The sequence below is a fragment of the Schistocerca americana genome, chromosome 6 (genome assembly GCF_021461395.2).
Source record: "Schistocerca americana isolate TAMUIC-IGC-003095 chromosome 6, iqSchAmer2.1, whole genome shotgun sequence".
NCBI lineage: Eukaryota > Metazoa > Arthropoda > Insecta > Orthoptera > Acrididae > Schistocerca > Schistocerca americana.
In genome coordinates, this window is record NC_060124.1 from 473,933,971 (window position 1) to 474,510,686 (window position 576,716).

Sequence of the window (576,716 nt, forward strand, 5' to 3'; positions counted from 1 at the left end):
ACATCTTGTCGAAATTAGGATGATTTGGGATAACGGGGATGGAATCATCTTCCAAAACCTTCACGTACTCTTCGATAGTCACCGTGACATCAAGGAATATCTCACGGATTATTCCGCGACTGGACATCGCGCACCATACAGTCACCCGTTGAGGGTGAATAGACTTCTCCATCGAGAAATGAGGATTTTGCATATTGACAAAGCCTTTTGCTTATTGACAAACCGAACCAAATGAAAGTGGGCTTCGTCGCTAAACCAAACCAGACTGTGTATACTAATTCCCATATGCCCCGCGGCCAAACGTGCAGTTTGAACGTCCTGACGCAAACCGCTCAGAAGGTATGAAGATTTTGTTCCATATATTTCGATAATTGAAGGGTTTGGTGCAAGAAGGAGGCAGCTCCACTTTTTCCAGTTTGTGGCAAATTAAAAAAATTTTTTAAAAATTCAGTTTTCACCAAAACGAAAAAGTTGTCAGACTTGTTTTAGGCTATGGGGTATCTAATACTACTGACGAGAATACACACAAATGCATGCACTCAGGTACGTGCAATAGAATTTTGAATTTTGGAGCTGCCTCCGTTTTGCTCCAAAGTGACTGAAAAACTCTTCGTAGGACCCTTTTCTTCGTAATTAACCATATTTCAGTTTAAAAAACATTTATTAATAAAGAAAGTACAACATTATAGGCATAATACATTAATTCTACAGTTCTCCTTCAGTCTTATAGCTCCCCCTCAGTCACCTCAGGATCGTTTGAAGCATCTGGCGTCAACTGGTCGTAAAACCACATTTTTTTTGCCCAACATACTTTCTGCCCAGCTCTTTGACATCTTTAAACTTTTGGCCTTGAAGAGGGAGGAGACAATCATAAGCTTGATGAAGATGGTCAATTGTTATGAGACTCGCAGATCCTTGGTTGCAAATTTGGGCATTATAGAAGACAGTCATCCCTACGGTCGCACTGCGTTGAATAATCCCTTTACCGACGTATAGCTGTTCACAGAGGAATATTTTGTACTTGGTGATTAATTATTTTCCTCTTTCCTTGTTCGATAATGATACGTAAGGGTTCTTTACAAAAAAATTGTTCAACGTGTCAACAAAGTGGAAAATGAATCTCTGGTCCACTTCAGTGACATGAAACGCGTGATGTTTACACCGGTCTGCTGAACAATACGTAACACAACCTCCTTTCTGCTATTGTTTGAGGGAAGAACGAGGTATCTCCCAGAGCTGCCGCTGTTTCATTGCAAACTCGGAGTACAGGCAGCTCCAACTGTTGAATTTCTCTGAAACTAGTGGGTGGAGCTGCCTCTTTCTTGTACGAAACGAAGGGGCTTTTTTTGTATGTGATAGAATGTTCAACTCAATATAGCCTGAAAGTTATAAGCTCCCGACTCCTTGGAGATTATATGGGTTAATTAATGATTATTATGTTACATTCCTCTTGTTTTAGTTGACCGTGTATATTGAGACTTCGTTCATTGTAAAATGCAATGGTGTGGTACTAACTGATGGAGACGCATTAAGAACTGATAAAATTTAATTTATTTCCTTTATCACGCTGCACAAACATAAACATTCTATTATTGAAACTGTGTGCCACCACTATCAAACATAGAGATAAATCCGTCGCTACTCAACCGCCTTTGGCTCACGCAGCCTACACCTTCCACAGCCTCTCAACAACTGCCTCTGCTTGCGACTCTCTGCGCCACTGGGCATTGTCGCCCTCCATAGAACAACCACTTACAGACACTACACACCAGTACCCTCACGAAGTGGAGCTGCCTCCTTCTTGCGCCAAACCCCTCAATTGTCATGCTGTAACTGTATAATCTTGTCACAGTGCATCGTTTTTAATAATTGTGCACCCTCGCTTTATTACACATTGTAGTAGTAAAATTGTAATGCGGGATTCCGTTCTTTATTGAGTTTTGCTTCTAAATGCACGCTTTGTGCTGATAATAAAAATTTTGCTAATTTTGGAATGTTGTTGAACGCGCCTCTTCAGCCCTGCGCAGCCACTGCCACTGCCGTCGCATACAATGTACGTCAATTCTGTAGTGGGAAATGTTTTCGTTAGGTGACACGGTTTTCGACATATTGAAGAAAAACATTAAAAAGTTCCTTTAAACGCCGCTCCCTCCAACCCACCCATCCTCCTCCAGGCTCTCAATCCTCCAGTCATGACTATTTGTATGTTCTTGACGCTTCCAACTATCACGGTACAAAAAATGTGCGACTGCATAAATTTTCCCCCAGTCGACATTTATTGGCGTCGGTCGACTCGGCTACGCCTGGCCCGTCCTTGCCGTCGGCAGTGCTCTCTCGTGTCGTCAGCCATCAGACGCCAAGTCAGCTCCACAGGCGCCAGCTTAGAAGTCCGGGCTGTTCTGCTGTTGCATAGCAGACAGACAGGCTTCTGGGAGCCGAGACAACACCGAAAGGCTCGTCCGCCGACCACTCAGCGCCGCTGTCTGTGCGTTGTCAGCCACCAGTCATCCGAGGCAGGCACTAGTTCCAGTTTCCAGCTGTTCCACTGCCGCACACAGGATCTCCATCGTGGCCGCACGAGGGATGGGAAAAACCGACCGTTCAAAACCGAAACCAGTATTTTAGCTCTCGATAACCCGTATTTTTCGGTATTTGGTTCATTTAGGTTATAACAGTATTTTTTTTTTTTTTTTTTTTGCTAATAACCGACTGAGAAAACAGTAACATCAATTACCCATAGCACCAGTGCTAAAATTTTTCGGATTTAAATAAACCTTTATTTTCAGAAAAGATAATTTTTATTTGTAAAATTTGCATATTTCGAAATATTGCTTTATAATAGAAAATGACAGAAGTGATCAGAGTAAAATTTGAAATTTTCCCGGCGAATCAACTGTTCAAAAAGGTTTCGGGCTTTCAACCGGTCTTCGTAAACTTCATTGGACGATATTTCGGATGGACAACTGCCAGCCATCTTCAGGTGAGCCTCGTTCGGCTCACCTAAAGATGGCTAGCAGTTGTCCAGCCGAAATATCATTAAATGAAGTTTACGAAGATCCGCTTCAAGCCCGAAAACTTTTTGAACAGGTTTGATCAGTGTTATTTTAATAATGCCTACAGAAACAAGCAACAAACAGATGGCATAAGAATTCGTACAGCAGTGATGTGACAATAATATCGCTGTTCCTGTGTGTCGTGGCTTAAGGTAAGCGTGCTCATACACTGTGCAAGACTTTCCTCCGCCTGCTCTTTACGGTAGTTTCTCGCTGTCCTCACCGTACACCGGTTGTATTGCAGGATGCAACCCAACCCTACGCTGGAAGTGACGTAGGAGAGAAGTGCAGTGCTTCATTTGGTTTACAAGACTGAATATCTGTCTGCCATTTCTGTGAAAGAATAAAAGAGGAAGGTAATTATGGTAACAGTAATAAATTAAAAACTGAACAGCTATTAATTCATGATACACAATAATAACAGCAAGTAGCTGATTTGCGTACTGTAAAGCAAGATGCAAATCTAATTGTCATGGGGGACTGGAATACAGTTGTGAGGGAAGAAGTAGAAGAAAAGGTTACAGGAGAATATGGGCTTGGGACAAGAAATGAGAGAGTACAAAGACTGACTGAGCTTTGTAAAAAATTTCGGCTAGTAATAGCGAATACTGTGTTCAAGAATCAAAAGAGGAGGCCGGGTGATATCCGAAGATTTCAGTTGGATTACATCACCGACAGAGATTCCGAACTCAGAAACAGGATTATAAGGCGTACCCTGGAGCAGATATACATTCAGGTAACAATGTAGTAGTGATGAAGAGTAGGCTCAAGTTTAAGACATTAGTCAGGAAGAATCAATAATCAAAGAAGTGGGATATGAAAATATTAAGAAATGACGAGATTCGCTTGAAATTCTCTAAGGCTATAAGCAATAAGGAATAGCTCAGCAGGCAGTACAGTTGAAGAGGAATTGACATCTTTAAAAAGGGAAATCACAGAAGCTGGAAAGCGAAACATAGGTACAAAGAAGGTATCTCCGAAGAAACGATCGGTAACTGAACAAATGCTTCAGTTGATCGATGCAAGAAGGAATTACAAAAATGTTCAGGGAAATTCAGGAGTACAGAAATATGTGAAGGGACAGGTACAGCACAAAATCGTACAGGCGTACTACCTCGTCTATTGACTGATAGCGACCGCCGACATTTGAAGAGCGTCGTAATGTGTAATAGGCAGACATCTATCCAGACCATCTCACAGGAATTCCAAACTGCATCAGGATCCACTGCAAGTACTATGACGGTTAGACAGGAGGTGAGAAAACTTGGATTTTATGGTCTACCGACTGCTCATAAGCCACACATCACGCCGGTAAATACCAAACGACGCCTCGCTTGGTGTAAGGAGCGTAAACATTGGACGATAGAACAGTGGAAAAAAGTTTTTTCGACTGACGAATCACTGTTCACAATGTGGCGATCCGATGGCAGGGTGAGGGTGTGGCGAATGCCTGGTGAACGTTATCTGGCAGCGTGTGTAGTGCCAACAGTTATATTCTGAGGCGGTGGTATTATGGTGTGGTCGTATTTTTCATGGAAGGGGCTTCCACCCCTTGTTCCTTTGCATGGTGCTAACACAGCAAAGGCTTACATTGATGTTTTAAGCGCCTTCTTGCTTCCCACTGTTGAAGAGCAATTCGGCGATGCTGATTGCATCTTTCAACATGATTGAGCACCTGTTCATAATCCACGGCCTATGGCGGAGTCATTACACGATAGTAACATCCCTGAAACTGATTGGCCTGCACAGAGTGCTGACCTGATTCCTATAGAACACTTTTGGGATGTTTTGGAACGCCGACTTCGTGCCACGCCTCACCGACCGATATCGATACGTCTCCACGGTGTAGCACTCCGTGAAGAATGGGCTGCCGTTCTCCAAGAAACCTTCCAGAGCCTGACTGAACGGGTTGCGAGAGTGGAAGCTGTGATCAGGGCTAAGGGTGGGCCAACAACAAAGTGAATTCCAGCATTACCAGTGGAAGGCGCTACGAACTTGTAAGTCATTTTCATCCAGGTGTCCGGAAACTTTTGATAACATAGTGTATCTTAAAACTGGAAGCCTGAAAGCTTTTCAATCTTAGTGAAACGTATACGTTTATTACGTGAACTAAATGAATGTAAGATCGATTATTTTAGTAACGTGTTATTTTGAGTGGTTTTAGCAATCGGGTTAAACTGGTGCGGAAAAAACTATCACGAGAGTAGCGAAAACTGTGCATTGTTTCCGAGTGCTAGTACTCAATACGACAAAACCACTAGTTATACGAATGCGCGGTGTCTGTTCTTTGGGACGTGTCCGGAAGAGCAGACATCATGCATTCATATAATTGATTCACCTCGATGCTCCATGAATACAGAATTTTCAGTGCGGAGGCACAAATACGTTTGACCTCCTGTGGGAATCTCAAAGTAGCGAGCACGGAGGAGATGGACGGGGGCTTCCGTTAGGTGGTGCTCGGTAGGAGTGTGGGTTGGTCGGCAGGAGTGCCAAGGTAGTCTGCGCAGTTGCTATAAACACTGTGTGCGGATGGCGCAATGTTTAACGCAACTTCCTAGTAAGCAGGTGGTCCCCAGTCCCGTACATATTTTCACTCGTGGCCACTGATTCCACAAAAGGTACCGATGCAGCTGACATAAATATTTCCTTCCCTTTCCTTTCCTTTCCTTTCCTTTCTCCCAGCTCAGCTTTCAGTTTTAATGACAACACCGATCTTATCTTGCGACAGCTGGCATTGAAAATCGTTTATAATTATTGTACGGTGCAATTTGAATGATTTGAATGTTTATATCTCACACATGTAGCAGGTTCATACAAATATATCGCCAAAGCAAAAACCAGCCTGAATGTTGTTCTTGTGGTCATCAGTCCTGAAACTACTTTGATGCAGCTCTCCATGCTACTCAATCCTGTGCAAGCTTCTTCATCTCCCAGTACTTACTGCAACCTACATCCTTCTGAATCTGCTTAGTGTATTCTAAAATGATTCAAATGGCTCTGAGCACTATGGGACTTAACATCTGAAGTCATCAGTCCCCTAGAACTTAGAACTACTTAAACCTAACTAACGAGGTCATCAGTCCCCTAGAACTTAGAACTACTTAAACCTAACTAATCTAAGGACATCACACACATCCATGCCCGAGGAAGGATTCGAACCTGCGACAGTAGCGGTCGCGCGGTTCCAGACTGAAGCGCCTAGAACAGCTCGGCCACTATGGCCGGCTTAGTGTATTCATCTCTTGGTCTCCCTCTACAATTTTTACCCTCTACGCTGCACTCCAATACGAAATTGGTGATCCCTTGATGCCTCAGAACATGGCCTACCAACCGATCCCTTCTTCTAGTCAAGTTGTGCCACAAGCTCCTCTTCTCCCCAATTCTATACAATACCTCCTCATTCGTTATGTGATCTACCCATCTAATCTTCACCATTCTTCTGTAGCACCACATTTCGAAAGCTTCTGTTCTCTTCTTGTCCAAATTATTTATTGTCCATGTTTCACTTCCATACATGGTTACACTCCATACAAATACTTTCAGAAACGACTTCCTGACACTTAAATCTATGCTCGATGTTGACAAATTTCTGTTCCTCAGAAACGCTTTCCCTGCCATTGACAGTCTACATTTTATATCCTCTCTACTTCGACCATCATCAGTTATTTTGCTCCCTAAATAGCAAAACTCATTTAATACTTTAAGCCTCTCATTTCCTAATCGAATACCTTCAGCATCACCCGATGTAATGCGACTATATTCCGTTATCCTCGTTTTGCTTTTTTCGATGTTCATCTTATATCCTCCTTTCAAGACACTGTCTATTCCGTTCAACTGCTCTTCCAGGTCCTTTGATGTCTCTGACAGAATTGAAATGTCGTCGGCGAACCTCAAAGTTTTTATTTCTTCACCAGCCTGAATAACGATATGAAATTTTAGCCTCCGAGACAAAATCACGGAACTTCCACATCTGTTTTGAATTAAACACGATGGAACTGCTACTAATATTTCTGAAGTACTTCATTAATAAGGAATGGTAAACAATTCGCAGTCACAACTAAATTCACACTATGGATTCGTGTATTAGGTCACAGTTACATTACATTAGAATGCGTGCACATTCCTTCCACTCACTACAAGAGTCTGAAACTTTATCATGAAATAGTTCTCAATATTTATTCTAATTAATAGCATCAATCAGCGCTAATACCGAAATGAAGCCTAAGCAAAAACTAGCTCAGTACGTGGCTATCGCAGAAGAAGCTTTCAAAGAAGTGGTTCCTTCGAAGAAGTGCGGATGTTTCTTTCGAGGGAAACTCCCCAACGCGACAGCGTGGACGTGAACCGTATGTGCAGTTGACGGACTTTGAGCGAGGGCGTATAGTGGGCATGCGGGAGGCCGGGTGGACGTACCGCCGAATTGCTCAACACGTGGGGCGTGAGGTCTCCACAGTACATCGATGTTGTCGCCAGTGGTCGGCGGAAGGTGCACGTGCCCATCGACCTGGGACCGGACCGCAGCGACGCACGGATGCACGCCAAGACCGTCGGATCCTACGCAGTGCCGTAGGGGACCGCACCGCCACTTCCCAGCAAATTAGGGACACTGTTGCTCCTGGGGTATCGGCGAGGACCATTCGCAACCGTCTCCATGAAGCTGGGCTACGGTCCCGCACGCCGTTAGGCCGTCTTCCGCTCACGCCTCAACATCGTGCAGCCCGCCTCCAGTGGTGTCGCGACAGGCGTGAATGGAGGGGCGAATGGAGACGTGTCGTCTTCAGCGATGAGAGTCGCTTCTGCCTTGGTGCCAATGATGGTCGTATGCGTGTTTGGCGCCGTGCAGGTGAGCGCCACAATCAGGACTGCATACGACCGAGGCACACAGGGCCAACACCCGGCATCATGGTGTTGGGAGCGATCTCCTACACTGGCCGTACACCACTGGTGATCGTCGAGGGGACACTGAATAGTGCACGGTACATCCAAACCGTCATCGAACCCATCGTTCTACCATTCCTAGACCGGCAAGGGAACTTGCTGTTCCAACATGACAATGCACGTCCGCATGTATCCCGTGCCACCCAACGTGCTCTAGAAGGTGCAAGTCAACAACCCTGGCCAGCAAGATCTCCGGATCTGTCCCCCATTGAGCATGTTTGGGACTGGATGAAGCGTCGTCTCACGCGGTCTGCACGTCCAGCACGAACGCTGGTCCAACTGAGGCGCCAGGTGGAAATGGCATGGCAAGCCGTTCCACAGGACTACATCCAGCATCTCTACGATCGTCTCCATGGGAGAATAGCAGCCTGCATTGGTGCGAAAAGTGGATATACTCTGTACTAGTGCCGATATTGTGCATGCTCTGTTGCCTGTGTCTATGTGCCTGTGGTTCTGTCAGTGTGATCATGTATCTGACCCCAGGAATGTGTCAATAAAGTTTCCCCTTCCTGGGACAATGAATTCACGGTGTTCTTATTTCAATTTCCAGGAGTGTAGTTTCTTACGAATGGAAAAAATACATCTCTCTTATTTGCAAGAGTGGTCAGCCAAAGCTGCACATGTTGTGACTATATCTCTGATGTTCGTAAGTCTTAAAATGTGGGTGCCAGTGTTATATCAACGCATCCTTTTGGACAATGAAGATCTTCTGGAAATCCCGAGAATTCTGCAGAGATCTTGTGCAACTCACCTAACCCCACGAGACTAAAAGGTCATTATACTCGTAACGACCCTACAGAACACTTGCCTGTAATTATAGTGTACTTCTATCGTCTTTTATTAGGAGCTCCTGGCTGCGCCTGCGAAATTACTCAACTTTTAGTGGCTTCGTAGCATGTAACTCCGGACTCGCAAAGAATAATAAAATTTACACTTTGTTTGCATTTAAACTGAATTTCTTATATAATCCCATATAAAATGTTTGGCTGTCGTACTTAATCCGGAGCATTTAGTGAGAAACTACGTGGTCGTTCTGTCCAGAAACAGAGGTTAACGCTCCACTTTACTCCTTGACTTTAATTATCGTTTTGGTAACTAACGTTTCCCATTAAAACACAGTGTCACTATTGACCAATACGAATTCACCTTGAGAATTTTCCTTCTGCCTTGTGATACCGTCCGCCAATTCTGATGGGGAAGAACTCTGAAAATAATTCTGTTCATTAAACTTAAAACAGTTAACGACTTTATCATTGAATGAATGTACTTCGAGCTTTTAGTTCGAGAATGGAACTCACATGACCTTTGACTATTTTTAGCTCTCTCTATATCCACACTGAACTGGTCATTACTATTTGAAATACTGACAACAGATAACGGAAATATTAGTGTAACGCTGTTCCGTTACAGCATTAGAAGGAGGTGCCCTAGCTGACGCCTTATTTCGGGAATAGTAGAAGGCCTTTTACAGAGTTCGAAAACTAAACATTGACATATAGAGCATATCCCTCCTAGAAATCGTCACCCGCATTTTCTCTGATGTTTCGGCAGATATTTGCATTTTCGTTTTTGCAATGTGTAATTGGAGTCAAACCAAACTAATATTGCTCATCACGTATGTCACGCAACGTACAGTGTCGACGGAAAGCATCGGTGTGTGTCTCACGACAAACAAAATGATTTTTAAAACGGAATTTCACCTGCTAATTCGCTATAAGGGTCCTAAAGTGGTGTAGTAGACATTCATTTCATCGATATGTGTTAACGTCTAGTAAAATCATCAGATGATGAATTCCAATTACAAAATGAACTAGAGAGGATTTCCGTATGGTGCGAAAAGTGGCAATTGGCGCTAAACAAGGAAAAGTGCAAGGTCATCCACATGGGTACTAAAAATAATCCGATAAATTCTGGGTATACGATAAATCGCACAAATCTAAGGGCTGTCAATTCGACTAAATACCTAGGAATTACAATTAAGAACAACTTAAATTGGAAAGACCACATAGATAATATTGTGGGGAAGGCGAAACAAAGACTGCGCTTTGTTGGCAGAACCCTTAATAAGAATATGCGACAAACCCATTAAGGAGACAGCCTACATTACACTTGTCCGTCCTCTGCTGGAATATTGCTGGGCAGTGTGGGATCCCTACCAGGTAGGATTGATGGAGGACATCGAAAAAGTCCAAAGAGGGGCAGCTCGTTTCCTGTTATTGCGCAACGGGGGTGAGAGTGTCACTGATACACGCGAGTTGGGGTGGGAGTCACTGAAACAAAGGCTGTTTTCTTTGCGGCAAGACCTATTTACGAAATTTCAATCACCAAATTTCTCTTCCAATTGTGAAAATATTTTGTTGATACCCATCTACTTAGGGAGAAATAATCATCATAATAAAAGAAGAAAAATCAGAGCTCGAACGGAAAGATTTAGATGTTCCATTTTCCCAGGCGCCATTCGAGAGTGGAATGGTGAAGAAGTAGTATGAAAATGGTTCGATGAACCGTCTGCCAGGCACTTAAGTGTAAATTGCAGAGTAACGATGTAGATGTAGATGTAACGGAGACAGTAAAACAGTAAGAGAAACGGTACTCCAACAGCGACTGAGCACCGCTGGACCATGGCGGCAGCAGTCAGAGCGGCCTTACGAGTCATTGTTGGATTACTAGCAATAGATTATGCTTTATTGTGCCTGTTGAAACATACCGATTAAACATAAAACACACTAGATTAATTTGCAGCCGCTCTATCGAACAGATACGTAAATTTCCCCTTTAAAAATAGTTTTATCGTAACGGGAAAGGAACCGACGCTTTCCATCGACACTGAGCCTTGCATCAAAGACGTGATGAGCAGCCACACACTGCAAAAAACCAAAATGCAAATATCTGCGCAATCACCAGAGAAAATGCGTCTGACCACGCTTAGGAGGGACTCTGTCTACGCAAATCACGATGTGAAATATTTGCGAGACAACCATTGCTCGTCTCATACAAATGCCTGGGTCTAGCAATTTTAACGGATATTAAACTGGATGATCAAATAGCCTCGGTGGTAGGTAAAGCAGGTGCCATCGACACATTGGCAGGCTACAGGGAAAATGCAATCAGTCTTCAAAGGACACTGCTTACGAAAACTAATACGTGCAATCGTAGAATACTACAAAAATGTGTGAGTTTCGTACCAACCGGACGAACAGAGGTCCGAGACGGAATCAAGGAAGGTTAGCAGGTTTTACTGAACTCCCCGCAGAGCATCTCAGAATTTTTGAAAATCCTAAGTTGGGATAGACTTGAAGAGATTTCCGGCGTTGGCCTACTTGAAGCTTCAACAGCCAGTAGTAAGTGAAGGTTCTAGAAGTGATCTCCATACATACCGCTCCCGTAGGGATCGCAAAGGAAGGTTTGGGCCAATTACAGTCCCCATCTGAGCAGTTGTTCTTCCTGCGGTAAACACGCAATCTCTAATATATGATACAATTGTAAGTTCCTTCTGCCATACTGTTTCGAGGTGTGTGGAGTATGGACGTAGATCCAGAAGCCACTTCACGAAATACGAAGGCAGGCGCCCTACCACTGGGAAATCAAAGCACATCTCCTGTACCCACCCACATTCATAATGCCTCTCGATTCTTTTACATGTAGAAGGGAGTATCGAATGACAACAGAGTTGGAAAGCTTGCTTGGATTTGCAATTGCAGGAAATTCAGGTTCGCATGCTAGTGATGAAAAGAACTGGCAATTCCTGTCATACATCATTCAGAATTTATTCATCATTCATCGGCCACCATATTCATGAGTAGTCAAAAGATGGTTATGTGCTCAGGGAATGAGTGTAGTGGACGAGAGGTAAGGTGGAAGAGAGGCAAGAGAGGCAAAGTGGAAGAGAGGCAAGAGAGGCAAGGTGGAAGAGAGGGAAGGTGGAAGAGAGGCAAGGTGGAAGAGAGGCAAGGTGCAGCTGGAGGCAGTTTGCCGTTTCCTTCTTCCAAGCTGTTAAGAAGTGTCAAGTGTGTCTTTGTGTCGTGTGTATGACTGTGATGTGCTGGGTATGTGTTTTCTATGGATGAAGCGAAGGGAGAGGATGAAACCAGGTGCCGGCACACAGCCTACTCTTCTCGAACAGCACCAAGGAGGCCGTCGGGTATACCATCCCCACCCGAGGGACGGATCACCATCAAGAGTGTCACACGTCGTCGTTTCGTGAGAAACTGCCGACAGGCTTGGAATTTAATCCGAGACATTGGTTCTAAGACTGGTCATCGGGAACTGTACGGTACCACCTCTACTCCCCTTGCCGGCAAAATACTGACAGCGAAAATTTCATCTACCTCCAGGATTCGAACCGAATTACCCCCGAGTCGTTCGCAACGGCACGCACTGGCGTTAGCGACACCGGCTACGGATGCGGGTCTTATGGCTGATAGTAAATAAAATTTGATCTCTACATCTACGTGATTACTCTGCTATTCAGAATAAAGTGCCTAGTAGAGGGTTCAATGAACCACCTTCAAGCTGTCTCTCTACCTTTCCACTCTCGAACGATGCGCGGGAAAAAAGAGCACATCAATTTTTCTGTGTGAGCCCTGGTTTCTCTTATTTTATCGTGATGATCATTTCTCCCTATGTAGGTGGGTGCCAACAGAAAGTTTTTGCAATCGGAGGAGAAAACTGTGATTGACATTTCATGAGAAGATCCCGTCGCAACGAAAAACACCTTTGTTTTAATGATTGCCACTCCAATTCACGTATCATGTCTGTGGTACTGTCTCCCTTATTTCGTGATAATACAAAACAAGCTGCCCTTCTTTGTACTTTTTCGATGTCATCCGTCAGTACCACCTGATGCAGATCCCACACCGCACAGCAATACTCCACAATAGGGCGGACAAGCATGGTGTAAGCAGTCTCTTTAGTAGACCGGTTACACCTTCTATGTGATCTGCCAATAAATCGCAGTCTTTGGTTCTCTCTACCCACAACATTATCTATATGATCGTTCCAATTTAGGTTATTTGTAATTTTAATCCCTAAGTATTTAGCTGAATTTACAGTTTTTAGATTTGTGTGACTTATCGCGTAATCGATATTTAGCGGCTTTCTTTTAGTACTCATGTGAATAATTTCACACTTTTCTTGATTCAGGGTCAATTGCCACTTTTCACACCATACAGGTATCATATCTAAATCATTTTGCAAATTTTTTTGGTCATCTGATGACTTTACAAGACGGTGAATGACAGCATCATCTGCAAAAAAAGACGGCTACTCAGATTTTCTTCTATGTCGTTAATATATATCAGGAACAATAGAGGACCTGTAACACTTTCTTGAGGAACGGCGGATATTACTTCTGTTTTACTCGATGACTTTCCGTCTATTACTACGAACTGTGACCTTTCTGACGGGAAATCACGAATCCAGTCTCACAAGTGAGGCGATATTCCGTAAGCACGCAGTTTGGTTCTAAACCACTTGTGAGGAACGGTGTCGAAAGACTTCTGGAAATCTAAAAATATGTAATCAGTTAGACATTCCCTGTCGATAGCACTCATTACTTCATGAGTATAAAGAGCTAGTTGTGTTCCGCAAGAAAGATATTTTCCGAATCGGTGCTACGTGTCAATAAATCGTTTTCTTCGAGGTAATTAATAGTGTCCGAACACAGTACACGTTCCAAAACCCTAGTGGAAATCAACGTTAGTGATATGGACCTGTAATTCAGCGGATTACTCCTACTTCCCTTTTGGGATATTGGTGTGACATGAGCAATTTTCCAGTCCTTATGTATGACCAGAGAAGGGAAAGCAGAAAGGTGGATGGAGTATATAGAGGGTCTATACACGGGCGATGTACTTGAGGACAATATTATGGAAATGGAAGAGGATGTAGATGAAGATGAAATGGGAGATATGATACTGCGTGAAGACAGAGCACTGAAAGACCTGAGAAACAAGGCCCCCGGAGTAGACAACATTCCATTGGAACTACTGACGGCCTTGGGAGAGCCAGTCCTGACAAAACTCTACCATCTGGTGAGCAAGATGTATGAGACAGGCGAAATACCCTCAGACTTCAAGAAGAATATAATAATTCCAATCCCAAAGGAAGCAGGTGTTGACAGATGTGAAAATTACCGAACTATCAGTTTAATAAGTCACAGCTGCAGAATACTAACATGAATTCTTTACAGACGAATGGAAAAACTAGTAGAAGCCAACCTCGGGGAAGATCAGTTTGGATTCCGTAGAAACACTGGAACACGTGAGGCAATACTGACCTTACGACTTATGTTAGAAGAAAGATTAAGGAAAGGCAAACCTACGCTTCTAGCATTTGTAGACTTACAGAAAACTTTTGACAATGTTGACTGGAATACTCTCTTTCAAATTCTAAAGGTGGCAGGGGTAAAATACAGGTAGCGAAAGGCTATTTACAATTTGTACAGAAACCAGATGGCAGTTATAAGAGTCGAGGGACATGAAAGGGAAGCAGTGGTTGGGAAGGGAGTAAGACAGGGTTGTAGCCTCTCCCCTATGTTGTTCAATCTGTATATTGAGCAAGCAGTAAAGGAAACAAAAGAAAAATTCTGAGTAGGTATTAAAATTCATGGAGAAGAAATAAAAACTTTGTGATTCGCCGATGACATTGTAATTCTGTCAGAGACTGCAAAGGACTTGGAAGAGCAGTTGAATGGAATGGACAGTGTCTTGAAAGGAGGATATAAGATGAACATCACAAAAGCAAAACAAGGATAATGGAATGTAGTCTAATTAAGTCGGGTGATGCTGAGGGAATTAGATTAGGAAATGAGACACTTAAAGTAGTAAAGGATTTTTGCTATTTGGGGAGCAAAATAACTGATGATGGTCGAAGTAGAGAGGATATAAAATGTAGACTGGCAATGGCAAGGAAAGCGTTTCTGAAGAAGAGAAATTTGTTAACATCGAGTATAGATTTAAGTGTCAGGAAGTCATTTCTGAAAGTATTTGTATGGAGTGTAGCCATGTATGGAAGTGAAACATGGACAATAAATAGTTTGGACAAGAAGAGAATAAAAGCTTTCGAAATGTGGTGCTACGGAAGAATACTGAAGATTAGATGGGTAGATCACATAACTAATGAGGAAGTATTGAATAGGATTGGGGAGAAGAGAAGTTTGTGGCACAACTTGACCAGAAGAAGGGATCGGTTGGTAGGACATGTTCTGAGGCATCAGGGGATCACCAATTTAGTATTGGAGGGCAGCGTGGAGGGTAAAAATCGTAGAGGGAGACCAAGAGATGAATACACTAAGCAGATTCAGAAGGATGTAGGCTGCAGTAGGTACTGGGAGATGAAAAAGCTTGCACCGGATAGAGTAGCATGGAGAGCTGCATCAAACCAGTCTCAGGACTGAAGACCACAACAACAACAACAACATGTATGACCAGAATCTCTTTGGGTTTTCTGCCAGATTCTGAGACAGAGTTTCGCTGTGGAAATTATTGAAAGCATCTCGCATTGAAGTATGCACTATATTTCGAACTTCCGCAAAACTTTGCTAATCTTGGGGATTTTGCTTTCTTTTAAATTTGGAATGCTTTTTTCGTTGCTTCTGCAACAGTGCCCTTCCCCTTTTTGTGTACCATGGGGGATCAGTGCCATCCCTTATTAATTTATGTGGTATGTATCTGTCAGTTGCTGTCGATACTATCTATTTGAAATTATTCCACAACTTTTCAATGTCTACATGACTGGATCGGAAGAAGAGAAGACTGTTTCTTAAAAAGGCGTTAGGGGCATTTTTGTCAGCTTTTTTAAATAGATGTACTTTTCGTTTCTTTTTGATGGTTGTAGGCGTTATGGTATTGAGTGTAGCGACAACTGCCCTGGGGTCACATATCCCCGTATTCGTCACGATACTCACTATTTGTGCAGGATTATTTGTTGCTAAGAGGTGAAGTATACTTCCACAACCATTTACGCTTCGAGTGGGCTCATGAACTAATTGTTCAAAATAATTTTCTGAGAAAGCATTGAGTACAACTTCGGATGACGTTTTATGCCTGCCGCCGGCTTTAAACGTATAATTTTTCCAGCATATCGAGGGTAGATTGAAGTCACCGCCAACTATAACTGTATGAGAGGGGCACCTGTTTGAAACGAGACTCAAGGTTTCTTTGAACTGTTCAGCAGCCATATCTTCTGAGTCGATAGGGTGGGTGGTAGGGGGGGGGGGGGAGGGGTAGGAGGTCGGTAAAACGATCCAGTTAATTTAGTCCGATTGTCCGGTATAACCACTACCTATATTACTTCGCATGAACTTTCTACTTCAGTTTCACTACAAGGCAAACTAATTCTGACAGCAATAAATACTCCACCATCAACTGTATTTAATCTATCGTCGACAATGTTAGATCGTTTGAAAAAATTTGGGCTGAACTTATTTCCGGCTTTAGCCACCTTTCCATACCTATAACTATTTGAGATTCAGTGCCTTCTATTAGGGCTTGGAGCTCTAGTTCTTTCCAAATACAGTTACGACAATTTACAACTACAATACCGATCGTTTCTACAACTACCTTACTTTGTTTTGCCTGGCCCCTTTTAGACGGACGCCTTTTTTGCGGTTCCTTGAGACCCATTAACCTAAAAACCCGCCCAGTCCCTTCCACACAGCCTCCGCTACCCGTGTAGCCGCCTCGGTGTGTAGTCAACTCCTGACCTATTAAGCGGAACCCAAAAACCCACCACCCGGTTGCGCAAGTCAAGGAATCTGCAGCGTACACGGTCGCAGAACCGCCTTAGCCTCTGATTCAGACCCTCCACTCGGCTCTGTGCCGAACACCACAGTCGGTTCTATCGACGATGCTGCAAATTGTGAGCTCTGCCTTAATCTCGGAAGCAAGAATGGCAGTCTTTACCATTTCCGCTAGTCGCCCGAAACCAGAGAGAATCTCTTCTGATCTAAAGCGACACACGTCATTGGTACCGACACGAGTCACCACCTGCAGTTGGTTACACCCTGTACTCTTCAAGGCAACCGGAAGCACCCTTTCAACATCTGGAATGACACCTGCCCCCCTCCCCCGTTAGTATGCACACGGAGTGCACACTGGCTTCCTTCCCCTCGTTGGCAGCCATGTTCCTAAGGGGCCCCACTACGCGCCGAATGTTGGAGCTCCCAACTACCAGCAACCCCTCCTTCCGTGAATGACCAGACCTTGCAGGCCGAGAAGCTTCCTCTCTAACAGGTTGGACGACTGCATACGGCTTTGAGACATCGTCAGCCACAGGTAACCCCCGAAACCTGTTCGTCAAACGAACTGGTGAGGCCCTACGATTGGCCACTTGGAAAGTTTTTCGCTGCCTGCCAAACCTTGGAATGATCTCCCACTCGACCACAGGTGAGGGATCAATCTCAGTGCATGCAGTACCCGGGGCGGCCACAGCAGTGGACCAATCGGGGGACACTTGGAACGTGCTCGACGTCCCTCCTATCACCGTGTGTGATACCCCACAGTGATGTCCCTTAGCAGCAGCCTCAAGTTGTGTGACTGAAGCCAACGCAGCTGGAGCTGTGAGTGAAGTGTCACCAACTCAGTTCGCATCTGTACACAACCAATGCAGTTCCTATCCATTACTGCAGTCGCTCCTGTTTGAAGCTCGTAAAAATATGTAACAAACCAATGGTGTACTCGCCTTATTAGCAGCAGGAATTCGAAGTGTTCTCTCACTGACGGTCTGACTGACACTGAGCTACACTAACCAAAACAAACAAAAGCCTATACGATTCGAGGGTCGATAACAATGGCGGTTCTGCATGCTACGATGTTATTAAAATAAAAATAAAAGGTTGAGCCTAGTAAGCACTCGAACACGCAAGAAATCACAAAAATGATGTAGTAATGACACAGGTATCTGTAAATAAGTCGCTCATGTTGGAAGCTCGTAAAAATATATAACAAACAAAAGGTGTACTCGCCTTATTAGCAGCAGGAACACGGGGTGTTCTGTCTCTGACGATCTATCCGACTCTGTGATAGACGATCGTCTGTGGGATTCATCCAGTATCTAGTAACTGTTTATGATGTGTGTGAATGAGCTTGGTGATAACATCAAAAAATCTACAAGGCTGTTCGACATATAAGCTGTTGCATACGGGAAAATACAATGCCAGAGAAATGCTGCAAAGTACAGTGGGCTTCTCTCAACAGGCGGAACTGCCTGTTATTGTTTGTTTATATGACGCCTTTCCCAGCTCTTTGACGGCTGTGTTGCGGCGGTCCATGACTTCCCCTTCTTAGGCAACCTCTTCATCTTGCAGTAACACTCACACGCAACTTCGTCAATTGTGTATAGGGTGTACCCCAATCTTTCTCTTCCCGCGCAATTTTTCGCTCTCCAAATTTCACTACCATGGAGGTTATTCCCTGGTGTCTGACAAATATCCTATCAATTGCAACACCAGATATAGCATATTCCCGTAATAAATAATAAAAGGTTTTGATTATTAGCACTAGACATTAAAAAGCAAAGGACTGATACCTCTATAACTGGGGCATCTAACAGTAGTTTATTATTTATTAGTTGTACTGTATGCCATAAATTCTTTTCATCGCTGATTGTACGGATAAGATCCTCAATCCTTGCCTTATCAGTCCATCAGTCCACCTGATTTTCTACATCACCATCAATATAACATCACATGTCAAAGACTAAGATTCTCTTATCTCCCGCTTCCTCCCTAGTACATGTATCACGTCCACAGAATGCTTTGCTCCAGAGGTAGATTGTCAGAAACTTCTTCGTCAAATTAAGTCCTATGTTTGATACTAAAACAGTTTCTTTGGTTAGAAACGTCCTCTTTTCCTGTGCTAGAATACTTTTTATATTCTAGTTTCTTCATCTGTCATAAGTTAGTTTGTTTCCAACGTATCGGATGCCTTTCCTTCGCAACATTTCGAATACCCGTTTTTGTATTAAGTTTATCAATTACCCCATTTCTGCTCGTTCTCATTAATTTCCTCTTGACATCGATATAATCAACAACCATTTAAGAAAAAGAAAATTTATTTGCTTAACTTGTTTCAGGCACTTAGTGTGTTACTTCAGAAATATGTACAGAAAAATATACCACAAATAAGTAGAAGTGAGATAAGAATATTAAAATTAAGAACGAAAAGTTAAACAATTTAAAAAAATTTAAAGATAAAAAATGCTGCATACTTATAACCATCGCATTATTTACACGCGTCAACAAAAAGATACGTGCAGCATATTTCTGGTCCTAAAAAAATACGGGAGCAATAAGTAATACATTAAAGAATATATTACATATAAAGAGCTTGTAAATGCTGACCTGTGGTTCATAGTGCCTGTACAAAAATTGTACAAAGAAGCCGAAAGACAACTTTACTCTTATTCGGTTCATTCACAATCTATATTACGCGTTCAGTACTCAGTATGTACTGCAGTTCTTCCTCCCTTTCACAGGGGATAGCTGTGTCATCAGCAAATCTTGTCATTGATGTTCTTTCACCGTGGATTTTAATCCAGCTCTCGAACTTTCCCTTTATTTCCATCATTTCTTCTGAGATGTACAGATTGAACTGCAACTGTTACACCCTTTCTAATCCGACCACTTCGTTCTTGGTCTTCCACTCTTATTCCTCCTCATTTCCATACATCTTATATATTACCAACTTTCCGTACAGATTACTCACATTTTTCGCAGAAAACAACATTATACACTTTTTCTAGTCGATAAACGCCATGGAGGTTTCTTGCTTCTGTCTCTTTGATGCCTTTACTTTCCTTATAGCCAAATTGATAGTCTTCTAACATAGCAAAAGTTTTATTTTCCATTAGTCTGTATATTATTCTTGTTGGCAACGTATTTGCTGTTTAGCTGATTGTGTGACATTTCTATCACATATCCTCCTTTGCCGTCTTTGGTTGGGGGGAAGATATTCTTCTGAAAGTCTGATCGTATGTCTCCAGTCTCACACGTAACACATATCAACGTGAATAGTAGTTTAGCCACCATTCCACCTATTGGTTTTAGTAATTCCGAAAGAATATTGAGTAATTTTAGACAATTCTCAGTTATTGTTCCTTCTCAGTTGTACGTTTTCAATTAGATTACATGTTTCGATCACTCTGGATCATCTTCAGATCTAAGTAGTTGCGCCAGTAACCCGTCCTGTTTACTCGAAACCACAAGTGAGCTTACGTTACTCAGATATGTGGTTCTGAGAAGACAAGACGGGTTGCTGACACAACTACATGGATCATAAAGTTATCCACAGTGATCGAAATATATCTAATTAAAAATATTCAACAGAGTCGAAGCTATAAATGGGAATTATCTTAAATATCAGTACAGTTACTGAACCTCTCAGGACTATTATGTGGGCTATTGTGAGAATGTTTGTGCCTTCTGTCTTATTCAGACGCTAGTCTTCTATATGTCTGTCAAACATTGACTGTAGTGCTGGATCCCCTACGACTTCCAAATCGACATCAGTTTCTTAATCTATCACTTCAGCAGACAGTTCCTCAATCTCGTTGAGACCTTCTCTGTATCCTTTCCACCAATACGCTCTCTCCTACACGTTTAACAACGACTTTTCTTTTGCACTCTGAATGTTGGCTTCTTTGCTTTCACTTACAACGGAGGTTGTTCTGACTTATCTAAATGCTTAAACTATCTTTCATACTTTTACTGCAGTCAGTTTAGTTCTTCTTAGCTTAACTGCACTTTGTGTTCATTTCATCAGTAAATGACTATAGACTGCTGAATTCCTTTCTCTTCCTGAGCATTTTTGTACTTTCTTTTTTCGTCGATCAATTGTATTTCCTCTATTGACAATGTTTCTTCGCTGTTACCTTCCTCGTACTTATATCTGTCTGTACAACTCATGTGACTCCCCTTCTTAGAGATGGCCATTCATCTTCGAATGAAGTGCCTAATGGCTCAAATGGCTCTGAGCACTATGGGACTTAACATCTGAGGTCATCAGTCCCCTAGAACTTAGAACTACTTAAACCTAACTAACCTAAGGACATCACAGACATCCATGCCCGAGGCAGGATTCGAACCTGCGGTCGTAGCGGTCGCGCGGTTCCAGACTGAAGCGCCTAGAACCGCTCGGCCACCACAGCCGGCGAAGTGCCTAATCTTCTATTCATTATCGCAGTATCAGGAGCCTTAGAGAACTTCAAAATCTCATCACCATTCCTCAAAAATTCAGGATCCCACATCGTTTCACATAGGTTCTCCTTGGCTGGTCATCAGTAATAGATAGTGGTCTGAGTCTATTGAGTAATCACTTACAATCCAATATCTGATTTCGGAATCTCTGTCGTACCATGACGGAATCCAGATGGTATCTTCGCATATCTCCAGGCCTTTTCCTAATGTAGCGCCTCCACCTGTGGTTTTTGGACAGTGTATTCTCCATTACGAGGTGAAATTTATGTCGGATTTTAGTTTTTGTCCCATTTCATTCCTACTACCGAAACCACATTCGATCCAGATTCACCATGATTGTTAGGTTACTCCCTTTACATACCGAATTACACATTCAGTATCATCACATACTCTCTCCTTCTCTTGATATTTACCTTGTGATGGTGGCATGTATACCTGAAACGTGAACTATTGTTGTTGGCGCTGATATGCTGTCCATTCTGATGAGAATAATACTGTCACCGAAGTATCTGTCTCCCGTATCTTTCTGTTCACAATGAGTCCTGCTCGCATTATACCATCTCCTACTGCTGATGATGTCACTGTACCGCTATTACTACTGCTTGCTTAGAATTCGCGTTTGGGGTGGCTTAAGAACGAACACACAAAACTAGTTTTAGGAAAAGTACGCGGAGTGAGATTCATTGGAAAACTGCTAAGGAAATGTGTACTGAAAAGCCAAAGAGAGTTTACAATGCCAACATTCGACTGTGTCTTCATCTGTATCTGACAGAAGGCCCTTCTCCAGTTAGGGGTTACTTCCACTTTGCTTCAGGCTGATGTGCGGCAGCTGGGTTGTGTAGGGTTTACTCAGGAGCATTTCCTACTTCTCTCTGGGGGGTGGGGTTGTGTGTAACATCTTTATTTGCTTGTGTCTTTTGGGAGTGGGCGGGCACGAATTATCTCCTGTCTTTGGTGCAGATTTCGTCTTATTTCGGATTATTTACATTACCATTCCAGCATGGCAACGGGTCGCGCATAGCGTTCCCTTGGCTGATGCGGCGCTCCAATGTTTCGTATCAGGGGATTGGCGGAAGTTCCAGCCCTGGTGTAGAATCTTCGTGCTATATGTTGATGTCGTTGTGGCACTTCCAGTTCATCTGCGGCTTCATGGATGTACCGGTGCGGGAACTGCGGGGGAACGAGGAAAACACGACGAAATACCTAATGTTGTAGCGACTGAAGGCGCTGAAGATGTGTGTTTGCCGTGTTGCCCCATACCTCGCAGGCGTAGTCAAAAATGGGGCGGACGTACATTCTGAATATCAGTAGACCGTTTGCTATCGAGAGGTCCGAACCTTCGTTTATGAAGGGGTAAAGTGCCCCTATCCTTTGAGACACTTTTGCGCGGATGTCGTCGACCTGGAGCTTCCATGTAAGCTGCTTGTCCATAGTCACTCCGATATATAACGGAGCCCTTCCACTGCAGTTCGGTTCCATAGAGCCGAAGGTTCCGAAGATGTCGAAGCCGGCGAGGACCAGGTCGCCTCTTGGTGAAGATGATAGTTTGCGTTTTCTGCGGATTAAACCGGATACGCCACTTCGCCGCCCATTCTTCTAGGGCATAGCAGGCACTCTGCAGGCGTGGGACAAGTACTTCGAGCCATTTTTCCCTGGTGTAAAGCATTGTGTCATCAGCGTAAATGGCTTTTTCTACACGTGGTGGTGAAGGGAGGTCCGAGGTGAAGACGGAGTAAAGGACCGGCCCAAGCACCGAACCCTGTGGAACTCCTGCACGGATAGGTCGTACCGTGGAAATAACTCCAGTTAGGGGTAATACAAGAGATATAGCTGAAACAAAGAAGAGCAGTGCTTTTTGTAATATGTTCGTGCTAAAGTATCCTGTAGATTGTCATCCTTGCACACTGGCAGAAGTCGTACGCTCTACTAAGATCCAAGTAAGGCCGTACTTCGTCCAGCATTTATTCCTTGAAGTAAAACAGAGCGTAAAACCTGAAAAATTAGAGTGCTTGCGGTGGCCTAATCGAGTCTTTTTACGCCCGATTCAATAGTGAATGAAACAGAAAAACTTAGAAGCGATAGTTATACACCAAGTACACCACAAAATGACTCCTGCAGTAGTGTAGTTGTGATGGAATGAACACGGAACTGAAAGCGCAATTAGACATGACCATCTGATCACCCTAAACGAACTCGTTAAAGCGTGGAGCCTATGAAATGAAGGCCAAGTTAGATATTTTGAGTGTACGGTGATAGATAATTGCATAGCATCGAAGTAAGTCTACAGCCTTTCCCCCCACTCGCCTTTCCATCCTTCTCATTTTTCTTCCTTTCCTACGCATACAAATACATATACAAGTGCTACTTATAGGCGCTCATTCATACAAGCTGACAAAGAGGAAAACCAGATAAATGAAATCACGCTAGACTGTATCGTGCACGCGCCTCACGTCTTATGTCTCCAGAAACGACGCTGTCGTGTCACTCAAGTTTCTTGCGGTCTTCATGTGTTAACGTCACATAGTAAATGTTCCCGGCAACGATAAATGTCGCCTCAAGGAGACGTGACTTGCCACCACCGCCAGTAAATTTTAAGTCAGTAAAATACTGGTGCATTTCCTCGCCAGCCAGTATTAGGAAATACACTAACGATGATTTGAACTTTTAGAGAATAGGGAGGGCTCTTCTAAGTGCAATGGAAACAGGTACCAGACGATGCGGTGCGACAGATATAATTTAAGCGATACAGATCTCCATCTAGCTATGCATATTTAGGTTCTCGTGTTTTCCCTCAGTCACTTAAGGCAAATGCTGCATTTGTTCTTTCAAAAATGACACATTTGATTGTATTCCCCAAAATTATCCTAACTATTTTTCTGTCTCTAATGACTTAGTCTCCGACGAGACGGTATTCCCAAACCTCCTTTTACTCATATATGTCAGTGTAAAAGTTGAGAAATTTCTCTAAATTCGGGTTTTCTAAAATACACTCAGGAACACAGAAAATAGTGCACCTAGAGGGAAGAAAGGTACAAACTCGAAACTTTGCAGTTAAGTACAGTGAGATCCGTGAGATCCTACACTACTGGCCATTAAAATTGCTACACCACGAAGATGACGTGCTACAGACGCGAAATTTAACCTACAGGAAGAAGATGCTGTGATATGCAAATGATTAGCTTTTCAGAGCATTCACACAAGGCTGGCGCCGGTGGCTACACCTACAACAAGTTTACATTAGGAAAGTTTCCAAGCGATTTCTCATACACAACAGAAGTTGACCGGCGTTGTCTGGTGAAACGTTGTCGTGATACCTCGTGTAAGGAGGAAAAATGCGCACCACGTTTCCGACTTTGATAAAGGTCGGATTGTAGCCTATCGCAATTGCGGTTTATCTTATCGCGACATTGCTGCTCGCGTTGGTCGAGATCCAACGACTGTTATCAGAATATGGAATCGGTGGGTTCAGGAGAGTAATACGGAACGCCGTGCAGGATCCCAACTGCCTCGTATCACTAGCAGTCGAGATGACAGCCATCTTATCCGCATGGCTGTAACGGATCGTGTAGCCACGTCTCGATCCCTGAGTCAACAGATGGGGACGTTTGCAAGACAACAACCATCTGCACGAACAGTTCGACGACGTTTCAGCAGCATAAACTATCAACTCGGAGACCATGGCTGTGGTTACCCTCGACGCTGCATCACAGACAGGAGCGCCTGCGATGGTGTACTCAACGACGAACCTGGGTGCACGAATGGCAAAACATCATTTTTTTGGATGAATCCAGGTTCTGTTTACAGCATCATGATGATGGCATCCGTGTTTGGCGACATCGCGGTGAACGCACATTCGAAGCGTATATTCGTCAACGCCATACTGGCATATCACCCGGCGTGATGGTATGGGGTGCCATTGGTTACACAATTCGGTCACCTCTTGTACGCATTGACGGGACTTTGAACAGTGGACGTTACATTTCAGATGTGTTACGACCCGTGGCTCTACCCTTCATTCGATTCCTGCGAAACCCTACATTTCAGCAGGATAGTGCATGGCCGCATGTTGCAGGTCCTGTACAGGCCTTTCTGGATACAGAAAATGTTCAAGTGCTGCCCTGACCAGCACATTCTCCAGATCTCTCACCAACTGAAAACGTCTGTTCAATGGTGTCCCAGCAACTGGCTCTTCACAATACGTCAGTCACTATTCTTGATGAACTGTGGTATCGTGTTGAAGCTGCATCGGCAGCTGTACCTGTACACGCCATCCAAGCTCTATTTGACTCAATGCCCAGGCGTACCAAGGCCGTTATTACGGCCAGAGGTGGTTGTTCTGGGTACTGATTTCTCAGGATCCATGCACCCAAATTTCGGAAAATGTAATCACATATCAGTTCGAGTATAATATATTTGTCCAATGAATACCCGTTTATCATCTGCATTTCTTCTTGGTGTAGCAATTTTAATGGCCAGTTGTGTATATGCAAATGATGCAGATTTGGTACGAATGCGAATGTCCACAGACAGTGGAGTAGCTCTGCAATGGTTCAGGGCCCCTATTTAAACTGCGCATAGTGCACGGTCACACATGTGAAGATCACATTCCGTCTCGAGGGGGACGGTAGATGTGTTACACGACATTTCTCACATTTAAACCAGTTTGAGAGAAGCCTAATCATCCTCATGAAAGCCGCAGGCTGCTCGACACTCTATGTGGCTCGCCACGTTCGAAGTGTTCAGTTCAAGTGGATCAGATGGCTCTGAGCACTATGGGACTTAACTTCTAAAGTCACCAGTCCCCTAGAACTTAGAACTACTTAAACCTAACTAACCTAAGGACATCAGACACATCTATGCCCGAGGCAGGAATTGAACCTGCGACCGTAGCGGTCGCTCGGTTCCAGACTGTAGCTCCTAGAACCGCTCGACCATTCCAGCCGGCGAAGTGTTCAGTTAGACGCTGTTGGGAGTAGTGGACATGCGATCAAGGATCGTACAATGGCTCGCTCCACGATACAAGCAGACATACGGTTGCCAGTTATTCCACAAACCATTTCCATACGCTTTGCGGACGTGAATTTATTACCCAGGTGATTTGGTTGAAAAATGCCGTTAATACAGAGACATGGTCAACTCCGTCGACAGCGCTGCGAAGCCAGAAATACGTGAGCTGCCGCAGACGGGCAAAACATGGTGTTCAGTGATGAATCCCGAATGGTTTTGGGAACAAATGATAACAGCATATGGGCGCGGAGGCTGACTGGTGAACAGTACAGTTTCACCCATGTTGTTGGGCGCCACACCCCTTGCACAGCCAGCATAATTGTCGGGGGGGGGGGGGGGGGGGCATAGCCTACGACAGCCGGTCCCCTCTAATTATGATACGTGAAACCATAACGGGCCACTGTTACGTTGATGACATTCCTGGACGCCATGTGGGACCTATCCTACATGGTCTACTAGAGGCGCTTTTGCAGCAATATAATGTTCGGCTGCAAACCGCTCGAGCTGCTCAAGTCTCCCTCATCTCGTTCTGAGACTTCATTGGTCATCCAACTCCCCGGATTTGTCCAAGCTTGTGTGGGACCAGCTGAAACGCCTGATGACACCGTGTCACTCTGTACATGATCTGGAGGTGACTGTTCAAGATTTATGGGCCAGTCTTCAAAATGGTTCAAATGGCTCTGAGCACTATGGGACTTAACATCTGTGGTCATCAGTCCCCTAGAACTTAGAACTACTTAAACCTAACTAACCTAAGGACATCACACACATCCATGCCCGAGGCAGGATTCGAACCTGCGACCGTAGCAGTCGCGCGGTTCCGGACTGAGCGCCTAGAACCGCTAGACCACCGCGGCCGGCTATGGGCCAGTCTGTCTCAGGACAACTTCAGACGTCTAATCAACTCGATTTCGGACCGAGCTGCCGCATGTATTGCAGTAAGAGGTGGTCCTACGCTTTATTGATGTTGCACTGTATTTTTTTACTTGTAGCCACTGTATTTGTTTACATGTCTTGATTTTGGGGTTGAGTGAATTTCTTGTCTGTGTCATTATGTTTAATGAATTTCAATTCGATCCAGTGCTTCCCACTTGGTGCTCTATTTTCAATGTTTCTGATTGTATGAGCAGCAATGGCTCGACCCAGATCCTCAAGAGAGGAATGATTACACCCTATGTTTGTTTGTTCTTCAGTCGTCTCTGCTCTGCATACAAACTTTCGTTACTGTGTCAGGTAATCCGCAACGTCACCAACCGGCAATCAGTCTCGTAGCGCTCCATGGTCATAAATTTCTAGCACTGGTCACAGGATAGCCTCTCAGACCTCGATGTAATAAAACAATACATTTTATTTCTCTCTTACGTATATCTCCTCTGGCTGACACTCTAGAGAAATTTATAAAAGAAAAAGTTTCTTCAAACGCCAACTAGGCCATTTGTTCATTGTGCCTACTCCGCCATTTTAGATATTTAATGTTGATCAATAAATATGCGCATGAAAAATTTTATAAATTATTTTCACCATAATACTTATTAAAATTTACAATTGGTCTAGTAGTATTTATTTTCTTTTTCCTTTTGTTTTTTGAAACTTCACAATTTTGTCTGGTTTCATGAGACCCACAATGAATTCCCCCCCCCCCTGTGACAATCTCTATATCTCAGAGTAGCACTTGTATCCCACGTCCTAAATTATTCGTTGGATGTATTCCACTGTCTGTCTTCCGCTTTAGATTTTACTGTCTACAGCTCGATCTAGTAACACGGCTGTTATTGTTTTATATCTTAACACATATTGTCTCACACTGTCCCTTCTTCTCATCATCTTTGCCGTATGATATCTTCTTCCTCGTTTCTGTGGAGAACCTCCTCATTCCTTAACAGTTCGCTGAGGTCCGACCGTAAATTCTGAGGATTTTGTTCTTGAAATTATGGCCTAAATCTGATGGCAGTATATTTCTGTTGGCCAGAAATGCCTTCTTAGACTGTGCTAGTCTGCTTTTTATAATCCCCTTGCCTCATTGTTAGCCACCCCCGAAAAACCTCATTGGTCTATATGTAACGCTGTAGTTGATGGAGACCTAGTACCAGATGGTCACGTGACCTTCCACTAATGATGTAAGTGATGTCAGTGAACCGGTGTGTACATGTCAAACAGTTGCATCTAGACAACTATGGGTGATGGTTCGACATGAAGACATGGTAGAATGGAAAAAAAGGAGCTATTTTGTTTAGTGTTCCATGAACTCACTGTGGATGTCGTACCCCGATCACTGAATATGTAATGCGGCTACATAGAATGTCGCTTCACCCGGAGGCACATAGCACGATGTAATGTTAGTGGTCCTAAAGAGATCTTACACAATAGGAACTGAAGACGAGTATCACATCTTGTCAATAGAGATAGGTTACAAACTGGACAGATGTTGCTTGTGTCAGCGAATGCACGTCCATCTTGATCAATTTCAGAGCAAACATAATGAAGGAGATTGAATGCAGTGTACATTTGGATTCGTGTACCCGGTGAAAATTGTTGACAGCAGCAATATGTTCAAAATGTGTGTGAAATCTGATGGGACTTAACTGCTAAGGTCATCAGTCCCTAAGCTTACACACTACTTAACCTAAATTATCCCAAGGACAAACACGCACACCAATGCTCGAGGGAGGAGTCGAACCTCCGTCAGGACCAGCCGCACAGTCCATGACTGCAGCGCCTCAGACCGCTCGGCTAATCCCGCGCGGCCAGCAGCTATAAAGCAGCAGGTATTCACTGGATAAAATAACGCAGTAACTAGATATGAATTGACCGTAGGTATGTCGCGTGGTCTATCGAGTGACGATTTTGACTATTTTCAAATGATCCCTGGCGTCGACTATATTAACGCTCAATGAGGCTTTTAACATGCAGCGTGTATGGGATGTAGTTTATGCCAAAATGATTGTGTGATGTTGTGTTTCGCTTTCGTACTTGACTTGGGCCAAGTAACTCAGGTGACCAGAACATGTCTATTGCAACAGTATCACCCAAATGTTGCCTCTCTTCTACATCATGATGAGTGTGCCATGGACACCACCGTCCACCAGAATCACAGTTGTTCTTGTGACCGTACAGCTGAGCACTCGATGTATACCTGAAGATATCAGAATGATCAGCACTCGTTGAACTAGCTGTCAGTCAGATAACTCCACATGGGCGCACATGTGTTTGATGAAAAAGGCGTTCTGCAGCACATAACTAACTGGACAGAGGTGGCCCTAGCAAACACGAGACATCTGTGTTGTACCCCACAAAAAATTACAAACAGGGTGTTAAACTCCTTATAAAATTAAACGGTGTTCCACACATTCATCCCTGCTGTTACAAAATTGCCTGATGGCATACATCAACAACAGTTGATCACAATATCATTTCGATCAGAAACAATGCAGAGAATACGAAAACTATCAGTTGTTAACATGGGTCAATACTGATCTCATTCATTGCTATGTCAGCAAAAATTAGACAACTTAAATGGGTGGTACAAGATTGTAATATACAAGTGATTTGCGAAGAAGTAAATCCACAGTGATCGCGTAGTGATTACTTGTGCACCATCAGACTGAAAGAATTACTCTGCAGCTAATATTTCCGATTGATATGCAAAGATCTGACAAGCGACTCCTTTTCACATTCGTCAGACATCAGCAAAAACACCCTGTGAGTGCGTTAGCGTCTATAGAACAAATTGTCGGGGTTGAGGAGTGCTTAGCTGTACAAAATTTGTTTAATTTCAGAATTATTGTCAAAGAAGTACACGAATTTACATAGATTGTGACATGAGAATGTTAGGATAGTTGTCAAGATAACGCATTACGTCCTATTTAGCCGAAATTACACTGAACACAACAATATCAAATTTGAGTAGAAAGTTCTCTACACGTTTGGTTTCGCCAATTTTACGACAAATCATCTGAAAATGGTTCTGAGTTCGGTACTGTTTACGATGACAATCAAGTCTATGGAGGATGGTTAGTTTCTGTGACAAGATGAACAAAAGATTAACCGGCCGTAGTGACCGAGCGATTCTAGGCGCTTCAGTCCAGAACAACACTGCTGCTGCGGTCGGAGGTTCCAATCATGCCTCGGGCACGGATGTGTGTGGTGTCCTTAGCTTAGTTAGGTTTAAGTAGTTCTAAGTCTATGGGACTGATGATCTCAGATGTTAAGTCCCATAGTGCTTAGAGCAAGCTTTTTCAAACCAATGGGAGCGTTCCTTTCATCTTGTAGAAACTACCTCTGCCAATCACAAAGGGCCTACGTTCAAACTGCATCAAAATTTCGCCCCTTCCTACTCCTTCTGAGTTTATTCCAGCCAGTCGGACATTTTGTGCCCGTTGCTGACGCCTAATAAGTTACACATGTACGTCACGAGTGCGCCACAGGCATTTCAGGTGATCTGCTGGGTCACTGGTCTGTTTGTATTGAAACGTCCCCTTTGAAAAATTTATACACGACTGTGCTTAAACTGACACACAATATTTTTAGCGCAACGCAATCTGACTTTCAAAAATCCGTACAAAAGAATGGCCCTGACTAACATTAACCTATACGTTTCACAAATCACTTACCTCACAAAAATATTCGTTACTCGAACTACTGCAGTACAGCGAGCGCCACTACTGCCAGCTAAATAAAAGATTCAAACTAGGGAAGGCACTAACTACTGATAGGCATAATTAGCAAATGAAAGATTTTAATAGAGAACAAACAATGTATTTACCTTAATAGTCATAATATATATAGCAGTTCATGACAAATTACAAAACTCCGCCATCTCTTTCCCCACATCCACCACTGCTGGCGGCTCACCTCCAATTGCGCAACGCCACGCGCTGTTCACATCCAGCTGCCGCTGCCAAACACTACAGTGGCAGACAACAATGCAAACTAGCCACAGACTGCACACAGCACAGCCAGTGATTTTCATACAGAGGTGGCGGTACCAATAAAAAAAACCTAAACTGCCTACTTACATAGCCCCCATGCTCCCCACGAAAAATTTTACAAATTGTTTTGGGCAGTGGCCAATAATGATTAAATAAAATTTTTCATAATTACAATAACAAACATATCAATTGCACACACTTATTGATACAATGTTGGTCAAAAGCTAAACTTTCTCACAGTCCATAAAGACAGTCCTAATCGTTCATCACAGTAAAATAGCAGTGTTTTTCTCAAAGTCTGACCAGTAAAAGAAAATGCACACGTAAGTAGTGGATTTCCATGCAGTCTTGAAGAAGTAGCGTTGTCCTTCCAACGGAAAGACAGTGCTGACTCTCGACATGCAGACAGGTCATGGGCCGCAACGGAGTAAACCCACAGTGGAGTCAGTCGAAGTTTTGAAGAGTATTGGTGGGTAGGTCATCACAGAGCAGACCCACTGTAGTCCTGGTAGAGATTACGGTATTGGTGGGCCATCAGAGGTGCAGACCCACTGTAGTCCTTGTAGAGACGGCCAGCAGCCATCTGTTGCGACTGTGCAGGTGCACAGTCACCATCGAAGAGTCTTGCAGAGAATATAGCAAGTCCATAAACCACCACTTGTACACTCACGAACTTTTTGGAATTGTCCTTAGAACCAGCAATGCTGTTATCCAGTCCCTTGCTGAATTATTAACACACGTGCAAACACTATCAGTCCCTACTTCTCACATATTGTCCATATACTATGACCAACAGAAACGTGTGCAGTGAAATGGAACTTACAAGTTACTTAATTTGATGACCTGGTGTCAATTACAATTTTATAACGTATGAAAACAATAACAAAGGTACAAAATACATCATTAAAGAAAATAATAGTGCAGATAACATTTGTAGTAAAACAGGCTTTACAAAAGAATAGAAATAAACATGCATATCAGTGTTACAAGAATTATGACATAAGTACATACATAAAGATCAGAACAACTTTTGAAACAACAACTTCACATATGAGCAACAAAACAGAACAGATAAATAATATCTAAACATCTTTACAAAGTAAATAACATAGTATTAGAAAAATTCTACAACGTAACTCATATCAGATAAACACATAAAGACAGGAAAAACACAAATATACAAGAGTACACAAACACATAGCAGAATAACACAAGAGGAAAGGACAGGGTTTGTTTTACTGCAGTATTTTGCGAACAAAACTTTCTTTACTTCTCGGAGATCTCCCTTCATTCGTCATTATTCCCGAAAAGTCCTATCTATACCTGCTTTCTGTATTCTATTCATATTTCTTTCAAAATAATTATTTCTCAGTGTGCAATACTCATTTTGGCCCAAATCTTTTTCATATAACTTCTCAATGCATTTTTTCCCTATTGTCCATAGTCAGTTTCTTATATAGTCCACCCCCTCTTAAGCTAACTTAAATCTACTGAGCTCAGATGCTAAACTAAGGGACGAGGCAATGCAGCAGCACAAAACAATTAACGCAAAGAGCAATAAAAAAAATTCAGATTTGCAAAGCAAGCAGCATTATAGAAATTAGCAAAGCAATTGCAATATTACAACTAATATAAGGCACTGTGCAGCAAACAAGAAAAATAAATGTGTAGTAAACTGGCTTAACAGCGTAATACAAAGTCAAATTCAGTAACATTATGCCTGGCAAACAGCAGCAGCAACTGCTATAACTAATACCTAAGCATGGCAAAGATCAAGCAGAAAAAATATTACACTAAAGACAACAATGCTGGTAAGGGAAATGTTTATTCACATCTTAATATCTATATCATTAAAGTGGTGCACCACAACTATTTCTACAAAAGAAATTACCAAGTACTTGAAAAGAAAATTATGAATGCAGTTCTTGTGAAGGTAAATGTCTTTTTTGTGCTCCCTCATTTTTTTTGAAAAAAATTATTATTTACTCGATCTGTAGACAGAAAATATTTATATTAGTACATCTATAAAATTCTATTTTAACCAATGCTGCAGTGCAGCTAGAAACTAGATATTAAAAAAATAGGCAAAGCAAGGTGTCAAACGTCATTCACTAGCCATATGGCATTTCGTAAGGCAGTAAAAATTCTCTCAATTCTCGAGAAAGACGCTTGTCATAATCAGGTGCGCAGATGTAAGTATCTTTCCAAGTAATGAGCGTGTCGTATTTGTGGTGCTTTCTACAAAGGAATGTCAATAGCGAGGATAATGGCCTCCCTTTTTTTTGTCTTTTCTACCTGTGCCTCTGAAATGGCACACACACTAATGGCTTTTTCTCCAGGCGTCTGACACAGCTGGGTGCCCACGACGCATTACGTGCAGGTGGTCACTTACCTTTCTTGCTGAAATATGTACGACGGCAGTTTCCGCCACAGTGACAGTCTCATATAAAAATATTTCACAGGTCAATAATTTGGGTTACAAATCTGTAGAAACAAAATCCTATAAATATAACAGCGTCCAAAAAATTTTCGCTAGCATTGTGATACATTCATGCATATACACACATTTCATAACTCTTAAAGTACGATTCTTGGTTTCCAACAACCTTTTTCACAAACCAGAGTCCCTAACCACGACTCATTATTCCTTACCTTATTCGTCGACACTTCTTCAATATTTCATCATAAAAGATACATAGCATAATCAAATAACTCATATAGCATCAGCTTATTGATCATATACATACCTCAGCAGCATAATACACATCGTCATCATAATAATATCATAACACCTCAGTCAAATCTCGAAATCGTCGTAGCTTTCTGAATATTTTAAACCTACAAAAATTCTCTGCTCGTTTCAAAAGTGTCATCTACCTCAAATGTACTTTAAAAATCATAATCCCATACCAAATACATCATTCAAAGCTCTCATAGTATCACAATGGTTCCGAAAAAATATGAACAGTTTACAAAGTACAGACAAAATACAGTTTCATAAGTGTGAAGTTATCCAACTGTGTAATTGCGTAAACATCTGTCTTTGATGTAATAAAAAAATGTTTGTTTCTCTGTTAAATAATCAGATAGCTGTGTAATTTATGTGTTAGAGAAATATGGTACCGATGTGTAAAGTTGTATAAGCAAATACCATATTAGCTAGGGCTCCTTGTGCTTGCCAAACACATGGTACACAAAGTAGGCGTGTACCCCCCTGAGGATTAATGTAATTATACCCTCAGGTGTTACAGATTATTGCAATGGAATAAAATGTATCACGGAAAACTTTCTTTGTAATTCAAAAACATTTGAAAATAAATGTTTTAAGTATAAAATTAATCACTCAAATACATGTACTGTAGCGCTAAACTGTGCGTCTTGTTGTAAGATAATCTCTGTGGAAGTGTCGTAGTTGTCGTCCTCCGCAAGCTAAGTTCTGCAGAAGTCAATGTACTTACCTCATGATAAACAAAAGTGAAATGCTTTGCGTATAGATATCTTAGTTACTACGCTTATTGCCATGATGAAGAAAGTACTGTGCTGTAACGTATTGTTGTGCTACGGAAAAGGCAGTCTCATTGTAGCTACACCACAAAAGTTACTACTAAAACAAGTTTTACTTTCCAGAATAATGCAGAAAAACTGTGCAGATATAAAACAGAAACACTGCAAAAGCAACATTGTAAATTGTCACTCATTAGTAGCGTCGTGATAAAATTGTGTAGCTGTGACTTAAACTAACCACTGTGTCATCTGGTATCTCACTGAAAGTACTTTAAATCCAGAATGTATTTTCAAGTAAACCAAAATGTTGCATTAAAATCTCATTAGCAGTACTGGTAAATGATCTAAGTATGTAAGCCTTATAGTCGTTACATAATCATGCAACTAACAAGCAATAATGCATACACACAATAACACTGTGTCATCTGTTCACAATAACAATGCATTCGTAATTTCTGTTTAATTACATTCTCTTGGTTCTTGACTGGATATTTAACTTCAAACATTGTTGCATGTTAACAGGTTCTAAGTCTGACAAAGCATACTAGTAATGTAAAGTGAAAAGTTATATGGCAAAGACAACGTTAAAAAGCAGGTTATCTTCCAATAAACGGTTTTACATGTGAAATGTGGTGTAAACCTTTACTCTTACTACTATGCAGAGCTCCAGCTTCAACGGAATCATCGTGTGGTATATGTCGGTGAAGAATACTGGAATTTCTCTCAAGGTTAGCATCTATGTTATTTTTGTCTGAGCCAGCCGGCGCACGCGGCTGCTTGCGGTGCGAGTCATTGTCAGTCTCTTTGTTGGCGCGCGCTGTTATTGGGATTAGGAGACCGAACTTCTACAAATTCACCTTGATGAGAAGGCCCTGCCCTGTTTGAAGCTCGCCAGTTCTGATGGAATTCAGCTCTGTCGTTACGATCACATCGTCTGTCGTCATGTCGGTAGATTCCATAGTTTCTTTCTTGCCGGTCACGTGGTGGGGAATTTCTTCCTGAATCGTAACTGCGCGCTGAACTGTTGCGTCTGAAGTTATTCTGTCTCCCTTGATAATAATTGTTTGTGTTCCCATATTGTCTGTTTCTATAGTAATCTCTGTCATATTCATTACTACGGAAATGCGATCTTTCTCTGTAACTATTATTACTCTGCCAGTGGTTGTCATATGGGTGGTGTCTGTTTTGGTCACGATTTGCGTTGTAAGAATAGCCTTGTCGTGTCAAGTTATTGTTTCTGTCGTCACGGAATTGTGACGTATGTGACCTGTAGTGATTATTTTCCTGTTTTCTCATCTGGCGACTGTCTGTGTCAATTTCTAATTCTTGTAAGAGTCCTCGAAAAGCTTCAATGTCGTCTTTGCAACGTCCTGCCAAAATGATATGTCGTAAATGTTCAGGCAATTTGATTAAGCAAATGCGGATGAGTTCTGAGGGGCTGTATGGGTTTGAAAGATACTGATTCTTATGCAACATGTCTTCAAAATATTTGAAAAGACTGGAAAATTCTGATTGTTCAAAGTGTTTCATCATCATGATGCTATGTTTTACTCGGTCTTGTGTAGCTTGAGACCAATATGCTGAGAGGAAGGCATGGTAAAATTCTCCTTCACTGAGACAATCGTGAATGACCGATCGCATTCTTACAGCTGGTTCATTCTCTAAATAGCCACACATAAATTCTAATCTGTGTTCTAACGACCAGTTGGGAGGAAAACAATGAGAGAATTGATGGAGCCATGCTTGTGGATGAATGTCGTTCCCAGAATTCTTAAATGTTTTGAATTTACGTGTAGTAATGAACAGATTATAGTCAAAGTCATCATGTCGGCGAGTCACATATCGGTCATTGTTACGTCGTTTTGGCGGTTCCATTTCAAAATTCGGTGCACCTTGCCAATTTCTTTCATAATTTCCGAAATGCCCTGTGTTATTATTTTGTGGCTGTTCCGTATTTCTATGTCCCTCTTCCCGTGTTGGAGCGCGAGTGTCCTCTGAAATATGAAGTTTTTGTATTACTTGTGCCAACTGATCTTGTACTTCCTGGATTTCTCTTTTGTACTGCGTATTAATTTGATTCTGATTTTGTTTGAATTTCTTAATTTGTTCATACTCTTCTGTGTCAGTGATGGCTACAGGACTTGTGTCATTCAGATCATCATCTACCTTTGCAGATAAGTTAGTGAACTGATCCGAAAGTTCGGCTACTTTCTCCGATAGTGTACTTATTTCCTCAGTGTGTTTTTCTGAACCAAGTTTCAGACTGTCCATTTGTGTTGAAATCGTATCTACTGTGTCCTTTAAGTTTTCTTGAGTTCTTGCAAGTTGCGTAACCGAATCGGTAGATGCAACTGAATCAATTTTAGCTTGCAAGGTGTCGTGATTTTCATGAACAATAGTTTGCAGTTATTTTATGGCTGCTTCGTGATTCTGTAATGCATTTTCATGACGCGAAAAAATAGGTTGGAAATGCTCACAAATTTGTGTTTTTACGTCATTACAGACTTTTTGACATTTCGATTCAATGTTATGTAACTCAGTAGTTAAATCTTCACGTGTTTGTTCAAGCGTATGTTCCACTGAGTCTAACTTTTGAAGCTTTTCTTCCATTGCGTCTAACTGTTGCTGTGTTTGTCTCTGGTGTTGTTCCATTGTGTCTAACTTTTGAAGATTTTGTTCCATTGTGTCTAACTTTTGAAGATTTTGTTCCATTGTGTCTAACTTTTGAAGCCTTTGTCCCATTTGTCTCTGATTTTGTTCCATTTGTTGCATTAATTGCAATAATAATGTATTAATGTCTGGAATCTGTTCCTCTATGCTTTTCGGCAGTGCATTTGCACCGGCAACAATCACATTTTGACAAGCAGAAAATGTGTCTTGACTTATTTGAGAAAACGGTGAGGACCCAAAACCTAAGTCTACAGTATTTGCAATATTGTGTTCTGTCATTTCGGATTCCTGAGGCGAGCTGTTGCCGACCGATCGATCGATAATGCTTCCCTGTTCACTAATTGTTTCACTGCCTACACCATTATTTGCCGCCCGCTCCATTTCCCTATGCACAGTTACCAAATTACTACTTTGAATGTCTGTTAATTCATTACACAGTGGTGCTGGTAAGCTACGCTCGTCGTCACTATTATTTCTCAGTTTACTTTGGAGCCTAGTGTTACGTTTTTCACACGCCATTATTGTCACAATATTTCACACGATAACACAGGAAAGCACAGTTTGAAGAGCAAAAATAAGAGAACACATTAACATAGCACTGAAAATAATATGTAGTTAATTGCACGCACAGCTGCGAATACTTGGTGCAAATCTACATGCATGCCACAACTGTTTTACTGTACAACAATGAAAGACTGCAACTACAAAGGAGATTCTCTCTACAATTACGCACTAGCAATAAACAATAGCTACACTAATTACACAAACTACAAGAAAAAATCAGAAGATTCCAATGAGGTATCCTCGGCTAAGGGTCGACATATGAAACGTCCCCTTTGAAAAATTGTACAAGGACTGTGCTTAACCTGACACACAATATTTTTAGCGCAACGCAATCTGACTTTCAGAAAACCCTACAAAAGAATGGCCCTGACTAACATTAACCTATGCGTTTCACAAATCGCTTACCTCACAAAAATCTTGGCTACTCGAACTACTGCAATACAACGAGCGCCACTACTGCCAGCTAAATAAAAGATTCAAACTAGGGAAGGCACTAACTACTGATAGGCATAGTTAGCAAATGAAAGATTTTAATAGAGAACAAACAATGTATTTATCTTAATAGTCATAATATATATAGCAGTTCATGACAAATTACAAAACTCCGTCATCTCTCTCCCCACATCCACCACTGCTGGCGGCTCACCTCCAACTGCGCAACGCTACGTGCTGTTCACATCCAGCTGCCACTGCCCAACACTACAATGGCAGACAACAATGCAAACTAGCCACAGACTGCACACAGCACAGCCAGTGATTTTCATACAGAGGTGGCGTTACCAATAAAAAAAACCTAAACAGCCAACTTACAGTATCCATCTGGAAATTCCCCAACGCAGTTTTCTAAAGAATTTCTCCATAGCAAGCATCACTGGCCTGCTAACTGCTCTCCTCAATGTATCACACGGGACATCCGTTGTCTCTTTCGCCATGGGTCACCAACCCCTTTTTATAAAAGCATTCCGTTGTATTCGGGTGTGACAGCTGAACTTATGTCTGCCCCCAAACTAAAACGTGTACTGAACCAGCTTTCTTCACCTTATGCTCACTGACATGCAGGATTTGCGTTCAGTGTGTTAATAACATCGAATCGAGTGCATCCCTTTGTATTACATTTTGCACATTTTAATAGGCAAATATGATCATTATCTCTGAAGTATGTCAAGTGACATACTCATCTACTTTTATGACATATGAAATCTCTCATGTAAGGTGCGAAATTGACATTCATTCAGTCTGTCACCTTACATATCTTCCTCTTTCCTTGTTCACTTCAGCGTTGGGTTAATCAATGGTTGAGAAATTCATTGAAGTCAGTGCAAAATTGTTTTCAACTGCTGACTGTAGCAATTGTTATACATTTATATTGAACAACTCTCTATTTTAATGTAGCATAATCAAACAGTGTTTTTTTCAGTCTCTATCTCGTTATTTTTCCACTGCAATTGATTTTCTGGGTACTTCTGATTTCAGCAATAAAGTAATGTTTTTCCAAAATTTAAAATATTTTTAGTAATTTTCTAATTAGATACAATTATTTAAATAATATGAAGCCTTTTCAATCTATTTTATAGTTGTCTATTTTTTAATTTTAAATAATAAACAAATCAGAGATTCCTATAAACTTTTACCATTTCAATTTTTAAATTTGAGACTGATTTTTCTTGACATCAAGACTTATCTTAAATGATGATGGAGATGTACTGAAGTTGTGGAAACTTTCATTTAAAACCATCCTCCCCTTTTTCAGTACTTGTGTCTGATTCTCAACCTTAGTGTAGCATGTTAATTATAATTCAAGGAAGTTTCATTTCTTAAAATAATTTCTTAATTTATGTTATACTTAACAGCACCCTCCTCAAACCTTTACAAGCACAATCCCATTCACAAACATATTTATATCCTCCAAAAATCTTAAACTTATACATTATAATTTTACAGAAGAATTAACTTATTCCTGGACATTTACAAACATGTTTAATTCCCAATCCTTCTAATTACCTTGTACATATTAAGTTAACATCATGAAATTGCAAATCCCTTTCTTTTACATAACCTACATTTTAAAAACACATTACGTACTACAATTTTAGTCTCCAAAGAAAAATCAACATTTGGTTTTCTTAACTTAGACATGTCGAAAAACATGAAATACAAGAAAATATTATTGATCTATGAAGATTAATAGAAACTTGAAAGTATTGTTAAGAAAAATCTGTTTCTTGCACAAAACTCTTCAAAAAGTAAATATTTTTAAACAACAACAAACTTCATATGTTCATAAAATTATCTTTTTTCGGTTTAATCTGATACTAGTCTGTCACAGAGAGTCCATTCTCATATAACTTCAACACGGTTCATTGAAGTCATCATTCTCCTATTCAGGCGACTCGATGTGTCTCTTCTGAGCATGGAATGGCAGTCAGCAGAGAGAAAGGTTGGAGAAGGTTCGCGTGTAATGTGCATGTTTGGTTGCCTTTGTTCCATTCCACATGTACCCATGGTGAAATTGTAGTAGAGATTTATTACTAGCAGCATAAACTTTTATTCTTTGTCAGTCCTTGAATCTTTATGCCAATCCATCGTGGGTCAATTCATCCCCTGTTTTTTATATGAATAGTCATCTCCCATCTCTTGGCGTGACATTTGAAAGTATTGGAATTTGCCATAAGGAATATCGGATTTTTCTATTGCTAGAACAGTTGAAATTGGATTTTCTTTTGTTGATAGGTAGATGCAATAATGGTCTTGTATGGGAAGGGATTTAGAAAGGTTTCTTGATTTCTTCTGGTCCAGGCTCTTCTTTCTTCCTAATAGTCTGCATTGAATCTTCTTTTCTTGTTGCATCTTGCTATCTTCTCACTTGTGCTTTCGTTCTTCTCTGGACTGGGAATTGGGATTTAAGACATGCTTAACCTCATGGTATTTACTTTCAAATCGTTGTGTATCCTTTTTTGTATCGGGTTGTTCATCAGGATAGATTGGACAGCCTTCCATCGTTCTCCTGCTTGCTTCCAGAGTGTACAGGGAATGTTTTGCACTTGCTGTATTCCGTAAGGCATGGCGATAGTTTCAGCCATTCTGTATCTTGAGTTACAGAAATGCGCCATCTTCTTCTTCCAGTGAATTCAAACATTCATTCGTCCTTGATGTAACACGTCTGTCTCCATTCCGGTTTGGTGGACAGCCATCATATCTCCTTATGCTGCTCTAAACATTTTGTGACAGAAGTGCTAAGGCTCTAGCACTTTATCAAAACTGTTGTTCTGAAGATCGCATGTCCCTTTCACATGAATAAAGATTGCATCATGGCACATGTTGACTGCATCCATGATTCGTCGTGGATCCCTATACTTTTTCCTCAGAGGTGTTACTCTCTTGGACTGTTGCTTCCACCAAGGGACTTCCTTTCATCATCTCGAAAGCTGACATACCAGGCACACACACTCAATATTCCTACCTTTCATGCCTAACCGCTCTACACAGTTCTGCTGTCGATCTGACCGCAGTAATAATGCATCATGCTTGATGATGCCACGTATAATACAAAATTGTGCACATTTTTGTCCATCTTACATCCATAAATTCCTCTAATTTACATGGTATTACCTCCTATCTTATTACAACCGTTTTTTCCCTTAAGATACTTAAGATATATTACAAGATTTAAAAACACTAAACTATTAAGAGACTTTTTTTTACAAAATTCCGTATTTAAACTATAGGGTTCTCCTTATTATACTCTTCATAACTGTACATCTATTTTACTAGATCAACATCTATCCCTATTCTATATGTACAATTTGTTTTCTATTAATGTAAAGGTTATGGTTTCCTCATCTTCATCACTATGAATAGTAAGAGGAAAATTGACAGTGTTGAAGGTCTATTTTTTTCTAACTGAAGGTACATCAGATTATAAAAACTCCACACTTTACTCTGACGCCAGTGTCTTTTTCCTCTGCAATCTCTTCTTTTCGCCATAACCTGTAACAGAACTTGAAATCAATATTTCTTTATTTCTTGTTTCCTTTTTTAAAACTTTCTCCACTGTCCAAGCTATCCCTGTCTCCTTCTTCTAAACGGTAGACTTTTATATTACTTTATACTCCTATCATACTCTTCCTTACTGAAATCATCCCTGTGTTTAACTCTCATCCTACTGTCTACATCCTTTCAAGAAATAACATGTTTCTCGCTTTCCTTAATAATTCAATTCTCTCACATAATTCTCATCTACTAACAATCTTTTATATCTATTTCCCTCATAGATCCATTTATTATCATAAATACTTTTCATTATGAATATTTCCTTCTTAATAATTCTTTACTTCCTTCCTAATTCTTGGCTTCCTTTCATCCATAAAAAAATCAACTTCTTTCTACCTCACACTACATTTTAAGAGAGAATCTACTATTATTTCATCAAACTATTCACATGCTAATCTCTATCTCCCTCCTTGCTTTCTACTCTTTCCCCTTAACACATTTCGTCTGCAGAAGAGTTACTTTAGTTCTTACTTTGTTTTTCACCTTTCAAAGTATGCTTTTGATCTACTGAGAAAGTAAACTAGTTTACTTTACTGTGATAAGTACAAATTAATTTTTTTTATTTCTATGCATTTTCTTAGCTTTCCTCCTCTTTGACTTCTAGGTTTTGTTCTTTTTCGAATCTGGGTATTTGATATAATTAATTTTTATTGTGGAGTTAATATTTGCTGTTTTACCCTTACTCACATGGTGCAAGCCCAATGATTTTCCTGTTTCTAGGTTATCATGAACCACTTCACTTACTTCCATAACGCCTTTATGTACTGAAAAGAACTTACTGCTTTGATGTTTTTTCTTGATAGAGAGATGGTGGGTTTTCACAAGTAATTTTTGTCCTAGCGAAAATACTCGTGAGATAAGGGTCTTGTCTCTTGGTTCTTTCTATTTAACGCCGCGGCCTTTAAATTGCTCAGTGCCAATTTTACTAGATGTTGCTGGTGTACTCTGAGTACTGGTGGGAATTTAATTGTTTTCCAGAGAACTCCCTATCCTATATATATCTGACTTGGGTATCAATACCGGTGTTGCCAATGGCGCATTATCCTCTTGGCATACCATTTCTCTCTTGGTTTCGTATAAATGAACTACATTCTCCACAATTTACCACCGTAGTTTCTGGAACCAAAGCCATTATTGTAATTCTGCGGCTCACCAAAACCATAGTTATTGTTTGAACTCTGTGAGTTGCCAATGCCATAGGTATTATCCCATGGGCGATTACTATTCTTCTCAAAACGATTACCTTTCCCAAGATTATTATTGCTGTTGTAAACACTATTAAAGGCCAACCGGTTGCTATTATTCCCCCTTCCATTGGTTTCTCTCATTGCACGTTGTTTATTCGCGTCATCTTCACTAAAGATGAATTCAATTTATCTTAACATCCCTTTAAATGCCTGTGCATTATCTCATGCTCTGCCAGCCAACGATTGCTGATAATACAAGAGTAACTTCATTGTGCACAAACGTATTAGTTCCCCATCACTGTATGGATTGTCTAAACACTGATTCTTTTTCGTCATTTCTTCAAAAAATCTAAATGGCTTCTTTTCTCCAGAATTTTCTAATGACTCTTTCTGTAACAGTTCATACTTTATCCTATTTTGGGTTTACGCGGACCAGTATCGCTCCAGAATGCAGACTTAAATTGTTCATACGACTGATAGATTGAAGCGACTCTTTGCATGGTTTCCGCTATGGTGCCTTCCATATGACCACAAATGAAATCAAGTTTGTGGCTAAGTGGCCAATGCTCTGGCAAACAGATTTGGAATTGATGTATAAACGTGCGGGTGTGTAAGCCGTTCCCATTTTCTTTGTAATGTTGGAAATTTCTGAGCGTCAAAAAATTATCATTTTAAAATTTTTTCAATGGCAGCATACGGCGTTTGTGTCTTCGCAGCATTTTCCGTTCCCATCAATCGCGTCATGTTTTCCTTTATTCCTACAACCCCATTTGGATCCAGAGACGACATATTTGTGTCCCATCTAGCATCGCATCTACACAGAGGTGTGCAGTTATCTAAACCGTAGCGTTCCTCGTGTATCGGACTGGAAGATACATTTAAATTTCCCGTTACTGGATCAGTGTTTTGTCTTCGTACTTGTTTCCTATTGACCTGTGGTATATGGTCTGTTGTGCTGTGACTCGTAAATCGAGAATCTGGTACGAGTGGCGCAGTAAAATGCTCTGTTATCGCGTCATTCGCGTACATTCGGAGGGTCGGCTGCCGCTCAGTTGGTATGCGCACAGTTACCGCTTCTCGCACCATTGTCTGCTGTGAACGCACATTACCTGCTTCGCTCCCCTGTCCCCTGTCCCCTGTCTCAACCGTTCTCCTACCATTTGCTTCTGTTTCGAATCGGAAAATACCGACGCAACATCTTGTGGACATACAAGTGGAAACTTATGACTTTTTTGTGTTTGTGCAACTGACACGGAAGATTGCATAACGCACTTGGTTACCTCTTGATTTTTTTCCACCGCTATGTCAGATGATACTACCGATTCCGTTGCCTTACTACTGCTTTCTGTACAGTCCTCGACACACTGCTTCAGTTCTGTACGAAGCGGTTCATACTGCAGCTTATTTTGCGAGACGATGTTTACCATACGTGTGTCGAATCTTTTTAAGTCGGCTCGCGTGACACGTTTTCTGACATTGAGTTCTTCCACGATTTGTTGCGCCTTACCAGACGCCTTACGTGCTAAATTATCAACTCTTTGGTTGATATTAAACACTGCATCCTGCACCTCGTCAATGTCAGTACGCATCATTTTCTGATCGACCATCAGCGATTGAATTATTTTGCGAGAGTCTCTTGCCTCTTTCCGTACAAACTGTTCATTAACTTCCGTTCTCAACTTTTGCTGATCTTTAAGGACTCTTTCGAACCCAGCATTGATTTCAAATATGAGACCATTTAAAGCAGCATTTTTGGCCGATAACCCTGCATTTGTTTCTGTTTGTGAGTCTGCTAACCCTGCTCTCATCGTTTCACTTGTTTCCTTGACAACAATAGTGAGTTGCTTCGACATTGCGAACACACTATCAGAGTCTCCGCCATCGTCATGTGTCACCATTCGGTGAAAATTTTGCCGTTCGCGTCTTTCACGTGACGTCTCACCGACTTCTGTGCTTAGTGCTGATGCACTTACACACATTCTTTCCGTAGGAAACTGTCCCGTTTGGTTCAGAATAACAACATTTGGTTCAACGTACCGAAGTTGCATGTCCTCTGATTCTCTTTCTGCACCACTAGATCCGTCATCTGTTCGGTTTTGTGCGGTCGCAACCTGAGATACCGATCGCGAAACTGCCACCATCTCCTCTACATTGCCACTTCGTGCGGTTTCTTGACCTGCATTCGCTACATTTTGTTGAACGTCAATTTCTATCCCATCAAGCTCTTCACATTGTCCTATATGCTATGATCTTCCGCCACCTCAGACCGTCTAACTGTCCTCTGTTTTTCACGATTTGCTTGAGCCTCAGCTCTAGTCAACATAAAGTTATATGACCTGACACGTCTCCAAAATATCATAGAAAGTCTGTTATGCCTTTAACACATCATCAGCAACGCCGTTCACAGTTTGTGGGTACTCACACCAACTCAGCAACGCCGTGAATAACTTCGCGAGTACCAGAAAGGTCATGCCCAAGCTACTTTTACACAAAACACAAAGACTTTTATTTACTCGTTAATACAATATTTCTGCTCTGTGGATCACACATGTACAGTATTCTGATCACTATTCAGACACATACATTGAGTAACCTTGCCACATTTTTCTCAATTTTTTTTCTTAATATCAGATTATAATTACTCTTCTTAATTTGACTAATTGCCATCCTGGCAGGGTCGCTATTGTCTGACACACCACTCCTTTCCACATTCATCACACATAACCAAAAACACCCTGTGAGTGCATTAGCGTCTATAGAATAAATGGCAGGGGTTTAGGAATGGACCCATATTCTATGACAGAGCACATCGGTGTTTAGCTGTACACAATTTGTTTAATTTCAAAATTATTGTCAAAGAAATACACGAATTTACATAGATTGTGACATGACAATATTAGGACAGTTCTCAAGTTAACGCATTACGTCCTGTTTAACCGAAATTACACTGAACACAACAATATCGGATTTAAATAGAAGGTTCTCTACAAGTTAGCCAATTTTACGACAAATCATCCGATTCCGTTCCTAAGTTCGGTACTACTTAGTATGACAATCAAGTCTACGGAGGGTGGTTAGTTTTTGTGACAAGATGAACAGAGGATTACTAAAGGTAGCTTGAGTTCACAGTGGACGCAAGCTGGTGAACCAACAAGTTTACGCGTCCGCTAGCGGCATTTACCTTAGCTGCGAAGAGCTGTCGACAGCAGGGCTGCTCTCGCCCTCTGAAAATCCTATAAAAAAGCTAATCAAAATCTTTACTGATCTTATCAGCAGAAACTGTCCTATGTTTCTCGTTAGGTGAGAAAACATGCACTCATCCCTAGTCTGGAACTATGGCGATATACACATGCATAGATTGTGCAGCGTATATACTACAATGCCCTCTCAGTTCTTGCAAGAACAATTGACTTTGTGGCTGTTTCGTTTCTCCGCGGTTTGAGCTCAACGACTCTTCAGCTAATTTCCGGCTGAATTGAACGCAGTGTTCACACAAAATTCCTCTTTTGGCGTCGCACAGAGAGTGATGCCCCCTGTTCTGCACTTGACGCTGATTCAGAGGAGAGCCCTCGAGGTTTTCAGGCTTGTGTCTTTCGTAGCAAACTGTCCCCGACCTATGGCCTTTCGTGCTTCACGTCACAGCTTTTTCAAACCAATGGGAGCGTTCCTTTCATCTTGCGGAAACTCTCTCTGCCAATTGCAAAGGGCCTACCTTCAAACTCTATCGAAATTTCACCCCTTTCCACTCCTTCTGAGTTTATTCTAGCCAGTCGGATATTTTGTGCCCGCCCTTCATGTCTAAAGGTTACAAGCGTACATCACATGCACACCACGGGCATTTCACGTGATCAGCTGATCTGTCTGCATCCATCTGGAAATTCCCCAGCGCAGTTTTTTAAATAATTTCTCCATAGCTAGCAGCCTCGATGTATCGCCTGGTGCTTTCGTTGTCCCTTTCGCCACAGGTCACCAACCCCTTTTTTTAAAAGCATTCCATTGACTCGGGCTGTAACGGCGCAACTCACGTCTGCCACCGAACTAAAATGTTTCCTGCAGCAGCTTTTCTCACCCTTTGCTCATATAAAATCTCTCATGTAAGGTGCGAAATTGACATTCATTCAATTTGCCACCTTACAAAGAGCCTCCAAACACTAGCAACAGTTTTGGATTCTGAAATGTAGCTAGTCCTTAACAAGGTGCCAATAAACGTACTTGAATTCTCAGATGCGTGAAGAGAAGTGGCCACCATGACCTTATGATGACTGTGACATATCAGCTCACAGCTATAAGTCAAGCATTCTCTTCCGTCTCTCGAATCTAATTCTGCTCTACATCGTCTCTGAGCAGAAATCTTCCCTCCTGTGCCGTGAACAGACGTGTTCTCTTCTGTCCCCCAGGGTAGACATTCTATCAGTTACATTTAAATATATACATTGCAAATAAAAATTATTTGTTTATTAACCATGAACTGAACTTAGTTCAGCTTTTGAGGGGAAATGTCCACCCAACGTGATCACACCTAAAATACCTGTCCTTGATGATGCCTAACTGGTGACCACCAAAACGAAATCTGTGAACGTAGGAGTGCAGGGAGCAGGGAGGTTGCTTGGAAGAGTAACGACCTGATTCCATGAGGCTATGAGTTCATGGACAGTCAACCAATGAGCAGCCAGCTGATTCAGCTATATAGTCCAACAAGGGTGTGGGGATTTCAGATGGATATCCAGCAAAGCAGAGCCGTCGAGAGTGGCTCACAACGATGCAAAACTAAAACGAAAGCGGAAGTCTTAAATTTCATGTTCAAGAAGTAATGTGCACAGGAGGATCGTACAGACATACCGTCCGTTAACCAGCAGACAGACTCCTGCAGGGACGACATAGTATAAAGCAACTGAAACATTTGAAAGTAAATAAATCACCAGGTCTGCATGGAATTCCAGATCTGTTTTGCAAAGAGTACTCTACGGCTTTGGCCCATTACCTAGCTTTCATTTATCATCAATCTCTCGCCCCGCACAAAGTCACAAGTGACTGAAAAAAGCGACAGGAAAAGTTCCTCCAGTATATATGAAGGGCAAAAGAATGGGCTCACAAAATTACAGACCAGTACCTCCTAACTTCGGTTTGCAACAGAATCCTTCAACATATTCTTAGTTCGCATATAATAAACTATCTTGAGACTGAGAAGTTTATTTTCACGAATCAGCATTGCTCGTGCGAAACTCAGCTTGCCCTTTTCTGACATTATTTACTGCAATCTATGGGATGAAGTGCAATTTCTAGATTTCGAAAAAGCATTTGACACGGTGCCCCATTGCACGCTGTTAACGAAGGTACGAGCATATGGAATAAATTCACAGATATGTGAGTGACTCTAAGACTTCTCAAGTAGTAGAAACCAGCGTGTTGTCCTCGACGGCGGATGTTCATCTAAGACAAAGGTACGGTCAGGAGTGCCCCAGGGAAGTGCGAAAGGACCGCTGTTCTGCTCTATATACATAAATTATTTGGCAGATGGGGTGGTCAGCACTTTGCAGTTGTTTGCTGATGATTTTGTGGTGTACGGTAAGGTGTAGAAGTTGAATGACTGTAGGAAAATATATGACGACGTCGACAAAATTTCTGGTTGGAGTGATGAATGGTAGCTAGCTCTAAATGTGGAGAAATGTGAGTTAATGCGGATGAGTAGGAAGAGCAAACCTGCAAACCTGTAATGTTCGGATACAGGATTGCTAATGTACTGCTTGACACAGTCAAATCGTTTAAATATCTGGACCTAACGTTGCAAAGCGATATGAGATGGAACGAGCGTGTGAGAACTGTGGTAGGGAAGGCGAATCGTCGACTTCGATTTATTGGGAGAATTTCAGGAAAGAATGGTTCACATGTAAAGGAGACGGCATACTGGACGCTGGCGCGACCTGCTCTCGAGTACTGCTCAAGTGTTTGAGATCCGTACCAGGTCGGATTCGAGGAAGAAATCAAAGGAATTCAGAGGCAGGCTGCCAGATTTGTTACCGGTAGCTTCGAACATCACATAAATGTTACGGAGATGCTTCGGGAACTCAAATGGGAATCCCTGGAGGCAAGGCGAAACACTGTTGAGAAAATTTAGAGAACCGACATTTGAAGCTGACTGATAAACGATTCTACTGCCGCAGTCATACATTGCATGTAAGGACCACGAAGATAAGAGTCGAGAAATTAGGGATCATACGAAGACATATAGACCATCATTTTTCCCTACTTCTTTATACGAGAGGGACAGGAGAGGAAATGACTAGTAGGGGTACAGGGTACCCTCCGCCACGCACCGTACGGTGGCTTGCGGAGTATCTGTGTAGATGTAGATGGCTAGACAGCACTGTCTGACGGGCGGCAGCTGATGCAGATGTCGGAACCGTAGCGTGAATCCGAGGGCGGCGGATGGTCTATCTGGAGTGTGGAGCGAATTGGTTCTTGAGGGGTCCGTGGAAGACCACAGGTGTGGTGTCACGTGTACATGTCACCACATGAACGAAAATATTTTTATTGCACTCCTGTTTACCACGACCTCCACACCACAAAGTGGTAGGTGCTGCGTTACGTACAGGAGGCTTCGCGGTAAAGTGCTCAGTCATTCTTCTGTTAATAAACAATATTCAAAGTGAGGCAGGGGCAATACTTGAACTGTGAAGAACATCAGTGAGTATGGTGGTGGAATATCGAGAGGCGCCTTCCAAGCAAAATTTTGCAACATGAACGAAACGTTACGCACCCATGCCTGTAACTTTTAAGCAATTTGATGTTTCGTTGTTATTGTTCGGCCAGAGCGACGTTGCAGCCAGTGCGGTCACTGCCACATACGTATTTTTGAAACTGGTGACTCGACTCTTTCTACTCTTCAATTTGTTTAGGTTAGCCTATGAGGAGGCCTATTAGGACTTTTCAGGCGAGAGGTGGCCTGTGCTCTACCAAGGGAAAAGAATTTTTGTTCACAAAGCAGGGCAGGTACTTCTGAGGGCTCACTAAAATTTTTATGTCACTGTCGGATACTTTTTCCAGGAGACGAGCTCTCGGCTCATAACAAAGTTCTTTTGAAATTTGTTTGGTCCTGATGCCTCCTATGCCAATGTCCTTGTCGCTGTAGTAACACCGGAACGCATGAGATTACCGAAGTTATGCGCTGTCGGGTTGGGCTAGCACCTGGATGGGTGACCATCCGGTCTGCCGAACGCTGTTGGCAAGCGGGGTGCACTCAGTCCTTATGAGGCAAACTGAGGAGGTACTTGATTGAGAAGTAGCGGCTCCGGTATCGTAAACTGACATACGGCCGGGAGAGCGGTGTGCTGACCACATGCCCCTCCATATCCGCATCCAGTGACGCCTGTGTTCTGAGGAAGACACGGCGACTGGTCGGTACGGTTGGGCCTTCATGGTCTGTTCGGGTGGTTTAGTTCAGATAAGATGCCTCGTACAGTAAAATTGCGTCACTTGCCTGAGTGCAGGTGTTCATCACATCACGTTAACTGCTTCTGTAAAAGCGGGCCAGGACCCACGACATGAAATGTGCAAAACACTATGCGAATAGGGGCAGGACGGCATCTGGCCGTCACTTGCCCTGAATGTAGCGTGGTCGGTGCCGAAACTATTGCATCTTGCACTGTCCTCTGAAAAGGCAGACGACAGCCCATAGAAGGTGGGGATTTGCTCCTAACGCTGAGTACCTGGTTTTGCCTGTACTATATGGATCAACTGAGCTACAGAAAAAATTACATCCAAATCTCCACCGGGATAACAAGGAATTAATATAGAGGTAGAGGGCTTACTTCTGGCAATGTGACACTGTTCATTACAATTGTTAACTATTTCATTCGGCGATGGGACTACAGTTCCCACAGTAATGATTGTAAATCAAATTATGATTGGTAAATGAGATGCACCAGACCGACAATAGACTGCCACATAGTGTTTTGTTCAACAGTCTGTACATATACATTCCTAGTTTGGTTAACAATTTGTATTCTACAGACTGGCCTCATATAACATCAATTTTAATGTAATATAAACTGTATGGGACCAGTTGGCGCAGCGGCTGAAATATAACAGTAAATATCCCCACAATTTGGTAGCTCTATGAGATCTAATGAGGAGGTATTGAATAGAATTGAGGAGAAGAGAAGTTTGTGGCACAACTTGACTAGAAGAAGGGACCGGTTGGCAGGACATGTTTTGAGGCATCAAGGGATCACAAATTTAGCATTGGAGGGCAGCGTGGAGGGTAAAAATCGTAGAGGGAGACCAAGAGATGAATACACTAAGCATATTCAGAAGGATGTAGGTTGCAGTAGGTACTGGGAGATGAAGAAGCTTGCACACGATAGAGTAGCATGGAGAGCTGCATCAAACCAGTCTCAGGACTGAAGACCACAACAACAACAACACGAGATCTAATCATCAATGTTTCGCTTCAGATGAATATGGCATACCCGAACAAAATTTGGAACTATTTTCCTCACAGAACTGGTTCTGTTGTAAATTCTAGAGACAGTGTTATACAGCACTAGCTTGATGTCTCCTGAGGATGGCTAATTTGATGGTTGGTGTGCGGATTTAAGTGTTCTACTAGCGATATACCGTGGCTTTGTACGGGTAGCAATATCTGACTATGTCTGGACAACTTGTCTGGAATGGCGGTAAAAAAACCACACTTATTCTAAGAATCTACGTATGTAGGTTCCACATCTCCTCCTAAACCACTAGAGCGGTTCCAGTCAAACTTGGTACATACATCACTATATGGAAAGAATCGCCATGGTGGTGAGAAACTCCTGTGTGTTTCCCACGATGCACGAATACCCTTCATTCAGTATTTGATAGTGAGAACACTTAAGTGACTTGCAGCAAACTTAAAGCATAATTTCCTTTAGGAAACTTTTTCTCACTGACACCACCCACAAAATAATGGAAGGAAAAAAGTTTATCGCTTACTACATTTTCGCCGTTCATGCAGCAAACCTGCCGCATGAGGCACTCTTTAACTACTAGCCGTATTCGCCACACGTTTTTCATACAGTATTAACATACTCCGCGGAATGTACCTGCGAAACTGTATCGTTGGACGACACACATTTCAGAAGATATGACATCATGAATATTGATCTGATTGAAATCGAAGCTGTCTACCGCTCTCACCAATGTTACGTTATCGATTATTACACTCCTGGAAATGGAAAAAAGAACACATTGACACCGGTGTGTCAGACCCACCATACTTGCTCCAGACACTGCGAGAGGGCTGTACAAGCAATGATCACACGCACGGCACAGCGGACACACCAGGAACAGCGGTGTTGGCCGTCGAATGGCGCTAACTGCGCAGCATTTGTGCACCGCCGCCGTCAGTGTCAGCCAGTTTGCCGTGGCATACGGAGCTCCATCGCAGTCTTTAACACTGGTAGCGTTCCGCGACAGCGTGGAAGTGAACCGTATGTGCAGTTGACGGACTTTGAGCGAGGGCGTATAGTGGGCATGCGGGAGGCCGGGTGGACGTACCGCCGAATTGCTCAACACGTGGGGCGTGAGGTCTCCAGAGTACATCGATGTTGTCGCCAGTGGTCGGCGGAAGGTGCACGTGCCCGTCGACCTGGGACCGGACCGCAGCGACTCACGGGTGCACGCCAAGACCGTAGGATCCTACGCAGTGCCGTAGGGGACCGCACCGCCACTTCCCAGCAAATTAGGGACACTGTTGCTCCTGGGGTATCGGCGAGGACCAATCGCAACCGTCTCCATGAAGCTGGGCTACGGTCCCGAACACCGTTAGGCCGTCTTCCGCTCACGCCCCAACATCGTGCAGCCCGCCTCCAGTGGTGTCGCGACAGGCGTGAATGGAGGGACGAATGGAGACGTGTCGTCTTCAGCGATGAGAGTCGCTTCTGCCTTGGTGCCAATGATGGTCGTATGCGTGTTTGGCGCCGTGCAGGTGAGCGCCACAATCAGGACTGCATACGACCGAGGCACACAGGGCCAACACCCGGCATCATGGTGTGGGGAGCGATCTCCTACACTGGCCGTACACCACTGGTGATCGTCGAGGGGACACTGAATAGTGCACGGTACATCCAAACCGTCATTGAACCCATCGTCCTACCATTCCTAGACCGGCAAGGGAACTTGCTGTTCCAACAGGACAATGCACGTCCGCATGTATCCCGTGCCACCCAACGTGCTCTAGAAGGTGTAAGTCAACTACCCTGGCCAGCAAGATCTCCGGATCTGTCCCCCATTGAGCATGTTTGGGACTGGATGAAGCGTCGTCTCACGCGGTCTGCACGTCCAGCACGAACGCTGGTCCAACTGAGACGCCAGGTGGAAATGGCATGGCAAGCCGTTCCACAGGACTACATCCAGCACCTCTACGATCGTCTCCATGGGAGAATAGCAGCCTGCATTGCTGCGAAAGGTGGATATACACTGTACTAGTGCCGACGTTGTGCATGCTCTGTTGCCTGTGTCTATGTGCCTGTGGTTCTGTCAGTGTGATCATGTGATGTATCTGACCCCAGGAATGTGTCAATAAAGTTTCCCCTTCCTGGGACAATGAATTCACGGTGTTCTTATTTCAATTTCCAGGAGTGTATTTGATTTACGAGATCCCACTTATAAACTGCGTAAAGTGTGTAATGAATTGTAGTGTGGTACACTGTGGTTTAACATCGAATTTTTCAATTGGATCCAGTTGTTGTTATGATGCAAATTTTAAAATCGTGGTTGTCCGTCATGAAGAAGCAACCAACTATCGTGCTGCTTCGAGAAAATATGGGGTCCTAGAAGCCAATGTTCGTATGTGGCGAAAGGACAAAGGACTTCTCAAAAATGCGAAGTCCACTAGGAGAGCTTTCAGTAGAACACGGAGTGGACGTTTCAAAAATACTGAAATGAAATTATTCGTGGGCGTGAAACAAAAATATGGTGTGCGGTTTCCCGCGATGTCACAGGAAAACTGTGTCCAATTTAAAGCCAGCTATGGATGGTGTAAGAGCATGAAGAGACACAATGGACATGTGCTCTGACGTTGAACATCTCTTGGTCAGCATCTTCCAGCACCGTATATGGAGAAGTTAGCCGAGTATCAGCGATATGTGATACGACTGAGAGACTGAGAAAGGAACATGCTCACGCGTAGGGTAATGGATCGAGGTGTGACGAGACTCCTGGATGACATCATCCAACAGAACAGTTAAAGAGAAAGGCGCCAAAAGCGTAGTGGTATCCACTACGGGGAAGGAGAAATCGTGAATCACTACGATGTTGTGTGTGCTTCTCGATGGAATAAGATGCGACCCTACGTCATTCTTGATCGTAAAATACGGCAAAGAAAAAGCTGTTGTCTGGTGTCAAATTTTGTTGCAAGGGATAAGTGTGGATGACCAACGAGTTGATTACAGATTGGCCGTGTACAGTCTGGAACAAGCGACCAGGCGTTGTTCTGCAGACTCGAAAGATTCTGATCCTTGATGTTTTCAAGGGGCACCTGACACCAGCACTGAAATTAAACACAGATCTAGTCATTCCAGAAGGCGTGACGTTGCAATTACAGGTGCTAGATTTCGTGGTAAATGAGCCATCTGAAAACCATCTGAAGCACCTACGCGGCAATTGGTTCCTTCAAGGTAGCTAAGCTCTGAGGCCTACCGGGAAGATGATGAGACATTTAGTATGCCTAACTGTGGAATGGATCCAAACTAATTGGACACTCATATAGAATGCATCAGTTGTTAACAGCTTTAAGAAGTGTTGTGTAACTAATGCATTAGATGGGATTGAGGATGATCTACTATGGGAAGAAATGCAAGATATCCATGACAGTGCCAATGAAATTGCTAATTTTCTGGATCACCACAGTGTGGAGGACTAAGTGACATCTGTATCTTCTATGGCAGAAATTCATCTTATTTTATTTCTGTGTACCGGTACTTTTATTGTCTCCTTCAGTTACTGTAATAAGGTAACCATTTGTAAGTTTTCAAAATAAACCTATTACGTTTTCCCAGAAGTTGAAAATAGCGCTACAGTTGTAAAGTTATTTTATTATCACACGACCGGTTTCAGGCTCTTATACAGCCATTTTCAGGTGTCATAACTTGGTGCTGTGATCCCCGAGCGCCGCAGTGGACGTGAGTTAGGCGCAGTGTGCTACCTAAGAGCGCTCGCAAGTAACACACTGCGCCTAGAATACGTCTGCTGCCGCGCTCGGAGGTCACAGCACCAAGTTATGACACCTGAAGATGGAAGTATAAGAGCCCGAAACCGATCGAGTGATAAGAAAAGAGCTTTACAACTGTAACGGTATTTTCAACCTCCAGTTGCTGACAGAATTGCTAACAGAATTGTTTCTATTATGTTTTTCTGTAACCCGTTGTTCAACAACGACGGGTTGCCTGACATTCTGTCTTGGATTCGGAGATACATGGCTGTGGTGGTAAGCAGCAGCAACCTCCTATTGAAGTGGGGGTGGGGACAATGTAGAGAGAGAAGGGGAGGAGGAGATGAACAGAAAAAGAGGGGTGAAGGAAATGGACACAGGCATGGGGAGAGGGAGATGGGCAGGGAGAGAGGAGGGAGAAAAGGACAGAGAAAGGTAAGGGACGAAGGAGGACAGACAGGAGAAAGAGGAGATAGACGGACGAGGGAAGGAAATGGGCAGAGGAAGGGAAGAGGAGGAGAGAGAAAGGGAGGGAGGAGGAGGAACGATGGACAGAAAGGAAAGAGATGGACTAATAGAAGATTAGAATAAATATATACCTGTGTGCATTGTGTATTTAGACCAGGGACCTAGAACTTTGTCCCGCCGTGGCCCTCAGGGGTTCACAACCCCACAGCAGGCCGCAGCAGTCCACCCACCCCACCGCCGCCCCTCACCAAACCCAGGGTTATTGTGCAGTTTGGCCCCCAGTGGACATCGCCCCCCTCCCGCTCCTCCTCCCCCTCCCCGCGAACGTCTCATACCAAACAAGTGTAACCCCAAATGTTGGCATGGTAGAGTAATGATGGTGTATGCATATTTGGAGGCATTGTTTGCACAGTAATCGCCGACATAGTGTAACTGAGGAGGAATAAGGGGAACCAGCTCGCATTCGCCGAGGTGGATGGAAAACCGCCTTAGAAACCATCCACAGGCTGGCCGGCACACCGGACCTCGACACTAATCCACCGGGAGGATTCGTGTCTGGGACCAGCACACCTTCCCTCTCGGGAAACAGAGCTTTAGACCGCGCGGCAAGCTGGACGGGTCTATACCTGTGTGTTCTGTTAGCCATATTCATATAACGTCCTCGTGATTCAGTCAATATTTCAGTCCAAACCAAAGATTAGCCTTCACATACGGAGAGACAGACAGACACAGGCAGTCAATTTGCACGAAATATTTATTAATTATACACAGAAACCTTCATTGAGGGTCAGCCATCGGTTCCTGAGATTTATAGGAGTACACAAGACGCAGTAGGGACCTTTATCGTAATATGTATAGAAGATGTGTATGTGGTCAAGCTTCACTGAATTGCAGCAGCTATTTGCTTTATGCTTTTCCCGCCAGATGCCGCTTCCGCCGTTCATGACCAGCTCGTACCTCTCACCGTTGCCCCAGGGTGTCATGCCGATCGCCTGTTAAATATGGGACAGACAGCAGTATATCTATTACCACTTATATTTTCTATAATTATAAACTGTATACTCCAAGCATCATCGTGGATCTGTCTTTCAGTGAAAACTCCTACTGTAGTTTCTCAGATTAGCCTTCATGTTCTAACAACACTACCACAACAAAGGTCAAAAATTAATTATGATTGTAGTGTTGCTCATGCTGCTAAATATTGCATTTTCGGGCAAAAAAACAAAGTAATATTATGTGGCAGGTGTCATTAGAGCACAGTTAATGAAGTCATTTCATGAAGTAATGGAACACTAGGCACTCATCTTTTCATGTTTCCCACGCTGGTCTCGTTGTGAACTCTTGGCTCAATCGTCGAAAATCTAGGTGGTGTTGATTCCAAGCTCGGATGCAAAAAGGCCTTGGCGTTATTCTGCGATATTCAAAAGTTTTATAGATGTGTTTCATAAACCATTCTTGAAGATTAAACTTTTGCAAGTTAGCACAATGGTGACGTAAAAAAGTAATCAGCACTCCGAATTTTAAGTTACACTTCTTTTTTATTACTTTTGTTGCAATATCACGTAACTCACAAAACATCACTTCACAATATAAAACATATTTCTAAAAAATCTTCCTCACTGTTAAAGTTCACATTTTATAAATGACTACAATTTGCGCATTTTCAACATGACGACCAAGACTTGACTCTTTAATAACCGCTTACGCGCCCAAAAATCAGAGTTACAAGTACGTCAAAGATCATAGTGGCAAAAGAAAGAATACTCATAAGAATAAGATCATTGAAATATATACATATCGATGTATCGAAGTACCTCTACATTAATGAAATCAAATCTGAATGTTGTCTCAGAAATATGTTAACTACTTTAGAGAAACACAGTAGAATATTGCTGGTATCGGGAAGTCGAGGTGAGGTTCCGTAATGGTTACGTAATTCAAGTACCATTACAACGTCCAGAAAGAAATTGCAACGGGGCACTTCTTGAATATATGTATAAACGTTGAGATCCAACCACCTCTCCAAATCCACCTCCATCGATTTACCTTCTGACTCCCCATGATCAACCATTCCTCCTAAAATCCAGGCAATGGTTATAGAACGAACTATCAGCAACTCCCGCCTGCATAACTTCTACCTCACCATTTGCGATCACTCTATCCGATTAACGAAGACAAGGAGAGAGATGGCGCAGTGATTCACACAGCGGACTCGCATTCTGGAGGACGACGGCTCAAAACCACGACCGGCCATCCGGATTACGTTTTTCGGTAATCCTCCTAAATCACTCCAGGCACGTGCTGGGATCGTTCCTGTGAAAAGGTGAATGCCGATTGCGTTCATTCTTTCGCAATCCGAGCTTGTGCTTCGTCTCTGATGACAGTGCTGTTGACAGAGCGTTAAACTCCAGTCTTCCTTCCTTCCTTCCAATTAATTGACACAATGAACAGCTTGGACTATCTATTGGCTGCCAACTAACTTAGAAACCCCATCTACTAACTACTCAAATGAAAGACTACAATAGACGAAAACTACGAAAATGAATAACTAGCCAGACTTGGGTTTTTCACCCATCCCCTATCTCCAGAATCTTGATCTGACCCAGGCTGTCCTACAAAAATGTTGCTTGGATATCCTTTCTACCTGTGCTATTAGTGCCTACAAATGTTTGAACGTCATGTACTTTACCTTACTTTGCGAATCCGCTTACATCCTCCCCCCGGCCCTCCCCATTATTGATCCTCTACCATCTTACTGAATTTCCATTCTATTCAGCCACATCGAACACGTCGACATGTTCTAAATCATCCTCAACCTAGATTCGAACAACCGCATCGTTTCCCTTATGATCACCAATCCCGGAATGCTGCGGCGAATTTAGAAATACATCCTAGTGACTCTGTATCTAAACACACTCCATATGGCACTGCAACAACGTAATTCGCCCCGATATGTATCCGTCCTACAACTGCAATTCGCCGCCTGCCCCACTCCACATGAAGCCTCACCCCACCCTCTCCCATCACCTTTACTGCCCACCCTTTCCCCTCGATACCATGGCCCAGACCACCCAACAAACTTCTCCTCCCTTTGTCTCCCACTATCCACGCTAACACTTAGCGCCATTTCCATAGATGCCACCCAACAGCCTATGTCTTTACACTCCACCCCCCTCGCTCGCTAAAGAACACCCACTGCTTTCCTCTGCCGACAAACATTTTTCACCAGTGCAAGTCATTCAGCTTTTTAATGAATGTCATTGCTGTCCTCTTCAAAGTGTTTTGTCAACTTTATTTCATCTTCTTATACATATAAATTTTTTTTATTTTGAATCCTTAAATCTTCTTTCCCTGTCTTTATTCACACTGTAAATTCTGCTGCTTGAAGAGCGGATATTGTACCGCTGATCATACCGCTGGTAACTTACAACCCTCCCATAAGGGGCGATGGGAAATAAATAATTATAAAGAGTAGCTCCTGGATTACAAAAATTTAAATGGCTCTGAGCACTATGGGACTTAACAAAATGGTTCAAATGGCTCTGAGCACTATGGGACTTAACTTCTGAGGTCATCAGTCCCCTAGAACTTAGATCTACTTAAACCGAACTAACCTAAGGACATCACACACATCCATGCCCGAGGCAGGATTCGAACCTGCGACCGTAGCGGTCGCGCGGTTCCAAACTGTAGCGCCTAGAACCGCTCGGCCACACCGACCGGCTAACACTTTCAGCGACCGCCGATATTTCGGCAGGAGAACACCACGCCATTTTCAAGGCAAACTGCAACCGACAGGCGACGCTCATGCAAACTTAAAACCTCGGTCCTCGGACTGATGCAGGAAAGATAACACATACACTGAACACTAGTGCCACCAAAGATGACAAAAGTCAGAGATATCGATAGTGATACCTCGAACTCGCAGGTGAGGTAGCATTGACCCTGTCCCTCTGTTTTCTGTTCGGCAATAGCAGATCTACATGGCTGCTGTAATCGTGTGTGCCGTTTATGCTCAGTACATCGGTCCTCCACGGTCCTGATAGTTTGACCAATATATGCCATGCAGCAGCTACAAGGAATGTGATATACACCCGTCTTACACAGACCAAGATCATCCTTAACAGAACTCAAAAGCACTCTAATTTTAGTTGGAGGTCGGAACATTGCTTGGATATTGGGCACCCCAAGTTTTATAATAACACCTAGATATTGACATGCACGTCCAGTTACTGGGACAGTGTTATTAAGGAGGCAGTTGAGATTAAATTAGTGAGCGACGTCGTTGACAGGGATGACGGTTTTTGTTTAATCTCTTTTTGGAATTTGGCTCTCTCCCTTGTCAAAAAACAGAGGGACAGGGTCGATGCTACCTCACCTGCGAGTTCTTAGTCTCACTATCGATATCTCTGACTTTGGTCATCTTTGGTGGCACTATAGTTCAGTGTGTGTGTTATCCTTCCTGAATCAGTCCATGAACCGAGGTTTTAAATTTGCATGTACGTCGCCCGTCCGTTGCAGTTTGCCTTGAAAATTGCGGGGTGTTCTCCTGCCGAAATATCGGCGGTCGCTGAAAGTGTTACCTGGCTGAATTCCCGGAAGTTATTTGAAACCTCATACGTGGACAACAAATGTCAAACATATGACGTACCTCTCACCGCACGGTCGCAGTTGATCATCCCAAAGCAAGTCAAGTATTCACGTCGGTGTACGTGCACGAGTTCAGCGTGTGGGCTGCACTTGCGTGTGGCAGGCACTGTATTCTTGCATCGCGTTAGACAATTATATGTTTCCAGTGAAGTAAGATTTATTACTTTATTTACCAGCCTCGCAGTAACCGCTCATTAGTTGCAAAATATAGTACAACAAAAGCCTATCGTATTGCGTCACAAGTAAATAAGTACAATCTTCCGAACTGTATCGCTAACGGTACATGTCCTACGTGTCTCTACTACATAAAACCTGTAAACAAGAAAACAAAACGACAAAGGAAAAGAAACACAAAATCAGAAAACCTTTTGCTTGGCTACAGCGAGGAAAATAATTTTATAACTTCTACATTTACAACAGATCACATTTACAAAAAGTGTTCGAAAACAGAGTAGCCTAGCGGAGCGATGTTTAGCACAGCCGACCTACCGCCAAATGTTAGGACCGACTAGCTCAGTCGCTGCATGTGCAGCGAGGAATGTCATCTAGTGTCCTGCTAGCAACATATCGAACACAGGTAGCTTTACAAAACTACGGTAGTTCGATAAAAGTCGTGTCACAGCTTAAAAGACTTGTGAAATTCGAATCGGTGTGTATAGCTGTTTGCACTTGGTTGCATACCCTTTCGCCTTAATTACAGCCGCACAGAGTGATGGCATGTAGTGAACGATGGCAACCAAGCGATGCAGGGGGTTTTCCTGTCATTCTTTAACCAAAGATTGCAATAATTGGTTGCGGCCGGGTAGTTTTCGTCTCCTTAGTCTTCGATAGAGTTCATCCGACAAGTGTTCATTCCGATTGAGATCTGAGCTTCGGCTAGTGAAACTCCCTGCTAAATCCACAGGACAGGACAGGTAATTGGAATTGTGGAAAGGGGCCAAAATGAGCGGCTGTTAGTTACACTCGAACATTACAGTACAAATTCTTGAACTTAGTTATCTGCTGAATACGCCGAACTATCTTATGCCTTAAGGGCACAACCACTTTAATTAACAAAAAAAACGGTTAAAAGCCATTAACTCAAAATTCAGACGCCAAAAAGAATATTTCGAAGGCAGAAGGCCTCACGTTAAGTAAGTTCCATAATTTGGCTGAAGGTCTTAAAATCTAACACTTGAAAAGCAAGGAACTTTAATTTTAAAGCGGCTGAAGGCCCATTACTTAAAACACCACTAAAAACTATTCACCTTTAATTCAAAGCCATCGGCTGTGAGCCATACAAATACAAACAGAAAATAAGAAAAGGCAGTACAGTTAACGGCGCTCAGAAGTTTCCGGGGGGGGGGGGGGGGGGGGGGGGTCGGGCAGCACTAGAAATACTAATGTTCACTTAGGTGAGACAGGCAGTCGGCCCAACCAGTCTCTATCCGACGGCAACGCAACCAACAGACAGTCAACAGACCCACCGACAAGGTAACGTGCGCTCCACTCGACCGGCACACAACGGGGAGTTCAATGCAAGCGTAAAAGGCATGGACGCCCAATCCCAAGCATACATTAGGCTGTCGAACTACACACTGTGCTGGACAGCGACAACATGGTGAGTAAAGGACACTGCCTAAATTTACGTCAATGGCCAGGGCAGGTAACCGGAACGTTAACGGCCCAAGGCAGAAAATTCCGCTGTTGCACTTCAATTTCAAATAACCAAATACAATTAGACTCCACAGGACGGTGGTTAAACCTTCACCAACTCGAACACACACGCTGCTGCTCACAGGAATATCCCAACAGTCAACAACGAGAACCAAACGGCACAATGTGAACAGTCTTGACTTGCTGGTAAGGTAAATCCAAACTCAACTTTTGTGACCAGGGTCGGTGAGCCACGGACCTCGTAGCAATGGGAACAGCCACACAGAATCCGACACTGCATAGAGACCGCCAGCGGGCCTGGCCAAACTATGCCCCTTGGAGATTTCCTCACTGTTCCACGCCACACATCAGCACGGAGGTGGTACTAAAATAACTGAGCAGTCGACATCACACGCTGCACACAGTTTCCATGAAGGACTAGACAATACTAACAGCAGCGACAGTGCAATAACAAGGACGAATCACGAGTCGGCACACGCAGGCAACCCATAAGCGATCACCGGCGAACATACACGTCGTCCGACAAGACGACCGATGACGACCAACCAAGGTGGTCCGCACTCAAGTGATATGTATCGGCAACTGTTGGGCGAGTCATGGCTGTCCGGAACTCACTGCAGCCGTGCCCTGACTGAAATTCTGCCGAGTCCTAAGTCAAACACTGCCAGGTCCAAACTGCACTGGTAGCGCCTCCCAACTCACTGGCAGATCCGAACTAAATCCCAGCACACGACAACCGGGAAGTAATACCCGTCAGCAAAGATAATACGCCAGGGCTTATACCGATAAGCACTGTTGCTGCCGCTCACGGGGAGGCAAAGCAGCAACTCAGTGGCAACAGAAATTGAAACTAACATAACGAGATGGCAGCACGGTAGAAAAACAGGATGTAAAATAAGAGATGGCGCGAACACGAGCCACGCACGGCTCAGCTAGGCCACTTAAGCATCCTTACTTGTCCTTACCTTCATCCTTCTCAATAAGTCTGAGACATGAGCAGAGGTGTGTTTAGGAACATTGTCGTGATGAAATTCCCAGTTTCGTCCCGTTTTGTCTTTGGATGGGGCAACATATGCGTTTTCAAGGTTTCACAATATTTGAAACGATTCAGAATGCTTTCAGTAGGCATCTCCTGAACAGGAGAAGCATCTCCACACCACGACATTCCCACCACAATGACTAACAGTGGGTACTTGGTACCGGACATCATTTCTTGCACTGACCGGACTTCGAACATATCGAACACACGCGACCACTGTTCAGGTGCCCAGTCCTCATGAGCTCTGGCAAACTCAGGTCGTGCTTCCCCACTCTTCGCCGATATTAGAAGCTTTTTGCTTGGGCGTCGGCCATGAAGATTAGAGTCTCCGAACTACTGTTCGATATTCCCACGTTGCGGAACGTACGTCGCTCTCTGTTTATTTCAACACTGGTGCTTTTTGGATCGCCCTTTTACATCCTGCTTTGAGGTTACTCATTCGGACAGTGACTTTGCTGGGCATACCCGCTCTTTGTTTATTACCTGTGGCCCCTGTTAATCGTTTCTTCTTATACCAAACACATTTTTTCCGGACCAACAAAAATCCCGAGTAACGGGTGCCTGACACCTGATTCGCTCTAGGTCATCCATTACCGCATTTTTGAGGTCTCCTGAATACTCTTTACCTTCGGCACGTTGCGAACTGCTCATAAACATAAGCTAATATAAAGCTAAGGTATCCAACGTAATACATACGTAGGCATTTGTTTACCGACAATAAACCACGTGTCAAAATACTTTTGGACCCAGTACGACAACACTGTCTATTTTGTACTTACCGCCATTGCGCTGAATCATGATGCATGTGTTTATGTGGACTCGTGCCACTGCACGGTGAACCAAAACAAGCTGACTAGACGGGAAAGCGCAGGCCGCAGATCCTAGCAGCGAAAATGTGTGAAAAAATGAGAATACTGTAGAAACATTGCTTAGCCCCAGCGTGAAGTGATGTTTCCAGAATGAAGTTTTCACTCTGCAGCGGAGTGTGTGCTGATATGAAACTTCCTGGCGGTTCGACTCCCGGTGTGGCACACAGTTTTAATCTGCGAGGAAGTTTCATATCAGCGAACACCCCGCTGCAGAGGGAAAATTTCATTCTGGAAACATCCCTCCAGTCTGGGGCTAAGGCATGTTTCCGCAGTATTCTTTTTTTCACGAGTGCTAGTCCTGCAAGGTTCGCAGGAGAGCTTCTCTGAATTTTGGAAGGTAGGAGACAAGGTACTGCCAGAATTAAAATTGTTCGATGAGATTTCGGGATTGCAGCCGGATCATGTCGACTTCTTGCCACGATATTTCGGCTGGCAATCGTCCAGCCATATTCAGGTGAGTGTCCGTCACTGGAGACTGCAAGTTCCCGCAGTCAACTTTATAGCAAAAAACTGGCGCGAAAACGCATGCGCATTGGCCTCCGTCACAGGAGCGTCCTCTGTCGAAATCCGCGCCCTCTGGAGCTACTGTTCTATCTGTGGCACAAAGGCGCATGCGTAAAGGTGAAAACTACATGTCCGCCCTCTGTCAAAATGCGCGCCCGCGTCTATGAATAAACTGTCTTCTTTCAGAGGAAATGTGAGAGATCACCGGGTCCCAAGCCTTGTCCAGTTGAAAGCCGCCATCGCCATTTATAAGATTTTGCGCTAGGTGTACCTCCACAGATTCGTTAATTACTGAATCCCAGAAAGTTTTCGTTGGGGCCAAGATTTTCGTGGCAGAAAAACCCATAGCGTGTCTAGTGGTAATACAGTGCTCAGCTAGGGCCGACATACTGTACTGTGCGTGTCGTCTGACCGACGTAAACTTTGCCACACTGGCAAAGAATTTTATAGATCCAGGCCTTCCGCGGACCCAAATCGTCCTTTACTAAACCGAGAAGAGCTCTAATCTTCGCCGGTGGCCGGCAGATTAATTGAACTTGGTGTTTCCTTAGAATCCTGCCTATTTTAGATGAAAGGTTGTCGTCGTATGGAAGGAATGCCCTGGAATTGAATAGCTCCTAATCTTCTTGATTATGTGGGTGGTCACGTTTCTTCCTTCTTAGCGCTGTTCTAATCTGATGTGGAGAGTAACCATTACCTCTGAATACCGACTCAAATGTTCCATCTCCTTTGTAAGGCTGTCTCCATCAGAAACAACATGAGCCCGGTGCACCAACGTTCTCAGGACGCCGGTAGTTTGTGCAGGATGATGACAACTCGACTCTCGCAGGTAAAGGTCCGTATGTGTTGGCTTACGGTAGACAAAATGCCCTAATGACCCATCCACTCTCTTAGTAACGAAGACGTCCAAAAACGGCCAGCAGCCATTCTTCTCTATTTCTAACGTAAACTGGATGTTCTTGTGGATTGCATTCAGATGTTGCAAGAACTGTGACAGTTCTTCTTCACCATGGGGCCACACTACAAAAGTGTCATCTACATATCGCCAGAAAACTTTCGGTTTAAGTTCTGCCGAGTCTAGTGTCCATTCCTCAAAGTCTTCCATAAAAACGTTTGCTACCAAAGGCGACGAGGACTGCCCATACCAACACCGTCAGTCTGCTCAAAAAAATCGTTGTTAAATGAAAAGTGTGGCAAGACGTCAACATGATCCGGCTGCAATCCCGAAATCTCATCGAACATTCAATAAGCCGCGAAAACTTCAAGAATCATAGAATTAAAGTTGTCAGGACGGGTCGTGAGTCTTGCTTTGGTTGCTCAGTCGGTAGAGAACATGCCCTTAAAAGGAAAAGGTTACGAGTTCGAGTCTCGGTCCGGCCCACTGTATGAACCTACCAGGAAACAAAATACTGTTTTCGTGAGTGTACAATCCAGTTCGAGCTGCCAGTGGTGGCGGACATACATGGGTGAGGTGTGCTGTCTTGCCTAAATGTGTGTGTGTGTGTGTGTGTGTGTGTGTGTGTGTGTGTGTGTGTGTGTGTGTTTGTGTGTGTGTGTGTGTGTGTGTGTGTGCGTGTGTGTGTGTGTGTGTGTGCGTGTGTGCGGGTGTTTTCTTTTCTGAAGAAGGCTTAAGCCGAACGCTAAATACACTACTGACCATTAAAAGTGCTACACCACGAAGATGACGCGCTACACACGCGAAATTTAACCGCCAGGAAGAAGATGCTGTGATATGCAAATGATTAGCTTTTCAGAGCATTCAGACAAGGCTAGCTCCGGTGGCGACACCTACAACGTGCTGACATGAGGAAAGTTTCCAAACTATTTCTCATAGACAAACAGCAGCTGGCCGGCGTTGCCTGGTCCAATGTTGTTGAGATGCCTCGTGTAAGGAGGAGAAATGCGTACCATCACGTTTCTCACTTTGATAAAGGTCGGATTGTAGACTATCGCGATTGCGGTTTATCGTATAACGAAATTGCTGCTCGCGTTGGTCGGATGAATTCAGGTACTGTTTACAGCATCATAATGGTCGCATCCGTGTTTGGCGACATCGCGGTCAAGGCACATTGGAAGCGTGTATTCGTCATCGCCAAACTGGCAGATCACCCGGCGTGATGGTATGGGGTGCCATTGGTTACACGTCTCCGTCACCTCTTGTTCGTATTGACGGCACTTTAAACAGTGGACGTTACATTTCAGATGTGTTACGACCCATGGCTCTACCCTTCATTCGATCCCTGCGAAACCCTACATTTCAGCAGGACAATGCACGACCGCATGTTGCAGATCCTGTACGGGCCTTTCTGGATACAGAAAACGTTCGACTGCTGCCCTGGCCAGCACATTCTCCAGGTCTCTCACCAACTGAAAACGTCTGGTCAATGGTGGCCGTGCAACTGGCTCGTCACAATACGCCAGTCATTACTCTTGATGAACTGTGGTATCGTGTTGAAGCTGCATGGGCAGCTGTACCTGCACACGTCATCCAAGCGCTGTTCGACTCAATGTCCAAGCGTATCAATGCTGTTATTACTGCCAGAGGTGTTTTTTTCTGGGTACTGATTTCTCAGGATCTATGCACCAAAATCGCGTGAAAATGTAATCACATGTCAGTTCTAGTATAATATATTTGTTCAATGAATACGCGTTTACCATCTGCATTTCTTCTTGGTGTAGCAATTTTAATGGCCAGTAGTGTATCTTCGTTGTGTGTGTTTGCAACTCCACAAGTAAACTTTAAGGTGAGTAGAAATCTGTCCTGCTCCGTGTATTGGTGATATTCCAACCTGGACTTTTGTCACGGTGTCGTATGATGTGAGCACTCAATGCAGGTGGGCTAGCATACGTATGAGACAATAACAGGGCGAGCACACGCTCTGCGCATCTCGGCGCGCTGGCGTCCCGCGGCGCCTGTGGCGTCTGCTTGCCCCCTCCCCCCACCCCCCACCCTAGCGCTCTCCGCGACATCTCGCTGGCCCGCGGCCCGCGGTGGGCGGCAGTTGCTCGTCGCGCGGCGCAGCACTCGGTCGGCACAGCACGAGACAAGCGGCAGGCGTGACGCCAAGCTGCTCTCCCGCCGGCGCACATCGCGTCGCGATACGATATTGAGCAGCAAGTGTTGCTGACCACGCTCTAATCCTGGCAGGTAGAGAGGCGGTCACCGAGGGAAACCGCGGGTTCCACTGTTGTCGCGGCCACAGGTGCCTGCGTAACATTGTTGGGCCGCACTTCTCGTACGCGCCACGCCGGTGCTGTAGTGACCGGGCACGATAAGTGACGAGCGGTACGTACTACATAACGAAATTCCATTTTATCGTTTCTGTTTCTATTTTTTTTAATTTTATTCGTTTATACACCTTACTGTAGTACTCACATTAACGTGATACAAAAATACAATCTCTTGCAAAAATCTAAAATCTTCGCATGACTACAATTTGCTTTAACGTTATTCAACCTCAGTAATAACAATGTATTTTTCATATCCTGCGTTGCCAAAGGAGGGGGGGGGGGGGGGAATACTTTATGCTCCTCCAAGAAAAAAAATAAAACATATTAAATTCGTTAATTGTTGTTGATTTATATTAACAAAATACTTCTTTAGAAAGATCATCATTAACAGAACTCAAAAGCACTCTAATTTTAGATGGAGGTCGGAAGATTGCTTGGATACTTGTCATCCCATGTTATATATTGCCATGCACGTCCAGATATTGGGACAGTGTTATTCAGGAGACAGTTGAGATTAAATTAGCGAGTAAAGTATTAATGTGTTAGTAGGATCAAGAACTTGAGAATATGTCTTAGCATCTTAGCACACACTTGGCGACATCAGCACATTTTCAGTAATTTGTGCTGTCGGGTGGGGGGGGGGGGGGGGGATTGGGGGGACTGTAGTAGTTTATGTTCACCCCCAAAAAATTTTAAAAATGTAAAATTTCGTTAGTTTTTGTTGACTTTTACTCACAAAATACATTCTAAAGAGATATTAATGTGTCAGTAGCGTCCTGACGCTGAAAATGTTTAATTTGACGTTCAGTGAAGAAAGTGGCATCTATTACTGAAAAACTTAAATTTTTGTCTTACGCTTAAATGAAAAATTTAAATCTTATAGGATAAGGCTGAAGAATTCATTAGGAACAATGAATATTTCTTCAAAATGTTGAAATACAAAGTAACTGACTAGATTATAATATTTTCAAAGGATGAGCACAAGGTGCAACTCACACCCCCTGGTAAAGCGAAGGTTAAACTTTTTCTACAATTTTACAATTTCAATTATTTGAAAATGCCTTGCCGTTTATGTAGTCCTATAAATACGAAAATTTTATCAAAAACGAAATCAACAAAAGGTTTTGATACGACTCCTAATGTGTATGATGTGTTTTCGTCAACTGATATTGCTTCCAGTATATACAAAATTTTAAACGCGTCCGTTTGCCGTGCGCCGAAAACTGAATGTGCACTCCGAGTGACAGTCGAATCTGCTGATACCCACTTGCTGTATGGAAATGGCTCGAAGTCAGGAGTTGTGATGCTACTAAAGGTGCAACAATTAAGCTAAACAACGGAATAACAAAACCAATACAATCCGTTTTACATATATATATCAGCTCTTTCCGTCGTCAGTTTATGATGCGATTTTGGTGAAGCTACGTGCTGAACGGTGCACTGGACAGTCAGTTTATAGACTTGCGGACTAACCAGTATACCTTCACTCCGATTCTGTAAATATAAAACGTTGCATCTCTTGAAACATTTATCGTACAATGATATCATTTTGCTGATACATTCCTTAGTATACGCGTAACTGCCTGCGAAAAAGAGTTACGAATAGAGTCGGTAGTAAAAAGTAGTAATTCAATACGTCATGCTCCATACTGCAGCTTTACTGCATGAAGATGGACAATGCAGTAAATGAAAAAAAAAAGAATTTCTTATCATTATTTCGTGGAGCGTGTCGGGGAGGAAAAGTTTCGTAAAAGCTTGAAATTATATCTAAAGGTTGCTGGAAGTTGCTAAGTTCTTTCATTCTTAAATACTGTATGAATATAGTCTGGGTGATTTGCGCACCGTGAGTTACAATACATCAAGATATGTACACAATTTCCTGACTTATAATGTTAAAATTTTAACATAAGGTTCTAGCTCTTAATGAAAGAATTTTAAATTTTTAATTTTGGTCAATATCTGTATTAAAAAATGAATTTTGGTGCTTCCGAAGACATTTAGAAAGGCAGTCTTACTGTGGGAACGTGCAGTGGACTAGCCCTTTAGTAACACAGATAGAACAACTGTGTAAGATATTGCATGTAAAAGTGTCAGCTGCTCCAGCTGATAGTAATTATGCAGACGCCAGTGAACCTTCGTTTAACTTGATTTGATTTAGACCTGATTTTAACATTATCGCTTGATCAAAACTGGTGGTCGATAAATAGGTACACGGTACAGCAGCTATTGAGGGTTTTGTGATTCCGCCATTTCAATTACATTGAAGATGAGAAGCATTATTACATGAAATAAACTATCAATCCATCTCCGACTCATTGTTCTGAGCGTTTGTTAAGCAGTGTTTTGCACTGCTGAAAATTCAGGTTTCAGCCTACCAAGCATCGAAATGTCTGTTATTGCCTTCCAAACGTTATTGTCATGTATTTAATTATATTATAATCTGTGTTTCGATCGCGACTAATGTCTTCAGCACCGTACTAGCGTTATAAATCAAAGACTATCGATTGTATTGACAGATTTAAGTAGAAAAATGTTTCAGTAAGCTCTGGGTAGCAGAGACGCTCAACTGATTTGGAGTAAAAGTAAAGATGCACCGTTGTTACATTTGCTTTAAGCATGATTAAAACTGCAGATTAATTAAAAATTAATTTCTTTTTATTTTACCTACGGTGAAACTTCCCGTTGGCCAACAATTTGTACTGAAATTTTAATCAACACGATATAAGTGCAAGGCATTCAGTTATTATACAATTCGTATGGGCATTCTAACATAAAAATATGTTATAACTTTCAGGCATTCTGTTGCCTTATAGCTGAATGAAATGCATAGCTAAAAATTATTTTCACATTTCTGAAATTTCTTTTCATGGGAGCGAGAGTATCATTCACTTGCAGTACTGGAAATCTTGAGAGAACGAGACGCAATCGCTATCTGGTGTCACTGGCTATAGTATAGTGTTCTACATCGAAACATTCAGACGCTTATATCTGAGGAGATATCTGTATTGAATACCCCTCCTTTTGAGGATTTTCAGATTTTTTTTTTATTTGGAAAATTTAAGAAAGGCTACAGAGTGATTTATTTCCTTGAAACATCACGTCTACATTTCATACTGTCCCTAACTCAAGCACACCGGTCTGAACTTGTAAGTTTTCCGTTATATGCAAATTAAAAACGAAACAGTGGCGAGCTGTGGGTGGCAGCTTATCTCACCATTTCCGCAACTCCAGCCCTTGAACGGATTCCCGGAAAATGAAGCAAATTACAGCGGTTAATTTAAAGGCCACTTCTAATGATTATGTTTTTCTCTCGTGTAGACAAAGTTCGCATAACAATAATTTTCTAATTTTCTTTACGTAAACCCGAACAATCAACAACTACCAATCGGAGGGTGCCAGCTTATTCCATCACTTCCTAAGCATTCTCTAGTAAGGGAACAAGTTATCTGAAAGACACGAGTTACATTAGCGAACTGCCTTTCTTTCCCTTTAACCAATGTAGCGTTCCGGCAGTAATGTTAAGCAAGAGACAGGAAAAGGAAGGAATGGCTGATAAATGACTAAATGACGAGCTAAAGAAACTGGTACAGCTGCCTAATATAGTGTACGAGCACGCAGAGGTGCTGCAACACGACGTGGCATGGACTCGACTAATGTCTGAAGTAGTTCTGCAGCGGACTGACACCATGAATCCTGCAAGCCTGTCCATAAATCCTTAAGAGTAGGAGGCAGTGGAGATCCTTCCTGAACAGCACGTTGCAAGGCATCGCAGATATGCTCAGTAATGTTCATATCTGGGTGAATTTGGTGGCCAGTGGAAGTGTTTAAACTCAGAGGAGTGTTCCTGGAGCCACTCTGCAGCAATTCCGGACGTGTGGGGTGTCGCATTGTCCTGCTGGAATTCACCAAGTCCGTCGGAACGCACAATGGACATGAATCGATGCAGGTGATCAGACAGGATGCTTACGTACTGTGTCACGTGTCAAAGTCGTATCTAGATGTACCAGGGGTCCTATATTACTCCAACTGCACACGCCCCACATCATTACAGAGCCTCCACCAGCTTGAACAGTCCCCAACCGACACCCAGGATCCATAGATTCATGAGGCTGTCTCCATACCCGTACAGGTCCATCTGCTCTATACAATTCGAAACGAGACTCGATCGACCAGGCAACATATTTCCAGTCATCAACAGTCCAATGTTGGTGTTGACGGGCCCAGGCGAGACGTAAAGCTTTTGTGTTGTGCAGTCATCAAGGATACTCGAGTGAGCCTTCGCCTCCGAAAATCCATATCGATGATGTTTCGTTGAATGGTTTGCACGGTGACCCTTGTCCGCCATCTTCAGCAATTTGCCGAAGGGTTGCACTTCTGACACGTTGAACGATTCTCTTCAGTCTTCCATGGTATCCTTTTTGCAGGATGTTTTTTCCGGCCGCAGCGATGTCGGAGATTTGATGTTTTAGCGGATGCCTGAAATTTATGGCATACTCGTGAAATGGTCGTACAGGAATATTCCTTCGTCGCTACCTTGGAGATGCTGTGTCCCATCGCTCGAGCGCCTACTATAACAACACGTTCAACCTCATTTAACTCTCAATAACCTGCCATTGTGGTAGCGGTAACCGACGTAACAACTGCGCTATACACTTGTCATATATAAGCGTTGCCGACCGTAGCGCAGTATTCTGCCACTGTATCCGAATATATATGCCTACACCAGTTTCTTTGGCGCTTCAGGGTAGAATAGAACGTTGGGACAACTTGAGATACGGAAGAAAGAGGGGGGGGGGGGGGAGGGGGGGGCAGGGAGGAGAGTGGGGCTCACATCCCAAGTTGTAGTTACCCTAACAGGCAGACACATGAGGGCAGCTGATGTTATTGCATTTACAGTAGCTTATTTACTCACCGTCACTCGTCATAACAAAATTACTGATTTGCTGCAGGTAACAGCTAGCGTTGAATAATTCGTTGTTGTTCCACAGGGGAAATTCGTAACAGGATTTTTCCTCACAATCACATGGATTTCGATATTGCAGATACTGTGACAAGTAGTCGAGGAGCAGAACCGCAACTGGAATCGCTCAACACGAGCGAGGCATCACAATTTGATGAAGTACCTATGCAATTCTAATAGATTATAACAGGGGTCTCCAAACTTTTTAGTCCGCGGGCCACGTTGACTACTCCACAAAGTCATAAGGGCCAAGATCTACCTAGTGGGATTAAAGCACCCTAGCACTCCATGATCACCGTAATGTAAGGCTAAAGGAAAGATGAAGTTGCAAAAATCTAAGGTTGTGGGAATAGCTAGCACTGAAACGAACTACGATTATTATTTAATTACATAATTTTGATTGGTGGATGCACCTGACCGAAATTCAGGCGTATTTTATTCTGCCGAATTTCACCGACAAGGCCTCGAAACTCAATTGTTGGCTGTATAGGTACCACCTCAAATATTTGGCGGGCCGGATACCAGGGATGTCCGGCCAGCTAACCCGGGCCGGTTTGCCGGCCCTCGCGGGCCGGTTTCGGCCCGCGGGCCGTAGTTTGGAGATTATATGATAAAAACAGCTCCCTTTCTAGCAGTTTATGGTAGGTTACTCGATGTATACCAAGCGATAAGGAAAGAAAGCAGTTGTCATGTCCGTTTTCACGTAAGGAGAAGGAAAATTGGAATGGGGCGTGATATTAGTACATCTACATCTATATCCATACTCCGCTAGCCACCTGACGGTGTGTGGCGGAGGGTACCTTCAGTACCTCTATCGGGGTCTCCCTGTTATTCCAGTCTCGTATTGTTCGTGGAAAGAAAGATTGTCGATATACCTCTGTGTGGGCTCTAACCTCTCCGATTTTATCCTCATGCTCTCTTCGCGATATATACGTAGGAAGGAGCAATATACTCCTTGACTCCTCGGTGAAGGTATGTTCTCGAAACTTCAACAAATGCCCGTACCGAGCTACTGAGCGACTCTCTTGCAGAGTCTTCCACTGGAGTTTATCTATCATCTCCGTAACGCTTTCGCGATTACTAAATGATCCTGTAACGATGCGCTCTGCTCTCCGTTGCATCTTCTCTATCTATTCTATCAACCCTATCTGGTACGGATCCCACACCGGTGAGCAGTATTCAAGTAGTGGGCGAACAAGTGTACGGTAACCTACTTCCTTTGTTTTCGGATTGCATTTCCTTAGGATTCTTCCAATGAATCACAGTCTAGTATCTGATTTACCGACTATTAATTTTATATGGTCATTCTATTTTAAATCACTGCTAATGCTCACTCCCAGATAATTTATGGAATTAACTGCTTCCAATAGATAAATGATAAAGGATCTTTCTTTCTATGCATTCGCAGCACATTACACATGTCTACATTGAGATTCAATTGCCATTCCCTGCACCATGCGTCAATTCGTTGCAGATCCTCCTGCATTTCAGTACAATTTTCCATTGTTACAACCTCTCGATATACTACATCTTCGTCAGAAAAAAGCCGCAGTGAATTTCCGATGTTATCCACAAGGTCATTTATATATATTGTGAATAGCAACGGTCCTACGACACTCCCCTGCGGCACACCTGAAATCACTCTTACTTCGGAAGACTTCTCTTCATTGAGTATGACATGCTGCGTTCTGTTATCTAGGAACTCTTCAATCCAATCACACAATTGGTCTGATAGTCCATATGCTCTTACTTTGTTCATTAAACGACTGTAGGGAACTGTATCAAATGCCTTGCGGAAGTCAAGAAACACGGCATCTACCTGGGAACTCTTGTCTATGGCCCTCTAAGTCTCGTGGACGAATAGCACGAGCTGGTTTTCACACGATCGTCTTTTTCGAAACCCATGCTGATTCCTACTGAGTAGATTTTTAGTCTCCAGAAAAGTCATTATACTCTAAGGTGATACGTGTTCCAAAATTGTACTACTGATCGACGTTGGAGATATAGGCCTATAGTTCTGCACATCTGTTCGACGTCCCTACTTGAAAACGGGGATGACCTGTGCCCTTTTCCAATCTTTTGGAACGCTACGCTCTTCTAGAGACCTACGGAGCACCGCTGCAAGAAGGGGGGCAGGTTTCTTCTCGTACTCTGTGTAAAATAGAACTGGTATCCCATCAGCTCCAGCGGCCTTTCCTCTTTTGAGCGATTTTCCATCCCTCCGTCTTCTATTTCGATATCTACCATTTCGTCATCTGTGCGACAATCTACGGAAGGGACTATAGTGCAGTCTTCCTCTCTGAAACAGCTTTGGAAAAAGACATTTAGTATTTCGGCCTTTGGTCTGTCATCCTCTGTGTCAGTCACAGAGTGTCTGGACATTTTGTTCTGATCCACCTACAGCTTTGACATAAGACCAAAATTTCTTAGGATTTTCTGCCAAGTCAGTACATAGAACTTTACTTTCGAATTCATTGAACGCCTCTTGCATAGCCCTCGTCACACTACATATCGCTTCGTGTAATTTTTGTTTGTCTGCAAGGCTTTGGCTATGTTTATGTTTGCTGTGAAGTTCTCTTTGCTTCTCTAGCAGTTTTCTAACTCGGTTGTTCTACCACGCTGGCTCTTTTCCATCTCTTACGATCTTGCTTGGCACATACTCATCTAGTGCATATTGTACGATGGTTCTGGACTTTGTCCACCGATCTTCAACACTAACTGTAAATGAGATAAAACTAGAAGTACTCTCCGCCACACACCATAATGTGGACTGCAGAGTACTGATGTGGATGAGCTATGGATTTTCAGAATACTAATTTCGGATATAGACTGTAAATTTAAAAATGGAATACAGAACACTGCCATAAACGTTTTTATCTCTAAATTTGCTCTTAATTGTCGTATTAAATATTTACGACGCTTGCAGTTAAAATAAATGAACCTGTGAGTGAATAATCTTTAAAGATATGTTGCTGATTTTTGTTGCTGTGTAATTTTACAGTATTTCTGAGACACACAGCATTTCTGTAATTTAACAATTCATCACTTTCAAGAAACTTGTAAATGCACTGGTGTGCAAAACCTAAGAATGGAAGTATCTTCTGCATGATATATCACTGCCAAGTAACACAGCTGGATGAAACTTGGACCATACGTAGAAAGAAAGACAACACTGTTATACAGATGGCGACAAAGAAATACGCCATGAGATGATCAGAAATAAATTATTGTAAGAAAATAATTACTCTGCTGTCACAGCGATGTGTGTCCGCCCCCCGGTAGCTGAGTGGTTCAGCCGGCACGGTAGTTCAACGTGTTCGGTCAGAGGGTTAGCTGCCCTCTGTAATAAAAAAAAACTGAGTTACTCAATCAACAGCCTACTTAAACGGATGTCTTACGACTTCCACCCCGAGCAGATGCAACGAACGAAAGCGACCAAAATGAGATTTTTAAAAAAGTGGTCAGCGCGGCAGTGTGTCAGTCCTAAGGGCCCGGGTTCGATTCACGCCTGGGCCAGAGATTTTCTCTGTCCCACGACTGGGTGTTGTATTGTCCTAATCATCATTATTTCATCCCCATCGGCCCGCAAGTCGCCGAAGTGGCGTCAGATCGAAAGAGTTGCACCTGATGGATGGTCTACCCGACGGGAGGCCCTAGTCACACGACATTTACCTTTTATTTACAGCGATTTGTGATAGTCAACTGGATATTCAAAAAAAAAAAATGGTTCAAATGGCTCTGAGCACTATGGGACTTAACTTCTGAGGTCATCAGTCCCCTAGAACGTAGAACTACTTAAACCTAACTAACCTAAGGACATCAAACACATCCATGCCCGAGGCAGGATTCGAAGCTGCGACCGTAGCGGTCACACGGTTCCAGACTGAAGCGCCTAGAACGGCTCGGCCGCATCGGCCGGCTGATATTCCAAAAGACGGGACATGGTTCATAATTGGATGTGTGATCACCACGGCCGGAAATGCATGCACTGCATCGTGCTATCATGCTGGTAACAAGGTCTGAAGAAGTTCTTGTGGTAGGGCGTTGCATTCCTCCACCAGCGCGTCTGGCAACTGGTGGGTGGTCTTTGGTGCACGTGGACGTTCTGCAATACGGCCCCCCAACGCGTCACACACATGCTCGATGGGATTTAAGTCGAGGGAACGGGCAGCCAGTCCATTCGCCGGATATCATCCCTTTGTTCCAAGAATTCCCCTACCTACGCTCATCGATGTGGCATACTCTGTCATCAATAAAAAGGACTTGTCATCGATAAAAATGAAGTTAGGGTCGAATACACACCAGAAATGACGCTCATTGTGAAGGAGTACATTGTCACACCACCGTTGACCAACAAGAGTACTGTCTTCAAAGATTTGGTGGGTCAGTACGTCCATTCATTATGTCTCTCCGCACAATAAAAGGTATACCACAAACACGACCCTGTTCGACAACGTTCTGAGTGCACTATGTGCTTCCACAAATGGTTCAAATGGCTCTAAGCACTACGGGGTTTAACTTCTGAGGTCATCAGTCCCCTAGAACTTAGAACCACTTAAAGCTAACTAACCTACGGACATCACACACATCCATGCCCGAGGCAGGATTCGAACCTGCGCCTAGAACTTCTCGGACACAGCGGCCGGCCTGTGCTTCCACCGCTCGCCAAATGACCAAATGAGAGTACGTCCAGAAAGACTACTCCATTAAATCTGTTCTCATGCGAGACGAGCACGTGACCCCACTCTGCGTTGGTCTAGGCACCAACGCAAATTATGTCGCCGAGGTGCGGTTGTCAACAGAACATCGCGCTAAAGGAGAAGGGCCATGTATCACTGTGGAGTCTAAGACCGCCTGCCTTGTAGTTCTGTTAAACGCGTTTGCTATTGCACCCGCTACTTGAGAGGGTTCCTTCTTCCATCTTTCAAAGTGTAGCAGTCGTCCGCTGTCGCAGCTGACCATGGTTGACCATCTCCCCTCCTTCGGGCAGCAGTGGCTGTTGTTGGGAATGCTCCCCACTGACGTGAAACAATGCTGTGAGGAATACGAAATTACTGTGCTGGACTCGTCACACCTACGCGTTTTTGTAGTTTCCTGGTGATTCTTTCCTGTATGAAGTCATCCAAATGTTATATATGAGCCATGCTGAACACCACAGTTCTCTGCAACTGTTCACTGTGACACATACTGTCTTTTACCATTCCTTCAACTAAATCGTGTTGTGGGCCAAGCGCCTTTTGGTGCTGTAGTCACTCTGGCCTCACGGTATAAGACGTGTACGATTGCGATACCTCCAGCAACAAGGTCCAGCAATTTCATTCATTTCCGCTGAATAGTTAATATGTTATTTTTTTCAGGTCGTGATTCTGTTTTTTGATAAATAGTCTTACACAGGGAGTTTTAAAAAAGACTTAACAACTTTGAAAATTCATATAAATTTATTGAAAGGCGATATAGAGCTGGGTTTAGTGCTATTTTGTAGGAAAACAGTTTTTTCCATATTAGTGAAGATGATGTAGGTAGCTTCCGTTGGTTGTTCTGCACACATCCTAACGGAATTCAATTTCTTCCAAACTCGCTGTAGTATTGCAGGTGTACCTTGGTCAGTGGGGGCGTAAATTCTTGCTTTAAGTTCAGGTAGAGAAGCCAGCACAGGGGGTTAAGGGGGACGTTGATGAAAAACACACACTATTCCAAAAATGCACCAAATCCACAGTTTTGGAGATGTGGCAATGAAATTTTGTACCATGCTTTACATGAAAGTAACACATTTACATATAAAATCCTTTGATTATATATATTCAACTTTTTTTGAATGAAATTTAAAGTTTAATTTTAAAAAAATAATGTATGTTACTTTTTCTCAGAAAGTATTCAAGAGATTTCTACAAAATTTCTCTGTTTCATCCCTTTTTATGTTGTAAGCTTCTCTCATGAGGTTTTTGGAATAGGTCAAATAGAAGAATTTTCATAATTTTTTAGTTATGATTCCACCAAGTACAATTTTAAATTCATGCAAAATTCCAAGCCGTTTTCCCCATATCTCAGCTTGCAATCATAATTTCAAAATTTGCTCTTGAGGCAACGTTTATTATTCTTACAGAAATATGTGTACAAAATTACATAATTCTAGCATTCATAGAATCTGAGGAAAAGGTACATAAACTTTAAAAAACAAACTTTTCAGGAAACGTAATTTGAAGTTCAACCTCACTTGTTTCCTTATGTCACTTCTTCAGAAGGTTCCACACTTGTACTCTGGGTCGTCTTTCCCTTCAACACTTCTCTTCTGGTTTCTTGTTGTCTGTCTTCTTTCCTTTACCAGGCCTTCAACTGACAACTGCAGAGGCGCGCTGTAAATATATTTTTCTCAGGATGCCGGCCGGTGTGGCCGAGCGGTTCTAGGCGCTACAGTCTGGAACTTCGCGACCGCTACGGTCGCAGGTTCGAATCCTGCCTTGGGCATGGATGTGTGTGATGTCCTTGGGTTAGTTAGGTTTAAGTAGTACTAAGTTCTATGGGACTGGTGACCTCAGAAGTTAAGTCCCATAGTGCTCAGAGCCATTTGTGCCATTTTTCCTTTCTCAGGATGTCTTGAGTAAAATTTCCTATCTTGAAGCCCATTCTTTCTAATACCTTCATCCTCCCGACGTTCCCATCATTAAATACAAGAACTGCATCATAAGTTGCAATTCGGACAACTGTAGCAGATGGAAATGTGTTTTTAGTGCATCGTTCCCATATGAGTGAATTTAGAGACTCATTTGGATTTTGGGTTTTGCCACGAACACACTTTTTGAGAAGTGCAGGATCGGCCAAAGATGACCTATAAAACCAAAGAGTATTTATCACGGCCTTCTAAATGCACCCCACGCACGTTTGGTTGAAAGTAATACACAGAATCGTTGTTCACTGAGCTGGTAATGAAGTGCTGCTTCAAAACATGGGCGTGGCAGGGAGACCGCGTCACACTTTTAAATAATTTTCAGGCACTTCGGATGCGATTTCAACATTGAAACTTTGGGAACTTATTGTCCATGAGTTGTACTGACAAATAAAAAATAAATCGAAACTTGACACTTTTGGTCAATTTTATCAACGTTCCCCCATATACACGATGTCGTTGATGAATCCTCATCAAAAAATTCGAGCGGTGTCAGTTATGGGGAGCCATGCAATTGGCGAACCACAGACCAATCCATTGACCTCAAAAGCGGTAACTGAGAAAATCCCGAACGCCAGCCTGGTAGTAAACATTTCGTTCTTGGTCATCCTCATCGATCTGTGGAATTAAAAATTATTGTAACATATGGAGGTACACTAGGCCACTGATGGATCTCTCACAGAAAAAAAGGGGCCGTACTCTTTGTTCTTGCTCCATGCACAAAAGACGTTCAGTTTAGGGCTATCACGAACATGTTGTAATGTTTGATGAGGGTTTTCACTGCCTTAAATTCTACAGTTATTGTGCGTTAACCTTGCCACTTCAATAAAAAGCTCGGGGCCAATGAAGGTAGCCATCTTTAACGCAACTGTCGCTAGCGCTCCTAACGTTGCGATTCGGCACTAGCGAAATACGCGAGACAGAACTTCATTTATTTTCTGCAAATCGACACTACTGTCCCTCTGTAGGTACTATGAATTAAATTATATAAATTTTCGAAGTTGAATGTGCAGAGTGAAACACCTAAAACTCGCACCGCGAATATTACAGAATTGGAAACTGCTGTTGTGTTTTCACAGAATGGATTGGTAGTCAGGTTCTCGTATTGTCAGTCAATAAGCAGATTGCATAATGCTTAGAAAGTATATTCTTTGTGCAAACATAAATTTTGTAATAGGAACGATGCCTGACATTAACAAACTAAAACTAGGGTAAATTAGAATGACAGTGGTGTTTGTTGTAGGATTCTAGTGCGAGTCGGTTGCTGGATATCGTATTTTGAAAAGTTTCGGCACGGTCACTTGTTTGTGCCATTCAACATGTGTAGTTGCTAGGTACGATGTTGTAATGTTTGCTCACAGTATGCTTATGTGTTCCTTGAGTGCATTGCAGCTTGCTAGTTAGTTAGTGTAACAGTCCAAGTAGCAGGTCGTGAGTGGTCGATGAGATTAACCAGAGCAGGAAAAGCCGACATGCTCATTGTGTATGGAGAGTACAGGAAGAATGCAGTTCATTCTTGTACGTTGGATGTGAATAGATATCCTAATAAACATCAACCGTCTCTGCAGTTATTTATCAACCAGTTGTGTGGAAGTGGTAATCAAACACCTAGACAATGTAACAGAAGGAAATTAATGTTTGCACTGTTTTTGCAGTTGATCCGCACTTCAGCTCCCGCACAACTGCACTAGGAAGTGGCATGAGTCAGGCAAGTGTTCTACATATTCCCCATCGACATAGGTTCCATCCCTCGCACATATTGCTCCACCAAGAGCTGCTTGGAAATCATTACGAGAATCGTGTTAACTTCTGTACATGGGCGTTAAGACAGGACGCTCCAGATGTATCATGTATCTTGTTTAGTGATGAAGCCACATTTACCTATGATGGCCAGGAAAACCGCCAAAACATGCACTATTGGTCTGTTGACAATCCCCATTGGCTTCGCCAAGGGCAACGTCAGCGTGCTTGGAGTGTAAGCGTGTAGTGTGGGGCGTGAGCCATCAGCTCTTAGGCCCGTTTTTCATAGACGGAACACTGAACCCGCACATGTGTCGCAGCCTCCTAACAGACCACCTTCCTCGGAAGCTAGAAGGCGTTCCTCTGCAGACTAGGAGGAACCTGTGGTACCAACGTGATGGCTCTCCAAGCCATAGTGCAAGACGTGCTATAGTATGTTTTCATGAATTGTTACCAAACCGTTGAACTGTATGCAGACATCGTAAATACAGGACAGAATGAAGCAGTGCACCATTATAAGCTTGATAATTATGTTCGCTGAAACAGATGGGTGGGTTTGGGTTGGGAAGAAACTTGGAATGGAATTAGCTTGTACGCTGAACTGACAAACAGGCTACATTTAAAAGTGTGTGTTACAAGATATTTATTGATTTCAAGAACATAACGCCAAATGTACAAGGTAGGTGCACAACTTCGCTTCCGCCGTTTTTCCCCAACATTTGAGATTATAACTAAACAAATTGGTTATATATCTATCATTCAAATTATTTTCCATCGCTGGCCACTACTCTCTCCCATCTTTCGGGCAGTGTACGAATACCGCGCCGAAAAAATTGTTCGTGTTTTGAAACGATCCACGAATGGATCCAATTTGTGACTTCTTCATGAGATCGGCGGTATTGGTCAGCCAGGCCATGCACCATTGATCTAAACAGCTGATAGAGGGATCAATGTCTGGAGAATATGGCGGGTGGGGTAGGACTTCCCCTTTTAACGTTTCCAAGTACGTGTTTACGTCTTTTGCAACGTGCGGTCGCGCGTTGTCGTGCTGCAAAATCACTGTATCGTGCCTCTCGCTGTATTGCGGCCGTTTGTCTTTTAATGCTCTGCTCAGACGCTTTAATTGCGTTCGATAACGAGAACCTGTGATTGTTTCACTTGGTTATAACACCTCATAATACAAGACGCCGAGCTGATCCCACCAAATGCAGAGCATGATCTTGGAGTCGTGAATATTTGGTTTGGCCGTCGACGTGGAAGCATGGCCGGGATATCTCCATGATTTTTTGCGTTTAGGGGTATCGTAATGAACCTATTTTTCGACCCCGGTCACAATGCGATGCAGAAAGCCCTTCCGTTTTTGCCTCTGAAGCAACTGTTCACAAACACATATACGCCGTTCAACGTCTCTTGGTTTCAGCTCACACGGAACCCAAGTTCTTTCTTTCTGAATTACACCCATAGCCTTGAGACGTTTTGAAATGGATTGCTGTGTCACTCCCACTAATCGTGCCAATTTCTATTGCGTTTGACGCGTGTTTTCACTCAGCAGTGTCTCTAATTCTGCATCCTCGAAAACTTTCTCTCTTCCACCGCTATACCGGTCTATGACGTTAAAATCACTGTTCTTGAGGCGTTGAAACCACTCACGACACGTTCTTTCACCAATAGAGTCCTTACAATACGTGCTTGAGAGCATTCGATGAGACTCAGCCGCTGTTTTCTTCATATTGAAATAAAACAGTAACACCACCCGCAAATGACGAGAATTAGGCTTGTAAACTGACAGTTTCAATCAAGAACAACTTTATGATGGAGACACAAATCGACTAATGTTTCAATGAGGCCATGTTGACCGAGGTCCAAGCTAACTGCCTGACGTCTGCGATCTGTTTCCGTTGTCGCCACCTATCGGCAAACGGCGCAAGCAATGTTGTACGCCTTATAGAACAATATTTACTCTTAGGAAAAGCTATTTACATTTTATCTTCTGAACTGTATCATATTTGTGAAAAATGTTTTATTGTTTAATGTGTCCTACATAATACGAATTAACGTAATGAATACCAAGCTTATACAATCCTCAAAGTGGTTAATCCGTACTACTCTACAAACCTGTAGAATTTAAGCCGCTGAGTGTCATGCGTATCTCACGGGGTTGCATTTGATTATGATGTACACACAGCAAGACAATTGTGATTGGTTCCGTGCTAGGCAGGTGGCAGACAGTCGTGAAATTGTTTTCCCCCATTCCTGGCACAGTTTGTAATTTGCTACTCGGTCGCGAGAAAAATTTTTAATTCGGTAAACGAATGATTTATGAGCGACATGTACTCTTTCAGCTTTTTCCATCGTCTCCATTTTCTTCCCTCGATATCACGCGGTTTTCTGAGCCGTAAGTGGCTCTTGCCTCAATACCTCCAAGACTTGACTTTTGAGGTGGCGCATATGCGTGGGTAGTTAGTTTTCGCAATAACGTCTTTATAAATAACTGTTTAACCGCTGGCAACACCACGGAGCGCAGTTAGTTGATAATAAAAATCTAGATTGAATACTTTTAAATATATGACGTGTGCGGTCTCATATATAAGACTCACCGGCCATTTGAACATCTTCTTCTGTGCGGATGCACGAACAGAATCTTACGGGAATTGGCAAAAAGTCGCCAGTAATGAGTATAATGGGCTGGGGCACTACGAATATAGTGTGGGACAAAAAGCTGGGAATGTGGGTCTCACGGGAGGCGTGCCGGAGGTAAGTCCCTGCAGTCACACTATCCTGTGTGTCCTTGGTGGCTTAGATGGACAGAGCGTCTGCCATGTAAGCAGGAGATCCAGGGTTCGAGTCCCTGTGTGCGTTCTAAGAAGCGAGGAAAATACACTCTGCAGTGTACTTGAAACTGGAACAGTCAGTGATGCCTCAACCAAAAATGATGATGACGATGATGATGCATTGTAAAGATATCATTTTAAACCTGATACGAGTCGTAGCGTTAACTAAATGGTATTCCTCCAAGTACACCTAATTTATTTTCTATTTCTCAGCTGAGTGTAGGTCGGTGGTTAGGTGTTAGATTGCAAATCCAAAAGTTATCGATCTAATCCTTGATCGATCTTAGAATCTCTTTCGCCTTTCGTTCCTTCCACTGTCAGCAATGTTTTTCTACGATGAGAAACTGGATGCAGCATCGAGTCTCGGAGTGTGCAGCAGCCTGGATACGCCATTTCAGAGAGAGGTGAGAGCACTCCAGCTCCAACAGGACCATGCAGAGTACACCCTTTCTGTTTTGGAGAGCTTCACGCTTATATCAGTTACAGAATGAAAGAAAGCAAGAGTCGCACGCAACAGTTGCCTGGCAGACGCAGAGAGTTAGGTTCAACCACCTGAGCGGAAAGGGTGTTCTTCCTCATTGCGTTGTAAAGGCTGTATGTGTAGTGTGGATTATGTTCGTATTGTGCACTGGTGACAGGAGAAAGAGGCTACCCTCCAAGTTAGCCGGGAGCGCTAATGCACTGCTTCCTGGACTCGGGCATGCGCAGCGGCCCTGGATCGAATCCGCCCGGCCGATTAACGGGGTCGGTCTGTGTGACGGTCGGCCTGGATGCGGTTTTTAGGCGGTTTTCCACATCCCGCTAGGTAAATGCCGGGCTGGTCCCCAGGTTCCGCCTCAGTTACACGACTCGCAAACTTCTGAACACGTTCGCACTATTCCATGAATTACACTAGACGCAGAAGCAGGGGTACACTAATTGCATCCCGGGGGGTACAGGGTGGCGGCAGGAAGGGCATCCGGCCACCCCTTTACAATAACCTAACAATGCCGACCCTGCATACGCGCGGGACATGGCACCAGTGAAAGAAAGAAACGAAGAAAGACAGGAGAAAGAGGCTGAAATCCAGTGGCGGCGCATAGGTTACCCTTTCCGACTACCTCCAAGGGAACCACCGAGTTTAACGTCTCCATCCGAAGGACAAATCACCATCGAGAGCTGCTGCACCACTCTGTAGTCCACCTCTCCTTACCGTACACAACGAAGTCGTACACAACAGATTTCAACTTCATACCTCCACCAATTTCCTGAGAAGGGGACTTCACAGTCAGTTAGATGCACACCAAAGTAATCCTATAAGGGTTCTGTTTTTATTGATTCATATACAGAACTCTAAAAATGAAAGGTGCGTGCTCTGTAACTTGAACATGAAACTACAGAATCGTCCGTAACGTTCCCGAGTGGCACATTCAGCCAACTCGCTGTCAAAACAGCGCAGCAGAGGGATGTCGGATATGAGTTGCATTTCTGGAGTCCTACGTCCGGAGCAAACAGCATAAGCCACAATCACTGCCCAAGCACTCAGCACAGACTTCTCGGCAAGCATGACAAGACCAGCCGGCATGCGCCGCCTACATCTACAGTTACATGAATACTCTGCAAACCACATTTAAGTGCCTGGCAGAGGGTTCATCGAACAACCTTCACAAGTCCCTATTATTCCAATCCCGTATAGTGCGCGGAAAGAATGAACACCTATATCTCTCCGTACGAGCTCTGATTTCCCTTATTTTATCTTTGTGATCGTTCCTCCCTATGTAGGTCAGTATCAACAAAATATTTTTGCATTCGGAGGGGAAAGTTGGTGATTGGAATTTCGTGAGAAGATTCCGTCGCAACGGAAAACGCCTTTCTTTTAATGATGTCCAGCCAAAATCCTGTATCATTTCAGTGAGACTCTCTCCCATAGTTCGCGGTAATACAAAACGTGCTGCTCTTCTTTGAACTTCCTGGATGTACTCCGTCAGTCCTATCGGCTAAGGACCCCAGCAGTATTCTAAAAGAGGTCGGACAAGTGTAGTGTAGGCAGCCTCCTTAGTAGATCTGTTACATTTTCTGAGTGTCCTGCCAATAAAACGCAGTCCTTGCTTAGCCTTCCCCACAACATTTTCTGTGTGTTCCTTCCCATTTAAGTTGTTCGTAATTGTAATAGCTAGGTATTTAGTTGAAGTTACAGCTTTTAGATTAGACTGATCTGTCGTGTAACCGAAGTTTAACGAGTTCCTTTTAGCACTCATGTGGATGACCTGACAATTCCCGTTATTTAGGGTCAACTGCCACTTTTCGCACCATTCAGATACATTCTGAATCGTTTTGCAGTTTGTTTTGGTCTTCTGATGAATTCATTAGTCGATTAACGAGAGCGTCATCTGCAAACAACCGAAGACAGCTGCTCAGATTGTCTCCAAAATCGTTAATATAGATAAGGAACAGCAAAGGGCCTATAACACTACCTTGGGGAACGCCAGAAATAACTTCTGTTTTAGTCGATGACTTTCCGTCAGTTACTACGAACTGTGACCTCTCTGACAGGAAATCACGAATCCAGTCACATACCTGAGACGATTCAGTTGGCCTCTCCCCAGTGTTATTCAATCTGTATATTGAGCAAGCAGTAAAGGAAACAAAAGAAAAATTCGGAGAAGGTATTAAAATCCATGGAGAAGAAATAAAAACTTTGAGGTTCGCCGATGACATTGTAATTCTGTCAGAGACAGCAAAGGACTTGGAAGAGCAGTTGAACGGAATGGATGGCGTCTTGAAGGGAGGATATAAGATGATCTTCAACAAAAGCAAAACGAGGATAATGGAATGTAGTCGAATTAAGTCGGGTGATGTTGAGGCTATTAGATTAGGAAATGAGACACTTAAAGTAGTAAAGGAGTTTTGCTATTTAGGGAGTAAAATAACTGTTGATGGTCGAAGTAGAGAGGATATAAAATGTAGACTGGCAATGGCAAGCAATGCGTTTCTGAAGAAGAGAAATTTGTTAACAGCGAGTATAGATTTAAGCGTCAGGAAGTCATTTCTGAAAATATTTGTATGGAGTGTAGTCATGTATGGAAGTGAAACATGGACGGTAAATAGTTTGGACAAGAAGAGAAAAGAAGCTTTCGAAATGTGGTGCTACAGAAGAATGCTGAAGATTAGATGGGTAGATCACATAACTAATGAGGAAGTATTGAATAGGATTGGGGAGAAGAGAAGTTTATGGCACAACTTGACCAGAAGAAGGGATCGGTTGGTAGGACATGTTCTGAGTCATCAATGGATCACCAATTTAGTATTGGAGGGCAGCGTGGAGGGTAAAAATCGTAGGGGGAGACCAAGAGATGAATACACTAAGCAGATTCAGAAGGATGTAGGTTGCAGTACGTACTGGGAGATGAAGAAGCTTGCACAGGGTAGAGTAGCATGGAGAGCTGCATCAAATCAGTCTCAGGACTGAAGACCACAACAACAACAACTGAGACGATATTCCATAAGCACGCAATTTCACTACCAGCCGCTTGTGTGGTACAGTGTCAAAAGCCTTCCGGAAATCCAGAAATACGAAATCGATCTGAAATCCCTTGTCAACAGCACTCAACACTTCATGTGAATAAAGAGATATTTGTGTTTCACAGGAACGGTGTTTTCTAAACCCATCTTGACTTTGTGTCAATAGACCGTTTTCTTCGAGGTAATTCACAATGTTCGAACATAATATCTGTTCTAAAATCCTGCTGCATATCGACGTTACGATATGGGTCTGTAATTTAGGGGATTACTCCCACTACCTTTCTTGAATTTTGGTGTGACCTGTGCAACTTTCCAGTTTTTGGGTACGGATCTTTCGTCGAGCGAACGGTTGTATATGATTGTTGAGTATGGAGCTAATGCATCAGCATACTCCGAAACGAACCTAATTGGTATACACTTTGGACCAGAAGACTTGCTTTTATTAAATTGCTTCACGACTGCGAGGATGTTTACTTCTGCGTTACTCATGTTGGCACCTGTTCTCGAATCGAATTCTGAAATATTTACTCCGTCTTCTTTTGTGAAGGCATTTCGGAAGGCTGTGTTTAGTAACTCTGCTTTGGCAGCACTGTCTTCGATACTATCTCCATTGCTATCGTGTAGAGAAGGCATTGATTATTTCTTGCCGCTAACATACTTCTCATACGGCCAGAATCTCTTTGGATTTTCTGCCAGGTTTCAAGACAAAGTTTCGTTGTGGAAACTGTTATAGGCATCTCGCATTGAAGTCCGCGCTAAATTTCGAGCTCCTGTAAAAGGTTGCCAATATTGGGGATTTTGCGTCTGTTTACATTTGGCATGTTTGTTTCGTTGTTTCTGCAACAGTGTTCTATCCCGTTTTGTGTACCGTAGTTTGTTAATTTATTTGGTATAAATCTCTCAATTGCTGCCGATCCTATTTCTTTGAATTTAAGCCACATCTGGTCTACACTTATATTATTAATTTGGAATGAGTGGAGATTGTCTCTCAGGAAGGCGTCAAGTGTATTTTTATCTCCTTTTTTGAATAGGTGTATTTTTCGCTTATTTTTCGAGGATTTGAGGATTACAGTATTCAGTCTCACTACGACAACCCTGTGTTCACTAATCCCTGAATCAGTTTTGATGCTCGTTATTTACTCTGGATTATTTGTTGCTAAAAGGTCAAGTGTGTTTTCACAAAAGTTTTCTATTCGCGTTGGCTCATGAACTAACTTCTCGAAATAATTTTCAGAGAATGCGTTTAGCACAATTTCGGATGATATTTTATGCTTACCTCCGGAATTAAATATGTATTTTCGCCAACATATCGAGGGTGAATTAAAGTCACCACCAACTATTATCATATAAGTCGTGTACGTGTTTGAAATCAGACTCAAGTTTTCTTTGAACCTTTCAGCAACTGTATAATCTGAATTGGGAGGTCGGTAAAAGGATCCAAATTATTGTTTTATTCCGGTTGACAACAATGTCCTCTGCCCATACTAACTCACAGGATGTATCTACTTCAATTTCGCGACAAGATAAACCACTTGTGACAGCAACAAACACGCCACCGCCAACCGTGTTTAGCCCATCCTTTCGGAACATCGTTAGGTTCTTCGCAAAAATTTCGACTGAGCTTATATCCGGCTTTAGCCAGCTTTCAGTGCCTGTAACGGTTTGAGCATCAGTGCTTTCTATTACCGCTTGGAGCTCTGGTACTTTCCCAACACAGCTACAACAGTTGACGACTGTTATACCAATGCTTCTTGTATGTACGTTTCTCCTGTTTTCAGCCTGCACACTTTGTGACTGAAGCCCTTCTTGTGTTTTCCCGAGACCCTCTAACCTAACAAACCTCCCAGTCCAAGCCACACAGCCCCTGTTACCCGTGTAGCCGCCTCCTGCGTATAGTGAACACCTGACCTATTCAGCGGAACCCGAAACCCAACCACCCTTTAGCGCAAGTCGAGTAATGTGCAGCCTACACGGTCGCAGAACCGTCTGAGCCTCTGATTCAGACCATCCACTCGGCTCTGTACCAGAGGTCCGCAATCGGTCCTGTCGACTATGCTGCAAATGGTCAGCTTTGCTTTCATCTTCCAAGCAACACTGTTCCACTTCTGTTAGCCGCTCAAAACCAGAGAGAATCTCTTCTGATCCAAAGTTACACACATCATTGGTACCGACGTGAGCCACCACCTGCAGTTGGCGGCACCCCCTTTCCATATCTGGAATGACTCCACCCGGTATGCACACGGAGTGCGCATTGATTGGATTTCTTACCCTCCTTGTCGGCCAAGTCCCTAAGGGGCCCCATTACGCGCCTATGTTGGAGCTCCCAACTACCAATAATCCCACCCTCTGCGATTGCCCGGATCTTGCAGGCTGAGTGGTTTCCTCTGAAACAGGACAGGCGACAGCATTTGGCTCAGCGACAGTGTCAGCCACAGATAGCAGCTGGAACCTGTTTGTCAGACAAACCGGGGAGGCCTTGCGTGTGGCCACCCGGGAAGTCTTTGGCTGCCTGCTTCGCCCTGGGGCGACCTCCCACTCGACCACAGGTGAGGGGTCAGTCTCAGTGCCAGCAGTAACTGGGTTGGCCACCAGTGAGGACCGATCGGAGGACTCTGACGTGCTGGACATCCGTTGGGTCCCCAGGGCCAGCCCACAACAGTGGTGCCCATCCACTGCAGCCTCAAGCTGTGTAACCGAAGCCATCACAGCCTCAAGCTGAGAGCGAAGTGTCACCAACTCGGCTCGTATCCGCACACAAAAATCGCAGTCCCTGTCCTTTACTAAAGGCCGTGGAAAACTAAACTATGCAATTAAGCGGACTATCGGCACGTGCTGCGCAACTGTACTGTAGACCCTGACGAAAACGCACGAACTGTGTCTAGTAATACGCAGATATTCAAAAACCTATCTACCGATGCACTCAGGTGAAACTAAATAATTTGCCCATGATTAGAATCTGTTAATATGTCACAAAATCGGTTTACTTTCCGACGCAAACGAAAACGTGACAACTGTGGCTATTAGATATTAAATTTACCCGCAGAAACGCAAGAAACTGAACTATTAAAGCACACAGATGATATAATAAAACTCTTGCTGGTTAAGAACTCGTAAATGACAAAAGCCGTTTACTTCCCTGTTGCTGCGTCTGCCTCGATCGGCTACTGCTGCCTGCGTCCCTCCTGCGGCCCTTGCTCGAAGTCCCGCCTGTTCAGCTCCTTCTGACCAGACAGCACACTGTCGCTTCCTCGGCGACACCGGTGGCGCTAGCAGCCACATCCTCGAGCCCTCTATCTACGGTGAGATCGTTGCAACTATGGCGCAACCTGCTGAGCGAGCAGCTAATTCACGATTCACTTGCCACTGGAAGAGCTGTACAAGGGAAAAAAAGTAATATTGGTCGACAGAGCCTACAATATGTAAAACAGGTTACAGAAGGAAGGAAGATTAAGATTTAATGTCCCGTCAACATCGAGGCCATTGGAAATGGAGAACAGGCTCAGGATGTTTCAAGGATGGGGAAGGAAATCGGCCGTGCTGTTTCAAATGATACATGCCTGCATTTGCCTGAGCGATTTAGGGATAGCACGAAAAGCCAAAATCTTGATAGGTGGACAAGAATTTGAAGCGTGGTTGCGAATACGGGTCCTGTGTGCTAAGCACTACACCACTTCGCACGGTAACGGCTTATAGAGATGTTGGGTGCTTACGTAGTGACGGAAAGATCAGTCCAACATAGGGAAAGATTGAGGAAAAGTAAGGAAGATATTAGGTCCTCTGTTTTTTCAAAGGAATCATTCACCTTATCACTGTGTCGCGTGTCTTCATAAGGGTAGCAGCAAGTGATGACCAATCGTTACCGAACGGAGTTGTCAGTTAATGATGACAGATACCATACTGGACGACAGAATTACTGTGACTCAAGTGCCTCTGCAACTGCGACTGGTAGAACCTGATTCTGAAAACACACTTTAGAGCCAAAGAAACTCGTACACCTGCCCCGGCGCTACACGCCGTGGCATGGACTCTATTAATATTTGAAATAGTGCTGAAGGGAAGTGATTCCATGAATCCTGTAGGGCTCTCCATAAATCCGTACGAGTACGAGGGAGTAGAGATCTCTTCTGATCAGCATGTTGCAAGGCATCCCAGATGTGCTCGATAATGTTCATGTCTGGGGAGTATGGTGGCCAGCGGAGGTGTTTAAACTCAGAAGAGTGTTTCTGGAGCCACTCAGCAGCAATTCTGTTGCATTGTCCTATTCGAATTGCCCAAGTCCGTCGGAATGCACAAAGGACATGAGTCGATCCAGGTGATCAGACAGGATGCTTACGTAAGTGTCACCTGTCAGAGTCGTATCTAAACCCATCAGGAATCCCATATATTCCAATTGCACATGCCCTACACCATTACAGAGCTTCCAGCGTCTTGAACAGTCTTCTGCTGACTTGCAGCGTCCATGGATTCATGAGAGTGTCTCCATACCGGTACACATCCAACCGCTGGATACAATTTGAAACGAGGCTCGTCCGACCAGGCAACATGTTTCCAGTCATCAACAGTCCAATGTCGGTTTTGACGGGCCCAGGCAAGGCGTTAAGCTTTGTGACGTGCAGTTATCAAGAGTGCAGTCATCTGTCACGCTGAACCATTCTCTTCAGTCGTCGTCGGCCCGTTCTTGCAGAACCTTTCTCCAGCCGCAGCGATGTCGGAGATTTGATGTTTTACCGGATTCGTGATATTCACGGTACTCTCGTGAAATGGTCGTACGGGAAAATCGCCACTTCATCACTGAAACAGAGATACTGTGCCTCATCGCTCGTGCGCCGATTATAACACCGCGTTCAAACCTCTACATCTACATCTACATCCATACTCCGCAAGACACCTGACGGTGTGTGGCGGAGGGTACTTTGGAATACAAGGGAGAAACGTCAAAGGTACTCAGTCTCATATTGTTCTTGGCAAAAAAGGTTGTCGGTATGCCTCTGTGTGAACTCTAATCACTCTGATTTTATCCTCATGGTCTCTTCGCGAGATATACGTAGGAGGGAGCAATATACTGCTTAACTCCTCGGTGTAGGTATGTTCTGGAAACTTCAACAAAACCCCGTACCGAGCTACTCTCCTGCAGAGTCTTCCACTGGAGTTTACCTATCATCTCCGTAACGCTTTCGCGATTACTAAATGATCCTGTAACGAATCGCGCTGCTCTCTGTTGGATCTTCTCTATCTCTTCTATCAACCCTATCTGGCACGGATCCCACTCCGGTGAGCAATATTGAAGCAGTGGGCGAACAAGTGTACTGTAACTTATTTACTTTATTTTCGGATTTCATTTCCTTAGGATTCTCAGTCTGGCATCTGCTTTACCGACGACCAATTGTATATGATCATTCTATTTTAAATCACTCCTAATGTCTACTCCCAGATATTTTATCCAGTTGCTGACCTGCCATATTGTAGCTAAATGATACGGGATATTTCTTTCTGTGTATTCGCAGCACATTACACTTGTCTATATTGAGATTCAGTTGCCATTCCCTGGACTATCCGTCAATTCGCTGCAGTTCCTCCTGCATTTTAGTACAATTTTCCATTGTTACAACCTCTCGATATACCACAGCATCATCCGCAAAAAGCCTCAGTGAACTTCCGATGTTATCGACAAGGTCATTTATGTATATAGTAAATAGTAACGGTCCTTGCGGCACACCTGAAATCACTCTTACTTGGGAAGACTTCTCTTTATTGAGAATGACATGCTGCGTTCTGTTATCTAGGAACTCTTCAATCCAATAACACAGTTGGTCTGATAGTCCATATGTTCTTACTTTGTTCATTAAACGACTGTGGGGAACTGTATCGAACGCCTTGCGGAAGTCAAGAATCACGGCCTCTACCTGGGAAATGGACGAATAGCGCGAGCTGGGTTTCACACGATCGTCTTTTTCGAAACCCATGCTGATTCCTACAGAGTGGATTTCTAGTCTCCAGAAAAGTCATTATACTCGAACATAATACGAGTTCCAAAATTCTACAACTGATCGACGTTAGAGATATAAGTCTATAGTTCTGCACATCTGTTCGACGTCCCTTCTTGAAAACGGGGATGACCTGTGCCCTTTTCCAATCCTTTGGAACGCTACGCCTTTCTAGAGACCTACGGTACACCGCTGCAAGAAGGGGGGCAAGTTCCTTCGCGTACTCCGTGTAAAATCGAACTGGTATCAGGTCCAGCGGCCTTTCCTCTTTTGAGCGATTTTAACTTTTTCTATATCCCTCTGTCGTCTATTTCGATATCTACCATTTTGTCATCTGTGCGACAATCTAGAGAAGGAACTAGAGTGCAGTCTTCCTCTGTGAAACAGCTTTGGAAAAAGACGTTTGGTATTTCGGCCTTTAGTCTGTCATCCTCTGTTTCAGTACCATTTTGGTCACAGAGTGCCTGGACATTTTGTTTTGATTCACCTACTGCTTTGACATAATACCAAAATTTCTTAGGATTTTCTGCCAAGTCAGTACATAGAACTTTACTTTCGAATTCATTGAACGCCTCTCGCATAGCCCTCCTCATACTACATTTCGCTTCGCGTAATTTTTGTTTGTCTGCAACGTTCAAATGGCTCTGAGCACTATGGGACTTAATTTCTAAGGTCATCAGTCCCCTAGAACTTAGAACTACTTAAACCTAACTAACCTAAGAACATCACACACATCCACGCCCGAGGCAGGATTCGAACCTACGACCGTAGCGGTCGCGCGGTTCCAGACTGTAGCGCCTAGAACCGCTCGGCCACTCTGGCCGCCTGTCTGCAAGGCTTTGGCTATGTTTATGTTTGCTGTTAAGTTTCCTTTGCTTCCGCAGCAGTTTCCTAACTCGGTTATTGTACCACGGTGTTTCTTTTCCATCTCTTACGATCTTGCTTGGCACATACTCATCTAATGCATATTGTATGACGGTTTTGAACTTTGTCCACTGATCCTCAACACTATCTGTATTTGAGACAAAACTTTTGTGTTGTGCCGTCAAGTACTCTGAAATCTGCTTTTTGTCACTTTTGCTAAACAGAAAAGTCTTCCTACCTTTTTTAATATTTCTATTTACGGCTGAAAGCATCGATGCAGTAACCGCTTTATGATCGCTGATTCCCTGTTCTGCATTAACTGTTTCAAACAGTTCGGGTCTGTTTGTCACCAGATCGCCTAATATGTTATTGCCACGAGTCGGTTCTCTGTTTAACTGCTCAAGGTAGTTTTCAGATAATGCACTTAAAAAAATTTCACTGGATTCTTTGTCCCTGCCACCCGTTATAAACGTTTGAGTCTCCCAGTCTATATCCGGCAAATTAAAATCCCCACCCGGAACTATAACATGGTGGGGAAATCTACTCGAAATGTATTCCAAATTTTCCTTCAGGTGCTCTGCCACTACAGTTGCTGAGCCAGGGGGCCTGTAGAGACATCCAATTACCATGTTTGAGCCTTCTTTAACCGTGACCTTCACCCAAATTAATTCACATTTCGGATATCCGTTAATTTCCTTCGATACTATTGCACTTTTTATCGATATAAACACGCCTCCCCCCTCATTGTCCAGCCTGTCCCTGCTTTATACATACCAATCTGAGTTTAGAATTTCATTACTGTTTACATCTGGTTCCAGCCAACATTCTGCCCCTAATACTATTTGGGAATTGTGACCGTTTATTAATGAGAGCAGTTCTGGGACCTTCCTACAGACGCTCCTGCAGTTTACTATTACCACATTAATATTGTTATTCCCTGTTGCGTTTTGCCTACTACTACCTTGTCGCGTCTCAGGAGGCGTCTTTTCGGGCCTAGGGAGGGAATTCTCTAACCTAAAAAACCGACATGTGCAGTCCACACGCACACCGCTATCCTTGTAGCTGCTTCCTGCGTGTAATGCCCGCCTGACCTATTCAGGGGGACCCTACATTTCTCCATCCGATAGCGGAGGTCGAGAAATTTGCACCCTAGATCTCCGCAGAATGGAGTGAGCCTCTGATTTAAGCCTTCCACTCGGCTCCAAACCAGAGGACCGCAATCGGTTCTGGGAACGATACTACAAATATTTAGCTCAGATTCCACCCCGCGAGCGAGGCTTTCCGCCTTCACCAACTCCGCCAACCGCCTGTATGAAGTGAGGATGACCTCTGAACCCAGACGGCAGGAGTCATTGGTGCCGACATGAGCAAACAATTTGCAGTCGGGTGCACCCAGTGCTCTCTATCGCCGCCGGCAAGGCCTCCTCCACATCTCGGATGACAGAGTGAACACTGGCCTTCTTCCCCGACCTTTCCACTTAAAACTTGATCACCTACCATTGTAGCCGCAGTAACCGTAGCAGCAGTAACCGATCTAACAACTGCGCCAGACACTTGTTGACTTATACTGGCGTTGCCGACCGCAGTGCCGTATTCAACCTGTTTACATCACTCTGTATTTGAATACACTTGCCTATACCAGTTTCTTTGACGCTTCAGTGTAGTACACAGGGTATTTGCATTGTTATAGTTACAAATGAAAGAGGAGAGTAGAAGACAACGAAACAAGCAAATAATCCTGATGAACTTAGGTCCTTCAATCAACGGTTTTCCCGATACCATGTACTACACGTGAACATCTTACCACAAAGCTACATGTATGCGAGTTACGGATGAACATCTGACGACAAACACATTACAAGTGTTCCTGATGGCCACTGTTCACGTGAGGGCCAGGTTAGGCATGTCTCCTCATCGATGAACCTACTTGTATAAGTCAAACCCCATGCATAAACCCAATATCTGCAAACACCTGGTCACTAACGTAACGAACTACTATGGTGGCAGCTGCGATAAGGCAGTGAAACATGGAAAACCGAGGAGCTGAGGTAATAATGCAGTATTTAGAATGGTTATTGATCTTGCTTCTACCAAAAGTTTGTCTTTACGACTGGCAAAATGTCGAACATGATACGTCATCTCTTTCAATGTTGAGCTGAATGTAGTTGATCAGTAAGAATGGCGCTGTTTTTCAAATTGCTAGTTCTTTTTAGAAATAGTGTAGTAAAAGCGTGAATGAGCTGCAGCACATCCATTGGTTCGTCTATTCACGCAGCTGCACCCTTGTTCTTTCCGATTTGGTATTTATCCCACCTTTGGAGGAACGGTTAATGGTAGGCAATGCAACGGACCATTTACGTAGGTTTTCATTCCCCACTAAAATATTAATGGCCAACGTAAAACTAGGTAATATTAATTTCAAACGGTTCCTAAGTGGTGGAAGAAGGACGATACGTGAAGAAAAATCCTATTCTTTATCATTTTAGGAAATTTTTGTTTCATGCAATCGTCAAAGAATATCCGAGCTTTCACCCGAATCCGAGTTTCAGGGACCTCAGTATTCGGGGAAATGTTGGAACCCATAACCCACCATTAAATTCCAGAAATTATAAAAAACGAAATTACTCTGTCAGTGATTGCTTTGTGTCCATTCTAGACTGACCGACACGTATATACACCTTGGTATTACAGTTACCCGCCTTTGTTTTCCAAAACTATTGGAAGTCAGTATCAAGAGGTACAGTGCAGAATGTATTCAGATTTTTAGTTCGGTGATCAATCGTGTAGTTATTTTTAACCAAATTCCGGAGTGTGCAGTTTATTTTTAATCAGTGTTTGTATCTGAGGCAATTATTTGCTTCTTGTTTTGTTATTTAGTACTCTACGGTAGTTGTAGGCACCTGGGCCGTCAGAATATCATTGAAAGCGGTAACATGTGTATTCTAGTGCCTCATTTGTGATTCTTCGACATTTTCATTTGCATGTACATACGTTGTCGCTGAGACGTACCTGTTCCACTCGAAAACAGAGCGAAGGAAAAACGACCTTGTATATGACTCCGCAGGAGCCCTAATTTCTGTCTCTTTGTGGTCCTTAGGCTATTAGAAATCCTTGGGTAACAGAAGAAATATTGAATATAATTGATGAAAGGAGACAATATGAAAATGCAGTATATGAAGCAGGCAAAAAGGAATACAAAAGTCTCAAAAATGAGATCGACAGGAAGTCCAAAATGGCTAAGCAGGGATGGCTAGAGGACAAATGTAAGGATGTAGAGGCGTATATCACTAGGGGTAAGACAGATACTGCCTACACGAAAATTAAAGAGACCTTTGCAGAAAAGAGAACCACTTGTATGAATATCAAGAGCTCAGATGGAAACCCAGTTCTAAGCAAAGAAGGGAAAGCAGAAAGGTGGAAGGAGTATATAGAGGATCTATGCAAGGGCGATGTACTTGAGGGAGATATTATGGAAATGGAAGAGGATGTAGATGAAGATGAAATGGGAGATATGATACTGCGTGAAAAGTTTGACAGAGCACTGAAAGACCTAAGTCGAAACAAGGCCCCGGGAGTAGACAACATTCCATTAGAACTACTGACAGCCTTGGGAGAGCCAGCCCTGACAAAACTCTACCATCTGGTGAGCAAAATGTATGAGACAGGCGAAATAACCTCAGACATCAAGAAGAATGTAATAATTCCAATCCCAAAGAAAGCAGGTGTTGACAGATGTGAAAATTACCGAACTATCAGTTTAATAAGTCACAGCTGCAAAATACTAACGCGAATTCTTTACAGACAAATGGAAACACTGGTAGAAGCCGACCTCGGGGAAGATCAGTTTGGATTCCGTAGAAATATTGGAACACGTAAGGCAATACTGACCTTACGACTTATCTTAGAAGCTAGATTAAGAAAAGGCGAACCTACGTTTCTAGCATTTGTAGACTTAGAGAAAGGTTTTGACAATGTTGACTGGAATACTCTCTTTCAAATTCTGAACGTGGCAGGGGAAAATTACAGGGACTGAAAGTGTATTTACAATTTGTACGGGAGCAGTGGTTGGGAAGGGAGTGAGACAGGGTTGTAGCCTATCCCCGATGTTATTCAATCTGTACATTGAGCAAGCAGTAAAGAAAACAAAATAAAAATTCGGAGTAGGTATTAAAATCCATGGAGAAGAAATACAAACTTTGAGGTACGCCAGAGAACATTATAATTCTGCCAGAGACAGCAAAGGACTTGCAAGAGCAGTTGAACGGAATGGACAGTGTCTTGAAAGGAGGATATAAGATGAACAACAAAAAAAGCGAAACGAAGATAATGGAATGTAGTCGAGTTAACTCGGGTGGTGCTGAAGGATTTAGATTAGGAAATGAGACGCTTAAAGTAGTAAATGAGTTTTGCTATTTGGGGAGCAAACTAACTGATGATGGTCAAAGTAGAGAGGATATAAAATGTATACTGGCAATGGCAAGGAAAGCGTTTCAGAAGAAGAGTAATTTGTTAACATCGAGTATAGCTTTAAGTGTCAGGAAGTCGTTTCTGAAAGTATTTGTATGGAGTGTAGCCATGTATGGAACGTACACATGGACGACAAAGACAAGAAGAGGATAGAAGCTTTCGAAATGTGGTGCTACAGAAGAATACTGAAGATTAGATGGGTAGATCACATAACTAATGAGGAGGTATTGAACAGAATTGGGGAGATGAGGAGTTTGTAGCACAACTTGACGAGAAGAAGTAATCGGTTGGTAGGACATGTTCTAAGGCATCAAGGGATCACCAATTTGGTACTGGAGGGCAGCGTGGAGGGTAAAAATTGTAGAGAGAGACCAGGAGATGAATACACTAAGCAGATTCGGAAGGATGTATTTTGCAGTACGTAATGGGAGTTGAAGCAGCTTGCACGGGATAGAGTAGCATGGAGAGCTGCATCAAACCAGTCTCAGGACTGAAGACCACAACAACAACAGTCGAAATGTACATTGGTGACAATATAATCGTTCTGCAGTCAACTTCAAATATCGGTTCTCTAAATTTTCTCGGTAGTGTTCGGCGAGAAGAACGTCGTATTCCTTCCAGTGATTTCCAATTGAGCTGACGAAGGGTCTCTGTAATACTCCCGCTTTGACCTGACTTACCGGTAACAATTCTAGCAGTCCGCCTTTGAATTGCTTCTATGACTTTCTTTAATCAGACCGGGAGGGAGTCCCAAACACTAGATAATGGGTTGCAATAGGCTTCTAAGCGCGGTGACCTTTACAAGTGAACCACACTTTCCTAAACTGATCCAATAAATAGAAGCCTTTTTTACTATCGTTGTTATATGCTCATTCCACTTCATATCGCTTTGCAAAGTTACTTCCAGATATTTAATCTACGTGAATGTATCAAGCAGCACACAACTAACGCCGTATTCGAAGTGGTAGGCTTGCTGCACTTAACTTAGGATCCACTTAGCAACTAATAAATACACGAAACCCTCCGTTTTACTGACATTAAATATAACAAGATAATCATACATGTGACGAGAACAAATGAGTAACGCCATCAATCTTTACAGATGAGAATACGACTATATCCACGACGGTTCGCGCCCTGGCAAGGGAGATACTTAACTTCAACATAATAAGGTGATTACAGTAAGCCCCAATTCCACTCGACAAACGTAGTAACGATGTAAGCGAGACAAATGTACTGCAGGAGGATAGCCGGATGTGCCGTAGTAAAAAGGGCCACTATCAACCCCGTCCGGACGCGACCCCCGTGAACACGTCAGTTTGAGCTACCTGCAACATACACAGCGTCATTAGTAGCTTCTTAAAATCAATTAACATGAAAAGGCAGAACGCGTAACACACTAATAAAATATAAACGACTACTTCACAGAATTAGCTCCTGTTTAGACAAAGCTAACAGCAGAATATTAATAACACGTAAAATACTTCTAACCTATAACAAACTAAGGTGCCACGTAATAGAATATCGTCTTGAGCTCATAGAATACTCAGTTTGACTTGCCTGTTTATAGGTCTTACAACTCAACAGTGTCAACTTAAGCAAACCCGCGAATACAAAACTCGAAATATGACAGGAATAATGATTGAAGCCAGTGACAATGCTAGGCTGCCAGACAGAGGAGGCAATAGTAATTTACACCGGCACACAACCGACCTTACATCTCCAATTTAGTACAATCAGAATAAACAATCCTGTGTATAATAATTACTTACAGTACCATGACAACCTACAAATAACACTTATTACGAAGGTAGGTGCTGGTATCGAAAGGCACCTTTAATAATACAGAGTTCGAATGTATTCACTTATTGGAAGGGTTTCAACTTTACATCCCTATCCACATAGCTCTCTGTTTACACACTTCTATAACTTCTGCAACTAAAGAAGGGCATATAAATGCACATATAACTGACACAGATTTGAGCAGAATAAAACAGTACCTTAGTATGGCGCAAATGGCTTCATTTCCTTTACACGTGGGATATCTTCACCATTCAGTAATTCCGAAATATATTCAACAACGCGTGAGAGCAAGACATCGCCGTGGTGTCAGCCATTTACTTTACGTAATTTCCTTCACACAAACAAGGCAGACGATGCGTTTTCACATGCATCAGCGGCGAGCATCACACATTTCCTCCGTCACGCCAGAGACACATCTCAATTTCAGTGGCCAGCAACAAGAACCTATACATGCCCTCGCAGCAGAAAAGCCCCAAAACACAACAGTGCACCACCGCGATACCAAACCCGAGGTCCCATCAAGTCACTACCGGGATCTCTCGCTGACCCTGCCCATAGCGTACAGGCGTCGTACCACAGGCCTCACGGTAAACGACAACAAGCCACCTCCGACCCTTCGAATATCCACTCCACTGTCTCTTTTCTCTCCGTTAACCACCCGACCACTGGCCTGAATCGCGGAATTAAAAGAAGATGACCCTATAATCGATGGCAGCGATGCCATTTGTGGTGTCACCGCCAGACACCACACTTGCTAGGTGGTAGCCCTTAAATCGGCCGCAGTCCGTTAGCATACGTCGGACCCACGTGTCGCCACTATCAGTGATTGCAGACCGAGCGCCGCCACACGGCAGGTCTAGAGACACTTCCTAGCACTCGCCCCAGTTGTACAGCCGACTTTGCTAGCGATGGTTCACTGACAAAATACGTCCTCATTTGCCGAGACGATAGTTTAGCATAGCCTTCAGCTAAGTCATTTGCTACGACCTAGCAAGGCGCCATTATCAGTTGCTATTAATATTGTGAATCATGTAACGGCAAGACCGACGTTCACCATTAATGGATTAAAGTTAAGTATTCCACCAGCTTCGTCCGTTTTTCTAAAGTCTGATTTCCCTGTCCTGTTCCAGACCTCACGCCAGCCACCGTGAGCTAAATCGCGTGCCTTTCGGCTTCCTCTAATATTACTGGGTTGGCTCTCCTGCCAATCCACAACACCATTGTCTACTCATCTCCTTCAGCTTACGTTTTTGCATATTTAAAGCAAAATGTCAGTCATCACACCAACTACAAATTTTGTCCAAGTCGTTTTATATCATCTCACAGTCACTTAACGACAACACCTTACTATACACCACAGTGTCATCAGCAAATAACTGCAGACTGCTGCTCAACCTGTCTCTAGTACCTTCCGCCGCGGAAGTCGAACACGCGGGAGAACAAATGGACGTGGTCAGCCCATAGAGGGCTCCGCGTCCGCGGCGGCTATTCCGTGCAGACAGCGGCCAATAGCCGCTCCCTCCGGTTTCGTATGTAGGGACACGCTCTGCCCTAGTCCAGTTTTACAGTGAGTGTTCCGTGTTGTGTTTTTTTGGGAAGTGTTGCGGACGGCCATCATACTGTCGCTGGGTGTGCTTTTTATCTCTTGCGAACAGAAACCAGACTGTCGCCGTGTTTTTTAATTGTGTGTGTACTATGTTACTTGTCTGATTGCTGTGTCTTTTATTAACATTGCCAACCCCTTTTGCTTTCTGTTTTAACTTTCCGCATTTTTCCGCCATTTTACACTTTATGCCACCGTTTTATCGCCTGTTTTTCTTGTTTCTTTTCTTCTTCCATTTTTTAAAATAAAAGTCTGTAGGCTGTAGAGCAGCGTACAAAGCTGCTGCCAGCCCAACCCCTTCGGGGGGAATTGAAAATCAATAAAGGAAAAAGAAAAAACCCTAGTCCAGCCAGTCTGGTACTCGCTCTGGATTTCGTTTCTATCTCGGCAGTACTGCGTTCTGGTCGTGGCTCGTTGTTGACATTTGCCTGGCTCTGGTTCCGAGTGGCTTTACGTTTGGTGTTTGGTGTTGTGGTTTCTACAAGCCTCCGTTGTTTATCTCTTCCTCGTTGTGTCGCTCATAGTCGGTCGTGGTCGGTTGTTGTCAGTTCTTGTTGGTCTGTCGTCCGACTCGTCCTGTGTTTACCTGGTGGTGCGTGCTCCACCGCCGGCGGCTTCCCCGCCTGGCGGCTCCGATCCGCAGCCCAAGGCGTTCCCGCTGTTGGTTGTGGTTACAACACTGTCCATCAGATCATTTACGTATGTAGAGGACAACAGCGGTCCTGTCATGCTTCCTTGAGGCACTCTTGACGATACCCTTGTTTCTTATGAACACTCGCCGTCGAGGACGATGTGCTTGTTTCTAATCTTCAAGAAGTCTCGTATATCTGGGAACCAATTCTGTATGCCCGCACCTTCAGTAACATTATGCAGTGGGGCACCGTGTCAAACGCTTTCACGAATCTTGCTTTTCCCCTTCATCTACGGTTCTCAAAACATCGTGCGAGAAAAGGGTGAGCTGAGTTGCGTACGAGCGATGGTTTCTAAATCCGTGCTGCTTTTTGCAAAGAACTTTTTTCGTCTCAAGGAAATTTACTATATTCGAACTGAGGATATGTTCAAGAATTCTGGGGCAACGCAATCTTAGGGATATTGGTCTGTAATTTTTCGTGTCCGTTCTTTTACCCTGACACCTGCGCTTTTTTCCAGCCTCTTCGGGCTTCGCGCTGGACGACAAATTCTCCATAAATGCAACCTAATTAAGGAGCCAGTGCCGCAGCGTCCTCTCAGTATACCCGAATTGGGATTTCATCCGAACATAGCAGATTATTTGTCTTTTTTTTTATATTGCGCCTGGAAGGCGGGGGTGTGCTCCTGTAAACTGAAGGGTAGGCCGAATGTAGAAAGTGAGTAAGAGCAGGAAAAGGTGAATGCTTCGGTACTGCGTATAGGCTGTAGCTCTTTTACTGTTGTATGAACATGTACAACTGATAAAACATAACTTTGGCTGAGATGAGCACGTAGGGGCGAAGCTGCACATCAATCAATTTACACTGGCAAAAACTGTAGTGGTTCGCCCACTATGAAATAGAAACAATGTTGCTTGGTCGTCTACTCGGAATTAAATGGGCTGAATCCGGAGCGGCGCTCGTAGTGCTGCACAGCGCCGGCTAGAGGGCGCTGTCGGTGTCGTAGTGCCAACCTAGTAGAGCGCACCCGCGTTGAGGCATCGTAGCTATCGATACCACATTTTCAACTCTTGCAGTTGCTTTTCTACGCCAGGGACACTTGTTACTAACTCATTCACACAGGGCCGGCCGGAGTGGCCGAGCGGTTCTATGCACTACAGTCTGGAACCGCGCGACCGCTACGGTCGCAGGTTCGAATCCTGCCTCGGGCATGGATGTGTGTGATGTCCTTAGATTAGTTAGGTTTAAGTAGTTCTGAGTTCTAGGGGACTGATGACCTCAGATGTTAAGTCTCATGGTGCTCAGAGCCATTTGAGCCATTCACACAGGAGTCTGTGCGACAGTCAAACGACGGTATGTTTGCACGATCCTCCTGTGTGAATGATTTCTTAAACGTGAAATCTAAATTTCAGCTTCTCTTCTGCCAAACGAAACTCGTAACTGAAACCTTTTCGTCGAACCCAGCTCAGGTCTGAACGTAGTCTAGTCCTTCTGGAAGGGCCATTGCCTACTTTTGTTGCCACACTTTTGCCTTGGGTTCACCTCGTCACCACTTGTTCTGCAGTGATTTCATTACTGGCAACCGTCTGTGCCGTCTTCCCTTTGATGCTCCCATATACCCCATTCCAATTTCGAAAGATATAATACGTTCATAATAAGAATAAACATGATGCAAACATTGCACTATGTATTCTTCTGCGTTTGCTGGAACCTCATTGGATTTCCGTATAACGTGGGACTGCAGCCAAGCTGTCACGAGTACTGGCAAGTACGATAATAAGGGTACGTTTTCTGCTGTGCTTTAAGCGTACATCGACTTAGTGATAATACGTAACAAGTGCTTTACTGGCGCATTTTAACTTGGACAGAACTGGCCGGTCAGCTGGTACAGCTAGCCTGCAGTGACGTGGCCGGTTGCAGTTCACACGTAAAAAGAGGTGAGTAGAGTAGCAATACAGAAATGAAATACACTCCTGGAAATTGAAATAAGAACACCGTGAATTCATTGTCCCAGGAAGGGCAAACTTTATTGACACATTCCTGGGGTCAGATACATCACATGATGACACTGACAGACCCACAGGCACATAGACTCAGGCAACAGAGCATGCACAATGTCGGCACTAGTACAGTGTATATCCACCTTTCGCAGCAATGCAGGCTGCTATTCTCCCATGGAGACGATCGTAGAGATGCTGGATGTAGTCCTGTGGAACGGCTTGCCATGCCTGGCGCCTCAGTTGGACCAGCGTTCGTGCTGGACGTGCAGACCGCGTGAGACGACGCTTCATCCAGTCCCAAACATGCTCAATGGGGGACAGATCCGGAGATCTTGCTGGCCAGGGTAGTTGACTTACACCTTCTAGAGCACGTTGGGTGGCACGGGATACATGCGGACGTGCATTGTCCTGTTGGAACAGCAAGTTCCCTTGCCGGTCTAGGAATGGTAGAACGATGGGTTCGATGACGGTTTGGATGTACCGTGCACTATTCAGTGTCCCCTCGACGATCACCAGTGGTGTACGGCCAGTGTAGGAGATCGCTCCCCACACCATGATGCCGAGTGTTGGCCCTGTGTGCCTCGGTCGTATGCAGTCCTGATTGTGGCGCTCACCTGCACGGCGCCAAACACGCATAAGACCATCTTTGGCACCAAGGCAGAAGCGACTCTCATCGCTGAAGACGACACGTCTCCATTCGTCCCTCCATTCACGCCTGTCGCGACACCACTGGAGGCGGGCTGCACGATGTTGGGGCGTGAGCGGAAGACGGCCTAACGGTGTGCGGGACCGTAGCCCAGCTTCATGGAGACGGTTGCGAATGGTCCTCGCCGATACCCCAGGAGCAACAGTGTCCCTAATTTGGTGGGAAGTGGCGGTGTGGTCCCCTACGGCACTGCGTAGGATCCTACGGTCTTGGCGTGCATCCGTGCGTCGCTGCGGTCCGGTCCCAGGTCGACGGGCACGTGCACCTTCCGCCGACCACTGGCGACAACATCGATGTACTGTGGAGACCTCACGCCCCACGTGTTGAGCAATTCGGCGGTACGTCCACCCGGCCTCCCGCATGCCCACTATAAGCCCTCGCTCAAAGTCCGTCAACTGCACATACGGTTCACGCCCACGCTGTCGCGGCATGCTACCAGTGTTAAAGACTGCGATGGAGCTCCGTATGCCGCGGCAAACTGGCTGACACTGACGGCGGCGGTGCACAAATGCTGCGCAGCTAGCGCCATTCGACGGCCAACACCGCGGTTCCTGGTGTGTCCGCTGTGCCGTGCGTGTGATCATTGCTTGTACAGCTCTCTCGCAGTGTCCGGAGCAAGTATGGTGGGTCTGACACACCGGTGTCAATGTGTTCTTTTTTCCATTTCCAGGAGTGTATTACACTGAGAATCTCCCACAATACGCTCCTTAGACGAAAACCGCAACACGTACTATTGCAATTAATAACAAGAATGTTGAAAATTCCTTACTTAACCACAGGGTAATTTTTCCGTTTAAGCTGTGAGTAACGTAAGAGAGTATTGAAGGATTTCACCTTATAGTTAAGTATTGAAGCCACTGACGGTATTACTTACAGTCACGCGTCTGGTAATCTCTTAGCTACTTCCTTATCCGAATTCGAGAAATACGTTTCAGTTCTGGTACATTGATAACGAGCCTATGAACAACAGAGTCCACGAGTTAACGAGGCGCAGCATTTTCTCTTCTTCTTTTATGACGAGCCGCAGTATATCCCACCAATATTCGGCAGTGACGTGTGAAAAAGCTGCGTGCGTTAGTTCCAGTACGTCTGGCAGCTTTACAGTCTTGTCACTTCTCGGGCCAAATCCCGCAGCTTGGCTCCAGATCAGTTCTGTTGGGTTCACATTGTAATGGTACAGTGGCAAATGTAAAAATGCAGCTTTTTTATGATGTGCTTGATGCTGTGAAAATGATTGTCATGTTTCTACGATATTTATCTACCTCTGTAGTATAAAATGATGGACATAGTCCTAATAAAGAGGATTTGGTTCTTTCATGTTTGCCTTAAAAAATTAAATTGTCATGTTTTCCTAATTTAAACAACTTTCGTGAACAGTCTTTCATAAAAATCGATAATTAAGCATTTGTATTTGAAATGGAAGCAGGGATTTCGCGTCCAATACGTAATTAGAAACAAGAGGACGTGCATTATTTATAAAAAATGATGATGAGTTTTCTAATTACGAGATGTAGGTATTTCAAATTGAACAAGAAAAAAATTGATACTGGGGAGGTTTGAATCGACGAATGAATGTGTACAACGCTGGGAAAACTTCAAAGCCGATTATCTCGGTAAATTTATGAAAAACATTAAGAACAGTTTATTTCTCGGCACTTTTAATCGTGTTCCATGTGTGTAGTTCACCACCGAACAGAAAGCAGCCTCAGCCATTTTCATACTGCACATTAACAGTGCGACAATGAGCACAACACTGCAGAGGCTGTGACTATAAATGATTTCTAAAATAAAACTACGTATGAAACTTCCTGGCAGATTAAAACTGTGTGCCCGACCGAGACTCGAACTCGGGACCTTTGCCTTTCGCGGGCAAGCGCTCTACCATCTGAGCTACCGAAGCACGACTCACGCCCGGTACCCACAGCTTTACTTCTGCCAGTATCTCGTCTCCTACCTTCCAAACTTTACAGAAGCTCTCCTGCGACGCTTCATCTCATTCTGAAAAACTACGTAGCTAAAGCGTGATTAAGAAAAATGTTGATTGCTATTAATACATTTGAATATCTTAAAGTTTGATTTAACGTAACTTACTAATAAGATATCCAATTCATAAGTCGGACCTACTTCCAAGAGAGTAACAACAGTGTACGTCTGCTGCGGCTTCTGACAATCATCTCGTTTGTGTTTATTTTCATCAGGTATATTTTCATGATGAACGGATTATACACTCCTGGAAATTGAAATAAGAACACCGTGAATTCATTGTCCCAGGAAGGGGAAACTTTATTGACACATTCCTGGGGTCAGATACATCACATGATCACAATGACAGAACCACAGGCACATAGACTCAGGCAACAGAGCATGCACAATGTCGGCACTAGTACAGTGTATATCCACCTTTCGCAGCAATGCAGGCTGCTATTCTCCCATGGAGACGATCGTAGACATGTTGGATGTAGTCCTGTGGAACGGCTTGCCATGCCATTTCCACCTGGCGCCTCAGTTGGACCAGCGTTCGTGCTGGACGTGCAGACCACGTGAGACGACGCTTCATCCAGTCCCAAACATGCTCAATGGGGGACAGATCCGGAGATCTTGCTGGCCAGGGTAGTTGACTTACACCTTCTAGAGCACGTTGGGTGGCACGGGATACATGCGGACGTGCACTGTCCTGTTGGAACAGCAAGTTCCCTTGCCGGTCTAGGAATGGTAGAACGATGGGTTCGATGACGGTTTGGATGTACCGTGCACTATTCAGTGTCCCCTCGACGATCACCAGTGGTGTACGGCCAGTGTAGGAGATCGCTTCCCACACCATGATGCCGGGTGTTGGCCCTGTGTGCCTCGGTCGTATGCAGTCCTGATTGTGGCGCTCACCTGCACGGCGCCAAACACGCATAGGACCATCATTGGCACCAAGGCAGAAGCGACTCTCATCGCTGAAGACGACACGTCTCCATTCGTCCCTCCATTCACGCCTGTCGCGACACCACTGGAGGCGGGCTTCACGATGTTGGGGCGTGAGCGGAAGACGGCCTACCGGTGTGCGGGACCGTAGCCCAGCTTCATGGAGACGGTTGCGAATGGTCCTCGCCGATACCCCAGGATCAACAGTGTCTCTAATTTGCTGGGAAGTGGCGGTGCGGTCCCCTACGGCACTGCGTAGGATCCTACGGTCTTGGCGTGCATCCGTGCGTCGCTGCGGTCCGGTCCCAGGTCGACGGGCACGTGCACCTTCCGCCGACCACTGGCGACAACATCGATGTACTGTGGAGACCTCACGCCCCACGTGTTGAGCAATTCGGCGGTACGTCCACCCGGCCTCCCGCATGCCCACTATAAGCCCTCGCTCAAAGTCCGTCAACTGCACATACGGTTCACGCCCACGCTGTCGCGGCATGCTACCAGTGTTAAAGACTGCGATGGAGCTCCGTATGCCGCGGCAAACTGGCTGACACTGACGGCGGCGGTGCACAAATGCTGCGCAGCTAGCGCCATTCGACGGCCAACACCGCGGTTCCTGGTGTGTCCGCTGTGCCGTGCGTGTGATCATTGCTTGTACAGCCCTCTCGCAGTGTCCGGAGCAAGTATGGTGGGTCTGACACACCGGTGTCAATGTGTTCTTTTTTCCATTTCCAGGAGTGTAGTAATAATTTCTTGTGGCTAAACAGCCTAGTACTAGTCTTTCAGTTGGACGCCATAACCTACTCTTGAAACCTAACGAGGTAAGGAAAACCAGTTTAACGAGGACTGAACCATGAATTGCTATAATAATAATTATAAAAGGTGGCAATTTTATTTACGCACTGTCTTTTAAATAGATATGATGGTTCTGATACTCAAGTACTAATGCAAAGGAACGTAATGGTGCTAGAATGCTTTAAATTCTTGCTATGATTTAATTTTTAAAATTTAATAATTCTCTTCCTGTTCATATTTAATTAATTAATTTACGTCGTTCAGATTTCGTAACGCTGACGGCGTTAAAATTTAAAGTTGTGCAGTCCCTGTTTCGTTTACTTTCAATTGTTGCGAGCCAGCGATGGTGCAATGCTGTTCCCTTTCAAGTCTACACGTTTATTAAAATCAGGTCCAGGAAACACTTTTGTGATCACGGTTGCGATTTAGACGGTATTCGCGTAATTGTACTGATTAAGAGTTATCGTTTCCGAAAGATGCAGGTTCGATGAAAGCTGTGTGCACTTTTGCACGTGTAATGAAAATATTCCTAACACGTCGCGTAACAAAAAGTAACATGCGAATCACAACCATGGTCAAACGAAGAAAATATACGATGACGTAAATGTTCTTCGCGGTTATTCAGGACAGGTTCAGATTAAACACCGCAATTTTCAGTCTTTAGAAATCACAAGACGATACACTTTAGAGATATTTGTTTTGAATAACTTGTTTTTACCTTTCCTTATACAATATGGTGATTGTCCGCAAGGATTATCTCTCTCTCTCTCTCCTTTTTATAGCCTTTATACATTCACATTACATACATCGATTAAGAAACTTTTTTTTTCTCTACCGACCAGTACGAGAACAAATGTCTTACATAGAATCAGTTCTCACTTAACAATCATATATAGATTCGTATTACAAACAATGCTACTTTATTCCGTACACTAGAAAGTCTTTGATTCACTGAGCACAAAAATTAAAATAATAAAATTATAATTACATTTTTAATATCGTCAATTGTTCGTTATATCATGAAAATAAGGTTTGACATCGTCGTAATATTATTTTTCATCGTTGTAGCACTACAACCATAGAATCTTCCTGACGGATCTTCGCATAATTAAAAGACGAAAGCTACATTAACGGGAAATGAAATATTCCACGGTCCGTTCTGGATTCGATCCTGTGACCTTCCAGCTTCCAAGCACACGCCATATCATTAGACACCCGAAAGACTGAGCTAGGATAGACGTACACCACTTCTGGAGATGCTCTGTAGTGATTAGGTGAAACGTTCCACCAGCTTTAGACACCGCCTGTAGCTATAAAGTACATAAACCATTCATCTATAGGAACGGAGTTTTTATATACTTAAAGCGAACTGGTGTAAGGTTGAAATTTTAATCAATACGTTTCGTAGGCATGGAAATACTGCAGTATCTGGTAGCGTCCAGTCAAGGTGTTCATGCTGTAACAATTTCCATTTTCGTCAGTGTAGATACTTTCTTTCAAACCCTCCTGTCACTTTCGAGGTCATTTCGTAACGACGAAAGCTTCATTGATGTATAAATCGGGGTGACCGGGTTCAGATGACCAAGGTGAGAATCTCGTATCCTACACCGTCACCCACAGTTTCAGTGTTACGAGGACAATCTGTACATCATTAGTTAAACTGCAAATAGTAACAGTCAGTTACATCAATCTACGTATCTTAATGCTTATCATGTCAGCTGACTCATGAGGAATGCAATTCTAACCTAGCATTACCACGGATTTTTTTTCCTTTTTCATAGGGAGCTACCTAGGACACACCGAACCCCTCAACTAAATGGCAATTTGTAGGAGAAGAAGGTAACGTTAACGGCGGTGAGAGTGGTATCCTACTCACGTGATATTTTAGTATCACTGGTAGTGCTGGCGCTAAAGCCTTGGTCGCTCAGATTAACTTCCACAGTATAGATCAAAAAAATGGCTCTGAGCACTATGGGACTTAACTTCTGAGGTCATCAGTCACCTAGAACTTAGAACTATTTAAACCTAACTAACCTAAGGACATCACACACGTCCATGCCCGAGGCAGGATTCGAACCTGCGACCGTAGTGGTCACGCGGTTCCAGACTGTAGCGCCTAGAACCGCTCGGCCACTCATGCCGGCGAAGCAGCAAACGCAACCGCCAAATGAAAATAAAAGTCCCGAAACGATAAAGTAATAACCACGCGGAATCGAAAAACCACGAAGTACACGCCAAGGATCAGGGAAGTAAATGAAATTACCCAGCAAAAGTAGCAAACGGTGCAGATAGGCCGGCGTTCACAGATTGTGTCTCACTATTAAACAATACTGTAGCCGTTGAAATGTGTTTTGAGGTGTTGAGGATGCTGAGTCAAGTCGAAGGCAAGCGCCGAGTGGCGGTGCTAACATTGTGGGTAAGATGAACTGAACGACTTCCGTAAGCCGATGAAATTGGAGTAATGAAATACACAAGAGAAACTGATATAAAATGGAGAAGTCAAGTAGTGAGCTTAAATAAACATTTCCTTTTACATAAGCCAAAAATTCAAAGTAATGTAAATTATAAATGTGAATGGCAGTGAGAATGAGGATTGGTAAGATGTAAATAACAATAAAATAATAATTATAATTATTTTAGAATTACTAGGAATTAGAATTATTTCTGCAGAAGAACGATATACAAATTATAGCAGTCCAGGAAGCACGATTCTTAGATGAGAATGTAGTTGATACACAACGTTCTAGAATCTATAAAGGGATACCAGCAGTGAGAATAATAGAAAACATGCTGATGCTTGGAACAGCATTTTTTGTAAACAAAAAAATCCTAGAAAGCGAAACAGAATTTAGACAGAATTCAGAAAGAATATCAATGTTAACAATAAAGTACAAGAATAAAAGTTACACCCTCTATAAACTGTCATGCACCTGAAAATGCAGACAACAGAAGAAATGTGGAGAAAATAAATCAATTCTGGGATCTTCTAGAATCTGAAATTTCTATCATACCCAAAAAAGAACGTTAAAATACTTCTTGGCGACTTAATACGTAAATTGGGAGGTAAAATAAATTTAGGACTATTGTAGGTGAATATCCAGCACACTCAAGAACAAACAGAATTGGTGATAGACTGATCAATATGTGTAAAGTGTTCCAGTTGAAACTCATATCCACAAATATGCGTAAACTACCAAGAAAAGCCAAAACTTGGATACCTCGAAATCCATACCTAGGAGAATTTCAACTGGATCACATAGCCATATCTAAAAGGTATATCACGGAAATTATGAATGTTAAAATAGTCAGAAATGGGGAATTCGACTCAGATCATTATCTCTCTAAGATTAAAATAAAATTTTTCCCATCTAAAACTAAAAAGGCGACCAAGAAAGTGATCAGATACAACACTACAGCTGATATTACGAAAGAAAATAAAGAAAATTTAGAGAAGAAATTGAGAAAAGTGAAGAAGGTGTTGGCGTGAACTCCATACGCAAATAATTCAAGCAGCAGAGAAAAATTTGGGATTGGCCAAGAATAAGAAGAAGACATGGTGGAAAAAGGAGTGTGAACAAGAACTAATAGAAAGACCTCAAAATGGAGAAAATGGAGAAGTTCGGAAAAAGAGGAAGACTGAACAATTCAGACAACAAAGAGAAGAAACATCAAAAATAATCCAGAAAATCAAAAGAAACTTTGAAATAGAAGAAAATTTCACCAAAAATAATACTAGAAATATTTAAACACATGCTTCAAGGATATCAGGCACCAAGTATTTGTTTCAAAGATGAAAATGGCAAGTTGGGATTAAATAACAATTAAAATTGTGAAATTTTAGCAAAATTTTTTAAAAAGCGGTTTAACTGTTCAGTTCCAACAGATAAATTAGAATTTCCAGTGACATCTCAAAATCTAGAGGAAGATTTCCCACCACCAGAGTTAGAAATACATGAAGCCATCACAACAAACAGAAACAATGAAGCAAGTGATGAAGACTCCACTACAGCAGAATTATTGAAGTGGTCAGAGCCAAAAGGCGTAAAAGATCTACAGCGGCTTTTTGAGAACATTTGTAAAACTGAAAAGATTCCAGTTGAATGGAAAATAGCATTAATCCACCTGCTACATAAAAAGGGAGACAAACAACATATAAATAATTACAGAGAAGTGTCGCTTCTGCCAGTGACATACAAAATATTATCAAAAACACTCCTGAACGGAGTGGTAGATACTTTAGAAAAAAACTAATAGAATGTCAGGGTGGTTTTCGAAAGGGAAGATCCTGCGCAGAACAAATTTTTAACTTAAAGTCAATAATTCGCCATAGAATGTTAACAAGCAAACCAATAATAGTGTCATTTATTGATTTCAAGAAAGCATTTGATTGTATAAACAGAGAAACAATAGATAAGGTCATTAGAGAATTTGGTGTTAAATCAATATTAGCAACTATAATTCGTGAAACAGTAACAGGTACAATATCTAAAGTCAAATTTATGGGAGAAGTATCTCAGCCAACTGGTGTTAGACAATGTGATGGTTTATCACCTTTACTGTTTAATTATGTCATAGAAAAAATTGTAAGGATCTGGAGTTCGGAGCTAAAAATCACAAAATTGAACCAATAACTCTGGGAAGGAAAACAAATAGAATTAAGGTAAACTGATGGGCTTTTGCGGATGATCTAGCCTTACTTTCAGAAAACCTGACACAAGCAGACATTCAGATAAACCTTCTGGAAAAATAGTAAACAGAACTAGTCTCAAAATTTCAGCTGAAAAAACAAAATTCATGACAAATATAAAAAATGCACCAAAATTCGAACAAACACAAATAGGTAAAATAGAACGAGTAGATAAATTTAAATATCTTGGAGAGAGTATACAATAGAACGGACTAGAAAAATCTGCAGTAGATGTAAGAATTAAGAAAATTGAAAGAGCATATGGTTTGACCAAGAATATTTACAACTAGAAATGTATATTTACAAAAACAAATGTAAAACACTACAACACAGTGGTACACTCAGAATGTTTGTATGGATCTGAATGTCTAACGATGAACTGTAAGATAGACAAACTAGTTACTGGAAAGAAGGATTATAAGAAAAATAATGGGTGCAATAAAAACTGCAAATGGTTGGAAAATAAGAAGTAATGTGGAGATCTACAAAAATATAGAGAAAATATCTGAAGTAATGGCCAAACGAAGATTAACCTTTTTCCGACACCTCTAGTGAATGGATGGAAGTGGACTAACAAAACAAATACTCCTATATTTCTGGAAGAAGAAATCGACAATAGCATGAATTACAGGAGTAAGGAAAGATCTAGAAAGAAACAACATCAAAGAATAAGAAACAGCAGAAAATAAAATACTAAATTTGGAAGGCTTTCAATGTAGAAGAAATAAAAAATCGGGGACAACATGGACAGAAGAAAGGAAGAGACTTCATGGGGAGAAAATGAGGGAATACTGGAAAAATAGGAAGCAACTGCAAAGGAAGAAGAGAAACTGAAGTTGTTAACGTGGTCCTAGTTGGTCAATACGATTTAAAAAAAACTGTCATTAGCAAAGTAATAGTCGAATGTCCAAATCATCAAAAATTGAATAAAAAGGAATGGAAAACACAAAGAAAACTTATGAAAGAAGGATGGGTACGGAAAATAGGGGAGGGAGAAAGAGGGATGTGCAAAATTGAAGGATGAAGAAGGAAGAGGAAAGAGCGGGTGGTATGTGACATAGAAGGAGGGGGCACGGGTAAACAATATGAAACGGCTTGGATTGAGAAAAAAAGCAGTTTACAAGTATAAAAGAACACGAAAACGCAAGTGTGGGGACCAATTGCGTGAGAGGCACAAAAAACGAGCAAGGATAAATCTAGAAATAAATCAAGCAAAATTTGGCAAAGTTGACGTCATGATATTGCAGTATATCTGATTTTTACTGACCAATTTGTCATTAAGGCTTAACTGACCCTATGATCTAAGAGGTTAGTTATTTCGAATATCTCGCTTTTGGAGCTCTACACACAATTTGAAGTGCGTCAGTCGTTGGTAGGCAACCACCAACTTGAAACAGAGACCGTCTTTAATTTGGAATAAGGAACCACTATTGCTGCACCAGGGCAGACGAAAATAAAGTAATTTTTTTCCTACAAGCTTTCATTTTCGGTAGTAGACGTACAAAGGTCAACTTATTCCGATAAATGGGTATTGTTCAAGCGAGAGCTATAATGAAGAAAAATTATGTCCCTTTGTTAGGCTATCATCTCGAAGGTCACGGTACTCAGCCAGTGCATGCTATTCACAAACTTGGGAGAAAACATAAATTGAGACAAAGAGAACGAGCAGAGAGAGAATTGTTTTCATAGTTTTCAGATTTTCAAATTTCGTTTCCAGCTGTAAGCGACACGTTATTATAACACTGGTTGCGTTTTAGCCACAGCAGTCCGTGAGGAGAGGAATTAGAACTACGTTTTCCGGTAAAGAAATAATTACGTCAGCAGGGTGGCGTTGTGGCGCGAATGCGGCAAACTGCACAATTCATTTTCCGCTTGTAGCGCCATTAGTTGCTCGTTGTTCAATATGCAGCGAGCCACATTGATACGCAAATCGAACAGGGATAATGGCAATGGAAATTCGAGTCGTTAATGGAAATTTGCTGTTTTACCTGTCGAGCTGTAATAATTGACTGGCGAAATAGTGCGAGACACCCACTAAATTTTGATGAAGTGAAAATATAATATCTGCAGTTGCACACATTTAATAGCACAAATATCGCAAACATGCCAAAAAATTGGCGTCCTTGCATTCGGCAGTGCTTGCCTCCAGTTACGTCAATGACCGAGGGCATGGCATGTGGTAACGACACGTGATTTCCAACCACCATCTTCCATAACTTAGCATTGGCGTCTGTAGTATACACATATCTCGCTTTACAGCATGAGCTGCATGATAAAATATTTAATTTGTGAGACTAGCATTTAGCCATATAGTCCATCATCAGGGCAAATAAATGCATGTATACATGTTCATGTCTGTAACATTTTATATGCGTTACAGTAAAAATATAAGGTTACTTACATGTTGTGCACATTGTATCAAATGACATATTGTTTGTCGTGTTAAGATTTATGTGGATGTAGAAACCATAGTGCATGCGTATGTCTCTGTGATAAGAATAGGGTCCATTTTCTATCTTATCACTATGTACATGTTACACCTACTAGACGCTAAACGGCCACAGTTCTTGGTCGTACTGGACAGAACTGTCATTGCATGAAAACATGAAACGGATCGTGGCAGTAGTAGACATGCAATAACAGAGAGACAGAAGTAGTTAGATAGAAGTGTGGCTGTGTAGCGGTTTACAGCTATTAGATGTATACACGCCATCCTATGTAGCACGGAGGTAAGACGGATAATGGATCCCATTGTGATTACATAAACGTGGTGATCACTCTATTTTAAAAATTTCCGAGGTCTCGTTCTGTCTTCTAGATCCACATAAATTTTAACATCATTTTTCCAAAAGGCTCCTGAGGAAGGCCATTTGCAGTACTGACCGAAAAGTCGGAGAATTTTACAGAATGACAAAGTGGTCACATACTCATAAGAATATTATTGACTGTGAAACAGCCGCACAAACCTACGCTCAGGTTGATATGTATACACTGTTTTCTTTTTAATTCACCTAATCATATATATATATATATATATATATATATATATATATATATATTAGGGTATATGCCCTAATACAAGTCTGTCAGTAAAATATTTTTACGTGTAGCTAGATGAACATGTACAGCAAGATGTCTTTCGACAATAACGTAGAACCTGCGGAGCACCAAATATGCAGGTTATTTTTATCAAACACTATTGCTTTATCGGGCATCAGCCCAAAGACTGGTCTGATAAATTTCTCCACTCCTATCGTAGACTGGCTAACGTCTTCATTTCAGGAGAACTGGCGCATGCACACGTCACCGATGATGGGTCTTATTACTCAATTGGCACCAGTACTCATTATTTGCCAGTATTTTCTTCCACCGTCTTTCAACCACACTTTTCAACAGCGGCCACTTCAAATCTCGTCATAAATATTTGTGTTTCACACATCTCAGAACACTGCTGGCACGCAGACGTCGCCATACGCTCACTGAAAGCCAAAATGAATTACATGCAACTGATTTTTTCCTCTTTGACAAGGAACTCAAGGGTAGCATGCCGTTGATGCGAAATATCGACGTCACTAACGTTGTGTGTATAGCCTGCGGTCACGCCATTGTAGACTCATGCTTATAAATTAAGAATAATTGCAGAATGTGGTGCCACACAAAGTGGCACTACACAAAACTGGCACCAATAGCATAGACACATAGGGAACACACACCACACAGATCCGTAAGTCCACGGCATTGGTGATAAGTTGAGAAAAGCGTCCCGGGACACATGTGCTACAAAACGCCAATGTTTCCTGCGCATGTACCCCTCTATCAATATGGGATATGATCACCATGCACACGTACACAGGCCGCACAACGGGTTGTCATACTCTGGATCAGGTGGTCGAGCAGTTGCTGAGGTATAGCCTCCCATTCTTGCACCAGTGCCTGTCGGAGCTCCAGCAGGGTCGAAGGGGTTTGAAGATGTGCAGTGATACGTCGACCGAGAGCATCCCAGACGTGCTCGATGGGGTTTGTAGGTCTGGAGAACAGGCAGGCCACTCCATTCGCCTGAAATCTTCTGTTTCAAGGTACTTCTCCACTATGGCAGCTCGGTGGGGCCGTGCGTTATCGTCCATCAGGAGGAAGGTGGGATCCACTGCACCCCTGAAAAGGCGGACATACTGGTGCAAAATGACGTCCCGATACACATGACCTGTTACAGTTCCTCTGTCAAAGACATTCAGGGGTGTACGTGCACTAATCATGATCCCACTTCATACCATCAAACCACGGCCTCCATACAGGTCCCATTAAAGAACATTAAGGGGTTGGTATCTGGTTCCTGGTTCAGCCCAGATGAAAATCCGGCGAGAATCACTGTTCGGACTATACCTGGACTCGTCCGTGAACATAACCTGGGACCTCCGTTCCAATACCATGTACTGTGTTCTTGACAGCAGGCTTGACAGGCTCTCGTGTGACCAGGGGTCAGTGGACTGCACCTTGCAGGTCTCCGGGCGAATAAACCATGTCCGTTCAGTCGTCTGTAGACTGTGCATCTGGAGACAACTGTTCCAGTGGCTGCAGTAAGGTCCCGAGCAAGGCTACCTGCAGTACTCCGTGCCTGTCTGCGGCCACTGATGGTGAGATATCGGTCTTCTTGTGGTGTTGTACGCTTTAGACGTCCCATACTGTAGTGCCTGGACACGTTTTCCGTCTGCTGGAATCGTTGCCATTATCTTTAGATCACACTTTGTGGCACACGGAGGGCCCGTGATACGACCTACTTTGTTTGAGCAGCCTCCAGTCGTCCTAGTATTCTACCCCTCCTAACGTCATCAATATGTGTTCTTTGAGCCATTTTCAACACACAGTCACCATTAGCACGTCTGAAAACGTCTGCACACTTACTCGCTGCACCGTACTCTGACATGCACCAACACACCTCTGCGTATGTCGACTGCTGCTAGCACCACCGTGCGACGACCGCAGGTCAGATGCACCGCATGGTCATACCCCGAGGTGATTTAAACCCGCAAACCGCCCATCAGAGCGGTGTTTCACTATGTATCAGCTTTATCCTTAATTTATGAGCATGAGTGTAGTTACCGTCGTCACAGTGTGTCGACAGCTATTTAAGCTGTTTATTTCAGCACAATGGAGTCGTTTTATTATACTGGTGGAATTTCGGTTAAAAAAAGGTTTATCGTTAATCTCAGTGAGTCAAATCTCTATGACCAGTGCCCACCACGTCTCAGAGAGCGTGGAGATGAATCAATACGGTTTCCAGTGTGTGTGTCACATCTGACGACCGTGTAGAATACTGGGGAAGGCGAAAGTGCTTAGGAGAACAGTGTGCATTGCTGAACTTGGTTCTCAGCAGCAGATTTGTTTCCATGTTCACCAGATGACTTCGTTAATTACAAGTGAAGTGGGCACGAAATATCGAGATTGGACCGTGGATCTCGACAGTGTCTGCTCGGATGTCGTTTCTTGTTACATCAGGTCGATGGCATTGTCTCGATACGCTGTAATCCAACCAAACGGCTGTAAGAAACATGCTTGTTGGTTGGTTTGGGGAAGGAGACCAGACAGCGTGGTCATCGGTCTCATCGGATTAGGGAAGGATTGGGAAGGAAGTCGGCCGTGCCCTTTCAGAGGAACCATCCCGGCATTTGCCTGGAGTGATTTAGGGAAATCACGGAAAACCTAAATCAGGATGGCCGGACGCGGGATTGAACCGTCGTCCTCCCGAATGCGAGTCCAGTGTCTAACCACTGCGCCACCCCGCTCGGTAAAGAAACATGCACCATGTGCGATGGGGAATTCTTATGCTGGGCTTCCGCTGGGCATTTGATGGTAACCGAAGGCACGATGATAGCTATGAAAGGTGTGAACATTAGGTTGGACCCCTTGCATCCCATCATGATTGACATCTCTTCGACGACAATGGTATTTTCCAGCAAGATAGCAGTCCGTGGCGTAAAGCCAGAACCGTGCTACAGTGGTTTGAGGAACCTCTTAGTGAACTCACGTTGGTGTCTTGAAATCGACTCCGAACCATACGGAGCATATTTGGGATGCTATCGATCGCCGTATCTATAACCACAAACCGGAGCCCATCATTTAGGGGAGCTGTGCTATCTCTGTGTAGTCATTTCAGGCCAATACCTCCGGAAATCCATCCAGGACCTGTCGAATCCATGGCACGTACTGTATTCCAAAAGTCGACCGACACGCTATTAAGCAGGGTGTGGGAGGGGAGGGTTGTACTCTTTTGGATCATCAATACACATTTTCCCTTCATAAGCGATCAGTATAACAGTTATTCTAATGCTTGAAGAAGCTTGGGATCTAATAAGCAAATGTAAGTTTTGTACATGGAAATTCAGGAAATTAAGAGAACAATTTGATTTCAATTACAAGCGAATAGATTCCGGTACTACATCCAGTCATTGGAACACAAGCTCGAACTGGGAAAAGAAACTGACCCCACCATTTCAGAGAAACCGTCCGGCATTAGCCTTAAGCGGTTTAGGGAATGTACAAACAAACGTAAATCTGGATAGCCAAATGTAGGTCTGAGCCACCGTCTCCCAAATAGGATGCCTGAGCTGTACCACTGTCAACTGGCTTGCTGTTTAATGTGGGTAGCAACTGTCACATTTTATGATTATGATAAGAATCGTACTAATACCAGATAAATACGAAACTACACAGTACACTACCCTGTAAAGAGCCTTGGACTTGTAAAATACAGTCATTTGTTGAGTTAATTGACAAATTATAACACCAACTGGCGTGTTTCTAAAGAAGCAGAAGCTCAGTATATGTATTGGCACAACTAATTCTAACAGTTCGATATTCCACAGATCCTGGAGAATCTGCACGTTCCTTCTTCAAAATGACAGAAAGTAGCCAACATGTAACCACAATCAAGAATAGGTTTCAGACGACATGTTTATGTCCATAAAAACTGATTTTTTCTTCAGTTAAAGAGTATCACATCACTTTTTGGATAAATCAGAAAATTCCCCTCAACAACGACGACGACGAATGGTTTTTACAAAAAGTAACATGCCGCTTTGAAACGGAAGAAAGAAATGATTCATTGGGAAATGAATCTCACTAAATTCTGTTAGTGATAGAAAAAATAGGGAATTAATGTTTTCATTAGTGTGTAGAATGTCACTTTAGTTACAGAAAGTCTTTGTTCCATAACGGCAACACGTATAATATTAAAAATATAGTACAGAAATACATTTATTTCCTTCAACATGTTTGAGCTACTATGGGCCCAAGCACGACGAAAGCTATTGTTCATGAATTCGGTGTAAATTCTTGAACGTTGATTGCGTCTGAACATATTCCTACTACCAGGCAGTAAGCTGCTCCTATCGGAACACAAAAAATGTCAATATGTTGCTGTTTTACTTAAAAGACAGACTCAAAAGTGGGGTACCAGCTGCCTTATCTTACCTTCCTTTACATCTTTAAAATTTCTTCCAAAAAAGTTCGGCATGTGAATATATTCACGCTAGTTTTAACATGCAACTCACCTGAAACTCCCACCAAGGTCCCCTAATCATAACTCGCTCACATCCACTAGTCCATCGCTGTAAGTCAGTCATACCCGTCCACCCCCTGTTGCCCTTTCTCACCCACTCATTCAGCCCAACTCGTTACCTCTTTGTGTCTCTGTCAATGTCTCCACTGTCACAGCCTACTGCTACAGTCTCCAATCACTGTCACTATCTTCCACTTGCTCCCTCTTACTGCTAATACCTCAGTCCTTCCTCCACATTGTTGCTGTCTCTTCTCAGTGTCACTATTGAGACACCCACTTATCCTGCAGGACAGGACAGGTAGTTTAAATTGTGGAAAGGGGCCAAAGTAAGGAGCTGTGAGTTACATTCGAACATACAACTTTATTATTTGATCAAACATTACAAGAGCCCAGAATTTTTTTTTAAACACACAGTTTTAATCTTTGGGACTAAATTACCAGCTGAAAGCCACTTTAATTTAGAAACGGCTGAAAGCCAATAACTTAAAATGCAATCAAAATCAGAAATTTAAAAGGCAAGCCTTATCTTACAACAATTCTTTGTTTAGGCTGAAGGCACAAAGAATCTGAGGTTTTCAGGGCAAACAATTTGAATTCAAAATCGACTGAAAGCCCAACACTTAAGGCTAATAAGCAACATTAATTTTTTTAAATAAAACAAAGGCCTTAGGTAAAACAGTTCTTAATTAGGCAAAACTGAACCAAAACAGAAATTTAAAAGGCAAGACCTTATGTTAAAACAGCTCTTTAGTTAGGCTGAAGGCCCAAAGAATCAGAAACTTCAAGAGCAAACAAGCTAAATTCAAATCGGCTGAAGGCTTAACACTTAAATATCCATAACATAATTTTTTAAATACCAAAGACCTTACGTTAAACAGTTCTTTAATTTAGGCTGAAGACCTTAAGAGCAAGACAACTCAAACTCAAAATCGGCTGAAGGACCAACACTTAACATTCAACGACTTTAAAACCTTTAAAATGCCAAAGGTCTTACGTGAAACATATCTTTAAATGAGGTTGAAGGCCTAAAGAATCTTACGCCTTGAGGGCAAAACAACCTAATTTTTTTTAAAAAAATCGGCTAGAAAGCATACAAGTACAAACAACAAGAAGAAATGAAACAAAGGCAGTACACCCATGGGCGCTCAGAAGTTCCGAGGGTGTTCCTAGAATTCAAACACTAACGCTCGCTTAGGTGAGACAGGCAGTCGGCCCAACCCCTGTCGATCTGACGACAACCCAACCGACAGACAGTCAACGGACCCACCGACAAGATAACTTCCGCTTCACCCAACAAGCACACAACAGGGAGTTCAATGCAACACGTTGAAGGTACCTGCCCCCACAACGAATATCAAACGACACAATATGAACAGTTGGGGCTGGCTGGTAGATTAAGTAAAGACTCAACTTTCCTGTCCGGGATCGGTGAGCCACGGACCTCGTAGCAATGGGAACAGCACCTCACACTCCGACCGCGCGTACACACCGCCAGCGACCTCGGCCAGACACGCGCCACGGAGACTTCCTCGCTGCCCCACACCAACCGACCAACTGCCCAGGCCCGTAAATGGTGAAAGGACCAAATATACGTCGGCCGATGAGACGACCAACCGAACGACCAACCAACGGTCGTCCCGCTCCAATCTCCATCCACCGTACAGTTCACGTGTGTCGCCAGCAGTCGGCGAGCACTGGCTGTCGGCGCCTCACCGGCGCTCCGTCCCCGACTTCACCGCTGCTGCGTCCCGACTGCACCGCTGGACCGTCCCGAACTGACCGCCAGCCACACGACGACCCGGGAATACTATCGGTCGCTCCAGAGATGGTACGACAGTGCGCTTATCGATACGTGCTGCTGCTGCCGCTCACGGGCAAGTAAGGCAGGAAGTTAGTGACGCCAGTAAATGGAATAAGAAAACGAGGTGCCAGTACCGTAATAGATGATGACAAACAATAAATGGGATCAACGCGAGCCGTGCACGCCTCAACTATCTTGCTTTAAAGCAAGCGTGAGCAACCTTCAGTGACCTCAGGGCCTGGTTTACATACTTACTTAAGCTCTAGGGCCGCCTCGTCATGTGACACCACATAGCGCTCTTGACGCATAAAGTCTCCAGCGGGAAAACGCTCCTATCGGTTCACAAAAAATGTGAATATGTTCATGTTTATTTAAAAGAATGGCTGAAAAGCGGGATACACGTTTCCTCAATCTACCTTCCCCAGCGCCTTAAAAAATTATATCAATAACTGTAGCATACAACATATTCATGTTCTTTTTAACATGGAACTCGCCTCTTACTAGCGCAAGCTCTCCCACGTGTAACACGCCCACACCCAATAGTCCATCGCTGTAAGACGCTCATACTCGTCCACTCCCCACTTACCCATTCTAATTTACTCATTCAGCCCAACTCATTGTCATTATCTCGTGTCTGTCACTGTCTCCTGTCTGCTGTCTCAAAGCCATGGTGCCGTTCGTTCTCTCCTACAACTACACTCTTATCTCACTGTCACTGCCTCCCTCTTGCTCTCTCTTACTTCTAATATCTCATTCCTTCGTTGCTACTGCTGCTGTCTCTTCTCACAGTCATTACCTCTCTCTTCCTCTATGCTGTTGTCATACACTCTGATTATCACCACTTTCTCTTTATTCTTCCCACTCCCCCCCCCCCCCCCCCCCTCCGCGACCCTTCCCCCTCTGGCACTGTCTACTTTCCTCTTTTTCTACCACACTTCTGTCACCGCCAACTATGTTTCACTGCCTCTCTCTCTCTTTTCCTCACACTGCCATTTCCTCCTTTGTTCTCCCCAACACACAACAATTGTCTACTATCTTCAAGTGTTTATTGCTTTTCCGTCTCTTTTCCTCTGCCACTTTCTTCTCACTCAGCATGAAATGCGCGAACAAAATAGCATATCAAAATTTTTGAGAAAATTTTTAAAGGTTCTGAGGAAGGTAGAATGAGACAAATGGTATCCCACTTTTCAGCTAGTCTTTTAAATAAACAGTAACATATTGGCATTTTTGTGCTCAGATAGGAGCATTTTTCCTCAGGTTACCTTCTTGTTCTCCCTGCTGCACCAGGGCATTTAAGTTATATAGAAGGAAATGTATTGATCAATAAAATTTGGATAGTTTATTTACGTGAAACTGAAATGACGCAAAACTGGGTTTACACCCAGTACCAGATTTTACGTGCAAAAAACTGCATGTGCTTCAGTACTAGAACGTAGGACTCCCGAACGGTAACGGAGACACTCTAAAGCTTACAGGTATTTCTTCATGCCACGTCACTTTATATACCATGTTTTCGCCTCACAACGGATTTTACGTGCCTACTTTACGTGTACAAGTAGCATAACTTTCAAATCTCCTTAACCTCCGAGACAGATAAAGACATGAAGAAAATTTTCGAGCTTGTTCAAGATTGGCATCTTAGGAATACATCGTAAACATTACAGTCATATGCTGTGCATAGCCGTCTCAGAATCCGATTCAGGGTTTTAGTACCAAAAAAACTAGTTTTTGGAGTGTTTCTCGATAACAGATAAAGACTTTTGAAAAGGGGGAGATGGCTCTTCCAGATAAATGCCTAGAGAATTTACCGTTAAAATTTGAGCAATTTTCTGCGGTTATTTATTTATTAAATTTCGCCACATACCGGATTTGGCACGTAGAAGTAGGTAATTTTCCAGCTTCTGTATACTGGAAAGTTATAAGGATATCAACAAATTTTTGAAGGTTATTTGAGATCTGGATCTTACGAAAATATCGTAAAAATTCCAACCATTTGCTAGATACAACCGTCTTGGAAACCTTGACTGGGTTTTGGTTCGTAGGTGACGTCGCAAATAGAATTAAAGAACCCTGCTAAGTGGTTTTTCCGAGGAACTGCCAGTGAAGTAATGGTGCCTCTGTAAGTCCCATCAATTCCACCACAGGTCACATGAAATGCAAAAATAATCTATCAATTAGCTCATTTGCCTAAGGAGGGGGGGGGGGGGGGAGGGCATAATATTTGTAATTTGTGCGGTAGGGTAGTGACACTAAAATGATCCTGCTGTTGGGCTATCCAAAACACTTGACCCTACCTTTTTATCACCAATAGAAGCCGAGGTATGAGCATCCGAAAATCCCGTTTTCATGCGCGGAACTTTGGAACGCGTTAGGTACACATTCTACCGTCTCACGTAATGCCTTAAATGAAAACTGTCGTACGGTCAAGGACGTAGTGTTGAACAGTCATAACGAACAGTGTAACAGAGAATATCAATATACAAAGACGCCACAAAGAAAAGAGCGAAGATATCAATTGTCTGGTATTAGTTTTGTCATTCTTCTGTTGCGTATTGTGCGAAGCCTTTGGTCATTATTATCTGCTCAGGTCTGCAAAAGTGTGTTATCTGTGAGTTAGCATCAAAACACTAAGTTCAGTTAAAAGTAAATGTTTTTCATTTACTTGAAATAATATTCCGTGCCATAGAATAATGACCGATATTTACTATCGAAAATAACGCCTTTAGCGTATGTGCATTATTTGATAGGTGGGCACCAATACAGCATACAACAGGATTTTGCTTAAATATGGCCACGTAAAGCCGTTACATTCAGATGATGACAAAGCTTTAAATATTTCTCAAATAATTTTTTACTTTGTCCATACCGGGATATATAATCCTAGTGCATTAACACGTAGACATTTCAAAGGTCATTTCTATTTTATTGAAGGAAATGTATTAAATGAACAATGAGATACTAGTGTTTCACGTCTACGAGTAATGTGACATGATGATATACCCAATGGGATGTTACGTGAAAGGAGAAAGCTAAACTTTAAACAATATTAGTTTTTTCTTCGATTTAAAAAAAAAAAAGAAATGAGATAACATACAAAGCAGTATTAGTGTGCGACTACAGGATTAAATATCTTTTGCATTTTTATGCATCATAGGAACGCACTACTTCAAAAATAGACCCACTTATTCACTCGTTAAAGCATGCTGTTAGGTGCATATCGATACTACCTGAGTACCTGGCGTTGCTCAGTTTTCTATTTATTCCAGTTCTTTTAGCCCATTTCCTCCTACTCCCTCTGTCTCCTCCATTCTCCTCTCTTTCCACCTCCTCCACCCGCCATTTTCTGCTCGTTTCCTCTTCATCTCCTTCCCCCGTTCTCTCTGCCCATCTGGTCCTCACCATTCTCTTCCCCTCTCTATTTTCTCCTGTCCACTCTATCCCCTCCTCAACCCCTCTATCTCATCCTCATCCTCTATCTGTCCACCTACTTTTCCCTCTCTCTGTATGCCTCCTTCTCCCACTCTCTCTGCACATATCCCCCTCTCCCTCTCTCAGTCCAGCTCCTCGTCCCCTCTGTCCATTTACTCTTCCCTTTCTCTCTCCATTTTCTCCTCATGGTCTATCTTGACCCCCCCCCCCCCCCTGTCTCTCCTTCTTTCTGTGTCAATTTCCTCCCTCTCCCCTCTCTCTGTCCTGCTCATCCCTTTCTATGTTCATTTCCCATTTCCATTCTCTCTGTACATTATTTATATTATCCTTCCCCATCGCTATCTGCCCATATGTTCCTGCCGCCATTCTCTCTCACGTTACCACCCCTACAACAATAGGAGGTTGTTGGTTCTTACCTCCACAAATATTTCTTTGAAGACAGTAAGTAATATGTGTGCCAAGTTTGGCTGAAAGCGATCCAGGGGTTTAGGAGGAGCTTTTTACCCGCGGATTTGCCAGAGTATGAATATTTAGCATATTTCATACAGATTTGTATACGTGTATCACCCGTACTTATATCGAATTTCATCGTGCGGTTTCATTTCAAAAAATGGTTCAAATGGCTCTGAGCACTATGAGACTTAACATCTGAGGTCATCAGTCCCCTAGAACTTAGAACTACTTAAACCTAACTAACCTAAGGACATCACACACATCCATGGCCGAGGCAGGATTCGAACCTGCGACCGTAGCAGTTGCGCGGTTCCGGACTGCGCGCCTAGAACCGCTAAACCACCGCGGCCGGCGGGGTTTCATTTCCACGAAGCGCTCCTGAACTGTGTGCCGTACAATGATATAATTTTGTAGGTACATTCCGCGGTTTACAGATATGAACATTGTCTGTGAAATATGTTGCGAATAGAGGTAGAAACCAACAAGTAATAAATTTAACGCCATACATAATTAGGCAGTTTTTCACATAACTAGTGTTAGTGACTTCATATCTCATGAAAATATCTGCCGTACGTTGAAATAATTTTGTAGGTACACTCAGTGATATATGTTAATACTGTCTGCAAAGCGTATCACTAAAATAGTGATTAGTAAAGAATTAATAAATTAAAACCTCATTGATGCGGCAACATTGCTGCATCAACAGCGAAAACAGTAAGAGATAAGCTTTTTTTCTTTCATCATCTTGTGGAGACGGTCAGTGAGAAAAAGTTTCATAATGGTTTGAAATAACGTGTAAGGTTTGTTGCAGGTCACTAAGTGCTCTCATTCTGAAATACTCGATGAATGAAATATGGGTATTAGCGCGTCGTGGGCTAGACTTCATTTTTACACCATCCTCACCCCTTTGATTGGACAAGGATTCTTTATAGGCAGTAGCTGGAATGTGCACCAAATTTGGTTGAAACCGGTTCAGGGTTTAATAGGATACGTACATATTATTTTAATGTACATGGAAGTGGGCAGATTACCCCCACGTCTTAGACTACCAAACACGAACGTCTCCTATAACAACGCAGGCCGGGGTGGCCGAGCGGTTCTAGGCGCTTCAGTCTGGAACCGCGCGACCGCTACGGTCGCGGGTTCGAATCCTGTCTCGGGCATGGATGTGTGTGATGTCCTTAGGTTAGTTAGGTTTAAGTAGTTCTAAGTTCTAGGGGACTGATGACCTCAGATGTAAGTCCCATAGTGCTCAGAGCCATTTGAACTATTTTTGAAGATCGGCTGCAGGCCCTCGCCTGGTCTCCTTCTAAACAACTCACAACCATCACTGGCGCCGAGGCAGAAGCAACTTTCATCAGAAACCACAACAGACCTCCACCATGACCTCGAATGTCTTCTCGTTTGACACTACTGAAGTCGCAAATGGCCGTGGTTTGGGGTCAGTGGGATGCACGCTACAGAGCGCCTGGCACAGGGCTGTCCTTGAAGTAACCGCTTTGTAGCAGTTCGTTGTGTCACTGTGGTGCCAATTGCCGCTCAAGTTGCTACTGGAGATGCATTACGATTCACCAGATCAATACATCGAACACGATCGTCTTTTCTTTCAGTAGTGCGATGTGGCTTTCCGCAGCCCGGTTTTCTTGCAACTGTACATTTCGTGACCACCGCTGCCAGCTGGTATGTACAATGCCTATATTCCTGCGAAGTTTTTCTGTGGTATTACATGTAAACTGAAGATGGAAGGGGGACTACTTGTTGTCAGATGCATTGGGACATATGCGGAATCGGCGGCGACGAGTAAAAAGATGTACAGGACCGGGTTAGAGCCCGGGGTCTACCGTTTAGCACCAGTTGGGTTAACCACTGGGCCAGCACGGACACAGTTTTCACGGTCACCGTGCAGGCTATCTCAGCATGCCTCTCCGCCGACTCACACTCCCATCTGGCGGCACCTACACGCAGTCCCTGTCGGTGTCCTCCATTCTCTTCACTCTGGAATTCGCACAGGAGGTCGGATGTATTTGTGCATCCGCAGTGCAGAAAGTGGATTTGTTAACCATCTAGTTGAATCAGCTATGTGTGAAAGAACAGACACCACCCTTTCATGTAACTGACACACCTAGATAGTCAACGAATCCACCTTGTTCCATTGTGGATGCACAAATACGCCCGACTTCCTGCGGGAATCTCGAGTAGTGAGCATGGAGCAGATGGGCAGGGAGTGCGGATAAGTGGCGCTAGGTGGTTAAAGATGGTTCAAATGGGACTTAACATCTGTGGTCATGAGTCCCCTAGAACTTAGAACTACTTAAACCTAACTAACCTAAGGACGTCACACACATCCATGCCCGAGGCAGGATTCGAACCTGCGACCGTAGCGGTCGCGCTAGGTCGGGATGTGTGTCGGCCGAAAGGTGTGCCGAAACAGTCCGCGCAGTTGCGATAAACATTGTGTTCATCGTGGTGCAACTGTTAACGCAATTGCCTAGTAAGCAGGACGTCCTTGCTTCAAATCCCGGTCTTGCTCAAATTTTGACTCGTCGCTGTTGATTCCGCGTTATGTCCCCATTCAGTCCTTTCCATCTCCAATTTTCATATAATGTATCACAGCTGCGGATTACGCATAGTGTCCTTTTGGACATGTCCGAAAGAACAGACACCACACATCTGTATAACCTTTCTGCGCTACCGCTGAAGGAATATCTAGCTTTTCGTAGCCCTGTTACACGACCTCGTTCAAATCCAGTGAGGTGTTGATAATTACTTCTTTGTCACCTTGTTAATTAACAACAGCTCACAACGCCCAATCTCGAAGGTAACTACCGCTCACGATCGTATTGAAAGCGAACAGGATTTGCATCCTCATAACGCCGCAACCAGCGCCATTCTTATGTGACTGGCACGAAATTTGAATCGAAATTATCCTCCAGACCCAGAGACAGCTCTGACAATCTTTCTACTGGGAATACTAATGCCGCGACTGCTTGTCGGAAATTTAGATAAATTTAATGCATGGCATAGCGCCTTTGACTAGAAATGAAAGTCCTGACTCCCAGGTTTGGTCCGAGGCGCCACTTAAGTTTTGAATAAAAAATCGTGAGCAAAGGCGGCGGAACTCTTCCGATACAAGCAGGCAACCCTTGTTCTGCCAACGGTCTTTTCAAGAAGGGTGGAGGTGCGGAAAGAGATTCAGGGCTCCACTGGGCTTTGAGGTGATAACATGTCCATAAAAGGCCAAATAACCGATAGTAATCATCCATCTACATGGGTACTCTGCAAATCACATTTAAGTGCCTGACAGACGATTCATCGAACCATCTTCACAATAATTCTCTATTATTTCAGTCTCGTACACCGTACGGAAAAAACCAACACTTACATCTTTCCGTGCGAACTCAGATTTCCCTTATTTTGTTATGGTGATGGTTTCTCACTATGGAGATCGGTGTCAACAAAATATTTTCCCTTTCAGAGGAGAAAGATGGCAATTGAAATTTTGTGAGAGGATTCCTCCGCAACGAAAAACGCCTTTGTTTTAATGATGTCCATCCCGAATCCTCTATCATTTCAGTGATACTCTCTCCCCTTTTTCGCGACAATACAAAACGTGCTGCCCTTCTTTTAACTTTCTCGATATACTCCGTCAATCGTATCTGGTAAGGATCCCACACCGCGCAGCAGTATTCTAAAAGAGGACTTACAAGAGTAGCGTAGGCAGTCTTTTTAGGAGATCTGTTACATTTTCTAAGTGTCCTGCCAAAAAAACGCAATCTTTGGTTACCCTTCCCCACAACATTTTCTGTGTGTTCCTTCCAATTTAAGTTGTTCGTAATTGTAATGCCTAGATATTTAGTTGAATTTACGGCCTTTAAATTCGACTGATTTAACGTGTAACTGAAGTTTGATGGATTCCTTTTAGCACTCATGTGGATGACCTCACACTTTTCGTTATTTAAGTTCAATTGCAAATTCTTCACTATACAGATATTTTTTCTGAAGAGTTTTACAATTTATTTTGATCTTATGATGACTTAACTAGACGATAAACGACAGTGTCACCTGCAAACAACATAAGACAGCTGCTCAGATTGTCTCCCAAATCGTTTATATAGAAAAAGAACAGCAAAGGTCCTATACCACTACCATGAGGAACTCCAGAAATCACTTTTGTTTTACTCTATGACTTTCCATCAATTACGACGAACTGTGGCCTCTTTGACAGGAAATCTTGAATCCAGTCACATAACTGAGATGATATTTCATAAGCACGCAATTTCACTATAAGCCACTTGTGTGGTACAGTGTCAAAAGCCTGCCGGAAATCCAGAAATAAGGAGTCGATCTGAAATCCCTTGTCAATAGCACTCAACACTTCATGTGAATAAAGAGATAGTTGTGTTTCGCAGGAACGATGTTTTCTAAACACATGTTGACTGTGTGTCAACAGACCGTTTCTTTGAGGTAGTTCATAATGTTCGAACACTATTTATGTTCGAAAATCCTGGTGCACGTCGACGTCAATGATATGGGCCATTAATGTAATGGATTACTCCTACTACCTTTCTGGAATATTCGTGTGACCTGTGCAACTTTACAGTGTTTGGGTACGGATCTTTGTCTAGCGAACTGCTGCATATGATTGTTAAGTATGGACCTATTGTATCAACATAATCTGAAAGGAACCTAACTGGTATACAGTCTGGGCCGGAAGACTTGTTTTTGTGAAGTGCTTCACTACTCCGAGGATATCTACTTCTACGTTGCTCATGTTGGCAGCTGTTCTTGATTCGAATTCTGGAATATTTACTGCGTCATCTCTGGTGAAGGAATTTTGGAAGGCTGTATTTAGTAATTCTGCTTTGGCAGCACTGTCGTCGATAGTATTTCCATTGCTGTCGCGCAGAGAAGGCACTGATCGTGCCTTGCCGTTAGCATACTTCACATACGACCAGAATCTCTTTGGATTGTCTACCGGGTTTCTACACAAAGTTTCGTTGTGGAAACTAATAAGGCATTCCGCACTGAAGTCCGCGCTAAATTTCGAGCTTCTGTGAAAGATTGCTAATCTCGGAGATTTTCCTTCCATTTAAATTTGGCATGTTTTTTCGTTGTTTCTGCAACAGTTTTCCGACCCGTTTTGTGTACCAAGGAGTATCAGCTCCGTCGTTTATTAATTTCTTTGGTATAAATCTCTCAATCACTGCTGATATTATTTCTTTGATTTCAAGCCACATCTGGACTACACTTACATTGCTAAATTGGAAGGAGTGGAGACTGTGTCTCAGGAAGGCGTCAAGTGAATTTTTATCAGATTTTTTGAATATGTATTTTTTCGTTTCTTTGAGAATTTGGGGGATACAATATCAAGTCCCGCTACGACAACCCTGTGTTCAGCAATTCCTTGATGCTTGTTATTAGCTCAGGATTATTTGTTACTAAGAGGTCAAGTGTGTTTTCACAACCCTTTACTATTCGTGGCCTCATGAATCAAATGCTCGTAATAATTTTGAGAGAATGCGTTTAACACAATTTCGGATGATGTTTTAAGCTTACCTCCGGATTTAAACATGTATTTTAGCCAACACATCGAGGGTAAATTAATGTCACCAGCAACTATAATTGTATGAATCGGGTACGTGTTTGAAATAAAACTCAAGTTTTCTTTGAACCTTTCAGTACTTGTATCATCTGAATTCGGAAGCGGTAAAAAGATCCAGTTATTATTTTATTCCGGTTGCCAAGAATAACCTCTGCCCATACTAACTCACAGGAGCTATCTACTTCAATTTCGCAACAAGCCAAACTACATATAACAGCAACAAACATACCACCTCCAATTGTGTTCAACCTATCCTTTCGTAAAACCTTTAGATTCTTCGCAAAAATTTAAACTGAACGTATCTCCGGCTTTAGCCAGCTTTGAGTGCCTATAACGATTTGAGCATCAGTGCTTTCTATTAGCGCTTGGAGCTCTGGTACTTTCCCAACATAGCTACGACAATTTACAGCTATTACACCGATGGTTCCTGTATCTTCGTCCTTCCTGTGTTCAGCCAGCTTTCTTTGAGAGTGAAGCCGTTTTTGTGTTTTCCCGAGACCATCTGACCTAAAAAAAATCACCCAGTCCACGCCACACATCCCCTGCTATCCGTGTAGCCGCCTCTTGCATGTAGTGGACTCCTGACCTAGTCAGCGGACCCCGAAGCACAACCACCCCATGGCGTAAGTCGCGGACTCTGCAGCCTACACTGTCACAGAACCATCTGAGCCTCTGTTTCAGTCCCTCCACTCGGCTTTGTACCACATGAGGATGCTGAAGGCCAAAAAACTGCCGCATTTAAGATATACAACGTGAATCCTCAGGAGTTGTGGCAAGTAATTAAAAAGTTTTCGTGATAACCTCTCAATTGTTAAAAGATTCCGGACCATTCCCCATATTTAGTGGGAGGAGTTGAACATGAAATGAATATTTGAATAACCAAAGAAAGGGCAACATTCTACGAGTCGGTGCGTAGGATATCAGAAGTTTGTACGTGGTATGGAGGCCACAAATCCTGAAGAAGGGAGTTGAAATACTTAGTCTAGATACAGTGGGGCCCAGTAAACTGAAATGGAAAGAAGGTAGCGATTTTTAGTCAACAGATATCTGGTAATATCAGCAGCAACAGAAAATGGTATAAGGGGAGAAGAATTCTTTCTGAACGTAGAACAAAAGTTGTACCATAGGATGTAGTTGATGAGCCGAAATGACCACATAATCGTTGATAGTAATAATCCCTGCTGAGTGACCATGGGGCCCATGGAATACTACGGTATGGTTGCTCAAATCATTACCGAAACCCGCCATGTTCCATTCCTGGGACGCAAACTTGGCCAGAAGCTAGAAACAGGGGCCATCCAACAAAATGGCTTTGTTCCATTGCTTAGAAGTCAAGGTTTTATGGTTTCGGCGCCACGTATTCCTGTTAAGGGAGTTTTCATCGCTGACGTATGGTTTTGGAATTGCAGCTCGCCTTGTAATTCCCTGCCTGTGGAGCTCCGTTTCTGTTATTTTGGTGCTGACAGGGTTCACGAATGCGGCATTCAGTTCTGCAGTGACTTTTGCAGCTGCCCTTCTCTTATTTTTTAACACAGCCTTATTCAATACCGTCTGTCACAAACACTCAACACACACGTTGGTCCGCGTCGTGACTTAGACGTTGATGTTTATCCATTTCCCGTTTATGCGGTATAAATCTTCAACAGAGTGCCTCTTGAAACACCAAGGACTTTGGCTCTCTTGGTTACGGAAGCACTTACCATACGAGCATCATAAATTTGCCCTGTCAGGGAGGTCACACTTCGTAGTGATTGACGGAAAGTCATCGAGTAAAACAGAAGCGATTTTTGGCGTTCCTCAAGGTAGCATTGTAGGCCCTTTGCTGTTCCTTATCTATATAAACCATTTGGGGGACAATCTGAGCAGCCGTCTTAGGCTGTTTGCAGATGACGCTGTCGTTTATAGACTAATAAAGTCATCAGAATATCAAAACAAACTTCAAAACGATTTAGAAAAGATATCTGAATGGTGCGAAAACTGGCAGTTGACCCTGAATAACGAAAAGTGTGAGGACATCCACATGAGTGCTAAAAAGAGGTCGTTAAATTAAGGTTACACGATAAATCAATCCAATCTAAAAGCCGTGAATTCAACTAAATACCCAGGTATTGCAATTAGGAAAAACTTAAATCGGAAGGAACACACAGAAAGCCGGCCGGAGTGTCCGAGCGGTTCTAGGCGTTACTGTCTGGAACCGCGTGACCGCTACCGTCGCAGGTTCGAATCCTGCCTCGGGCATGAATGTGTGTGATGTCCTTAGGTTAGTTAGGTTTAAGTAGTTCTAAGTTCTAGGGGACTGATGTCCTCAGATGTTAAGTCCCATAGTGCTCAGAGATATTTGAACACGCAGAAAATGTTGAGGGGAAGGCAAACCAAAGACTGCGTTTTATTGGCAAGACACTTAGAAAATGTAACAGATCTACTAAGGAGACTGCCAACACTACGTTTGTCCGTCCTCTTGTAGAATATTGCTGCGTGGTGTGGGATCCTTACCAGATAGGACTGACGGAGAACATCGAAAAAGTTCAAAGATGGGCAGCACGTTTTGTATTATCGCGAAATATGGGAGAGAGTGTCACAGAAATGATACAGTATTTGGGCTGGACATCATTAAAAGAAAGGCATTTTTCGTTGCGACGGGATCATGTGACGAAATTTCAATCACCAAACTTCTCCTCCGAATGCGACAATATTTTGTTGACACCGACCAACATAGGAAGAAACGATCACCACGCTAAAATAATGGAAATCAGAGCTCGTACGGAAAGATATAGGTGTTCCTTCTTTCTGCGCGCTATAAGAGATTGGAATAATAGAGAATTGTGAAGGTTCTTCGATGAACCCTCTGCCAGGCACTTAAATGTGATTTTCGATGTATCCATGTAGATGTAGAAGTTCAAATTCACTTGGCTCCGCCATAACGCACTCGGAACTACACAGAAGTCGTTCTGACCACGGCTGACACTTGCAACATATTGAAGACATTGCAGAGAAGCCTCTTTAATTCCATCTTTATACAGTTTGTTGAGGGACCTCTGGTGTTCAATATAAAAGTTGAATTTAAGCACCTTCATCCGTCGAATTTTCCAATTTTTATTTGATTTACGGCAGCCAGTCTCAGTGCTACATTGCGCCATCTCAATGCCTCTGACCAGCCTGTAGAAAGAATCGCACTTCTGGTCCAATCAAAATAGGGGCCAGCATTCAGTGATTAGTATCTGTAGGGTCTTCTTCAAGAGCGATCCCTTCGAGTCGACAAGTGAAGATCTAAGAAATCACTGTGTTAAGAAGAAATCGGGTAGTAGTGACGACGAAGGCTGTGTATGAATTACCATTGGGCTGTGCCAGTCTGGCTTCAGAATGCACTAGAGAATTTCGTGAAGGTGAGGCATTGGAGTTGCGTGTGTATTTTCACTGTGTAAGCTTGTGTTTCGGTTGTGTGTGTGTGTGTGTGTGTGTGTGTGTTAATGGTCCCTAAAGTGGCCTGTAAGAGTTTTGTGGATATGTCCTGAATATGTGTGTAGATGGTGGTTTGGCCTAAAAAGTCTTTTATGTGTGTATTGGGAATTTATCTTCCAGCCCCTGAGATGACAGGGAAAACTTTGTTTTGGAGACGTTGCAGTCTGGTTAGTGCTGTTTCTGAGGCCATAGACAACACCTCCGAGCCACACCAGGCGGTCGGAAATATGATCTGGCGCCAGACGAGGAGTTTGCACTGAATGGTTAATCCGTCACCTTTCGGAAGGGTACTAGTCACTGAATGCTGGGTCCTATTTTGACTGGACTGTAGGTATGATTCTTCCTAGACGTCGGTAAGGGGCATGAAGACGAGCTAGTGTTATCGAATCCCCTTTTCAGGATCACGTGAGGAGGAGCTATACTTCGAAAAGACTCAGACACACAGAAAAACTCCAGCTGTATTACATCATAGTGAGACAATTCCGAAATCTGATATTGGATTGTAAGGCGTACCCACATATAGAATCGTATAAAAATCTTACTCTTCTTTGCTGCTTACTGCCTTAGTCCCACATCGGGCCCACGGTTGGCAGGATTAAATACGGATTTGGCATGGTTAATTTTAGGGGGTAGCCAGATGCCCTTCCTGCCGCCACCCGATACTTCCTGGGAATGAATGAGTGTACCCCCGTCTGCCACGTCTAGTGTAGATCATGAAATAGTGCGAATGTGTTTCATATGTCTACCAGTCGTGTAACAGAAGTGGGACCTGGGGACCAGCCCAGTATTCATCTAGCAGGATGTGGAAAACCACCTAAAAACCACATCCAGGGTGGCCTGCACACCAGCCCTCCTCGTTCGTTATAGAATTGTATCATAATGTAATAACGATAAAGAGAAAACTAAAGTTTAACAAATGGCTCTGAGCAATATGGGACTTAACATCTGAGGTCATCAGTGCCCTAGAACTACTTAAACCTAACTAACCTAAGGACATCACACACAGCCATGCCCGAGGCAGGATTCGAACCTGCGACCGTAGCGGTGGCGCGGTTCCAGACTGAAGCGCCACACCGGTCGGCTAAAGTTTACCAGAATTGGCCGGAAGAATCATTGCGGGAACAAGTGGAATGCTCATGTACTGAGGCATGATGAGATACGTTTGACGTTCTCTGAGTAGGAAGATACCACAGTAGGCAGTTCAGTTAAAGAAGAATGGGCGTACCCAAAAACGACTGTCATAAAAGTTGGACAGACAAAACTGGATACCATAAAGGCAACTAAGAAGGGACCTCCGTTAATAGAAGATGTACTTCAACTTATCGACGACAGAATGAAGTAAAAAGATCTATCCGGTAAGACACGAATCCAGCAATCAAAGCCGGCCGGTGTGGCCGAGCAGTTCTAGGCGTTTCAGTCTGGAACCGCGCGACCGCTACGGTCGCAGGTTCGAATCCTGCCTCGGGCATGGATGTGTGTGATGTTCTTAGGTTAGTTAGGTTTAAGTAGTTCTATGTTCTAGGGGACTGATGACCTCACATGTTAAGTCCCATAGGGCTCGGAGCCATTTGAACCATTTCTCCAGCATAAATTCACTTTTTCTGAGTCGTCTGTCTTGTGGCTGGTTTGATAGGCCTTTCAATTATTCCTCTGTGCCAACATTTTCATCTCAAAGTAGAGAAACTCCAGTGCACATTCTCAGTCATTTGCTGTATGTATTCAGATCTCTGTCTTCCTATACAGTTTATATCCTCTGCAACTCTGTGTAGTACCTAGGAAGTTATTACCTGATGTCTTACTAGATGTCGTTTGATCCTGTCCCTTCTTCTTGTCAGTGTTTTCCATATATTCCCTTGCTCGCCTATTCTGCGGAATAGGGGCTACCACCTCTTTGCTTACCTAATATTTAACATTCTTCTGTAGCACCAGATTAAACTGCTTCGATTCCCCTCTGCTCTAGCCCTCCAGAGCTAAAGTGCTTCGGTCCCCCTCCACTCGTTTTCCTACATTCCATGTTTCAGTACCATGCAATGCTGTACTGGAAACATAGATTGTCAGAAATTTCTTCCTCAAATTATTGGCTATGTTTGATACTTGTAAAATTCTCTTGGGCAATACTAATCTGTTTGTTATGTCCTTCTTGCTCCATCCATCACGGACAGTTTTGCTGCCTACGTAGCAGAATTCGTTAACGTTATCTAGCTCGTGATCTGCAGTTCTGATGTTAAGTTACTCGCAGTTCTCATTTCTGCTTCTTCTCATTATTTTAATATTTCTTCGATTTACTTTCAATTCATATTCCTTACTCATTATACTGTTCATTTCATTCAACAAATCCTGTAATTCTTCTTCAATTCCTCTGAGGATAGCAAAGCCATCAGTGAATCGTATAACTGATATCCTTTCACCTTGAATTTTAATACCATTCTTGAAAGACTACACCCCTGTCTTGCTCGCTTTTTAATCCGAGCACTTCCTTCTTGATCTTACAATCTTACTGCTCCGCTTTTTTCTTGTGTACGTAATGTACAATAGCCATTTTTCCCTAGAGCTTACTCCTATTAGAATTTCGAGTATCTTGTAGTTTGTTCACTGTCGAACGCTTTTTCAGTTCAACAAATCTTGTGAATGTGTCTTGACAGCGTTAGAACTGCCTCTCTTGTGCCTTTACCTTTCCTAACGCCATAATGATCGTCATCTAAGATATCCTAAATGCTCTTTTCTATTATTCTGTAAACAGCACTAAGAATTAAATAAATAGGAAGTATAGGGAAGCCAAGGGGTATTGAATGCAGAAAAAAAATGTGAAGAGGCCGAAAGAGAAACGATCATCGGAACTACTGACTCGGCGTATAGAGAAATAAAGACTGTGGTGGACTTAAAGGCAACGGCATAAACATTAAGAGTACAATGCAAATTTCTTTTTTAGATGCAGTTGAGAGAGAGAGAGAGAGAGAGAGAGAGAAAGCGCAAAGTAAGTGAGAAGAATATGCAGCCAATATGAGGGGGGGATCTGTCTGTAGGGAAGACATACGGCACCCAATATTAAAGTTTAACTGAGCTTTGGAAGACCTGTGAGACTGAAGTGATAAAAAACATCCATTCGGAATTTCTAGACTGATCAGGAGAACTGTCAGCCAAACGGCTATTCACGTTGGGTTGGTGTGTAGAATCGATTAGACTGAACACATACCATCAGGCTTGCGGAAATATATCATCCACACAGTTCCGAAGATAGCAGGGGTAAATGTGAGAAATATCGCACAATCAGCTTAACAGATCATGCCTCCAATTTGCTGACAAGAACAGTACGCAAAAGAATGGAAAAAAATAGATGATCTGTTAGACGACAATCAGTTCGGCTGTCGGAAACGTAAAGGCACCAGAGAGGTGGTTCTGATGCGTTTTGTAATGAAAGCTATAATTAAGAAAAACCAGAGCACGTTCATAGGACCTCTCAACCTAGGAAAATTCTTCGGCAGTGTAAAATTTTGCAAGATGTTCGAAATTACGTGAATGAAAGGAGTACGCTTTACGGAAAACGGATAATATGCAGTACGTACAATGACGAGGGGGGGAGGGGGACAATAAGAATGCAATACCAAGAACGAACCGCTCGGATGAAAAAGGGTGTAAGACAACGATGTAGTCTTTCGCCCCTACTGTTCAATTTACACTCCTGGAAATGGAAAAAAGAACCACGATACTTGCTCCGGACACTGCGAGTGGGCTGTACAAGCAATGATCACACGCACGGCACAGCGGACACACCAGGAACCGCGGTGTTGGCCGTCGAATGGCGCTAGCTGCGCAGCATTTGTGCACCGCCGCCGTCAGTGTCAGCCAGTTTGCCGTGGCATACGGAGCTCCATCGCAGTCTTTAACACTGGTAGCATGCCGCGACAGCGTGGACGTGAACCGTATGTGCAGTTGACGGACTTTGAGCGAGGGCGTATAGTGGGCATGCGGGAGGCTGGGTGGACGTACCGCCGAATTGCTCAACACGTGGGGCGTGAGGTATCCACAGTACATCGATGTTGTGGCCAGTGGTCGGCGGAAGGTGCACGTGCCCGTCGACCTGGGACCGGACCGCAGCGACGCACGGATGCACGCCAAGACCGTAGGATCCTACGCAGTGCCGTAGGGGACCGCACCGCCACTTCCCAGCTAATTAGGGACACTGTTGCTCCTGGGGTATCGGCGAGGACCATTCGCAACCGTCTCCATGAAGCTGGGCTACGGTCCCGCACACCGTTAGGGCGTCTTCCGCTCACGCCCCAACATCGTGCAGCCCGTCTCCAGTGGTGTCGCGACAGGCGTGAATGGAGGGACGAATGGAGACGTGTCGTCTTCAGCGATGAGAGTCGCTTCTGCCTTGGTGCCAATGATGGTCGTATGCGTGTTTGGCGCCGTGCAGGTGAGCGCCACAATCAGGACTGCATACGACCGAGGCACACAGGTCCAACACCCGGCATCATGGTGTGGGGAGCGATCTCCTACACTGGCCGTACACCACTGGTGATCGTCGAGGGGACACTGAATAGTGCACGGTACATCCAAACCGTCATCGAAACCATCGTTCTACCATTCCTAGACCGGCAAGGGAACTTGCTGTTCCAACAGGACAATGCACGTCCGCATGTATCCCGTGCCACCCAACGTGCTCTAGAAGGTGTAAGTCAACTACCCTGGCCAGCAAAATCTCCGGATCTGTCCCCCATTGAGCATGTTTGGGACTGGATGAAGCGTCGTCTCACGCGGTCTGCACGTCCAGCACGAACGCTGGTCCAACTGAGGCGCCAGGTGGAAATGGCATGGCAAGCCGTTCCACAGGACTACATCCAGCATCTCTACGATCGTCTCCATGGGAGAATAGCAGCCTGCATTGCTGCGAAAGGTGGATATACACTGTACTAGTGCCGACATTGTGCATGCTCTGTTGCCTGTGTCTATGTGCCTGTGGTTCTGTCAGTGTGATCATGTGATGTATCTGACCCCAGAAATGTGTCAATAAAGTTTCCCCTTCCTGGGACAATGAATTCACGGTGTTCTTATTTCAATTTCCAGGAGTGTATATATCTATTGAAGAAGCAATGACTAAAATTCAAAATAATATGTGCAAGCCTGGGAATAAAATTCAGGATGAAAGGTCAGAGATGATAATATTCGTTGATGGCATTGCTACTGTCACTGAAATCGAAGAAGAGTTACGTGTCGAATGGAATAAACAGTAAAATGAATGTAGAATATGGCCTGAGATTAAACTGAAGAAGGACGAAAATAATGGGAAGTTGCAGAAATGAGTTTGATGAGAAACTTAACATTAAAGTGGGTGACGACAAAGTAGACAGAGTTAAGGAATCTGCTACTTATAAATCAAAACACATGACGGACGAAGCATGGAGGACATAGGAAGTAGACAGTACAGCAAAAGTGAACGTTTGTGGCCAAAAAAGTAGTCTACTAGTATCAAACGCAGGTCATAATTTGAGGATAAATTTCTGAGCACGTACGTTTAGAACACAGCACTGTCTGGTAGTGAGTCGTGGACTGTGGAAAAATGGGAAAAGAACCTCTTGGTTTTATATGTTTCATTTGGATGCCACGTCACTTTGTAAAACAAGATTGTTAACATTTACTGTAATGTAAAATTCATATTTTTATACTTTCTACAAATGTTATCAGTAAATAACAGTGGGTTTGGCAGCAGCATAGAAAACCAATAGGCAGGCATATGCGATGCGCGTATGTGTGAGGGTGACACCTACCAAGATGTACTGTTGACTACTGAAAGTTACGAGAGTAATCCCAAAAGTAAGGTCTCCTATTTTTGTATGAGTACATAGACTTGTTTATTTCTACAATGATTCACATCAGTTTACAGCTTGAACATTTAGCTATTTTTTGACATAGTCACCATTTCTGTCGATGCAAATTTGTACACGTTGTGGCAGCTTTTGTATGCCCATATCATACATGCTCTCCGCCAGCTCCGCGGCTTTGGCGAAGAAGGATGCCACCACTGGGGTGATTGTTGCTTGGTCTCAGGTGTAATAAAGTGACATGCCCAGGTTTCGTCACCCGAGACAATTGAGTCCAGAAAGTTGTCCTGTTCAGCTGCAAGGCGGCAAAGAAATGCGCGGAAAGCAACAACACGTTGCCGCATGTGGTCCTCAGTCAGCATGTGTGGCACTCATCTTGCGCACACCTTCCGGTACATCAATGTTTCTGTTAAGCGGTGCCTCGGGAAACTTCAGGAACCAACGTGCAGAGATCATTCAGGGTGATCCGCCGATCTTCACGCATGATTTGCTCAACCTTCAACACTGTCTCCTCAGAAATTGACGGTCTCCCGCTTCTTTGTTTGTCTTGAATTTCGGTACGACCAGCTGCAAATTCTCTACACCGCGGGTTCCCGGGTTCGATTCCCGGCGGGGTCAGGGATTTTCTCTGCCTCGTGATGGCTGGGTGTTGTGTGATGTCCTTAGGTTAGTTAGGTTTAAGTAGTTCTAAGTTCTAGGGGACTGATGACCATAGATGTTAAGTCCCATAGTGCTCAGAGCCATTTGAACCATTCTCTACACCACTCACGAACATTTTTGACATCCAAGCACGACTCACCATACACTTCCGTCAATTGGCGATGGATTTCAATCGCCGCAGTGCCCTTTACTTTAAAAAACCGAATAACTGCGCGCAGTTCGCGCTTGGCGGTAACATCCAACGGGAGCTCCATTCTCAACGGCTGCCAAGCCAAGACTGAACGCCTCAGCGCGGCTTGCGCATGTTTACACACAGCGTGTGAAGCACTGTTCATAACAGTGTGACCAACTTCCACACAAACAGAGTTCTGTACTTACCAAAAAAAAAGAGACCTTACTTTTGGGATTACCCTCGTATATTTGCAGTTTGGCTGTGTCGTTCAGGTGTAACAGTTGACACGTAGACTAACTTACCAACGAGAGTACTTCTTGCCCACAGTATGACTTTCTTTGCCTACCGTTCCTTTTGGCACCATATTGTATGAGTAGTTACCGTAAATAACATGTTATACCTATAAGCATATAAGTACCTGTATGTAAACATAGTTGTACGACACGTAATTTGTAATTTTTAGTTATGTGGGTTGAGAATGCGCGTGTCAAACCAGAACCGGTAACCACTGCAGCAAAAATTGTATATTCATGCAACTTAGACGGACAAAATAAAATAAAAAAATTATCAAATTTCCTCAAAGAAGAGAGCGTTTAGAATGTGGTGCTGCAGAAGAATGTTCTAATTTAGGTGTACGGTTAAGGCAATGAATGAAGACGTTCACCGCAGAACCAGCGAAGAAAGAAACATACAGAAAACGGTGACAAGAAGAAGGAACGCAAAAATAATAGGTCATTTGCGAAGATATCAGAGAATAGCTTACATGGTGCTAGGTGAAGCTGTAGAGGGTAAAAACTATAGCGGAAGACAAGGACTGGAATAGTTGCAGCAAATAATTGAGCCTTATTTTTAAAAGAATACGAGAATTGATATCTATGTAAAACAATACAAATTACAGAATCATAAGACAAAAAAGGTGCTTCATTTATTATTTATAATGATAAAACAGGCTTCTCTCATTCATATATAGAAATATCAATGCTTTGAACATAAGTTAAACGAAAGTAGTGTTCCGACCTTTGTCCGACGTATCCGACAATCACCATGTACTCAGTACAGGTTCGAGATAGAGTAGAAATTAATCGTATCGTGAACTTTGGGGAACATAGCAAAATGTGGAGTAAATAATAAAGATCTAAACTAATGGTATCCAGGGGGACATGTCGAGGATTAATTTAACTGACTGTAACGTACTCCTTTATTCTTTGCCGACTGCTATTTTTAGACAACATAGTTGTATGGAGATAATCCGCGATTAATTTACTTATAATCAATTATTCCAAATGACAGTCACAATCGCATTATTTATTTTGCCACAAACGGGTTTCAACCCGCGATGGGGTCATCTTCAGGGCAATTTACACCATTTGGTCGCTTGTTGGAGTCGTCACCCTGCCTGTGTACGGTTGGTAACTACTAAAATCTTGCAAAGAAAATCAGTCTCATTACTTTATTGTCGCACCTCGTATAACGCTAAAGGTAAGGTACTGGAGACTGAAATATCTAGGAATAAACTATATGAAGCAGAAAAATCGGCCAAAGTAGGGACAGGAGAGAACTTAAATTTTTGGAAGTAATGTTGGAAAATATGGTGCACCTACCGAGGAGACAAATATTAACTGAGCAAATCCCGACTTCCTATAAAATTAGTAACTGGGTTGGGAACATGTTTTCACTGCCCTAACACTTCCTTAGTGATAAATGGGTAGACTAAAAGTGGAATATCATAAAAGTGAGTACCTTAAATTAATTCTTTTGCTGGGCTTGAATGAGGACCCAAACATTGGGGTAGTATTCGAAAATAGGATGCGCGAGAGACTAATATGTGGTCCCGTTTACAAATGCCGCTATACATTCAAATAATTTCCTTACCGTCTTGAAATGTGATATTCACCATTACACAACTGTTTATATACACTCCTGGAAATGGAAAAAAGAACACATTGACACCGGTGTGTCAGACCCACCATACTTGCTCCTGACACTGCGAGAGAGCTGTACAAGCAATGATCACACGCACGGCACAGCGGACACACCAGGAACCGCGGTGTTGGCCGTCGAATGGCGCTAGCTGCGTAGCATTTGTGCACCGCCGCCGTCAGTGTCAGCCAGTTTGCCGTGGCATACGGAGCTCCATCGCAGTCTTTAACACTGGTAGCATGCCGCGACAGCGTGGACGTGAACCGTATGTGCAGTTGACGGACTTTGAGCGAGGGCGTATAGTGGGCATGCGGGAGGCCGGGTGGACGTACCGCCGAATTGCTCAACACGTGGGGCGTGAGGTCTCCACAGTACATCGATGTTGTCGCCAGTGGTCGGCGGAAGGTGCACGTGCCCGTCGACCTGGGACCAGACCGCAGCGACGCACGGATGCACGCCAAGACCGTAGGTTCCTACGCAGTGCCGTAGGGGACCGCACCGCCACTTCCCAGCAAATTAGGGACACTGTTGCTCCTGGGGTATCGGCGAGGACCATTCGCAACCGTCTCCATGAAGCTGGGCTACGGTCCCGCACACCGTTAGGCCGTCTTCCGCTCACGCCCCAACATCGTGCAGCCCGCCTCCAGTGGTGTCGCGACAGGCGTGAATGGAGGGACGAATGGAGACGTGTCGTCTTCAGCGATGAGAGTCGCTTCTGCCTTGGTGCCAATGATGGTCGTATGCGTGTTTGGCGCCGTGCAGGTGAGCGCCACAATCAGGACTGCATACGACCGAGGCACACAGGGCCAACACCCGGCATCATGGTGTGGGGAGCGATCTCCTACACTGGCCGTACACCACTGGTGATCTTCGAGGGGATACTGAATAGTGCACGGTACATCCAAACCGTCATCGAACCCATCGTTCTACCATTCCTAGACCGGCAAGGGAACTTGCTGTTGCAACAGGACAATGCACGTCCGCATGTATCCCGTGCCACCCAACGTGCTCTAGAAGGTGTAAGTCAACTACCCTGGCCAGCAAGATCTCCGGATCTGTCCCCCATTGAGCATGTTTGGGACTGGATGAAGCGTTGTCTCACGCGGTCTGCACGTCCAGCACGAACGCTGGTCCAACTGAGGAACCATGTGGAAATGGCATGGCAAGCCGTTGCACAGGACTACATCCAGCATCTCTACGATCGTCTCCATGGGAGAATAGCAGCCTGCATTGCTGCGAAAGGGAGATATACACTGTACTAGTGCCGACATTGTGCATGCTCTGTTGCCTGTGTCTATGTGCCTGTGGTTCTGTCAGTGTGATCATGTGATGTATCTGACCCCAGGAATGTGTCAATAAAGTTTCCCCTTCCTGGGACAATGAATTCACGGTGTTCTTATTTCAATTTCCAGGAGTGTATGTTAGCTTCACTTCTGGTCGCTCTGTGACGCTATGGTTGGTTAAGTGAGAGATATACCAAGTTGAAGAAGTGTACCAGGAAAATTTTTCTGATTTAATTATACGGCTGAACATGCCTTATCGCGGCCCTAACTGTTAAAGGTTCAGTGAGACACGGAAAATTACTGAATAGCAACTGCCACATTTATCAGCAACACAAGCACTGCGATTTATTTACGATTGCGGAATATTGGGTCACTTGTCTGCTGCGCGCTATCGCATGACCGAAATTCATTTCAGAAAAATCAACAGTACTTTGTTTGCCTCGGTTACAGCTTCCAGGTTTTATTTATCGCTCTGCCGCAGTTGAATTATGGGTCATGCGACTCGATTTGTTTGTGAATCGCGTAACGGATAAAATGTGAAGAGAAATGCACTCTGTGACATCAGGAAGCAGATGCGCCGAGGCTACAGGAGAGTCTTTGACTCTAGCTGCGCTACTTCCCCGACGGAAGTAGTGCTTTGCTTCTTTCATTGATGTTACTAGGAACTCTTGGTATAAATACCAATTTCAGCACAACAGATATCCCTAGTTCAAAGAATATACCACCAATTGTAGGCAGCAGGTAAAGCAGCGTGATTGTTGAGTGAGACATTCCAAAAGTCAAAAGGACATAGGAAGGGCTGCAATATGACACCGACCTTGTTTAAAATACCGGGTGATCAAAAAGTCAGTATAAATTTGAAAACTTAATAAACCACGGAATAATGTAGATACAGGGGTAAAAATTCACAAACATGCTTGGAATGACATGGGGTTTTATTAGACCAAAGAAAACACCCCATATTGCTAGACGCGTGAAAGATCTCTTGCGCGCGTCGTTTGGTGATGATCTGGTGGTCAGCCGCCACTTTCGTCATGCTTGGCCTCCCAGGTCCCCAGACCTCAGTCCGTGCGATTATGGCTTTGGGGTTACCTGAAGTGGCGAGTGTATCGTGATCGACCGACATCTCTAGGGATGCTGAAAGGCAACATCCGACGCCAATGCCTCACCGCAACTCCGGACATGCTTCACAGTGGTGTTCACAACATTATTCCTCGACTACAGATATTGTTGAGGAATGATGGTGGACATATTGAGCATTTCTTTGCTTTGTCTTACTTTGTTATGCTAATTATTACTATTTTGATCAGATGAAGCGCCATTTTTGAACGTTTGTATTTTTTTGGTTCTAATAAAACCCCATGTCATTCCAAGCATGTGTGTCAATTTGTACCTCTCTATCCACATTATTCCGTGATTTATTCAGTTTTCAAACTTATACTGACTTTTTGATCACCCGGTATATATGCAGTAGGTCTATGTATTGGAACGGCTAATCAGTCACGTAGAGGTATGAGATTTCCTTTCTAGCATGGTACTATCTACTCATTTGCCGATGATTATGCACTGATAGCACAAAGGGGAGAGGACGTCAGACTTATGATAAAGAAGTTATTGGTTGCATCTGAACAAGGCGGGCTCAGAATAAACATGAGCAACACACAATAACTAGTAATAGGAAGAAATGGAAGGAATGAAGTACTGCCGAAGGGAACTATTAAAACTGTAAAGCAATCTAAATACTTAGGACCGATTATCCATTCCCAGAGAAGCTGTCGAGCAGATATGAACGCAGGATCCAGCAGCAAGAGGAGCAATTAAAGTAATGTAGACAATATCAAATGAAACAAAGAAGAGGATTCTGCGAAAAGTAGTGGGAAGTATACTAACATTCAGTGCTGAAGGATGGACCCTTGGGGAACGGCAGAGAAGCAGAGTACAGACAATAGAGATGGATGGAGTAAGGAGCGCAGAGAGGAGACGAAATGAGGAAATTAAGTGGAGTATGGATATGGAAAACCAAATAAAATAATTGAGAGCTCTTCAGTGGTCAGTCGCAGGGCCATATACGTCGAACGAAGCAAAGACGATCGCCAAAAGTAATCCTGGCATGGTCGCCGGAAGCGCGGACGGCCGTGATTGACATGAAGCGAGGGAGTAATTGGAGTGACGAGGAAGAGAGATGTGAAAAGGGAAGACAGCCATGATCGTGAAAGCTGGCAAATGGAAACTCAGGGCAACTAATAAAGAGTGGAGAAGCCCTTAAAAGTAGAAGTAAGTTTTTCGTCTTTGTAGAGCTATGTACGATGAACGGGAACCGTACCTAAAACTGGTTCAAATGTCTCTGAGCACTATGGGACTTAACATCTATGGTCATCAGTCCCCTAGAACTTAGAACTACTTAAACCTAACTAACCTAAGGACATCACACAACACCCAGTCATCACGAGGCAGAGAAAATCCCTGACCCCGCCGGGAATCGAACCCGGGAACCCGAGCGTGGGAAGCGAGATACCTAAAACTCTGGAGGATTTAGAGAAGCCGGCCGGTGTGGCCGAGCAGTTCTAGGCGCTTCAGTCTGGAACCGCGCGATCGCTACGGTCGCAGGTTCGAATCCTGCCTCGGGCATGGATGTGGGTGATGTCCTTAGGTTAGTTAGGTTTAAGTAGTCCTACGTTCTAGGGGACTGATGACTTCAGATGTTAAGTCCCGTAGCGCTCAGAGCCATTTGGTTAAGAGAATTATGAGGAAATTTTAAGGTGTCAGGCAAATCCAACACCTTCCATGAAAACCCTGACATGATAGCAAATCCGACAGTATGTCACATAGTTCCGAATAAATCCTGACATTAAATTAACCAAAGTAATACGATCAACGAGTGAGCAAATGGAATACCACAGACTAACACAAGAACGCCTAAATGCATGTCATACCTTCCCACCGTGAAACAGACGCAGTTCCGAGGGGAGAAACGAGAACAGAAGCCGAGAGCAGAATCGTGTAGGCTAGGAGGCCCTACGATAAGGGACAGACACCCACGTCGCCAGATGACCGCCAAAACCACCCTCCAGCCCATGTTAAAAGATCCAGAAGAACAGTATAAATCTTACGATAACACTAAAAGTGCCACACCAGCTGCAAGTTTTAGCGTGAGACTTTTTCGCATCTCTGTTACGTTGCAAACGTTAAAAACATTGCCCCACCACGAAAAGTATAACGTTTCTCATTGGATAGACAGAATTTTGTAAGCAGAGCTTAAGGTTAACATTGTTGAAAACACAGCCAGATAGCTTTTTTTTAAAACAACTTCGGTAAATTGTAGTAAGGAGAAGTTAAGAGAGAGTTGCTTCCTATACGGCGAGGTGTGGAGCTGCTCTGCCCGCCGCTGCCTAAACACCGACAAGGTAATGAACGCACGCGATGCCGCATTTTTGAGCGCATAAGGCTTCACTCAGAACCGCAGAAGTCTCATCTGTTACATCCCCTTTTTGCGTAATACTAGTGTCGATCGTCAATTGAAGCTCATGGTATTCACATTTGCTACTTTGTTAAAATCTGAAACGCGATGATTTTTCTGTTATATAATCATTGAGAAGCCACATCAGCAGATGTTAAGTCCCGTAGTGCTCAGAGCCATTTGGTTAAGAGAATTACGAGGAAATTATTCGTTGAAAACACCCAAATTATGAGAAAAGGAAAAAAGTTAAGATGTACTGCGTTTTCGATGTTCATGCAGTAAAATTGCAGCATCAGACATTACGTTTTAATTTATTATTTTTTTTTACCACTGACTGCATTCGTGACGCATTTTGCAAACGGTATGAACATATACCACTGAAAGAACCTAAAACCTTGTATTACAACACATAGTTCACGAGATATGATACTTGTAAACACTGAGATGCATGGAAAACTGTCGTATCACGCAAGACGCTTAAATTTATTACTTCATTGCTACTAAACCTGTTTGCTGCTGAATACCGCTGAATCTATCTACAAAATTATTCCATTGTACGGCATGTAGATCAGGAGATATGACGTCATAAACTCTGAGATTCGTGAAAAAAATGTCCCGTCAGGCATGACGCTTTAAATTCTTACGTCTGCACTACTAATTCTACTAACATGTTTCAGTGGCAATATACAAATATACCGCTTACTGAATGAACAAAATTGTACTATTGTACGATCATGTAGCTCAGGAGATATGACTTCAGAAACATTGACATGTGTGAGAAAGAAACTGCGAAAATTCCGCTATAGGTACAGGTGACATATATTTACGAAGATGTGTGAAATACGTGCGTATACCGGAAAAGCCGCAGGTAAAAACTCCTCCTAAAATATGGAGTGAGAATGTGGGGAGGAAGAAATGAACAGAGCAGGAGAAGGAGGAAGTGGACACAGATATGGGTGAGGAGGAGATGGACAGAGAGCGGTGGAGGGGGGCAGAGGAAGCGGAGGAGTTAGAGAAGGGAGAACAGAAGATGGACAAAGAGAAGGATGAGATGGGCAAAGAGAGGGTGGTGGGGAAATTGACAGTGAGAAGTGGAGTAAGGACATGGACAAAGGGAAGGGGGAAGAGGAGAGATGGACTCCTGGCAGTGGTGGACAGAGAGAGTGGGAGGAGCAGATGGACGGAGAGAAGTGAGATGACCAGGAGACAAGGGAAGGGGCGGGTGCACGTGGACAGGAAGAAGAGTACGTGGAGACTGACAGAGAGCGAGGAGGAGAAGATGGACTAACAGAAAATTAGAATACGTTCTGTACCTGGGCAACGCCAGGTAATGAGCTAATTCCGTAATAATAATTACACCTTTGGCCCTTCATACAAGAGAACGATTGCTGTTTGAAATAAATGTATTATGTTTATCTCAGCAAATATTCACAGTAAAACCACCACAATCCTGACAGACTATACTGATTTTCATACGACAAACACCTGAAATTTTAAAGTCTCAACTGGAACACTTGGTACGGCATAAAGACTGTATCTAATCTCACAGACAAGGAGTACAGTTTCAAATTTAGAGCATGTTGGGAACGTACTGCATTTTATTGCACAAGTAACGCGCAAGTGCTGCTCTGACCAGAAGAGATTTCTACAGAAGAGGAATTCGTGGTGGGCTGCGCTTCAAATCTGTGAGAATTCTGTTGACTTCTCCCTCCACCCCCCCCCCCCCCCCCAAAAAAAAGGAACCACGTGAATAGCGTAGCAGCAAACCAGGCGAATGCAACTGCACTAACGAACCCGCTTAAGGATGTTCCTCAAACTACTGTAGCACGATTCTAGTACTGTGATACGAATGTTTATCCTCCTTTAGGAGTTGCCATCGCCACCAATAAAGACATCAAGCCTGAAGGGAAGCAGGTTGTCCGTAATTCGTAGCTGTCATGGTGTCTTCGCGCACTACGGCAAGTCCGACGGAGGCCCAGGTGAATGTCCTCCATAGCCTATAGCTTTCCCCACGGCGCTGCCTCTGTGGCGGTGTGACGCATGTTTCGTGCAAACGTTCTCCTGGATATCGGCGTATCCGAACATGACCATCGAACTGGTGTAGCAGGAAGTAGTTTGCTGCATATCTCCATGTTCAACGATGCGTGTTGAACTGTCGCCTCCGAAACAGTTTCACTTACACGTACTCTGTAGTCTCTCGTGAGATCTGCCACAGATCGACGCCTATCCTGCTTTACGGAAAGGGCAAGCCTCTGACCCCCATGTTCTGTGATGTGGCGTGGATGTCCGACACCTAGTCATGTATTCATGATGGGTAATGGAGTGCCGAAACGAGATATCGGAACATTTTGGACATATTCTTCTACTTGAGTTCAGTAGAGGAGTGACAGCAGCAAAAGCAGCCACAAACATTTGCGCCATGTATGGGGATAATGCCACTGGACAACGCACGGCAAGAAAGTTGTTTTCTCGCTTTAAGGAGGATCGTTTAGACATTAGTGACTCTCCTGGTTCAGAAAGACCTTAAGGGTTTGATGAAGATGATTTAAACGCCTTAATCCACAATGATCGAAGTCAATGTACTAGATAAGGGAAAGGTTAAAAAAATCGCGTGTAAGGGTACCGCATGCTCTAAGCCAAGATCGCAAAAATCAGCAGGTGGCCAGATCTCTGATTGCTCGTCCCAGTTGGCTCCGAAGAAGGCAGATCGTCCCTATCCCATAGTGCTGCTGGTGAAGCGAAATGGTGTCTTTATGTTAACACGAGGAACAGAAAGAAATGGTTAAGCCCGAAAATAGCAGCAACTCCCCGTACTAAGATCCGCCCGCATCCTCAAAAGATAATGTCATGCATCTGGTGCAACAGCGACGGTATGGTGTAATACGAATTACTTCCCCAAGTTGTAAACAGCACTGCCGACACTTATTGTCAACAACTGCGACGTCTTGCAGACGCAGTCTAAGAACAACGACCAGGAATACTGTTTGAATTGATGCTACTACACGATAACGCCCGCCCGCATTCTGCTAGACTGACAAAAAAGCACTATACAGCTGTTGGGTTCGGAAGTCATTTCGAACACATCTTATTCACCTGACTTTGCACTCTCAGATCTTTCACCTTTCCCGCTCTCCATCGACCAACTTTCAAGATACTTCCTTTCCGGACGAAAACGCTCTCCAGACATGGCTCAACGAGTTCTTCACCTCAAAAACACGTGATTTCTGTAATCGAAAAGTACCCGAGCGTTGGGTGACTGTTGTAAACAGTAAAGGAGAATATATTACTGATGACTAAAATCTCTCTTGTGTGTATCTGTTGTGTTAAACTTATGGAAAAGCGTTACGAACTTATACACCACCAAACTAAACTCCGTCCGAACAGGCCTTGGAAGGTCTAACGGTACCGACCGGCCGCCGTGCCATCCTCAGACCACAGGCATCACTGGATGCGGATATGGAGGGGCATGTGGTCAGAACACAGCACTCCCGGCCGTATGTCAGTTTACGTGACCGAACTTATACAGCAACCTACTAATATATACAGAGCACAGTGAAGAAACTTTTAGTCCTCGATGGATAATTTCCTTTAATCTTTCAGAAGTTTACCATGCACAAAGAACTTATTGGACGGACGCTGCCTGGGACTGTTTGTGAGATCGGACTGTCCACTATTCGAGCCGACATTTGTGAGAGCGGAGTCATCACCCGCTACGCTATCATAAAGGCGCTCATAAGAGTGACGGCTATCATTTCTACAGGTACTCGAAACCTCAACTACACACGGTTATAAAGAGATATCACATACAAATAATACCCAAACCGAAGACACCACTGATACAAATTTGTGATAGTGATAAAAGGTTCCACCTTTCTGCATAATCAGAAAACCCTTGCCACCACTTTGAAAGTCGAATTTCGACTCAAGTGCTGTGAGAACGGCACTCCATTGATCTCAACTCCAGGCAGCAAACTCTCCCTTTTGTGACATTAAGCATCACACGTTTATTTGCCAGTCTTTCTTCGCCTAGTATTAGGTGATACCACCATTAAAGTGGTTATCTCATGTCAGATGGTAATTACGCTTTCGAGGTGCGGTTCTTGCGAGTTCAAACCGTCTGTCATTGGTACTCGTCGTATATCGTGAGGGCCCTTGGCTTAACCTTCTGGAAGCACAAACTGTAATTATATCTCGTCATAATAACATTCAATGAACAGCTTTCAACCAACACGTCGATACGTGGTCTCTTCTGCCTATATACACTCCTGGAAATGGAAAAAAGAACACATTGACACCGGTGTGTCAGACCCACCATACTTACTCCGGACACTGCGAGAGGGCTGTACAAGCAATGATCACACGCACGGCACAGCGGACACACCAGGAACTGCGGTGTTGGCCGTCGAATGGCGCTAGCTGCGCAGCATTTGTGCACCGCCGCCGTCAGTGTCAGCCAGTTTGCCGTGGCATACGGAGCTCCATCGCAGTCTTTAACACTGGTAGCATGCCGCGACAGCGTGGACGTGAACCGTATGTGCAGTTGACGGACTTGGAGCGAGGGCGTATAGTGGGCATGCGGGAGGCCGGGTGGACGTACCGCCGAATTGCTCAACACGTGGGGCGTGAGGTCTCCACAGTACATCGATGTTGTCGCCAGTGGTCGGCGGAAGGTGCACGTGCCCGTCGACCTGGAACCGGACCGCAGCGACGCACGGATGTACGCCAAGACCGTAGGATCCTACGCAGTGCCGTAGGGGACCGCACCGCCACTTCCCAGCAAATTAGGGACACTGTTGCTCCTGGGGTATCGGCGAGGACCATTCGCAACCGTCTCCATGAAGCTGGGCTACGGTCCCGCACACCGTTAGGCCGTCTTCCGCTCACGCCCCAACATCGTGCAGCCCGCGTCCAGTGGTGTCGCGACAGGCGTGAATGGAGGGACGAATGGAGACGTGTCGTCTTCAGCGATGAGAGTCGCTTCTGCCTTGGTGCCAATGATGGTCGTATGCGTGTTTGGCGCCGTGCAGGTGAGCGCCACAATCAGGTCTGCATACGACCGAGGCACACAGGGCCAACACCCGGCATCATGGTGTGGGGAGCGATCTCCTACACTGGCCGTACACCACTGGTGATCGTCGAGGGGACACTGAATAGTGCACGGTACATCCAAACCGTCATCGAACCCATCGTTCTACCATTCCTAGACTGGCAAGGGAACTTGCCGTTCCAACAGGACAATGCACGTCTGCATGTATCCTGTGCCACCCAACGTGCTCTAGAAGGTGTAAGTCAACTACCCTGGCCAGCAAGATCTCCGGATCTGTCCCCCATTGAGCATGTTTGGGACTGGATGAAGCGTCGTCTCACGCGGTCTGCACGTCCAGCACGAACGCTGGTCCAACTGAGGCGCCAGGTGGAAATGGCATGGCAAGCCGTTCCACAGGACTACATCCAGCATCTCTACGATCGTCTCCATGGGAGAATAGCAGCCGGCATTGCTGCGAAAGGTGGATATACACTGTACTAGTGCCGACATTGTGCATGCTCTGTTGCCTATGTCTATGTGCCTGTGGTTCTGTCAGTGTGATCATGTGATGTATCTGACCCCAGGAATGTGTCAATAAAGTTTCCCCTTCCTGGGACAATGAATTCACGGTGTTCTTATTTCAATTTCCAGGAGTGTATTATCAATGGAAATTCCACTACGTCTTTTGAAGTTGTTACTGTTGCTACACTGAAGCGCCAAAGAAACTGGTATAGGTATGCGAATTCAAATACAGAGCGGTCGACAAGGCCCATATAATGCAAGAAGCGTCGGGCGCAGTTGTTAGATCGGTAACTGCTGCTACACTGAAGAGCCAAAAAAACTGGCGAACCTGCGTAATATCGTGTAGGACCCCTTCGAGCACGCAGAAGTGCCGCAACAAGACGTGGCATGGACTCAACTAATGTCTGAAGTAGTGCTGAAGGGACTTGAAACCATGAATCCTGCACAGCAGTCCATAAATCCGTAAGGGTACGAGGGGGTGGAGATCTCTTATGAACATCACGTTACAAGGCATCCCAGATACGCTCAATAGTGTTCATGTCTGGGTAGTTTGGTTGGCCAGCGAAAGTGTTTAAACTCAGAAGAGTGTTCCTGGGGCAATTGTGGGCGTATGGGTCGTCGCACTGTCCTGCCGGAATTGCCCAAATCCACAGGATGCTTACGTACGTGTCACTTGTCAGAGTTGTATGTAGATGTAAGAAAGGTCCCATATAACTCCACTTACACACGCCCCACACCATTATAGAGCCTCCACCAGCTTGAACATTCCCCTGCTGACATGCAGGGTCTATGGATTCATGAGTTTGTCTCCACACCCGTACACGTCCATCCGCTCGATACTGTTTGAAACGAGACTCGTACGACCAGGCAAAATGTTTCCAGTCATCAACAGGCCAATGTCGGTGTTGACGAGCCCAGGCGAGGCGCAATGCTTTGAGTCGGTCAGTCGGCAAGGGCACAAGAGTGGACCTTCGGCTCCGAAAGCCCACATCGATGATGTTTCGTTGAATGGTTCGCACGCTGACAGTTGCTGATGGCCCAGCGCTGAAATCTGCAGCAATCTGCGGAAGGTTTGCACTTTTGTCTCGTTGAACGATTCTCTTCAGTCGTCGTTGGTCCCGTTCTTGCAAGATCTTCTTCTTGCCGGAGGTTTGATGTGTTATCAGATTCCTCATATTCACGGTACACTTATGAAATGGTCGTACGGGAAAATCCCCACTTCATCGCTACGTCGGAGATGCTGTATCTCATCGCTCTCGCGCCGACATACACTGCGCTCAGACTCACTTAAATCGTGATAACCTGCCACTGTATATATTTCACAACCAACAACAACTGTTCTAGAACTTACTGTATTATTCTCTCTCTTAAATTATGATGCCGCTACAGATTTGTACAGAGAGGTTTTGCGAGCTGCCGCACGCGCTCTTGCGTTACTGCTCTCTGCACATTTGTTCGGCGGCAACACGCATCGTAACTACAACAGTCGACAGCTTTCAGTCAGTATTATTCTCTTTACGCTTACATACGCGTGCGTACTCTGGGCCGCGCAAACGAAATGAAAGCACGTCAAAGGTTAACAATGCACCCACGCGTCAATACAAGCTTCTTTGGCGGCAGCAGTATAACTCTGTCATTGTGTTGTCAGCGGCAGCATAACTTCCGTGTACTCTGACAATATTTATCACTTGCACTGGAGGATTTTCAGAATTACACACGTAGACACAAATATATCGAGGATTCCGCGAAATTGCATTGTCGCGAAAATGTTAATGTTTTTATTTAACGAACAACGAAAACAAATAGCTGAACAGATAGCTTTAATAAATCAAAGAAGAAAAACACGATTGGTGGAACTACGAATGTGGTAAAACAGTAGCAGATAGAAACCAAGCCTTGTTAAGGTATCGGAGGCATAAAACAGAATAATCGTACTTCGAAATCCCGGAACGAAGGAAGATAACACAAAATAATAGTAGGTATTAGACGCCAGTATTAGGAAGATTTATTTCTAATGTTTGAAACAAATAGCAAGAAAAGAAACTCTAGGGATTGCTATAAAATATTTAACAAACTACTAAATATTGTCAATTAATGTTAAAGGACAAAGATAATAAGACGGTCCATAGCAATAAAAAAAACAGAAATTTTAGCAGCAACTTACTAACAAATTACTAAATTCCGAAGATCACACAGGACTTGTTAAGATAGGCACAGAAATCCCCATTACAACACCAGCAGAAAATATAAACCCGTCGCAATCCATGAAGTCTACTACGCTTTCAAAGAGCTCAGAAACAAAGGTTGGAGGAGATGAAAAATTTGCGGAACTTTGGATATGTGCAGCGGAACCAGTGAAGATACCATTACACCAACGCATAGTACATGTGGAACAAAGAAGAACTGCCAGAACTTGGGACTAGAGCTATTGTTGTTGTTGTGGTCTTCAGTCCTGAGACTGGTTTGATGCAGCTCTCCATGCTACTCTATCCTGTACAAGCTTCTTCATCTCCCAGTACCTACTGCAGCCTACATCCTTCTGAATCTGCTTAGTGTATATCAATTACATAAAAAAGGAGACAAATCAAATCCAGACAATTATACTGGAATTTCCCTTTTGCACGCCACATATAAAGTCATGTCAAAATTCCATACAGTTGTTGTAAAGATCAACTTCAACTGGAACTGTGAGAATACCAAGGAGAATTTAGACCCTGGAGAAGCTCCCCGGACCAGATAATCAGTTTGAAACTCGTAATGGATTACTACAAAATAAGGCAGAAACAAGTCATAAACCTTTGTAGCCACGCGGTCTGGGGCGCTTTGTCACGGTTCGTGCGGCTCACCCCGTCGGAGGTTCGAGTCCTCTCTCTGGCATGGGTGTGTGTGTTGTCATTAGCGTAAGTTAGTTTAAGTTAGATTAAGTAGTGTGTAAGCTTAGGGACCGATAACCTCAGCAGTTTGGTCCGTAAGACTTTACCCAGAAAAAAAAAAGAAAAAAAAAAACCTTTGTAGACTTCAAAAAAGCTAATGATTGTATCCACAGATCTTCAATGACGAAGATGCTAAGGAATTATGGTTTCAAACTCAAATTAATATGTATGTTATAAACTTGACTCTAATAAATACAGATACTAAAGTGAAGTTCAGCAGAGAAATATCTGGTCATTTAAGACAGGGACATGCTTTATCGCCATTACTTTTCAACTGTCCTCTGGAACAGGTAATGAGGGAATAGTACAAGAAAAATCCTAAAAATATAAGAACTGGAACCAAGAAAGATCAAATAAATTTAAATTTCTTGGGATTCACAGACGGCTTAGCGTAACTAGGTAATAACGTTCAAGAAGCCAGAAATAAAATAAGAAGGCTATAGAATACAGCACAGAAAATGGGACTCCAGGTACCATTCGAAAAGAGCAAGGTCAGAAACCAGAAATCAAATAAGAAGGCTATAGAATACAGCACAGAAAATGGGACTCCAGGTACCATTCGAAAAGAGTGAGATCAGAAACCAGAAATCAAATAAGATGGCTGTGGTGTCACCGCCAGACACCACGCTTGCTAGGTGGTAGCCTTTAAATCGGCCGCGGTCCGTTAGTATACGTCGGACCCGCGTGTCGCCACTGTCAGTGATTGCAGACCGAGCGCCACCACACGGCAGGTCTAGAGAGACGTCCTGGCACTCGCCCCAGTTGTACAGCCGACATTGCTAGGAATGGTACACTGACAAATACGCTCTCATTTGCCGAGACGATAGTTAGCATAGCCTTCAGCTACGTCATTTGCTACGACCTAGCAAGGCGCCATTACCAGTTTATATTATAATAATGTCTAAACAAGAGCGATGTTCTCCAATTGTGGATTAAAGTTAAGTATTCCAAGAACTACGTTCTTTTCTTTATAGGATAATTACTTTACTTTGTTCCAGACCTCACGCCAATCTACGTGAGCTTAACAGCGTGCATTTCGGCCTCCTCTAGCAACACGGGGTTGGCTCTTCTGCCAACACTTCAAAGGCTGTAGAATACAGCACAGAAAATGGGACTCCAGGTACCATTCTAAAAGAGCGAAATCATGACAGAAGAGCCACTAGTTATCAACCACATAACAATAAACAACAGGAAAATGAAACAGTTTACATACCTAGAAGAAATTATAATATGCAACTTGGACGAGAAACCTACATGGCAAGAAAGTTCTAACAAAATGATAGATATGCGTACAATAAAAAGTATGTATCAATGAAAACAAAATGAAAGCATTACAAGACGGTGGTTCAACTACAAGTGACTTTTTTTAATAGAGGTGGAGTCCCTCCAGGCCCACACTGCCATGATGGTCAACACAAAAGGTCTACTGCCATCTCTGCATAAGGGCTAGTTTTCACTAAAGTGAGGTCTCGTAGGATGTGGGTACTGCATTGTTTGCGCAAGTCTGGTTAAGGGTAACTATTAATACGAGCTCATCTGGAGATAGATTGGGTCGAAAGTTGAACGAAGGGTAGCGGTTTGAAGGGCAGAGGAAAAAGCACGCCAAGGCAAGGGCCAAGGGTGAAAAACCTCTGCCATAGTTATGTCGGGCTGTAAGAGCAGTAGCGGTTTTCTTGCTGCCTGCGACAGGTCGTGCAAGGGTAGGCTTTGTTAGTAGTGGGTATCATGCAGGTCGATACCTTTGTCGTTGTGCGATGGTGTTACACGGCGGCTGCCGCTGGGTGCTGGTTCTTGATTTCACGGCATCGTCAGCCTACCTGTAGCAGCTAGGTTCATCATCGTTTTGTGTCCGATAGCTCATATATCAGATTCACAGGGTAGGGTAATTTTAGGGGTTTGTTTGTGAGTCAGTGTGCGAACTTGTCGGGTTCCTTGCTGTAGCTGTTGGTCGGCTATAATAGCAGCTGGCTTGTCCAGTCAACGTTGCTGTTGTGCAGGGGCTTGCCGATGTTGTCTCTTGTGGACGTAAGTTAGCTTGCCATAGGTGGTTATGCCCTAGCTAATAGAGTCTTTCGCCGCTTTTGCTTCCGGCTATGGTTGTGATCACATTTTCCCAGAGTAAGGATGAAGGGATTGTTCGAGTGTCTCGAGATACTGTATAATGGTGTGACGTTCTTTTTGAATACTGCTTTGAGGTTTTCAAGGCGGTATTCGTCGTGAAGATTCACGGCAAGTGTGTAGCGTGGATCGTGGCTAATGATGTGTAGCACTTTGTTCTGTATGATTTGCAGGCGGCGCAGGTTTGTAGGAGCTGTGTATCCCCGGACGGGAGCTGCTTACGTCATCAGAGGTCTCATCAGTGTCATGTATATGGGCCTCGACACCCTCCTATTCAGTATGTTTTCCCTGTTCAGCATTGGTAGAGGTGTTTGAGCCTCGCGTGCGCTCTGTTGGCGACATATCCGAAATGGTCCCCCATGTAAGATTCCGGTCCAGCCAGACACCGAGATATCTTTCTCTCGGAAACGTATTGGGCGTGCATGTAGTGTTACCTGTCAACAGTGTTAATGTTTGCACAGTACTTTCGGTGTGTGTGTAAACAAATTGCTTCTCACTTGTCGACGTGATATACGGAACTGAAGCTCTTTTCAAACATACCCACAAAAACAGAATCGACAAAATCCCAAAAGTGGAGCGAAGAATATCTAGAAAACGCATAAATAATAAGTATAGAAAAAACTAAAAATGGAGGATAGTGCCAAACAGTTGTCCAAGTAAATGGAGACCATTACAGATACTATTCGGAAAAAATTTCTTTTTTTGGTTACATTATGAGAACACCAGAAACAGGATTACGAAAAAAAAAGTACAAAGAATTTGTGGAACATCAAGCAACAAATACGATCGATAAAGAAAATCAGGGAGGATATGAAAGTGCTAGAGTTAACCTTGGATGATTTGCAAAACAAAAGAGACAAACAAAGTGAAAAACATGAAAAGAAGTTTTAAACCAAAAATAGACACTCGAAGAGCAATAAAAAGGGTGTCCATAGATGAGGAATGACGAGAAAGATGAGAATGAATGAAAATATATTGGACAATTCGGAGAGAAAACCTATGGAAGAAGATGAGCAGAAGATGATTGACCGGTCTAACGAGGTCGTAAAAGCAGAAAAATAATAATAAGAAGAAGAATTATTGAACTCCCACCTATAATTTGTTCTATAAAATTAAATAAAAATAGAATATTTTAGTACTTATCTGTTACAAAAAACAAAAAAAGAAAACTGCGCAGAGCTGGTGATAAATCGTGGTAAATAACGTAATTAATTTAATGTGTTGCGGGTGATGTACAGAGTTATTTATAAGTGCCTGTTATAATCCCACCCTCCCACTCATCACCATTAAATTTCTATTAGTCTCTTCGTTATTTTCAAAAGCTTCAAGAGGTGTAAGATATACAGAAGAAAAACTTTTACTTATCTTCATTTTCTCTTATTATTGGCCCCAAGTCTTATGTCTAGGGGTACACTCATGCAACTGAAATTTTGATTTAACGTTTTATTTTTTGTTACATTATTAAATTTCACACCGTTTTCACAACTTCCACTTAATTTTCCAAATTTCATTATTAGTGTCGATCATATAAATACGCCTGTCTCCATCAGAGACATACCAACTACTACTTACATTCTCCAAGGAGTTTACAAAGCAAAAAAGTTTACAAACATTCTTGACAAAAGAAGAATTATCACCAAAATATAACATTATTTTATAAATGAATCCAGAAATAAATTTAATAATTGGCGTTAGACTGTGCAATTAATAATAAGAATTTTAAGTATACCAGAAATTTCGTAACTTGAAATATTTCTGGAATAAGAATAATTTTAACCATAACAAGTTAATTTCTATTTTTTACATTTTAGTGTGATATACGAGGGCGGTTCAGAAAGTAACCTCCGATTGGTCACAGTGCGGGTTGTGGGGGGAGTAGCGACGCCATCTGTGCGTTCACGCACTCAACAGGTCAGTCGGCATCAAGCCGTGGTCGAGTGAACGTCGTACCTGCGCTAGTTTAGTTTTTGTGGCAGTTTGAAATGTGTGCTGCAATAGAAAACCCCGCCAAATGTGAAGTGCATGCTGTCATAAGGTTTTTTACAGCCAAAGGATATTCTGCAGCAGCTATTCATCGTGAGCTTTGTGCCGTGTACGGACCAAGAGTTATGAGTGAAGGAGTTGTCCATGAATGGGTACGTTTATTTAAAAGTGGACGAGAAAACGTTCATGATGAAGAGATGAGTGGTAGACCATCATTGGTGACTGACGAACTCGTTCAGACAGTTGATGCAAAAGCTCGTGAAAATCGACGTTTCTCAATGTTGGAGTTGTCTACTGGTTTTCCACAGAGTTCTAAGACTCTCTTGTACGAGATAGTGACAGCAAGATTGGGTTACCATAAGTTCTGTGCACGATGGGTGCCCAAAATTCTTACCGACCACCACAAAACTCAAAGAATGGCCTCTGCATTAGACTTTCTGTCACGTTATGAGGACAAAGGAGAACCATTGTTAAACAGAATCGTGACCGGTGACGAAACCTGGATTAAGTACGTGAACCCTGAGACCAAAGAACAATCAAAGATGTGGGCACATTCAAATTCGCCTACCAAACCAAGAAAAGCCTCGCAAGATTTTTCTGCCAGAAAACTGATGGCAACGGTGTTTTGGGATGCCAAAGGGGTGTTGCTGGTTGAATTCATGGAACGTGGTACGACCATTAATCAAGACGTGTACTGTGAAACAATAAAAAAGTTACGACGGGCTATACAGAACAAATGCCGTGGTATGCTGACTTCCGGTATCGTTTTTTTGCACGATAACGCCCGTCCTCACTCTGCTCGCAGAACAACGGCCCTTCTTGAGTCCTTCAAGTGGGACGTTATCAACCATCCACCTTACAGCCCAGACCTGGCGCCAAGTGATTATCACCTCTTCATGCATTTGAAGAAATGGCTCGGGTCACAGCAGTTTGATGACGACGAACAGCTCAAAGAGGCTGGCTCCAGGCACAAGCGGGTGATTTTTATGCAGAAGGAATTTCAAAGCTTGTGAAGAGATACGATAAGTGCCTCAATCGCTATGGAGACTATGTAGAAAAATAGTGCAAAGATGTAGTTGTAAGATGTATACATTAAAATATTTTTATTTAACTTGGTGTATTTTTTTAAATCAACCGGAGGTTACTTTCTGAACGGCCCTCGTATAATACATTGTTGGGTACATAGTTCCGTATAGTCAGCGTGTACACAACTTTCCCACTAGAGCGCGCCCCGCTAAGCACAACAGCGCAGGCGCAGGGCTCGTCCATCTCCGCACTACGAGATGGCGCTGCCATAGAGACGGACCAAATTCTGCTTCCACCGATCCACGTATTAATATGTAATGCAGCCAATGAGATTGTTGCTAACGTAGAGCCTTTCCTCCTCACGGATCACACTCACGCAGTGATACATGAACGCGCGAGGTATTATAACGAGTGTAGAGACCTTCGATTAGTCAGTCTGCATTTGTCTGCACCAGTCTGTACCAGTCTGCATTAGTCTGTACGAGTTCTACATTTGTCTGTACCAGTCTATAGTCAAGTTTCAGTCTGCACCTAATAAGATTACCATATTCCTGTACATAGTCATGAAGACAAATGTATAGACACTTTTGTTGAGTATCAGAGATATATGTGAGAATAAGATTAACGTACCAATACCAAAGGAACTTCAGATTGTCAATTGCAAATAGCATTCAGAAACAAGTTAAGTAATTTTTATGCTTGTTATTATTTTAATAAATGTGTGTGAAAACTAATCAAGTTCTGTTTAAAGTTGGTCACCGTCAATCTGCTACTCTAAGCGTGCAAGTGGCATTTCTATCGTCTGACCTAACGGCAAAAAATAAACACGCCACGATAAGACCACGGGACATAGTGCTGACACTCGCCTACTTCGTTAGAGCGACAAGTCAAATGATCTGATGGTGTGTTCAAATGGTTCAAATGGCTCTGAGCACTATGGGACTCAACTGCTGAGGTCATTAGTCCCCTAGAACTTAGAACTAGTTAAACCTAACTAACCTAAGGACATCACAAACATCCATGCCCGAGGCAGGATTCGAACCTGCGACCGTAGCAGTCTCGCGGTTCCAGACTGCAGCGCCTTTAACCGCACGGCCACTTCGGCTGGCTGATGGTGTGTGTACTGAAGGTCTTACTGTACGCACACCACATACACCGTATACAAAATGGAATGAAATTCTTTCAGTGAAACAGCCGAGAATGTTCACCTATACAAGAATCGATAGTATACATAGTATCGGTTATTTCCATGAAAAAAGGTAGTGTTAGAGGAGGGTGTCCCATTACGCTCTGGAGTTTCAAACTAAGACTACTCGATAACTACAAGATACACAGAAAATAGACACATATCAGAGGATAAAGCATTCCAGTTTAACCCAAATTACAGGTCCTTAATACGGGCACCGTTTGTGAAGCGGCAGACGTCATTACGATGGGCCAACACTTGATGTAAACATCCCAATACTGCACTGCACTGCACAGCAGCGACTACAGAAACTATCCTTTCTTGCAACTCTTCCAGAAAAAATGGCTCTGAGCGCATGAACTCGCGATCTTTCACATAAACCTGTAAGAAGAAACCAGATGGAATTATGCCAGTGGCCGTGTGAGCGAGCGAAGAAGATGTGCGTCATATCAAAATGGCTCTGAGCACTATGGGACTCAACATCTTAGGTCATAAGTCCCCTAGAACTTAGAACTACTTAAACCTAACTAACCTAAGGACATCACACACACCCATGCCCGAGGCAGGATTCGAACCTGCGTCCGTAGCAGCCCCGCGGTTCCGGACTGCAGCGCCAGAACCGCTAGACCACCGCGGCCGGCTTGCGTCATATCATGAGGGGATGCACGTCGAGTCCTATGCTGAGGCATTTCGTCATCGAGGTATCCACGTGCGTACGAATGGATGTGTGGAGCAGTAGCTTCATGTTGCAAAATGAAGTCCCCAGTGTCTTTCTATAAATGCAGCATAAAGAACTGCTGCAACATGTCCAAGTACACGACATCAGTCACAGTTTTCTCAGTATAAACAAATGTATATAAATTTTGAAGAAACCACCGCACAAAATATTTTAAATTTAGGTGAATCACGAATGCGGCCCACAAACTCGTGCGAATATTCTGTCCCCCAAAGAAGTACTTTGTGAAGCTTCACCTTTCCAGACACATGAAATGTGGCTTCTTTACTGCCAACCAATAGTAGTCGCTGAAGTTGATGGTGAAATTCAGAGCGGCACTCACTGTCTCGACTAGTCAGTCTCGAGTAACAACTTCAGCCGGTGCTGCTCTACACGTAGGGGACTGCGTAGAAGGGGCGAGGCAGTGGACTGCCGTATCTACAAGTCTGTGCTCTGCTGCAGACGTATGGTTCCCGGACACTCTCCATCTTCTCTACTGGTGGTCCAGATTGACCTGTTTTCTTCACACCACGTAACCAGTGAATTTACGAACATGTCGTGCCACCCATGGAGTGTTTTGTCTGTCGGAGACGTTACCTGATATCTGTACGAAATCGTAGCTGCTACGTAACAGTTTACTCATATTGGTGCTCTGTATAACTACGCTAAGGTGCATATTACGAACTAAAACTTGGAGAGATTCTCCATCCACTGATAAGTGTCACACATCGAGTGACAAAATTCATCGGACCTTATTTTGCAGCAACTCGACGTGGCCCGAATTCAAAAATTCGTTTAAAATCAGCGGTAGAAATACTGAGCCGTGATGTCCCTACAGCCTCCATAATTGCGAAAGTGCTGCCGTTGCAGGATTTTGTGCAAGATACGACCTCTCGATTACGTCCCGCAGGTGTTCGATGTGGTTCATGTCAGGCGGTCTTGGTGGCAAAACCAGTCGCTAGAACTGTTTACAATGTCCTTCAAACCAACTGCGAGCAGTTGTGGCCCGGTGACCTGGTGCTTTCTCATCCATAAAAATTCAATCGTTGTTTGCGAACCTGAAGTCCATGAATGGCTGTGAGCGCTAACAGACAAGCGAAACTACGTGCAATAACCGCATGTGAGACGTACGACGATCGTATCGGCTAGAACAGTGTGGCGAAACATAACCATATCCAGTAAATGATGGCTTCAGTTCGACCAGAGGACACAAACCATTCCGTGTTAAGGGGCTCCGGAAAGGCTCAAAATCATGAAAAGTTCAATTTTTACTTTTTTGCGTTTTCTGAATCTGCAGACTATTACCTTTTAATAGATATATAATTTATTCAATTCCGAAGACTACAACTATTTAAAAAATTTTTTTGAAATGTGTTCTACATGGGCGTGACCCACTGTGGCGCTGTTAAACTGCTGTCAAATGGTGTTATTATTAACGTCCGTGTTCATCAGGTACATTTTAGTGATGTGAGATAAAGTATGTGTTGTGGCTAACCTGTGATGGTTCAATATGTATCGCTGGTGTGATTGTCGATTGTTTCATGTTTATTTACTCTGGCGTTATCTCGAAAATATTCGTAGTTAATTCTGTTTCTTGAGTCTCTGTTTTGTTGAAGTATAATAATGAGTAAAAGTAAAGTTATTAGAAATCCTCTGAAGGCTTTTAAGAAAAGGAGAAATGTTGGAAAGCCAAAGGTGTGTGTTATTACTGTAAACAATAAAGACGATAACCAAGTGAGTGAACCTAACCTCTCAAGTACACCTGCCCATAGCAGTCAAAGTGGGAAAGAAAATACTTCACAGAAGAAACTTGGTTCAATGAGTGAAAACTATGAATGTTTTATGGGCGAATCGGATGTGAATGAAATATTTGATATGTCGGTTCTCAAAGGAATTTTTTCAAACTGTGTAAGATGTATTCATTGTAGTGAAGTTGGTCTGGAACTCTCCATAATAACGCACGTAGGACTTGCTAGTGAAATACAACTGAAATGTGATAAGTGTTCATACATGACCACCTTTTGGAACAGTGTTGCAGTAACTGCAACTGAAGGAAATGGTACCAAAATCTACGAACACAACAACGAGCGATGCTTGCTTTAGACACGGAACGCCTTCGGGCTGCAGACAGGGCTGTAAATAGTCTAGAAATACAAGCAAGAGTAAGCAGGAGGAGGAACAAGAGGAAGCTGGAGGAGGAGTTTGCAGAGGATAAAGATAATCCATCCTATGGACCTGGAATGCACTAAAAAGTTAATCCAATCTTTGTCGCTCGATTCCCAAAACTTTTATTTTCTCATACTAATCACATGTTTTCTAAGGATCTTCCAAACATATTTGTTTCAAACTTTCAGTAAATGTTACACAGTACCTTCTGCATAATTTAACACAGCCTTTTGCGAAAAAAACTGTATATTTTTGAATATATAAATAAAAAATTGCAAAAAAATGTTGTGAATCTTCACTACAATTGAAAAAAAATCATCTTTAATAACTGAACTAAAATTTTGTAAAATCCCTGTGTTAAGTTGTAGCCCATATTCCAATAAATAATCTGTAAAAAGTTCAACTTACTACCTCAAATACTTTGTGAGGAATGATGTAATTTATAAGCGTTATTTTAACATTGCAAGTATAGGGCGTTCCGGAGCCCCTTAACGCAGTGGACACCGTTATAGAGCCACCACCAGCTTGCACAGTGCATTGTAGACATCTTGGGTCCACGGCTTGGAAGGGTCTGCGCCACATTCGAACTCTGCTATCAGCTCTCACCAACTAAACCGGGACTCACGTGACCAGATAGCGTTACCAGCCATTTAGGGTCCAACCCATTCGGTCACTAGCTCAGAAGAGGCGCTGTTGGCGATGTAGTGCTGTTAGCAAAGGCATTCGCGTCGGTTGTTTGCTGGCATAGCCAATTAACGACCAATTTCGCCACATAGTCCTAACGGATACGATTGTCGTACGTCCCACATGCTCTTATTTCATGTAGTTTCACTTGTCTGCCGCTGCTCTCGGTCGTTAAGTGAAAGCCGTCGGCTACTGCGTTGTCCATGGTGAGAGGTAATGCCCGAAATTTGATATTCTCGGCACATTCTTGTCACTGTGAATCACGGAATATTGAATTCCCTAACCATTTCCGAAAGGGAATGCCACGTGCGTCTAGCTGCAACTACTATTTCTTCGTGCGGCCATAATCACTTCATAAACCTTTTCACATGAGTGACCTGAGTACAAATGACAGCTCCACGAATACACTGGTGTCTTATACCTTGTGTATAATGTACTACCGGCATCTGTATGTCGCTATTCAGGACTTACCTCAGTGTATTTGTTTGTGTCTTGTAGCTCCCACGCAGCCGTCTTCTGATACCACATATGTATTTATGAGTAATCCCGCAAAAGTATGTCCAGAGGCCTCTGTTACCACTACCAGGATCACCGCATATCAACATTTCTGGAAACACAATTATTTTCTGAATGACAAAAAGCAATGTGAGATAGACTTCCATTTCATATGAACTTTCAGCCCATCGTTTGAAACTTACTTCCCTTAGGTTTCTGAGCTGTTCATTGTTTCCCTACTCTGATAAGAAATGGATATTAAAAACACCAGTTAAACACCATTCATTTACTATTCTTTGAACTTAACGTTAAGAATTTTCTATCAGTAGTTGCGCTTTATCTCGATTCGCCGTATTCTTTTTGGCACGGAAAAACTTAGATGCATTGTAGAGAGCATGTTGGGGAAGAATAGGAAGGTAACGTATTTTCGGAAATCTGGACCGATGAGGCAGTAAAACATAGGAAATGTGGTGCTATAGCCTCGATAACCTGACTGCACCCAATGGAAGTTAGGTGCGTGTGTGGGTTATTAAATCCCCTTGCAGTAAGACGAGAACGTTGCTGATAGAATACAAGCAATGTGACGGACGTGGTCACATTGCGCCCTGCGACTTCGTGTGACAGCGCACGTCGCTTGCAGGCAGGTGTCTTGCGAGTGAGTGTGTGACTGCCGGCTGCCGACATTTCTTGTGCCTGTGTATGTGTTTACTTTGCATTAGCTTGAATAACAAGCCTTCTGCTTCAAACATTTTCTTGTGTATTGCCCGTTCAAATAGGTATTTTTTTTCTCTTTCATTCGTTTGTATTTACGTTTCATTTTCTTTGCGTTAAAGAAAATTTCTGAGATCTTCAAACGAGTTGCTTTTGGATATCGTTTCGACACATTCTGTATACTGAATCTGTTTTCATGAACTGTTAATTTATCAAATAACATTTGTGCACTTTATAATAGCTCCTATGAACACATTTCGGTGTTATTAGGTTCCCATCAGACCCTGTTTGCTATCTGTATAAGATAAAGTTTCATATGAAAATGTATTTAAAAACGTAAATATTTCAGTAAACATAATAAATTTAGCTTTTAAGTCTGCTGATAAACATCACTCCTGTTTGTAGACTAAAGTTAAAATGTAGACTCGTACTATTGACTGCTTTATTTTTTTAAAATTTTTATTGGTTCAAAATCACGACAGGTATCGGGCAATTACAAGCCCTTCTTAGGTGTACAAGACTGAAAAGGAAAATAAAGTCACGAGTGGTGCCCTCTGACACCTACCAATGCTCCGCCGTCGTCTCTGCTCACCTCACCGCCTGACGAGAATTAGTCTGATGATGATTTTTGATAAAACTGAAACCGGTGACCATATTGACGTGTGATTTTTAGTCTTTAATAAATTCTCGCGATCAAGACTGATAGTATTATACTTACCTATCAGATCGCTTTTAACTTCCACTAATGTTTTCAAGAGTTATTAAAGTAAAGACATTATAATGAGACTTGTATAACACTTAACACTTGTTCGTTACAGTAACGGTGAAGATTCACTGTCCAACAGTTAATATGATGTTGATGCGGTCGGCTTAGAGTATAAACACGGGTGTTGCACCACATAACCTGAGGAAAGTGAGCGGTCAGAGCAAGAAAAACGGAGATAAATACTGAGAGAGTATGGCAGAACGAAGTGACATAATTTACACCGTGAGGCGCGTGATGCCCGCACAGTGGAACACTTGGCTGCGGGCAGGTGACAGCCGCACGTGAAGCCGAGGTAAACGAAGTGACGCAGTGGAAAACTAACGACCGTCATATTACAAGGGAAAGTAACGCTATCCTGGTGGCGGGTAGCGTAAGTGGTGACTGAGTAGCCAACGTTGACAAATGGTGAATACATAATATATAATGGTTGTAGAAAAATTCGTGCACTCGGAGCTCGCAGCGCGACGCCTCACATGCTAGCAACAGAGAATGTGTTTCACAAAATTTCGTCCTGCTCATATTTCAGGCAGTAAATCGAAATTAAGGACTGAAGTTAAAGACGGGCGATCTGGCAACCCTGTAGTCACATTTATGACAACTTGATAGATTTCTGTAAATGAATAAACAGCAATTCATTAGTAGATACCAGGCTATGGTATGGTTCATATGTCTGCGAAGAATGTATGGGTGCCAGGAGAATTTATTTTTGTAGTATCCATTTTTAGTGAAGTCCATTTATAATCGTGAAAATGGGCTACATCAAGTACTAAACCCTTCTGATAGTACCGACAGTTCTTACGTTTTTGGCTAAGTTTTTTTCAGTCATCTTTCTTCTGTCTTGCTCGATGCAGCACACCAAGAATTCCTCTCTTGTGCCAAAATCTTGTCACTGTAAAATTTACAACGTATGTCTTCAACTCCACGATGTTTATTATCCTTTATGGCTCCATCTAGTATCGTAGAAGGATATCAATGGTAAAATCTCTGATGTCTTAACACATGTCCTGCCACTACTTCTTGTCAATGTTTTCCATGTGTTCCTTCGTTCGACAACTCTGTGGAGAACCTCCTTGTTCTTTTCGTTCCGCCTAATTTTCAGCTTTATTCTATAACATCACATCTCAAGAGCTTCGATTCACATCTTTTCCGAATTCATTAGAATTCCGATACAGTATTGTACAGTGCTGTGCTCTAAACGTATATTCTCCCTATTCTTCCCCAGACTTGAAAAAGAAAAGCGATTACAAGCATAGTGGATAACGAAGACAAAAAACACATATAAAAAGAGGAACAAAGCAGGAGAAGAAGAAAAAAAATATTTTAGAAAACTCAAAAGAAACAAAAGGAACGGTAATGAAAAAAATTTGGAAGGGGAGGATATGTGTATGAAGTCGGAATTACATGCATATATGAGACAAATAAAAGACCTCGAGGTCCATGATAAGGTTGCTGTGAGAATCAGACAGACATTAGTAGAAGAAGCACAAAATAAAAAAAAAATGACGCAACCGCTGCTTTTAAAAATATATGTGAAAAACAAAAAGACATAGAGAAAAGGAAAAGAACAATGCCAGGCTATTTTTGTAAAGGAAGAAAGTAAAGAAGAATTAAATGCAAATGTTTTGGTTATGTCATGCTTGCCTTTTTTTTACTTTTTGAGTATTTAGAAATGGGACTACTTAGAAACATTTATAAAAACATGTAGCAATAACTTCATTTAAGTAGCCGGCAGTTAATGAAAAACACAGTTTAAACTGTAAATGTACCACCGTACTTCAAATAAATAATTTATAGGAAATGTTAACACAATGTTCATAATAAAATGAAATATTGAATTTAGTGAATATGGTTTCAATAATTGTAAAAATGTTCTAATTTTTAGAAATAAAATAATGAGAAGAGAAATTTGTAAATTATATGTGTTTGGGATACAACATTCTACATATATAGATATATATATATATATATATATTTAGCAAATTTTTTTGTTTCTGTTTTATGTCTTCACTTCTTTTACATTAGAGAAGTTTTAACTGTTGTATTATGTTGCATATTAAGCTGTTCGGCTTTCAGTCCTACTGTTTTGCTTTACAGTACTGCTTTTCCTACATTTTTGGTAAAAAAGAGCCCTTCATTCGTGCACACTGTCCCCAAGTACCGCTCCCCCCATCGTTCCTAACTGGGCCAATAAGACTCAAGTTTCCCTCATCATCTTTTATAATTAAAGAAAATGTATTGGATGCGTCATTCACGATCTATACGTTAAAGTGAATGTATCACCATCACTTGTGCGAATTATGAAGTCATAGCAAATTATATAAGCACTTCAAACACCCATTGCAATTTTATCGATTTCTTCCCATTTTCCAAGACTGTCAACCAAAGACGCCCACAAATACGGTATACAAAATGTGTGTCACCGCAAGGCACCACACTTGCTAGGTTGTAGGCTTCAAATCGCCCACGGTCCGTCAGTATACATCGGACCCGTGAGTCGCCACTGTCGGCGCTAGCAAACCGAGCGCCGCCACTCGGCTGGTCTTAAAAACGAGACAAAAAAAAAAATGGCTCTGAGCACTATGGGACTTAACATCTATGGTCATCAGTCCCCTAGAACTTAGAACTACTTAAACCTAGCTAACCTAAGGACAGCACACAACACCCAGCCATCACGAGGCAGAGAAAATCCCTGACCCCGCCGGGAATCGAACCCGGGAACCCGGGCGTGGGAAGCGAGAACGCTACCGCACGACCACGAGATGCGGGCTAAAAAAAGAAACGAGACAAGCTAGTGCACTGCCCAGTTCTACAGCCGCCTTTAATAGGAATGGTTCACTTGCTATAGCTTCAGAGATCTCATTTGCAGAGACGCTAGTTAGCATAGCCTTCAGCTAAGTCAGTAGCTACGACCTAGCCAGGCGCCACATACAGTTCATGCATTGACAGTTGATCTGTATGTGGGAAGCAATCAGAACTGTAAAGAAGTATTCGCAGTTCATTCTGTAACTGCACTTGTAAATATTATTGAACAAAGTCAAGATCGACGTTCACCACTGATGCTAAATTAAAGCTAAGAATTTAATTGCATTCCTGTCTACTAACTTTCTAGTCACCTAAGATGTTCCAGATACATCCCGTCAAGTACAGTTCATTGAGCCTCACGTCAGCCTACGTGATCAACGCGTGCAATTAATGGCCACACCTCGTGATCAGACTGTGTCAAATTGTGTGACTCAGCCAGGGCACCCTTTTAACAGGAGGCCCATAGTTCCGCCTTATACATAAAACATAACGATTTGCATAATGCAATATATTAACAAATACCAAACTGCCACAAACACACACCTAAACAATGACGAAATCGATCCTGCATTACAAATGTTGCACGTCAAGGGGAATATCCTGTTATAGCATAATACCGGTAATAGACTTGTAAGACAACAACAGAAAATGTCCAACTATTTACACATCGCTAATTTTACACTTTAAACAATTACCAGCTAATAAAAATGTGTGGGAAAGTACATCACTCACGTGCTACCCAGTAGACCATCAGCATATACGAGGGCTGGAACTTAAATAGTGGCAACTATTTATTCACAACCGATACAAGAGAGTTACATGTTTGCACCTGTTACTGTCCTTCAAAGGAGTCACCAGCGTTGTGTAGAACCCGTTGTCAGCGATGTGGAAGGCGTAGTATACCGTTAGCAGAGCCTGTTGTGTTGATGGTGCGAATGGAGCGGTCTCAAGTTACGGTGATTCTCGTTCACCTAACGCATTACGTTCCTCCACGGCAGACCTCCAGTGCACAGTGCTACTGTTCGTTTTTCGAGCATCACTTGCGACCACCTTTGCGAAAGAAGCGGCGACACTTTCTGCGCAACACACCCATCATTTTGCACGACAATGCGCGGGCGCATACAGCACAAGCTGTGGCTGCTCTGTTCGGTCGATGGGACTGTGAAGTACTGTACCATCCACCATACTCCCCTGACTTAAGTCCTTGTGACTTTGATTTGATTCCGAAGATGGAGGAACCACTTCGTGGCATTCGCTTCAGAACTGTTCCAGAGATTCGACAGGTAGTAGTCCGCTCCATTCGTACCATCAACAGAACATTCTCTGCTAACGGTATACTACGCCTTCCACATCGCTGGCAACGGGTTCTACACAACGCTGGTGACTACTTTGAAGGACAGTAAGAGGTGCAAACATGTAACTCTTTTGTATCGGTTGTGAATAAATAGTTGCCACTATTTAAGTCCCAACCCTCGTATAGTGCCAGCCTAGCGACAACAATGCTACGAGGCGAAAACGATATCAGAGACGTCTAATGGGTTAGGCAACACTCCGTACTGCTGCTGCCATCATCACCATAAACAGTGGATCATCAGACCACCGCATCTCCACATCATATTATAGGAATAGTAAAGAAATGCACTCCATTTAGTTAATGACAAACACCCCCTGCCAATACCTTCTGCAAGCATGGATGATCACATTCCTCCATTACTCTTTACAGGTATCATGGATGTTTGACAAGAAACTGCCACAATCTGAAATATTCTAGCAGGACCTTTCTGCCCATGGGCAGCCTTCCGTCCACCCATCTCTCTAGATATCAATAAGAATCAAGCTCAACTCTCGCCTACCGCTTTTGTTACTGGAGTAAATGCGTGAGTGGAAACTTTGGTGTTCTGTTCACCATAGACAGTAGATCGCCATTAAAAACCAACAACAATCGATTTATAACTACAGTATTTCACGTTACACACACACACACACACACACACACACACACACACACACAAACGCATACACAAAGGAGGCACTGCTAGAGTTGAGAGAAGTGACAAATATTGACAGGATGTTGCACAAGTTTGAAAGCCAACACCTTCTAATCTACAGCCTAAAAGCAAATAAGCATAAGTCACGGAAGTGCACTATATAACCATTTACCAATCAAAAGTGTGTATATATATGTTCTCAAGAGATGTTGTGAAGGATTTCGCGATTCTCATTGAATGGTAGAAAAATCCACAGGAAGTTCAATGGGTTTAGTGTAATAATAAGTTGGTCACGAGCTCACGACGTTAATTCGGGTTTTGATTCTTAAAATTAGAAAAAGTATTGGCACTACTGGTGAAAAAATCACGTTATGTGATTGGTTGGTTTGTGATGCTTTCGATGTGTGTGTTAGGTTCCGTTCTAATGCTACAACAGATAACAGTATACAGTGTGTTCGGAAAATCTCGTCACAAACTTATAGTACTTGTAGAGGGCAGTGAGTACATGATATTTGGAGTAGAAGCTCCTGTCTGGGAACGTACCATTTCTATTCTACGACGGTTTCAATTCAGATGAGTAACGCGTCCACGTCTGATGCATAGTAAATTGAAGACACACCAGATGGGATGAAGAGAATGTACCAAGACATGCTTCGTAGGTACGATGTCTGTAACAACGTTGGTGGTCACTACATCGAACCAATGTTTTAATACATTGGTACTGTTCTGTATGTACAGTATGCTGGGCTCTCTTTTTTTGTTTTTGGAATAATGTATAGACGTATGTTTAAGTGTTAATACGTAAATGTGCTTAAGTGATAAAAGTATATTTCTTTATGTTTCCTTTCGAATTGTTACCTAATGGCTGTACTGCGTCACGCCTAATTAAATTCCTCAAGCAGAACTGGATGTGTTAAGCGTCTGAAATGAAACCACCGTAGAACAGAAATGATACGTTTCTGGACATGAGTTCCTACTTAATATATTATCTACGCACTGCCTAGAACTTTATAATGGGAATTTTCGAACACCTAATAATGATTGTTATGGTAATCAGTCTTATCTATTATTATTTGTCGTGTGCATCTCATGTTTCAGGAAATTATTCGAATTTTCAAGCACGTTATTCATGGTGTGCTACATAAAAATACACCAGGTCACCGGATTTTCTCGTCGTCCTGAGACTCTTGAGAAAGTAGGATTGATAGGTATCTGGTATAACTAAAGTACTGTGCAGCCTACCTCAAACGTATATTCTCTAAAAATATTCAGCTGATTTTCGCGATAACTATATTTTGCTCTTCCATGGAAACCTTTACTGTGGAGATGGGAAGCCAGTCCAAGGTTCTCATCAGCATATGACACAGCGACTATCAGACTTAACCGTCAAACAATCGCTAATCCTGCACACATCTTCACGCTTTTTTAATGTTTCTGTTAATACACACTATGTGATCAAAAGTAACCGGATACCCCCCTCTCCCAAAAATCATACGTTTTTCATATCATGCGCATTGTGCTGCCACCTACAGCCAGGTACTCCAAATCAATGACCTCAGTAGTCATTAGGCAACGTGAGGTAGCAGAATGGGCGCTCCGCATAACTCACGGACTTCGAACGTGGTCAGGTGATTGGATGTCACCTGTGTCATACGTCTGTACGCGAGATTTCCACACTCCTAAACATCCATAGGTCCACTGTTTCCAATGTTATAGTGAAGTGGAAACGTGAAGGGACACGTACAGCACAAAAGCGTACAGGCCGACCTAATCTGTTGACTGACAGAGACCGCCGACAGTTGAATAGGGTCATAATGTGTAATAGGCAGGCATCTATTCAGACCATCACACAGGAATTCCAAACTGCATCAGGATCCCCAAGTACTACGACGGATAGGCGGGAGGTGAGAAAACTTGTATTTCATGGTCGAGTGGCTGCTCATAAGCCCTGTAAGTGCCAAACGACGCCTCGCTTTTTACAAGGAGCGTAAATATTAGACGATTTAATGGTAGAAAAGCGTTTTGTGGAGTGACGAATCACGGTACACACTGTGGCGATTCGATGGGACGGTGTGGGTAAGCGCGAATGCCCGGTGAATGTCAGCTGCCAGCGTGTCCAGCGCCAACAGTAAAATTAGGAGGCGATGTGGTCGTGTTTTTCATGGAGGGGACTTGCACCCCTTGTTGTTTTACATGGCACTATCACAGCGCAGGCGAACGTTGTGTTCTTCCAACACGATCGAGCACTTTTTCATAATGCACGGCCTGCGACAGGGTGGTTACACGACAGTAACATCCCTGTAATGGACTGGCCTGCACAGAGTCCTTAACTGAATCCTATAGAACACTTTTGGGATGAAACTTCCTGGCAGATTAAAACTGTGTGCCCGACCGAGACTCGAACTCGGGACCTTCATATCAGCGCACACTCCGCTGCAGAGTGAATATCTCATTGTGGCATCTTTGGGATGTTTTGGAACGCCGACTTCCTGCCAGGCCTCACCGACCGACATCGATACCTTTCTCCAGTGCAGCACTCCGTGAAGAATGGGCTGCCATTCCCAAGAAACCTTCGAGCACGTGATTGAACGTATGGCTGCGAGAGTGGAAGCTTTCCTCATGGCTGACTGTGGGCCAAAACCATATTGAATTCCAGCATTATCGATGGAGGGCGCCACGAACTTGTAAGTCATTTTCAGCCAGGTGTCCGGATACTTTTGATCACAGTGTATGTAATGCTAATCCGAAATCTAGTCGATTTTGTTTATAAGTTGATCACATGAATATGACGTCACTTCTGGTTATGAATCCTTACTTTTCAGAACACGTCTACTTTTACGTACAAAGCGTAGTGGAGGATACCTTGTGCATCTCGCATATAGAGCAAGGAACTGCATCTGTACGAGTTCTAATTCCTCTTAATTTCTTGGTTATTACGCTTAATGTATATTATGTAGGCAGCTACAAGTGTCAGTTTTCTAAATTTTCTACGTAGTGTTTTCGCGAAAAGCGCTTCGTGTTCTCTACAGGGATTTCAACCATTAGATTTCTCGAATAATCTCCTTAATATGTGCTTGTTGATCAAACCTACTGGTAACAAATCATGTGATGTAGCACTATGAGGCTGGATTTATAGAAAGGCGTCTAAAGAGTTATCCTTTGGTACCTAAGAAGTGTGTTACAATATTTTCTCGTTTCCGCAAAATAGCAATTGTTTTACTGCGACCAAACAGTTTCCGACGAGCATGTTAGAGACGGATGCAAGAAACCTCACAAACCAAAATGTAATGTGATTACATGAAATGTAAATCAGCGAGGGTATTACCAACAAGTGTTAACGAAATAAACATCGAGGAAATAGTGTATACGTAGGTCAAAGCGTTTCCAGCTTCATAGACGAGAACATTTGCATAATTCTCCAAGATTTAAAGAGATACAAAGTTAGTAATAATAGTGTGTCTTTAGCACATCTTGCGTATTACTCTGCTGCAGAACACGTCGAATGGCGTCCTACTGTTCGCCTTATCAAGCTCTGCTTCCACTACCAAGTGATAATTGTAAGCATAATTATTGTTCATGGCATCTCCGAACATTCGTCGTGCTCGGAGAGTAGACAGAGCATAGAGGGAAAGACTTCTGGGAGTAACCGTTTGACCGTTGCCCTGCAGATATTGGTAGTCAATGCATGTGTGTTGTCGAGAAGCTCAAGTTTGGAGTCAATATAATCTAAATAGTGATACCTGTTTGTACACTGTATTTTTATGCAATTGTTTTTCAACACAAAGATGTCGCGTACAAAAAGCGCCGTATTAAGTTACACTTGGTAGTTAGCAAGTGGTTATTTGTTATTATACAATGCATGAAGTAATTTATTAAATATTTAAGTAACTCGTGTGTATTTTGTAATATGTTTTGGACTACTGCTTGGGTGGAAGGAGGTCATGGTTTGTAGTGCTTACAAAACTCATCGTGGCATCATTAAATTATTGTATTTCTGTCGATTGGTCAATGTTCTCGTTTGTAAACACATTAATAATGGAGGGATCATACAGATTTGGTGTGTAGCAGTATTTTATGTTTTTAAATGTCGTGTTGTACTTACAAGCCTTCTTTTTTTATTCTGCGTGAGGAACGCTGACTGATCCCTGCTGCTGTTGGTGTTTCATGATAAACCACTTCCTATGGAAAGTTACCACCACACATTTGCTCTAGTAATAAAAGTGAGAGGTGGGAGAGGAGCTTGACACTTATTGGTCCAAAGAGAGATGAGTGGAGGGGAGGTTTCTCATGGGTGGAAGAATCCTGCTCGAATGTTTCAGATTGTGGCAAACTCTCGTTAACCATCCGTGATACCACTAAAGAGTAATGTAGTGATGTGATTATTCTTGCTTGTGGAAAGTACACTACTGGCCATTGCTACACTACGAAATTTAATCGACAGGAAGAAGATGCTGTGATATGCAAATGATTACCTTTTCAGAGCATTCACACAAGGTTGGCGCCGGTGGAGACACCCACAACGTGCTGACATGAGGAAAGTTTCCAACCGATTTCTCATACACAAACAGCAGTTGACCGCCGTTGCCTGGTGAAACGTTGTTGAAGGAGGAGAAATGTGTACCATTTTCCGACATTGATAAAGGTCGGATTGTAGCCTATCGTGATTGCGGTGTATCGTATTGCGACATTGCTGCTTGAATTGGTCGAGATCCAATGACTGTTAGCAGAAGATAGAATCGGTGGGTTCAGGAGGGTAATACGGAACGCCGTGCTGAATCCCAACGGCCTCGTATCACTAGCAGTCGAGATGACAGGCATCTTATCCGCATAGCTGTAACGGATCGTGCAGTCACGTCTCGATCCCTGAGTCAACAGATGGTGACGTTTGCAAGACAACAACCATCTGCACGAACAGTTCGACGACGTTTGCAGCAGCATGGACTATCAGCTCGGAGACCATGGCTGCGGTTACCCGTGACGCTGCATCACAGACAGGAGCGACTGCGATGGTGTACTCAACTACAAGCCTGGGTGTACGAATGGCACAACGTCATTTTTTCGAATGAATCCAGGTTCTGTTTACAGCATCACATCCGTGTTTGTCAACATCGCGGTGAACGCACATTGGAAGCATGTATTCGTCATCGCCATACTGGCGTATCACCCGGCGTGTTGGTATGGGGTGCCATTGGTTACACGTCCCGGTCACCTCTTGTTCGCATTGACGGAACAGTCGACGTTACATTTCAGATGTGTTACGACCCGTGGCTCTACCCTTCATTCGATCCCTGCGAAACCCTACATTTCAGCAGGATAATGCACGACCGCATGTTGCAGGTCCTGTACGGGCCCTTCTGGATACAGAAATTGTTGGACTGCTGCCCTGGCCAGCACATTCTCCAGATCTCTCACCAACTGAAAACGTCTGGTCAATGGTGGCCGAGCAACTGGCTCGTCACAATACGCCAGTCACTACTCTTGATGAACTGTGGTATCGTGTTGAAGCTGCATGAGACGCTGTACCTGTACACGCCATCTAAGCTCTGTTTGACTCAATACCCAGGCGTATCAAGGCCGTTATTACGGCCAGAGATGGTTGTTCTAGGTACTAATCTCTCAGGATCTATGCACCCAAATTGCGTGAAAATGCAATCACATGTCTGTCAGTTCTAGTATAATATATTTGTCCAATGAATACCCATTTATCATCTGCATTTCTTCTTGGTGTAGCAATTTTAATGGCCAGTAGTGTATAAGAGAGTTTTGTTTGTCGTTAAATTAATAATTCGAATTTCTTTACCATTCCTACCATATGATGGGGAGGTAGGACGGGCTGAAGTCCGTCGTTCGTTGTGGTGGTGCTGGTGGTGGCGACGGCAGCAACAACGTGGAGTGTTGCCTAGCCTAACAGACGTGTCACATGTCAAGTCCGGTTTATAGCAGCAGTTTCTGCCGGGCCGACTCAATCGGTGCTGATTGTCTGCAGAGTGGCACATGAATGCTGGGACGTTCCCTTACATTTTTCTTAGTTTCGTTTTGCAGTGGTGGTGGGTGTAATTGTTTAAAGTATAAATTTGGCGGTGAGTTAAATACTTGGCATTCTTCCATTATATGGACCATATTTATGTGCATCTTTCGGTTGACAGTCTCTGAAAGCAGGAGGAACTCAGCAGAATTACCATAGGTTTTTGGAGTGCTCACAGAATTTGCTATAACGTCATTAAGTTATACACACTGCATTGTCAAACTGTGTTACTTCATAATTTTGTTAGTATTAACCGAGAATTTGCAGAAGGTATCGTGAGGTCATTATATTACAAGATTGTACCAATTGGACAACACATTTCTTTAAACACACACACTATGATGTCACACACATACACAAACTAGTAATCCAGGCATGCAGGCTTGACGTAGAGTGGTATATAGCAAGAGTTTATTTGTGTATATAACGTTATGTGATATTTGTTTAACACTTAAGTGCCGGCCGAGGTGGCCGAGCGGTTCTAGGCGCTATAGTCTGGAACCGTGCGACCGCTACGGTCGCAGGTTCGAATCCTGCCTCGGGCATGTGTGTGTGTGTGTGTGTGTGTGTGTGTGTGTGTGTGTGTGTGTGTGTGTGATGTTCTTAGGTTAGTTAGGTTTAAGTAGTTCTAAGTTCTATGGGACTGATGACCTCAGAAGTTAAGCCCCATTGTGCTCAGAGCCATTTTTGAACACTTAAGTCTCTCCAAGAGTGTATTCGTTGTTTAACGTGGAATATCGGCGTAATTTGCTAAACATTTAATATATTGCCAGTAGTGTATTATAAAGTGCAGAAATTGAGTAACTCAGAATACTAACTTAATTTGTAGTAGTAGTTGGTTAACATCTCATTTGCGTCGATCTTAGGATGGAGGTGTAGGTATTTGGAAAATATGTAAAATTGCAAAAATTTACCTAAAAACTATAAAATAACCATTTTGAGAGGGAGGAGATTATTGTACTTATGTGTCTTCTTATTCTTGTGTAAGGTGGTGGGTGGTCCTGAACACCACATAGTGATCTTGTCATTGTGATTCAAAGACCAAGAATACTGCATCCAACGAATTTCCTCTAATTATGAAGGATGAGAAAAAGAACTTGAATCTTACTGGTCCAGAGGAGAAGGGAAGCGTAAGATTTGCTGGGGCAAGACGTGCAACCTGATAGTGTTAGTGTCAAAGCCATCTAGAACTGCCAGTGCCTCAGCTGTATGGGCAATAGGCATGCCTGTATGTGTGTGTGTGTGTGTGTGTGTGTGTGTGTGTGTGTGTGTGTGTGTGGTGACGGGGGGGTACAGGCGTGCAGATGACGTTGAATGTACTATATACAATTGCGTGCTTATCACTGGGGGGCGGGGGAGGAAGATGGGAGGTGATCTTTGATATACCTTGCCCAATTGCTTCAGCTCTATCCTGACACTGGACGTGTAATCTGATACCCTCATTATCAATTATCTTTAGATAAGATCATTATCTCGTCCAGTAAATCCATTGGGTAACTGCTGTTTATGAGTTACAACTTTACCTTTGCACCAGATGTGATGCATTTCCTGATGTTTCCTTATTCAGAACTCACACTGCGTGACTCCGTTGGCACTACTCTCCTACTCTCAATGATTTTATAAGTTCCGAAGGAATCTCACCTTTCCCTCCCGCCTTATTTGATCGGAAGTCTTCCAGTGTTTGAAATCCCTCTTTGGCAGATATAAAGCAGACAACAGCTGCTGTGAAAAGTCATGCCATGCAGCCAGGAAGAAAATCAAGTCTCTGTACTCGTCACAGTTATCGAAGCCATAACGTTACATTTTGGCTAGTATCGAATTAATCAACTTTCTACTGATCTTTGGCCTATAGGCTGTTACAATATAAACAGTACAACACACAGGTAATCAGACCACCCTTGTTTTGAAACACAGCGTTGAATTACTTCTCGGTACAGTGTCGTACCTTTAAGATACCCACGACATCCGAGTTAACAGTCAATATTTACAATGGGTGAAATCTTTGTAACTGTGATCCACGTTGATGTCTCATATTCACTGGAGTAACAGCATCACTGATTCTGTAGCGGGATGACTGTCTTATTCATTTTTTTCATCAGGTGTGTCTTGTTTCTTCTAATGGGAAGATTGCTTCCGTTAGGCATGTTAAGAATTTGCTGAAAATCATTAAATAATGTCTGCAGCTATGTCACGCTACTGTGCAATGGGCAGTCAAATCACAACGAGAAGTAAGAAGAAAGTTCATTATTTCAAAATTAAACGCCATAACTGTTAACGCATTTATCCTCTGTGAGACAATTCAGTTAATGTGTTCGTGCAAAAATGTTTGCAGTCACTTTCGGAACGATGATTGTACCCCGGCGTGCATTTCTTCGTCAGAAGCAAATAGACAGCTACGGATATCTTTCTTCAGAGTTACAACAATATGGAAATCGTATGGGGAGAGATCAAGAATGTGCGGGGAATATATAAGGACTACAAAGCCAGATTTTGGCAGCGTAGTGAAAGCCACAGGCGCGCCATCTTCGGGAAAGTCATGATGGCCTTTTTATTTGACTGCAAGAGCCCGCTAAACATTGAATTTCTGGAACACGGCGCTAAAATTAATGCACTCTTTGCAAAAGTTGAATCACACCATCAAGCCCAAACGCCCAGGAATTTTAACGAATGGTATCATTCTGGTGCAGGATAATGTGCGCCGACATGTTGCCAAGGTTTTTTTTTACTTTGGGTTTAGGGCACAAAACTGCTATGGTCATTAGCGCCCGGTCCGTGACTTAGGAAACAGTAAAAAACCGAAAATGGAAACCAGCAGCAATGGGAACGAAACTCAAAAAATTGGAGAAACTAAAAGCAGAAGGAAGGCTTAAAAATCCACTACAGAAAGGGGTTGGTTGTCCCCAAAAAAAGCTTCAAATGACTGACGTCATTTCACTGGCACTAATAAACGCGAGAACGCGATCGGCCGAGCGCGTGTCATCTGCTAAAATTGACGGTATATCAGGCGACAGCTGTAGACGGGCGCGTAACGGAGTAAAATAGGGGCACTCAATTAAAAGGTGTCTTACCGTCCACAGCTGAGAGCAGTGGGGACAGAGTGGGGGAGGATCGCCGCTTAAAAGATGTCGATGGCTAAAAAGACAGTGCCCTATCCGGAGTCTAGTTAAAATTACCTCCTCCCGACGACGCGTTCTGGAGGAAGAGGTCCAAGCACAAGGAAGAGCTTTCACGTCCCGCAATTTATTATGGGGAAGTGTCGACCAATGTGCGTGCCATAAAAGAACAACACGACGAATAAAACGCTCCGTAGATCGGAGAAGGGAATCGATTGAATAGCTGGCCGAAGAAGAGAGACTGCAGCCTTGGCCGCTATATCGGCCGCCTCATTTCCACAGATACCGCCGGCCGCGGTGGTCTCGCGGTTCTAGGCGCGCAGTCCGGAACCGTGCGACTGCTACGGTCGCAGGTTCGAATCCTGCCTCGGGCATGGATGTGTGTGATGTCCTTAAGATAGTTAGATTTAAGTAGTTCTAAGTTCTAAGGGACTGATGACCTCAGCAGTTAAGTCCCATAGTGCTCAGAGCCATTTGAACCATATTTGAACCACAGATACCAACATGTCCCGGGAGCCAGAGGAACGCCACCGAGACGCCCCCCCAGGTGGAGCAAGCTCAGACAGTCCTGAATCCGGTGGACCAGAGGGTGGACAGGGTAAAGAGCTTGGAGACTGAGGAGAGAGCTGAGAGAATCGGAACAGATAACATACTGAATCTGCTGATGGTGGCGGATGTAGTGGACAGCCTGGAGAAGAGCGTAAAGCTCCGCAGTATAAACCGAACACTGGTCGGGAATCCGAAATTGATTTGGGGTGTCGCCAACAATAAATGCACTCCCTACACCAAACGATGTTTTTGAGCCATCAGTGTAAATAAATGTGGCTTCCTTCATTTGTGCACATAGAGCAGAAAATGCCGGACGATAAACAAGTGAAGGGGTACCATCCTTGGGAAACTGACAAAGGTCACGGAGCAGGCAGATCCGGGGACAGAGCCAAGGCGGTGCTGTACCCCAAGTTGTCAAGAAGGTTTTTGGAAAGCGGAAGGAAAGAGAATGGAGCAGTTGACGGAAGCGGGCTCCCGGTGGTAGTAGGGAGGAGGGGCGGCCTGCATACCCTACATCAAAGAAGGCGTCGAAAAAAATGTCATGGGCTGGATTAGCAGGCATGGAAGACAGATGGCTAGCATAACGACTCAGAAGGACTGCTCGCCGATTGGACAGCGAAGGTTCAGCAGTCTCAGCATAAAGGCTTTCCACAGGGCTGGTGTAAAAACCTCCAGACACTAAACGTAATCCACGGTGGTGGATAGAGTCGAGACGCCGAAGAATAGACGGCCGAGCAGAGGAGTAGACTATGCTTCCATAGTCCAATTTCGAGCGCACTAAGGCGCGATAGAGGCGGAGAAGGACAACTCCGTCCGCTCCCCAGGAGGCACCATTCAGGACACGGAGGGTGTTGAGGGATCGCAGACAGCGAGCCGAAAGATAGGAAACGTGGGAGGACCAGCACAGTTTTCTGTCAAACATAAGACCCAAGAATTTAGCGACGTCCGAAAACGGAAGGTTGACAGGTCCTAGATGTAAGGAGGGTGGAAGAAACTCCTCACGTCGCCAAAAATTAACACAAACGGTCTTACTGGGAGAAAAACGGAAGCCGGTTTCGATGCTCCAAGAGTGGAGGCGATCGAGACATCCTTTAAGACGTCGTTCAAGAAGGCTGGTCCGTTGAGAGCTGTAGTAGATCGCAAAATCGTCCACAAAGAGGGGGCCCGAGACATCAGGAAGGAGACAATCCGTAATTGGATTTATGGCAATGGCAAACAGTACAACACTCAGCACGGAGCCCTGGGGTACCCCGTTTTCTTGGGAGAAAGAACGGGAGAGAGTAGTGTTCACCCGCACTCTAAATGTGCGCTCTGACATGAATTCGCGAAGAAAAGGGACAGCCGACCTCGAAAGCCCCAAGAGAACAGTGTACGGAGGATGCCTGTCCTCCAACAGGTATCGTATGCTCTCTCCAGATCAAAAAATATTGCTACTGTTTGGCGTTTCCGGAGAAAATTGTTCATGATATAAGTGGAGAGAGCAACAAGATGGTCAACTGCAGAACGATGCTTTCGGAATCCGCATTGGGCAGGTGTTAAAAGACTGCGGGACTCCAGCCACCAAGCTAAACGGCAATTCACCATACGCTCCAAAACCTTACATACACTACTCGTGAGAGAAATGGGGCGATAGCTAGAGGGGAGATGTTTGTCCTTTCCAGGTTTCGGAACAGGAACGACGATAGCTTCCCGCCATCGTCTGGGAAAGGTACTGTCGGTCCAAATTCGATTATAAAGGCGAAGGAGGTAACGCAGACTATGGGTTGATAAATGCAGCAACATTTGGATGTGGATACCATCCGGTCCTGCGGCGGAGGAGCGAGAAGAAGAGAGTGCATGTTGGAGTTCCCGCATGGAGAAAACAGTATTGTAGCTTTCGCGATTTTGAGAGGAGAAAGCAAGAGGTCTCACTTCCACTGCACGTTTCTTCGGGAGAAACGCTGGCGGGTAATTTGAAGAGCTCGAAATCTCAGCAAAGTGCTGACGCAATGAGTTAGAAATTGCGACGGGGTCCACTAACGTATCATGCGCGACAATGAGCCCAGAGACCGGGGAGAAACTAGGCGCGCCTGAGAACCGTCGAAGCCGACTCCAAACTTCCGAGGAGGGAGTGAAGGTGTTAAATGAGCTAATAAAGAATTTCCAGCTTGCCTTCATGCTATCGCGGATGACGCGACGGCATCGCGCACGGAACTGCTTATAGCAGATACAGTTGGCCAAAGTAGGATGGTTGCGGAAACGCGAAGAGCACGTCGCCGCTCACGTATTGCGTCACGGCACGCCTCGTTCCACCAAGGAACTAGGGGGCGCCGGGGCAATTCGGAGGTGCGTGGTATTAAACGTTCCGCAGCTGTAAGAATAACGTCGGTAATATGCGTGACCTCATCGTCGACGCTGGGAAAGTGAAGGTCATCGAATGTCGCTAGAGACGAAAAAAGTGTCCAATCGGCTTGGGCAAACTTCCAGCGTCGCGGGCGCATATATGGCAGGTGAGGCTGCAGTCTAAGGACACATGGAAAGTGCTCACTCGAGTGTGTATCATCAAGGGCGAACCATTCGAAGCGCCGAGCTAGCGGAACAGTACCGACCGAAAGGTCCAAATGAGAGAAATTTGTCGTGGAGGCAGACAAAAATGTAGGGACCCCAGTGTTGACACAAACTTGATCCGCTTGGTGGAAGACGTCTAGCAATAGTGAGCCACGTGGACAAGGATGTGGAGATCCCCAAAGCGGGTGGTGGGCATTGAAGTCCCCAACCAGCAAACAGGGGGGTGGAAGCTGACCAAGAAGATGAAGGAGATCAGCTCGTGCCACTGGTGTGGACGATGGAATGTATACAGTACAAAGAGAAAAGGTATAACCAGAAAGGGAAATATGGACAGCGACAGCTTGGAAGGAAGTGTTTAAGTGGATTGGGTGATAATGGAGAGTATCATGGAGAAGAATCATGAGTCCTCCATGGGCTGGAGTGCCTTCAACAGAGGGGAGATCAAATCGGACGGACTGAAAACGGGGGAGAACAAAGCGGTCATGGGGACGCAGCTTTGTTTCCTGAAGACAGAAGATGACCGGCGAGTAGGATCGTAAGAGGATCGAAAATTCATCCCGATTGGCTCGAATGCCGCAGATATTCCAGTGGATAATGGACATAGGGTGAACAGAAAATGGAGGAATGTGACCAAGGTTGCCGTCAAGTCAACGACTGCTCAGAGCTTGCGACCGACAGCATGGAATGGCATTCAGCCGAAGGCAGAAGATCCTGATCCGTAGGTTGTTCAGGAGCAGCTCCTGCCACCAGCGATCGGCCGGTTGATCGGCCGCCAGCAGTGCGCCTCGGCAACACAGAAGACGGCCGAGGGCGATTTCCGCCAGGTGGTGCTGTAGATGGGACACGCCTTGGCGGAGAAGGAGATGAACTGGGTTTATTAGTAGCCTTCTTGGAAATATGATGTTTAGATGAAGGAGGAACCGATGGTTGTGAAGTTGGGATACGAAAAAAATCTTCACGAGTATGCTCTTTTTTCGAAGTCTTGGTGTCTGACTTTTGGGCTCGAGTTTTAGCAGAACCCGATGAAGGGTGAGCCATAGAGTGGGCAGGCGAAAGTGGTGAGGTTGAACGGGCGATCTTTGCACTGGCCGATCTGACGACCGTGGCACTAAAGGTGAGATCGCAAGTCTGCGTGACCGCCTCCTTTGTTGGCCGAGGAGAAGCAAGGACAGTGCTGTATTTTCCTGTCTGAGGCACGGTGGGCTGTCGTCTGGCGAATAATTTTCGAGCAGCAAAGGTCGACACCTTTTCCTTCACTCTGATTTCCTGGATGAGCTTCTCGTCTTTAAAAACGGGGCAATCTCGAGAGGAAGCAGCGTGGTCACCCATACAGTTGATGCAGCGAGGGGATGGAGGGGGACAAGCACCCTCATGGGCATCCTTGCCACACGTAACACATTTGGCCGGATTGGAACAGGACTGTCTGGTGTGACTGAACCGCTGACACCGATAGCAACTCGTAGGGTTTGGGACATAAGGGCGAACATAAATTATCTCATAGCCTGCTTTGATTTTCGATGGGAGTTGAACTTTGTCAAATGTCAAGAAGACAGTGCGGGTTGGAATGATGTTTGTGTCAACCCTTTTCATAACTCTATGAACAGCCGTGACGCCCTGGTCAGACAGGTAGTGCTGAATTTCTTCGTGAGACAATCCATCGAGGGAGCGTGTATAAACGACTCCACGTGAGGAATTTAAAGTGTGGTGCGCTTCAACCTGGACAGGGAAGGTGTGGAGCAGTGAAGTACACAGCAATTTTTGTGCCTGGAGGGCACTGACCGTTTCTAACAACAAGGTGTTATTCCGTAGTCTGGAACAAGACTTTACAGGACCTGCAATTGCGTCGACGCCTTTCTGAATAATGAAAGGGTTGACCGTGGAGAAGTCGTGACCTTCGTCAGACCGAGAAACAACAAGGAACTGTGGCAATGATGGAAGAACTGTCTGTGGCTGAGACTCAGTGAACTTACGCTTGTGAGCAGACATGGTGGAAGGTGAGGAAACCATTGTGGAAGACTTCCCCAGGTTACCGGCGTTTCCGATGGCACGCTCCTCCCTTGTGGGGGCCCTGTCTAAGGGCACTCCCGCCTTAGGTGATTGTTCACACCTCAGGTCACACCTCCCGACAAACGGACGGAGGGACCAATCGGCACTTTCGGGAGGTATCAGCTCGGGTAATCACCCCTCCCTGGGCCTGGCCGTTACCAGGGGGTACGTACGTGTCCTACCTGTCTACCCGGGGCGGGGAATTACGTGTTACCCCGTCACCGGCTACGCACAAAAATGCGTGGGTCGGCCTTCAGACACGCACAGGGAGGAAGAAAGAGAAAGGGAAAAACAAAGAAAGGGAAAGGAAAGAAGAGGTCTCAAACGCCGCAGTGCAGAAAAGGGTAAAGAGAAGAGGTAAGGAAAAGAGAAGAACAAAGGAAGGGTGAAGACATACAAGCAGAGAAGGCGAAGAATGCGTTACATTTACGAGCGTCTGTCTCCGGACGTAGGCGCAAACCATACTCCCAGAGGGGGAGAAATGGAAGGAAAGAGTCAGTGGTGAGGGGAGGGGGGGCGGAGATGGGGGATAGGGAAGGATGCGGAAAAGGAAGGTATGCAGCCCGGAAAGGAAGGAGGGCCACATTAGCTCGGGGTCTCGTGCTCGCTACGCACGTATCCACAAGAGAGTTGTGGACCCCCTGGGGGGGTTGCCAAGGTTGTTTCGACAACGCTGCAGAAATTTTGCTGGGAAACCTTTATGCGTCCTCTATCAGCCTTTGTCTCACCCCATGTGTCGATTTGCATCAGATGAAGAGATGCATCCTGGTTAGTGTCATAGTTCCATAGGCAACTGCAAAACATTTTTCATGAAGGTATTGACCATCTTATTTTACAGTGGAGTATACGTATGAACAGTTACGGCGATTAATTTTGAAATAATGAACAATTTACTCTCTTTTTTCCACATACATTGTTTTGATTTGACTTCCCGTTATGTATTACTTGGTTAGATCAAAAGAAAGTGTTAAGGTCCTAATTATGCCAGCATAAATAAATTTAAAAAGTATAAAAACTATTTCAGAGATTTGGGTTGCGGAAACGTATGTCATTTACTAATCCATTGAATCAGTCCCATATTTGACTGAGCCAGTTCTATGTCTTCTACCTTATATTTCCCTGCTGAATATACTGACTCACTGCCACTTTTCACATTTAAAAGTCGACACGCCTACGATAAACAACAAATACTTTTAATCTTTTAGTGCTCATTGTTACACTTGTGGTTTACATTTCATATTTTGCAGAAGTTTAACGACATTCACGGTGCATGCTGCAAAAAAAGGCATTATCGAATTAAACTATTAACAAAATTAAAAATAACATTCACTTTTGCAATTCTCGCGGCATTTGCGGAGGCGTATGTACATTGTACAGTGAACTTCAGTGACCTCCTTCTGCGAGCGAAATCCTGTAGCTAGTATATCCTTCATCTACGCTCGCATTTGTGTGTACATGTATGCTTTTAATTAACGGATATAGGTATATAAATATATAACAGGGTATAAAAAAGTAAAAAGAAACATCTACCAGCCAATGACGTAAATGCTATTTATTAAAACAAACACTGCCGTTATTGGTTTCGAACTGGCAGGTTCATCATCAAATGGCTGTTCAAGTTTACTATTCATTTAAATAAAAGCAACAGCCATGCGATAATGAAGCTGTGAGATTTAAACCAGGACCGACACTGTTTTCTTTAATAGAGAGCATTATTAATAAAGGATTGGTGCAGTAATTCTTATCCTTTTTCTGTATAGTGACGAGTGTCATCACACAGTCACGGCCACACTGTGTGAATTTCTGACAAAATATCGTAAATATGTAAACGCATTTAGGTTGGCTGTGTAGAATCTCTGAGTCTCTAGACAGTATTATCCGAGGTTAACAGCTCATGCATTCAACCTGCTGACAAGAACAATATACAGAAGAATGAAAAGAAGACTGAGGAACTGTGAAATGAAGGTCAATTTGGCTTTAGTAAAGGAAAGGGTACAGAAGAGTCAGCCCTGACGCTGCGTTTGATAAAGGAAGCATGACTCAAGAAAGCGTTCGACAATGTAAAATGATTTAATACGTTCGAAATCTCATGAAAATAGGTCTGAAGTGTAGGGAAAGACTGACAGTGCACAATATGTACGAGAGCCAAAAGAGAAAAATAAGAACGCAATTGCTTGGATCAGAAAGGATATAAGACAGGGCTCTAATTTTTCGTCCGTATGGTTCAATCTATGCATCGTGGAAGCAGTGCTGTAAATTAAAGAACGTTCGAGGAGTGAAACAAATTCAGGGTGAAAGGACTTCAATCTTAAGATTCCCTGATGACATTGCTATCCTCAGTAAAAATAAAGAAGAATTACAGGATCAGTTGAACTGAATGAGCTGTCTAATGAACACTCATTCTGGATTGAGAGTAAACCGAAGAAGAATGAGGAATAACAGAAATGAGATCTGCGATAAATTGGGGACCACGAATTAAACGAAATGAAGGCATTCGAAGACCTTGGAAGGAAAATAAAACGTGACGAGTTAAGCAAGAAGGACAGAAAAAGCATGCTAGTACAGGTAAACAAGATATTTCTGGCCGAAAGAAGCCTGATGGTATCAACCATTTGCAAAAGATGTTTTGAGAAAGTGCGTTTTAAGCATAGCAGTTTTGAGAAGCGAACCGTAGACTGCAGCAATACTAGGAACGAAGATAGTCCAAGCGTTGGAGACTTGGTGCTATAGAAGAATGTTGAAAATAAGTAGTGAGTCGAGTACTATTAGAAATAAGTAGTTTCTTCGCAGAATCGGCGAGGAGAGGAACATGTGGAAAACATTGATATGAAAAAAGGGCATAATGTTAGGACGTGTGTTAAGATGTGAAGGATACTTGCCATGATACATGATGGAGCCTTAGGAGGTAAAACCTACCGAGGATGACAAACTGGACTACATTGAACAAATAATTGGTGGCTTTGGTCAGAAGACACACTCTGAGATGAACGAATGTGTTATAACGTCTTCTGGCGAAGAATATTAAAAATAATTTTCTTTTCTTATCTAATTCTCACTAAAATGAGGCGATCATGCAGACGATTGCAAAATTTATGACATACGATCACAAGAAATCAAATACCAAATGAAGTTGTGGAGGAGACGTAGCAATATACGACCAGTGTATAACTTAAATACGTTGAAGAAAAAGTCACATTACACTGTTCACAGATGGGTCGCTAAATAGACTGCAGACAGAATCTCTCTGTCTGAAACTTCCTGGCAGATTAAAACTATGTGGCGGAACGAGACTCGAACTCAGGACCTTTGCCATTCGCGGGCAAGTGCTCTACCGACTGACCTATCCAAGCACGTTTCACGACCCGTCCCTACAGCTGGTTCTGCAAGGTTCGCAGAAGAGCTTCTGTGAAGTTTGGAAGGTAGGAGACGAGGTACTGGCGGAAGTAAAGCTGTGAGGATGGTTTGTGGGTCTTGTGTGAGTAGCTCAGTCGATAGCCGACACGGTAGCTCAGCGAGTTCGGTCAGAGGGTTAACGCCTGTCTGTTAAAAAAAAAAAACAAAAAAAAAAAACTGAGTGAATGGATCAACGATGAATTTGAACGGGTGTCATGGGACGTCCGCCATCAACAAATACAACGAGCATTAACGAACAAGATGAGGTAATGAGATATTTAAAAAGTGGGTAGAGCATTTTCCCGCGAAAGACAAAGGTCCCGAGTTCGAGTTTCGGACGGACACACTTTTAATCTGCCAGGAAGTTTCGAATCAGCGCACACTCTTCTGCTGAGCTAAATTTTTATTTCGATATGTCTGACTGAGCGTGCGAAAAGCCGCCTTTGTACGTATTTAATATCCTAAATTGTGGACAGCGACTGTTTGCGGTGTTTCCTCAATATGTGGCATAGCGTTGGGGGCACTTAAGACACTGCAAGTGTTTCGAAGGGTGTTGCGTTTGCTGCAGTCTTCAGCGATGTGTGTGCGCTTTTTCCTTGTTATGAACTTACCTGGGATCCATCTGACAACCCGACTATTTACGCCTCGCCTCAAGGTTCGGTGTGGGATGAAAGGTAGTTACGACCGATGGCGACACACATCATTCCCCTAGCAAGAGCTCCAAACAAACGAAGATGTGAACTGAGCTGCCTAAACTACACACCATGTTGGGCACCAATAACAAGTGAGGAAAAGACACTGCCCAAAACTACGTTAGCGGCCAGGGCAGGTAACCAGAAAACTAACGGCCACAAGGCAGAACATTCCGCTGGTGCATTTCACTGTGGGTAAATTAATTTGATCAGTTCCACCTGACGGCGGCTATCTCGATCACTTCACTCGTTGTTGATCACAGGAAAACCTCCACAACAGCAACGCCGGAACCAACAACGTAATGCTCAAAACCACTCAACCTTCAAGGCCTGGGTCGGCGAGCGACGATGCTCGTACCGATCGGACAGCTCCAAACAGACTCCGACACTGCACAGAGACCGCCAGTGGCCTAGTCGACTACGCCTCACGGAGATGTCTTCGGCCCAACCGACCGACCAACAATCTACCGGAAGTCAGGCCCGGCTTAAGTGATGCGTGGCGGCAACGGTCGGGCGACCGATGTCCACGCAGGTCCCACTGCTCCTGCATGCCGGCGACTGGCTGGCCAGTGGTGCGCTCCAGAAGCGTTGCAACTGACTGCCAGGGCCCAACTCACGACCCGAACTGCAGCCGTGAACTCTCCTCCTCGCAAGTTCCGACTGACTCCACGACAGATGACAAACGGGAAATAATAGCAGCCGAGCAAAGATCCCTATCAGAGGGGATACATCGATACGCGCTACTAGCGCCGATGAGGTCAGGCAAAACAGCAACTCAGTAACGCCAGTAATTTAAATCAATGTGGTGAGATGGAAATACATTAAAACAGGGTGTAAAATACCAAATGGTAAGACGGCGTGCCATGCACGGCGCAATGGTAATGAGTGTACTATAATTAAATCATGCAGTTCTGATAGAATTAGCTTAGGAAATGAGACACTAAAAGCAGTAGATGAGTTTTACTATTTGGGTAGCAGAAAACACTCTAAGGGAAAAAACTACGCACCACGAAGGAGTTATTCGAATGCGACGAACATTGGTAGAGTTGACGTACATGTACAAATAAACAAAAGAAAAACTGGATGATTTATTCTAGACAAAGATCTCCACAAATTGAGCAAGTCAATAACAAAATGGCTCTGAGCACTATGGGACTAAACATCTGTGGTCATCAGTCCCCTAGAACTTGTAGAACTAATTAAACCTAACTAACCTAAGGACATCACACACATCCATGCCTGAGGCAGGATTCGAACCTGCGACCGTAGCAAAGTCAATAACACGTTGGTCCATTTCCATCTCTCATGCAAGCAGTTACACGGTTTGGCATTGATGAATACAGTTGCTGGATGTCCTTCTGAGGATATCTACATCTACATCTACATCCATACTCCGCATGCTAGCTGACGGTGTGTGGCGGAGGGTACCTTGAGTATCTCTATCGGTTCTCCCTTCTATTCCAGTCTCGTATTTTTCGTTGAAAGAAAGATTGTCGGTATGCCTCTGTGTGGGCTCTAATCTCTCTGATTTTATCTTCATGGTCTCTTCACGAGATATACGTAGGAGGGAGCAATATACTGCTTGACTCCTTAGTGAAGGTGTGTCGTCGAAACTTCAACAAAAGCCCGAACCCAGCTACTGAGCGTCTCTCTTCCAGAGTCTTCCACTGGAGTTTATCTATCATGTCCGTAACGCTTTCGTGATTTCTAAATGATCCTGTAACGAAGCGCGCTGCTCTCCGTTGGATCTTCTCTATCTCTTCTGTCAACCTTATCTGGTACGGATTCCCCACCGGTGAGCAGTATTCAAGCAGTGGGCGAACAATGGTACTGTAACCTACTTCCTTTGTTTTCGGACTGCATTTCCTTAGGAATCTTCCAATGAATCTCAGTCTGGCATCTGCTTTACCCGACGATTAATTTTATATGTTCATTCCATTTTAAATCACTCCTAATGCCTACTCCCAAATATTTTATGGAATTAGCTGCTTCCAGTTGCCGACCTGCTATATTGTAGCTAAATGATAAAGGATCTTTCTTGCCATGTATTCGCAGCACATTACACTTATCTACACTGAGATTCAATTGCCATTCCCTGCACCATGCGTCAGTTCGTTGCAGATCCTCTTGCATTTTAGTACAATTTTTCTTTGCTACAACCTCTCGATATACTGCAGCATCATCCGCAAAAAGCCTCAGTGAACTTCCGATGTTATACACAAGACACAAGGTGTATTGTGAATATCAACGGTCCCACGACACTCCCCTGCGGCACACCTGAAATCAGCTGAGGATACCAACCTGGCCGTCACCCGCCATCAGGTCCGACAACCAGGACTGATGGTCTAGGGTGACATTTAATATCATGACATTACCCCTTTGGTTGTCATCCGCGACACCCATACAGCTCAGCGGAACGTCGACTATATCCAACGCCCCGTTTTGTTGTCCATTGCAACCACTCATGGGCTTCCATTTCAGCAAGATAATGCCGTTCTGCACACGGCGAGAGTTTCCACGACTTGTCTTCGTGCTTGCCAAATGCTTCCGTGGCCAGCGAGGTCGCCAGACCTTTCCCAACTGGAGAATTTCGAGCATTATGGGCTGGGCCCTCCAAGGAGGTCAGGATTTTGCGGGATCTAGGGCGATAGTACAAAATTTGATACGATATCCTTCAGAACTCTATTGTCCGCCCCCGGTAGCTGAAAGGTCAGCGGGACGGATTGTCAATCCTCTGGGCCCGGATTCGTTTCCCGGCTGGGTCGGGGAATTTTGTCCGCCCTGGGACTGGATGTTGTGCTGTCCTCATCGTCATCCTATCATACTCATAGACTGCAGGTCACCGAAGTGGCGTCAGATTGAAAGACCGGCACCCAGCGAACGGTCTGCCCGACGGGGGGCCCTAGCCATACGATTAAATAAATAAAAAAGAACTCTATAAACCAATCAAGCCAAATAAATCCTTGTGTAAGGGCCAAAGGTGGACCATCGCGTTACTGACTTGCTCAATTCGTGAAGTTCTTTCTTTTGAATAAATCACGCAATTTTTCTTAAACTTTAACCATTTGTTTATCTGTACATGTACTTCGTATATGCCGCTTTCCGTCCACACCGGATAATTCCTTCGTGGTGCCTGTTTTATTTATTTATTATTTTTATTTATTTTTTTTTCTTTGCTTCGAGTATGGATGATAGCGGCCGAAGTAGGGAGAAAGGAAGATATAAAATACAAACTGGATGTAGCAAGGAAAGCATTGCTGAAAAAGAGGAATTTGTTAACATCGATTAACAAAGTAAGTGATATGAAGCGTTTTATGAAGATATTTGTCTGGAATGTAGCTATGTACGGAACTGAAACGCGACGATGAGCAGCTCGGAGAAGAAGAAATCAGAAAGTTCCGAAATATAGTGGTACTGGAGATTACTGAAGAGTAGATGGGTAGATCGGGTAACTAATGAAGCACTGAATCGAATTAAGGGGGAAAAAATAGAAATTTGTGCCACAACCTGACTAAAAGAATGGGGCAGTGAGGGAACGTTAGTTTGGTAATGGATAGAAAGTGAAAAGCTAAAATTTGTAGAGAGGTGCCTAGGCTAGACTAGAGGAAGCAAATTTAAATGGATGTCGGTTCCGTTAGTTACTCAGAGATGAAGTGGCTTGCATAGGATAACTACGAGAGTGAACTACATCAAACGAGCTTTCGGAATAAAGACGATAACGACAACAGTTTGGAGAAAATACGTTAATGACTCATATTCGAAAGTGATATCTTGGATTTTAATGAGTAAAGATATTCGTGATGAACATCATGTTTCTCATTACGTCCTTAGTTATACTTTATTGAGCCCTTCTGTAGCATTTTAGCGCTGACTAAATACCTCGGTGAGATTTGGTAATGCAATGAATTAAAGAATTAATGAAAAATCAACTATACTGAGGTTAGTAGAACTTAAAGATATTTGCATGCACATTACGAGGTTTTGATATTATTATTAGAATTTTTGATTCATTGTATGGCTTGCACGAAAAGAAAACGGCTTGTCCGTCGATGTAGTATAGTTCTGTCACATAAAATTTATACAAAATACGTGAAAGCAACGTTATAAAAGTGTGTTTCGCTTTCAGTCCCTTTCCAAACCTAATAATTCCCATGTGTGATTTTCTGACGCGTTATTTACATTGCCAAATAGCGGTCGAAAATGTGTAGCGGATATGAACCCTTCGATTTCGAAGTCAAAACGATCTCTGTCCCAAATATAACTCGCGCAGATGCGTAGTGTTCAGTCGATTTGTTCTATTAATGCTCTCAGTTCATCCCCACAACAAACACACAGTTTTTTTAATATTGCTAGAGTAGGAAATGGGAAAGGGTTTTTTATACTAAATCCGATATCCTGTCTAGTTTACTGAAAAAGCTTTAACATGTTCGTGTAGCATGAAACAATTGCACTTCGTTTTTCATTTCAACTGCAGTTCGGTTAATTGTCTACTGACTTCTATAAATAACGGAAAATCACGCATCTGTTCAGAATCTTTTACTTTGTCAGTTGCATTTCCTTCTTACGGCACATAATTCATAAATCCTAGCCTCATATCGTAGATTCGTGTTCACATTATATCTCTACTGAACTGGCGTTTAAGAAGTCCATATCGTTGGGTAACTTAATAGCTTCAACGCATAAATGTTGTTGTTGGCTGAAGCAGCAGTCTGAAGTAGGGCCGTCTGTGTACCAGAAATAATACCATTTCAGCTTTGTCTTTCTACTGTTGTGTTCAAGAGTTAAATATCGCTATTTCTCACTGATCTGTGGCATCAGTGATGTCATCTAAACCAGTCGCAAGGCATGTAATATACACTACTGGCCATTACAATTGCTATACCACGAACATGATGTACTACAGACGCGAAATTTCACCGACAGGATGAAGATGCTGTGCAGATGATCAGCTTTCCAGAGCATTCACACAAGATTGCCGCCGGTGGCGACAACTACAACGTGCTGACATGAGGAAAGCTTCCAACCGATTTCTCATACACAAAGAACAGCTGACCGGCGTTGCCTGGTGAAACGTTGTTGTGATGCCTCGTGTAAGGAGGAGAAATGCGTACCATCACGTTTCCGACTTCGATAAACGTCGGATTGTTGCCTATCGCGATTGCGGTTTATCGTATCGCGACACTGCTGCTCTCGTTGGTCGAGATAAAATGACTGTTAGCAGAATATGGAATCGGTGAGTTCAGGAGGGTAATACGGAACGCCGTGCTGGATCCCAACGGCGTCGTATCACTAGCAGTCGAGATGACAGGCGTCTTAGCCGCATGACTGTAACGGATCATGCAGTCACGTCTCGATCCTTGAGTCAGTAGATGGGGACAAGAGTGCAAGACAACAATCATATGCACGAATAGTTCGACGACGTTTGCAGCACCTTGGACTGTCAACTCGGAGACCATGGCTGCGGTTACCCTCGACGCTGCATGACAGACAGGAGCGCCTGCGACGGTGTGCTCAACGACGAACCTGGGTGCACGAATGGCAAAACGTCATTTTTTCGGATGAATCCAGGTTCTGTTTACAGCATCATGATGGTCGCATCCGTGTTTGGCGACATCGCGGTGAACGCACCGTGGAAGCGTGTATTCGTCATCGCCATACTGGCATATCACCCGGCGAGATGGTATGGGGTGCCATTGGTTACAGGTCTCGGTCACCTATTGTTCGCATTGACGGCACTTTGAACAGTGGACGTTACATTTCAGATGTGTTACGACCCGTCGCTCTACCGTTCATTCGATCCCTGCGAAATCCTACATTTCAGCAGGACACGGCACGACCGCATGTTGCAGGTCCTGTGCGGGCCTTTCTGGATACAGAAAATGTTCGACAGCTGCCCTGGCTAGCATTTTCTCCAGATCTCTCCCCAATTGAAAACGTCTGGTCAATGGTGGCGGAGCAACTGGCTCGTCACAATACGTCATTCACTACTCTTGGTGAACTCTGGTATCATGTTGAAGCTGCATGAGCAGTTGTACCTGTACACGCTATCCGAGCTCTGTTTTTGACTCAATGCCCAGGCGTACCAAGGCCGTTATTACGGCCTGAGATGGTTGTTCTGGGTACTGATTTCTCAGGATCTATGCACCCAAATTGTGTTAAAATGTAATCACATGTCACTTCTAGTATAATATATTTGTCCAATGAATACCCGTTTATCGTCTGTATTTCTTCTTGGTGTAGCAATTTTAATGGCCAGTAGTGTATAACCGTTCTCTTTTAGCTATTTCCTGTGATACATGATTTACATTGATAAGCCTAAACATTGTGACCACAGCCCACCAGCGACGTTGGACGCCACCTTGTGTCGTTGCGGGCACGTGACGCGTTGACACAAGAAACAAACCCGGACGGTGAGTATCCTAGGGAATATACAGGCTGCAAACGGGAAAATCCTCTGAGATAAGCGACGTTGACAAAGTACAGATTATTATTAAGCAGAGCCTGTGAAAGAGTGTATCGAAAACGGCGTAGCTGGTCGAATGTTCGCGTGCTATTGTGTTGATCATCTACGGAAAGAGGTAGAAGGACAATGAAACTATCAGCAGGCGCTAAATGGTTGGACGTCCACGACTCTTCACAGAGCGTGGGGATCGGAACCGTGACTGCCTTGTGAAGTAAGATAGATGGTGATCTGTGGCATCTCTGCTAAAAAGAGAACAATGCTGGTGCACGCACAAATGTTTCGAAGAACAGAGTTCATCGTACATTGTTGAACATGGAGCTCTGCAACAGACCACCCCTAGTGGAAAGGCGTCGGCTCTTTGGGTAAGACACATTTTTACTACACTATATCGATGTTTGTCTTCACAAACGCCATCATCGAGGCGAAAGGAGGCTCGAAACTTGCAGTGCGCCCCTGACGCATGCTGATGAAAGCAGTATTATGCTATGGAAGACATTCTCCTGCGCTTGCATGGGACCTGTGGTAGTAATCTAAGACTCGCTGAGAGCTGTGAACCAGCTTCACCACTCCATGCTTGACGTCTTTCCCGACGGCGATGTCATCATTCAGCAGTATAATGGTCGTCTAGGCGACCAAATTCGCCTGATGTAAATCCTATGGAACCCAGCTTGCTCGCTATCGGGCGCCATTACCGAATAAGCAAATCAGGGGCTCGATATTTAATGCAAATTACATGGCCTCTCGATAGACGCCTAATGCCACCTACCTCCACAAACCTAGCACCAAATGTCGGATCCCTGATAGGCGGAATCAGTGATGTGTTTCGTTCAAAAGACGAGCAAACAAACTATTAAGCAGGTGGTCATAGTGTTTCGGGTCGTCAGTGTATATCCCTCAGGCAATAGTACGTCTCGACAAAAGAATATCCTCGAAGTCTCCGTTTTATTTTCAGTGCAACATTCAGCAAACATTCTAAACTAGATTTACTTTCATCAATGATTACGGTTGCTTAGTGATTCTTTTTATGTTCAAATTTCTGCGACTTTGACAATGCTAGGGATTGCATTTTGTGAGTTTAAAATTTACTGATGGGTGCACTTTTTTGAAGTGTTGTTTCACTTATTAACCGTTGTCGATCTATCTTTCTGCCTAAATGTTTCGAAGTAGATTACTTCTTGAAGGTGATGACCTAAAACATGTTGACCCCATCTTGGAAAGCAATACAGCGTGCCATGGAGTCGAAAAATGACTGAATTCCAGTAAATTAAATGCTAATGCTTAAGCGGGAGCTGTAGCTGGATTACTTCCCAAATGTGTTCCATCGGATTCAGATCAGGCAAATTTGCTAACCAAGACATCAGTGTGAGTTCACTATCACGCTCCCCAACCAATGAGGTTGGCCTTCTGACACGAGTGGTTCTCCTGATGGAGGATATCATCTCTGTCGAGGAAGACAGAAAGTTCGGAGTGATTCAGTTGCTCCACAATAATGTTCACACAGTATAACTGCGTAGGCTTCCGAGGCCGGAGCCTGTTCACACAAAAGTTTTCTGAGTGTCGTACGGCGTCCTAACGTAAAAAACTATACTGGAGAAACCAACTTTCCGGCCACGGTTACAGTGGGCGAAAAACGTTGGTCTCTCCAGTATTGATACCACAGTCCCGTGAATGTCTCCTATTCAGTAATACTGCTCCCATCGCTCTGAGTCCGTTGGGCTGTGCACATTTCGAGTAGTTGTTCGCTTGAATGAAGACTACCATTGCCCTGGTCTATCAAAAAAACGTTATTCGTCCGACACCAAGCTATACGTTTACACTGATCTAGGGTAAAGTCTTGATGACACTTTGTCCACTGCAACTGTAACTGACAACGCCGAGTCAACATAGAAACAGGTATTGGTCGTCTGATACGAATATTCATGTCTATTTTCTCTTAATGGTGTGCTCCGAAACACTTGTGCCTGTACCAACTTTGTCTTCTGTCGTGAGACATGCCATAGTTCACTGTTTATCCTGAAACTTCCTGGGAGATCATAACTGTATGCCAGACCAGTAATCAAACCTGGGATCTTTGTCTTCCACGGGCAAGTACTCATTGACTGAGCTAACCAAACACGATTCACGGCCCATTCTCACAGCCTAGTTTCCTCCAGCACCTCATCTCCTGCCTTCCAAACTTCAGAGAAATTTTTCTGCGAAACTTGCATTACCAGCATTCCTCGGAGACGGGTTATTGCAGAGAAATAGCTTAGCCACAGCTTGGGGGATGTTCCCAGAATGAAATTTTCTGTGTAGCTTGGAAGGTAGGAGATAACTGGCGGAAGTAAAGCTGTGAGGATGGGTTGAGTTGTGCATGGGTAGCTCAGTCGATGAGCACATGCCTATGAAAGGCAATGGTCCCGGTTTCGATTTCCGGTCAGGCACACAGCTTTAATCTGCCAGCAAGTTTCATATCAGAGCACACTGCGCTGCAAAAGGTTCAAATGGCTCTGAGCACTATGGGACTTAAAATCTGAGGTCATCAGTCCCCTAGAACTTATAACTACTTAAACCTAACTAACCTGAGGACATCACACACACACATGCACGAGGAAGGATTCGAACCTGCGACGTAGCAGTCGTACGGTTCCGGACTAAGGAGCCTAGAACCGCTCGGCCACCGCGGCCGGCCCACTCCGCTGCAGAGTGAAATATTCATTGTGGGGACAGTCTAGTCTGCTTTAAAGAAGGCAAGCCTCTGAGAGATACGTTTTGTGATGAAGCGTGGACACCCAGCACCTTTTTGTTTAATCGTAGATTCACCGTATTTCAGTTATTTCCCATAGATACACGCGAAAATAGCACGCGAACAGCTGATCAGCTTGAATGTTTCAGAGATTCTCTTACCCTGCCACCGGGCCGTATAAATGTGCCGTTACTGAAGTCACTTAGGTCAGCTGATTTTCACACATACGTAAATTACCACAGCTAGAATGATGCCGCATTCGTGTCTGCTTCGCTTATATATTTTCCTTACCGGAACACCACCAAGTAGTCGTCCCCATGTTTTTGCTTGTCAATGTATACCATAGTTTCTCACACTTCAACACTTCGTGGACTAGTGTATAATTCGATATAGGACATTGGTGCGCAGTCTATCGGTGGCCATTATCTGACGTTACTGGCAAGTTGGAGTCACAGCATTCACTCCCATGCCTCAATTCTTCTATCATATGACGTAAGAGGTGGAGTTAGGTGTAGAAAAGGTTTTCATTCATTTACCTTTTTTTGTAGCTATATTCATATTTGAACGATATTTATATCTGATACCGTCAATAGCAAAGTATAATCATGGAGGTAAAAAAAGAAGGGAGATGGCGCTATACTGCGTGATTTTTTCCACCGTGTACAAACTCTAGGGATTGATCTACGAGAGGATACGGAACACAAAAGGTGTAATGAATCGTCCGGAAATGCTTGGATTCCATGGCAGAGACCGTTTATTCAATCACACATTGTTACAGAAACTGAAGTCTGATTCGCACTGTACCATGCACCCACAATCATAGTACGTGTTGAAAATGGTTTCCATGTGCCTCAACGCATGCTTGTACGCGCCGTAGCATTTTCTGTCTCACACGTTCACATCGGCCAGTGTGCATCCGAACAGTGTCAGAGGCAGCGTGAATACGCTGCTCCAGTGTCTCTACACCTGGAATGTGCTCTGCACACACGATACTTTTGAAGTTGCCAAGCTAATGTTTATGATTTCCTCCTGCAACAAGATTCGAACCAATTATCAAGTCGATCTCCACTGCACTTTCATGTGTTCGCGACGTCATCTACATCATACATTCTCCGCAAGCCTCTGTCAGTTTACTGTGAAGAGTTCTTTGCAACAATATAAGAGATTTACGATCTCCATTTGCATATGGAGAATGGAAAAAAAAACGACTGCCTAAGCGTCCGTAGGTGACCAGATTCTTATTCTCATAACGCCTACAGCTTACATAAATGCTATCACTCCTCTGTTTCAGATCACTGCCACCAATTAATTTGTATTGCAGCATATAGGTCATTCACTGTATACTAAGATAGGGATGGAAAACAAATTATAAGCGGAATTTTTAGCACTCTTGCTTTGCAAATCCACATTCTTTTTTACTTTAAACCCCAAGACGTCAGCCTGCAACATCGCTACGAAATTTAATCGTCGAATAAATGACAGGCGTATCCACTCGAAAACTCTTAGAACATTGCGAAATACTCTCGTGCCTTCAAATATTCTTGCAACCACCTCTTCCCGCGATCTTGTTGCTGCTTATCGACCTAGGTGGTGCAGTGGTTGGCAGACTAGAGTAGCACTGGTTATGACTGCGGTTCAAATCCCTGTTTGATCACACAGATTTAGCTTTTCCGTGATTTCTCTAAATAGTTTAAATTCCTTGGTGATTCCTTGGAATCTTTCTCATCCTGTCCTAACTTGAGCTTGTGCTCCGTCTCTAATGAACTCGATGCTGACGGGATGTTAATTAATAATCTTCCTCCCCTTTTTCTGCCGCTGATTGGCTGCCGTTATTAGCCAGGTGCAATCCCGTTTGACAGTTACCCTTATAATACGTTATTATCATTTTTGCATATTGTATGTCACCAGTTTCGACAGCTTCACTGTGGCACAAACTCCGACTTGAGTGGAATAGAGTCAGAAACAGGAGATGATGTTGGAAGGCGTATATGATCTTGATACTTTAGCCGAAAGCCAATGAACAGCATTTGTAAGACGCAGTTTTTTTCCCACTGCATTTGCTGTGATGTCTCTAATGATATTTTATAACCTTGCAGCCTACAAACATAGTGATAATAATAATAATGATAATAATAATTTCGTGCGGTACACGGTCGGGTGAAGGTCTATGAACTGGACATCACTTCGGAAACATTCCTGTACCCCGTCCCTAACATACCCCAGTAGTCCAATCTGGGGGGGGGGGGGGGGGGGGGGGAAGAAGGCTACCAAATTAACATGGATCAGATCCCGGTCTGTCCACAAATTACTTCAGACTGACTTCAACATACTGAAGTAATTTGTGGACAGACCGGGATCTGGTCCCGCTACAATCTAATTTCTAGCCACTCGCTTTTTCCGCTGCACAGGCAGGTCTGACAAATAATAATAAAATGATTAGTTATTTTCAGCCATAATGACTATGTTTGTGGACCGTGACTGTGTGGGACAATTATTTATTTCAGTCTAGAACACTTTGTCCATTGTTTTTTAATTTTTTTAATGTAGCTGTTGGTGTGGCGTTTGGGGGGAAGGAGGGGACTGTGTATATCTATAAATCGAAATCAGTGAGGTCTTCTGCTGGTTTTCTTCTTTGTTGTTGACTATGTATATTACAGCCTTTATCGGATGTAGATAGATTTTCTTCAGTTATGTGTTACGAAAATACTGTAAAAGTCATATAAAAACCTTTCACAGTATTTTCATTACACATAACTGAAGCAAATCTATCTACATCCGATACAGGCTGTAATATACATAGTCAACAACAAAGAAGAAAACCAGCAGGAGACATCACTGATTTCGATTTATAGATATACACAGCCCCCCTCCTTCCCCCCAAATGCCACACCAACAGCTAAATTAAAAAACAATGGACAAAGTGTTCTAGACTTATCTAGTTTAAGACTGTTTATTTTTAAGTAACATTTCTCTAGGTATGTATGTATGTGTTAACGCTTGAAAATTAACAGAACATGTTCGAAACGCGTTGAATTATGTTACATTCAGCATAAAATAAAATAAAAAGTGACTAGTAGCAGAAATTCAAATAAATAAAAATGATTAGTTTCAAAACACACCAACATTTCTCGGTACAAACCGCTTATCAATCATCATATGAAACACACAGAGGTGACGATATTCATGGGATAGCGATCTGCAAGTACATAGATGGCACTAGTATCGCTTACACAAGGTATAAGAGTGTAGCGCATTTTTGGAGCTGTCATTTGTACTTAGGTGATTGACATGAAAAGTTGCCGACGTGATTACGGTCGCCGATGGGAATTAACGCGGAATGGTAATTGGAGCTGGACACATGGGACATTCCATTTAGGAAATCGTCGGGGAATTCAATATTCCAAAGTCCACAGTGTGAAGAGCGTGCCGAGAATACCAAAGTTCAGGCATTACCTCCCACCACAGACAACGCAGTGTCCGATGGATTTCACTTAACGATCGAGAGCAGCAGCGTTTTGATAGAGTTGTCATTGCTAATACCAAGCAACACTCCATGGAATAACTGCAGAATATCAACGTGGGAGGTACGACGAACGTATCCGATAGGACGGTGCAGTAAAATTTGGTGTTAAAGGGCTATGGCAGAGACGACTGGTGCGAGTGACTTTGCTAACAGCGCCTCACCTGAGCTCGTGACCATATCGGTTGGACCCCAGTGTACTAGTCTACTAGAAAACCGTGATCACTTGAGTCCCTATTTCAGTTGGTAAGAGCTGATGGTAGGCTTCGAGTGTGGCGCATTCCCCCACGAAGCCATGGGTCGAGTTTATCCAATAAACGAGTTATCAACTCCGCTCCGGTAGCTAACCCAAAGGGGACTCTGTTAAACTCCAACAAGTTCCAATCAGTACAAAAGGCAGTGACATGTTTACATTCTTCAGCCAAAGCTATTCTATAATAGGCCTGATTCAAATCAAGAACAGTAAACCAATTAGCACCGGCAAAGGAAGTAAAAGAATTATGCAAATCCGACAAAGGTACTGATTCGAGTACAACCTTGGCATTCAAACGCCGGTAGTCAACGACCGGTCTGAAATCCCACCCCTTATCCTTAGGTACAAGAAAAATTGGAGAAGCATAAGCAGAAGCAGAGGGTCTGATGACTCCTTGTTGCAGCTTCTGAGATATCTTAGCCCTGAGTATCTTAACCTTCGGGCGTGAGAGGCGGTATGGAGATTGCCCAACGGGGGTGTCATCGGACAAACGGATACGATATTCAAGCAGCTGGTGACACCCGGGTTATGGTTAAGCAGTTGAGAAAAACTGTGCAACAAATCGCGTAGCTGAGACGCCTGATTGGGCAAGAGATGGGCCAGATCAAATTCATTAGCTGCAACCTCTACGGCGAAGGTCTCGGCAGTTCGCCATACACGTTTAGAGAACTCGCAAAGGCCAAACTTCTCACCAGGAGAGAAAGGAAAAGGTGTGCCCGGAATAATCGAAGATGAGCCCTGTTTTATAAATGAAATCACACCCAAATATTAGATTAACAGGCAGTCCCTTAACCAAGGCTACAGATACGGGCCAGGAAAAATCGCCAAACGATGAACTCCCCCGGACCCAACCCTGCAGAGGTAACACCTGGCCATTGGCTACCCGACGTGTCTGCACCGGGGACGGGACCGAACGAAGTCTAGTAAGATGCCCAAATTCCAAAAAACCACTCAAAACGCAGTAATGACAAGGACTACCGGAATCCAAGAGAGCGCAAACGGGCTCGCCATCTACCCGAGAACAAACATAAGGCAAAGGGGATGATGCGGGGTTGACCACGCGGGTACACCAAGGCCTAAAGGTTCGAACACGGGTTCGCGTGCCAACCCGGCGTCATCTATTAGCTCTAGGAGCACGAGGCTGATCACAAGAGCGTACCAAATGAGCTGTACTGCCGCATCTGAAACAACGCCGAGGTTCCCTTTTGCTAACTTCAACGGATGTGGATAATCCGGAATCGGCCCCTATGTCGTGCACTGCAACCTCCCGACGCCCGTGGCTCTCAAGGGGTCATGCGGATGCTGCTATAACCACATCATGGAGTTCTCCCCAGGTTTCAGGCTGCTTACGGAAAACAAAATGCGACTTATCCGGCCCACGCATTCCCATGAGTACGATAGAAACTAATTCGCGTTCAGGTAATTCAATCAGCAAGGCCAAGGAGGCTGTGTGGACCCTATCGACATACTGATATAAGTGATCGTCACCCCGTTGCACTTCCCAGATGTGGCGGCACTCAAGTTGTTTCCGAACCCCGGTGGTTAATCTTTGACTAATTACGAGCTCCCTTAATTGTTGCAAGGTAAGCTCTTCGGCCATGCAACTCGCCTCTATCTAACGGGTATAGCAACGTCAGGAATACGTGGTGCGGAACGCGAAAAGCGGCCACGTGCTGTTCGAGACGAACCAACAACCACAACAGATTTTCTGCTTGATCAATTCTCTCTACAATCAATTCGGTCAGACCCTGAAAGAAATAAGCCAGAGGGTTAGGCAACTTGGCAAACACGGCATCTAACTTAACAGCCGCTGGAACAATGCCACCCCCGGCCTGGCCCCCATGTTCCCCCTTATAGCGCAAGTCACTATCTTCAGACTTCCTCCCATCCAACTCCAAGCATGTAAGCTAAAATTACAACACGCTCACCAGAGTTCCCAACTCAGCGGCCGATTTTTTGTGACGCTCTTTCAAATCTAACGTACTCAGATCAGTCACCCGATTAGTTAAATGCGCCAACTGTGCCCACACCCGACCCAACTGAGTGTCACTAGGTTGGGTTCCTTCTAGGAGACCAATAGTATCCTCAAGGCCTTTAAGGGGCTCACCAAGAAATTCGATGGCCGTACCTGTCTCACTGATCACTGCCGAGGTGACGTCAACCGGCTGCAGCACGGCAGCACGCAAACGGCATACCAATTCTGGGACACTGCCCTCCGTCGGTTGCCACCTTACTGCCAACTCGTGAACGAGATGGTCTCTTCTCAGCAGCTCAATCCCCGGACACTGTCTGACTGCCATTACCTTAACACCTGAAACGATAACAAGCCAAACAGTACGATGCCGCAGACACAATCGAAACAAGAGTGAAACTGACCGCAACTAGGTTGGTAAGCACAAGCGCAATCACGATCTGCTACCAGTAAAACGCGCGCTAAGCCCGCAAGGCAGAACAGGTGATTAGGATTGTGGAAAGAGCCAAATAAGGTGGCGGTCAGTTTCACTTCAAAATTGTAATTTATTGTAATTTAATAACACATTTAAACCAAAACGGCACCTTTACAACTACGAGTTTCAATACATCGCTGCTGCCACCCGTAGAAGGAGGAAAAACCACGGCATAAACGCGACAACGGCGGGAAACCAAACGCAGATAGACAGCCAAGTTCAAGAAACGCATAGTTCGGAGTGAGCACGGCTCACCGAGGTCATCGGTACCATCGGATGAGTAGTGAAGGATGGGAAAGGGAACCGGCGGTGCCCTTTCAAAGGAACCACCCCGGCATTTGCCTGCAGTGACTTAGGGAAATCATGGAAAACATGAACCCCGATGGCCGGACGCGGGTTTGAGCCGTCGTCCTCCCGAATGCGAGATCTCTAGGAGACCGTCTTGTCTCACAGTGGAATAAATTTATTAATAATTATGGCGATTGCTTTTAAAGTAATAAACAGTTTACTTACTTATTACCGAGCGAGGTGGCGCGGTGGCTAACACACTGGACTCGCATTCGGGAGGACGGCGCTTCAATCCCGCGTCCTGCCATCCTGATTTAGGTTTTCCGTGATTTACCTAAATCGCTCAAGGCAAATGCCGGGATGGTTCCTTTGAAAGGGCACGGCCGACTTCCTTCCCCGTCCTTCCCTAATCCGATGAGACCGATGACCTCGCTGTCTGATCTTCTCCCCGAAACAACCCCAACTGACTTATTTTCATCCGTCTCGGTTTTACTTGACTGCCTCTTATACTCTCCTTACGGCTTCACGTACATGCGTCGCCACGATACGGTATTCAACGACGAGGGGCTTAGTAGTCATAATATTATGAGCCATCAGTGTTCAGGGAATTGTATTATTATACGTACAAACGAAAGAGACGAATAGAGACAGTAAAACAAGCAAATAATCCTAATATACGTAATTTTGGAAACCAATGATTTCCCCTTCACTCCGTATGCACGAGTACAGTCGTGCCAATGTTACAACACTCTTAATGGCTATGGCTACGTTTTGGAAGATGCGTGTGGTGCACCAGCACGCTTTCTTACGACTCTTTGGGAATTGGTAACACGAGTCCGCCTGCTTAGTACAGTGGTAACGTGTTTGCCTGCTACGCAGCGTGCCAGGAGTCGATCCCCGGCTGGGTTGGAGATTTTCTCCGGTGGTGTATTGGGTGTTGTGTTGTTCTCATCGCCGCGAAGGCGCAAGTACCCCACTGTGGCGTCACCTAAAATACGACTTGCACCACGGCGGCAGAGTTCCCTGGCCACCAATCCCACAAGTTCATCTCAATGCGTAGTACGTATTTTCGACAACAAATGTATTGGTCGAGGATCGGAAATACCATGGCCTTCCAGTTTCCCCCGTCTTGTGGACATATTTAAAGGCTCAGTTGTATTCCAGGCCTGTGGATGGTTGTCAGTGCATTCTGAATACGCCTGGTATTTTTGAACTTGTACGGGCATCGATGAGTGGGCATTCTATATCCTTTATTCACATGAACACTAGTTGTAAAGCGATTGTCTTCAAGCGCATATCTCCAGTTTGGAGATTCTATGAAAACGTGTTCATTTAGTCTGTCCCACTATGTCGTATCGTGAAACCTGTGTTTATTAGGACTCTTTGCTTGTTTCATTGTCCTCTTCTCGCACCTGCAATACTAAAACAGTGTTTGTTGAATTCTGTTTACTGAGACGTTCTGAACCACACGAACCTGGTCCGATATCCTGAAACATATTCCGTGTGCACTGTGTTGTCATATGAAACTGCATAGAATGTCTACCGCATTCCAAAAAACATGACAATTATCAGCAATACGTGTTTGTGAAAGCTACATCGATTTACAAATAGAAGGCTTTCGGCCTCTAAATAAGTCGTAAAATCCTAGCGTAGAACAGGTTTCACAATTCTGCAAAATATTGGTATCAGCTTGTAATATGTCTTGAAACTGAGACATTTACGGTGTTGTGGCGAAAATTTCCGAGAGAGATAATGCACTGATACGTGCTGGTCACTATCTAAATTGCTGCCTATAATGTTGCCTATACTGTGATAAAAGCACCAAATTACTGCCTTAGGCGAAGGTCGAAATATTTCCAGTTTCTTCGGTCGCCACCTATTCACTGTATTGTCGCCATTTTGATAGCGGCTTTTTTGGGCGGTTTTGTGTGTGTGTATCTGTGGGAGAGGGGGTGTTGGAATGACAGATTTTCTACTGTAAGTAGTTGTTACCAACGGTATATTTTAAAATCATTTTATATTTGTCACTGTTTGGATTTACTTAACTACTCTTCGCATTTGATTCAGACGCTTTACTCTCATCAAATATCGCTTTTGCCGTCAGTAATATTATTAGTAGTATTACATTATTGCAGCTGCCTCTACGAGTAGATCAGTGGTTTTCAAACATTCTTGTGTCTCCGGCTGCCTTGACCCGAATATAAAAACACGCAGTCCCTTACGCGCATAAATCTGACTCGAAATGTGGGATATATAAACTTAAACGGATAAGAATAGTTATTTCTTTAAATGTTGATATAACAGATTTCAACAATTTATAAATTTAAAGCAGAGCAATCAGTCGTCCTTTTATTTGCAGGTTTTATTACGCAAATCCTGATTTCGGCTAGTGCCTAGCCATTATGAATGCACTATTTTCTAATTAGAAATAATTAGAAAATAGTGTATCTATAATGGCTAGGCACTAGCCGAAATCTCGATTTGCGTAATGAAACCTGCAAAAAATAGGACGACTAATTGCTGCGCTCTATGCTTTATAAATCACATAACAGTCGCTGAGTGCACCCGCTTTCCTAACGGAAGGTTACCTGACGAAGATTTCAGTCAACTTTCAGTGTTATTATATCCTATTCTTGTAATGGAATGAAGCAGAAGGTTGAGCTTAGTTCTTCATCAGTTCTTCAAATCTCTTCACAAGATCGGAAACTGCGACTCTCGTTTCTTTCTACAAATTTATTCGTATTCTATACTTCGCTTTGATGAATATGAGTACTGAAGAACGTACCTCACGTCAATATGTTGTAGCTAAAGGTTTCAAAACGCATAGTGCCTCGTTAGCCCCCTTCGTTTACTCTCTCTTTACTAAGCTTCAAACATCAAGCAATGATGAGGAAACGGACCTCGATTTCAAAGCAGAGTCTGAAGAAATATCAATAAATTCTGTTGCTCCTCAGTGGTAAGTGCTGATGGTACTTCTGTACCGAAATGATCATCTATTCAGTTGTGTTGATAAATTTCCTCGATAAAATACTTTTGAAAGTAATCAATGATTTCAGTTAAATGACTCGCTGACTCCAGCTCTTCACCCAACCGAAATTCATTGTCTTCTAAAACCATGCAAAGAGCAGCAAAGATTAATGTATATCTTTGTCATCCAACTTCGTCTTCCGCCATAGGTGTTCCTTCCTGAAGCCTGAAATTCTCTGTGATGGTTGCAGTATGTTGGTCTCATTACCTTGAACGGAACAGTCAGTGAACCGAGTTTTTCAAAGATGTCAAAAAAGTATGTCAGCTTCAAAACGAAGTCATTGTCTATGTTCTCTGAACTCAAATGCGTCTCTGCAGTAAGGTAAGTGCAAAGTCCATTCCTGTGTTCATATACCCTTTCTATGACACACATTAAATGAATTCGCAATTGCGAATGAGAACAACCATCAGCTGCAGAATGGAATGACGACATAGAAAATTTGTCTCGGACCGAGACTCGAACCCGGATTTCCCGTTATCGCTTGCGGTCGCCTTAGTATTTTTTTTTTCAATTTTTTGGAATCCATACCACCATTTACCGGTACTACATCTTGCACCGGATGGGAAAAGAAACCTGCGAAGAACCTTTCGCACCGGGGACAAAAAAAGTGCGAGGGGTCACGACGAAACTCTCCATCAGCTTTATAATCCAGGTATGACTTCTCTTAATGACCAAGATAGATCCCACGTTCTGCGGTGTAGTGTTCTATCATCGTCTTGTACTTTTAGTTTCTCTTACGCATGATGATCCAGCTGCGTGGAAGGTCGTGGAACGCATTCCACAAATAACTGAAAAAATATTGTCAGTACTTTGGGTTACGGAGGATCTTGCAATGTCGTTCCTGCAAATAGTTCCAAAAGTCTAAAGTGTCCTTAGTGCCATCGTGAAACATGTCCACTAAGCCACGTCACGGCATTAGTTTTCGTGCGTGGGTAGTACGTCTCATCCGGGTATACTATAGCCTTGGGTTCGATATCATTCGGCGTCACTCGAAGGAAGTATGCTGACATTTGCCTCACCAAGTGCCACACTGCCGTAGACTCGCCACAGCTAAGACGGTGTTCGTCGTTGTCTTGAACGCCACAGCTCGTGCACGTGGGTGAGTCTACCATGTGGATCGCATGCAGCCTTGATCTGCTTACCATTGGCAGTGATATACCACATCGCCGTGACGTCAGTGTCCAGTGCTACGTGGTAAATTGTCCTCCACACTACTCGCCAGTTGACGTTTGGGTACTTCCTCTCCACAATGTTATCGGGTCGTCCACGCTGCGGGACATGATATAATCCGTCCGTGCCGTCGCCAGTCGAGTCGCTGCTAAGGCAAGTCGAAACCATTTGGCTATCCGTGCACGACTCACGGCCACCCCCAAACTTCCATACGTCGTCAACCATGCGTCCATTACGTATATACCCGTACAGGTTGGACGTTGTACTTGAAAGCCGCTTGCTCGGTATCGGCAGATAAATACTACATTGCAGTGCCTGTGCTATTCTGACTACAATGCAAAGTTTCTTTGGACTTGCATGCATGTGCAATGGAACAGGCACTGCGGTGACTACAGCCGTTATGAATTACAATACATTAAATTAATTTGCAACTGCGAATAAGGACAACCATCAGTTGTAGAGTGGAAGATGACAATGACAATTTGTCCTGGACCAGTAAGTTTGGGTTTGCCCATTAGTCGTGCACGGGTAGTGAAATGTTAAGGCGACCGCTAGCGGTAACGGGGAAATCCAGGTTTGAATCCCAGTCTAGCACAAATTTTCATTGTAGTCATTCCATTCTACAGCTCTGAAGCGCATACACTAAGAGTTTTGAGTACTACTTCTTCGATACTGTGAAATAAACCTTTTCTACTGCAGACCTCTATGGTTTTCATATTTTGAGAGATGGTAATGCGGACCAAAACAAGAAAAAAATATCCAGTAAGCATGGGTTGTAAATAGCATACCTTAAGAGCTATGAGCACTTGTATCTCTTCAATGCTATGAAACATATATCCTGAAAGTGCTACCGCTGTTAAGGTATGCGTTATAGGCCCCACCTTTACTGCAATTTTCTGTTTCGAATGATCGCTCCTGTCATATCCCTCCATACTAACAATTCCAGCTGGGGCACTCTGTGTAAATACTGCACTTTGGCGCCTACTTTGCACTAGTTTGTCTCCGGTGTTCCCCTCAGATTGGCGCTCCAGGTGGCCGCTTGTGATGCTTTGCCCTTAACTTTGGCCCTAAGCCGGCCCTACTCATGCGTCTTCTCGTGTGAAAGAGAAGAGTAGGCGTACGCCGATTAAACATAATACGCCCTAAAAAAAGACTGCATCTCTTGCATAAATGGCCTTTTAAGCGTCTCGTGTCATTGCACTGCTTAGTGCTGGTCCTAGCCTTCATAAGACAACCTATGGATGCGAAAGGTCCCCATTGATTCCAAGAGCTGCCTTGCTCGGGAGGTATCCTCGGCATTGACGCGGGGAATAAGACTGTCTTTTTCTTGAGTTTTTTCATTCGAAGTTGTATTTCACTTCTTGAATTGAATTTCCAGCAGTGATAGGGTGGACCATTGACTCAACGCTAATCGTAGTTTCCTTATCCTTTTTTTTTTATCAACAAATGATATAAATCTAACTCCTGTGCCCTACAGAAGGCAGGTCAGTTATCGCTGGAGCATTCGGTTTTCGGTTATATCGTTTTTTTTTCTCCGTACCAGTTTAAGCTGACTGATAAAACCGATCAAAAAACCGATTTATGAAAAACGGATTTTCATTTTTTTCCTATCATTTCCCGAAATGAACGTAGAACTACTGGTAGAAGCCGACCTCGGGGAAGATCAGTTTGGATTCCGTAGAAATATTAGAACAAGTGAGACAATACTGGCCCTACGACTTATCTTAGAAGCTAGATTAGGAAAAGGCAAACCTACGTTTCTAGGATTTATAGACTTAGAGAAAGCTTTTGACAATGTTGACTGGAATACTCTCTTTCAAATTCTAAAGGTGGCAGGGGTAAAATACAGGGAGCGAAAGGCTATTTACAATTTGTACAGAAACCAGATGGCAGTTTTAAGAATCTAGGGACATGAAAGGGAAGCAGTGGTTGGGAAGGGAGTGAGACAGGGTTGTAGCCTGTCCCCGATGTTATTCAATCTGTGTATTGAGCAAGTAGTAAAGGAAACAAAAGAAAAATTCGGAGTAGGTATTAAAATCCATGGAGAAGAAATAAAAACTTTGAGGTTCACCGGTGGCATTGTAATTCTATCAGAGACAGCAAAGGACTTGGAAGAGCAGTTGAACGGAATGGATAGTGTCTTGAAAGGAAGGTATAAGATGAACATCAACAAAAGCAAAACGAGGATAATGGAAATTAGTCGAATTCAATCGGGTGATGCTGAGAGAATTAGATGAGGAAATGAGACACTTACAGTACTAAATGAGTTTTGCTATTTGAGGAGCAAAGTAACTGATGATGGTCGAAGTAGAGAGGATATAAAATGTAGACTGGCAATGGCAAGGAAAGTGTTTCTGAAGAAGAGAAATTTGTTAACATCGAGTATAGATTTAAGTGTCAGGAAGTCGTTTCTGAAAGTATTTGTATGGAGTGTAGCCATGTGTGGAAGTGAAACATGTACGGTAAATAATTTGGACAAGAAGAGAATAGAAGCCTTCGAAATGTGGTGGTACAGAAGAATACTGAAGATTAGATGGGTAGACCACATAACTAATGAGGAGGTATTGAATAGAATTGGGGAGGAGTTTGTGGCACAACTTGACTAGAAGAAGGGATCGGTTGGTAGGACATGTTCTGAGGCATCAAGGGATCACCAATTTAGTATTGGAGGGCAGCGTGAGGGTACAAATCGTAGAGGGAGACCTAGAAATGAATACACTAAGCAGATTCACAAGAATGTAGGCTGCAGTACGTACTGGGAGATGAAGCAGTTTGCATAGGATAGAGTAGCTCAAAAGCTCTGAGCACTATGGGACTTAACTTCCGAGGTCATCAGTCCCCTAGAACTTAGAACTACTTACACCTAACTAACCTAAAGACATCACACACATCCATGCCCGAGGCAGGATTTGAATCTGCGACCGTAGCGGTCACGCGGTTCCTGACTCTAGCGCCTAGAACCGCTCGGCCACCCCGGCCGGCGATAGAGTAGCATGGAGAGCTGCATCAAACCAGTATCAGGACTGAAGACCACAACATCAACAATGTAGAACTTTAAAAAAGATGTAAATAAAGATTGAAGCTCTTCAGTTTCAAGATACATTGAATCAAAATATTAAATTAAATAGGCGAACCACCGCCTCTGCTTTTCCCGAAAAGAGATAAATTGTTAAATACCACAAAAATCACCAGTATTCTCCTACTGATTCTAATTTTCGAAACTCTGCTGAAAAATCATATTGTAATCTGGAATCGTACTACTATTTGGGCACTACGAGATTGAACAACTGTGTTTTTGGTATATGTACATTTTCAAGGGCTATAAGCAGATAAAGGAATATTATGCAGACACAGGCAGAAGATGAGTTACTTTATGTTTTTATTGTACGCTAAGAATGAATTGCTACTAAGTTTTTAATTTATTACTGTTACCATAGCTTCCTTCCTCTTTTATTATTGCATAGTATTGTCACACAAATATTATATTTATCTTTTTAAATCGAGTGATGGATTGTACTTTACCGTTATGTTACTTGGTAAAAATATTTCCAGACTATGGTTGGTGTCACTCTGCAATACAACGAACGTCTGGCGAAGACGGCGAAAAACTGCCGTACGGATCAGGTGCGGGCAAGTCTTGTCAATTGTATCCACACTTGTACCTTAACCCTGCGACTCACAGCAACACTACTGTCTCACCAATGGTGTACCAGTTCTTGCGCCATGTGTTTGTTGCTTGTTTCTGTCAGGAATGTTATTAAAATGGCACTGATCGCTTAGCACATTTTCTGAAATAACATAGTATTTCAAACCAATGCAAATTTTACGAATAAAGATTAGATTCCTCAGTTTTTTTTAAAGAAGGTTTGTTTAAAACCAATAATTTTACCACTGCTGCTATGGCTAATAGCTATTTAGGTTTTCTAGTAAGTCGTTAGTAAAAAATTATAAACACCTGTTTTAACAGAGACCAGACAAATACCTAAAATACCGGTTAATCTGAACTATAATACTGGTATCTGTTTTAACCATTCGGCTTTTCCCATCCCTTGTTTATCGTAGGTGCCGCTGAAGTTACGATGGATGCCATTAGAAGTCTGCTTGATCAGGATAACTTTCCCTCGTGGATGGCTCCGCAGTTCGCATTCCGAACACGTGTCATAAATTAAGCTGATTAACACATCATAGATTATTACCTTTTAATAACACAGTGCCATAGTTTTTGCACCAGAAGACGCTGAGTTATACGAAACGAAGGAACGATTCCCGTTCCCGTTTAAGCTCCACCGCTTCTCTGCCCGTGTGCCACTTTCATAATAGCCTTGCTGACAAATTGTGAGAAATGGCGCGACGTTTTGGCACCTGCTGTGGCGATCCGCTTTTTCTTATTATTTTCTGCTTCCAAATGGTTCACAGATACCTTCGCCCACAGCCTGGCGTCCATTTTCCCACCTTCTTTCTAATAGTTTTAGCAACTATGAAGTCTCTTAAGAGAGAACTTGCCTAGGTGCCTTCAATCACAACAGAATAGCACTATAAACACTAATGAGGTAATGCTATGCCATTTATTTATTTAAATATCATGTGAAAACATGATTTTTAATTATGCCCAAAATATATCTTCTCGTGCAACTTCCATACAAAATAAAGAGAAATAACAGAGGTTATAATGATTACATACGACAGCTGACAAAAATAATATAAAGAGCCGATCTTTATTTCTTCATCTAAAACGGTCTGTCTAAGGCTTTCCTTTGTTTTCCAGTCGTACAATAAAACTCCTGGAAGCGTCGTAAGCTGCTGGCACGTCTGTGATATCTCTAGTGTTAGTAAAGACCGTTAAGGATAACTGTGAGCGCCAAGTTAGTAGGGGCATGTATTTCTTATACGCCTTGAGCTATCGTATCTAGTGTCAAGACTATACACAGATTTTAGCTGTAACCATGGTATGCTGATCGTAGTACTAGTAAATAAAGTGAAATTAGTTACATAGTATGGTACAATAGAAATGGCTGTCGAGATAAGTACGCTTCCAGACGTCTCAGCGTCAACCGGAATATAATGCGGATTGCTCTTACATCTTCATTTTAGAGTTTAGTTCCATGCTTCCTGTAAAGTAGCTCAATCCAGAGAAGTAATTTTATTATGCAAGAAGTGCAAAATGGGAACTGGAAACACGTAACGTAGTGCATCAGTCTACTTTTAGCTGGTGTTTATGCGCGGAGAAACGAATAATCCAATCTGTTCTTTTCCAACTTACAATTTACCTCTACTCTATGGTGTATGTAACGTTTTATTGTGACACGTGTACCTAATGTTGAGCTGTTAGTGGAAACAAGGCATCGAATTCGAAGATCAGTGCTTACCGACAGAATGTAGATAGTTACAAACTCGCCGCTGTCGCAAGAGTGTTTGTTACGCGTACAAAACGGCCGAAATGTAAACAAAAAGTAATACATTAAAGTTTCGCTGCAATTAACCGTTATTTTGAATGCTAGAGTATGATTTGATGAATTTAAATTGCAAGATAAAACTGTCGCCAGTTCCAAAAACGAAACAAAGTTAATTTTCGTAAATGATCGTAATGAATTTGCAATTGCGCGAACATCGTGTGGTGAAGACAAAAAATGGCTATGAGCACTATGGGACTAAACATCGATGGTCATTAGTCCTCTAGAACTTAGAACTACTTAAACCTAACTAACCTAAGGACATCACACAACACCCAGTCATCACGAGGCAGAGTGTGTTAAAGACAAGTCAGAAACTTGACAAAATGAACACGCGGTAGCTTACATATAAAAGACACGTGTACCATGAGCACAGTAGATCTTAGTTTGGATGCAACGATGCTACTTAACATAATCATCACAAAAAACAATCAATAAGTAGCCACACTTTATGAAAACTGTACTGTAACTTAACTCACAACAGTGCTACCTAAAAAAAAAACACCCTTAAACGTGACAAAAACTGCTTATCATTCTTTACTTATTACTTTGCCAATGACTGCTTTGCAAATAGGCAGTGAAAAATTTCATTTATTACAACAACTATTTTCCATTAATGTACTAATGTTACGTAGACGTATGCACATAATATCCTTTACAAAATACAAACTACTTTGACTACATGAAAGACACCATGCTTTTGCCATAGAATATGAATTTCAGTTAAATGACTTTTAATTTGAGCTGACTGTCTGCATTAGTAGTGCATTACTATGTGAGTAATTATATAGTTTCTACTGCCTACTCGATTGAAAATGAACTATAGATTTAATTAGGTTTATCTCCTTATGGCTATTTCTTTCAGTTGTGACTTTCTCGGATTTTATGGTGAAAAGATTGATGGTTAACTACTCGGTTCATCGAAGTTTCTCTCGACGAGTTTGTTCTTTTGCTAAATGTAGTATAATTGTCCAAAAAGATATTGAGACGCTGGAATGCGTATTAGACGGCAACAAAATACAGGGTGGATGAAACTTCCTGGCAGATTAAAACTTTGTGCCCGACCGAGACTCGAACTCGGGACCTTTGCCTTTCGCGGGCAAGTGCTCTACCATCTGAGCTACCGAAGCACGACTCACGCCCGGTCCTCACAGCTTTACTTCTGCCAGTATCTCGTCTCCTACTTTCCAAACTTTACAGAAGTTCTCCTGCGAACCTTGCAGAACTAGCACTCCTGAAAGAAAGGAAGGTAGGAGACGAGATACTGCCAGAAGTAAAGCTGTGAGGACCGCGCGTGAGTCGTCCTTCGGTAGCTCAGATGGTAGAGCACTTGCCCGCGAAAGGCAAAGGTCCCGAGTTCGAGTCTCGGTCGGGCACACAGTTTTAATCTGCCAGGAAGTTTCATATCAGCGCACACTCCACTGCAGAGCGAAAATCTCATTATGGATTCAGGGTGGATCTTTGCGTTTTTTGTGGTGCAGAGTTGTGCTTATTGTGAGATCCATTATTGAAAACACACTCTTCTCGATTAGCGAGCAGCTTTAAAAAAATTGGGCCACGCAGTATTCTTCATTACTTCACAGTCTTCTTGCGACCCTATACTGTGCCCACGTAGATGCTCGCCCAGTTACAGTTTTCCTGGCCACAGATTACATCAACAGTTTCGACCCAAAACACCCTGGCATTTTTGTGCCTACACAGACGTCAGTACTGAGCGAGGTGGCGCAGTGGTCAGCACACTGGAGTCTCATTCTGAGGACGACGGTTCAGAACTGCGTCCGACCATCCTGGTTTAGATTTTCCGATATTTCCCTAAAATCGCTTCAGGCAAATGCCTGGACGGTTCCTCTGAAATGGCACGGCTAATTTCCTGCCTCATCCTACCCTCATCTGAGCTTGTGCTCAGTCTCTAGTGACATCGTTGTCGACGGGACGTTAAACACTAATCTCGTCCTCCACACACAGCACAGATGCTTCGCAACAACTTAATTACCTTCACCTCTACGGCTGAGCGCACTCGCACCAACGATATTATTGTTACACGAAATATATGCACCGTGAGTTACACAATAAAAACTTCCGTTATATGGCCAGCGTGCTACTGCAATGATTCGACGTAAATAATTCTTACTTACCTGATCATCATACAGGGTGATTATAATTAAACTTTCAAACCAGTGTAGAAATAACACCACTGGTCAGAATGACGCCAATTGAACCGGAATATCATCGGAGAATGGGGAAAACGTGTGGTAGAAGAAAAATAAATAGTTACAAAACGTAGCAATAGATGGCGCTGTAAGCATAATAATGTAATAGTGGTCGACTACAAATGACAAATGAATCATACAACAATGCCTAAGGCGTACGACTGACGTTAAACAAACTGTGGTACTCTGTGTGCATGGGTGTACGGTTGTGATACTGTTGATTATGTAAGCCCATCCACCACGGCAAGATCATATCACATCGGATGGGAAAAGTAGGTTTTTAATTGTCCTGACTCCAAAAACCGCATAAAAAGCATCACTCACATTGGTTTTTAATTGTTCTGAGGCCAAAAACTGCATAAAAGCATCGATCAAAATCAAATCGGTTTATTAATTTCCATCTGATTGGCGCAAAACATGTTAAATATGCTGTCCATCGTTCTCTGCAACAAGTTGAAATAGAGAAACAGCTTGTTCCACAATTGATCAAAGTGTTTCCGGAGTCACGTTCAGAATGTATTGCGCAATGCGAGCCTTCAAAGCAGCTAAGTTTGCAATCGGAACATTGAACACAACATCTTTCAGACAGCCCCGTAGCCAGAAGTCACACGGATTAAGATGAGGTGATCGGAACGGCCAAGCTGTAGGACATGGCGGCTGATAATTCTAGCATTTCCGGAATGGCGCTTAAGCAGCTGCTTAACTGGATTTTCAATGTGCGGAGGTGCTCCATCTTGCATAAAAATGATCCCATCCACGCATCCGCGCTATTGGAGAGCTGGAATGACGTGGTTGCGCAAAAGACACCCGCAGCGCTTAACAGTGAAGGTACAGGTAACGGGACCGGAAGCAGCTGTCGCTTCGAAAAAATATGGCCCTATGATATATGATGCCGTAAACCCGCATCACACAGCGACTTCTTCAGGATGAGGTGCTACTGGTTGATTTGCGTGCGTATTTTCCGTTGCCCATATTCGATAATTCTGTGCACTGACATATCCTGTCGGACGGAAATGGGCTTCGTCTGTCCACAAAATCTTCCACGGCCCATCATTGTCCACTTCCAAGGAAAGGTCTATCTTGCTGGCAGGTCAGCTCGTGCACAGACGTAATTTTGAATGGATAGCAAAGAATGATGTTTCGTATGATTTTACGCACCATGCTCACGGCTATGGCCAATGTCCGGGCAATTCTCCGTACACTACACGTTTGGACACCACAACTCATCTGCTCCTGCATTGCTGTGGCCACTGCTTACACTGACATGGAACCAATTCGTTCCCTCCCTCTACCAGGTTACACACTGCAAGAACCCTTCTTTTCGAATTTCCGAATCATTTTCTCCAGACCCACGGGAGTCATCGAACCAAAGCCTTTTTTCAAACCCTTCAGTGATCGGAACTTCCGCAGAGCGACGTGTGTACAATCATCATTCTTGTAATAGAGCTTCACAAGCAGAGCGCGATCCTGCATTCAGACAGTCAGGGCGAACGTCGCACACGCGAAAGGAGAAGAGCCCGCATATCGTGGTCGTGCGGTAGCGTTCTCGCTTCCCACGCCCGGGTTCCCGGGTTCGATTCCCGGCGGGGTCAGGGATTTTCTCTGCCTCGTGATGGCTGGGTGTTGTGTGCTGTCCTTAGGTAAGTTAGGTTTAAGTAGTTCTAAGTTCTAGGAGACTTATGACCACAGCAGTTGAGTCCCATAGTGCTCAGAGCACGCGAAAGGAGGAAAACCCGTGTACCCGGCGTGTTTATACCAACTTCAATGGGTCGTGCGCGTGACAGGTGTTTTTATTTACGTATTCTGACACATACAGCACCATCTATTGACCAATTTTCACACTATTTTTTTCTTCTGCTTTTCGTTTTCCTCCTCCTCCGATAACATTCCGTTGCAATTTGACGTCAGTCTGACCAGCGGTGTTATTTCTACAGCGTTTTGAAAGTTTGACTTTAATTATAATCACCCTGTATATTACATTTTCAGAAAGACTAATTACTGCCAAAATTCATTAACACACATACTGAAAAAAAATTGTTATAAAGTCGAGGAATGAGGTAGCTGAAAAATACATGAAGCACTGCGTTGTAATGTTATAGACTGTTAAGGATGAGAGAGGTTTTCTTATTTTTAGGACAATCATATTGTAGTTTCAGTGGGCTCTTTGACCACGATGAAATAAAAGATAGGCGATAAAGCTTATGAAGTTGTTTTTGGAGGTAATCTTCATTCAGAAACGGTATTGTTCGCAGCAGGGCACTGCGTTTTGCAAGATGAGGTGCCTCCTCTCACACAGCCGGAACCTGACGTGAAAATGAAATCAAACCTCAAGCCTCGCTTCCACGAACTACAGCAAAATATGCATACTGTATATACTCCACAAGTCACAGTGAGGTGCATGGCTGGGGAAAATCGTGCCAGTATTATCGGGTTCCGTCCAGCTCGCGTCAGATGCGGGGGAACAATTATGTTTATCCCTCAGTACGTCCCCTAATCTCTGTTAACTTATTTTCATTAGCCACACGCGAGTTATACGATGGTGGCAGTATATTGGACATATATTCTTCTTCCAGTACAGGTTATCTAAATTGACCCTGGAGGAATCCACAAGAACTACATCGCCTTTCTTCCAAAGATTCCCATTTCGGTTTCACAAGCGTTTCTGCTATCCTTTCGTATGGCCTCTCCCCATTCCCCCGCTCCAACTCAAACACACATATTTGATCTTTGTAGCGCGTCTCTCAATCAGTTTCATGTCTATTGAAATGCCTACTTTGTAGGGGACCTAACACAACACATCCGAAATTTTGTTTTTGTGGGAATCGACAGCCTCTAAAGCTTTAATAAAAGAAAACGTGGTCGTAAGTACGCTGCAGTGTAGACGATCTTTATTTACCGGGTAATCGAAAAGTTACTATAAATTTGAAAACTTAATAAATCACGGAATAATGTAGGAAGAGAGGTAAAAATTGACACACATGCTTGGAATGACATGGGGTTTTATTAGAACCACCGCATATTGCTAGACGCGTGAAAGATCTCTTGCGCGCGTCGTTTGGTGATAATCGTGTGCTCAGCCGCCACTTTCGTCATGCTTGGCCTCCCAGGTCCCCAGACCTCAGTCCGTGCGATTATTGGCTTTGGGGTTACCTGAAGTCACAAGTGTATCGTGATCGACCGACATCTCTAGGGCCGCTGAAAGACAACATCCGACGCCAATGCCTCACCATAACTCCGGACATGCTTTACAGTGCTGTTCACAACATTATTCCTCGACTGCAGCTATTGTTGAGGAATGATGGTGGACATATTGAGCATTTCCTGTAAAGAACATCATCTTTACTTTGTCTTACTTTGTTATGCTAATTATTGCTATTCTGATCAGATGAAGCGCCATCTGTAGGACATTTTTTGAACTTTTGTAGTTTTTTGGTTCTAATAAAACCCTATGTCATTCCAAGCATGTGTGTCAATTTGTACCTCTCTATCTACATTATTCCGTGATTTATTCAGTTTTCAAATTTATACTGACTTTTTGATCACCCGGTACTTCGTGGAAACAGCTAATTTCGACGACTTGACATTTTTCAGCAAGTGTGTAATATTGGACTATAAAACACACTTCTTTCTTCGAAAAATGGCCTCCAAAATTCAGGTGCGTCTTATACTCGAAATTAATATAAAAATGTCCAATGTTTGATTCAAAATTCCCGCCAGTCTTAAAAACGGCCACTTATTCGATACCGTGGGAAATCTATCTCTATCTGGCAACAATGGATTCAACTGGCAGCAGGAGCGCACCGATGCGACGAACATCAACTGCAGGGATTCACAAGATTGCTAACACTGTCTCCCTCCCAACACGCCATTACAAATCCAGAACATTGTCTGGCCTGTGATGCGTCATAGCAGTTTATGGCGCCAGTGAACTAGAAATGAAAGATTTGTGTTGTCGGTAACAGTATAATATTTTTGTTGGTAGCTAGTTTCGTAATGAAAAAAAAAGTTTTCATATGATGCGGACTGTGAACTGAAAGTAATAGTATATGAAGAAGAACATGTAAACAGAACATCTGAGCGGCATTTCTTCCCTCCACCAACAGAAAGAAACGTTAGCGATTGGCGGGCTAGTAAAGAAGAACTGAAAAAAATGTGGAAGACTAAATGTGCAAATAGAGGACTGAATGCAACGTGTCCAAAACTATGAGATGACGTATTGAAATGGATTCAAGGACACCGTTAAAATGGCACTGGAATTAATACAAAAATTATTCAAGTGCACTTCGTAAGCTAGAGCTGCGGTGGAAATTAACATACTTCATGGGAGGAGTTGGTTGGTGCTATATGTTTATGAAGCGTCATGGACTTTGCATGCGAACGAAAACCAAAACATCTCAAAATGTCACAAGCGTATGAAGAGAAAATATTATCTTTCCATCACTTTATTATTCAAGGTCGGAAGAAACCCAGTGTGGAACTAAGCAAAATAGCGAATATGGATCCTCTGACATTTGATGGTACCGAGTAACACAACTGTTGCCATGAAAGATGTTAAAACTGTAACTATAAAAAGAAGTGGACATGAAAAAATGCACCACTACACTTTTGTCCTTTCATGTCCTGCCGACGGTACTAAAGTTAATCCAATGATGCTCAGAACAGTGCAGAACATTCTGAAATACCACCACGTGCTGTTGTTCATGTACGTGACAAGGTTTAGATGGACGAGGCTAGAATGAAATCATGGATTAACATAGTGTAGGAGAGAAACAAAGGCGCTTTATTGAAGAAGAGTTCTCTTCTTGTGCTAGACCAGTTTAGCAGCCATTTGCAAAATTATGTGAAAGAGAAATTGAGACAGGGTAATGCTGAGATTGCTGTTATTCCGGAAAGACTTTATTTCACAACTGCAACCACTTGACATCTCGATAAATAAAGCATCTGAGGTGAATATGAGAGAGAAATGGATGATGCATGGAAGCCAATATGAATTCACGCCGAAAGGGGCTTTAAAACGACGTACAATCAAACAAGTGTCAGTGGATAAATCATACGTAGTCTAAAGTGAGGGAAGACAATACTGTTAAACGTTTCAAGAAGTGGAGCGTAAGTAATGCTCTCGGTGCAGTGAAGAGCCTCTTACAGTATACAGCCGCGCGGGGTAGCCGCGTGGTATGGGGCGCCTTGTCACGGTTCGCGCGGTTCCCACCCTCTGAAATCGAGTTCTCCCTCGGGCATAGTTGAATGTCTTGTCCCTAGCGTAAGTTAGTTTAAGTTACATTAAGTAGTGTGTAAGCCTAGGGAGCGATGACCTCAACAGTTTGGTCCCATAGTACCTTACCACAAATTTCCAAAATATCTATCTTATATATGAACAGGAAAACGACGACGATGAAGAGGAATAACAACAAGAAGAAGAAAGTTCAGATGAAGATTTTCAGGGATTTTAAGGGTCAGTTCGTTTTTATAAGCTACTTTTCCTTTTTTTTTAAAAAAAAAAATCTCTGACTTTGCAGTCTAATAATGAAAATTATAGTCCGTAGCATCTTGTAGGCTATAAAATGCGGTATTACATGTCGTAATTGGAAAATTAGTTTGTATTACTTTTGTCATGTGTAATGAAAAATTATTTGTCATTTACGACATGTAATACGTAAAATCACACATGTGCTTCAAAATGATGAGTTGTCGAAATCATCCGATCACACGGTTTGAATAAAAATCGTCTACTTCACAGAATACGTGCCATGTTTTCTTTTATTACCTATGCAACTGCTGTCACTAGAGTATTCTATGCGATTTACTTTACAGGTGCGCTACATTTTTGCAGTCTTTCCGTCAAATACAAGCCTTCAATTCGCCTTCGGTAATACTGATTTCACATAATCGTCCCATTTCAAATTTCTTCTTAGTATAACTCCTAAAGACTCAAACGATTTGCTAATCTTGTGATCAGCACTATAGATTTTTTTTCATAGGTATTACGAGGACTGTTTTCTTTTTCAAGGTTCAGTCAGTCGCGAAATTAAAACGATAGTGAAAATCCGATGAAGGTTTGCGCAGATGTGTCGCGCAGTGTCCCTAGTACCCGTCGATCGCATCCGTCGCACCTTTAGATTCTGAGTGTACGTTGAGCACGTAAAGATGCCTGGAACAAGAGAGTCTCCGGCCAAGCGTGAGGTGCCTGTTGTCATTAAAATTTTTCATGCTGAGGGATTCCGCCTGAATTTCATGCAGCCCACATAACGTAACATTATGCGTGACAACAAAGTGCGGCAATGGTGCACGACCTTTAGAGCAGGATGCACAGACGCTCATGATGCAGGTGATCAGGGAACGAGGCGATGATCTTGTTCGGTGAATGGATCAGGAGATTAGAGAAAATCGTCTACGAAGGGCAATTCAGAAGAAGCTAAGAGGAATATTCAATAAGCCCAATAGGCATCTAGCAAATCACGTATCTGCAAAGGTGCTAAGTAAAGTCTTGGTTAATACTCGATCCTATGGTATAATGCTGAACATGTTCAAGAAATCCAAGAAGACAAAAATCTTCTACTTGCATCTACCGTTTATTTTCCATAAAGTTTCTAGGAAACATTACGTACAAGGTGAGCCGTCTTCTTCGCAGGAAATATGGCTGTAAAGATTCTTTATCAATTAAGAACAGTCTTGGAAAAAATTTAGTTAACGCCTTAAAGCGTAATGACGAACCACTTCCTCATTCTGGTGTCAATAAAATAATGTGTAATTATTGACCCTGTTTCTGTTAGATTCAAAGTACATTTATTGGGTAAAGGAGGCGGTATCTTTCATGGCTCTACTTATGCAGAAAGTTGCCTAAACAATAGTCACAAATACAGAGTAGATGTACAACTCCTGCACGCAGAGGAAAAAGAAATTAGAAATTTTAGAAATAAAAAAACAGATGTATATATCCCCACACCTATTGTTAAACTAGCAAATCCAAATCAATTTTTTTTTTAAATCTTATGGGACTTAACTGGTAAGGTCATCAGTCCCTAAACTTACACACTACTTAACCTAAATTATCCTGAGGACAAACACACACACCCATGCCCGAGGGAGGACTCGAACCTCCGCCGGGACCAGCCGCACAGTAGATGACTGCAGCGCCTAAGACCGCTCGGCTAATCCCGCACGGCCCCAATTCAATTATTCGCCTCATTTATATGAGGTCATAACACCAGGATAGAAGCACAATTTTGGGCTCCAGTCCATCGTAGTTAAAAAAGCTTAACTGACGCATAACTTTGTCCAGTCATTTTAGTATAATTGGTGAATGTGTGATAATGGATGTAATTTGTAAAAAAAAAATTGTCACTGACGTAAGTGTACATTAAGCTATGGATCGATACCTAAGAAGTTGAGATTATCTTTGTCTTGTCATCATGTTTATCTATTTATTATCATCTTTTTGAATCAGTAATGTACTCGAAAATGGGCTTATATCCCGAAACCTAGGATGCGCAATAACATTAAAAATATATTGTGAAACAAGGCTAAAAACAATGGTTGTGTATTTAATTTACAATGTTTCACCAAGAACCCACAGTGGATTCAATAAAAAAAATTGGAGCATAATGAAATTTTGGGAATACATTTGTCTAGGAAACATATTTAAGTGTTTAACATAGAAAGACCGCATGTTTATGCAAGCGTGAGAGAAGCCATTGTAAATGTGAAATGATTGTATACTAATAACAGCTGTAACTGCCAGACTGCCGAAGCAAAGCTCGTAAATCGCGCTGGAGTTGTGGTCCGATGATGTCTAATCCGTGCTCGACTGGAGCCGGATGATCTATCAGGTCAAGGCATCGTGTCGACACACTGTAGAGCATGTTGGATTACTACAGCTGTATGTGGGCGAGCGTTATCCTGTTGGAAATACCCCCTCGAACGCTGTTCATGAATGGCAGCATAACAGGTCGAATCACCAGACTGACGCAGAACTTCGTAGTCAGGGTGCTTGGGATAACCACGAGAGTGGTCCTGCTGTCATACGAAATCGCAACAGGAGTAGGTGCAGTGTGTCTAGCATGCAGACAGGCTTGTCACAGGCTCTCAACTAGCCTCCTCCAACTAACACACGGCCATCACTGGCACCGAGACAGAACCAGCTTTAATCAGAACACATAACAGACCTGAACCCTACTCTCCAACCACCTCTCGCTTGACACCACTGAAGTCGCATATGGCGGTGATTTGGGGGTCAGTGGAATGCACGATACAGTACGCCTGGCTCGGAGCTGTCCTTGAAGTAACCAATTGGTAACAGATCCTAGCACCACTGTGGCGCCAACTGCTCCTCATACTGCAACTGCAGATGCAGTACGATGTGCCTGAGCCATACGATGAAAACGATGGTTTTCCCTTTCGGTAGTACAATGCGGCCGGACTTCTTGTGACCGTACATTCTCGTAAGCAGCACTGCAACAATCATGTACAGTGGCTACATTCCTGCCAAAACTTTCAGCAATGTCGTAGGAGGAACATCCAGCTTCTCGTAGCCCTGTTTCACGATGCCTTCATCCAAATTCAGTTAGGTATTAATAATGGTGTCTTTGTGGCTTTAAAGGCTGAGACGTGGTACTTAGGGAAAGGCAGGATTCGGTGTGGTCGGGGCCGTGCTCAATTACCGTTGGTTGCTCGTTTTTTTTAAAAATCACATACACTTTATTTGAAAACAGTTGCAAATAAGGTTGACAATAACTAAGAGTTATCAAATTTGTCTATTAAGACACAATGTCTAATAAAAAATTTCTTAAACAAGTTGCACTCACGGCTTATTGATCAGAAATTCAACTAATTTGTCGGCTAAAGGCCCCAATGGTAATAACTCAAAAAACAATTTGACGGCTGAAGCCTGGATAGCAAATTCTGAAGAACGAATTAAACTTCTGCAAGAGACACTAAAATGTTATAAAAAAGACAATCATCAAATTTTCACTATTAAGAGACAATATCTAATTAAAAATTCTTAAGACAAATTGCATTCACGGCTGAAGGCCATATTGACAAGAAATTCAAATTATTTATCGGCTGAAGGCCCCAATAGTATTAACTCAAAATAATTTGACGGATGAAGGCCTAGATAACAAATTCTTGAGAACAAGTTAACTTCTCCAAGAAATACTAAAATATTACAAAAGGACAATCATCAAATTTTCACTATTTAGATACAATATCTAATGAAAAGTTCTTTAAATAAGTTGCATTCATGGCTGAAGGCCTTACTGACAATTATCACAATCTGACATAATCAAGGGAGAAGTTGGCCTTACACAGTGCTCCAACGGTCGACCTGGGAAAGTCGCTCAACTCGTAAACGATGAGACAGGCAGCCAAGAGTTGTATTCACTTAACCGGATGATAACTCAAACCAGTGACAGTTTACACGCAGGCCAACACTCTTGCAACATCTACCCAACGCCCGATAACCAACACAACGATGGAATAACCCAGGCAAGGCGGAACTGGTGGACAGCAACGCGTCTTCTGAATCCGGTGTTTAGAACATCCAGAAGCAGAAGGACACCCCAGGACCAAAGTAGTCCAAAAGAAACAAATATCCGAACCACAATCAAGGAGGCTGTCGAACTACACGCCTTACCGGACAGCAGCGGCAAAGTGAGGAAAGGTACACTGCAGCAAAAATACGCTAACCTCCAGGGCAGGTAACTGGGGCGTTAACGGCCACTAGGCAGAAAAATACCGCTGGTTGAACTTCATCAATAAACACAAGGAATTCTATGATTAATAATAAAAGGTGGAGGATGGCTAATTAATTTCGCCAACTCCAAACACTCCACTCATTACTCTTTGTCTCAGCGATCCTGCGAGCAGCAACGCACGAACAAACGACGTGAACTCAAAATATTGGTGGTTTCACTACTGGGTTAATGTCCACTCAACTCAAACGTCCTGGGTCCGGTGGACAACGAGGTTGTCGCCCTCGCAACTACAGCCCCTCGATCCGGCAGTGCCTGTGTTCTTCCAGTGGTCCCGGCATGACCACGCCTGCTGGACCTCATTGCTGCTCCGTCCCAACCGAAGTACTTGACACACTGCGATCCAGAACACTTGATGCCCTTCCAAATATAGTACTAGGATACTAGATATCGATAACCGCTGCTGCTGCCACTCGCAGACAGACATTGCTAGCAAACGTAGTGGCGCTAATAACGAGAAGAAAACGAGACGCTATTATCCCTATTACACGATACCAACCTACCAATGGCACCAACGCGAGCCGCAACATGGCTCAAAGGCATTCTTGATTAACATCAACTCAGCACATCGACTCTCAAAGGTAAGTAAGGCTCGTGATCGTTACAGCGTGTATTTAAAGCAAACTTGATTTGCATCTACATAAGTCCAACTAACGCCTCTCGAATGCGAATGGCACGAAATCGGAGCAATCATTATCTTCCGGATGTAGAACCACATCTACCGACTTTTGATTATGTCACAAAATTCCTTCTTGGCGTTGCAGTTTTTTCCGTCACTGTATAAATAAATAGCTGCCCGACACTGGGTTTCTGCTTTAGTCTACTATAACTGCAGTCACCGAGCTTCCATCCAAGGTAACACTGTGCCAATCTCATGGCATCAGCTCTACGTTGAACACCTTCGCCATTATTCCACAAGACTCACTAGCTCTTGCATGAGTGACAAGACCATGAACCGAGATGCGTATAGTTTTTTTAAAGCTCCATCGCTCGACCTAGCTGCCTCCTAGCGTGACGCTGGTAAATGTGTTGCCAAGAGACGGACTCGTGTTATCTTTGAATATGCGAGGTGCAACAATAAAGTAATGGGACTAATGTGAAAAAAAAATGTTGTTTACCGTTTTAGTCAAGTATAGTGTTGTCTCCTTCAAAGTAGTTCCCTTCTGATTGCACACACTTTTTCCACATTTCTGGAACTCATCTTCTGTAATATCCTCCAAGACCCTCGTCACAGGTTGTTAGACATCTTGTGTTGTTTGAAAATGGTGTCCCTTGACCGCCGTTTTGACTCTTGGATATAGACAAAAGTCGCACATAGCGATATCTGGTGAATAAGGTGGCTGTGGTAGTAGTAAAATTTGTTTTGAGGTTAAAAATTGCTGTACTGACAGAGCAGTATGGGATGGCGCATTATCGTGATGCAGAATCCAATTATCAGCAATGTTGGCATGAATGCAAAGAACTCTATTACGAAGTCTTTCTAAAATTTCTTTGTAGTAATATTGGTTAACTGTTCGTCCAGGAGGCACCCATTCTTTACGAACAATTCCCTTGGAATCAAAGAAGCACACAAGCATGCATGGTCGTCCACTGCGGTCTTCATCTTCAACATTCTTTCTGCTTTCATTAAACATTTTATGCCAGCGAAAAACTTGAGCTCTTGACATAACCTCCTCTCCAAAAGCCTTCTGAAGTTTGCCATAAGTTGTCCCGTTTTCACCCAATTTAACGCAAAAAGAAATGGCATACCGTTGCGCAATCTTGTGCGGTTCCATTTCCGTGACGGGAGACACCAACACATGTTAACTTATTACAGCACAACTCACGACTGAGCAGTTGCATCGATGTTACGCTTGGACAAGAAGCAACTTGTAGACCAAGGTCAAAGATATTGTGCATACGCATGCCTGCAAGGTTGCCGCAACTTGCAAAGAAAATCAGTCTCATTACTTTATTGTCGCACCTCGTAGATAGCAGACCGGCTCAAATATCACAAACTCATTCTGAAAGTACTTACCAGAACTAACCATTTCCTCTTTAGACACTTGACAAGTAAGTGTAGAACCAGCCTAAACTAGAAAAATCATACACCTTGGCGTGAGCCAACGGAACGTTGTGACAACACAAAAGCAGCTGTCAGCGACGACGCCCTTGCTGAAACAAGCCGGGTGTCAACGTCGCGAAGCAGGAATGCTTGGCCACCGCGAATTGACGGCGCCGAAAGAACGATGCTAGCACCTGAACTGGGAGCATTAATACTCACTCCGGCTGGGTGTGTTATGACAGGAGCTGGGCACCTGTCATGTAGCTGGCTTTGGAAGCACCGCATTGTGCTACACAATCTACTAACCTAGCCACTACTGTTGGTAGAACGCCACATTACAGGGTTCTGAAGCAGCATTGTTTCAGACCTCATTTGCATAACTACTGCAGTGGCTGTCCCATGTATCTCTTGGTTGGTTGAGAAGGACTGCATTGAGCTGATGCCGCAGCTTAAAAAAATAACTGGAGCCAGCTACTTCCTTCAAATACAACTGGTCATATACGGTCGTTCAAGATAGCCCACGATTGCTAATCGCTTTTATCTTTGTCACATGACTCAGTGTGTCTTGTTTCAGCATGGGAAGATCCCGTCTCCCTGGTCCAAGAGTGAGAAATCTAGCTTGATCCTCCTTGAATTGAATGGTAAAACTTGGGGAGATAGCATTTACTTTGTCTTGTCAGTCAGTGCGTAAGTTGGTACAAGACTAATCGTAACGTCCGATCCGGGTTAGCTGAGACCGTGTTGTTGGCAGCAAATAAACTATTTCTTTATATTCCTGTCATTCTCAGTAGGGGGGCGGATCTGCAATTAACTGAAGAAAATTAAACAAACCGAGATCGCTGAAAAAGAAATTTATTGCACTACTGGTAGTCGCGAGCTGCTTGTGAACTTGATCACTTGTAATCAACGCAATGCAGTTAAGTTTGAATTTGTACATAGTAATTTTACATTTGACATATAGATTTGTAGTGATATTCATGACCGTGACAAGTGTGCACAGCAAGTGAAACGACTTGCAACACCGCTGAACAATATGTTGTAATATTTTAAAGCGCAAGATCTTATGATGGCAGCATAGATCTGTCGAAACCGGACATCCAGTAAAATTCTTTCTTAGAGATCTTGGCTTGTGAAGCTTTCTTCATTTACAATAAATTACTTACTTCTGTAAATTTTCATACAGGGGGAATAACGCCGGCCGTTGTGGCCGAGTGGTTCTAGGTGCGACTGCTACGGTCGTAGGTTCGAATCCCGCCTCGGGCATGGATGTGTGTGTTGTCCTTAGGTTAGTTAGGTTTAAGTAGTTCCAAATTCGAGGGGACTGATGACCTTTAGATGTTAAGTCCAATAGTGTTCAGAGCAATTTGAACCATTTGAACCAGGGGAAATAAAAACTAGTATCAAGAAATTCAGGGATTTATTCTTGACATCAAAAGATTATAAAAAGTTCTTATGAACATGGGTCCAAAAATAGTTCGGTATCCCTGTAGTGATTCCTGCGAGTATGTATGTATGTATTGAACTGGGGACCTAGAAACGACTGAGAGGCTTCGTCCCCGCCGTAGGCCTCAATGGTACACAACCGCACAACAGTCTACAGCAGTCCACTCAACCTACCGACGCCCCACACCGTAACCAGTGTTATTGCGCGGTTCGGCACCCAGTTTACCACATCGGGAACGTCTCATTCCAGACGAGCGTAACCCCATTGTGTACGTCTTAGAGTAATTATGGTGTACGCGTACGTGTAGACAGTGTTTGCGCAGCAATCGCCGACATACTGTAACTGAGGCGGAATAAGGGGTTACTAGCTCGCATTCGCCGAGGCAGATGGAAAACCGCCTTAAACACCATCCACAGACTGGCCGGCACACCGGACCTCGACACTAATCCGCCGGGCGGATTAGTGCGAGGGGACCGGCACGCATTCCCGTTAGGAAAACAGTACGTTAGACCGTACGTTATCAGGAGAAAGAAAACTGGCGTTCTACGGATCGGAGCGTGGAATGTCAGATCCCTGAATCGGGCAGGTAGGCTAGAAAATTTAAAAAGGGAAATGGATAGGTTGAAGTTAAATATAGTGGGAATTAGTGAAGTTCGGTGGCAGGAGGAACAAGACTTCTGGTCAGGTGACTACAGGGTTATACACACAAAATCAAATAGGGGTAATGCAGGAGTAGGTTTAATAATGAATAGGAAAATAGGAATGCGGGTAAGCTACTACAAACAGCATAGTGAACGCATTATTGTGGCCAAGATAGATACGAAGCCCACGCCTACTACAGTAGTACAAGTTTATATGCCAACTAGCTCTGCAGATGACGAAGAAATTGAAGAAATGTATGATGAAATAAAAGAAATTATTCAGATTGTGAAGGGAGACGAAAATTTAATAGTCATGGGTGACTGGAATTCGAGTGTAGGAAAAGGGAGAGAAGGAAACATAGTAGGTGAATATGGATTGGGGGACAGAAATGAAAGAGGAAGCCGCCTGGTCGAATTTTGCACAGAGCACAACAAAATCATAACTAACACTTGGTTTAAGAATCATGAAAGAAGGTTGTATACATGGAAGAACCCTGGAGATACTAAAAGGTATCAAATAGATTATATAATGGTAAGACAGAGATTTAGGAACCAGGTTTTAAATTGTAAGACATTTCCAACGGCAGATGTGGACTCTGACCACAATCTATTGGTTATGACCTGTAGATTATAACTGAAGAAACTGCAAAAAGGTGGGAATTTAAGGAGATGGGACCTGGATAAAAAGAACCAGAGATTGTACAGAGATTCAGGGAGAGCATAAGGGAGCAATTGACAGGAATGAGGGAAATAAATACAGTAGAAGAAGAATGGGTAGCTTTGAGGGATGAAGTAGTGAAGGCAGCAGAGGATTAAGTAGGTAAAAAGACGAGGGCTAGTAGAAATCCTTGGGTAACAGAAGAAATATTGAATTTAATTGATGAAAGGAGAAAATATAAAAATGCAGTAAGTGAAACAGGCAAAAAGGAATACAAACGTCTCAAAAATGAGATCGACAGGAAGTGCAAAATGGCTAAGCAGGGATGGCTAGAGGACAAATGTGAGGATGTAGAGCCCTATCTCACTACGGGTAAGATAGATACCGCCTACAGGAAAATTAAAGAGACCTTTGGAGATAAGAGAACGACTTGTATGAATATCAAGAGCTCAGATGGAAACCCAGTTCTAAGCAAAGAACGGAAAGCAGAAAGGTGGAAGGAGTATATAGAGGGTCTATACAAGGGCGATGTACTTGAGGACAATATTATGGAAATGGAAGAGGATGTAGATGAAGATGAAATGGGAGATATGATACTGCATGAAGAGTTTGACAGAGCACTGAAAGACCTGAGTCGAAACAAGGCCCCCGGAGTAGACAATATTCCATTGGAACTACTGACGGCCGTGGGAGAGCCAGTCCTGACAAAACTCTACCATCTGGTGAACAAGATGTATGAAACAGGCGAAATACCCTCAGACTTCAAGAAGAATATAATAATTCCAATCCCAAAGAAAGCAGGTGTTGACAGATGTGAAAATTACCGAACTATCAGCTTAATAAGTCACAGCTGCAAAATACTAACACGAATTCTTTACAGACGAATGGAAAAACTAGTAGAAGCCAACCTCGGGGAAGATCAGTTTGGATTCCGTAGAAACACTGGAACACGTGAGGCAATACTGACCTTACGACTTATCTTAGAAGAAAGATTAAGGAAAGGCAAACCTACGTTTCTAGCATTTGTAGACTTAGAGAAAGGTTTTATACAATGTTGACTGGAATACTCTCTTTCAAATTCTAAAGGTGGCAGGGGTAAAATACAGGAAGCGAAAGGCTACTTACAATTTGTACAGAAACCAGATGGCAGTTATAAGAGTCGAGGGACATGAAAGGGAAGCAGTGGTTGGGAAGGGAGTAAGACAGGGTTGTAGCCTCTCCCCAATGTTGTTCAATCTGTATATTGAGCAAGCAGTAAAGGAAACAAAAGAAAAATTCGGAGTAGGTATTAAAATTCATGGAGAAGAAATAAAAACTTTGAGGTTCGCCGATGACATTGTAATTCTGTCAGAGACAGCAAAGGACTTGCAAGAGCAGTTGAATGGAATGGACAGTGTCTTGAAAGGAGGATATAAGATGAACATCAACAAAAGCAAAACAAGGATAATGGAATGTAGTCTAATTAAGTCGGGTGATGCTGAGGGAATTAGATTAGGAAATGAGACACTTACAGTAGTAAAGGAGTTTTGCTATTTGGGGAGCAAAATAACTGATGATGGTCGAAGTAGAGAGGATATAAAATGTAGGCTGACAATGGCAAGGAAAGCGTTTCTGAAGAAGAGAAATTTGTTAACATCCAGTATTGATTTAAGTGTCAGGAAGTCATTTCTGAAAGTATTCGTATGGAGTGTAGCCATGTATGGAAGTGAAACATGGACGATAAATAGTTTGGACAAGAAGAGAATAGAAGCTTTCGAAATGTGGTGCTACAGAAGAATGCTGAAGATTAGATGGGTAGATCACATAACTAATGTGGAAGTATTGAATAGGATTGGGGAGAAGAGAAGTTTGTGGCACAACTTGACCAGAAGAAGGGATCGGTTGGTAGGACATGTTCTGAGGCATCAAGGGATCACCAATTTAGTATTGGAGGGCAGCGTGGAGGGTAAAAATCGTAGAGGGAGACCAAGAGATGAATACGCTAAGCAGATTCAGAAGGATGTAGGTTGCAGTAGGTACTGGGAGATGAAAAAGCTTGCACAGGATAGAGTAGCATGGAGAGCTGCATCAAACCAGTCTCAGGACTGAAGACCACAACAACAACAACAGACCGTACGGCTAGCCGGGCGGGCATTGCGAGTATAATTTACCTCAAACGAGCATTTTTATTCACTTTCAAACGTTTTTTTATTCTAGTCTTTGATCACAATATCAATTTTTTAGACGATGACCGGTTTAAGTCCGTAATGAGCATCCTCAGATCTGCAATATACAAATATATACACCTTTCAACATAATATAGCAATACATATCACAACGTACTATCATACAACCAGGGAAATGTACATTTAAAATACGGTATAACATACCTTTATTACTCCATGTCCTGAAGTGATAAGGCCATAATGGCATCGTCAAAACATATAAATATAATCAGCACAGCATCGTCATAAAGATCTAAAATAAGGTGTAGAATGGGCCACATCGCCCACACAGTGATTATTGCAACTGGCTACTGAAGTACAGTTGCCTACATCCTCCTTAGATGTCGCTACTGTGGGCTTAGATGTAGTCATCATAAAAAACACATTACGTAACATACATGTAGCAGACCTTTGAAATTGTTAACTATCATAGAAACCAATTGTGATACATTAAGAGACGAATACAGTTACCCATTTAAAATTAATAACAGGAAATATATTAAGAGAATAGGTCCGACCTTTTTATGGTGAATTTACGGTCAACAATTAATATACGTAATACATTGCCTGTAGGAACCTATAAATTGTCTATGAAAGATAAAATGTCTATATGACAGCTGAGAAAAGACAGATCTCTATTGGGTCGGCCGCCAGGATGTTATATAGGCGCGCACCGGTCGTAAGAACTTAACCACTAGACGGCTTTACGTACATCGTAATATGTCTCCCACAGAAAAGTTTAAACAACATATTAACAGTCAATAAATAAAATTATATAGTCTACTATTCATTCCATGAATAGGTAGGACATAATCAATTACAGGATTAGCCGGCCGCAGTGGCCGTGCGGTTAAAGGCGCTGCAGTCTGGAACCGCAGGACCGCTACGGTCGCAGGTTCGAATCCTGCCTCGGGCATGGAAGTTTGTGATGTCCTTAGGTTAGTTAGGTTTAACTAGTTCTAAGTTCTAGGGGACTAATGACCTCAGCAGTTGAGTCCCATAGTGCTCAGAGCCATTTTAATTACAGGATTAGAGCGACTTTCTTGCTTGCAGCGGGTCATGGGATTTATTTTGTTGTGTGTCATGGTCATTTGTTCAGCTTTAAATTTCCAATGCAACGCATGACAAGAATACATTCAGTGTCTGAACTCATGTTTAAGCACTGCCTTACGGCCAAGCAGACGGGAATGCGGGCGCAGCACGTCAACGTTATGCTGGATGTTTGCCGGGGAGGCAGTTACCCTGTGTAAGAACGTCTGTTCGACTCCGCCCGCACTTGTGAGAGACAGCTCATTTGAGAAATGCAGATGATAGGAACAAACACAATGCACGAACACCCTAGTTTGAGCCGGCCGAAGTGGCCGTGCGGTTCAAGGCGCTGCAGTCTGGAACCGCAAGACCGCTACGGTCGCAGGTTCGAATCCTGCCTCTGGCATGGATGTTTGTGATGTCCTTAGGTTAGTTAGGTTTAACTAGTTCTAAGTTCTAGGGGACTAATGACCTCAGGAGTTGAGTCCCATAGTGCTCAGAGCCATTTGAACCATTTGAACCCCAGTTTGAAGAACGTATTCTTCCTACTATCGATGGAACTATGAGGGACACTCAATAAGTAACGCAACACATTTTCTTCTCTGCCATTTTCACTTGAAAAAAGGCGGAATTTGTTGTGGGACGTCGCGGAATATTCCCCACTCAGCTCCTATGGTTTCGTGAAGTTCCCATGGGTCATTGAGTTGCTTTTGGCGGAAGACCAGAGCATCGCAGATATTCATAGGCGCTTGCAGAATGTCTAAGGAGACCTAGAGTGAACAAAAGCCCGGTGAGTCGTTGGGCGAGGCGTGTATCGCCATGGTAACAAGTTTGCGCAAACCTCTCTCTTCTCCCACGTGCCGGCCGGCGGCAGGCAGCTGTAACGCTTGAATTGTTGGAACGTTCGGACAGTCTCATTGGAGGCAATCGACGGATCAGAATCAAAGAGCTCGCCGCTCAACTGGACATATCTGTTGGTTGTCCTGAAACACTCGTCTAGCAACTGGAGTACTCAACGTGTATGCCCACTAGGTACCTCTACGACGAAAACAAGACCATAAAGGGCATCGAAGAACCATCTGTGCGGAATTTCTTGAGCATTAAGAGGCTGATCGTGTCAATTGTTTGTCGAATGTCGTCACAGGCGATGAAACAGTGGTTCATCACTTTGAACCGGAAACAAAACGGCAATCCATGGAGTAGCCTCACCCCAATTCTCATTCGACGAAAAACTTCAAAGCCACACTCTCAGCCGATAAAGTCATGACGACGGTCTTATAGGACTCTGAGGAGGATATTCTGTTTCATGCTCCCTCACGTACTGCGACGATCAACTCTGAAATGTACAGTGCTCTCTTCAGGATATTAAAGAAAGGGCGCAGCAGTCATGGACTGTGCGGCTGGTCTCGGCGGAGATTCGAGTCCTCCCTCGGGCATGGGTGTGTGTGATTGTCCATAGCATAATTTAGGTTAAGTAATGTGTAAGCTTAGGGACCTTGGCACTTAAGTCCCATAAGATTTAACACACATTTGAACATTTGATTGAAGAAAGGGCTTCAGCGTGTTCGACGCCACAAAACGAACATTTCTTTCGGTAGTGCAATGCGGCTGGTCTTCTTGTGACCGTACATTCTCGTAACCAGCACTGCAGCAACCATGTACAGTGGCTACATTCCTGGCCAAACTTTCAGCACTGTCGTAGGAGGAACATCCAGCTTCTTCTACCCCTGTTTCACGATGCCTTCCTCCAAACTCAGTTAGGTATTAATAATGGTGTCTTTGTGGCCTTAAAGTCTGAAGCGTGGTACTTAGGGAATGGCAGGGTTCAGTGTGGACGCGGCCGTACTCAGTTACCGTTGGTTGCTCAGTTTTTTTAATCACGTACACTTTATTTGAAAACAGTTGCAAATAAGGTTGACAATAACTAAGAGTTATCAAATTTGTCTATTAAGACACAATGTTAATAAAACATTTCTTAAAAAAGTTGCACTCACGTCTTATTGACCAGAGATTCAACTTATTTATCGGCTGAAGGCCCCAGTGGTAACAACTCAAAAAACAATTTGACGGCTGAAGACTGGATAGCAAACTCTTAAGACGAATTAAACGTCTGCAAGAGACGATAAAATGTTATAAAAAGGACAGTCATCAAATTTTTACTATTAAGAGACAGTATCTAATTAAAAATTCTTTGCCGGTCGGAGTGGCCGAGCGGTTCTAGGCGCTACAGTCTGGAACTGAGCGACCGCTACGGACGCAGGTTCGAATGCTGCCTAGGGCGTGGATGTGTGTGATGTCCTTAGGTTAGTTAGGTTTAAGTAGTTCTAAGTTCTAGGGGACTTATGACCTCAGAAGTTAAGTCCCATAGTGCTCAGAGCCATTTGAACCATTTTTTTAAAATTCTTTAGACAAATTGCATTCACGGCTGAAGGCCTTATTGACAATTATCACAATCTGACCAAATCAAGAGAAAAGCGGGTCTCAGACATTGCTCCAAGGGTCGACCTGGGAAAGTCGCTCAACTCGTAAACGATGAGACTGGCAGCCAAGAATTGTATTCACTTAACCGGATGACAACTCAAACCAGTGACAGTTTACACGCAGGCCAACACTTTTGCAACATCTACCCAACGCCCGATAACCAACACAACGATGGAATAACCCAGGCAAGGCGGAACTGGCGGACAGCACTGCGTCTTCAGAATCCGGTGTTCAGAACTTCCAGAAGCTGGACACTCTACGACCAAAGTAGTTCAAAAGAAACAAATATCCGAACTACTATCAAGGAGGCTGTCGAACTACTCTCCTTACCGGACAGCAGCGTTAAAGTGAGAAAAGATACACTGCCACAAAAATACGCTAACCTCCAGGGCAGGTAACTGGGGCGTTAGCGGTCACTAGGCTTGACGCAAATCTAAGCACTCGAGACTAGCTCACGAAACTTCATTGGACTTTTCTTCCTCATCCACCCTATAACCCCTATCTCGCATCTTCCGAATTCCATCTGTTTGCTGCAATGAAGGATGCAATCTGCGGAAAGCAATACGTGGATGATGGGGAGGTTGCTGATGTGGCAAGACATTGCCCCAACGTCGCCCAGTAAAGTGGTTCCATGGGGGTGTACAGCCCCCCTCCCCCCACCCTTCCCCACCGAGCGAGGTGACGCAGTGGTTAGCACACTGGACTCGCATTCGGGAGGACGACGGTTCAATCCCGTCTCCAGCCATCCTGATTTAGGTTTTCCGTGATTTCCCTAAATCGTTTCAGGCAAATGCCGGGATGGTTCCTTTGAAAGGGCACGGCCGACTTCCTTCCCAATCCTTCCCTAACCCGAGCTTGCGCTCCGTCTCTAATGACCTCGTTGTCGACGGGACGTTAAACACTAACCACCACCACCACCACCCTCCCTTCCCTCCGTCACAGTAAAGCAGCACAAGGCCATCGCATTGAAGAAAGTTTATTTTGCTTGTAGCAATAAGAGTGGGGAATAATATGCTGACTGCAGCTTGAATAAAACGAACTTGTTTTCAGAAAAAAATTTGCTGCATTACTTGTTGCACGCCACTCATACGTCAACTACTACAAGTACAATCGCGATATGAGAAGGCCTTGTTGTTGTTGTTGTTGTTGTGTTCAGTCCAGAGACAGGTTTGATGCAGCTCTTCATGAGATGGCCTTAATCAGATGATAACCTAGAAAATTTTGTGTTCCCGCATCATCGTCATAGGGTCCAGTGATTGTACTTGTGGTGGAAGCTACTCTAAAACAAAGTAAACGACGATCAGACACAACAAAACAAGTATCACTACCAACTGTTAACTAAGCAGGACAGGCGACAATCTGTGGCAGATCTCACAGAGTACAATGCTATTGCAACCGCAAGTGTTTCGGAGCACACAGTCCAGCACACACCATGCTCTGCACCAGACGCCCACTATGTATTCCCATCCTGACCCAACGACATTGGCAATTACGACGGCGATGGACGCTGAATCATCGAAACTGTTTGGACTGTAAACTTAGGGAAACGTTAGTTGTTAATCTACTGAGCCGTGCTGCGGTTCGCGTTGGTGCTGTTTGTAGGTTTATGCCCTCTGTTGGAGGCCAGACGGTAGCGTTTAGTTGGCATGGTTGCGGTTGTTTGGTCTTCTTCTCGTGTTGACTGGCGCCACTCGGTTTCGCAAGCGTTGCCTGTCCGCTAGTGGCAGCAGGTGCTGTTATCGATATGTAGTAACTGTTGCCCTATCTTTGGGGCCGTGTCGTTGTTTCTCCAGGTCGTGTGATTGGGCCAGTTGGGTTGGGAACTCAGGAGGAGCCAGGTCCGTGCAGTGCCAGAACACGCCGGGACCGCTGGCGGAGCGCATGGACTGCCGGATTGAAGGGCTGTGGTCACGAGGGTGCACGACCTCATCGTAAACCGGATCCAGCAAGCTTTAAGATGAGTGCATTTCAATCCAAGTAGTGAAACCTCCACCACTGAGATATCTTGCGATTCTACGGTGACTTGGGTTCGTGTTGCTGCTCGTAGTGTCGCTGAGGCGAAGAGCAGCGAATGGAGTGCTTGGGGAAGGCGGATCTGATGAGCTTTCCTCGACTTCTTATTACAATTTACTGCGTTCAACTTGTTACAATGTGTTAAGTTCAACCAGCGGTAATTTTTCTTGCCTGGTGGTCGCTAACGCCCCAGTTACCTGCCCTGGGGGTTAGTGTATGTAACGGCAGTGTACGTTCCCTGGCCTTACCGCTGCTGTCCGGTAAGGCGTGTAGTTTTGACAGCTTTCTTGATTGTAGGCCGGTTGGTGATTCTTCTACTCTGGTGGTAGTGATTCCTTTTTCGTTCCTGGCGCTCTGTCACAGTATTCTGGGGACGTAGTGCAGACCGCCGGTTCCGGCTTTAGCGTATTGTGCCATCGTTGCATTTGGTTTATCGGACATCAGGTAGCTTCAGCAAGATTATCATTAGTCATTCGTTAGGCTGCCACTAGTGCGAGTTACCATCTTGTGGAGTGAATGCAACTCTTGGCTGCCTATCTTATCGCTCGCGGAAGTTATTGTTGCTGGACCTTCTCAGAGGTCGATTCCTGGAGCACCGTCTGTGGCCCCATGGTCTTGTAAGACATGTGTGTTCTAAAAGGAGGTCTGATGGCCAGTAGTTCAGTGTAACGCTCCTTCAGTCCACGCCTTTTTCGGGTATAATCTGCCTCAGTACCCTTTAAGGCACTTATGTACTGGTCCATGTGTTTTATTATTGTATTATTTATTACAATACCTTGTAGTGCCTACATTAAACGTTAGATATGTCTAGTTAATAGTTCTGGTCGCCTACTGGAATAAATCAAGCAGTGTAGTGTTCAGTCGATGTTAAGGGTTGTGTTACAAAGTTTACCATCAAACGTTTGGTGATCATTTGCTTTTTCTTTAATTAACCTTTGCTACTGCATTTGCTGTTTTACAGCAGGTTTCTAATTTTTTATATTATTGCCGTTCTTGGCGTTTAAGGCCTTCAGCCATGATTGTCGTCATTTGCCTTAAAATTCGAATTTGGTATCTGTATTTTAGCAGTAAGCCTTAAAACCTTGTTTACTGCCATTCCTGGCGTCTGATGCTTTCTGCTGTGTTTGTGTTGACTGGCCTTTAATATTTCAATACCTGTAATTTGGCTGTTACAGCGAGTTTTAAACAATTCTTAATTTATTCCCATCTTTGTAAGGCCCTCTGCCCAGATCACTGTGGCTTGCTTTTAAAACATTATCTGCTGTATCTGTATTTAATGGTGATCTGCTAAATTGTAACTCACTGAAAACACTATTATTTACACAGTTGTTTATTCCTTCATTGATAACGGGTGGTATTTTATTTATTGTTGAGTCTGGAATTACTGGTTTAAAAAAAATTGTGTGTAACTGTAAAAGGTAACCAACAGTAAGTGATTACCGCCCCGTCCACAATCGTAACCGAATCCTGCCTTCCCTTGACTACCAGGTTCCATCTATGTCGATGGTCGTGTCTGGATACGCCGTCATCCAGGCAAACTAAGCTTCCACAGGACCTAAGATAGCAGCAAGTAATCGAAGGCACCATGGCGGCAGTGGACTAGCTGAACATTATTGCTGTCCACTTGCATCCCTTCATGCCTAATGTCTTCCCCATCGGCGATGGATTATTCCAGCGGGATAACTATCCGTGTCACAAGACCTGAACCGTGGTACAGGGGTTTGAGAAGCTTGATAGAGATCTCATACTAACGTTTGGGGACCAAATTCACCTGATCTGACCCTGAGGGAACATAACTTTGACGCAGCTGGGGGCCAGCTCTTTGCTCACATACCACCGTACCTTAATGAACCGGAACTGCTTGACATTCAGAACCTTACGAAACTCTTGTCGTATTCATATCACATGGAATCGGACCTGTATTGCGTTTCAAATGTGGAACAGTACAGTAGTAAACAGGTGGCCATAATGTTTTGACCCATCAACTCTGTATATGAAAGCGGTAGAAGGTGGAGGTGAAAACCGCACCTATAGAATCAAATAACACAATACAGTACAAAAAAGGAACCACAGGGAAACTGCTATCTCTAAAGGATATTTAGGGAGTAATAAGAATGTGCGCAGTCATACATATCACAATAGAAGTCTTTACTTTGCCTTCATTCAGTGATGTGCACACACTGACTAATACAGTTCCCAGGCAAAGAAAACTCCTAACCACAGGGGACCTGTCATTACCGGTAGTACAAAGAATTCGGAGGGAGAGTGAAGCTGGCAACTGACAGAACTAATGCCTGATGAAGATTCTGCCAGTAGGATTTTGGATGTTGCGTCCATTCCGCAAAAGTGATACACAACACCATTCTTTTCAGGGATCAGATCACAATCTCTCACTCACTGGAATGAACTACCCCTTTTCCAGGACTCACCACTCACCATTCATTTACAAAAATAAATTACAGAAAGGCACCTTCACTTTTTAATCCAAGGTCTCTACACGTGTGTTTTTATGTCATTTTAACCTTTTGGAAAGAATATGGAAATGGGAGTAATAATTTTTCTTTGTATCCCTTGTAGTTTTAAGATTTTTAAAGAGTTCTACATTTCTTCTTAAGTAAAAATTAAGAAAGATCACATCAGAATTTTGAATTATAGTTTGGCTGCTTATTTTAAAATAAATCATTCTTGTTACTTTTTCATTGTTTTATGGAAAAATGTAAGATAATACCAGAAACATGACTGAAATTAAGTTTCTACTCCCTGAAATTATCTGCAGTTGTTATGTACAATCAACATAACAATATATGTCTAGTTTGACAATCACTCTGCACCTTTGGTCATGCCTTCCTTGGAGCTGACTAATGGCATTATCATTCCTTCCAAATAGATCGATTCTCACCATTTAAAGCGGTAATTGGTTTGAAACGGTTCTTTCTTTTAATGTCGTTGAATATTATTAAGTTTTCTTAAGATAAAAGGTCCCTTATTCTAAAAAATAAGTGCTCTTTTTTGCCTCAGCAACAGTTTTCTCTACTGCCTTTCGAACTACGTGTTCTACAATGTCATGTAAAGAATATGGAAAACGTGGGGCGTATGCAAGTTCAAAAGCACTTAAACTGACTTCATGCTTAAAGTGTTGCCTGTTATTATGATAGTTATAGTGAACTTCGATTTATATTTGGCTCTCACAGCCATTACCTAGTATAAAATGTTTTCTGCAGTGTGTCATTTTGTAGACTGGATGAACTCTACAGCAAATAACTTTCACTGAATCTTATTATCTGCAAACTAATATAATTTGTGCTTGTCCAGCTGTCACTTTCATCAGTAACAAATTTACTAATGTCATTGACAACAACCAATGACTACATTACTATCAAAACTAACAATGGTCCTATAATAAAGTTAGTTTTAACCTATCTCTAAGACACAACATTAAATCTTGTAAGTACAAAAATGTTAGCAAATTGCAAAAATTGTTTGCACATCCTGGTGGTCTCGTATTAATTTATCCCATTGTGCTGTATTTTACTGCGTAGATGCTTGAAAATGACACACATGCAGAAACTGCAGTAGTGAAATAAAAGCAGTAGCTGTCCCGGCGTAAAATCAAGCGCCGGCACGTCGGCCGGGAACGTAACAGCATAGAAGGCTGTGAGCGACGTCAGCCAATAATACGCTGACTCGGACCGAAACCACGACGGGAGCGGCACCTATATGAAGAGAGTATAGGCGCCGCTCCACCAAGCCTCGGCCGCACTAGAAGACGAGCGCGGTAGAAGATGGGCGCTAGAAGACGAGCTGTGACTTGTGAACAGTATTAATTGCTTGCATGGAAGTTGTATATATCGTAAAACACTGATTATTTGCATGTCCCCATTTGCTTGCGACACTTCATTCTAAATCCACTAAGTTAAGTATTGTCAATTCAGTTTACTGAAATGAACATTAATATGACATTCTTGAATTGATGTCTAGTTACCCGAGAAAACAGCTTCTTGGGCACCCTATATTAGACGAGCGGGACAGACACGACAGTAACAGCTAAAAGCGAATAAGTCATTTAAAAAATTTATAGAAGTTCTTTGTATGTAGTACACGAAATTCAAAATTTTTTTTAATCTGATCAGCTTTATAGCATCGACTGATTTACTTTTGTGTTGTTGCAAATGAGACTCAGTTGGAAGTGAGGGTATGTCAAAAGACAGTAACTTGGGATCTGGTTGTGAACCAAATGACAATGGCGGGCTGTAAACAGATTGAGGGCCACTTAGATTTCCTATATTTGTGTGCTTAGTCTGAGATGGAAACCGACATCGGTGAGGATGATTCGTGAGTACCTATTTCTTGAATTACAGAAGAAGATTTATCAGTTGATTGCGATATTGTTGGATTTCTTGACTCACGATGTTGCAGAGGTACTGTTGGGTGCTTCAACTTTAGACATGTTTTCAGATTTTATGAGGAGCCAGAAGAACAGGAACCTATTGCTGGAAGCAACAGCACTTTCCTTTTTTCATTCAATTTGGTAAAATAATGCCATATATCAATTGAGGTGACGTGATTGTCTTGAGACCAGCAGCTTTGAAAAAAATGCGTTATGTGGTAAAATTAAAATACTTCCTATAAAGATGCACTCTTTGAAGAGTAAAAACTTGAAACGAGAATAAATGTACATGCAGTATATCCTCCAATCCATAAATTAACTACTAATGTAATATAATAATGTAATATACATACCATTATTGTTACAGTGAACAATATCCATAGCATGCTGAACTTGAATAGAGACCAGTCAGTCCAACACTCAACTCGAACTTTGAGCTGAGCCATTGAACGTGCTGCATTGCAAGCTGAATCAGTGAGCAAGCAGAAACGTAAAAGCCAGTGTGACTCCCGAGTTATCTTTGTGACCTGCTCCATGCAGAGTCAGGAGTAGTGAGTTGCTGCAATGAGACAAATAAGTGAGTGAGCCAAGAGGGCAGTGACTCATGAGTAACTTTTGATCGGCTCCATCCTGAGTCAGGGTGATAGGGGAGACAAGCACTTCTGCTATGCAGAGCATCATCTCTCATGGAGAAGTCAAAAATAAAAGGTGGGAAATTATTTCCACATCAGTACAGTCCTCATAAATTAACAACAACTGATATTAAAAACAAAACAAATGTATTGATTTCAACACTATTACAAATATTATTAAATTAAATCCAACATCTTAATAAAATCCCTAAAATAGTTATAAAATCAAATTTTAAAGTAATGAAATACTTTGCGTTCTACGTTTTTCATATATGACATAAGCTGTTTGTAACTGTAAGGTACATGGAGACATGAAATGCGTACAGTGAACAGGTCCTTGATTTCAACTTTAAATACCTCAAAAACTGAGATCGATAGCTGAGTGCAGCAAAAGGTGTCTTTATTGGAAAACCTGTAAGAATGTTAGTACAGAAATCATACAAAAGTTCCGAAATAGTTCGAAAAGCTGCTAACAGATGTCGCTATATGCAGTTCAGTTCACACAGTACCAGTGTGTATAATTAACTCGTTCTGTGCAAGCAGTCTTTGCAATCACATGACAATCTTTGCAAAGTGTCCACCACTCGCAGTACACAGAAGCCGCAGAGGAACAAAGGAATATGCTATCGCATCCTGTAGTGTTTCAACGCAAATAGAATTAGATGCCACAAAAATCGTCGATTCAATGTCGCCAGCATGGTGGATTGGTACCGGTAGAGTGTCTTTCAATGAGCCCAACAAAACGTAGTCAAAAAGTGACAGATCGGGACAATCTACCCTCGTGGCAGTAAATTTGCAATAATGAAACCAGTGACTCTGTTCCCAAAGTATTCATCACGAAAACGAACACGTGTTCAGTGCATTGTGATTTGGTCCCGTCTTGTATGAACCACTTGCTGCTTGGTCGATCCTCCACGAACTGTTCCAAAATTGCAACGTAACGTTCGCTACTGATCGTTTCTCCAATGAATAAAGGGCCAACAATGCCTCTGCTGCATACTGCAGCCCAAACAGTAACTTTGGAAGAATAGTGCAGTTTTGCTTCACACAAATGGCGATTTTCAGAACCCCAAAATCACGCCGCCAGAGGTGTGCGCTCTAACAATACCATCACTTGCAAAGTAGGTTAGAAATCAGATTAATAATGTTGCTCACGCAGCATATGTTCGCTTTATCGGGCAGCAACAAAGTTATTGACATTGGATGGTATCGTCAGAATGGAAATAATGAAGTCACTGTAAAAAAAGTCATTAATTTTTGCACTTATCTTGAATGGATTCCCACGTAGATTTCGTCCTAGAAGGTCCAGATTTGTATTTTAGCAATATTTGAAGATCTAACAAATGCGTTTTTCAGGAAATTCTTAATGATCAAACAATCCCAGAGCAGAACAATGGTATGGTAGAAATAATTTTTGACTTGGTCTTCACGATCCACATTTTTATTAAACATCTTGTAAATTCACATATACTTCTTCTTAATTGTTCAAATGGTTCAAATGGCTCTGAGCACTATGGGACTTAACATCTATGGTCATCAGTCCGCTAGAACTTAGAACTACTTAAACCTAACTAACCTAAGGTCATCACACAACACCCAGTCATCATTTCTTAATTGTCACATCATCAAGAAAACAGTTTTGTATCAATCTTCATACATTTAATTTCCACTTTAACCAAACACAAGACTTGACTGTTCTTTTACAAAGCGAAATAAGAACTTAACGTCTGCAAAGTGAAACAAAGACTGCTCTGTGCGCATTCGCGCCAAAATGGTTACAAGTAAGTCAAAGATTATGACAGTCTCACAGAAATGAATACACACAAGAACCATATCACTGTGATATATCGATATACACATTAATAAAACCAAATGTGAATATTGTCACAAAAATATGTCTGTTACTTCGCAGAAAAGTAGTACGATATTACTGGCATCGAGAACTGGGGTAGGAGTGCCGTAATGGTCACGTAAATAAAGAACCATTACAAAGTGCACTTTATCTGGGAACCAGATCCAGCCAACTTCAAATTCTTCATCATCAGTCATTGTGAGAAACTGAATCGCTGAGTCAGTCCTACGTCTCACAGCTCCTACACGTGTGGCTGGAGGCTTTGGATTTTTACTATTTTCTGCGTGCTGGAACGCTTCAAACCAATCTCTGCTGCAATTCCAGATGAATTTCCCTGGAATTTGCTGAATAAGCCCAGAAACCGTGACATATTCAGGAGTAGCTACAGCTTTCGTGGGGCTGGCATTCCCCGCTGGATCATCAGCCACGCTACCCGTCCTTTGGAATTTGGCGAAGAGCGTGAAAATAATTTTCGCATCCCGTCGGTCCCTTTGGAACATTAAATCGTGTTTGAAAACTGTGTCTTGTTGCTGTAGCACTGTGTTCTAACAGTGGTATTCCTATAACAGTAAAACACGTTATTCAATGGAACAGATGATTTTAAACTCTTATTTAGGTACACTAATCTCCTTTCTCATGTCACCCGTGGAAATGATCACTTTGACCTGCGTATGCTCTACATTTTACAATTACAGGGTCATCTGTTAGCATGTTTTCTAAATATTTCGGAACGTATGTATAACTTTTGTACAAAATTCCTACAGTTTTCACAATAAACATGCCATTTGTGGCACTCGTCTAGTGATCTTAGTTTTCGAGGTATTGCATTTCAAGATGGGGGACTTCTTCGCGCCGGCCGGTGTGGCCGTGCGGTTCTAAGCGCGTCAGTTTGGAACCGCGTGACCGCTACGGTCGCAGGTTCGAATCCGTAAGGGAGAGGTTCTTTTCTGGTCATGGAATATCAAAGGTAGAACGCAATTCTATAGCAACAAAATGCAGTTTTCAAACAGGATTCAGTGTGCAATAGAGGGCTGACTTAGCGACCCACGTTCTCACTATGATAGATATGATATTGGCTGCATCTGGTTCCCACACGAAACGCATTTCCACAACAGCGGAAACTGGCGATTCTTGTGTTCCGAGATTCGCCATTTGTGTGAAGCGAAACCACTGTGTTTTCCCAGAGTTTCTGTTTGGGCTGAAGTATGCAGCAGAGGCATTACTGGCCCTTTTCTATCATGCAAGAAACAATCGATAGCGAACGTTACATGGCAATTTTGGAACAATCTGTGGAGGATGGAGCAGGCACCAAGTGGTCCATGCAAGGTGGGACCAGATTACCTCGCACCAAACTGGCACCTTGCTTTTGTAACATACTTCGGGAATAGAGTCATTGCGTTCGTTTATTGGAAATTTGCTGGTGCAGGGATGCCATGTGCTGGCCTCCATAATTGCCCGATCTGACTCATTTTGACCACTTTTTGTTTGGCATATTGAAAGACGCTGTTTACTGGATCCACCCACATTGCTGGACGATCTTTCGGCGATTTGTGTGACATATGAATCCATTTCCGTTGAGATACTGCAGAATGTGATGGCAAATTTCGTTGTTCGTTTGCGCCACCACCGTATTGCAAGTGGTAGGCATTTCGGAAAGATTTTGAAGTGACTGCAGAGACTGCTTGCATAGGGGGCGTTTAGTTACGCACGCTGATACGTTTCCTCCATGAGCGGACATAGCTTTTCGAATCACTTCAGGAGTGTATCGCGGATCTCTAGTCCCAGCAGAGCACATACGAATCGAATCGGAATCCACTCTTAATTAATGCCGACCACCACTTGTAGCTGCTTCTACTATTTCGATACGCTAAGAGCTGTTTTCCACTACTTTGTTGACGTAACAGTTTCCAAAATCTCTGTCAAGCTGAATTTTCAGTGACGATACCACATCCGCTGAACGTAAGTTATGTGCACCAACGATCAAAAGAGTGCGAATGAAATCAGATTCTCCTTCTACAGCTCCAGTGTTGTAAGATGTGAGAAGTAATCCTGTCCACTATGCCCCAATGCCAAGAAAGAAAAAGTAATTGAACACGAGCAAAACTGACCAGGCAACAGCGAAAGTGTATTTTATTGGCAGTTCCGTCCCATTTTTTTAACGCAAGCCGCCAGGAGATCCCTCAGCAATATGGTCGCTTTGGAAGTGTGCAAGAAGAAAAAAGCTTCCGAAATCAGTTGCCCGCCGTAATTTCTTATATAACTGAAAGCGGGATGTTAGTTGCTCAAAAACTGGGAAGATAAATTTCGAGATGATACTGATATATCTAACGGCATTTTACTTCTTTTATATGACCCTAATTTAAGCTACCAATATTTAAGAATCCTTAATCAAACAAATTGTTAAATTTTAATATAGGTGATCTGCATTCTATCCAAAATGACTCCTTATGACTGTTTTGGTGCTATTCGTTCTCGCTTCTTCACATTTCTCAGAGAAGTGCGGCTTCACAAGTTCAGGTGTAGTTCATTAACAGTTCAGTCAAGATCACTACACTTCAACGTTTTCTCCACATGTAATGACGGCCCCTTTATTAGCACTAGACTGATATTTCATCCTGAACTGACTGATGATTGCTAATTGTAAATGTTTTATAGGGTAACCTTCATTTAAACTGCGTCATTTAAAAAATGTTTCTGAAAGTATCAGTTTGTTCCTACAGATCATTAGAAAGTACTTGAGCACAAGTGGTGGTCGGCATTAAGTAAGAGTGGTTTCCAGTTCGGTTTTATAACACATCCCTGTCAGGCAGAGGAAGTTTTGATTTGTACGAATTCAGACGAACATCATTGATCCTGCGACCGAACGTTAGTGTGGTTTCGCGGTTGAAAAACTATTCGCACAGTGCTAGGATGAAGATGGATTTACGCTGTTATCCAGTTTATTGTAAAATTTCGTCAGCTATATTTGCTGCACTAGGAAAGAACTGATAGTAGTTGCAATCGACCGTTTTGAGAGTATTGAACACAGTCCATGATGACGAGTGATCACGTACTTCTTCGAGCCGTTTTCAGACTAGCTTCCGCATTTAGTGAGCGCTCTCGTGTAAATGTTTGAAACAGTTGTTGCAGAATGACGCGATTCTGGGAAGCGTGTGGCAAATGCGTAACATTATACCGACTAAGCAACTAAATCAAATTAAATTAACACTCACCAAGTCTGTAAAAGTTAGATGTAAACGGAACTGCAACAAGAGTCCACTGACAGTATGCAGCACTGGTGTAACCCGCCTACGAAAACCTCATTTCCACCCGTTAATTGCTCCTGTTTCTATTTGCAAACACACAAGTAACAGGCCGTAATTATTGCTGCCCGGCAAGCTTAACACCGATTATTAAAGTCCCTGTGTAGGCCATGGGCCACTCCTGCAGTTACATCGTACTCCACTACACTATACAGGGTGTATCATAATTAATGGCGTAAACGCATACAGTGGAAAGTACGCAATACTAGAAGGCAAAAAAGTTTCGCAAGCACGGTCTCTAAAACCTTAACTGAAGAACTACGAGCACTTCTTCAACTTCGATGCTGTGAAACAAAACCCTTCTGGCGGAGGCTCATTGTTTTCCATAATTTGGGAGGATGTCTTATGTACCAAACTGAGAAAAAAGTATCTTATAGACAAGGGCTCTAAAATGTATACGTTAAGAGCTATGCGCACTTGTTCAGATTCAAATGGTTCAAATGGTCCTGAGCACTATGGGACTTAACATCCGTGGTCATCAGTCCCCCAGAACTTAGAACTACTTAAACCTAACTAACCTAAGGACATCACACACACCCATGCCCGAGGCAGGATTCGAACCTGCAACCGTAGCAGACGCGCGGTTCCGGACGGAGCGCCTAGAACCGCTAGACCACCGCACTTGTTCAGAAGAAGAGATATGTTTCGCAGTAGCGAACATAAACAAGTGCTCATAGCTATTAAAGTATGTATTTTAGGGCCGATATTCACTACACTTCTTTTGTTCATTGTTTTGGTTCATACTACCGCCTCTCAAAATATGGAAATCAAAGAGCCCGCCGGTGTGGCCGTGCGGTTGTAGGCGCTTCAGTCTGGAACCGCGTGACCGCTACAGTCGCAGATTCGAATCCTGCCTCGGGCATGGATGTGTGTGATGTCCTTAGGTTAGTTAGGTTTAAGTAGTTCTAAGGTCTAGGGGACTGATGACCACAGATGTTAAGTCCCATAGTGCTCAGAACCATTTGAACCATTTTTTTTAAGGCAAAGAACTTTCTTGCAGTAAAAGAGATTTGGTTTCACTGTACCTACAGTACACATAGCTCTTAAGGAACGCATTTTAGAGCTCATGTTTGCTAGAATTTTGTGTTTCTAGTACCGCGTACTTCCAACTTTATGTGTTTACGCCATTAATTGTGAGACATTCTGTATAAGTAGATAATTATTTTCGTAACGGGAAAGTGGTGTACACCCACACCTGTTAGGATTAAGTATTTTCGATATTTTATGTAGTTTTAGAGTTATTATACTCCGACCAATGTCTCAAAAACAGACACACACACACACACACACACACACACACACACACACACACACACACACGCACGCGCGCACACGCAGACGCACACACACAATGGTTATGATGCATCAGAATGTTAACACGACACAACTAAAATACTAAAATATATGTCAAAAAATAGGTTCCCAACGTTCTGGTTCGATTCAAGACAATTTATGCACATATTGTTAGTTGAAAACTGGTTCCTGGTTCCACCGCCTCTCTAAGAAGAACATCCCCACATCCCCAGGGGTAACATTCTTAATTATTAATCGAAACGTCCTGGATCGGGAGTTTATCGCAGTCACTGCTTTAGTTTTAAATACAGATCATCAGCGATGGCAGGAGTCACCTTTTTTCTGTAAAGAGCCTTGTCAGCGAGGACGTAGGAGCAGAGACGGTTTAAGGGCAACCTCTTGCACTTGGAGTGCGAAAATACCTCCAAAAGTCGAAATTATCAGCAATCGCAACCACTGCATTAAAGACACAAAATATGTATCACCAGACATGTGGCCTGCAAATGGAAAAGTATCGTTCTGATCTCTGTGTTAACAAAGGATTCTGAATTAGTAATCCCCTTTCGAATCTGTGGGAGGTGACTGAGATATAGAGTTGAACATAAGAAAAAAGATTGAATAAGTATAGTGTAACGACGTAAGTTTTTTATAGACGATTTTCTTTTGACATATGACCATGTGCAGACTTCGTCACCAACGTCAGTTACAAAACACTTCAAAATTATTTAAACTCTTTTTAAACTTGTCACTGAATGGTTCTTGAACGAAACTGTAATTAAAATATCATCATTTGAGTCGTATGCGCAGGATTACGCCACTCAGTCCAATTGGCTTGCGCAAACTTTTTTCAATTTAGATGTCGTTTGCTTCTTCTCAGAAATTATATTAATGCAAGTTATCTGCTTTAATAAATATTAAAGCCACATGGAATAAACTTTTAAGACTCAAACTCGCGATGAATTTTGTCAAAAATGAATAATCTTGTCAAATAAATTAGTAATCCTTCTTCCTTAATATAATTCTTCATAAATAAATTCTCGGAACACGTATTTAAACTTTTGTAGTATACACTAGTTTATTATCTTCATATAGACGTGAACCTGAGCCTTTTTTTATTATTTCGTTTGGCATCAAGGATACATTACTTGAATTGAACAGCAATGATGTTACTGGTAACACAATATGCATATACTGTAAATAAAATAGATTACATTCATTTATGGTGATAAAAGTCTTAGATTAGATCGATAAATCAATAATATACATATGGATAAAACCACTAGGATGAGTTACATGTAGAAGAGAAAATGTGGTTTTTATAAACAGTAATATTGACAAACAGAGCTTCAAGTTGTAATAAAAACTATAGGTTAATATCTAAAGTATCCAGCCAGGAGATTGCTTCCTCAGAGACCTCATGTATGCTGGTTAGAGTTCCAGCATATTTCCGTAGGGGACACTCTGTGCCTATGTGGTGTATTGTTTGTCGTTGGTGTCCGCAGTCACGCTTGGCACTTTCAGCGATTCCCCACTTGTGCATCAAGTCCTGGCATCTTCCGTGCTTGGTGCGTATGCGATTTAGGGTGGTCCACGACCTCCTAGGTAAGTGGAATCCAGGAGGAACTCGTGTAGGATCAGCAATGAGACCTGCAGAATCGGCATTGGCTGCGAACCATTCTTCCCGCCATGCTGTTTCTAGTTGGAATCCTTCAGAAGTAAGCCTTTTTCCAAGTCTCCAGGAGGGTTTCCTGGACTTAAGACGTTGCCTTTGAGTGCCATCACAGTCCTGGTGTAGCGGTAACTCGGGATTCTTGGAGCATTTCTCCCATTCCCTTTTCAACGCTGCTTGACGTCGTAACTTCGGTGGTGCAATATTAGACAGAACAGGTAGCCATTCTGTGGATGTGGATTTTATTGTCCCGGATACGCTTCTCATGGCTACATTCAGCTGCGTGTCTACCATGGCTGTATGAGCGCTGTTCAGCCATACTGGGCTGCAGTATTCCCCAACAGAGTACAGAAGTGAGAGGGCAGTTGTTTTGAGTACTGATGCCTTAGCTCCCCAGCTTGTTCCGGAGAGTTTGTGTAATATATTGTTTCTGGTTCTCATTTTTAAAGCTGTTTCAGTTAGATGTTTTCTATACGTTAGCGAACGATCCAAGGTCACGCCGAGATATTTTGGGAATGGGTTATATAACAGCAACTGATTTCTAAAGGAAATTTGCGGTTTATAGCGAGCATGCCTATTACTCAGATGGAAGGTAGAGGATTCAGTTTTATTTCTGTTTACTTTGAGTCGCCATCCATTAAAAAATTCATCTAGAATTCGTAGATCCTGAGTGAGAGTCATTTTTGAAGTTGTAAAATCGTTAGCCTGCGTCACCAAGGCTATGTCATCAGCATAGATAAATGTTCTTGCTTTCGTTTCTGGCAAGTCAGCGACATATAAATTGAAAAGTAGGGGGGCCAATACTGATCCTTGTGGTAGTCCGTCATTTAAATTGTATACCTTGCTTACTTGACCTTTTAGGTGAACTTGGAATTTCCTGTTGGACAGCATGTTATTGAGTAGTTGTGCAATTCTTTTACATGGAATTATTCTTAAGAATAAGAAGCATGCCTTTCCGCCACACTGTATCATACACTGATGTTAGGTCAATAAACACGGCCATTGTTTTCTTCAGGTCTTCGAAGCCCTTCTCTATGTATGTTGCCAACGCTAGCACTTGATCGCTACAACTGCGGTCTCGTCTGAAGCCAGCCTGTTCTACAGGAATGTGTTTCAGGATAGTTGGTGCAATTCTATTATAGAGTACTCTCTCCAGCAGTTTATAGCAGACACTTAGAAGTGCAATGGGTCTATAGTCTTCAGGAATGCTACCAGATTTTGACGGTTTCAGGGTGGCAATTATTTTAGTTTTCTTAAAAAGATGTCGCTGTCTTCCTGTTGCGAGAATTTCATTAAACAGTGCAGTTAGCCACTGCACTGCACCTTGCCCAGCATGATTAAGGAACTCCGGGTATATACCATCACAACCAGTCGCTTTACCAGATTTCAGGGTATCTAGGGCTGAAACAACTTCGGCTGCAGAGATTTTCTGTGCAAATTTGGAAGGCTGTGCTTGAGACATTTTAGACTTTAGCTCATGTTTAATTTTTTAGGCTTTCTGTTTGTTGTTGTTGCTTGGTGTTCTTGTTATATTAACAATCCTGGCTGCTATTTTGTTAGGATTTATTTTCTCTGTTAAGTATTAACTTTTGTGGCACTGCCAAGCTTTCTTAATAAATTCCAAGCTTTCTTACTCGAGTGTTGGAAAGACATGTTTTCAGTTAATTCCATCCATTTCTTTTGCCTAGCTGAATCTAGGGTCGAAATCAATTCATCTGCTGCCTTGGTGTCACGAGTCGTTTTAAATTCGTCATACAATTCTTGACATCTAGGGCTCCATCCAGGAATGTAGTTCTCTCTGTAGCCTCTTGGAATATGTTTTCTGGCAATGGAATGAATTAGTCTAACAAAGCGGTCGTAGTGCCTAACTTTAGGTGGAATAAACTGAATAATATGATCAACCTCTTCAGAGAATTTTTCCCATTTGGCTTTTTGGAAGTTCCATCGTGGCTTTGGTATAGACTTCACAACTGGGATTTCGAGTCCAGTTTTCACCAGTACAGGTCGGTGTTGGCTTCTAGGGAAATCACTGAGCACCTTCCTGCTGCTCTGTAAGGGTAATCCTTTGTTGTTAGTGGTAGCGAAACCGAGATCGGGAGTGTAGTCCCGAGTCCATCTAGCTGAGCGGAATGTCCCTTTGTCCTTCCCGTCAAATAGTAAGAAAAGGCGTTCCATTTCAGCCCATTCTGATACTTTCTCACCATCTTCATTCGTGGTTCTGTAGCCCCATTGTGTGTTATGGCTGTTGAAGTCTCCAATTACTATTCCTGGATGTGGAATATTTTGAGCAGCTTCATTTACCCATGGTTGTGCTGAGGGTTAATAGATGTTCACAATCTCTGTGTTGGCGACTTTCAGCCTGATGGTATGGATGTTATTTTCCGTTTTTGTTTGGACATCTGTTACCTGTTCAACATCATTCTTGATATATGTTGCAGATCCGTAACTTGCATGGTATGTCGCAGCAGCTAACGTGTAGCCAGGGAGCTTACACCTGGAATGAAGTTGGGTTTCGTCTGATCAGTGGGTTTCCTGTAGTAGAACAACGTCCACCTTGTTTTCAATCAATATTTGAATGAGATACTCACTTTTTGCTCTGCTTGTTCCCTCTACGTTTAGCTGTAAGAGCCGGAGGGTATTCCCTAAGTCCTTTGTCAGGTAGTTCGTGGCAGAACTGTTTTGCTTCATTGCTATGTATCCTCTGACAGCTGGGATATCCTAAGGTAATTTGCAACCGCCAGAGGTCCAGCAGCCTATATCTGTAGGCTATTTAGCCGTAACTTAGTTATGTTGCCCGTGGTACACCACTTGGAGGCTAGTCTACTTTGTACCCCACCTGAGCCTTGACAAGATAGGACTGAACATTTACAACAAGATTAAACTTTCTATGACGTCATTGTTGTAGAAACATTACAAATTCTTATTTTTTTCAGTTTTTAGAAGCACGACGCAACAACTCGGTTTCAGGATCTTCTGTTGCTCTTTGACTGTCGACCCGCGACGTATAGTGGCCAGCAATTTTCTCTCTGGTCCCGGCAGTGAAGATGCTGTCTCCGTTCGTTGCGCCGCCCTCTCCGTACATGAAACATGAAAATAAATACAGAACTTTAGATAATTCACAAACATTACAAATATTACAAAATACATAAACAAAACACTAAATTAAACTTATATTCATCTGCAAACTGGGCTGACACTGGTGGATGGGTGACGACGCTTCAGTTTCGCGTCCCACTACATACCCCACCCACAAGCTCAGTTTGTCAGGTTTTGACCGAAAATAAAACTCCTTCTATATACGATATTTAACTGTTAATATTATATATTTTTCTCACATTTTCCGTAATCCAAAGTCCTTGCTCTTAGATAGATTCAATCCTTTTATGACGATATTGTTGTGACTATTTGTCTTTTACTTTTAATTATGCTATTATTGTAATTCATAACTGAATATATGGAGATTACTCCTTTTCATTTAATAGTTGCTAGTAAATAATAATTTAGTACGTTCTTTAACGTTGTTACACTAGGACAGAGCGTTCAAATCGAAATAGGTTAGTTTCAGTTTTATTCATTTACTAGAGTTATTCTTTCCAAAATATATATATTACTAATAAGTTTCTCACAATAACTAATAATACTACTTACTTAACGTCGTTCTTTTCCATAATGCTTTATTTATGCCTGAGGTCAAGAAGAAATAAAGCAAAACTTTCTTTAGAATCTCGGCATGGCTTTCTTTACCTGGACACTTTGTTGGGTAATGGCAATTTATTTAGGAGAAACAAGCGAGAGAGCCCCGTTTGGTGTGTTCTACACTCCTGGAAATTGAAATAAGAACACCGTGAATTCATTGTCCCAGGAAGGGGAAACTTTATTGACACATTCCTGGGGTCAGATACATCACATGATCACACTGACAGAACCACAGGCACATAGACACAGGCAACAGAGCATGCACAATGTCGGCACTAGTACAGTGTATATCCACCTTTCGCAGCAATGCAGGCTGCTATTCTCCCATGGAGACGATCGTAGAGATGCTGGATGTAGTCCTGTGGAACGGCTTGCCATGCCATTTCCACCTGGCGCCTCAGTTGGACCAGCGTTCGTGCTGGACGTGCAGACCGCGTGAGACGACGCTTCATCCAGTCCCAAACATGCTCAATGGGGGACAGATCCGGAGATCTTGCTGGCCAGGGTAGTTGACTTACACCTTCTAGAGCACGTTGGGTGGCACGGGATACATGCGAACGTGCATTGTCCTGTTGGAACAGCAAGTTCCCTTGCCGGTCTAGGAATAGTAGAACGATGGGTTCGATGACGGTTTGGTTGTACCGTGCACTATTCAGTGTCCCCTCGACGACCACCAGTGGTGTACGGGAACTGTAGGAGATCGCTCCCCACACCATGAAGCCGGGTGTTGGCCCTGTGTGCCTCGGTCGTATGCAGTCCTGATTGTGGCGCTCACCTGCACGGCGCCAAACACGCATACGACCATCATTGGCACCAAGGCAGAAGCGACTCTCATCGCTGAAGACGACACGTCTCCATTCGTCCCTCCATTCACGCCTGTCGCGACACCACTGGAGGCGGGCTGCACGATGTTGGGGCGTGAGTGGAAGACGGCCTAACGGTGTGCGGGACCGTAGCCCAGCTTCATGGAGACGGTTGCGAATGGTCCTCGCCGATACCCCAGGAGCAACAGTGTCCCGAATTTGCTGAGAAGTTGCGGTGCGGTCCCCTACGGCACTGTGTAAGATCCTGCGGTCTTGGCGTGCATCCGTGCGTCGCTGCGGTCTGGTCCCAGGTCGCCGGGCACGTGCACCTTCCGCCGACCACTAGCGACAACATCGATGTACTGTGGAGACCTCACGCCCCACGTGTTGAGCAATTCGGCGGTACGTCCACCCGGCCTCCCGCATGCCCACTATACGCCCTCGCTCAAAGTCCGTCAACTGCACATACGGTTCACGTCCACGCTGTCGCGGCATGCTACCAGTGTTGAAGACTGCGATGGAGCTCTGTATGCCACGGCAAACTGGCTGACACTGACGGCGGCGGTGCACAAATGCTGCGCAGCTAGCGCCATTCGACGGCCAGCACCGTGGTTCTTGGTGTGTCCGCTGTGCCGGGCGTGTGATCGTTGCTTGTACAGCCCTCTCGCAGTGTCCGGAGCAAGTATGGTGGGTCTGACACACCGGTGTCAATGTGTTCTTTTTTCCATTTCCAGGAGTGTATATTAACACTATTAAAAATCTCTATTAAAGGCACTCTGCTATGTTCTCGTGAGGGATATAGCTCTGGACGCCCATGGTCCCTAAAATTATTAACCATCCCCTTTGGTTCCTACTATCCGAGTAAATGTAAAATATACAAAATTCCTTCTGTTCTGATAACAAAAATTTCTTCCATATAAATCCCTTTCTAGTTATCTTTCCCTTTTTGAAGTACCGGTACATTATTGTAGAACACTTGTTTAAACTTCCTGTCATTTCTTTAAAATAACACGTAACTATCACGAAAAACTTAACATGAATAAACTATGAACGCTCGTCCGTATGTAACATATACTAAATACACTCCTGGAAATGGAAAAAAGAACACATTGACACCGGTGTGTCAGACCCACCATACTTGCTCCGGACACTGGGAGAGGGCTGTACAAGCAATGATCACACGCACGGCACAGCGGACACACCAGGAACCGCGGTGTTGGCCGTCGAATGGCGCTAGCTGCGCAGCATTTGTGCACCGCCGCCGTCAGTGTCAGCCAGTTTGCAGTGGCATACGGAGCTCCATCGCAGTCTTTAACACTGGTAGCATGCCGCGACAGCGTGGACGTGAACCGTATGTGCAGTTGACGGACTTTGAGCGAGGGCGTATAGTGGGCATGCGGGAGGCCGGGTGGACGTATCGCCGATTTGCTCAACACGTGGGGCGTGAGGTCTCCACAGTACATCGATGTTGTCGCCAGTGGTCGGCGGAAGGTGCACGTGCCCGTCGACCTGGGACCGGACCGCAGCGACGCACGGATGCACGCCAAGACCGTAGGATCCTACGCAGTGCCGTAGGGGACCGCACCGCCACTTCCCAGCAAATTAGGGACACTGTTGCTCCTGAGGTATCGGCGAGGACCATTCGCAACCGTCTCCATGAAGCTGGGCTACGGTCCCGCACACCGTTAGGCCGTCTTCCGCTCACGCCCCAACATCGTGCAGCCCGCCTCCAGTGGTGTCGCGACAGGCGTGAATGGAGGGACGAATGGAGACGTGTCGTCTTCAGCGATGAGAGTCGCTTCTGCCTTGGTGCCAATGATGGTCGTATGCGTGTTTGGCACCGTGCAGGTGAGCGCCACAATCAGGACTGCATACGACCGAGGCACACAGGGCCAACACCCGGCATCATGGTGTGGGGAGCGATCTCCTACACTGGCCGTACACCACTGGTGATCGTCGAGGGGACACTGAATAGTGCACGGTACATCCAAACCGTCATCGAACCCATCGTTCTACCTACCATTCCTAGACCGGCAAGGGAACTTGCTGTTCCAACAGGACAATGCACGTCCGCATGTATCCCGTGCCACCCAACGTGCTCTAGAAGGTGTAAGTCAACTACCCTGGCCAGCAAGATCTCCGGATCTGTCCCCCATTGAGCATGTTTGGGACTGGATGAAGCGTCGTCTCACGCGGTCTGCACGTCCAGCACGAACGCTGGTCCAACTGAGGCGCCAGGTGGAAATGGCATGGCAAGCCGTTCCACAGGACTACATCCAGCATCTCTACGATCGTCTCCATGGGAGAATAGCAGCCTGCATTGCTGCGAAAGGTGGATATACACTGTACTAGTGCCGACATTGTGCATGCTCTGTTGCCTGTGCCTATGTGCCTGTGGTTCTGTCAGTGTGATCATGTGATGTATCTGACCCCAGGAATGTGTCAATAAAGTTTCCCCTTCCTGGGACAATGAATTCACGGTGTTCTTATTTCAATTTCCAGGAGTGTATTAACTTATTTAGGAATGAAGGGTTTAATTTGATCGACGCTATATAATCTTTTAATTACACCTGATGAATGTTCCATAAGAAGTAACGTTTTGGGATGTACAATCTTATGAACAACATATGGACCTTCAAAGATAAAGAAGAATTTTCTGCATTCCTTATTCATCTTTAAACTTTTGGGATGAGATCGTACTAATACAAGGTCTACTAACTGAAATGAGGGTTCTATAGCATGTTGATTATGACTTTTAATTCTCCGTCCAGCATTTTTAACAATCTGTTCGCGAATTTTGTTGCTTGGAATTCATTGTTGGATCTCATTTACTGGTTGCCAAACACCTTCCTTTTGGCAGCTTAATGATAAATTGCAATTGGGGCTTGCATAATTTTGAGTAACAGTTGCCTTTAGTCGGCCTGTACTAAAGGACTTTTCTAGTTTTCCGAACTTTCTATGATAACGTCACCTACAGCTTGCCCTTCATTCATTACTTGAGGATGATTTATCTCATTATCGTTATTGTGTAATTTCCGCATTTTAGTGGTATTACTCCGATTTTGTTGGCTCTCTTTATCTTTAGATTGACGTTTTATATAACAAAACCGGCTATGATTGTTGTTGTTAAATTTTCGTGGTTCTGAATTATTATTATTTCGAGAATTGTCATTTCTACCAAATCTAGATTTCTCGTCTTCCCGTTCTCTATTAAGCATATCTAACTGTTCTAAATATCCTAATAATTCACAAGGTTGTGACCATTCCCTTTCTATCATTCTTTCCTTCACATAATACGGTAACCTACTAGTTAGGACTAGTATTAGATGACTTTCAATAATTGGTTCTTCAGTTAATTTAGCACGGTTTAAATGCCATTCGAAATAATCCCTATAACCTCCCCACCGTTTAGAATAAGGAGGAGGGTCTAACAACTCTAAAGTTAAGTGTTGTTGTTTAACTCTTGACCAATAATTTTGTTTAAACTGCTTAACAAAATCATCCCAGTCCCTAAATTCATTTCTATGCAGTACACCCCATTCCGCAGCTTCTGCTTCTAAATGTCCTATTAAAAATTGAATCCGTTTTTCGTTACTCCATTTACGAGATAATGAAGTTTCAAAAGCTGTTATAAAGATTATAGGGTGAAGTTCGCCTCCTAGTTTGAATACTGGAAATCGACTTGCTACATTTGAATTTGTCATCCCAACATTCTGCGAGAGACATAGTTGGATTTTGTTTGGATTGCAGAGACGGAGTTGCGTCGGATTTGCTTGCCGTGATTTCTTTGGTCGTATTGTTGTCGTCAGAGCTAGCAAACACGATGCGACTGTTGTCTCTGATTACGTTATTACTTCTACTACTTGAAATGTTTTCATTATTATATAATTCCGATAACCGTTTAGTAATTTCCTGTATTCGCATTTCTGTATTGGATACACGGTTAGCTAATATCGATTCTTCACTGTGTTCACGATGTGAACGCTCTGTACCTTCGTCAATGTTATTATCTTTGGAAGTCTCAAGGTTACTGCATATTTCAGTAATTAAAAATTTCATGTTTTCTATTTCAGTATGAGCTTTTTCTACTCGATGAGTTAAAGTCTTTAATTCTTCATTATCTATTGAAGAAATCTCTACAGGTTTGGTAGAAACCTGTTTAATAGATTCTAATAATTCTCTACGAACAGTTTCTGTTTGCATAGAAAATTCATCTCGTAACTTATCGTTATTTTTCTCTATTTCATTTACAACTAAGACATTGACATTATCTAGTCTCTTGGTTACGACAGTAATATCATTTCGCATGCGAGCTTTTTCCTCACGCGATTCCTGGATATGTTCTTCTAACGTTTTACAATTATCAGCAATCTTATTACTAGGTCCTACTAGTTTTTCCTGCATTTCAGCTTTAGAAGCCTCTATTTTATCACTTATTCCTTGACTGGTTTCATTAAGATGTTCCTCTAATCTGTCTGTAGATTTTGTTAGCTCACTTAATTCTCGACTGGTTTCATTAAGATGTTCCTCTAACCTGTCTGTTAACTCTCCTTTAAGTTCTTCTTTTAATCTAGCCGTAGATTCTTCGTTAGATTGTTTTAATTTAGCGATCGCCCTAAAAAGGGATCTCATGCTCCTATCAGATACAGATTGCTCTTCGTCTGACATTCCACTTCCCGGCATTATTGTAAGATATTAACTAGTTACACACGCAGACTTGTAATCAACAATCCTATTAAAAGCACACTCCCTATGTACAACACTTCACTTCCAACTTAAAACAAACTCACCGGACACCAATATTGTAGTTTGTAGTTCTCGGTGATCAGTGTTCTGCTATGGGCTGCAGAAGTAACAGCCATCGATGCAGCCGCTGAGATGCTACGACCCCGCTTCCGCAACCGGCAGGACTCTGAGTCGAACACCGGAGACGTCACTGGCTGCAACCACACCCAGCCGCACCGTAGACAGGCGAAGCCCTCAGCAACACCACTAATACCAGCCGGAGGAACGCTCCCCAGCTGACGTACTGGGCCTGTTGGTTTAGGGAGAAAAAGGTTGTCGGGGTTTGCAGCGTTCAGCTGCTGCCCAACAGATGCGCCTTCTCGTGGAATTATTGCGTGACCGTACTGCTTGGCTGCGCTCCGTCAGATGCCCACACCCGCGAAGAAGCCGCTGGCTGGTGAAGACTTCACGAAGACTCGCGTTGACTTCCGTAGGACTCTTAATGTTTTAATTGTTTCGTACCTGTGTGCCTTAGTTGCACACAAGTACTGTTTATAAGGTCGCCACGGTGTAGTGTAACGATGTAAGTTTTGTATAAATGATTTGCTTTTGACATCTGACCATGTGCAGACTTCGTCACCAACGTCAGTTACAAAACACTTCAAAATTATTTAAACTCTTTTTAAACTTGTCTGTTCTTGAACGAAACTGTAATTAAAACATCATCATTTGAGTCGTATGCGCAGGATTACGCCACTCAGTCCAATTAGTTTGCGCAAACTTTTTTCAATTTAGATGCCGTTTGTTTCTTCTCAGAAATTATATTAATGCAAGTTATCTGCTTTAATAAATATTAAAGTCACGTGGAATAAACTTTTAAGACTCAAACTCGCGATGAATTTTGTCAAAAATTAATAATCTTGTCAAATAAATTAGTAATCCTTCTTCCTTAAAATAATTCTTCATACATAAATTCTCGGAACACGTATTTAAACTTTTGTAGTATACACTAGTTTATTATCTTCATATATACTACATATAGACGTGAACATGAGCCTTGACAAGATAGGACTGAACATTTACAACATAATTAAACTTTCTATGACGTCATTGTTGTAGAAACATTACAAATTCTTATTTTTTCAGTTTTTAGAAGCACTACGCAACAACTCGGTTTCAGGAACTTCTGTTGCTCTTTGGCTGTCGACCCGCGACGTATAGTGGCCAGCAATTTTCTCTCTGGTCCCGGCAGTGAAGATGCTGTCTCCGTTCATTGCGTACATGAAACATAAAAATAAATACAAAACTTTAGATAATTCACAAACATTACAAATATTACAAAATACATATACAAAACACTAAATTAAACTTATATTCACCTGCAAACTGGGCTGACACTGGTGGATGGGTGATGACGCTTCAGTTTCGCGTCCCACTACATAATGAATGAAAGTATAACATTCTTTGAGTTGGAGCTTGAAATGTCATAAGATGGAACTTGTTAGCGAAGCTAGAAAAGCCGAAAACGGAAGTGCGAAGGCACAAACTAGTTCTAGTGGGGGTCAGTGAACCGAAATGGAAAGAAAATAAGCACTTCTGGTCAGCAGTATATAGGATAATTTCAGCAATGGCAGAAGATTGTATGATAGGGTTAGAATTAGTTATGAATAGCAAGGTTGAATAGAGAGAGAATTACTGTGAACAGTTCAGTGATACAGTTGTTCCAATAAAATTCTACAGCTACCCAAGGCCGACAACAATATTTCAGGTATACATGCCGCTTAGCTGTGGATGAAGCGATAAGGAAAGTATCTGAGGATATTAATGGCTGATGACAAGGAGAGCGGACATACTTAGAAAAGGCACAGAGACACAGGAATATTCTAGCTGGAGTACATCATGGTGCGACCAATTCCCAAATCATATATTCCACTGTAAGGCATACACTATAGAAGATATAGACTCAAATCACAATTTAGTAATGATGAAGAGTAGACCGGAAATTAAGAGAATCTCCCGGAAAAATCAATGTGGAAAGATGTGGGATAATGAAGCATTGAGAAATAATGAGATGCGTTTGAAGTTCTCTAGGGGGATAGATACTTGCGGCCGTGAACAACATAGTAGGCAGTTCAGTAGAAGTAAAATTGATTATCACAGAAGCTGAAAAGATGAACATAGGTACTTGGAAGATGACAGCGAAGAAACATGGGTAAACGAAGAAACGCTTCGACTGATCGACCAAAGAAGGAAGTGCAAAAATGTCTCGGGAAGGATGGGAAAACAACACGGTAAGAAGTATAGGGAAATCAAGACGGAATGGCTGCAGGAAAAAAATTTGGTAAATCGAAAAAGAAATGGTCAACCGAAAGCTGAATCAGTACAATTCAAAACACCCGTTGGTGAAATTAAAAGAAATGGCGCAATTAAAAGACCAACGGGAATTCCTTTATTAATTGCGAAGGAAAGAGAGGGCAGGTGGATCGAGTGCACTGAAAGCCTGTTCGAGCACGAGGGAGTGGCTGATGAAGAAATGGAAGTAGATCTGGATTGTATAGGTGATACAGTACTAGGGTCAGTTTAACAGAGGTTTGGAGGGCTTAAGAGCAAATAAGGCAGAAGGAATGGATAACATTTCATCGGAATTTCTAAAATCGTTGAAAACAACTGTTCAGTTAGGTGTGCTGACAATGAGACCGAGTGTGAGAACTATCGCACAATCAGATAATCATCTGATGTAGGCAAGTCGCCGACAAGAATATCATAGAGAGTAATAGAAAGAAAAATTGACGATATGTTACATGACGATCAGTTTGGCTTTCAGAAAGATATATGCACCAGGGAGACAGTTCAGGCATTACGTTTACAAGTGGAAGCAAGAGTTTAAAAAAGCCAAAACACTTTAAAAGGATTTGTCGGCTTATAAAAACTGTTCCCCGGTGTAAGGTAGTGCAAGGTGTTAGAAATTCCGAGAACAGCAGAAGTAAGCTGTAGGAAAAGATGGGTAATACTTAGAATGTACAAGAATAAAGGGATAACAAGAATGAAAGACCAAGAAAGAATTGCTCATATTAAAAGGGACGTAAGACCGGGATATAGTCCTTCCCCCTTACAGTTGAATCTATATGAAAGAAGCAATAATTCAGTGACAAGATATCAATTGTAAGATTCACTGGTGACATTGCTACCCTCAGTGAAAGCAAGGAAGAAATACAGAACTTGTTCAACGTAATGAACAGTCTAATGAGTGCAGAATATGGATTAAAAGTAAACTCGACAAAGCGGGAATTAGGAAGTGTATCAGAAATGAGATAAAAATTAGTGACCACGAAGTAAAAAAAGTCAAGGAGTTGTTGAACTTGGAAGCAAAGTAACACATGATGGACGAAGCAAGGAGAATGTGAAAAGTAGAACATCACAGGCAAAGAGAGCGTTTGTGGCTCCAAGAGGAATTATAATATCAAATATCGGTCTTAATTTTACCGAAAAAAAAAATTCTGAGATTGTACGTTTAAAGTATCACATTGTATGATAGTGAATCATGGTCCATGGGAAAACGGAAAAAGAAGAGAATAGAAGCATTGAGATATGGGACTGTAGAAAGATTTTGAAAATTAGATGGACTGATGAGGAATGAAGAGGTTCTCTGCAGAACCGGAGAAGAAAGGAACATATGGATAGCTCTGAAGGAAGGGACAGGCTGATAGGACATGTGCGAAGATGTCAGGGAATAATTTGCACAGTAGTAGAGGAAGCTGTAAAAGGTAAAACATGTATCGGAAGACTGAGATTGTTCCAAAAAGTAATTGAGATGGTAGGGTGAAAGTTCGTCTGTAGTATGTAAAGGTTGCGCAAGAGTGAAATTCATTGCTGGCCACATCGAACCAGTCAGAAATAGCCTTCACAGCTGAGATTTCAGCTTTTGTGGCTGCTACGCGAAGGACGCGGGAGCAGTTCGCGGTACTTCTAGCCAGATGAAGAGTTACGTGAGTGAGGAGTACCTATTCCAGTTTATGGGAAACTGTTGAGAGGAATGTGCTGAGCCCTTGCTCCGTATCACTTCCAAGTGACGTCATGTGGCAGAAGATGACATGGCGACCGGTCGGATGCGCTTCGTTCTCTGGGCGTGATCACGGCGTTATATAATTCATGAATATACTAATGTATAGTTTTGTCCACATCTGTTTTTAGTATTTCCTCTTCACTGTATACTACCCTTTTGAGCCGTGACTCGCTCATGATATGCGTCGGATTAAACCCTGGTTGCTATTCTGTATTTAGTCTCCCGCGGTTATCGCGATTTTGATGTTATCCTCTCTCTACGCTAATGGCAGCAGCGGTGTGTATCGATATTCGCACCTTGCACTATCTTTGGCCTGGCGCTTGTAGTTCCGGCTGTGCGGCGTGCGGGCAGTTGGTCGGTTGCAAGCTCCTACCACGCCGTAGCGGAGAAGCGAGGCAACTGTCCCCCAATTGAAGCAGCTGATCGCCGCCATTTGCAGGGATGAATCCTTAGTACTGGGGTTGAGATTTGAAGTATATGAGACGCAACAAGAGCAAATTGAAGCACAAATTAAACACATGTTTGTTTAAAAAAGTACTGAGTATTCGAGTCTATTTTAAAAGTATACTTAAATGAATGAAGTTTCCTAATTTCCGAAATAAGTCTGCATAGAGACGCGAAATTTAAGAATCTTTCCTGACAAGGTAAGGCTAGTTTACATCGAGTTATCTGCATTTGATAATTACATGAAACTTTTAAAGTAGCAGACAGTACGATTATTATTTAATTCACGTAATTTTCCTGTCAAGTCCTGTTTGCTTTTTGCCGATTACTGTGTACATTTTGCAAGCTTACTTTTGTTTAGCACAGTATTGTGTATACTCGAATTTTGGTATGATTAATTGTAATAACCCATATCACTTTAAATACCGTAGGAATTTCATTCGCACATTAGTTTTTAACACTGATAGCACCTCTGAAAGTGGTTGAGTTTGCAATATTTGATCAAATATTTGACCACTTACGAAGTATAATCACCACCTGACAACACATGTTAAGTATCTGAACGCAATTATTCGACCTACCTCTGATTCATACTTAATATGTATTTGATTGCCTTGGTAACCTGGAAAAGGAACGTTCAAAATTATACACACTGACAGTATTTCCACACTATTTAACCTAGGCCTATATTGCACGATTTCCAGGACACTATACCTTTTTCAAATGAGTTGGAAATCCAAATACTGTCGGTATAGTATCGTCCTTCAGTTGACATCTATTTACATAATTTTCCATGTAACAATTCTCTTCAAAATGAAGAGAGCACAGCAAATAATTTGCTGTCGGTTCGAAGTTCTCTCTCCGAGTAGCAACTATCCATTTCCGATTTAGAAAATCATTTGTAAGGGGAAACCTAAACAAAATCAAACGCTCATGATGTATTATTTCTCCTTGAAAATACTGTATACAAGTAATAGAAAGTAACAAACAACCAGAATTGACTGACCCGTGAAATGTAACATTGTTTCCGTCTTCGTCTTTGCTTCCATTATACTGTTACAATTAAAAGCAGCACACTAACGAACCATGTTTACGCACTGTTTCCCTGCAAATGGCGGCTTCTGTCACGTTCAATGTGGGGACGCGCCACTAGCGCCAATGCGCGGTCTAGTTTTTATTTAGTAAGTCTATGGTCGGTTGGCGTGGAGCAGCGAGGAAATCTCCACGGCGCGTGGTTTGGCCGAGGCCGCTGGCGGCGTCCACGCGCCGTCGGAGTGTGTGGTGCTGTTCCCATTGCTTCGAGGTCCGTGGCTCACCGATCCTGTACACGAAAAGTTGAGTTTTGACGTAATCTACCAGCAAGTCACGACTGTTCACATTGTTTCGTTTGGATTTCGTTGTAGGCTGTTGGGACATTCCCGCGAGCAACAACGCGTGTTTCCAAGTTGGCAAATTTTAGCCACCGTAAGGTCGAGTTTAACTGTACTTGGTTATTTTGAATTGAAGTTTGGTAGAAAATCCGGAGAAATTCTGGTCGTATGTAAAGTACACAAGCGGCAAGACGCAGTCAATACCTTCACTGCGCAGTGCAGATGGTACTGTTACCGACGACTGTAACGCTAAAGCGGAGTTATTGAACGCAGTTTTCCGAAATTCCTTCACCAGGGAAGACGAATGGAATATTCCAGAATTTGAAACACGAACAGCTGCCACCACGAGTTTCTTGGAAGTACACTCCTGGAAATGGAAAAAAGAACACATTGACACCGGTGTGTCAGACCCACCATACTTGCTCCGGACACTGCGAGAGGGCTGTACAAGCAATGATCACACGCACGGCACAGCGGACACACCAGGAACCGCGGTGTTGGCCGTCGAATGGCGCTAGCTGCGCAGCATTTGTGCACCGCCGCCGTCAGTGTCAGCCAGTTTGCCGTGGCATACGGAGCTCCATCGCAGTCTTTAACACTGGTAGCATGCCGCGACAGCGTGGACGTGAACCGTATGTGCAGTTGACGGACTTTGAGCGAGGGCGTATAGTGGGCATGCGGGAGGCCGGGTGGACGTACCGCCGAATTGCTCAATACGTGGGGCGTGAGGTCTCCACAGTACATCGATGTTGTCGCCAGTGGTCGGCGGAAGGTGCACGTGCCCGTCGACCTGGGACCGGACCGCAGCGACGCACGGATGCACGCCAAGACCGTAGGATCCTACGCAGTGCCGTAGGGGACCGCACCGCCACTTCCCAGCAAATTAGGGACACTGTTGCTCCTGAGGTATCGGCGAGGACCATTCGCAACCGTCTCCATGAAGCTGGGCTACGGTCCCGCACACCGTTAGGCCGTCTTCCGCTCACGCCCCAACATCGTGCAGCCCGCCTCCAGTGGTGTCGCGACAGGCGTGAATGGAGGGACGAATGGAGACGTGTCGTCTTCAGCGATGAGAGTCGCTTCTGCCTTGGTGCCAATGATGGTCGTATGCGTGTTTGGCGCCGTGCAGGCGAGCGCCACAATCAGGACTGCATACGACCGAGGCACACAGGGCCAACACCCGGCATCATGGTGTGGGGAGCGATCTCCTACACTGGCCGTACACCACTGGTGATCGTCGAGGGGACACTGAATAGTGCACGGTACATCCAAACCGTCATCTAACCCATCGTTCTACCATTCCTAGACCGGCAAGGGAACTTGCTGTTCCAACAGGACAATGCACGTCCGCATGTATCCCGTGCCACCCAACGTGCTCTAGAAGGTGTAAGTCAACTACCCTGGCCAGCAAGATCTCCGGATCTGTCCCCCATTGAGCATGTTTGGGACTGGATGAAGCGTCGTCTCACGCGGTCTGCACGTCCAGCACGAACGCTGGTCCAACTGAGGCGCCAGGTGGAAATGGCATGGCAAGCCGTTCCACAGGACTACATCCAGCATCTCTACGATCGTCTCCATGGGAGAATAGCAGCCTGCATTGCTGCGAAAGGTGGATATACACTGTACTAGTGCCGACATTGTGCATGCTCTGTTGCCTGTGTCTATGTGCCTGTGGTTCTGTCAGTGTGATCATGTGATGTATCTGACCCCAGGAATGTGTCAATAAAGTTTCCCCTTCCTGGGACAATGAATTCACGGTGTTCTTATTTCAATTTCCAGGAGTGTAGATAGCTTAGGGGTTGCGAAGCAACAGAAATCACTTGATACGGGCAAGTCTTCAGGTCCAGATTGTATACCGATTAGGTTCCTTTCAGATTACGCTGATACAATAGCTCCCTACTTAGCAATCATATACAACCGCTCGCTCACCGATAGATCTGTACCTACAGATTGGAAAATTGCGCAGGTCGCACCAGTGTTTAAGAAGGGTAGTAGGAGTAATCCATCGAACTACAGACCTATATCATTGACGTCGGTTTGCAGTAGGGTTTTGGAGCATATACTGTATTCAAACATTATGAATCACCTCGAAGGGAACGATCTATTGATACGTAATCAGCATGGTTTCAGAAAACATCGTTCTTGTGCAACGTAGCTATCTCTTTATTCGTACGAAGTAATGGCCGCTATCGACAGGGGATCTCAAGTTGATTCCGTATTTATAGATTTCCGGAAAGTTTTTGACACCGTTCCTCACAAGCGATTTCTAATCAAGCTGCGGGCCTATGGGGTATCGTCTCAGTTGTGCAACTGGATTCGTGATTTCTGTCAGGAAGGTCGCAGTTCGTAGTAATAGACGGCAAATCATCGAGTAAAACTGAAGTGATATCAGGTGTTCCCCAGGGAAGCGTCCTGGGACCTCTGCTGTTCCTGATCTATATAAATGACCTGGGTGACAATCTGAGCAGATCTCTTAGGTTGTTCGCAGATGATGCTGTAATTTACCGTCTAGTAAGGTCATCCGAAGATCAGTATCAGTTGCAAAGCGATTTAGAAAAGATTGCTGTATGGTGTGGCAGGTGGCAGTTGACGCTAAATAACGAAAAGTGTGAGGTGATCCACATGAGTTCCAAAAGAAATCTGTTGGAATTCGATTACTCGATAAATAGTACAGTTCCCAAGGCTGTCAATTCAACTAAGTACCTGGGTGTAAAAATTACGAACAACTTCAGTTGGAAAGACCACACAGATAACATTGTGGGGAAGGCGAGCCAAAGGCTGCGTTTCATTGGCAGGACACTTAGAAGATGCAACAAGTCCACTAAAGAGACAGCTTACACTACACTCGTTCGTCCTCTGTTAGAATATTGCTGGGCGGTGTGGGATCCTTACCAGGTGGGACTGACGGACGACATCGAAAGGGTGCAAAAAAGGGCAGCTCGTTTTGTATTATCACGTAATAGGGGAGAGAGTGTGGCAGATATGATACGCGAATTGGGATGGAAGTCATTAAAGCAAAGACGTTTTTCGTCGCGGCGAGATCTATTTACGAAATTTCAGTCACCAACTTTCTCTTCCGAATGCGAAAATATTTTGTTGAGCCCAACCTACACAGGTAGGAATGATCATCAAAATAAAATAAGAGAAATCAGAGCTCGAACAGAAAGGTTTAGGTGTTCGTTTTACCCGCGCACTGTTCGGGAGTGGAATGGTAGAGATATAGTATGATTGTGGTTCGATGAACCCTCTGCCAAGCACTTAAATGTGAATTGCAGAGTAGTCATGTAGATGTAGATGTAGACGTAGAAGTGCACCAGCGCAATCTTCTGCCTTGTGGCCGTTAACGTTCCGGTTACCTGCCCTGGCCGTTGACGTAAATTCAGACAGTGTATTTTCCTCATCGTGTTGTCGATGTCCGGCACGGTGTGTAGTTTGACAGCTCAATGTATAATTGGTTGTGGGCGCCAATACCTTCTATGTTGTTCCATTGAACTCCCTGTTGTGTGCTGGTCGGGTGGACGGGAAGTTATCTTGTCGTTGGGTCCGAGGACTGTCTGTCGGTTGGGTTGTCGACGGATCGAGAATGGTTGGGTGGACTGCTTGTCTCACCTAAGCGAACCTTAGTGTTTGAATTCCAGGCCGACCCTCGGAAACTTCCGTGCGCCGTTGGGTGTACTGCATTTTCTTATTTGTATTTGTTTGGCTTCTAGCCGATTTTTAAACTAAGATTGCTTTTCCCTTAAGGCGTAAGATTGTTTGGGCCTTCACCCTAATTAAAGAACTGTTTTAAGGTAAGGCCTTATACCTTTTCAAATTTATTTTGGTTTGGGTCTCAAGTGATGGGCCTTCAGCTTCTAACAAACCTACCACAACAAAGGTCAAAAATTAATTATGATTTGTAGTGTTGCTCATGCTGCTAAATACTGTATTTTCGGGCAACAACAAAGTTATATTATGTGGCAGGTGTCATTATAGCACAGTTAATAAAGTCATTTCATGAAATAATGGATAAACTAGGCACTCATCTTTTCGTGTTTCCCACGCTGGTCTCATTGTGAAATCGTGGCTCAATCGTCGCAAATCTAGGTAGTGATGATTCCAAGCTCGGATGCAAAGAGGCCTAGGTGTTATTCTGAAATATTCAAAAGCTTTATGGATGTGTTTCATAAACCATTCTTGAAGATTAAACTTTTCCAAGTTAAGACAATGGTGATGAAAAAAAATCAGCACTCCGAATTTAAGTTACACTTCTTTTTTATTATTTTTGTAGCAATATCACTTCACAATATAAAACACACTTGAAAATATCTTCCTCACTGTTAAAGTTCACATTACATAAACTGACTACCATTTGCGTCTTTTCAACATGACGAACAAGACTTGAATCTCTAATAACAGCTTACGCGCCCAAAAATCAGAGTTACAAGTACGTCAAAGATCATAGTGACAAAAGAAAGAATTCACATAAGAATAATATCATTGCAATATAAACATATCGATGTATCAAAGTACCTCTACATTAATGAAATCAAATCTGAATGTTGTCACAGAAATATGTTAACTACTTTACAGAAACACAGGAGAATATTGCTGGTATCGAGAGGTTGAGGGGAGGTGCCGTAATGGTTACGTAATTCAAGTACCATTACAAGCCGATTTTTAAATTAAAGTTGTTTTGCTCCCAAGGTGTCAGATTGTTTGGGCCTTAGGCCTAATTGAAAGAACTGATTTAAGATAAGGCATTCTGCCTTTTAAATATCAGATTTCGGTTTGAGTTTTAAGTTATTGGCTTTCAGCCGATTTTAAATTAAAGTGGTCTTGCCCTTAAGGCAAGAGATTGTATGGCGCATTCAGCCGGTAATTAAGTTCCAAAAACTAATGCTGTGTTTTTGTTTTAATTTTCCTAGCTCTTGTAACGTTTGGTGAAATAAATAAAGTTGTATGTTCGTGTGTGTCTGACAGCCGCTTATTTTGGCCCCTTTCTACAATTTAAACTACCTGTCCTGTCCTGCGGGTTTAGCAAGCGTCTCATCTTTTCTTCCTTGTGTTGAATCCGATGCTACAGTTCATCGCTCGAAGCTTATGAGTTATGACGTATGTTCATAGCTTTGCAGCGCAGTTTCCTTCTTCTTCTTTTTCGGTGGTGCAGTCAGCCTGTAGAATACGGGAGGGCTCTAAAACCAAAGAAAGACGCACCACGAAGAAGTTACGCAAATTAGTCAGAAACTGATACTCATACTGGTATCAGTGGAAAACACAAAACTGTAAACATGAATGTGTGACACTGCAGCGCAATTTTACCGCGCAGCTAGCAAGTATAGTAAACAGGAAACATGTAGAGACAAGTGCATAAAGTCATTGCGAATTTCACTCTGTATACTCAGTTGGACAGTAACTATGCCTCTCAGTTGGTCGTGTGTACAATTTACGCAGATATCAGCATTTGAGAGACGAGGTGTAGTTGGTCTCAACGAAGCCGGTTGGAGTAATCGCTAGACATTTGAATAGGAGCGATGCCACTATTTGACGATGTTGGCAGGAATTGGTGATAGTGGGACCACAACCCATTACAATGAGGTAGGGAAACAATGATCGGAAATACGTATTTATTGTATTATGGACATAAAAAGCGTACACCATATAACAGCGTAGAACACACTAATTGTTCGAAGAGAAGACCGCAAGTCTCATTGCATACATGGCAACGGCGCATGAAGTTGTGCCGCACTCTCTCAAAGATCCGTGTTGTTTCTTAGTATCTTTAATACCAGGAGACAGGCAGCTTGGACCCTAGAAAGCAGGTCTTCGTACGTTTCATGCAGCAACATCTTGACGTAACAACAGAGGAAAAATTCCAGAGGCATGAGATACGCCGATCACGCGGGTCATGGGGCAAGACCTTCCCTTCCAATCCAACAATGAAGGTATTTATTATTCAGGTGCTTGTGGACATTATCATCGAACTGGGATGGTGCACCGTCCTGTTGAAACCACATTCTTTCTACATCTACATCTACATCTATACTCCGCGAGCCACCTTACGGTGTGTGGCGGAGGGTACTTATTGTACCACTATCTGATCCCCCCTTCCCTGTTCCAGTCACGAATTGTGCGTGGGAAGAACGACTGCTTGTAAGTCTCCGTATTTGCTCTAATTTCTCGGATCTTTTCGTTGTGATCATTACGCGAGATATATGTGGGCGGTAGTAATATGTTGCCCATCTCTTCCCGGAATGTGCTCTCTCGTAATTTCGATAATAAACCTCTCCGTATTGCGTAACGCCTTTCTTGAAGTGTCCGCCACTGGAGCTTGTTCAGCATCTCCGTAACGCTCTCGCGCTGACTAAATGTCCCCATGACGAATCGCGCTGCTTTTCGCTGGATGGTGTCTATCTCTTCTATTAATCCAACCTGGTAAGGGTCCCATACTGATGAGCAATACTCAAGAATCGGACGAACAAGCGTTTTGTAAGCTACTTCTTTCGTCGATGAGTCACATTTTCTTAGAATTCTTCCTATGAATCTCAACCTGGCGCCTGCTTTTCCCACTATTTGTTTTATGTGATCATTCCACTTCAGATCGCTCCGGATAGTAACTCCTAAGTATTTTACGGTCGTTACCGCTTCCAATGATTTACCACCTATGGCATAATCGTACTGGAATGGATTTCTGCCCCTATGTATGCGCATTATATTACATTTATCTACGTTTAGGGAAAGCTGCCAGCTGTCGCACCATGCATTAATCCTCTGCAGGTCCTCCTGGAGTACGTACGAGTCTTCTGATGTTGCTACTTTCTTGTAGACAACCGTGTCATCTGCAAATAGCCTCACGGAGCTACCGATGTTGTCAACTAAGTCATTTATGTATATTGTAAACAATAAAGGTCCTATCACGCTTCCCTGCGGTACTCCCTAAATTACCTCTACATCTGCAGATTTTGAACCGTTAAGAATGACATGTTGTGTTCTTTCTTCTAGGAAATCCTGAATCCAATCACAAACCTGGTCCGATATTCCGTAAGCTCGTATTTTTTTCACTAAACGTAAGTGCGGAACCGTATCAAATGCCTTCCTGAAGTCCAGGAATACGGCATCAATCTGCACGCCAGTGTCTACGTCACTGTGAATTTCTTGGGCAAATAGGGCGAGCTGAGTTTCACATGATCTCTGTTTGCGGAATCCATGTTGGTTATGATGAAGGAGATTTGTATTATCTAAGAACGTCATAATACGAGAACACAAAACATGTTCCATTATTCTACAACAGATTGACGTAAGCGAAATAGGCCTATAATTATTCGCATCTGATTTATGACCCTTCTTGAAAATGGGAACGACCTGCGCTTTCTTCCAGTCGCTAGATACTTTACGTTCTTCCAGCGATCTACGATAAATTGCTGATAGAAAGGGGGCAAGTTCTTTAGCATAATCACTGTAGAATCTTAAGGGTATCTCGTCTGGTCCGGATGCTTTTCCGCTACTAAGTGATAGCAGTTGTTTTTCAATTCCGATATCGTTTATTTCAATATTTTCCATTTTGGCGTCCGTGCGACGGCTGAAGTCAGGGACCGTGTTACGTTTTTCCGCAGTGAAACAGTTTCGGAACACTGAATTCAGTATTTCTGCCTTTCTTCGGTCGTCCTCTGTTTCGGTGCCATCGTGGTCAACGAGTGACTGAATAGGGGATTTACATATGACCAAAACTTTTTAGGGTTCTTGTTTAGATTGTTTGCCAATGTTTTATGTTCGAATTCGTTGAATGCTTCTCTCATTGCTCTCTTTACGCTCTTTTTCGCTTCGTTCAGCTTTTCCTTATCAGCTATGATTCGACTACTCTTAAACCTATGATGAAGCTTTCTTTGTTTCCGTAGTACCTTTCGTACATGATTGTTATACCACGGTGGATCTTTCCCCTCGCTTTGGACCTTAGTCGGTACGAACTTATCTAAGGCGTACTGGACGATGTTTCTGAATTTTTTCCATTTTTGTTCCACATCCTCTTCCTCAGAAATGAACGTTTGATGGTGGTCACTCAGATATTCTGCGATTTGTGCCCTATCACTCTTGTTAAGCAAATATATTTTCCTTCCTTTCTTGGCATTTCTTATTACACTTGTAGTCATTGTTGCAACCACTGACTTATGATCACTGATACCCTCTTCTACATTCACGGAGTCGAAAAGTTCCGGTCTATTTGTTGCTATGAGGTCTAAAACGTTAGCTCCACGAGTTGGTTCTCTAACTATCTGCTCGAAGTAATTCTCGGACAAGGCAGTCAGGATAATGTCACAAGAGTCTCTGTCCCTGGCTCCAGTTCTGATTGTGTGACTATCCCATTCTATACCTGGTAGATTGAAGTCTCCCCCTATTACAATAGTATGATCACGAAACTTCTTCACGACGTTCTGCAGGTTCTCTCTGAGGCGCTCAACTACTACGGTTGCTGATGCAGGTGGTCTATAGAAGCATCCGACTATCATATCTGACCCACCTTTGATACTTAACCCAGATTATTTCACATTCGCATTCGCTAATAACTTCACTGGATATTATTGAATTCTTTACTGCTATAAATACTCCTCCACCATTGGCGTTTATCCTATCCTTGCGGTATATATTCCATTCTGTGTCTAGGATTTCGTTACTGTTCACTTCCGGTTTTAACCAACTTTCCGTTCCTAATACTATATGCGCACTATTTCCTTCAATAAGAGATACTAATTCAGGAACCTTGCCCTGGATACTCCTGCAGTTTACCAATATTACGTTGACTTTTCCTGTTTTTGGTCTCTGAGGACGGACGTTCTTTATCAACGATGATAATGTCCTCTCTGGTAAGCCGTCAGGTATTTTATCGTTTCGCCCAAGGGGGGGTCCCTCTAACCTAAAAAACCCCCGTGTGCACGCCACACGTACTCTGCTACCCTAGTAGCTGCTTCCGGTGTGTAGTGCACGCCTGACCTGTCTAGGGGGGCCCTACAGTTCTCCACCCAATAACGGAGGTCGATGAATTTGCAACCATTATAGTCGCAGAGTCGTCTGAGCCTCTGGTTTAGACCCTCCACACGGCTCCAAACCAGAGGACCGCGATCGACTCTGGCCACTATGCTGCAGATATTAAGCTCAGCTTGCACTCCGCGTGCGATGCTGGTTGTCTTCACCAAATCAGCCAGCCGCCGGAAGGAACCAAGGATGGCCTCAGAACCCAAGCGGCAGGCGTCATTCGTTCCGACATGTGCTACTATCTGCAGCCGGTCACACCCAGTGCGTTCAATAGCTGCCGGAAGGGCCTCCTCCACATTACGGACGAGACCCCCCGGCAAGCATACCGAGTGCACACTGGCATTCTTCCCCGACCTACCCGCTATTTTCCTGAGGGGCTCCATAACCCGCCTAACGTTGGAGCTCCCTATAACTAATAGGCCCGCCCTCTGTGACTGTCGGGACCTTGCCGGAGAATCGGCCACTGGCCCAACAGGCGAGGCATCCTGTGGTGGCTCGGAAACGATGTCATCACCACTAGGAAGCACCCCGTACCTGTTGGAAAGGGGTAAGGCAGCTGCCATGCGGCCAGATCCCACCTTTGCCTTTCGGCCAGGCACGCGCGAGCCCACCACTGTCCGCCATTCACCCTGGAGTGATGGCTGACCGGTAAGATGCTCACTGCCGGATGACGCAGCGACATCAGGGGTTCCATGTGATTCCAAGGCCACCGAAGTAGGCATAGGTCTCACCACAGTTGCCCCAACGCCACTACGAGCCGACGCCTGCGCCTCGAGCTCGATGAGCCTAACAGACAAAGCCTCCACCTGCCCCCGAAGAGTGACCAATTCTCCTTGCGTCCGCTCACAACAACCACAGTCCCTACACATGACTATGTTTACCCTACTCTATACGGTGACAAATTCCCAAGATAATCTTCTGATGAGCTACTCTGATAATCAAGAAACACTCACTGAAATACGAGACGCGAAAACTACGCTAGGTTTTCCCAGAAAAACTATTTAAAAGCTAAGCGCAGCAAATAAGTACAAAAACGCTTTATACAAACAGTTTGGCAGACAACAAGAGGTACAACTCCAAGAACTGTGGCAGCACATCTCTAAGGAACACCAGGTAATGTGGACCGTTGAAAAGTGGGGGGGGGGGGGGGGGGGGGGAGGAGGGAAGGGTAGCGAGTAAGACCCTATTCGGCGGTCCTGGACAATTCCCGCTCACACGTTGACAGAGAATCATTGCTGGTGGCCACCGATGGGTGTGGCTTGGGGCTTTTCCTCACTCCAGATATGGCTCCTGCGGCTGTTGAAAACACCAGCATGAGTGAAAGAGGCCTCAGCCCATGAACAATACAATCTGTACGAAGTTCAGCAGTACAACAATGCGGTGGACAATCCACTGACAGTAGTGAACTCGAGGCTCAGAATTCGTTGGCTCCAGTGCTATGATACGTTCTTTATAACAGGAGTGAGGTTCCTGTTCCCCCAGCACTCTCCACACTGTATACTGCAAAGTGTACGTTTCACGGACAAGTTGACGAGTGTGTATTACTGGGTGGTCAGCCACACGATCCAACACAAGTTGACGAGTGTGTATTACTGGGTGGTCAGCCCCACGATCCAACACAAGTTGACGAGTGTGTATTACTGGGTGGTCAGCCACACGATCCAACACAAGTTGATGAGTGTGTATTACTGGGTGGTCAGCCACACGATCCAACACAAGTTGACGAGTGTGTATTACTGGGTGGTCAGCCACAGGATCCAACACAAGTTGACGAGTGTGTATTACTGAAAGGTCAACCACACAATCCAACACAAACTCCTCAATGTCTGGTGCTCAGACATGTTCTTGGCGGGAGCCTTGGCCGACTGTCTGTGGCATAAACGACCCCATCTCTCGTAAGATGGTATCCACGGATATAAACTTCTTCCATTTAGGATGACGCCTGTTGGTGCTCCTTTACAGACACTACACCTTGCCGCACCGTATATTAAAAGCATGTCTGCCAACTTTGACGAGGAAAGTTTCCATCTTTTACTACGCATTATCCACTGTAAGCACCATGTACGCATCACATGCCGCATGTTACTGCAATGGACAACTGGCACCAGGGTTAGTGATGCGCTTGCTGCAAAGATTAACGTGCAGGTGTGATGCATGTGATCGTCACATGACAGACGTGCTATGAGCCAAGTTGCGTACAGTGTGTCTGGTGGTCATGGGTGTTCGCTGTTTATCACTCGCTGCCTGTTCCAGTGCACAACAGACACCATGGATCTTTGTGAGAGTGTGGCAGAACTGCATGCGCCGTTGCGTTACAAGCTTTTAGACTAGCGGTCATCGCTTTGAACAGTTACTATGAACTACGTTGTTGTTATGCGGTGTATGCTGTGTAAGTCCCTAATACAATAAATATGCATTTCCGACCATTGGTTCCTTATCTCAATATAATCGTGTGGATCAACTATCAACTGTTTCAGTTTGACACCCTGTATCCTGTATGCAGGATGCAAACGATAACTGCTTACAAAGTACCACAGTGGTGTAGTGGAAGTAGAGACGAAAATTTGATATAGGACACTTGTCGTCTATCAAGCCGGGGAAAAAACTTCAAATTGGCCCACGAAATCTACCTAAACTACAGCGCATACGGGCCGCGTGTGATTTTCAATATTCTCTCGCTCTCTTACCTGGTTGCTCGGCTATTTGTGTGTGTGTGAAATCTTATGGGACTTAACTGCTAAGGTCATCAGTCCCTAAGTTTACACACTAAGGACAAACACACACACCCATGCCCGAGGGAGGACTAGAACCTCCGCCGGGACCAGCCGCACAGTCCATGACTGCAGCGTCTTAGACCGCTCGGCTTGCCCTGCTATTTCTTAACATTACTAATTTAAACTTTCCCGTGATGACAGTGGAAGAGAAAAGACCTTTGTAAACGTCATGCAAACTAATTACGTTTATAGTTCGATCTAAACTTAATCCTAACAAGCACAGTAGTTTCGTAGTAAGAAGTCTGGACTAAGAAAAAGATTTAATTGCCTTATGCTGTTAAAATTCACAGTATTTTGACGTAAAACTTGTAGAAATGTATGCTAATTAATTAAAACCCTCAGCTGCCGACAGGTGTTGTTGATGTACCTCGAGTGCAGCTTCTCTAGAATAAATGATAATTAATTGGAACCCTCTGCTGCCGACAGGTGTTGTTGATATACCTCGATGGGGACAGCTAAAAATGTGTACCCCGACCGGGACTCGAACCCGGGATCACATGGCAAACCCTCTATCCATTTTTTAAAAAAATCTCATTTCTGTTCGTTATTAACCGCTCTATTTGTTCGAGGTGGACGTCCCATGAAGCTTGTTCAAGTTTTTCGTTCTTCTAGTCACCCAGTATTTTTTGTTACAGAGGCAGCTATCCTTGTGACCGAACACACTGAGCTACTGTGCCGGCTATCCATCTAAGCCACCGAGGACACAGATGAATAGCGCGACTCCAGGGACTTATCCCTTGAACGCGTCCGTGAGACCCACATTCCCAACTGTCCACAATCTATTAGGTACATTACGTATGTAGATTGTGGACAGTCGGGAATGTGGGTCTCAAGGGAAGCGTGCAAGGGATAAGTCCCTGGAGTCGAGCTATTCATCTGTGTCCTGCTCAGATGGATGCCGGCACGGTATCTGAGCGTGTTCGGTCAGAGAGCTGGTTGGCCTCTGTAATATAAAACTGAGTGGAAGGATCAACAAACGAACTTCAGCGGATCTCGGGTGACGTCCGCAACGACCAAACACAACGATAAACAACGAACAAAATGAAAAAAAAGATGGGTAGAGCGTCTGCCATGTAAGCAGGAGATCCTGGGTTCGAGTCCCGGTAGAGGCGAACGTTTTCAGCTGTCCCAATCGAGGTATATCAACAACACCTGTCGGCAGCTGAGAGTTCCAATTAATTATCATTTATTCTAGAGAAGCTGCACGGTCATCAATGGAATCCTTTCGAGAACAGCTACTATCTTCATATATTGTAGAAATGTAATTTTACACTTTGTGAGTCCCAGAATAAGGGGTTGTTAATATACGGGGAAGATTTAAGCCAAAAAACCTGCCGGCGCTGATGCGCTGTATCTTGGTAGCTTCTGAAAGTTAAATCTGAAGCTGTTTCCCTTGTGAGATCGAAGACGGAGCAAGACGTTCCCCGTTGGGCGCCAGAATGTCGCGAGTTTGGTGTAGCTATGAAGAAACCCGAGTGGAACCTAAACAGATATGGATACTCAGGATGTACTTGCATCTTACTGGTATACTGTACAATCCGTAGATGGTTTGGGAGAAAGGTATGACGTATGGGGAAGCTGTGGACAAACCAGAGCTGAATATAAAACAATTGTTTATCAATTTATTCTGTTAAGACATACTTCTGTGCATATCTTCTTCTCTGGTATGGTCCGCCGTTGTCTAGTAATATACGGGTGTTGCAGAAGCACATCAAGGATGACACAGTGCGCAGAGAATACGCGCTGCTCGGCCACTAATGTACTGACCAGGCGTCACAGGCAAGCGGGGATTGGGTCGTTTCAGTTCTTCCTTGGACCAAGCTGCGACCACCAATACCGTCATCTGTCTTCTGATTGGTTTTATGTGTTTCCTTTCCTGTGCCGAACTCTTCATCTCAGAGGAGCACTTGCAACCTACGTCCTCAGTTATTTGCTGGGTGTAATTCAATTTCTGTCCTCCTCTACAGTTTTTACCCTCTACAAGTCCATGTAGTTCAAATGGTTCAAATGGCTTTAAGCACTATGGGACTTAACATCTGAGGTCATCAGTCCCCTAGACGTAGAACTACTTAAACCTGACTAACCTAAGGACATCACACGCATCCATGCCCGAGGCTGGATTCGAATTTGCGACCGCAGCAGTTGCGCGGTTCCAGACTGAAGCGCCTAGAACCGCTCGGCCACAGTGGCTCACCATCCAGTACCACTGAACTTATTCCATGATGTCTCTTATCAGTCCACCTTCTTTTCAACATTCTCTTGTTGCGTCACGTCTCAGATGTTTCGATTCTGTTCCGCCTCACCCAAAGTCCATTTTCCCTACCGTACAATGCTTTGCTCCAAACGTACATTCTGAAAAAATTTCTTCCTTAAATTAAGTCATGCGTTTTGTACTAGTAGCCACCTCTCGGGCAGGGATGTCCCTTTTGCCAATGTTAGTCTTCTTTTTATGTTCTCTTTACACCGTCCGTAATAGATTATTTTGCTCCTTAAATTCATCTACTTCGTCCTCACCAATCCTGGTGTTAAGCTTCTCGCTGTTCTCATTTCTGCTACTTCTCATTACTTTCGTCTTTCTTTTATTTACTCTCATTCCACATTATATACTCATTACACTGTTCATTCTGTTCAACGTATCCTGTAAGTCTTCTTTACTTTCACTGAGGATAGCAACGTCGTCGGCGAATCCTATCATTGATGCCCTTTCAGCCTGAATTTCAATGAGACGGTTGCTCTCATCAGAATCGACAGCAAAAAACAAACACTGACAGCAAAAGATCAGATGTACATGCAGAACAAGCAAGCGGAAGTTGAAGAGACTTTATTTCCGTCACTGCTAGTTCGATGTACGAGGTGACAATTATTGAACTATACGAAATACAACCATCATAACTTGTGAACGGTTTGCGTTAGGACTGCACGGTTGGCCGCTGGGTATCATGAGATTTAGTATGTGCATTATGGTTTGGTTTAGCGACGGTGACTACCCAACAGTACATGAAGCTTTTGGAAGATAGTTTCATTCCTATTACCGGAAGTGACCCTGATTTCGATAAGATGTGGTTCATGCAAGAGGGACCTCGACCCCAACGAAGCAGGAGAGTGTTTGATGACCTGGAGGAACACTTTGGCTCTGGGGTATCCACAGGCTACTGACATAGCCCTCTATTGGCTGCCATATTCGCTGGATCTGAACATATGCCACTTATTTTTGTGCGGCTATACTAAAGACAAGGTGTACATCAATAACCCCAAAAACATTGCTGAGCAGGAACAGCCATTCAGAAGGTCATCGAAACATCGATGTTCCGACACTTAAGCGGATCACACAGAATTTCATTATTGATCTGCGCCTCATCGTCACCAATGATGCCAGGCACATCGAACATCTCATAATCTAAATCCGAATTTTTGCAGTGACGTTTACATGTTGAATGAAGTGTGTGCGCTGGCCGGGGTGGCCGAGCGGTTCGAGGCGCTATAGTCTGAAACCGCGCGACCGCTACGCTCGCAGGTTCGAATCCTGCCTCGGGCATGGACGTGTGTGATGTCCTTAGGTTAGTTAGGTTTAAGTAGTTCTAAGTTCTAGGGGACTGATGACCTTAGAAGTTAAGTCCCATAGTGCTCAGAGCCATTTGAACCATTTTTTGAAGTGTGTGCACAGCGTACTTTGTAATTAATTTACGTTTTTTTCGTATAATTCAATAATTGTCATCCTGTATTTATTAAACATCCCTGTCTTATATCCGTTTTAATCTTAGCACTTCGTTCTTGATCTTACATTCCACGTTGATTTTTGTACGTACTTCACATTACCGTATTTCCCTGCAGCTTACCCCCATTTTTCTCAGAATTTCGAACATCCTGCACCATTTTACATTGTCGAACGCTTTTTCCAGATCGACATATCCTGTGGACGTGTCTCGTGTATTCTTCACTCTTGCTTCCATTATCAGCTACAACGCCACAACTGCCTCACTGCATCTCTGCCTGCTTTACCTTTCCTAAAACCAAACTGATCATCTAACAGAACCTCAATTTTCTTTTACCATTCTTCTGTGTACTGTGCTTGTCAGCAAGTTGGATGCATGAGCTGTTACGTTGATTGTGTCATAATTCTCGCACTCGTAGGCCCTTGCAGTTCTCGGAATTGTGTGGATGATGTTTTTCCGAAAGTCTAATGGTAAATCGCCATTCTCATTCATTCTGCACACCAACATTGATAGAGTTTTTGTTGCGACTTGCTCCCATGATTTTTAACTTTCCGATGGACGTTATCGATCCCTTCTGCCTTATTTGATTGTATGTCTTCCAAAGCTCTTTCTATTTCTCGTTATAATATTGGACCCCTTATCTCTTCCCTGTTTCTTCGTTTCTTCTTCTATCACGTCATCAGACATATCCTCCCCCACATGGAGGTCTTCAGAGTACTCTTTACTCTTTCCATCTATCCGCTCTCTCCTCTGCATTTAACAGTGGAATCCACGTTGAACTCTTAATGTTACCACCCTTGCTACTAATTTCACCGAAAGTTGTTTTGATTTTCTATATGCCTCCGTCCTTTCCGCAATCATTTCTGTTTCGATTTTTTCACATTTTTCGTGTTTCCATGTCGCCTTCGTTCTCCATGCACTTCCTATTTATTTCATTCCTAAGAGACTTGGTTTTCTGTATTCGTGAATTGCCATGAACAGTTTTGCACGAGCTTCATTCGTCTGTCAGTTACAGTATTGCTTCTGTTACTAATGGTTTCTTCGCAGTTACTTTCCTTTTTCAATCGTACGTCCTCCGGTTGTGATTCTTGAACTGGGTATTCTATATAACTAGCTGAAATGTACTGTAGAAATCAATTTGCCTTTCTCCTCTCTCATTCCTACTGCAAAGCCCATTTTCAAAAAAATGGTTCAAATGGCTCTGAGCACTATGGGACTCAACTGCTGAGGTCATTAGTCCCCTAGAACTTAGAACTAGTTAAACCTAACTAACCTAAGGATATCACAAACATCCATGCCCGAGGCAGGATTCGAACCTGCGACCGTAGCGGTCTTGCGGTTCCAGACTGCAGCGCCTTTAACCGCACGGCCACTTCGGCCGGCAAAGCCCATTTTCTCCGGTAGCCATTTCTTCCATTCCTTCCCCTACAACCGCATTCCAATCCCCCATGAATATTAGATTCTTCACCTCCCTTTAAATATTGAATTACCTGTTCAATGTCATCATATATTTTCTCTATCTGCTTGGGTCTTCCGCATGTATACATGAGCAATTGCTGTCAGTATTTGCTTGCTGGTGATTCTGATGAGAATAATCGTATCACTGAAGTGTTCACAGTTACTCATTCTCTGCCTTGGCCTCCTACTATAATGTATTGTTCTCCTATTATACGATTTTTTGCTGTTGTCTGACCGGAAATCGTTGTCTGCTTTCCATTTCACTTCTCTGAACTACTCTATACCTATACTAAGCCTTAGAACGTTTTCTAGCTTGCCTATCAAGTTCAAACTTCTGACATTCCACGCCCCAACTGTTAGAATGCTATCCTTTCGTTTGTTCTTCAATCTTTTTCTCATGGTTACCTCCCCCTTGGCAGTCCCCTCCTGGAGATCCGAATGGGGCGGGCCACATATCCTGCGAATACACATTATATTTCTTTAATACAGTGGTTTCCCTCTGCATCTTCATGACGTTAATGTTTGCTGATTCTGCCGGCTTTTGAGGGGTACTTTCCCACCCCAAGAGCAAGTGAGCGTCCTGAACCTATGTCTGCTCCTCCGCACCCTTTGACAAGGCCGTTGGCAGAATGAGGCTGCCATCGTAAGTTAGTCTTTGGCCGCCAATGGGGATGATTTTTATTCGAAATTTAAGCACTGATGGGGTTAGAACTAGGGACCGAGAGCGTTTTGATTAACAGGCAAATATGCTACGCCTTTTTTTTTGTCCTATATTGTTCATTGAATGCGTTCGGGGCGGACGTCCGGTGACACCCGTTCAGGTTCTTCGTTGATCCATTCACTCAGTTTTTTTTTTTATTACAGGGGGTAGCTAACCCTCTGACCGAACACGCTGAGCTACCGTGCCGGTGTCGCCTAGACCACGTGTGCACTCTTAAGAACACTTCTTTTACCAATACTCTTCAGCAGAAAATATCCACTGCTCATATTCGTTTATCTGCAAGTTCTATAGAGAGACGGTTTAAAGAAATAGAATGTGGTTGTACAATTGCTGTTAGTTACTTTTCTTTATCGTTTAAAATAATAATCAGTTCAGCAGAGTGCAGTTAACATCATCGTTGTATCTCGTTCAGATGTGCCGCACAAATAAAATAAACCCCGAAGATTTACTTTACGACGTTACGGCAGGGTGCTTTCACTGAGCCCGCTGAACAAACGCAGTCTAAAACGCATTTCTATATCGGAGATAGGAGGAAGGCCACCATCAGTCGTAAATTACTAATCTGTTTCAAATGGTTCAAATGGCTCTGAGCACTATGGGACTAAACCTCTGAGGTCATCAGTCCCCTAGAACTTAGAACTACTTAAACCTATCTAACCTAAGGACATCACACACACGCATGCCCGAGGCAGGATTCGAACCTGCGACCGTAGCGGTCGCGCGGTTCCAGACTGTAGTGCCTAGAACCGCTCGACCACACCGGCCGCCTACTAATCTGTTTATTGCAGATCGATTGTAGCCACTGCGTAGCTATCTTCAGTGGAAGTAATCCAACCCATGATGACCTATCGTAAATACGAGGGTTCTCAGTAAGGAACGCAACATATTTTTTTCTCGGCCAACCTCTGTTGAAAAACATGCAGAATTTGTTGTGGGACATCGTGGAATATTTCCACTTCCATCCCTATAGTTTCATGAAGTTCCGATATGTGGCGGCGCTACATGCAGCCTTCAAAATGGAGTCTGTAACGGCGCTACGTTCCAGGCAGAGAGCTGTTATTGAGTTTCATTCAGCGGAAAATCAAAGCATCGCAGATATTAATAGGCCATTCCAGAATGTCTTCGGAGACCATGGTGACTCGTAGGGTGAGTCATCTGTCCGATCTTACGCGTGCCGACCGACCACATGCACCAGGGAGTCCAGCAATGTTGGAAGCTGCGAATGTTCTCATTCGAGGTGAGCGATGGATCACACTCAAACACTTTGATGCTCAACAGGAGGTCTGGGATCCTCGCCACCTATCAGAAGAGCGGCGAAAGGGCCACGCGTGCGGAATTGCTTGAGCCTCACGAGACGATAAAACTTCATCATTTCGAACTGGAAACAAAATGGCAGTCCATGGAGCGGCCCAAATCCCACCGAAGAGGAAATTCAAACTCTCACTCTCAGCCAATACAGTTATGACTCGGTCTTCTAGGACTCTGAAGAAGTTATTGTGTTTGATGTCCTTCCCCATGGTGCAAATATCAACTCTGAAGCAAACTGTGCTACCCTAAGCAAAGTAAAGAAACGACTTTAGCGCGTTCGTCGGCACAAAAATTCGAACAAACTTTCCCTTCTTCGTGAAAACGCAAGGTCTCACACAAGTATGGGCTCTGGAGAGGTCACAAAACTTCATTGGATTGTTCTTCCTCGTCCACCCCACAGCCCAGATCTCGCACCTTGCTACTTCCTTCTGTTTGACCCAATGAAGCATGCACCGGGAGGGAAGCAGTACGTGGATAATGGGGAAGTTATTGATGCAGCGAGACGTTGGCTCCGACGTTGACTAGTTGAGTTTAACCATGGGGGCATACAAGCCGTCCAAGTAATGTGGCGTACGACCGTCCAATTGAGCGGATATTATGTTGATAAACAGGGTCTTGTAGCCAAAAGAGTGGGGGATAATATCGTGTTCTAGCATCCTGGACAAAGCAATCCCGCTGTCAGAAAAACTGTGTTGCAGTACTTATTGAAAGTCCCTCGTAAAAAAAAGAATCGCACATGGTACCACATTGACATTGTACATAACAAAAAACTCAGTTTCATTGCGATTTTATTTACGAAACCATGGCTTGGATATAACTGCACTGAAGACAGTTGCACAGTTGCTGAAATCGATCTGTGCTAAAGAGATTAAAAATTTACGACCAACGCTGCCGTTCCCTCTGCCCTGGATCTCATCACTACGCTCGTGGAGCACGCTGCTCCTGATGTAGACATATCTAAAGATCATATCCTTTGTTGGGCTCTTCTTAATATCCTCCAATTTAATCTTTTTCTTTAGATGCCGTTCTTTTCGCGCACAGCGAAATTATTTTTTTCCAATTTACAGTGTCTGACGGATGTCGGTGTTCTCTTTATCTTTTGGCGCTTTGAACTCATATCCCAGTAGCAAATTGCAAAATTTTATTTTGCAGTAAGTTGACAATACCTGGTTTGATCTGCCAGTGCACGGTGTTCTTGTATTTGAAGGAACTGAAACATCAAGTTTTTTGTAATAAACCTTTCAATAGTCAGGATCGCAAGTAAGTTAAAGTAGCTGATGTCTAGCTTCAGATCAGGAAAAATAACACAAAATTTCAATCAGAAGTGTACAAGAAGGGATTACGTAAACTTTCATAATATAAACAGAAGTTCAAATTAATACCCATTAGAAAATCATATATAGTGTCTGCTCATAAAATGAGGCTAACTCAAAACGTCTGATGTCAGTATAAGCTCGCGGAAGAGATGGATCCCAAAAACTTAATGGCAGTTACGATGTACATAAAATATCAGGTGGACTTACTAAATAAACAAAGACGTCAATACAAAGTAGAACAGAAAATGCAATAAATCAAGAACAAGTTCTCAGAGTACTAACCGGTCTTAAAAGCCTGCACTGGTGTATAATACTTGGTATATTATATCCTTACACCGGCAACTTGGCAATGAAACCATGTTATGTACTAGAGTGCTGGTGGGTCTAGCAGCATGTGTATCATTCAGAACTGTTAGCAGATTAATCGGCTGTGTGTGCTCGCACTCAGATGGAAAACTGACACACCGACAGGTGGCACAAGGGTACACATACACGCAAGAGAACACACAATAGCGCGATATAAAAGCTGATAAAAATTTATGGAAAAAAGCTATGTAGACATTAAAAGGTGAGTACATAAAAAAATTTTGGCCGTAGGTATCAGATACAAACACAAAACGTCAACGAGGAAGGAAACGTGTATGTGGTAAAACAATTAAGTGGAAGACAACGGAGGCTACGGTGCAAAATATACAACGTCAATACTCCACGGGAAAGCTCGTCGTAGCCCGACGTCTATGCTCATGCCCGCGTGGGATTAGCCGAGCGGTCTAAGGCGCTGCAGTCATGGACTGTGAGGCTGGTCCCGGCGGAGGTTCGAGTCTTCCCTCGGGCATGAGTGTGTGTGTTTGTCCTTAGGATAATTTAGGTTAAGTAGTGTGTAGGTTTACGGACTGATGACCTTAGGAGTTAAGTCCCATAAGATTTCATACACATTTGAACGTTTCTATGCTCATGAGCTGGACGAATTTGAGGAGATGCGGTAACGGGCACAAAAGTCCAGCTGAAACGTATCATATACCATGTGGTCGAAAATATCCGGACACCTGGCTGAAAATGACATACAAGTTATTGGTGCCCTCCATCGGTAATGCTGGAATTCAATATGGTATTGGCCCACCTTTAGCCTTGATGACAGCTTCCACTCTCGCAGGCATACGTTCAACAAGTCGCTGGAAGGTTTCTTGGGGAACGGCAGCGCATTCCTCACGGAGTGCTGCACTGAGGAGAAGTATCGATGTCGTTCGGTGAGGCCTGGCATGAAGTTGACGTTCCAAAACATCCCAAAGGTGTTTTACAGAATTCAGGTCAGGACTCTGTGCAGGCCAGTCCATTACAGGGATCTTATTGTGTAACCATTCCGCCACAGGCCATGCATTATGAACAGGTGCTCGATCGTGTTGGAAGATGCAATCACCATCCCCGAATTGCTCTTCAACAATGGGAAGCGAGAAGCTGGTTATAACATCAGTGTAGGCCTATGCTGGGATAGTGCCACGCAAACCAAAAAGGGGTGCAAGGCCTCCATGGAAAACACGACCACAACATAAAATCACAGCCTCCGAATTTACTGTTGGCACTACATATGCTGGAAAATGACGATCACCGGGCATTCTCCATACCCACAACCTGCCATCACGTCGCCACATTGTGTACCGTGATCGTAACTCCACACAAAGTTTTTCTACTGTTCAATTGTCAGATGTTTGCGCTCCTAACAACAAGCGAGGCGTTGTTTGGCAATTACCGGAGTGAAGTGTGGCTTATGAGCAGCCGCTTGACCTTGAAATCCAGGATTTCTCACCTCCCCTGTCATAGTACGTATAGTGGATCGTGATGCAGTTTGGAATTCCTGTGCGATGGTCTGGATAGATGACTGCCTATTACACATTACGACTCACTTCAACTGTCGGCGGTCTCGGTACGTGCGTTTCACGTTTCCACTTCACTATCACATCGGAAACAGTGGACCTAGGGATGTTTAGGAGAGCGTAAATCTAGCGTACAGATGTATGAAACAAATGACATACAATCACCTTACCACGTTCGAAGTCCGCGAGTTCCGCGGAGCGCCCCATTCTGCTCTCTCACGATGTCTAATGACTACTGAGGTTGCTGATATGGAGTACCTGGCAGTAGGTGGCAGCACAATGCACCTAATATGAAAGACGTATGTTTTTGGAAGTGTTTGGATACTTTTAATCACATAGTGTATGTGCAGTCAGAAGAATAATTATCTTTGTGCACTGCAGACGAAATATTATAGAAAAGAGAATGTTGGCTAGGCAGCAAAACGAGCGCAACACCATCACTCCACAGGTGGACTGGTTATAGCTTGACGCTCAGCTGCCGGCCGGGGTGGCCGAGCGGTTCTATACGCTACAGTCTGGAACCGCGCGACCGCTACGGCCGCAGGTTCGAATTCTCCCTCGGGCATGGATGTGTGTGATGTCCTTAGGTTAGTTAGGTTTAAGTAGTTCTAAGTTCTGGGAGACTGATGACCTAAGAAGTTAAGTCCCATAGTGCTCAGAGCCATTTGAACCATTTGACGCTGAGCTGACCACCTGGACGAAAGACAAAAGGCATATCGACAGCAGCAAACTTCCGGCAGGCAAGGATCACATGTTCAGTCAGCAACAATAACAACATTACAAAGTACAGTGACAATCCAAACAATATATTTATAAAATAGTGTGAAAAAATTGAAGAAATATCCGTGATTAAAACTGCACACATCGTTAAACAGTAGCCCATGAGCTGTCCTACCGCTATTGTAAATCTCCAATTCCTCCAGTAAGTCAAGTTTTCTATATTTGAATGTCCTATGTGATACTTCCATGTTATGTTTAATATTCTGAAAAGCCTACTACTTTCCATCCAAATGCACGCCAAAAGTCGTCCTGTTTTGAGAGTATGTATGCTGTTTATTGACAGTTTCAAAGGAATGACCAGTCTAGTTGACGTAAAAAAGATCACAGTCACTATACTTCACCTATTCACCTAAACCTACTATATTTTTCTTTCCTTTCTCCGATCCGGTGTTGAAGAGGCGTTTTAAAAGTGCCTGTCGTATGGAACTATATCTTAACTTGTGTTGGTTGCCCGCTGCACTTATCCTGCCATCGCCGCGTCTCCTAAAATTCTACCAACCCAAGAGCATAGACCTCGGGCTACAACACGCTTATCAGTGGAGTACTGCACTCATTTTGCAGCCACGTATACTTTATGTTCCATTTCAATTTTTATTTTATACTCGTTTGCTTCCCCGATGATCTCTTGTATTTCTATCACATACCAATGGTAAAAAGCTTCTCAAATATTTATGTTATATGCTAAAAATATTCTTAACTTTTATATTACGGTATGACGTTAGGTATGTTATTTAATTCACTTTATTTCCACTATTTAACGGTTGTAACATTTTACATATATTACAAGTTTTTATTTATTATAACTATGATACTCGTGTCCCACCTACCGACCTGTTACTTTTCCTGTGAGTGCGAGCACGCATATCCGAGTAGCCTGCTTACAACTCTGAGTGGGCCACATACCACCAGACTCACTAGAATTCCTGTCCATAACAGAGTTTGTTTGACAAGTTACTGGTGTAACGATAGAGTATGCAAAATATTTTATATCACTGCGAAGTTGTAAGACAGGTTTGTCCTCTGCGCATTTACTCTTGGCTTACCGAATGTCCTCCTGACATCTGTGTTTCTTTATTAGGTATTAAATACTCGATATTTTATCTCCGTGATAACTGTCATTCGTTTCTTGAGATCCGTCTCTTTCATGAGCGTCCACTGTTATGTCGTAGCCTAATTTTACGAGCAGATGTTACACGTATTTTTATAATCGGTACATAATTGACAAAAAAAATCTTCAAATGTGTGTGAAATCTTATTAGACTTAGCTCCTAAGGTCATGAGCCCCTAAGCGTAGACACTACTTAACCTAAATTATCTAAAGGACAAACACACACCCATGCCCGAGGGAGGACTCGAACCTCCGCCGGGACCAGCCGCACAGTCCATGACAGCAGCGCCTGAGACCGCTCGGCCAATCCCGCGCGGCACATAATTGACCTTTTGCTTTACGATTTATGTAATCTCTTCTTGTACTTTGAGTGAAAGATTCTGTTATTATTCCACATTATTTGTTTGCGAATTGACTATTAAAGGATTTCAGAATGAGATGAAGTTTTGGAAGGTAGGAGACGACGTACTGGCGGAAGTGGAGCTTTGAGGACGGGACGTGAGTCGTGCTTGGGTAGTTCAGGTGGATTGCCGGCACGGTAGCTCAGCGTGTTCGGTAAGAGGGTTTAGCTACCCTCTGTAATTAAAAAGTTGAGTGAACGGATCAACGAACAACCTGAACAAGTGTCATTGGTCGTCCATCACGAGCAAAGCCAACGAACAATATAGAACAAAATGAAATTTTAAAAAATGGTATAGCACTTACCCGAGAAAGGCAAAGGTCCCTAGTTCGAATCTCGGTCCGGCACACAGTTTTAATTTGCCAGGAAGTTTCATTAAAAGACTTTATTAACAATTTTTTTTTTAAATTTCATTTAATGCTTTTAGGTAGCTTGTCTCCATCCGGGTTAAGTCAGGAATTAATAGCAATAGAACCTGGTAGACTAAGTCAGCATTCCGAAGGAAATCCTCTTCGATTTTATCATCAGCACTGCTTTAAATAATTGTGCGCTGCAACCATATGCATAAAAATAAGGCATCAAGCCTTACTTAGCTGTGTATGAAGAGGGAGAACCGGATGCAGCAGAAGAAACATGCTACAGAAGAAACATGCTACACTGTGTGGTGCAAAGCTGTTGTGATGCTCAGCAGAATGGATTTCTAAGTCACCCACAATATCACACATAGAGTGAATTGTGACTTAAATACAGGACGACGCCAGTGTCCAAGGGGCAGTAAAGACAAGTTTCATACCACGAAAGTAACTATGACAATGTATGAACTGGGAGCTGTGCATCGTAACCAGCAACCATATGTGTACGTGAACTGTGGTGAATTACAGGGGCGTCATGACTGGACACAAGAGGAAGATTCTGAAGCTCGTCACTATCTCGTATGTCTAGGGACTGGTCCTACCGTGAATCTGTGCATGGGAATCGAACCTGCATTTTATCTGGACTATGCCCAACCAAGTTACGCATCCTTACCTAGTTACCTCAAGAGGAACTTTCAGAAAGCTCACGAGCCTATGTCTCTCTGCAAGTGTAAAAACCTTAACGGATGTAGCGGTGAAAGGACCTCTCAGGAGCTGCAATACAGTAAGAAAAAGAATACCGTTCGCATTTTTACGACTATTAAGCTGTGTGTGTTTGTTGCAGAATCGACAATCACTGAGAATTATGCAGAAGTAATTCCGTAAGCAGTCTTGGTTCAACATTGTAGTCAACACGCACGACACGGCCACGTTTCATTGCACCGCTAAAGAGACCAATCACTCAGTTCACCACCGTCAAAATTTATTTCCGAGACTGACAGAGACATGATCTTTCTCTTACAAGCACTCACCTGGCTCATAAAGTATATGTCGTGAAAATTTCTCAGAGGTTCCTTCCCCGATATGAGGTAGTTCAAGCTTAATATCTCAAGTTTTTACCATTTACTAATTCATAAAATTACGTATGCCTTCTCGTCTCAGCAGGAGCAGTGCGGCGTGGAAGCAGTTGTTCAAGTACTCTCACCATTTGGCGTGTCAGATCAAGCAACTTAAGTGTAGGCATCTGAGATACGATACGCAACTGAGACGCCTCTTTGGGGGTCGGAGGAATCTTACATTAATTTCTCTATCATTGTCGCTTCGCAAGGCAAAATGAGTCCTTCATCTATTGAGTGTTTTCGAAGCAATTTCGCAAAACTGGTTATGTCAAAGGAGCCGGCCGCTGTGACCGAGCGGTTCTAGGCGCGTCAGTCCGGAACTGCGCTGCTGCTGCGGTCGCAGGTTCGAATCTTGCCTCGGGCATGGATGTGTGTGATGTCCTTAGGTTAGTTAGGTTTAAGTAGTTCTAAGTCTAGGGGACTGATGACCTCAGATGTTAAGTCCCATAGTGCTTAGAGCCATTTGAACCATTACGTCACAGGAAACCCATACCACCAGTCATGATTCGAGTTGTTCAGAAAGCTGCTACAGCACTGTCTAATTTTTCGCTCTCGCAATTGCAAGCAATATTTACTGTACGCAGAACGTCTACTTGGTTCTTTTTGTCATTTTATCTAATATACTGCTTCTCAAAGTGACGTGGAAGACGAAATATACAGGCTTCTCTGGGTTGTAGAGGGGAATTTAGAGATAAAGTTTCGATAAGGAACCCATATTCAGAAAGGTAATGTTTTCATAGAAAGTAAGTTTCAAGATCTAATCTCTTTCAAATTTTCCGCTTCACGGCAAGCGCACAAACTGAGAAGGGCGCTCCACCGTCAGTCTCTGTTGTAATTATGACACCAGATACCACTTTCGTCCTATTATGAAAACATCTGCGAGAGTCCGGTACATTCACAACTATCAGAGTTGATGGTGGTGCTCCACGGACGCGCCGCACTCTCGACATTGAAAAGGGCGTCCTTCGTCAAGCAGGAGGGACCCCGACGACGATTACTCGAAACATAGCCCTTGCCAAGAGCTCCTGGAGACCGTACAGGTCGTAGCTCAAGACATGCATCTAATTTCAATAGAGAGGACGGCTATAGGCTTCCGGGATCGTGGCTGCCCGCCATCAAGAAAGCGAATATGCGGCAGCGGTGTGCGAGCAACATAAACAACGCGTTGCAAGTCACCTCGGCGGACAATAATAGTTTTGGTAACGTTGACCCTCTCTTGCTTTCTCCGATTCGCATCTAGCCAATGACGACGGCCATTAGCAGTAATTTCGACAAATAACCTTCTCCGGCGTCAGTGTGGAATAGTGCCTTTCTATCCAATGACGCTGGGCCATAAATAGTATCCATAAGAGTTTAGCCAACATCGCCCCTTCTTTTGCATCAGTGCGGGAATAATAGCCTATGGCGATGGTCCACCAATGGTAGCCATAAGAATTTTAACTAATACTACCACTTCTCCAGCACGAACGCGGGGAAACTCCCCTTTATAAGAGAACACAACAGTGGTCTCTGACAGTGTTATAGCAGTAGTGGACACCGAAAGATCCTGAGGAAGATCCCAGCTGAGTGGTCCAAACGTCGATTATTTTAGAGGAAATATGACGCGGCTTAATAACCCAGAAGATTTTAATTTCAGTGACAACGGCCACGAAAGGCTGCAGACTTACAGAAAGCCTGCAGATTTACGTAACTCATTTGTGTCTGCCGTGTGTGCACCGGAAAGCGAGAGATTTGAAAGCAATCCGGCCTTGAAATTTCCTTTGCGTCCAAACGGTACATTTCTGGAGATGGATTCGTGAACAGAACTTTGGTAAGTCCCCTCTAAAGTCCCTAGAAGCCTGTAATAGCAATTGCGAAGCATCCTTTATTTACTACTTATTCACTGCTTCCACATCGCCATTAAGCTGTGGACCATCTTTAACTAAACGTTTCTTGCACGGTCTGTACATCGTGTCAGGAAATGAATAGGGTCTTATTCGAGGAACCGAGCATCAAAGTGCATTTCGTCGGAGGTAATAACTCGTATTTCCTCGAAGGGTTTAAACAGCTCTAATTCTAATTAAATTTATCATCTCTTTTTAAAGTTCTGTGACTCACTCAGCCAGATTTTCCCTTTCTCTGAGCGAAAGGGCGAGGAACCGAGCATCAAACTGCATTTCGTCGGAGGTAATGACTCGTATTTCCTCGAAGGGTTTAAACAGCTCTAATTCTAATTAAATTTATCATCTCTTTTTAAAGTTATGTGACTCACTCAGCCAGATTTTCCCTTTCTCTGAGCGAAAGGGGAATGGATATTTTGTCTCCTCAGTTAAGTGTGTGATTGGCGAGAAAGTTCTGTTTGTGTTAATGCCTTTGTAGTATCTTTGTACTAGACTTTAGGCGACATCCCTTTCTTAATAAGCCGGTGTGAAACGCTGTAAAGAAATTTCTCAGACCTCATTAGCGACGGCCATACGTCTTATTTTGTAATACCTATGAATACTTCGGTAAGCAGTTATATAGTTCTCAGCCGTTACTTTCTTCATATGGGCAGCTATTTTTTCAAGGAGTGCTTTTTTCTTCATACTATTGTTTGTTACTACCCGTTTCTTTGGTAGTCAGTTTTTTCCCTTATTATTGCTGGGTCTTGAAGATATCTACACAGCACAACACAATCACAGGGTCACTTTTTGAAATCGCGTAATTGTCTTCCATTGCAGTGCAGGTTAGAAATATGATCCAAAGGTATCTGCTACCTTTCTCTGTAATGGTGCAAAAGCGTAGCGGCCTGCGACTTTATCCTCCGGCTCGTCGACGTTACAAACGACAAAGTGTCGAAACAAGCGAAAAAAGTCAAGAGTTCAGAACGTGAGGTATAAAGTGAATAATGAAGTCAGAGTGGCACCAAATTATTGCACAATTCTGTCCAACGCCATCGCGGATGTTTCAGACAGTGAGAAGGTCGTTGCCTCTTACCAATATTTCATCCCTTCTCTTAACGCCCAAGCTGTGGAGTTCAAAAACGTGACGCCCAACGTCGTAAGCAAGCGTTTTTCTTATTGGCAGGCAAGGAAAACATTTCGAAAACACCACCGTTCAGAAAATGGACACGGAAAGGCCTTTGACGGTGGCATAAACAGCGTCAGGAAACCTACCCTTCCCACGGGACGTTGATTCCCATTCATTTCGTAGGTGAAATGATACGAGCGAAAGGCTGACCACAGTCTGATGAGTAACTGGACGACGTTCTCGACAACTTTTGACTCTGCTGACATCCTCCGGATGATTCGGCCCTTCTCTAAGGCTGTTGCGCGGGTCCAAACCCACTGAACGTGAACGCACCCCTTTGGCGGGTAACACTACGGCAGTTTTTCCTCTGGTGTACAGTACGGAACCACTAGGGACAGATCAGAACTATTTGATGAAATTGATGCTTTTTCACTCTCTTGTTTCGCACCGAGCGAGGTAGCGCAAGTTGTTAGCACACTGGATTCCCATTCGGGAGGCAACAGTTCAAACCCACGTCCGGCCATCCAGATTTAGGTTTTCCGTGATTTCACTAAATTGCTCCAGTCAAATGCCAGGACTGTTTCCTTGAAAGAGAATGGCCGATTTCCTGCCCCATCCTTGACCAACCCAAACTTGTGCTCCATCTCTGGTGACATCGATGTCGACGAGACGTTAAAACCAATCTTCCTTCCTTCCTTCTCTTGTTTCGCGCTCACCTGTGGCGTGATAATGATGAGGAGGGGGGTGTGTGACATTGACACATGTTTGAAAGAGTCGCTACTTCTAGACTGGAAACCTTCTCGGTGCCACCCGTGCTTACATCATGGTCTTACACAAATTTCAATCCGAGTCTTCCGTTCTTTTTTTCCCCTCTCGGTTATTACATGTTATCCGTCTTTGACTGTTTGTGACACTTGTTTTGGTGCGAATTTCGAACTTCTCCTACCGTTCGACATCGTCAAACATAAATCCTGTAAATGCGTCTTGTTTTTTCTTATGTCTTCCTTCCGCTATCAAAGGAAGTCCCACAAATGAGTCTCTGGCGTCTTTACCTCTTCTAAAGCTAAACTGCAGCAGAAACTCGGGTTTTATATCCCATTCATCTATAAAATATTAATGTCAGCAACATGGATGCATGAAACGCATACATCGCACACTAATCTGTCCTTGTTCTCTTCGGAACTGTGTGGATGGCATTTTTCCGAAATTCTGATGGGATGCCTCCTGTATCAGAGACTCTACAAACCAACTGCGGAAGTAGCTTGGTTGCCACTTTCCCCAGTGATTTCAGAAATTCTGAATGGCTTTCGGCCTTTTTCATCCCAAATCATCCAGAGCTCTAATACTAGATCCCATTCATTCTCAATATCCACTTCCATTTCTATCACTCATCAGACGGATCCTCCCCCTCCCACAGGTCTTCGATTTCTTCGGATGTTTCCTGCAGCAACTTCCCCTTGGATTCCGTGCACCTCATATATATTCAGTTTCTAAGTGACTTACAGTTCTGTATTTTTTCCTTTTCTTGGATATTTTGTATTCCCTTCTTTCATACATGAGTTGAAGCATTTCTTCTGTTATGCAGTGTTTCTTCGCACTTACCTTCCTTGTACCTACATTTGTCTGTCCAACTTCCTTCACTACCCGTTTTAGAACAGTCTGTTTCTCTAGAAATAAACTACATTTTATGGTATATATTATCACGGTATCTACAGCTTTAGAAAACTTGAAACGCACCTCGTCATTCCTCACTACCTGAGCATCCAAATTCTTTCCAGACATTCATCTGGACGATTCTCATAAACTTCAGTTTATTCTTCATCGCTGCTAAATTGTTACCGTGATTTATTCCAGCTGTTAGCTTCAGGCTTTTTCTAAGTATATACCTCCCTCTCTTGTGATTTTTGAACAGTGTATTCGCTAGTACTAGCCGAAATTTATTGCATAGCTCTGTCTCTCTTATCTCCAGTATCTTCTACCGAACCTATATTCTCTTGTAACTCTTTCTTGTACTTCTTCCCCCTATAGTGCATTACACTCACCCATGGTTTTCATCTCCCTTTACATAGCGAATTATACATTCAGTACTCTCATATACTTCCTCTATCCCTTCATCTTATGCATGTGACGTCGGCATTTATAACTGAACTATTATTGTTGACTTTGGCTTGCTGTCGACTCCGATGCGACTAATTCTAACAGTGAATTGTTCACAGTAACTCACTCTCTACCCTACCTCACTGTTAATCAGTATTCTACGCCCGTTATTCTGTTCTCTGCTCCTGTTGATATTCCCCTATACTCATCTAACCAGTCATCATTAACTTTTTCGATTTCACTTCACTCAGCGCCACTACATCTAGAGTAAACCTTTGCGTTTCCCTTCTCTTATTTTCTTTCTACCACGTTCAAATATCTGACATTCGACGCTCCATCTCGTAGAATGTTACCATCTGTTATTCAACCTTTTCCTCATTGTCAGCTTTCACTTGACGGTTCACTGCCGGAGATCCGAATGGGGGACCAATCCGAAATCTTATGTCAATGAAGAGATCATCGTGACAATTTTTCCCTTCTCTTATTTTCTTTCTACCACGTTCAAATATCTGACATTCGACGCTCCATCTCGTAGAATGTTACCATCTGTTATTCAACCTTTTCCTCGTTGTCAGCTTTCGCTTGACGGTTCACTGCCGGAGATCCGAATGGGGGACCAGTCCGAAATCTTCTGTCAATGAAGAGATCATCGTGACAATTTCTCAGTTACACGCCACGTGACCTTTGTATACACGCGTTGTATCTTTAATTCAGTGGTTTCCATTGCATTCGGCATCGTCATGCAGTTGATCATTTATCATTCTTCAGCCTTTTACAGGCAGTTTCCCTCCGCAAGAGCGAGGGTGTCCCCTGAGCATCTGTCCACTTCTCCGCTCTCTTTGACAATGTCGTTGGCAGAATAAAGGTAACCTTTTATGCTGCAAGTCTTCGGACGCCATTACTCATCATTTTCATTGAAAATTAAAGCTTTGGATAGAATCGAATTTGGTATCCATAATTTTTTTATTCCTAGCTAGACATGGTACCCATAGGCTACAAGTGTCATGAATGGCTGCATAATTTGTGCTGTCATCTTTATCTCTGTCGTCCTTCATCATCACTGTGTACTTACCACGTCTCACTCGACGCAGAGGTCCCTGGTTTGATTTCCAATACTGGTAGTAATATTTTCTTGCTGCGGACACACGAAAATGATGTAGTCAACTTCATGCAGACAAATGATTGACCACTTTTGAAGGAGACGTATCAGTTATTATGTTGCTGAAGTAGACATAAATGCCCGTGAGATCGGCTTTCTGAACACTTGTAGACGTTCCTCGGCTTTCGGGACACATTGTAGACGTTCCAAGAGGTTAATTTTTCAGTTGGGCGCTGCAATCGTATCAATACAAGGCTTTCTATTCGAACGCATTTCCATTTTAATAGTGACCCGTTGAACTCAGGCTGAGGCAGCCAGAAATTAAAGGAATGGTGTTACGTGGAATACTAATGAACTAAAAATGTGAGATTGTTGTAGGTGATGATTGAAAATGGGAAACGAGATAAAAGCAAGTGTCCATGTGCATTATTTAGTTCAAATGGTTCAAATGGCTCCGAGCACTGTGGGACTTAACATCTGAGGTCATCAGTCCCCTAGAACTTAGAACTATTTAAAGCTAACTAACCTAAGGACATCACACACATCCATCCCCGAGGCAGGATTCGAACGTGCGACCGTAGCAGTCACGCGGTTCCGGACCGAAGCGCCTAGAACCGCTCGGCCACCGCGTCCGGCTCATTAATTAGTAATGTGGGTAGGATATATCGTGAGGGAGTAGTGAAAGACAGGAATAATCTAACTTACCGTCTGAAGTAGTTAGAATGAACATTCGCGTCTGAATAAGAAATGATGTTTCAACAAAGTTTATGTTGTTTCTAAGGGTAGGAATCCGAGATGACCCGAAGCGTAGTGAATGTGGTACAGTAACGATATTGATGAGAGTGGGCCAAACTAGATCTCTTAGCGTTGAGCTGCGTGAAAAATAGACAAAGACTATATTTACGTGTTTTTCCCATAATGAAGTACTGGGTATTAACCTTTGACATACTGTTGACTATGTGAATTGAAATGAATAATAACAGAATTATAACTCAATCGAAAGGAGAAAATAGGGCAGGTAGAAGACAAACGATCGAAGGTCACATCTTTCCGGAGTTGACCTGAATTCGAACTCTACCCTTCACTGAATTATTTGCAACAGACTTTAATTAAATCTACCACTAATATTCTGCATGAAATATAGGTGGGAGTCGTATTTGGTTACTGCTTCATGCTTTCGTCTACTCTACGCATACAAACGATGACGCCTCGGTCAGTCGACATCGAGTGAAATTGTCGGTATTTTGGAAGATAAAGTTACGTATGGGTTGTGTGCGTGAAAAAAGTTTCTTCTTTGTGCCATTATTGCACATTTGTTGGCCGAAAGTGTACGCCACTGCATGCATTAAAGCTATGCTTATTTCTGTGGCAGGCGAAAGTAAAAATCTATTTCGTTAGTACGTGACGTTAAGAAGGTTCCGTAATTGTATTATATTATAACACAGATACGAAACACTAACTTGAAGTCATTTTCTTAGCACATTTTGTTATTTCTTGCCATTCGTGTTTACGAATGTTTCGTCAAATGCTGCTTTTCATAAATGGTGATGAAACTTCCCCTGCCACCGTCGTCTTATGCAAGCCGCAAAGCCTTCAGTAACCCCGACCGAGATTTTCGTATTCTCACTCTCGCTAAACGCTAACTATTAGTCACACAGAAAAACTGAAAGGACGTTTTATGTGGGAAATTTAGTGTAGTTAAATTTTGTACTGGGATGCGTTTTCGATAGGGACCACAGTTTTCGAGTAATTCAAGAAAAACGTACAAAAGCTACCTTCAAACGTACTTCCACTCCAACACTCATCGCTCACCAGTCAGGGTTTCTAGTATGTTGTCCGTGACACTCCTACCACTGTACAAAAATTTCCGACTACACGAATAATTCCCGATTTTGACGTATTTTGGTCTCTATTCATTGAGCTGTTATGCCACAAGCGTAGTGGGGTACATCTACATTTATACTCCGCAAGCCATCCAACGGTGTGTGGCGGAGGGCACTTTACGTGCCACTGTCATTACCTCCCTTTTCTGTTCCAGTCGCGTATGGTTCGCGGGAAGAACGACTGTCTGAAAGCCTCCGTGCGCGCTCGAACCTCTCTAATTTTACATTCGTGATCTCCTCGGGAGGTATAAGTAGGGGGAAGCAATATATTCGATACCTCATCCAGAAACGCACCCTCTTGAAACCTGGCGAGCAAGCTACATCGCGATGCAGAGCGCCTCTCTTGCAGAGTCTGCCACTTGAGTTTCCTAAACATCTCCGTAACGCTATCACGGTTACCAAATAACCCTGTGACGAAACGCGCCGCTCTTCTTTGGATCTTCTCTATCTCCTCCGTCAACCCGATCTGGTACGGATCCCACACTGATGAGCAATACTCAAGTATAGGACGAACGAGTGTTTTGTAAGCCACCTCCTTTGTTGGTGGACTACATTTTCTACGGACTCTCCCAATGAATCTCAACCTGGTACCCGCCTTACCAACAATTAATTTTATGTGATCATTCCACTACAAATCGTTCCGCACGCATACTCCCAGATATTTTACAGAAGAAACTGCTACCACTGTTTGTTCCGTTATCATAAAATCATACAATAAAGGATCTTTCTTTCTACGTATTCGCAATACATTACATTTGTATATGTTAAGGGTCAGTTGCCACTCCCTACACCAAGTGTCTATCCGCTGCAGATCTTCCTGCATTTCGCTGCAATTTTTTAATGCTGCAACTTCTCTGTATACTACAGCATCATCCGCGAAAAGCCGCATGGAACTTCCGACACTATCTACTAGGTCATTCATATATATTGTGAAAAGCAATGGTCCCATAACACTCCCCTGTGGCACGCCAGAGGTTACTTTAACGTCTGTAGACGTCTCTCCATTGATAACAACATGCTGTGTTCTGTTTGCTAAAAACTCTTCAATCCAGCCACACAGCTGGTCTGATATTCCGTAGGCTCTTACTTTGTTTATCAGGCGACAGTGCGGAACTGTATCGAACGCCTTCCGGAAGTCAAGGAAAATAGCATCTACCTGGGAGCCTGTATCTAATATTTTCTGGGTCTCATGAACAAATAAAGCGAGTTCGGTCTCACACGATCGCTGTTTCCGGAATCCATGGAGTCCTTTGGAAAAAGGTGTTTAGTATTTCAGCTTTACGCTTGTCATCCTCTGTTTCAATGCCATCATCATCCCGAAGTGTCTGGATATGCTGTTTCGAGCCACTTACTGATTTAACGTAAGACCAGAACTTCCTAGGATTTTGTGTCAAGTCGGTACATAGAATTTTACTTTCGAATTCACTGAACGGTTCACGCATAGCCCTCCTTACGCTAACTTTGACATCGTTTAGCTTCTGTTTGTCTGAGAGGTTTTGGCTGCCTTTAAACTTGGAGTGAAGCTCGCTTTGCTTTCGCAGTAGTTTCCTTTGTTGTTGAACCACGGTGGGTTTTTCCCGTCCCTCACAGTTTTACTCGGCACGTACCTGTCTAAAACGCATTTTACGATTGACTTGATCTTTTTTCATAAACACTCAGCATTGTCAGTGTCGGAACAGAAATTTTCGTTTTGATCTGTTAGGTAGTCTGAAATCTGCCTTCTATTACTCTTGCTAAACAGATAAACCTTCCTCCCTTTTTTTATATTCCTATTAACTTCCATATTCAAGGATGCTGCAACGGCCTTATGAGCACTGATTCCCTGTTCTGCACTTACAGAGGCGAAAAGTTCGGGTCTGTTTGTTATCAATAGGAATTTCGGTAACATTACTAATTTAAATGTGCCCGTGAGTATAAAGAAAGAAAAACGATTTTTGTGAACGTTATGCTAAAACTAATTACGTTTAAATTCGATCCAGACTTAATCGTTAAAGCGCAGTAGTTTCGTAGAAGCTCTGAGGAATACAATGATGTAATTGTTTATTTTATGCTATTGCAGTTCACCAAATACTTGGGCAAAATTCACACAAACATTAGTTTTGTAATTTATAAGTGTTCGACTAAGCAGTTGGCGTAATAAGCGAGTCAATGAAGACCAAAAAAGGCCGAATGTGGCAAATAATTCTCGCAGTCGCAAGTTTTTTTTCAGTGGTAGCAGGGAGTATCATGAACAACATACTTGAAATCCTGCCCCATCAGGGCTGAATGAGGAAGCGGGAGCACGTTCGAACTCAATTTTGTCTTTTATCTCGACTAACTCGAATACAACGACCTCTAGCTAAAACGTCTCCCAGTAACAAATTCAACTGCATTAAATTTTGTGCCGACCATGGTGACCGAGCGGTTCTAGGCGCTACAGTCTGCAACCGCGCGACCGCTGCGGTCGCAGGTTCGACTCCTGCCTCGGGCATGGATGAGTGTGATGTCCTTAGGTTAGTTAGGTTTAAGTAGTTCTAAGTTCTAGGGGACTGATGACCTCAGAAGTTGAGTCCCATAGTGCTCAGAGCCATTTGAACCATTAAATTTTGTACAATTAAGATCCATTCATCTTTTTCTATAGGACTAATAGTTTGTGCGCAGCGAACGAAAGAGTATGAAACTCTCGCTTGTAGCTTTTGAAGACCGGATATAACATTCTGGGTTGCATAAAACGACAGCGGTAGGGACAGCTGAATTACCCTTGTACATGACGGACTGTTACTCACCTGTTGAATGTTTAAAATGTCATTACCCTTGTACAGGACGGACTGTTACTCACCTGTTGAATGTTTAAAATGTCATGGTGATGTTCACTCAAAAAATTCTGTCAAAGCTTACATTTTTTTTTCTTGTGCCACGGATTATTGTATTGCATAAACACTCAATCACAATTGCCCAAAGTAGGAAATAGAAACCATTCTCACTTATACATCAAACAACTTGATTTCACATGAAGACATTCTACAAACATTGATAGCATTTAGAGACTCTACAAAGAAACACCTCCCGCACAAAGTTCAAAGCACGGACTGTTCTTAAAGGTCCGAAACTTCATTAACTGGCAATTATGTTTGCTGCAGTCAAAGGAAGTCAATGAAGAGTAACAAATAATAGCACTGTACATATTTGCGACAGACGTCTTTTGCAAAAACTACGATGTGAAGTACTAGTATGCTTGTTTGCATGTCCTTGAGAAAGGCGAAATAGCCTCAGTCTTAAGAAAGAATACAATAATTCTAGTTCTAAAAAATTAATTGCCTAACAGGTGTGAACACTAACGATTCATCAGCTTAATACCTCATGATTGCAAAGTATTGACACGAATTATTTACGGAAGAATGGAAAAATGGTTCAAATGGCTCTAACCAGACTTAACGTCTGAGGTCATCAGTCCCCTAGACTTGGAACTTTTTTTTTTTTTTTTTGTCATCAGTCTACTGACTGGTTTGATGCGGCCCGCCACGAATTCCTTTCCTGCGCTAACCACTTCATCTCAGAGTAGCACTTGCAACCTACGTCCTCAATTATTTGCTTGACGTATTCCAATCTCTGTCTTCCTCTACAGTTTTTGCCCTCTACAGCTTCCTCTAGTACCATGGAAGTCATTCCCTCATGTCTTAGCAGATGTCCTATCATCCTGTCCCTTCTCCTTATCAGAGTTTTCCACATATTCCTTTCCTCTCCGATTCTGCATAGAACCTCCTCATTCCTTACCTTATCAGTCCACCCAATTTTCAACATTCGTCTATAGCACCACATCTCAAATGCTTCGATTATCTTCTGTTCCGGTTTTCCCACAGTCCATGTTTCACTACCATACAATGCTGTGCTCCAGACGTACATTCTCAGAAATTTCTTCCTCAAATTAAGGCCGGTATTTGATATTAGTAGACTTCTCTTGGCCAGAAACGCCTTTTTTGCCATAGCGAGTCTGTTTTTGATGTCCTCCTTGCTCCGTCCGTCATTGGTTATTTTACTGCCTAGGTAGCAGAATTACTTAACTATATCGACTTCGTGACCATCAATCCTGATGTTCTCATTTCTACTACTTCTCATTACATTCGTCTTTCTCCGATTTACTCTCAAACCATACTGTGTACTCATTAGACTGTTCATTCCGTTCAGCAGATCATTTAATTCTTCTTCACTTTCACTCAGGATAGCAATGTCATCAGCGAATCGTATCATTGATATTCTTTCACCTTGTATTTTAATTCCACTCCTGAACTTTTCTTTTATTTCCATCATTGCTTCCTCGATGTACAGATTGAAGAGTAGGGGCGAAAGGCTACAGCCTTTTCTTACACCCTTTTTAATACGAGCACTTCGTTCTTGATCGTCCACTCTTATTGTTCCCTCTTGGTTGTTGTACATATTGTATATGACCCGTCTCTCCCTATAGCTTACCCCTACTTTTTTCAGAATCTCGAATAGCTTGCACCATTTTATATTGTCGAACGCTTTTTCCAGGTCGACAAATCCTATGAAAGTGTCTTGATTTTTCTTTAGCCTTGCTTCCATTATTAGCCGTAACGTCAGAATTGCCTCTCTCGTCCCTTTACTTTTCCTAAAGCCAAACTGATCGTCACCTAGCGCATTCTCAATTTTCTTTTCCATTCTTCTGTATATTATTCTTGTAAGCAGCTTCGTGCATGAACTGTTAAGCTGATTGTGCGATAATTCTCGCACTTGTCAGCTCTTGCCGTTTTCGGAATTGGGTGGATGATGCTTTTCCGAAAGTCAGATGGTATATCGCCAGACTCATATATTCTACACACCAACGTGAATAGTCGTTTTGTTGCCTTTCCCTAATGATTTTAGAAATTCTGATGGAATGTTATCTATCCCTTCTGCTTTATTTGACCGTAAGTCCTCCAAAGCTCTTTTAAATTCCGATTCTAATACTGGATCCCCTATCTCTTCTAAATCGACTCCTGTTTCTTCTTCTATCACATCAGACAAATTTTCACCCTCATAGAGGCTTTCAATGTATTCTTTCCACCTATCTGCTCTCTCCTCTACATTTAACAGTGGAATTCCCGTTGCACTCTTAATGTTACCACCGTTGCTTTTAATGTCACCAAAGGTTGTTTTGACTTTCCTGTATGCTGAGTCCTTCCGACAATCATATCTTTTTCGATGTCTTCACATTTTTCCTGCAGCCATTTCGTCTTAGCTTCCCTGCACTTCCTGTTTATTTCATTCCTCACCGACTTGTATTTCTGTATTCCTGATTTTCCCGGAACATGTTTGTACTGCCTCCTTTCATCAACCAACTGAAGTATTTCTTCTGTTACCCATGGTTTCTTCGCAGCTACCTTCTTTGTACCTATGTTTTCCTTCCCAACTTCTGTGACGGCCCTTTTTAGAGATGTCCATTCCTCTTCAACTGTACTGCCTACAGCGCTATTCCATATTGCTGTATCTATTGCGTTAGAGAACTTCAAACGTATCTCGTCATTCCTTAGTACTTCCGTATCCCACTTTTTTACGTATTGATTCTTACTGACTAATGTCTTGAACTTCAGCCTACTCTTCATCACTACTATATTGTGATCTGAGTCTATATCTGCTCCTGGGTACGCCTTGCAATCCAGTATCTGATTTCGGAATCTCTGTCTGACCATGATGTAATCTAATTGAAATCTTCCCGTATCTCCCGGCCTTTTCCAAGTATACCACTTCCTCTTGTGATTGTTGAACAGGGTATTCGCTATTACTAGCTGAAACCTGTTACAGAACTCAATTAGTCTTTCTCCTCTTTCATTCCTTGTCCCAAGCCCATATTCTCCTGTAACCTTTTCTTCTACTCCTTCCCCTACAACTGCATTCCAGTCGCCCATGACTATTAGATTTTCGTCCCCCTTTACATACTGCATTACCCTTTCAATATCCTCATACAATTTCTCTATCTGTTCATCTTCAGCTTGCAACGTCGACATGTATACCTGAACTATCGTTGTCGGTGTTGGTCTGCTGCCGATTCTGATTAGAACAACCCGGTCACTGAACTGTTCACAGTAACACACCCTCTGCCCTACCTTCCTATTGATAACGAATCCTACACCTGTTATACCATTTTCTGCTGCTGTTGATATTACCCGATACTAATCTGACCAGAAATCCTTGTCTTCCTTCTACTTCACTTCATTGACCCCTACTATATCTAGATTGAGCCTTTACATTTGCCTTTTCAGATTTTCTAGTTTCCCTATCACGTTCAAGCTTCTGACATTCCACGCCCCGACTCGTAGAACGTTATCCTTTCGTTGATTATTCAATCTTTTTCTCATGGTAACCTCCCACTTGGCAGTCCCCTCCCGGAGATCCGAATGGAGGACTATTCCGGAATCTTTTGCCAATGGAGAGATCATCATGATACTTCTTCAAATACAGGCCACATGTCCTGTGGATACACGTTATGTGTCTTTAATGCAGTGGTTTCCATTGCCTTCTGCATCCTCTACTACTTAAACCTAACTAACCTAAGAACATCACACACATCCATGCCCGAGGCAGGATTCGAACCTGCGACCGTAGCAGGCGCGCGGTTTCGGACCGAAGCGCCTAGAACCGCTCGGTCACAGCGGTCGGCAGTAATGGAAAAACTGGCAGAAGCTGACCTCTTAGAAGATGAGTTGGGGTTCCGGGAAATACAGGAACATGTGAGGCAGTACTGATTTTACGAATTATCATAGAAGATAAGTTGAGGAAAGCAAACCTATGTTTATAGAATTTTCAGATTTAGAGAAAGCTTTTGACAATGCTGAGTGGAATACACTCTTCGAAGTTCTGAATGTAGCAGAGATACAAAACAGGGAGCGAAGAGCTATTTGGAAGTTGTACAGAAACTACAATGTGGTGTAAGAGTCAAAGAGCTTGAAAGGGAAGCCGTAGTTGAGAAGACTATGAGGCAGGATTGTACCCTATCCCCAGTGTCATTCAATCTGTACTTACAGTATACCGTGAAGGTAACTGAGAAAAAATCTGGAATGGGAATTAAAGTTGAAGGATGAAATAAAAACTTAAAGTTTTATGTAAGTCTGCAGGCTTCCGTGGCCATTGTTACTAAAGTTAAGAACTTCTGGGTTGTTAGGCCGCGTCATATTTTCTCTAAAATAATCGACGTCTCGGACTGGGCTGGGTCCTGAGACGAGATTATAAGATGAGCAGCAACAAAAGTAAAACAGGGGTGTGGAATGTAGTCGAATCAAATGAGGCGATACTGAGGGAGTTAGAGTAGGAAATAAGAATCTGCAAGTAGTAGATGACTTTTGTTATTTGTACAGCAAAATGGCCGAAGAAGAGAGGATACAAAATGAACGCTGACGGAAGCAAGAAAACAATTTCTGAAAAAGAGGAATTAGCTAACATCTAACAAAGAGAGAGGACACGGGTCAAATATAGTAAGCAGGTTCGAATGGATGTAGGTTTCGATCGCTATGTAGAAACGAAGAAGGTTGCCCTATATGGACTAGCATGGAGTGGTGCATTACACCAGTTTTCGGACTGAAGACAAGAACAACACGACGTATGTGTACGAAAATATGTCGGAAACTTGCCCATTAAGTTGTACAATGGTAGATAAAACGAATGACGGCTCCATACGTAGCAGAGGTCTGAAGTGTTTAACTAGCCCGCTCAGTCCCTACAGAGGACTGACGCGCCTCGCTGGTTTCACGGTGGACGGAGGGGTCTGTAGGAAGCAGACCATTTTATCGGACGCCTGCCTCCCCTTCTGCCTCCCCCTATCCCACCCTACGCCACCCCTCTATCTCTGGCCATGTGTTATCCCTGACAGGCCCACCTATTAGGCGTGCGAGAGCTGTCAGTTTCCCGGATGTCACTGTCTCTCTCTCTGAAAGCAGCTGCGTCTGCCGTACATACAGCGGAAAACGCGTCTCCCCGTGATTTTATAAAAGTCACATCTGACCGTCTGTCAATAGGTCCAGAGGCGTTCTGTTGTTCAAAGAAGTGTGTCTTTTGTTTTAGACAGCAATCTACCTTCCGACTGGTTTCACGCACTCTTCCTTGTCATTGCCAGTTGTGCTAAGCCGAGCTCATAAAGGCGTGACGTCACTGCAGAGAGTTAGGGATCTATAGTGCTCAGAAACTAGCTGAAGCTAGTCAAAGGCGTTGCCGAAGCGAGGTATAAGGGGCGGTCAGACGAAAATGAGACAGATGGGAAGAAGTAAATGAATTGTTTTGCAGTGAACACATAGTGCGTTAGTGGGGCGATCGCTCTGTTCTAGAAATAATTCAAAAGCCAACATCGCTTACGTACTGTTTACTGGATAACCGGTTTCAACACACTGAAGGTGCCATTACCGGATCTCTGAAGATATAACATGACAGGTGTGAGGGAGAGCTTACATGAGTTACACTATATACACTCCTGGAAATTGAAATAAGAACACCGTGAATTCATTGTCCCAGGAAGGGGAAACTTTATTGACACATTCCTGGGGTCAGATACATCACATGATCACACTGACAGAACCACAGGCACATAGACACAGGCAACAGAGCATGCACAATGTCGGCACTAGTACAGTGTATATCCACCTTTCGCAGCAATGCAGGCTGCTATTCTCCCATGGAGACGATCGTAGAGATGCTGGATGTAGTCCTGTGGAACGGCTTGCCATGCCATTTCCACCTGGCGCCTCAGTTGGACCAGCGTTCGTGCTGGACGTGCTGACCACGTGAGACGACGCGTCATCCAGTCCCAAACATGCTCAATGGGGGACAGATCCGGAGATCTTGCTGGCCAGGGTAGTTGACTTACACCTTCTAGAGCACGTTGGGTGGCACGGGATACATGCGGACGTGCATTGTCCTGTTGGAACAGCAAGTTCCCTTGCCGGTCTAGGAATGGTAGAACGATGGGTTCGATGACGGTTTGGATGTACCGTGCACTATTCAGCGTCCCCTCGACGATCACCAGTGGTGTACGGCCAGTGTAGGAGATCGCTCCCCACACCATGATGCCGGGTGTTGGCCCTGTGTGCCTCGGTCGTATGCAGTCCTGATTGTGGCGCTCACCTGCACGGCGCCAAACACGCATACGACCATCATTGGCACCAAGGCAGAAGCGACTCTCATCGCTGAAGACGACACGTCTCCATTCGTCCCTCCATTCACGCCTGTCGCGACACCACTGGAGGCGGGCTGCACGATGTTGGGGCGTGAGCGGAAGACGGCCTAACGGTGTGCGGGACCGTAGCCCAGCTTCATGGAGACGGTTGCGAATGGTCCTCGCCGATACCCCAGGAGCAACAGTGTCCCTAATTTGCTGGGAAGTGGCGGTGCGGTCCCCTACGGCACTGCGTAGGATCCTACGGTCTTGGCGTGCATCCGTGCGTCGCTGCGGTCCGGTCCCAGGTCGACGGGCACGTGCACCTTCCGCCGACCACTGGCGACAACATCGATGTACTGTGGAGACCTCACGCCCCACGTGTTGAGCAATTCGGCGGTACGTCCACCCGGCCTCCCGCATGCCCACTATACGCCCTCGCTCGAAGTCCGTCAACTGCACATACGGTTCACGTCCACGCTGTCGCGGCATGCTACCAGTGTTAAAGACTGCGATGGAGCTCCGTATGCCACGGCAAACTGGCTGACACTGACGGCGGCGGTGCACAAATGCTGCCCAGCTAGCGCCATTCGACGGCCAACACCGCGGTTCCTGGTGTGTCCGCTGTGCCGTGCGTGTGATCATTGCTTGTACAGCCCTCTCGCAGTGTCCGGAGCAAGTATGGTGGGTCTGACACACCGGTGTCAATGTGTTCTTTTTTCGATTTCCAGGAGTGTACATTAGTATTAGTACAGTACAACATACCTGAATGTAGCTTAATATCAACAAACCATTTATATATAACGATACATGAGGCAGACCAGCTGATATAAAATCATTGTGACAAAAAATAAAAAAACAACTGCTCTCATGGTCATTCTTTTCCATCAGATATGTAAAACTGAAGTCACAAGATAAAACTATATGGTACATGACCGCTGCTCGACTAACAACGGTCAGAATCTCACTGCCCTATTCCGCTCCGGTTTACCTGCTGCGATTCTAGCGGTTCTCAACCGGGCTCTAGATAGTGCTGTCCAAGCAATGCGCACAGACTGCCACGGTATAACCACTCATTACTACTACGCTACAGCGTTACTAGCACTACCAATCAAGTACCCATGCAAAGAACACTTTCGCATCACTTACTGTACATACTATACATGCTATGCATACTATACACACCATAAAGTACGTAAAAACATCTGAAGCAAAGGCATTATCCATATTGGCGCCATACAAAACTAAATATTATAATTTACTCTTATTCATATATGGAAGTCAGTAAGCTGTTCATAACGAGACTTAGATACAATGTGACGAGTGATTAAAACCTATAGGGTGTGCTTTACCTGTCTGGGCACTACGGTCTTAGGTATTGTAAATGCTAAAAACGTAGTAAAGTGCTATACACTCATTATGAACGTAGTACGGACCGACCCAGCTTACTATGTGTAAATTCCTGACTTCCATGTATAAATAAGGGTAAATTGTAATATGTAGTTTTGTATGGCACTAATATGGAATATGCCTTTGCTTCAGACGTTTTTACTCTGTAATTGACGTACTTTATGGTATGTATAGTATGTAAAGTAAGTGTATGCGAAAGTGATTGGACAGCGCTATTTAGGGGCCGGTTGTGCACCACTAGAATCGCAGCAGGTAAACCGGCGCGGAATATGGCAATGTGATGCCGAATGTTGTTAGTGAGCAGCGGTCATGTACCAAATTTTTTCTTGTGACTTCGGTTTTACGTATCTGATGGAAAAGAATGACCTTGAGAGCAGTTGTTTTTTATTTTTTGTGACAATGATTTTATATCAGCTGGTCTGCCTTATGTATCGTTATATCCAAATGGTTTATAAATGTGAAGCTACATTCAGGTATGTGGTACTGTACTAATAGTAATGTATACAGTGTAGCTCATGTAAGCCCTCCCTCAAACCTGTCATGTTATATCTTCACAGATCTGATAATGGCACTTTCAGTGTGTTGAAACCGGTTATCCAGTAAACAGTAAGCGTTCTTGGCTTTTGAATTATTTTAAATAAATTGTTTACTGTTATCTCACTTTGATACAAGACAGTCATTGCCTTCATGAATAAATGTTTGCATCCGCCCACGGAACCACGATTGTAACCTGGCGTGCACCTTTCGTCCCAAGCCAATCGATGGCCACGAACATCTTTCCTCGGGAGTCTGAAATTATGTAAATTGTATGGCAAGAGATGGGACCTAATGGGTGATGTGTAAAGGCTTCCCAGCGAAACGTTTGCAGCGTAGTCGAAGATATCTTGGCAACACGTGGGCGGACGTTACAGTGCAACAGACTGGTGCCGTCCGTCATTCCCGGACGTTTGGACTTGATGGTGCGCTTCAATTGTTGCAAAATGTTTACGGACCGCTGTGCGCTAATAGTGGCACCGTGTTCCGGAAAATGGTGAGCAGTGGGTTAACGTACAGAGTCATTCTTTTGCCGGATAATGCCCGCCAAAGTTGTTTCGAGTACGCCATCGACTGAAATGAAGCAGCATATGAGTTATACACTCATAAAAGATTTAAATCGAGCAGTTCACACACGACACTATGTGATGAAACCAGCTCCTGTTTTATGTAAACAAATATGAAATAATTTATTCCATCAAATATTACAGGTGCGAGCAAGACTCAAACAGAATACGAGAAATAGATTGACAGCATAACTGAAATTGTGCAATCTACATCTACATCTACATCCATACTCCGCAAGCCACCTGACGGTGTGTGGCGGAGAGTACCTTGAGTACCTCCATCTGTTGTCCCTTCTATTTCAGTCTCGTATTGTTCGTGGAAAGAAAGATCACGGGATGCCTCAGTGTGGGCTCCAATCTCTCTGATTTTATCCTCAAGGTCTCTTCGCGAGATATACGTAGGGGGGAGCAATATACTGCTTGACTCCTCGGTGAAGGTATGTTCTCGAAACTTCAACAAAAGCCCATACCGAGTTACTGAGCGTCTCTCTTGCAGATTCTTCCACTGGAGTTTATCTATCATCTCCGTAACGCTTTCGCGATTACTAAATGATCCTGTAACGAAGCGCGCTGCTCTCCGTTGGATCTTCTCTGTCTCTTCTATCAACCCTACCTGGTACGGATCCCCCACTGCTGAGCAGTATTCAAGCAGTGGGCGAACAAGCGTAATGTAACCTACTTCCTTTGTTTTCGGATTGCATTTCCTTAGGATTCTTCCAATGAATCTCAGTCTGGCATCTGCTTTACCGACGATCAACTTTATATGATCATTCCATTTTAATTCACTCCTAATGTCTACTCCCAGATAATTTATGGAATTAACTGCTTTCAAAAAAAAAAAAAAAAAAAAAAAAAATGGTTCAAATGGCTCTGAGCACTATGGGACTTAACAACTATGGTCATCAGTCCCCTAGAACTTAGAACTACTTAAACCTAACTAACCTAAGGAAAGCACACAACACCCAGCCATCACGAGGCAGAAAAAATCCCTGACCCCGCCGGGAATCGAACCCGGGAACCCGGGCGTGGGAAGCGAGAACGCTACCGCACGACCACGAGATGCGGGCTAACTGCTTTCAGTTGCTGACCTGCTATATAGTAGCTAAATGATAAAGGATGTTTCTTTATATGTATTCGCAGCACGTTACACTTGTGTACATTGAGATTCAATTGGCATTCCCTGAACCATGCGTCAATTCGTTGCAGATCCTCGTGCATTTCAGTACAATTTTCCATTGTTACAACCTCTCGATATACTACAGCATCATCCACAAAAAGCCTCAGTGAACTTCCGATGTTATCCACAAGGTTATTTATATATATTGTGAATAGCAACGGTCCTACGAGGCTCCCCTGCGGCGCACCTGAAATCAGTCTTACTTCGGAAGACTTCTCTCCATTGAGAATGACATGCTGCGTTCTGTTATCTAGGAACTCTTCAATCCAATCACACAATTGATCTGATAGTCCATATGCTCTTACTTTGTTCATTAAACGACTGGGGGGAACTATATCAAACGCCTTGCGGAAGTCAAGAAACACGGCATCTACCCGGGAACCCGTGTCTATGGCCCTCTGAGTCTCGTGGACGAATAGCGCCAGCTGGGTTTCACACGATCGTCTTTTTCGAAACCCATGCTGATTCCTACAGAATAGATTTCTAGTTTTCAGAAAAGTCATTATACTCGAACATAATACGTGTTCCAAAATTCTACAACTGATCGACGTTAGAGATATAGGTCTATAGTTCTGCACATCTGTTCGACGTCCCTTCTTGAAAACTGGTCTGACCTGTGCCCTTTTCCAATCCTTTGGAACGCTACGCTCTTCTACACACCTACGGTACACCGCTGCAAGAAGGAGGGCAAGTTACTTCGCGTACTCTGTGTAAAATCGAATTGGTATCCCATCAGGTAGCGGCCTTTCCCCTTTTGAGCGATTTTAATCGTTATTCTATCCCTCTGTCATCTATTTCGATATCTACCATTTTGTCATCGGTGCGACAATCTAGAGAAGGAACTACAGTGGAGTGTTCCTCTGTGAAACAGCTTTGGAAATAGACATTTAATATTTCGGCTTTTAGTCTGTCATCCTCCAATACATACAAGAAGTCACATCCTGCAATCCTGCATCCTGCAATACATAATTAGGAATATGAAATAACGAAACCAGCTACTATTCACTACGAAACGAAAAAACACATATGGAAGGCTCTAAATCACATAATGAAAATGCGACGTGATGCACTGACAAACTGTCAGCGCTGCAAGTGGCTTACAGCATACAAAAATCGTATTCCCATTAAGTCCCTGTATGAGGTTCATATCCCTGGAGTTTGCTGCCTCTCAGTCGTAAATACGACGGTGCTGCCACTCTGGTCAGGTAACCATTTCCCTTTGCCACGTAATAGAGCACGGGTTCCTATCTTTCTTAGACCATTACTCCTCAGTGCAGTTAGACATTAGTTGGTATCCCCTCCTGCCCCACCTTCCATCTGTAGCACCCCCTCCCCCACATTATCAGGAACTTTAGCACTAAACTGTAGAATGAAAGACTTTTCTAGGAACACTTTAATTTTTAGAATGAAAGATGAATGATATTTAGTTTGTGTGTGTGTGTGTGTTACAATGAATGACGAATGAATTGTGGTGCATCGCAAGTAGTACCACAACTCCTTCTCAAATAAGAAAGCAAACTATCCACAGTGAGGGTAGACACTTTTTACAATACATACTTCCCCTGCATTACTCCTCTCCGTGTTGGACCTGCACACAGCAACACAATTTAAATCGTAAGCACTACACTTACTGTTCGTAAATCACTTTGTTGCTGCACTCCTTACTTCTGAAATGGCAGGAATTGGACGGCTTCAGCGTGTTAATACTTAGTGGCCGACTACAGCCACTAATACAATAATAATAATAATGTGTGCAGCACTGTTGTGGCCCTTATACAGTTACTGCTGCATCGTGCTGTCAATTAATTCGCTTGTATGTTTCGAAACGAGTAATGAAGCAATTTCTGGACTACTGTAGGTACTATGTGCAACTTGGAGAAGATATTGTCTTGAAATATCTAGCATTTGTTACATTTACGTCTCACTTTTATCATCAGCGATGCACGGGGCACAGCACAACATATCTGTGGACTATGTGAGGAACCTGTGATCTCCACCGCATTAATGCTACTAATTGAAAAAAAGTATCTATTGATAACTTGTTGTTATTGTTGTGGTCTTCAGTCCTGAGACTGGTTAGACGCAGCTCTCCATGCTAATCTATCCTGTGCAAGCTCCTTCATCTCCCAGTACCTACTACAACCTACATCCTTCTGAATCTGCTTAGTGTATTCATCGCTTGGTCTCCCTCTACGAGTTTTACCCTCCACGCTGCCCTCCAATGCTAAATTTGTGATCCCTTGATGCCTCAGGACATGTCCTACCAATCGATTCCTTCTTCTAGTCAAGTTGTGCCACAAACGTCTCTTCTCCCCAATCCTATTCAGTACGTCCTCATTAGTTACATGATCTACCCACCTAATCTTCAACATTCTTCTGTGGCACCACATTTCGAAAACTTCTATTCTCTTCTTGTCCAAACTATTTATCGTTCATGTTTCACTTCCATACATGGCTGCACTCCATACAAATACTTTCAGAAACGACTTCCTGACACTTAAATCTATACTCGATGTCAACAAATTTCTCTTCTTCAGAAACGCTTTCCTTGCCATTGCCAGTCTACATTTTATATCCTCTCTACTTCGACCATCATCAGTTATTTTGCTCCCCAAATAGCAAAACTCCTTCACTACTTTAAGTGTGTTATTTCCTAATCTAATTCCCTCAGCTTCACCCGACTTAATTCGACTACATTCCATTATCCTCGTTTTGCTTTTGTTGATGTTCATCTTATATCCTCCTTTCAAGACACTGTCCATTCCATTCAACTGCTCTTCCAAGTCCTTTGCTGTCTCTTACAGAATTACAATGTCATCGGCGAACCTCAAAGTTTTTATTTCTTCTCCCTGGATTTTAATACCTACTCCGAATTTTTCTTTTGTTTCCTTTACTGTTTGCTCAATATACAGATTGAATAACATCGGGGATAGGCTACAACCCTGTCTCACTCCCTTCCCAACCACTGCTTCCCTTTCATGCCCCTCGACTCTTATAACTGCCATCTGGTTTCTATACAAATTGTATTTTACCCCTGCCACCTTTAGAATTTGAAAGAGAGTATTCCAGTCAACATTTCAAAAGCTTTCTCTAAGTCTACAAATGCTAGATACGTAGGTTTGCCTTTCCTTAATCTTTCTTCTAAGATAAGTCTTAAGGTCAGTATTGCCTCACGTGTTTCAACATTTCTACGGAATCCAAACTGATCTTCCCCGAGGTCGGCTTCTACCAGTTTTTCCATTTGTCTGTAAGGAATTCTTGTTAGTATTTTGCAGCTGTGACTTATTAAGCTGGTAGTTCGGTAATTTTCACATCTGTCAACACCTGCTTTCTTTGGGATTGGAATTATTATATTCTTCTTTACGTCTGAGGGTATTTTGCCTGTCTCGTACATCTTGCTCACCAGATGGTAGAGTTTTGTCAGGAATGGCTCTCCCAAGGCCGCCAGTAGTTCTAATGGAATGTTGTCTACTCCCGGGGCCTTGTTTCGACTCAGAGTGTTATAAGATTGTAATAATAGTAATGACCTTTTGAAAATAATTTAGTTTTGTGACTGAATCAGGATTGATTCGTTTAGTTTTTACCCCTCAGAAAATTTTATTTTATCCCTCAGGAGTGGTCGCAAACTGTCGATCCATTTCTAAGATGTAATCGATGCATTTCCATTATACGCATGTGTATTTTTTACAGATCCCTGTACACATTTTCATCACGCTTCAACATTGCCTCCGCCCATTTCGTAGAATGGCTTCCATCGTTATCGAGCAGTTCTGAATAGAAGCATATCTTGTGAAACAGCCGCCACTGCATCTCGGTTCCGAACTCTTAGCTCCTCGAGAATCCTTATCTTTGTTTAGTACACCCTTGAATCTTTGTACTCCCAGCCGAAGAAATCCAAGTGTGTCGAATCAGCGAAAGCTATTGCCATGGTTCTGTTGAAACTAAGCCTTCATATCTGTTAGCGAAACTTCGATTTAGATGCTCCCTTACTACGAGATCAAAATTAGAAGGTGCTCCATCGTATTGAAACACAACGGTGCCAGTAACGCCTTCTTGCTGAAGCTGTGATTCTAGGAATTGCTCGTGCTTATCGAGGTAGATGTTTCCTGTAATTGACTCTTATGCAGATATGAAGGGAAACGGATCCAGACTTAATGACCACCTTTTACAGTGTAATAAAGCTGTCTTCTACTCTAAGTGTGCGTTGAAATGCGGCAGTAGTGGGTATATATGCTCTTCGGTCGCGGTCGGTACTAAATATTTTGCTAATAAAGTGGACTTGCGAAAATGAGTCTTTAAGTAGTTCTGTTACAATAGAAGCCCAATATCCGACCTCAAATCAATGTAATGAACTCTTATTGCCGCGAGACCCCATACTGTGTCAAACTCACACAGCGGAGTCCTAGACTCCGCGTGCGTTGCTATGCCAGAGCGGGCCACATTTTTAACATGTGATACTGGCAGAGCACAGCTGTTACGGCGTGCCGCTTGAAATGTATCTTATCACAACGTGCGTCAGAAATAGCTGCGTGCGCAAATATTTGCTCAGAGAAGCTTTACGGTGATGAACTTGACGGAGGAATCCCAAGACCACCTGATGAACAGCTCCTGCTTCAGACTTTAGTCTTCCGCAGTCAATACTCGAAAAACGGTAGCCGATACTCAAGTACCAGCTTAAAAAAGTACCCAGGCTACCAGAAAAAACCCAAAACAAGTGTCGTCATTTATTTTTCTCAAAAAGTTTTCAGTAACGTTATTGTTCCTCTTTTCTTTCGGTATCGCGTTCCAACCAATATTATACCAGTAATGTGGAAGCCTTGGCGGGAACAGGTATTCATGGCAAACTGAGGTTTACATGGGAAGCGCTGTGAGTAGGTTACTGGTTCGTAGGTGCCTGTCAGTAGTTAGTTCATGCCGTGAGAAAGCTCACTACGAAGGGCAATAGAGTCCACCGACGAAGGCATTAGAGGGAAAGAACTGAAACGGCGATTAGAGAAAATACAAACAGGAGACGAAATTAAATAATCTGTCACCAGTTCGCTAGTACTGCAAGTAAGATACACTACTGGCCATTAAAACTGATATACCAAGAAGAAACGCAGATGATAAACTGGTATTCATTGGACTAATATATTATACTAGAACTGGCATGTGATTACATTTGCGCGCTATTTGGGTGAATTGATCCTGACCGAGCGGGGTGGCGCAGTGGTTAGACACTGGACTCGCATTCGGGAGGACGACGGTTCAATCCCGCGTCCGGCCATCCTGATTTAGGTTTTGCGTGATTTCCCTAAATCACTCCAGGCAAATGCCGGGATGGTTCCTCCGAAAGGGCACGGCCGACTTCCTTCCCAATCCTTCCCTAATCTGATGAGACCGATGACCACGCTGTCTGGTCTCCTTCCCCAAACCAACCAACCAACCAGCCAACCATTGATCCTGAGAAATCAGTACCCAGAAGAAACATATCTGGCCGTAATAACGGCCTTGATACGCCTGGGCATTGTGTCAAACACAGCTTGAATGGCGTGTACAGGTACAGCTGCCCATGTAGCTTCGACACAATATGACAGTTCATCAAGAGTAGTGACTGTCGTATTGTTACGAGCCAGTTGCTCGGCCACCATTGACTAGACGTTTTCAATTGCTGAGAGATCTGGAGAATGTGCTGGCCAGGGCAGCAGTCGCACATTTTCTGTTCCGTACTGGACCTGGAACAAGCGGTCGTGCATTATCCTGCTGAAATGTAGGGTTTCGCAGGGATCGAATGAAGGGTAGAGCCACAAGTCGTAACACATCTGAAATATAACGTCCACTGTTCAAAGTCCAATCAATGCGGAAGAGAGGTGACCGAGACGTGTAACCAGTGGCACCCCATACCATCGCGCCGGCTGATACGCCAGTACGGCGATGACGATTACACGCTTCCATTGTGCGTTCACCGCGATGTCGCCAAACACGGATGCAACCATCATGATACTGTAAACAGAACCCGGATTCATCCGAGAAAATGACGTTTTGTCATTCTTGCAACCAGGTTCGTCGTTGAGTACACCATCGCAGGCGCTCCTGTCTGTGATGCAGCGTCAAGGGTAACCGCAGCCACGGTCTCCGAGCTGATAGTCCACGTTGCTGCAAACGTCGTCGATCTGTTCGTGCAGATGGTTGTTGTCTTGCAAACATCCCCATCTGTTGACTCCGGGATCGAGACGAGGCTGCACGATCTGTTACAGCCACACGGATAAAATGCTTGTCATCTCGACTGCTAGTGATACGAGGCCGTTCGGATCCAGCATTGCGGTCCGTATTACCCTCCTGAACCCACCGATTCGGTATTCTGCTAACAGTAATTGAATATCGACCAACGCGAGCAGCAATGTCGCGATACGATAAACCGCAATCGCGATAGGCTACAATCCGACCTTTATCAAAGTGGGAAACATGATGGTATGCATTTCTCCTCCTTACAGGAGGCATCACAACAATGTTCCACCAGGCAACGTCGGTCAACTGCTGTTTGTGTATGAGAAATCGGTTGGAAACTTTCCTCATGTCAGCACGTTGTAGGTGTCGCTACCGGCGCCAACCTCGTGTTAACGTTCTGAAAAGCTAATCATTTGCATATCACGGCATCTTCTTCCTGTCGGCTAAATTTCGCCTCTGTAGCACGTCATCTTCGTGGTGTAGCCATTTTAATGGCCAGTAGTGTATTTCTACCGCTGCTATTGTACCGATTCAGTACTGCAGTAACCCAACAATGGAGGTGGTAGGGTAAAAAAGTGTGTACGATAACACCGTTGTTATTAATATCGGCGTGCGTTTCCACATCACACCTGAACTTACTGTCTACATAACACTCGTATACGTTACGTGAAGTGTAATCTTTTCGATTACCCCTAATATTATGTAACGTGGCTCTAATTTCACTAATGACGCATAGTTTGGGAATATGACCCGTCATGATGGAACGCCCGCACAATGTTCTGCTAATGTAGGGCCACATTTAACTTGTCATTATGGTCCGAGAAGGACAGGTCGGGAAGGGTGTGTACCTGACTCCAATACTTTGAAATTTTGTGTCCCTCGTCATCTCAGTAGTCGAAGAACTGCAGCTGCGAATTATAATGGTTTGTCCAAAGTTAAAGATGGTCTTGGGGTGTTTAAAGAACTCAATAACTTCACAGCAGATACGAGAACAGTCTTGCTTCCAAAACGAGGACGACATGCGGAACACTTCCTTCAGCAGGCACAAGTGTAGAGTAAATTATAACATATAACTTATGGGAATAGTATTTCTTGTTACAAATATATTTGAACTAATTAGGACAACAGAGCCAAAGCCTTGCAGACAAACAAAAATTACATGAAGCGAAATGTAGTGTGAGGAGGGCTATGCGAGAGGCGTTCAACGAATTCGAAAGTAAAGTTATATGTACCGACATGGTATAGAATCCTAAGAAATTTTGGTCTTATGTCAAAGCGGCAGGTGGACCAAAAGAAAATGTCTAGACTCTCTGTGACCAAAATAGTACTGAAACAGAGGATGACAAACTAAAGATCGAAATACTAAATGTCTTTTTCCAAAGCTGTTTCACAGAGGAAGACTGCACTGTAGTTCTTTCTCTAGATTGTAGCCCAGATGACAAAATGGTAGATATCGAAACAGATGACAAAGGGATAGAAAAACAGTTAATATCGCTCAAAAGAGGAAAGGCCACTGAACCTGATGGGATACCAGTTCGATTTTACACAGAGAACACGAAGGATCTTGCCCCCCTTCTTGCAGCGGTGTACCGTAGGTGTCTAGAAAAGCGTAGCGTTCCGAAGGATTGGAAAAGGGCACAGTTCATCCCCGTTCTCAAGAAGGGACGTCAAACAGATGTGCAGAACTATAGACCTATATCTCTAACGTCGATCAGTTGTAGAATTTTGGAACACGTATTATGTCCGAGTATAATGACTTTTCTGGAGACTAGAAATCTACTCTGTAGGAATCAGCTTGGGTTTCGAAAAAGACGATCGTGTGAATCCCAGCTCGCCCTATTCGTCCACGAGACTCAGAGGGCCATAGACACGAGTTCCCAGGTATATGCAGTGCTTCTTGACTTCCGGAAGGCGTTCGATACAGTTCCCCACAATCGTTTAACGAACAAAGTAAGAGCATATGGACTATCAGACCAGTTGTGTGATTGGATTGAAGAGTTCTAGATAACAGAACGCAACATGTCATTTACAACGGAGAGAAGTCTTTCGTAGTAAGAGTGATTTTAGGTGTGCCGCAGGGAAGTGTCGTAGGACCGTTGCTATTCAAAAATATGGTCATCAGTCCCCCAGAACTTAGAACTACTTAAACCTAACTAACCTAAGGACATCACACACATCCATGCCCGAGGCAGGATTCAAACCTGCGACCGTAGCGGTCGCGCGGTTCCAGACTGAAGCGCCTAGAACCACTCGGCCACTCTGGCCGGCGTTGCTATTCACAATATATATAAATGACCTTGTGGATAACATCAGAAGTTCACTGAGGCTTTTTGAGGATGATGCTGTCGTATATTGAGATTGTAACAATGGAAAATTGTACTGAAATGCACGAGGATCTGCAACGAATTGACGCTTGGTGCAGGGAATGGCAATTGAATCTCAATGTAGCCAGGTGTAATGTGCTGCTAATACATAGAAAGAAAGATCCTTTATCATTTAGCTACAATATAGCAGGTCAGTAACTGGAAGCAGTTAATTCCATAAATTATCTGGGAGTATGCATTAGCAGTGATTTAAAATGGAATGATCACATAAAGTTGATCGTCGGTAAAGCAGATGCCAGACTGAGATTCATTGGAAGAATCCTAAGGAAATACAATCCGAAATCAAAGGAAGTAGGTTACAGTACGCTTGTTCGCCCACTGCTTGAATACTGCTCAGCAGTGTGGGATCCGTACCAGATAGGGTTGATAGAAGAGACAGAGAAGATCCAACGGAGAGCAGCGCGCTTCGTTACAGGATCATTTAGTAATCGCGAAAGCGTTACGGAGATGATAGATAAACTCCAGTGGAAGACTCTGCAGGAGAGACGCTCAGTAGCTCGATTCGGGCTTTTGTTGAAGTTTCGAGAACATACCTTCACCGAGGAGTCAAGCAGTATATTGCTCCCTCCTACGTATATCTCGCGAAGAGACCATGACGATAAAATCAGACACATAAGAGCCCACGCAGAGGCATATCGACAGTCTTTCTTTCCACGAACAATACGAGACAGGAATAGAAGTTAGAACCGATAGAGGTGCTCAAGGTACCCTCCGCCACACACCGTCAGGTGGCTTGCGGAGTTTGGATGTAGATGTAGATATAGACAAAAGTTCAAAATGAAGCCAGTGGTCGCAGCCATACATTCACTTTTATGCCCCGAGAAACCCGTTTCCGGAACCATACACTATCTGATGGAAAATGGGGTGAGTCCACTATTCGACTTTATGGCGGCTTCAACTATTCCGGGGACACTCTCAGTGATTTGTCTGAATGACTTTGCCCGAACGGTAGTCCACTCTTTCTGAAGACACGAAACCGGCGAAGGTAGTTATGTTGGACTCTGGAGTACGGACCGCAGTCGACATTCTACCTCAACCCAGAGGAGTTCCACTGGCTTCACATGGGGACACTGGACAGGCCAGACCATTTCATGATTGTTATTGTACATAAATAATCGCAAAGAATTTTGTAACATGTTGTAGCCCTGTCAGCAACTGCGATAAACTAATATGTCAAAAATCCGCCTCAGTCGCGAAATGTTACTGTTCTTCCCCACGTTTGAGCTAGAGTAGTCTAGCCTTCTTCAGTAGCATAAAATAAACTAATACATGCTAGAATAAGACACGATCAAGCATGAAAAGATAAAGTATCTTGGTACCATGTCAAGCTACGTTACTTAGCTGAAGAACAGCCCCGGCCCCACTTGGTGGAAAGCGGTCGGATAGCCGCGGACGCTTTGTTGGAACTTACTGTGGCACGCGGATATGGACCGAGCAAGAGGGCAGATCACGCGCATGCGCGCACGGAAAGTCAAAGGTGCAAGCCATTGGCTGTCTTTATGTTACGTACTGGAAATTACCTATAGTTAAACCGTAAATTTGTGAAAGTACAAGGCACTCAGCAGATAGAATCGCGATGAGCGTTAACTGTAAACTGAGACCTTATTAACTGATAAGAAATTTACTTATACCTTCAGTTCAGCTTGTTAGATTAAAACCACACATGATTACCGCTATGTTGTATGGTTCCGCACGATCTCATGCGGGGAATGAGCAAGGATATACGTCCGTAACGGGAGAACTTCTCGGGGTTAGGAGAAGGTGGAAATAAAATGATTTCCATTACACATGGAGTAATACATTAATTTGTTAACGCGAAATTTGACTAAAGTTCTTGTTTTATGGCACTACATGACTACGCATTTATGACTGACTGGGTGTGTAAAGCTTAGGCCTTTCCTAAACACAACGTTGGCCATGTGTCCATAAAGTCATAAATGATTCCCTAAGCTTTACACACCCAGTCAATCATAAATGTGCAGTAATGTAGTGCCATAACAGAAGAACGTTAGTCAAATTTCGCGTTAACAAATTGATGTATTACTCCATGTGTAATGGAAATCATTTTATTTCCACCTTCTCCTAATCCTGAGAAGTTCTCCCGTTACGGACGTATACCCTTGTTCATTCCCCGCATGAGATCGTGCTGAACCATACCACATAGCGGTAATCATGTGTGGTTTTAATCTAACAAGCTCAACTTAACAGCCGGCCGAAGTGGCCGTGCGGTTAAAGGCGCTGCAGTGTGGAACCGCAAGACCGCTACAGTCGCAGGTTCGAATCCTGCCTCGGGCATGGATGTTTGTGATGTCCTTAGGTTAGTTAGGTTTAACTAGTTCTAAGTTCTAGGGGACTAATGACCTCAGCAGTTGAGTCCCATAGTGCTCAGAGCCATTTGAACCCTGAACTTAACGTCTAAGTAAATTTCTTATCAGTTAATAAGGTCTCGGTTTACAGTTAACGCTCATCGGGATTCTATCTGCTTAATGCCTGGTACTTTCACAAATTTACGGTTTAACTATAGGTAATTTTCCCTGTACATAACATAAAGACAGCCAATGGCAGGCACCTTTGACTTTTCGTGCGGGCAAGCGCGTGATCTGCCCTCTTGCTCCGTCCATATCCGCGTGCCACAGTCAGTTCCAACGAAGCGTCCGCGGCTAACCGAGAGCTTCCCACGAAGTGGGGCCGGGGCTGTTCTTCAGCTAAGTAACGTAGCTTGACATGGTACCAAGATACTTGAGCTTTTCATGTTTGATCGTGTCTTATTCTAGCATGTATTAGTTCATTTTATGCTACTGAAGAAGGCTAGACTACTCTAGCTGAAACCTGGGTAAAGACCAGTAACATTTCGCAACTGAGGCGGATTTTTGACATATAAATGATTCCCTCACAGGTGAAATCGAAGTGCACACACTTCTTCTGGCTGGCTGCAGAATTATGTTCCAGTACGGCCGGCCATTTATATCACCGAAAAACTGGTGTATGAATAATAGACTGTCCAATCACATTAATATGACAAGCTGTCTAGAGCCTGAATAACCACCGTTTGCAGCGTGGAATGCTACGAGATGTGTAGATAGAGTCAGAGAGATTGTGGAAGGTACCGATAGAAGGTAGACCCACGCCTTCTTTAGTGCACTAGATTTCTAGGTTCAAATCCACGGCGCGGGCAACCCGATCGGTCCCACAGATTCTCGACTGGCTGTAAATCCGGAGAGTTCGGTGGCCTCGGGCGTACCGTGAACTCATCCTGGTGCTATTCGAAACGCACGTGACACTTGCATTGTCCTGCTGGAAGATACCATTGCGCCGAGGAAAAACAAACCTCATACAGGAGTGGACGTGGTCCCCAAGGACACGTGGATACTTGTGTTGATCCACTGTGTCATTCCGAATGACGATGTCACCTAGGCAATGCCACGAAAACGTTCCCCAGGCCATAACGCCCCCTCCTCCAGCCTGGACCTTGTGATCTGAAAAGGCCTCCTGTCGTCATTCAATGGACCTCCAGTTGTATATTATTGCCAATTAAAATTGCTACACCACAGCAACCGACAGGAAGACGATGCTCTGATATGCAAATAATTAGCTTTTCAGAGCATTCACACGAGGTTGGCGCCGGTGGCGACACCTACAACGTGTTGACATGAGGAAAGTTTCCAACCGGTTTCTCATACACAAACAGCAGTTGACCGGCTTTTCCTGGTGAAACGTTGTTTTATTTTTATCTTACCTTCGTACTCGTTAGGCGCAATGTATGTTGGAAGCAGTAGAACCATTCTGCAAGCAACTTCAAATGCCGGTCCTTGAAATTTTCGGAGTAGCAGTCCTCGAAAAGAATGTTGCCTTCCCTCCAGGATTCCCATTTGAGTTGCTGAAGTATGTCAGTAACACTTGCGCGTTGTGCGAGCCTACCAGCAACATATCTAGCAGCCCGCCTATGAATTGCTTCCATTTCTTCCTTTAATCCGACCTGCTATGGATTCCACACACTCGAGGAGTACTCAGGAACAGATAGCAATAGCGTCCTATTTGCGGTTTCCTTTATGGATGAACTACACTTTCCTAGAGTTTGGCCCAGATATGTAAACGATGTGACTGTGTCAGGTGGGACATTACTAATGCTGTATCCGGTCATAATGGTTTGTTTTTCCCACTCATCCGCATTAACTTGAATATTTCTACGTTTGGAGCTAGCTGGCATTCTTCACACTAACTCTAAATTTTGTGTAAGTCACCTTGTAACGTCCTACAGTCATTCAACGTCGACACCTTACCCCATCATCTGCAAACAACCGCAGATCTGTGCTCACACTGTCCAGCAAATCATTTATGTACGAGGCGTGTTTTTTAAGTAAGTACCGTTTGGAAATTTAAAAAAGTCGTACTAAGATATCTTAATAATTTTATTTTTACAGGAAGGCCTGTACCTTAATCTACTTTTCTACATAATTTCCGTGAATATTGAGGCACTTGTCATGACGTTGTACCAGCTTTTGAATACCCTCCTCATAGAAATCTGCCGCCTGACTTGTTAACCACTGCATGACCACAGTTTTGACTTCATCATCGCCTTGACCGCCCAGGTGTTTCTTCAAGTGCAGGAACAGATGTTAGTCACTGGGCACAAGATCGGGACTGTATGGAGGATGATCTAGAATTTCCTATCGAAAAGATGCGATGAGATCTTTGGTCTGATTCGCCACATGCGGACGGGCATTGTCTTGCAGCAAAACGATGCCCTCGCTCAAGTCCATGGACTGTTGCTTTTATTCTGATGTGACGTAGGCCACCCATGTCTCATCGCCCGCAACATTTTGGCATAAGATATCATCACCTCCGTTGTGGTACCGCTCAAGGAAAGCCAATGCACTGTCTAAACGTCTGGTTTTGTGCTCATCCGTCAACAATTTCGGAACCCAACGTGCGCACGATTTTCGGTAATGCAAGTGCTCGGTCACAATGCCATACAAAACACTACGAGAAACATTAGGAAAGTCATCCCGCAAGGAGGAAATCGTAAAGCGCCTGTTTTCTCTCACCTTATTGTCCACTTCCTGCACCAAACTTTCATTAACGACCGAAGGACGCCCACTGCGTTGTTCATCATGTACATTTGTACGGCTATCTTTAAATGCTCTCACCCACTTTCTTACCATTCCGTCACTCATAATGCTTTCCCCGTAAACTGCACAGATCATACGATGAATATCGGTCGCTTTTAGGCCTTTCGCACTAAGAAATCTTATAACAGCCTGTACTTCACAGTCAGCGGGACTCACGATTATCGGAGGCATCTTAAACACTCAGTATACAACGTAAAAAAGGAAGAATCAGACTGTAATGGCGTCAGTGCGTAGATTAAGGTACAGGCTTTCATGTAAAAATAAAATTATTGAGATATGTTAGCACGTCTTTTTTTAAATTTCAAAACGGTACTTACTCAAAATACCCGCCTCGTATATAGAGAACAACATCGGTCCTATCACACTTCCCTGCGGCACTACTGACGATATCCTTGTCTCTGATAAACCCTACATACTGAGTCCCATTACTTAATAAGTCTTTGAGCCGCTCGCGTATCTGTGAACCTATTCCATACGCTCTTACTTTCATTAACAGCCTGCAATGTGGAATATGCCTGTTGCTCTTCATCGATAGTTGGCAATATATCTTGCGACAAAGGGCAAGTTCAGTTTCGCACGAGCTATGCTTTCTACAATCATGCTGATTCGTACACATAAGCTACTAGGTCTCAGGAAAATTTATTATATACTGCGGCGTGGCGGGTATGAAATTGGTGCGTTATTGTTTCATCACTGTCTTTCGTCGTACTGTGCACTAAAAAATTCCACTTGCCCCAGTACAGAGTCTGACCACCAGCCCGTTCCTCTGCATACGTAGATACTGTCCAGACGATGTTAAAAGCAGCGTTGAAGAAAAACGCCGTCGATACATATGTTTGTATAAAGTCCGCGTAAACTCGGGTAGCAAGCTATCCTGTAATATCTTATAACAAATTTTGGGTGGAGGCCGACTGCTTCATCTCTTTAGAAAAATGTCAGAATTCTGTAACGAGTTCTTTTATGTCTTTACGTTCAAAATCAAACACTTGGCATCAGGTCGTATTTAATTAATGAGTGTTATAACTGCCCTCAGCTCACAGTTCATACAACCCAGTATACAAACAAGGCAGCCAGGAATGTTCTTAAGTCCGGCCCGAATTATTACGCGATTTACAGTCATTAGTCTGCTACAATACACGAGTTTTACATTTTGTCATTTTCAGTGGATTTCTAAAAAAGAAAACTGCTCGCCCACTATCCCATAAGCGGGTATGAAACATGCCACGTGTAATTTTACAAAGGCCGAAAGTTTACACGCGTTTATCTCTCTAAGAAATCACTTCACCAAGCTCAGATTTTCACAATACGTCGGTATATACAACTGCTTTCGTGGCAGTACAATCTGGACGCGAGAAACCAGTAACTTCTTCATTTTACTCATAATGTAGACGGACGCGTACAACATGACCTGTACGTCCGATAGTTAGCCAGTGACTCCTGAATGCTGCTCCTTCCACAGCCTATAACTACTTGACAGTGCGCGGGAACTGCTAAACTCTAAATGGTTGTTCAAAATGACCAGCCAATCAACACAATCCTTCGAGTTCCTTTTCGCGATAAAACTATCTTACACCAATCAACATTCACAGATGCATTTACGTCACTTCATCATGCAAATATTAATAAAATGTTTAACAAAACCAAACGAAAAGAAAACTAATCTTGAAATAACTTTAGAAAATTATTACTCTGCAAATGACTATTCTGGCTGCCTCCTTACAAAAGCAAGTACCCTTGGACATACGTCATCATCACGGTGGCGAAATTACATTTTTCATTGCAACTTGCTTCCTTAACAGTTTCCCATGACATAGTTACGTAATGTTTAACATGAGATAAAACTGAATGTTTCCGGATGTCCCAAATACACACTCTCACTGCCGCGCAGGATTAGCAGAGCGGTCTAAGTCGCTGCAGTCATGGACTGTGCGGCTGGTCCCGGCGGAGGTTCGTGTCCTCCCTCGGGCATGGGTGTGTGTGTGTGTGTGTTTGTCATTACGATAATTTAGGTTAAGTAGTGTGTAAGCTTAGGGACTGATGACGTTAGCAGTTAAGCACTTAAGATTTCACACACATTTGAACATTTTTTTTAACACACTCTCACTCATTCTCATTTACTCACACAACAACACAGTAAATAAATAGTGACCTTTTCTGAATTTTATATTACGAAAATGAAAAGTAGTTAACGTTTTTAACTATGAAAATTCAAACAAATTGACTTTACATTTTGTGAACTTCAGTAATGATTCCAAATGATACTAAAAGACAAATGAATCTTAACTGACTTTAATCTTACAAGTGTCTGTTTGGGGTGTTTTAGGTAATTTTCTCTAACTCTGAAAGTATGCCAGCTAGAAAGCCGAGATCTTTACATAATCTTCTTTTTAATAACAAAGGGCAGTGTATTGACTTTTAACTAAATTGAATAATATTTAATATAAATTTTTAGTGGCTTGAATATTCTGTCGCTCGAATTGACACAGGTACCACTTCCCACGGCTAGGCTAGCGACAGGTGCGAATCGGTCATGCTAAAATACAAGCGGCTGTTTCTATCACCGCCAACGTCTCCAAAGCTAAATGCCGTACTGCAAAGTAGTTCAATAGATGCTATTGCGTATTGACTAACGACGTTACAATACGAACTGCGAACATTTTCAAGGATTCTATAGCAGACCGATGGTAATAATGTTGGTTTGTAATTTTACAGGTCCGTTCTTTTGCCCTTCTTACACACGAGAGTCATCTGCACTTTTTCCAATCGTTTGGGACTTTGCGCAGGATGAGGGATTCACGACAAATGCAAGCTAGGCAAGCAGCCAATAATGTAGTGTAGTTTTTGAAAACCGAACTGGGCTTCCATCCGGACCTCGTGATTTATTTGCTTTCAAATCTTTCAGTTGTTTGTGCTTATTACTACGTCGTCCACACGGGGGTCTGCTCTATGGTCAAACGACGGTTTGTTTTTAGGTTTCTTTCGGGTGAACGATTTCTTAAACGTGAAATTTAATGCCGATTTGGATTAGCGGAAAGCTCCGACTGCGTATCTGATCCCTGGAATCAGTCGATGATCGCGACCTTTAGTACTGTGCTTCGAACACTCTACAGATAGAGTTCACTGGCTGAAACTCGCAACGGCCGCCTGATTCATCTCTCGCTTTTTGCTGCCAACGGCCGATACCTTGGCAAGGACGGCGCTGTTTTCATCAAACGGTGCGTCACTGGCCATACTGCGCTGCCACGCTGCGGGACAGATGCCAGTGAACTCGCCACATATTTTTAGCGTTTCGGCTAACAAAAGCCGGTCACATTCCATGCGCCGACGCGATTTCTTTTTTTCCCATGTTTGACATGGATTACCTGCGCCTAACAAGTGATTCTTTTTTTCTGTTTCCAGGTGCTCGCTGCGACGAAATCCACAAGTTGGGCATTCGTGCTACGCTTGGGGGAAGTAGACTGTGGGTTTTAGGTGCAGAACATAGCAAAGGAGGTGTCTTCCCATGTCCTGTTAATTTTTATGGTATTTTTTAATGTGGTCCCCGCTTCATTGTACTGTTCCAATGCAGACGATGGTGTGACTTACTAATTTAAATCGGTTTTCTGGTTAGTAACACAGGTCGGAGGCAAGGAGGAGGTTACCGTTTCGCGTCTGCACGATATTCTTATGGTAATAAGTCGACTAGACTTTGAGATCCCGCCAGAGAACTAACTCACACTAATAGCTCAATTTCAGAAGGAAAATCCACATCTATTATCGCTGCTACTGAACAACAACAGGTGCGATAACTGAGCACCGATAAGTGACAAAGAAGGCAGGCTTCACCTTGGCCCATCTCTCGGAGGTTGTAATCTCTCTCTCTCTGCCGCTGACTAACACAATCTATCGATACGACACGATTACAGACGGTAACCCACATTAGGTATTTGTCTCTTCAAAATATACCGGCGCTTAGTCATCTCTTTTCAGACATCCCCAGTCTGCTAATCTTGATGTTAGGAATAGGTATTCTAAAATTGCTTATGTGAATCACCTAAGAAACACCGATTAATGTAGAAGTCGCTGATACGTGCGAGGAAAATTCTTCGTGGGCGGGACGTTTAAAACCAATATTCTTAGTACTCCAGAGAGATTTGACGTTGTGCTACCGCTCGGATTTGGTGACAGCTGTTTCAAAGAAACTGAAGCGTAAAGTGCCGGTCGTACGTTTGTACTATAGGTTTGCATAACAATATTGAACTCACACTCATAATAAAGACTTCTTTGTTGGGCAACAGCTGTAATCGATGTAAAGTTTACTATTGTTCGATATTAGGTTAACAAATCGATTATTTGTGGACATTGGTACCGTGTACCCGTCACAGTCCCTTTTCGGGTAGAACGGTCGAATCTCAGGTTAGTAATTTCAAAGTTAGAGTCATCGGCTGTACTTCGTGAGTCAGCTTGGACTAGGTTTCGTTCAAGGTTCTAGCGTAGCTCTATCGTTGATATAAATCTCAAGCCACAGCGAAAGTGTGCCATCGAAACAGACCGATTACCCCTGACGACATCGATCTACCGAGTGTAGTTCAAAGAAGGCAAGAACTTTCGCGAATTGAGAAACTGACTGTATTGGAGAAAAATCTCTGAATGCAAGTTTGAGGTCGTTTGCCTGTGGGGCTTTGCGGATCTGGAATTTTGTTGTGGTTTGTTAACGTATGTGGGTACTTTATGTAGAAGAAAACCGATATACCTTCATAACCGAGTGCAGCGTCGATGCGCACCATCAGTAAAGTAACGTAGAGCGAGATTTGTTGGGCCTTCAGGCAGAGGGTTGCACTAAGTTGTCAGGGATCGCGAGATTGCGACCATGCCTCCGAGAAGGAACCAGACCGCTGTGCGCGGCTTGGGCGCTGAGGGTCAGATGCGGGACGACTACTACGAAGACTACTACGATTACGACTACGAGGAGGCGGTGTTGCGCTACAACTGGGTCGAGCTGCTGCCCGCGCTCGTCGTCTACACGCTGACGCTGCTGATCGGACTGGCGGGCAACTCGCTCATCATCTTCACAGTGTGCCGCTACCGCAAGCTGAAGAACGCCACCAACGTCTTCCTGGCCAGTCTCGCCTCCGCTGACCTGCTGCTGGTCACCGTTTGCGTGCCAGTCAAGGTGAGTCGCCGACCACTTGTTGCTGCAGCGCCGCCGCGGCCGCCAGCCTGCTTCTCTACCCCCTACGCTCATTCAGTGCCAGGGCTCTCAGAGGCGCTGCTTCTGAGCGGCAGCACTGGTGGCCGATGCTTGCTGTGCCTGCTGTCGCGCTTATGTTTTTGTCATGGCATACGTCGTAATACCGTATCGGACTTCCTTCTGCTCGTCGTACTGTAGCAGCTCGACGTGGAATGGACAGTTTCCACAACGAAACTTTGTCTCGAAACATGGCAGAAAATCCAAAGAGATTCTGCTCACATGTGAAGTATATTCGCGGCAGGAAACAACCAATGCCTTCTCTGCGCAATAACAATGGAGATACTATCGAAGACAGTGTGGCCAAAGCAGATTTACTAAACACACCCTTCCGAAATGCCTTCACAAAAGAAGACAAAGTAAATATTCCAGAATTCGAATCGAGAACAGCTGCCAACATAAGTAACGTAGAAGCAAATATCCTCGGAGTAGTGAATCAACTCAAATCATCTTCTGGTCCAGACTGTACACCAATTAGGTTCCTTTCGGAGTATGCTGATGCATTAGCTCCATACTTAACAATCATATTCAACCATTCGCTCGAAGAAAGATGCGCACCGAAAGACTGGAAAGTTGCACAGGTCACACCAATATTCAAGAAAGGTAGTAGGAGTAATCCAATAAATTACAGGCCCATATCGTTAACGTCGATATGCAGCAGGATTTTAGAACATATATCGTGTTCGAACATTATGAACTACCACGAAGGAAACGGTCTATTGACACACAGTAACATGGGTTTAGAAAACATCGTTCCTGTGAAACAAAACTAGCTCTTTATTCACATGAAGTGCTGAGTGCTATTGACAAGGGATTTCAGATCGATTCCGTATTTCTGGATTTCCGGGAGGCTTTTGACACTGTACCACACAAGCGGCTCGTAGTAAAATTGCGTGCTTAAGCAATATCATCTCAGTTATGTGACTGGATTTGCGCTTTCCTGTCAGAGAGGTCACAGTTCGTAGTAATTGACGGAAAGTCATCGAGTAAAACAGAAGTGATTTCAGGCGTTCCCAAGGTAGTGATACAGGCCCTTTGCTGTTCCTTATCTATATAAACGTTTTGGGAGACAATCTGAGCTGCCGTCTTAGGTTGTTTGCAGATGACGCTGTCATTTATCGGCTAATAAAGTCATCAGAAGATGAAAACAAACTGCAAAACGATTTAGAAAAACTATCTGAATGGTGCGAAAAGTGGCAGTTCACACTAAATAACGAAAAGTGTGAGGTCATCCATCGGAGTGCTAAAAGGAAATTCTTATACTTCGGTTACACGAAAAATCAGTCTAATCTAAAAGCCGCAAATTCAACTAAATACTTAGGTATTACAATTACGACAAACTTAAATTGGAAACAACACATAGAAAATGTTGTGGGGAAGGCTAATCAAAGGCTGCGTTTTATTGGCAGGACGCTTAGAATATGTAACAGATCTACTAAGGAGACTGCGTATACTACGCTTGTCCGTCCTATTTTAGAATACTGCTGCGGGGTGTGTGATCCTTAGCAGGTAGGACTGACGGAGTACATCGAAAAAGTTCAAGGAAAAGCAGCACGTTTTGTATTATCGCGAAATATGGGAGAGAGTGTCACAGAAATGATACAATAGTTGGGCTGGAAATCATTAGAGGAAAGGCGTTTTTCGTTATGACGGAATCTTATCACGAAATTCCAATCACCAACTTTCTCCTCCGAATGCGCAAACATTTTGTTGACACCGACCTACATAGGGCGGAACGATCATATCGATAAAATAAGGGAAATCAGAGCTCGTACGGAAATATATAAGTGTTCATTCTTTCAGCGCGCTATACGAGATTGGAATAACTGTAAAGGCGGTTCGATGAACCCTCTGCCAGGCACTTAAATGTGATTTGCAGAGTATCCATGTAGATGTAGATGTAGAATGGACTCAACAAGTCGTTGGAAGTCCCATGCAGAAAAATTGAACCACGCTGCTTCTATAATCGTCCATAACTGAGAAAGTGTTGCCGGTGCAGGATTTGTGCTCGAAATAGCCTCTCGATTCTATCCGATAAGCCGGCCGCGGTGACCGAGCTGTTCTAGGCGCTTCAGTCCGGAACCGCGCGACTGCTACGATCGCAGGTTCGAATTCTGCCTCGGGCATGGATGTGTGTGCTGTCCTTAGGTTAGTTAGGTTTAGTTAGTTCTAAGTTCAGTGCCTGATGAGCTCAGATGTTAAGTCCCATAGTGCTCAGAGTCATTTGAACCATCTATCCAATAAATGTTTGATGTGACTCATGTTGGACGATCTGGGTGACCAAATAATTTGCTCGAATTATCCAGAATGTTCTCCAAGCCGGCCACGAACAATTGTGCCCCAGTGACATTGCGCGTGGTAATCGATAAAAGCCGGCCAATGTGGCCGAGCGGTTCCGGGCGCTACAGTCTGGAACCGCGCGACCGCGCGACCGCAACGGTCGCAGGTTGGAATTCTGCCTTGGGCATGGATGTGTGTGATGTTCTTAGGCTAGTTAGGTTTAAGTAGTTCTAAGTTCTAGGGGACTGATGACCTCAGAAGTTAAGTCCCATAGTCCTCAGAGGCTTTTGAACCATTTTTAATCCATAAAAATTCCGTCGTTCTGTGGGCACATGACGTCCGTGAAGTAGCCGAACATAACCATTTCCTTATTAAATGAAGACATAAAGTCTGTATATGAGTCCGCGATCATTTTCTTTTTAGCAGTTTTATTTTCACAAGTCCGTCTTGATCACATAGATTTCTTTACATTTTATGATCGGTTTCGGCTTATCGCCATCTTCAGATTTGTTGTAAATATAAATATTGTTTAAACGACCAGGTTCAATTAATTAAGATTAAAACTATACAAGTGATTTATAAAATATAAAATATTTATAGCCATGTATGGCACATGTCCACATAACATCTTTTCTTTATTTGTGTGTGAGGAATGTTTCCTGAAAGTTTGGCCGTACCTTTTTGTAACACCTTGTATATGACAGACGCTCGTTTAGTCAGGGGGGGGGGGGAATTTTAACTAAAGACAATGCATACAGCATTTTAATCTTTATATTGGCGACACTGGTTTACTATGTACTCAGGCTAAAGTGCCCCCTGCTGGCATTAGGTTTTTGTATAAATACTGACGCGATCTGAGTATTAGCAAGCACATGTTTAACTTGACGATGATTTATATCAGAATATTTTAACGCTATCTATGACTGCCATACATGGCCATAAATATTTTATATTTTATGCATCACTTGTATAGATTTAATATTAATTAACTGAACCTGGTCGCTTACGCAATATTTATATTTACAACAGATCTGAAGATGGCGATAAGCCAAAACCGGTCATAAAGTGTAAAGAAATCTATGTGATCAAGGTGGACTTGCGAAAATAAAAGTGCTAAAAATAATCATATCCTGTTGTGTTCTAACCACTCGTCTAACATAGCATGCCCTCGAATCCTGCTTCTCGGAGCGCCAGACAACAATTCAAGCAATTCGTATTAATGACTTTTTATTACAGTAAGATAAATTACAATACTTAACTTTTATGACTTTACAATGGTGATGTCGCAAGCAGTGGGCGACATGCAAATAATGAATGCCCTTCAGTAAATAAAATTCTATTACAAGTCCATTACAGTTCACAAGTCACTGATGTAGACCTCGTAGACCGGCTATACATCAACTCGGACTGTGGCGAGGAGGTGCGGCGCTTATATTCTCTTCGCCTAGATGCCGCTGCTGTTTCGGTCTCTTCCTAGAGAGGGGTCTGCTAGCTTACTATTGGCTGACGTCGTCTCACAGACCTCCTGGCTGTCGTGCCGGCGTTTGACGCTACGCCGAACATTTCCAGTCACTCATCGGTTCACCAGGACCAGAGCACCCAGTCCATTCCTTGTAGACACAGCCCACACCATTGTGGAAGCCACCACCAACTTGCACAGAGCTTCACTGACTACATAGGTCAATGGCTTCTTGGGGTGTGCGCCACACTTGAACCTACCACCAGCTCTTAGGACCTGAAATCGGGTCTCATCCGACGAGGCTACGGTTTTACAATCATTTAGGGTCCAAACGATATGGTCACTAGTGTGGTACCGATATTTCCGATGCCACAGCGTAGGTTGGCGCTACGAGAGGTGAAGATCTTCGCCGACTACAGCGCCCTCTAGCCGAAACTGTGCAGCTCCACGAGCGCCGATCCACTTTCGGCCAGATTATGAAAAGCAGACGACCGAGAACCATCGGTTTAGTTTTGCTTGCTATTGAGACTTTCTTATCTGGACTTTGTATTACACCTGCTTGCTCACCTGTACCAAAGATACGTATTCATTTATATATGTCCATGCACCAGTGAAAACCTCTTTTACTTTTCTTGCAGTACCGACGTGCCTTACCGCACCTGCTCCTACTCGCTTCTTTTCATTCGGCCTCTCTGTCAGTTGTCAGAAGCAGACACACGCGCCGCCTTCCAGGCGGGATACAAAAACTAGACCAGGAGAGGGGCTGCAAGCGACGTTGTGCTGTTAGCAAAGGCACTCGTCTGCTGCCACAGCCCATTAACGCCAAATTTCGCAGCACTGTCCTAACACATAGGTCTGTCGCACGTTCCACATTGATTTCTGCGGTTATTTCACGCATCGTTGCATATCTGGCAGCACTGATAAATCTTCGCAAACGACGCTGCTGTCGGTTGTTCAGTGAAGGACACCGCCCACTGCGTTGCCCTTGGTGAGAAGTAACGCCTGGCATTTGCTATTCTTGGCACACTCTTCACATGGTGGACCAATATTGAATTCAATAACGATATCGGAAATGGAATGTCCCATGCGTCTAGCTCCAACTACCATCCGCACTCGAAGTCTGTTAATTGCCGTCGTATGACCAAAATCACGTCGGAAACTTATCACGTGAATTACCCGAATACAAATGACAGCTCCGCCAATGCGCTGCCTTTTTATACCTTGTGCACGCGACACTAGTACCAACTGTATGTGTGCATATCGCTATCCCGTGACTTTTGTCACGTCAGTCTACAACTCACCAACTCGAAGTGTCTGTGAAAGCGGCACTCGGCTGATCCCGACGGAGGTTCGAGTCCTCCCTCCGGCATGGGTGTGTGTGTGTTTGTCCTTAGGATAATTTAGGTTAAGTAATAGCTTAGGGATTGATGACCTTAGCAGTTACGTCCCATAAGATTTCACACACATTTGGACATTTTGAACATTTGAAAGCAGCACTGCAACATTGTGATGTATTTTTGGTTCAAATGGCTGTCAGCACTATGGGACTTAACATCTGAGGTCATCAGTCCCCTAGAACTTAGAACTACTTAAACCTAACTAACCTAAGGACATCACATACATCCATGTCCGAGGCAGGATTCGAACCTGCGACCGTAGCGGTCGCGCGGTTCCAGACTGTAGCGCCTAGAACCGCTCGGCCACACCGGCCGGCGATGTATTTTTCCTCAGAGTGTGTGTGTGTGTGTGTGTGTGTGTGTGTGTGTGTGTGTGTGTGTGTGTGTGTGTAAGAGAGAGAGAGAGAGAGAGAGAGAGAGAAGTGGCTCAAATGGCTCTGAGCACTATTCGACTTAACTTCTGAGGTCATCAGTCGCCTATAACTTAGAACTAATTAAACCTAACTAACCTAAGGACATCACACACACCCATGCCCGAGGCAGGATTCGAACCTGCGACCGTAGCGGTCGCTCGGTTCGAGACTCTAGCGCCTAGAACCGCAAGGCCACTCCGACCGGCGAGAGAGAGAGAGAGAGAGAGGGAGAGAGATAGAGAGAGAGAGAGAAAGAAAGAAGGTTGGGGATAAGTGCCGTCGGGGGAAGGGAATGATATTTTTTGGCAGTAGTTCCAATGAAAAAAGGACGAAGCAACTACTTTTGATATTCCGTGTTGCTCTCCTTTGTTCACAAGGAATACATGGTGAATTGTCGATTCGTACAGAAAGTACAAAAAATTTCAGATGAAAATTTCCTTAAAATTTTTTGCGCCTGGCCAACCATTTAGTCAAACGTCAAAGAGAGATATTTCTCCATCCATAACAAACTATTACCAGGAGACGTATTGACAAGCAGCCGCGAGGGAGACAGCTTGATTCCCCTTGAACACCTATACGCCACAAGTCACATTATGGTGTGTGGTGGAGGGTACCTCGTGTACCACTGTCACTCCCCCCCCCCCCTCGCCTCACTTTCCAGCTGTCGCAAATGTTGTGCCGTAAGAGATATACGTAGTAGGAAGCAATATAGAGTGTGTTTTGAAGAAGTGTTACATATTCCTATAGGAGATAGTATTGGTCAAAACCAGGAGAAAAGTTCCTGATGGCTTTCGAACTTCCACCATAATCGAATCCATCAACGTGTGGTGGCAAATATGAGGTAGCCAAGGAGGTGGAAACGTGGGTTCCACTATGCCAAGACTGCTTGGTAGCTATAACAGGAAAACTCAGTTCATTAGCAGGAGTACAAGATAAGAAAGTATTTATTACTTAACTTTGCTGCAGTCTATGATCAGTTGGTTGACAATTATGGAGGAAGCGACTAGACTAAGCGTCTGTATAATGACGTAATTTACAAGTCACAAATCTTGTAGTGACGAATTAATCTCTCGTAATCTGGAATGTAGAATCCGGTGAATTTTAAGACTAACTTGGAACGGAGCTACAAAGACTTGATAGCAGCAATGACCGAGTTGCAGATGATGACACTAACATCGGCGCTGGCTGACCACTGAGCGCGGCTACGAACTGTAGACTGGCACAACTGCACTACTCTCCTGCTGCACATGATGTGGCCTAGCGGCGCCTCGCGGCGAACATAAGTACTGCCACTGGCTGTGTACTCATTGGCTAGCACAGCCGTCCTTCTGTTTCGTTTTTGAGAGAATCGCATCCGGCGGATCGATCTCTCATGCGGCGGTATGGTCGGGTGACTGACGACATCACAGTTCCTATTGTGATACGTCTGGAAAGCAATGCCTGTTGAGGTATGGGCAGTTCTATCCTCTCGTTACCATCAGTCTGTTACCTAGAACCAGACACTATAGGCAGCGCTGCGTGTGGTTAGCACTCACCGGGACACATCCGTCAGCCCTTCTTCACAGTGAACCACGCACTGTTTGACATATACCTGGTTTCGATACGAACTGCGTCACATGCATTGCTCACGCGCAACTGTAGCGTTTACACTCTGTCGATGGATTGGACGTACTCAAATATTTTTAAATATCCTTTTCAGAAATGATTACCATACGCTACGTCAACTTATCAAATCTGACTTCCACACTCTAGGTCAACTTAGCACATCTGCTGAGTAAAAGTAGCATATAGATGTCCTTTTTGCAAAGGACAGACAGTTCACGTGTAGTGTTACAGGAGGACGAAACTTCTATATAATGCGTTGGAATTAATTTCTAATCAATTAATGAAGCGGGAGGCAACAGCTTGAAAGTGAACCCGTTCCAAACGGCATACATTCATGCACAACCACACCATAATAATATGAAAGGGAAAACACTAGTCTCCGGATCGCAGTAGGTATTACTGTTATTCCCTTGTTTTGGTGGCCGTCCGGAGTGGCCGTGCGGTTCTAGGCGCTACAGTCTGGAACCGAGCCACCGCTACGGTCACAGGTTCGAATCCTGCCTCGGGCATGGATGTGTGTGATGTCCTTAGGTTAGTTAGGTTTAATTAGTTCTAAGTTCTAGGCGACTGATGGCCGCAGAAGTTAAGTCGCATAGTGCTCAGAGCCATTTGGACCATTTGTTTTGGTGGCCTTGTGATTCATTTTACAATGACAGATTAGATTAAATTTGCCAATTCGTATCTGGTAAATAATTTGTTGGATAAAGAGAAAAGTAAAAATAGGACAATAGAAAAAATCTGAAGTCGATTATCAGCTTTTGCGTGAAAATTGTGTTCACATCTGATCTGGCACGCCTGTTACTTGAACATGATGAAGGACGGATTGGTGAGGGGAGGAGGAGTGAACTGTACTTATCTAATGCCTCTAAAAACGATTATATGATACGAGTGATCGTGTTATTCTACATTTGGGTATATGTCGTCTCTCGGATATACACAGAATATTAACATACTGAACCATAAATCAGTGATTAAAATAAATGAAAAGCACATTTTCTTTTGTTCTACAATATTATTTTTATTCTGCTAACCGGTTTTCGGATTACAAGGCCATCTTCAAACATTTACTGAATATTATCACCAACGAAGTTACAATGTTTGCAAACAACGTTGAAATAGCAGTAACACGTCTAGACTGAAGCAGAAACATACAATAAGTAACATCTTTCACAGTGTGGTGGTAATGCAATGAAAAAGTAAAAAAATTGAACAGTAATAAATAAAAATGGAGCAGACAGGGAAAAATTTAACACAAAATAGGAACAGCATGCCAATATAACACTTTCTATTAATAAACAAAGCTAATAAAATAAAATAAAATAAAATTAGTACTTGACAAGGCTACATCAGGAGTTATAAAACACCAGTTAAAAGAAGAAGCAATTATTAATGTAACTACAGAATACATAAGGAACTTAAGCAATATCAATCAGTTAAACTGAAATAAATGAATTCTGGAAAATAGAGGCGTTTGAGGGAAAATACCGGAAACGTAATCTTTGAGAGTGTGGTGGTACTGTATTTCAACATGAACACCTGTTGTAGTTGTCTCATGAAGTATTGTTTGTATTTTACTTTGTTCATTTATTTAATGCCAACTGTTACATAGCCACAGTTTTGAATATAATGTTAATGTGAAAATTCAGTACCACCACACTCTCAAAGATTGCGTTTGCTGTTATGTTTCCTCAAACGCCTTCATTTTCCTGTATTTATTTATTTCCGTTTATCTTACTGATATTGCTTAAGTCCCTTAAGTATTCTGTAGTTACATTAATATTTGTTTCTTCTTTTAATTGGTTTGTGAATCCCTCTCCATGTTCTTTACCTCCCGATGTAGCCTTGTCAAGTACTAATTTTATTTCATTTTATTAGTTATGTTTATTAATAGAAACTGTAATGTTGGCATGCTGTTCCTATTTTGTGTTAAAGTTTTTCCTGTCTACACCATTTTTATTTATTTACTGTTGAATTTTTTACTTTTTCATTGCATTACCATCACACTGTCAAAGATGTTACTGTATGTTTCTGCTAGACGTGTTACTTCTCTTCCAATGTTTCTTGCAAACATTGCAACTTTTTTGGTGACAATACTCAGCAAATGTCTGAAGATGGCCTTGTAATCTGAAAACCTGTTAACACAATAAAAGTAATATTGTAGAACAAATATTCTGTTAACAGTGATTATAATTTATTTAAGATCTTAGTTTCACATGATGCCAAGCGAGCAAAAACTCTGAAATACTGCATCTAAGATCCTCACGAACGCCAAAATTTGCGTTCTTCTATGCAGACTTATAAGATGCCAGCCCCACCATGGACAGATCATTACTCATGAAACATTAATATCATATTCTAAAAGTAAGTGTACAGCCAAAATTTCGCGTTTTTGAACGACTTCCAGAACACCTCATTGCTCTGCGGAGCTTGGTAACCAAGTGGCAGCAGTATGATATCCTTTGAAAATGACCATTTCTACGTCACCTAGGGACTCTTGAAAGGCTTTTCGTACGGTCTTGGATTCAGTTTCGCGACATTACCGTTATAAATTATCCGATGCATCTATATATGAATTAGAGCTCTGAAATATCTACATGTTTCCTGTTGGTTGCAATGCTAAGGAAACTACAGTGAACTGCGGTTTACCTTTTACTGGTTGCCAGCCACGAGAGACCAGTCTTAGGATAGGTATATACTCACATAAAATGTGGCCGCCACTTCTTGTACAGCAGAACAAGAACTGAACGTATATGCTGCATGACCCCGAAATGAGATGTAGGTGTTATAACTGCACTTATATTATCGTGTGGTTGTCTGGATCACGACAATTTTATTAATACCCTGACTAGTTTCAGACATTGCCTATCTTCAAAAGGACATGAAATAGATTGGTGGAAAATAGCGCAGCGGACTTGTCTGTACATATCATTAGGCAAATAATGCAGCCAAAATGTGTCAGGCAATTAATAATATATTTTTTGTCCTGAAAAATATAAATCTGTGTGATATAAATTTCAACAATTACTACGAATCCCTCTTAATTGTAGACTGTACAGAAATATATGAGAAGTTTCGCATCATTTGAGAATGAGGGGTGACTTTATTTTGAGCCTAAAATCATCATACGTAAGACGGATTGGCATTTTACGTCCGCACTGATTTGAACTCATGGCTTGGTGAAATACATGTTTTAGTAAGCATTCTTTTGTTGAACGCCTCTCTCTCTCTCTCTCTATCTATCTCCCTCCATTGTTTCCGGCCACCACCACACAATACCCACAACGTAAGGAACGGTATTGTTTGTGCGGATTAAAGCACCGAAAATGAAGTGCACAAAATGTTTTTTGTAAAACACGGTACAAAGACGTAATTGATAGACAAACAGGCGGATGGATAAAGCAATACCACAAAGGGGTCGCAACAGTGGTTAAGAACGGCAGGCTTTGATTAAAAACAGAACACCGCTAGCAATATTAAATATATCGGGCTTTGAACACGCAATAAGCCACCCGTATCGGAAAAAAGTCCACGAGTAATGTATGGTCACAGGCTTTCGCGACTGCGGTTGCTTTGAGTAAAGATGTTGTCTCAACGTAAAATGCCAACAGCATACACCGTTTCAGTTATGCGCTGAAAGCGACATTCTACATAATCGCTGTTGGCTACTTTCCTTCTCCACTGTCTACTCGCTGTCCATTTTCCAGATAACAGATTGTTACCACACGTTTGCACAAAAACTATTTCGGTTTAATATACCACCACTTGCGGACTTCAAAAAGAGACGTAAATTTAGATAATGCGGAGATCATAATGGAGAGATGTATGATGTGAATTACCACGAAGAACAAAGGTATAAACAATTAGATCATAAAACAGGGTGAAGTGGAAGATGTAATTAACACAGCAATGAAAATAATATGGTGTTTGGCAGCATTTGTACCTAGGCGATGGTAGAGAGACCAGACAAGTTCTTTGCGGGTTCCAAGAGGTAAGAAAATACCAAGGCGAAGATCGGTTGGGAGTGAGTAGATGGTATCAGAAAAAGTACAGGAAGAAAAATTAGGGTTTAATATCCAGTCAACGACCATGATACTACAGACCGACGAGAAGTTACGCTTGAGGAAAGGATATAAAAGGCATGACGGCCTGTGAGGAAAGTTGAGAAGAAGTGTGTGTGTGAAATCTTCTGGGACTTAACTGCGAAGGTCATCAGTCCCTAAGCTTACACACTACTTAACCTAAATTATCCTACGGACAAACACACAAACCCATGCCCGAGGGAGGACTCGAACCTCCGCCGGGACCAGCCGAAAAGTCCAAGACTGCAGCGCCGCAGACCGCTCGGCTAATCCCGCGCGGCAGTTGAGAAGAAGCCAAACGTAGAATCGAAGAACTTGAGATTTCGTGGAAATTAAGTGTAAGGCTCTCGGATTAAACAGAGTGTAAAGCAGGGATGCCACCTTTCATCCCTATTGTTCAATAAAAGGTGTACCGGTATGAAATGGGCGTTAAGATACAAATGTGTCGATAGGGAACATTTCTTGTGAACGAGCCTTAATTTTTTTTGTTCGGTTGGTATGACATCTGTCAAAGAAATTTAGTATACATCAAGTCATGGAACAAACAACATCATATGTTTTCATCCTGTTAACAATGTCGAATTTTGAACCAGATAGTGATGATTTGCGGAAAGCATTAATTTTTTGTTTTCATTTGAAAAAAAAGGGCTCCAGAGTCGCTTCGAATGCTTGTCGAGGCATATGGTGATGATGATCTATCAGAAGGAACATGCAAAGATGGTTTCAACGGTTCAGAAATAATGATTTTGATGTAAGAAATGAAGAACGTGGAAGGCCACCAAAAAAGTTCGAAGACGCCAAATTGCAAGCAATATTGGATGAAGATGATACTTTGAGTCAGAAGCAAATGGCAGTAATGCTAAATGTTGCACAAAAAAGAATTTCTGACCATTTTAAAGCTATGGGAAAGATCCAAAAGTGTGGAAAATGGGCGCCACATCAATTGAATGAAAGACAGATGGAAAACCGAAAAACCATTTGTCAAATTTTGCTTCAAAGACATGAAAGAAAATCAATTTTGCATCGAATTGTTACTGGCTACGAAAAATTAATTTATTTTAAGAATCCTAAACGGGAAAAATCATGGGTTCAACATCGACTGGAAAACCAGATCGATTCGGCAAGAAGACAATGCTCTATGTTTTGTGGGATCATTAAGGTGTGGTGTATCATGAGCTTCTAAAACCTGGGGACACTGTGAATACTAATCGCTACAGACAAAAAATGATCAATTTGAACTATCCATTCATCGAAAAAAGACCAGAATGGGCCAGAAGACATGGCAGAGTAATTTTTTTACACGACAATGTACCTGCACACAAAACAAAACTGCTACCCCACCCGCCGTATTCACCAGACTTGGCCCCTTCCGACTACCATTTGTTTTCATCAGTGGGACACGCATTGGCTGAGGAACACTTCGATTCCTACGAAGAAGTCGAAAATTGGGTGACTGATTGGTTTGCTTCAAAAGACGAACATTTCTATTGCCAGAAAGTTGGTCAAAGTGTATGGAAAGCAATGGTCAGTACTTTGATTAAAATATTTTTACTTTTCAATTCAAAATCATTTTCACAAAAAAACGCTCATTTCATACCGGTACACCTAGTATATACACCGAAGAAGCAATGACGGAAATAAAAGAAAAGTTCGAGAGTGGTATTGAAATTCAGGGTGAAATGATAAGATTCGCTAATGATATTACTACACTCAGCGAAAGCGGAGAAGAACTATAGCATATGTTGAATGAATTGTATAATCTAATGATTACAGAATATGAACTGAGAGTAAACAGGAAAAATTCCAAACAAATGAGAAGTAGCAGAAGTGAGGGCAGCGAGAAACTTAACAGCAAAGTTGATGATCAGGAAGTAGACGAAGTTAAGGAATTCTGCTACCTTGGAAACAACATAATTCATCGTGGACGACGCAAGGATGGCATGAAAAGCAGACTAGAACAGACAAATGGGCCATTCCCCACCAATAGGAATGTACTGATATCTAAGATAGACCTTAATCTGAGGCAGAAATTTCTAAGTATGCACTGTGGGAAAACCGGAATAGAAAAGACTAGAAGCATTTGAGATGTGATGCTACAGAAGAATATTGAAAATTGAGTGGACTGATAAGATAAAGAATGAGGAGGAGGGTTTCCGTAGAATCGGCGAAGAAAGGAATAAATAGAAGACACTGACAAGAATAAGGGACAAAATGATGAGACATGTATTAATAAATTAGGGAATAATTTTCTATTCTGTTTTATTTTTCTTGCAACGTAACTTCGTCTAGTTTAATTTCCCCAATTTTAATGGTCAGTTTGTCGATAATCTCATTTCCGTTACTCTTAATTACTTTTGTCTTTCTCTGGTAAACTCTTTGTTCATACTTGAGCCGTGTGGTGCTCGCATTGATGTCGTTCATAGCTTGGCATCCTGTAATAGCGATAGTGGCGTCTCGTTTTCTTAGTGTGTTCACTGGCGCCACTACGTTTGCTCGCGTTGTCTGTGCATGAGCAGCAGCACCAGCGCTTATTGATAGCGCGTACTGGGGTACCATCTTTGGAGCGGCGTCTAGTAAATCCAGGTCGTCGTTTGTCGAGCGAGTTGAGTTGGGACGGAGCAGCAGTGAGGTCTGGACAGCCAGTACTCGCCCGACCGCTGGCGACTTATATGCACTGTCCGACGGAAGGATGTGGTCGCGAGAGTGCACGACCACGTGAAGGACCGGATTCAGCGAGTTTTAGTTGAATGGATCGTGGTACTCGGGTAGTGCAACTTTCACCCGAGTGTGTGTGTGTGTGTGTGTGTGTGTGTGTGTGTGTGTGTGTCCGCCCGTCGAAGTGACCTCATGGCAATAAGTTGTCAGTCGACGATTTATACTGGGCTCTTTCCCGTGCCTGACTTGAGTGGGGATGACCCTTGGTTGGTCATTCGGCCGGACGACGTGCATTTGGTCTTCCGGCCGCTTCTGGCTTCTGTGTGTTTGTGACGACTTATGATTCGTCCATGTTGTTTCACAGTGACTGGTTTTAGTATTGTGAGTTGTTGGCGGAATTGTTTTCCTGGGTCTGTGTGTATCTTGTGGTTTTGAATGAGCAGTTATTTTAATGCTGTCTGCGTACTGGATTTGGTGAACGGACACCAGGTCGGTTGGGGGCGCAGCAGGAGGGGTAGCTGCGGGAGCGACGACTTCGTTGCACACCCAACCCTGGACGTTTAAGTTGAGTAAAGAGTAAACTACTAATGTAACCTCGACTATTCTGAGATCTCGCCTTTGGTCGGCGGGTTGCTGCTCCCAGGGCCGCTGAGCCTGGCGGCAACGAGTGAAGTGTTTCGAGGCGGTGAAATATTGCTGGCGTTTTTCTCTAATCGTTATTCATCATTGAATTTAGTATTATTCTTATTAGTGAATTGCAACCACCGGTATTTTCTGCCTTGCGGCTGCTAACACCCCAGTTACCTGCCCTGGAGGTTAACGTACGTTTCTGGCAGTGTACCTTTCCTCGTCGTGTTAATGCTGTCCGACACTGCGTGTAGTTCGACAGCCTCTTGTATTGTACTGTGCATATTTCTTTATGGAGGTCTACCTTGGTTCTAGTGTTTCCTTCGGCCTTGGGTGTTTTCTGAAGACGTAGTGCTGTGTCTCTTCACCCTTGCCTAAAGATATTCCATCGTTGTACCTGTGATCCGACGTTAGGGGGATTGGTTAGCCGGTCGGTCGGCGCTTAAGCTGCCCCTAGTTTGAGTTGCCATCCTGATACGTGAGTACAACTCTTGGCTGCCTGTCTCATCTTAACCCATCTTTGAGCTACCTTCCCAGGCGGACCTTTGGAACACTTGCTGAGAACTGCCTGTTCTCATTCCTTAGATTGTGATGTTTGTTTTAACCATATTTGTAATTTTCTAATTATTGTTGGTGTGGCCTTCAGCCGAGCAATAATTTCACTTCGTTGGTGATAAGGCCTTCAGCCGTGTTACAGTAAGTTTTTTTTAATTTTTGTTTTTAAAGCAAACTTGTTTTAAAAGCAAGGTATTTATTTTAAAAGTGCTATTTGGAATTGTTTTTCTGACTTTTAATTCAGGCCTTCAGCTGTTTGTTATTTGTAACTGTTTGTGGCTTTCAAAAATGGTTCAAATGGCTCTGAGCACTATGGGACTTAACATCCATGGTCATCAGTCCCCTAGAACTTAGAACTACTTAAACCTAGCTAACCTAAGGACATCACACAACACCCAGCCACCACGAGGCAGAGAAAATCCCTGACCCCGCCGGGAATCGAACCCGGGAACCCGGGCGTGGGAAGCGAGAACGCTACCGCACAACCACGAGATGCGGGCTTTGTGGTTTTCAGACGACTGATAATTTCACTTTTATAATAAGGCCCTCAGCTGTGTTACAGTTTGTTTTAAGACGAAGATTTATCTTAATATGTATTATTTGGAATTGTTCTTCTGACTTCTAATTCAGACCTTCAGCCGTTTGTTGTTTGAGGTTATTGTTGGTGGCCGTCGGCCCTAAGATTGTGGATTTTTGTTTGTTTGTTAAGACCTTCAGCTGTCATACAGTAAATTGCGTTTTTTAAGAGATTGTTTTAAAATTTTAATTTATTTAGATAAATTTTACGTATTTGTTGTCCAACCGAGAGTAACTTATTACGGCCCCATCCACAATCGTCACCTCACCCTGCCCCATCCTGAGAAACCAGTTCACAATACTCTGATCACATTAGACTACTCATTCCGTTCGACAGCTTCTGCAATTCTTCCTGAGTTTCATTGAAGATAGGAATGTGATGAAGGAATCGTATTATTGGTGTCCTTCTACCGTGAATTTTATTCGTATTCCTGAACCTTGCTTTTATTTCCGTCCTTGCTTCTCCGATATCTAACCTGAACAGTAGGAGCGAGAGATTATATCCTAATCTTAAACACTTAGTAATACGAGCGTTTCGTTCTTGGTCTTTTATTCGCATTTTTCGGTCTTGTATTTTATCCATCTGTCCTCATACGTTTCGCCTACTTCTCAGAGAATTCAGAACATTTTACTTTGCCGTACGCTTTTTGTCAATCGACAAATCCTAAGAATTTGTCTTGATTTTTCTCAAGTCTTTCTTCCTTTCTCAAGCACAACGTCGGAACTGCTTGTCTGGTACCATTACCTTTCTTGAAGTGATGTCTACATCTGCATTTACACTCCGCAAGCCACCCAACGGTGTGTAGCGGAGGACAATTTACGTGCCACTGTCATTACCTTCCTTTCCTGTTCCAGTCGCGTATGGTTCGCGGGAAGAACGACTGCCGGAAAGCCTCCGTGCGCTCTCGAATCTCTCTAATTTTACATTTGTGATCTCCTAGGGAGGTATAAGTAGGGGAAAGCAATATATTCGATACGTCATCCAGAAACGCACCCTTTCGAAACCTGGACAGCAAACTACAACGCGATGCAAAGCGCCTCTCTTGCAAAGTCTGCCACTTGAGTTTGCTAAACATCACCGTAAAGTTATCACGGTTACCAAATAACCTTCTGACGAAACGCGCCGCTCTTCTTTGGATCTTCTCTATCTCCTCCGTGAACCCGACCTGGTACGGATCCCACACTGATGAGCAATACTCAGGCATATGTTGAACGAGTGTTTTGTAAGCCACCTCCTTTGTTGATGAACTACATTTTCTAAGGACTCTCCCAATGAATCTCAACCTGGGACCCGCCTTACCAACAATTAATTTTATATGTTCATCCACTTTAAATTGTTCCGCACGCATACTCCCAGATATTTTACAGAAGTAACTGCAACCAGTGTTTGTTACGCTATCATATAATCATACAATAAAGGATCCTTCTTTCTGTGTATTCGCAATACATTACATTTGTCTATGTTAAGGGTCTCTTGCCACTCCCTACACCAAGTGTCTATCAGCTTCAGATCTTTCTGCATTTCGCTGCAACTTTCTAATGCTGCAACTTTTCTGTATACTACAGCATCATCCGCGAAAAGCCGCATGGAACTTCCGACACTATCTACTAGGTCATTTATACACTCCTGGAAATGGAAAAAAGAACACATTGACACCGGTGTGTCAGACTCACCATACTTGCTCCGGACACTGCGAGAGGGCTGTACAAGCAATGATCACACGCACGGCACAGCGGACACACCAGGAACCGCGGTGTTGGCCGTCGAATGGCGCTAGCTGCGCAGCATTTGTGCACCGCCGCCGTCAGTGTCAGCCAGTTTGCCGTGGCATACGGAGCTCCATCGCAGTCTTTAACACTGGTAGCATGCCGCGACAGCGTGGACGTGAACCGTATGTGCAGTTGACGGACTTCGAGCGAGGGCGTATAGTGGGCATGCGGGAGGCCGGGTGGACGTCCCGCCGAATTGCTCAACACGTGGGGCGTGAGGTCTCCACAGTACATCGATGTTGTCGCCAGTGGTCGGCGGAAGGTGTACGTGCCCGTCGACCTGGGACCGGACCGCAGCGACGCACGGATGCACGCCAAGACCGTAGGATCCTACACAGTGCCGTAGGGGACCGCACCGCCACTTCCCAGCAAATTAGGGACACTGTTGCTCCTGGGGTATCGGCGAGGACCATTCGCAACCGTCTCCATGAAGCTGGGCTACGGTCCCGCACACCGTTAGGCCGTCTTCCGCTCACGCCCCAACATCGTGCAGCCCGCCTCCAGTGGTGTCGCGACAGGCGTGAATGGAGGGACGAATGGAGACGTGTCGTCTTCAGCGATGAGAGTCGCTTCTGCCTTGGTGCCAATGATGGTCGTATGCGTGTTTGGCGCCGTGCAGGTGAGCGCCACAATCAGGACTGCATACGACCGAGGCACACAGGGCCAACACCCGGCATCATGGTGTGGGGAGCGATCTCCTACACTGGCCGTACACCACTGGTGATCGTCGAGGGGACACTGAATAGTGCACGGTACATCCAAACCGTCATCGAACCCATCGTTCTACCATTCCTAGACCGGCAAGGGAACTTGCTGTTCCAACAGGACAATGCACGTCCGCATGTATCCCTTGCCACCCAACGTGCTCTAGCAGGTGTAAGTCAACTACCCTGGCCAGCAAGATCTCCGGATCTGTCCCCCATTGAGCATGTTTGGGACTGGATGAAGCGTCGTCTCACGCGGTCTGCACGTCCAGCACGAACGCTGGTCCAACTGAGGCGCCAGGTGGAAATGGCATGGCAAGCCGTTCCACAGGCCTACATCCAGCATCTCTATGATCGTCTCCATGGGAGAATAGCAGCCTGCATTGCTGCGAAAGGTGGATATACACTGTACTAGTGCCGACATTGTGCATGCTCTGTTGCCTGTGTCTATGTGCCTGTGGTTCTGTCAGTGTGATCATGTGATGTATCTGACCCCAGGAATGTGTCAATAAAGTTTCCCCTTCCTGGGACAATGAATTCACGGTGTTCTTATTTCAATTTCCAGGAGTGTGTATATTGTGAAAAGCAATGGTCCCATAACACTCCCCTGTGGCACGCCATAGATTACTTTAACGTCTGTAGTCTCTCCATTGAGAACAACGTGCTGTATTCTGTTTGCTAAAAACTCTTCAATCCAGCCACAGAGCTGGTCTGATATTCCGTAGGCTTTTACTTTGTTTATCAGGCGACAGTGCGGAACTGTATCGAACGCCTTCCGGAAGTCAAGGAAAATAGCATCTACCTGGGAGCCTATGTCTAATATTTTCTGGGTCTCATGAACAAATAAAGCGTGTTGGATCTCACACGATCGCTGTTTCCGGAATCCATGTTGATTTCTACAGAGTAGATTCTGGGTTTCCAGAAATGACATGATACGCGAGCAAAAAACATGTTCTAAAATTCTACAACAGATCGATGTCAGATATATAGGCCTATAGTTTCGCGCATCTACTCGACGACCCTTCTTGAAAACTGGAATTACCTGTGCTCTTTTCCAATCATTTGGAACCTTCCGTGCGGTACACGGCTATTAGAAGGGGGCAAGTTCTTTCGCGTACTCTGTGTAGAATCGAATTGGTATGCTGACGGCCATATCACATATTCTCAATTTTAATTTTAATTCTTCTGTGTATTATTCAGCAATGAATACCAGATGGCTATTAATTGTGATACTGCCTACAGGAAAATTAAAGAGACCTTTGGAGAAAAGACAACCACTTGCATCAATATCAAGAGCTCAGATGGAAACCCAGTTCTAAGCAAAGAAGGGAAAGCAGGAAGGTGGAAGGAGTATATAGAGGTTCTATACAAGGGTGATGTACTTGAGGACAATATTATGGAAATGGAAGAGGATGTAGATGAAGATGAACTGGGAGATACGATACTGCGTGAAGAGTTTGACAGAGCACTGAAAGACCTGAGTCGAAACAAGGCCCCGGGAGTACACAACATTCCATTAGAACTACTGACGGACTTGGGAGAGCCAATCCTGACAAAACTCTACTATCTGGTGAGCATGATGTATGAGACAGGCGAAAGACCCTCAGACTTAAAGAAGAATATAATAATTCCAATCCCAAAGAAAGCAGGTGTTGACAGATGTGAAAATTACCGAACTATCAGTTTAATAAGTCACAGCTGCAAAATACTAACGCCAATTCTTTACAGGCGAGTGGAAAAACTGGTAGATGCCGACCTCGGGGAAGATCAGTTTGGATTTCGTAGAATTAATGGAACACGTGAGGCAGTACTGACCTTACGACATATCTTACAAGAAAGATTAAGGAAAGGCAAACCTACGTATCTAGCATTTGTAGACTTAGAGAAAGCTTTCGACAATGTTGACTGGAACACTCTCTTTCAAATTCTGAAGGTGGCAGGGTGAAATACAGGGAGCGAAAGGCTATTTACAATTTGTACAGAAATCAGATGGGAGTTATAAGAGTCGAGGGGCATGAAAGGGAAGCAGTGGTTGGGAAGGAAGTGAGACAGGGTTGTAGCCTCTCCCCGATGTTATTCAATCCGTATATTGAGCAAACTGTAAAGGAAACTAAAGAAAAATTCGAAGTTGGTATTAAAATCCATGGAGAAGAAATAAAAACTTTGAGGTTCGCCGATGACATTGTAATTCTGTCAGAGACAGCAAAGGACTTGGAAGAGAAGTTGAACGGAATGGACAGTGTCTTGAAAGGAGGATATGAGATGAACATCAACAAAAGCAAAACGAAGATAATGGAATGTAGTCGAATTAAGTCGGGTGATGCTGAGGGAATTAGATTAGGAAATGAGACACTTAAAGTTGTAAAGGAGTTTTGCTATTTGGGGAGCAAAATAACTGATGATGGTCGAAGTAGAGAGGATATAAAATGTAGACTGGCAATGGCAAGGAAAGCGTTTCTGAAGAAGAGAAATTTGTTAATATCGAATATTGATTTAAGTGTCAGGAAGTGTTTTCTGAAAGTATTTGTATGGAGTGTAGCCATGAATGGAAGTGAAACATGGACGATAAATTGTTTGGACAAGAAGAGAATAGAAGCTTTCGAAATGTGGTGCTACAGAAGAATTCTGAAGATTAGATGGGTAGATCACATAACTAATGAGGAGATATTGAATAGAATTGGGAGAAGTGGAGTTTGTGGCACAGCTTGACAAGAAGAAGTGACCGGTTGGTAGGACATGTTCTGAGGCATCAGGGGATCACAAATTTAGCATTGGAGGGCAGCGTGGAGGGTAAAAATCGTAGAGGGAGACCAAGAGATGAATACAGTAAGCAGATTCAGAAGGATTTAGGTTGCAGTAAGTACTGGGAGATGAAGAAGCTTGCACAGGATAGAGTAGCATGGAGAGCTGCATCAAACCAGTCTCAGGCCTGAAGACCACAACAACAACAATAATTGTGACGAATATGGCGATCAAATATGTTTGAGCTATAGTGGTTTAGAGGAGTGTCTTGTACTCCAAAGTAGCCAACCAGCGCGCCAAGTAACAGCACCGCGGTGAGTGCTACGTTGGGCGGAAGAAGCAGCTCCCAATAAAGACAGCGTTGAGGACGAGACCATCTTGGGCGGTCCACGGACGCACCCTCGCGGCCGTCGGCCCACGCACTGCATCCGCGGGCCATAATGAGACGGCCGGCTAGGACTCTGCGCCCTCCTTCTTGGGCACGAGCGCGTGCCTGACAGCGACGAAGACGGATGGCGGGCAAAACTGCGAGGGCGGCGGGTGGACCGAGGCAGCGGCGGCGGCACAGAGCCGATCGCTCGGCGCCACTCGACTGGATTACGCCGTCGCGCGCCGCGGGGCAGCCACGTAAATATTGGCAGCGCCGATGTTCTCGTCTCAGGTGCGGCGAGACATGTCAATATACGGGAGCAGTTGCCGCGACACGCGTCTCGCTGCTGCGCAGAAAGGCTTAGGGGAACGTAAAGAATACACGTAAAATGTGCCACTTGCACTAAAGATGACAAATATGAATAAAAACACTGAAACACAGACAAAAAAAAAAAAGACATCAACCATGGGCTCCGTACAAACTTAATGAAATGATCGTATGATATTAGTGGCCAGGACACCCCTCTGGAGTAATTCAGCCGCTTACTGCAAGTCTTTTTATTTCGTACCACTGCGGCGGCGCCGTTCTTTCCGCCCCTTTACGACGAACCTGCACCTAGCTGTGAACATTGTCTCAGCAGATCATCAGTAGGAAAGCCGAGTGAAACCTATTGTACTTCGACGTGAACCAGGCTGCAATTTAAGTCACTAATCTACGTTTCGGGAGAAACACGAAATGAAAGTTTGGAAATTTTGTCCTCAATTAATAATTCTGAAACTTTGGTGAACAAGTATCACTGCCAAGCCCGTGCTAGTCTTAACATAGTCACTCACAATCCCTTTCACTCACGTTAGCAAGTTTATGGTGTTGCATTTCCCGAAAACGTAATAGCTACAAAAATACTGATTGTTTTTTATTGACAATGCTCGCCAAATATTAAGTCTGTCGGTACCAAATGCAGTCACAGTTTTTTATCCACCGATCCGCTCAATACGCCACGCGGAATATATGTCTTTTCTTGTCACAAAATTAACTTAAAAATTCCGATATTTCTACACACACATCGGAATAATTATGCCGTCACTTTCCAACACTTTTGATGTAGAAAACACTGCTAGATCCGGCAACTTGTCGTTTCCATCGGAACTACTACTATACACTTCCGATCTGTTTCATGGCTAGGCTTCGACTATTCTCTACAATTCTCTAAGTCTTCTCTACCAGCAGAGAAAGGCGCGTGAAGAATATTGCTTTACCATTGGTCAGTTTACTTAACAGCCAATAGGAAAACAACATTCTCCCGCGTCAGTCCGCGCTTTTCATTCATAACCAATCGCAAAATAGTAAACCTACCGACTGCACTTTTTACCGGCGTAATTATTTAATATGCTGAAATTTGCTTATGCATAAAGTTATTTACTATTGTTATTTATACCTGAATTAACTTTCTCTATACCATAAACTTACTTTACAAATCTATTCTACAAAAATACCCTTTATCCATATCCATACTTCTTCGAAATGTTCCAACACTAAATCCTGCTACACAACTCGTTAAACAATTATCTTCATATTAACCTTAAACCACACTCACGCATCATTCATACTGCTAACACACATTTATAACATTTTACCTACACAAAAAGACATAATAACACTTTAAGAAAACACTAGAACAGTTTATAAAAAACATTCTATTACTTTAGTGCACTCTAGTGGACACAATCGAAACTAAAATCACAGTCCCCCTATCCAAAATTGACCTCTATCGACTGATACATAAACTACGTGCGCGTCCAGTCTCGCGTCACCATCTGTCACTATCCAGCTCTGAGACACATCTCCCACTTAACAGCCTCCAAGGTAGGATCGTTATACGGCGCTACGCCTCACCACATCTCCGATTTGTGTGTCAGGACAACACAACACCCAGTCCCTGAGAGGAGAAAGTCTCCGACCCACCGCGGAATCGAACCTGGGCGTCCTGCACTGCAGCCAGCCATACTATCAGCTACAGAGGCAGACTGCAAACTTAATTACGTATAACGATAGTTAATGCAACCCAGAAAAGGAGAATCTCGACGGTGTTTGCCTGTTATTGATATCAATGTTGCAGCATATCGATCACGAGAATTCAAAGAATTTCGAGAATGTTTCAATTTTAGGTTTAAGTGTTCAGTTAAAACTTCCGGGCTGTGAGCTATGTAGTGTCATTGTTTACCATGGTGCCTGTAAACGAAGCTATTTATTATATAGCAGATATTTTTCCTACTGACATAGTGGCTTTATTTAAACACTGCCTAGCGACAACTTATTTCCAGTACAACAACGAGTTTTACGAACAGATCGACGGGGTGTCGATGGGAAGCCCTCTCAGCCCAGCTGCTCCCAATTTATTTATGGAGATCTTCGAACAGCGAGCGCTGCAGACTGCCAGTAAAAAGCCAGATAAATGGGTACCGCTATGTTGACGACACATTTGTAGTGTGGACTCATGGCGAAGAAGAGCTGGACGTCTTCTTGGTGCATCTGAACAGTATTAACCCGAAGATACAGTTTACGATGGAGAAAGAGAGCAACGGTCAATTCAATTTCCTGGATGTGTCGGTAATTAAACGGGTGGATGGGGCGCTGGGCCACAAGGTATATAAAAAGAACACTCACACGGATCGATACCTCCACAATGAATCTAACCATCATCCTAGGCAAAAATGAGGTGTCATGAAAACCTTGGTGGACAGAGCCGGCAAACTTTGTGAGCCGGCTTACTTACAAGATGAACTAAATCACTTACGGTCAGCCTTCATGAAAAACGGATATACCAGGAAGGAAATCGATCGAGCCCTCCATCAAAGAAGAAGAAGAAAAGAAGTCACAAGTCCACAGCAACAACGGTCACCTACTGGAAAAGTTTCCTACCGTTCTTTAATAAAGTCACGGACCGTATCGGGAAAGTTCTGGCCAAGTATGGGATCGAAACAATCTTCAGACCCACCAAGAAGATAAAGGAATATTTAAGAACTGCGAAAGACGCCTGGCACACCTTAGCAACACCTGGGGTATACAAAATTCCATGCAGTTGTGGACAAGTATATATTGGAACAGCGAAAAGAAGTGTAAACACCCGCTTAGCCGAACATAAAAGAAACTGTCGCTTAGGACACATCGAAAAATCGCACGTAGCTGAGCATGTTTTTCGAGATGGGAACAACGAAATAAAGTTTAATGAGACAAATGTTCTAGCACGAACATCCCGGTATCATGAGCGCATGTATAGAGAAGCAATAGAGAGTCACAAACACCATAAAAATTTTAATAGAAAAGAGTAAGTTTTAAAATTAGACAAAATATGGATGTCGACGTTGGTGCAGCAGAATGACAATCGATTACTCTTAAACGAGAATGATGACGCCTTCCAAAGATAGGCATACCGTCGGCATCATGTGACGAATGGTGGTGTCCTATGCGCTCCATAAATGCGAGAGTACTTGGAGCCTCAGTGGCAGTAGCCGGACGACCTCAGAAGATGTCTCCCGCAGATGGAGACGAAACGTTAGGCGGAAATTTTATACATAGACCACGGCCTCTCAAGATTCAACTGAAGACAACACCGGTCGTGAAAGCCTGCGTTTTATGATTTAGGTTTAAGTTTTTGTGTAATTACTCATTCGCTGTCGCAATTTTTCATTTACTTTATTCATTCTGGAGCTATGTTGGCATGCTATGCTAATTGGCAGTTTCAAATTCGGGGACGTTGTCTGCTCTTGTCCCTGTGGCGACTGCTGATAAGATTTGGTGGAAGTCTCCACAGGTGAAAGTGGTACAGTGGGCCATAGGGCTACAGTCGTTACGCAAGTGTTGAATTTTTCTGTGGAATGCTTCGAGGGATATTTCATGTGGTATCAAAAGCTCACCACAAACAACGGAATGGTAATCCTGCATCAATTGTTCATTATTATTTTGCTCTGAGACACTGCAGACGTTGTACAAACTGTAGGAGTAGGCTGGCAGGGAGTGTTTGTACGAGGTGACAGTTATTGAACCATATGTGAACCATGTCGTTTGCACGGTTCCTGTTTTTCTCTTGGTTTACTCCTGTTTGGAGTTTCCGCGCTATCCTCGCGCCCGCTGGGAGGAGGCGCTGTGTGACGTGCCCAGGGCGAACGAGGCGGTGGAGACGAGTGTTTGGCCCTGGACGACCGTCTGCAGCGGCACGCTCGGTCCCTCTATGCTACGTCTGGATGATCCCAAAACCCGGGGCGTGAGGACAGAGGAGGCCGTAAATCTGTGGGCAACGTTTGTTTTCCGTTCATGGGCTGGGGAAGCTATGAAGTCCACCTGCGGCTGACAATAACCTCCACGTTGTCACTGAAAGTAAGATTTTTCATGTAGTTAGTGCAACGGTCGTCGTCTGACGGGGCCAATCTCCCGGTGTTGTGGGAGCTGTTAATAACTGTGTGGCAACGTTTCTCTGCTTTGAGTTTGTGATCGGAAATTGCCTCGCGTGTGTGTTACTGCCCCCTTGCATGATCGTGCATTTGAACGCCACACTGACTTACGGCGCGCGTCGTAAAGAAACAAAAAAAAAGATTTTTTTGGCTGTGGACCTTCTGCAAGCCATTGTTTTCCCATGGACGGCGTAGGTCACTCTTTGGATAACCACGTTGTAAAATGTTATATAAAATTGTACTGCCTGGCGGAGAGATAGAGACAATTAATTTTATCGATGTCTGAAATGCGAGAATATGTTAATTTTCGCAAATGTCTGTTGTGTTTTAGTACGTAGGCATATTTAACTTTAGTCGTTGTTATTGTGTATATATTCTTGTGTTAAGGAGTTAAGTCCCCCGTGGCATTTAAGTGCTCTATTTAATTAATTTAAGGTAGTGCTAGTGAGACAGGGCTGTAGCCTCTCCCCGATGTTATTCAATCTGTATATTGAGCAAGCAGTAAAGGAAACAAAAGAAGAATTTGGAGTAGGAATTAATATCCATGGAGAAGAAATAAAAACTTTAAGGTTCGCCGGTGACATTGTAATTCTGTCAGAGACAGCAAAGGACTTGGAAGAGCAGTTGAATGCAATGGACAGTGTTATGAATGGAGGATATAAGATGAACATCAACAAAAGCAAAACGAGGACAAAGGAATGTAGTCGAGTTAACTCGGGTGATGCTGAGAGAATTTGATTAGGAAATGAGACACTTGAAGTAGTAAAGGAGTTTTGCTATTTGGCGAGCAAAATAACTGATGGTCGAAGTAGAGAGGATATAAAATGTAGACTGTCAATGGCAAGGAAAGCGTTTCTGAAGAATAGAAATTTGTTAACATCGAGTATAGATTTAAGTGTCAGGAAGTCGTTTCTGAAAGTATTTGTATGGAGTGTAGCCACGTATGGAAGTGAAACGTGGACGATAAATAGTTCGGACAAGAAGGGATTAGAAGCTTTCGAAATGTGGTGCTACAGAAGAAAGGTGAAGATTAGATGGGTAGATCACATAACTAATGAGGAGGTATTGAATAGAATTGGGGAGAAGAGGAGTTTGTGGCACAACTTGACTAGAACAAGGGATCGGTGCTAGGACATGTTCTGAGGCATCAAGGGATCACCAATTTAATATTGGAGGGTAGCGTGGAGGGTAAAAGTCGTAGAGGGAGGCCAAGAGATGAATACACTAAGCAGATTCAGAAGTCTGTAGGCTGCAGTACGTACTGGAAGATGAAGCAGCTTCCACAGGATAGAGTAACATGGAGAGCTGCATGAAACCAGTCTCTGGACTGAAGACCACAACAAAAACAACAAGGTAGTGTTAGAGTTTCTATTTGGTAATCCGCCTAGCAACGACTGATGTCGGTTCCTCGGTCTGTATGAAATGTTGGGCCAGTTGCGTAGATACCGTTGTTGACTTGCTGTCCTCAGCTCCGAATTCCCGTATTGATACTACGACGGTAGTTTTGGCGGAATCTCATTTGCAGAAGTCATCAATTCTTGTGAGCACAAATAAAGCTACCTCTGCCTCTGTAATTTTCGTCCGCTGGCCAGCAAGCTGTGGTTAATTATTAAAAATAGCCAAGTGGTCTTCGTCCAATCTAGTGGCTCGTGTTAGGCGAGTTCCCTTTCCAGTCCGGGTAAATGTTTCCTCCTCCTGGTGGAGCCATCCCCTTTCCCCAGCCATGCTGGGGTAAGAGTTGCCCGAGTGTCTATTGCTGCTCATTGTTCCAGGAGGATGAAATAAGAGGTTAATTATCTACTCCACCTTCATGCTCAAGAAAGGCGAATTTGAGTATTTCTGGATAACCTAAGTATTGTACACTATTAAGATAGGTCTAGATTTGGAGAAATTACTGTCAGGTAAAATTTAGCCTTCAGTGTCGGTAATCCGGCGTATTCCACGATCCAACATTGTTATAGAACTGAAAGATTTGGTTTTGACACATTTGCTGAGAGGTGACTTAATTATTTGCTATTGACGTTAATTGCTTTACGTGAATCGTCTCTAATTTGTGGTTGTAATTCTTAATGAGTGATCGTCCTTAATGGCGTAACATTTAATGTACGTTTGATTGTCCCCTATGTCACCTACTGACTTCATTCAGAGACTGAAAAGGTGATCCTTGTTAATGTTTACGGGACTTTATTAACCGTTTATCTTTATTGTTTATGGTCTTAAAAAGTTTGTTAAAAAGGAATAATTTTAGATTCCTATTGTTTATAAAGTAATTCTTAAGTTATATAGCAAATATTACGAGTATAAGTAGTCTCTCATTGTTACACTTGCTTGTTCTGTGGTTTACACTGAAGGATATGACAATAAATGCAAAATCTAAAGTGAAGCGTTGGGGCGAATTAATCCTTTCCCTTATTATTACCGTTAAAGATAACTGATTGTCGCTTGTTACTGAAATTGGTTTGGACAATAGTTTATTGATTGACCCTGTAGAAAGAGTATATAAATACGAAATAAAATCGTCGTAACTTCTGAACAGTTTAGGACGTTCAAATTGCACTGTTGGCCGTGGGCATGATGGGAATTCGTATGTGCGTGTGCACGCACCTTGTAATCGGCCATTTGCACGTTAGAATGTTAAAGTACAGCGTGTCTGAGCATATAGCGCTTGTGAAGGTCTACTATGCGACCAACGACAGCCCAACTGCGGCTCAAAGGAAGTTTGTAACCCAGTTCAAGCTGGAGCCATCCGGTCCAAGTGTGCTAACAATAAAGCATTTGATTCTCAAGTTAGAGAGAACGGGTAGTGTTCCTGATTAGTGTTGGCAATGTCGTTCATTCAAAAAGGGTGGAAACGTCTGAAAACGTCGATAAGACACGCGCTGTGTTTCAAATCAGCTCCTCGAAATCGATCGGACGAGCTGCACAACAGGTGGGAATCAACCGAGAGACGCTGCGACAAATTGTTGTTCAAGACTTGCACCTTTTCCCCTGCAAAATTCAAACCCATCAGCCATTAAGCCCCAGGGCCATGGAACAGCGTTGTCTTTCGCCAAAACTATTGTCCACAGAATTGACGAACAGGACTTTGATGTGAATATGGTTTGGTTCAAAGACGAAACCACTTTCATTTGGATGGGATCGTCATTAAGCAAAATTGGCGCATTTGGGGGCTGGGAATCCACATTTCGCGATTGACAAGTCTCGTCACCCTCAAAGGGTGACTGTGTGGTGTGCAGTGACCAGTCACGGAATAATTGGTGGTATGTTCCTTTAGGCACGGTGACTACCGAACGGTTCGTGAAAGTTTCGGATAATGATTTCACCCCCATTATCCAAAGTTACCCTGATTTCAACAAGATATGTTTCATGCAAGACAGAGCTCTACCGCATCGAAGCAGGAGAGAGATTGACGTCCCGGAGGAGCACTTTGGGGACCGCATTCTGGTCTGGGTTACCAGGAGGCCACTGGGATGTTGATTGGCTGCCTTATTCTCCGGATCTGAACACATGCGAATCTTTTTGTGGAACTACATCATAGACAAGGTTTACAGCAATAATCCCAAAACCATTGCTGAGTTGCCGGCCGGAGTGGCGGAGCGGTTCTAGGCGCTACAGTCTGGAACCGCGTGACCGCGCGACCGCAGGTTCGAATCCTGCCTCGGGCATGGATGTGTGTGATGTCCTTAGGTTAGTTAGGTTTAAGTAGTTCTAAGTTCTAGGGGACTGATGACCTCAGAAGTTACGTCCGATAGTGCTCAGAGCCATTTGAACCATTTTGAACCATTGCTCAGTTGAAAACATCCATTCTGGAGCATCGACAGCATTGATGTTCTGGCGCTTTTGCGGGTCGTACAGAATTTCGCTCTGCGTCTGCGCCACATAATCGCCAAGGATGGCAGGCATATCGAAATGTCATAACCTGAATCAGAATATATGCAGTGATGTTTACATATTGAATAAGGTGTGTGCAAGCAGTAGTTTGTAACTACTTTTTTTCATGTAGTTCAATTATCGTCACCCTATATGTAGATGAGCAGGCTGTAAAGGACTTGCAATGATAGCCCCAGCGTGGTTTGGCAGTCGGACGGCCTTACACCTATCTCCACTAATTGGCAAAGGCATCGTTTTCACAGCAGCAAGGGCTTCATTTCATTACAACTCGGAGAATCGTACGAAATATTTGTAAATAATGTGCAGAGTCCTCACTCGTGAATCATTCTAGAGGTTACTGAAAACCAGATCAAAATCCATATTTTACTCGTAGTTCCTGATACTTTTGACTGATGACGAATACAATGTACATTTGTTATCCAAAAAATATTTTTTTTATCTGACGTAATTACAAATTAAGTTTTCGATTTTTTCCTTTTCTTGCACGGTGTATCTCGCCAACTACAATTATTCTAAGTCAACAGGGAGTACCCTATTAAGTTTGACGAGTGAATTTTCGAGTATCAAAAAATAGTCCTACCTTTTGCTTACATTGACTTACAAGCTTAAATTTTGGACGGACAACAAAATGAGCGTACACGTTTTCTGTTTTTTTACCGACTGGATTACAGAACCCTAAAAATGTATGTTTTACTGTATCATCCCGGTGAGTAATAGTACACATAGTACACATCATTGCGGAGCAGTGTGTGTACTGTCTACCATTTTCATTCTGTCCGAGTCAAGAAATTGTACATCTTCACTCTTTTCGATAGCTCGAATTTACTGATTCTTTACCTGAGCTTCGTTTTAATTGTGAAACATATTATGATACAGCAAATTTTATTGTCCCTTGCTTTCCCGTTATTACATGTAAAGCCTTCAATGATTTATTTACCTATCCTTCGCTCTATTTTCAAATATGGTAGGTTTTATGGCTCACTAATATAAAGTGGATTACGGTTACAAGCTATTGCTTGCAGCTGAAAGTATAGAATTACAAGATGTAAGTTACACATATCGCCGCCGGCCGGAGTGGCCGTGCGGTTGTAGGGGCTGCAGTCTGGAACCGAGCGACCGCTACGGTCGCAGGTTCGAATCCTGCCTCGGGCATGGATGTGTGTGATGGTCTTAGGTTATTTAGGTTTAATTAGTTCTAAGTTCTAGGCGACTTATGACTTCAGAAGTTAAGCCGCATAGTGCCATTTGAACCAACCATTTTAAACACATGTCGCCCCATGCTAAGACCATTCTGCAGATTCATTAATTACAGTAAAGACTAGACTATCTCAGAGTAAATGTTCCAGTAGATACAGTTCTACAGTGGTATTCATAACACGTGCATCACAGTTTGGGATTAAAATGGCCCCCGGCAACTGGAAACGTACTCCAGAGTTGAAGGATTCATTTGAGGGAAACGTCTCAATTGCACACAGATTCACGTTGAAACTATGGCGATATGTCAACGAAATGCAATGTCACTTATAGCAGTAGTACCATGATGCCAGCAATTTGACAGTCTGCACGAACGTGGGTGAAGCTGATGGGGAAGGAAGATCATCGATATCAACCACAGACGACAGTGTCCAGGCAATCGAGGGACCGATTAGCAGCAATCACAGGTTTTCTGACCATAAAGACGTTCACAGAGTGTTTACCAAAGTGCTCTATGACCAGCAGCGGTTTTCTGTCATCAAGGTACTGAACGATTGGTAGACTACTCCAAACGTTTAATGAAAATGTTGCAAAATAGCTTCATGTATTTGTGTGACTTTGAGCAAAAATTACTCAGCTTGCCACTATAATTTGTAACTTACTTTTGAAGTCTTGTTGTAAATGAGGCACAAATGAAGGAATATTATAATTCAAGCGAACTTCTTGAAATTTCTATTTATAAAGTATTTTAAAGCTAAATATTAGCTTGAATAGATTATACTTCACATCTAGCGCAACGAGCAAATAAAGTAAGGCAGTACTGTGTTTACATCCAAGAAATTACCTCGTTTTTCTTGTCCGATTTAGTAATGAGAACACGTGTTGTCACTCATTTCATTAAGGGCTACGACTTCATTTTTGGTCGTCAGTCTTCTGACTGGTTTGATGCGGCCCGCCACCAATTCCTTTCCTGTGCTAACCTCTTCATCTCATCGTAGTACTTACAACATACGTCCTAAATTATTTGCTGGATGTATTCGAATATTTCTGCCGTTTTTGCCCTCTATAGCTCCATCTAGTACCACGGAAGTCATTCCATCATGTCTTAACAGATACCCTACCATCCTGCCTGTGGTGTCACCGCCAGACACCACACTTGCTAGGTGGTAGCCTTTAAATCGGCCGCGGTCCGTTAGTATACGTCGGACCCGCGTGTCGCCACTATCAGTGATTGCAGACCGAGCGCCGCCACACGGCAGGTCTAGAGAGACTTCCTAGCACTCGCCCCAGTTGTACAGCCGACTTTGCTAGCAATGGTTCACTGACAAATTACGCTCTCATTTGCCGAGATGATAGTTAGCATAGCCTTCAGCTAAGTCATTTGCTACGACCTAGCAAGGCGCCATTATCATTTGCTATTTATCTTGTGAAGCATGTACCGTCAGACCGATGTTCACCAATTATGGATTAAAGTTAAGTGTTTCCGAAGCTACGTACCTTCTTTTGCTAGTATAATTACTTTACCTGTTCCAGACCTCACGCCAGCCTGCGTGAGCTTAAACGCGTGCCTTTCGGCTACCCGTCACAAGGGATTGGCTGTCTTGCCAGTCCACAACACTGCCCTTCTCCTTATCAGTGTTTCCCACATATTCCTTTCCTCTCCGATTCTGCACAGAACCTCCTCATTCCTTACCTTATCAGTCCACCTAATTTTCAACATTCGTCTGTATCATCAAAATGCTTCGATTCTCTTCTGTTCCGGTTTTCCCAGAGTCCATGATTCACTACCATACAGGGCTGTACTCCAGACGAACATTCTCAGATATTTCTTGCTCAAATTGTGGCCGATATTTGATATTAGCAGACTTCTCTTGGCCAGGAGTGCCTTTTTTGCCATTGTTAGTCTGCTTTTAATGTCCTCGTTGCTCCATCTGTCGTTGGTTATTTTACTGCCTAGGTAGCAGAATTCCTTAACTTCATCTACTTCGTGACCATCAAAGCTGATGTTAAGTATCTCGCTGTTCTCATTTCTACTACCCCTCATTATCTTCATCTTTCTTCGTTTTACTCTCAGTCCATACTGTGTATTGATTAGCATGTTCATTCGGTTCAGCACGTCCTGTAATTCTTCTTCACTTTCACTCAAGATAGCAGTGTCATCAGCAGATCGTACCATTGATATCCTTTCACCTTGAATTTTAATTCCACTGCTTGCTCGGTCTACAGATTGAACAGTAGGGGCAAAAGGCTACATCATTGTCTTACACCATTTTTAATACGAGCACTTAGTTCTTGGTCGTCCACTCTTATTATTCCCTCATGGCTGTTGTACAAATTCTATGTGACCCGTCTCTCTCTATAGCTTACCCCTACTTTTTTCAGAATTTCGAACATCTTGCACCATTTTACTTTGTCTAGTGCTTTTTCCAGGTCGACTGATCCTATAAACGTGTCTTGATTTTTCTTTAGCCTTGCTTCCATTAATAACCCCAACGTCAGAATTGCCTCTCTCGTGCCTTTACCTTTTCTAAAGCCAAACTGATCCTCATCCAGCGCATCCTCAATTTTCTTTTCCATCCTTCTGTATATGATTATTGCGAACAACTTGGATGCATGAGCTGTTAAGCTGATTGTGCAATAATTCTCGCGCTTGTCAGCTCTTGCCGTCTTCGGAAATGTGTGGTTGATGCTTTTCCGAAAGTCAGATGGTATGTCACCAGAATCATACATTCTGCACACCAACGCGAATAGTCGTTTTGTTGCCACTTCCCCAAGTTATTTTAGAAATTCTGATGGAATATTATCTATCGCTTCTGCCTTATTTGATCTTAAGTCCTTCAAAGCTCTTTTAAATTCTGATTCTAATACTGGATTCCCTTTCTCTTCTAAATCGACTCGCGTTTCTTTTTCTATCACATCAGGCAAATCTTCCCGCTCGTAGAGGCTTTCAGTGCATTCTTTCCACCTATCCGCTCTCCACTCTGCATTTAAAAATGGAATTCCCGCTGCACTCTTAATGTTACTACCTTTCCTTTGGCATCGTAGGTTGTTTTGATTTTCCTGTATGCTGAGTCTGTCGTTCGCACAATCATTTCTTTTTCGATTTCTTCACGTTTTTCATGCAGCCATTTCATTTTAGCTTCCCTGAAATTCCTATTTATATCATTGCTCAACGACTTGTATTTTTGTATTCCTGAGTTTCCCGGAACATTTTTATACTTCCTGCTTTCATCGATCAATTGAATTATTTCTTCTGTTACCCATGGTTTCTTCGCAGTTACCTTCCTTGTACCTATGTTTTCATTCCCAACTTCTGTGATGGCCCTTATTAGATATGCCCATTCCCCTTCAACTGTACTGCCTGCTGAGCTATTCCTTATTGCTGTATCTATAGCCCTAGAGAACTTCGGCTGTATCTCATCATTCCTTAGTACTTCCGTACCTCACTTCTTTGCGTATTGATTCTTGCTGACTAATCTCTTAAACTTCAGCGTACTCTTCATCCCTACGATATTGTGATCTGAGTCTACATCTGCTTATGTATACGCCTTACAGTCCAGTATCTGATTTCGGAATCTCTGTCTGACCATGATGTAATCTAACTGAAATCTTCCAGTATCACTTGGTCTTTTCCAAGTATACCTCCTCGTCTTGTGATTCAGAGTATTCGCTATTACTAGCTGAAACTTGTTACAGAACTCAGTCTTTCTACTCTCTCATTCCTTGTCCCGAGCCCATGTTCTCCTGTAATCTTTTCTTCTAATCCTTCCCCTACAACTGCATTCTAGTCCCCCATGACTGTTAGATTTTCATCCCCCTTTACATACTGTATAACCCTTTCAATATCCTCATACGCTTTCTCTATCTCTTCATCTTCAGTTTGCGACGTCGGCATGTATACCTGAAGCTGAACTATCGTTGTCGGTGTTTGCTGTCGATACTGATAAGAACAACCCTGTCACTGAACTGTTCACAGTAATGCATTCTCTGCCCTACCTTCCTATTCATAACGAATCCTACCCCCGTTATACCATTTTCTGCTGCTGTTGATATCATCCTGTACCCATCTGACGAGAAATCCTTGCCTTCTTTCCACTTCACTTTACTGACCCCAACTATATTTAGATTGAGCCTTTGCATTTCCCTTTTCAGATTTTCTAGTTTCCCTACCACGTTCAAGCTTACGACATTTCACGCCCCGACTCGTAGAACGTTATCCTTTCGATGATTATTCAATCTTTTTCTCTTGGTAACCTCCGTCTTATCAGTACCGCTGTGCTGTAAGGGCGCCGCGAATGACGACCACCTTATTGGGACGAATCGCACGAGATTTAATTTTACTTTAGGTCAGTTGTAGATAAAAATGACAGAAAATTACTAAATATTTAAAAACTGTAATGTAAACTTTATTATCCTTTTCCATTTGCTTCTTACGATAGCCACTAGCTAAGAGCGATAAAATTAATGACACAAGGTTCTCCGTATCATGCATGCAATCGATTCATCTCGTAAGCAGATTACTATTTTTTGGAGCTCTCCATACAAGCGCAAAAGCGCCATGCGATTACGAAACATATATTGGCGGTGAGGTGGCAGTTTTTATAACATTCGCAAATGACAATAGAAACGCACATGAGATGCAGTACACCACAGACACAAAAAAAAAACAGCCCACTACGAAGGAATTATCCGGATGGGACAGAAATCGGTAGATGTACATGTGGAGTCGAACAAATGATATGATTACAATTTTAGAAAAATCGGATAATTTATTCGAGGGAAATTGAGAAAGTAAATAACCCGACGGTCCTCCTCTGGCCCTTATGCAAGCAGTTATTCGGCTTGGCATCGATTGACAGAATTGTTGGATATCGTAGACGAACCGCTGTGCTCTAAGGGTGCCGCAGTTGACAACCAAGTGAGTCCTGCCATAAAATGAAATTTCAACCCAGGCCATCACTCCTCGTTGTCGGGTCATATGACAGGTGACAGTCAGGTTGGTATTCCAATCTTGAACTATTTGGACAGACCAGCCCATAATACTCCAAAAGTTCTCAATTGGGGTGAGATCTCGCGACCTTGCTGGTCAAGATAGGTGTTTAGGAAGGATGAAAACAAGCAGTAGAAACGTTTGCCATGAGCACGCGGCATTGTCTTGCTGATACACTACTGGCCATTAAAATTGCTACACCAAGAAGAAATGCAGATGATAAAGGGAATTTCATTCGACAAATATATTATACTAGAACTGACATGTGATTATATTTTCACACAGTTTGGGTTCATAGATCCTGAGAAATCAGTACCCAGAACAACCACTCTGGCCGTAATAACGGCCATGATACGCTTGGGCATTGAGTCAAGCAGAACTTGGATGGCGTGTACAGGTACAGCTGCCTTTGCAGTTTTAACGTGATACCACAGTTCATCAAGAGTAGTGACTGGCGTATTGTGACGAGCCAGTTGCTCGGCCACCACTGACCAGACGTTTTCAATTGCTGAGAGATCTGGAGAATGTGCTGGCCAGGGCAGCAGTCGAACATTTCTGTATCCAGAATGGCCGTACAGGAACTCCAACGTGCGGTCGTGAATTATCCTGCTGAAATGTAGGGTTTCGCAGGGATCGAATGAAGGGTAGAGCCACAGGTCGTAACACATCTGAAATGTAACCTCCACTGTTCAAAGTGCCGTCAATGCGAACAAGAGGTGACCGAGACGTGTAACCAATGGCAAGCCATACCATCAGGCCGGGTGATACGCCAGTATGGCGATGATGAATACACGCTTCCAATGTGCGTTCACTGCGATGTCGCCAAACACGGATGCAACCATCATGATGCTGTAAACAGAACCTGGATTCATCCGAAAAAATGACGTTTTGCCATTCGTGCACCCAGGTTCGTCGTTGAATACACCATCGCAGGCGCTCCTGTCTGTGATGCAGCGTCAAGGATAACCGCAGCCGTGCTCTCCGACTTAATAGTCCATGCTGCTGCAAACGTCGTCGAACTGTTCGTGCAAATGGTTATTGTCTTGCAAATGTCCCCATTGTTGACTCAGGGATCGAGACGCGGCTGCACGATCCGTTACAGCCATGCGGATAAGATACCTGTCATCTCGACTGCTAGTGATACGAGGCCGTCGGGATCCATCACGGCGTTCCGTATTACCCTCCTGAACCCACCGATTCCATATTCTGCTAACAGTCATTGGATGTCGACCGACGCGCGCAGCAATGTCACAATACGATAAACCGCAATCGCGATAGGCTACAATCCGAGCTTTATCAAAGTCGGAAACGTGATGGTACGCATTTCTCCTCCTTACACTAGGCATCACAGACGGCCGGAGTGGCCGAGCGGTTCTAGGCGCTTCAGTCTGGAACCGCGCGAGCGCTACGGTCGCAGGTTCGAATCCTGCCTCGGGCATGGATGTGTTTGATGTCCTTAGGTTAGTTAGGTTTAAGTAGTTCTAAATCCTAGCGGACTGATGACCTCAGGTGTTAAGTCCCATAGTGCTCAGAGCCATCTGAACCATCTGAACGAGGCAGCACAACAACGTTTCATCAGGAAATGCCGGTCAACTGCTGATTGTGTATGAGAAATCGGTTGGAAACTTTCCTCACGTCAGTACGTTGTAGGTGTCGCCACCGGCGCCTACCCCTTGTGAATGCTCTGAAAAGCTAATCATTTGCATATCACAGCACCTTCTTCCGGTCGGTTAAATTCCGCGTCTGTTGCACGTCATCTTCGTGGTGTAGCGATTTTAATGGCCAGTAGTGTATGTAAGCCCAGGATGGCTTGCCATGATGGACAACAGGCCACAGAGTATCGTTGAGGTACCTCACCCAGGCTGTTACTCTTGGTTGTCGGATAGTAAGGCGGGCGAAAGTTAAGCTGGTATCCCACCGCTGTCCGGGGCGTCTCCAGACACATCTTCTGCCTGGAACCTCACTGACTGGAGTAGAATTGTCTCCAGTGATGAGTCCCGCTTCAAACTGAGCACCTATGACCAGCGACGACGTGCCTGGAGTCGCCCTAGACAGCGGCGGCATCCCAACTTGACTTTCGCCCGCCTTACTGTCCAGAGTGATAGCCTGGGTGAGATACCTCGACGATACTCTGCTCCTTGTTTTGTTGTCCATCACGGCATGCCATCCTGGGCTTACATATAAGGAAAATGCCCGTGTGCACGTAGCAAGCGTTTCTACTGCTTGTTTTCATGCTTCCTAAACTCCTACCTTGACCAGCAAGGTCGCGAGATCTCACCCCCAATTGAGTCCGCCCCGATAGCTGAGCGGTCAGCGTGACGGATTGCCGTCCCGCGGGGCCGGGCTCAATTCCCGGCTGGGTCGGGGATTTTCTCGGCTCGGAGACTGGGTGTTGTGTTGTGTTCATCATCATTTCATCATCATCCGGCGGGCAGGTCGCCCAACGTGGCGTCGAATGTAATAAGACCTGCACCAAGGCGGCCGGACCTGCCCCGTAAGGGGCCTCCCGGCTTATGTCGCCAATCACAAATTTCCATTTACCCCAGCTGAAAACGTATGCAGTATTATGGGCTGGGCTGTCCAATTAGTTCAAGGTTTTGACGACCTATGGCGTCAGTTGGACGGAATTTGGCAAGATATCTCTCTGGAGGATACCCGGCAACTCTGTCAACAGATTCCAAGTCGAATATCACCTTGGTTAAGGGCCAGATGCGGTGCAACGCGTTACGGAGTTGCTCAATTTGAGAAGCTATTTCTCTAGAATAAATAATCGAATTTTTCTGACAATTCGAGTCATTTGTTCGTCTATACATGTAAATCACATCTGCCGATTTCCGTGCCATTTGGATAATTCCTTCGCGGTGGATTTTTTTTTTTTTCGTAGAGTGTATTTAGGACCACCAAAATGCACTGACTTTGTTGTTCAATCGGTCTATCAGACAAAAAAAAGTTGGTTCTGGCAAAGATCTTTGCAAAACTCGGCTAAGAACTTGCACATTTGTCTCCTGCTGTATTGTTTCTCCTGATGTATTCAGAAACAGATGTTTTCTTTCATAGGTGCCGAATGAGGCAGCATGTTGTCCAAATTGCACTGAAAAATAGTCGGTCCGTGCAGTAGAGATATCAGTTGTGGCAAGTTGTTGCTAAGATGAATCTACAAAGTAGGAAATTCGTCTCGTTAAAGCCAGACAACACCTGTGATGCTGACGTTGACTTTAGAATATGAGTGTGAATGAAATATCAGTTGTGGCAAAACGATCATTGCTAAGATGAATCTACAAACTAGGAAATTCGTCTAGTTAAAGCCAGACGACACGTGTAATGCTGACGTTGATTTCAGAATATGAGTTTGAATGAAGCAATTAGCGACAGTCATTGTGTTACTTGAGTTGTGTTCAATTCCTAGACTGTAATTTAGTCGACAGTAGAGTCAATGTTGTGTCCAAATGACCTAAACAGGAACAAATCTACGGTAGGGGGATCCCATTTTAACTACGGTAGGTAAATCGTTACCCCACGTATTCGTCAGTATTTCTGATATCACTCGTTATTGAAGAATGTATTTTTAAACACGAAACACATTGCAACAGCCCATCACTTCCTACCTTCACTGCAGCCACTGTCTATTGTCACTGGTAATCTCTTTGGTTGCTGACTGATAACCAATGTGGATGTCATGAGTAAATATGAAAAATTTTATTGACCCAATTTGCCTAGTTCAAAACGTAAAGCTATAGCTGATATTCTCAATATGATACACCGGAAGTACCAAACATTACGATGGCTCAGTTCCGGAGCTTTTGTAAATAACAAATTTAATAACAGGACACAGTGAATTTATTCTCGTGATCAAATAACACTGACGAGAAAGACCATCCTTTTCATATTTGCTGTGCATAATTACTATCGCTCACCATTACTACGTCGCTAAAACTTGTTGTGAGTCGAAATATTCCGCATCCACGCCACAGAATACATTCTACCAGTTGCAGCTATTAAACTATAAATCAGCACATGCTCATAAAAAATATTGTGTACCATTCATTAACGTTCGTTTCGTCCGGTTAGTTATTTGCTTTTTTGTTTGTATAAGCGAATTCTCTGCAATAATTTGTTTTAATATCTTAACGACGGAAAGTTCACTCAAGTCCAGTACTCTCACTCCACCTTCATTCCTTAAAATGGATGCACGCTTCGATCAAAATAACAAATAACATCCTGAACACTTACTTCTGACGAGCTACTTCATTGAGAAGTTGCGGCTCCGGTCTCGTAAATTGACATACGGCCGAGAGAGCGGATTGCTGACCACATTCCCCACCATAACCGCATCCAGGGACGCCTGTGGGCTGAGGATGACATGGAGGCCGGTCAATACCGTTGGGCCTTCCAAGGCCTCTTCGGACAGAGTTAAGTTTAGTTTAGTATGCCCTCGACTGTCCCCAGTTTCTCACAATAAGTTCTTCCTTTAGACAGCGTTTCTTTTTATTTTTGAATTCTGCTCCTTGCAGTTTGTGATCCCTGTCAGCCCACCTCTGTATGTAGTAGCACTACCTGTGTCTAATGTTAAGTTATGACCACGGTGGGGTTAACTTGTCTCCATTCAATCGCTCCCCTCACAGTTTTTGTTACAGTATTAATCATTTTTATAGATTACTCTGTAATTTCATATTACTCATGTTATACTACAGGAAGTTTCAGTTCCTTCCTACAGCCCAACCATGTATGTATTTGTACTACCTGAGTCTAGTATTAATTTATTACTATGGGGAAGCTATTTATCTCCTATAAAGGGTTCTGTTGCAACTGTAACAATTTCTATAGGGCGCTCTGTAAGTTTCACATTACTAATGTTTTGTCACACGAAGCTATTTTAAGTTCTTTCAGTTTTATCTCAGCAGTCCTTACCGCTCGTCCTGTAATTGCACACTACGTATTTGTTATACGTATTAATTTTTTTCCCTTTATTTTGCAACTGTTCCCAGCCTTCGGTTATGTAATCGTGTCTCTTTCATCTCTATCTCTGCACCCTCTATCGGCATATTTCTATACTTCTTGTTCGCCGCTTCTCTCGGGCACACTGCGTACTGGTAGTTTCAATAGCACTACGTAAATTAGGCATTAGGAATTTGGTGCCCTGACCCTCCTACTTAAGACATAGTCACGTCTCCACCATTTTTTTGATTTTTCATCACTGGTGAGTATTAATATATTTCTGTCTCTCCGTTCAGTTTTCTTCTGAGAGCTTACTTTAGTTCTTTGTTTAGGTTCATAACAGCGGCTTCCGGTGCTCATGTACACTGCCTGCGCCTGCTGTTCATTGGAAGTTTAGATGTTTCATCTTGTAACCATCCAATTTAGGCGGTTTTGGCAATTACAACGCCATCCGAGTGTTTGTGTATGTTTAACGAACCAATAATGAATTAGCTGTGTGAGTATTTGTTCTCCTGTCCGTCTGCTTAAGTGTCTTATTTTTCCATTATTATACCTTCTAATTCATTTTATATTTTTTCATAGATGTATACATCTGAAGATGCGATTAAATCATCGCGAAACCGGTTGTGTATGATGTGTACAATAAAGCAACTAGTAACAGCTAATGTGGCTACCAAGATTTTTTAGAAGATTTTAATAGTTTTATAATTTAAAAAAAATATTTCTATCATGTATTTAAAAGTTTTGGAAATGGGTAATGATTTCGGTAATAAACCATACAGTTTGTCATCCGCTAACAGTCACTGTACATAATCTAACCCGTCATTATCCGTTTCCTCAAGCTATCAGTAAATCAAATAAATGTATCGTTAACTTCTTGAAGTGGAGAGAGACAACATCGTCGTAATACCACGCAACTGGCGGTCGTGTTTTTACAAGATGACGCCCATAATGTGAAGAGGTCTAGAGCTTCTGACGGTGGTTTAGAACCAATTAAGACGTACCACGTCATTGTCACTACGGGCTTTACGACTGCCGTTCACTGTTCCCCTGCAGCTCTGAGTACGGACAGTAGCTCAACAAGAAATCACAAAGGGAGAAAGTAATCATTTCATGTCAGACGCAGTATATTTGGGAATTATGAAAAAAAAAAGCCTTAGAACCCAGGACATGTTGCACAACACAAAAACTTTGTTAACAGCTGACAGCACAGGCCAAAGCATTAGATGAACTGCCAGTTCAGAGATTCAGAAGGAACTAAAATATCAGCCATCATCTTAATGCTATTGCCACATAATGAGGCAACCAGCCAACAAACTGAAATTGTTTACTAAAAGAAGAAGAAATCTTTCGCTCAGGATGTTACATCCGTGTTGAAAGAGGGATCATTATTCCATTCTGAGCATTCCGATAGAAAATTCATCCACTATAGATAGCTGGAAGGTTATTCCACCTCGTTGTACGTATGACGCTTTGGAGAAAACTGTTTCTACGACCGCGTCCAGGTAAGACTGTTCAGGATCGCTACAATAACCAGCGTAAAATATACGATGGAAACTGAAATGCTCTCCGAATACTGCTTTGAGAACAGCATTGGTATCAGAATTTAGGAAGATGTCCGCACACCATATATATCGACGCCAGACGATAGAAATTCTGCCGGCCGAAGTGGCCGTGCGGTTTTAGGCGCTGCAGTCTGGAGCCGCGAGCCCGCTACGGTCGCAGGTTGGAATCCTGCCTCGGGCATGGATGTGTGTGATGTCCTTAGGTTAGTTAGGTTTAACTAGTTCTAAGTTCTCGGGGACTAATGACCATTTGAACCATTGAGATTCTTGAATAAAGCAAGAGAGACACTTGGAGGTCGATCTGTACATCTCAACTGCAGTAACCTGACGAACGTAGGGCGGAACATTAAGAGGTTAGAAAGAGAATACACGTGCTCAACATCAGAGAAAGTCACAAACCGAACACAAAACTTCACTGATACGCTCACATCACCGTTACTACTCAACGAATTTCGTTTGACCTCATAACCATTGCATAATAGCCCGGAATATTTTATTAATTGTAATAATTCCCAATGTTTTGCTGCTGCCAGAGCATAGGAAAATTAGCCTCTAAGATACAGACGGACAAGTTCTTTGCTTCTGTATTTATTTAGGCGACCCATATAGATGGGAGAGAATGTGTAAGACACATTTGAGGAGGTGTACCCGATGCTGTGATTCTTCTAACGGAAAATATAATAACGTCTGGTAGAAAATATACCACGTTATCAATCCCGAAAGCTGTGTTTGAGCTTTGAGAGTCATAATAATGGGTGAGAGTCATAATAATGGGTGCGCATAAGAAACGCCATCCTATAGTGACAACTGACATTTAGCTCTGTTATGAGTTCGACACGGGAGACTAATTAAATTTCTCACCTGCTTATAATTGTAAAGGTATTCCTGTAGGTACACATAGCCTCTGCACTCCGGAATTTTAGAATACCTTCACAATAGCTTCACGCTCGATGGATATAAGCTGATTATGTAAATTCAAGGGTATCACTGCTGTCAGCTGCAGTGGGTCTTTACCCGTAGTCGACGACGACAAGTGAAAATGTGTATCGGTCCGAGACTCGAACTCAGGATCTCCTGCTTAGTAAGCAGGTACGTAAACCGCTGCGCCATCCGGGACACAGCGCTATCGCACCTGCGCGGACTATATCGGCACGCCTCACGGCCGAGACACATTCCCTCCGAGCGACAACGATCTGCAGTCCCTGTCCATTATACTCCCGCTCGTTACTGTGAGATTCCCACAAGAGGTTGGATGTATTTGTGCTTCAGCACTGAAGAAGGTGGAGCCATCGCCCAGTTAGGCATATCAGTTATATTAATGCGTGGTGTCCGTTCATTCTCCAGTGCGGATGCACAAACACGTCTAACCTCCTGTGGGAATCTGAGTGTAGCGAACGGGAGTATAATGGACAGAGACTGCGTATAGTGGCGTTCCGTGTGGATGTTGCTTGGTTGTGAGGCGTGCCGAGGTAATTCGCGCAGTTGAGATAATACAGTGCCCGGATAGCAAAGTGGTTAACGTACCTCCTGGTAGCAGGAGATCCCGGGTTCGAATCCCAGTCCAGCACACATTTTCACTCGTCGCCGCTGATTCCGCGTAATGTGCTGTTGCAGCTGACAGCAGTGATCCCCTTCAATTTACGTACTATGTCTCACAGCTGCGGATTCAGCGTGGTATCTGTCCTTTCGGACATCTCCCAAACGTTATTACTACTGCCCAGCGCGTCTTTCGATGCCGACTGGCCGCGCGGTTCTAGGCGCTTCAGTCCGGAACCGCGCTGCTGCTGCGGTCGCAGGTTCGAATCCTGCCTCGGGCTTGGATGTGTGTGATGGTCTTAGGTTACTTAGGTAGTTCTGAGTTCTAGCGGACTGATGACCTCAAGTGTTAAGTCACATACTGCTTAGAGCCATTTGAACCATTTATTTGATGCCGGATGGTAGCGTTGCGGGCACGTGACGCGATAACAAAAGTACACTACTGGCCTTTAAAATTGCTACATCAAGATGAAATGCAGATGATAAACGGGTATTCATTGGACAAATATATTATACTAGAACTGCCATTGAAACGCTCCCTTTCAACAATTATACAAGACTGTGCTTAAATTGACACACAATATTTTTAGCGCAACGCAGTCTGACTTTCAAAAATCCCTACAAAAGAATGGCCCTGACTAACATTAACCTATACCTTTCACAAAAATCTTGGTTACTCGAACTACTGCAATACAGCGAGTGCCACTACTGCCAGCTAATTAAAATATTCAAACCATGGAAGGCACTAACTACTGATAGGCATAGTTAGCAAATGAAAGATTTTAATAGAGAACAAACAATGTATTTACCTTAATAGTGTTGAAAAATCATAATATACATAGCAGTTCATGACATCCAGTCTTACAAACTTCAAAACTCCGCCATTTCTCTCCCCACATCCACCACTGCTGGCGGCTCACCTCCAACTGCGCAACGCTACGCGCTGTTAACAGCCAGCTGCCGCTGCCCAACACTACAATGGCAGACAACAATGCAAACTAGCCACAGACTGCACACAGCACAGCCAGTGGTTTTCATTAGAGATGGGGGATGCACTCTTGAACTAATTCATAGAGTTGAATCTTTCAAAGGAGTGAACAATCAGTGATTCAGAAAAAAAGAACGGTAGCTCCAAACGTTTCCCACGGCAGAGAGAGAGAGAGAGAGAGAGAGAGAGAGAGAGAGAGAGACGGAGCATATCAGCGGCGCCTCTGCTGGTCACAGCACAGTGCACGCCACACAACACAGCCAGCGCCGGCCTCTGCCCTGCTTCTACCTTGGCTGCCTCCATTGTGCAGTGCCCCATTGGATTTTGTGTTTCACATATGCCGTGCCGTCTCTGTGCGTCGTCTGCCGCGCGCAGTGTCTGGCGCAGCTTGACTTCGCATCGCACTCTGTCGGCGATCGTTTCAGTCGCACGTCCTGCCCTCTGGGCAGTTGATGCGAGCAACAGGACAGAGAGCCACCTAGCGGATAACATAGGAACTACTTGCAACAACCTGCTCGCAAGAGAACAGACGATTTGTCTCGGAGCGGGTGAGTTCACCGCTCCCCCCACCCTCGGAACTCGCCCGCTCAACGCTCACCCCACCGTCTCGACTCTAGCCAGAGCGTTGAGCAAAGCGACTCAGGTGTCACTCTGGTCTCTGCGGTCTCGGCTCACGCAGTAATACAGCTCGCGGCTCGACCTGCTCGACTCAGCGGCTCGGCATCGGAGTTCGTCTCTACTGGATATTGTTCTTCGTAGTAATACCGCTACGTATATTACATTATGTTATGTATACATCATTTGTTTTTATTTTATTTTTATTTGTTTAAACTGATTAGATTAGGTTCCTGACGACTCCTCTTACTATAGGATTTTTATTATGGACACTCGAATTTATGCTTTAATTACGAGCGAACCGATAAACGTATCGCAAAATGTGATACACCAATATTTTCCTTGTTTTATTCTGCGTAAGGCTATATGCAGCACTTTCGTTTTACAGTCAAATTTATAGTTTTTTTCTTATTCTGGTACGGATTTTGCGATTTTAGGCGTCTTCGGAAGGAAACGTTCACTTTAAAAATATATGGCTTGCGATGTATTTGTATGAGGTTAATGAAATTTCAATACATTGTAGCCAAATATATTGTTAATGTAAATCTCAAGTTACAACATTTTCCGATCACCCAAAAAACCACGATAGTGCAAAATAAATCAATAATAAAAAACTTTGCCATATCGTGGAAATTTCAATAAACAATACAAAATTCTTACTCATTATCTGTGTTACTTCAAAATAGGATCAAATAAGATCAAAATACAGGTATAGTACTGGAATAAACCAAGTTTAAAGGGAAATGTGCCTTCCATTTATTTTCTATTGTAAATGAGTGGTGAGTCATGAAAAAGAGCTAATTCATTTCAGGGAGTGAACAGTTCTGATCCGATCTCTGAAAAGAACGGTTTTGCCCATCTCTAGTTTTCATACAGAGCGCTACGTAACGTTGCCAATAAGAAAACATAAATAGCCTACTTACATAGCCCCCATGCTCCCCACAAAAAATTTTACAAATTTTTTTGAGAACTGGCCAATACATATTTGTTAAAATTTTTTTCACAATTACAATAATAAAGAAATCAAATGCACACACTTATTGATACAATGTTGGTCAAAAGCTAACATTTTCTCACTGTCCATAAAGACAGTCCTGATCAACCATCACAGTAAAATTGCAGTGTTTTTTTTTTCTCAAAGTCTGAGCAGTAAAAGAAAATGCACACGGAAGTAGTGGATTTCCATGCAATCTTGTAGAAGTAGTGTTGTCCTTCCAACGGAAAGACAGTGCTGACTCTTGACATGCAGGCAGGTATTGGTCCACAACAGAGCAAACTCACAGCAGAGTCAGTCGAAATTTTGAAGCGTATTGGTAGGTAGGTCATCACAGAGCAGACCCACTGTAGTCCTGGTAGAGATTACGGTATTGGTGGGCCACCAGAGGAGCAGGCCCACTGCAGTCCTTGTAGAAATAATGGTACTGGTGAGTCAGCAAAGGTGTAGACCCACTGTAGTCCTTGTAGAAATAATGGTATTGGTGGATCATCAAAGGTGTAGACCCACTGTAGTCCTTGTAGAGATGGCCAGCAGCCATCTGTTGTGACTGTGCAGGTGCACAATCACCATTGAAGAGTCTTGCGGATAATATAGCAAGTCCATAACCACCACTTGTGCACTCACAAAGTTTTTTGGAATTGTCCTTAGAACCAGCAATGCTGTTATCCAGTCCCTTGCTAAATTATTAACACATGTGCAAACACTAACAGTCCCTACTTCTCACATATTGTCCATATACTATGACCAACAGAAACGTGTACAGTGTAATGGAACTTACAAGTTAATAATATGATGAACTGGTGTCAATTACAATTTTATAACATAAGAATACAATTACAAAGGTACAAAATACATCATTAAAGAACATAACAATACAGATAACTCTGTAGTAGTACAGGCTTTACAAAAGAATAGAAATAAACATATACATCAGTGTTACAGGAATTATGACATAAGTAAATACATAAAAGATCAGAATAACTTTTGAAACATCAACTTCACATATGAGCATTAAAACAAAACAGAATAAATAATGTCTAAGCATCTTTACCAGGTAAATAACATAGTATTTGAAAAATTCTACAATATAAAGACAGGATGAACACAAATACACAAGGGTACACAAACATATAGCTGAATAATACAAAAGGAAAGGACAGGGTTTCTTTTACTGCAGTATTTTGCAAACAAAAGCTTTCTTTACTTCTTGAAGATCTCCCTTCATTCATCATTATTCCCAAAAAGTCCTATCTATACCTGGTTTCTGTATTCTATTCATATTTCTTTCAAAATAATTATTTCTCAGTGTACAATACTCATTTTGGCCCAAATATTTATCGTATGACTTCTCAATGCATTCTTTCCCTATTGTCCATAGTCAGTTTCTTATATAGTCTACCCCCTCTTAAGCTAACTTAAATCTACTGAGCTCAGATGCATAAACTAAGGGACGAGGCAATGCAGCAGCACAAAACAATTAATACAAACAGCAATGACAAAAAAATGGAAAATGGCGAAGCAAGCAGCATTATAGAAATCAGCAAAGCAATTGCAATATTACAGCTAATATAAGGCAATGAGCAGCAAACAAGAAAAATAAATCAGTAGTAAAACTAGCTTAACAGAGTAATACAAAGTGAAATTTAGTAGCACTATGCCTGGCAAACAGCAGCAGCAAATGCAATAACTTACATCTGAACATGACATAGCTCAAGCAGAAAAAATATTACACTAAAGACAACAATGCAGATAAGGGAAATGTCTATTCACATCATAATATCTATGTCATTAAAGTGGTGCACCACAACTTATTCTACAAAATAAATTACCAAGTACTTGAAAAGAAAGTTATGAATCCAGTTCCTGTGAAGGTAAATGTCTTTTTGTGCTCCCTCATTTTTTTGAAAAAAATTATTATTTACTCGATCTGTAGACATAAAATATTTATATTAGTACATCTATAAATTTTATTTTAACCAATGCTGCAGTGCAGCTAGAAACTAGATATTAAACAAATTGAGTAAATAAATACATAAAGCAAGCCATATGGCATTTCTCTCAACTAGCAAGACAATAGCCGTGAAATGTTTCTCATTGTTTCATTAGGCATTTTAGTAAATATCGTAAATTAAGAGCTCCACAGTATAATCGTATGTTTTCAAGTTTGAGCGTGTCGTATTTGCGATGCTTTCTACAAAGGAATGTCAATAGTGACCCCCTTTTTTTTCTACCTGTGCCTCTGAAAAGGCACACACTAATGGCTTTTTCTCCAGGTGTCTGACACAGCTGGGTGCCCACGACACATTACATGCAGGTGGTCACTTAACTTTCTTACGGAAATATTTACGACAGCAGTTTCCGCTACAGTGACAGTCTCATATAAAAATATTTCACAGGTCAAGAATTTGTGTTACAAATCTGTAGAAACAAAATCCTATTGATATAACAGAGTCCAAAAAATTTTCGTCGGCACTGTAATACATTCACGCATTTACATACATTTCATAACTCTGAAAGTACGATTCTTGGTTTCCAACAACCTTTTTCACAAACCAGTGTCCCTAACCACTACTCATTATTCCTTACCTTTTTACACATATACATATTCGTCGACACCTTCAATAATTCATCATAACAGATACGTAGCATAATCAAATAACTAATATAGCATCAGCTTATTAATCATAAAAATACCTCAGCAGCATAATACACATCTTCGTCGTAATAATAACATCATAACACCTCAGTCAAATCTCAAAAACGTCGTAGCTTTCTGCAATAATTTCAAAACCTAAAGAAAATTTTCTGCTCATTTCAGTAGTGTCATCTACCTCAAACGTACTTTAAAAATCATGATCCCATACCAAATATATGATTCAAAGCTCTCATAATATCACAATGGGTCCGAAAAAATATGAACAGTTCACAAAGTACAGACAAAATACAATTTCGTAAGTGTGAAGTAATCCAACTCTGTAATTGCGTAAACATGTGTCACTGATGTAGTAAAAAAGTTTGTCTCTCTCAGTTAAATGATCAGATAGCTGTGTAATTTGTGTGTTAGAGAAATATGGTACCGATGTGTAAAGTTGTATAAGCAAATACCATATTAGCTAGCGCTCCTTGTGCTTGCCAAACACATGGTACACAAAGTAAGCATGTACCCCCCTGAGGATAAATGTAATTGTACCCTCAGGTGTTACAGATTACAGCAATGGAATGAAATGTATCATGGAAAACTTTCTTCGTAATTCAAAAATCTAGAAAAATAAATGGTTTAAGTACGAAATTAATCACTCAAATGCGTGTCCTGTAGCGCTAAATGTGCGTCTTGCTGTAAGATAATTCTGTGGAACTGATGTAGTTATCGTCCTCTGTAAGCAAAGTTCTGCTGAAGTCAGTGTACTTACCTCATCATAAACGAAAGTGAAATGTTTTGCGTATAGATATCGTAGTTATTACGTACCTTACCGTGATCAAGAAAGTACTTTAACATGACGTATTGTTGTGCTACGGAAAAGGCTATCTCATTGTAGCTATACCACAAAAGTTACTACTAAAACATCTTTTACTTTCCAGAATAATACAGAAAAACTGTGCAGATATTAAACAGATACACCGCAAAAGCAACGATGTAAATTGTGTCACATATTAGTAGCGTCGCGATATAATCGTGTAACTGTCAAATAAACTAACCACTGTGTCATCTGATATCTCTCAGAAAGTACTTTAAATCTAGAATGTATTTTCAAGTAAACCAAAATGTTGCATTAAAATCTCATTAGCAGTACTGGTAAATGTTCTAAGTATGTGAGCCTTATAGTCGTTACAAGCAAGAATGTACACACACAATAACACTGTGTCGTCTGTTCACAATAATAATGCATTCGTAATTTCTGTTTAAATAAGTTCTCTTGGTTCTTGACTGGATATTTAACTTCAAACATTGTTGCATGTTAACAGATTCTACGTCTGACAAAGCATGCTAGTAATGTAAAGTGAAAAGTTATGTGGCAACGACAAAGTTAAAAAGCAGATTATCTTTCAATAAACGGTTATACATGTGAAATGTGGTGTAAACCTTTACTCTTCCTAGTACACAGAGTTTCAACTTCAACCCAATTATCATGTGGTATATGGTATTTCGGTAAAGAATACTCAAATTTTTCTCGAGGTTAGCGTCTATGTTATTTTTCTCTGAGCCAGCCGGCGCACGTGGCTGCCTGCGGTGCGAGTCATTGTCTGCTATCTCTTTGTTGGCGTGCGTCGTTATAGGGATTAGGAGACCTAACTTCTACAAATTCACCTTGCCCAGAGAGCCCAGCCCCGTTTAAATCCCGCCAGTTCTGATGACATTCAGGTCTGTCGTTATGATTATATCGTCTGTCGTAATGTGTGTAGTTCCTGTAGTTTCTTTCTTGTCGGTTAAGTGGTGGAGAATTTCTCCCTGAATTATCACTGCACAGTGGACCGTTGCGTCTGAAGTTATTCTGTCTCCCTTGATAATAATTGTTTTTGTTCCCAAATCGTCTGTTTCTCTGATTGTCTCTGTGATAGTCACTACCGCAGAGAGGTGATCTTTCCCTGTAATTATTACTACTCTGCCAACGGTTGTCATACGGGTGGTGTCTGTTTTGGTCACGATTTGTGTTGTGAGAATAGCCTTGTCGTCTCCAGTTATTATTTCTTTCACCGCAGAATTGCGACGAATGTGACCTGTAATTGTTGTGTTCCTGTTTTCGCGTTCCGCGATTTTCAGTGTCAATTTCTAATTCTTGTAAGAGTCCCTGAAAAGCTTCAATGTCGTCTTTGCAACGTCCTGCTAAAATAATATTTCTTAAATGTTCAGGCAATTTCATTAAGCAAATGCGGATGAGTTCTGAAGGGCTGTATGGGTTTGAAAGACATTGATTCTTATGCAACATGTCTTCAAAATATTTGACAAGACTGGAAAATTCTGATTGTTCAAAGTGTTTCATCATCATGATGCTATGTTTTACTCGGTCTTGTGTAGCTTGAGACCAATATGCTGAGTGGAAGGCATGGTAAAATTCACCTTCACTGTGACAGTCGTGAACGACTGATCGCATTCTTACAGCTGGTTCATTCTCTAAATAGCCACACATAAATTCTAATCTCTGTTGAAAAGACCAGTTGGGAGGAAAACAATGAGAGGATTGATGGAGCCATGCTTGTAGATGAATGTCGTTGCCAGAATTCTTAAGTGTTTTGAATTTACGTGTAGTAATGAACAGCTTATAGTCAAAATTATCATGTCGGTGAGTCGCATGTCTGTCATTGTTACGTCGTTTCGGCGGTTCCATCTCAGAATTCAGTGCACCTTGCCAATTTCTTCCATAATTTCCGAAATGCCCTGTGTTATTATTTTGTGACTTTTCCGTATTTCTAAGTCCCTCTTCCCGTACTGGAGCGTGGGTGTCCTCTGAAATATGTAATTCTTGTATTACTTGTGCCAACTGATCTTGTACTTCCCGGATTTCTCTTTTGTACTGTGTATTGATTTGATTTTGATTTTGTTTGAATTTTCTTATTTGTTCATACTCTTCAGTGACCGTGAAGGCTACAGGTCTTGTGTCATTCAGATCATCATCTACCTTTGTAGATAAGTCAGTGAACTGATTTGGAAGTTCGGCTACTTTATCCGATAGTGAAATTATTTCCTCTGTGTGTTTTTCTGAACCAAGTTTCAGAGTGTCCATTTGTGTTGAAATCGTATCTACTGTGTCCTTGTTCGCACTCTTCTGTGTCATTAAAGACTACCGGTTTTGTGTCATTCAGATTATCTTCAAGCAGTTATGTTTACTCTTCAATTAGTACAGTACCTTCCTCCTCCAATGAAGTTAGAAGACCGAACAATATCAGCAACTTCGACTACATGGTTCTTGGGAGCAGTCTACGACTCACGGCTGGAATGGTATTCCCACACCAGACGTTGTCTTCCGAGGCTACAATAAGCGCTGAACCCTCTGTGTTCATAGCCCATACTTTACGGTTGCAAAGTAAGTGGCAATAATCATCCTCTGTCGAAACCTATTACGACCGCGGTTACAGTATGTTCTCATCACTTACCACAGTGGCATCTACTTGGCGCTGACCATCTATATATATATAAAAGAAAGTGGTGTTAGTTACACTATTTATAATTCAAGAACGGCTGGACCGATTTGGCTGAAAATTGGTGGAGAGGTATCTTATAACCAGCCTACGGAAGTAGGATACTTTTTATCCCGTTCGACCGCTACAAAATGTGGTATAACAAAAACGCATCTGGCATGCAGTAACAAAACGCAAATGTCAGCTAAACGTCACTATAAAACGTGGTATAACAAAAACGCATCTGATATGGAATAACAAAACGCAAATGACAGCTAAACGTCTGTGGTTAAGTATCAGTATATATCATTAATTAAAAATTTAAAGAAATAATTTGAATTTTCTTTGAATCATCATTAACAATGCCGCGACCAAGACGATCGAATATTTCGCGACAAAGCCGTAATGCAAGAAGAATACAAAACATTGGGAATAAAAGGACTGAAGAAGAACAAGAGAGCCGCGTTAGTATGGTTCGACTTCGTGATTCTCAGTCACAAGAGCAAAGTGAGGCAGCCCGTGAAACGGCTCGGTTAGCAATGCGAAATGCCAGTACTTCCAAGATCAACGGCTGCAGACGAAATAAATTGTTGCCTCAAATCATCGAATCTATGGCACTATGCGAAGAAACTTCAGCTGACAACAAACATGAGAGTTGCATTGCTTAATGATACACCTGCTGAAGATTTCTCTGAGCAATTGCTGAGTATCGGTAATGGTCGAGTACCTGTCGAAGAATCGAGCGGATTGATTTCATTTCCTCATAATTTCTGTAACTTTGCCTCATCGAAAGACGAACTTATCAACAAAGTATTCCCGAACATCATTACTAACTACAAAAGTAATGAATGGTTGAGTGAGAGAGCAATTTTTGTGGCTAAGAATAAAGATGTAGATGACCTAAACTACATAATTCAGAATGAGATCATTGCTAAAATGCATCCATTCAAATCTATCGACTGTGTAACAAATGAAGATGAAGCCACCAACTATCCAATTGAATTTTTAAACTCCTTGGATTGCCTGGCTTACCACCGCACAATTTACGCGTAAAAGTTGTCTCCGTAGTAATCATGCTTCAAAACATAAACCAACCAGAACTGTGCAACAGTACGCGTTTGGTGGTAAGTAAATTCATGAACAATGTTATTTACGCGACGATACTCAAAGGAAAATTCTAAGGTGAGGAAGTTCTCATTCAGAAGATCCCGATGATCCCAACCGATATGCCGTTTGAGTTTAAAAGACTTCAATTTCCGATCCGTCTTGCATTCGCCATGACCATTAACAAATCACAAGGCCAATCCTTGAAAGTTTGTGGTTTAAATCTGGAATATCCATGTTTTAGATATGGTCAATTATATGTGGCATGTTCACGGGTCGGAAGACCATCTGCGTTGTTTGTTCTTGCGCCTGATAATAAAACAAAAAATGTCGTCTATCACAAGGTTCAAAATGGTTCAAATGGCTCTGAGCACTTTGGGACGTAACATCTGAGGTCATCAGTCCCCTAGAACTTAGAACTACTTCAACCTAACCAACCTAAAGGACATCACACACATGCCCGAGGCAGGATTCGAACCTGCGACCATAGCGGTTGTGCGGCTCCTGACTGAAGCGTCTAGAACTGCTCGGGCACAGCAGCCGGCTGTATCACAAGGTACTTGATAGTGGAAGCTATGCACCAAAAAACATAAACAATAAGGAATCATTAAAATACTTAATTTTTTATTTGTATTTCCACATAAAAAATTGAACTTAACATCCAAAATCTGATTATTTATTGGCTTTAAGGAGGAACAGAATTCTCCTGGTCAGCTAGTATTAAATAAAACACAGTGTCACAATTTTAGAATCCACATTGGGCGATGTCTTCAAAACCGACCAATGTTCCGTTCTGGGAAGTAAAGGCAAAACCTCACCATAGTTGGTGACAGGGCTTGGTGAATAAATGTATGTTGTAGAGAATTCAAACTCTGGAGCCCACAAATATTCAAAAATAGTAGACTTACGGAAGGGTCTTCAGATAAATTATTCTTTCTCCAGCGAAAAAAAAATTCTGTATAGTAATTGCTGTTTTATGGCAATATTTATTACACAGTTAACTTGACGAACGACCACTTTGAAATTCCGTTTTATTAGCTACTCCATTCATATTCCGTAAACGTGAAACATCAGATAGCAACAACACATCGAATAGCTACTCTTTTATTTTTTTCAACGGCTGATCGTACGCGAAATTAAAACCACAGTGAAAATCCAATGACTATTTGCACAGATGTTTGGCACAGTATGTCTAGTATACCCGTAGACCTCGTCATGTCGCACTTTTCAATTCTGAGTAGGAATAGAGCACGCAAATATGCTTAGAACAATAGTGTGAGGGGCCTGCTGCGAAGCTCCACCTGATTTCACGCAGACCACATATGCGTTTCCTTGGTCCTTCTTCATGACCGTGTTCGGCCGCACACTCCCGGTGCAGTAACAATGCCCCTGCAGCGTTTTCGACGTAAAGTGTTTATCACCCTCCGAAACAGACTGGAATTGACTCCCTTAGATTTTCATCTCTCCGCTCACTTGAACTGTTGGTTACGCGGACAGCATTTTGGCACAGACAACAACCTGCAGACCATGTACTGGATGCACTCCAATCTCTGTCTTCCTCTGCAGTTTTTGCCCTCTACAGCTCCCCCCTATTTCCTGATGTCATAACAGATCTTCTATCATCCTGTCCCTTCTCCTTATCCGTGTTTTCCACATATTCCTTTCCTCTCCGATCCTGCACAGAACCTCCTCATTCCTTACCTTATCAGTCCACCTAATTTTCAACATTCGTCTGTAGCACCACATTTCAAATGCTTAGATTCTTTTCTGTTCTGGTTTTCCCAAAATCCATGTTTTACTACCATACAATGCTGTACTCCAGACATACATTCTCAGATATTTCTTCCTCAATTTAAGACCGATATTTGATGTTAGCAGACTTCTCTTGGCCAGGAATACCCTTTTTGCCATTTCTAGTCTCCTTTTGATGTCCTCTTGCTCCGTCTGTCATTGGTTATTTTGCGCCTAGCTAGCAGAATTCCTTAACTTCATCTACTTCGTGACCACCAGTCCTGATGCTAAGTTTCTTGCTGTTCTCACTTCTAGTACTTCTCATTACCTTCGTCTTTCTTCTATTTACTCTCAATCCATTCTCTGTACTCATTAGACTGTTCATTCCGTACAGCACATCATGTAATTCTTCTTCATTTTCACTCGAGATAGCAATGTCATAAGCGAATCGTATCATTGATATCCTTTGACCTTTAATTTTAATTCCACTCCTGAACCTTTCGATTATTTCCAAGGGCGAAAGGCTACAGCCTTGTCTTACACTCTTTTTAATACGAGCACTTCGTTCTTGGTCGTCCATTCTCATTATTCCCTCTTGGCTGTTGTACATTTTGTATATTAACCGTCTCTCCCTATAGCTTGCCCCTACTTTATTCAGAATATCGAACCATTTTACAATGTCGAACGCTTTCTCCATGCACGTGTCTTTATTTTTCTTTGGTCTTGTTTCCATTATTAACTGCGCCGTCAGAATTGACTCTCTCGTGCCTTTACCTTTTCTAAAGCCAAACTGATCGTCGTCTAGCACATCCTCAATTTTCTTTCCCATTCTTCTGTATATTATTCTTGTCGGCAACTTGGATAAATGAGTTTTTAAGCTGATTCTGAGATATTCTCGCACTTTTCAGCTCTTGCCGTCTTCGGAATTGTGTGGATGATGCTTTTCCGAAACTCAAAGGGTATGTCGCCAGACTCGTACATTCTACACGCCAACGTGAATAGTCGTTTTGTTGCCACTTCGGCCAATGATTTTAGAATTTCTGATGGAATGTTATCTATCCCTTTTGCCTTATTTGATCTCAAGTCCACCAAAGCTCTTTTAAATTCTGATTTTAATACTGGATCCTCTATCTTTCTATCTCTTCTAAGTCGACTCCTGTTTCTTCTTCTATCAAATCAGAAAAATCTTCCCCCTCAAAGAGGCTTTCAAAGTATTCTTTCCACCTATCCGCTCTCTCTTCTGCATTTAACAGTAGAATTCCCGTTGCTCTCTTAATGTTATCACCCTTGCTTTTAATGAATGCTGAGTCTGTCCTTGCGACAATCATTTCTTTTTCGATGTCTTCACATTTTTCCTGCAGCCATTTCGTCTTAGCTTCCCTGAGTTCATATCTACCTAGTAAACAGCTACTGCTTATTGACATCGTTATGATGAAATGTCTGTATTATCTTTTGTTAATATGATTTCTAAACCAGTGTCACAAACCTACTGTCGTTAATTTTTGCATCTGGAGACATCGTCTTTAGGCGAATACTTTCACTACATTCTAGAATTTTCGTCTCTTAAAAATATTCGATTAGTACTAATAGAAAACGCGTCGGTTCGAGAAGTTGCATCGTCGGATATGGCTGTTCCTCTTGTTATTCTGCGACCTTCTTTCCCCCACCACTTTTTAGTTGAAAATTCCTCCTCTGCTAGAGCACTTTGCGCGGCAGGAACAATAAAAGCTATTATTTCACTCGACCTGCCACAGAACTCAAGTTTGCCGTAAGCTGTGCTGCGAGCATTATTCAACTTCCCGGGCACTTCGTCCACTCCGCAGATCGGGTTTACGGCACTCTGCCGCTGCCAGATCAACTTCGTTTCTTCATTAATGGGAAAATTGCTTTGCAATCTGGTGAAACAGTGTTACAAGTATAAACAGGTTTCCTCTCATTTCAGAGTTCTAACGAATGTATTTTCAGGATGCATGCATTCGCAGTGTTAACGCTGATTCCATAGCCTAACACAGTATATATATGGACGATGTAATCTGTACTACAATGTGACATCGTCAATGATTTTGTATTCGCCTATTATGCTGCTGATGCTTTTAAGAAACTGATGATGGTCAGTCGACTGAAACTGGTTGTTCAAAAAATGACGTTCTACAAACTTTTAACGAACCTTTATCTCTTTTCTTGTGGTTTGCGTAGTAGCTTTACATGTAATCTGGGGCTACCGTGTCCGGTTTCGACATTTTTCTTTTCCAGCGATTGAATTATGTTTCGTAGATACGATTAGGATTTTTTGTTTGACAATTATTGCTTTATTCATCTCTGGCAACGAATTGTTTAAGATATAGTATTAAAATTGCACTATGAAGATGTGACATCTAATAATCGTCTAGACAATTGTTTTACGAACATTCAGATGGACGTAGGCTATATTTTTGTTCATCGACGTCTGAGGAAAGAGCTACATTTCTTTCCAACGACGACAGCGAAAGTAAACTACTGTGCTATACTGTGAAATATAGGTTATCACTTTCTTTCTCACAGTTTCAACTACTTTAGGAAGGTATTTAAAGAGTTACCCAAACTGTTTCTCTGTTATTATTTTTCCCGTTATGTATGTAGGCAAGAAGGACCTAAAGAGCAGAATATAAGAGGCAAAGAGGGCAAGTATGACTAATGGTATTAAACGTGGGCTTTGATTTGACGAAGAAATTCCTGAAAATGTACGTTTGGAGCACAGCATTGTACAAAGGGTACTAGGAAAGCTTTGCAGTACAGCTTTAGTCATTTAATTTTTTCGAAGCCATTTTCGCCTCATTGATTACACCTCTCCATCCTCCGAAACCAATCCTAAAAAAGTTCTCCCAAGTTTCTGTAGGGAGTAAGGCACATTCATTGTCCCAAGCCCTCAGGAGGCCCTCGTCACTTGAAAACTGCACTCCATTCAGCGTCTTTTTCACAAAGTCACAAGGCGCAGGGTCTGGACTGTAAGGAGGGTGCTCAAGAAGTCTGTCCTGTACCCCGCAAATATTCGGTCCATGCTTTGGCGCGGTGGGCTAGAGCGTTGTGGTGAAGGAGGAACCGAGTGTCCATTCTTGACTTCCGTCGCAGGTTCTTCAATGATTGGATGACTTTGGGTAGAAACTGCTCATTGTACCACTTAACTGTGACTGTCTTCTGTGTGTCCAAAACAACACGCTCCACAGTTCCACTCGATTTTAAAATACAGTTATCATTTTCTTCTCTATTGATCGGGATTTTCTGAAAGTTACGGGTGTGTCGTCATCTTCAAAGACTCAAACATTTTTCTAAGTCTTAGTCGGCATGTCGTAATAGTACAGCCAAGTCTCGTCATCTGTCGCGACGTTATACACATACTGAGACTGTCTCACAGAAAACTTCATTAACATCTCCCGGCACCAAGCCACAAGTCGTGCCATTCGCTCTTCTGTCAGTCTATGCCGCGGAGACAACAAAGTTTCTTTGCTTGCAATCGAACGAATTTCTGGTACATTTAGCCCTAAGGTAAACTCTATCTGCTTATAGGTCACTCGCCAGTCTTCGTCTAGAATTTTCCTCTCAGCATCAACTTTTCCTCCGTAACTGATGGTCGTGGCCATCACGTCCTCTCGACGTCCTCCAGATTGAAATTTCTTCTTTGGAATTCTGTATATCAGCTGAATGTTGTTGTACCATGTGGAAACACATTACCCAGCGCAAGAGTCATTCCTTCAAAGCACTGGTCTATGTTTAAACCACGCGCGAAGTTCTGTCGCAAAACTGCCAGAATCTCACTTCGTGACCACGATGCCATGGCAAGCACTTGTAACTAACCATGCTAGTGAACGTCTGCGCCCACAGACTAGGCACAGTGGCTACAATTCAAGTATGAACTATTCTCCGAACAGCAACAACAACAATCAGACTCCTGTGACTTATTGTTGCGAGGTATTGCAAAACTTGCCTAGTACCCTTTGTATCGTGAACTGTGGGGAATCCAGGATGGAAGAGAAAAAATAGTTCAAATGACTCTGAGCGCTATGGGACTTAACTTCTGAGGTCATCAGTTTCCTAGAACTTAGAACTACTTAAACCTAACTAACGTAAGGACATCACACACATCCATGCCCGAGGCAGGATTCGAACCTGCGACCGTAGCGGTCGCGCGGTTCCAGACTGTAGCGGCTAGAACCGGATGGAAGAGAATGAGAACGTTTCAGATCCAGTGCTACAGAAGAAGGTTGAAAATCTGGCGGGCTGATAAGATAAGAAATGAGGAGATTCTCGGCCAGACTCTGTGGAGGAACGAACATAGGGGAAACATTATAAGAAACAGAAAACGGACGATGGGACATGTGTTAAGGTATCAGGGAATAACGTCGATGGTACTACAGAAAGCTGTAAAAAGTATTAACTATAGGAGCAGACAGAGATTGGAACACATTAAGCAAATAATTATGATGGGTATAGGAGCTCTTCCGAGGTCAAAAGCGTGGCCCTGGAGAGGAATTCGGAGCGGGATGCATCAAACCAGTCAGAAGACTGATAACTCAAAATATTTTCGAACAAAAATCGTACACAAAACAATGTGCTGCTTTGTTTTCTTCCATGCCGTCGGCTATATTTAAGGTTTATCCGTTTATGATTACTACTACGGAACCTGAATCGTCCGAAACTTTGTAATGCCACCCATTCGAAGGTTAAAGCTACGCGAAACACTTTCATTGAATCTACCCTCCTGATAGATACAGCAGCTGGAAAGCTCTCTCTCTTACCCAGGATACCTATGATCCCAACCGATTTACTCATCCATGTGACTTTCATTACCAGTCACAGTTTCATTTGCAGTAATAATGAACAACGATAAAAGTTAGAAAGAGGGGTACCAGTAACATGTAGGGGGACAGAGAGAAAGGGAAGGAGGATATGCATAGAGAGGTCATTCATTCTAAGTGACTTTAATTACCAATCACAGTTTCGTTTGCAATAATAATGTCAAGGTTAAAGTTAGAAAGAGAGGAAAGAAGACAAAGAGGTGGGGGGGGGGGGGGGGGAGGAGGAGGAGAAAGAGAAATGGAATGGAAGACGTGTATAGAGACGGAGTAGAACTAGGAGATGGACAAAGAAGAAAAGAGGACAAAGACAGAAGGTGGACATAGAGAGGCAGAAAAACGCGATGGATCGAGAGATGGGGACGAGTGAGAACAGCGGATGGACAAAGAGGAAGAGGAATGAGGAAATGGACAGAGAGCGAGGAGGAGGGGCGCAATAGAAGATGTACAAAGAGAATCGCGATAATTAAATATCCACAGCTATTGGGTGGGGTCACTAGTAATGTCTATTTTCTGACGGCGAGTATTTACTAAAGTTAATAATTACGGATTTATAATGTGACCTATAGCGGTTACCATGTAAACGTTCTCCTTTAAAAACCATCTTAATATGCAACACACCTTTAGAAATCAGCTAACACAAATGATTTTTAGTAAGATTAAAACGGAGTATTATGAATATTACTGTTAATTTTAAGAAATGAAGTAACAATAACGACCGTACCAATAATAATATAAACGACAGTTTTATTTATTTCGCCGGCCAGAGTGGCCGAGCGGTTCTAGGCGCTACAGTCTGGAACCACGCGACCGCTGCGTCGCAGGTTCGAATCCTGTCTCGGGCATGGATGTGGGTAATATCCTTAGGTTAGGTTTAAGTAGCTCTAAGTTCTAGGGGACTGATGACCTCAGCTGTTAAGTCCCAGAGTGCTCAGAGACATTTTTATTTATTTATTTATGTACGCCTGTTAGTTTCCGCCTACATAGCTGGGTTCCTTGCTGGGAGCAATGGAACAACTAAGGTATTGCGTGACTGAGAAGCGACGTCTCCAAGGTTTGCGAAGCCGACAACGGTTGGAAAACCTGTGTGAAAGAGGATAACACGGCGGCGGGTGGGCATCGTGCGAAAACGAAGGAAGGAAGATTATAGAATTTAATGTCCCTTCAACAGCGCAGTCGTTATACAGAACACAAGCTCGGAGAGTTTCCAGCGTAGCGAAGGAATAGGGTCTGCCTTTTCAGATGAACCATCCCCGCATTTACCTTTCGCACGAATGCAAGTCCAATGTGCTAACCACTCCACCATCTAGCTCGGTTGGCATCGTGGAGTCTTCTGGGCCTGATCGCGTAATTTTTTTCCTTTTACTCTTATTGGAGGTTCGAGTCCTCCCTCGGGCATGGGTGACTGTGTTTGTCCTTAGGATTATTTAGGTTAAGTAGTGTATAAGCTTAGGGACTGATGACCTTAGCAGTTAAGTCTCATAACATTTCACACACATCTGAAAATTTTTGAACTCGTGTTGGGAGTAACATATGATATCCTGAATGGTGTTAGAATAAGGTAAGAGTATGATACAAAAACGTGAGGAATACAGATAAATAATTTATACAAATATATAAATAATATTAAAAGAGATACTTTGAGAATAAATATTAGACTCCAGAAAGAGAGGTGTCTGCTGAAGCAAAGCGAAATCGCATTTTGGTGATGTCTTATCCAAATACAAAGTAGTGTTTGTTTTTAAATGTGTGACTATAGACTTATAGTTCACATTGCCGGCATGCATAAACTAAATTCAATTTACAATAAATGTTAACTGGACAATACAGCCTGTTTAACAAAGCATTCTGTTTTAAAACAAGGAAACTAATATAATAGTGATGAACAGCAGAAGAGCAAAGAGTAATGACTTGCTAAACATCAGAAGTCAGGAATATTGAAAGAAGAAATGGAGAGTATAGTACTATTAAGAAAATAAATTTTGATGAGATCTCTGACTTGAAATGGAGAGACAATAAAATAGCTATATTACAGTTGAATAGTTATAATAATAGTAGTAACAGTAGTGGTATCAATGATAATAATAACAATAACAAAAGTATAAGAAGGAAGATTTGAACTGCAGTCGCTAACAAATGTGTAAAAAAATTAGGTACTCGTAAAATTAAAGCGACATAATGTGAAACCAATATATGCTATATAAGGACTTATAATACTGTGTCTAGTAATAATAATATAAAACGCATATTATATATGTACTAAAATATGATATTATGTAATTATTTACTTTAATCGAGATACACAAAAAATGATAATGAAGGAGAATTAAAGGAGAAAAAAAATCATGATGTCCTTGCTCATCAATGAATTGCTTCTGAACTGCTGATTTTCAATCCACTGGCTGAAATTCTAAAGAGCAGGAAGTGTACACAATGCTCGCATTAGGAAAGGGAAGGGATGTGTAGCGTTAAATGATGTGTTAAATGATTAAAAGAATTTTATTCAAAGGACATGAATACAATTCACTTTAAAAGTAAAACTCGGCAGAATTTTCGAAAATCGCCTCTAAGATCACACCGCACTGCGGAACTTTATGATTATTTAACTGCAACTGGTCCATTAATATGCATCTCGACATCCTTCACACAGCGCCTAAGATACATCTTTTGAATTCTGTAGAAGATTCAATCGTTGTAAAAAGAACTCTTCTGTTGGCCTCCGTGTGCGTAAAACAATATGGGATTGTGGGTCTGCCTTGATTGAAGCACTTTCTGTTTATTTACTCCCCAAAACTAGTTTCAGCGGTATAGTGCCGTCATCATTGGGTTTCTTTATTTTAAAACGTTCACAGTTAGCGTCGCTATAGTACATAAAGAAAAACATTAGTTACATGTGTACTGTTTGCTTCCATACATAGTGTGAATAATTTTATAGTACATATTTACTATAGAATCAGTGCATAGTTTCTACGTTTGTTGCCGTTTCTTCAGCATACTGTTTGTTATTTTCACAGGTAGGAGCAATCGCAACAATTTAATTATAGCCAGTGTGAAAATCTGTGAGGTTTCAATGGGTTCAGAGCCACTAAAAGACAGCAACTAACGTGAGTTCACGACAGATTGCGTTACAACTTACTGCCCACCAAAATTGTGTCACAATATAATCGGAAATTCTAATTACAGTAACATAGGCGTTTGAAAGCTCACATTTTCGTATTTGTGAATATCCACTCATACAAGTACATTAATCCCCAGTGAGATTTTAGGAATCCCGTATATTTTCATATTTTGCATATTGTGTTCAGACATTCCACCCTACAGCGTATCTCCAGCTCCACTCTATGGAAGACGACTCTTGCAAGGTGCGCTCCACAGTCCAGAAGGATTTCCGAGTCGCCTCTTTAGAAGTTAATTAAATTGCACGCCACATCGGCATCTTTTTTGACCTTAATCTACCGCTGTTATCTTTCCTGGGATAGGGGACTAACACTTAAACGTAGAATCTGAACCACGTGTCGTTCCTGAAATATCTTCACGTTACTGCGAGTTGAAGGATAGCGTTAAAGGTAGAGTGATAAATTCTGGTGTCTGACTGAGAACCTTACAGTTTCCAGGCTCGCGCTTTAGCTTTTTTTTTCTTAGTGTAAAGTCACTTTTTAATGATACCGTGATAAATTTTTCATACATCAAAACAAAAACACGTTAGAAATTTTACACATTACTTGAAAACTATGATGCAAAATATCATTTCCGCTCGCAAACGGCGAATCTGTAGCATTGTAAATTGTGATATAAAAATTAAATTATCTTAAAATAGTGTACAAAATTCATGCTGTAACGAACATTATTATTATTATTGTCGTCATACTCCAACCTTTACACACACACACACACACACACACACACACACACACACACACACACACACACATGCACGCACTCACAGACATACATACACACACAGTTTATATACAATTAAAATATTGCAAAATTGCGTCCATAAATAAATCTAAACAATTCTACACCTAATTCCACATACATACTCCGCAGTCCACCATATGATGCGTGCTGGAGAGTATTCCCGTACCACTACTAATTGTTTCCTTTCCTGTTCCATTCGCCAAAAAGAGCGAGAAAAAAAGTCACTATCTGTATGGCCCCACATGAACCCTAATTTCTCGCACCTTTTCTTTGTAGTCCTTTTGCAAAATTTATGTTGGTAGTAGTAGAATTCTTCTGAAGTCACCTTCAGATGCTGGTTCTCTAGAAACTCTGTTTTGTTCCTCGAAAAGAAAGTCGTTTATCCTCCAGAGATTCCCATTTGAGATTCCAACTCATATCCGTAATACTTGCGATATAAATCTAGGAGGCCGTCTTTGAATGCTTCAATCCGACCTGGTGCGGATCTCAAATACTCGAGAAGTACTCAAGAATAGGTCGTACGTGTGTCCTACACGCGGTCTCCTTTACGGATGAACCACACTTCCCTAAAATTCTACGAACAGGCTCGTTCCACTTCATTTTGCTCTGCAACATTTCGCCCAGATATTTAAACGACGTAACTCTGCTATATCCTGACATAAAGGGTTTGTTTTTGATACTCATCCGCATTAACGTACATTTTTCCACGTTTGGAGTTAGCTGTCATTCATCACACCAACTAAAAATTTTTATCCAATCATCTTGAATCCTTCTACACTCACTCAGCTTCGACACCTTTGCGTACACGGCAGATTGCTATCAACCTTGTTCGCCAGATCATTTATGTATACAGAAAATAATAGTCCTATCTCACTCCTGACGATAAGCTTGTCTCTGATGGTCAATCGCTATCGAGGACAACATACTGGCTTCAATTACTTAACACATCCTCGCCACTCATATACCTGGAAACCGATTTCATACGTTCGTACCATCATTAACAGTCTGAAGTGAAGCACAGTGTCAAACGGTTTTCGAAAATCTAGAAACATGGAATATTGGTGTTTCCGTTCATTCATAGTTCGCAGTATATCATGTGAGGAAAGAGCAAGCTGAGTTTCGCACGGGCGATGCTTTCTAAAACCGTGCCGATTAGTGAACAAAAGCTTTTCAGTCTCTTGTTCAAAATGGTTCAAATGGCTCTGAGCACTATGGGACTCAACTGCTGTGGTCATAAGTCCCCTAGAACTTAGAACTACTTAAACCTAACTAACCTAAGGACGTCACACACATCCATGCCCGAGGCAGGATTGGAACCTGCGACCGTAGCGGTCGTGCGGTTCCAGACTGTAGCGCCTTTAACCGCTCGGCCACATCGGCCGGCGGTCTCTGGAAAATTTATTATATTCAAACTGAGAATATGTTCAAGAATTCTACAGCAAACCAGCCGTAAGGATATTAGTCTATAATTTTGCCGATTTATTCTTTTACACTTTTTATATACGGGTGTCACCTGCTCGTTTTTCCAGTCACTTTGGACTTTGCGCTGGGAGCGATATGCTCGCTAAATCTAAACGAAGTAAGGGGCCAATCCTGTAGAAAACTTTTTGGAAGACGGCAGTGGAATGCCATCAGGACCTGACATCTTATTTGTTTGAACTTTCAGTAGTTTCTCTACTCAAGGGATTCTTATTACTATGTCGTCCAGACGGGACTCTGTGCGAAGGCCAAACTACGTTATGTTTGTACGAGTCTCCTTCTTGAACGATTTCTTAAATGGGACATTTAAAACGCTGGTTTTCGTTTTGCTATCTTCAGCTGCCACTGGAGACTAGTCAACGAGTGACTGGATTGAACGCATAGCCCCGTTTAGCGATTTTAGGTAGCGCCAGCATTTTCTCGGTATCTCAGTCACATTTCTTACTAAGACATGACGGTGGTGGTTGTTGTATGCTTCGTGCGTAAATCTTTTCACAGACGCACGAATCTCTACTACACTTTGCCTGTCGTCATTCGTGCGTCCTCTTTTGAACCGAGTCTGCAACAGCTTTGCTCCTCAGCATTTTCCGCACTTAATCCACTTACTAGGCACATAATTCGACCAACCGCCTTGCCGCAGTGCTTACACCGGTTCCCGTCAGATAACCAACGTTAAGCGCTGTTGGGCTCGGCTAGCACTTAAATGGGTGACCTTACGGTCTGCCGAGTGCTGTTGGCAAGTGGGGTGCACTCAGCCCTTGTGAGGCAAACTGAGGAGCTACTTGACTGAGAAATAGCGGCGACGACGACTAATAAATCAGCAGGTGTAGAAGTGTGTAGAGTGTAGACTAGTAATTTGGATGAAACACGCTTAAAATATATGCGAATATCTTTTTAACTTCCGACCACCAGTGCACCGTGGAGAAATTGCAGATGTGAACTGAAGCGGCGTCGCATGTGGAAGAGCGTAAAGGTCACTGACTTTGATGAACTGTGTGTCGTCTGACATTCTCACCGGCTCGAAATTGCACAGGCCCACGCACTTCGTTTGTAATAAGCCACGCACGAGGTTTAGGCGTTTCGTGTGCCATAGTCCGGTTTCTGTCGTTCTAATAAGGGTAGGAAGCCACTAACACTGCGGATTTGTCAGCAGTAAGGACGCTTACAAAAATGGTTCAAATGGCTCTAAGCACTATGGGACTTAACACCTGTGGTTATCAGTCCCCTAGAACTTACAACTACTTAAACCTAACTAACCTAAGGACATCACACACATCCATGCTCGAGGTAGGATTCGAACCTGCGACCATAGCGGTCGCGCGGTTCCAGACTGAAGCGCCTAGAACCGCACGGCCACAACGGCCGGCGGTCGCTTACAATACAGTTTTAAATTGACATATATTTTCAAATAAAGGGATATCAAATTGCATTCGAAAACTGAGGAATCTACGAAGTGGAGAGATATTATAAATACGACATTATAAATATGAAACCAAGTTCGCTGCCTCAGCTGAATTTCTTTATTGCGATTGGTTTATTTCGGCTATAGCTAGCACTGTCAAGGTACCTGCGAATAACACATAGAACTTTATCAGCATTTGCTGATTTTTTTTTGTTTTTGTTTCTACAAGTTATGGCAGTATGGTGTGTTACACACTGGTACTTGCATCTAATTATTCTTGATTCCATTTTACATCGTTGGGTACTTATTAAATTGCTGTATGTGATTTTGTGATCCACGTATGTATTTTAGGGAATTTATGACAGCTTGGTGGTCCTTTTTTACGTCTGTAGATGCTGTCCAACGTATTTCAGTTTATATTTTGAAACCTCCCCTTAGAAAAATTATAAATGACTGTGTTGGCAAACCCCTTACGTTATTTGATTTTCAAATTTCTGAGCAAAACTGAACGTACTCAGACATTTCTCTCTTTACTTATTCTGATCATCACTAAACTGACACACAGTATTTTTAGCGCAACGCAATCTGACTTTCAATACTCCCTACAAAAGAATGGCCGTTACTAATAATAACCTATACCTTTCATGAATCACTTACCTCACAAAAATCTTCGTTACTCGAACTACTGCATTACAGCGAGCGCCTATACTGCCAGCTAAATAACAGATTCTAACTACTGAAGGCACTAACTACTCATAGGCATAGTTAGCAAATGAAAGATTTTGATAGAGAACAATGTATTTACCTTAATAATGCTCAAAAGTCATCATATATACAGGGTGTTACAAAAAGGTACGGCCAAACTTTCAGGAAACATTCCTCACACACAAAGAAAGAAAATATGTTATGTGGACATGTGTCCGGAAACGCCTACTTTCCATGTTAGAGCTCATTTTATTACTTCTCTTCAAATCACATTAATCATGGAATGGAAACACACAGCAACAGAACGTATCGGCGTGACTTCAAGCACTTTGTTACAGGAAGTGTTCAAAATGTCCTCCGTTAGCGAGGATACATGCATCCACCCTCCGTCGCATGGAATCCCTGATGCGCTGATGCAGCCCTGGAGAATGGCGTATTGTGTCACAGCCGTCCACAATACGAGCACGAAGACTCTCTACATTTGGTACCGGGGTTGCATAGACAAGAGCTTTCAAATGCCCCCATAAGTAAAAGTCAAGAGGGTTGAGGTCAGTAGAGCGTGGAGGCCATGGAATTGGTCCGCCTCTACCAATCCATCGGTCACCGAATCTGTTGAGAAGTGTACGAACACTTCGACTGAAATGTGCAGGAGCTCCATCGTGCATGAACCACATGTTATGTCGTACTTGTAAAGTCACATGTTGTAGCAGCACAGGTAGAGTATCCCGTATGAAATCATGATAATGTACTCCATTGAGCGTAGGTGGAAGAACAAACTAAAATGAGCTCTAACATGGAAATTAAGCGTTTCCGGATACATGTCCACATAACATATTTTCTTTATTTGTGTGTGAGTAATGTTTCCTGAAAGTTTGGCCGTACCTTTTTGTAACGCCCTGTATATCGCCCGTCGTTACGTAGTATAGAGTGCATCACATATTTGCTCCACTTTCTTACATTTTTCGCTTTACTCTCGCAATTGATTCTCCCTCTCATTTGATTAACAAGAAAATATTATTGACTGTTACGATATTTTGCTACACTTTTCTTGGAACAACTACTTTAGGCCCGCTGGCGGTTAAGCTCCGCCGACTTCTCGCCTATGCCACAATCCAGCGGCTACGTCAACAGGTGCCGCTGTTTACTTGCTTTAGACTTTTGTTATCATCCCTTTTCGCTTCTTTCATTGGTTAGTCTATCAACTTTGTGTTATTTAATCACTTCTGTAATCTTTTTCTTGTGTATGTTATTAACTTCATCTACATAGACGACAAGAACGTCTCAAAGTCATATATTATCACTTAACCAATTCCTTTTAACAATTTTAAATTTAACTTTCCAGTTTTTAATTATTACACTTTATCACTGTAGTGACTTACACATTTGGCAAGCCGACTATAGGTTTTACCTCCCCACTTATTGCATACTATAGAATTTTTATAACTGACAACTGTGTGTAGACTTAGCTACTGTATTGCAGTTTGTTATGACCAGCAGAGACAGAGACAGCGTGACTCTGCCATCATACACTACTGCCCATTAAAATAGCTACACCAAGAAGAAATGCAGATAATAAACGGGTATTCAATGGACAAATATAGTATACTAGAACTGACATGTGATTACATTTTCACGCAGTTTGGGTGAATAGATCCTGAGAAATCAGTACCCAGAACAACCACCTCTGTCCGTAATAACGGACTTGATACGCCTGGGCATTGAGTCAAACAGAGCTTGAATGGCGTGTACAGGTGCAGCTGCCCATGCAGCTTCAACATGATACCACAGTTCATCAAGAGTAGTGACTGACGTATTGTGACGAGCCACTTGCTCGGCCACCACTGACCAGACGTTTTCAATTGGTGAGAGATCTGGAGAATGTGGTGGCCAGGGCAGGAGTCGAACATTTTCTGTAATCAGAAAGGCCCGTACAGCAACTGCAACATGCGGTCGTGCATTATCCTACTGAAATGTTGGGTTTCGCAGGGATCGAATGAAGGGTAGAGCCACGGATCGTAACACATCTGAAATGTAACGTCCACTGTTCAAAGTGCCGTCAATGCGAACAAGAGATGACCGAGACGTATAACCAATGGCACCCCATACCACCACGCTGGGCAATACGCCAGTATGGCGATGACGAATACACGCTTCCAATGTGCGTTCACCGCGGTGTCGCCAAACACGGATGCGACCATCATGATGCTGTAAATAGAACCTGGATTCATCCGAAAAAATGATGTTTTGCCATTCGTGCACCCAGGTCCGTCGTTGAGTACAGAATCACAGGCGCTCCTGTCTGGGATGCAGCCATGGTCTCCGAGCTGAAAGTCCATTCTGCTGAAAACGTCGTCGAACTGTTCGTGCAGATGGTTGCTGTCTTTCAAACATCCCCATCTGTTGACTCAGAGATCGAGAGGTGGCTGCACGATCCGTTACTGCCATACAGATAAGATGCCTGTCATCTCGACTGCTAGTGATACGAGGCCGTTGGGATCCAGCACGGCTTTCGGTATTACCCTCCTCAACCCACCGATTCCATATTCTGCTAACAGTCATTGGATCTCGACCAAAGCGAGCAGCAATGTCACGATAGGCTACAATCCGACCTTTATCAAAGTCGGAAACGTGATGGTACGCATTTCTCCTCCTTACATGAGGCATGACAACAACGTTTCACCAGGCAACGCCGGTCAACTGCTGTTTGTGTATGAGAAATCGGTTGGAAACTTTCCTCATGTCAGCACGTTGTAGGTGTCGCCACCGGCGCTAACCTTGTGTGAATGCTCTGAAAATCTAATCATTTGCATATCACAGCACCTTCTTCCTGTTGGTTAAATTTCTCGTCTGTAGCAAATGGTTCAAATGGCTCGGAGCACTATGGGACTTAACTTCTGAGTTCATCAGTCCCCTAGAACTTAATTATTATACTTGAGAAAAAACAAGCAGCTTATACTAGTTAATAACTGGCACTTGCTATGAGCAGGGTTAATCTAACTCTTGACTATTCTGGTTATTCTAAGACTCACTACTCTGCAGCGTTACAAGTGTGCCAGACGAAATACAAACCTACTAGAATGGCCTGCTCACTGAGCTAACCCCAGTGAGCGTGCCCCTGGCACTGGGCTGGCCTACTACTTTTGGAATCGCTGCAGTCCCTACCTATGTTAGTGATGTTAGTTTCTAATTCTACGTTATTCTAGTGTAACTACTTCCTAACAAATCATTGTGCAAATGTCAAGTCCGGGAATGGTGCTCCTGCTCCCCTGATCCGACAACGCGGCGGATTACAGTTGTGAAACAACTGGCCAGTACCGCGCTCGGCAGAAATTGCAGGTGCACCTAAGTCTTCATCGGGTTGCATATTTTATTTGATCTCTAACCATGGTGGTTACTAATGAAGTCCCTCAAGATCTTTTGGGAAATTTCATTTGCCAAATTGTTGAGGACACTGAAGGTCTCGGCACGTCGCAGCAGTGTGTATGTGTCTGTGTTAGGTAGTTGATTCCTAAGTTCGAGTGCCACATCGTCATATAACACGCAGTCATAGACGACATGTTCGGGTGTTCCATCCGGAGCACCACAGTCGCACGCTGGTGTTGCCCGTTTTCCAAATCGACATAAATATGTCGGATATGGCCCGTGACCTGTAAGAAAATGCAGCAGACCTCTACTCGGCTCAAAGTAACTCATTTGAAGCCTTTCTCTGATATTTGGCAGTAACTGGAAAACCCTTCTCCCCGTTTCCTCAGTTTCCCATTGCTGTTGCCATAACTCTTAGCCCCTTCTCTTTATTGCATACTTATCCCCCACTTGTACCCCCATGATTTCCCTGGTCTTATCTATTTTCCCTTTGGAAACCCACTACCACGCTCCCTGTTCTCTGATTTTTATGTCTAAAGGACATAATCCTGTTATTACCAGTAAGGCCCCCCCAGGTGTTGTTCGATATGCCCCGACAGAACGCATCCCCTAGAACTTAGAACCACTTAACCTAACTAGCCTAAGGACATCACACACATCCATGCCCGAGGCAGGATTTGAACCTGCGACCGTAGCGGTCGCGCGGTTCCAGGCTGTAGTGCCTAGAACCGCTCCACCACTCGGGCCGGAGGTCAGTTTCGTGGTGTACCAATTTTAATGGCCAGTAGTGTTTCCTTAAGCTTGCTCTTGTGTATGTTATTAATTTCATCTACATTGGCCGCAAGAGCGTCTCAAAGTCATATCACTTCACATATTCCTTTTAACTATTTTAAATTTAACTTTTTGTGTTTTAATTACTACACTTTATCACTGTAGTGACCTATGCATTTGGCAAGCCGACTATAGATTTTTACCTATTGTATTATTCACTGTATCTGACAACTGTGTGTAGACTTAGAGTGGCGTCATCTAACGAGCTTATGGCACGAACATATGTTTTGGCTACTGTATTGCAGTTTGTTGTGACCAACAGCGATAGAGACAGCGTGACTCTGCCATCATATTTTAAAGATGTGTGACGATAGTGTTGTGTCGTCGCCAGTGGACGCAGCCGGAGCTGGCGCGCTCGGACAGTCCCCGACTGACGTCACCGCTAGCGCTTTGAAGTTCGCCGCCAACCATAAGCTCGGTCCAATCAGCAACCTCCGCGCCGCCACCCATGAGGTGGACTCCCGAGTTGTGATAAGCGGCGGCTACATGGGGCATCAGGGTTGAGTTCAGCCGTGGTGTATGACAGTTCTAGTATGGAGTTTTAGCCGCGCACGGCTCACGTTTATCCCATTTATTGTTTGTCATCTTCTATTACCGTACTGCCGTCTCGTTTTCTTATTCCATTTACCGGCGTCACCAACTTCCTCCCTTACTTGCCTATGAGCGGCAGCAGCAGCGCGTATCGATAAATGCACTGTCATACCATCTCTGGAGTGACCGACAGTACTTCTGGGTCGTCTTGTGTCTGGAGACGGACCAGCAGTGCAGTCGGGACGCAGCAGCGGTGAAGTCGGGGACAGTGCGCCGGTGAGGCGCCGACAGCCAGGGCTCGCCGACCGCTGGCGACACACATGAACTGACGGATGGATGGAGATTGAAGGAGGACGACCCTTGGTTGGTCGTTCGCTTGGTCGTCTTATCGGCCGACGTATATTTGGTCCTTTCCCCGTTTCTGAACCTGGGAGTTGGTCCGTTGGCGTGGAGCAGCGAGTAAATCTCCACGGCGCTTAGATTGGCAGGGCCTGCTGGCGGCCACTATGCAGTGTAGGAGTGTGTGGTGCTGTTCACATGGCTCTCAGCACTATGGAACTTAACATGTGTGGTCATCAGTCCCCTAGAACTTAGAACTACTTAAACCTAACTAACCTAAGGACATAACACACATCACACTGGACTCGCATTCGGAAGGACGACGGTTCAATCCCGCGTCCGGCCATCCTGATTTAGGTTTTCCGTGATTTCCCTAAATCACTCCAGGCAAATGCCGGGATGGTTCCTCTGAAAGGGCACGGCCGACTTCCTTCCCCATCCTTCCCTAATACGATGAGACCGATGACCCCGCTGTCTGGTCTCCTTCCCCAAACCAACCAACCAACCAACCATAACACACATCCATGCCCAAGGCAGGATTCGAACCTGCGACCGTAGCGGTCGCGCTGTTCCGGACTGTAGCGCACAGAACCACTCGGCCAGCCCGGTCGGCTGTGTGGTGCTGTTCCCATTGCTGTGAACTTCGTTGCTCACCGATCCTAGACATTACTTAATCTACCAGCAAGTCACGACTGTTCATATTGTGTCGTTTGGAGTTCGTTGTCAGCTGTTGGGATATTCCTGCGAGCAACAACATGTGTTTTCAAATTGGCAAATTTTAGCCACACTCCGGTGGGGTTTAACCGTACTTGGTTAGTTGAACTGAAGTGCACCATCGGAATCTTCTGCCTTGTGGTCGTTAACGTTCCGGTTACCTGCCCTGGCCGTTAACGTGAAGTCAGGCAGTGTACTTTCCTCATCATGTTGTTGCTGTCCAGCACTGTGTGTAGTTTGACAGCTCTAGGTATAAATGGTTGTGTGTGAGAATACCTTCTACGTTGTTCCATTGAACTACCTTTTGTGTGCAAGTCGGGTGAAGTGGAGGTTATCTTGTCAGTGGATCCGTTGACTGTCTGTCTGTTGGTTAGTTTGTCGTTGGATTGTGAATGGTTGGGCCGACTGCCTGTCTCACCTAAGCGAGCATTAGTTTTTGAATTCGAGGCCGACCCTCGGAATTTCTGAGCGCCCTTGGGTGTACTGCCTTTTCTTGTTTGTTCTTGTTGTTTGTACTTGTATGGCTTCTAGCCGATTTTTAAATTGAAGTTGTTTTGCCGTTAAGGCGTCAGATGGTTTGGGCCTTCTGGCTAGTTTAAGAACTGTTTTACGTAAAGACTTTGGCATTTTTAAAATTAATGTTATTGAGTCTTAAGTGTTGATCCTTCAGTCGATTTTGAATTTCAGTTGTTTGCTCTTAAAGTGTCAGATTCTTTGCGCCTTCAGCCTAGTTAAGGAACTGTTTTAAGATAAGGTTTTGCCTTTTAAATTTCTGATTTTGGTTGAGCTTTAAGTTATTGGCTTTCAGCCGTTTCTAAATTAAAGCATAAGGCACGAGATTGTACGGCGCATTCAGCCGCTAATTAAGTTCCAAAACTAAAGCTGTGCTTTTTTTAAAAACAATATTTCTTGACTCTTGTAATGTTTGATCAAATAAAAGGTTGAATGTTCGAGTGTAACTGACAGCCGCTTATTTTGGCCACTTTTCACAACTTAAACCACCTGTCCTGTCCTGTGGGTTTAGCAAGGCGTCTAAGAGTTCTCTGGTTGCAGTTCATAGCTTCAGTTCGTAGTGGAGCACAGTCTGCGAGATTTAATCTACAAGCGCATTCGCCCGTAGCCTTCGCATATGGACGAGTGTTTACTACAGTGACTGACATTGTGGTCCCCATGGCCCCAGGACGCACATATTCTTGTTGACATTGTATTCAATAACACACGCCTTGTCAGGCCACTGCCTGGTTGTATCTGCTGTTGGTAAACCATTCAGGATGTAAGGTCGTGGTTCACGAAACTCTTTTGCTCCTAACGTTTCGTCCAGAACTGCGATGGACATCTTCAGAGGGGTCGCTCCTCCGTTGAGCCTTGCCGACTCAACGCATGAGCAGCGCCTCTGAAGATGTCCACCGCAGTTCGGGACGAAACGTTCGGAGCAAAAGAGTTTCGTGCATCACGACGATGTATCCTTAAAGGTTTACCAGAAGCAGTGTTACCCGGTCGTAAAAGCATTCATTCTGTCATTACCTGCACCTGTCCGGAAGCACATCCAACGAGTTGCTGTACAATTTTAGTTAAGTAACATAGAGCAATGAAGTGTATATTTGTGCGTCACTAATTTGTTTGCACAGTCATGGTTCTTCCATCCACCTCGGTGCACCGATACCTAATGCGACGTGTGCGTACCGTTCTACCCAGACGACCCATACACATCAGATGCTATGCGGTTTTTTCTGCATATTCTGTGACGGTGTCACAACGGCTTTATTATTTCAGTACGTGTTATAAAATAGGTGTGCCTCGTTATATTTTAAGTGCGTATTTCCATACCCATAAAGTAATAATGTTTCGTTGTTGTTGTTGTTGTCTTCAGTCCGGAGACTGGTTTGATGCAGCTCTCCATGCTACTCTATCCTGTGCAAGCTTCTTCATCTCCCAGTACTTACTGCAACCTACATCCTTCTGAATCTGCTTAGTATATTCATCTCTTGGTCTCCCTCTACGATTTTTAACCTCCACGCTGCCCTCCAATGCTAAATTTGTGATCCCTTAATGCCTCAGAACATGTCCTACCAACTGGTCCCTTCTTCTTGTCAAGTTGTGCTACAAACTCCTCCTCTCCCCAATTCTATTCCATACCTCCTCATTAGTTATGTGATCTACCCATCTAATCTTCAGCATTCTTCTGTAGCACCACATTTCGAAAGCTTCTCTTCTCTTTTTGTCCAAACTATTTATCGTCCATGTTTCACTTCCATACATGGCAACATTCCATACAAATACCTTCAGAAACGACTTCCTGGCACTTAAATCTATACTCGATGTTAACAAATTTCTCTTCTTCAGAAACGCTTTCCTTGCCATTGCCAGTCTACATTTTATATCCTCTCTACTTCGACCATCATCAGTTATTTTACTCCCCAAATAGCAAAACTCCTTTGCTACTTTAAGTGTCTCATTTCCTAATCTAATTCCCTCAGCATCACCCGACTTAATTCGACTACATTCCATTATCCTCGTTTTCCTTTTGTTGATGTTCATCTTATATCCTCCTTTCAAGACACTGTACATTCCGTTCAACAGCTCTTCCAAGTCCTTTGCTGTCTCTGACAGAACTACAATGTCATCGACGAACCTCAACGTCTTTATTTCTTCTCCATGGAGTTTAATACCTACTCCGAATTTTTCTTTTGTTTCCTTTACTGCTTGCTCAATATACAGATTGAATAACATCGGGGACAGCCCATAACCCTGTCTACCTCCCTTCCCAACCGCTGCTTCCCTTTCATGCCCCTCGACAATTATAACTGCCATCTGGTTTCTGTACAAATTGTAAATAGCCTTTCGCTCCCTGTATTTTAACCCTGCCACCTTTAGAATTTGAAAGAGAGTATTCCAGTCAACATTGTGAAAATCTTTCTCTAAGTCTACAAATGCTAGAAATGTAGGTTTGCCTTTCCTTAATTTATTTTCTAAGATAAGTCGTAGGGTCAGTATTGCCCCACGTGTTCCAATATTTCTGCGGAATCCAAACTGATCTTCGCCGAGGTCGGCTTCTACTAGTTTTTCCATTCGTCTGTATAGAATTCGCGTTAGTATTTTGCAGATGTGACTTATTAAGCTGATAGTTCGGTAATTTTCACATCTGTCAACACCTGCTTTCTTTGGGATTGGAATTATTATATTCTTCTTGAAGTCTGAGGGTATTTCGCCTGTCTCATACATCTTGATCACCAGATGGTAGAGTTTTGTCAGGACTTGCTCTCTCAAGGCCGTCAGTAGTTCTAATGGAATGTTGTCTACTCCCGGGGCCTTGTTTCGACTCAGGTCTTTCAGTGCTCTGTCAAACTCTTCACGTAGTATCGTATCTCCCATTTCATCTTCATCTACATCCTCTTCCATTTCCATAATATTGTCCTCAAGTACATCGCCCTTGTATAGACCCCCTATATACTCCTTCTAGCTTTCTGCTTTCCCATCTTTGCTTAGATCTGGGTTTCCATGAAAGCTCTTGGTATTCATGCAAGTGGTTCTCCTTTCTTCAAAGGTCTCTCTAATTTTCCTGTAAGCAGTATCTATCTTACCCCCAGTGAGATAAGCCCCTACATCCTTACATTTGTCCTCTAGCCATCCCTGCTTAGCCATTTTACACTTCCTGTCGATCTCATTTTTGAGACGTTTGTATTCCTTTTTGCCTGCTTCATTTACTGCATTTTTATATTTTCTCCTTTCATCAATTAAATTCAATATTTCTTCTGTTACCCAAGGGTTTCTACTAGCCCTCGTCTTTTCACCAGTTTGATCCTCTGCTGCCTTCACTATTTCATCCCTCAAAGCTACCCATTCTTCTTCTACTGTATTTCTTTCCCCCAGTACTATCAATTGTTCCCTTATGCTCTCCCCGAAACTCTGTACAACCTCTGGTTCTTTCAGTTTATCCAGGTCCCATCTCCTTAAATTCCCACCTTTTTGCAGTTTCTTCAGTTTTAACCTACAGTTCATAACCAATAGATTGTGGTCAGAGTCCACATCTGCCCCTGGAAATGTCTTACAATTTAAAACCTGGTTCCTAAATCTCTGTCTTACCATTATATAATCTATCTGATACCTTCTAGTATCTCCAGGATTCTTCCACGTATACAACCTTCTTTTAAGATTCTTGAACCAAGTGATAGCTATGATTAAGTTATGCTCTGTGCAAAATTCTACCAGACGGCTTCCTCTTTCATTTCTCTCCCCCAATCCATATTCACCCACTATGTTTCCTTCTCTCCCTTGGGGCCTATTTAATTGTTCTAAGGCATAATCTGTTCACTAGTTGTATTGTGTTTCCTATATTTTGTTGCAGATCTGAAGATGGTCATTGCTGAGCGAAACCGGTAGTCTAAGGACCAAAAGTCTTGTGACCATTATCGTAAATAAACGAAATTTATTCATAAAAGTTATTAGATTACCTGTTAATTGGACTGCCACATGATAGAAAAGGCAACTGCTCCTCTAATGTGCAGGGTGCTGACGTATCGTACAGCACTCCATTGCGACTTTGACGTGTCCACGAAATTGTGTGAGTGAATCCCATTCCCAGAGACGGAAGTCGGATACGGAAAATGGATTTACGCTATAGCAGAGGAGGCGTGCACCGCCTGTAAAAGTGCTGGAAATTGAATCTCGCGGCCCCCGTACGTGAGATTTTTCCAATGAAAGGAAGACTCCTGTTACTGGGATGCCGAGCCTCCGCGAAATTCGTCCGGTTTTCCGCGGCAAGAGTGATTAAAGCAGGGAAAATCCCCAGAGAGACCTTACTGCGCGTTACGTGTGCGTTAAGACCGCCTGGAGTGGGATTAGTGGTGGAGTATTACCTTTCCCCAAGCATTCTTTTCCTGTTTTCATTTTATTTCCTGTTTTGTTTCTACTTGCCGGGAATAGCAGGAAGGGATCAAGATCTCTCGCTCTTCGTGGAAAATGAATCGTCCACCTTAGCGCAGCTCATTATCACATTACTCGTGAGCGGAGGAACTCGAGGAGGCGGTGTAGCGGCTGTCGAGTGCATGAATTCTGGGAAGGTGTTAATCAAACGCGTGAGGGGATACAGCTGCCTTGTTTGCAAACACTTGCGGCGGATTTCTCAAGCTCTCGCAGATCCCGCAACAACTGTTAGACGGAGAGAGCTAATTTCGGTCGAATCCAGCTCTGCAGCGCAAGCCGATAAACAGGGCGCATTGTGTGTCGGCAGAGAACGCCGCTCTCATTAGGAGAGCGAAAAGGGGAAATGACCCTGCAGAATCCATTACACGGCTCGAATTTAGATGGCGCTTCAGTTCGTTGAGTGGAAACTGCATAAGAAACACAGGATTTCCTAAACAATTACACTCATAGCGAACATTTTGCTAGTTACCATTTTCCTTCATTCAAACACATATTCCTAAAGCATTATTTTTAGTATTTCACCCATCCCCAGCTCTATAGTCGTATATGGCGAAATAATAAGCAACAAGTTGCACAGAAAAAATTTAATTTCTTTACTGCTTTTGGGCACTTATTCAGAAGACTGTACAGGAAAATACACCACAAATAAGTAGAAGTGAGGTAAGCATATTAAAATTAGGGACGAAAAGATCATAAATTTTAAAAATTTAAAGATAAAAAATGGTATATATTTATGCTTACCGCATTATCTGCGAGCGTCGACAGTAAGATGCACACAGCAAAATGCTGTGTTCCTATACCATATACAGGAGCAATTAGTAATACAATATTGATCCATTAACACAATAAGAGCTCTTAGATGTGAATATGGTTCATAGTGTCTGTACAAAATTAGTATAAAAAAGCGAAACAACAAGAGCAGACATCACGCCGGAACAGGAGCTAATGAGCTAATGACATGCATATCACGAAGTTGGACTCAAAGTTATGGTGTAGCGCCACTTGTCGTCGATAATAATTTATTTGATTTATCATTGGTCTTTTGTATTATTTACTACGCTGCTTGTATCGTTTACTTTGTTTTATTATTTTATCGTACTTTCACCGCCACCTTGTTCTGGTATAATGCTCGCGAAAACAGGAGAAATATTTCAGGTCGACCTCAACTATGCGAGAAATCAAAACGAAGGATAACATCGAAACGTGGCCGCATTAGGGCAATTCAGGTGTAATATGATCCGCAAATGAACCCTTTAAGTTTCAGAAAAATTTGACGTTTCAAAGGTTGTAAGAGATATCCTCCAGCTCTTCCAAGGCATGACAGAACAGGTTTAAAATTTTCGTTTTTAAATAAAGTTTACCGCAGTGATGTATTTTTAAAAGACAAGTATTATCCATTGAGAAACTGATCTAAGAGGAACTTAACAGCACTTTTTTTTATTTTATCCATCATATGTGATCCACTATTTTAATTCGACAATTCTTATGTCTAATTCGTATTTAGCCTTGTCGAAGATTCCAAGAAAACAATTTTTGTCGAAATACTCATACTTGTTTCAAATTTCTTCTACCTTATAGTATCTACCATGTTGAACTTCTCAATTTCAGTATTAGACTTCTTATTCGAGAAGTCAGTAGCATCGCTCTACCGGATTTTGTGCACAATGACAGTGGTTTTGAATTTTCACTACGTTTTCTAACCTATTACACGGAAGTTTGCTCTAAATGTGAATAAATTAACTGAAGAGCAGAACGTAAGGGAGTGAAGTTTACTTGATCCCACGGCGAAATCGAAAATATTGTAACATCTGATAGCATGAATTCAAGAGAAGAGCCATCATTATGTGAAATTGAATTACTAGAAGGCATAAGTCCTTAAAGCTGATGAAAATCAAAGCATCACACTAAGAAAGTTTCACAGGTACTGTTAGAAAATGTCATGAACAGTCACAAAAAAAAGAGAGAGCTCTGGATGAAGAATAAGAATATCAGGCATATTTTATGAGAGATGGGCCCTGTGTAGAACAAATAAACAATATGAACAGAAGACGGACAAAAAGACCTAATAAATAACGGTGTTTGTTTGTGTATTTTAAACAAGCTGGCTAAATTCGAAGCTTACAATAATTTGGAAGACATTAGTATCACAGTAACAACAATATGAAAAGAGTGGGTTGGTGCTCCCACATAGATAAGGCAGTGAGTCACAGACAGGCACAATGAAAATGAGTGCTAAACGTCTCTCTCTCTCTCTCTCTCTCTCTCTCTCTCTCTCTCTCTCCCTCCCTCCCTCACTCCCTCTCTCTCCCTTTACCTCCCCCTCCCTCACGCACGCACACACACACACACACACACACACACACACAAGCTCACCAGCTGTGTGCTGCCTCTATCTCTCATGTGAGCGGCGACCTGCTAGGGTGGGTGGTGACATTAAGGAGGAGGCGCGAGGCGGAAGTGGTGGCGAGGGGAAGTAATTACAAGTTAGGGGAGGGGGAATATGCTGTGCTAACCGTGGGAGTGTGCAGTGTGCAGTGTGGGGGGGGAAGGTTGGGCTTCTAGTTTCAAAGCCAGGAGTCTGCACTGTGTTTGGGTAAGGGGCAGGGTGAATTGGAGTGGGGAGAGAAGGGTAAAAGGTTAGTAGATAAAGCCGTGTGTAGTGCTGGAGTGGGATGGCTCAAATGGCTCTGAGCACCATGGGATCTAACATCTGAGGTCACCATTCCCCTAGATCTCAGAACTACTTAAACCTAACTAACCTAAGGACATCACACATATCCATGCCCGAGGCAGGATTCGAACCTTCGAACGTAGCGGTCGCGCGGTTCCAGATAGAAGCGCCTAGAACCGCTCGGCCACCACGGCCGGCTGTTCGCAGGAGAGATTCTGTTAAGTTTGGAAGGTATCAGACGAGGTACTGGCAGAAGTAAAGCTGTGAGGACGGGGTGTGAATCGTGCTTGGGTAGCCCAGTTGGTAGAGCACTTGCCCGCGAAAGGCAAAGGTCCCGAGTTCGAGTCTCGGTCCGGCACACAAAGCTGCCAGGAAGTTTCATATCAGTGCACACTCCGCTGCAGAGTGAAAGCCTCATTCTGGATCAGTCTGTGCTATTCACATTGTTGTAATTGGATTCTGGACTTCTGTTAGAAGACAGTAGCTATTGTGTACTAAGAAACATAAAAACCAAACTGCTGTGCCAAACGTTAGATGCGGTTCACAGCTATGCCCACAGATGGTGCCATATGCCAGGCATTTCCCATAGTGGTGCCACATAGGATCAGCCGCCATAGAGATGGCGCACACAACAGGAAGCATTACGCTTATGCCACAAGACATTCAAACATTACGATCCCTCAGCCAAAATGTATGTCTGCTGCCACAAAGGGCTCTGACACCAGGAACTACATTTTTCATCCGCCAGACAGTTTGCCGATGTTTTTCCGCCGTTCGCAGATAAATGGGGCCGCGTACCTGCACTCTGCCAGTTGTCGCCGATCTGCGGTTGCCGACCAGTTTCGGCAGCAGACGAGTTCCAGCTGCCGATTAGTTATCAACAGCTGCCCCGGTTATAGTATAGCAGCTACTGTTTCAACAGGTACCGTCAGACAGTCAACGACGAATGTCTAAGTGTTTATGAGTATTCAAGCCTGAACCCACTGCCAGTCCTGACTGAACAAGTACTAGATTAGTAGCCAATGTTCACTGAGCTAGATTAGACCAGTTTTCAGAAATTTTTCTTCAATGCCACGCATCTTCATTAGACTAATGAAGAGAAGACTTTGCCCAGAGGAAGAGCGTTTAAAATAAGGGAACACATGTCTCGGCCTATCTGTAGATACTAGAGCGTTTCTGAAAAAGCGACAGTCAAAGTTTTCGAAGTCATTAATGTACACTTTGTGATCAAAAGTATCCGGACACCTGGCCCGAAAATGACTTACAAGTTCGTTGCGCCCTCCATCGGAAATGCTGGAATTCATTATGGTGTTGGCCCACCTTTAGCCTTCACTCAGCCTCGTGATGCCAATTGAGGAGCTACTCGACCGAATAGTAGTTATCTACGACTTGATTTTCCAGCAACACGGGCCTAGTAATACTAGGGCCCGTGTTGCCTGGCACCGCTACGCCAGGCTCACCGCCTTCTTTAGGCTGCCCGCCATCTTTAAGCCAGCCACATTCATCAATGCCTTCTATAGGTTGCCCAAGCCGTGATTCACGGCCATCCACACGCCAAGGGCTACCAACCTCACTTAACCTCTGTGCATATTGACTTAATTCTCCCTCACTATCACTAGGTGGCTGATTTTTTTGAGCACACGGTATACCCAAACAACAACAAATATTACCACAAGGACAAACATCATGAGGTTCAAAATTATCATTAAATCTTCCTGATAAGACATCAGCCATATAAGGACTAGGTACTGCATTTTCAAATGGCAAATTGTTGACAACAATATTACGAATTTCCACAGCTTCTATTAAATCTTTTAGGTTACTCATTTTGTTCATCAAAAAATATTTTAAAATTAACAAAAATTGGTGATTTGTACAATCTCTTAACACACCTCTGGAAGTTTTCTTTAACTTGTGTCTACCACAAATCCAACGTGCACTCACAATATAACCATCACAAAATGACATAAAACTATCCTGATCCACTAATGTGTTAAGATCAACTTTAACTTCAAAACACCTCATTCATACACGTACCACAATGGCAACCACTTTCCTTTTCTTAAGTGCCAATACCTGTATTGACAACGTTCGTTATTACGCAATTGCACAAGAAACCTATACACTTCTGAAAACAAGTTTAATAATTCGTCTCTGTTAAATTGAAATTGCCACAAGCTATCCAACACAAGCAATGCAGCTCCTTCACTTATTCTATTTCCATAAAATAATAGTGCTGTCTCAAATATATAATCTTCTCTGACGTTAGGTACGTTGGGATTAAGGAGAGCGTCACGGACAACAGGAGAGAAATCCACAATTCTTCCCCAATTAGATTCAAAGAAATCTCTTGCAGTCATTTATTTCTGAAATTACAAACATGAAGTTGAATTGTTTTTCAAACAAAAAGTTACATAATAATCAACTTTACACAATACAGATACAGTTTTTCTTAATATATTATCGGAATCTTTCTGTGGTTCATTACCACTTAGCAAAATGCCCATACAATCATCACCAAAAGAGTTAGCATACAATCTACAATGATCTAGAACTTTACATGCATTCTCCAATGCTGCTACAGCATTATCTTCTTTTAAAACGGAATCAATTGGACATGAAGTTGTAGGCTTAAAGTAATGATAAAACTTAAAAAATGTATTCTTTCTTAATTTACGATACTTTAGATTCCCTGAATCATATTTAGACAAACTACCCAGATCTTCACCATATTTTAAGTGCCGAATACTTAAATAACAATTCTGTGCTGGTTTAGAAACAACTAATATTTCACTTGGCTGAACAGCACCAGTCAATTTACACTTTGATAGAGAATCCAAGCATGCATTTAATCTACGCTGCATAGAACTGTTATCTTTATTTTCCACATCTTCACTAGTTACATGTGGAAATAACATTTCATGCACATTAAATCCATAAAACTTAATCACTGCTTTTGAAGGAATCACACGATCATAATTACATCTAAAAGTATGAAATGAATCTTTGTGTTTTAATGGAACTAATTTAAATTTTTTAAAATCTTGATCAAATTCTGTGCCTCCATATCTAAAGCCCATATTGACAGTATGCCAAAAACTTAATTTAGCATGAGACATAGGTGCGACAGGCATTCTCCACAAAGGCATAAGACGACGTGCTTTTTTGTTCAATCTCCTTGCACGACGTGCTTTAATATATTTCGGAAGAAGACGACGCTTCATCCTGCGCATCTTCCTCCTCTTCGCAAAGTTCAATAACCTCCTGTTCAGCCGACTCCTGGGGCGTAAGCGGAGGTTCCACCTTGATCGGAGACGATACCTTGCAATGACGAATGTAACAGTCAGCTCTCACGATATTAACACGTGACAAGAATGCTTCATCTGTCACTTGCAATTCATTACTAACAAAGATTACAAGACCTCTATGAATGATTTCTTTAGGCGGTGAGCCTTTAACATTAACTGAAACTCGTCTCCCCTCCATTATTCTTTTTAATATAAAATTATAATGTTTCCATTTTGTCCACTCAAATTCTTCAAACAAAACAATCTGATGGAAACCTTGTACATAACCTCCAAAAACCAAAGTTATCAGGAAATGGCAAGAATACTTCATACTTTTTAACAATTCTGTCAATCAAAGTACTCTTTCCAATATTAGTATCACCCCACAAATATAATTGACTTTTTCTTACCTTCTTAGATTGTATCGCATTGTTGTACCAATCCACTACCTCCTTCGCCCAACCAATATACGGATATTCAAACAGAGTGAAACTCTTCTGAGGCTTTGCCTTCGTCTTAAAAGAAGCTAAAAACGTCTCTATATAATTCACTCTGTGGTAATTCTGGCAAACAAATGCATCACAATAATCAATCACAGATGTCACTTCGGCGTAGCGGTGCAACCGATAATAAAAACTCAATCTACTCTGATTAATGTTCGTTAATGCATAGCCATCTTCTTTAGTAATATAATGTAGCCATGCTCGCTCGTTCCGTGGAAACTGAATATCAAAATTACCAGCTCCACTGTACTTCCTTAAGTAACGAGCTCGAACATAATTAGAGTACACCGGTTCATTAAGTTTCATGTACGCATGCACATGCTTACCCTCTCTTAAGTGATAACACTCTTCAGAGACACAATATTCACTGTCACTCAACTCGGAGAGCAGCCACTCCTTAAAGGCAACCTTACTCTCCACTGTCTCACAGTCAACTGTGATACCAAACGTAGTGCCAGGCACAGCGCGCTTGCGCTTATCACCACTTCCTGCCTTCCTACCAGCTCCGCGGCGAAGGCCGCCATGCTGCCTAACAACAACTTCCGGTGCAGCTGCGACCACTGCATTATCTACGACTTGATTTTCCAGCAACACGGGCCTAGTAATACTAGGGCCCGTGTTGCCCGGCACCGCTACACCAGGCTCACCGCCTTCTTTAGGCTGCCTGCCATCTTTAAGCCAGCCACATTCATCAATGCCTTCTATAGGTTGCCCAAGCCGTGATTCACGGCCATCCACACGCCAAGGGCTACCAACCTCACTTAACCTCTGTGCATATTGACTTAATTCTCCCTCACTATCACTATGTGGCTGATTTTGCTGAGCACACGGTATACCCAAACAACAACAAATATTACCACAAGGACAAACTTCATGAGGTTCAAAATTATCATAAAATCTTCCTGATAAGACATCAGCCATATAAGGACTAGGTACTGCATTTTCAAATGGCAAATTGTCCACAACAATATTACGAATTTCCACAGCTTCTATTAAATCTTTTAAGTTACTCATTTTGTTCATAAAAAAATATTTTAAAATTAACAAAAATTGGTGATTTGTACAATCTCTTAACACACCTCTGGAAGTTTTCTTGCTGAATGGCGCCTCTTCTTCGCGGAGTGCTGCACAGAGGAGAGGTATCGATGTCGGTCGATGAGGCCTGGCATGAGTCGGCGTTCCTAACCATCCCAAAGGCGTTCTATACGATTCAGGTCAGGACACTCTGCAGGCCAGACCATTACAGGGATGTTATTGTATTGTAACCACTCCGCCACAGGCCGTGCAATATGAACAGGTGCTCGATCGTGTTGAAAGATGCAATCACCACCCCCGAATTGCTCTTCAACAGTGGGAAGCAATAAGGTGCTTAAAACATCAATGCAGGCCTGCGCTGTGATAGTGCCACGCAAAACAAGAAGGGGTGCAAGCCCCCTCCATGAGAAACACGACCACAACGTAACACCACCGCCTCCAAATTTTATTGTTTGCACTACACATGCTGGCAGATGACGTTCACCGGCCATTCGCCATACCACACCTTGCCCTCGGATTGCTACTTTGTGTACCGTGATTGGTCACTCCACACAACGTTTTTCCACTGTTCAGTCCTTCAGAGCTTACGCTCCTTACATCAAGCGATGCGTCGTCTGGCATTTACCGGCGTGATGTGTGGCTTATGAGCAGCCGATCGACCATGAAATCCAAGTTTTCTCATCTCCCGCCTAATTGTCATAGTACTTACAGTGGATCCTCAAGCAGTTTGGAATTCCTGTGCGATGGTCTGGATAGCTGTCTGCCTATTAACACATTACGACCCTGTACGTGTCCACTTCACTATCACATCGGAAACAGTGGACCTAGGGATGAGTGTGGAAATCTCGCGTGGAAACCTAAGACACAAATGACACCCAGTCACCTGACCACGTTTTAAGTCCGTGAGTTGTGCCGAGCGACCCATTCCGCTCTCTCACGGCGTCTACTGACTACTGAGGTCGCTGATATGGTGTACCTGGTAGTAGGTGGCAGCACAATGCACGTAATATGAAAAATGTATGTTTTTGGGGGTGTCCGGATACTTTTGATCACATAGTGTATCCATTAAGCGAATAAATATTGCAACTGATGCGGTGCCACGGTGCCTAGCGTCGCGACATCACAGTTTTGCGCCCCGTGATCGGAACCCGATTATTATTTTTAGTTTTGTTTCTCATTTATCTACGCTTGTCCGTAGATTACTACGGGACTATTTGCAAAGTATTTAGAAAAAAATGTTGTTCTTATTCGCCTACTAATTGTATCCCTGGTAAAAGTATTTAAAAAGGAAAAAGAAAACATAACGAATGAGAAATTTATTTGAAATAGTTTTCGGTGAAATTCCTGTGGTGCGTCGTGATTAACAACCAACTGCAAGCGTCACTTTTCGATAAAGTGGTCCGTTATACATGTTTTCCGCGGAATTATTGCCAACCCGCGAAATCATCAGGAATATTAACGACGTTTTCCTTCCCGAGTGAGGTTCGTAAAAAGAAATGTTACTGTGGAAAACCTTCCATCGTGAGATGCTCGTAGTGTTCGGAATTTCTATGTTTCGAATGTTTCTACGATCGGTATCACCGAAAGTAATGCAACAAATCTTCATGAAGAACATACATATGGGTAAATTACAAGAACTGAGATAATAATTGATGTAAGAATGAAATGTGGGAATAAGAGAATTTAAAACGATTGTAGTCCCTGATAATACCACACACACACATATATATATTATCTAATAAATGTATGACACCTACTGTGTAACGCAGCTGTAACTTTAGAATTAATACAACGCCGTTGTATCCCTTAACTTGATGTGTTCTTTTTTCCATTTCCAGGAGTGTATTTCGTATTCATCAGCGACATACAATGACAAGCCAGAACATTAGGACCCCCGTCCACCGCGACACTGAATGCTATTTGGTGGCTTTGTAGGCACGTGATGCGGAGTAATAAACGTATGTAAGAGGAGAAGACGCGGAAGGGGAATCATCCTAGCGAAGATATATCCTGCAAATGGAGAAATCCATTGAGATAAGCGACTGTGGCATAGGGCAGATTATTATTACGCCAGAGTCTGTGAACGAGTATCTCAAAACCGTCGAAACTGGTCAAATGTTTACGTGCTACTGTCGTGAGCACCTACAGAAATATGTAGGACAGTGAAACTACCACTAGGCGCTAAATGATTGGACGTCCACAACTCTTCAAAGAATGTGAGATTCCGAAACTTGTCTGCTCTGTAAATTAGGATTGATGGTGTTCTGTGGCATCTCTGGTGAAAAAACTACAATGCTGGAGCGCGCACTAGTGTTTCGGAGCACATCGTTCATCAAACATTGTTGACCATGGAGCTCCGCAGCAGACCACCCTAACGTGCCCACAAGCTGACCCAACGACATCGTCAATTAAGACTGCAGTGGGCGGGGGATCATCGGGTTTCGACCGTCAATCAAAGGAAACATATCGGCTCTTTGGGTGAATAATATTCTTGCTACACTAATCCGCTGATCGTCTCCACAACTCCACAAACACTATCATTGAGGTGAACAGCGGCTCGAAACGTGCAGCGCGTCATGGACGCAGGATGGTGGAGGCAATATTATGCTATACGAGACATTTTCCTGCGTTTGAGTGGGACCTTTGGTAGTAATCGAAGAAACGCTGATAGTGGCGAATCACCTGTATATCTGCCGGCCGAAGTGGCCGTGCGGTTAAAGGCGCTGCAGTCTGGAACCGCAAGACCGCTACGGTCGCAGGTTCGAATCCTGCCTCGGGCATGAATGTTTGTGATGTCCTTAGGTTAGTTAGGTTTAACTAGTTCTAAGTTCTAGGGGACTAATGACCTCAGCAGTTGAGTCCCATAGTGCTCAGAGCCATTTGAACACCTGTATATCTTCATGCTTGATGTCTTCCCAGACGCCGACGTCATCTTTCAGCATCACAGTTGTCCGTGTCTCGGAGCCAGAACCGTGCTACAGTGGTTTGAGGAGCATTATAATGAACTCACGTTGATGTCTCGGCGACCAAATTTGCCTGATGTAAATCTTATGGAACCCATTTGGGTCGCTATCGGGTGCCATCACAGCGTACGCAAATCAGCGGCATGTTATTTACGCGAATTACGTGATCTGTGGGTAGACATTTAATGCCACATGCCTCCGAAAATCTACCAATAAACTGTCGGATCCCTGATACGCAGATTCAGTGATGTATTTGGTTCCAAAGACGGACAATCTGCCTATAATGTAGGTGGTCATAATGTTTTGGTTTATCCGTTTTGATCACAAAGAAAAGAGATTTTCAGTTTCATTCAACTAATTTTCGAAATCTGGAGACATAATGAAATTATCGGGTGCAAATGTCAGCGTAAAGACAAATGCAGGGAACATCAGAGATTTTCGTCATTCAGTTTGCCACGTAATTATGACTTATTTAGTTTCATAAGCGGAAAAAGCCTTTGACGCACCTATGTTGATGGAAATATTGTCTCACGTTTGTGATCCCTATTTGTAGACATGGACACCCTTCCCAAAGAAAAGTCCTGGGCAGTTTTAAAGTAAAAGAAGTTATTTTTTAAATGGTCGTTACACTGCAGACCAAACACTTCCATGTGCACGTGCTCAAGAGCGATTTCAACCTACATGGTAAGTGCTCCAGAAAACATCTCAAGAAAAGATGTAAAACTGGTGGTGTCCTGAAAATGTTTAGAAAACTATCCTTGTAATTCTTTCATCGCAACAGTGGGTTCTTCAAAATTCGCGTTTTCTTTAACGCCAGTAATCTTGATGAAGGGACGGTGTTTTCCGTCAGAATTTGACTGAATTTTCTCATTTTTCAAGAACTGAAGAGTGATATGTTCAATTGTTAAAAACCATTCAACAGCCAAGACTTCACTTTTTTTTAAATTTTGAGCCAACCAGTTTTAACAGACAAAGCTGTCATCTTCAGATCTTAAAAGATTTTGTTGTAAAACACGTTCATTTTACGCTGGCCTCACGCACAAGATGTTAAGTGGATAAAGATAGCACATTATTAAAGGTTTGTCACCCCTAAAATATTTAAAAACATAAAGTTCCTTGTACAACAGGCTTAGCCCAGCTTAAATAAAAAAAATATATTATAACATCTTGGTTGATGAATGGTTTTTAACTGCCAGAATTTGTCCCTTCACAATGTGGATCCCCCTCAAATTAGAATTAAATTGCTTCTCATCTTGCAACGTTTTACCGTGGCCACTGGGCGTTATGTGCACTTAAAAATACGGGGTCTGCAATCAATTCCGCATGTTCTAATTTTTGTTCCTGCTTTTCTTTTTCCTTCATAAATTCAACAACAGCGGCTGTTACATCGAATAATCGTTCCATTCATGCCACTTGACTTAATCAACGGCACTTTCCAGAAATATTAAGGCTTCATATTCTTCGTTCAGTTCCAGAGAATTACGACAGGTTAATAATGAGTGCGACTTCAGAAAATTTGCTATTTGTACCATCAATTTCATCGCCTGATACATGCCTGCAAATTTAGCACAGAGTGCTTCTAGATGTACAGAACAATGAACCCCATACAAACGCTCTCTCAGTCGTTGTAAGTTTTTGCTTTTTCTTCCTCAATTGAATTTTTAAATTATTTCTGCATGATGTAACTCATACCACAGAAAATCGCGGTGCCACTTGGTACGTGACAGCATAATAGATATTGAGAATTCTCATTCTTCTCTTCTTTCATTTACATTTTTTTAAAGACTTGTGAGGACAGATTGCTAGACTGTCTTTTTTTGTTCTAACAGCAACTGCCCCTGTGAACTACCTTTGCAACACAGACAAGTATCACGAAGGAAGAACAGCGCTAACACGAAGATTCTACCGAACTGATTAAATGTGCCGATCGAAAAGTGCCGCAGAATACTGATAAATGAAATTTCGCGCTGTACCGAATACTTCCGAGAAGGACCGAGCAGTTCCGAAGTAGCCCAAACTTCGGACATTATGCATGCAACACACTGTGCTCGCGTGCAGTTATGCTCACGGTGCCCAACTCTCTTGCATGTGATCTTCGTTGTAGATGTGATGTACTATCTGAGAAGGCTCTAATAAATCGGCCTTCCATTTCACTAACAAAAGAAAAAGACTTTTCTTTAAAAAAAGGAGGAAAACAAGTTGTTCCAGTGCATGGAGGAGTCTGTGAAATGGGGTGTGCAGCATTTGCTGTTGGTGGTCTCTCCACAGACTAATTATGCTCGCACATTATGCAAACATTTATTTGCCAAAGTTTGTGCTATGGTACGAGCATTCATCCCTAATTCGTACAGCTTTCCACCCTAACAATATTCCAGTTCACTTCTTGTTCTATACAGTCGTGGTCGGGAAACGATTAAGTGACTTTTATCTCGCTCCTTGATCACCTGATCATTTCTGAGAAACTGTTGTCATTTTTTGAACACAGTGTTCCCCCCACAATAACTGATTGAACTAAAATCTATGCTGTTAGATGTAAGGTACATTATCCTCCTGGATGTAAAATCAGGGTGAATACTTTCATTTGATCATAAATTATTACTGTACAGCTAGCTTAACGTTATCCTGTAGATTCCTTGTTGCTGTCTTTCGTTGCCTTCATTATCTTGATATTCATCTGTACTCCTAAGTAGTCCTAGTCGAAGAAAAAAATAGCAACATACACGTTGCAAAAATATTATCTAAAAATCTCTTAAAATAATGTGCTTATGGATCAGTAGCGAAATGACCTTTACGTTCAACCATTGATCGAGGTTTTATTTTTTTATTTTCTATTTCTTCTTTGTTCAGTTTGTATAACTGTCAGATGTTCACTGAAGAGAACATAGCAGAGAAAGAAATTGTAACTTTTGCATAAATGTGAATAATAAGTGGCCGCAATGAAAAACAATAATAGTAACAAACATATTGCTTATCAATTGAGATGGGTAGATCACATAATTAATGGGGGGTATTGAATAGAATTGGGGAGAAGAGGAGTTTGTGGCACAACTTGACTGGAAGAAGGGATCGGTTGGTAGGACATGTTCTGAGGCATTAGGGGATCACCAATTTAGTACTGTAGGGTAGCGTGGAGGGTAAAAATCGTAGAGGGAGACCAAGAAATGAATACACTATGCAGATTCAGAAGGATGTAGGCTGCAGTAGGTACTGGGAGATGAAGAGACTTGCACAGGTTAGAGTAGCATGGAGAGCTGCATCAAACCAGTCTCAGTACTGAAGACCACAACAACAACAACATTTTTCATTCTATGAAGCCAAATAATAAGCATAAACCGGAAGTTGTCAGCCATAGCCTAACAATAAGAATCCCTTTTGAAGTCAAAGTAAGGAACCCCAAGTGTTTAACTGCGTCCTATATGTGGTTCATAGAATAAAATCAAGCATATCTCTTCTGACTCGCCTTCGGTCTAAGAATATTATTTGTACTTTAGGTGTCATTATTTGTACTTCAGGTGAGTCACCAGCTGAGGACACCAAATTCCAGTCATTCCCATTTTGGTTTTCAGTATTTGCCCTTTTAGCAATGCAAGCAAATTTTATAACATCTACTGTTTTCATTAGGCGAGACCCAGCAGCCGTTAAGTACTTTATGAAATGCGTTTTAACCATCAGCTGTTTTATTTAATCTATATATCATCTACGGTTTCGGTCATAGACCACCATCACTGGATGTGGAGTAAAACAGATCTTTTAAAAACATCCCATAATCCTTTTAAACTGATGCAACATCAAAGTTGTCTCAGTGAAGCGACCAAAACAACTTTCGTAACCCATCCTAGAAATACTGACGAACATATCTCACAATGCTATATGTGAAATAGACAATGTACTCCAGAAGAACGAAACGAATATAACACAGGCAAAGTTCCACATTTGCAGAGTAACATCAAAGATAGTACACTCAACGAAACGAACATAACACTGGCAAAGTTACACATTTACAGAGGAACATCAGTGATGGTATGAAATGTACTATCTTTGATGTTACTCTGCAAGTGTGGAAATTTTCTAGTGTTATGTCGTTTCGTTCTTCTATGGTACATTATCTGTTTGACTTGAAGCATTGTGAAATATGTTGGTTTGTATTTCCAGGACAGGTTACGATAGTAGTTTGGGTGGTTTCACTGTGACAACCTTGATTCTGCATCAGCTTAATAGGAAAAAAGGATACGTTCTTAGCTGATTTGTTTTACCTTACATTCAGTGATCTATGATTGGAACCGGCAGACGATATATGTATGATAAATAAGACAGCTGATAGTTAAAATATATTAGCCACAAAATCCGCAGCCTGTCTTTGGTCTGACTCGTTCCAGCCTTCCACAGCTTGTTCATCTCCCACTCTCAGTATCTACATGTCTCCCATGATATCATCCTTCTACCTGGTTTTCGGCCGTCCTAGTGGTCTCGTTCCTTCGGCTTCTCCATTCATCCTTTATTAACGTGTTCTCCCCTCTCCTCCTCACATGTTCGTACCACCTGAGTCTTCCCACACGGTACCATATCAGCTCACCATCGTCATCATCATCATCATTATCATCATCAGCCAATTCAATTATTAAATGATGTGGCCTCTTCGAGTCGTGGATTCAGGTAGGCTTTCAGCAGTCTTCTCCAAGTGGGGCGGTCTTGGGCAGTTCTCTGCTAGGTGTTACAAGCGATCTTCTTGATGTCTTTGTCCCATCTGTCTGGTGGTCTTCCTCTAAGCCTCCAGTGCTCTCTCGGACTCCGGTACTAGCTTCGTCCATCTGTTGTCTTTTCTTCTTGCGACGTGGCTAGCCCACTGCCATTTCAAGGAACCTACTGTCTCTAAAATGTCATTAACCTTCGTCACAGACTGGATGTCATCTGCCCTTTTCCTATCCTTTCGTGTATAGCCCAGCTTTGATCTCTCCATGACTCTCTGTGCAGTCCTAAGTTTCCCTTTTGTAAATGAGTTCAGTGTCCATGTCTCGCAGCCATAAGTCATCACAGGAAAGATTGCATTGATCAAATACTGCTTTCTTCAGATTTACTGGCATTTTTGATCTGAATACTGTTGAATTCTTTCCAAATGCTTGCCAGCCAAGCTTCATGCGTCGATAGATTTCTGGCCTTATGTCTCCATATTTATAATCTGGCAAAGGTAGAATATTCACTGACCTCTTCTAATAGACTGTCCTTGAGTTTCACATCTCCAGCAGGGACCCATTTCTTGGACATTACTTTTCTAACCATGTCAGATAGCGTATATAATTTTCTGAGTTCTCTGTTTTCCCTCATTCTCCACTATTCTTTCATTGGTTGCACTGGTCCAATTATTTTTCTCACTACTTTATTTTCAAAAGTTTTTTTTTTCTTTGGGAGGGTCCACGTTCCGCTTGCGTGCCATACGATGATGGTCTGAAATATTCTTGTTTTTGCTTGCCTGGATACTAACTAACTTACGATGTTATGTATAGCTTCTATGCCTCTTCCCCCTCCCCCGTAGCTTGAATTCTCATTACGATCTCTTGTTCTATAAGGTTCTGTTGGTTGATGCTAACACAGAGGTACGTGAATGTATCTGCCTTCTGTACTGTTAAGTTCCTGATTGTCAGATTCAGATGGTTTGGTCCTAACTGAGTTCTTCTTCCTGTTATCATGAATTTTGCTTTATTCTCATTTATTCTTAGACCTACTTTCTTAGCCTCTTCCACCAGTACAATTTCCATTTTCTTCAGGTGTCCCTTGCTGCTTCCCACAATAACTTCAGCGAAAGCCAGAATATTTATTTTATTTTCCCTATGGTGACTCCTGCACAATCTTGCGTTAGTCTCCTCAGGGTGTTGCTGAGGGCCAAATCGAATAGGTTTGGTGATATAATATCTCCCTGTCTTACTGCGCTTTCTATCTACTCTTTAATTCCATCACACACATTGTAGTTAGCTTTATGAGTTTGTCTGGTATCCCACACTCTGCCATTATCCTCCACATCTCCTCTCTCAGTGTGCTGTCATATGCTTTGCTGAAGCCTATGGACACACAGAAAATATCCTGATTGTTCTCCCAGTTCTTATCTAGTATTAGTCTTAGTGTGAACATTTGCTCGGTTATTGACTTATCCTTCCTGAACCACGCTTCTACAAAATCGACTTCGTCTTTCCAAGTTTATTAATTCTTTTCTCTGTAGTGTATACTCTCTGTGTGATCTTACTATAATTGTTCGTGTGTCTTGTTTTCTGAGATGGGAAGTGGGAAACAACCCAGCTTTTGCGCTAAATAAGAGTGGGAAACTGCCTAAAAACCACACACAGACTGACCAGTACGACAGCTACCGCTATTAATGCGCTGCGCGAATTCGATCAGCGTATTGCTCACCTGCCTCTCTCGCAACCAAGCGCGTTGCGTGCTACAATACAGGGGCAGTTATTCTTTGAATGCCATAAGAGGTGTAGAAATAGAACAGAAGCTGGTAAGTTCCTTGTCGGTTTCTGTCTAGGTTACAGTGCTTAATAATTAGAATAAAGTGCGGTCCACTTAGGTTACTACATTGGGTAATTCTTCTATTAAGTTAAATGAAAACTCATGAAGTGCAACAAGTGTTCATGCCACTCATAGTTGTCGAAAAATGAAATGTAATCACATGAATCGTTCAGAGACGTTAATATACAAGTTCTTGGCTTGCCTCTTTTGTAGCACTGACCATGAACTTACAGCGTTTTATTGTGGCAACCACAAGGCTATCAACGTCAGGGTGGTATCTGCTCAACACGAGAAGCACAAAAAAGAGAGAAAACGTTGTATCAGGTTTGGACGCTACGAACGGCATTGTGAAAGATAACAGTGGCGCTGGCGGCGTGATCTACGCTAGGTCAGTCACACCGCCACAGCTGCGGCACCGCACCCGTTTGGCCAGTACTGAACTGTGTACATCCACCTCGTGCTCTGTAGTTCGTCCCACCACCCATAATAAAAGATCTGGTGTGGCAGAGCTGGAATGAGATTTCTGTACTACACCGCGCATTTATTAAGGACGATGCTCTTCTTTTACTCCCACGTATATATGCCACGAATCAGTGTACAGTGCATGGGAGAGGGCACTACCTGTCACCATTATATACCATTCGTGTACTGAGGGAGAGGAAATGGACTGACCACATGAATGCCTCTGTATGGGCCCTAAATTATCTTTTCTTATGCTCATGAAGACTAAGCAGAATATGCGGTGCTGTGCGAAATTTAAGGACTAAATTAAGTTTCACATGTAGCTCGATGAAACTTGTGCCTTACATAGGAAGAACTGTTACAGTGTACTGCAAAAGGTAACTGAAACAAATAAGCAACGAAACGAGCAAAATGGCACGTTTATTCAAAAACAACAATCACACTCACGTCACCGCTATTCACTACTGTCCCCTGGACATTACAAATGGCAGGACATGCTTCTTAACCCTCCGTTGTTCGCGCGGATGACACTCATCATCCATATGACTTTCCCGCTGAATTTTGTCCGACGGGACTGGATTCAGTTCGCGTCATTTTCAGTACCTTTCTGTTAACTCTCCGGCTGTTAGCTCCAATCACTATCGGCTGCCGGTTACGAAAGATACATTGCTTATGAACCATTATTATAATCTGGAGGACACTTGTCATCCGCGCGAGCTCTGCTGCCACAAGCTGAAAAAAAGTAAGTCTGTATTACTTTATTGCTTTCCTAGATTCAATTGATCTTTCATGTGCGTAAATTTAGACGTATTGAAACTGATTGCAGTTACCCGCCAGGCTAGCAGAGAGCGCTAACGTGCTGCTTCCTGGACTCGGGTAGGCGCGCCGGCCCCGGATCGAATCCGACTGGCGGATTAACGACGAGGGCCGGTGTGCCGGCCAGCCTGGATGTGGTTTTTAGGCGGTTTTCCACATCCCGGTAGGTGAATACCGGGCTGGCCCCCACGTTCCGCCTCAGTTCCACCCGTCGCAGACATTTGAAACACATCCGCACTATTTCACGATTAACACTAGACGCAGACAGTTGGGGGGCACTGATACCGTCCTGCGGGGTATGGGCATCTGGCCATCCCTAAAACTAACATTGTCAAATCTGTTGTAACCACGCCGACCCTGCGATCGCTGCGAGACTATGACGTCAGCGAAAGAAAGAAAGGAAACTGATTGCAGTTACCTTCCGTGTTACCTAGTATTCTATTTATTTTTAAACTGTGGAAGAAATGCCAAAGGCAAAAAACCTTGGACAGAGTTTAGTAGAGATCCTAATGTATGGTTGGAATGGTTCAATGAGCTGAGTGGTGAAGATGCTCATAGTGATAGCGCTGACTCAGAGACTGAGAATTCTGTTCATGAAAGCGGTCAAGATTCAGGAACAGAACAAGAAGTGTCAGAAAATGATGAATATGAATCACAGGAAGAAGTAACTCAAGAGGATGTCTTTTCTTAGGGAAAGCTGGAATAACTAAACAGAGGAAAAATAAATATCCTACCAGTGTTAGAAGCAGATCTCGTAATTTCATTATGCATTTCCCTGGACCAGAAATAGAAATTCTGAATTTGTTCTTGGATGAAAACATAATAAGCATTGAAACTTCCTGGCACATTAAAACTGTGTGCCGGGCCGAGACTCGAACTCGGGACCTTTGCCTTTCGCGGGCAACTGCTCTACCAACTGAGCTACCCAAGCACGACTCTCGACCCGTCCTCACAGCTTTAATTCCGCCAGTACCTCGTCTCCTACCTTCCAAACTTCACAGAAGCTCTTCTGCGAACCTTTGCAGAAGTAGCACTCCTGGAAGAAAGGATATTGCGGAGACATGGCTTAGCCACAGCCTGGGGGATAGAATGAGATTTTCACTCTGCAGCGGAGTGTGCGCTGATATGAAACTTTCTGGCAGATTAAAACCGTGTCCCGGGCCGAGACTCGAACTCGGGACCTTTGCCCTTCGCGGGCAAGTGCTCCACCAACTGAGCTACCCGCGAAAGGCAAAGGTCCCGAGTTATATCTATGTGGATCTTTGAGATGTTCTAGGAAGGGTATATCGAAATTGTGGGATAACTCAAAGGGAAACGGACTTGAATCATGTTATTTATGCACAAGTGAGAACCGATTCAGGTTTCTGTTGAGATGTGTGAGGTTTGATAATATCCGTGATAGAGGTGTTCGCAGAGAGATTGACAAGTTGGCTGCTACCAGAGCTCTCAGAGAGGTACTTGAACTATTCACGAACAATTGCCAAAAATATTTTTCACCCAGTTTAGAGAAATCTGCCCGTTCAGGCAATAAATTCCTAGCAAACCAGCAAAGTATGGGTTAAAAGTGTTTGATTCGTAAAAACAGCTTTGAATTTAGAACCGTACGCCGGTAAGCAACGAGAGGGACCATGTAATGGCAGTACTTCTGCTTAAGATATTGTTCTTCGAATGGTCAAACTGTTTCGAAAGTTAGAATATATTATACTGTGTACAAATATTAAATGTATTAAACCTAGATTTAATAAAAAATCATAAAACCAGTCATAAAGACCGTTCGAAGTGCATTGCTGCTCGCGTTGGTCGAGATCCAATGACTGTTCGCAGAATATCGAATCGGTGGGTTCAGGATGGTAATACGGAACGCTGTGCTGGATCCCAACGGCCTCGTATCACTAGCAGTCGAGATGACAGGCATCTTATCCGCATGGCTGTAACGGATCGTGCAGCCACGTCACGATCCCTGAGTCAACAGATAGGGACGCTTGCAAGACAACAGCCATCTGCACGAACAGTTCGACGACGTTTGCTTCAGCATGGACTGTCAGCTCGGAGACCATGGCTGCGTATACCCTTGACGCTGCATCACAGACAGGAGCGCCTGCGAACCTAGGTGCACGAATGACAAAACGTAATTTTTTCGGATGCATCCAGGTTCTGCGTACAGCATCATAATGGTCGCATCCGTGTTTGGTGACATCGCGGTGAACGCACATCGGAAGCGTGTATTCGTCATCGCCATACTGGCGTATCACCCGGAGTGATGGTACGGGGTGCCATTGGTTACACGTCTCGGTCACCTCTTGTTCGCATTGACGGCACTTTGAACAGTGGACGTTACATTTCAGATGTGTTACGACCCATGGCTCTACCCTTCATTCGCTCCCTGCGAAACCCTACATTTCAGCAGGATAATGCAAGACCGCATGTTGCAGGTCCTTACGGGCCTTTCTGGATACAGAAAATGTTCGACTGCTGCCCTGGCCAGCACCTTCTCCAGATCTCTCACCAACTGAAAACGTCTGGTCAATAGTGGCTGAGCAACTGGCTCGTCACAATACGCCAGTCACTACTCTTGATGAACTGTGGTATCGTGTTGAAGCTGCATGGGCAGCTGTACCTGTACACGCCATGCAAGCTGTGTTTGACTCAATGCCCAAGCGTACCAAGGCCGTTTTTACGGCCAGAGGTGGTTGTTCTGGGTACTGATTTCTCAGGATCTATGCACCCGAATTGCGTAAAAATGTAATCACATGTCAGTTCTAGTATAACATATTTGTCCAATTAATACCCGTTTATCATCTGCATTTCTTCTTGGTGTAACAATTTTAATGGGCAGTGGTGTATAATGGAACTCATTCCCTGATTTGTCCTAGCGTGCTGTCCCTTCTGCTTCTCAGTGTTTTCCACATATTCCTTTCCGATTCTGCGCAGAACCTCCTCATTCCTTACCTTATCAGTCCACCTAATTTTCGACATTCGTCTGTAGCACCACATCTCAAATGGTACGATTCTCTTCTTTTCCGGTTTTCCCACTGTCCTTGTTTCAGTATCACACAATGTACTGCTCTAAACGTGCGTTCTGGGTAATTTCTTCCTCAAATTAAGGCATATGTATGATATTAGTAGACTTTTGGCCAGGAATGCCCTTTTTGCCAGTGTAGGTCTGCTTTTGATGTCCTTGCTCCGTCCGTCATTTTGCTGCCTAGGGAGCAGAATTCCTCAACTTCATCTACCTCGTTACCATCAATCCTGAGGTTAAGTTTCTCGCTGTTCTCATTTAAACAATTGCACAAATACACTTAAAATGTGAATAAATTCTCGAAACGCGTTGCGCTAAGCATCAAAAAGTAAGTGACTGGTGCAGTTTTCATTATTTAAATCACGCCTCATACTTGTAGAGTCTTTCTCTCTTACTGAAACTTGCAGCAGTGTAAAGCTGGTTGTGACTTATTGTTAGAACGGAAGATTAGTACACGATCTTGCTGTTGTTAAGTAACACTGACAAGAGGAAGTTATCGACTGGTGGGAGCAGATGGCCTTTAACGAAGTTGTATTTTGTGTGACTGTGGAAGTTGTAAGACGAAAATAAATTAACTGATGCAGAGTACACAATTGCAAATGTGTTCCGTTGGAGGAGAAGTAATATCTGTAATACGTTTTAATATCTGGAATATTTTTCACGTTATAGTCCATGACTTAGACGAAAAACATACAAATTTCGTTCAATAAAAACGGAATGGTTGTATTCTTGTTTATTCTACTTCCCCTATGCGGAAACATGAGTGCTGCGTCAAACGCAGACTAGGCACAGAGCAACGTCACTGTTATATCTCTGCGGCGAAAAGCGCAAAAAACTTGTGTTTATGGGCTAACAACTTTTGTATAGCTTATCATTCATTTCTGTAATTTATTTTAGTAATTAATCACAGTTTAGAGATTGCACTACATCGTCACGTGACGCTTTCTATTACTGTCGTTATAGTACACTCGGTAAAGCCTCGAAAGTGTGTATATGTCAATGTAACTGTTAGACATTAAAAGTTAAAAAATAAGGTTTGTGTACATAAATGTACTTATAAACATAACAATATTCACTACTAACCGATCAGTTGTTGTATTGGCATGTAACTAGCTTCTGTCATCTAGGCAGGTCGGACATTTTATGACATGTCAGCTTTCTCTGGCGAATAGCTATAGAGCCGAAATCATGACTGTGCGAAATAAATGGATAGTAATGACGGCAGTTATTTTTCAAAACGGTTGTAGATGTAGCTGGAATGTTCAGAGTCCGCGTATTTTTCAACGTGGTCGCGTACCTCCTTCGTGACTTCATGTCTCAACTGTGTTACAATTTCAGAGTCCAGTATCCAAAATATTTCTGTGCTATCCTCTGTTTTTGTGCATTTACGATCATTGAGCGACTGTGTAAATGACTGTTAATCTGCAGGCTTTTGGTACACCTGAATTTTTGGAGCTTTTCATCTGATGAGTAGGAAAAATTTTAGTTTCGAATTTAAAGAACGTTTTTTGCATTGCTGTCCGAAAATTCGTTTTGAATTCCTTTAGCTTTTCCAAGTGAACAAGGCTTTGGCTTAGTTTTGACCTGTAATGAAGCTTTCTTTCCTTTTTTACTAACTTCCTTCGCACCATTCATGCCCTTAGTGTATTTTACTGAATACAATACTCGTTGATATTATTTATTGATGTTACACATATCCTGCATCCATCTCGAAAAAAAGTCAACGTCTGGAGTAACTTCTACAAAGGCGCCACAGTGCTTAAAAACTTTTGAAGCTGGAATATCAGCACACCTTTGAAGCGTAATAGAAGTGTTTCAGACTTCCCAGCAGCATTGCCACAACCAAGGGTTGCTGTTGTCGTTCTTGTTGTTGTCCTCTTTATGTTCACAATTTTTGACCCATAGTGATTAACATCATCCATGCTTCATCACAATTCCATATCCAATCAGGGGAATTCCTCATATTGTGATGATTATTAGTTTCTCTAGAAAGTCATAAATACCCTGAATAACAACCGGATTTGCAGAAGATGCGCGATAACCTAGATAAGTTTAAAAGTGAATTATAAAATACACAGGTGTATCACTATTTTATTTTGTTATTTTATTTTTTATGTATTTAACCTTCCTAAAAGACATACAACACTGCCTACACAGAACATCCAGGTAAGTTTTCATGTCTTCGTACTGAAAGATGGAATCAGCTCTTAAGATCAGCATACCACTTTTCTACGACAATTTTCCTTTCATAACTGTACCCTATTTTTGCTCTAAATTTTATCCCACTTTGTAGGCACGGTTTCATATGTGGATAACAGATAGTTCAAATCTGTTCTGCATTTCAGTTATGTATGATGCTCTTGATCAGCCTTCGAAGGCGGAGACAACGGCCTACCCAATTTTTGAAGTTCAAATATCTTGAAGTTAGTTTGTGCTGCATTCGAGATGCTCTGTAGTTCTCACAACATTTTCTTTAGAGTGGTACAATGGTTGAATAAAGCTTTGAACCTTCGTAAATGCTCCAGTCATCCTCTATACTTCCCGTACAGCCAGTCCGAGAATTTTTCCAATATGTGGTTTTATGGACTGCCTTGCACGTTTTGTCTTTCTTTTATTTTCCCATTGTTGACAGCGGAAGAAAATGTACAAGTAAAAATACAGAAATTACTCTATATTTTATCATGCTGGCCTAGTCTCCTCCGAAAGTAAATATAAAAAGGCGTTAAAGAAGTTACAGCGTAAAAGGTTTACTTGACATTATTTTCCGCCCTTTTAGGACCATAATAATAAAAATTATAAATTTACTTATCTGTAGGCCTACACTTCGTAGAATGAATACGTAGAATGAATATGTACGCGTGGTATAACTTTCATGAACTACTTCATTCAGTCACCACTTTCGTCTATATTTGTGTGATAGCCCTCATTACGTCAGAGGTCATGTTGCAGAAAATGCAGAAATAAAGCATGAAAAATAAATCATGAAACGGAAAGTGTTCCACCACACTGTATACGCTAGATTATTTAACTATACCATGCATTGACTCCCTGTGAATTTATCTACGTTAACAACCATTATTAACGTCCCTGCATTGATATTTCATCTCTCTGTTCTGTATGTTTTCATCTGTGGTCACAAAACACAGAAAATCTCGAGCGTTTTACCTATGTGCACCACATAGCATGTGCTGTAGTCATCTCCTACCCCATAGTGTAGTACGGCATATGGAACTGAAATACAGGTGACTTAAGCGATCAGCTGGATACTTCAGAAAGTTTAATTTACGGAGCCTGATACCTGCAATTAGGCATCCTTACCATACTAATCAGAATTTAAGATTTTGTTGCAATATAATTCTGGTTTCAGATATTTTTATTCCTGTTAGTAGGCACCGATAATTACCATCAAGAAGTGGGGCTAGTAAAGGGGCCTGCCTAGAGACATTTCTGCACCTAAATGTAACAGACCTTATAGGCTTGTCAGTGCTTGAGACACATCGTCATCAGATATGTGCTTCAATCCTGGCAATTACTCCAGCTAGTAGTCAACGCTGCGAGTCTTGTAACTGCACGTTATCGACCTTACTATTGGTCTGAAGTACCGGAAGTTACCTGTCATCCGGATCTACCCAGACGATTTGTCATTACCTCTCCATCAACTCTCAAATACAACCGTTTGCGAGATCCAGGTCGCAGAGCCTCATCTTTACAAGCTCAACAACGTCGTATCGAATTTGAATGTTCTCGTATTACTAGCTATGTCGGTATTAGATATGATATCTTTTATCGCTAATTAGACTGCAATTACCAAGCAAGCATGACCATACTGCAGAATTCCTCCTAGGACTTGAATAGTTCCAGCAGTAGAAACGCTTCCAAAACCTCGGTGATCTTGATACTGAGCCAGTTTCCAAATTGACCGAGTGGTCATAGAAAATCCGCAGTTATTACATCAGAAGCGTCTGAGGGAATCTATAAAGATTGTTTACCTAAAAGCTAGCGCCTCAAGTTGTAAAAGAAGCGTACATTACGAAATTTCCTGAGATATTTAAAAAGGAGTGCCACAGCGGCAATTCGAACCTTTGAGTTCGGCTTCAAACCCAGGTAGGACACAAGACCCGTCTTCAAAACTTCAGATACTAGTGCGTTTATCCTGCTTTCCGTTCCGCTTCAGAGTTGATCAATTAGGGAAAAAAGGCACTGTTGTTTATATGAGGGACACTACCTATTGTTGACGTATTTTACGACTGAGAATGGTAGTCAGCAATGTGAACATTACCGTATTGGTAAACATGTGAAATGTGACACCATAGTGTCGTCTTTGCAAGTGTTTCTATGTTTCTGCCAATTGCTGACTGTGGTGTCACCGGTAGACACCACACTTGCTAGGTGGTAGCCTTTAAATCGGCCGCGGTCCGGTAGTATACGTCGGACCCGCGTGTCGCCACTGTCAGTGATTGCAGACCGAGCGCCACCACACGGCAGGTCTAGTGAGACGTCCTAGCACTCTTCCCAGTTGTACAGCCGACTTTGCTAGCGATGCTACACTGACCAATACGCTCTCATTTGCCGAGACGATAGTTAGCATAGCCTTCAGCTACGTCATTTGCTACGACCTAGCAAGGCGCCATTACCAGTTATATTGAGATTATATTAATGTCTAAACAAGAGCGATGTTCTCCAATTGTGGATTAAAGTTAAGTGTTCCAAGAACTACGTTCTTTTCTTTAGAGGATAATTACTTTACCTTGTTCCAGACCTCACGCCAATCTGCGTGAGCTTAAAAGCGTGCATTTCGGCCTCCTCTAGCAAGACGGTGTTGGCTCTTCTGCCAACACTTCACTGACAATAAAAAATAAAATAAAATAAAATAAAACTAACATTCACTATAGTACTTAAATTTTGTCATAAAGCTTTATGTTTGAAGATCTTGAATGCGGCTGCTATGCTTGAACACATTTGATCCGTCAGAATGTCAAAAGTGGTGAAATGGTCAATTCTGTGACTCTGGTATAAAGACTGAAAATTAATTTCTTCTGTTGTTATTGTCTACTGAAACTGGTAGGCCACTAATAAGTGATTCTAAGTATGTGAAACAGTGAATTTTAAGGCAGAAAACGGGTAATTCCGCTACTGACGAACATTATTTCTGAAACACTCTTATAATTTTTATTGCACTTCCCATTCTTCCACTGGTAGTATATTTTGTGCGGCTGCCCATGACGGCTGTTAATACGAACGAAATCCCAGCTGTAATTTTCACAGCTTTTTATTTCCCACTGTATTTTGCAATAGGAACTCATCGCATAACAGAGTAATTTAAAGCACGTACAGTTGTGTTTTACACAAACAGGAGAGCCAATAACTGAATAACTAACTGCGATGATTACTCATAACGAAGCGGGAAATGCTAAATTTGGTTGCATTGTATCGTATGGCATACAGGTAAAATCATGCAAAATATTCTACTGCCCTCCATTTATGACGCAAAAGAATAACAAGCAGGCCAAAAAACGACATATAAAATATTTCCAAACAATTAAAATTTCTTAGTATGGAATAATTATGGCAACATAAAATTGTAAATGGAAATGCAATAAGTAAAAATAAACAGTGAAATTAGACAATAAGAGAAAATTGAATTCGTTCACGTAAATAAATTTGCATTATGATTAATGTCTTTTTTATTTATAGAAACACAGATACTTTAAAAAAAGCGACATATATAAATACTCAGATAATATCTGTAATGCGAAAGAATTATATTAGATTTATAGAGATATGGTTATCAGATAAGGAAGGAGAGACATATTATGGAACTCTAATTCCATAATTATAGAATCTCCTAATTCTCTCCCCCCCTCAAGTTCTTGGTGTCAAGGATTTGACTTCCTTTTGTTTCCACAAGACAATGACACACCGACAAGGTTGTACATCAGCATCTATACTTTACAAGCTACCTTTCGTTGTTGAAGTGGTACTTCATGCGTGTATCAATGTCACTTACCTTCGTCCCTCTTTCAATCGTGAATGGTTCGCGGGAAGAATGGTTCGCATGAAAACCCAATGCATCCATATTGATCGCCTCCTCCAGGAACGAACACTCTCGGAATTTTAACAATAAACCACAACCTGATGCAAATGCCTCTCTTACAGTGTCTGCCGCTGGAGTTGGTTACGAATATCGGTGACCTAGACTTACGCGCCAAAGAAACTGGTATAGGCTCGCGTGTTCAAATACAGAGGTATGTAAACAGGCAGAATACGGCGCTGCGGTCGGCAACGCCTGTATAAGACAACAAGTGTCTGCCGCAGTTGTTAGAACGGTTACTGCTGCTACAATGAAAGGTTATCAAGATTTATTTGAGTTTGAACGTGGTGTTATAGTCGGAGCACGAGCGATGGGACACAGCATCTCCGAGGTAGCGATGAAGAGGGGATTTTTTCCGTTCGACCATTTTACGAATGTACCGTGAATACCTGGAATCGGGTAAAACATCAAATCTCCGACATCGCTGCTGCCGAAAGAAGATCCTGCAAGAACGGGACCAACGACGACTGAGGAGAACCGTTCTACGTGACAGAAGTGCATCCGTTACGCAAATTGCTGCAGACTTCAATGCTGGGCCATCAACACGTATCAGCGTGCGAACCCCTCACTCAACGAAACATAATCGATGTGGACTTTCGGAGCCGATGACCCACTCGTGTACCTTTGATGACTACACGACACAAAGCTTTAGCCATCGCCTGGGCCCGTCTACACCGATATTGGACTGCTGATGACTGGAAACACGTTGACGAGTCTCGTTTCAAATTGTATACAGGGTGTTACAAAAAGGTACATCCAAACTATCAGGAAACATTACTCACACACAAAGAAAGAAAATATGTTACGTGGACATGTGTCCGGAAACGCTTACTTTCCATGTTAGAGCTCATTTTATTACTTCTCTTCAAATCACGTTAATCATGGAATGGAAACACACAGCAACAGAACGTACCAGCGTGACTTCACTTTGTTACAGGAAATGTTCAAAATGTCCTCCGTTAGCGAGGATATATGTATCCACCCTCCGTCGCATGGGATCCCTGATGCGCTGATGCAGCCCTGAAGAATGGCGTACTGTATCACAGCCGTCCACAATACGAGCACGAAGAGTCTCTACATTTGGTACCGGGGTTGCGTAGGCAAGAGCTTTCAAATTCCCACATACATGAAAGTCAAGAGGGTTGACGTCAGGAGAGCGTGGAGGCCATGGAATTGGTTCGCCTCTCCAATCCATCGGTTACCGAATCTGTTGTTGAGAAGCGTACGAACACTTCGACTGAAATGTGCAGGAGCTCCATCGTGCATGAACCACATGTGTCGTACTTGTAAAGGCACATGTTCTAGCAGCACAGGTAGAGTATCCCGTATGAAATCATGGCGGTGAATCGAGGAAGTACAGTACATACTGACGAAACTAAAATGAACTCTAACATGGAAATTAAGCGTTTCCGGACACATGTCCACATAACATCTTTTCTTTATTTGTGTGTGAGGAATGTTCCCTGAAGGTTTGGCCGTACCTTTTGTAACACCCTGTAGAGCGGACGGACGTATGCGGGTATGGATACAACCTCATGAATCCATGGACCCTGCATGTCAGCAGGGGACTGTTCGAGCTGGTGGAGGCTCTGTAATGGTGTGGGGAGATGTGCAGTTGAGTGATATGAGCCTCTGATACATATCTAGATGTATCATGGGCTCTGACAGCTGACACGTACGTAAGCATTGTGTCTGGTCACCTGCATCCATTCGTGTCCATTGTGCATTCCGACGGACTTGGGAAATTACAGCAGGACAATGCGACGCCCCACGCGTCCAGAATTGCTACAGAGTGGCTCCAGGTACTACTTCTGTGTTTAAACACTTCCGCTTGCTAGAGATGAACCTTTCTTTCTGTCTGTTTCTACCATTAATCTCAGAAGCATTATACACAGAAAAGCGGAGGTAATGGACTTGTACCACTATTGAAATAAGCCCTTCATATCTGGGATGCCCTGCAACGTGCTGTCCAGGACAGATCTCCACTTTCTCGTACTCTTACAGATTTATGGACTACCCTGCAGGATTCATGGTGTCAGTTTCCTCCAGGACTACTTTAGACATTAGTCGAGTCCTTGCCACGCCGTGATGAGGCACTTCTGTTCGCTCGTTTGGGCCCTACATGATATTAGGCAGGTGTACCAGTTTCTTTGGCTCTTCAGTGTATTTACAAAGCGGCGAAGACTTGCTCATTAATATTGTCTTAAATGGCCTTCTTGGATCTTCTGCGCCTTTGCTTATGAGGTGCTGAAATGTTGTGGATTCATCTACTTGTCAAAGGTTCACCTGCATGGAGTTCTGTCTTGATTCCCTGCACGGCAATAAACGACACACCTGTTGCTTCGACCGCTAGTTTCAACTTGGATTTTAGTTTCGATGGAGCAGATAGCACTGCTTCTTTCTTCCATAACCGGTAGGCATTTGCAAACATTTCGCGTATTTTACTATGAATAACTTTGCCCTTCACACTGATTTGTTCTGGTGGCATCTTCAAGTACGAATGCGTTCTCACAGTATATTTGCTAGTGGAGCACTCCGCTTGATTGAATGGGAACAAGTCCGAACTGTCTATCGACTGAGCAATATGTTTACGGTGTTCATATCTGTTTGCGTGATCTCCGTACGCCTCCTGAATACTACGGCATCATCCACGGAAAGCCTAATATAACTTCCGACAGTACTGGCTTTAGACCCCGTTAGTTCGGTGAAATCTCTTCCTCCGAGAGCCAGCGAATACTACAGGGCACCTAGCGCCGACGGGAAGCATGAGCGAACGATCTGCCTCTAACAAAAGCTGTTCCCCCCCTAGTGTTCCTAAACATTTGATACAAATACTTCGAAACACGCTCTATGTATTGCGAATTCAAATCGTACAGCTGGTCAGGTATTTCGCAGACTGTTATTTTGTTCACTAGGTTGCAACGAGGAGCTGCATGGAGCACCTTCCGGAAGTCAATGAAACGCAATTATTATGACGTGTAGTCTGGATCTCGTGGGCGAACAGAGAAAACTTTTCGCACTATCGTTGTTTACGAAATCCATGTTGCTGACTACACTGAATTCCTAGACTGACAATACGGTTAGCATTACTCGGATTCGCCGTCAGAAGTTGAAATATTTCGTCACAAGGAGGCTGGATTTGTACGTCAAAATCTACAGCAAGCCCCACTATTCGTGACACCTTGAGATTTTGTTTAATAGACATAAGCGCTGGCGACTATTCAGAATACAAAAATTGTCATTGCTAAGGCAGCAGCAGCAGTGCTTGTTGTGGGACAAAATCGCTCGTAACTGGAGTCAGGTACATTGTGACCTATGATCTTCCTGGCGAATGTAAATCATTACAGCCAAGAAGTGGGACGGTTACTATGACGAACCCATGGCCAGTGTTCCTAACTGAGAATACTCTCAACATACCGCTATTAATCACACATTTACAGAGTCAGTTCGTTCCGAATTCGTAACTTCAAAGTATAAGTATAGGTAGGTATTGCTTTGTATATAGACAGGCACCTAGGTACATGGGTTTACATTCTCGCTAACTCAGTTTCGCTAAAGTACTCAGTTCCTAAGTATTTGCTGTTTCGACTTCTGAGATAGTTGAATCTGAGTATTATCTACTTTCTGAGAATTGTAGGTAATGGAACCTGAGCTGCCCAAGCAGCTAGACAGACGTTAGTTCTGATAACACACATAATGTAAGAGGCGATAGGTTTTCCACACAGTCCAACTAACAGCTAGACTGTTATGGTAATATGCACAATCATTTTACTGGCTCTGTATCCTTTACCAGCCGAATGACATACCACGTACTGAATCATTACCATCGTACCGCATGTTTTTAAAAGGATGTCAGGGTTTCGGTGGTTTATTTTAACTTTTGGATGTAAGGTCCAGAGTTTCAGTATTGAAACACAATAACAGAGATAAAGATTTAGCGTAGTACATGTTCCTCTTTAGTACCCATTTAACGTGTACTGTATATTACTATGAATCAATTTCATAACCGTGACTGAAATTCATTCGTTTGCAGACAAATTTTACTACGAGAAATAACATCCTCCAGCTAGAGATAAAATGGTGTGAGGTAAAATGAAGGGGGAATGACAGTATAAAAGGACAGCTACATTTCTGCCATTACGTATGCATAGATCAATAAGTTCTTACATTTTTTGATAAGATTAGCAGCAATAAAAATTTGTGTTTATACAAACGTAACTGAACACGGGCTAACAGGCATTTCAGTTAAGGAAATTCTGCTCGTGGTACAGCCGGGGACACTGCCCGCGGTTGAAATCACTAGACAGCTGTTATTCATCTTATTGAACCATTACCACGTAGGATATGTCGTAAAAATAGTTACCAACTACTAACTGATTACATTTTTGCTGAGCATTTTTTATTGGTTCTTGGCATTACCGGATTCGATAAATGTTTTTCATCAGATGGCTACATTATGTTTACAGGACGATCTGTCGATCAACTGTTGAATGCTCTGAATGCTATGGCACTCTAGAGTGAAATCATTTCAGACTTATAAATATTCGAAAATGAGGTGGAAATCGAGGGTGAATTCAAGTCAGAAATGGGATGATAAACATATAGAACATGTACTTACACTAAACGTGCCCTGTTCGCTCTGAAGACGCATTTTGTTCGAAAAAAATACATTGCATACCTTTTAAGTAACAAAATGAAAAGAAATAATAAAATGTATTCAAGAAAAGTTTCACCATCTCAGTTTTATAATACATCTAGTAATACAACCACAGGACCCTAACAATGTCATCCACTGACAAAATAGCGTTGTCGCATATATTTAAGATACAATATTATCTCCAGTTCCTAACGTTACCAACACACAGAGTATATCAAGCCTGGTTAAATTTAAATAAGACTGTATCTATCATTAAGCAGCGCATCACTATAAAATATTTCATAGTATCGATTTAATTTTGTATTCAAAATGCCAATCAACCATATAACTCAGAAAACAGTTGAGACATTTCAAGTTCTGTTAGTTCTGGAATGTGTTTCATCTGTTGCTTGCGTGATGAAGTGAATACTTCATCGATTTACGAAAATTTTTTTGTTTTTACAACGTTCCTTTAACATGACAACTTACCCTGGAACTTTTTACTTCGTGGGATGGATCACTTTTTTGTGTCGCTTCGGAGACGTGCACAAAACTCTCAGGGCTAAGTATGTAAACCGGCACTTTGTGCTACAGGTGACCCCAGGCCAACATCTGTGTACGGCAGAGACGGTTTGACCAAACAGCGCATGCATAGCACATCTAAAGACACCACACTATCAGGGGATCCGTATTAACGTTGCTCCGCTTTTCAAAGGAAAATTTAACCGTCAGCAGTTTTTAACTAAAAGTAAAGTACAACTCACAATAACGTGTGCCTGATTGCGCTACACTGGAAATTATAGATGACCGGTATGAAATTATGTATATTTTTGAACATTTGAGTACAGTCGTCGTAATTCCGCGTTACTAAATTACATTTCCAAGGGCCACAATTGTTATATTCGTGTTCTGTTCCACTCTGCTGTCCATAATTACGAATTTGCGTCACTATATTGCTTACCGAGAATTCTTTACAATGTTAATCCTTGCAATACCTTTGCGTGGGGGCGGGGGGGGGGGGGGGGGCACTTTAGGCTACCTTTTGACAATATTGTTATCTACTCAGATACTTTATGTTCTAAATTTTAAAAAAAATATTTATTGTTTTTAATGAATTTTTCTACCTGATTTCATACATTTTTTAAATGTTCAGTTGAACATAATCCAGTATATGTTACTTTACCCAGTGAATATCATATTCAGTACTTTCAGGATCAGACTTGAATTACACATAATTATCTCTTTAAAAAGTACATTGTGACTAAAAGTCAACGACAATTAACGAAATTTACATTTGAGTTTTTTAATGTAGTCACAAAGTACCCTCCCATCCAAGTAGTACGCGTTATTGAAAGTGCGTTGAACGAAATGGCATCAATTGTCCAAAGTATAGAATCTTCTAATTACTGAGCCATGCATACAAAATTACGCTCAGTATTGAAAGCCTCTTCAAGTTTGCTGCTGGATCCTAAAATCACCTTGATTCAATATTTAAGCGATCCAACTGTTCGCCATCTTCAGGAGAACCAAATTAGGTTGGCGGATGCTTTAATTAATAGAGACAATGTGTTTCCTCTCAGCAGGACGTGGAATCCTGTACTATCTCGCATCAAAACAGAACGTTTTTCGCTGCGGCTAGTACAAGTGTTCGAAAATCGTTGCCGCCGGGTTTCTGCTTAGGGAGGCGCCATCTGCCCAGTCTTGGAGGGCAGCAACTGTAACGGGCGGCTCACGCGGCGTGTGCGGTACGGAGGCCTATATAGAGCGATGATTTACAGCCTGGCATCAGTTCTCAGCGGGACTCATCAGCAGAAACGGCGTTATCCTGAAGATGGCGAACATTTGGATCGTCGAAATATTGAATCGAGTTGATTTTAGGATCCGACAGGAAATCCGAAGAGACTTTCAAGACTTATTACTTCGGGAAAGCCAAAGAAGTCACAGTCTTCTCAGTATTATTAGAGGAAGACTTAAAGTTAAAATTAACCAACATTAAGGAATCTTCAATGATTGATCGAAGGAATCGCATTGTTAAAAAGAAGTCTGCGATTGCCAGGGACGGTACGCTGGCCACTATTTCGATTCTATAAGAGGTGGGGTTCTTCACACACGTAGGTCGTGGCGCCTGAAGATGGTGTAAGGTAACGCTGAAACAGGTTGCACAAACAATATAAAACTGGAAATTTACTCGTCTGAATGTGTTTTGATCTGACATTCTATTTCGAATAACCGAGGTCCCGTAACCATTTTGTATAAAGATGAACTTACAAAGAAGAGAACGTACATCGTATCCACTGACCAAAGGAATGCTTTTGATACATCAGTATAGAAAACATTATAAAATTTGAGTAAACTGAAGCGATAAAACATTGATTCTAAATCCATATGAAAACAATAGTTCAAAAATATATTCAAATAGCACACAGAAAGAGGCCAATATAAGGAAAACAGTTTGATAAGACAGTCCTGTCTGTTTCTATTTATTTAGTTTTATTTGCAGAATGTGCAGTACAGTGAAAAGCAACATCAAAGGGCTCGATATCAATATGATTTTCTGATGATTCAGTAGCCAGCAGATTCTCTAAAGGACATGAACTATACGTTAAATGTTTGATCCACCGCCATGAACAGCCAAGAACGGAAAATAAACACAAACAAGCCTAGAATAGTGGTAACAGATGAATCGAACAGACAAGACTTTTGCTACTTGGTAAGTGCGGTAACAGACGTCACCACAAATATTAAGGAAATTAGAAAAGGAATTACAATGACTAAGAAAAGAGTTGAAATAACTATACAGAAATCAAGAAATAAGAGCAATTAATTAACAAAACAATCATTTTAATATACAGTCAAGAAAGAAACTCATCAAGGCATTTGGAGTATTGTAAGCTATGTTTGTGAAATGTGTAGTATGGGGAAATCAGAAGCAGTAGAGATGTGGATATAGAAAAAAGTCACAAAAATATCCAGGGCTGAAAGAAAATGTAATGAGCAAACACTGCAATTAATTCATTAACATGATACGGAGGAAAAACTAAATTTGGAGCCAGATTCTACATAACACCGCCATAAAAAAAATCTTTGAACGAAAAATCCTCGGGGAAAACGTCAAGAGCGGCTCAGAACACCCATATCAGGAAGTATCACCAGTGGAATGAACTGCAGCAACTACAAACAAATGCAGGGACAAGGGACAGAAAAGGATGGCTATGTCCATTAAGCGTGGCCTTCAGTGTATAACGATGATTTAGTACTAAGTCGAATAAGATATATAGGGTGTTCTTCTTCTCTTCTGCTGCACGCCACAGAGATATATTTGTAGGTTTCACCGTTAAGCACAGCTTAAAAAGGTTTTTCTAAGCAGTGTACTGCAATATTTTTCTGTATGGCTTAGTTGTATGGGGTGTGTCTCGCAATTTTGTCTTGGTCAGAATTTAAACTTTAAGTTTATAATGCACTGCTTTTACTTCTTAGCATGAACTGTTATAATTTCCTAGACAGTCTGTACAAGGCAGTGGTACATAGGCGGGCTAGTGCAAGTTCTCCTTGTCAATAAATCGAGCGATGTAAGGCTGGATCAGTAGCACCTACTCTTCCCACCTAGTGAGAAATGGAGGAAGAGCAGTGTCGTCATTTGGGAATATCAATGAATTACTACGTAGCGCTCCAAACATTACATTTAAATTTTATAACTGAGTCTTAATTTTATCCATTGCCATCAGTGTCTCTTCCGTGACTGTATTACGTTGATAGAATGAAGAACAATCGCATTCAGTCTCAATCGTGCTTTTATTATGTACTTGTATATATATATTATATTTACACTACAAAACCATGTATTCATAGCTAGAAACAGTGAGTTCTTTTTCTATTTGTCTTAGTTTTGTACGCTTATTTTTAAGGTGTGCTACTTTCTAATATACCAATATGGTATACTCGAACCATAATTAACCTGAATCTGGAGAAGAAAATTGATGTAGATTGATAAAGCACATGAAGATGATCCCTCAGGGTTCGAAATGCATCGTGCATAAAATAAAATCACGATTGTGACTAAAGATGATTGTTTTTATTGTACGATTATAATGGAGAGATTTACTGTGAGTACAAGCCAAGTTAGTGCTTCTATTAATGCTGCTAGATATTGGACATTATGCCATTTTAAATAGAATCAAAGTGATAGGCTTAGCGATATGAGTATATATTGCTGAACAGTGATAAGGACCCTGAGAAACCTCAAACCGGCCATGATCCTGGGATACCACGAAGCTGTCTCGTTTTGGACAGTCGGACACAGGCATCCTGCGCCTCTTAATTAAGGTTGGGGCAGTCTGTGGTTCATTTTCTCGTCACTGTTGAATAATACGAACCACTCCGCCCCTCCTGTAGATCCCCTTGCGTGAAAATCGCATCTTCTCTGTCCTTTGTCCCCGATCTTGAGGCAGGCGTATGTTCCTGCTGAGTCACTCACTGTTATTATAAGCAAGTTTTGCGCTGACTCAGGCATGCAGGTTTTTCTCGATGTGTTTATCAACGAGAGTATGCGACTCTTCACTCCGGTCTCCAAAACACTTCCTAAGTGGCCTCTGACATCACATAACCCTAGTGATGTTTAGAAGCTCGTTTCTCATCCCGGAGGTGAGGTGCGGCACAATACGATCTGATTGTTTATGCTCCGAATATCCAGTTTCATATCTCCCTTCTTTTCTACAGAAATATCGTAACGCACATTCCTGCCGAAGAATATGTGAGGAACGGAATGTATCTTTCAAATGGCAGTCCAGACGCAGTTATCTTTTCACTGCGGTTTTTATCGCGTTGGAGTTAAATTCATCATTCTTCTCTATTGAAATGTTGAGCTGTCTCACTCGTTTTCTGCAGCTTCAGAAGGCTTTCAAAACACCTGCGCATTACATAATTTTTGTTCCATGGTCTGACATTTTTCTCGTTCTTGTTATCTTCGGTTCGAATACTGGTTAAATGCAGCTGTCCATGTTAATCTGTCCTGTATTAGCCTCTTCATCTCCACATAACTATTTCAACATAGCCCCTCGGAGATCCTTACTGTGATCAAACATTCATCTTCGTTTATGATTTTATGCCTCCCTCCGCACCCCTTCATAATCAAAGTGACCAGTCCTTGATACTTCAGGTATTATCCTATGCCGAGCGGTTCTAGGCGCTACAGTCTGGAACCGCGCGACCGCTACGGTCGCAGGTTCGAATCCTGCCTCGGGCATGGATGTGTGTGATGTCCTTAGGTTAGTTAGGTTTTAGTAGTTCTAAGCTCTAGGGGACTGATGACCTCAGATGTTAAGTCCCATAGTGCTCAGAGCCATTTGAACCATTTTTTTTTTACTATCCTATCTACCGAACTCTTCTTCTAGTTAAGTTGTGCCAAAAATATCTTTTCTTCTGGGTACAGGTCAGTACCCCTTCGTTACTTATCCTATCTACTCATCTAATGTTAGGAATTCTCCTGTAGCACAACGCTTCAAAAGTTTGTGTTCTATTATGTATACCGTTTATCGTCTACTTTCTACTTCCGTGTCCGTGTGAGGCTACTGGCCAAGGAAATCCTTAAAAGTCATTTTTGTCTCAAAATTAATTTTAGTTCGTGAATTGTGTATTTCGTAAACGTTTTTCTTGTTATCGCCAGTCTATGTTTTATAGCCTCTTTATTTCTTTCTTTTCTCTCCTTTTCCTTAGCGCTTATCCCGTCTAGTAAGGGTTCCATTTTTTCAGGATCTGGCAAATTTCATTATTTTGTTTTTGTGGCTCTGGGTGCACTTGTGATGCTGCAGTCGTCAGGGTAACATAAGGGAGGGAAGTCTCATGTGCCATCTGTCTGTGAATCGTGTAAACAGTATTCTGTATATTGTAGAATTTTAACTGTTTGTGTATCTTATTCTCTGAGGCATAATTTGGTGACCAACCCAGAATTTGCTTAAACGAGCGTGGGAAACCGCCTAAAGTCCATACAGTGTGGCACGTGTACAAGCCCACGTTCGTTAATCCACCGCGCGAGTTGGAAGCGAGTCTAGTTCATATCCCTGTCTCACAAGGTAGTGTGCTGCGCGTTATGCTTTATGGGCATGTCACCCTCTTCACTAACGTCATGGTTATTTCTTTCGTTTTCATATTCCAAAACTAATCCATTGTCGAATTATCATTTACTAATCTAATTTGATCGACATTAACCAAATTAATTAGAGTACAATTCGATAATTATTCTTTTTAGTTTCCTAGATCTTCACAACCTTATTTCAGGTTACTATCCATTGTGTTAGGTGTTCTTACAAGTTCTTTACCGTATATAAAAGATAAAAATGTCATCGACAAACCGCAAATTTCTACTTCAATCCCTTTCCCAAATTTTTGCATGCTTTCTGTTGTGTACAGCTTTGTAAAATTGTCCGAAAGAACAGATATCATTTTCAGATACATAGGCCTACCGGCCAATGATCTTTTTCAGTGAGGATGCACCCACATTGCTCAAACTCTTACGGGAATCGGTAGATTGACTGCCGCGAGTAATAAGTATAGTGGGAAGGGCTCTACAAATGTAGTGTGTAGACAGTACATTGGAAATCTCATCTATAAATTTTCGGGCCGATTCCACAGTTTGCTGTGCATCGTCATGTCGGCGCTTTGCTTGAAAATTCGTTAGCTTACGTCTCCCAATTCTGTAGCACTGTTTGAAGTTAAGCGACCATCCACTACTTCCCTTGAAACGTAGTCGTCGAATATAGGATGTCTAGGAAACCTGATTTCTCAGATCGCTGGACACTATAGACCGGCAGCATACCCGTGGATATTTTGACTAACATTCAAACAAATCGTATTAATGAGTTTTATTACGAAAAGTAAACGACAGTACTTAACTATGAGAACTAAAAAGATGTGTCGCAAGCAAAGGGCGACATGCAAAATAATCAATGTTCTTCAGTGTAAACAAAAGAAGTAATACAGTTGATGCTGCTATCCAGGTCGCAAGTGTTGACGCAGCTGTATAACTGGTCCGCGGCCAGTCGGGCGCGGCGCTTATGTCGTCTTCACTTAGAGGTCTCTGCAGTCGCGTTGTCGTCCTGGAGAGGGGTCGGTCAGCGTGCGATTGGCTGACTTCTTCTCACAGCCATCTCTTCTCTACCATTCCCGACTGCCGTGCCGGCGCATGACTTTACGCCGTAAGATCTATGTCGAGCGCAATTTGATGCGCGTAACGTAGAAGGTCATGTCTTGTAAATTGCATGGAGCATCCTTGAAACGCGCAGACATCAGTTTTTGCAGCAATAGCGCCTTGTCCTCCCTTGAACATCCGTAGCTTTTCTTATGTACTACACGGTCAAATTGCTACGGACGCAACCGAAATCGGTTTTTTTAACGGTGCTGCGGATGATCTCCCTGTATTTAATTATCTTTAGAACTCGCTCCTTGGACAGCACTGTCCACCGGAGACGGGATTTGTGGCCCCTTGTCCGACAGTGATGATGAACTACATGGCTCGATACCAGTTTCGATATCAATTGCATGTACGTTGTCCGCACAGTCGAGCGTATACCACACCACACCACACCTTCCACTGACTCATCTTGCAGAAACACTAATATTTTGTCTGTTACATCTTTCTCACTTTGCGAAATTCCTCGGGTCCTTTCCGAAAAACTGTCAGCTTTGGCAGCTGTTGTAGACGTAATGCAATGAGTGCTTGGTTTATCGTTGCCACTGCTCTGGTTTGTGTCAACACCACTAACATTGTAGCACTGTTGTGAGCTACTCGTCGACTAAGCAGTTCATGTAGGCTCATGCTGTGCTCACCATCGGATACGTTCAGTCCTTCCCTTGTTGCCATCAGCGGCCAGTATTGTGATTGCGTTGTAGACAATAGGGGGGCGTCGAATGCAGTAACCATTATTGGCCTTTTATGACCTCACACTCAAGAGGTTCCTCGTAAGACTGATATTATCGTTGTACGCCGATAAGCCAAAGCCGGCCAGAGTGGTCGAGCGCTTCTAGGCGCTACAGTCTGGAACCGCGTGACCGCTATGGTCGCAGGTTCGAATTCTGCCTCGGGCATGGGTATGTGTAATGTCCTCTGGTTAGTTAGATTTAAGTAGTTCTACGTTTTAGGGGACTGATGACCTCAGAAGTGAAGTCCCATAGTACTCAGAACCATTTGAACCATTTGATAAGCCAAAACATTGTGACCACTGCCCTCCGCGACGCTGGATTACGTCTGGTGGTTTTGCGGGCACATGACACGGTAACAAAAGTATTAAGCGGAGGATAAACGGACGAGGGATCACCCAAGCAAAGATATGGGCTGCAAATGGGGAAATCCGTTGAGATAAGCGATTTTGACAAAGGTCAGATTATTATCACGCAGAGCCTGTGAATATCTCGAAAACGGGGAAGCTGGTCGAATGTTCACGTGCTACTGTTGTGAGCGTCTACGGAAAGTGGTAGGAGGACAGTGAAACTACCACTAGGCTCCAAATGGTTGGATATCCACGACCCCTTACAGACCGCGGGGTTCAAAGACTTGTCTGCCCTGTAAAGAAGGACAGATGATGATCTGAGGCATCTCTGCTAAAAGAGCACAACGCTGGTGCATGCACAAGTGTTCCGGAGCACACCGTTCATTGTACATTGCTGAAAGTTCCCCAGCAGTCAACTTCCTACGTGTTAACATGTTGACCCAATCACATCATCAGTTACAATCACAGTGAGCACTGGACCATCGGGATTCGACCGTCGATCAATGGAAACGTGTCAGCTCTTCAGGTGAATTACATTTTTGCTAACTAGGTCGCTGGTTGTCTCTGCAAACACCGTCTTCGAGTTGAACGACGGCTCCAAACGTGCAGCTCGCCACGGACACAGGCTGGTGGGAGCAGTATTATGCTACGGGAGACGGTCTCCTCCTTTTGCATGGTACCTGCGGTAGTAATCGAAGACACGCTGGCATCTGCGAACAACGTGCAGATGCTCATGGTTGATGTCATGACGGTAATGTTATCTTTCAGCAGTATAATTATCCGTATTTCGGAGCCAGAATCGTACTAAAATGGTTTGCGAAGCATTATCGGGAACTCACGTTGATATCTCGCCTGACGTAAAACTTTTTTTTTTTTTTTTTTTGGGACATCACTCTTTTGACTGGTTTGATGCCGCCCGTCACGATTTTCTCTCCTGTGCCAACCTCTTCATCTCAGAGTAGTACTTGCAACCTTCATCCTCAATTATTTGCTTGACGTATTCCAATCTCTGTCTTTTTCTACAGTTTTTGCCGTCTACAGCTCCTAGTACCATGTAAGTCATTCCCTCATGTCTTAACAGACTTCGTATCATCCTATCCTTTCTCCTTATCAGTGTTTTCCACATATTCCTTCCCTCTACGATTCTGCGATGAACATCATCATTCCTTACTATATCCGTCCATCTAATTTTCAACATTCGTCTGGAGCTTTACGTCTCAAATGTTTCCGTTTCGGTTTTCCCACAGTCCATGTATCATCACCATTCAGTGCCCCAGACGTACATCCTCAGAAATTTTTTCCTCAAATTAAAGCCTATGATTGATACCAGTAGACCTCTCTTGGCCAGTAATGCCCTTTTTCCATTGCCAGTCTGTTTTTCATGTCCTCCTTACTCCGTCCATAATTGGTTATTTCGCTGACTAGGTAGCAGAATTCCTTAACTTCATCAACTTCGTGACCATCAGCCCTGATGTTAAGTTTCTCGCTGATCTCATTGCCTTCGTCTGCCTTCGATTTACTCTCAATCCGTATTCTGTACTCATTAGATTGTTCATTCCATTCAGCATATCATGTAATTCTTCTTCTCTTTCACTCAGGATAGAAATATCATGAGCGAATCGTATCATTGATATCCTTTCAACTTGACGTTTAATTACACTCGTAAATCTTTCTCTTATTGCCATCATTGCTTCTTCGGTGAATAGATTGAACAGTAGGGGCGAAAGACTCCATCCCTGTCTTACACCCTTTTTAATCCGATCACTTTATCCTTGGTCGTCCACTCTTATTATTCCCTCTTGGCTCCTGTACGTATTGTACATTACCCGTCTCTCCCTATAGCTTACCCCCATTTTTCTTAGAATTTCGAACATCTTGCACCATTTTACGTTGTCGAACACTTTTTCTAGGTCGACAAATCCTATGAAAGTGTCTTGATTTTTCTGTAGTCTTGCTTCCATTATCAACTGCAACGTCAGAGTTGCTCCTCTCGTGCCTTTACTTTTCCTAAGGCCAAACTGATCGTCACCTAGCGCATTCTCAATTTTCTTTCCCATTCTTCTGTATATTATTTGTGGTGTCACCGCCAGACACCACACTTGCTAGGTGGTAGTTTTAAATCGGCCGCGGTCCATTAGTACATGTCGGACCCGCGTATCGCCACTGTGTGATCGCAGACCGAGCGCCACCACAAGGCAGGTCTCGAGATACGGACTAGCACTCGCCCCAGTTGTACGGTCGACGTAGCTAGCGATGCACACTGACGAAACCTCGCTCATTTGCAGAGCAGATAGTTAGAAGAGCCTTCAGCTAAGTCAATGGCTACGACCTAGCAAGGCGCCATTAGTAACATTGCATGTATCTAAAGAGTCTCACTTGTATCGCCACAATCGCCAGATGTACCAAAAGGATGGATTAAAGTTAAGTATTCGAGAAGCTACGTACTTTTCTTTATAGCATTCATTACGTATCCTGTTTCAGACCTCACGCCATCCTGCTTTATCTTAGCGCGTGCCTTTCGGCTTCCTCTCATTGTGTCTAGGCTATCTTGTCTAGACACAACATTATTCTTGTCAGTTACTTGGATACATGAGGTGTTAAGCTCATTGAGCGATAATTCTCGCACTTGTCAGCTCTCGCATTCTTCGGAATTGTGTGGATGATGTTTTTCCGAAAGTGAGAGGGTATGTCGACAGATTCATACATTCTACACACCAACGTGAATAGCCTTTTTGTTGCTTTGCCCAATGATTTTAGAGATTCTGATGGAATGTTATCTATCCCTTCTGCTTTATTTGATCTTAAGTCCTACAAAGCTCTTTTAAATTCTGTTTCTAATACTGGATCCCCTATCTCTTCTAAATGGATTCTTATTTCTTCTCCTATCACATCACACAAATCTTGCCCCTCGTAGACGCTTTCGTTGTATTCTCTCCACCTAACCGTTCTCTCCTCTGCATTTAACACTGGAATTCCCGTTGCACTCTTGGTGTTACTACCCTTGCTTTTAAAGTCACCAAAGATTTTTATGGGCTTTCCTATATGCTGAGTCTGTCCTTCTGACAATCATATCGTTTTGATTCCTTCGCGTTTTTCATGCAGCCATTTCGTCTTAGCTTCCCTGCACTTCCTATTTATTTCATTCCTCAGCGACTTATATTTTTGTATTCCTGAGTTTCCAGGAACATTTTTGTATTTTCTCCTTTCATCGATCAACTGAAATATTTCTACTGTTACCCATGGTTTTTTTGCAGTAACCTTCCTTGTATCTAACAAGGGGAGGCCGCCAATTGTGAAATTCAGATTCGATTCATACTGCGCATAATAAAAGCTCATGGCCAGAGGTGTAATGTGGCAAAGCACCAAGATGCACTTCTCAGCCGTTGTCGAGAAAATCGACAGTTAAAAGAAACCGTTGCGGTGAAATACTCTCTACGACTAATGATTTTCTACAGCGTCGTGGCGCAGCGGAGTTCGTAATCCGGAGGCCGCCGGATCGAATCTCGCGCCGTGCAATTTTTTTAATTGTTAAATATATATATATATATATATATATATATATATATATATATATATATATATATATACACTATTAATGAATTGCTTATGCATGTTGGTGAAAGCGGATCGCTCTCCAATTGTACCGTCTCAATTTTTCCGTTTGTTTAACAGGGTGTACCAAAGCTCTCCCGTCCGCACTCATTTTCGACGATGTTATAAGTTACGCTAGGGACCGCATCTACCTTCAAAAAAAAAAATGGTTCAAAAGGCTCTGAGCACTATGGGACTCAACTGCTGTGGTCATCAGTTCCCTAGAACTTAGAACTACTTAAACCTAACTAACCTAAGGACATCACACACATCCATGCCCGAGGCAGGATTCGAGCCTGCGACCGTAGCAGTCCCACGGTTCCGGACTGCGCGCCTAGAACCGCGAGACCACCGCGGCCGGCGCATATACCTTCTTTCGAAGTTAGCAGGCAACTACGCTGTTATGCGGCGGCTCGTTTCGGCCCATTCAACGTTTGTCCTTCAAGTGTAACGAGCGAGTAACGGAGTTTATATTTCATACCTGCCACAGCAAGTTTGTGTTCGTGGGGTCTCTATTCTAATTTGACTTACGCTATACGTATTCATTTCGGAACATCGTTTCTACGTCTTCCGTTAACTATACTTGGTTAATGTGGTGTCACCGCCAGACACCACACTTGCTAGGTGGTAGCCTTTAAATCGGCCGCGGTCCATTAGTATACGTCGGACCCGCTTGTCGCCACTGTCAGTGATTGCAGACCGAGCGCCGCCACACGGCAGGTCTAGAGAGACTTACTAGCACTCGCCCCAGTTGTACAGCCGACTTAGCCAGAGATGGATCACTGACAACTACGCTCTCATTTGCCGAGACGATAGTTAGCATAGCATTTAGCTACGTCATTTGCTACGACCTAGCAAGGCGCCATTACCAGTTAATATTAAAATGGAAATTACGTACAGTCAAGAGAGATGTTCTACAATTGTGGATTAAAGTTAAGTATTACATCCACTACGTACTTTATTTGCTACTATTAATTCCCTGACCTGTTCCAGACCTCACGCCAATCTGCGTGAGCTTAACGCGTGCCTTTCGGCTACCTCCGAGTGGCTTGGCTGTCTTGCCACGCCACTACAGTTAACCTTATGAAGACAATTAATAACATTTGTGAAATACAACTTTGTTTGCGGAAAACATAATGATGTTCGAAGTCGCAAGTTTTTCCACGACAAACGACTTTCAACAACTTATTATATGCATAATTGTTGCAACTGATTGCCGGGAATTATATATATATATGCACACACACACACACACACACAGATATATATATATATATATATATATATATATATATATATATATATATATGAATTACAAAAAACAAATAGTAATAAAAAAAAGGTTGAATGGCGCGAGATTCGATCCGGCGCCCTTCGGATTACGAACCGGAGCGCTTACCGCTGCACCACGACGCTGTAGAAAATTACTAATCGTAGAGAGTATTTCACAGCAACGGTTTCTTTTAACTGTCGATATTCTCGACAACGGCTGAGAAGTGCATCTTGGTGCTTTGCCACAGTACACCTCTGGCCATGAGCTTTTATTATGCGCAGTGTGAATCGAATCTGAATTTCACAATTGGCGGCCTCCCCTCGTAAGTAAAACCTATGGAACCCATCTGGGTCGCTATCGGGCTCAAATCACCTGCGCGTTACTCAAGTCAATTACGTGATCTATGCGTAGACATCTAATGACGCACTTTCACAAATCTACCAACAAGCTGTCGGACCCCTTATACACAGAATCAGTGATGTATTTCGTTACAGAGACGGACAAACAACTATTAAATAGTAGGTCATAACCTTTTGGCTGATGAGTGTATTTATTACACCTTCTATCCGCAACACGAGTTAAACTGCCGATTAGCTGAAATCCTTCTTTACATCCATGTTAAGCGGAACACATTTATAAAACAGGAATACTCTGTACCAGTTCGGAATTGGAATTATTAATATAACCCTTGCAGTGGAGCGGAAATGTGAAGAACGACGGCTTTGTCATATTTGAACGGATGTAGGTGATTTAGTGCTGTAGGCTTCTCTTACGTGTGCGCCGTAAATCAGTGTTCGCCGAGGCGCAGATCGCGAACTGCTGATAAGAACACCTGGCGCTACCTGCCATTTCGGCTGCCAAAGCCTGGATAACGCTGAGTCTTTCTGCTAACGCCGGATCCGGGAAGAGTTCTTGAGTGCACCTGGGGCGTACCTTAAAGCAAAGAAACTGCCTCTGTTTTAGCCTCGTCAGCAGAGAAATCTGATTAAAACTTGAGGCCACAAACAGATGCTTCACACCGCCAAGTGTGACAGCTGAAGCAGACATTTCGCTACAGTATGCGTAGTACAAAACAGCAGAGCGTAGCATGTGCTGGAGCCTACGACGAAGTATTTTCATTGATTCCGCCTATCTACCGGCAATCTACACTTGATGCGACGGTGCATTGATCAAAAATACGTTCCTAAAAGACGTTATCATATCACTTTAAACTAGTGAGGAAATACTACGTACAGTGAGATATGAAAAGACTCATCGCGTACCATATTTGCAGGGGATTAAAAAAAGTATCTCACATTTTGAGGTAATATGGACCTAAAGAAGAAAAAAAAAAAGTACAGTAGACGTTGGCTCTAAAATACATACCTTAAGAACTATAAGAACTTGTTCATCTTCGCTACTGTGAAAGGCATATCTGCAACTGGACAAGTCCCCATAGCTCTTAGGGTGTGCATTTTAGAGCTCATATTTAGTTATTAAGACCCACTGCAAGTATTTAAAACACAAATTGGTTAACTACGAGTGTGACTCGCACACTTAGGGCTCCCTACAAAGTTAATAATGTATATAGACGTTTCATCCATCCCGCCGTTCGAGAATCTCGATGATTTTTGTCTATTATCTACACTGAGACTAGCAAGATATCGGTCCAGGGATTCCAAGACTTTCGAGAATATTTTAATCTCAGCCGGCCGAAGTGGCCGTGCGATTCTAGGCGCTGCAGTCTGGAACCGCGAGACCGCTACTGTCGCAGGTTCGAATCCTGCCTCGGGCATGGACGTGTGTGATGTCCTTAGGTTAGTTAGGTTTAACTAGTTCTAAGTTCTTGGGGACTAATGATCTCAGAAGTTGAGTCCCATGGTGCTCAGAGCCATTTCTTTAATTTAAGATTTTGGGGTCGAATAACAAATGACAAAAGAAATATTTTTTCGTGACGGTTTTTTCTTTTATTTTTATTTATTTGCTTATTTACTTATTTTTAATCACTCTCCCGACTTACTTGATGCAGCCCGCCGTGAATTCCTCTCCTATGCCAACTTCTTCACCTTAGAGTAGCACTTACAACCTACGTCCTCAATTATTTGCTAGGTGTACTGTAATCTCTGTCTTCCTCTACAATTTTTACTCTCCGCAGCTCCCTCTAGTACCATGCAAGCTATTTCTTGATGTATTATAAGACGTCCTACCAACCTGTCCCTTCTTCCTGTCATTATTCCCCGTATATTCCATTGCTTAAAATATCTTATACCTTCTCAAATTCTCCCTATTCTTTTGTATTTCATCATTAGAATACTGTGTAGACACAGATCAGTCAGAACATTGTGACTACCTTCCTAATAGCCGGTATGTCCGCCTTTGGCAGGGATAACAGCGGCGACACGTCGTGGCCTGGAAGCAATGAGGCCTTGGTAGGTCGCTTGAGAATGTTGGCACCACATCTGCACATACAAAATTCCCGTAAATTCCTGGGAGTGGGGGCCATGAGTTCTGACGCCACGTTCAGCCATATCCCAGATGTGTTCGACCAGGTTCAGATCTTGCAAGCTGGAAGCCCAGCACATCAACTGGAACTCGACACCGTGTTCCTTGAACCACCCCGTCACACACCTGGGCTTATAACATGGTGCTTGTTGAAAAATTCCAGTGCCTTCGGAAACATGATCGTCATGAAGGGGTGCACGTGGTTGCAACCAGTGTACGATACTCCTCGGCCATCATAGTGCCTTTCACAAGCTCCACTCGACCCATGGATGCCAGTGTGGCGAATGTTCCTCAGAGCAAAACGGAGCCGCCGATAGCTTCAGTCCGTCCCGCCGCACAGACGTCAATGTGTGTACCATACTTTATCACATACCACTATATACAGTCATATCGCCAACTATTTTACATTTCATATCAACACCTTTACCACGCACAAAGACACAAGCATTATCATCATGACCAAGTTTACAAGACCTACGAGTTCTAACACACAAGGTCTTATGAATAAAAAAATTTTTTCGATGTTTCTCAAACACCACGAATTTGAGACAAAGTGATCATAAAAGTTCTATAAGAATGAACATCACGAGGAGGTATCTGCTCCAATGACGTAGCAAGACTTTTCACTGTAGTATCAATACGTATTAGAGCAACAGTCTACCGACATTGACCAACAGGCTTGTCAGCAACAGAACAAGTAAAATCAAAACGACCTCCTCGAAACAGAGTATGCCTCATCGTGTCTTCCGACGGAGGCCGACGATTTATAAGTCTGTTTTGGATGTCGAGGCTGAATATAATATCAACATTAGTTCGTCTGTTTTAATTGACGTTCTTAAAGGTCAAACTGTGTTTCGAGGAGGTGGTTTTGATTTTACTTTTTCTGTTACTGACAATCCTGTTGGTCAATGTTGGTTGACTGTTGCTCTAATACGTATTGATACTACATTGAAAAGTCTTGCTACGTCATTGGAACAGATACCTCCTTGTGATGTTCTTGCTTATAGAACTTTTATGATCACTTTGTCTCAAGTTCGTGGTGTTGGAGAAATATCGACAAAATTTTTATTCATAAGCCCCTGGAAGACGACAGATTTGCGCCCTCCTGTCGGCACGTTGAAGAAGGCATCATATGATGATTCTCAGACCATGTCACGCAATGCCATTGCACCAATGAGCAGTGCAGATGATTACGTGGCCATTTCAGTCGCAGCTGCCGATGTCGTGGTGTTAACATTGGCAAAACGTGTGTCGTCGGCTGCGGAGGCCCATCGCTACCAGTCTTCGGTTCACTATGTTTTCAGACAAACTTGTACCATGCCAAACATTAATGTCTCATTTTAGTACCACCACAGTTCGCCCCTGTCCTATTTTAGCCTGTCCAGGCTACGACGTACGGCATCTGTAATGAAGGCTGGCCGCCCAATCCCACGACGTCTGGACGTGGTTTTACTTGTTTTCGCCACGTGTTGAAGACACTCGACACAGTTCTCGAACTTCCGACAACTCTTGCACTTTCAGAAATGCTCGTGCCGAGCCTCCGGGCCATCTCAACCATCCCTGGGTCAAACTCGCCTTCTGCGTTCTATGCTCGGACAGTACACTAGCTGGTACTACATACTCGTGAATGTGTCTGACTAGCAGTTATTCCTCGCAGCTCACGCTGCTGTCGCCCGGACGGGTTTATATCGATAGTAAGTCGGTGGTCATAATGTGCTGGCTGATCAGCGTAGGTTCACTGAGGCAAGAGACGAAAGCCATATACCTCCTGGGGTATCGGTATCCACACAAATCTCGATTTGGTCCGCATTATATTGCTTTTCTGCTTCAATAATCATTCTCTGTTGACATATTTTTAACTTTGAGTGGAGTATATTTACGTGTAATCTAGTTCTCCATTTTTGGCTGGGAGGTTACCCTCATCTCTGGCATCTAGTAGTCAGGCCTACTAGATGAGTTGCCTGTCAAGCGAGTGCTTTTATTATTCGTAAATCAGAAATATTTTCATGATTTATTATACCTACTGCAACTATGCTTGAAATTAGAGTCCTAGTACCTAACAGTTAAGCTATAACATATTCTCGTCTTTACTTGGATAACGCATCTGACTAATAGCTTGTGCACATTTCTGATGAACTCACTTCACCCTGGCAAGACCATATTTCCTTTCTGTGGCATATGTTTCAATCAAAGCTTGGGCATCCTAGCAAAAAATGGAGCTCATGGTATAATGCCTCAACAAAATGGCTACCCACAACTCAATAATCAAGACCACCATTTGTTTCATGTATCTCCTCTTCTGCTATAATAAGTTCTTTCACGCTAATGCTGCAAAATTTCTTGCATTACACTTAGACACAATAGTTAAACAAGGGATTCTACACCCAATGGACATGACATTACAATAAGCATTTTACTATACTATGATCTCGTAATGTTTCTGTCTATTGCTACTGTGCACTTCTGGATTGGAAAGGAATCTTTCGCTACTTCATCCTCTCCAACACTCTAATAAGCTCATTCATTACCAACATAACGAATTTACTGACTATCGGGCTGTACTAAGGAAAAATCATGCTTGACCCTCCGTATTTTAAACTAATTCGCTACTGTCTCATGCAAATCACACAGATTAAATATACAAATCAAATCACATTGGCAGTATAAAACACATCACAAAAACAAAATGTTTGGTTATCTACTTGTTCTGCTTTCGCACATCATTCAATAGTCATCCCAGATTCACACGTCACTGACCTACGTAATAAATTTCCGTACCACAAACTCTGGAGGATTTATGCACATCTCCCTGTGGAATGCAACCCACATGGTGTTGCCGGGTAGATGGCTGACTCACCTTAATTCTCTCTGAGTAACCGAATATCAAGCTAGCGTCATACGAATGTATCTTATAATGGAAATTTTGTTATCTTAATTATCTCACACACGGATCCTCAACTGAAAGACTGGACAAGCACTGCTATTTTTTGTTGTTGTCTCATAGTCAGGTTGAGACTCGCACTCTACTCTTCACGTGGAAGTGCTTCTCCTTAATTCAAGTTCTGCACACGCAGTCCTTAAATATTTTCAACTTAGATTCACACACACAAGTATTTCACCTTACTATTACCACACGCAAGAATTTCATCTTATAATTTCAACACGTTGTTTCATTGTGACCGTTTGTCGCTTCCGAAGAATCCTATGATCCCCATGAATTTTACCTGCCTATCTTTTTCCGAACAATTCACATGAGCCTCCCACCAAAAGTTTCTGAAAAGAGAAATCATTATTTTTATCTACTCTTAAATATTCCACATGCATACCATTTTCATTTAAATTTGTTTTTATGGAGCACACATAGAGCACGTCTTCACACCTCAGGAACCAGCGACAGGGTGCTGAAACATGGCCGTTCATCCGGTCATCCCGCGCTTCCGCAGAAGTGGCGGAGGACCTTGCCACCGTATTGGTCAGCCACATTCCAGGCCCTCTGGTGCTCTGGTATACTTCCTCTCTTTGATTCGGCCAAAGGTGACCAGAGGACTGTCTCAAAGATGATTATAGAATCTACCTTCACTATCTGCGGTCAGGAGATGACCAGCCATTCATTCAACTCACAAACATCACCAAACTGGATATAGGCATCTATTTTAATGAAGTGCACATCTGAATAATTAAATATATAAATTGTCCTTCTTTCCTACATTGGTATCCGCCTTTGCTGTATTAGATAAAATGGTGTTATTATACAAAAAATACCGTTCTGACAAGAACAACGAAGTATGCTGTTGTACATATTTTCTATGTCAGGCAGTTCTATACCCTTTCATACCTTATATACCATAACATTTCTTTCGTCTTAAATAACAAATTCAAATCATCTTTACCCTGGTTTATCATCAACTCATAAACAAGGAAAAAACACAACACTAACCATCTAAATCCACCGCACCTGTGAGATAACGATGAGTTGCTCACTCGAACCTGTATAATGAGGAACGTACATAAAAATAAGGGGACCAGCACCAGTGAAGCATTGGGATCCGTCACATCTGTGCGATATCTATGAGGTGTCCAGTCAGACCTGTTTAAAAAGGAACAACTAAGTAACTAACGTTGTGAGGAGCGAAGGCAGTGATTTCAATTTAACGTCCCACGCCCGGGTTCCCGGGTTCGATTCCCGGTGGGGTCAGGGATTTTCTCTGCCTCGTGATGACTGGGTGTTGTGTGATGTCCTTAGGTTAGTTAGGTTTAAGTAGTTCTAAGTTCTAGGGGACTGATGACCATAAATGTTAAGTCCCATAGTGCTCAGAGCCATTTTTTTTTTCAATTTAAGGTGCACTGGAGGAATCATGAGAATTACATTCCTCCATGACTGACACCGCATTCAAAACTCTCGTTCAACCGATATTAGAGTAATAATCGAAATTTTAAGGTCTTTACGAACTGAGTTACAGGAACTTCTTAGATATGCGCGGGAAGTCCCAGTTTTGTTTAGTTACTGTGAAATATTCTTTAAAGGAATCTCTTACCTCTAGTAGACAGCGCTGGTTATCGCAGAAAGGCTTCATCCTAAAATCCAAAAAGAATATACTTTAGTGATAGTAAAGAATCTTACAGCCGCCTCCGAGTCTCATCTCGATTAATGACCGTGGCGTTGACTGCTTGCTGAAGTCCTTCCTGCACTGCGTCCGAGAATGGAACAGGAAGAAGGCAAAATTATACTTGTTCACTGTAAATTCTCTACAACACACCATACTGCGGCGTGCAAAGTACAGATGCTTATTTCTTCATAGTAGTGCTGTCAAATTAGTGGTTGGGTTCTTGGTGATATCGTCGCGTTCGCTTAAGGCTATGAATGTCGTCACTTTCCGTCCTTTAAAAAGGGGATAATTTCCGTAGGAGCCAGTTCATGAAGATGTTGTCCCTTTTGTTCAACATCATCTTCATTAACTCGTTCTACTGACTGTCAATACTGTTCCCCTCTTTCCTACCCTCTGCACACAAATTCTTACAGGGTAATACACATGATTCTAACCAACATGGTTGGGAGTGTCATCGAGGTGAATGGAAAATCAGGGTCCTCTTGACGAGTTGATTTTTACAGCTTTAAGTTTTCTTTGCAGCTGATTATAACATTAGGAGAATGGAAACTGTAAACAATGACTATTCTAGCGTATGTTTAAATCTCATTGACAACATTCTGTGCTTTTTAGGTGAACCTAAAATGCGTTTTGTGGTCAGCTGAGCTTTATTAAGTGCTAAAGGTGAAGCTCATTTTAGAAATTAATTGAAAGGAGATTTCTTTACAATGTTAGCATTACCGCTGTTATATGTCTTTGTTCTTGGTTCTTTCTGACTATTTATATCTATGGTTGGTATTTTTCTCCAGTTTAGGATTTGTTACTATTTTCTGTATTTCTTTCCTTAGGGGGTCTAGGAAACCCTTCAGTTTTGTTTCGTTATTTATTATCACATACGATATGTAATTGCAAATGAACCACGCTAACTTTCGCTAACGTAAAGGCTCGAATCTGTAAGTAGTGTCCTGTTCGATGGGTCTTGTGATTGCTGAAGTAGTATATTTGCATAATACTGCATTATCCATTTCCAAATGTCCGTCATTCGAACATCCAACCTTTCTGTGTATGGCAGTATTGACAGTATGGGGTCTGTTCTGGGTGGATATTGTACCGTCGCTCTGCGATGGGTAAGTCATTGATATAGATATATAGGTCAGAGCGTACGTCCGAAGCTATACTCTCCTCAGCGAGATTTCTCTATGTAGTCTTTCCGTGCATGTCCAGTATTTGCAAGTGAAATTGCCATGTCACTCGTTTATCTGATGATAATATTTCGGTAATACTCTTTGTGCTATGATTGCTTCTTATTTTCATTTTTTCTACAGGTGGTTGAACGTATTTAATATGGGTGGAAGTATCCCTTGATATTGATCCACTTCGTACAGTTTCTCCAGGTGTGCCCCATGCTTCCTCGAAGAGTGTTAGTTAGTCAATGCGCGACTCGCAACTGCCCTCGTAATTTCACTTTCCCCAGTATCTCTTCTCCTACCCGCAAAGCGACTGGCACTACTGGGAGAAAGAACAATGAGGACAAATGAGTTATCCACAGCCTAGAAGATTGTTTCCCGACTCAATTTTTAGTCTGCAGTCGAGCGTGCACTGCGCAATGAAAATTCATTAATCAGTTTTTAGTCTACAGCGCGCAGTGAAAATTCATTCTGGAGTGTACGTCACCCTCATAATGGGAGAATGCTAACAATGGCATTCAACAACGAAACTTCACTAAAAAACAGCTGAGAGTTATTACTAGAATCAAGTAAGAAACGGGACGCACTTTCTCTACCCCTTACACATCTTAATTGGTAGAAGCATATAGCACTGTGATGTCAGCTCCTTTGTTCTAATGGTGGACCATTGCTGGTTTCACGGCTGGCGGTGTCAGACCTTCGCGAAATTAACTTCGGCACTTTGCCAATCGAAACATTAAGCAGAGTGCTATGGCTCGTCACAGGTCAGCTGGAGGGAATTACTGGTGACAGATGGACAGACACTTCGAGAGGATAGTTGCCGTAATATCGCTAGAGCTGCAGCGAATTCTGGCAGAGGAGAACTTGAGGGGCAAAGCAGATGTCCGCAGTTGGCTGACGTCCACACGTATCTCAAAAACTCACTGAACAATCAAAAAGGATACCTCGTGCAATTATTATTGTCTGTTTTCTTATTCATTCTCGTGCAGAACGAGGAAAAGGCAACCGGAAGCAGAAAACCTGCAAAACGATGCAGGTAATTCCATTAAATACTTAGAATTTAGAGGGTTTATAGTACAGTAAAGTACGGAGGGTTTGAGGCACAGATAACTACGACACACAGGATGATAAAAGTGTGACATCAAACATAAAATACGACTTTGTGCACATTCCCATGTTCGTTACAGAGTAGAATTTTGAGAGACCTAAAATTAGTTCCAGTAATGCATGCCTCTAAAAAATGAGACGGAATGCTGTGCGAGAATAAAGTAGGAATATGGTCATTAAAATAGGATAAATTATATCCTGCCTGTCTAACGCACTTTATTCGACCGCAACTCAAAGAAAATCGGCTAGTGCTTGAAAAAAGGCCACGTTCTGTTCATGGAGTATTCGAGGCGTTTTGACAGTTTGCACACAGAAGAACAACGGAAACCGATGAAAGACGTATCACCCTGCAACAGATTAATGTATGGAAGACATATGCAAAATCACACAAATATGCATTAAAAATGGAGCATTATTAAAGCAGAATGTATCACAGTACGAGGATACGACAAACACATAGTTTCTCGCGTTACCTTTTTCAATTTATGGAGAATGTTTTATTTCTCATTATGATCTTCATAGGATCGTGCACAAACAAATCTTTAAAAAACTGAAGACAGTTTCATATACGTTTGTGAGATCAAAAATAAAAACGAAAACCTCTCTAGTCAGTGTATCGAGTTTTGGACAAAAGCTTTCTGTTCATTCGAGGACAAAACCCATAAAGATTAGATAACGATGCCCCAGCAGGAGAGCAAGGAAATCTGTAAGAGACATCTGGAGATGGATTTGTAATAAATCTGAAATCAGTAATGGTTTGTTTTAAACACTTTTTATACCGTGCTTTTGGCCAGTTCCTGTTGCAGATTATAAACTTTATAACACTTTCAGTATCTCAGAAACTCAAGATAACAGCGATGTAGACGAAAAGCGCATTTGTATAACAAAGGGAATTGTGAAGAATGCAAGACACAGAGTGGACATGAAAAATCTAAAACAAAATCGGAAACCAAACGAAACACGTATTAAGAAGGAAGTGAGATGTTCAAGTGAAATATAATAGTAATGTGACAGACTATACTGAACTGAACCAACATATTGTGAGAAGATACAACGTTAAATTGTTAGAAGGTAATTGTAAGATGGCTACACAACATATTTCATCATTTAAGATGACAGTTCGCAATGTGATGAACAACAGAGAGAAAGTGGTGGAAAGTTCCAAGATTTCTTTAAAAGTCTGTATACTTTGAGAGATGAATTAGGAACATAGACAGATATTAATGAAGGTAATGACTTCTTAACGTACTTTTTGCCTTTCCTGATTCCAATGGAGACAAACTTCAAAAAGCAATAGAAAATCTAATTAGCGCAATCGAGAAAGTATGACTCAAAATCAATTAAAAGAAGACTCTTATGGGAAGGAAAATAATATAAATAAGGATGAAGTCACTGAGCAAGCTAGTGATTTTTTTAATTTTATTTAGGATATCTGGATATACTGAATGGATTTGACAGTAAAAGTATAATCTAAAGTACAGAAATGGCCTGTAGAGTTTCACTAAACAAAATAGTTCTTCGAGAAACGTGTTTCTGAGACTTCTAAAAAGCACTGCTTACAATAAGTGTGTATTACCAGTTTTAACCTATGACAGTGCGACATGATTTTGAAAGTGATAACAATTCACGAACTGAGAGCTGGCCAGAGATAAATTGGATGGAAGTTAGTAGGAGCGATAGGAATGAGAGGCAATGGATCAGGGAAAGGATGGGGTGAATGATACAGTTATGACAATAATGGAAATGAAATGGAAGTGGCCCTCACACTTATGCTATCGTCTAGAGATCACGACCCATCGAAGTAGGTAACATGCATCACTCCTACAGACGTTAGCGAGGCCTCGCTGCAATCCGCTTCGACGAATGGGAGAGACCGAAGAAGACACGCCCTGTCTCTCAGCACAGCACCACCCTAGCACGGACATCAATATGGAGCAGACCATGGAACTGCTCTGCCCAGTTCATGTCTCTGGCTGAAGCAGCTCACATCATCAAGTAGCACTACAGAGTTATTGAAGTCTCTGATGGAAATGTACTTTTTTAAATGCTAAAACATTATACTTCCAGACAAGAGTTCGTTAACTACTGCATCAATGAAGCTGTAATAGTCAGTAACAGTTGTAAATCATCAAACATTACTGTGGCAAAGGATTGTAACAAGTAAATCCGTTTATCATTCTTGTAATAAAGCGAACTAATATTTGGTATGTTGTAGCTCGAATGAACCATCTTCCACAGGAATCAAACGACCCACAGTTATCGCTGGACGTTTGTAGTTTCGTATGGTTATAACAATATGTATCCGTGTGAAAGGATAGCAGATGGCCAAAGGACTTTTGCTCGGTTCTAAGACCTGAGGATGAGCCCATAGAACAACTTAATGGAGAATCGCAGATGAAATGAGGAGAGATATAGGAGCAATATGGAAGAATACAGCTGTAGATTTTAGTGCAAGGGAAAGGATGACATGGTTGTTCAGTGCATGATGAAATTATTTACACACACGCCGGAACAGAAATGGAATATGAGCTATGTGACAGTGAGAATCTGATAAAACAAACAACAAAAGCTTCAGGAATGAAATTTATTATGTCGTGTATAGACATCAAAACAAGTAAAAATATACAGGGTGGTCAATTGATCATGACCGGGCCAAATATCTCACAAAATAAGCGTCAAACGAAAAAAGTACAAAGAACGAAACTAGACTAGCTTGAAGGGGGAAGCCAGACGGTGCTATAGTTGGCTCGCAAGATGGCGCTGCCATAGGTCAAACGGATATCAACTGTGTTTATTTAAACAGGAACCCCATTTTCATTACATATTCGTGTAGTACGTAAGGAAATATGAATGTTTTAGTTGGACCACTTTTTTCGCTTTGTGATAGATGGCGCTCTAATAGTCACAATAGACGAACAGTTGGTAATAGGTAGGTTTTTTAAATTAAAATACAGAACTTATATAGGTTTGAACATTTTATTTCGGTTGTTCCAACGTGATACACGTACCTTTGTCAACTTATCATTTCTGAGAACGCATGCTGTTACAGCGTGATTGCCTGTAAATACCACATTAACGCAATAAATGCTCAAAATGATGTCCGTCAACCTCAATTCATTTGGCAATACGTGTAACGACATTCCTCTCAACAGCGAGTAGATCGCCTTCCGTAATGTTCGCAAATGCAATGACAATGCGCTGACGCATGTTGTCAGGCGTTGTAGGTGGATCACGATGGCAAATATCCTTCATCTTTCCCCACAGAAAGAAATCCGGGGACGTCAGATACGGTGAACGTGCGGGTTATGGTATGGTTCTGCGAGACCAATCCACCTGTCATGAAATATGCTATTCAATACCGCTTCAATTGCACGCGAGCTATGTGCCGGACATCGATCATGTTGGAAGTACATCGTCATTCTGTGATGCAGTGAAACATCTTGTAGTAACATCGGTAGAACATTACGTAGGAAATCGGCATACATTGCACCATATAGATTGCCATCGATAAAATGGGAGCCAATTATCCTTCCTCCAATAATGCAGCACCATACATTAGCCCGACAAGGTCGCTGATGTTCCACTTGTTACAGCCATCGTGGATTTTCCGTTTCCTAATAGGACATATTATGCCGGTTTACGTTACCACTGTTGGTGAATCAAGCTTCGTCGCTAAATAGAAGGCGTGCAAAAAAATTGTCATCATCCAGTAATTTCTCTTGTGCCCAGTGGCAGAACTGCACATGACGTTCAAAGTCGTCGCCATGCAATTCCTGGTGCATAGAAATATGGTACTGGTGCAATCGATGTTGGTGTAGCATTCTCAACACCTCCGTTTTTGAGATTCCCGATTCCCCGCAATTTGTCTGCTACTGATGTGCGGATTAGCCGCGACAGCATCTAAAACATCTACTTGGGCATCATTTGTTGCAGGTCGTGGTTGACGTTTCACATGTGGCTGAATACTTCCTGTTTCCTTAAACAACGTAACTATCCGGCGAACGGTCAGGACACTTGAATGATGTCGTCCAGGATACCGAGTAGCATTCATAGCACACTCCCGTTGGGCATTTTGACCACAATAGCCGTACATCAACACGATACCGACCTTTTCCGCAATTGGTAAACGGTCCATTTTAACACGGGTAATGTATCACGAAGCAGATACCGTCCGCACTGGCGGAATGTTACGTGATACCACGTACTTATACGTTTGTGACTATTACAGCGCCATCTATCACAAAGCGAAAAATGTTAACCAATTAAAAATTCATATTTCGTTACGTACTCCACGAATATGTAATAAAAATGGGGGTTCCTATTTTTAAAAAAAACGCTGTTGATATCCATTTGACTTATGGCAGCGTCATCTAGCGGGCCAACCATAGCGCTATCTGGTTTCCCCCTTCAAGCCAGACGAGTTTCGTTCTTTGTAGTTTTTTTCGTTTGATGCTTATTTCGTGAGATATTTGGCCCGGTCATTATCAATGGAACACCCTGTATAGGAACATGAGGTTACGGTTTGGAAAACAACGTGGTAAATCAAGGAAGAATCGTGAAGCTGTATAGAGGCACGTACAATAAAAGATTACCTAAAAGAAAACACATAATCATGGAAGACGATGAAGATATAATAGCAGACCAAGTGCTAGGGGAGTCCAGTAGAAACGTCCGAGTAAGTGAAATCATAGCGAACCACGAGGCCTACAGGTTTGTGGAAGAAAAAGAAGAAGAAGAGCGAGGAAATTGACGGTATGCCAGCGTGTGCGCCTTAGTATCTTCCATCTGACCTTTATGACAGTACTCCAGATACAAGACAGGACAACAGAACTTGTCTTTCAGGCCACTTGAAACGAGGGTTTTTTGACTTTAACGTAGTCTCGAGCCCGCTGTCCGTTATGAAAAAGGTGTTCCGGGTGTGTGTTCGCGTCGTGCTGCAAACTATCCGTGAAATAAATTAAAATAGTCCCGGACCCGACAAAGGTTGCCTGGAGATTTCCCATGATTATCAGGCAAATACAGGAATCGGAAGACCCCTTCCCTACCCAAATATTACACTTACTATTGCCCCTGCCTCTGACTTTAACGATTACTACATTTTCTCTGGTCATGCAGTAACACTTCAGCATTAGGATGTTGTTTTAGTTTATTACCTGTCTACTGCTCAATATATTCCCAACACATGTTTCAGGCAGTATCCAATTATACAAAAGGTACCCGCAATATTAAATTGCTGTCCAACACGTTGTTCAGAAGATGCAACTTTATGAACACTAAGATGCGTAAAAATAACATGTTCAACCACAATGATATTACATGTTAAACTTCAAATATTTAACCCATAAACTCACTTATAAAGCAATTACTTATATGTGGTGTGGGGTTATGGTTGCAGTGCCCATCAACGTTTTAAATGTTGTGCCGTGCAGGACAGCAACATGCAAACGTTTACCGTAAGATGCTGCTTCAGTTGCAAGAGCACCAGAGTGTCTTAGTACCTTCCCCCCTTCGCCCCCCCCCCTCTCCCCTTGTTTCTCTCATAAACACTGTGGCCAGTTCTCCTGTTTGCTTGGAACAGTAGTAAGAGATCGAAACCTGAAACCATATGGTGTATTCAGAGAAACCACAATGCGTAAAACGAGATTTGTTGCTCTTTCAGGTGGATATACGATGTGATCCGCACAACTAAGAGACATACTGCTTCTGAAATACAGTCTGTTGCCGGTCAGTCTATGTGTGCTGCATCTGGTTGTCTAGAGCTTGCACAGTGCCGTGTGATCTCCAGGTGGCGTATTGGGTGACCCCTGACACCCTCAATTTGGTAGAGGTCAAGCTATTGAGGACGCTTTCAACGAAGCCTGAGAATAGCCGTCGGCACAGTCCGGGCGTAAACTGGACTCGTCGTTTAAGGCAATCTGCCTACGGTCTACTTAAGCCCAGCGTGCCTTTTCGCGAAAATGTGGGAAACAGAGCTAACTATCACAAAATGTCACTGGTAGGATTAATAATTAGCGCCCAAAGATCGGACAATACAACACGAATAGCCGCGGTTATGGCGGTAGGCACAATCTCGCCCTCTTTTTCTCACATCGCGCGATTTTTTGTTGATTTTAGTTATGTTCAGTTACAGATACCTTCTACAAGAATCCCCACTACCCGTGAGATATATCGATACTTGCGGCGTCATCATGGCAGTAATGTTGTCGAACTTAAATACCCAACACGAAACTGGCGACAGATTTGGCGAGCTGTCCATACACCTCTCCTCACCACAGCAGCGCGATCGTCATGGTATACACTAATCAACCGCAAGACAGTCAACCGCCAACGATTGTACGACATTCGCGTGGTAGATTCCCCGCTCTGCCTCGTATGTGGCATGCAGGACACCGACGAACATTCCCTGCAGTGCGGTAGGGCAAAGGATGTCTGGCGGCTGACGCAACGCATCATGGCCCTCCTCCGACGCACCGACGCATCAACGATCACGACGGACGCTTTATTTTTCCCTGACGCTGTCTTTTCCCCTCACAAAAAACTTCGGCAATCCGATGGATTGGAGGACACGCATCGCACTACGTGCTCTCGCGGACCTTGATATCGGGCATGGACTATTGGCATTATCTACTAGAACAACACGACATCAAATGGCTCTGAGCACTATGCGACTCAACCTCTGTGGTCATCAGTCGCCTAGAACTTAGAACTAATTAAACCTAACTAACCTAAGGACGTCACACACATCCATGCCCGAGGCAGGATTCGAACCTGCGACCGAAGCGGTCGCTCGGTTCCAGACTGTAGCGCCCAGAACCGCACGGCCACTCCGGCCGGCTCAACACGACATCATCCGACGCCACTCTAAATATAAAACGCATTTTGCGAACTTTCTAGGCAGCATGTTTCATAACCCCCCCGAAACGGTGGGGAGTCCAAGGTTTACGTTGTTTCAAGGGATAGGATGTACTCCCAGTGAAGTGACGAGGATGTCACTTCAGCCCTATATTTCTTTCCCTTGTTTTTTATATATGATTTTTCTTTTGGGACATTAAAATTAAATGAATAAATAAAATATTATTGTTACTAACAAAAAAAAGCGGTTCTAGGCGCTTCAGTCTGGCGTATAGAAACTGCTCTTTTTTTTTTAATTCCTCCAGTTTATTTCATATTGTGCTCACTTCTCAAACAAATTTTACTAGAAGATTTGACAACTTACTCAAAATGTAACTTTTAATCTCCATTGAAAGGAGAAGCGAAATAAGTGAAATTTGCCAACTGTAAGAAAGCTAAGAATTTTAGTCTGTAATCAATTCAAAAATTATATTCGATTATATCTCCGTCAAAATTACATATTTTTCATTTAATCGTGTAAGCTGGAGACACCACAGCGCAGTAGCAAACTGTGAAACAGCACAAATACCCTACTGCATTCGAACCAAAGATCTTGGCATGAAAAGTAGAGTGGGCGTGACGTAATATTTTATCTCAAGCGGAAACAGAGTTCCATTACACGCATCAGCCTACATAGTTTATTAACTGATTTCGCTCAAAACCTATTTCTTTTTCTCGTTGCTCTCTTTGATTATGGTGTGTCAAAAGCATATCAAGAAAGCACTGTTAAATCATCAAAATATAAGATTTGGTGGAGCAAAAGACTGTGTCCGTAAACAGCAACACAAGATTGACCATGTTTCAACAGAACTGCCACCCAAAATGATCGCTGTCGTTGCAAGACAGCTTATTTTACAGTACCGTATCGAAAGTCGATGTATCTTGTAATTTTAGTCAGACGGTTACAGCCTTCTTGACAGCATCGGCGTCGTGCAATCTCTTGCTAGTAAGCTCTCAGTAGCAACAACTTTGTCAGCCAAGTCTATGTGCTTCCTTTGATAAAATACGAATTCATGTCTGAGACGTGATGTTTTTCTTCTTTATTTTTCAGGAAGATGGTCTCCCCTATATGTCCACTACAAAAAAAAAAAAAAAAAAAAAAAAAAAAAAAAAAAAAAAAAAAAAAAAAAATACGGCTCAGTTTCCGACAGTAGATTCCACTACCGCAGACGAGACCGCTCTTCAACAAAATACGAGAGTGAAACCGGGCGTCGCACTGAAAACTAAACGTGGTCTTGAAACTTTAACTTGAATGTTTAACTATATGCTGAAACAACTTTTTAGCTGCTTTCTGGCCAATTTTCGGTCAACTCATGGTGAAAACGCAATCTCATTCAAGGAAATACCCTGGTACAACGATTAAACTTTCGCAAACGCAACATAACATCGTTTTTCAGAAGAAAATAGGTTAGTGAATATTAGGAAGGGGATCTGAAAACTAATACACTGACGGAAAAAAACGCAACACCACGAACGAGTTGTGCGACATAAACGAAAGTTGGTGAGGGTGTTTCTACATCTCAAAAACGGTGTCTCTTCAGATCTTCAAATGACTCGAGCTGCATTACAGCAGCGTCGCTATGAGCATGCAGAACACGTTTGCTTTAAATGCACGCTGTAACGGTCACGAGCGTAAGTTACCTTTGAGACTGGATGTGATTTCATGTTAGTCAAGAATGCCTTTAACACGACATAACGGTATTACCAGCACCTCTCTGAGTTTGATCGACGTCGCGCAACAGGGCTACACGAACCTGGATGTTCCTTCTGCCATATTGCAGAAACGCTTGGCAGAAATGTAGCTACTTGAAGCGGTGCTCACGAGAACGTTTGCATGCTTAAATTTACCGTTGTGGCGGTTACACCGATTATTAACGTACCAGCATTTCCCATTGCAGTGGCTTACCTGCGTTTTCACTGATGTCTGATCCTGCAGTGTTAGTTGCTTAAATGTATTATCTAGACAAATGTATTCCCGAAATTTCATTATCCTACGTTAATTATTTTTTGGTGCTGCGATATTTTCTCGCCATTGCGAATATGTGGTGTAAAGAGATTCTCATTGGCAAACAGTCATGTAATACGTAGGTGCATTCCATTTGTGACATCTGGCCTTCCATTGAAATCTAATATTACACCTCCAAAAACATTACGTTTTGATTTCCAGTGATTTTCGATGAACTTATTAAGAGAAGTGATCTGAAGAATGAGTTTCCAGTAGAACTTCGTTTGTCAGCAAACTGCGACACGAATACAGTATTCCGCAGTATTCCCCGGTAAGCTGAAAGATTACGTAATACACTGCTGGCCACCGTAAATGCAACACCCTGAAGGAAGCATCCGAATCAAGTGAAATTTACACCATGAGTTTGCAGCGATGAGATATGCAACTGATTAGAATTTCAGCGCAGACGCACATCACGCGCGCCTGTGGCGCCACCTCATAGCGCCATTTAATGCTTGGCGATTTCGACGAGTGTACGTTCGGCACGTGTGTTTACCTTGTGGTTGTTTCACAAGACGATCAGATATGCCTCGTAGACAACAGCGAACATCGTTTGATCAATTATCCGAGTTCGACAGAGGAAAGATAGTGGCTTACCGAGATTGTGGATTATCATACAGAGAAATCACTAGTCGTGTTGGACAAAACCAAACAACTGTAATGCGGATATGTGACCGTTGGATGCAGGAGGGTACGACGGACCGACGTGGTCGATCGCATTCACCTCGGTGCACCACTGCACGTGCTGATAGGCAAATTGTGCGCATGGCAGTGACGGATCGCTCAGTGACATCCCGAACCATAGCACAGCACATTGCGTCTGTAACGCATCATCCAGTGTCTGCGCGTACCATTCGACGCCGTTTACAGCAGAGTGGTCTGTCCGCAAGACGTCCATTGCTTCGTCTACCATTGACGCAGAACCACAGACGTCTCCGTCGCCAATGGTGTGATGACAGACGGATGTGGACGGCAGAATGGAATGACGTTGTCTTTACTGACGAGGCATGCTTCTGTCTGCAGCACCACGATGGTCGGATTCGAGTGTGGAGACACCGTGGAGAGAGGATGCTGGACAGCTGCATTATGCACCGCCACACTGGTCTTGCACCGGGTATTATGGTATGGGGCGGTATTGGATATTACTCTCGCACGCCTCTAGTACGCATTGCCGGTACTTTAAATAGCCGGCGCTACATATCCGAGGTGCTGGAGCCAGTTGTCCTTCCTTACCTTCAGGGCTCGGCCACAGCCATATTTCAACAGGATAATGCACGACCACACGTGGCACGCATTGTCCAAAGGTTCTTCGTCAATAACCAGATTGAATTGCTTCCCTGGCCGGCTCGCTCTCCGGATCTTTCGCCGATAGAAAACATGTGGTCCATGGTTGCTCAACGAGTGGCGCAGATTACATCCCCAGCTGCCACACCAGATGATCTTTGGCAACGTGTGGAAGCTGCTTGGGCTGCTGTACCCCAGGAACACATCCAACGTCTCGTTGACTCAATGCCGAGACGTGTGGCAGCGGTGATCTCCAACAATGGCGGCTACTCTGGCTACTGATTCTGGCAGGAATCACATGTCACAGACGTCTGTAAACGTAATCATTTGATACTTGGTCAACATGTTATCTACAAAATAAATTTTGTTGTGCTACCTTTTGTCTTTCTTGGTGTTGCATTTACGGTGGCCAGCAGTGTATGTGGTAATAATGTGTGGCTCTATGAAGCGAGTGCACTGTTTGTCTATAGAGAGCCGTTAAATGGGACAAAGAGTCAGTATATGACCAGCTCTGGCCTTGAACACGCTAAGGCACGTGGTCCCAAGGACGAACACAGGGAGTTTCTACGTAGTAAACTGACGAATGCGGATAATACTTCAAATTTAATCTGATGTTCACTATTTAAGATGCGTAATAGCCAGACAGCTTTTCACAGGCGACTGCATGCTATCTTAAGTATTACACAAAGTGTTACTGCATGTTTTTACAATACAAAACTTTACCTAAGCGGTTTGCTCACGTGTGAGATACTGAGAGGGGAATTAATTCCACGAATGCACAAAAGTGAATGAAATATGGCTGGATATCACTGTCCACGAGGGCATGCGAGTATGAACTGATAACAAAGGAAAGCTAAAATCCATTGTGATTTGGATAAGCCCACCTTACGGAAATTTGCTCTCGCTAGCCATCACCTGAAATGCAAATGCGTCTATGTGAATGCATTCGAATTCCTCCGTAAGTGTTGCTTAATCCAAGAGCATGTTGTTGCATCGTCCAACAAGTATAATCCATTACCGCACAGTAGGTCTAAACGGAATAAAATTCAGCGTCAGAATGGAACTTCCAACTGACCATGTTTCCATACAACCTAAATTCCGTGACCACCCTCCTCTTTGGTTCGACCTAGCCAAAGTCCTTCACGTGTGATGATTGACATGTGATGTACAGAGTGTCATAGGACGAATGTTCAGTATTCAGGGATATGACAGGAACGATCATTCGAAGCAAAATAGTCTGTTAAACATGGACTCTGAAGTGCATACCTTTACAGCTAAGAGCATTTTTCCATTACGATGGTGTGAAACAAATATCTTCCACTGCAAGGCCTTAGCGTTCCATATTTTTGGGGCACGTAGTATGGATGAAAACAAGCAAAAACTGTCAAGTAAAACTGGGATCAACAATGCATACCTTAAGAGCTATGGGCACTTATTCAATAGATCACGTGTATTAGAGTAATAAAGATGTGCTCGTAGCTGTTAATGTGTTCACGTCCATGTTTAGCATACACTTTTGCTTCCTATAATCGTTCCTGGTATATTCTCTGAATGCGGACCATTCCTCCTGCTACATCCTGTGTAGTACAGTATTTCTCACAAGATCTTGATGATACACTATATAGGCTGGTCCCGGCGGAGGTTCGAGTCCTCCCTCGGGCATGTGTGTGTGTGTTTGTCCTTAGGATAATTTAGGTTAAGTAGTGTGTAAGCTTAGGGACTGATGACCTTAGCAGTTAAATCCCATAAGATTTCACACACATTTGAACATTTGATATACCATATAATTTGCACAAGTATATTCGCTATTTTCATCTGTCACTGAATTGTATACGAACGTGGCTGAATTTCAAAAGGAACGTAAATAGATGTAGACTTTAAGTATATCCATTTCACGTATGCTACACAAGCTAAGACTGACTGATGCTAGAAACGGTTTCAGAACAAGAACAGCGATTTAAAATAGCAAGAATAATAGCAAAACCTGATACCAGACGTGTTTTGAACGCCAGTATCGATTCCACCAGAGACACTGAATGAGACAGCTGGTGTGACCCCGCGGTGCTTTAACAGACACTAGAATAGTCTGAGCCCCCCCCCCCCCCCTCCCCCCCACCATCGCCGTCACCCATTCCTGCACTGCCCTTGTTTTCCAGACTTAATTGGCACGAGCTCCACTGGAAGCTCCTGCTACTCTCAACACGAAAACGCCGTGTTAGTTGGTGTTGTTCATCCGGCCTTCGTGTTCAATTTAAGCTCCGTAATAAGAGAAGAAACCCAATAAGCCTTACTCGTCCTCAACGAAGGAAACATTAATTAACTCGCTCGCATCTGGTCAATGACACCCCGGCGGATTCGTTACGCATCCAAAAATAAGACGCGTGGCGTGTCAGCGTTTCTGTTGGGACATCAGTATTGTTTCCAGCAACAGTGGAGAGCGTTGACTGTCAAGGTTTTAAGGAAGAACGCGATGTGAAATGCTCAAAACGTGCTCTGCACTACCTACTCCCTCAGGATAAAACGTTTCGAGACTGGATTAGTAAGACAAAAAAAAAAAAAGATAAAATTTAAGATGAAACTTCATGGCAGATTAAAACTGTATGCCGTGCGGGACTCGAACCCGGGACCCTCCCAAAACTCGGCACCGACCTGTCCTCACAGCTTTACTTCCACCGGTGCCTCTTCTCCTACCTTCCAAACTTCACAGAAGTTCTCCTGCGAAACCCGCAGGATTATCACTACTAGAAGAGAGGATGTAGCGGAGATATTGCTTAGCCAAAGCCTGGGAGATGTTTCCAGAATGAAGTTTTCACTCTGCAGCGGAGTGTGCGCTGATGTAAAACTTCCTGGAAGATTAGAACTGTGTGACGGTTCCGGACTTCAACCCGGAACCTTCGCCTTAGTGGTTTTAATACTTCAGCTGTTCTTCAAAGTATCCCCCCACTTGAGTACAAAGCACGGAACATCCATAGATCGGTATGAAACAGAGCAGTTTTTGTTTGGTGTGCTGTTCATCCCGTGCCTCACATTGCCACCTTCTCCGCTCTTGAGGAGCCTTAAGAGACCCATTCTGTACTTCGTCGTTTTGTTGTAGGTTCGTTAGCGCCAAGTCTCTTCACCAGTGATGATTTTTCCCTGAAAATAATTGTCTGCGTTTGGCCAGGTATCCACGTGCTTTTGTTTTTGTTTGAAGTCAAGATGTGTCGGACAAACTTTGCACACACATTTCTCGTCTTCAAAACTTTCTAGAGAATGTTTGAATACTTGATTCAGAGATACTTGAAACGTGGGAATTATGGAAAGCAGGAAAAGTGTGGACGAGTCCTAGTCCGTTTTGCCGGCCGAAGTGGCCGTGCGGTTAAAGGCGCTGCAGTCTGGAACCGCAAGACCGCTACGGTCGCAGGTTCGAATCCTGCCTCGGGCATGGATGTTTGTGATGTCCTTAGGTTAGTTAGGTTTAACTAGTTCTAAGTTCTAGGGGCCTAATGACCTCAGCAGTTGAGTCCCATAGTGCTCAGAGCCATTTTAACCATTTTTGAACCTAGTCCGTTACCGTTGGTTGCACAGAAAACACATACACTTTATTTTCAAAATACAAAACTCTCAACAATCCTTTTTAAAGGATTTTACTACACTGGTGACTGAAAGCCTTATTTGAAGCATTGCAGGTTATTGTCGGCTGAAGGCCACAAGCAATGCTACACACAGTCAACGGCTGCATGCCTAATTAAGAAGGTTCAAAATTATTCGTCGGCTGAAGGCCAGAAGCAATTTCAAAAACACGCAACGGCTGAAGGCCTGAATTACCAAAAAGGTGGACATTTACATGTTAAAAATAGCAAAAACCTTTTGAACAATCTTAATAACTGTAACAAGTTATAGTGACGGCTGAAGGCCTCATCAAGACTGAGTTGAAACTATTTGTCGGCTGAAAGCCACAAGCAATGTTAGAAACAATCAACGGCTGAAGGCCAGCAGCAATTTCAGAATACACAACGCCTGAAGGCCTGAATTCTAAGTGAGGAAGGTAGTTACACATTAACAATACTAAGATATTCTCTTCTTAACCATCAAAACAGAAACAAGCTATACACGGCTGAAGGCATTATTAAGAAAAAAATGGAAATTATTGGCCAGCTGAAGGCCACAAACAATGTTACACACAATCAACGGCTGAAGGCCTGATTAAGAATGTTGAAAATTATTCGTGGGCTGCAGGTCACAAGCAATTTCAGAATACACAAGGGATGAAGGCCTGAATTACAAATAAAGTGGACAACTGCACTCTAAAAATACTAAAACCTTTTTAAAACTATCTTAACGAACTGTAACAGGCTATAGTGATGGCTGCAGGCCTTGGTAAGAGAAATTGAAAGGCCTCAAGAAGTGTTACAAACAGTTAATGGCTGAAGGCCGGAATTACAAATGGGGAAGGCAATAACATGTCAAAACATTAGGACAAATCTTAAACAATTATGACAACTTGTCCGAATAAGACAGAGTGATCCACAGACAGTGCTCCCTGGATTGACCTGAGGAAGGTGACTACAGCTGTGTAAGTGACGAGACAGGCAGCCAAGAGTTGTACTCATGTAACAGGATGGCAACTCACACTAGGGGTGGCTTAACCGCCGACCGACCGACTAACCATCCGATCACCGGTACAACGATGGAATATTTTTAGGCAAGAGCGAAGAGACGGACAGCACTACGTCTTCAGAAAAACACCCAAGACCGAAGGAAACACTAAAACCATGGTAGACCTCTCAAAACATATGCGCAGTACAATTCTAGAGGCTGTCGAACTACACGCCGTGTCGGACAGCATCGACACGACTAGGAAAAGTACAGTGCCGGAAAAAGTACGCTAACCTCCAGGGCAGGTAACTGGGGCGTTAGCGGCCACAAGCAGAAAATACCGCTGGTTGCACTTCACTAATAAGAATAATACTAAGACCAAACTAACATCAAGGAGTAGAAGGGGGCTAATAACTTCCGCCAACCTGACAGACTCCACATGTTGCGACTGGTCTCACCGACCCTTGGAGCAGCAACACGCAAACAACAGCGAGATCTCAAACAGTGGAGGTTTCAGTACTGGACACGGTTCACTCAACTTCAAACGTCCTGGGTTCGGTCGTCGGCTACAGCCCCTCGGTCCGACAGTGCCTACACGCCGCCAGTTGTCGCGGCCTGCTATTGCGCTGCGGAACTCTTTGCTGCTCTGTCCGAAGTCCGAACTGCCTGACACACACGACGACCCCGAAATACTAGCCGTGGCACCAAAGATACTACCAAAGTACTGGCTATGGATAACCGCTGCTGTTGTCACTCGCGGATAAACAATACTAGCAGCTCAGTGGCACCATTAACACAAGAAGGAATCGAGGCGCCACTACCGCTATTACATGACGTCAAGTTATGAACGGCAAAAACGCGAGCCGCACACGGCTCAATACTATTCCATTTCGATTTGTGACACAACAGATTGCACACACTACGGTCGTACGGCCACTACGAGGTGCATTCAAGTTCTAAGGCCTCCGATTTTTTTTCTAATTAACTACTCACCCGAAATCGATGGAACTGGCGTTACTTCTCGACGTAATCGCCCTCCAGACGTACACATTTTTCACAACGCTGACGCCATGATTCCATGGCAGCGACGAAGGCTTCTTTAGGAGTCTGTTTTGACCACTGGAAAATCGCTGAGGCAATAGCAGCACGGCTGGTGAATGTGCGGCCACGGAGAGTGTCTATCATTGTTTGAAAAAGCCAAAAGTCACTAGGAGCCAGGTCAGGTGAGTAGGGAGCATGAGGAATCACTTCAAAGTTGTTATCACGAAGAAACTGTTGCGTAACGTTAGCTCGATGTGCGAGTGCGTTGTCTTGGTGAAACAGCACACGCGCAGCCCTTCCCGGACGTTTTTGTTGCAGTGCAGGAAGGAATTTGTTCTTCAAAAATTTTTCGTAGGATTCACCTTTTACCGTAGTGCCCTTTGGAACGCAATGGATAAGGATTACGCCCGCGCTGTCCCAGAATATGGACGCCATCATTTTTTCAGCACTGGCTGTTACCTGAAATTTTTTTGGTGGCAGTGAATCTGTGTGCTTCTATTGAGCTGACTGACGCTTTGTTTCTGGACTGAAAAATGGCATCCACGTCTCTTCCATTGTCACAACCGACGAAAAGAAAGTCCCATTCATGCTGTCGTTGCGCGTCAACATTGCTTGGCAACATGCCACATGGGCAGCCATGTGGTCGTCCGTCAGCATTCGTGGCAACCACCTGGATGACACTTTTCGCATTTTCAGGTCGTCATGCAGGATTGTGTGCACAGAACCCACAGAAATGCCAACTCTGGAGGCGATCTGTTCAACAGTCATTCGGCGATCCCCCAAAACAATTCTGTCCACTTTCTCGATCGTGTCGTCAGACCGGCTTGTGCGAGCCCAAGGTTGTTTCGGTTTGTTGTCACACGATGTTCTGCCTTTATTAAACTGTCGCACCCATGAACGCACTTTCGACACATCCATAACTCCATCACCACATGTCTCCTTCAACTGTCGATGAATTTCAATTGGTTTCACACCAAGCAAATTCAGAAAACGAGTGATTGCACGCTGTTCAAGTAAGGAAAACGTCGCCATTTTAAGTATTTAAAACAGTTCTCATTCTCGCCGCTGGGGGTAAAATTCCATCTGACATATGGTGCTGCCATCTCTGGGACGTATTGACAATGAACGCGGCCTCATTTTAAAACAATGCGCATGTTTCTATCTCTTTCCAGTCCGGAGAAAAAAAATCGGAGGCCTTAGAACTTGAATGCACCTTGTACTTAACTCTGCCTGCTCATAACTGACTGCTCGAAAGCGTACCTGTTGTTAAATCAAGCTGTCACCAGAATTAGTGCGCTGACGTCAGTTACATATCAGGAACATTTTGGACACACGGTTTACACATCTAGGAACATTTGTAGGCCTACATTCAAGTTGGGCAGGGAATAAAGTATAAGTCTTGTGGAACAAACAAACAGATTCCTGTGAGAGACATTCTGTTCGAAATCGTTGATCCAGCTATATACATTAAAATCTAGTGATGGTTAACATTTGGCACCCGTTTTCATTCTAATGTGCTTGCATCTTCCTTGGCAGGCAGTCCACATCGTGGTCGAGACTTTTTAAGCCTCTGCATCCTTACATTTGTCCTCTAGCCGTCCCTGCTTAGTCATTTTGCACTTCCTGTCAATCTCATTTTTGTGACGTTTGTATTCCTTTTTGCCTGTAATATTTACTGAATTTTTATATTTTCTCCTTTCATCAATTAAATTCAATATTTCTTCTTTTACCCATGGATTTCTACTAGCCTTCGTCTTTTTACCTACTTGATCCTCTGCTACCTTCACTGCTTCATCCCTCAGAGCTACCCATTCTTCTTCTACTGTATGTCTTTCCCCCATTCCTGTCAATTGTTCCCTTATTCTCTCCCTGAAACTCTGTACAACCTATGGTTTAGTCAGTTTATCCAGGTCCCATCTCCTTAAATTCCCACCTTTTTGCAGTTTCTTCAGTTTTAATCTACAGTTCATAACCAATAAATTGTGGTCAGAGTCCACATCTGCCCCTGGAAATGTCTTATAATTTAAAACCAGGTTCCTGAATCTCTGTCTTACCATTATATAATCTATCTGATACCTTCTAGTGAGAGGTAATGCCCCAAATCTGATATTCTCGGCACACACTTGACTCTGTGGATCTCGGCGTATTGAATTTCCTAACGATGGAATGTGCAATGCACCTAGCTCACACAACCATTCTGCGTTCAAAGTCTCTTAATTCCAATCGTGCTGCGACAATCATATCGGGACCTTTTCACATGAATCGCCTGAGTACAAACGACAGCTCCACCAATTAACTGCCCTTTTATGCTTCCGCCATCCGTTTATGCGCATATTGGTATACCAAGACTTTTGTCACCTAAGTGTGCTACAGGTGTTGAAAGATTTAAGATTTCCAGAATCGTTACTCCTGTAGAGGTGTAGAGAGGACCTGGTCAGGATTGGCGTGGTGTAGGCACCCTATATTGGGGGGGGGGGGGGGGGGGCTTGAATTATAAAATTATAAAGTGCACATTTTTCTGACCTTAAAGGAAGTTTATTCCTACCTCGGAATACGAGTGAGCTCGCCTACGATACTTTGTTAGGTATTGCTCAATCATGTCGTTGACCAAATGTTAATTTTGATGTCGGAACAAAGTCCGCAACGCAGGATTATGGCAGGAACCTCGTCACTGCTAGTGGGAAGACAGTGGCAGAGAGAATGTCAAGCCTAGAACCGACCCACCAGGCTGCAAGCAGCAGTTCAAATGGGATTCCCCTCCCACGCACCCTATTGGCTACCGACAACGGGGCACAGTAGGCATATCAGCAGGTCACGTGCCCCAGTAACAAAAATTTTGCTGAAGCTACGACCCTTTTCGGTAGGTAGGGCAGAATGAACTGTATTTGAACATTAAACGAGAATACCAAAATAAAAAATTAAAAATAAAATAAAATTGATAGGTGACCTCCATGGGTTCTTCTTCCATTCGGAGACTAGAGTACAGGAAGAAATTTCGATACTTTTGTCTTCGTGACAATTACTTAAGATGTTGGCTGGAAGAAACAGGATGTCATTATCCATGTATTGCTACATCAATCTCAGAACAGTGGAGGTAAGTGCGTGCGCTATCCACAGCGCCTTTCTTGTAGCGCGTCTGCTGGAACTTGTTTAGCAAACCTTTGAGAGTCTCACGATGACTATACAATCTCGTGATGAAGCAGTTTTTCCCTGGAAGCTGAAACTTCTCCCTCTCTTCTGTTAGTTCAGTTCGATCAGGATTTCAGATTGAAGAAAAAAATTAAGGGACAGATTCAGTTGTAGCTTATCCGTTGAGGCAGAGCCAGCACTACTTCGGCGCCACCAGCTGATCTTAATGTTGGGTTTCATGTGAGTGTTTCCATATCAGAATTATTTAAATGAAGGTTCTGTTACACATACGAGTCCCAAGTGTTCAGAAACGTGCCACTATTTTAAAACGGATCTTTTGCCCATGTTTATATTTCATATAAAATTAGGCCTCTACTAAGGGGAGAACTTCCTGGATGACGTGATTCAGGAGCAATTGGAATTCTATATACAGGGTTAGTACAAATGATTGAAGCGATTTCACAGCTCTACAATAACTTTATTATTTGAGATATTTTCACAATGCTTTGCACACACATACAAAAACTCAAAAAGTTTTTTTAGGCATTCACAAATGTTCGATATGTGCCCCTTTAGTGATTCGGCAGACATCAAGCCGATAGTCAAGTTCCTCCCACACTCGGCGCAGCATGTCCCCATCAATGAGTTAGAAAGCATCGTTGATGCGAGCTCGCAGTTGTGGCACGTTTCTTGGTAGAGGAGGTTTAAACACTGAATCTTTCACATAACCCCACAGAAAGAAATCGCATGGGGTTAAGTCGGGAGAGCGTGGAGCCCATGACATGAATTGCTGATCATGATCTCCATCACGACAAATCCATCGGTTTTCCAATCTCCTCTTTAAGAAATGCCGAACATCATGATGGAAGTGCGGTGGAGCACCATCCTGTTGAAAGATGAAGTCGGCGCTGTCGGTCTCCAGTTGTGGCATGAGCCAATTTTCCAGCATGTCCAGATACACGTGTTCAACCGTTTCTTCGCTCACTGCAGGCCGACCCGTTGATTTCCCCTTACAGAGGCATCCAGAAGCTTTAAACTGCGCATACAATCGCCGAATGGAGTTAGCGGTTGGTGGATCTTTGTTGAACTTCGTCCTGAAGTGTCGTTGCACTGTTATGACTGACTGATGTGAGTGCATTTCAAGCACGACATACGCTTTCTCGGCTCCTGTCGCCATTTTGTATCACTGCGCTCTCGAGCGCTCTGGCGGCAGAAACCTGAAGTGCGGCTTCAGCCGAACAAAACTTATGAGTTTTTCTACGTATCTGTAGTGTGTCGTGACCATATGTCAATGAATGGAGCTATAGTTAATTTATGAGATCGCTTCAATCATTTGTAATAGCCCTGTACAATGATGGAAGAAGAAATCACAAAACCAAGAAAGAGTTGTGAGACGTAAACGAAAGTTGGCAGATGTGATTTTTACATTTGAAAGATGATGTGTATTCAAATTTGACGCCAGTCCCTAAGACTGCGATGGCGCGAAACAGGTTTTCTTCAAATAAACGCTGTAACGATCGTGAATATTAGTTGCCTTTGAAATTGGACGTGGTGAGTTCATGTTAGTCAAGAATGCCTTAGAGTCGACGAAAACAAACGCCATTATCGACAGCTCACTGAGTTTGAACGAGGATTTGGACTAAGGCTACGAGAAGTTAGATATTCCTTCTGTTTCAAAAGGACTTGCTAGAAATGTAGCCACTGTATATGACTGCTGGCAGCGGTGGTCACGGGACTGTGCAGACGCAAGAAGACCGAGAGGGGAGCCATCATGTTCGGCGTGTGGCTCTGGCGTACTACTGCATCTGCAGCAGCAGTTTCAGCAGAAGTTGACACCAAAGTGCCACAGCGAACTAATAGAAATAGAATACTTCAAGGACAACTCTGGGACAGACGCCCTGTAGCGTGTATTCCACTGACCCAAAACCTACCGTTTGCGACTTCAGTAGTGTGAAGCAAGAGCTCATTGGAGAGTAGGGTGTAGGTCTGTTGTGCTTCCTGATGAAAGTTGTTTCTTCTTCGGTGCTAGTGATGGCCTTCTGTTCGTTAGAAGGAGGCCAGATGAGGGACTTCAACCAACCTTTCTGGGTGCTAGACACATTGGACCTACACTTGGGATTATGCTCTGGGGTACGATGTCGTGTGACAGCAGAAGCATTCTCGAGGTTATCCCACGTGCCCTGACTGCAAATCTCTACGTCATATTGGCGTTTTCCAACAGGATAACGCACACTTACATGCCGCTGTCGTAACCCAACATGCTCTACAGAGTGTCGACTTGTTGACTTGGCCTGATCGATCACCAGATCTGTCTCCAATCGAGCACATATGGGACATCACCGGACTACCCCAGCGCCATCCACAAACAGTATTAACGGTACATGTGCTGACGGACAAAGTGCAACAGGCAACAGGCATGGGACTCCATCCCACAACTGAAATCCAACACCTGTACAACAAAATGCACTCACGTTTATGTGCTTGTTGCAACATTCTGGTGGGTACACCAATTATTAGTGTATCACAATTTGCAATGGCTTATCTCGAGTTTACATTAGCCTGTGATCTTGCTATGATAAATGTATCACCTAGACAAATGTATTCCCGAAATTTCATAACTCTACATGAATTACTTTCTGGTGGTGAAATTTCTTTCCATCTGTGTAGTGAGCTAGAGTTTAAACGAGGTTTGTAAGACTTGCGATTAAATGAGGTAAAATGGACAGATAATATTCCTTCGGCTTTTCTGAAATTATTGAGGGAGTAGCAACCAACCGACTGTTCAGTTAGTTATGTAGAATGTATGAGGCTGGAGACATGCAATCAGCGTTTGCCATGTAAGCAGGAAATCCCGGCATCGAGTCCTGGTCGGGCCACACATTTTCAACATGTCCCCAATGATGTATATCAATGCCTGTTTTCAGCTACGGTGTCGATTTAATTATGATTTCATTAAAGTATCATCCACATAAACCCGAAGACAGTAAGAGAGGTAAACAAGAGAACTATCGCACATCAGCTTAACGGCTCATGTATCCAAGTTGCTGACAAGGAATGCAAAAAGAATTAGGCCCTATTAGATGGCGATCAGTTTGGCTTTAGGAAAAGTAAAGGTACCTGGGAGTCAGACGTGACGTTACGTTTGAGAATGGAAGCAAGACTTAAGAAAAATCAAGACAAGTTTGGAGTGTTTTTCGAGCTAGGAATACCGTTCGACAATGAAACATGGCGCAGAATGTTGGAAATTTTGAGAAAATCAGGGTGAGCTAAAACGAAAGACGGGTAATACACTCTATGTACAAGAAACAAGAGGGAAAAGTGAGACCGAAAGACCGGAAGGAAGTGCTCTGATTAAAAAGGGTGTAAGACAGCGACACAGTCCTTCGTCACTAGTGCTGAATCTGAGCATCGAAGAAGCGAAGATGCAAATAAAAGAACAGTTCAAGAGTAAGATTAAAATTCATGGTAAAAAAATATCAGTGATAACATTCACTGATGAGATCGGAATCCTCAGTGAAATTGAAGAAGAATTACAGGATCTGTTGGATGGAATGAGCGCAGAATATGGGCTGAGATTCAGTCTAAGAGAGACGAGTCAGTCTTTGCACCAGATCTTTCTGTCGTTCGTAACAATTTTTTGACGAGATTATCTTCCTTGCGCGCCTATGTCTTGTGCAAACAACAGCAGAGCTAAAATACACTCCTGGAAATTGAAATAAGAACACCGTGAATTCATTGTCCCAGGAAGGGGAAACTTTATTGACACATTCCTGGGGTCAGATACATCACATGATCACACTGACAGAACCACAGGCACGTAGACACAGGCAACAGAGCATGCACAATGTCGGCACTAGTACAGTGTATATCCACCTTTCGCAGCAATGCAGGCTGCTATTCTCCCATGTAGGCGATCGTAGAGATGCTGGATGTAGTCCTGTGGAACGGCTTGCCATGCCATTTCCACCTGGCGCCTCAGTTGGACCAGCGTTCGTGCTGGACTTGCAGACCGCGTGAGACGACGCTTCATCCAGTCCCAAACATGCTCAATGGGGGACAGATCCGGAGATCTTGCGGGCCAGGGTAGTTGACTTACACCTTCTAGAACACGTTGGGTGGCACGGGATACATGCGGACGTGCATTGTCCTGTTGGAACAGCAAGTTCCCTTGCCGGTCTAGGAATGGTAGAACGATGGGTTCGATGACGGTTTGGATGTACCGTGCACTATTCATTGTCCCCTCGACGATCACCAGTGGTGTAGGGCCAGTGTAGGAGATCGCTCCCCACACCATGATGCCGGGTGTTGACCCTGTGTGCCTCGGTCGTATGCAGTCCTGATTGTGGCGCTCACCTGCACGGCGCCAAACACGCATACGACCATCATTGGCACCAAGGCAGAAGCGACTCTCATCGCTGAAGACGACACGTCTCCATTCGTCCCTCCATTCACGCCCGTCGCGACACCACTGGAGGCGGGCTGCACGATGTTGGGGCGTGAGCGGAAGACGGCCTAACGGTGTGCGGGACCGTAGCCCAGCTTCATGGAGACGGTTGCGAATGGTCCTCGCCGATACCCCAGGAGCAACAGTGTCCCTAATTTGCTGGGAAGTGGCGGTGCGGTCCCCTACGGCACTGCGTAGGATCCTACGGTCTTGGCGTGCATCCGTGCGTCGCTGCGGTCCGGTCCCAGGTCGACGGGCACGTGCACCTTCCGCCGACCACTGGCGACAACATCGATGTACTGTGGAGACCTCACGCCCCACGTGTTGAGCAATTCGGCGGTACGTCCACCCTGCCTCCCGCATGCCCACTATACGCCCTCGCTCAAAGTCCGTCAACTGCGCATACGGTTCAGGTCCACGCTGTCGCGGCATGCTACCAGTGTTAAAGACTGCGATGGAGCTCCGTATGCCACGGCAAACAGGCTGACACTGACGGCGGCGGTGCACAAATGCTGCGCAGCTAGCGCCATTCGACGGCCAACACCGCGGTTCCTGGTGTGTCCGCTGTGCCGTGCGTGTGATCATTGCTTGTACAGCCCTCTCGCAGTGTCCGGAGCAAGTACGGTGGGTCTGACACACCGGTGTCAATGTGTTCTTTTTTCCATTTCCAGGAGTGTATTTCCAGTGCTTGTTTAATTAGATATTCCGCTTATCACGTCATACTCCACCCTCAAATTCCGTGTTGCGAAGGGTGTGTTCAGTCTCTCTCGCAGCCCGCGGTTTAATTAGATATTTCGTTCACTACATCACACTCCCGAACTTTCGCGATGGTATGTGCGATAAGGAGAGCTACAGCGTGCAATTATCAAACTTCTCCCCGTTTTTCATGACACTGACACATAATACGCTGATTTACGATTATCTGTCCACATGTGGGAACCATTTAATCGCTGTAATTTTGTTATTTCCGAAAGAAAAATGTTTTAATTACATAAACGTGCCTTTAGAAGCTTATCCGGAGATAGATGACTAAATTTTGGAGACCCGACCGTCATTTGTTGCAAGACGCCTTTGTTGCACGATTTCACAAAGGTCACAGGAAACTATACTTCCACAATGTAAAAATCAGAATTTTATATTTTGTCTGCTACACAATTTTCCCTGTTTGCTGTTCCAGTTTCAAGTCTTGTAGATGCTTTACCAAATGTCACACTGTCCATCACATCTACATCTACATCTACATGGATACTCTGCAAATCACATTTAAGTGCCTGGCAGAGGGTTCATCGAACCACCTTCACAATTCTCTATTATTCCAATGTCGTATAGCGCGCAGAAAGAATGAACACCTATCTCTTTCAGTACGAACTCTGATTTCTCTTATTTTATCGTGGTGATCGTTCCTCCCTATGTAGGTTGGTGTCAACAAAATATTTTCGCATTCGGAGGATAAAGTTAGTGATTGGCATTTCGTGAGAAGGTTCTGTCGCAACGAAAAACGCCTTTTTTTTTACTGATGCCCAACCCAAATCCTATATCATTTCTGTGACACTCTCTCCCATATTTCGCGATAATACGAAACGTGCTGCCTTCTTTGAACTTTTTCGATGTACTCCGTCAGTCCTATCTGGTAAGGATCCCACACCGCGCAGCAGTATTCTAAAAGAGGACGGACAAGCGTAGTGTAGGCAGTCTCCTTAGTAGGTCTGTTACAATTTCTAAGTGTCTTGCCAATAAAACGCAGTCTTTGGTTAGCCTTCCCCACAACATTTTCTACCTGTTCCTTCCAATTTAATTTGTTCCTAGTTGTAATACCTAGACATTTAGTTGAATTTACGGCTTTTAAATTAGACTGATTTATCGAGTAACCGAAGTTTAACGAGTTCCTTTCAGGACTCATGTGGATGACCTCACACTTTTCGTTATTTAGAATCAACTGTCACTTTTCGCACCATTCAGATATCTTTTCTAAATCGTTTTGCAGTTTGTTTTGATATTCTGATGACTTTATTAGTCGATAAACGACAGCGTCATCTGCAAACAACCGAAGACGACTGCTCAGATTGTCTCCCAAATCGTTTATATAGATCAGGAACAGCGAAGGGCCTGTAACACTACCTTGGGAATGCGAGAAATCACTTCTGCGTTACTCGATAACTTTCTGTCAATTATTATAATAGGCACACATGTGGAAACTGCAGAGGGCTTCAACTCACACGTATGTCGTTTCCTAAAGTCAAGACACGACACCAGTGCAGATAATTACTGGTTTACTCACACAGGTTTTTCCTGCTTTTACTACGCAACAATTAACTGCTAATAGTTAATGAATTATTATTAAGTTTCAAGAAACGAAGCACATTTATGGCATATAGTTATCCTTCTAACTATCTTGTACTGGAAAAATAAACCTTATCGGAAATACTTAGTTCTTTGTTTTTTCATTTTCTACAACCAGTCCGAGTAACTACTGATCACAGTTCGAGTAATTAATGACCACAAACGTTTGAAATGTGTCCACGTAAGTCCCTTTGTTCGCATAGTATTTGCACCTACCAAAAGTTCTACAAATTAATAGTGATGTGGCGTTTGCCTTCCCCATTATTCGGTTCCCAACCTCGCTGTATTTAATACGGATTCCAATTGTAACATCGATGGATTAAGCGACACCATAAATCCTCACTGTTCGTAGTAGAAGGGTCACGCCATATCAGAATTTGCAACGAATCATATTGAGTGTCAAGAAAGCTCTCGCAAGAAAATATCGTTATAAAACTGTAGTGCTGTTTGTGAATAGGCTTAGTCATTTACAAGCGTACTCAGTACTCGTGCATAAATAACATTTTTTGATTTGTCCTACTGTCACATTCCTGCGAACGACCTTCATTTATATCTTATAATACTATTAATTTATTTAAAAATATCTTCTAGTTATTACAGGGCCAATAAAATGGAATTCATACTCAAAAGTAATCAGTTCTCATGAGCCATCAAATTGTCATCATGCCACATTAGAAATCTTTTGGGACTTAACTGCTAAAGTCATCAGTCCCTAATCTTACACACTACTTAACCTAAATTAGACCTAAGGACAAACACACACACCCATGACCGAGGCAGGACTTGAATCCCCGCCGGGACCAGCCGCACAGTCCATGACTGCAACGCCTAAGACCGCTCGGCTAATCCCGCGCGGCATGCCACATTTGCACACTGCACACATCTCGATAGGCGGAATCGCTTACGCACGCCGATGTTATTGTCCTCGACTCGGAGTTAGCAAGTTCCAAACCTGGCAAATGAAGGAATTTCACCGCGACTATTTGGTCGATAATGGAAGGGCGGGTGGATGGCTGAACACTGCTCAAGACCAGACCTTAAGGAAATATGCTTGTTAAATTCCAAAACTCTCCACAATGTCCGATGAAGTGAGTGCATGTGACACTGTCCATGATCATCCGTCCGTCAGATGGCAACGTCAGGCTATGCACCGGCAACTATTTTCGCCATCTTCCTTTGCTCACATGTACGTAACTCTTACATAAGCCAACCAACCAATTACAGTCACCTCTCCCAAACATATACGCCTAAGACTCAACTCGCATACAAGACGTGGAAAGAGGACATTTTGTGTAGAGGTGAGAAGACTTATTCAGTCAGTCTGCTGAGGGACTCCTCGGAGTCTCCCACCCGTACTATTTTGCAAAAATATCTTCCGCTCAATAATTTCTGAAGGGTGAGACGTCTCTTTCACATCCTCTAATGGTGTATTGTGTAGTATTTAAACGGAAGCGAAAATACTGTAACTATGTGGTGCAAGGTGTATATTTTACAAAAGCAGAGCATGGTTTCTAGAGACAGCAAACGTTAAAATAACACAATTTTGACGATATTCGTCCCAGTCATCCCTTTCACGTATGACATGACTTTGTGATGCATTTATTTGGTACAAGTTTAACTGCGATTCTTGATTTTCATTAAAAGGTTTTTTTTTTCTTACACTTTGTTTCTGATGCTGATTTTAATGACAGATCCCAACGCCGTTACAGCCATGCCACTTGGTGAAATGGTAGTACGCGGTCATTGCTATGGATTTCGCTCGGCACTATGCTCTGTACTGAACTGTTTTATCTAGTACGTAAACTTGTTTGTCAATGAATTTAAGTGTATTTGCTCTTAACCTTCCATCCATAAGTTGTGCTTTCCTGACTGTCGTTTTGGCCGGTATTCTCATGTAGGGTTATGCCTCAAACGCGCAAATGAAAAGTTTTGACCACAGGTGATTGTTATTAGCATCCAAAAAGCGGCGATAAAGACCTACTCAGTATTGTGAGATCTATCTACAGGGTCAAAACTGTTGGGAATGTTATTCGTACTTCAGCCCAAAGATCCATGCCCGCACAAAACTTGTTTACTGCTACAGCTCTTTATATCGGTGCAGATTTCACGCTGTAACTATCAACCGCAGCTCGTGGTCTCGCGGTAGCGTTCTCGCTTCCCGATCACAGGGATCCGGGTTCGATTCCCGGCAGGGTCAGGGATTTTCACCTGCCTCAAGATGAGTGGGTGTTGTGTTGTTCTGTAGATTAAAACTGAAGAAACTGCAAAAAGGTGGGAATTTGAAGAGATGGGACCTGGATAAACTGAAAGAACCATAGGTTGTAGAGAGCTTCAGGAAGTGTATTAGAGAACTATTGACAAGAATGGGGGAAAAATACACTAGAAGAAGAATGGGCAGCCTTGAGAGATGAAATAGTGAAGGTGGCAGAGAAGCAAGTAGATAAAAAGACAACGGCTAATAGAAATCCGTGGGTATCAGAGGAGATATTAGATTTCATTGATGAAAGGAAAAAAATATAAGAATGCAGTAAATGAAGCAGGAAAAAAGGAATACAAGCGTCTCAAAAATGAGATCGACAGGGAGTGCAAAATGGCTAAGGAGGGATAGCTAGAGGGCAAATGTAAGGATGTAGAGGCACATGTCGCTAGGGGTAAGATAGATATTGCCTACAGGAAAATTAAAGAGACCTTTGCACAAAAGAGAACCACTTGTATGAATATCAAGAGCTCAGGTGGAAACCCAGTTCTAAGCAAAGAAGGGAAAGTAGAAAGGTGGAAGGAGTATATAGAGGGTCTATACAAGGGCGATGTTCTTGAGAGCAATATTACATAAATGGAAGAGAATGTAGATGAAGATGAAATAGGAGACGTGATACTGCGTGAAGTGTTTGACAGAGCACTGAAAGAGCTAATTCTAAACAAGGCCCCAGGAGCAGACAACATTCCATTAGACCTACTGACAGCCTTGGGAGAGCCAGGCCTAACAAAACTCTACCATCTAGTGAGCAAGATGCATGAGACAGGCGAAATACCCTCCCACTTCAAGAAGAATATAATAATTCCAATCCCGAAGAAAGCAGGTGTTGACAGATGTGAAAATTACCGAAGATGTAGGTTGCAGCAGGTACTGGGAGATGAAGAAGCTTGCACAGGATAGAATAGCATGGAGAGCTGCATCAAACCAGTCTGTGGACTGAAGATCACAACAACAACAACAACAACAACTATCAACTTAAACAACTGCTTGACAGGGCGGCAAAGAACAGAAATGTGACAACACAGTAACATATAACAAATAGTATTTGTTCAGAATATGTTACAAAGTGGCGGTTAACGTTGGCACAGTTTCATTTGTAGCACTTGACATGTTATACGGAATACAGTGATATCTAAATAGTTTTGTCTCTTGGCAGTTGTTATCAAGACTCTCTTGGTTAACTGTGCTATTACTCCGGAAATGGCGATTGCTAATTCAGAATGTTGTTTCCCACTGGAACACGCAGAACTGTGCTGCTTTGCGTAATTGTAGACCTTGAACTGTACTGGCTGATAGCAGTAGTGCTGCTTTGCGTAATTGTAGACCTTGAACTGTACTGGCTGATAGCAGTATTGGAACATTTTGAGTGTCCGCGATGCTTCGTAATTTCTCCCCGCTGGAGAAAGACTTTCCAATGACAGCACTGTCTTTAGCGGCTGGCAACACTAACAGCGAATGAGTATGCCCCAATGGTGGACGTGGCATATAAGCAGAAAGAGGTCCAGATTTGTGAGCGCCATATGGAGGTTGCCCACAAGGCAAACTCCCCATCGCATCCCCCTCTAATTTAGTAGCAAACGCGCCATATGGAGGTTACTTACAAGGCAAACTCCCCATCGCATCCCCCTCTGATTTAGTAGCAAAATAGCCCGGTGGATAGCCTATCAAAAACTGAACACAGATCAAGCAAGAAAACAGAAAGAAGGTGTACTGGTCAGTGAAAAAAGACTCAAAATAGAAACAGTTAACAGTCCATGCTAAGATATGGAACATCTAGCGAACTGCCAGAACCACGCTGTGGTGGTTGTGTGATCACGGTGTTGGAATGCAAAGCAGAAGAACCGTGTTCAAATCTCCCTCGTGCCCCATTTTTTTTTTTTTATTAATTACGATCTATCCGTCCAGTCATTGACGTGTCTCTTCTTCTGTAGTCTTGGCAATTGTCAAATTATACATTGGTTATAGAATATGAGTCATGGGCTAAGAATATATCGCCGTTGCGCCGGCCGGTGTGGCCGAGCGGTTCTAGGCGCCTTAGTCTGGATCCGCGCGACTGCTGCGGTCGCAGGTTCGAATCCTGCCGTGGGCATGAATGTGTGTGATGTCCTTAGGTTAGATAGGTTGAAGTAGTTCTAAGTTCTAGGCGACTGATGACCTTAGATGTTAAGTCCCATAGTGCTCAGAGCCATTTTTTACTACTGTGGCAAGTAAATGTGATGAACAGTGACATCAGGCGAGATGGCGCATAGACCTCCCACAGAAATGGAAATAACAAATAAGTGGGTATGAGCTACGTTACAACAAACTTCCAAAATGGAACACAAGCATCATAACATCTGGGAACAAATGGGAGGTACGTATGTTTGAAGGTTCTTTCCCTACACCTCCATGTTGCGAACGGACGTTATACCACGACAAGGACAAAAATTTGAAGACAGCGAACAGACACATCAATGACCGGACGGATAGTTCATAATTTTGTGAAAAAAATGGGACACGAACACGAGCGAGATCTGAACACGCAGTCCAACACGTTGACCACACAACCACAAAGTCGTGATCGTTCAGATTCGCTCAGTGTTGTACATCTTGAGGGTGGACCGCTCACAGTTCTTATTTTGCTTTTTTTCAACAGTTTCAGTACACTTTCTTTCTGTTTTTGTGCTTGATCTGCGTTCAGTATTTGACAGTCTATCGACTGAGCCATCTTACCACTAAATCTTCGGGGATGGGGGGTTCGATGGGGAGTTTCCGTTGTCAGAACTGAAAGGCGCCAGGCGGATGGTTGTGCCTCGGTGGCGGCGGTCTCTCGTTGTCTTAAGGCTGGTACGCAAAACAAACACTGACGATTTCCACCACCTGGACTTCTCTCTAAATACCAATGGCAGTGACAACCTGTGGGGTATCGTGTAATGTTGGTAAGGAATGCAACAAGAAACTCAGAAGTTTCATGTCTGTAAGATGTTGGTCAGTCACCATGGTTTCATCTGTAGTCCTTGCAGGAATGCTCGGTTACGTCGTCGAAAAATACACTACTGGCCATTAAAATTGCTACACCAAGAAGAAATGCAGATGATAAAAGGGTATTCATTGGACAAATATATTATACTACAGCTGACATGTGATTACATTTTCACGCTGCTTGGGTGCTTAGATCCTGAGAAATCAGTACCCAGAACAACCACCTCTGGCCGTAATAACGGCCTAGATACGCCTCGGCATTGGGTCAAACAGAGCTTGGATGCCGTGTACAGGTACAGCTGCCCACGCAGCTTCAACACGATACCACAGTTCATCAAGAGTACTGACTGTCGTATTGTGACGAGCCAATTGTTCGGCCACCATTGACCAGACGTTTTCAGTTGGTGAGAGATCAGGAGAATATGCTGGCCAGCGCAGCAGTCGAACATTTTCTGTATCCAGAAAGGACCGTACAGGACCTGCAACATGCGGTCGAGCATTATCCTACTGAAATGTGGGGTTTCGCAGGGATCGAATCAACGGTAGAGCCACGGGTCGTAACACATCTGAAATGTAACGTCCACTGTTCAAAGTGCCGTCAATGCGAACAAGAGGTGACCGAGACGTGTAACCAATGGCACCCCGTACCATCACGCCGGGTGATACGCCAGTATGGCGATGACGAATAAACGCTTCCAATGTGCGTTCACCGCGATGTCGCCAAACACGGATGCGACCATCATGATGCTGTAAACAGAACCTGGATTCATCCGAAAAAATTACGTTTTGCCATTCGTGCACCCAGGTTCGTCGTTGAGTACACCATCGCAGGGTAACCGCAGCCGTGGTCTCCGAGCTGATAGTCTATGCTGCTGCAAATGCCGTCGAACTATTCGTGTAGATGGTTGTTGTCTTGCAAACGCCCCTATCTGTTGACTCAGGGATCCGTTACAGCCGTGCGGATAAGATGCCTGACATCTCGACTGCTAGTGATACGAGGCCGTTGGGATCCAGCACGGCGTTCCGTATTACCCTCCTGAACCCACCGATTCCATATTCTGCTAACAGTTATTGGATCTCGACCAACGCGAGCAGCAACGCTCCGATACGACAAACCGCAATCGCGATTGGCTAGAATCCGACCAATATCAACGTTGGCAACGTGATGGTACGCATTCCTCCTCCTTACACGAGGCATCACAGCAACGTTTCACCAGGCAACGCCGGTCAACTGCTGTTTGTGTATGAGAAATCGGTTGGAAACTTTCCTCATGTTAGCACGTTGTAGGTGTCGCCACCGGCGCCAATCTTGTGTGAATGCTCTGAAGAGCTAATCATTTGCACATCACAGCATCTTCTTCCTGTCGGTTAAATTTTGCGTCTGTAGCACGTCATCTTCCTGGTGTAGCAGTTTTAATGGCCAAGTTTCGAAATTTCATCTGGTGTAACAGATCTTTTTCTATGGATATGATGGAGAGTGCAGACAGACGACTGCGTCCTTGCGCATTTCTAATGAGTGTTTTTGTTCCTTTCAGTGCGAAAACGATCATTCTGCTGATGGCGATGTAGCTGGTATAGTTAAAATACACTCCTGGAAATGGAAAAAAGAACACATTGACACCGGTGTGTCAGACCCACCATACTTGCTCCGGACACTGCGAGAGGGCTGTACAAGCAATGATCACACGCACGGCACAGCGGACACACCAGGAACCGCGGTGTTGGCCGCCGAATGGCGCTAGCTGCGCAGCATTTGTGCACCGCCGCCGTCAGTGTCAGCCAGTTTGCCGTGGCATACGGAGCTCCATCGCAGTCTTTAACACTGGTAGCATGCCGCGACAGTGTGTACGTGAACCGTATGTGCAGTTGACGGACTTTGAGCGAGGGCGTATAGTGGGCATGCGGGAGGCCGGGTGGACGTACCGCCGAATTGCTCAACACGTGGGGCGTGAGGTCTCCACAGTACATCGATGTTGTCGCCAGTGGTCGGCGGAAGGTGCACGTGCCCGTCGACCTGGGACCGGACCGCAGCGACGCACTGATGCACGCCAAGACCGTAGGATCCTACGCAGTGCCGTAGGGGACCGCACCGCCACTTCCCAGCAAATTAGGGACACTGTTGCTCCTGGGGTATCGGCGAGGACCATTCGCAACCGTCTCCATGAAGCTGGGCTACGGTCCCGCACACCGTTAGGCCGTCTTCCGCTCAGGCCCCAACATCTTGCAGCCCGCCTCCAGTGGTGTCGCGACAGGCGTGAATGGAGGGACGAATGGAGACGTGTCGTCGTCAGCTATGAGAGTCGCTTCTGCCTTGGTGCCAATGATGGTCGTATGCGTGTTTGGCGCCGTGCAGGTGAGCGCCACAATCAGGACTGCATACGACCGAGGCACACAGGGCCAACACCCGGCATCATGGTGTGGGGAGCGATCTCCTACACTGGCCCTACACCACTGGTGATCGTCGAGGGGACACTGAATAGTGTAAGGTACATCCAAACCGTCATCGAACCCATCGTTCTACCATTCCTAGACCGGCAAGGGAACTTGCTGTTCCAACAGGACAATGCACGTCCGCATGTATCCCGTGCCACCCAACGTGCTCTAGAAGGTGTAAGTCAACTACCCTGGTCAGCAAGATCTCCGGATCTGTCCCCCATTGAGCATGTTTGGGACTGAATGAAGCGTCGTCTCACGCGGTCTGCACGTCCAGCACGAACGCTGGTCCAACTGAGGCGCCAGGTGGAAATGGCATGGCAAGCCGTTCCACAGGACTACATCCAGCATCTCTACGATCGTCTCCATGGGAGAATAGCAGCCTGCATTGCTGCGAAAGGTGGATATACACTGTACTAGTGCCGACATTGTGCATGCTCTGTTGCCTGTGTCTATGTGCCTGTGGTTCTGTCAGTGTGATCATGTGATGTATCTGACCCCAGGAATGTGTCAATAAAGTTTCCCCTTCCTGGGACAATGAATTCACGGTGTTCTTATTTCAATTTCCAGGAGTGTAATTCACAGAGTTTATATAATTTTCGAAGACCTGTGTGAATTATATTTTGATACAGGAAACTTTGCATTTCTTTTTCCTGGTGTTCTATAAATGATAATTCTTGTTGTCCTAAAAGCTTAGTGCTTGCTCTCCGTCTTTTAAGTATTTCCCAGTTCTGTTTCACTGTGCTTTAAAGTGCTTGCACGTTTCTGTTCGTCTAACTGCAAATCAATCGCACTTTTATCAAACTTGCTCAGGATTAGCCATGGACATAAGATTCTTATTGGTCACGCATTGAAATTGTACGCTACGTGCAGACTACTGACGTCCGAATAACCACGTACGTTCTTATTCCAAGAAGATCTTTCCTTTCGGTGCAACAAACGTGACCAACAGAAGAATTTACACCTTTCACTGCCTCATAACCAAACTTTTGTTGTAAATATCAGGATTAAATGTTCGTATGAAATTTCTTAACTACCTTTAAAATTCTGAGGCCGCGGAAGGTCGACCATGTTTAACAATTTCTAACTTTTCATGAATAGTTGTTAGGGTAAAGGCTTGTTAAAAATACTGACTGCAATATCACTATTACAATCACTCATTTTGCGGAACTACTGGCTGAAATATTGTTCGGACGCGTTAAAAACGATGCAATCATCCGTCACTAAACTCAGGAGTGCACGCTGAATGCAGTATAAGAGAAGAGAAAGCGTGCTGCATGCAGGCTTCCTATTGCGTGTGTCTACCAACGTTTCACGCGAGCTTGGTGTGACGCCACCAACGGCCAAATAGAGTCGTGAGTACCGCAGTACTTCGTTTATACGTTTCAAGAACTAATACAATGTAGTGCTCAGCACGTGCACCATCTCCTGTGCGCCACAGAAACTAACTGTCGGTTCGTCGGAAAGAAAATACGTACTGTGAAATAGGTTGGCCTATTATATATTGTTTTAATTGTTACGAATGGACTGTGGCGAATATTTGCGACTTAATCACTCATACACTGATAAGCATTATAGCCACTATGACCATTGCTCCCCGTGACACTGGATGCGGGCACGTGACACGGTAACAGAAGTATGTAACTGGAGCAGACATGAACCGAGGATCACCCTTGCGAAGATATGAGCTCCATATGGGGAAGTCGATTGAAATAGACGACTTTTCAAAGGGCAGATTATTATTGGCAGAGCCTGCGAACGAGTATCTCAAATATGAAGCCGGTGGAATGTTCACGTGCTACTGTCTTGAGCGTCTATGGTAAGTGGTAAAAGGACACTATAACTGGCCGCTAAATGGTTGGACGTCCACGACTCTTCACGGAATGTGGGGTTCGGAGGCTTGTCTGCTCTGGGAAGTAGGATAGATGGTGATCTTTGATATCTCTTCAGAAAGAGGACAATGCTTGTGCAAACACAAGTTTTTCGAAGCACTCCGTGCATCGCACATCGTTAAATATGGAGCGCTACAACAGACAAACCCTACGTGGTCACATGTTGACCCAAAGACATCGTCAGTTACGATTGTAGTGGCCGCGGGATCATCGTAATTTGGCCATCGGTCAATGGAAACGTGTCGGCTCCTCGGGTGAATCATGTTATTGCTACCGAGGCCAATGGTGGTTGAGCCGTTCGTGGCTCATGTTCCCGCCACCATGTAGTTTACACCCTGTTTTTAACGTACTCCCACCTCACTACGTTAATTTAAATTACTGGATTGAGCGCCCATAAACCCCAACACACACTAGATTACTGGAGTCTCTGAGTTGCTGCTTTGCCTGACCGTAAGCAGCGCTAGCAGCGCGTATCAATATATCCCCTCTCGTAGTATCTTTGCTCGACTGCTGTTACTTCCCGGTCGATGTCTGTCGTAAGCCAGATCGGGTCGCGAGTTCGGGCTGCCAGTGAGTTGGAACGCGTCTGGAGCGCAGTCCGGACCTGCCACACGGGGAGTTGTAATGCGGCACTAGTGTAGTCGGGTTGGAGCAGTGAGGTCTGCGTCGACATGGCTCTCCCGACCATTGCCGCCACGCATCACTTGAGCCGGGCCACGGTCTTGGTGGATCGTCGGTCGGTCGTCCTACCGGACGACTCGTTTTGGCTCGCCGATCGTTTATATGAGTAGGCTGTGTGTGTCTGCATCGACTCCCGATTTGTCTCTGTGCGTGCTTAATTGCTGTTGGGTATCGTGTTTGTCTGGTTGTGTGTGTAGTTGGCGTTATTTCCACTGACGACTATTTAGATGTTGTCGGCATTGTGAGGTCAGTCTCTCGGTTGGTGCGGACCAGGGAGGATATCTTCGCGCCGCGGTCGACTGGGTCCGTGTGCAGTGTCGGAGGGTGTGTGGAGCTGTCCGATTGCTACAAGCTTCGTTGCTCACCAACCCAGGACGTCAAAGTTGAGTGGTGTCTTAAGTACCGAAGCCACGTCCGTTCATGTTGTGTCGATCGTTCCGGTGGTTCGCTGTTGGAGAGCTTTTCCTGTGAGCAACACCGAGTGTTTGTAGCGGTGGAATAGAGCCGCCGTAGGGTGGAATTAGCTGTATTGGCTCACTACAATTTAAGTGCACCAGCGGAATTTTCTGCCTTGTGGCCGTTAGTGTTCAGGTTATCTGACCTTGCATTGTTTCTACTGTACTATCACCAGTTTATACAGTGTTTTGGCAAAATAAACGTAACGTTGCAAAATTTCCGTTTGTTGCTTTAATTTTGGACATCACTGTGCGTATACATGTAGATCCAGAATACTGTATGAGAACGCAGTGCATGCGTTTAACAAACCGCACAATTATTGACCACACTCGGCTGTGGAGTGGAAAGGCGGACTCAAGGGCTAACAACAGCACCAGTCACACTTCTAACAAATACAGCACTTTATTTAATAAAACATGCAGCAAATTCGACAATACATCGAACCACTGCAACTTAGAGAGTCAGTGAGGTGAAAGTCAGTAACCATTCCAAGAAAATCTTACTACAGTTGTTTATATTATTTCTCATTAATGTTAGAAGCTTCTGCTTGAAATTCAAAGTTATTTACTGCTGTCAAGTTAATGAATTTAACAGAATGTAGAAGCAATGCCTGCTGCATCTACAAATAAAATGAAGTGGCTTAGTATAAATACCTATGATTAAAGTTATCAGCATTAAATGAGATACAGTAATAATAGAACGTTAAAGCAAATTGCCTACATGACCGCGCGACCGCTACGGTCGCAGGTTCGAATCCTGCCTCGGGCATGGATGTGTGTGGTGTCCTTAGGTTAGTTAGGTTTAAGTAGTTTTAAGTTCCAGGGGACTGATGACCCCGGAAGTTAATTCCCATAGTGCTCAGAGCCATATGAACCATTTTTTGAACCTACATGACCAATGATCCGTGTGATACCGGAAAGACGTCGCAGTCAACTAGGACGCACACGCCAGTACCTGGAAAACAATGGCTGCGTCCGCGCGGCAAGGCAAATTAACAACCTGTTAGACCAGACAGACTAGCGAAATCTATAAAAAACTAAAACTAAAGTTAGAAAGTACAGTTACGGGCCCACTAATACACAAAGCAGAGAGGGACCTGATAGTAAAACGGCAAGGCTTGACTGACAAGACCTAATCCTACAGGACGCCTTTAAAGATTTGTCAGTGGTCCCAGTGAAATTGAAAAATGGTTCAAATGGCTCTGAGCGCTATGGGACTCAACATCTTAGGTCATAAGTCCCCCAGAACTTAGAACTACTGAAACCTAACTAACCTAAGGACATCACACACACCCATGCCCGAGGCAGGATTCGAACCTGCGACCGTAGCAGTCCCGCGGTTCCGGACTGCATCGCCAGAACCGCACGGCCACCGCGGCCGGCAGTGAAATTGACTTAAGTGTCAATAAAAAAGATTCAAGAGATTATTTCATAGCACACTAGACACTCCCTGGCTTAATTAAGTAATCTAAATATTTCAGCACCTAGCAGCAAAATTATAACAACAGCTTGGGCGAATTTTCAGAAAACTATTACTACTAATACACAATTAGAAAAATTCAGCTTGCCACTAATGGCCATTAGTTGTGAGCAAACAGTGGACCTCTGCAAGTCCAACTAAAAACCATGCTCATACTCACGTCGTAGTTTACTGACAACCATGAGTCCACGATATAACGGACAGAAAGTTTAATCAATATACGTAGTTAAAGTTGTTTATAAAATTAACAATGAGAGATTTCTAAATTTCAAGACTCTTTATTTATTACGGTGACTGGTTTCGATCACTACTGTGGTCATGTTCAGACCAATGAGTAAGAACCTCCTTCTGGTGGTAAACCAGTAGTGATTTATCACCAGAAGGTGGTTCTTAATCATTGGTATGAAGATGATGACCACATTAGTGGTCGAAACCGGTCACCGTAATAAATAAATTGTGATCAAGACTGCTGTTGATAGTAAATATTTGTAACACACTGATCACTGTTCACTCCCACAATGTATTCAAAAGTTCTTAAAAATAACCCACAACAAGACGGCCGACTCTGTCTGCCCCGCAATACCATTTAAATAAATAACATAGTGATTTAAACTCACAAATTCCTAGCGAACAGTACAAATTAGAACAGGTACAGCCTCTGATCTGTTCTGGCAGAGCTTCTTGCGGCCCAACACATGCTACCTCAACACAATTTAACGATCACGAGATCGATATAATATGTCAAAGTCTTAATTCACTGATCAAGATTCAGACAGCACTTCCGCAACAGGGCACCACATTCTGCCAAGGCACCAACAGTCCACAACGTAAAACAAATGCTGTTTCTCTCTCCCTCTCTCTCTCTCTCTCTCTCTCTCTCTCTCTCTCTCTCTCAAGCGCACACACACACACAAAACAGGAACCGACCACTTGCATCTGTCCATCTGTCAGGGGATCAGGAGATGGCAGCAGATCCACATTTCCTGTTTTGTCCCATAAACTTACTTCCCAGATATAGCGGACGTTGCTACGCAGTCACCGTCGCATTTCTTGCATACGACACAGTGGCCGTCTAAAACACGCCTGTTCCAACAGACTCACGGCTTCTCCAACTAGTAACACCGCACTGGTCGCACGCTTGCTGCCAATTTAGAATTCCTTCTACTTGGTACTGGTCTCCTGTGGTCTAGCGATCAGTGGGTCTTTTGACTGTGCTATCAGTATAATATAATAGGAATACTTTTCTGAGTGCATGACAATAAATATAGTAAGAAAGTAAAATAATTTCATTTTGTACTTCGTTTCCGTTACTTATACCGATTTCCAAATGGTCACAGAATGGATAACGTTAGTTTTTGATAGATTTCCAGTACTATAGGCTGTACACTTGTTCCAGTACAGCAATGTGTGTAGGAAAGCCTCCGTGTGGCGCTGTCGCTAGTTGTGCTTGGACAAACCAGACAGAAAGATTACTGCCCACGAAAGGCAAAGAGACGAGGAAGTAGCTGTATCCCACACACGATCATAACCTGTCGACAAGTTTCTCTGCAACATACCTTCTACTGCCGTCTGAAGTGCTGGTTCCAAAGCTGGTACGTCTCCGCATCTGGCCTGCCTCCAAGAAGAAAGTGAAAAAGATCGATCACCATCACTGAAACATTGTCCTTACTATGTTGATAAACGCTGCTCACAAGGGAACCTCCCCATCGCACCCCTCTCAGATTTAGTTAATAGTTGACACAGTGGATAGGCCTTGAAAAGCTGAACACAGATCAATCGAGAAAACAGGAAGAAGTTGTGTGGAACTATGAAAAAAATAAGCAAAATATACAAACTGAGTAGTCCATGCATTAGATAAGCAACATCATGGATAATGTAAGCTCAGGAGCGCCGTGGTCCCGTGGTTAGCGTGAGCAGCTGCGGAACGAGAGGTTCTTGGTTCAAGTCTTCCCTTGAGTGAAATGTTTAATTTTTTATTTTCAGACAATTATTATCTGTCCATCCGTCCGCTGTATTTGCTGGATTCATATTGTCCACGGAATACATCTCACGTATTTAATGCACTCTCGTCCAAAGTAGCGAACAGTTAACTGCCAGCCAGGGAGCCTCGTTAGCAGGAATACTCTCTCTTCCGTGCGTTGTTTAGGTGTAGCGTCCCCACACTACGGCGCAGTTGCATCGGACGGACGGACGGCCAGATAATAATTGTCTGAAAATAAAAAGTTTTCACTTTAGAGAAGATTTGAATTAAGGACCTCCTGTTCCGCAGCTACTTACACTAACCACGGGACCACGGCGCTCCTGTGCCCACACTCTCCTTGATGTTGCTTATGTTGCGCATGGACTACTCAGTTTGCACATTTTGCTTCTTTTTTTCATAGTTCCACACAACTTCTTCCTGTTTTCTCGATTGATCTGTGTTCAGTTTTTCAAGACCTATCCACTATGCCAACTTATAACTAAATCTGAGGGGGGTGCGATGGGGAGGTTCCCTTGTCAGTAAGTTAAGTGAAGTGATTACTAGACGTTTTTATATTGCTTCCAGTTGCGTTCAAATGGACAAACTGGAGTACGGAGTCATCATAAAATGCTTTGTTTTAGACTTATTGTCGTCAAAGGTACGTGTTCTAAGATGTTCAAGGTTTATAAGGAGGCTAGTGTTTTATTTTCACCCGGTTAACCTATTAATTTGGTTGTCCACTTAATAGAAGTGAAGCTGATTTTTATCTATTGCTGCCTGAGCTTTTTGGAGTAGAAACAGTATCCTTCCGGTCAGTAGGATGCGAAGTGCAAATCAATAACTGGCGAATGTTGTTGCGACCAGGTGAAGCTGCTTTCGTCCGGTCGCAGCTGTGGGTTCTTTGATTGCTCTGGGAGAAGTCTGATTATATCAGAACACCTGAAATATTAGTTAAATAAATACATAAATGAATAAAAGATTTAATTAACTTTGACACAGATGTTTGCAAAGGATTCCTTGATAAGTTACAACTGTTATTGACAATTAAAGCACCAGTTGATGCCCTAACTAACAATCTGTTCAAATGGCTCTGAGCACTATGGGACTTAACATCTATGGTCATCAGTCCCCTAGAACTTAGAACTACTTAAACCTAACTAACCTAAGGACAGCACACAACACCCAGCCATCACGAGGCAGAGAAAATCCCTGACCCCGCCGGGAATCGAACCCGGGAACCCGGGCGTGGGAAGCGAGAACGCTACCGCACGACCACGAGATGCGGGCTAACAATCTGTTCTCTTGAGGCACGACGTTCCATATTTTAATGAAAAAGTCCATCAGAAACTTTAACTCTCACGTTGGTCCTATACTATGATGCTGACATCTTTAGATGAGCAGAGTCCTTGCTAGATGGACGCTATACTGACGTCTCTGTGAGGGCGCAGCTGTATCAAGAGGGGGCCTGTGGTCTTCAGGAGAGCCTTCCATATGTCCTTGCGGATTGCAGCGAACCCTCGCTTGTATCTGTGGTATCGATTGGTGTTGCTAACCTTGGTGCTGCAGTGCGATCTTTGTAAAACACCACAAATTTTATGCAATGCATATGGACATCATGTTCATAAAAAAATCTTGGGAGGAGAATTGGATTGTAAAAGATTGCATCTTCCTTTGAGGGTGCTTTGACAATGATAAAACTGAGGAATCTGAAGTACGGATTGTTGGAATAACATTCCAGTCACACGATTTCACATACCCTGACAACCAGTTACTTCCACAGCTAAACAATTTGGTGCTAGGGGATGTTTAAATCCAGTGCAGAGATTGTGAACTGCATCTTCCATCAGGATAGGATCAGGATGAAGAATGCACTTCAGGAATGAAATCTACCCACATGGAAATTGTTGGACAAAGTCAACTGATCTTAAAGGGCTCGTTGCAAAAAATAGTATTCGCAGCATTTTTAATTACAAAAAACAGCTTTTAAGTTGAGGTCATGAACTTTTCGCTGTTATAAACCACTAAAAGATTATCGGAATGCTCTCCATTCCCTGGCAGAGAATCTGACTCAACCGAAAGCAGAGCGAGATTAATGGTGCACTCCGCGAGGAACGAGGCCGCTGTACATGTTGCAACGGATTACTACTACTTCCCAATATTACCCCGCAACATCATATACTCGTTATTTGCTTGCAACAGAGGTGGCAAATACAATTGCAATAGATGAGAACCGTGCTACGGTAGTTTCTGTGTGTCGTGGGTGTTCCCAAAACACTGCGTCCCTCGCGAAAAACGCGGAAGTCGTTACCGTTTTAGCGCGACGCGCTAACCTCCGCTGCAATCTGCTAACTGCCGTTTTTACGAGATTACAAATCGGAAACGCCTCGCGTAACACGTGGATTCTATCTGCTCGAGCTGGAGAACAACATTTGTAAAGCATCTCAACATCCGCCGACGTAGTTCGTCAGGCCGTCCTACATGTTTTCCGGTCGTGGGTTAAATTTTCCAATTCTTCCCTCGTATTACACCCAAATTTTTCCATGGCATGTTTTAGACATCCTAATCTTGCCCTTTTCACTAATTAAACTATGCAACGCTCTTCTGCCTAAATACCTTTACCTTCAAACTCCTGCCATTGTTTCACGTTAAGTGTGGGGCTTGTATAAAATTAGCGAATCTCTCTGCTGTTAATGTTCTTTTAATACTTTTGGGTTTCAAAGAAGGATATAATTTATTGTAACTCGAAGCAGCTACATCTAGTTATAGATTCACATGGATCTTCACCATTTGCATGCGGAGAGACTATTCGGCAAGGTTGATTTATCAGCGTATCTTTATATAACCTTTAACAGTAAGATTGTAATCTAATATTGATTAGTAGCTGTAAGTAAAGTTAATTTGACCAGGATACAATGTACGTTTGGAGGCTTACACAGACAGTGACAATTTGAATAACATCGTTTCGGGTATTTTGGCAGCATCAATGCGAAACACTAATAACAGCCTAGCCCTGAAGAGAACCGATACAAAGATGGCCCAGAACATCGGTATTTTAGTTGTTTTTAGTGTTTCATAGCGACTCAGTCTGATAATCAATTATTTAAATAAGATACAATGGTTTATATCATTTATATGTCTCCTGTAAAATTTAAAATTTCCCGGTGTATGCAGTGACGCATAAAATTTCGGACGAACTATCCGGTTCAGTAACTTACTGCTGCGATATTTCGACGCAGAGTATTCTGGCCATCTTCAGATGTATGTGTGGAACACTATGTCTCCTACATATCCTGCAGACTGCGTGAAGCCGACTGGCGTTGTGCAAATTTAATTAGCAAATAGTGAATGAACCAGAAAAAAATAATTTTGATTCATCACATAACTCACTGAAATCCCTATTTCCGCAATGTAAAAATTAAAATTATATACGGGGTGTTCGAAATGTCTCTCCGCAGTGCCGTATGATTGTTCGCCTGCCTGGGTTACTTCCACTGTTTCGTTTACCTCAGTAAATATGAATATTCAATAAATTAATAACTTGTATTTCACTGAGTTTCATTTCGGTATATTCACTGCGGGATACGGCACGCGCGGCTAGCAATTATACGGCATTGCGGAGAGTCTTTTTGAACACCCCGTACTTTTGTGTCCTACAATTTTCCCTTTTCCTCTTCCGCTGTCAAGACTTGTTGATGCCTTAAGACGTCTTCCATTATTCTTTATTAAGGATTTCTCATAGACCAATTTTCTCGCTTACTCTTTCTGGAAGTAGTCCATTTCGTGTTTTATTTGTCGGTTTAATCTTTAACATCCTTCTGCAGCAGTGACCCACACACTCGATTAACAGACATATTGGTCCTCATCGACCTCGTTTGCATCAGTATTTGAATCGTTAGTCCTTCACTTGTACTTTTAGTATGTTTCGTTTGTTTTCGCCTGCGCTCGCCTCTGTGGCGGAACGTCTGTTGGGAACGCAGTACGGCTCTTACTATCCCGCTTGCCTCGGTTGTCAAAATATGAGAGAATAGCACATAGTTCTGTACTGTGTCCACAGGTTACGGAAACTGTGCGGACCCCCAACTGCGGCTGGGATCAGCGCTCCTTATTCTATCGTCCGCATAACCGGCTGTCCGTCCTTGACTGCCATTTCCGGCTCTACGGATTAAGGAGCGATTCTTCCATTCCCGGCTGCTTGAAACCGCGAAGGAGGCGGCGATCAATAAATCTGTCTGCCCAGCGGACCTCGTGACTTCAGACTTTTTTCCCTTATCCGCTTTTGTATGGAAACTGGATTTGTTTCGCGGGCGGTTGGTTTCTGTAGTCGTAATATGGTAAACATGACTAACAGACAGAACAGCATTATGTAGTGAGCACATTGTGCTCATGTTGGAGCGATCTAGGTGCTTGTAAAACAGTAAATTGGTGACCAAGATTGCAGGAATTCTTTTTATTCCATGATTACCGGTTTCGGCGAAACTGAACCCGCCATCATCGGATCTTAGGACACATACAGTTTACCACATCAAGGCAATTACACTACTGGCCATTAAAAATGCTACACCAAGAAGAAATGCAGATGATAAATGGGTATTCATTGGATAAATATATTATACTGGAACTGACATGTAATTACATTTTCACGCAATTTGGGTGCGTAGATCTTGAGAAATCAGTACCCAGAACAACCACCTCTGGCCGTAATAACGACCTTGATACGCCTCGGCATTGAGTCAAACTGAGCTAGGGTCGCGTGTACAGGTACAGCTGCCCACGCAGCTTCAACACGATACCACAATTCATCAAGAATAGTGACTGGCGTATTGTGACGAACCAGTTGCTCGGTCACCATTAACTAGACGTTTTCATTTGGTGAGAGATCTGCAGAATATGCTGGCCAGAGCAGCAGTCGAACATTTTCTGTATCCAAAAAGGCCCGTACAGGACCTGCAACATGCGGTCGTGCATTATCCTGCTGAAATGTAGGGTTTCGCAGGGATCCAATGAAGGGTAGAGCCACGGGACGTAACACATCTGAAATGTAACGTCCACTGTTCAAACTGCCGTCAATGCGAACAAGAAGTGACTGAGCTGTGTCACCAATGGCACCCCATACCATCACGCCGGGTGATACGCCAGTATGGCGATGACCAATACACGCTTCCAATGTGCGGTCACCGCGATGTCGCCAAACACGGATGCGACCATCATGATGCTGTAAACAGAACCTGGATTCATCCGGAAAAATGACGTTTTGCCATTCGTGCACCCAGGTTCGTCGTTGAGTACACCATCACAGGCGCTCCTGTCTGTGATGCAGCGGCAAGGTTAGCCGCAGCCATGGTCTCCGAGCTGATAGTCCATGCTGCTGCAAACGTCGTCGAACTGTTCGTGATGATGGTTGTTGTCTTTAAAACGTCCCCATCTGCTGACTCAGGGATAGAAACGTGGCTGCGCGATCCGTTACAGTCATGCGGATAAGATGCCGGTAATCTTGACTGCTAGTGATACGAGGACGTTGGGATCCAGCACGGCGTTCCGTATTACCCTCCTGAACCTACCGATTCCATATTCTGCTAACAGTCATTGGGTCTCGACCAACGCGAGCAGCAGTGTCGCGATACGATGAACCGCAATGGCGATAGGCTACAATCCGACCTTTATCAAAGTCGGAAACGTGATGGTACACATTTCTCCTCCTTACACGAGACATCACAACAACGTTTCACCAGGCAACGCCGGTCAACTGCTGTTTGTGTATGAGAAATCGTTTGGAAACTTTCCTCATGTCAGGACGTTGTAGGTATCGCCACCGACGCCAACCTTGTGTGAATGCTCTGAAAAACTAATCATTTGCTTACCAAAGCATGTTCTTCCTGTCGGTTAAATTGCGCGTCTGTAGCACGTCATCTTTGTGGTGTAGCAATTTTAATGGCCAGTAGTGTATTAACATCACCATTGTTTGCCTTGCTGTTGTAGCCTGTATGTGTACTAAGATCTGATGATGGCGGCTTTAGTTTCGCCGAAACCGGTAATCAAGGAATAAAGAGAATTCCTGCGATCTTGGCTACCAGTTTATTGTTTTACGAGAACATCATCAGACGAATATTTCTAGTATTTGGCCTCCCGTTATTTCACAAGCTGGAAAAATACGGTGGCAATTTTTGCTGTCCATGTCTACAGATACCCAAAACGTATCAACGCCAGTCGGATCAACGCCACTTGTTTGCATTATGCATTTGCAAGCCACGATCATTCCATACAAAGATTGTGAGACGAATATTAAATTGCAAAGTGGAGCGCTGGAGACGGAGTGGACGGCACTGAGGTGACAAAAGTCAAGAGAGACCTCCTAAAATCGTGTCAGACCTGCTTTTGCCCGGCATAGTGCAGTAGCTCTACGCGTCCTGGACTTAACAAGTCGATGAGCGATGTTTCCTTTATAGTCGTTCACAACTGCGAAAGTGTTCCCGTTGCAGGATGTGCGCCGGCCCCTGTGACCGAAGTGTTCTAGGCGCTTCAGTCCGGAACCGCGCTGCTCCTACGGTCGCAGGTTCGAATCCTGCCTCGGACATGGGTGTGTGTGATGTCCTTAGGTTAGTTGGGTTTTAGTAGTTCTAAGTCTAGGGGAGTGATGACCTCAGATGTTAAGTCCCACGGTGCTTAGAGCCATTTGATCCATTTGAGCAGGATGTACGCAAGCTGACCTTTGGATTATGTCCCATAAATATCCGGTGGGAGTCATGTCGGGCGATAGTGGTGGTCAAATCATTCACTCGAAACGTCCAGAAAGTTCTTCAAACCAATCGCAAATAATTTTGACTCGATGACATGGGACATTAGCATCCATAACAATTCCAACTCTTTCGAATTCTGAAGGTGACAGGGGTAAAATACGAGGAGCGAAAGACTACTTACAATTTGTACAGAAACCAGATGGCAGTAATCAGAGTCGAGGGGCATGAAAGGGAGCAGTGGTTGGGAAGGGAGTGAGACAGTGTTGTAGCCTCTCCCCGATGTTATTCAATCTGTATATTGAGCAAGCAGTAAAGGAAACGAAAGAAAAATTAGGAGTAGGAATTAAATTCCATGGAGAAGAAATAAAAACTTTGAAGTTCGCCGATAACAATGTAATTCTGTCAGAGACAGCAAAGGACCTGGAAGAGCAGTTGAACGGAATGGACAGTGTCTTGAAAGGAGGATACAAGACGAACATGAACAAAAGCAAAACGAGGATAATGGAATGTAGTCGAATTAAATCGGGTGATGCTGAGGGTATTAGGAAATGAGACGCTTAAAGTAGTAAATGAGTTTTACTTTTTGGGGAGCAAAATAACTGATGATGGTCGAAGTAGAGAGGATATAAAATGGACACTGGCAATGGGAAGGAAAACATTTCTGAAGAAGAGAAATTTTTTTGCATCGAGTATAGATTTAAGTGCCAGGAAGTCGTTTCTGAAAGTATTTATACGGAGTGTAGCCAAGAGGTATTGAACAGAATTAGGGAGAAGAGAAATTTGTGGCACACCTTGACTAGAAGAAGGGATCGGTTGGTAGTACATGTTCTGAGGCATCAAGGGAGTACCAATTTAGTATTGGGGGGCAGTGCGGAGGGTAAAAATCGAAGAGGGAGACCAAGAGATGAATACACTAAACAGATTCAAAAGGACGTGGTTCTAGTAGGTACTGGGAGATGAAGAAGCTTGCACAGGGTAGAGTAGCATGGAGAGCTGCATCAAACCAGTCTCTGGACTCAATACTACAACAACAACAATTCCATTGTTGTTTGGGAACGTGAAGTCCGTGAATAGGTGCAAATGGTCTCAAGGTCTCCAAACATAACCGTTTTCAGTCAATGATCGGTTCAGTTGCGCCAGATGACCCAGGCCATTCCATGTAAACAGAGCCCACACCATTACGGAATCACCACCAGCTTGTACAGTGTCTTGTTGACAACTTGGCTCCAAGGCTTCGTGGGGTGTGCGCCAAACTCGAACCTTACCATCAGCTCTCAACAATTGAAATCGGGACACATCTTACCAGGCCATGGTTTTTAGTCATCTAGGATCCAACCGATACGGTGGTGAAGCCAGGAGAGGCCACTGTAGGTGACGTAGTGCTGCTAGCAAACGCACTCGCGCCGGTCGTCTGCTACCGTAGCCCATGGGATCCAATGGATGCGGTCAAGAGCCCAGGAGCGACACTGTAGGGGATGTCGTGCTGTTAGTGAAGGCGCTAGCGTCGGTCGTCTGCTGCCAATGCCCATTAGCGCCAAATCTCTTCGCCCTGTCCTAACGGACGCGTCCGTTGTTCGTCTCGTATTAATTTCTGTAGCTATTTCACGCAGGATTGCTGGTCTGTTACCACCGACAGCTCTACGCAAACGCTGTTGCTCTCGTTCTTTAAGTGAAGGTCGTCGAGCACTTTCTTGTCCGTGGTGGCGGTTATGCCTGTAAACTGGTTTTCTCAGCACACTATTGACACCGAATATTGAATTCCATAAAGAGTGTCCAGCTCCTACTACACTTCCGCTTTCAAAGTCTGTTAATTCCCCTCGTGTGGCTTTATTCATGTCGGAAATCTTTTCTCATGAACAGCCTGAGTACAAATGACACCTCCGCGAATGCACTGCCTTTTTATACCTTGTGTACGTGATACTACCGCCATCTGTATGTGTGAATATCGTTATTCCATGACTTCTGGCAGCTCTCTGTAATGTAAGACTACGAATCTCAAGACTATGGGTAAAATGATGATGTATTCTGACATTTTTCCCTTCTTTCCTTACTGACAATGATTTGTATAGTTTCGCCAGCAATACCAAGTTTCACCGCAGTTCGAATTCGACGTTGATCTTGAAACGACCCCTTTGAACAATTCTACATGACTGTGCTTAAACTGACACACAATATTTTGTTAGCGCAACGCAATCTGACTTTCAAAATTCCCTACAAAAGAATGGCCCTGACTAACATTAAACTATACCTTTCACAAATCACTTACCTCACAAAAATCTTCGCTGCTCAAGCTACTGCAATACAGCGAGCGCCACTACTGCCAGCTAAATAAAAGATTCAAACTATGGAAGGCACTAACTACTGGTAGGGATAGTTAGCAAATGAAAGATATTAATAGAGAACAAACAATGTATTTACCTTAATATCATCAAATATAAATATGGCAGTTCATGACAAATTTAAAAACTCCGCCACCTCTCTCCCCACATCCACCACTGCTGGCGGCTCACCTCCAACTGCGCAACGCTACGCGCTGTTCACAGCCAGCTGCCTAACACTACAATGGCGAGTATTACAACAATGCAAAGCAGACACAGACTGCCAACAGCACAGCCAGTGATTTTCATACAGAGGTGGCGTTACCAATAAAAAAACCTAAACAGCCTACTTACATAGCCCCCATGCTCCCCACAAAAAATTTTACAAATTGGTTTGGGCAGTGGCCAATACAGATTTGAAAAAATTTTCATAATTACAATAACAAAGAAATCAAATGCACACACTTATTGATACAATGTTGGTCAAAAGCTCAAATTTTCTCACAGTCCATAAAGACAGTCCTGATCGTTCATCAAGGTAAAATAGTAGTGTTTTCCTCAAAGTCTGAGCAGTAAAAGAAAATGCACACGGAAGTAGTGGATTTCCATGCAGTCTTGAAGAAGTAGCGTTGTCCTTCCAACGGAAAGACAGTGCTGACTCTTGACATGCTGACAGATAATGCGCCACAACAGAGCAAACCCACAGCAGAGTCAGTCGAAGTTTTGAAGAATATTGGTGGGTAGGTCATCACAGAGCAGACCCACTGTAGTCCTGGTAGAGATGATGGTATTGGTGAGCCACCAGAGGTGCAGACCCACTGTAGTCCTTGTAGAGAGTGTGGACAGGCCCACTGTAGTCCTGGTAGAGAAGACCAGCAGCCATCTGTTGTGATTGTGCAGGTGCACAATCACCAGTGAAGAGTCTTGCAGTTAATATAGCAAGTCCATAACCACCACTTGTGCACTCACAAAGTTTTTTGGAATTGTCCTTAGAACGAGCAATGCTGTTATCCAGTCCCTTGCTGAATTATCAACACACATGCAAACACTAACAGTCCCTACTTCTCACATATTGTCCATATACTATGACCAACAGAAACGTGTGCAGTGAAATGTAACTTACAAGTTAATAATAAGATGAACTGGTGTCAATTACAATTTTATAACATGAGAATACCATTACAAAGGTACAAAATACATCACTAAAAACATAATAATACAGATAACATTTGTAGTAATAGGGGCTTTACAGAAGAATAGAAATAAACATATACATCAGTGTTACAGGAATTATGACATGAGTACATAGATAAAAGATCAGAATAACTTTCGAAACATCAACTTCACACATGAGCATTAACACAAAACAGAGTAAATAATGTCTAAACATCTTTACAAAGTAAATAACACATTATTAATGCCAATTGTATTTGAGGATAACAGTATTCCTCATCGTATTGAATGTAACTTAGTATTAGAAGAGAAAAAAGTTCTATGAAACAGTACACAGAGACAGTAAGAAAACAAATACACAAGGGTACACAAACATATAGTGGGATAACACCAATAGGAAAGGACAGGGTTCGTTTTCAGTGTAACATGTGGTACTGCAGTCCAACCCAAAACTTCATATATCTTTCCTCTTATTTCATCCTTTGTTTCCACCAGAAAAATTCTATCTAAGCATGCTTTCTGTATTTATATGTTTACACATTTCTTACCTCAACATTTATTTCCAAGAAAATCCTACCTAAACCTGTTCTCTGTACTTTTTTTCATATAACTTCTCAATGCATTTCTTCCAATTCATCGCAAATCATTCTCTTAGAGGCTACCCCCTCTTAAGCTAACTTAAATCTACTGAGCTCAGATGCTAAACTAAGGGACGAGGCAATGCAGTGGCACAAAAAAAGTAACACAAACAGCAATGACCAAAAAAATGGAAAATTGCAAAGCAAACTACAGTAAATCTAAATTACCAAGCAATGCAACATTACAACTAATATGAGCCAATGTGCAGCAACAAGAAAAATAAATGAGTAGTAAAACTGGCTTAGCAGAGTAACACAAAGTCAAATTCAGTAACACTATGCCTGACAAACAGCAGTAACTTATACCTAAACATGACATAGCTCAAGCAGAAAAAATATTACAGTAAAAACAACAATGCAGATAAGGGAAATGTATATTCACATCTTAATGTCTATGTAATTAAAGTGCTGCACCGCAAATTATTCTACAAAAGAAATTACCAAGTACTTGAAAAGAAAATTATAGATGCAGTTACTGTTATTAGTCCCTTCTTATTGTTCTCTCCATTCCAAGAGCTCCTTTTTCGAAGAATGTGGATCAGAAAATAATTACTTAATAAATCTGTTGACAGAAAGTGTTCACATTAGCAGATGCATTTAAGTTTATTTCATAAAACCAATGCTGCAACACAGCTGGAAACCAGATATTAAACAAAATGAGCAATCTCTTAACTACAAAGACAATAGATGTAAAATGTTTCTAATCATTTCATTAGGCATTTTAGTAAATATCATAAATTACGAACTCCACAGTATGCTTTCAACAAGGAAGTGTCAATAGCGAGGACAATGGCCTCCCCTTTCTTTTTTCCTACCTGTGCTTCTGATGAGGCACTCACTAATGACTTGTTCTCCCGGTGTCTGACACAGCTGCATGCCCACGACGCATTACGTGCCGGTGGTCACTTAACTTTCTTACGGAAATGATTACGACAGCAGTTTCCGCTACAGTAACAGTCTCCTATAAAAATTTCACAGGTCGAGATTTTACGTTGCAAATGTGGAGAAACAAAATCCTATGAATATAACAGTGTCCAAAAAAAATTTTCGCCGGCATTGTGATACATTCACGCATTTACACACATTTCATAACTCTTAAAGTACGATTCTTGGTTTCCAACATCCTGTTTCACAAGTCAAGAGTCCCTAACTTCTATTCATTATTCATATACATATAAACACGTAATCACATTCCTCATATATGGTAGCATCATCTTATTGACATAAACATACCTCAACAGCATAATACACATCGTCGTCATAAAAATAACATCATAACACCTCAGTCAAATCTCAAAAACGTCGTAGCTTTCTGCAATAATTTCAAACCATAAAAAATATTCTCTGCTCATTTCAATAGTGTCATCTGCCTCAAACGTACTTTAAAAATCATGATCTCATACCAAATATATCATTCAAAGCTCTCATAGTATCACAATGGTTCCGAAAAAATATGAGCATTTCACAAAGTACAGACAAAATACAATTTCATAAGTGTGAAGTTATCCAACTGTGTAATTGCGTAAACATCTGTCACTGATGTAATAAAGAAAGTTTATCTCTCAGTTACATGATCAGATAGCTGTGTAATTTGTGTGTTAGAGAAATATGGTACCGATGTGTAAAGTTGTATAAGCAAATACCATATTAGCTAGGGTTCTTTGTGGTTGCCACACACATGGTACACAAAGTAAGCGTGTACCCCCCCTGAGGATTAATGTAATTATACCCTCAGGTGTTACAGATTACAGCAATGGAATGAAATGTATCACGGAAAACTTTCTTTGTAATTCAAAAATCTTTAAAAATAAATGTTTTAAGTACAAAATTAATCACTGAAATGCGTGTCCTGTAGAGCTAAATGTGCATCTTGTTGTAAGATAATCTCTGTGGAAGTGTCGTAGTTATTTTCCTCCAAAAGCTAAGTTCTGCAGAAGCCAATGTACTTACCTCATGATAAACAAAAGTGAAATGCTTTGCATAGAGATATCTTAGTTATTATGCTTATTGTTGTGATGATGAAAGTACTGTGCTGTAAGGTATTGTTGTGCTATGGAAAAGGCTGTCTCCTTGTAGCTATACCACAAAAGCTACTACTAAAACATGTTTTTGTTTCCAGAAGAATTCAGAAAACTGTGCAGATATAAAACAGATACATCGCAAAAGCAACATTGTAAATTGTCACTCATTAGTAGCGTCGTGATAAAAATCGTGTAGCTGTCACATAAACTAACCTCTGTGTCATCTGGTATCTCTCAGAAAGCACTTTAAATCCAGAATATATTTTCAAGTAAACCAAAATGTTGCATTAAAATCTCATTAGCAGTACTGGTAAATGTTCTAAGTATGTAAGCCTTATAGTCGTTCCATAATCGTGCAACTAACAAACAAGAATGTACAAATACAACACTGTGTCGTCTGTTCACTATAACAATGCAATCGTAATTTCTGTTTAAAAATGTTCCCTAGGTTCTAGACTGGGTATTTAACTTCAAACATTGTTGCATATTAACAGTTTCTTAAGTCTGACAAAGCATACTAGAGATGTGAAGTGAAAAGTTTTATGGCAAAGACAAAGTTAAAAAGCAGATTATCTTTCAATAAACGGTTTTACATGTGAAATGTGGTGTAAACCTTTACTCTTCCTAGTACGCAGAGTTTCAACTTCAACGCAATTATCATGTGGTATACGTCGGATTCTGTAAGGTCCATTGTAAACTAGAAAGAATTTGTGACTCAAGTGTTTCTTCTTATGTGACAATGAATGAGCTTTAATGAGAACTTTCTGACCAATATACAATTTCTTTGCATTTGCTTTACCGTGTAGTTATCTCCTTTTGTCTGCTGCAGATTTTATATTTTTAAGAGCCAAATCAATTATGTCTTTGTGTCGAAGTTTACGTGTATTCGGGAAAGGTACAAGCTCTCTGATTCTGTTCGGTGGTTTTTCATTCTTCAGTACAAGAATAGGTGGTAAAGCAGTGGAATCATGAGGCGTTTCATCCAGCACATTTTGAAATAAGTGTAAATATCTGTCCCAATGCTGATGCTTTGACAAAAGAATTCTAAGTTGGTTTGTTGGCGTACATCTACACTTTTTCCAAAGATTGCACCTTGTAATTTAATCTTACGTAACGGAAGTGTGGGGCAATCGTTCGATTTGTTGCATTTGCTAAAGGCTGTTTCACTAAGTACTGAGATGGGACTGCCAGAGTCAAGTACTGCCGTACATTTTACGTCATTTACAGTAATGTGAATCACAGGATATGCAATGTTGTTAAGTTTTACGTCGTGTTCCTGGAGTAAGATGTCCCTAATGTCTTCCACTTTTACGTAATTACTAGCTACGGCAGCTGCGTCATCAGTTTCATAAGTACGTTTTGTTGCTGCCAGCGGTCTCTTTGTTGGCGCGCGTCGTTATTGGGATTTGGAGACCTAACTTCTACAAATTCACCGTGACGAGAGAGCCCTGCTCTGTTTGAATCCCACCAGTTCTGATGCAATTCAGGTCTGTCGTTACGATCACATCGTCTGTCGTCATGTCGGTAGTTCCTGTAGTTTCTTTCTTGTCGGTTAAGTGGTGGAGAATTTCTCCCTGAATCGTAACTGCGCGCTGGACCGTTGGGTCTAAACTTATTCTGTCTCCCGTAATAATAATTATTTTGGTTCCCATATTGTCTGTTTCTCTGATTGTCTCTGTGATAGCCACTACCGTGGAGAGGTGATCTTTCCCTGTAATTATTACTACTCTGCCAACGGTTGTCATATGGGTGGTGTCTGTTTTCGTCACGATTTGTGTTGTGAGAATAGCATTGTCATGCCAAGTTATTACTTCTTTCATCGCGGAATTGCGACGGATGTGACCTGTAATTGTTGTGTTCCTGGTTTCGCGTTCCGCAATTGTCAGTGTCAATTTCTAATTCTTGTAAGAGTCCCTGAAATGCTTCAATGTCGTCTTTGCAACGTCCTGCCAAAGTAATATGTCGTAAATGTTCAGGCAGTTTGATTAAGCAAATGCGGATGAGTTCTGAGGGGCTGTATGGGTTTGAAAGATACTGATTCTTATGCAACATGTCTTCAAAATATTTCATAAGACTGGAAAATTCAGATTGTTCGAAACGTTTCATCATTATGATGCTATGTTTTACTCGGTCTTGTGTGGCTTGAGACCAATATGCTGAGATGAAGGCATGGTAAAACTCTCCTTCACTGTGGCAATCGTGAATTACCAATCGCATACTTACAGCTGGTTCATTCTCCAAGTAGCCACACATAAATTCTAATCTGTGTTCTAACGACCAGTTGGGAGGAAAACAATGCGAGAATTGATGGAGTCATGCTTGTGGATGAATGTCGTTGCCAGAATTCTTAAATGTTTTGAATTTACGTGTAGTAATGAACAGCCTATAGTCAAAATCATCATGTCGCCGAGTCGCATATCAGTCATTGTTAGGTCGTGTCGGCCGTTTCATCTCAAAATTCGGTGCACATTGCCAATTTCTTTCATAACTTCCGAAATGCCCTGTGTTATTATTTTGTTTCTGTTCCGTATTTCTGTGTCCCTCTTCCCGTATTGGGGCGCGAGTATCCTCTGAAATACGTAATTCTTGTATTACCTGTGTCAGCTGATCTTGTACTTCCCGGATTTCTCTTTTGTACTGTGTATTGATTTGATTTTGATTCTGTTTGAATTTTCTAATTTGTTCATACTCTTCTGTGTCAGTGAAGGCTACAGGTCTTGTGTCATTCAGATCATCATCTACCTTTGTAGATAAGTTAGTGACCTGATCCGAAAGTTTGGCTACTTTCTCCGATAGTGAACACATTTCCTCAGTGTGTTTTTCTGAACCAAGTTTCAGAGTGTCCATTTGTGTTGAAATCGAATCTACTGTGTCCTTTAAGTTGCGTAACCGAATCGGTAGATGCAACTGAGTCAATTTTAGCCCACAAGGCCTCATGATTTTCATGAACAATGGTTTGCAGTTCTTTTATGGCTGCTTCGTGATTCTGTAATGCATTTTCATGCCGCGAAAAAATAGGTTGAAAATGCTCACAAATTTGTGTTTTTACGTCATTACAGACTTTTTGACATTTCGATTCAATGTTATGTAACTCAGTAGTTAAATCTTCACGTGTTTGTTCAAGTGTTTGTTCCAGTGAGTCTAACTTTTTAAGATTTTGTTCCACTGTGTCTAACTTTTGAAGCTTTTGCTGTGTTTGTCTCTGATTTTGTTCCATTGTGTCTAACTTTTGAAGCTTTTGCTGTGTTTGTCTCTGATTTTGTTCCATTGTGTCTAATTGTTGCTGTGTTTGTCTCTGATGTTGTTCCATTGTGTCTAACTTTTTAAGATTTTGTCCCATTTGTCTCTGATTTTGTTCCATTTGTTTCATTAATTGCAATAATAATGTATTAGTGTCTGGAATCTGTTTCTCTATGCCTTTCGGCAGTGCATTTGCACCGGCAACATTCACATTTTGACAAGCAGAAAATGTGTCTTGACTTATTTGAGAAAACGGTGATGACCAAAAACCTGAATCTACAGTATTTGCGAAATTGTGTCCTGTCATTTCGGATTCCTGAGGCGAGCTGTTGCCGACCGATCGATCGATAATGCCTCCCTGTTCACTACCTGTTTCACTGTCTACACCATTGTTTGCAGCCCGCTCCATTTCCCTATGCACAATTACCAAATTACTACTTTGAACATCAGTTAATTCATTACTCGGTGGCGCTAACACACTGCTTTCATTTTCACTGTCATTTCTCAGTTTACTTTGGAGCCTAGTATTACGTTTTTCACACGCCATTATTGTTACAGTATTTCACACGACAACACAGAAAAACACAATTTGAAGATCAAAAATAAGAGATCACATTAACATAGCACTGAAAATAATATCTAGTTAATTGCAGCTGCGAAATACTTGGTGCAAATCTACATGCATGCCACAAGTGTTTTACTGTACAACAATGAAAGACTGCAACTACAAAGGAGATTTTCTCTACAATTACGTGCTAGCAATAAACAATAGCTACACTAATAATACAAACTACAAGAAAAAATCAGAAGATTCCAGTGAGGTATCCTGGCAGGGTCGCCATATGAAACGTCCCCTTTGAACAATTCTACATGACTGTGCTTAAACTGACACACAATATTTTGTTAGCGCAACGCAATCTGACTTTCAAAATTCCCTACAAAAGAATGGCCCTGACTAACATTAAACTATACCTTTCACAAATCACTTACCTCACAAAAATCTTCGCTGCTCAAGCTACTGCAATACAGCGAGCGCCACTACTGCCAGCTAAATAAAAGATTCAAACTATGGAAGGCACTAACTACTGGTGGGGATAGTTAGCAAATGAAAGATATTAATAGAGAACAAACAATGTATTTACCTTAATATCATCAAATATAAATATAGCAGTTCATGACAAATTTCAAAACTCCGCCATCTCTCTCCCCACATCCACCACTGCTGGCGGCTCACCTCCAACTGTGCAACGCTACGCGCTGTTCACAGCCAGCTGCCTAACACTACAATGGCGAGTATTACAACAATGCAAAGCAGACACAGACTGCCCACAGCACAGCCAGTGATTTTCATACAGAGGTGGCGTTACCAATAAAAAAACCTAAACAGCCTACTTACAATCTATAGGTCCTCCGTGTAACTGGAAGGCAAGGTCAGTTCGTCCTCAGATTTTAACTGTAGTCTTCAAGGAGGGTACAATATCCGTAAACAGCGAAAAAAAAAATAAATAAATAAAAAATTTTAAAAACCTTCAAATGGCTCTGAGCACTATACGACTTAAGATCTGGGGTCAACAATGCCCTAGAACTTAGAACTACTTGAACCTAACTAACCTAAGGACATCATACACATCCATGCCCGAGGCAGGATTCCACCCTGCGATCGTAGCTGTCGCTCGGTTCCAGATTGAAGCGCCTAAAACCTCTCGGACACACCGGCCGGCCCGTAAACAGCAGTGAAAAAGAGTGAGGTACGAACAATTAGCAAATGTCATTTTTGACAGAGCAGTGTTAACGTTACAAAAATATTAAAGTTAAACGGTAAATAAACATGAAAGGAACAATCCGTAAAAACATTAACACTATAATTCTAGAAAACCGAGCGTATGAAGGAATTTAAATTAACTATCACAACAAAATAAAACTAATACAAGCCAAGAGTACCGAAGACTACAGCTAACATGAAGAGTTCAAATAGTTCAAATGGCTCTGAGCACTATAGGACAACATATGAGGTCATCAGTCCCCTAGAACTTAGAAATACTTAAACATAACTAACCTAAGGACATCACACACATCCATGCCCGAGGCAGGATTCGAGCCTGCGACCGTAGCTGTCGCGCGGTTCCATACTGAAGCGCCTAGAACCGCTCGGCCACCCCGGCCGGCTAACATGAAGAGTTATCAGATGTGAAAGGTAATACACTAGGAGAGAAATGCGTGAGCTAAGTTTTATAGCCTCCAATAGTTTTAACTGATTCAGCTGCGGATTCTTGGTGTAGCGTTTTAAATTGTATAAATTAAAATGAACACTTTTCGTCTGGTTTTACAAACATTTATTTTCGCATTGCCAGCGTTTCGGCTTGTAAACCATTTTTTTAACCAAAAAGGATAGGATGCAGTTTGTCTTTTATAGGCAAAATTTCTAATAAGAGAAGAATATTTTCTATACCCCACAGATATTGGGTAGATGTGCCTTCAGTTCAAAGTATCAGCCAAGAGTGTTAATCCTGCCGTATGAGAGTGACTCGTCGATTTAAGTTGTACGAGGAGCTTGAAATATAGAACCTGATTTCTCCTTTGCTAAATATAGTTTAGGCCAGAAGCACGTGTATGTAATAGATGTAGGGGTCCTACGCGTGGAGTGACAAGACTGCATAGTTGACTGTATTAGATATGTTAAAAAGCAGTTGTGTGTATCCACCACATTTATCGCTTAGCGAGCACATTTACCACTCAGCAAGCAGACTCAATTTAATTGCACACCCTTTTAAAATAGTTTAAATAAGCTGATTGTCACACAATAGTGCAGTATGTATTTTTTTAAACATAGAAAACAGGCTTTGGGGGCCAAAGAAAGTTGCTGACAGTTAACACGATGAGAGATGAAGAATTCAAAGTGGCGAATGAGATGTATAGATTCGCCCATAAAAAAATTTTGCAAACCCCTTGGCAACAGATCCACCACATGTGTGGTGTACTTCTCCATTACAGTTCAGTTTGCTCGTAGGAACCTGATTTCCTGTGCACGTAAGAAACATCGGCCAAATTCATCGTGTCACATCCCAAACGTGGGTGAGGTGTATCCCCGAAGCAGCCAAAGTACTGACGCAGAGAGGGCGACAGTTTGACACAGTTCCCCTTGCTCACTACAACTGCATGCTCACCAGCTGAGTTCTCGGAATTCTCATCAAATGCCTAAAGTAACTCCCCCACCCTGGGCCCCTGCCTCCACCATATCGAAATAAGTGTCCAAGGAATAGAAAAGCAACTGGAATCACTCAACAGAGGAAAGTCCACTGGACCCGACAGGATGCCAATTCGATTCTACACAGAGTACGCGAAAGAACTTGCCCCCCTTCTAACAGCCGTGTACCGCAAGTCTCTAGACGAGCGGAGGGTTCCAAATGATTGGAAATGAGCACAGGTAGTCCCAGTCGTCAAGAAGGGTCGTCGAGCAGATGCGCAAAACTATAGACCTATAACACTGACGTCGATCTGTTGCAGAATCTTGGAACATGTTATTTGCTCGAGTATCATGTCGTTTTTGGAAACCCGGAAGCTACTATGTGGGAATCAAATGGTTCAAATGGCTCTGAGCACTATGGGACTCAACATCTTAGGTCATAAGTCCCCTAGAACTTAGAACTACTTAAACCTAACTAACCTAAGGACATCACACACACTCAAGCCCGAGGCAGGATTCGAACCTGCGACCGTAGCAGCCTCGCGGTTCCGGACTGCAGCGCCAGAACCGCACGGCCACAGCGGCCGGCCATGTGGGAATCAACATGGATTCGAGAAACAGCGATCGTGTGAGACCCAACTCGCTTTATTTGTTCATGAGACCCAGAAAATATTAGATACAGGCTCCCAGGTATATGCTATTTTTCTTGACTTCCGGAAGGCGTTCGATACAGTTCCGCACTGTCGCCTGATGAACAAAGTAAGAGCCTACGGAATATCAGACCAGCTGTGTGGCTGGATTGAAGAGTTTTTAGCAAACAGAACACAGCATGTTGTTATCAATGGAGAGACGTCTACAGACGTTAAAGTAATCTCTGGCGTGCCACAGGGGAGTGTTATGGGACCATTGGTTTTCACAATATATATAAATGACCTAGTAGATAGTGTCGGAAGTTCCATGCGGCTTTTCGCGGATGATGCTGTAGTATACAGAGAAGTTGCAGCATTAGAAAATTGTAGCGAAATGCAGGAAGATCTGCAGCGGATAGGCACTTGGTGCAGGGAGTGGCAACAGTCCCTTAACATAGACAAATGTAATGTATTGCGAATACATAGAAAGAAGGATCCTTTATTGTATGATTATATGATAGCGGAACAAACACTGGTAGCAGTCACTTCAGTAAAATATCTGGGAGTATGCGTGCGGAAGGATTTGAAGTGGAATGATCACATAAAATTAATTGTTGGTAAGACGGGTACCAGGTTGAGATTCATTGGGAGAGTGCTTAGAAAATGTAGTCCATCAACAAAGGAGGTGGCTTACAAAACACTCGTTCGACCTATACTTGAGTATTGCTCATCAGTGTGGGATCCGTACCAGATCGGGTTGACGGAGGAGATAGAGAAGATCCAAAGAAGAGCGTCACAGGGTTATTTGGTAACCGTGATAGCGTTACGGAGATGTTTAATAAACTCAAGTGGCAGACTCTGCAAGAGAGGCGCTCTGCATCGCGGTGTAGCTTGCTCGCCAGGTTTCGAGAGGGTGCTTTTCTGGATGAGGTATCGAATATATTGCTTCCCCCTACTTATACCTCCCGAGGAGATCACGAATGTAAAATTAGAGAGATTAGAGCGCGCACGGAGGCTTTCAGACAGTCGTTTTTCCCGTGAACCATACGCGACTGGAACAGGAAAGGGAGGTAATGACAGTGGCACGTAAAGTGCCCTCCGCCACACACCGTTGGGTAGCTTGCGGAGTATAAATGTAGATGTGTAGATGTTACAGATTCAGCGCAGTCTACCCAGCAGCCTGGAGTCTCGGTGTCTTCTTTCTCCGACTGCGTAATGCTCTGCGGATCGCTTTGCCACGCCATAAACTTATCTTTTTCTTCAGTTGTTACTACTTCTGAGGTTTAGCTTTTCCCCTCGGCCACGACAACATTTAACCTCACCCAATCGCTAAATGCCACTACCGTCTAGGATAAAACACAACACTGGAATCACTGTGTCATCTCAATGCCTCGAGGGGACTGATGACCGTAGATGTCAAGTCCCATAGTGCTCAGAGCCATTTTTTCAATGCCTCGCAATGAAACGGACTACAGTTCTCACGTAAAAGCCCATTTGGTAACCTTCATTTTGTCTCAAAGTAAAAACTGTAACCAGGAAAGCGATCCTGGGGTAGTATTGAATACAGATTGCATTTTATTCTCTTCTTTAATTTTCGTGGCTTAGTCTGAAATGGTTAACGGAAAGCATTAACTATTTCACCATCAGTTTTCTAAACAATGACTGCAGTAAATCTCATCGAGTTTCAAATCGGTGCATGCATACAATTTTTTATAGGAAATACAGAATATTGCAGTCATTTAAATTAATACAGCATGTGAATCAGCACTTGACGTTGTTATTACTCAAATTTTGGCGAAATCTGCAAACGAAAGTGATAAAATAATATAGAGAAAAGAGCACAAAAAAGAAGGCAGAAAAATTAATTACTCTATCACATATACAGGGTGAATAATCTGAAACTTGCACCGCAAATACTGCGGAAATAGAAAGTGATGTTGATGTGCGGTTTTCACAGAATGAATTGGTAGGCAGGGCTTCGTATTGTTACACTATAATAATACTTAGAAAGTATATTTTTCTGTGGAAGCATACACTTTTAAAATAGAACAATGCCTATTGACATTAATAAATTAAAAGTAGGGTAAATTAAAATGTAGTGTTAGTCTTCAATTTTTTGGACCTGTCCTCCTCAGTTGCGCGTAATACTAAGTGAAAATCATCAACATATCGTAGTAGTGCTAGTCGTTTACGAGATAGTGTATTGAAAATTTTTCATATCGACACTTGTGTAATACCTGTAGTAGCAGGCACCCGTTGTGATTCCATTCATGAAAAGCATTACAGGGAGTGTTTTCCGACGGGATAACGCTCTCCCATATACTGCTGTTGTAACCCAACATGCTCTACAGAGCCGACATGCGGCCTTGGCTTGTTCGATCACCAGATCTGTCTCCAATCGAGCACATACACGTCATACATCGGACGACAACTCCAGCGCCATCCACAAACAACGCTAACCGTTCCCGTATTGACCGATCAAGAGCAATGGGCATGATACTCCATCCCACAAACCGACGTCCGGCACCTGTACAACAAAGTGCATACATGCTTGCGTTCAACATTCTGGCGGTTATTAATGTACAAGCATTTCACAATTGCAATGGCTTACCTTTCAATGATAATCACCTAAATATGTTACCTACACAAATACTGTACATTAATTATCTCTTGATGTTTCTATTTTTTCCGTCAGTAGATAAATGAAAACTGTGTCTGTGGTGTCACCGCCAGACACCACACTTGCTACGTGGTAGCCTTTAAATCGGCCGCGGTCCGTTAGTATACGTCGGACCCGCGTGTCGCCACTGTCAGTGATTGCAGACCGGGCGCCACCACACGGCAGGTCTAGAGAGCCTTCCTAGCACTCGCCCCAGTTGTACAGCCGACTTTGCTAGCGACGCTACACTGACCAATACGCTCTCATTTGCCGAAACGATAGTTAGCTTAGCCTTCAGCTACGTCAATTGCTACGACCTAGCAAGGCGCCGTATTCAATTGATATTTATTATGTGAAGCATGTATCATCAAGAGCGATGTTCTACATCTATGGATTAAAGTTAAGTATTACAAGATTTTCGTACTTTATTGCAATTCTCAAGACATTGTCCTGTTCCAGACCTCGCGCCAGCCTGCGTGAGCTTAGCGCGTGCCTTTCGGCTTTCTCTCATTGTGACTTGGCTGTCTTGCCAAGTCACAACAGTGTTGTTGTCTTTTTAGAAAATAAATAAATGCAGTAATTTGCATTAACGAAACTATTGCAGATTATTTCCTTATATCCACTCAATATCATTGAATTATTTGCACATCAGTTGTTGAAATTAACTTACAAAACAGGAGAACTGGAATCGTGATATAGGAATTAACTGTCCCTGCTTCAAGTAGGTACGTGGTTCACGTATCCGTAAAGTCTCGTCTTATTGGTACGCTCGTTTTAAGTTGATCGTAGCGTCTGAATAGATTTATAATATTACATGAAACCGGTTTTCGCGGACAGAATGCTCAGAAACTTTGACGGGGCTCAAGCACTAAACACAGTTGGATACATAGCAGAGAGTCCATCGGGCTACATCGACGATATACAGACACATTAAACCTTATAAACAGTGCAGGAGGAGGCTTCTGCCTAACCTGGTCAATATCTGTAAATGGACAGAGAGATCCAGCGACATCTACATCTTCTTATTGAGCTTTCAGCTATCTCAGGACTGTAACTTCCCAATAGCCCATTTTCTGAATGTAATGGGCAGATGTTTGTATCTCAGGATTCCCACATCGTGTCCAGTTTACCGCAATCTAGAGAGCGTCTGTTTATTGTGGGATCGTCAGCATCAAATCTGGAGGTTTAGGGTATGGAGGAATGTGCTCTTCAGCTTCCAAAATGTGTGTTGTCACACAGTCCACCGGATAAATAGTTGTGGTCAGTACTATCACAGTAACATCGTTTTAAGAAATCAGTCTGGCGGGTTCGTCTGGCGGGTTCGGATCTTGGTGAGAATGGAAAGGCACATTAGGATGCAACATTGCGTCGACGACGAAGTCATTAGGGACATACATTAACAGGCGGGATTCGAGGATACATTTGATTACCAGTTATTCGTGTTCTATTTGTTCTACAGCATTAAATAAGTGTGATTTGATGCATATCAACATACATTCAACCGGCTTCGAAAAAACGCAATGTTCGGTGGTTAAAAATATAAGTACATGGCAGTTGACACCAACGGCGGTAGATTTTTCCCCGTCGATACCATTATGGTGTATTCTTGACATAGTTATTTGTCAGAAACCCGATGCCTGTACTGATCAGTATTGGACTGTTTCGTGTATCGGGCACCCCTGATCTGGCCACGGTTCATAACTTTGGCACGACTGTTACACTAGTAGATGGTACGAGCTACGCCAGTTTCCAAATCACATGACTCATTGAAGCACATCATTGGGTTTGTTGGAGGAATCACTCCAGCATAGTTGCATCTCTAATTAGACTGCTCGTGATTGCGTATAGGAGTAACGAAACAGCATGGCGAAAATTTCAGGTTACATCTTCATAGAAGTACGAAATGTGTTTGTTATATGGAAATGGGTTGAGTAATTTTTTTATATTTTTTTGTTTAGTTTCGATTCCCCCCGAAGGGGGCTGGCTGGCAGCAGCTTAGTATGCCGCTCTTCAGCCTACAGAATTTGTTTTAAAAAGAGGAACATAATAAATAGTAAAAACAGGCGATAAAATCGGAGACTGTAATGGTAACTTGGCGGAAAAATCGTGGAACTTAAAACATAGAACAATGGGATGATTGTGCTAGTAAAATACATATGAAGCAGACAGGTAAAATAATAGACAGACAATTAAAAGAAAAAAAAAACACGGCGACAGTCTGGTTTCTGTTCGCAAGAGACATAAAATTCACACCCAGCGACAGCATGATTTCTGTTCTCAACACTTTGGAAAGACGAACAACACTGAACATTCACTTGAACACTGCACTAAAAAGTTGGCAAATATGACATACCACAGCCGAGGGCAGGTGGGAGGAACCTGGACAGATGATGGGAAATAAAGGGTTGGGGGGGGGGCGGGGAAAGAAAAAAGAATGGTGGGAGAAGGGGGGAAAGGAGCCGATGGAGGACTACGACCCATAAGAGGGCGGGGGGGGGGGGGGTTGAGTAACGCTTTATTTCCGTTTTAGTATTCATTTTCTACAACAGTCCGTAATTCAGTTATCATGCCAGCCATGCAGGAAAAGAACGTACCAGCCTACCACATGAATCTTTCTCTTCTTGAAGTGTTCAGAATGTTCTTTCGTTTACGTCTGTTTGACTTGTAGCTATTCAGCTCACCAACGGACACGCTGTAACAGATTCTGCCGTAGATGTGATACCGTTGTGTCGATACTCGCCCTCAGAATGTCTCTTTAGGCAGCGTTGAGTTCCAGGTTCTGAGGGGAGAGGGCACCTTGAGCGCGGGAGAGCAGATTAAAACGCCAGCGCATGCACTATGCGGGGAGAATGCTGCAGTGGACTATAGACAGCGGTTTTCACTGAAACAAACTGTTTTCGCTTATATCTTTTTTTACGCCAGTTTAACCTGACAAAACCGTTCAAAAAACCGATTTCTGAACTAACCGATTTTCGGTTTTTTATTCCTACTATTTTCAGTAGTGAGCGTCGACATCAAACACAGATCGAAAAATTTGTACTCTTGTCACTATCAAAATACATAAAATTATAAAATTAAATTTAATAGTCAACTAAAAGAAAACTTAACCTGTCACCCGTTCGCTGTTTTCCTCGAAAATCATATGTGGTTGAATACTACAAAAAAAATGTCTAGTATTCTACTAATGATTATAATATTTTGAAACTCTGCTCGAAGGTCATGTTCTAATCAGAAGTCAGACACGTTGCGGGCATTACCAGTAGTAAGCGCTAAAGATTGGAAACTGAGCTTGGACGACTGTCTTTCTTGTCAATTTACCCTTTTTCAAGAACTACAGTGCTGGCCATTAAAACTTGTACACCAAGAAGAAATGAAGAAGATAAACGGGTACTCATTGGACAAATACATTATACTAGAACTGACATGTGATTACATTTTCACGCAATTTGGGTGCATACATCGTGAGAAATCGGTACCCAGAACAACCACCTTTGGCAGTAATAACGGCCTTGATACGCCTGGGCATTGAGTCAAACACAGCTTGGATAGCGTCTACAGGTACAGCTGCACATGCAGCTTCAACACGATACCACAGTTCATCAAGAGTAATGACTGGCGTATTGTGACGAGCCAGTTGCTCGGCCATCATTGACCAGACGTTTCCAATTGGTGAGAGATCTGCAGAATGTGCTGGCCAGGGCAGCAGTCGAACATTTTCTGTATCCAGAAAGGCCCGCATAGGACCTGCAACATGCGGTCGTGCATTATCCTGCTGAAATGTAGGGATCGAATGAAGGGTAGAGCCACGGGTCGCAACACATTTGAAATTTCACGTCCACTGTTCAAAGTGCCGTCACTGTAAACAAGAGGTGACCGAGACGTATAACGAATGGCACCCCATACCATCACACCGAGTGATACACCAGTATGGTGATGACGAATACACGCTTCCAATGTGCGTTCACCGCGATGTCGCCAAATACGGATGCGACCATAATGATGCTGTAAACAGAACCTGGATTCATCCGAAAAAATGACTTTTGCCTTTCGTGCACCCAGGTTCGTCGTTGGGTACACCATCGCAGGCTCTCTTGTCTGTAATGCAGCGTCACGGGTAACCGCAGCCATTGTCTCCGAGCTGATAGTCCATGCTGCTGCAAACGTCGTCGAACTGTTCGTGCAGATGGTTGTTGTCTTGCAAACGTCCCCATCTGTTGACTCAGAGATCGAAACGTGGCTGCACGAAGCGTTACAGCCATGCGGATAAGATGCCTGTCATCTCGACTGTTAGTGATACGAGGCCGTTGGGATCCAGCACGGCGTTCCGTATTACCCTCCTGAACTTACCGATTCCATATTCTGTTAACAGTCATTGGATCCAGACCAACGCGGGCAGCAGTGTCGCGATACGATAAACCGCAATCGCGATAGGCTACAATCTGACCTTTATTAAAGTCGGAAACGTGATGTTACGCATTTCTCCTCCTTAGACGAGGCATCACAACAATCACCAGTCAACGCTGGTCAACTGCTGTTTGTGTATGAGAAATCGTTTGGAAACTTCCCTCATGTTAGCACGTTGTAGGTTTCGCCACCGGCGCCAACCTTGTGTGAATGCTCTGAAAAGCTAATCATTCGCATATCACAGCATCTCCTTCCTGTCGGTCAAATTTCACGTCTGTAGCACGTTATCTTCGTGGTGTAGCAATTTTAATGGCCAGTAGTCTAGTACTGATCACTTATCCCATTTTCTATAACTACGCAATAAATCAAACCAATGCATATTTTACGAATAAAAATTACTCGTTTTATTTTAAAAAAGTTTTATTTATGAACGATAAAATTCAGCACTGCTAGCAGCTATACCTAACAGATATCTAGGTTTTTTTACTCGGTTATTAGTAAAAAATAACAAACACCAGCTATAACAGAGACCAAAGGAATACCGAAAAATGTCGGCTACGCAAACTAAAATACGGGGATCGGTTTTAACCGGTCGGGTTTTTCCATCTCTTCTACGGACCAGGATGCCAGTGGAGGGTCGCCACGCGAGGTCAGCAGATAGGACAGGGCAACGTGTGACGAGCGGCTTGCCATTGGGTGTATGGGGAGGCCGTGCTGCATGAACGTACGAGGTTTGTCGCCACGATCGAGCAAGTGTGTCTGTGTATGCCTATCTGTTCCCTGCTGCTCATCTAGGGTCGCGACACAACATATTGTAAGGTCATTTTGATTTTTGTATATTATCGATGTGCACTTCAGAGGGAGAGAGAGCAATTGAAGTTACTGTTAAACAATCATTGATCTTGTCATTGCACAGTATTTGCCTCTGCGCAGTCCATTCATTCTTAGTTGAAGTGTGGTAGCTGATGGACGTATTCTGTAGTTTTGAGTTGACGTGTGATTGTATCGGTTAGACGATTGAAGATCGATTGTAAAGCACAACAGCTATGAATAAGATGTATACAGTGTGGTCCATTGATAGTGACGGGGATAAATATCTCACGAAATAAGCGTCAAACGGAAAAACTACAAAGAACGGAACTTGTCTAGCTCGAAGGGGGAAACCACATGGCGCTATAGTTGGGCCGCTATATGGCAATGCCATAGGTCAAACGGATATCAACTGCGTTTTTTAAAATAGGAACCCCCATTTTTTTGCATATTCGTGTAGTACGTAAGGAAATATGAATGTTTTAGTTGGACCACTATTTTCCCTTTGTGATAGATGGAACTGTAATAGTCACAAACATATGGCTCACAATTTTAGACGAACAGGTGCTAACAGGTAGGCTTTTTAAATAAAAATACACAACGTAGGTACGTCTGAACATTTTATTTCGGTTGTTCCAATGTGATATATGTACCTTTGTGAACTTATTGCCGGCCGGTGAGGCCGTGCGGTTCTAGGCGCTTCAATCTGGAACCGCGTGACCGCTACGGTCGCAGGTTCCAATCCTGCCTCGGGCATGGATGTGTGTGATGTCCTTAGGTTAGTTAGGTTTAAGTAGTTTTAAGTTGTAGGGGACTGATGACCATAGATGTTAAGTCCCATAGTGCTCAGAGCCATTTGAACCATTTCTGGACTTATGATTTCTCAGAACGCATGCTGTTAAAGCGTGATTACCTGTAAAGACTACATTAATGCAATAAATGCTCAAAATGATGTTCGTCAGACTCAATGCATTTGGAAATAGGTGTAACGACATTCCTCTCAACAGCGAGTAGTTCGCCTTCCGTAATGTTCGCACATGCATTGACAATGCGCTGACACATGTTGTCAGGAGTTTTCGGTGGATCACGATAGCAAATATCCTTCAACTTTCCCCACAGAAAGATATCCGGGGACGTCAGATCCGGTGAACGTGAGGGCCATGTTATGGTACTTCGACGACCAATCAACCTGTCATGAAATATGCTATTCAATACCACTATCATGGAAGTACATCGCCATTCTGTCATGCAGTGAGACATCTTATACTAACATCGATAGAACATTACGTAGGAAATCAGCATACATTGCACCATTTAGATTGCCATCGATCAAATGGGGGCCAATTATCCTTCCTCCCATAATGCCGCAACATACATTAACCCACCAAGGTCACTGATGTTCCACCTGTCTCAACCTTCGTGGATTTTCCGTTGCACAATTGCGGATATTATGCCGGCTTACGTTACCGCTGTTGGAGAATGACACTTCGTCGCTAAATAGAACGCGTGACAAAAATCTATCATCGTCGCGTAATTTCTCTTGTGCCCTGTGGCAGAACTGTACACGACGTTCAAAGTCGTCCCCATGCAATTCCTGGTGCACAGAAATATGATACGGGTGCAGTCGATGTTGATGTATCATTCTCAACACCGACATTTTGCTCACAAGACATGACGACTTGTCTTCATGTTTCGTGTGCCCAAGGTCATTTACCCACTGCGGCCCCCGGGGTCAGCATGGCGGCGGTCCCTGTCCTGCTGAGATAATTTGTTCTTTTAGGACAATTATCTGAGCAAGCACCCACGCCAGCAAAAGGTTGGCATGTGTAAAAGTTTTCTTTTTTGAGCCTCATGCGGTATCCCCTTTTTATTGAATATGTATATAAATACAGAATCTTGTACATTTTATTCAGTCAGCACAATGTCGTGTTAAATCAGTATTTAAGCACAGGATCACATAGTTCAATTCAGTACGACAGAGGAACACTATATCCAGGACCAGTGGACGATATTGAAATGGCGGAACATGGAAACACCTTTAATGTTAATAGAGATAATAGTATACAGACAATGTTTCGACAAATTGTAAATAAATGAATTATTACATTGGAACAGTGTTTCATTTCAATAATCAATATTATACATTTGAAGTAATTGAAAGAAAGCCAAAGGATACGGCTTTTTACAAGCAATTTTAATTCATCAAACTTTCTCCACCTAAGTGTTCATACACGAATATCTTTAAAATCTGGGTGAGAAAAAATAACTGGTTGTCAATTTGAAATTAACAATAATGGAGTATGTCTTAGTATAGCGTCTCCTTTGTACTTTGCTCTGATGTTACATGCAATTCCTTCACACACTTTTTTAAAATCCTCAATTGCACCCTCCTCTAAAGAAATTTCATTTCCAACAATCACACGTCTGTTAACAGCATCTTGCGATGCAAACTGATTCGTTCTATTATTACAACGCCCAATGTGCCCAAGATTTAAACCAAGTGAAATTATACAATCAAAAAACCAATTTTTGCCACTATTTGGTGGACCAATAATACATAGTGTGTTTAACTTTTTATTTGGTACATATATATTTTTACCTTCAAATTCTTGCCAATGATACAATCCTTTCTTATTAATCCAAGATACAAGATTTGTTAAAAAATTCGTAGCCTCGTCAGTATCATCTTCACATTGACATAATAAAATTTTATTTAGCCAAGAAAGAGAATCTTGAAGAGTATAATAATATTCCCAAACGTTTGTCGAATGAGAATAAAAAATATTATCTTCAGAACTAGAGCACAATAAATTTTCTATACCATGTAAATCCAATTCATTTATAATTTTTTTATACAATTCTAAGCCCATATCAAAAAATCGTTTGAATTTAGGGTCAATCAAATTAATAAAATATGGATGAGCAGATGGTATTACATTGACTATATTTTCTGGAGGGATACAATTATAACTAAATAAAAGCGATAGTACCTTTTTCGCTGTTTTTTCAGCATTGCACCCTTTCCCTGTAACGATCAGCTGGCCCTTGCTATGAGGCCATTTACATGCTGCATCACTGGCAAGTCCGCTTCCACATTGATTAACATTTCCAGTGTCTTGCCCCTCCAATACTTTGAGGGATTGCTCGACGAAACTGTTCCATTATATAATTTCAAGCTCACCAGGCAATCGCTTATCGGTTCCTCTATGCCGAACTTGTCCCCTACTTGGCCGTTTTTGCAAGTAGAGATATAAAAGAACATTGAGCCAGTCGACGTCTGACATGGCTGCGATTGCTCTATTGCGTCTTGTTGTTTTCTTAATTCGACTGGCAATAAATCCGTCAGTTCGAAACCTACAGCGGCACCGTCTTGATGAGTAGATACAGTCGTGTATGAGGTGGATGTGGTCCCCATCATGTTTCCACATGATAATCTGGCCAGAGTAGGTTTGTGCAATGATCTTAATTCGTCTACAGAATTCATCAACTTCGTCCTCTCCTCTGAGGACAATAACGTCAGTGTAATACCATCTTTCAGAGATCTCAGATATTCGGAGAAGCTCTGGAAACCAAAGGACGAGACTAATGAAGAACTTTCGAATTGAGTCAAATAGTTCAAAATGGTAAAGATGTATTCGCCTAAGACTCCATCTCCCTGTGCCAGCTTGCAATTCAATCTCGCCATTAAGTATATCATTGCCTTCAAGGACGGTGTTGGTATTTCTGCTTCCAGGAGAGTGAAGATCGTCTGGACGGCTTCCAACAGATTCTCCATTATAAATCTGCAAACAACAAAAATTAGCTATATCAGCGTCGTCTTCCTCTGAATCCGATACACTGCTTAACGAGCCACCACAACGTACACTTCTGAACAATGGAGTATTTGCACAAAACATGCACCAAAGACTATATTGTTTAACATGTGGTGGACAAGTTACCCCATATGAAAATGATAGTGTCTTAGTTGCCATATTAATTTTCATTTCAATAAGAAGTGGTTGCAGTAGCACGTTTTGTCATGAATCGGATAATTTACATAAACAGTTGTCACAAACAGTATATTCAAAATTATTGTAAGTTACTCCGTAAAAAAATGCTTTGATTTTGTACAAATGTCAAAAGAAGACATTGTGATTAAACCAAGTGTTTCCCATGGAACTGGAATTCCTGCTCTTATTTTTCCACAAGCTTCTAATGCATCATTTACGATCTCACAAATAATTGGAACATTCTCACTTTTATTAAATATATAACATTCTGGCAACCTATAGGAATTTAACATGAAATTAAATTTCGAAACACGAAATTCCAACAGAATATCTTTCTGTATAGTTTGTATTACATCTAACTGAAAAACATCCAACGCATTTTGCAGTCTTCCACAAACAGCAATTCGTGCAAGTTTGTACAAAGTTTCCATTGTAATAGAAGTGTACTTACTATTTCTGGCAGCTCGTTAGCAACAATAGATGTTCTCGGAGTCGATTCAGAGGACATAATGTACAGACGACAATACCATGCCCCTTATATACTGGAGTGGTTGCTAACCAACTTCAGTTATCAATACCCATATGTCTGTCACTCCAAAAAGAGAACTTTTACACGTGCCAACCTTTTGCTGGCGTGGGTGCTTGCTCAGATAATTGTCCTAAAAGGACAAATTATCTCAGCGGGACAGGGACCGCCGCCATGCTGACCCCGGGGGCCCCGGTGGGTAAATGACCTTGGGCACTCATGGAACGAAGACATGACGACTCATCTTCATGTTTCGAGCCCCAAGGTCATTCGCGCAATTTGTCTGCTACAAGATGTGTGAATTAGCCACGACAGCAGCTAAAACACCTACTTGGGCATCATCTTTGTTGCAGGTCGTGGTTGATGTTTCACACGTGGCTGAACACTTCCTGTTTCCTTAAATAACGTAACTCTCCGGCGAACGGTCCGGACACTTGGATGACGTCGTCCAGGATACCGAGCAGCATTCATAGCACACGCCTGTTGGGCATTTTGATCACAACAGCCACACATCAACACGATATCGACATTTTCCGCAATTGGTAAACGGTCCATTTTAACACGGGTAATGTATCACGAAGCAAATACCGTCCGCACTGGCGGAACGTTACGTGATACCACGTACTTACACGTTAGCGATTATTACAGCGCCGTCTATCACAAAGCGAAAAAAGTGGTCCAACTAAAACATTCATATTTCTTTACGTACTACACGAATATGTAATAAAAATGGGGGTTCCTATTTTAAAAAAAAATGCAGTTGATATCCGTTTGACCTATGGCAGCGCCATCTAGCGGGCTAGCCATAGCGCCGTCTGGATTCCCCCTTCAAGCTAGACGAGTTTCGTTCTTTGTAGTTTTTTCGCTTGATGCTTATTTCGTGAGATAATTGGCCCGGCCGCTATCAATGGACCACCCTGTATATTGCAAAGCGAAGAGATTAGAAATTTTGAATAATGTTACTATTCTTTGCTCATCTACGGGTGCGCCAGCACATGTTGTGAGATCATTTTGATTTTTGTATGTTATCGATGTACACGTCAGAGGAAGAGCAAGTTAAGTTACTGTTAAACAATCTTTGATCTTGCCGTCGTGGTTCGAGGCAGGACTGCAGCGCTGCACACCTGATTAGTAGAAATGATTATTGCGAGCTACTTCACTTGCTCAGAGCTGAGATAGAGATCATTTCATTTCTCTGAACCATGCATTAAGAGATCAACTAATTAAGCTGTCTAATTTTTATAGAAATTCTAGGTTAGCATTGTACCCTCTTTAAATCATTATTCACTTTGAAACTTCCTGGCAGATTAAAACTGTGTGCCCGACCGAGACTCGAACTCGGGACCTTTGCCTTTCGCGGGCAAGTGCTCTTCCAACTGAGCTACCGAAGCACGACTCACGCCCGGTACTCACAGCTTTACTTCTGCCAGTACCTCGCAGGAGAGCTTCTGTAAAGTTTGGAAGGTAGGAGACGAGGTACTGGCAGAAGTAAAGCTGTGAGTACCGGGCGTGAGTCGTGCTTCGGTAGCTCAGTTGGAAGAGCACTTGCCCGCGAAAGGCAAAGGTCCCGAGTTCGAGTCTCGGTCGGGCACACAGTTTTAATCTGCCAGGAAGTTTCATATCAGCGCACACTCCGCTGCAGAGTGAAAATCTCATTCATTATTCACTTTGTTAAGCATAGTATCGCTCAGAACTACGTTATGTGTGAAGGTCACGCGAAGTTTACTCTGTCTTTTTCAATACATAATACTCTATTCCAAAATCGTTGTCCTAGAATATCATTTCATAGGAATGTTTACTCTCCCCACCCCACTGTTTCCCATTACGCATTACAGCATGTAATATGCAACAGTTGCTAATTTTATTTCGAAATAGAAATCTACCTTAGTCGCTTCCTGCGTGCTATTTGATGTAGTGCTTTCGAGAAATCTGCAAACATGTTGTCAAGATGCGAGTTAAGTGAAAATGTTTTTAGGCCCCGATAATTGTTTTATATCAGTTGCTCATTTAATATAAAGACAAGCTGCATTGAGACCAGTTACAGTTCAGTTAAAGTTAGGTTCCGTTTAGTCAAACGTTAGCATACGATTGTATGGATAAAGTTCGTGATTACATAATTTTGGTAATACGTAGATTGTATAGAGTGGGAGGTGTATTTGGTCTAAATTCCACACAGAAACAAATATCATGGGACAGTTACAATACGGACTTCAGGTTTAGAAACGGTGAGTATCGTTGTCAAATTGTGATCCGAATTCCTCCACACTGTAGTAACTGGTTATCAGTGAAGTGTAGTTGTGAACCGTTATGCTAAATGACGTTACCGTCATTTCGCCATTGACTGTAGGCAAAGTTTGCTAAGCCAGGCTTACCAAATATTGCGGCTTTATTAATTGTTTAAATTTCTAAAGACAGTTCTTTCACAAGGTCCATACGCTGTTGCCCTTCCTTAAGTTTTTAAAGATGCAGCGCGTCTCACCGTGTCACTGAATACTTTGTTCATTTTCTCGAAGTAGGCTAATGGTAGTTGTAAGGCAAACTGTTTGCCGGTAATCAATGTAATTACCCGGTACCTTTTCAGAATGGCTGTGTTTTATGGGTAGTCAATGAGCGTGTTTTCTAAAGGCAAGAGCCTCGCCGATAGCGAAATAAACTGTGCACCATTTCTTTCCGTGCATTCGATAGTTGTATTCTCATGCAAGGCAAATCGCGGGCCTCTAGTAAATCTAGCTCTGCAGTAATTTTCAACGTGCACTAGAGGGCTATGCTGATTATAGTTGTTGGTTAAAAGGCAAGGATGCGGCAGCAGTATGTATGTGATTTAGCCTCGTGCCTATTAGTAGTAGCGTTATTAGCCTTGAAATTGACTGGTGTTTTTCTGTTTTAGAAAGCGCGTTTTTTTCTTATTAAGAGCCCGCTCTGTACAGTGGCACCTAATGGAGGCGTAAGCTGGACCGTTTGAGTCCCAAAAGGGAAGGTCATAACGTTGGGATCACGGATTTACTTCAAACTTTGAACACCTTTCGTACTTTTTTTTACACGTCTAGTTCCGTAAAACCAAACCGAGAAGCAAGTTTCCAAGGTCATGGAACGTGTCAGTAAGAACTTACAACATAAAAGTAATAACAGATAAAATAAAATGTTTATGAAGCAAAAAAAAGCCGGAAGTTTCTGTAAACGCAATCAATAACATAACACAGGAGTCAGCTTACTTTTTCAAGCAACTCCTCGACAGAATAGGAGTGACCCATGAGGAAACTCTTCAGTTTCGATTTGAAAGCGCGTGGATTACTGCTAAGATTTTTTAAATTCTTGTTGTAGCTTATTGAAAATGGATGCAGCAGTATTCAGCACATCTTTTTTTGCGCAAGAGTCGAGGAAGAGCGATCCAAGTGGATTTCTGTTTAGTATTGAGTGAACGCTGCTAATTCTTGGCAGTAAGCTGATACTGTTAACAAGAAACGACAGTAAAGAATATATATATTGAGAGACCAATGTCAGAATCACCAGGCTAATGAAAAGGGGTCGACAAGAGATTCGCGAACTTACACCTTCATTGCCCGGACCTCCAGTTTCTGACCCAAAAATATCCTTTGAGAATGGGAATAGTTACCCCAAAATATAATACTATACGTCATAAGCGAATGAAAAGAAGTAAAGCAGACTACTTTTCGTGCTGAACTATCACATACTTCAGAGAATAGTAAAAATGGCAGCATTAAGACTTTGAATAAGATCCTGAACGTGGACTTTCCACGACAGTTTAGTATCTATCTGAACACCTAGAAATTTGAACTGTTCAGTTTCACTAATCATATGGCCATTCTGCCAAATTAAAACGTCGGGTTTTGTTGAGTTGTGTGTCAGAAACTGTAAAAACTGAGTCTTACCGTATTTAGCGTTAGTTTTTTCGCAGGTCATGAACTTATGTCATGAACTGCACTATTTAAAACAGTGCCAGTGTTGCACACAACATCCTTTGCTACCAAGCTAGTGTCATCACCAAACAGAAATATGTTAGAATTGCCTGTAATATTAGAGGGCATATCATTAATATAAATAAGGAACTGGAGTGGCCCCAGCACTGATCCCTGGGACAACCCCACCCCCTTTTGACCGTGGCCCATTCAGTCCCAGCAACATAGCCACCCTCAGCAAGGTGTATAATGACTTTTTGCTGTCTGTCGTTGAAGTAAGAGGTGACTCAGTTGTGAGCTACTCCGCGTATTCCATAATGGTCCAACTTCTGGAGCTATATTTCATGATCAACACAATCAAATGCCTTAGTTAAATCAAGAAATACGCCTAGCGTTCGAAATCTTTTGTTCAGTCCATCCAGTACCTCACAGAGAAAAGACAATATAGCATTTTCAGTTGTTAAACCACTTCTGCAACCGAACTATGCGTTTGATAACAAATTATGGTAAATAAAATGATCAATTACCCTTACAGACACAGCCTTTTCAATAACTTTAGCAAATATTGATGGCATAGAAATATGTCTAAAATTGTCTACATTATCCTTTTCTCCCTTTTTATAAAGCGGCTTTACTACGGAGTACTTTAAATGCTCAGGAAACTGACCATTCTTAAAGGAAAAATTACAACTATGGCTAAGTCCAGGGCTAATATGTACAGCGCAGTACTTTAATATTCTACTAGGTACTCCATCATATCCATGAGAGTCCTTAGTCTTCAGTATTTTTGTTATTGACGCAATCTCCCCCTTGTCCGTATCACAGAAGAGTATTTGAGACACCAGTCTCGGAAAGGCATTTTCCAAGAGAGTTATATGATACTCTGTAGAATCTAAGCTCCCATTTAATTCACCAGAAATTCTCAGAAATTGATTGTTAAATACTGTACATGTGGACTATCTGACTTATCAGTAACAGAAATGTTTTCACTACGAACTGACTTTATATCGTCGACCTTGTGCTGTTGACTAGACACTTCCTTCACGACTGACCATATTGTTTTAATTTTATCCTGTGAATTAGCTATTCTATTTGTGTACCATATACTCTTTACCTTCCTAAAAACATTTTTGAGCACCTTACGATACTGGTGGTAATGGCCTACTGTACCTCTATTGTGTCTACTTCTAAAATTTTGGTATAATTCGCACTTTGTTCTACATCATATCCTTATTTCACTAGTCAGCCACTAGGCTGCCTTTTACTGCTCGTACCCTGTTTAGTACGTTTTAATGGAAAGCAACTTTCAAAGAGCATGAGTATTATGTCAAGGAAAGCCTTATATTTGATGTTAAGGAAAGCCTTATGTTTGACATCTACATTATTGGCCCTATAAACATCCTGCCACTCTTATTGCTTAACGAGGTTTAAAAACCTCTATTGCCGTGGGATAAGCTTTTCTGGATAGTTTGTAAATATATATATAAAATTTGTATGAGTGCAAAACATTTTAGGGTTGAAATTTGTGCATCATGGTTTGAAAGGCCATTCACCCTTTTAGTGACAGAATGCGCATCTAGTAAGGAAGGATGAATAAAAATATTGGCTATGGCTGTGCTACTGTTCCCCTGCACCCTGCTTGGCAAAAAAATGGTCTGCATTAGATCATATGAATTTAGGAGACCTTCAACATCCATTTTCTTCCACAATCACATATAAAATTAATATTGAAGTCACCACATATAACTAATTTTTGGTACTTCCTATAAAGCTTCGAAGTCAGAGTTAGTGGACCTATAAACAACAACAATTACATGTTTAGATTCAACTGCCCCTGCACAACATTCAAATACCTATTCAGTGCAGAGCCGTGATACGTCTACGGACCCAACTGGATCACTGTATTTTACGTACATGGGAACTCCCCCACTCCCGAACTCCTTCGAAATTAGCCACCTAATCTGTATCCTGGTAAAGGAAGCCCCGGAATTGTCAAATTATTTAAGTGGTGCTCCGATATACTAGTAATGTCAGAGTCAACATCTATAAGCAGTTCACTAACTTTATCTGTAATACCTCTTATACTACATCTACACCTACATCTACATGACTACTCTGCAATTCACATTTAAGTGCTTGGCAGAGGGTTCATCGAACCACAATCATACTACCTCTCTACCATTCCACTCCCGAACAGCGCGCGGGAAAAACAAACACCTAAACCTTTCTGTTCGAGCTCTGATTTCTCTTATTTTATTTTGGTGATCATTCCTACCTATGTAGGTTGGGCTCAACAAAATACACTCCTGGAAATTGAAATAAGAACACCGCGAATTCATTGTCCCAGGAAGGGGAAACTTTATTGACACATTCCTGGGGTCAGATACATCACATGATCACACTGACAGAACCACAGGCACATAGATACAGGCAACAGAGCATGCACAATGTCGGCACTAGTACAGTGTATATCCACCTTTCGCAGCAATGCAGGCTGCTATTCTCCCATGGAGACGATCGTAGAGATGCTGGATGTAGTCCTGTGGAACGGCTTGCCATGCCATTTCCACCTGGCGCCTCAGTTGGACCAGCGTTCGTGCTGGACGTGCAGACCGCGTGAGACGACGCTTCATCCAGTCCCAAACATGCTCAATGGGGGACAGATCCGGAGATCTTGCTGGCCAGGGTAGTTGACTTACACCTTCTAGAGCACGTTGGGAGGCACGGGATACATGCGGACGTGCATTGTCCTGTTGGAACAGCAAGTTCCCTTGCCGGTCTAGGAATGGTAGAACGATGGGTTCGATGACGGTTTGGATGTACCGTGCACTATTCAGTGTCCCCTCGACGATCACCAGTGGTGTACGGCCAGTGTAGGAGATCGCTCCCCACACCATGATGCCGGGTGTTGGCCCTGTGTGCCTCGGTCGTATGCAGTCCTGATTGTGGCGCTCACCTGCACGGCGCCAAACACGCATACGACCATCATTGGCACCAAGGCAGAAGCGACTCTCATCGCTAAAGACGACACGTCTCCATTCATCCCTCCATTCACGCCTGTCGCGACACCACTGGAGGCGGGCTGCACGATGTTGGGGCGTGAGCGGAAGACGGCCTAACGGTGTGCGGGACCGTAGCCCAGCTTCATGGAGACGGTTGCGAATGGTCCTCGCCGATACCCCAGGAGCAACAGTGTCCCTAATTTGCTGGGAAGTGGCGGTGCGGTCCCCTACGGCACTGCGTAGGATCCTACGGTCTTGGCGTGCATCCGTGCGTCGCTGCGGTCCGGTCCCAGGTCGACGGGCACGTGCACCTTCCGCCGACCACTGGCGACAACATCGATGTACTGTGGAGACCTCACGCCCCACGTGTTGAGCAATTCGGCGGTACGTCCACCCGGCCTCCCGCATGCCCACTATACGCCCTCGCTCAAAGTCCGTCAACTGCACATACGGTTCACGTCCACGCTGTCGCGGCATGCTACCAGTGTTAAAGACTGCAATGGAGCTCCGTATGCCACGGCAAACTGGCTGACACTGACGGCGGCGGTGCACAAATGCTGCGCAGCTAGCGCCATTCGACGGCCAACACCGCGGTTCCTGGTGTGTCCGCTGTGCCGTGCGTGTGATCATTGCTTGTACAGCCCTCTCGCAGTGTCCGGAGCAAGTATGGTGGGTCTGACACACCGGTGTCAATCTGTTCTTTTTTCCATTTCCAGGAGTGTATTTTCGCATTCGGAAGAGAAAGTTGGCGACTGAAATTTCGTATATAGATCTCGCCGCGACGAAAAACGTCTTTGCTTTAATGACTTCCATCCCAACTCGCGTATCATATCTGCCACACTCTCTCCCCTATTACGTGATAATATAAAACGAGCTGCCCTTTTTTGCACCCTTTCGATGTCCTCCGTCAGTCCCACTTTGATGAAACGTGTTAATTTCTTCGCTACTTGGATACTTGACCTCCGTTGAAGGGAAATCCTTTGTTAGGTGGACTTCCTTTAAGCAGGGATGCCTATCAGATGACTTCAACCTAAAAAAGGTGCAGCTCTAACACCAACTACTACAGGAATTTTCTCAAGAGTGATCCCACGACCGCACACTACACTGTCACCTATAAGCTTTGCCAGCCTTCCCTTCTCATACCAACTTAGATGCAGGCGATGCGTAGTGAAACCTGATCTTTTAATAGACACAGGTGGCACCACTGAAATGTGAGCCGCGCCCTCCGTCATCACCGCCTTCTGCAACCCCATGTTAATCTACCTAACGGCAGCTTTAAGATGAAGCCGATCATGACGCTGAAATAGCTGCACCAAGTGCACATCAGTTCTACCAGTTTGAATAGCTATCTTTACCATGTAACCACCCACATGATATTCCGCATTCCTATCAATAGTATTCCCAGCTCCACCCGCAATCACTATCTGAACCTCTTTCGCAAAATTCCTACATAACTCCCCTATGTTAACAGTCTTCTGAGCCAACCCTACACTAGTCTTCACAATGTTGGTGACCTGGTACTCACTCCCCAACACTTCCTTCAACTGCTGGCCCACATCTCTGCCATGCGAACTACCTAGCAGCAGGACTTTCTTCTTTCTGTTATAATTTGCAACTGACTTAGGCTCCCTAACTGCTGAGGACTGTTGCATGTTTCCTACACCTACTGCTACAAGAGGCTGCTCTCCACTAAACTGTGACAGTTGATTAAAACTGCGGTTATACGCAAAGTACATCTGTTTAAATATCTCCTACTCCTATCTGTCTTCTTTACCAACCGCCAGTTCCCATTTCCTCGCGCCTTTCACCCTCCTCAACCAGCTCCTCCTTTGCGTTTTGTAACTGCTCCTCTTGTTCTGGCGTAACCACAAGCGCGGGAACGAAGATGAACAATGCAAGAGAAGAAAAGGCGGTGAAACAACGTTGGCCAATGGTACACTGATTAGGACTGCACCGTCGGCCGGGGTGGCCGAGCGGTTCTAGGCGCTACAGTCTGGAACCGCGCGACCGAAACGGTCGCAGGTTCGAATCCTGCCTCGGGCATGGACGTGTGTGATGTCCTTAGGTTAGTTAGGTTTAAATAGTTCTAAGTTCTAGGGGGCTGATGACCTCTGAAGTTAAGTCCCATAGTGCTCAGAGCCATTTTTTTAGGACTGCACCACGACAGGAGCGGCCTCTACATGAGGAGAATATAAGATCCGCTCGTGCCAGCCTCGGCTCAGTATCGGGACAGTATATGGAGAGGCCCAGCAGAGAACTCTACGATAGCAGTTATTAGTAATCCAAACTTGCATGAACACTGTATATAGCAAAGGACTCGGATTTATGCAGCAAGGCGCCGATCGCTTGCGACACGTTCTTGTGAATCCAAAGTTAAGTATTGTCAGTCTTTTCATTTGTAATAAAAACTAATAATGTTATTTGTTTGAATAGTTGTATAGCATTCCGAGAACGCAGCATACTTTAGGTACCCTATACGAGGTGAGTGGGCAGGACCCCACACCTCTATTATTTTATTCCTGCTACAAATTCTGCATTTCCATGACAGAATCTCGCTAGAATTCCCACTGGCTTCCCCACTTCATCCCTCCCTCCCCCCCCCCCCCCCCAATGGAAATACTTTGAACGTATCTCACACTGTAACCCACTACTCAGAAACCTACGACAAGCCGACAAGTCTCACTCACGGTAAAATGTTAACAGTTACTGACAAGGGAACCTCCCCATCTCACCCCCCTCAGATTTAGTTATATGTTGGCACAGTGGATAGGCCTTGAAAAACTGAACACAGATCAATCGAGAAAACAGGAAGAAGTTGTGTGGAACTATGAAAAAAATAAACAAAATATACAAACTGAGTTGTCCATGTGCAAGATAGGGAAAAATCAAGGATAATGTGAGCTTAGGAGCGCCGTGGTCCCGTGGTTAACGTGAGCGGCTCGGAATGAGAGGTCCTTGGTTCAAGTCTGCCCTTGAGTGAAAAGCTTTAAATTTTTATTTTCAGACAATTATTATCTGTCCGTCCGTCCGTCCGATGCGAGGTAACTGCGCCGTAGTATGGGGACGCTACACCTAAACAAACATCGAAACACACGACGTCAGTCGACTACAGCCCACGGAAGAGACTGTATTCCTACTAACGAGGCTCCCTGGCTGGCAGTTGACTGTTCGCTACTTTGGACGAGAGTACATTAAATACGTGAGATGTATTACGTGGGCAATATGAATTCAGCAAATATAGCTCGCACGGTTTTGCGGTGCGGTCGCAAAACACAGACACTAAACTTATTACAGCGAACAGTGATGTCAATGAACGAACGGACAGATCATAGCTTTGTGAAAATAAAGAAAGTAAACTTTTCACTTGAGGTAAGGCTTGAACCAAGGATCTCTCGTTCCGCAGTTGCTCACGCTAACCACGAGACCACGGCGCTCCTGTGCTCACATTATCCTAGATGTTGCCTACCTTGCGCATAGACTACTCAGTTTGTATATTTTGCTTATTTTTTTCATAGTTCTACATAACTTCTTCCTGTTTTCTCGATTGATCTGTGTTCAGTTTTTCAAGGCCTATCCACTGTGCCAACTTATAACTAAATGTGAGGGGGGTGCGATGGGGAGGATCCCTTGTGAGTTACTGAAAAACCTAAAACGTAGATCATCAAAACAACATAATGTGCAAGTAGCAAGGTGCACTACTCTGGCGATTCCGAAAAAAATCGCAAGAGAAGAATTACGTGTCTGTTTTGTAACTCATGCTAAGAGTTCATGGTGGTCAAGCGGTTAGCGTTCGAGCTACGTAGGATAATCTCATATGAGGCAACGGTTCGACTCCCTCAAAACATTCGTTTCTATTGTACAAGTATAAATTTCGTGACATTCAAAAAAAAATTGCACTGACTCTATTCGTTCTTGCTACATTACCTACGTCTCAGTGCTACGCAGGTTAACTGTCAAACAGGGCCTGCCTCTGTGTCTGCAGCTCGAAGCGTTGAGGTGCAAAGTAGTTCCGGGCACCTTACCAGATTGCATGTATAAGGGGTTTCGCAAATCACGACAGGCATACATTTTCAGGAAAACTCTAAGCGTTTCTTCATTTACTTGTAGATAGTTATAAATATGCTTGTTGTAATAATTAAATTTAATTGAAAATAGGAAGTATTCAAATAACATGAAATTCGCTATAACTTCACGCAAATACGCGCGGTTTTTTAAAATCATATTACCTCTGAAATATTATATAAATAAATACGACCAGTGTTGAAAAAAATATAGATTATAGATTAAGTTTCAGCGGGAATCGACCGTCACCTCATTCACGTTAATTTTACGTAGCCAACCACTTGACGACAAAGAACTCTAACGTGCGGCACATACGCACGGATACATCAGTAACAAAACAACGTGTAAAACTTCTCTTGTGATTTTCTCGGAATTGCCAGAATAGTGCACCTTTACTGTCTGCAACATTATTTTGTTTTAAAGACCTACGAAAGGTGTACAAAACTTGAAGTAAATCTGTGATCCCAACATCTTGGCATCCCTTTCGCAATAGTGCGTGACGGTCGGTAGGCAGACGTGTGTTTGCTCTTACAGTATGCTTTATAAATTCACCTTCGTTGATAATGAGATATTAATTGGTTTGCCGGAGGTGCTCCGTGTATGGGTTGAGTTTTAATAATGTTTACGATTTCTGAGTTTTGAAAGTAAAGATTAAGTCTGCGATGGTGAACATAACGGCAGTTGTGTAAAGATTTAACCAAACGACTTTGGTATTGGCTTTATTAAGTAACTGATGACTACAGGGTTGCTTTATCAAAAACGGTTAATTGATTAATATATGTATCTAAACCAGGGCGCAAAGTATTAAAGCTGATTGTGACTTGTCTTCCCTGAGATATATGCTGGTTCACCTATACATGATAAAGAGTACTTTCTGCTAGAGTAATTGTTGTGGGTAATAAAATTTGTTATGTATTTGCTTTTAAGTCCTCAGTGCTTTCCACCCGCAGATCCCCACCAGTTGTTATCAAATTTCAAATAGGGAAAGGCGGAACATTTCTCTTGCCTTCGCAATCTCCCGATCTGTCCGCAGGAGTATTACTTTTAAGGGAATATGAAATTTGTTGTGTTCTGAACCCCACTGCAATCAGTTTTTTCATGGTGACCATAGTGGTTACTGTCAGCAAAACAAAGACCATGGTCTGGACGGGACGCTTACTAATATTAAGATAGTCTAAAGTCGTTTCAGTAGCGTTTTTACTTCGCCTGTGTACTTTTCGAAGCACAGCTTGTGTGTGATAGTTGACTGCGGAGAAAATGGCTGTGGGAGTGGGAGGAGCAGACCCATTTAAGGATACGATGTAACAATACCCTTTTTTACTTACTTTATTTACAATAACACAATAGCCATTGATATGCAGACGACAATAAGCGGTTCTTAGCAGGTAAACTTTATTTAAATAAAATTTAAAAATAAAATGAGAACTGAAACTGACAATTTATAGAATTTCAGCCAAATTCAGTATGCTGGCGTATCAGTACGATCTGTTACGAAAATTTAGAAAGGGGTAATCTCCACAGGTGTGATCCCTTTGTGCTCCTGGTGATAAGCGTCCAAGATCTGAAGTATAGAAGTCTCACTGTGATTACTTGGATATGGATGTAATAATGTAATACGACACACTGTACTACATGCATGTGAAGATCACATTTCCACTGCAAGCTAGAAACTGTCGACAAGCAGTCACAAGTAACAATGTTTTAATCGGTTCGCTGTGATGAGAAAAAGCATTTGAGTTGTTGCACGCACATTATCAGCATTGATGAACTAATTATACAGCAGACTACACAAATCAAGAAAATGGTCGGTATTATTACGAAAGTAGGAATATCGTAAAAGGGAGTCATAATTAGATATATTTAATTTGTTGAAATGTACTGCTGACAAACGCAGATCTACTTTCGTGACAGTTTTTACGAACTCCAGCTCACAAGGCTAGCTTGTGCATTCCTGTCGCGCGCATTATCCTCCGCTGCTGACAATACACTGACCACTGTGTTGTGCGACAGATCAATTGTTTATTTTTCTGAATAACAAACATTTTATTGGCGATCACACATTGTCAGTTTGGCAAGCCGTAGGTGAGTAACCAGTATCTGGCATGTGCCTATCATTCCGCCTGAAGGAACGCTCGTCACTATTTTAATACTGCTCAGATCAGGAGAATGAATAAAATCGTTTGGTAAGCATCCATTCCAGTAGCTCAGTGTTAAAAATACGACGGTTTACGAGGATTCCACCAAAATTGCGACAGAATTGGCAATCTACTTTTGTGTGAGTTGTTAACCTTTTCTCATTCGAAGAAGCATCACCGTTTATGAGTAATGGCCACATTTCTCTTGGTGACTGGTTTAATTGTAATTCCTGTTGCACAGTGTAATTGGCAATCACAGAGCTCAATAGCTTACGAAAAACCTCACAGTGTCATGGTTATTTTCATACTAGGAAGCTCGTGTTTCGCTAGCTGTCGATAACTCTTAAAAAATTAGTCACTGCAGTGAAATAAATAAAAATGGAAGTATAAGTACTGATATATCGCCATAGATAAGAAAGTTCTGTGTGTTTAAGGGTTGGCAAAAACCTCTCCTCCTTGCGTGCTATCATTCGCCAAACTTTCGTTTCAACGTCTAGAGCGGTTTAGGAGATGTTGCGAGTTCATTCTTGCGGGCGTGAGATGGGAAGTGAGCGTGCTATATAGGATCCATTTCCTAGAGATTGGAGGCAGATAGAGACCTCCTCCCAAGTCTAAACAAAAATTCAACATGTTAGCTAAATTTCATACACAGCAACACATGGTGTAACACGCACCAAACGCAAAATCATAGCGACCCCTAATTTTCGTTGCAAACTTTTTGAGTTTTGCGTAGTGTCTTAGTAAAATGTGTACATCACAATAAGAATGGTCATTAGCGAGATGATGGGCAATTCGCCAAGAAGCTGACATGTAACGCTACAAGTAAGGCAAAAACAAAATATTTTCAGTGAATAGTTTCTGTAAAATTGTTTGGAAAACGTAACAGAGTGCGAGGGCTTCTGTTCTGTCAGCGTAGAGCGTCGCCAGTCGGCGCGTGCGAAGTATGGTGTACGCGTCGCAATATGCGCTGCACCCGCGAGACTTCTGCGGCACGTGCGTGTCGAGCTGTAGTGTCGTGTCACGTCACACGTGCTATACGCGTCTCAATTTGAGCCTAGCCTTAGTTACTGCAAACCGACATTATGAGGTTTTTCGTAAGCTATTGAGCTCTGTGAATGTCAATAACTTGTTTAATGAGGCACTCCGTTTCGGAATTCTGTTGCAGTAGCTGCTGTGAGATGAGTTTGGCAAATTACAGTGTGACAAAGGAATTACAATTATGCAAGTCACCAACAGAACTGTGGCCGTTACTCACAAACTGCGATGCTACTTCGAATGAGAAAAGGTTAACAATTCACACAAAAATAGATTGCCAATTCTGTTGGAATTTTGGTGGAATCCCCATAACCCATCGTATTTTTAACACTGAACGACTGAAATGGAAACTTACCAAACGATTTTATTCCTTCTCTTGATCTGAGTAGTATTAAAATAATGACGAGGGTTCTTTCAGGCGGAATGATAGGCACATGCCACATACTGGTTACTCACCTACGGCTTGCCAAACTGACAATGTGTGATCGCCAATAAATTATTTGTTCAAAAAATGGTTCAAATGGCTCTGAGCGCTATGGGACTTAACTTCTGAGGTCATCAGTCCCCTAGAACTTAGAACTACTTAAACCTAACTAACCTAAGAACATCAGACACATCCACGCCCGAGGCAGGATTCGAACCTGCGACCGTAGCAGTCGCGCGGTTCCAGACTGTAGCGCCTAGAACCACTCGGCCACCCCGGCCATCAAAATATTTGTTATTGAGAAAAATAAACCACTGACCTGTCGCACAACACAATAGTCAGTGTATTGTCAGCAGCGAAGGATAGTGAGAGCGACAGGAATGCACAAGCTAGCGATGTGTGCCTTGTGAGCTGGAGTTCGAAAACCATTGTCATGAAAGTATATCTGTCTTTGACAGCAGTACATTTCAACAAATTAAATATATCTAATCATGACACTCTTTTAAGATATTCCTACTTTCGTAGTAATACCGACCCTTTTTTCATTTGTGTAACCTGTTGTATAATTAGTTTATTAATGCTGATAATGGGCATGCAACAATTGAAATGATTTTTTCTCATTACTGCGAGCCAATTAAAACACTGTTATCTGTGAATGCCTTTCGACTGTTTCTAGCTTGCAGTGGAAATGTGATCTTCACATGCAAGTAGTACAGTGTGTCGTATTACATTATTACATCCACATCCAAGTAATCACGTTGAGACTTTTATACTTCAGATTTCGGACGCTTTTCACCAGGAGCACAAAGGGATCACACGTGTGGAGATTATCCCTTTCCAAATTTTCGTAACAGGTCGTACAGATACGCCAGCATACTAGGCAGTGAGAAGATAACCTTGTTTTACTTTTCTGCTTTGCTTCTTAATCAAATGATTTTATTATATTCCTTGCTTCCTTATTCACTACCTTCTGTCCTTTCTTGCGATCTAAAAACATCGCGGAGGCAAATAATACAATTGCATCGGCCAATGGCTCACCAGTTACTGAAGTATGCATTTTTCTTGACATAAGAAAAACAAAACAAAACTATACAGACATAAATAACATAAAAGTATAATGTACTAACGAAGAAAGCTGGAGCGTTTAAATGGCGAAAAAGGAATCACTACACAAAGGCAATAAAATTAGTATACAGTAAGGCACTGTTTATCGTGTGGGTAATACTGCCACTGCTCATTTGCGCCGTTCCGATGTGGTCATATGGCCGTGTTACTTTTCGGCTCCCCGCCTCAAATTTCCCACGGTGCTAGCGAGGCACGCGCGACGCGCGGCCCGAGAAACTGTGCCGCAACCACAACGCCGCGCGACCTGGCGCAGGCGCGTGTCGCGTCCCAGTCGCGTCGCGTCGCAATTTGCGCGGTCCCATTTGAACCAATGCAGTTACAAAAGTGCGCGCTGCGCTGCGCCGCGCCACACGCGCCATACGCGTCAAATTTGCGCCTAAAGCAAGATGAGACGCAGGCCCGTGAGGTGACGCAGGGGGGCTCACGCCAAGTTCCTCACGGCTGCGTGAGTCACGGCGACAATCATCGCAAGTTGGATCGCAGTTTCAATACGCAGTTTCCTAGTAAGGAATGATATTGTAAGGAACCTAGGCATCTTTTTAAATAAACATTTAACCAGGTCAGAGCACATCACGAATATTTGCTACAGAGTTTTAACAATGTCAATGTAGAATGTTAACAACGATTTACATTGCAACTTACAATTTCGTATGTCCGTTTCCTTGGCCACTTCCTCCCACTTCTCCTCAATCAGCTTCGTTTTCAAGTTATCTTCATGGCTTGTATCATACAGAACTTTGAGAACACGTACGGCTGCAATTACCTTTTCCTCCATTTCGAACTACCAACAGCCAGAACCACAGTGAGCCTCGCAGTAAACTGCCTACAGGAGACTGCGTCACGTCACGCTGCGCTCTAACGTGCGCAGGACCATTCAGTTGTGTGGTTCGCAAAAACTCACCGTGAGTCACCCTGCGTCACCTCATGGACCTGCGTCACCTCACGGACCTGCGTCTCATCTTGCTGCCAGCCTAAAGCCTTGTGTCGTGCGATCATCAAGTATACACGAGTGGGCCCTCGGCTCCGAAAGCTTTTATGGATGATGTTTCGTTGAATGGTTCGCATGCTGACACTTAGCCTGGCCGCAAGATGAGACGCAGGTCCGTGGGGTGACGCAGGGTGACTCACGGTGAGTTTTTGCGAACCACACAACTGAATGGTTCTGCGCACGCTAGAGCGCAGCGTGACGTGACGCAGTCTCCTGTACGCAGTTTACTGCGAGGCTCACGGTGGTTCTGGCTGTTGGTAGTTCGAAATGGAGGAAAAGGTAATTGAAGCCGTACGTGTTCGCAAAGTTCTGTATGGTACAAGCCATGAAGATTACTTGAAAACGAAGCTGATTGACGAGAAGTGGGAGGAAGTGGCCAAGGAAACGGACATACGAAATGGTAAGTTGCATTGTAAATCGTTGTTAACATTCTACTTTGACATTGTTAAAACTCTGTAGCAAATTTTCGTGATGTGTTCTGTCTTGGTTAAATGTTTATCAAGAAAGATGCCTAGGTTCCTTATAACATCATTCCATACTAGCGTGTAGCCCTCCATATCTACCAGTGAAAACGGAATAGATGGATTTAACCACGTCTTTGATATCAATATAGAATCGAAACTGTCGTCCGAGTAATGACAGAAGGTTCTCTGAGGACTGTTGAAATTGATTTGTTGTTGGACAGTCCTTATGACTAAAGGATTTTGTTTCTGCCACGAAAATACGGTTTCTGTTAACTGATAATAATGAAATTTGCCCACTTCTCGCTGTATATACAGTAGCCCTGGCGACAGCAAGGGCTTTTCTCACCAGCTACTCTACCCCTTCTGACTCACGCCATATGGTCCTCCTCGTGCCTTCTTCGGCGTGAGAACCTGTAGGCAGTTTCATCAAAGCTATGTAACACACCGTTTCGAACTCAAACTCAGAATCGGAATCCGATTCTGAACTTATATCTATTAACATAGCAGAAGTAGTTGCCATCTCTGCCAGAGCCAAAGTTCCTCAGCAAACTGCATATTGAAACTGCGATCCAACTTGCGATGATTGCAGCCTGAGGAATTTGGCGTGAGGCCCCCTGCGTCACCTCACAGGCCTGCGTCTCATCTTGCGGCCCGCCATATTGATGGTCCAGCATTGAAATCTGCAGAAATTTACGGAAGGGTTACACTTCTTTCACTTTGAACGCTTCTCTTTAATCGTCGTTGGTCCCGTTCTTGCGGGATCTTTTACTGGCCACAGCGATGTCAGAGATTTGTTGTTTTAGAGGATACCTGATATCAATTCACGGTACACCCGTGAAATGGTCGTACGGGAAAATCCCCACATCACCACTACGTCGGAGATGCTGTGCCCCATCGCTCGTGCGCCGACTATAATACCACGTTCAAACTCACTTAAATCTTGATAACCTGCTATTGTAGCAGCAGTAACCGATCTAACAACTGCGCCAGACACTTGGTGTCTCATATAGGCCAACCGACTGCAGGGCCCTATTCTGTCTGTTTACATTCTCGGTATTTAAATTCGCATGCCTATACCAGTTTCTATGACGCTTCAGTGTAGTATTTAATTAGACAACTCAAGTTATAAAAGCACTGGGCGGTTAAGAGGCTTAACTGACTTAAGTAACACCAAATACCAGTGACGTGCGGCAAACAGATTTGAAATATACAGTGTTTGTAATGACACCTCCCAGGTTGAGTGTAGTGTAAGAATCACTTAGCGTTTCTTACTGCTCAAGTTAAATGGTACGTTCCCGGCACGACCATAGAAAAGTCATTTTAAAGGTACAACAAACTGATTCAAATATTCGCAGCAGTACAGAAGGGGCAGAACTCGGGCACTGCAGAACCAGAAACTAAAGTAGTGCAGTCTCAACATGGCACGGCTTCCAACTGAAGTGTAATGTGCTGCGAATACATAGAAAGAAAGACCCTTTATCATTTAGCTACAATATAGCAAGTCAGCAACTGGAAGCAGTTAATTCCATAAATTATCTGGGAGTAGGCATTTAGGAGTGATTTGAAATGGAATGACCACATAAAATTAATCTTCGGTAAAGCAGATGCCATACTGAGATTCATTGGAAGAATCCTAAGTAAATGCAGTCCGAAAACAAAGGAAGTAGGTTACAGTACACTTGTTCGCCCACTGCTTGAATACTGCTCACCGGTGTGGGATCCGTACCAGATGGGGTTGACAGAAGAGACAGAGAAGATCCAACGGAGAGCAGCGCGCTTCGTTACAGGATCATTTAGTAATCGCGAAAGCGTTTCGGAGATGATAGATAAACTCGAGTGGAAGACTCTACAAGAGAGACGCTCAGTAGCTCTGTACGGGCTTTTGTTGAAGTTTCGAGAACATACCTTCACCGAGGAGTCAAGCAGTATATTGCTCCCTCCTACGTATATCTAGCGAAGAGACCATGAGGATAAAATCAGAGAGATTAGAGCCCACACAGAGGCATACCGACAACATTTCCTTCCACGAACAATACGAGACTCGCATAGAAGGGAGAACCGTTAGAGGTACTGAAGGTACCCTTCGCCATACACCGTCAGGTGGCTTGCGGAGTATGGATGTAGATCTAGATGTAGAAAGACAGCTGTCAACAACTTGGTATTTCGGAGCACAGAACTTAAAACGACTCACGTGCTAGAAAAGACGCCTTCTGTAACAGCAGCAAGAGGGATTGAGATACTACGTGATGTCACCGGGCAGGACACAGACACACACAGGCCTAACAGCCCACGGACAGCAACTGTTGCTACTGCGGACGCTAGCTTTGTTTCCACGAGGGCTGCCCGGAAGTAATGCACCGCATTTTTTTCCTCAGACGGAAACAATGATACGAATGCGAAACGTTGCGTATGTATTGTTTGAAGTCTGCTGAGTGAGCGCGCCAAGTTTCCGCCACTTCCGACAGATAGCGTAGCAGCAGGACAGTCTCAAAATGTCTGTAGGTGATGTACGTTACAAGCAACGCTCCGTCATTGAATTTCTCGCTGCAGGGAAAGAAACTGTGGGGAACATTTACAAACGCTTGTGCGAAGTGTATGTAGCGTCTGCTGTCGACAGAAGTACACTACTGGCCATTAAAACTGCTGCACCAAAAAGAAATGCAGATGATAAACGGGTATTCATTGAACAAATATATCACACTAGAACTGACATGTGATTACATTTTCACGCAATTTGGGTGCATACAACCTGAAAAATCAGTACCCAGAACAAACACCTCTGGCCGTAATAAAGGCCTTGATACGCTTGGGCATTGAGTTAAACAGAGCTTCGATGGCGTGTAAAGGTACAGCTGCCCATTCAGCTTCAACACGATACCACAGTTCATCAAGAGTAGTGACTGGCGTATTGCGACGAGCCAGTTGCTCGGCCACAATTGACCAGACGTTTTCAATTGGTGAGAGATTTGGAGAATGTGCTGGCCAGGGCGGCAGTAGAACATTTTGTGTATCTACAAAGGCCCGTACAGGACTTGCTACATGCCGTCGTGCATCATCCTGCTGAAATGTACGGTTTCGCAGGGACCGAATGAAGGGTAGAGCCACGGGTCGTAACACATCTGAAATGTAACATCCACTGTTCAAAGTGCCGTCAATGCGAACCAATGGCCCCCAATACCATCACGCCGGGTGATACACCAGTATGGCGATGACGAATACACTCTTCCAATGTGCGTTCACCGCGATGTCGCTAAATACGGATGCGACCATGATGTTGCTATAAACAGAACCTTGAATCATGCGAAAAAATGACGTTTTGCCATTCGTGCACCCAGGTTCGTCGTTGAGCACACCATCGCATGTCTCCGAGCTGATAGTCCATGGTGCTGCAAACATCGTCGAACTGTTCGTGCAGATGGTTGTTGTCTTGCAAACGTCCCCATCCGTTGACTCAGGTATCGAGACGTGCCTGCACGATCCCTTACAGCCATACGGATAAGATGCCTGTCATCTCGACTGCTAGTGATACGAGGCCGTTGGGATCCAGCCCGGCGTTCCGTATTACCCACCTGAACCCGCCGATTGCGCATTCTGCTAACAGTCATTGGATCTCGACCAACGCGAGCAGCAATGTTGCTATATGACAAACCGCAATTGCGATAGGCCACAATCCGACCTTTATCAAAGTCGGAAACGTGATGGTACGCATTTCTCCTCCTTACACGTGGCATCACATTAACGTTTCACCAGGCAACGCCGGTCAACTGCTGTTTGTGTATGAGAAATCGGTTGGAAACTTTCCTCATGTCTGCAGGTTGTAGGTGTCGCCACCGGGCCAGCCTTGTGCGAATGCTCTTAAAAGCTAATCATTTGCGTATCACAGCATCTTCTTCCTGAGGGTTAAATTTCGCGTCTGTAGCACGTCATCTTCATGGTGTAGCAATTTTAATGGCCAGTAGTGTACATTTCGTTGCTGGGCACGGAGGGTGAGGTCGTCAGAAGGCGGTTCGGTGGTACTCCACGATTTACAGCGGTCGGGGAGACCATCCACTCCTGTCACATGACATGTTGCAGCTAGCTGATATTGTCATTCGCGAGGACAGACGCATTACGACTCGGCAACTGGCGCTGCATCTGTCAACCAGCAAAGGAAATGTGGATGCAATTATCCGCACTCTTAGATATTAAAAAGCATGTGCAAATGGGTCCCGCTTTGTCTAGCGCTGGATCACGAATCGCACAGAAAAACCATTTGTCTTGATTTGTTGCAACGTTTTGAAGCTGAGGGGGAGGCCTATCACAATCCTTCTCAGGTGATGAAACCTGCGTTCACCATTCTGAGCCAGAAACAAAACGGCAGTCGATGCAATGGCGCCATTCCCACTCCCCACAGCAGAAAAATTCAAAGCATTTGCTTCCACCGGAAAGGTCATGATCAGCGTGAAGGTGAGATTTTCATTCATGTGATGCCAGGAGACGGTACCATTAATTCAGAAGCATATGTCAACACATTAACAAAACTCAAGACGCGCTTTCGGCCACTTCGGCACCACAGCAACCCAGGAGATGTTTTGCTGGAACACCGTAAAGCCGTCGGCACACGGACCGTGCATCAGAGCGTTGAGCGGGCCGAGTTTCTGACGTCACAGCGTGGAATAGCACGTTCGGGAGTCTTTTCGAGCGTGCAGAGAAATATCTGGCATGTCAGATATTCTGAGCGTACGTCTGAGCGTTGACCAATCAGATGGCACAACGCCACCTACGTCACACGCACGCCGTCTCCCTTCAGTACAGAGTTGTGAGGCGCCATTTTGGCATTCATTTCAAGCCTATATGTATATATGCCGTTTCTGAGCACCAGAAAACTGAGAATCACTGGAAAACCCGTTGTTAGTTGTGTTAATCGATCCAGTAAAATAATGAGAAACTTACAATTTTGAATATGGCCGGTAATGCAGCAACCGTAGACGAAACTTATAATATTACTTGAAAATACAGCTCTAGTTATGTGAAACCTTATCTGAACATTAATCAGTGCAAAAAAGATAAGAAAAATTTTAGTGTGCTAGTGAAAAATATATAGCTAATCACATCAGCTCTCTTTATACCAAAAAAGACGCTTTAAATGAAGAAGCGTACTATTTGTACTTAGAACTTACCCAAATGTTTCGCAACCATTATAACTTTCAGATTGATGACTTTTGGTGTAATATTACCGAGAGCATAGAAGTGCATAGGCAAGTCATTTATAACAGACATACGAAAAAATTGGATAAACTTCTTTGCCTTTTACCTGTAAACAAGGCACAGTGCACTGATAATTTTGAAAAAAGTGATCGTAAGTTTTTTAATGGGATTTAAATAAAACTGACATAATTTTTATTAAAGATGAAATCTCTTTGTTAAGAAAAGGTTTAAAATAAAATCTCAAACCAAGCTTATCTGACCAGCATGTAATAGAAAATATCATTGTTGAACTTAAAACTGGTCTAGATAGTGTACAAGTCGAAAGATCGCAACAGACCGGAATTGCTCATGATGTCTGTAATTTGCTTAGTAGAAATGTAGTTCGCCCTGAAAATGTCAATTATGACAAAAAATTAATCAACTCTATTAATGTTAAACTTAGAGATAATGATGCTCTCATAACAAAATCAGATAAAGGTAATTCTCTTATTATTGCTACAAAAGATGGATATGTAGCAAAAACTTTAGAATTTTTTGAGGAAAACGATATTTCTGAGCTACAGGTATATCCTACACCAATTTTACAAAAAGAAATTAGATCCGCGGTCTATGATGCAAATTCCTTACTTAAGCCATTTCAGAAAAAACAGTTGATTAACATGAACCCCCAGCCGCCTAAGCTTCGGTCCCAGTTTAAGGTCCACAAAAAAAAAAAAAAATCACCCTATTCAGCCTATTTCTAATAGTATGAACAGCGCTTGCCACGATCTAGCAAAATTACTTCATGATAAATTAAAAAGGTCTTATGTTTTTCGAAATAATTACTCTATGGCTAACAGTCAGAGCCTTATCAACAAAATAAAAGACGTACACTGCGATGAAAACACAAAGATGTTCTCATTTGATATTAAAAACCTTTATACCAATGTGCCTGTACTAACAACTTTAGATATCATAGAGAATAACTTACGTTTGTTCTAAAAAGAACTCTCTGATGAACACATCACTGATTTCATTAACCTAATGCAGATCGTAACAAAGTACAATTATTTCGAATTCAATGGACAGCTTTACCAACAACCTGATGGTCTTGCTATGGGCAATCCCTTAGCTGGCATCCTAGCAGATATTTTTATCAACTTTCTAGAAGAGACATTTTTCAAAAAATTTTCCACTACCACCTTAGGAATTGTTTCATATTCTAGGTACGTCGATGACATTTTAATCGTCTATAACGGAACGAACGATGGCATTAACCACCTGTTCGAGATATTTAAGAAACTACATGAAAAAATCACCTTCACATGTGAACTTGAAAACAGCTCCCGTCAGTTAAATTATTTAGACTTAACTTTGTCAATAGTGAATGACAAAATCTCTTTCAATATTTTTCGTAAGGATTCTTTTTCTGATCAAACTGTGCCAGCCTGTTCCACACACCCACGATCTCACAAAAAAGCATTTTTTCACTCTGCTGTCCATAGAGCAATCCCTACCCTTTTGTCCTCTGAAAATTTAAAAACCGAGTTGAATCTAATTAAAACCATTGCAGTTAATAATGGTTACGAAACATATATAGTAGATGATGTCTTGAGACAGAAAACCAATAACAGAATTACCACACTTGGGACCACTATTGACGAGCCTAGTGATTTGAAGAAATACTTCTCTTTACCGTATGTAGGGCCAATAACCTACAGATTGCAACGTCTCCTTAAAAATAAATATGGCTGCAACATAGTTTTCTCTACCAACAACTCTATCAAAAATAATCTTATCCATAATTTAAAACCAAGACGGTCGCCTCTGCAAAACTCAGGCGTTTATAAAATCACCTGTGACATTTGCTCAGCTTATTATATAGGACAGACTGGACGAGCTTTTTCGATTGGATATAAAGAGCATATATTAGGGAAAAAAGGTACGAACGTACATAATTCGTTATTCGCTGACCACCTTCTTATCACAGGACACAAACCTAAAGATGTTCATGATATCAGTATCTTACATACGGAAAAGAAAGGCTTCAGACTTGATATTCTTGAACAGTTGGAAATTTTCAAACATTTTTCCCGTAACGACCATTTAATCCTCAATGAGCAATTACTATTACGTGATAAAAATTTCTTTGATGGTGTAAAGCCCTTGCTTAAAATCACTTAACGCGGAATATTGCTTTTATGCTTCCTGTACTGTAGCCTTAAATATTGTTCTCTTTCCCTGTTTTACAGTATAATATTTTGTTCAACTTTCGATCTGTTGCGTACTATCTGACATAATGTAATCAGCACATTACGTGCACTTCTGTTCCAATGCTTCTGAAAACTGTTGTCACTGTAAATTACAAGCATTCATTACTAGATGGCGCGATACAAGGTGCCGACTTGCTAACATCGACGGCGCGCGCCTGTCACTCTGATGCTGCTTGCAGTGCCGGCCGCACACGCGACCCTTAGCGGCGCGTCTTAATCAAGTTGTGGTTTCCTAGGAAAAATTTATAATGTACAAATATATTTTTATCTTTAACGTGAGCACTGTTGCTCTAAACTATCTCATAACTATTTACTCTATGTAAGTATGCTTTCTTTGTCTACTGTACCGTAGCAGTTAGCTACGATGTAATTTCATTACATATGTTTAATTTAGTAATTTTTATATTATTCCAAAACTCTGTTATAGGTAATGTAGAAATTTTTTACTTCTGATGAAGGCTGCCTTAGAGCAGTTGAAACCTAGGTAAAGTTGAAAATTTTTTACCTGTGCAACCGAAGAGCTGTTTTTTCAAGTAATATTATAAATAATGAGAAACATCATATTCGAAGCCAAAGAATTATTGTAACTTGCGTATTATGAGAGTAGGCTGTTTGAAGACAGCGACATACTGAAGATCCACTCAAAACGCCGTGTTCTTGGTACAGTTTTTTATAATTAAATTTCAAATAGTAACATAATTATCTACAATTAACGTTTTTAGCAAGGGGTAAGAAAATATGATTAAGTGCAGGGAGCTTGTTGTTGGTTTAGCGTAGTGAGTAGCGTCCCTGTCGGGAAATGAGTGTTAGGGCGGTGGTTCGCGTCGTAACACTTTCAATTTTTTTCCTAGCATTCGCGTTTTTATTAGGTTCTGATACTTTATTATTAGTTTAATGTAAGTATATACCGTAATATTTGATGTTACGTAAATATAACTCCACCTTCTTTTGCGGGGTGACTTTGTTAGATGGGCTTAATCTACAGAACAGCTTGCGCTACTTGTATAAAGATATTTTGCTACTTTTTCTTTTACGCTTCGTAATTCACATGTTGCAAAGATTCTGCTACGTGGTAGGAACAGTGATCAAGTAAAGTCTGACCTTGAGGTTTTACTAAACTGTGGAAATGATGAAATAATGTTTATCTTATGCGGAGAAGTATTCCAAATTTGTACCGCACTGTTTCTAATGGAACTTTTATAAGCCTGTGTCCTTATTGATTGGACATGGTACTTTCCTTTTCGTGGACGATGGAGGAAATGTGCGTTTTAATAGAGCTAACGTGGGAATTTTACGCTCGCCCGTTGAGTGAACAGTGTGTTTTACGAACTAGAAACGTGCCTCAACTGCCTCTGGAGTGCGTTGCGATCACGTATACCACGTTCAGGCCCACGTACCGTATGCACAAGTTGCATCGTTCCTGAGCGTTCAGCAGCACGATGAACTTGGCACCGCCAACGTTAACTTTCGACAGCACGGCCCGTGTGTCGACGGATTAGCGCTCGGCCCCACCCAAGTCAAAGGATTCCTAAACAAATCGCAGAACAGGATTGGACAGTGTTACCGCATCCACCCTACAGCCCTGACCTAGCCCCCTCGGACTTCCACTTGTTTGGGCCATTAAAGTATGTCATTCGTGGAAAACATTTTGAGGACGATGAGGAGGAGATTCACACAGTGAAGCACTGGCTCCGCCACCAGGTCAAGGATTGGCACCGACAGGACAAAAAAAAAAAAAGAAAAATGGTTCAAATGGCTCTGACCACTGTGGGACTTAACAGCTGTGGTCATCAGTCCCCTAGAACTTAGAACTACTTAAACCTAACTAACTTAAGGACATCACACATATCCATGCCCGAGGCAGGATTCGAACCTGCGACCGTAGCAGTCGCGCGGTTCCGGACTGCGCGCCTAGAACCGCGAGACCACCGCGGCCGGCCCGACAGGACATACACGCCCTTATTTCGCGCTGGAGAAAGGCCATAAAACTGGAGGGAGATTGCGTGGAAAAATAGGGTGTATAGATAAAACTCCATGCTTCGTGTGTATAATTCTTATTATCTTCAATAAAGAATTGTTCAAGAAAAAAATGCGGTGCATTAATTTCTGGACAACTTTCGTATTGATGACATTTAGTTAGAAATAAGTTGCGTCAATTTACCTGCCAACAACATCGAAATAACAGCGACATTTGCGACAAAGTAGCCAAGATGTGGGTGTGAAGTGGTGTATTTCACAAGGTTTAGTACGCTGTTTCGTCTGGCTGCTTCTTCCTGGACCGCAGGAGCCGGATAAATATTGGACGGTACGAGTAAAATGAAGCACGACCGCCCCACCGTCGATGCTTGCCCCCCTGTGCGGCAGAATGAAAGCGCAGACTATGTCACCGGGCGCTGCCACGCATTACGGCCACCGGTCCGTTAACCGCCGCCGTCGTTAATGAGCGACCGGCTGCAGACTCAGAGGCAGCGGATGTGTTTGTGTGCCCGCGCGCGCTTGTTTTGTACCTACACCTGTATTGCGGCTTTTATGGCCTGCCTTTTACGATCCCGCATCTCTCGCCATCCAAACATGTGCGAAGGTCACGGCTGAAAAGTGATCCGCTGCTACCAAACAGCAAGACTACGTGATTGTAATTGCCGGTACACACGTCTTTTGTCCTTTCAGCACCGTACGAGAAATAGCGCAGTTCCCTTTATCTGGCTGACTTTGCACGAACCTCGCTTTGTGCCGAGGGCCGCCGTACTGGGTTTGTGAGCGGGTGACACGATGTTCGGCTAAGTAAAGAGTTGCTCACACACATTGGTCAGATCTGGTGTGTACAATGTTGGGGATTTTAAAACCGATGTTGCAATAACGGTAATAAACTGAAACTTCGGCACTGAACCGCCCGCTAAACCCGCAGGGTAGAACAGGGGATTAGGAGTATGGAAAGGGCCAAATAAGGATGGGTCAGTTTCACGTTCTAATTGTAATTTATTGTAATTTAATAGCACATTTACAACCAAAGCGGCACATAGCCGAACCTTTACCAAATGCAACTGTTTCACGGCTAAAGGTCTCCAAACAAGAAATCTCAAAAATCAACCAGATAAAAATGCAGTTAAAATAGCAGATAAAATAATTAAAAAACATATCACGGCTAGGTGGAAAGCCTGAAGGCAAAGTAGGTAGAACCAACATACGCAAGGTGCAATACACATGGCTGAAGGCCACAATTAAATTTCGAAATTTTAAAATATATTACCAAAATCTTTTAAAGGCAGAAGGCCTCAATGTTTAAGCTTAAAAGATAATTTTAAGAATAAAGTTAAAAGGCTGAAAGCTCACAATTAATTTTCCAAATTTTTTAAGAAAAATATAACCATAAATATTAAATTTTAAATAGCTGAAAACAGATAATTAAACACCGGTGGGAAAGACAATAAAGACAACAGCCTACAGGGAGGTCGGTCTGCCCTCGTTCACTTAGGTGAGACCGGTGGTGAGCCCAACTGCACTTGATCCGTCGGAACCCAACCAGGGGACAGCCACGGACCGCCCGACACAACGACTTCTTTGTCATTAATCAGTACATGAGAACTCAAACACAAAAGGTTACGAACGTGAAATCCACAATGATGTATGTATTAGCTGTCAAAATTACACACCAAGTTGGACAGCGACAACAAGTGAGGAACGGACGCTGCCAGAAATTACGTTAGTTGCCAAAGCAGGTGACCGGAACACTAACGGCCACAAGGCAGAAAATTCCGCTGGTGCACTCGAATTGTAGTCAACCAATACAGTTAATTGCGCCGCATGGCGGCTAAATTTCAGCAATAGAAACACTCGGTGTTGCTCACAGGAAAACCTCCCCAACAGCGAACCACCGTAACGAACCACACAACGTGAATGGACGTAGCTTGGGTAGTTGAAACCACTACTCAACTTTGACGTCCTTGGTTGGTGAACAACGAAGCTCGTTGCGATCGGACAGCTCCACACACGCTCCGACACTGCGCAGGGACCGCCAGCGGACCCAGCCAAATGCACCGCGCGGATATAACTTCCCTGGTCCGCAGCAACCGACCGACTCCTCTCAGAATGCCGACAGCTTCTAAAATAGTCGTCAGTGCAAATAGAGCCAACTACACACACAACTTGACAAACACTTGCGCGAAGACCTGAACGATACCCAACAGTAACTAAGCACGCACGAAGACAAATCGGGAGTCGATACACACACACACACAGCCGACTCATGAACGATCGGCGAGCCAAAACGCGTCGCCCGGTAGGACGACCGACCGACGATCCACCAAGACCGTGGCCCGGCTCAAGTGATGCGTGGCGGCAATGGTCGGGCGAGCCATGTCGACGCAGACCTCATTGCTGTTCCAACCCGACTGCCGCATTGCAACTCCCCGACTGGCAGGTCCGGACTGTGCTCCAAACGCATTCCAACTGACTGGCCATCCCGAACTCTCCGAACTGGCTTACGACGGACAAAGACCGGGAAGTAATAGCAGTCAAGCAAAGATGCTACGAGAGAGGATATATCAATACGCGCTGCTAACACCGCTCACGGTCAGGCAAAGCGACAACTCAGTGACAGTAGTAATTTAAATTATAGTGAGGTGGAAGTACGTTAAAAACAGGGTGTAAAATACACGATGGCGGGAATACAAGCCTCGCACGGTTCAGGCACGTCGACGTTAATGGCAAAAGTAACGTCCTTCGATGTTGCGTAAATAACAGCCGAGTTCTTACCACTGTGAATATTTTTTCTTCATTAAAACACATATATTTCTGTGACTTTCCGTATGTAGCCATTGTGGCGAGAGGAATATTTATGAACGAATTACTCACTCAGTTGGTGCTTTGGTGGTGTCAAGTAGTGTGTGGCCATAATGTGCGGATTTCTTTTTCAATTTCTAACAGTAATTCTGAATTATATAAGTAGTTGATAACAGAGGAAAAAATGTTCAAATGTGTGTGAATTCCTAAGGGACCAAACTGCTCAGGTCGTCGGTCCCTAGACTTACACACTACTTAAACTGACTTATGGGGGGACGTTCATGGAATTGCCCAAAAATGTCAATTTTCGATTTACTTTTTATTTGTTAGTGCAACTCATGGACAATAAGTTCCCGAAGTTTCAATGTTGAAATCGCATCCGAAATGCCTGAAAATTAATTAAAAGTGTGACGCGGCCTCCCTGCCACGCCCACGTTTTGAAGCAGCTCTTAAATACCAGCTCAGTGAACAACGATTCTGTGTATTACTTTCAACCAAACGTGTACGGGATACATCTATAAGGCCGTGATACATCCTCTTTGGTTTTATAAATCATCTTTGAGTCTGTTCCGTATCTTATAAACAATAACAAACTAACTGCATCGTTTATGACGAAGCAATTCTTCTTTTGCCTTGTGATACTGATGGAGATTTATACAAGTGCTCGATTCTTTCTTAATTCAGTTATGTAACGATCACAAAGAATGTATAAAAAACTGGATAAACTGCGTTTGAATAAGTTAGTGAATGGAAGACGTGAGAAACAACGAGAAACCAGCAATGAGGCTACGTCCGAAGTGAGAACATTTGCTGAAAATGTGAACTCGTCTCCTAGCAGCTCCAAGCGAAAAATTGGTGAGGTGAATGGTCCATACTACAGTGATGAATCTCGGTACACTGGATTTAGAGTAACTGACTTTGAATTATTGACTGCAGCAGTGAAATTTTCTTGTGTTTGTAAGAGGTGTGGTAGTGATAACATTCAGATTATAGATTTTGGTAAGGGAGTAGGCTTGGCAGCCAATCTGCAAATTGTGTGCAAAAAATGTGATGCTGATATCTCATTCAATACTTCTAAATGTAAAAAATGGTACTATGAAGCTAATATGAGGTTTACCTATGAATTGAGGTGCATTGGAGTTGGGACAGAAGGGGGAACTTTATTGTGTGGAATAATGAATATGCAAGCGCCATGTCTGAGATTTACACAAATAAACTGTTTACTGGAAAACATAATCTCTGGCGTGTGTGAGGATAGTATGATAGCAGCTACAGTATAAGTTATTGCAGACAATGAGCCGTTAGATGACAACGATTCTGGTCATGTTAGAACAGATCTTGTTATGTCATGTGATGGTACATTCATGAAAAGAGGGCATACGTCTTTATATGGTGCGTCAAGTGTCATAAGTATTGACACAAGGAAGGTACTATATGTTCAAGTTATGATCAAATTTTGCCATAACTGTGCACTTCGTGGAGAATGTGAAGAAGATGTAAAAGGACATAACTGCAGCAAAACATTTTCTGGTTCTAGTAGTGGAATGGAAGGAGCTGGTATGCAAATTATTTTTAAGAGAACTGTCAAGGAACGTGGTGGCATACAGGGTGTTACAAAAAGGTAGGGCCAAACTTTCAGGAAACGTTCCTCACACACAAATAAAAAAAAGATGTTATGAGGACATGTGTCCGGAAACGCTTAATTTCCATGTTAGAGCTCATCTCAGTTTCGTCAGTATGTACTGTACTTCCTCCATTCACCGCCTGTTGTCCCAATTGAAGGGAGGTAATTTTGACTTCGGTGCTTGTGTTGACATGCGATTCATTGCTCTACAGTACTAGCAGCAAGCACATCAGTACGTAGCATCAACAGGTTAGTGTTCATCACGAACGTGGTTTTGCAGTCAGTGCAATGTTTACAAATGCGGAGTTGGCAGATGCCCATTTGATGTATGGATTAGCACGGGGCAATAGCCGTGCCGCGGTACGTTTGTATCGAGACAGATTTCCAGAACGAAGGTGTCCCGACAGGAAGACGTTCGAAGCAATTGATCGGCGTCTTAGGGAGCATGGAACATTTCAGCCTATGACTCGCGACTGGGGAAGACCTAGAACGACGAGGACACCTGCAATGGACGAGGCAATTTTTCATGCAGTTGACGATAACCCTAATGTCAGCGTCAGAGAAGTTGCTACTGTACATGGTAACGTTGACCATGTCACTGTATGGAGAGTGCTACGGGAGAACCAGTTGTTTCCGTACCGTGAACAGCGTGTGCAGGCACTATCAGCAGCTGATTGGCCTCCACGGATACACTTCTGCGAATGGTTCATCCAACGAAGTGTCAATCCTCAATTCAGTGCAAACGTTCTCTTTACGGATGAGGCGTCATTCCAACGTGGTCAAATTGTAAATTTTCACAATCAACATGTGTGGGCTGACGGGAATCCGCACGCAATTGTGCAATCACGTCATCAACACAGATTTTCTGTGAACGTTTGGGCAGGCATTGTTGTTGATGTCTTGATTGGGCCCCATGTTCTTCCGCCTACGCTCAAAGGAGCACGTTATCATGATTTCATACGGGATACTCTACCTGTGCTCCTAGAACATGTGCCTTTACAAGTACGACACAACATGTGGTTCATGCACGATGGAGCTCCTGCACATTTCAGTCGGAGTGTTCGTACGCTTCTCAGCAACAGATTCGGTGACCGATGGATTGGCAGAGGCGGACCAATTCCATGGCCTCCACTCTCTTCTGACCTCAACCCTCTTGACTTTCATTTATGGGGGCATTTTAAAGCTCTTGTCTACGCAACCCCGGTACCAAATGTAGAGACTCTTCGTGTTCGTATTGTGGACGGCTGTGATACAATACGCCATTCTCCAGGGCTGCATCAGCGCATCAGGGATTCCATGCGACGGAGGGTGGATGCATGTATCCTCGCTAACGGAGGACATTATGAACATTTCCTGTAACAAAGTGTTTGAAGTCACGCTGGTACGTTCTGTTGCTGTGTGTTTCCACTCCATGATTAATGTGATTTGAAGAGAAGTAATAAAATGAGCTCTAACGTGGAAAGTAAGCGTTTCCGGACACATGTCCACATAACATAATTTCTTTCTTTGTGTGTGAAGAATGTTTCCTGAAAGTTTGGCCGTACCTTTTTGTAACACCCTGCATATGTGAAATATCTTGGGGATAGTGACTCCAGTGCACTCATGTCTCTGAATGATAGCATACGTTATGGAGAACTTTCAGTTGAAAAACTTGAGTGCATAGGTCACATCCAGAAGAGAATGGGCTCAAGATTGAGGAAACTTGTCAGTGACATGAAGGGCAAAAAGTTGGAAAATGGAAAGGGCACTGGTAGACACAACAGACTCACAGCCCGCATCTCGTGGTCGTGCGGTAGCGTTCTCGCTTCCCACGCCCGGGTTCCCGGGTTCGATTCCCGGCGGGGTCAGGGATTTTCTCTGCCTCGTGATGGCTGGGTGTTGTGTGATGTCCTTAGGTTAGTTAGGTTTAAGTAGTTCTAAGTTCTAGGGGACTGATGACCATTGATGTTGAGTCCCATAGTGCTCAGAGCCATTTGAACCATTTTTGAACAGACTCACAAAGAAGATGATAGACTGTGCTCAAGTGTATTTTGGCGAGGCTATCAGACAGAACCTATCCAGTGTAAATGAGATGAAAAGTGCAGTCTGGGTTACATATTTCCACATGTTGTCAACATATGTATGCCCTATTCATAATCTGTGCCACATTAACTGGTGTAAATATCTATAAGCTCAGAGGGATAACAACCCCTACATTCATAAGGAGAGGCTTCCAAATTCTATCCTGGATCTTTTCAAGCCCACTTACAGATTTCTGGCCGATCCTGTACTTCTCAAAAAGTGTGTTCATGGCAAAACCCAAAATCCAAATGAGTCTCTAAATTCACTGATATGGAAACGATGCCCTAAAAACACATTGCATCTGCTACAGTTGTCAGAATTGCAACTTATGATGCAGTTATAGTATTTAATGATGGGAACGTCGGGAAGATGAAGGTATTAGAAGGAATGGGCTTCAAGATAGGAAATTTTACTCAAGACGGCTTGAGAAAAATGGATTTACAGCGCGTCTCTGCAGCTGAAAAGTAAGTTGAAGACCTTCTAAAGGTAAAAGGACAGACAACAAGAAACCAGAAGACAGGCCTTGAAGAGAAAGACCACCCAGAGTACAAATGTGGTGCCTTCAGAAGAAGTGACATCAGGAAAAATGTTAGGTTGAAATTTAAATTGCGTTTCCTGAAAAGTTTGTTTTCTAAAGTTTATGTACCTTTTCCTCAGATTCTATGAATGATAGAATTATGAAAATTTGTACACATATTTCTGTAAACCTAATAAACGTTGTCTCAAGAGAAAATTTTGAAATTCTGATTGCAAGCTGAGATATGGAGCTAAGTACTTGGAACTTTGTATGAATTTAAAATTGCACTCGTGGAATTATAATTAAAAAAATTATGAAAATTCTCCTATTTGACATATTCCAAAAGCCTCATGAGAGAAGCATACAACATATAAAGAGATGAAACAGAGAAATTTTTGTAGAAATCTCTTGAATACTTTCTGAGAAAAAGGAACATACATTATTTTTTGAAAATAAAAGTACAAATTTCATTAAAAAAAGTTGAATATATATAATTAAAGGGTTTTATATGTAAATGTATTACTTTCATGTAAAGAGTGGTACAAAATTTCATTGCCATATCTCCAAAAATGTGGATTAGGTGCATTTTTGAAACAGTGTGTGTTTTTCAACGTCCCCCCTAATGTTTAGAACAACACACACATCCATGCCCGAGGGAGGACTCGAACCTCCTGCGGGAGGGATAATAGAAGACGGGAAGCCTTTATAGAAGCTGTAAGGTACCCCTGCTTTTCAAGCTACTTTATGTTTCCTTATTTGCCAGTTTTATAATTCTGTATCGCGTCTGCAGATGTTATGTAGCATTCAGTGAGTAAAGCGGTACTGCAGAACACGCATAGACGGGAGCAAGATTTCAGTTCCCACGCTGGCTGACGGAACCCGTGGGCCATATGGCGTTGCCTGTAGACAGTGCTGTGAAACATGAGAATGCCAGTTAGTCAGCATCGAAGTACGTAAGGTAAGCACAGTTATTCTAGGGCGAAGAAAGTAGTCTCGATTAATAAATATTTGCTTCTTCGAATAAAGATATTAGGAGAAGCCTACAGGTCATAAGTAGTTTCTTACAACAATATTACAATGCCAGACATTGATTATCTCAATGAATAAATGAATAATGTTTAAGCTAACTAAAGTGTACGAACACCTACGAAATATCACGAGTGCAAGTGCGAGGTACAGTCTGCGCGCCGCAGTCGGCAGTCGCCGCAACGATGCCTCCCGACCTAGTTCTGTTGTAAGATCATGCTGACCGGAAATTGCCAGATTTCAGTTACTCATTAACTATGTCGATACTATCCGTTAATAGTGTTAAGTAAATAAATAGATCACAATGGCGTCCTTTTTCAACGTTATTCGGAATAATATAGCTTCCCACTTCAGAATTGCACTTTACAGAGAACCTG

The 576,716-nt window shown here is 43.1% G+C and overlaps 1 protein-coding gene and 1 non-coding gene across 2 annotated transcripts; one reads left to right on the plus strand and one right to left on the minus strand.

Annotated features, from left to right (window-relative positions):
* The first annotated feature begins 67,495 nt into the window (after positions 1-67,495).
* On the plus strand, positions 67,496-336,839 carry LOC124620216 (apelin receptor B-like). The gene is made up of 3 exons (XM_047146884.1): positions 67,496-67,755; positions 334,908-336,660; positions 336,774-336,839. Exons 2-3 carry the CDS (start codon positions 336,358-336,360, stop codon positions 336,837-336,839), a joined length of 369 nt encoding a protein of 122 aa, XP_047002840.1. The 5' UTR covers positions 67,496-67,755; positions 334,908-336,357.
* Positions 336,840-434,210: 97,371 nt separating this feature from the next.
* Trnas-cga lies at positions 434,211-434,285 on the minus strand. Its single transcript has one exon. It is a non-coding gene; the product is annotated as a tRNA-Ser (tRNA).
* Positions 434,286-576,716: the final 142,431 nt, after the last annotated feature.

Bases quoted from the DNA above. Each gene is read 5' to 3' on its own strand.
- LOC124620216 (XM_047146884.1), top strand. From the start codon at position 336,358: ATGCCTCCGAGAAGGAACCAGACCGCTGTGCGCGGCTTGGGCGCTGAG. The intron at 336,661-336,773 runs GTGAGTCGCCGA...TCTGAGCGGCAG, and splicing joins CCGTTTGCGTGCCAGTCAAG to CACTGGTGGCCGATGCTTGC.